This window comes from Lepidochelys kempii, chromosome 25, assembly GCF_965140285.1.
Source record: "Lepidochelys kempii isolate rLepKem1 chromosome 25, rLepKem1.hap1, whole genome shotgun sequence".
NCBI lineage: Eukaryota > Metazoa > Chordata > Testudines > Cheloniidae > Lepidochelys > Lepidochelys kempii.
The window spans coordinates 12,123,411-12,700,126 of NC_136404.1; the positions used below are offsets into that span (position 1 = coordinate 12,123,411).

General features: G+C 48.2%; 3 protein-coding genes and 2 pseudogenes across 10 annotated transcripts; 1 reads left to right on the forward strand and 4 right to left on the reverse strand.

Annotated features, from left to right (window-relative positions):
- Positions 1-1,934: 1,934 nt before the first annotated feature.
- On the reverse strand, positions 1,935-249,379 carry PTPRS (protein tyrosine phosphatase receptor type S). Of its 8 annotated transcripts, none has more exons than XM_073323714.2 (34): positions 249,174-249,379; positions 139,664-139,831; positions 110,983-111,128; positions 109,615-109,756; positions 93,327-93,515; positions 81,075-81,185; positions 65,079-65,348; positions 62,418-62,999; positions 58,335-58,468; positions 57,985-58,129; positions 51,861-52,166; positions 49,960-50,153; positions 49,470-49,496; positions 46,266-46,383; positions 40,520-41,110; positions 39,735-39,832; positions 38,643-38,896; positions 37,006-37,099; positions 36,508-36,723; positions 33,540-33,697; positions 29,613-29,725; positions 26,757-26,804; positions 22,473-22,570; positions 19,571-19,694; positions 15,725-15,900; positions 15,008-15,127; positions 14,727-14,881; positions 10,547-10,832; positions 9,327-9,505; positions 8,124-8,250; positions 7,877-8,002; positions 6,142-6,296; positions 5,187-5,322; positions 1,935-4,170 (listed from the first exon to the last, which is right to left on the reverse strand). In XM_073323714.2, the coding sequence occupies exons 2-34, from the start codon at positions 139,749-139,751 to the stop codon at positions 4,102-4,104; spliced, it is 5,775 nt and encodes a 1,924-aa protein (XP_073179815.1). In that variant the 5' UTR covers positions 139,752-139,831; positions 249,174-249,379; the 3' UTR covers positions 1,935-4,101. The 8 variants fall into 8 exon arrangements, with proteins under 8 accessions (XP_073179815.1, XP_073179817.1, XP_073179816.1 ...); XM_073323716.2 differs by lacking the exon at positions 249,174-249,379 and adding an exon at positions 228,118-228,138; XM_073323715.2 differs by lacking the exon at positions 249,174-249,379 and adding an exon at positions 197,919-198,117.
- An 11,433-nt stretch (positions 249,380-260,812) lies between these two features.
- On the forward strand, positions 260,813-261,022 carry LOC140903428 (U2 spliceosomal RNA; annotated as a pseudogene).
- Positions 261,023-420,386: 159,364 nt separating this feature from the next.
- On the reverse strand, positions 420,387-421,415 carry LOC140903404 (E3 ubiquitin-protein ligase RNF167 pseudogene; annotated as a pseudogene).
- A 9,248-nt stretch (positions 421,416-430,663) lies between these two features.
- LOC140903421 (E3 ubiquitin-protein ligase RNF167) lies at positions 430,664-431,752 on the reverse strand. Its single transcript, XM_073324714.1, has one exon. It carries the CDS (start codon positions 431,750-431,752, stop codon positions 430,664-430,666), a length of 1,089 nt encoding a protein of 362 aa, XP_073180815.1.
- A 1,890-nt stretch (positions 431,753-433,642) lies between these two features.
- On the reverse strand, positions 433,643-434,545 carry LOC140903115 (E3 ubiquitin-protein ligase ZNRF4-like). Its single transcript, XM_073323896.1, has one exon. It carries the CDS (start codon positions 434,543-434,545, stop codon positions 433,643-433,645), a length of 903 nt encoding a protein of 300 aa, XP_073179997.1.
- Between the last annotated feature and the right edge of the window lie 142,171 nt (positions 434,546-576,716).

A 576,716-nucleotide genomic window follows, 5' to 3' on the forward strand; every position in this document is an offset into this window, starting at 1 on the left:
TCATGGTTTTGCAGGTTATCTCTGTCTGGGACACCTGCCTTTTCGCCAAGTGGAGTAGCTGTGCCAGGCTGCCATCCCTCTGGAACATCCTCCTCTAGATGAGTAAGTGCTCAAGAATCCACTGCTTTGCATTTGTTCTAGAAATTGTGCTCGCTAACGAGAGAACAAACCTCCATCTGCTGAGCTGGCCTGAGAGCAGACGATTGAAAGCTTCAAGTGGGTACAGGCTCCTTTAAATTCTAGTTTCCCACTGGTGTTTTTAGTCCAGTCGTACGAGTGCTTTGGTTCATCGTGTCTTAATTTTCTGTACATCAGGGTTTTCTCATGTCTGTTTGGTACATACTAGCATCTGGGTCAGATCTGCAGTCCAGTCTCACTCCTCTCTGGTAGCGGCTGATTCCCAATTCTTCAGAGAACGGCAACCCTCGCCCCACACAGTACAAGTGGGGCTGGCTGTGCAAGTGCATTTTAATTCCTTCCCGGCCCCTTGGTCACCTCTCTCTAAGAACGATGGTTCTTTCCTACTCCCAGTTGCTTCTTGCCGGACATGTAAAAACCTGATTGAGTACACCTAAGGGGATGTTGTTTGAACATGAAACACCCGTGTATTGATGTGAACTATTAACTTTCACTCCAGGAAGCGTAACTAAATCATCCCTGCATTCTAGATCATGGCTGTACAGTACCAGCCCACGGGGGCTCTGATTCTTGAGTGGGGCTTGTAATGTAAATAATAAGTAACCCCTGCATCCTTTCTGTCACCCCATATTCATTGCCAGATCCATTGCAAGCCCTTTAAGGCCTGCTGTATCATCCCCATGCTGCCCTTGCAGTGGGGCTGGCATTCTTTGAGAGCACTGCCCTCAGCTGCCTGGAGCTCTTTCTCTGCTCCCATGTCCTCTGTCTCCTGCAACCCGTGCGTTTCACTTTGGCTTACAATGAAGCTGCTCGTCCGTTGGTTAGATATTGTGCACTAGGCTTGATGGGCACAGGGTGCCAGCTGCCCATAAGTGTGGGGCACTGGTGATCTTAGGCAGCCTCCCTTGGGTAAAAGATTGGAGAGGGAAGCTTCCCTTCTGCCTCGGTGCTCTCCCTGTCCTACAAGTTTGTGGCAGGTGCCTCTTTTTCTTTTCCTTCTGGCTCTAGCAGATTTTCCCTCTAAGGCTACATCCACACAGCAAACAACAAAATGTGCAGCAGAGAGTTTCAAGCCCCAAATCACCTGACTCAGGGCTAAAAATAGCAGTGGAGATGGGAGGGTATCAGAGTCTGGGCTCCCACCCAGGCTCGAACAGCTACACTGCTCGCCTTAGCTCTGCAAGCCTGAGACTTGCTGCCAGCGCTTTGTGTTTTGCTGTGTCGCGCTGCCCGCATTGTCCTTTTGCATAGGAAGAAAGCAGAGTATTTTCTCCTTTCTCATTGAGGCTCTGGTCTTCCCAAACCCAAGGACAAGCTTCTTCCTACTGGCCCAGCATGAATGCAGGTTCTTAAAAAAGGTGGAATAGCACAGGTGTGCTGGCAGCTAGAATAATGAGCAGCATATGCTAGGGGTTAGATTTCAGAGTCCAAGGCCTCTCTGAGCCAGGAAAAGCCTTGGCAGACAGTGAGAACTGGAGATGCTCCTTTAAGAACCATCTCCTTGTCTAATGGTATACTGAGCGGTTCATTCTCAAATCTATCATCTAGGGTTACTTCTAACAAAAGCGGGACAAACCCCACTCTGTCTGTAGCAGGCAGCTGTTCGTGCAGGGCTGGCTGCACCCTTTCATGCTCTCTAGAAAGCAGATGCATTTGAGTGCTACCACCAGAGTTCCAAGGTCCTCCAATTAGCAGCTGGAGTTCTGCAAAATATATTCGATAAAGTAGCTGTGCTGGTTGGTTCTGTTCTGCATGCGTCCCATAATTCTAACCACAAACAGCTCTGCAGGCAGGCCTTTCAGACAATCTTCCTTTAATACAAAGTCAATATATCTACATACACAGTGGTCTGAAAACCACTTACTGATTCAGTTTGAAATAACAGTGTGAAAGCAACAGCACTTTGCTCTCATACAAAGAAAAAACTTATCCAACCCCCCCCAAAACTCTCCCAATAAGATTTTGCTGCAACATACTTAGAAATTTGGGAAACTTTCACACAAGTAGGAAGTAAAATCTCAAAGAAGCCTTTTTTCCCCCTTTCAAGACAGGACAGAGGTTGATTTGGGGGGGAGGGTAGCAGTTTGGTTGCATTTAGTTCATCCCATGTGGCCATGTTTACCTCTCTAGAAAATAATTAAAAAATAATAATCAAGGGAGAGCAGTTCTTGGGGCAGTGTTTTTCTCCTCAGTGTACTTTGGCAACACAATTCCTTTTCATGTACAACTGCTGGAGTATTTGACACATGGTCCCCTGCATGAAGAGCCTTGGGCTGTTATTACAATACCCATTATTATTCTGTTGATGTGATGTTTAAAAACTGTACACACATGTGTCTGTGGGCTCGTGCCTGCCATGGCTCTGAAATTCCTCTCTCTATTTCAGTCATAAGACCCTGGTAGTATTTAATCTCCCAATTCACTACTGACCCTGGGAAGAGCAGGCAACGTAGCCATAGGAGGAGGGGGAGTGAGTTGGGACTACAACCCCCCCTAAGCCAGCCTGCTAACCTCACGCCCTTCCAGAGACAGGTCTGAGATTTAAAATAAAGAGACATTTTGTTCTTACATGAGCAAGTTAAACCTTTTAAATGGTAGAAAAGCAATATGTAGAAGTAGCAATTTGCACTGCATCTTTATATATCACAGCCATTACACGGAACATTTCTACAGTGAAAAAATAGACTGTCTTTGAACATAATATGAACAAATAAGCAAATTTTTCTTTTAAACTCATTGACGGATATTCTTTGTTTTTTTAAAAAAGGAAAAAATACACTATTTAAAAAAAAGGTAATGTCACTTGTTACAGTTACATCGATACTTTAAAGAAAGCCACTGACTGCATCTTGCTTGATCTTTCCAAATTATTATACAGCGAGGGCATGTTCACAGCTGTGCCTATGAACTTGGGGTGACAAGGACCGTCTCTGAGATCTGTTGTATTGGAGGTGGTGTGTTGGCAGTAAGAAGCAATAGCTTCTTGGGAATGAATCTCTTTAGAATCAACCCTGTAAGGGCTCTGTTCAAAAATGCCCCCCTCCAGGGGAACAGCAGCTGTCTGCAGAAGGAGGGGGTGGTTTAATATGGAAAGTCCTATTTCTGTACAGCTCAGTCTCCTAACATGTCTCATTCAAAGCAGCGCCCGTGTGTTTGTGCCTGGATGAGCTGAAAAGGGGAGAAGAGAACCAACAGTCATTGTACCCAGCCAGGGAAGAGCCTGTCTCTACCTGGAAGCCCACAGGCAGGGGACCCCTAGAGCACAGCCCCTTTTCCCCTTTAAATAGCCTAAAAAAATAAATGTGGGGATTAGGAGGAATGTTCCAAGTATGCAAAAGATTGGGGGGTGTGGAGCAGAGGCATTGAGGGAATGGTGTTGGCAAGGGGCTGATAAGCCCTGAATCAGCCCAATGATGAGACTGAGGTTTATTAAAACTCCAGCTAGAAGTATTCCTGACCTTAATTTTGTTTCAGTATTGAGATTTATTTATTTTTACACAGCACCTTCAACTCTGCAAGTGACTTCCTTTAAAGACTGCCAACTAGATTAGTAAATAAACTGAACTCTAATGATGTAACCAAAGCTGGTGTCCTGCTCTTCTCCAGCCCTCTCTGCTCCCTTCAGTGGTAACATTTCACAAGGGGTGTGTTTAACTTTTGGATCCGTTCGATGATGTCCACACATTTCCATATGCTCTACACAGCGAACACCACTTGAGGTAACAGGAGCAGTTCACCACTTAAAATCATCCTTCAGCACCCTGCTGAGCTGCCTCTTCACGGTCCAGGTTACAACATGGAGTTCCTGAAGGGGTGTTCCTTTCAAATCCTTCCCCCACTGCATGGTCCAAATGAAAAGGTACTTCTTCGGAGTCAGTTTTGTAAGTTCAAGCACTCCTCCGGGGTCAGAAGAGGCCTTCCAGGACTTAAGTGGTTGGTAGAGTCTGCAAGACGAATGGCTTTTTATGTTGCATAGTGATCAAAACTTCCCAGATACTCCAGAGCTGCCTGGTAACAGAACTGATACTCATCCTGGATGTGGTCAAGAGGAGACAATCAACAGGTTAGTGGTTGTGGAATGTCTGTTGCAAACCCCTACCCAGACATTCCAATTAACCCCTTCACAGCTTGCTAAGTCAGCTTTTATGCTACTGGGGGGGAGGGACACTGGGTATACTGGAAATGAAGAAACTTTCTCAGAAAGCCACAGAGCTGAGTAAACACTTCTATGGATCATAGAGATCCGCAGGATGATAAATGCACTCATAAGCGTAGCCATGGTTGTCACAATTTTACATCCATGGTTAACTGACAGCCAGGCTGAGGTCAGAATCTGCTAGTGCCCTGGTTCGCAGAGCTCTTCCAGGTGGTCCATCAGCTCATCGAGAGATTTGCCTAGTTTTACAACAGGCTACATAAAAAGCACTAGCGAAGTCAGTACAATCAAAAATTTCATACAGACAATGACTTGTTTATACTGCCCTATGTACTATACATGGAAATGTAAAATAAATCAAGTGGAATATGAATATTGTACTTACAATTACATATTGTGCTGACACTTTTGTATTTTTACCATTATAGAAAAATTGCTTAAGTGAGGTGAAACTTGGGCTATGCAAGACAAATCAGACGTCTGGAAAGGTTGAGAACCATTGAGTTAGTGGACAGAGTATGGGGTTGGGAGTCAGACAACAGCTGCCCTTGAAGAGAGCATGTATCAATGTGCATTTACCACTGTACCTTATACTTCTGCTACATGACACAGCAGTTCAGCCTATGCCCCAATGGCCCAGATCCTCAAAGGCACTTTAGGTTCCTAATATCCATTTATTTCAATTGAAATTAGCCTTGAGGATCATGTCCCTTGTTTTTAAGGAGTTCAAGTTTCCTGTTAGCATGGTGGTTAGAAAGGCAAAAGCTCTTTCATACTTCTAGGTATGAAAGAGATTAACAGTAACAGGAAAGAGGCAATTCAGTGTTTTTCTGCTCTCTCTTCCATTCACAAACACCCACACGTGTTAGTTAATCGCTACAATGTTCTTTACCTCCGTCTGCACCATCGCTGGTCGTTGTGTTCGCAGCATCTTAACTGTCTGGAAAATATCTACAACACCCTCATAACGCATTCTCTCCAGGACGATACTCAGTGTGATGAACACCCCAGTTCTGCCCACTCCGGCGCTACAGACGCGAGAGAAGAAACAACACTGTTATACGCCTGTGTGTATTTTAGTAAGGAAGCAGCAGGCAGTGTAGCAGTTAAACAAAGCCTTCAGCCTTTTCATGTTCTGATCTTTCTTAAAGCAATAAATTGGCATCCATGTCCAATGAACATAACTAAATCAGAGGCAGAAGTCCCCTGCCTATCAATCCTTGTTTGTCCAGTGTCAGATTCCCCCCCCAATGTCCTCTCCCAGCAATGGAAATACTAAAACCACCAGAGTCACTGATCCACAAATGTCAAAAGCTCCAGCCATAGATAAATATTCAATTTGGAAATATTTTCTAATGGCAATAAAAATAAACTTGAAAAAACATCCTCCATGATTCGGAAGCAACATTAGATCCTTGTGAACTTTGTTCATTAAATCAGATGATGAGGTAATGCCCTCTATTATCTGCTTCAGCCAGTCAGGAATAGGTCTTGATCCAGTGTAGCATCTGGCTTAGCAAATGGTGGTGTAGTTTTTTTATCTGGATTTGTTGGGGGAGCAAAAGGAGGCCCTCCACTCAACAGGACGGCATTTCTCTGTTTGTACGTAACGCAGTAACATTAATTCTGTTTTGTCTAGGAGAAGGAGGAGAGAGTGACCCACAAAGACCTAGTGGAGGGGAATGGAGGAATACACAGGCCCCCCCCCGGTGTGTCCAAGGAGCTGGGCTTACAGAAATGACAAAATACTAGGTCACATGCTCTGTTAGGGAATTTGCGCTGAGGCACAGATGGCCACGCTTTTCTACTCCCTGTTGAAGGATGTTTTTACATGCTCATTTGCCTACCTGCAGTGGACAGAAATTGGCCCATCCTGACCGAACTGTTCCTTTGTCTTATGCACCTGTCCAATGAAATCGATAAAACCCTCTCCTGATTTTGGCACACCTTGTTCGGGCCAGTCAGTGAACTGGAACTGACGAACGGTTCGGGACTGACCATCCTGGGGAAGAGCAACAGAAAAAACAAAAGTTGCAGTTAAAACACGTGGTATATTCATGCCGGTAATAATACTAATGCCAAATCTCCCAGCTGCCCCGTTAGCGAAGGAGGGGAATGGAACATTGAAGCACACTGAACAGGGGTCAGATATCGCCAAGCTGACATGTTTTGTGGGAAGGGATCCCTTTTTGTCCAGTGTTGACGAAGGAGTGAAGTGGACTTTGTTTAGACTTTTATATTAAAGGGCTCAAAACGATCTGATCAAACAATTTTTCTAAATAAATAAATGTGGGTTTAGTGGGGAATGTCAAAATGTGTGGTTTTGTACCAGTTCAGGATGAAAGGAAATTTCAGAAGTTTCCTGGAATGGAAATTCTGAGTTTTGACCAGCTCTGGAAAGCAGAGCAGGAAAGACGCTACCTTAAGACTGCAGTAGAGTCTGCTGCCCGGGAAAGACTGAGGCTCAGTTCCTGTATGTGCCAGGAGCTAAAAGAGCACATACTAGTATAAAACTGCAACTGGGAAGCTAGTTCCAAGCCCTGCCTTTCACAAACCCAGGAGCCTCCAGCAGCAGAGTCAAAGCAGCACAACCCCATCTGTTCAAACCTAGGACAGGTCCCCCATTCATTTCAAGACCCGGCTCAAAATTTCTCTCCCTTCTTTTAAAATCCCATCCCAACACTTGTGCACCTCCTTTCCTTGCTTCTTCTTCCCCTCTCTGTCCCTTCATGCAGCCTCACCAGTCCTTTCTGCAACAGCATTTGTGTACCACACTCTGCCCTCAGCAGCTCCCCAGCTCTCTTAACCAAAAGCATCTCATCTTAATGGCTCTCCTGTTGGATGCTAAGGGTGTTGCTGCTGTAAAAGCCTGTTGGCATTCAGTGTGTATGAAAGACACGACAGAGAGTACAGCTTTCGCTATCAGCGAGGTCACCCAACCACCTCATTCACTTGTGATTAATGAAACCAACTGGAAGGTACTTCATCCCCAAGTACTGCAGTCCACATCCATGCGCCTGTCCAGAGGAGTCTAGTTCCTGATCATTCCCCACAGTGCCTCAGAGAGACCAAAGATAGCAACATGTGCTTTGCGCATTTTGTCAAAACACCTCCCTGGCCTCAGCAACTTATCTACAAATCTGTTGAAGCATCCAAACGGGCACTGCTGAAGTTGTTGCTCCAAAGTCTTCCTAGAATTTAATAATTCAGAAAAGAATTCAAAGAAATGACCCAATGTGAGCTAACATGTTGGTGGAGTCAGAGGTTTAGGAGAAGCTTTGTGAACAGCTGTATAATAGACCAATGCTGAGCTCCAGAAGACAGGAGCTAGAGAAAGACAGCCAATTTCAACAGCTTCTGAAAACCTCTCTGTTCATTTAACAGTTCTGACCTCGCAGCAGGGGAATGGAACCCCAATGGCCTGTTTTCCAATCTCCATTTCTGCCAGATAGGAAATCCAGAGCTAGGACTGTTCTCTGGATAGTCCCTGTTTGCGGACTCCAAGCGAGAACTGTATGGTCAAGGCATGAACATAGAATTCACACTTCCAAGCCCAGAAAGGAGAGAAGACTGAGCACTCACCCTGGCATCAGTAACCTTGAATTCTCGCAGGATATACTGAGGCATGTTGTATTCAGCCATGGGATCCACCACAAAGTACTGGTACCGGGCGGATCGCTCAGCAGGCCAATACTGATGGCACTTTTCCTGCCGAGGGAGAAAAGACACCAGTTTAGGACAACGCAGCTAACCCCTTACGCTGCTGTAGGGCTTTGAACTGTGTTGCCCTCCCAGCCCTCAACCACCCTTTCGATGGGTCCATGCTTACCCGACCCATCTCTCGCAGCTTGGTCAACATCACCACAATGGTGGAGTTGTTCTCCCAGAGCATCCGCCAGAAATCCTCGGTGGTCTCTGCCAGCGGCCCTTGAGTGGCAATGTAGGCTTTCTGTTGTCTGAAAGAAAGCACAAACCCCACACACAAGGTGACGAGTTATTAGCCCAGGGTCTGGGGTGATGGCCTTAGCAACTGGGGGGACAGCTTGAGAACTGTCACAAGGGTCCGGATATTTGGAAGGCCTTATGAACTAGATGGGAATGCAGCTCTTTGGAGATGCCCAGGCTTGGGATAGGGGTCCGTGACTCAAAGGCCTTGGGCTGGGATTTCCCTAATGACTGTGACTATGGGCTAAATCCTGACTAGTCATGCAAGAGGAGGTTGCAGCATGACACTTGCCACCCTCCCATGCACATGTGTGCAGGACCCGAGGGCAGTCTGCTGCTTGGGCTATCCGAGCAAAAGCGGGGAGGGCCAGTGGCCACATGCGGCAGCACATTGCCTGGTCTGTGTGCCCAGAGGCATGAAGGAGGGAGAGCCCTCGCTGCATCCAGTGCTGCTCAGTGCCCTCCCTCCTCTGCATTCAGCCTCTGGCAGGCCTGCATAGGCAGAAGGTCTCAGAGCATTGCCGCGTGGGTCCTACTACAGCTTTGCTCGCTGGCTCCAAAACACTGATTGTTTCCCAACATCCCAACAGCTAAAGAGAGGCTGAGACAGGAATGATCTGTTCCATAAACATTCCCCATAGTGAAATCCATCCAGCCAAGATACTCTGAGTCTAACACGGCAGCTGGATGTTGTTGTTTTTTAAAAAATGAGAGAAAATGTTCTGACCATTAACAGCTGAGGTTATACTCTGGGGAAAAGGTAATCCAACCCCGTATTTCAAGCTGTGAACTGATCACAAACATAGTGTCAGGAAGGAATCTGCCCCGTAAAATGTTCAGCATTGCACAAGAGGCAGAGTGTGGGTGGATGGGATTCAAGTCCCTTGAAGCATCAGGTGTGGATTAGAACAGACCAGCGACGGATCAATGTTCTGACCCAGGCTGGCAAATCAATCCATTCAGCCTTCCTTCCCCTTTTCTGTCACTACCTCTTTAAACTGTACTTCTCTGAGCACCTTGCAAAAAAGGGAAATCAGCTTGTATTACTCTCTGTTAAAACAGCAGGCTGCAACGTGTTGCCGTTTACCTGTATCCATCGATAAAACTGGCATTGATATAGTCTGACCCCTCCACTCCCCTGATGGGCTGAAGACAGACGCGGGTGGTCTCGTATGGCATGATGTTGACAAGGCGATTCTTGAATTTGTTGCATGGGAGGTTGGCGCTTATGAACCTGGAAGTGTGGGCTTTAGAGTTGGCAAGTCGCTGAAGGAAAAAAACACACACACGTGTTCTAACAGGTGTTATTTCAGCTCCCGGAAAAGGGTGAAAATTGCTCAGATGCCTGGGACAAACTGGCTTATTTAGGTGGGCAGGACAAAAGTTTCCATTGGCCTGGGTCTGATCTTAGACAAATGGTTCAGCAGCATCTTCACGCCAACCCACTGAGGCAGCCCCAAGGCAGGTGAATTTCTTTCCGCCTCCAAGTTCCCCTGCGTGGTTCTGGCTTTCATTTATTTACTGGGGGGGGTGCAACTCCAGAAGCCGAGTGCCAGAAATGTCAGGGCCTTCCCCATTGCAAAGCCTTGTTGTGATTTGTTGACTGCGTTTCACATTGGAAATACAGCATTAAAATCAAATGTGAGCCGGGGAGGAAATTCAACCTGGATTTCAGAGAGCTGGACTAAAGTCTTGCCCCAACAGCTGGTCTTTCCCCTGGGAGCCACTGCAGCAGCCCCGGAGTCAGAAATGTAATTACTTCTTTAATGTAGAAACACAAAAACATTCCTCCCCCCCTCAAAAGGGCCAGTCATCTGTCATCCTTGGAGCCTAAGCTGCAGAAAGCTCCTGTCAGAAGCACAGACCTTCCCTTCCCGCCTTGCCTTTACTCTCCAATGGGAGACGGTTATTACGATTAAGTTCCTTAGGTGCCAGGGTTTTTGGTGTAAGTGCCCATTATCGTCCTGCTTAAAAGAGCAACTTCAGGTACACGTCAGGCTGCTGTCTGGACTCTGCCCTCCCTGGAACCCCCATGTTAGAGCGGTGTTCTAATGCTTGGTGATAGTCTATGCTGCAGATTGCCTCAGGGAAGTGACTACAACATGGTTCTCAAAAACATCCCCATCACACTGAACGTGGCAGAACCCTGCTGCACGATGTGAACACTGATCCCAGTGCTGACGGGGCCCATGGCATTGCCCGGCTGTCTCCTGCATGGCCCAGTTCAGATGGAAGCCCAACAGCACCTTTCCTGTCTCCGTTCTCCACCCCCCGCTGCATGCCTAGACCTCAGTGTTCTGCCATTACCTTGAACTCCAGCTCCATGCCTGTCACATGCTCGCCCACCTCTATCTGCGCCAGTTTCTGAATGTAAGTGTAGAGATTCCTGGCTGGGACCTCTGTGTTACCGCAAGCAACGGCCTCCAACAAGGCATCGTGTATAAAGCTGTACTGGTCTTCTGTCTGGACCATGTAGTTCCGCTGTGACCTCATGAGGGTGACGTGCCCATAAATGTCCACTGTCTTCTCATGCTTTATCCTCTCCAGCATGGCATCAATCACGATGAAACAGCCTGTCCGTCCAACTCCCGCGCTGGAAGGAGAGGTGGGAAAGTAAGCAACATAATCCAAACCCCAGTGCCGCCTTTCTCTTGAGAAATTTACCTTGATGGCCGTTCCTTAGTGGGAGTGGGTGATCGTGAGCAGATGTAGACAATGAATGACAACGGGGAGGTATGTGAAGAGCATGAAAGAGAAGTAGGAAGCAATAGAGACCTTGTAAATATAGATACAGACAAAGAATATAGGGTGGATGAATTACTGGCAGACTTAGAACATAGATCAGCAGGGCTAGATATTTCGTGCATTCTGTTGTGTTAAGGGAACTTGCTGAATGACTGGCCACACAACTCCTGTTCATGTCAATGGGAGTTGGGTGATATTTTAAAAGCTAGTTAGAGGATTTAGCCATATGTGGAGAATTTAGTGTTTTTTAGTCTCAGGGTTCTGTCCTACAGCTACAGCAGCTGAGCATGCAGCATCCAACAATTTGGGGGTGTAACGGTGATGGGGGAAAAAAGTAAAAGGTGTCACTGGTTTCCAGAAAAAGGACTGGCACTTATCCGCTAAGTTTAATTGCAACTCTGGTACATTAACTGATCAGGTATTGAGAGGAAATGATTTGTTGCCATCTAGGAGAATGGAATTCTGAGCCATAAGCAGTACGGCTTTATGAATAAAAAGTAATCAAGTCTGCCTGGCCTGATTTGTTGACAGTTACAAAATGAATGGATGAATAGAAGCACTGGAGATGTAATATCCTGATTTTAGTAAAGCATGAGACAAAGATGCACAAAACCGTACTCAGAATTGTTTCAGATTGGCTTGGAGGCAAACATTCCCATGGCTAAAAGGACTGCAAACACCAGGTCATGGTAAATCACAATGTATCGAGTTGCAGAGAGGTGCCTAGTGGGGTGCTCCAGAAACTGGTGTGAAGTGAGATTTTCTTTAGGGCTAGTCTACACTGGCAGCGCTTTAACGTGGCCTGTGTGGTCGCGGCAGAGCGCTGGGGGAGAGCGCTCCCAGCGCTCTAAAAAACCCACCTCCACAAGAGGCGTGGCTCCCAGCACGGGGAGGGCACGGTCAAGCTGGCGCTTTACAGCGCTGCAACTTGCTGCGCTCATGCGGGTGTTTTTTCACACCCCTTGAGCAAGAAAGTTGCAGCGCTGTAAATTGCCACTGAAGACAAGCTCTTAGTATCATCTTCATTAATGATCAGAGGGGCAGGGCAAACAGCAGTGTCAATAAATTCACAGATGAGGCTGATTCAGAAGGCGTTGCAAACACCAGTGAGGACAAATACACCAAGGCCCTACCTATGGACAGGTTAGAACTATGGGCAGAAAAGTAACCAAATGAGGCTCAACTTGGCAAAAACACAAGTTAATAGATCTAGTAGGAAATAATCTCATCCCCAGCTTCAACCCTGGGAGATACTGGAAAGCAGTAATGCCAAGAGTGACCTGGGGTGACAGTGGATGGCAAACTTGACACCAATTTCCAGTTGTGGCATGGCAGCATGAAACCCCAGTAAGATATTGGGCTACATACACCTAGATGTCCCATCAATGAGCAACTGGGGAACAGTAACTCCTGCAAGAACACACCTGTAACGTTACGTTTAATTCTAGGCCTCACAATAGCAAAGAATTCAGAGTAAAGCAAGCAAAATGAGAAAGGGGCTGGCAGGAAGGACGGGGGTTTACAGTTGGGTTGTGTGGAAGCTGTGGGCTGTGAAGGGGACCTAATGCTAGTCATAAATATTTGAATGGTAAGAATACACAGAGGAGAGAATTATTTGACAAAGGGCTAGAGCTAGAAGTAACAGGATGAATTTAAAAAAAGGATCTAGGTGTAAAATCTCCGGAGAAGCTTCCTGATGTTGAGTCTATCAGGCAGTGAAATAGCCTTCCACAGGAGTGGTGGAAGGCCTATTGCTTCAGTCACTTAAAAGAAGAAGAACGTCTGGCACAGGCAGGGGAGAGACACTTGATCCAGCCACTTTCCCTCTTTTTTGCAAACAAGGGAAAACGCCACCTCCCTGCGTCACCAGGGTGTTTCAAGGCCAGACCCTCAGCTACTATAAATCAATGTAGCTCTGCTGAAGTCAATGAAGTGACACCAATTTACAGCTGCTGAAGATGCAGCCTTAATCTTTATGAAGAGATTTGGGATTATCCAGTGAAAGGCCCTAGAACAGTACAGAGCGTGACCATGCTTTACAGATGCAACATACACACTGGTTTTTGTAGGCACTGGTTCTGAAACACGAAGGAGAAAGGTTAGGAAGAAAGAGAACACAAGAATTAAACCCTATTGAATAGGTGGGGAAATTCCATTAAAACAGAGAGTCTTGAAACCCAGAAAGGTGTTTCTTTGAGCTACAGGTGTGTGCTAACAGTCTGTCAATCTATGAGAGAAAGAGGTGGCCACAGCTAAGAACTGAAAAACAGAAAGGCCACTTCACCTCTTTATTGGCCCCAGCAGCAAGTTCAGCGCAATCCAGTCCACAAAAAAAATACACAGTCCCTGCCCCAGAGAGCTCCCACTCTGAAGAGATCTGCTCCGAGCCAGAGCCCAATTTAGTAAGAACTTCAGAAAGTTAGATTCTATGTCACTTGAGGGCACAAGATGAAAAGTCGTGTCTGCCAATGTGTGTGTCATTCCTAGATACTGATCAGCCTCGTTTCTTACACCTCTTCATTTGCAACATCACCATGACGGGAGATCTCCCGTCAGACACAATTATGATCATTCTTGGTAGGGGGTTCCAGGCCTGAACAAAGGGCTGGCATGATCTAAGGGCTTCAAAAGCATGTTTAATCACTCAGATCTTTAGGCAGCTTGGAAACGACTGATGCTGTAATGAATAACATGCGTCACCCTTTTACCTCAATGCACAGAAACATTTGGGGAACATCAGACTTGCATGTGAAGGCATTTATGAATCAGCAGGGCCCTGCAGGTCTAAACACTTGCAACTAGAAATAAAGGGTTTCCTCCTCCTATTCAAAGGCGGTCCCTCTTTTCATAAAAAAAAAAACTCATGGATCTTCATTAATTAGACTGCATAACACCTGAACCAAGCAGGTTGCTAGAGCTTTGGCAAGAAGGGAGCAGTCGATCAGGGATCTGGTCACGGTAAGTCGCCCACTGATGGCCCTTTTTATTCATTTTCCGAGAGGCACATGATAATTGTCATCTTCGGGGTTAGTGATAAGTTGCCCAGTTACAAAGACTGTTTAAACTGTATCCTCCAGGAGAGGCAGGATTAGAGTCCCCAATTGCCTGTAAAATTCAGATGTTACTTTCCCCAGCACTGAGTGACCTGCAGGCCCCTCCAAATTTCTCCTGAGGGAGGAGGGAGATTTGTCTGAGCTGAGTCTGCAAGTGTTCCTCATTGGATGGTAAACTGAATTAGGGAATGCTACCTGCCCAGGGGGACTTCACTGCTCTGCTCTCAGAAAGCCTACGGCTCTCAAAGCTCTTTCAAGATGCTGTTAGCTCTCTCCGTTGGACAACTCTGCCTCTCGCCCTCCACATGGTGATGCTGCTTCCTAAGCCCCATTTCATCTTTCGTCCGTCCCCACCGTGACCGAAACGAGCTGCAAGCTCCTCAAAGGCCACACATTACTGGATAGCACTCTGGCAATGAGGCCTTATCAAAGATGCCAACTAAACCATGCCAACTCCAGCCCCACTCAGTTCAGGAAATGCTGCTCTGAATAGAAACCAAACAGGGAAATCCTCCTCACGCTGCACAGAAGCCTGAGAAGAGACAGCTCCTGCATGCTGGAAGCTGTGATAGGAAGGTGTTTGAATGCCCCACTGAAAAGGGGATTCGCTTGGCAAGGTTGTTTCCCCCCATCCAACAGGGGCTCCATGTAGGGGGAGGCTGTGGTTCTGGTAATAAACGGGTCAGTACCTGCAGTGCACTATGATCGGGCCAGCGTCAGGAGGGTTGCAGGTTTTGACCCTTCTCAGGAAAGCCAGGAATGGGGTGGGGTACTCAGGGACTCCATGGTCGGGCCATGCTGTGAACTGGAATTGGCGCACCTCTCTCTTCTCACTGGAGCCATTCTGCGGAGTGGCAGAGGAATCAAGAGTAACGTGTGAGTGAGCAATGGCCATGAAACACACATGGCAAGTTACAGAACGTAGGAATGGGACAACAGAGAGAGACGTGGCATCAGAGAGAAATGTCACCTTGTGAAGGGAGAATGTCCGAACACAGAACGTGGCCAATTCAATAGTGTCTAGTAAGGTCACTTGGATCATCCCATAGGTCTCCGTGCCCCGGCCTGGCCAGTACTGGTCACACTTGATCTAGAAAATAAAAGTCACCGATGAGTTCGGGAACATAGTCCGAAGAGCACAGTATGCAGCCTTCTTGCCAAGGAAATTAAAGATGGGCCCCTGGCAAGGGAGAGAGAAACAGTAAGAAGTATTGCTTGCTGACGCATCAGAATAGGGAGAGACCCCATAGATTCAGTTCTATGTCCTGTGTGCATCAAGTGCAGCTTCCACTCACAGAGCTGGAGCGTTGAGGCACACTGGTGGTCTGATGCCTGATTAATTGGAATGATTCTGAATGGCAGAACACTCAGAAGAATATTACATGAGATAAAAGGACTCTAACCTTGCCACTGGATCTAACATGGGGCCAGGCTCAGAGCACGTTCCCTCTTCCCTTAGAGCAGTGAAAGGATCTAAGACTTCCCAGGTGGACAGTATTTTCACAACGAATCAGTGCTTGCAGGGGGCCAGCAAGGCAGGTAGAAATCTCCTGAAGGAGCAGATGAGGGCTGCAGATCAGAGAGATTGCTGCTCCCCACCTCTCCACATGCACCTCCCTTGGGGTCTCCCCCTCCACAGCACCTCCCCAGATCATGACCAGCCTGCCATCTCGCTGAAGTTTCTCACCCGAGATTTCTCCTCAAGCTTTGTCATCATCACAACAGTAGCTGAGCGCTGCTCCCACACCATCCGCCAGAAGTCTCCGAAGGTCTCCGGCAGAGGCCCCTGGGTGGCAATGTAGGCGTTCTGCTTTCGGTAGCCATCGATGTAGTTGGCGTTAATGTAGTCACTGCCCACAATCCCTGCATTGAAGTGGCAAAGAGAGTCAGCTGATTTCACCTTATCAGGGGGCGGGGGAAGAGCTTCGCAGCAGCTTGAATTCCTTATCGGAGATAGCGGGTGAGTTCCCCAGCTGGGGTAAATCAGCAACCAAGTTACCTCAGCTGAGGATCTGGCCAAGGACATCTCCACTAGACAGCTACTTCTGGAGGCGGCGGGGAGGGGGGGTATCAAATACCAAGCCTGGCGTATCTTATTTATACTGCATTAGCACCTAGGAGCTGAAGTCGTGGACCAGAGTCACGGCGCTAGGCGGTACACAAAACACAAAGACAGCCCCTGCCTAAGGGCCTACAATCTTCTGGGCCAAATACGTATCTGGTTAATGAGACGCACTGCACAGTTCATAGAAGAGTCCCACCCCAGCGGGTTGGATTGATGCCACCTACATGCTTCTACGCCATGGGTTTCTGAAGGAGTGAGTCAGGACTCCCTGGATCACCTGTGGATGAGCCCATCTCCACTGTGACTGAGTGAGGCATGGAAAACAGGGCTGGGGTGTGCAGAGGAAGTAGGTGGCTTGGAAATTACAGACAGTGACTTGCTGTAAAGCATGAGCTGTGATTTTGGGGGTGTTTTTTTGTTCACACCAATTTATAGCTGCCTGCCTGAGTCTTTGGCGAAGCGTTTTTAGGTGGGTGGTGAAAAGCAGGATGCACCGCGGGAAGAGAGCCGCACTCTACTTAAAATGGACCATGCCACGTGTCTGTCTTACGGGTCAGAGTTAGAGATCCACTTGTGATTGGCAAAGAGGACTACCGCTGTGTGGAGATTTGTCCTATAACTCCTTATACACAGCTGCTGGCAGTATCGGCAGGTTTTTGTTATCCTAAGATTTCCCAGGGTAGGGAAATGTTGAACTCAAGTTTGGGGTGGGGGGGTGGGAAATGGGTTTCTCGTCCTCTTTTCCGCTGCTGCCAACAGGGTTAGCCTGGTCTATGTGCGATGTTAAACCCACTCAGAATTGCCTGCCAGTCTTCAAAGGCAGTGGGTAATTTCAGCTGCCTGGGGAAACAGGCTTTGATTGAATTTCTGGAGGCCTCCCTCCTCCAAAATTTAAAAATTCAAAGTGGAAGAGCAGTTGTGTAGCAGCAGCAGGAGCGTCAACAAAGGCTGAGCTTCTGGAATTAATCTCCTCCGCTGCCCCCTTGGGCCAGCTGTGTCATTTGAAATGGTGGCAGGGAGCTGGGGTGATGTTTTGCCGTGTAACAGGCCTCGTTACAGAGAAGTCATTGAACGAAAACTGCCCCCTCCTCTTCACTGGGCACAGCTGGCACACTGCAGACTGGACAAAAGCAGAATTTAAAGAACAACTAAAAAAAAAACAAACCAAAAACCAAAACAAAACAAACCCAACCCCAGGCTGCTGGGAGGGAACCTGCCAGCTAGTGCAGAGGAAAGGACTTTGGCTTCAGTAAGTCTCTGTGCAGATCATTCTTCAAGTGGGGTTGCAAATCTGCTCCTGTCTGCCTTGCCCGTTCGTCCTCTGTTCTACCGCCCCTCCTGAGTTAAGGGCATGAAAATGGCTGGATGATGGGTGCATGAGACAGGAAGAAACGACTGCTGACTGGGAACTGGTGGAACAAAACATGCCTCTTCTCCCAGTGCTTCTGGGTACTGCCCAGCGTGACACAGCTGCAGGCTGATTTCTAGGCACAGCCTAACCCAGAGCTGTCTGGGGGGAGTGGAAGAAGGAGAACAACACTCAAGCACAGAGCTTAACGTTCTCCAGCCGCTCACTGGACGGCCTTGCTGGGGATGTGCAGCGTCTGGGTTACTAGGGGAAGCACACGACTGGAAACAGTTACCATCCGGTGGCTCTTCAGTGCCTGTGTAAGATAACTTGGGACCTAGTCCCGTTTGTAGCAGGCACAACCTCACACCACTTCGTTGGCAGAGGTGCCAAGCACCGACGGAGCCATGAAGACAGAACCCCCCATCTTGCCAGGGTTGCAGCATGTTGGCTGAGCAGGAGAGAAGCTTGCCCCACCACTGCCGGTGCTGTATCTGTTCTGGAGATAGACAGAAGCGTCTAGACCCGTGGTACTCAATCCGTGGCCCAAAGGCTGCTGGGCCCGCGGGTGCGGGCTGCCCCATCACCTGGTGTGGCGGGGTCCGGGAGCCCCGCTGCCTAGCGGGGTCCAGGCAGGGACTGCCCCACAGCCCCGCACCTGGGGTCCACTCCTGGCCCCACTCTGTGGGTGGACTGGGGCGTTGGGCATAGGGGTCTGTAGGGTGATGGAGGGGGTTCTCAACTTGCAGCCCAGGTAACACACCGTGGGCTGTATACTGGCCCACAATGATAAACAGGTTGGTCTAGACCATAGGGCTGTCAAGACAGCACCTTTTAGCAGTTTGAACACTAAACGTAACTAGAGACTGCACTTGTGCTGGCATCAGACGCTCCCTGGGCTTTGGGCAGAGTCAGACTGTTCCCTGCTGCAAGCCAGGTGCTGGCTGAAAATATCAGGAATTCTCTCTCTCTCTCTCTCTTCCAGTGAATACGACAATGTGACTTTTGAAAGCCTAGCTCTACAATTTAAATGGCTCATGCAATATTAATTTCAGACGGAAAACAAGCTGAGACACAGTCATCTTTGTAATGAGAAATGTTAGAAATCCTCCTTCAGCAACAGCCAGGGCTGATCCAAATCGATGCTGGTTTCTTGGCAGATCTCCATTATCACGGTTCCCTCAGAAATGGAAATGCCCTCCCCTGGAATTATTTTGGAAAGGGATTGATTCTAGCCATTCACCTTATCCTTAGAATTTCTCAACTAACCTTTAACACCAGCTTGGGGGGGGGAGGGAGAGGGGGTGTCACTAGAATTTGTCCCAGGCCTGCTCTTGGTGGCTAGATGGACAATTCTTGACTGAAGAAGGCCGACCATGAACGGCACATCCCCCGGCAAGACACGAAGGTGAGAGGCTTAGAGCAGAATGTCACATCAGTGGCAGCCATCCAAGGAAGCCCCACTGCAGGGACTCTATTGGAGCACCAGCTTTTCTCTCCACAGAAGCATCTCTCCTCCTGGTTTGCAAGCTGGTGGTTGTGTTGAGAGCCAGGCGCTGCACAGGTTATTGCAAGTCTTCGGACTACCTCAGTCATATGTCCGCTCAGGGACCTGCGTAGGAAAGGGCCTGTAGGGCACGAAGCCAAGTGTTGTTGCTAATTGGCATCTTAGTGGAAAGGGTTTTTGGAGGGAGGCTTCCAGTTTTGCCTTGAATATTTGATGAGGAGCAGACCCAGCACTGCTACTGTCAAAAAGCTACTCCAAGCCTGCCACTGATTCTGAAAGCACCACCACCGCCCATCCCCAGGTTTCCTCCAACCGGTATATGGTCTGGATTCTTCCCGTTACTTGGGAGTACATGCAGCTGGGAGCTAAATCAGGCTAACCTTCAAGGAAAGGGAACACAGCTTCTAAATAAATGCTCCTTTGAAACTAAGGATGCAAGGAGTGTGACCAAGATCAGAACGTATTATCATGAGAGGACCCTGCCAGGGACCTGGTGAGAGGAGACAGAGCAGAGAGCAGTATCATGGGACTCTGTGGACCACAGCGCCCTGCGTTCCCCGGAAAAAGCCACAGGCTAGCAGTAACGCCCAGGAGTAGAGATCACCACGGTTACCTTCAATGGGCAGCAGGATGACGCGGGAATGGTCATAGGCAATCACGTTAGCGTAGCGGTTTTTGGGCTTGTTCACTTCAAGGTTTGAGTGCTCCCATGTGAATTGCTGGCCAGGGTCAATGGACTGGAAGAATCAGGAAAGAGAAAAATGTCGTCAGAAAGGAGGAGCGGTGGGGGTCAGCTCTGTGCAACCTGCCACTGCAGGTCAAGTCTGGGCTCTGCAGATCTAGCCGAAGAATGGAATGCTGCTCTCCATCCTTCGCCCCCAGGAATAGTAACTGACCCTCCCCTCACTGCTTTCAGTATCATCACGGTGACACACCGGGACTGCCCCCCATCTCCTTTTCTGTAACATGCCCCAGGGGCACTTGGAATATTTTCCATTACAATGCAAACAAAACACAAGTACAATGCAATTTGAGGCTGCACATACAGAGGCATCAAGTCAAGGAGCAGGTAGGCAAAAACACTTCCTCTCCATGCCGCTGTGGTACAACAGTGCCAAGAATGATTATTCTGGCTTTCTCTTATGGGCACCGTATTACCAAAAAACTGGGAAGAAGCTGGGACAAGAGCAACAGATATAACCGGGGGACACACCAAAGGGATGGATTTATGAGGAATAAACGGAAAAGCAAAATCTATATATTTTAGATAAGAAATTATTAAAAAGAGAGACTTAACTCTACCAGTACCTGATGGGACTGGACAAAGGGTTATAACAAAGCATAATGGAATAAAAGTAAGAGAGGGAAAAATTAAGGTAAATATCAGGGAAACACTTCCTTATCAGTGAGGGGTATTCGACCGTGGGAAGGGAAATGTCCTGTTCCAAGAGAAGTGGTGGAAGCAGCATTGTTTGGGATATTTGAAAACTGGACAGTGCATTGAAGAGCAGGGAACGTTTCTGCATGAGCAAAGTCATGGACAAGACGACCTGGGGAGGGTTTGACCCTGTAACGGCTGGCATGTGCCCATTTGGCAAGAGAAGAAATGGTGCCTCTCCCTGGTCAGACAAGGGTTAAGGAATCTGGTCCTAAGACACTGAATCAACAGCAGCTCTTTTCTGGAAGGATAAAGGGGGGAACAGTGGACTGCACTGGAGAGAAAAATCTTCTCCCTGCCTGTCCCAATGATTTATGCCAGGGTTGGTGGTTTTTTAAGTCCAGCTGTCCCAGATACGGAAATTAGGTTAATTATGTTTACCTCTAAATCCTCACCCAGAGAATTAAATAAAATTCGGGCTTAATTCCACCATCATTTTGGAGTCTCGGGGGGGCTCCAGTTGGAGCTTGGCAGTGGCACATTCCACAGTACTCCCCGCTGGTCACTTCACAGCCTGCCTGTGCCCCTCCTAGGGGGGCAGGATTTTGTGGGGACAGGCATATGTCATGCATGCGTTGTTTGGACCAGTAGCCTCTGGACCCTTGCTGCGCACCCACGGGCAATTGCAAGCTCCCTTTCCCTTCCCTTGGCACCCTAACCTCCAGGGTTACCATTCTCCTCTGGCACGGCTTAGATCTGGTGCTCTTGGCGTGTATTTTATGAGCCATGCAGCTGAGAGGTGGTGGAAAAGCTGGTACAAAACCACAAGACACGAACGTCCTCTCACTCTCTTGCTGCAGAGCATTTCTAACTAATGGGTATTTATACTGTTGTAATGTGTCTGTTTGCTCTCGATCCCTCTAATCTTGCCTCGCTTTCATTTCATTAGTGCTGTTTGTTTAGCCCTGGCTCCCCAACTAGGGAAGGTTTTGCTGGAACTAAGCCAGGGCACTTGGGAGATTGCATTATGCAAATTAGACTTTGAAATCTGTACAGAGCATATTAACGGGCTTCTGGCTTCCACGCACCCCCCAAACTCTGAGATGGGGTGAAAGACCCCATAGAGCCAAAGGATCTTCCCCCCCCCACACCTCCCACGGCGGGGAGCTGTCTATAGAGCATCACCGATATGAGTCAGAAGAGCTAAGTGATAAAACTCACACCCAATCACCCCTTCCTTTCGGTTTATGAGCTGGACAGTCTAGAACTTCATCATTTGCCTAGCAACGACCAGCACGTATTATGAACAAATAATTTAATCGTCTGGTCAGTTTGCAATTTATGTAACTTCACTCCCGGAGTAAGCTGGGACAATCGATTGTGACATCTGCACTTGGTGCCGGGATTTAACTCACTAGCCAACACTGCGTGAACCTAGTTTTATGGGCAAACACACACCTCTGAAACTTGCTTTCAGTGACGTTCAAGCTACCAATTGGCTTTGGCTAACACTTGAGTGCATGGCGCCGGAGCATTTTTGCAGAGAACGGAAATGGGAGCTTCTTGGATGAGGGCGAATCAAAATGCAAACTGGAGTAGTGACTGAGGTCTGGAGTTTTATTTATCCTATTCGCTCCGAGGGCCCTGTTAGTGACTGCCCATATTGGGACACAGAGCTATCAGTGATATGAAGGAGAGCAACAGACAGTCCTCTGTGCTATTAGCAATGGACGCCTAGTTCCCGTTGCTTCAGGAGAGCTGGCTGAGGCTCACAGATTTTCCTACAACTCTAGGTCTCAACAGGTATTTGAAAACTCCTCAGGAGGCACTCTTGGGAGCCCCAGTTACAGACCAAGACCAATTGTGCAAGGCGCTGTTCAAACACAGACGAAAATGATGGTCCCCGCCCCAAAGATCTTACAATCCAAATACTGCACACAGATTCGTCTATACTACAGCGTTTGCTCTCTGCAGCCCAGTCCAGCAAAGCACTTGAGCAGGTCACTGACTTCAACTTGAATACATATGTGCACAAAATTAAGCTTGTGCCTAATTGCATTGCTGGATTGGGGTCTGGGTGGATTTCCTAGGCCCATGCTTCTGAGGGCCCACCCAGCATGCCCTTTGTTGCCCATACCTCATACTCTTGGGATAATTTCAAGTTATCGTTGGCTTTGAGATGCTCCGTGTGTTCTGCCAGCTCGGAGATGGGGATTGGTGGGTGGTTGAGCATACCTAGCAGAAAAGACAGCGGGAGAAAAGAAATCTCATTTAATTAAAAAAAAACAAAACAAAAAAACACACCCACCACCAATTGTCAATGTTGCATATTTTATAAGGGAAAAAATAAAAACAAGAAAAAAATTACAATGTGAGATCTGCAATGAAAGGAGGAAGGTTAGAAGAGAGACGATTCAGGGCTCGAAATTGTGTCCTTGGAAGTAAAAAGGAAAATGAGAGCTTTCCCCTGTGATGGCCCCATTCTCAACATTTACCAAAAGAAAATAAAAAGGGAAAAAACAAATCCAAAGAGCAGATGCTTGTTAGCGATTCCAGGAGTGGACTTGAAACGAGCAAACTCTGCCAAAGGAAACCTACGCAGCAAATGTCACAGCACTCGGCATGGTTGTAAACAAACACCGACTCAAAGACAGGGACGGGGCAGAATTCTTGCCGACCGATGATAATGGGTGGGTGGGGAGGGGAGTGCAGATGGGAGAGAGTTGAGGAGGCTTTTCAAAGTTGTTGTTGTGGCTCTGCATGTGATAATAAACCCCTCTAAAGCTCACTGGGGAGCATATTGGCCTAGGGCTCCATGCAAACACCCCAGGGCTGGGTCAACTGCCCTTAATCCGGAGCCTTCCTGTCCAGCATAAAGGAAATGTTACATCATTCTGGGAACACCTCTCCTCTCCCCACCAAAACGCCAAGCACATGTTCAGCGCATCACTGTGAAGAGGCTCATTCCACAGCATGACTGGCCAGTGGCCAACTCTTCCCACTGCTCTTTCCTGTGGGTCCCTTGACCAGCCCTTGAGCGATCCTGCAGGGACAAAGGCCACCATTGTAGGCAGACTCCATGGGCCTGTTCCGGTGGTGCCACTCTCTGATCAAAGTGGCACCAGAAGGGGGCGCGTTTCACCTTCCAGGACAAAAGGAGAATGCACCTTGCCCTCTCCAAACCTGGCACCTCATTGGCCGTTTGCCAGAGTATCCCTAAGCCCCACTGCGCTGAGTTCTGGATGGCATGGGTCTCTGAATGCAAAGGGAGCTCCCTCTGCGTCAACATGGATGTGTCTGGCAAGAGCCATGAAAAGGGATCACACTGCACCCTTTCATATGACGTTTGGGTCTGAAGGAGGCGGTCACAGTGGACTAATGAGATTGGTGGTAGGGCTCAGTCAGGAACTGGACTGAAAATCCTACTAATCTGTGCATCCTGCTTTGAGATTTGTAGCTAGGACGACTGGAGAAGGGACAGCGGAAAACGTGGTTGTGGGAGTGTGAACTCAGGTTCACGCAGTGGGGCCTCACACCACCATCCCTTGCTCTCAAGCGCTCAAATAGAAACCTGCGTGGAGAAGCTTTTCAGGCACTGCTCACCTGCATCAAATCACCCTGGCCGAGACACTGCAAAGGTATTGAGGCACCTAACTTCCACTGATTGCAATAGGAATGAGGCAGCTAAACACCTGGGAAGATCTGGGCCCTCGTTCCAGCAGCATCTCCACTCCGCTGCCTGCCAGCCAAGACACGGGCAACCTTTTGAGAAGCCACTGCGTTGCCCCCCACCCCGAATGGAAAGGGGAGTAGGGGAGGTGGGAGCCATGGAGAATTTCGAGCCCCGTTGGTGGCGTGTGTGACAAAGTAAGTAGCGGCGGCAGCAGCATGGTCAGTTACTCTGAAAACTCAGCACAGAGATGGCAAAGCAAGCATGACAATCCTCAGTTTTACAGTGTATTTTTCACTCCCCAGGCCACAGACTGGGCTCACCACAGACAGAAGAGGGCTTGGCCCAGATCGGCATCCCAAGTCAGATGCCTTTGTTCCCAAACTAACTAATCATCCCTTCCGGAATTGGACAGCTAGGCAGAAAATGGAGACACGGAGGATAAGAAAAAATAAAACCAGGAGGCAAAAGGTATATGGAAGGTAAGCTGGACCAGTATGGCCTGTCAGGCCCAACTGGGTCAGGCTAGAACATTTCTCCCGGCTCGTGGAAGGAAGGAGTCACAGCCAGTGGGTTTCTAGCTTGCCTGATTCTCTACACACCTCTTGCTGTCCTCAGACAAGAGAGTCTCCTGCGTTCCGCCCCAGAGACAGCTGTGTTTCAGTGGTGGAAGTGAAGTGTTTCCTTCATCTACATCTAGCTCATAAAGAGCTTTGGGACCCTTTTGGCCAAGGGGCGGCCTCTCCATGTATAGAAGAAGTGACGCACTATGCTAACATTATAACAAACATTCAGCACAGAACCCTCGCTTTCTCCTTCTGCCCTTTCTGAGAGTAAGAGGTAGGTGCTGCAGAGGGCCAGAAACTTCCCTTGATCATTAGAGCAAATTGAGTTCTATTCAGAACCACCACTGGCAACATAATAAATTGTTTCCAGATCTGTACACGTTACTCCTCCTGCTGACTTCCTCCCACCTGGGGTGGGAGGCAGTGAGGCAGGCAGCCAGCATATGGGCCAGCTGCCACCACCTGAATCTGACTCTGCTGGGAGGAGCTTCAGATTATTAGCTGAAGTGCAATTAGAAACAGAGTCGTAAATTAAATCCCAAACAATAAATATACAGGTTAAAAAAAATAACAGGAGCAAAAAAAAAAAAAAAAAAAAAAGCAAGAAAACCAAAGGGTCACAGGCTATTTGGTCCCAGTATGAGGTCCCTGTCCATCCCATCACACAGAGGATGATGGGAAAGGCCCCATCCAAGATCTGCACCACAGAAGTCACATTCTCCTTTAATGGATTTGAGGAGATGTTTCCTTTGTCAGAGTTCCAGCGAAAAGCCTCAGCCTTTATCCAGCCTCAGACATCTCAGGCTCCCTGCATCAGTGTGTCCCTGTCCACCCCCCACATTCATAAACCAACAGCTGAGAGTGCCTGGGAACTGGCTTCTCTCCTGGTCTCCTAGGGCAGACATCCCCATGTCAGATCAATTCCGAGGGTTCTTTATAAGGAAAATAGGCTGGAATTCTCTTAAATGAGTAAACACTTTCCTGGCCAGGCTGCCAGGCACATCAGGGTTTTCCGTAAGATCCTGAAATGCACTGTGTCGAGGGGGAGAGGAAAGATATGGGTTTGGATTAAGCAAGCAGCTGGTAACGTCATTTCGCAGAGGAGCACAGATGGGTTCATCTGGGACCACCCCTGTACCGAGAGGAGAGGGTCCTTTCAGCTCAGTGCCAACAATGGACTAAATTGTCTAGAGGCCTGTTCCAACCCCATCATCTAGGACTCCAGGCAAAGGCTCTAGAGCTGCATTGGCAGCTCCTGCTGAAGTCAGTGTGTGTTGGAAGCACCTAGCCAAGGGTAAGTAACTGCCTAACGTGCCAAAAGGACTTAGGAGCCTGGATCCCCAGCTTCTACCTGGTCAAAGTCTTAGAGCAGGTCTCATCTAGCATTTCAATCACTTGAGCCTCTCTAATCTTATCACTCCACTCCTGTGTACCAGCCAACTCCGCAGAAACATCACCCGAACATCTGGTGCAGGCCACAGCTTGTTTATCTTAGCAAACTCCCCTGCAGTTGGAGGGTGCTTTTAATGAAACCCAACGGAGGTGCAGACCATAGACAGAGGACTGAGCTTCCAGGTGAGTGTCAAGCAGGTGCCAGGTACTGGAAATGGCCTTTTCCCTAGTTTGTCATAAAAGGGTGTCGGTGCGGGTCTCTTAAGAGGAGAGCGGAGGAGTATGGTCTTTGGCTACAGTCTTCCCTTTACCCATACAATGGAGCAACAAACACACACGCAGACCAGTGTACATAGAGCTGCTTTCTCCCACGGATCAGAATGATGCACATTTAGCCGAGCTTTTGAGGACTGTTCTAAGTTCAGACTTGAAACACCTTTAACACGGGCGCCTTGAAACCCAGAATTATCTCCTGAGAGAGAACGAGACAGACAGAGGGACGGACAGCGTCTCTTAAGTCAGCCACTAGGAACTCCGTCCCTATGTTACTGTCGCCATTACTGTCACTTTGACAAGGCCTGAGTTTGGTACTGTAAAACTGGAAGCGCGGTCAGACAAACAAATGGCACAGGAGAGGGATGAGATGGCAAGCGCCACAGGGACACACAGAGAGTTCAGTGAAAAACGGGGAAAAAAACAAAACAAAAAACAAAAGAAAAAACAACAAAAGAAACAAACCAACAAAAGGGGAAAAAATGTAAACCAACAGGAACAAAAACACACAGGAACTAACTTTCAAAGTCAAACTCAGGGTCACTGAGAGGGCTGCTCAGACCAGAATCTGCAGAAAACAGTAAAAAATAAATAAATAAAAATACACTTTTTTCTTTTTTCTTTTTTTTTAAATTTCATGCTAATCAAACGGAAAAAGCAACATAAATTTAAGAGGAAATGAAAAGTTAATTTTTTGTGCTGATTCGGTAGGGGCAGGGCCACTGAAAAGTGCTTTATTTCCCCCAACCCCATGTGTGTACCCCCCATCCCCCCAGTCCCTCATTTGCTACTGGGGACAGAATGAAGATTCTCTGGATCACAGGGAGCCTTTACAGAGAACAGGGCAGGAGCCGGTCTTTGTGCCAGACTAGATTTTATTTTAGTGGCTGCATGTACCCAGAGAGTCTCCCACCTGCAACCTGAGCCATGGATCTCTCCTCACCATCGGCACACTGCAGGCTGGCATATTCAAAGGAACACCCACCTCCCACGGAAATTCAGTGGGAGCTGGGTAGCTGACTCATTTAGGCTTCTTTGAAAATCCCCGCCTGGATTATCAGGTAAGTATTAAGATAAAGTCACCACCGCCGAGCTCTCTTTGTGCAATGGTTCCCCAAGGGAAGTTGGAAGCATCACCGGCCTTGAGTGCAGGGAACTAGACTAGATGACCTACTGAGGTCCTTCCAGTCCTACGATTCTATGGCCGGGGCCATTTAAAACTACATTGCTCACTTCCGTGAAGGACACACTAGAGACCACTCCTGCACTGGCCAACGGGGAACAGACCTGCTGGCCTACAACAGTCTGAGATGGAAAGCGGCTTTCTGATCAAGCCATCCCTCTGCAAGGGCAGGAAAGAGTCTCCCAATAAAGAATACATCAGCTATTACACTGAGACTGACTAGCTTCTTCTGAGCTTGCTGGCTAGGGCTGAGATGGAAATGACTCCTGTCCGGAGAACTTCTCTCACGTGCTGGCCTCTGTTTGCACATGGAGCCTAGCTGTGGATGCGTCAATCGATACCTAGGTGCCAGAATGCCTGGGGGAAGTGGGCACCCTAAGCTCGATGCCCAGATGTGCAAACTCCAGCCCCCTCTCACTCCAGGTTCATTCTTCCTTGGGGTAGAGACACTGGTATGAATGGAGTTACTCCAGGGATGAATTCACCCTCCCTGCATAACAGGAGCTGCTCTGTGGAGCGTCCCATTTGCACCCGTCATAAAGCACGTTTCCCCAGTGGGCACTTGGAAACAGTTCCTTTAACGCAAAGTGAACTGCTGCCAGTTGCAGCTGGAGCTCTTCTGGGAAACTGCTTCTACGAAGGGTGGAAGGTCAGACAGAGCTGCAATAACCCAAGCTCTCCAAGCAACACTGGGCACCATCCCCGCCTCTGGGATTCAGGCTGCAGGAGGACTGCAAGGGCACACTGGACTCCATGCCCCAGCAGAGAGGCAGCAGTAAGGAGCGGTACCAGCCTGGGACCCATTGTGCTCTCAGCTGAATTGCTGTAAATCCAGAGTAACTCTACTGATTCCGTTGCAGTTACTTTGGATTGACACTAGTGGAACAGAGCGGAGTTTGGACCAGAGTTCACGACAACTCTGGCTGCTACTGAATCTTCCTGTGTGTTCAGTCTCCAGGGGCTGCTTTGAACCCGTTGCCTTTGCTACCTAAGGAGGTTCAGCCCCTACCCAGCCACAAAGCTTGGGCTGCTGGGACTGACCCTGGGGAAGGCGGCTCCCATCTCCTCGCTGTGGGAATCTGAACTGAGCACTGCCCTAGGGCTCAGCAGCAATCCTTGCCCTCTGATTAGCTACCAACTTCTCAGCTCCCCCTCTCCCCCGAGAAAGCTGAGGCAATCCCAAGGACAGAGATGGGCAGGGGGGAGCTGCAGAAACATTACTAACGAGCACAAAACAGCAAAAACGACAACCAGCCCCAACAGCACAACAAATTCCTTTCCAACTCCTCCTGCTGTGGGGACCCCCCAGCCACGCAGCGGGCCAGCCTGCAGGCACCGTTCTGTGCAGCAGTGCGGGTGTCCCTCTATGTGGGGAAGTGCCCGTGCTGGATGCATGTTGGTGGAGGCTTGCAGAGTTGCCATGCAGGCAGCTGACCCATGCACGTGTACGGAGGCCCGTAGGTGTAGAAGGGAGGGTGCCTGGTGCCTCTCTACAAGGTGGGTAAGTGTTTTACTAGCTGGGGAAGGAGACCAGCAGGACCCCCCCTCCCCCAAGAGGGTGTCTACACTAAGCGAGAAAAGGCTGTCGGGGCATTTGCTTGCATGAACAACTGCTTGTCTTGCTTCTCCTTGTGATGGATTCATGTGTCCGCACGACAGAGCTGTTTCTGAAGAACTATTCTGGTGCATCAGCACACAGTGCCCGTGACAGATGTGCTTGCACTGGTGCATTCTGGGAATCCTGTAGCTCCCATCCCTGGGGCCCTTGGGTAATTTCCAAATCTTAGGCACTGCATTACAAGATTGAGTCAGGAGGACTGAGCTAAGTCGGGGCAGCTCCAATGCTCATGGCTGCCTATCTAACCCGGGCTGCACCAGTCCAGTTGGACCACAGCTACAGTAGTTCCAGCCATTGCAGCTGTCTGGTACAACCCATTCACAATGGCTGGAGTGGCTGTTGTGCGGAGACACAAGATGCTGCCACCTCAGAGGGCTCCAAGCATGGATTTCTTGCAGCACTCTCGCTTAGCATAGACAGGGCTCAAGAAATTTCTCCATTGTGTATTTGGCTAGAGTTGGATTGCAGCGGAGACAGCATTGCAACAGCCTTAATGCAGGCAGGAAGGGACTGGGGGAAGGGCAGTCACTCCACTTCTCTTTCCTAGGGAGAGAGGCTGGTTTGCAGCCAGTTACCTGGAGTCTGGAAGTTGATGCGTCTCATCTCCACCGGGTCCTTGGGGTGGTGAGGAGTGATCTCGGCGTTGTTCAGGAGACATTTGGTCCGCGGCTCGGAGTCTTTCCGTTTGCTTTTAAAAACCAAAGTAGAAAGCCTGTTGGTTTGGGGCCCTTTCTGCGTTTCCAACTGACTCGGGCAGGCCAGCAGCCGAGTACGGACCTGGTGTAAGTGGGTGCCACTCTCAGGCGAGGCTGAGCCAAATGCAGCCACGTCCTGAATGACCTACTGGCTCAGAAAATGGGTGCAAGGCACAAAGAATGCGACTTGCACTCCTGTGGCTCTCAGTGGATGTGGCGTTCTCCAAATGACCCTTCAAGCCAATAGCAACGTCCTGGAAGCTACTCCATCATACGTCGAGGGATATGGCTGCAAAGGCACCCGACAGGCTTCTGTATATCAGGGGGCTTTACCTTAAACCCCACGTGAGTGGCTTTTCTGCTAAAGCCTCTTTCCATCTTCTCCGTTTGCAAGTTCCACACACTCAACTCAGGCGATGTCTACATTGGCACTTTCGTCGTTAAAACTTTTGTCGCTCAGGGGTCTGAAAAAACACCCCATCCCCCGAAGGATAAAAGTTTGAAGGATGAAAAGCACTGGTGTGGACAGCACTCCGTCGGCGGGAGCCGCGCTCCCGGGGATGAAGCTACCACCCCTCGCTGGAGGTGATTTTATTTTGTCGCCAGGAGAGCTCTATCTCGGTGATAAAGAGTGGCTACACAGTGCAGCTTACAATGGCGCAGCTGCAACTTAACGTACACTGGCAACTTCATTTACAGCACTGGTCATGTACCGAGCCTTATCTACACACAAACGTACACTGTTTTAATTAAACCGGAGCTAATCCCTGGGTGGACGCTCCAAGGTTCTTGTCTACATGAAAGAGTTGCCCTGCTAAAGGTGTGATTTTAAACTGATTTAGTTTTGTTGGTACCAAAGGCTGCGTGGACATGCTTAATTTGGTTTAGTTTAGATTGAACAGAAATCGGTTTAAGTCAAACTGAAATAAGACACTCTTAAATCGGAATATGCATGTCCACACAGGCTTTGGCACCAGTTTAGATATGTTAGTTTAAAAACTGACAGAAGTTAAACAGGTGCAACATTCCAGTCTAAACAAAGCCTACTTCAGCTTGAGTGCCTTATTTTAGTTTAGCTTAACTTGTTCCCACTCGTGTTTGGACTTGTCTACACATAAACTTGCCCTGATTTAGTTAAACCAATGCAAATGCCTAAATGGACACTCATATAGGTTTAAAACTATTTACATTGGTTTAGCAAATTTACAGGGGCAAACTAGGCCAACAGAAACCAGGGTTCAATTGATTTAAGAGCGTCAACACACAAAGGGCTTTTCTTTGCTTAAAATGCTACAGTGGGCACAGCTGGGCTGCTGCGGCTTCATGGCTGTAGTACTTAAGTGTAGACACTACCTACGCTGACGGGAGAGATTCTCCCATTGGTGTAGGCAACCCACCTCCCCAAGAGGTGGTAGCCAGGTCGATGGAAGAATTCTTCCACTCACTAGCACTGTCTACACAAGGACTTAGGTCGCTTTAACTTAACTGCGCCACTCCAGAATGTGGATTTTTCACACCTGACTGATGTAGTTAAACCGACCTAATCTGTTAGTGTACCCCAGGCTAAAGTTGCACCAATTTAACTAAATCAGTTTAAAAATCCCATCTTTAGTTAAACCAGTGCAGCTGTGGGCGTAGACAAAGCCTAACGGACTTAAGATAAACCAAAATAAACCTGGTTTAAACCGAAATAAATGTGTCCACCCAGCCTTTTGCACACCTTTAACTGTACTGGTTTCAAGTCACACCAGTGCAACTCTGTGTGTAGACAAGTTCTGGTCTCGGCCAAGGGATTTTAAGCCCCAGGAGCTGGAGTCTACAGGAGCACCTGCAAAGCACAGGCTGTTCTACCCACGGCTCCGAGGCAGAAAGAAATAAGATTTGCTTCTCAGTCTATTTAGGAACTTTCTCTGCCTCGTTGCCGACTGAGAATCTCATGTATCGTTGTAGCCCAGGTCACTTCATGGCCACCCCCCTTCCCAGTCTGCATGGCACAGAAACCCCCCAGTCTCCCATGCCTGCTGCAGCTACAGAGATGCCATTACCTACACAGAGGTGGAGAGCGTTGAATGCATTTTTAGTTGTCTTTTAAAGCCCCTAGTAGCTCGGGGCAGTGTGATAAGCCCAGCCTGCTCTACAAGGAGCATTGCTTGGGAATCACGGCACTGCACTTTCATTCACTGCTGCTTCTGACTGGAGCCAGAATACTCATGGCCAAGCCTGTGAGTTATTTCTAGCTCACAGCCTTGGAAATGGCTGGAAAGACTCCCAGAGTTCCAGGGAAAGTCAGCACAGAGCCATCGGACAGGGAGAGTAGACATCCCCTGGCCCTGCATTCGGCTTGGACTGCAACATGAGCAGGTGCGTCTCTGCTCCATTAACACAACATTTACGGCCACCCTCCTCCTCCTCCAAGCAGGATTTGGCTTTGGCTGGAAGAGGGGCCATCCTATCCTGAACAGGCAGCTGGGCTTCCCTTCGCCCCTTCTGCCTTTCCGCTGGCACAAATGCGCCTGTGAGATCTTGGTATCCGATGTCCTTTAGGACAGTGGGAGTGCCAAGGGCAGGAGACAAGTCATCATGTGGGCAGAGATCTCTGCCCCAAGGCACAGCCAGTCCGGTGTGGTGGGGATCTACAGAGATGCCAAACCTGGTGCTCTTACCTGTCTGGTTTGCTGTCCGGGGAGCAGTAAGTGGAAGGAAGAAAAGACAAATGTTGGGGTTAGAACGGAGCGTGAACCCCCATGACACACACGGAAAGGCGAGATCCCCAGCTCGGAGCGCCACCAACAGATGGTATTCAGACATTTCAAACCCAGTGGGGATAAAGCAAAGGCGGGTGCCTAAGAACATCCCCAAGGGCATGGGCAGAAATCTCCAGGCAGATGAAAGAGAGAGCATGGCAAAGCCTGACTGGCAGAGCCCGTATGCCGGGTGCCCCTGCTACCAGTGTCACTCTGTGACTTGTGCTGGCACAGTCTCTGTCATCCCCCCTTCCTTGGCTTCCCCCCCCGGCCCAGTCCTTTTTCTCTGGCCATTCCCCCTCCCTTTCCGGCCCAGTCCTTTTTCTGTGGCCATTCCCCCTCCCTTTCCCCCCACCCCGGCACTCTGCACATGGTCGGGCTGGACCTGGGTGCTCCTGTAGCTGAGCCAAGGGCCCTGGGAGCCAATACACAAAGGTCGGGATAGCAGGCTGTTGCCGGAACTTGCTGCTCTGTGCTCGTGAGCTGCTCTGGTGGCTGGCTGCATGAGGGAAGGTGGGTGGCTTTCAAGGAGCCTCCCACAAAAGCACGTTGCACCCCCACTGCTCCTCTTCTCATCTCTTCTGTATCCCCCCTCCCGCCCCCAGCTGGAGAAGCAGCCTAATGCTCTGATCCGTGGGCTTGCGTGAAGAGCACCAGACAGAGCCCTGGAGGCCTCTGTTTACCCACACACTGGAGAGGCTGTGGGCATCAGCAGAACATTCCTCCACATCCCCCCGTGCTGAACCAGAGGGGAATCGCCCAATGTGAACCTCTGTCCTCTAGGAACTGGGCTGAGATCTGCCAAACCCGTTTCATTCGAGGCCACTGAACTACCACTACATGGACATGGCTTTATTGACTATGGACCTGGGCTGGATTTGAACCAGGTGATCCCATTCCCAGTCCCGAGCTGCCCAGTCCCTCCCTATTCCCCCAGCATCTCCTTTCCCCAGCGCGTTGCTCTGTAGCTCTGACCAAGAGCCGCACCCTCAGCCCAGCGACTCTGAGACAGAGCGTGCAATGCTCTTGAGCTCCTGGGAGTGGGCACAGAGACGACCCTTACTTTTTGTAGAGCAGGATGGCGATGACGATGCAGATGATGAAGACCACGGCGAGGACTGGCCCGATGACCCATATCAAGCCCTCCTCTCCGTCGATGATTGGCTGCGGGTCGGGGTTGTCCAGCTGGATCGGGTCGGAGAAAGGACTAGCTGCGAATGTCTGGAAAACACAAAACATAATAAAACAGCATTCAGAAAGAGGTGTGGGCCTGGGAACAGCCCCAGCTTCATTCCAGAAGAGAAGCCCTTATAAGGGAGATAGGCCCACAAGCTTTGGGGCAGACACCAACCACTAGCACATGGGGTTAAGAAGAAACTTCCTCTATGAGCAACTTTCCCCATAGCTGTCCAGTAGGTGAGTTCTTGCACCTGCCTCTGAAGGAACTGATCTAGACACTATCCGACGGGATGCTAGATTAGATGGACCAAGGAGACCCCACGTTCTCATGAACGGCCAGACTGGCTTAGCCCAAGGTCCATCTGGTCCAGTGGTTCCCAACCTGCGGCCCGTGGGCTGCTTGCGGCCCATGTGCCATCCTCAGGGCCATACAGGTAATACTGGATGCGGCCCACAATGGTAAATAGGCTGAGAACCAGTGATCTAGTCCCGTATCCTGTCTCCAACGCAGTCAGCACCAGCTGCTTCAGAACAGGTTGTGCAGGCCTCCATTTCACACTAACCCAGCGGCCTCTCCCCACTCTACCTCCAATTCCTCACCTCACCCTCTGGATTTGGCGCTCAGCCAGGATTACGTTGAAATGGGGGAGGGGGAAAGGAGTAAAGACGGGATTAATACTGAGACACAGAATGACATGGCAACTCCCCCCCCCCTTCACTAAGTACAAATTAATAAACAGAATTTTTCTCTCCTTCCCTCTCCTCAGCCTAGGCTGTACTCCCAGTACAGAACTACTGACACGCTCCACCCCAGGGGAGGCTGCCTGCCTTCTAGAGAACCATTGTACATTCACTCTATTAGGGGTCCAGCTGGATGGAAAATGCTACCACACATCGTCCATTACAGCAGAGCCCTCTTAGCCAAAAGCTTCTCATGTCTCCAGCAAAAAGAACAGGACGACTTGTGGCACCTCAGAGACTAACAAATTTATTTGAGCGTGAGCTTCCGTGAGCTACAGCTCACTTCATCGGATGCATACTGTGGAAAATACAGTGGGGAGATTTATATACACAGAGAACATGAAACAATGGCTGTGACCATACACACTGTAACGAGAGTGATCACTTAAGGTGAGCTATTATCAGCAGGAGAGAAAAAAAAAACCTTTTGTAGTGATAATCAAGGTGGGCCATTGCCAGCAGTTGACAAGAACGTCTGAGGTGGGGGGGGGGGGGGGAGAGAATAAACATGGGGAAATAGTTTTACTTTGTGTAATGACCCATCCACTCCCAGTCTTCATTCAAGCCTAAGTTAATTGTATCCAGTTTGCAAATTAATTCCAATTCAGCAGTCTCTCGTTGGAGTCTGTTTCTGAAGTTTTTTTGTTGAAGAATTGCCACTTTTAGGTCTGTAATCGAGTGACCGAAGAGATTGAAGTGTTCTCCAGACAGGCCCCAATTCCATGGAAATGCCCTCTTGGCACGCAACTCAAGAGATCAGAATAATATCAAACACTCACTTAGCACTTTCCCTTGTCAAGGCTTTACAAATGTTACGACACCCACCCCACCATGAGAGAGGTGTTATCACCCCCACTGTACAGAAGGGGAAACTGAGGCACAGAGCGGTGACATAACTGAGTCGGTAGCTGGGGCAGGATGACCACTCACAGGTGAGTGGCACGCAGCTTTGTGCTCACTCCCCCAGAGCAAGCGGCCTTCCCTGAAATTCCCCCTCCCCGGGCATTTGGAGGAAGGGGCTGTTCCTGTCCACAGACACCGAGGATGGCTGCTGTTATTTCAGCCCATTGCTAGTGACTGTGCAGGACCTCGTCCTTAAAGCAGAAATTACCACAAGCAGGAGTAATCCGATTGGGAAATCCGTTCCCAGGTGTGTCAGCCTAATCCTTTAATATTAAATAGACAACTAAATATTTATTTCCAGCCACCCCCACTTTAAAAACACGATTGCAATAACTTCTCGCTACAATTCTGCAGAGGAATTTAATGTGATGAAGTATTAGACTGTTTCCTATTTCGCAGCAGGAAAAAAGGCAGGTGAATATTAAAGCAACTGCTCACAGAGGGTCAAATTCAGGCTTGTGCAGCGCCACTGAAATTCACAGGATTGCTAAAGATGTAGAACAGGACCCAGAGCATGCTAAACTGATTCTCTCGGTAAGGCACTCCCCACTCACGCTTCCCGCACATAGGACACATTGCTGTGAAAGCGGGACGCCTGCCTGGGTTTATTGCTCTGCTCGGGGGAGGGACACTTTTTGCAACAAAGTTAGGGTTGGTTGTTGGGATCTCTGAGCTGGTATTTCAGTATCTCTCAGTTCTAGACTCACATCTGGAGCCCAAGTGTAGAGCCCTGCGCGGATACCAAATTTGTATCTGCATCCGATCCGCAAACATGGTCCACAGATACCTGCAGATTTGCAGGGCTCTCCCCAAGTGTGAAAAACCACCTTCCGAAGCACGGCTGTAAAACTGAAGGGCATTGCACTCACCCACTGCTTCCGCACTCAGAGCCACCTGGCTACCTGGCCCTGCGTGTGAGTGCTTGTTTACAGACAAGGGTATGTGCACCTGCAAACAGCCCTGCTCACAAATTTTCCAGGTGGATTTTTGGAAACCTTTTCAAAATGTAGCCCCCACCGTCCCAAAAGCCATTTTAAAATGTTCTTGGAGGAATATGGTTCCCAAGTGCCATAAAAATGGTACATGCCGGGTCCCAGGCTGGCTTGCAAAGTAATTTCACCTGAAGCAGCCGATTCTGGTCTATAAGGGGACAGCAGGATCCCTAGCTTCCGAGAGAGACAGACAGCAGAGGAGCGAGAGACACTTACAGCTTCCAAGTCCTGCAGCACCGCCAGGATGAAGAGGACGTATTTGTGTCCCGGCTCCAGGGCTTTGTTTTCGAAGTCGTCGTAGTGTTTCATGTCCCCCAGGATGAAGCGGGAGGGTAGCGTGCGGAAATGGGCAGCGACGTAGGGCTTGGGGAAATCCAGTTGTCGGGAATGACGGAGGCTGCGGCGCTGAAGCCTAGAGATGTCCTGAATCAGCTGGAAAAGAAAAGAATGCAGCGCTTGAGACCCGGCGGCGCCGGTGCACCAGGACGAGGAGGAAGGGAGGGAGAATTGAACTGTTCAGTGCGAACACAGTAGCTCCGCTTGTTCTACATGTTCTGGGGGATTCACCCTGCCCCCCTCTCTTTGCTTTGGGGCTGATCTTTCCAGGAAAGGGGGTCAATGGCGCGTCATGCGTCACCCAGTCGGCTATAGCCATTGGCTCATCTGCAGAGGTGCCGCTCCCTGTGATCGGAGCGGAGCTGACCGAGTGCTCACCTCTTCCAGGTCCATTTCCTCGGGGCTGCTCACGGGGTTCACGAACTGGCCCCCCCTCGATTTCTTTAAAGGCACCACCACGATGTAATAAGCCCTGAGAGTCGGGAAGGAAAAAACAAGAGGGATGAAGCTGCCGGTCGGAATCTCACACAGCCCCCAGAGCGGATATGTCCTAGGATATTATTTTTTCTACCTGGCATGACCATTCGTTATGGAAGGAACCCCTGGCATGCTGCTGATGGGAAAGCCCCTGAGCAACACAATGATGATGGGGGTTATAAGATAACGTTGGTCCCACGCCGCCTCTCTCTATCCGCACCCCCACTCGCTGGCTGGAGGCGGAGGCCGCTTGCTGGCCGACACCCTGCATCCCTGACTTACACCATCATTGGCAGAGTCGAGGTCGGCCGTTTCCTCCTCTCCAAGGACCACGCCCTCATGGCTGCCTACCCACCCTCTGTGCAGCCCCGCAGGATCCGAGCGAGCACCTTGCAGCAAATGAACCAGCCCTCACCTGCGACTGCATCGAATCGTTTTCCCGGGGGCAGCTGTCTCACAGTTCGTGCTACAGCAGAAGCCTTGGGATCCAACGTTCCCAGGTCACCAGGCCCCTCCTGACGTTGTGGATGGGGGAGGGAGAGCCAAAGCCAGTCATTCACTTTTAGCCCCTAGCTTGGTGTAAAACACTAGCTAGTTTCCACCCTGGCAACAGGGGCCCTTTTATTTTTGCCCCATGGGTCCTTCCTTCCCTGGCAGGCCTGCCTTTGAAACCATCATTCGGTCTCTCTCGCGGCTTCCGAGCTGGGGCACAGGCAGTGGAGCAGACTCACGGAAGCTGGCACGTCCCACTCTCGGGCCCTGGGCTGCAGGGGAATTTGCAGATCCTATCAACTGTTCTAGGCATCTCTGCCTCGTTAGTATCATCATGTGTATCCCTGCTATTTAATATTGGCATCCTCGCTGCGATCAAGGCCCCATAGGGCTGCGCCGTACCAGAGGGGCCTTGTCCCCAGACAGTTTACAAGTCAAGGGGGAGGTTTCCCAAAGCACAGATGGCCATCAGCCCCTGCCCCCACCCCCGCCAAAGGCTGGATTATTAATCCCCACGGTCAGATGAGGCCCCGAGCAGAGACTTGCCCAAGGTCACACAGGAATCAAACCTGGGTCTTGTGATTCCCAGCCCAGTGCCCCCTTCCTCTGAGCTTACAAGGGCTTGTGGTGCTGCAAGAGGAAGCAAATGGGACAGCGACCCCCCTGACAGATGGAGGCGGCCTCGTAATAAGGACACCGCCTACGTCACCAGCTTGAATCTGGGCCAGCAGTGACCGACTCTCCGGGGTCTGTTTGCTGGTCCATGGGGGAATGAGCCAGCGGTGCCCGCCTGCTGCTAGTGGGTAACTTTGCTGGTAGCCTCAGTGGACAAGCCAAGGACTGAATGGGCCACAGAAGATGAACACTTCTCAGCCCAGGGAGGCTGCTCCTCCACACCACGGTTGAGACACACTTGCAGGTCAGCTAGCAGGGAGACGTTTGCTCTGCCCCTGCCTGTGCCCGTTCTGTGGGTACTGTGGCTGCCTGCATGGCCCTGTGTGTTATGATCTACCGCCACTACGTTCACTGCAATAATAGGAACTTACTGGACAGGCACCGAGCTCTTCACGTCCGGCAGGATCACCACCACGTTGCCATCCGCGTCGGCCTTGTGAGTCACCTCCGGCTTCTTGGTCAGCATGTCAGTGGTTGTCCAGGCCGCCACGTTCTGCTGCAGGCCGCCCATGCTGTTCCCCCGGTTCGTCAGGACAAAGTTGTAGAAAGTGCGGGGTTTCAGATTGGTGATAAGCTTTTTGGTGGTGCGGCCGTCCACATCAATGTTCAGCTCGTTGTACTGGATCTGAGCAAGGCCAGAGCACCCATAGGAGTCAGCCTCCTCTATGCAACACCACACCACAGAGCCTCCTGCCCTCCCCAGCAGCACTGCCCCTGCAGCTCAGCCGCTAACCCCTCCACGCAACTGCTGCGTACATGGGAACGAGTGTCTGGGTGGGGAGCAACCGCAAAACTCCTTTGGCTTTCTATAGCGCCCTCCTCCGTTGGGTCTTGCAGCACTTCACAGGCATGGGATGAAGCCTCATGACTTCCCTGGGAAGCAGTATTCTGATTTTAGACATGGAGAAACTGAGGCACGGACCACTGGAGCGACTTGCCCAAGGTGAGAGGGACTCAACAGCAGAGCTGAGAATGAAACCAATTCTCAAACGCACCAGTCACATCTATGAGACACCACTCCCTGCCTGTGGCTGGGAACACAACTCAGGAGTCCTGTCTCTTAAGCTCCAAGCTCTACCCACTAGACCATATTCCTTCCCCATCCTCCATAACCAGGTACAGAATCTAAGAGTCCCAAATCTCAGTCCCCAGCTCTGTACTTCATTGCTGCTCAGAAAAGTTTTTGGGGGCAGGGAGAAGAGGCTGTGTTCCAAAACACTGCAAAAAGCCCCTGGTGGGTTGACGTAGAGGTAACGGAGACGAGCTTCCCACAGTCAGACTCCCCATGGGAGCTGCTGGACCCCGAGCAGGAGATAAGCGTCTCTCCAGGAGTGCCCATGGCAGCTGGGTTCAGGGGAGGAGGAGGGTTTAACCCTGAATATACCATCTCTGAATTCTACCCCCTGCTGCCCTACAGCCCCCGAGAGGTGGGCCAGGGGGACAGGGTCCCTAGTCCCACTTGCCTTGTAGGGGATGGGAGAGTTGTAGTTCTCGGGGAACTCCCAGCTCAAGAGGACGGATGTCTTCATCACCATCTTCACCTTGAAGTTTTTGGGCAAAACTGCTGGAAGAAAGTGCAAAGGGAGGGGGGCGGGAAAGGGAAAGAATGGGGTAGGGGAGAGAGAGAGCGGAGGGGCTATCAGATACCGACAGCAGGGGGCTAGCTGCACTGACGCAGGGAACAGAAGGACCTGCTCCCTCTTCCACACTCTGCTTGGGTTTTGCCAGAGGCCCATCCCCGACGCCCCTTCCCATGCCAAACCCTAGCCTAACCCATGGGCGGGGTGGGGGAGGATCTCTGCCCAAAAACATCCCGCCTCCCCCCACCCCACCCAGCCTCACTAAGCCAAAACCCCCATGAAACGCTGGGCGCCCGAGCAGCTGCTGTGGCGAATCAGGCTCTGGACGTCGGAGCAGGCTCAGCTGAGGACAAGCCTCTGCCGGGTTTGCGTTTGGCATCTGGCTGCGTGGCGGCTTGCAAAAGCTGAAGAAAAGGCTCATCCCACCTGTGAGAAAGGCTGGCTTGCCCCTGTGGCCAGTCAGGAGGGCGCCTGGACTTAACTTGGAAGGAAGCAGTAAAAGGGACTTACCTGGCGAAGGCAGAGAGGAGCGCGGGGCCCGTGCGTGAGACCAAGTGCTTTGCATTTACTCACCAGCCCGTCCTAGGCTGGCTGGACCGCCCCGGCTCTCTGCCTCCCGGCGCCAGCCCCGGTTACAAGGAGAGAGAGGAGAAACCGGTAAGTCCTACCTTGGTCCAGTAGGAACGTCCGATACTGGACGGTCGGGCTGTATGGCCCAGGCCCTTTACTGGTGTGAGCCCGGATTTTAACGTCGTAGGCGGTGTTGGGTTTGAGGCCGTTGAGCGTGTATGAGTTCTCGGGGGAGGGGGACAGGTCTTTTTCCAAGGGGTTGCCGGGGGAACCGGCTTCCCGGTAGGCCACGGTGTACTTGACAATGGCTCCATTCCTCTCGGCCAGCACGGGGGGCAGCCAGCCGAACTGGACCGACATGGAGGTGATGTTGCTCGCCTCGAGGATTTGGGGGTAACCTTTGGGGATGTCTTCGGGGATGGTCAGCTCCTGCACGGCCTCTTCCCCAAAGCCAGCCCGGCTTTTCACGGCCAACTTGAAAACGTACGTGGCGCCCTTGTGGATGTTGGTGGCGGTGTACTTATCCTCCTGGGCCGTGAACTCCAAGGTGAATAGGGGATCTATGTCCTGTCGACCGAATTGGAGCCGGTAACCCATGACCTGGCCTTCGGCATCCAAGGGAGGCTCCCATTTCACCAGGAGAGAATTCTCCTGAGTCTGATGCACGGACAGGATGGGCTTCCCTGGAACTGGGAGAGAACAGAAAAGACGAGCTCAGTCCCGCGCCAGCTCTCCTCCTCACACAGGGGATGGAGAAGCTGGGTGAAGGGGTCAGAGGGCAGAGCTATCTCACGAAGTGGGCACAAAGAAATCCTGGCTTCTCTTGTTGGCTCTGCTGCTCGCTTGCGGAGTGACTTGCCCAAGGCCATGTGGACCAACACTTTTGAGTGGCTGCTGATTTTTGAGTGCCCAATTCAAGACATCTTCAAGACTGAATTCAGCAGGGCCAGGCACACCCGGCTGCCACCGACCACCGGTTGCCCTGAAAATCAGGCCCTGGGTGTCTCAAGTCAGGCTCCCAAAATTAGTGGCCACTTTCGGAAGCATTTACCTTGACTTCTCTGTGACTCACTGTCTGAAACAGGAATGTTAACGTTTGCCCACCTCACAGGAAGCTTTGTGACGATGATTGGGTTAATGTTCGGACAGCATTTAGAGCCATAGATTCCAAGACCAGGACGGACCACTGTGATCACACAGGCGATCCGACTTGATAACACCGGCCAGAGAACTTCCCCAGAATAATTCCTAGAACGGGTCTCTTTGGAAAACATCCCATCTCGATTTGAAAGCAGTCAGGGATGGAGAATCCACCCCCACCCCTTGGTAGATTGTTCCAACGGTTAATTACTCTCACTTAAAATTGACACTTGTTTCCGGTTTGAATTTGCCAGGCTTCAATTTAGGAAAGGAAACATACTATTGAAGTGCTAAGTACTACTCCAGACTCTGGTTTAGACATACAGTTCTGATGCTTTAACTCCCTCTCCCTCCAAAATGTTCTGCAGGAAGGGTCCACGGGGACTCAGTGACAGATCCCAGGAGGCCAGCTTCCAGCCCCCAGTTGTACTAACTAGACATGACTGCCTCCCAGAGCTGGGAAGAGAGAACCCAGGAGTCCTGTCTCCCAGCCTCCTGCTATAGCCACTAGACAACACAACTCAGGCAGCAAAACAGGACAGAAATAGACTGGAGCAAGCTGGAAAGCACAGAGTTGCTGAAGGTGAAGTAATGAAGAATGGGAAAGCGGAGTTTCTGGGCAGCCTGGGGTCCTGAGCAGCAGGCACGAAGCAAGTTTGGCAGCCATCTGATCACCCAGCTGGGAAGAGACAGATGGGGGCAAACGGGGACTGGAAACAGACCCCAGGATATGGGTGAAGTGGAGGAGAGTCAAGTCTCTGTCTACCCAGTTCGGCTTCTCTCCTCCTGGACATCACAGGGACATTGTTCTCAGCCCTCCGCAACCTGTCAGTTCTACTGAGTTTATGGGATATTGTGGGAGTTTGGTGATGCCTCTGCCCAATGAGCCCTGTCCCTGCCTGAATGCTAAATGAGCTAATGGCCAGGGTTTGATTACATATGCAGGCCCAGGGTTACCGGAGCCAGAGTGACGAGGGCATTAATTCCAGCAGCTCATGCGTCGTTTACACTCACTCCTCTCTATTAAAGATCTAATTTCCTTCTCTCTCCCAGTTGAGGAAGCAGGGGAGGAGAGGGTAGAAGGGAAGGAAACAGGTTTCAGAGAAACACAAACCAGCTCTGAAGTTAATCTGGCTGGGGTCATGCAGGTGAGGATGTGAAAGGTGCTTTGGGCCTGGCTGACGCAAGGCATCATTGGGCAGAAAGGCAAGTGTGTGTGTGACACACTCAGAGACCCTGGCAGCACCAGGGGACACCAGGGAAGCCTGCTTGGTTGGAAGCAACAGCCCAGACACGTGAACACCCAGGCATGGGCTGCCTGAAATGAATGTTTTATTCATTTTGAACAACTGGAGAATGGCTGGTGAATGCTGCTGGGAAAACCTCCTTTGGAAACACTTAAGAAACACAATGTTATTACAGAGAAAAACAATGCCATTATCTTTATGTCTCAGTTTTTATCACAAACATTACTATAATCAGCCAGGCCTGGAAATATTACATTTGCACCACAAATATAATTTGGAGGGAGTGGGGAAAGGAAAGGGAAAAAAGTGTTTTATTTTGCAATTGGGTTGGATGCTAAAGGAGAAAATTGGATGTATTACAGTATTTAAATTGAGCCCCTAGCCCTGAATGATAAAGAAAGAAATCTCTCCTCTTGGAAGGTGTATTGACTCAACAGTGGAAAGGAGATGATAACATTTCAGAGCCATTTGAAACATTTTTTGGGGGTGGGTGGGGGGAACGCTATTTCAAGTTGGGAGAATTTGAGTCTTGGGTAATAGCTGCTCTGCTGTAGAAAACAGATCTGGGTGACTGACGCAACTCTGCTGCACATTCTAATGTGAGAGATGAGAAAGGACGACAAGAAAGAGGGAATGAGTGACAAAGGATCGGGGGGAAGGCTACGGAAGAGAAAACGAAAAGGGAAGAGACCAGTGAAGAAGCGAGAGAGGGAGAAAGACAGAGGAGGGAAAGAAGTGAAAGAGGGAAATCTAGGAAGAGCGAGAGGATAAGAAGCGGGGAGATGCTAGGAGGCAGTATGCCAAGCTGAATTAAAGTGGCACTGAAAGGAGCGAGGTGCAGATGTGCTGGTGGTTTGCTGCTGGCCTCTGAATGAAGTTTGCTTCAGTGTCTGGAGGATTTGTGGATTCAGTGTCGGTTTGTCCTCTTCAGTATCAGGACCCTCTCCAACTGGGCAGAAAAGGCCACATTAAAGGGGAAAGGCTCCCATCTCCAACCCCAACGCTCACTGGAGAAAGGATGCATGGAAAGGGAGCCACAATGCTGGTGTCTGCCATTCCCATTCCAGGCCAGGATGCCAGATTCCTGGCTGCGTCGCTCCCTCAGCTGCGGCTCTGCATTGGCTTTGTAGTCTTAGGGGTGCCCAGGTTAATTACGCCACATTTGACCAAGGGTCTTTGATCACTGGAATGGCAGCTCACAACATTTCCAGGAGTGGCTGATGTCAGCTGATGCAGCTGCCCTGCGCAAGGGGAGGCAGAGAACCCTTGAGCTGAGAAGAAAAGGAAGGGGAAGAAAAACCAGCAAGAAGAGAGAGAGACACAGGAAGGGAATGAAAAGGGGAGAAAGCTGCTGCCTGAGAGGAGTGCATGCGAGAACATGGTGGGCAGGGAACAATACGAGCGGAGAGGGAGGGGGATAAATGCGATTCCATGGGAATGCCTTGAAACATAAGGGGAAGGTTTCAGAGGGCCAATTGCAGGTCTAGGCCCAGCAGGTCTCTCCTCTCCCCATAAAACCTTTCAAGTGCTGCAGAGCTGAGCTGAGCTGTAATAGCGGAGGAGGAATTGCAGCACCACTGACCCCAGGGATGAAAGAGGGCGAGGGCACCCGTTTCCCAGTGCAGCAGAAAGGTTCAGGGGAACGAGAGGCAGACAGATCCCTCAGTGGCTTTTGTCGTTCCTCGGCTCTGTCCCTGCCTTCTCGCCGTGACCCCGTTTCTTTGTGCTTGGACCGGAAGCAGCCCTGCCACAAGGAATACGTCAAAGGGATGAAAGAATCAGGGTTTGGGAGGGCAGCTGCGTGGCAGCCAGAGCCTGGCTCCAGGAGATCAGTCTAGCAAAGGTCAATGCTGTCTGTTCTTCCTCTCTGCACTGACCCTGGTGCGGCCAGTACAGCCGTCAGAGACAATGCGATGGGGGTGGAAAAGCAGGTGGCCTCAGATATCCCCATGTCTGTTCTATACCTCTGCTGTTTGCCGGTCTACATTCGCTGCGTGTTCTGCCTGGCCCAGGGGTGCAGCAACTGTTCGGTGCAAGACTGTGCTGAGGGTCATGGTTTGTGTGTATAAAAAGATCTTCTGTACTTTCCACCGTATGCATCCGATGAAGTGAGCTGTAGCTCACGAAAGCTTATGCTCAAATAAATTGGTTAGTCTCTAAGGTGCCACAAGTCCTCCTTTCCAGTTGGAGTCTGTTTCCCTAGGAGTGGGAGCACTTCAGACACTGCGTCCTCAGTGCTGGGGGAGCAGGGCCAGGCCAGCCCAGGGCGCAAAAACCCCCTTCACTGGATCTGCAGTGCTGGTGATCGCTCTGGACAGAGCGGGGCCGACCCCCTCCAAGCTGGAAGGATGGCTTGAGGGGAGCGTAAGAGGAGATTATCGACAGGGCTCTGAGGACCACTGGCCTCCTAGTGAGCACATGCCTCACTCCAGGGCTGTGCCAGGAGAGGATTTGGGGACTTTTAGATCAACACCAGTTGATCCTGTGTGAGACAGGATCTGACTTTCCCTTCCCATCTCAGTGCCCTACGTCTGCTGCTCTCTCCCCCACATCTCACCCCTACCTCCTGACTGGGGTGCTCCAACCTCTGGTTTTCTTGTCAGCTGACACTAGAGTTTCCATCCTACTGCACCTGCAGCCTTAGAATTTCCTGGCCTTTGCCTCTCAGGTCCATGTGGCTGGTCTGTGAGGTCCCCAGCGAGAGGAGCCGCTCTGAACTCCGGCAGGGCCACAGAGCCATCTCCTTCCAACCTCACGGGCTTCCATGCTGCTGACAGGTTTGCTCAGCCCTCTGGCCAATTCTCTGCTGGGCCAGAGCCGCTGATCTCGTAGGCAGCACGGAAAGGTGATCGATACCCCTCTGGTTCCAGCCTTTCCTCCAGGTAAACCTTACTCAAGTACTCACAACCCCTGCTGATGTATGCAGCCCTGTTCCCTGCCCAGAAGTCTACACCACACCTCCTGCACAGCACAAACTGGACCAGGTTCGAGTTTCCCTTTATCAGCTGGGTGGTTTGAGGAGGTGGGAGTCCTTAGCTGTATTGGGGATGGAGCATATCTAGTATAGGCGATCGGGAGGTGTAATGAGTTGGTTCTCTGCTGTATTGGGTGGGAGGATGTTCTCTTCAAGGGAGAACTGGGAGTTCCCTGGTTCAGAGGACTGGGGGGAGGGGTTATGCATTGGGAATGCTCTGCTTGGCTGTATTAAGGTGGGAGGTTCTCTGGGGTACAGGACTGGGGGTGTGGTGAGCTGAGGGTTCTCTGCGGTACTAGGGTAGGAGACTGTCTTTAGGGAGAATCAGGTCTTCAGTGCTGGATTGGGGAAATTGTTCCTCTGCATAACAAGGTTGCGAGATGTGATGAGCTGCATAGAGAGGAAAGAGTTTCTCCAATTCTGGGCCGTGGGGAGTGAGACGAGTTCCAAAGGGCAGGGAAGGGGAGGGGGAGAGCCTCTCACCTGCACCCTTGGTCGTGACCAGTTTGGGTTTGCTGCGGGCGCCGTCCCCTTTCATGGTGTAAGCCGCCACTGTGATGGAGTACGAGGTCTCGGGCTGGAGCCCAGCAATGATCATTTCCTGTTTGCAAGATCCCAAAGAGAGAGAGAGATTTTTGTTTTTTAAAACAAAAGCTTGTTTCCTTGCAAGAGCCTTAGCCCTCTCCAGCATGCAGGAACGTTCACCGACACTGAAAACACAAGGCAGTTCTAGGAAAACATGGAGGGGGGTGGGGGAGGCACGCACGCTATGAAACACAACCACCCCAGCTGCGAACAGACTGGGCGTCCGCAGGGACCAGGATGAAACACACGCTCCCTTGAATCCACCTCAAACGCAGCCCCTACCTCAACACCAACCGGTTCAGCCATCAAAACATGGCCATGCTCTTCAAAGCTTCCCGCTCTCCCACACAGTCTCAGAGGAGGGCTCCGTGGCATCAAGGAGATTAAACTCTCCCCCGCACACCCACCAGTGAGAGACTTTAAAAAAAAAACAAAACCAAAAAAACAAAACCAAACCCCACCGTCTGTAATATTAAAGGGATTGCTTTAATGCAAACTGCAAGGTGACATTTGCTGCTTGCATACTAGGGCTCTGTGTTACTTTCACAACACCCCCCCCCCACCACCACCATTCTCTTTCACTCTCACCACACCTGGCTCCTAAAGAGCTTTTGTTATGAAGCAGGACTCTAGCCTGGCCCTTGGCAGTGAGGTATTCTGCCCTTCAAAGACTGTTATAACAAGAACGCCCAAGTTAAACCAAGCAGGATGGGGGCATGCACAGCAGGGTTTTCCCCAGAGTCCTGGGCAGCAGGGCGAAGGGAACCTTGCATTTGTTTGATCTCCCTTCCCTCTACAAAATCTAGGCCCCAGGCTAGCACTTGGGAAAAATTTTCTGCTCCTGAGAACATCTGTCCTGCCCAAAGTGGGGCAGGCAGTGAGAGAGTGGACCTTAAAAACAACATGCTGCTGAGGAGGAGGGATGGTCTAGTGGTTAGGGCCCAAGCCTCAGACCTACAAGCGCGGCCTTCAATTCCCTGCTCTGACATAAACTTTCTGTGTGACCCTGGGCAAGTCACTTAGGCTGCGACAACCAAAGACCCGCAGCCTGGCCACAGCTGACTTGGGCTTGTGGGGCTCGGGCTGAAGGGCTAAACATTGCAGTGTCGATGTTTGGGCTGGAGCCCCGGTGATGGGGATGGGTCTCAGTGCCCAGGCTCCAGCCTGAGCCTGAACATCGACACCGCAATGTTTACCCTGCAGCCCGAGCCCCAGTCAACTGACCAGGGCTCTGATACTGAGTGCCGCAGGTTTCTTATTGTAGCGTAGATGTACCTCTAGGGTCTACCTACACTGCAGCTGGGAGTGCGCTTCCCAGGTCAGGGAGACAGACACACGATAGCTCTGCTTGTGCGCTGTTGCTAAAAACAGCGATGGAACCAGAGTTAGCCCGGGCAGCAGCTTGGGGTGGGTGTCCGAATACCATCCTGCCCGGACCCCTGGGGGGCATTCTTAGGAGGCGAGCCCACGCTACCCCTAGCTACGCTGCTATCTTCAGCATGCTAACTCGAGCACAGCTAGCTTGTCTGTCTATTCATGCTGGGAAGTACCCTCCCACCTGTAACGTAGACGTCCCCTTAGCCTTGCTGGGTATGTCTACACTGCCGTTAAAACCCTGTAGCTGGTCCTTGCCAACTGGCCTGGGCTCACGGGGCTCAGGCTAAGGGGTCTGCAGTGTAGATGTTCGGGCTGGGGTGTAGATGTCCCCAAGCTCTGGGACCCTCCCGCATCACAGAGTTCTGGAGCCTGAGCCCAAATGTCTACACCACGATTACACAGCCCCCTTAGCCCCAGCCCAAGTCAGCTGGCATGAGCCAGCCATCGGTTTTTAATTGAAGTGTAGACACACCCTCTGCTCCCCATCTGTACAAGGAGGATAAGCGCACTGCCCTGCCTCACAGGATTCAAGATTAAAGAAAAGGAGTACTTGTGGCACCTTAGAGACTAACCAATTTATTTGAGCATGAGCTTTCGTGAGCTACAGCTCACTTCATCGGATGCATCCGATGAAGTGAGCTGTAGCTCATGAAAGCTCATGCTCAAATAAATTGGTTAGTCTCTAAGGTGCCACAAGTACTCCTTTTCTTTTTGCGAATACAGACTAACACGGCTGTTACTCTGAAACCTGCATTCAAGATTGCGATGCTCTTTGAGATCTCATGAAAAGCACTGTATGAGAGCCGAGCATCATTCTTAGCAGGAAATCAAGATTTCAGCCTAAGTATTTTTATTCTAGCAGCCTAAGCCTCAGTACCTGCTAGCCCAAGGGAGGGATGCCTTCCCCCATTGCTTTGTGGCTACCGTCGTCCTTAAAACCATGCCAGCATGCAAGTGGAAGAAGTAAACACTGCAGCTGGGAGCAAGCACCCCAACCCAGAAACACAGACTCGCACTAACACTGCTTGGACTAGTGCGCTACAAAGAGCTGTCTGGACATTGTGGCCTGGGCTAGACACCCAGCGTGGACCCAGGGGATCAGGTGGGCTGATACTCTACCCACGCTGTGAGGAATCCTCCCAACTGCAGTGTAGACACACCCTAGAACCACAAAGTTGATTTTAAGGTCCAGCCCCTTGTGAGTTGCTAGGGCTAGCAGGGAGTGCTTTGTGCCAGTGAACAGCTGGGAACCTCGGCTTTCTAATGGCACAAAGGGTTCACATTCAAGCCCGGATGGTTTAGAAGCTACTGAGTTCTTACGTCTCTATCCCAGCAATGTTTCTTCAACAGGGGACCAGGTCTCTGACAGAGTCGCAGACCTTGCTCCCACCAGCCCGTCTTTAAATATGCAGCTTAGTTAGTTTGGTCCCACTTTGATGTTTGGATTGCTTCCACTATCGAGAAGCAGCTGACTCGACCTTCCCTAAGAGCTCGGGGGAAAACCCTGCGCTATTGCCATGTGCTGACTAAAGGAGCAGTCGGGATGGCATTGCGAAGAGTACAGGGTGGGTCGCAGAACAATGCATAGAAACACCATAACAGGCTTGAAAATAGACAAACTAGCACTGAAAAAATAAATAAAGAAGAGACAAATGTCACACCACAAATGAAGAGGGTGGAAGGGAGAGGACAGAACCGGGACCAGGCAGGAAGCGTTTTACTTACATATTCAGCAGTGTCATCTGTTTCCCACTGAGCAGAGAACAAGAGAGGATTTGCAAGTGAGAACACAAGGGGGAGAAGAGGGAAGAGAGAGACACACAAAGCATGAGGAAGAAATCCCCGGGCAAGTGGCAACTGGAGGTCAGAGGTTACCAGGCTAAGGTGAAGAAAGAAGTAGAATGGGAGAGGTTAGTAGATTTTGTAGTGACCTCGGCTTGATTTAAAGGAATGGGGCCCCGCCCTGGGGCCTCCCAGAAACGGGAAGGATGGAGCCTACTTATCCCAGTGTTGGGAGAATGGCTCATGGTCTTCCTCAACAGCTACAGTCTGGAAGTGTGAACTAACTGAAAATGACAAGGGACTTGTTTGTCGGAGAGATGCTGTGCCACTTACCAGTATTTTGGGTCACTTGGGGCTATAACCCAAACAGATGGCTAGGTTGCCCTCCCCACAAGCCGCCATGGGAAAGGAAGGGGGGCAAGAAAGTCCTCACCTGGGCATCAGCCAGCATGACATCCTTGATCTGGGGCAACCCCTTGGCCTCTCCATTCTCCATGCGCACATAGTGGACCTGATAGCCACGGATCTGCCCGTGCTGGCGGTTCTGGACTGGAGAGCGCCAGAACACTTGGATGGCCGTCGAGTTCAGAACCTCCACCTCCACTTTACGAGGTGGGGCGCTGGGCACTGTGGGGAAGGGAGAGAAAAGAGGGTACAGGCATTAAGGCTTAGCACTGGATGCCCATCCAGGTTGCATGGGGCAGACACATACTGCATCTAGAGCCTTGCAAGTGGGCTGAGAGTCAACGAGACTTGTGGAAGGCCACCACAACTGCCATCGCACGCGGTCATGGGCAGCGTCTGGATGGCCGCAGAATAGCTTGCCGATCTGGATGCACGAAGGTGAGCTCACATCTTCTCTCTCTGCTCAACCTTCCTTCCATGAGCCCCTTCCTCAGAGCTGCCTGCCCAGAAGGAGCTGTATAATTCTGAATTAAACCCACGGGCAAACCTGATTTCTGAGGACCTAGCCAAGGAAAGCTTTGGCTGTGCTTGAGGGACACTGTCTGGGACAATGCTTGAAGCAAGGGAGATGGGACTGAGCCAGCCCTTTCAAGGCATTTAAATGCATCTGGTACTCAGCAGCAGTGGTCTGACCTCAGGGCATGAAATGGGAAGAGATGCCCTGGAAAGAATTCGGATGGAAAAAGGATTTGGAGCAGTGTATGGGAGCCTGGCCAGGACAACACTACATCTCTGTCTCCCAAGGGCACCGGAACGGGGCTGGCCAGGGGGCCATGACCCTCCCACTTTTTACTGGCCGTAAGGGCGAGCAATGGGAGGGAGGGGCAGAGAGGAGCAAGCCAGGGGTGGGGGTTTGGGGGAAAGGGCAGCGTGGGGGCAGCATCTTGGGGCAATGGGTGGCTGGAGGGCAGGGCCTCGGGAAGAAGGGACGGTACGGGGGTGAGCCTCAGGGGACGGGGTGGGGCCACGGTTCGGGCGCCTGTAGCCCCCCCGCTTTTAGGGTGCTTCTGCCGCTCCTGCTGTCTCCTATTACTCTGAGCAAGTTATTACCTCCATTAGTGGGTATCGTGTTAGGATATAGGCAGAGGGGTGGGCAAATGGGGGAGCTGTTAAAGGTGACCCTGCAACGGAAAAGAAAATTGGACTTGGGTCCTTTTCTGCTTGTTTGTGATGGAGGAAGAGAGCCCAGAAAGGTTTTGTTTGTTTTTTAAATGGTTTCCCCTTTTTCGCTTGCTTTATTTTACCCAAGAAATATCCGTTAAAGCAAGTCTTCCCTGCTCTTGCTTGAGGTCTCCTTAGGAGAACCAGAGGACTGGAACAAGAGCTCTCAGTTCTTTCATGAAGGGGCTGGGGTGTTACTACTTTAACAAAGAGATCCCTTCTCCTGTTTCTCTGTTTGTTGAGTTAAATATGCCTTAACGACAAAAATGGGAAGGAAGGAACCCTCACATATTTTTAAATAATTCTGGCTACAAATCCTGTCCCCTCTCAATGGTCCAGATTCTACATCCTTGATAGCTGTGAGGTCATAATCTAACTAGCTCTCCAGCCTGCCACAGAATTTCCTCGGGAAAGCAGTGGGGACAAGACTTGAATGCTTGGATGTTTAAAAAAAAAAAATCAAGTAGGAAAAAAAAGCCATAAAGGACCTGATTCTCAGAGGGGCTGATGTCCATAGCAGCTGTTTTTGGGATGAGGAAATCTGGGGTCGGGGTGTGTGGGGGGAACTTTCAGGCCTTCTTCTGGCATAAAAAGTGGCAAAAAAAGGGACCCAAAAATCCAATGTCTTTTCCTTTGCAGGGAAGTCTCCTCAGTCACGTATTTGTGGGGGACTCGGGAGGAAAGGAAACCGAAAGGAGACAGAATTACCATCTTCGTCTGTTCGGACAACAACTGGCGAGCTCTCCGGGCCTGGCCCCACCTCCGTGTGCGCCACCACAGTGATGCGATATTCTGTCCACTTTTCCAGCTGTTCTAGGAGAATCTGATTGGTGGTTGGGGGGATATCATTCACCTCCTTCAGTTCCGTGTCCTCAGAGTCCAGCGCTCGATAGCGGACGCTGTATTCAGCCAGGACACCATTTTGGCTCTCGGCCGGCGGAGGCCGCCAACTTACCAGAATGGCAGTGGATCTGGTGCTGACGCAGTTTATGTCTTGAGGGGGGGCAGACGGTTCTATGAGGGGGGGGAAATTCAGGGGGGAAGGGAAGAAGGGGAAAAAAAACAAAAGATGGGAAAGATAAAAAAAATAACAAAAAAATCTAAAATAAAACGTACAAAAAATTTGAGTTAGGAAGATAAATTAAAAAAAAGAGAGGGGGTTGGGTTTGTTTTTTTTAAAAAAATAAATAAATAAATAAATAAATAAATAAATAAATAAAGGCAAGAGAAACGAAACGGGGGCATCGGAACATAAACGTTACAAAGCAAAGGAATAAAACACAGAGCGGGCTAGCCCAAAGTGACCTTCATTTTCAGCTACAGGTGATTGGACCACAGCTGAGCAGCCAGCCCTTCCTTCCTGGGATGGGCAGCTTTTAGCCCCTGTTTTTAAAGCAGCCTTGCAAACTTCAATACAACCAAAGGCAAGATGAACTGGTAAAGTTGCATTAAGCCAAAGTTTTTAAACTAGGCTTCATAACACCAAGATTTGCAAAAGGGACTAACTAAAGGATCTGATTTTCAAAGGTATTTAGGTGTCTAAAGATGCAGATGTGTGCCTAGCAGGATTGTCAAAAGCACCTAAAAGTGCCTAACTCTCATTGGAGTGAGGTGTCTAAGCCACCTAGGTGTGTTCGAAAATCCTATTAGGCACTTATCTGCATCTTTAGGTGCCTAAATACCTTTGAAAATCTGACCCTAGGTGATTTTGGATGCATTGATTCTCAGAGGGCGGGTGCTCAGCATTTTCTGAAAGTCAGAAATGTGTCTCAGGTTAGGGACCTAAACTCAATAGCCATTTTGGAAAATCCTGGCTTTAAGTCCATGGTTAGGCACCTAAATTCGACAATGTTGGCCTTAAGTTCCCCACCCCCATGTGTTATCATCATCTGTAAGCCTGATAAGGGCCAGGTGATGCACATGTGTGTCTGAGCTGGTAGATTTGCAAGGCAAGTTTGCTGCTGTGCTCTAAATTAATAAACCGCAGTCCCAGTAGATAGCTTTTCAGCCCCTGCAGGGACGGGCAGGCAGATGCTTGGAGCATGCTTGCAAAACCCAAGATGTCCGTCAGGATGAATACAGAAATGCTGACCCCCATTTAAAGGTTATTTAAAGATTCCTGGGCCAAATCCTGGAGTCCCTATGCAAAGTCCCACTGAAATCAATCAGGGATTTAGCTGACCATAAAGGGCTCAACTGTGGTCTGACAGTGGGGAAATCAGGGCTAAATTCACTGAAGTCAATGGAGTTACACTGATCTATAATGAGCATGACCGAAGGGAGACTTGCCCCCAGGACTACAGGGTTGGAATCCCTTTAGTTTGTACTACCAAACACCCTGCTGGGGTGTTTAACAATCTCCCCGTCTGCTTTAAAAAAATCTAACCGACTTTTCACCATTTGTGCTGCCCCTTCCCTTTACTCTGCTTGATCAGTGAAAACAGATTAATCACTTTCACTTCGGTTTACATAATCAGTTTCCCTTTCTGGCTTTCACGCCCTGTTGTGTTTGGGTAGCAAACTTTACATCATATGGGATTTTTTAAAAAAGCTGATTTTCACTGATTTCTTTATTAATTGAACACAAACTCTTCTACTAAGATTAGTTTTGGTCAGATCTTCTCTCTCTCCCTGCACCCAAAACCTTAAGTTTTGGGCCTAAACCGCCTTCACAGGGCTCCTTTAACAAATCAATTAAAGCTTTCCCCAATTCACTCCTTCCCATCAAGAAAAGGAGATTTCTATGTAGTGATTAGGCAAAGTTCTGCTCCCTTCAGCTGGCTAGCCACGCCAAATAATAGAAAACATGTCAAACAAACAACCAAAGAAACAAACTTGAAACAAAAAATAAATCAATCCATTAATTTCAAAACGAAAGATCTCTCAGAAAGGAAATCATAATAATAAAATAATATCGATATATAAAGCAAATCCTTCCAGAACGTTCCCAGTCTGTTTACCTACCTTCCAAACTTCAACTGCTAACTTATAAGACTTTCTTACGTGAGAACAAGAGAAACTGAGCTACGAGGCCAGACCAAGCTCCTGGTGGGTTTCTGAAAACTATTTGCTTTTAGGATATTGCCCTTCCTTGACAACTCCTCTACGCTGGCTAGTCTCCCCCTCCCCTGGTTACCTAGATACTGCAGTATTGATAGACTATCAGTCTCTGATCTATCTTATTTCTGACAGATACCAGCATCCAGACTGGCGATAGCGTGGCCAGATTCCCCATAACAGACATTTCTCTCCACCTGGCCTGACCATAAAGGATGATGAAGCAAAACAGGCCCGTGTGCTGTTCCCTTCTGCATCTTAGAGACATCTATGACTTTTTCATACTGAGCTGGAAGACGAAACAGCCCCAAGGTGCCTCCAGCTACCTGTCCTCGGCACCCAACACTCAGCCCCGTGGGTGGGGTCAAAAACTGCTTCCACTCCTCCGAACCCAGCTGAAGCCACAAGGGCTGCGAAACCCACTGCGGAGAGGGTCTGACCTGACCTACCCTTTCCATCCTGAGCCTAAGGCTCCTGACACTCATCATGAAAGCCCCAGTAGGCAGAGCACGGTGCTCCGGCCTGCACTTGGGAGCGCTGTTTCCATCAGCGGTGGCTGTGCCTGGCACTCTCACTCACCCTCTAAGCTCCAGCATGAGGACCTGCCGCATGTTCCCGGAGCGAGACCTCCTTTCGGGATCATTTGTAGCACTTTCCCTGGTTAAAAGGGGGGGGGGGGACCTATGCCCCACACTGCTCTCAACTGACCACAACGCCTGGAGGAAAACACGCACCAAGTGCTGGCCAAGTTGGAGAGACACTCTTGGGAGTTCATGGTACAGTGAGTTTCCTTCACAATCCAGCCCAACCTGCATGGAACCGGGGGTTGTGGTGCACATGGAGAACAGGTGATATGCTTCACTTATTCCAGGGAGCTGTGTGCAGTAGACAAAGAAGCTCTGCAGATCTGGGCTCCACCTCTCCATCAAATGTCTTGGCTACACAGGGGACTGCCACACAGCAGAGAGCCCACTGCGAAGCATGTAACTTTCTGTGCCCACAGATCTCTTTTCACCAAGCAGACAGCTTTTTGAGACACCCCTGCCCCCACCCATTCCTCCCCCAGGGGCTGCAGGATACCCAGGGTGTGTAGGAGACTGTGCAGCGACAGGGTGGACTGTATTTGTGAATCAGCTTGAGACCAGCCAGTACTCACCTGAGCTGCATCTTTTACAGGCTTTAAGTTGACTGTCCAAGCCACAAGAATGACCCTTACTGACCTCGTACAATACAATGCGTTTAACCCTTTAGGTACCACAGACTTTAGATCACTGTAATTTCACTCAGAGCCTATTTGGGGTGGAGAAGGATCAGAGCAACTGGGTAGAGGAACATCCCTCTTAGGAAGGAGCAGAGAGGTGAAAATCCCTCTGGTTCCTCTAGAGCCCATCCCACACATCCCCGCTGCCGCTCCTATCAGGTGACACCTGCTTCCTGCACCAGGAGAAATGTTCAAATGAGGAGGGTATTAAGAAACTCTAAGGGCTTCATAGCTAGGTTAGAAAGGGCAACATTGCCTTAGGTCTCCAAGCGTCTGATTCATTGTTTTCCAATCTACGTCTCTGGTACGTGAAGAGTTAAAACCCAGCTACTTCAAGAAGAAAAAGATACTTTACCTTTAGTTTAATGGATTTTACTTTGGTTATGATGCTCGGGAGAGCCACCCTGACAAGAGATGTGGGGGGGCTGTGCAAGGGGGTGCATGCAGGGAGGGGCTGCGGGCCAGGCATGCATGTGTGTGACAGCTGAGACTGGTGGCGGGGGGGGGGGGGGGGGGGGGGACTACACAGAACACCACAGCAGATGGTTGGGGTGGGGAAAGCTTTGGTGTTGCAGAGACAAGGTGGGAAACTGCCCAGGCAGCAAGAGAGACAGACAGTGCGGGGAGCTGGCTTCACTGGGTTGTGAGGGCATGCAGAGAGACAGGCAGGCAGATGGATGGGGAGAAAAAGAGAGCCAGGGAGCAGGCCAGGAAGGAGCTGAATGGAAAAGGGGCTGCAGAGGAAAGACACAAAAGCCTGCCCGAGCCAGAAGGTCTTTGAGCCGAAGGATGCCACCCGGACAGGGGAGAATTGACTCGTTCATCCAGCAGCCGGCCAGGAAAAAACGTTTCACCACGTTACAAAATGTTGACAGCTCCCCAGCTGAGGTTCTTAAGAGCGTTAAATTTGTGAAACTGACGGCTATCCCTCCACAGCTGAGCTGCAGACCAATGGAACAAACCACGCCTCCTGGGCAAATTCCAGGATAGAAAGATCCCCAAAGAAGCCCCCCACCTGCCATCTCCTTTTTTTGGGAAAACCTCCAGTGTCGCTAGGCCCTACAGCCATTTCCACCCCGTGATGCCCACCCCTCTGGACTACTTGTATCCAACCAGAAAGCCCCGTTCCCAAATCCTCCCCCACAACCAGCCCCATGACTCCCAGAATGAAAAGCTCTAGTAAAACAGAAGCAGAGTGTGGGAAAGTTTTGACACCTATACTTGATCCTTTCGATTCATTCTTTTATTTCTTGGTGCTGATCAAGGACATCTGGTTCTTTCTACTGGTACCGAACTGGAACCAGCGGTGTTTCAGCAAAGCCAGGAAACAATTTTCTTTTTATATAGATACCAACTTTTATAAAAAAAAAAAAAAAAACATTTCAAGGAAGGAAGCAAACAAACAAACAAGCAAATCTCTGAATGGACTGGAGACTTGAGAAAGCCCCGGTAAGAAATTCTGTCTGAAGTAGAAAGAGAAACTCCCCTTTCTTCTTGCTCCTGGGCGAGAGAGGGAAGGGGAGCTGACAATTAAAATGGAAAGACGAGGGGGGCTGCCCAGCTGAGAGGCTGCAGCTCCCACTTGTTAAGGGTTGTGAGCGATGGGAGCTCGCTTGCGCTCTCACGCGCTGACCAGAGCCATTTCTGAGCTAGTTCTGCTCGCGGCTACTCCAAACTGCGGCCGAGGGATTTAGTAGAGATGAGAGGAGACAGAAAACACAAAGAACAGCTGCCACAGCCACTCATGCAGTGAAAAAACACCTCATTTAAAAGCAAAGATCTGTGAAAAGCCCAGGTTGAAATATTGCCATCCAGGGCTAGTCATCCCCAGGGCAACAGCGAAGGGAGACAATCCATTAAACTAAAACCAGCACATTTGGGTTACATACACTCCATTCTGGTGTCGTTAACATCCCCGCCACATCCCCCCCCCAGCTCTGCCAAGCCCCAGTGGCCTGTCTCCGCAGGCTATGAAGTCACTTATGAACAATGAGGTGGGGGCTGCTTTCCCTCAGACGGATGACAATGTTAGTTTTATTAATCACCATCTACCCCCCGGCTCACAAACCTCTTGCAGAGAGCTCTCTCAAACCCCTCGTGTGTCCCTCCCTGGAAGCTCCTGCTCAGTTTCTGCTTGTTAACGACCCATAGCCTCAAAGCGGGAGGCGGGAAGCCGTCCTCACTGAGCATGCTCAGCATGAATGGCCGAGGGGGACAGTGTCAAGCTCATTAAGCCACCCTGCTCGTTAAGCCGCTCCTCTTGGACAGGTGGTGCTAACTCGTGTCCTGATCCCAAGCCCACCCAAACCTTGACTATATAGGTCCGCGAGGGAGGAGGCGGTGGGGTCCATAAGTACCGGATAACCCCCTCCCCACAGAGTACCCCAGCCGCGCAGTCCTCTCCTGTGAGGTCGGTGCCGTGAACTCCCCTCGGTTCCATACCCCTGTGCCTGCCATCTGTGGCTCCCTGACTGTCTTCCCCTCAGACAAGGCTGGGAAAGGAGAGACACCTACTAGACTGCAGGGTCCGCTCCCTGACCTCCGGGGTGTAGGCCCCCAGGCCCAGAGCCGAGCGGGCAGCCAGCCGGAAGACATACTCAGTGTTGGGCTTCAGACCTTCCACTGTGAACGAGGTCGCCGGGTCAAAGGTCTTCAACACCTGGAGGTGGGCCGGGGGGGGGGGGCGGGGAGAAGAGAAGGGGAGGGAAGAAAAAATAAAAACAGGAAGCAGAAACAAACATCCCCACAAAAAACCTGCCCTGCTTCCCACACCTCCCAGCCACCCCAGCTAAGGGAGGGTCCCGCCATCCTGCAGGCAAAAGGGGCAGAACCATCATCCCCCACGCCTCCCTTGTGGCACTCACCTCCCTGCCGCGATCTCCTTCCCTGTAGCTGAGTTCGTACTTGACAATAATCTCCTGCCGGGGAGGGCTCCATGACACTCTGATGCTGGTCTCCGTCTTGGCTTCCGCTTGAAAGTTCATCGGCTGCCCAGGAACTAACATAGACCGAGGAGAAATCCACAGGGTGGGGTTGGACAGCCAGCGCAGAGGAGGAGGGAGAGAGAGACAGGGCCCAGGTTACTGGGCTATTTAGAAGAATCTCCCCCCACCCCCACCTCCACCCCAGGCTTGTCCATAAGCAGCATATGGGTGCGTGGTCCTGACTCTTTCCCATCGCTCCTACAGGAAGGCAGGGGCTTTTCTTTACTGGAGCCCAGTGTCTGTCACCCTGCAGGGCCAGGACAGTAAACCATCTACAGTCGCTGGAGACAAGCCAGTCCTGGATCACAGTGTCCATCATCCTACACAGTAAAGGGGACAGCCCCCCATCCCTTGAGTGATGTTCTCAGCCTCTCCATAACTTGGACGGTTCCGGGAACCGTAGTGTACAGAAAGCGGATTTCCCTGGCCTGCAGCCAGAATGGGGCTCCTGATTACCAGGGAAAGAAGGGGTATGCATTTCTGACAGAGAAGGGCACTCAGAGGAACTCAGCCAGAAGCGAGGTCAAACTATCTGTTCATTCACAGAGCATTCTGGGTAATGACATGCAGATGAGTACAGCCAGCATATCCCACTTGGCTTCTAAAACCCTCTCTCACGTGCCTGCCATGACAGGTAGCACTAGATACAGACAGAATACGGCTCTGCCCTCCTACGGTTCCTTTGATCAGAGGCTCTCAGCATCCTTTAGAGACACCACACGTGGGGAGGTGGGGGTATCAGTCAACCTACTCTAGAGGTGGGGAAACTGAGGCACCTTTTTACCATGACGTGCTCAATGTCACAGAGAGAGTGGCAAGGATAGAGCAGAGGACTCCTGTCTCCTAGCTGCCTGCTGTAACCACTAGGAACAAAACCCAGGAGTCCTAACTCCCAGCTCCTCTGTTCCAGCCGCTGGACAGTGCTTCCTCCCCAAATAGCTATTTCTATTTAAGCTGAAGATACTTAAGCAGATGACACTAATCTGGGGGGAGAGGTAGAAACGCTGGAAGGTAGGGATAGGGTCCAGAGTGACCTAGACAAATTGGAGGATTGGGCCAAAAGAAATCTGATGAGGTTCAACAAGGATAAGTGCAGAGTCCTGCACTTAGGACGGAAGAATCCCATGAACTGCTACAGGCTGGGGACCGACTGGTTAAGCTGCAGTTCTGCAGAAAAGGACCTGGGGATGACAGTGGACGAGAAACTGGATATGAGTCAACACTTGCCAGCAGATTGAGGGAAGTGATTATTCCCCTCTATTCGGCACTGGTGAGGCCACATCTGGAGTATTGCATCCAGGTTTGGGGCCCCCACTACAGAAAGGATGTGGAAAAATTGGAGAAAGTCCAGCGGAGGGCAATGAAAATGATTAGGGGGTTGGGGCACATGACTTATGAGGAGAGGCTGAGGGAACTGGGATTATTTAGTCTGCAGAAGAGAAGAGTGACGGGGGGGATTTGATAGCAACCTTCAACTACCAAGATCCATAAACCTGGAAATCCTGGGCGCCCCATCATCTCAGGCATTGGCATCCTGACAGCAGGATTGTCTGGCTATGTAGACTCCCTCCTCAGGCCCTACGCTACCAGCACTCCCAGCTACCTTCCAGACACCACTGACTTCCTGAGGAAACTTCAATCCATCGGTGATCTTCCTGATAACACCATCCTGGCCACTATGGATGTAGAAGCCCTCTACACCAACATTCCACACAAAGATGGACTACAAGCGGTCAAGAACACTATCCCCGATAATGTCACGGCTAACCTGGTGGCTGAACTTTGTGACTTTGTCCTTACCCATAACTATTTCACATTTGGGGACAATGTATACCTTCAGATCAGCGGCACTGCTATGGGTACCCGCATGGCCCCACAGTATGCCAACATTTTTATGGCTGATTTAGAACAACGCTTCCTCAGCTCTCGTCCCCTAAAGCCCCTACTCTACTTGCACTATATTGATGACATCGTCATCATCTGGACCCATGGAAAAGAAGCCCTTGAGGAATTCCACCATGATTTCAACAATTTCCATCCCACCACCAACCTCAGCCTGGTCCAGTCCACACAAGAGATCCACTTCCTGGACGCTACAGTGCTAATAAACAATGGTCACATAAACACCACCCTATACCGGAAACCTACTGACCGCTATTCCTACCTGCATGCCTCCAGCTTTCACCCTGACCACACCACACGATCCATTGTCTACAGCCAAGCTCTGCGATACAACCGCATTTGCTCCAACCCCTCAGACAGAGACAAACACCTACAAGATCTCTGTCAAGCTTTCTTACAACTACAATACCCACCTGCAGAAGTAAAGAAACAGATTGATAGAGCCAGAAGAGTTCCCAGAAGTTACCTACTACAGGACAGGCCTAACAAAGAAAATAACAGAACGCCACTAGCCGTCACCTTCAGCCCCCAACTAAAACCCCTCCAACGCATTATTAAGGATCTACAACCTATCCTAAAGGATGACCCAACACTCTCACAAGTCTTGGGAGACAGGCCAGTCCTTGCCTACAGACAGCCCCGCAACCTGAAGCAAATACTCACCAACAACCACATACCACACAACAGAACCACTAACCCAGGAACTTATCCTTGCAACAAAGCCCGTTGCCAATTGTGCCCACATATCTATTCAGGGGACACCATCACAGGGCCTAATAACATCAGCCACACTATCAGAGGCTCGTTCACCTGCACATCCACCAATGTGATATATGCCATCATGTGCCAGCAATGCCCCTCTGCCATGTACATTGGTCAAACTGGACAGTCTCTACGTAAAAGAATAAATGGACACAGATGTCAAGAATTATAACATTCATAAACCAGTCGGAGAACACTTCAATCTCTCTGGTCACGCAATCAGAGACATGAAGGTCGCTATCTTAAAACAAAAAAACTTCAAATCCAGACTCCAGCGAGAAACTGCTGAATTGGAATTCATTTGCAAATTGGATACTATTAATTTAGGCTTAAATAGAGACTGGGAGTGGCTAAGTCATTATGCAAGGTAGCCTGTTTCCTCTTGTTTTTTCCTACCCCCCCTCCCAGATGTTCTGGTTTAACTTGGATTTAAACTTGGAGAGTGGTCAGTTTGGATGAGCTATTACCAGCAGGAGAGTGAGTTTGTGTGTGTATGGGGGTGGGGGGATGTGAGAAAACCTGGATTTGTGCAGGAAATAGCCCAACTTGATTATCATGCACATTGTGTAAAGAGTTGTCACTTTGGATGGGCTATCACCAGCAGGAGAGTGAATTTGTGTGGGGGGGTGGAGGGTGAGAAAACCTGGATTTGTGCTGGAAATGGCCCACCTGATGATCACTTTAGATAAGCTATTACCAGCAGGACAGTGGGGTGGGAGGAGGTATTGTTTCATATTCTCTGTGTATATATAAAGTCTGCTGCAGTTTCCACGGTATGCATCCGATGAAGTGAGCTGTAGCTCACGAAAGCTCATGCTCAAATAAATTGGTTAGTCTCTAAGGTGCCACAAGTACTCCTTTTCTTTTTACCTGAAGGGAGGTTCCAAAGAGGATGGAGCTCGGCTGTTCTTAGTGGTGGCAGATGACTGAACAAGGAGCAATGGTCTCAAGTTGGAGGTCTAGGTTGGATGATGAAGCACTGGAATGGGTTCCCTAGGGAGGTGGTGGAATCTCCATCCTTAGAGGTTTTTAAGGCCCGACTTGACAAAGCCTTGGCTGGGATGATTTAGTTGGGGTTGGTCCTGCTTTGAGCAGGGGGTTGGACTACATACCTCCTGAGGTCTCTTCCAACCCTAATCTTCTATGATTCTATAAAGATGACCAGTAAAGAGAAAGTGCTCTGGAGAGCGCCCTGGGCACAGTGTTATCATTGTGCTGTGAGCCAGCTAACTGTCTCTCCCGACAGAATCCGTGTGTGGCAGCTCAGTCTGTCCATGACTACATGGGCCCAGAACTCACCTCCTTGCTGTGTTTTGACCTGGATGGGGTCGGAGAGGGGCCCATCTCCCACGGAAGTGAAGGCCAGGACCCGGACGGTGTAGGTTTCGTCCTCCAAAAGGCTGCCAACTGTGGTCAGGAGGCTGTCGTCTACATTGTGTTTCTGCCAGTTGCTCACCGGCTGGTCCGGCTCCATGGTGTAATACACCCTGTAGCCGCGGATCTGCCCATTGGGCTCCACCGGCTCCTCCCATTGGATGATCATGGTGGTGCCACTCAGCATCCGCCCCTGGACGCTGCGAGGAGCGCTAGCTGGCGCCTGCTCCCCAGTGCGGGTCACCACGGACTCGCTGGGAGGACCCTGCCCGATGGTGTTGACGGCAGACACCCAGATCTCATACTCCGAGTTGGGGCTGAGTCCTCCGATGCTGTAACGCGTGGTAGTGATGTCCTCTTTGATCTGGTAAGGGCCATCCTGACTCTTGGACTTGTACTCGATGACGTAGTAAGACACAGGGTCGGGGTTCCCCGAGTCCCAGGTGATGGTGATGCTGGTTGCTGTGGTTTCTGTTACCACAGGGGTCCCGGGAGCCTTGGGCAGCGCTGAGGATGGGGAAGAATAAACACTTTAGAACCATATGTTAAAACGGTGTCTAATTGGCAAGTTAGGGCGCTGAGAGCTGGCAGCACCGTACAGATCGCAGCGCGGCTGTTCAGTAAAATGCTGCTGAAATATTATGAACCTAGTTACGCTCTTTATTACCTTCTTAAACTGCTCTATCAAAAGGAAGCATTCAACAAAACATCTGGAATCGTTAACACAGACTTCAACTGAACATCCCAATGTGCTGAGGAAAACTGGTTTCACACCCAACTCCTTTAGAATATGGAAAAAATATCTCCTTAAATATCACTAGCTGTTCCTAGACCTGGGCATTTCTGGCTCTCTCTGTACCTGCAGTATGCAGTCACAAGACAGCTTTCTCTAGAACTACGCAGTTCTCGGTCTAGAAAGCTACAAAATGAACAAGTTTGCTTTGGTTCCCCACTCCCCGACCCCTCCAAATGTGCTCTCTAGACCCACCTTCTCCCCCAAGTCTGCACCCTAGATCTGGGCTCAAGACCTCCCAAGTACATGCTCTACACCTGGGGCTTACCCAAACGCATGATCTAATTCTAGACCATCCCCTGAAGCACATCCTCTAAATCCCTACAAGCACCCGCTGTAGACCCAGGCCCTTTCTAGATCTACCTCCCTGTTCAACTTGCTTGCTAGAACATATTGCAGTTACTTTCATACAGGAACAGAAAGATAAAGACAACAGGCAGAACGTGCCAGCGGGACATAGGTTCCGTATCTGGGGAAGTGAAATATTCAGACAATGCATCATAGCCATGAGCTTTTAAGGTTAATATTATGGTACAAGAAAAAGAAAAAAACAGAAAAGCAAAGGAGTGTTTCAATCCAGCCCCGGGCATCCTTTTGCCAGCGTCTCAACCTGCTCCCTGCGCAAACAGCTCCGCCGGAGTTTTGTGCAATGATTCCAAGGGGTCCCTGTTCCCCACTGTTGCCAGAGCTCCCTGTCCCGTATGCTCTGATCAAGTGGGATCTAGTTCTCATTTACTCTCCTCTCTCAGGTCCTTATGAAGGCATCCCTTTTCCCCCCTCCCCAAATTCCCTTATGGACAGGGTCAGTGCTCAGAGCAGACATCAACTCTGCACCTCTCCCAGCCAAGAGGATCTGTTGCTCATGCTCCCCAGTTGAGGAGGGAAGTCTTCCAGCCATACATCTATGCTCCTCTTGGAAATCACAAGCTTCAAGCTGGGGTTTCTCATGTGGTGAGGCAACAGAGAAGGTTCCCGTAAGACACCACGACGAGGATGTGGTGCAAGGAACTGCATGCCGGAGACGGGCAGGTTCTGACCCCTCTAACACTGGAACAAGAGTGGGATGCAAGCCCCAGTCCCCTGACCGCTCAAGGCTCCCCACACATCATCAGCCAACCAGACTCATGACCCAGGATGAAAACAAAGGTACAAGTTTTGAATCTCGGTTCCCCTGATAAATAACAGCTGCTAAAGCCAGGAAAGGCCCCAAGCCAGTGATGGAAGCTGGTGGCTTCCAATCGGTTGGGGATTTTTTTGTACCACACTCAGTAGCATGCCATCCTCATGTGCACACTCACACACATCTGCACACACACACATGCACAGCAATGCCTTTGCAAGCTCATGCACGCACATGTGTATTTGTCCATACTCGTGTGCACTTATACCCACATGATCGCATACAGTCATGTACCCATATGCTCATACAACCATGCTCATCCCTGATCGCTCTCACACCCCCCGCCCCCACCATGTGCCTACGTGCATGAGCATAACCCCATACGCTCACGTGCTCATACAACTACATGCTCGCATGCATCTGCACATTTCCACACACAGCCACATGATCACCAGCATGGTCATGCCACCACACATTCATTCGTGCATGGTTGCTCATGCTTGCACACATGTGCATGCTCATACGTATGGCCATGCACCACCTACATGGTTGCTCATGCTTGCACACATGTGCATGCTCATACATATGGCCATGCACCTGCATGGTCGCTCACACTTGCACACATGTGCACGCTCACATGCATGGTCACACCCCCACATGCTCATTCTCTTACATTTCACGGTGATCTGAGCCACGGCTTCTATGACCCCCAGGCTAGACATGGCCACGCAGGTGTAGTTGGCCGAGTCCTTGACGTCAGTGAGCTCCAGGACGTTGCGGCCCACAGGCATGTCATCCTCGGGCGTCAAGTCTTCTGCCCCCTGCATCCACTTGACATACGGCATGGGCGAACCCACTGCCACGCAGGTGATGTTGACGTTACCCCCGGGCATGATCTCATGGCTGACGGGCAGGATGGAGAAGCGAGGTGCCACCCGGCGAACTGTGGACGAGACGCACAGAGGTGACACAAAAAAAAAAAAAAAAAAAAAGAAAAGAAAAAGAAAAGAAAAAAAAGGGAAAAAAAGAAAGAAAGAAAGAAAAGGGGAGAAGATAATTTAAATATAAACGGGGCTCATCTTTTTTTCCTTTATTTAAAAAATAATAATAATAAAAAAATTCAAAAAACCAAAACCAAAAAAATTAAACTTCAAATAAATTTTACTTCACAAACAAGATATAGAATATAGACATAAAGCGATATTTCATAGCAACAGGGTTCCATTGATCAAGATTAGACCCATCACAGCACAGATAAATACACAAAAATTTATTAGCAATTTCTCATCTTTACTTGACAAGTGCCGGCATTGCACGCGTCGAACAATCTCCTCCACAGCTGCTGGGGCCCCGGCTCCCCACCCCGCTTCCCCAGAGCCCCTGCCCACTCCCCTTTGTTAGTAGGATCTAATTCGCCCTCCTCCACCTCCTTCTCGCATGGAAATCTGGAACAAGCCCACTGCCATGTTGTGAACTGGTCCTCTCCAGAGTAGCAGATTCATGCCCCATGGAAAGGACTAATCTCACACCAGCGAGCTCTCATTTCTGGCCAGTGTCAAGGAGAACGGAGGAAGACGGGGAGGAGCTGGGGTGGGGAGGGTGTGAGGAAAGCTTCCTCTCAGGGCTCTGTTCTTGTTGAAAAGGCCTTCAGCTTGTTGAGACCCTGGGGGGGAGGGGGGAGAGACTCCAAGGAGAAATCAAGTAGGAGAAAGAGGTCTCCTGCCCCAAATTCCAGAGAAGCCACCTGAGAGGTAAAAAGACAGGGGGGCGCCCCCAGAGCAGGCTAGAATTTAGGGTGTGTCTGTCCATGTGTGAGAACCGTCCAGGAGGAAGGAGCCCCCCGCCCCCCCCCCCCCCGCACCTGGAATGTGAGAGAGTGGGAAAGATGAGAAACTCTAATGAAATTTTTGTGGTTTTCGGGTATAGAAACCCTAACGAAGCCTCTTTAAGATCTGACACGGTTCCATCGATAGATGCAGCTCTCAGAGTCACAAACATCATGCAAAATAGGTTTAAAAAAAAAGAGAGAGAGACAGAGACAGAGAGAAGAAAAAAATGCAGAGGAGTATAACTTATGGGCCACTAGCAAATGCCCACATGGATACTGAAGAGAGAGAGAGAAAGAGAGAGAGACAGACAGAAAGAGAGAAAGAAGAAGAGGAAAGTGGGGGGGGAGAGAGAGAGAGACGGGGAAGGGGAGGGGGAAACCGACTTTAATGCTGCATACTTTTTCTAGCTGATGTGACCCAATGTGGTGGCTCACATTGTCACATCTCAGCCCTGGCGGAATAATAAATAGAATAGAATTAATAATAATAAGAAAAACAAGGTAATGAAACTTTAACGTTGAGAAAACAGTGACATGTTCTGTGCATCTCCTTAGCAGAGAAGTGGATGCAGCTTCCAGACCTTACACGGGAAGAACATGGATGCAAAGGAGAGAGAGCGCAGTTTCCGTGGCTTCATTTTCTGAAGTGACTGGGACGGATGGACGGAGGGACCAGCTGGGTGGTTTCCTCACACGTCAAAGAAGGAGAAGGGGACCAGAGAGAAGTTTAATCATAAAAACCCAACCCAGAGACTAACTCTGCACCTGGCTGCCCAAGGGACACGGAAACCTCTCCCTGCTCAAGGGCTGGCCCTAGGGGAGTGGGATCTCCATAAGTCCCCCCATCTGTCTCTGGATGACCCCCCTACTATTTATTCCATTTAAGTCTGTGTATGATGGCGGGATAACACCCCACAGAGTCCAAGAGGGATCATGGGCAGACAACAGGTGACCTAGAGAGATGTAGTTGGGAGTGAGCTGAATAGGGCAACATCCCATCCTAGGAGTGAGGGCAAAGGGTTAAAGGCTGGGGAGGCTGCAGGTATAATTGTAGCAACAGGGGAAAGAGCCGTGTGAGGATGAGTCCCTGCAGGCTTCAGAGATACCTGTATAATTCCTGCATGTACTCAGCGAGTAAGGATACCAGTGGTTGTGAGGAGTACCACAGGCTAGAGCCCTGATTCTCCTCACTCCTACAGCACAGTAAATCCAGAGCAACTCCACTAAAGTCATTGGGAGCTGAACCCATACAAAACTGGTGCCAAAGAGAATCAGGCCCAGAAGCTCTCCCCACTGGGTCATGGTGGCTTCAGATCTCCTTAGACCTGATGGCCTGGATCAGCCTCTAGCTTACTGCACCAACCCAGCTTCAGGTTGCTCCTTAACCGAGGTTCTCAAATGGTGGCTTGCAGAATGAAGTATTCTGGGAATGAAGACGGGGGAAGGAGGGCGGGGCGTTGCACTGCTGGGAGAGGAGATGGCCCATGAGAGGGGGTTCTTTCCCACAGAGCGGAACAGTTGGCGAAACAAGGCCTGACGCTGCTGTGGGGGAAGGATGGAGTTTTCATTAGCAGCGGGTGAAATTTTACAGCTGAAACTCCCCTCCCCCTGCAAAAAATAAATCCTTATACAAGTTCAGATGCTTAAAATTTTGGGTTCAAAATGCCTTTTGGTTCTGACATTTCCTTCCATTCTATTTTTTAAAAATAAAAAAATTAAAAATGCTCATCACTGACCCAAAACATCCAATTACAGGTCCCACAAAATGTTTTGTTCGATTCAAAACAATTCTCCCCTCCCTCCCATCCCCCCACTTTTGGGAGTTGCCAGTGAACCAAAACCTCCATTATTCAAGTTTTAACATCCAGCCTGCGGCGGGGCTGGAAATGCCGCCCCCTCCTGCATGGGGGCTGGGGGCACACGGTCACAGCCCAAGCTAGTTGCAAAGCCTTTGCTCTCCGTATCTGCCTTAGCTTCACCCATACAGCCCAGCCGCCTGCCCATCTAACCCCTGCTCCCGATCTTCTTTGCTTGGAGGAAGGAGAAGAATTTGAGCCGCTTGGCAGCTGCATGAGCTGCTCACGAGGTGTCGGAACCCAGATCATTCAGAGGGGAAGAACCACAGAGCGTTATTAGAACAGCACCAACCAGCTTTTCTGGAAGGCGCACCTCCAATGGAGGCCTATCCCTCTCCCTGTTACCAACAGGCCAGAAGCTGTTTCCCTGCAGTGGAGGCTCGATGGAAAAATTAGCCCCTGCCTCCTTCCCCAGATGTCTCCATCTCAAGGGGAGCTCTCCCCACTTGGCTACCAGACCCGCTTCTGTGCAGTCAGCCAGAGAGGGCAGCAGCACCAATGGGGCAGGGCCTGGGGGGAAGACAAGGAGAGTCAAGGATTTCAGGCAATGAAGAGCATAGAGACTCGGCACACCAGGGAGATCCCAAGAGAAAGGGGCATGAATGCTTCCCCACCTTGACCCGAGCTGGGGAAAGGCACAGAACTGGGAGGGTGTATAGCCTCACCTAGAGGTTGTCATTGGCTTGGGAAAGGAAGGTGTGGGGGGGTGTAACTTCACTTACATCCTGGTCCTCGCTGGGGAGGGTTTGGCAGGACCTACTGGTTCAGAAGAGTGGGGAGGCATCTCCTCCCCTGGAGCCTGGCTGAGGAGCAGTGCCTAGACACCAGCAGAGGCTGAGGGACAGGGTTTAAAACACACTTGGGCATTGGCTGGGGCAAATGGGCAGGAGGCCCCCCACGCCGGGAAGTTCTTAGCCCTAGCAAGAAGGGCTGGAGGTGTCCCAGCTGCTGTTCCCATCCTTCCTTCCACTGGGATCCAGTCTGAATGAGTCGCTCGGCCTTGGCAAGAGCAGAGAGTCCTAGCTACTTCCCTGGAGCTGGTGGCATTTCAGAAAATGGAGCCACATAAAGACTGCGCCAGTCACATTGGAGACAAGATGGAGAGTACTTGAAAAGAAACAAGTGGGGGTCACATGCAGACAGATCGGGGGGTGGGAATGAGTCTTCCAAAGAGGAGCTGATATGTCACTTCCTGGGGGAGGTGGGTTGGGGGAGGTTGAGGAGAAATGGGGAGACACACATTGACGGACAAGATCCAGTCAGCAAACAGCACTGACAGCAACAAACAACGGCGGGTGGGATGCAAACACCGAGTTGTCATGGAAACAGAACAAGACAGTTAAATTCAAACTGAGATTAATTAAAAAAAAAATAAAGAAAGAAAAAAAGAAAGGAAGAAGAAATCACAATTTCGTAACTGAAAAGCATCTTTCAATGGGGGCGGAGCGCTGAGAATCGGAGTCTGAAGGGAACAAACCAGTGTTGCCTGCCCATGTCCGGCGGGGGTAGAGGACGGGGTCCACTCACAAAACACAAGCTGAGAGCTGCTCAGAGATGTGCCGATTTGCAGCACCCCACACGGACACGGAGGTGCTCAGGTTTTCAGGCCCTCAGTGCAGCATTACCGCTTGGCTGCTTTAATGACAGTTAGCACATATAGCAAGTGGGAAGCAAACGGCAGGTCCTGATCCCTGACCAAGAACCTGGGAATCCCATGAAGGGTGAGAATTTGGAATATGGTTGGCCACACAGCAATGCGAGGACAGAAAGCATTGGTAAGGTGCAGTATCTCTGTGGGCAGTATCCTGGTTTAAAGAAGCTTCACTCTCTTTCTCACACACACACACACGGGAAATGAGAGCAACTCCTGCATTAGCACGGGAGACATGCAGAGAGCACATGAATGCAGGCAAGGCAGGGCTCAGGGTGGTGACAACAGCACTCACTGTAACAAGAAACACCCAGAGGGTCCCTCGCTGGAGGTCTGGTACGGTCTGGGTAGCAAGTGAGCCACACTAGAAGCCATCACTGCTGATATTTATTTTAATAGCTGTACCACTCCTATTTGACGGTTGACATGAGATTTCACAAGCTGAGATACTCCGGGTCAGTGTCTAGGTCAGAGCCTTGGGGTGAGGAGGTTTGAACAGCAGTTAGAGACTGAGCAGAGAGCTCTGGCTGCTCACACCCAGGCTGGGTTTCATAAGCAGCAGCCGGATGAGCAAAATCAAATGCAAAATGCAACCAGAGGAGCCTCTGATGCTGTTATCGGAGACAACTGGAACGACTGGGAGGAAACCCCAAGAAGAGCGGAGGGGTAGTGAGGGTTCTCCTTCTAGATACAATTCATTTAGGGTTGCAATAGATGTCTTGTAACCCCTACCTCCCTTCTTTCCCAGAGCTGAGCCGCCTCCGGGATTCTCACTCTGGGACAGATAATTGCCAGCACCAAAATACAACAACAGCCTTGCCCTGCTATGTTATTTTTCATCCCAGGATCTCACTGAGCTTTTCAGACGTTCGTATTATTTATTATCCCCCTTGTACGGATAGGGAAACTAAAGCACAGGGAAGTGATGTGCCCAAGGTCAACGAGTCATCGGCAGGGCCCACAACAGAACCCAGGAGTCCTGACTCCCTGCCATGGTTTTCACCATTAGACGGCACTGAATGTCCTCTACAAATGCTCAGCGCTTTCTGCCACAGGAATGGTCTGTGCTGGTGGCAGTGGAAGGAGTGAGGGTGTCAGTCACTTTGCAAGTGATCTACCGGTGGGCAGAGAGAGCGGACCAAATCTCATTCCATGCAGCCCTGACACCCTGTGGAATCCTGCTGGTAACACAAGTCACCACGCAGTTCAGGTATTGTCTCTAAACTGCAGCTCTGGCAAAAGAGCCATCACTCCCTGGGGCTCTGTCCTGTTTGACACCTAGAACCAGGCAGACCGATTTTAGAAATGGGCTCAGTTGGAGAGGGCGGCGTTAAAGGCATAGAGCTGCCATCCCTTACTTCGCCAGACTGAAACTCACCGGAAAGGAGAGGAGACAGGGTTCTGGACCTCAGTCACCAGGGGCTGAGATCCACTGCGGAGGACCGGGATACCCAAAGTGCAGCTACAGGGCCAGATTGCCACCCTTTCCGACGAGTTTTGAGGGCTAGATATCTGCTGACTCTGCAGTACCATCTAGCTACCCCACGTCCCCAGGCATGGAGAGGGGCTGTACGGGGGACGATGCAGGTCATCTCTCCTCCTCCCACAACCACGCTGGTAGGTGATCCAGACAGAAAATGAATGCAGCCTCGTCACAGGCACTCCCCACAGCCACCTTGCTGACCACAACCTCCGCCTTAAAACCGTTCCAGCTGTGAATGACAACGGAGAAGGAACTATCTGCTAAAGCTACTGGATTCCATCTTCATTTCCCTTTAACTGCTGCGAAGCAGGACCCTAACCATGACATTTCTGGGTGGCTCTCCAGCTCTCTTTGACAGACTCTCCCCATGTGCAGCATCAGGATAAAAAGCAGGATTTGGGGGTTGGGGAGATGTGAAAAATGGAAACAGCTATGTTGGGATTTGTAACTGCTGTCCTTCGATTATAAATTCTTCAGGGTAGGGGAGGTCTCTTTGTCCAGGGTTTGCATGCACCTAATACAACGGGGTCCTGACCCATAACTGGAGCTCCTTGATGCTACATAATACAAAAGCAAACAACAACCACCCCATGTCTCTCATTTTCCCCTTCCACCTTCACACCGGAACCTCAAACTTTTACCAGTTTTATGTGGAAATGGGCCTGATCCAAGATTCAGGATCCAACCCTCCCTGTGCTCTGGAGACATCTGGATTGGATGTCATCTTCTCCCCAAGTTTCCAGAAGCCCAGATCTGTTGTACAGAATCAGTCACTCATTCTCACACACACATTTTTTCAGTGGCCGCCAGACTCTTGGAAGCACTTTTTAAATAGGGATACTGCTTGTCATCAACAGACATGGTTTTAAGAACTAAATGCTAGAGGCTTGTGGTTCTAGTCAATTACGTCAACCCACATTCTGAAGAGAGGCTCACTATACACAACGTGATGCATAGTAAGACCCATGATATTAGGTTGACTGGAAGCGGCCAAGTGTCTTGTCGACACAAGCAAATATCTGTGCCCTGAGTTAAACTCTGTTTAACATCCAATTCATTAGCAACTGAACAGATTAAAGAAGGGCTGTGGTTTTTATCTTCCAACAGACCAGGTAAAGCCCATTGGTTTTACTGCCGCTTCCTCCTAATGCAGGGAAGTTAACACAGGTTGTGCTCTGTGAGTGGCATTTTCAACTAGTCATGACCAACAAGACAATACTCATTAACATTGCCAAGGGGTTTTTTTTCTCCCCAGATAGAAAAGTAGCCAGAAGATCCATGTGACGAGAGACACCAATGTTCTAAGGGGCAGATTTACAGACCTGATTGGAAGAGACACTGGAAGATCCAGGTTTGGGTTTTGCAACACCAGAATCCGTCCTTAAACCGTGTTCCCAGGACGCAGCTGGTGAGAGAAATCTGAGGACTGATCAATCAGTTTGTGCTGACGAAACCCACTGACTCCACTTTCTAACCCCCTTCCGGATTAGCTCAGGAAAAAGAGATATTGGGATGGGGGAAAGGGAGGGGATGCTAGACAAGAACCCGTCACTTCAAACCCCGATTCACATTAAACCAACTAAAAAAAGAAGGAAAATAAATAAATAAAAGAAAGAGAAAACTAAGACTGAAGGAATAAAAGTGAAGTGACTGGTTGAAAGCACCAAACAAAATCAAATGGTGTTAACGTTTTGACATTCAGCAAGCTGCTGCTCCGAATGAGGTGAGAAGGCGGACATTATCGGCCATTTTGGCGAGACAGGAGTCATTCCGTCTTACTCCAAAATGAGGACGGGGGGTAGGGGAAAGGGTGCCAAAATAATGTGCAGCCTCTACATTATTAGTGAAGTTTAGATTACACCTGTCCTCCCCTCCCAAAAGGTAGCCTTCTCTCTGCCCCCTCCGTTCTCCAGACAGCCGCCTCTCCCTCTTCCGCCCTGCTCCCTCGTCTCCCATTCCAGTTGCAGTTCGCTCCACTGGGGCAAGATGCTGTTCAGATTTCCCACTTCCGTCCCTCCAGAGGACAAGAAGTTTTTCCTCCTCCTGCCCAGCTCTTTCTTAATTTCATTAATCCTACAAAGATAAAAATCAGAGCAAGATCTGGATTTGGTCTGGAGGAAATTTTGCCGTCAGTACTTCCCAATCATGGTTATTATTTTGCCATTTAAACACATCAGTTGAGCGACAGGCTGGCTGAACATCTCTAGTCTTTAAAAAAAATTTTTTTTTTTTGCTTTTGCATGAGTGAATACAAAATAATCTGAACCCAATTGATTTCCAAGCAGCTCCATTGTAGCTGCTGTAATATTAGACACAGACTTTTTTTTTTTTTTTAATTTGACAAGGTGTAATCTAATTCTTTTCCCCTAAAACAAAGAGAACAGCGATGCAAAAGGTGTAAGAGACACAGTCAGGCAGAGATTTCGAGATCAGTACAGCACAGTGTTCCTGCAAAGTGTCCTTTATAGATACACACACATATATATTTTTGTTTCCAGTTGCTTTTCCTGGTGAGAAATCCTTCTGCAGAAACACAGCAAAGTTGTTTGTTTGCTTTGTGTAGACATATATTTAAACTCTTGAATTTCAGAGCTAAGAACACCCCAAACTTGTACAGGGTGTCCCTCCTTGCTTGGAGTGACTTTCTTTAAAAGTATTATGATAACACTTTCGGGTAGGGGTGGTGCTCTGAAATGTATTACAGTCACTCCCCCTCCCTGAATTCCAGAACATGTTAACAGTATGCTGGAAAATGGACTTACAGGGGATCTAGAATGAGGTGGCAGGGATCAAGAGTGGCATCACCCCCCCCCCCCCACCTTTGCTGCGTTCTAAAATATATTAACGCTATTCTGGATTAGTATTAAGACTCCCTCACACAAATGCCATCCCAGGGTTTTAGAACCCGTGAGCATCCTGCAGCAGACGGATGCTCCCCTGCTAGTCTCTGCATTCCCATCTCTCTAGCCTCTCCCAGGCATTGGCAGTACACGGATTTAGCAAGAGGACACCACTCCACATGCCTCTTGAGGGGCATTTGGAGCAACAGACTGCTCTGGATTAACAGTCCTGAGTGACCCAAACTTGCCCAGCTCTCTACGGTAGGGGGCTGGGACTCAGATCTCCAAAGATATTTAGGTGCTTAACTCCCATTGATTTCAATCAGAGTCAGGTGCCTAAATGAGATTAATTTTTGAAATGATCCATATTTTTAATGCATTTGTTAAGTTATACTTGCCGAGTTCACTGTAACGCGAGCTGGCCCAGCTCAGCTCCAAAACCACTTCTCCAACCCCCACTGAGATATATTCTAATTGATTTAGTGTATTCTTCTATTAGCTATTTACCTAATTGCACCTGAGAACCCATACCAAGTTGCATTTTTCCTAGAACCCTGAAGAATATTTGGAACATTCTCAGCAAGAACTGGACTGCAAAGGCTAGATTATAATGGAAAAGGCACAGATGCAGTACGGTTAAGAGTGATCTGCTATAGGTATGCCTAATACAGAGACGGTGCAGCTATTTAAACACATACTGGATTATCTTAACCCTCCTGGGCCAGCAAAGAGAGGGATGGGGTCACACCTACAGCAACACAACTGTTGCGTTTCTGAAATACTTGATAAAGCACCAGATGCCACATTCCATGCATGTTTTGGGAGATGCTTAAACCCAACCAATTCACCGCTCCTAAGGTAAGGAAGTCTAGCAGCAGCAACCCTGCATGCTTAGAGGTTGCTAAAGCATAGCCCACAGAGTTCTGAGGTACACTGTGCAGGTTCCCTCATCATTAACAAGGGAGAGGACCTAGAGAGACTTCAAGTCCTGGTGTGTTATGCTCCTTCCTGAGCCAAGCAGTAGGCCGCTCGACTTGAGATAGCTGACTACATTCTGGGGCCTCTAGCCTCCCTCTTCAAGAAGAGGATGGTTGCATTGTAAGAATTATCTAGGCTCCTAGTAAACTGCCAGTGTTGCACCTCTGTTGGGCAACGTTTGGGCCTCTTTGGTTCAGCTCAGTGACGTGACGGTCAGACACGCAGAGATTTGATCCCGGCATTGGCCCCCAAAGTGGAGTGAGCACCTCAGCCCACATGGGCAAGAGTCAAAAAATCATCAAGGAGCTTCTGACAAGCTGCTGCTTTCCTGTCTTGCCTGAGCTTGCCGAAACCCTTTTGAACCGTCCTGCCCTGAGAGACGCTCCAGAGCAATGGGTCCTCTGCTAGCTAGAAAAGGAGGAGAGGTACTAATCTTTAAATAAAGCTGGCCACCTGCACTAACATCCCAAATTCACAATTCACAAAATTCCAATTTTACGTAGGGCTGGTGCAAAGCTCACCAACATTAACGGAGAGGTCCCCACTGACTTCAGTGGGCTTTGGATCAAGCCCTTAGTTATAGTTACGAAGGATTAGACTATACTGCAATTAGACATCCTCGGCTGGCCCATGCCAGCTGATTCAGGCTCATGGGCTCGGGCTATGGTGTTGTTTAATTGAGATGTAGATATTCAGGCTTGGGCTGGAGCCCTGGCTCTAGGGCCCTGTGAGGTGAGACGGTCCCAGAGCTCAGATTGCAGCCCCAAGCCCAAATGGCCACATAGCTCGTGAGCACGAATCAGCTTGCATGGGCCAGCGGTGGATGTCTAACTGCAGTGTAAATATACCCTAAGGCTCAGATTTACAAAGGTATTCAGGGTATCAAAACCAATGGGAGTTAGGCACCTAATCTTCTTAGGTGTGTTCGTAAACCCCAACAGGCTCCTTTAGCTACATCCTTAAGTGCCTACATACCTTTGACAGTTTGGCCCTAAATCTCAGAATATCCAAATATTCTTCAGTGATATCAGGCCCTTCTGGACCACTGCTTCTCTAGGTCCCTCAAGGAGTCCCCACTAGCAGGGAATTCTGCTTTATCCACATAAGCCCAGCGAGGGCAGCTCCTTTCAACCACTATGGACTTTTCCTGGGTTCATCTAGCCTGACCTCCTGCGCAGCACATGCGAAAGACCCTCCTACTCTCTGTCCCACATCCAGAACTTCCATTTGAGCGACAACATCTCGTTTAATGAGGAATCCGATCTCGACTGACTTGTTTAGTTTTATTTTATACTTGTTATTATTGGAACTTAAAAAAACCTGGATTTAACCCTAGGAGCTTCTCAGATCACCATGCGTCTGCAGAATCCACTGCACTGAAGAGCAGAGGGGCAATTCTACCCTTGGCAGGGCAGTTTGGACACATTAGAAATGTTTTATAAAGACCAAAACCTTTTTCTAAAAATGTGTGTAAATCCCTTTTTATTTTACCTGAATCTTTAAACTCAAATTCCTATTCATGAAGGCAAATCCTGTAATCAGTGACAATTATACCTGGGACCATTGGTCCTGGGGAAATCTCGTTTCAGGCTCTACCCTCTCCGCTGGTTTTAAATAGATGTTTTTATAGAGGGTTTTTTGTCTCACTTGAGATGGAGTCAGAAGAGCCACTATTGGCCACTTCAGAAAGACACTGTCAATAATGCAGCATTTCTGAGTGGTACCCTTGTACCTTACAACCAGGGGAAATGGGGAGATTTGGAGGGGAAGGCGAAATACCAGCACTGAGGGTCCAAGCACTGAAATCTCAGCATCTTAAGAGAAAGAGAAAGACAGACAGTGAGAAAGGAAGAGAGAGAGAAAGAGAGGCAGACAGAGATACTGTGTCAATACTGCACTGGATTTCTCAAAAATCACACAGCTTTAATACCTGTATGCTGGGAAAGCCACCTGTCTGGTCATGTATTGCATAAGGAGGCCTGGTTGGCAGGGGGTAAAAGCTACACACAAGGGAGGGGAGGGCAGTCCATTTTCCAAAGGCAAAACCCAGAAGTTGATTAGTACTGTGTAAAAATCCACCGGCCCGCTCCTGCCTGGGGAGTCGCTACCGCGGAGTGTGTGAGAGAGTAAGAGACAATGGGGGAGTGGATGGGACTAAAAGGGGTGCGCGGCAGAGAATCCCCGAAGCCAAACCAAATTTACCACAAGGATTCAGCTGGTCACATTTCTTGTTGTCGTTCACAACAAGGATTCAGCTGCCAGAGGCATCAAGCCAGCTTCTCCTGAGTTTCCTGCCTCTGCACTTTCATCTCTACCCATATCCCTTCAGAAAGGAGGGTTTCTGGAGCTGGTTTTGCTGACATACATCTGTGCCCAGCAGCTGGTTGAACAAGCCGGGGTTGGGAGTGTGTGTGTGTGTGGGGGAAATGGAGAGAGGTATAGCCCTGAGACCTGGCTGCAGGTAGAAGGTGCACAGTCGGCTTTGGAGCAGCTGGGATCTTGACAAGTCGCCTCTTTTTAGAGCGGACTTGCTATGGGTTGGTGGTGAGAAGATCCAGTGCCTGGTAACTGGGGCCTGTGCATACGTGTATGTGCGTGTCAAAGGAGGCAGGAGGATGGGGATCACTGAGTTGGATTCAGTAGCACAAGAGAGAGTTCCCCATCTCTCCCCATCCTGGCCTGCAAGCAGACTGGCTTCTCCATGTATGTGATGGCAAACTCCTTGAAGCAGGGAGCGGGTCTTAGTTTGGGTACAGGACATGTCCAGTGCCACACACCCCAGGTACTATTCCAAGGTTTGCTGGTGAACTGGGGTAATGGGCCGATCCCTTGTTAAAAGCACCCAGGATTTCCAATCCCCAGTCTCTCTCCCTCCCTGAAACAAGGCTTGTCCTGAAGAGCAGCACTTCCATGGACAGGTGTTAGAGCTGTGTGACTACTTTCTTCTTCGGGGGGGCTGGGGAGGTTCAGTTACCATTGGGGGCAGGAACACTGGCTTCTCACAATGCGTTTGGAATAAACTACAGCACAGCATAACCAATCCAAACCGAAAGAGAAAACCAAGAGAAAGCAAAAAACCCAAAAGGAAACAATAAGAAAAGAATAAATCCACTTCAAATAAATCAGATTAAAAATAAATTATATATATAATATATATAGGAAAAATAATAGTAATAATTAATTTAAAAGAGTGGCATGCAAAGACGATCGTTACATTCTCCTATCATGCATCAGGCCCAATGTCCAAACGGCAAGGTAACCATGACGACAAAAAAGTGCAAGAACTCAGCAACATTACCAAAGGATGCATAGAGAGGCCCACAATGCAACTCAACTCATCTCTGCGAGACCCGGGAACGGGCAGGTCTCGCTCATCTTAAAGATTTCTTGCTTTTTCTCTTTTTTTATTTATTTATTTTTTATTTCGTTATTTTTTTTTCTCTTAAGAATGTAAAAATGTGGGTAAAGAAAGTAAAAAAGAAAAAAACCACACCAACCTTCTCGTAGCTCTGAGGGATGTTAAGGGGGTTTGATGCGGAACACAATGACATGAGGAGAAGAGAAAAATAGGGGAAACACAGAGAGAGTAAAAAAAGGCCTTCTCAAGGCTGTCAGCTGCAAATTGATTTTTTTTCTTTTCTCTTTTAACCAAAAAAAAAAAAAAAAAGGAAAAAAAGAAAGAAAAAAAAGATAGTAACGACCTTTTTTATTTTCTCCTTTCCTTCCTTCCTTCCTTCCATCCCCCCCTCCTGTGCTTGTGTTTAAGAGCATCCAAGCTCTGTGAAGAGGTCAGGGTGGGAACAATCCAAATTCAGAATTAGCACCCAACAGAGGGGCAGAGCCCCAGCAGGGAGTTCTCACCTTCACAAGCTCATCTGATGTTTTACAGAAGGAGAGGGGATAGAGATTATTCCAGGCAGAGTGGACCTGGAGCAAAGAAGATCCCCTAATTGAAAACCTTGGCTCCCCAGCCCTTCCCCGCCCCCCACCCAACTGCACTCACGCTAACTCCAATATAAGACTTACTTTAATAAATAAATAAATAAATAAGTAAAAAGAAGAAAAGAAAAGACATTTCCTTGCAAGGTTAAAACTTACAACACCTATCCCTGGTATTCTATAGAGACAAGCATGTTATGGGAGAAACAAGTCAATTGGAAACACAAGCATGTTCAAGACTCTTTAAAAAACAAAAACGGAAGAAAAATGTGTGCATGACCTTCCCCCTCCACTTCCTCCCCAAATGACTGCATTTCAGAACTTCGATTACCTTTCAGTGAAATTGACACACAAGAAACAAGGAATTAGCATGAAAAGCACCCCAAACACAGCATGAGCTAGCCTCCATGGTATTCTCTACACCTTCTCAGCCAGCAGCTAACGCTGGATCACAGAGGCTTCAGGTGCACACGCAGGCTACGTTTTGGTATAGATGGCCATCCACCTGGAGCCGAGACTCATCCAGGGGCTGAGACAAGAAGCTCTGGGCAACCAGAACCTTTGGCCGATTTTCAACTGACCAGAAAGGCCAGGGAGATTTAAAAACAACATTAAAAAAACCAAACAAACTCAACACATTTTTTAAAAGCCCATTCCAGCTAAAAGCTGCTTGCAATTCATTTAGCCCTTGTGTGGTGTCAGATCCTGGATTTATGATGTTCCCACCTGTGGATTTTCAGAGCCCAGATGACAAGGCAAATTTCAGAAGCGATTTTCCAGCTGGCCACAAAAGGCTCTTTAAAAACGTAGCTTTTAAATAATTAAAAGCCTTCTCTCCATGTGCATGTGATTCAGTGAGCATGAGACACAGAGAGAGGAGTGCACACAAGAGCATGGGTCTGCATCTAACTGCAGCGTCAATGCAGGTGAGGGGAACACTTCCTTGGCCAAATGGGATGGACATGGCAACACTTGACTGGGATGCAACATTCTTTGAATGGTGGTTTTACAGTGATAGGGGCTGGCCCTTGCTCTCTCGTAATCAGAGGGTTTTGCTGTGGAAAAATATTAGTCTGTAGGAAAATATGACCCATCTGAGAACTTAAACCAGATGAACAACAAAGAAAATGCAGGGGGTCACTGAGCCAGCAAGTGCTAAAAAGCATAGGAGGAATTCAATATTCCTATTTCATCTGCCCCCCCCCCCAAGCTGTGTGGGTAAGGGGACTTCCCATTGGTTACCCCAGGATCGTGCTGGTGGAGCCTGCTTCTCACCATGCACATATACCCAGGCCAGAGGTGTCTCCAGAAGGAACCAGGGCTAGACAGACCCTGTGGTCAGGGAGCTCAGGAAGGAAAAGCCAGCTGGAACATGAGTTCAGTGCAGTCTCAGTCCCAGACCGGCAGTCCAGTGCAGTATCAGTCCCATGTTGGGAAAGCTCCACACTGAATAGTGCCAGACCGCACCGCTCCCTGCCAGGTCAGCTGGAGAGCAATGTCCCCAGATGGAATGGGCTAGCTGAAATCCCCCTTCCGCTGCCCTGCAAGAGCAATCACCCCTCCCCTGCCCTTGCGTGGCAAGGTGAGATTTGCCTGCTGCTCTGGACACCCGATTGTCCCCCAATCCCAGTGCTCCATTCTGGTGAGACTCAGGGGTGGGTGGGCTCACCCAAGGGAGCTGACCATGCCCCGCCTCCTCTAAAGCTCACACCAGCTGAGCAGACCGTACCAATTCCTGCAACTTCCATGGGAAAGGTGGTAACCCCACAAGTGGCCACAGCCTCTCTGCAGCAGAGACCATGCGCTCCCCTCTCAAGATGGGACCCCACATTGACCCAAGAGCTTTAATGTTCCTGGGCCAGCTTCCTGGGGCACCCTGGGGATCAGAGCTGACCTCACAATGGGGAGTCAGGCCTCTATATTGCTGCTGTTTGCGCTCCGCCACTCATTCCCAGATGTGCCCTTGGATCCTCTTTTCCACCCCCTCCCCCACGATGAACTCCTCCCCCTGGCTCCGGGAAGGAAACAAATCAAACAGCAGGGGCAGAGGGAGCCCATGCATTTGCCAGCGTTCTGAGCCGAGGTGCTCCCTACCTCTCACGTAAAGGTTAGCAGGTGAAGAGTAGCGCACCCCAGCGCTGTTGCTGGCCACACATTCATACTTCCCCTGATCAGTCTCTTCACTGCTCTCAATCTGCAGGCCACCTGGCAGGAGAGAAGAAGACGGCAGCAAAGAAATTATTATTATTATTTTATTTTTTTTAAGAGGGGGCTGGCACCAACACCCTCCCCCGTCGTTTCCCCCCAGCGTCAACGCAGATCCGAATGGTGGCCCGGGGTGTGGGGCTTTTCGCTACCATGCTAGAACTTCACTGCTTTGGGCATTGCTGGTACCAAACCTGGACCAGAATGATCATTGCCACTGCAGGACTAGTCGCCCAGCCCAACACCCCCCGCCCCGGGCCCCAAAATCCAGATCTACAACGTGGGTAGAAACAGTACGAGCTGCCCCATGCTGTCCTACCAGTCTGCATCAACCCTGACCTGGGGGTTCACTTCTAACAGGGAGAGGACAGCTCAGCACACAGGTCTTCCCTTCTGTGCTGAGAAGACCATCAAAAACACCAACTCTGGTGTCTTCTGCAATATGGACATTTTCCTCTAGGAACTAATACCAACAACTCATCTCGCACAGGCCACCGAACAGCCATTGATGGCCGTGATTTCCTGTCGCTCCTGATCTAGGTTGGAACTGAACCAGCCTTCAAGATGAAAGGCTCTGTAACCCACTACCAGTCCCCTGAGCCATCCCTGTCACCGCTGGGTTTGTTGTGTGCATAAACACTAGACTCACAGGAGCTGAGAGAGTACTTGAAAAGTGTGTTTCTACCAGTGCACGTGCTTAAGGGAAAACAGCATAAAAAACCTAACTGGGATGTCTAAACTGCACATGGGTTTCTATCCTATCTGAATGGCGGGTACCCCTGACCAGGCCAATGAGAATCAGGGCTTCTTCTATACCTGTACACTATTTCAGCTGATGAAAATACACCCAAGTCCAAACTAAGCACTCCTACCATCAACTAGTTCAAAAGAGACCTGCATAAATATGCAGCACATAACTACATAGATGAAAATCACCTCTGTTTTTTACCCTAGAAAGCATCAGGTCTGCCAGACTCTACTTAAAGTATATATCCTATAATAAACCAACATGATATCAAATATTTCTTATATATATGTGCACATGACAAGGGTGGAGATCAGAGCCCTTAAGATTCCCTGACTGTGTGAAAAATTTGCAGCTTGGTAGAAGAGTACCGAGGGAGAGGGGTGCAAAAGGTGTCACTGCTGATTGTAGTTTCAGATTCATTGCGGGGCAGAGGAGAAAACTGTTATGTGTGAAAACGGGAGGGGGTTAGTATGAGTAAAAGAGAGAGCGAGAGAGAGTGAGTGCGTGTGTTACTCCTGTGGATGGCAGATCCCAAGTGCAGACTGGATAGAATTAAAAAAAAAAAAAAGAAAAAAAAAGCCAAATTCTCAACAAAAGAACCCACGGAGGTTTCAATCCAGCAGAGTGACTTGAAAACCAAACGGCCCCTGAACTCGAGCAGATAGGTACCTTCCCACCGAGACTTCAGCTGAGCAGATTTCTTACAGGATTGAAGCCACAGCACTCTCCGTTGTCCGAAAGCTTCAGCTGGGAGAAGGCTGTGTCAGGTGGGGGCTCTGTGAAGCTTTCGTTTCCGTGGGTCAGCTCCCCTAATCACAGCCAAGGTTTTATTTAGCTCACAATGGTGCTCGTCTGAATGGGGAGTGCCAGGGGAGATGTTAAACCGAACTCAGAGGAGGGAACAGAATGACGTGGCTGCAGGTGGGAAAGCACCGCCAGGGTCTTGTCTACACAAAGGAAATCAGGACCACTTTATTTTCCTCGAGGGTAGCTTTGCCGGTGATAGCAATGAGGGAAGCTGTATTGTAGACAGGTCGGTGTGTGTTCACTACCTGCTGAGAGCAGGTGTGGACATGGTGGTAAGACATGCCTGCATCCTCTGCCATTGCTATCAGTAGTGGAGAATTCGGGGCTTGAATTTTGCCCATATAGAGGCTCCTAGAGCAAGAATAGCCTAGAAGTTATAGCTGGGATGTTCAAAGGGGCCAATGGGAGTCATGCATCCAAATCCCATTCACTTCCAATGGTAGCAGAGGGTCTCACTCCCTTCAGGTGAAAGACCCAGCGAGATAGGCTGGGTATGAAAGTTACTTACCAAGAAGTACCTGAGGTGTGTGTGTGTGTGAGAGAGAAAGAAAGAAAGAAAGAAAGAAAGAAAGACAGACTCTTTAGGGGGTTGGGAATGAGCATGCTGAGGACCTGCTCCAGCAAGGCGCTGGGCACCCTCCACTGCCATGGACGTCAAGGGCTCCAGGGGACTCAGCCCCAATCATGATGAGGCCCCTGAGTGGTTACCAAGCTCTGACCGTGCTTAATGCCAGACATACACCTGGGTCCTTCACAGCCCTGGAGAGATTAGCTCTTAAACCTCCACCATAAATTTCAGACAGCAGCATCTGAGCCTTGTTTTAGAATAATAAAAGGTTTCACCAAGTTCCCCCAGCAAACAGAAAGAGACGCTGGAACAGTATTTAAAATAAAGACGGACAACACAGAAATAAATATCCAAAGGTGAGGCAGGAGCAGAAACCACAACAAACAACAAGAGACTTTGGGTTGAGCAGAGATCACATGAAACAGGAACTGAGTTGGAGAGGAGTTGTTTGGTGAGGAGCGGGTGGGTGAGTGACTGAGTGAGTGGAGTAGGGGGGTCTCTTACCTCGGATTGGAGTACCTTCTGCAAGGGAAGCAAAGGAAAGAAGTGAAAGGAGTGAAAAAACCAAACACGCTTGGACTGCCGGTGGGAAAAGGACCCAGCTCAAGGAAGATCATTCCTGGCAGGAAAATTCCTACACTACCACGTTTCATCTTTAATTCCACGGAGGGACTGGAGGGGGTTGGGGGAAAAGGACTCCTGGCAGCACACTCCGGTTCAGACTGGGGGATGCTTACTCATGACACTAAACTTGAAAAGGAGGAGGCTGGCCAAATCAACACTCCCTCCATCGGTCACAAAGGAAAGGGAGTCTCTGAAACCTCAGTCCACGTAAGCTAGTATTAATATGTACCCCTTGGGTAGCTGGGCAAACTTGCTTCTATCCTCCCAGCCCATGGGGAGTGTGGTCAGCATTATTAACCTCTTACCCCAGACATGGAAATGGAGACCCAGAACCTTGCCCAAAGTCACACAACAAAGCTGAGACTAGATACCAAGAGTTCCTGGTTCCCAATTCCACACCCATGTTAGTGATGCATCTGGGCACAGCGTTTCATACAACGCCCTTGGGCCTGTGGTCCCTAGTTACACTGAGAACGACTGGCTCTGCAGAACATCACTGGATACAGCCACGTGCTAGGAAAGAGCTGCAGGTGCGATACAAGGGCATGTCACTGCCTTTGTACCTGGGAAACATGCAAAGGGGATTGCCTGGTGCAGCTGCTCTGGAAGCCATCCTAATAAACTGTAGAGGGGGTTAACTCTCGGAATTCCCTGCATTCGGGGAGAGGAGGAAGAGCCTTGTTGTGGTTGGCCACCTCCCACACTCCAGAGCTCCCTTCAGCCAAACCCCCTCCAGTTGCCTCCACTGGCAGTGCCCATCATGAGCTTTCTGCCCACGCATGTGACATCTCGCGGGCAAGAGAGAATGACATCATGGCTGGCAAGTGACATCACTGCCCCTCCCTCTGATTTCCTGTCATACTCCTGAGATCACAAGAGCCTGGAAACCACCTTCCTTTGAAAACATGGAGGGTCCTTTTCCCCACGGGCATTCAGATTTGCTGCACAACTCATTCAAGAAATGGATTTTTACCCCAATCCTGAAAACAGGGCAGACTTGGCAAGTCCCCACTCCAAACTCTCCCTACCATATAGAAGCGTAACAGCTCCTCGGTGGTAATAATACTCTGACATTCGGCAGCACCTTCCATCCAAGGATCTTACAGTGCTTGACAAATATCAGCCTCTCGTTCCCCCCACGAGGTAGAGAAGTACTCTTATCCTCACTTTACAATTGGGAAACTGAGGCACCGAGGGTGAAGTGACTTGGCCAAGGTCACAGAGGGAAGCTTGAAGCAAAGGCAAGAGCAGGACATCTGCTTGCCAATCCTTTGCCTTAACCATAAGGCCATCCTTTCCTCCTTATCCTTCAGCCCTGCTCATCCTTCTCTCTTTGCACTTCAGTGCACCTTTTTCAGGATAGAAGGTAAAAAGAAATATGTATCACTGGTTACAGTTAACCTTTATTTGAATTATTTCCGAAGGGGTTAAGGGAAGAGAAGTGTTATATTGTTAGGCTATTAGATTCTAGTTAGACTCAACTTCTAGTTAAAAGGTTAGACAGTTTGCTGGAGAAATGTTAGCATCTAGTTAGGGTTAGGAACTCGCTAAGGTTAATAAAGCAGGTTGGTTAGCTGTCAGGACAAAGATCAGAGAGCGCGGGTGAGAAAGAAAGAGGTGGGAGGACTGTTTACTTGGACTATCTCCACACAGGAGCGGACGGGCAGGTTTTAAAGAGAGCGAGAGACAGAGAAAGCAGCAGAGGGTTATAGATAGATTCAGTGGAAATACAAACAGCCTCTAATACACCCTTTTGTCTCAAAATCAGAGTGAAAATCTACCATCTGTGATGCAAATGTGGAGCAAGACTAAAGGATGGGGGTGGCAGAGACAAGAAGAACCGTGCATCACCCCCTGCTGGGGACTGGCTGTTACAGCGCATCTGACTGCCCTGGACACAGCAGCTTTCAGTGGAGGTACGCTGACTGCGAGGAAATGCACTGGAAATCATGGCCACGTATGGATGGAAGGCAGGACCCATTGCCTTCCTGAATTATCAGTTTATGGATTGACGTTAAACATTCACTCCCAGTGGAGCCCATGGGAATAGGTGACAGCAGCTCCAGTGCTTGCGGAGAGCTCTTGTCTTCCCAATTTCAGCCAGGTGCATGGGAAACAGATCTGGGAATGGCACAGGGAGATTTCTGATGGGACCCACACCTCGAATACAGGAGATGAAATCTGGACCAAAATGGAAGTGACCGATTGTGGGGAGGAAAAGCAATAGTCCGAATGATTTCTGGGACACAGATGGTAGATTTTCACTGTTGGAGTTTCACATCTAACTAGCTTCATATTCAATTTAGTGGCAGCTGGACAGTGCTGGAAGGGGATTGCAACAAACAAATCTATTCTCCAGTGGCCAAATGCATCCCCCTGAGATTGCTTGGGGACAGCAACTCTGGTCCATAGCGGGTTAACACATAGGGTTGCCAATTTTGGTAGGACGTATTCCTGGAGGTTTCATCACATGACATAATCTTTCATTAAAGATTCACTTTTAATTCCTGGAGACTCCAAGACAATCCTGGAGGGTTGGCAATCCTATTTACATAGCAGGCTGACAGTGCCTGAATGAGCGTTAAGAGTGCAGGACTGATTCTGCGGGACAGGACGGGACTGGTGTTTGCACAGAGCACCAGAATAGCAGGGGCAGCTAAATGCATAAGATCAAATTTTCAGAAGTGGTCTCTGATTTTGGATGAAGCCCTCCGTGAGCCTGTTTTTCAAAGGCGATAGGCCCATGCAGCTTCCGCTGATTGCAACTGGGTTTGTGGGTGCTCAGCACTTCTGAAAAATGAGGCTCAAGGTTGATAAAGGTGCCCCCAAATTAGCCCTTTTGGAAACATGGTCCTTAGCGTCAGCAAGGTGGGGAATTTCCCAGTTCATCTAGAACAGTGTAAAATCTAGTGATAGCCCTGGCTGCTAGAGGCCATGCAAGCAGAGGGTGAGCCTCTGGAATAGTGGGGCTGCCAGGGCTCAAGTGGCATGGGCAACAGATACCCGCCATACCCCCAGTGTCTTCCCCAGCCTCTCAGGGCATGGAATCTGATCACCAAGAGGCAACTCGTGGAGTTTGCATCAGCCCAGGAGGTCAGGCTGCTCGCTGGAGTTCAGTGACGCAAGACAGACGCTGCACTCCAGGCACGGTTCCATTCTCAGGTTACCGCCCAAGCCTCATCCCCCGCCACGGGCACGTGGGGCCTGTACTGACACCACCTCCCCCTCCGTCTTTTCTAAACAACAAGCTATGGGTCAAAACTGAGCCCTGAAAATGGGAGACGTGGAGGTGCCATCATCATGGCAACCACAGGAAACGTACCACCACGGCCTACCAGGCCACGTGTGAGAGTGTGCCTTGCTCTCTCCCGGGGGTGGCGAGCAGTTTTCTAAACCCTCAACAAAGAAGCTAGCATGAAGGACTGGCTGCAATTTTAATGCCTGATCCTGTCTGAGAACAAGTCGGGACTTGGCACAGGGAGGAAAACGTGACGTGAGTGTTGCTAGCAGATTCCCATCAGGGTCCTGGCACCTCAGGAAACAGGAACAATCTAGAAGGGACATTTCTGTCTAATCACTCCCCGCACAACCTCCCCCAAACCCCTGCAATAGACGGCTTCCATTTTAAAATTCAGTGCCTGATGCCCCCCCCATAAATTCTCACTTCAGACAATGCCAATAACCCCATTAGATGTGAAACTCCAAGACCTCCTGCAGGTGTGAACACAATTACCACAGTTCCAGGGTAAGAGCTACGGTCTAATTGGGGAATTCCAGGACAACTGTTGCTAAGTTATGAAAAAAATCTATCCAATGTAAGGAGGTTTGTGTTTAGTTATATTTCCTCATATAGATATATTTTAATTATGATGGTGATAGTTATTTTTGTAGCCTGCAATACCCCTGCGGAAGTTCATTAAGAGGGCAGAATATCCCTACTGAAGGAGTTAGTACAAGAAATGCACAACATGCCTCTCAAAAAAGCTGTTAAGAAGGAATTAGTTTAAAGGGCGAGGGTTACAAACCTGGACATTAGCAGGTTTGTTTCAGTTTTCTTTTTTTAAATCGAACAAAACTTACCAAAGGTCTCTGAGTGTTAAAAATAATGAAAAACAGAAAGGAAAAGAAAAATAAAAGTTTGTTATAGCCAGTTATTTCAAAAGCAGAAGACGACACACAAGATACAAAAGGGTTCAGTGCTCGTAAGGTTTAAGAAGTTAGCTGCAGAGTATTTCGTTTTCCCCTCTAGGTAACACAGGCAGGCACCAGACATTGGCTTGACCCAATTCCATTGTGTAGTCATGAAGTGTAAATTTCTCTCTCAACAACATAAAGATGGAACATTTTTTGTTCGTGTAACAAGTAGACCATCCTTGGGCTGAGATTTTCAAAAAGGCCTCAGGGAGTTGGGTACCCAAATTTGGATGTTTTCTTCATGCTCCTTTGAAAAATCCCAGCTTTTAATTCCTCCAGTGACCCTCAGGGTTAGTTGGCCCAAAGTCTGTCAGAGGTAAATTATTTCCAATAACCTGGATAGTGTTAGGGAGGAACTGATCCTAGATGGAAAAAGGAGTCTATGGATAATGTCCCTAAATTCAGATTTCCTGATCCTTAGTAACACTGAAGCCCCGCTGCCCTGCCCCAGCAGTATAAAGGGACCTCAAAGCAAGTGCAAATGGAATGTACACCCACTGTAAAGCCCCTTTGCACAGCTAGAGAAATGTAAAGGCTTTAGCATAAAAGAGAATCAGGCACAGACAGAACTTCTAATTTTATGCAAATCAAGTAATGAGCTCATTTTCATGGTTGCAACTAGTTTGCATACAGCCATAAACTCAGTCTAATTCAATGGGGTGCATTTCCTCCCACTGAATCAGTTCCTATACAGAGCAGCAGCATGGGAAGGTTCCCATACACACTGCCCTGCCAGCACATCTCAGTCCCAATCTGGGGAGAGCTCCTCTTCAGGTAATGGGCATTTGAGTCTCTATGGCCCATGAGGTTCTTGGCCTTTCTGGTGAGCCTGCCAAGTAGTGCCAAGAGTGATGGTGAGCTTGTGATGTGGGATCTGTAATGGAAACCCACTAAACTCATCTTGTATAGGGGCCACCAAATGCCCATTAACGGGCAATGATTTTTAATCCCGATTGAGCTGAGCAGGCTTCCTACTGATGGCCTTCAGGCAAAAGGCTCTGGAGCACATTTGTCATATCCTGAGGCATCCCGCACCCCAATATGAGCAAGTGCTACACCCTCAAGAGCGAGATTTGCTTTCTGGAAAGATAAATGTATCAAACTGAGTTTGGACATTTGTGGAGCTCACACAGGCAGGGTTTTCTCTACCCTGCTCCACTCTTAGGCAACATCTCCCACACATTACATTCCTCACAAACACACGCTCAGTCAGCCACACCCAGTTCTTAAAGTGACAGCTCCCGTTAACCAAAATACAAGCATGAGATGCGCAACCCAAAGGGGAGAAAAATTTACTACTGTAACCTCTAAATTCACATCCCCATACAATGTCCTGCAATGTGAAATAATTTAGATAATTATTCCAGCAGCCTCATGCTAACATTGATTTCACTCCATATGGGTCACCAGACAGATCTGACCCCATAACCATCAGATCTACAACACAGCCCTCCCTTACTTCAGCTATTGGAGGAGGAAGGCACACCCTTCTCTGCGAGGAGCAGCCGACCGAGCGGGGAACAACTATTTATGAACTAGCATTTAGAATGCTGGAGAACAGGATTCCACGGTTCCTGTTTCCGGGAGTAGAGTATGGTCTAGTGGTTAGAGCGAGAGACAGCACAGACAAGAGTAAAGAAGTCTTAGTTTGGTTTATCTCCTGGGTTTAAACTTGGGATCTCTAGAACGAAAAGCGTAAGCTCCACTGTTTGAGCTAACTACATTAGCACTGGGCAGTAGCAGGTTCAAACTTCTCTGCTGTCTAGCCACTAGACAGGAACAAAGATCCACCCTTTGTTAGTGTGGGTTACACAAGCACATAGTTTGGCCTATTTCTTCTGAAAGGTAGTGTGGCAAAGTGGATGACATCTGGGTCTGTCATGCTAGAGACCTGGATTCTTGACTGCAATGACCTTATCCAACCTCTCAGTTATCCTATCTGTAAAATCGATGAATGACAGTTGCCCCCTATAAGGTAGGTATACTGCATTGCTTAATAATGGCTTGTGAAGCACACAGAAATATTACTAACAGTCAGTGAAAGAGCTCTGATTAGAATTCATTGGCTCTTGTCTTATAGCTCAGTGCACCTTCCCCTAGGCTACAGGGCACTGGGTAAATGAGTGACATTCTATCAGTTGTGCAGGAATGCATGAGCTCTGCAAGATGCATGATGCCTGGCAGGTCTGCCTGGAGTCCCTTATTTCCATCTTTATAAGACGAATAAACTATGCTGAATTTCTACAGGACTTTTCATCTAAGAATAGATAAGCTCTTCGGAAACAATAATTAAAAAAGCCTGGCAACAGCCTGGTGCCATCTCACCATCCCCATTTGGCAAATGGGTGAATGGAGAGACAGAAATCAGTGGTCTCGTTTCCCCAAAGGTGCCGAGCATATGGAGCTTTCAGTGACTTCAACTTCTCTGAAAATCAGGCCACGAAGCTAATCAAAGCAGGAACAGAACCTACGAGTCCTGATAGCCAATCTCCTGCTCTAACCAATAGAACAAACTCCCTCCTGAAGCAGAGAAAGAAGTGACAGGTCTGTCACTTTCAGTGTTTTGTGAGTTTACTGCTTCAAGAAGACTAAATTTCTAAACAGCTGTAAATGATGTCAGTTCCACACAGGTCCCTAAAAAGCAGATTTAGCCAGAGGAACAAACATCCTATACTGAAGCTAAATGATTTATTGGGATGACTGTCTAACAGTGAATTTAGTGGGTGGCTCTAAGTGAAATACCAAATCGAGCCCAGCTCGGAAATACAAAGGGATATTGTCACCATCATAATTGTGTTAAAAATAATCTAAAAATGTGTTAGTAATACCTCCTGTTATGGACACAAAGTATTTTAATATTCTAATTTATCTTTCACTATTCATACTGGTTAACTTTATTTGCATTTCACTCAGCGGGTAGGCAATGAAACTAAGGGAGATCAGTTTCATTTGTGTTTGAAGGCTCTCAAATCTAGAATCCATCCTGATTCATCAAGCGCTTAAGTATTTTGCTGAACTGGGATGGAGCCAAGCACGTGCATAAGAGCTATGCTGAATGGGGGCCACAATTAAATTAATTTGTGGGTCTTATGGACCAGCCCAATAAAATTGCATCTGAATTTCCAGTGATGCAACAGAATGTATAAGTAAAACCATCCTTGTCACTGAAATAATAAACAAAGTTGGACTGTGTTTTCAAAAGTGCCTTGTGATTTTGGGTGCTTTAGTTTATGAGTGCCCAGCTTATGTCATCTTAATGTGGCCTGATTTTCAGAGGCCAGAAGATCTGGCCCCTTTAAGATATCTCAAGTTCGGCACCCAAAACCTGATGATTCTAAAAAACACAGGCACTTTTGAAACTTTCAGCCTAAATATATAACTCCCCCCAAAATGCTTCCATTCATCTTGGACAAATGTTTAGAAGTGCCTCAATGACTAGGGAGCCTAAAGTCTCCTGGAGGGGATTTAAGATCCTAAATTGCTTAGGTGTTTTTTTTTCAAATTGTAATAATTAAATTTTACAAATTTACGGCCTTACATTTAGGAGATAGTGTTCTCTTGTGCCAAACCACTGCTATTATAAAGTTCTAGGAATCAAAGCAATTAGGAAATTAATTTTTCTGGGCAATAGGAATGCAAAATATCTGATGGGGAGGAAACAGTATATAATTGGAATGGAGAGGTAAACAAGGAAATTAACCTTTAACCAGTCAATGCTGGCCCTCCAGCACCAAAAACCTTAGAGCCGACCTTATTCCAAACAGGACAAAAGAGCAATTAGGTTGTCATGTTTTCTGACATTCAAATCTTGCATTACAAGAATCAGATCTGAAGATTTCAGAGCCAGGGGAGACCCAGGTAGAACTAACTAGCTCTTGCCCCATTGGCTGACTTGTAGAACAGCTGAGCCTGAAAAGAGGCTCCCACAAAGTGACCCCAGTTCCCACGATAAAGCTCTGCCCCTTCCCTCCCCTGTTCCTGTGCCAGGAAAAGCTCTTACAAATGCTCCATCTCTTAGCCAAACAAGGGTTATGCGCCTCTGGGCAACTAAAGTGAGACTAGGTCTAGCTAAGCCTAATCAGATAGCCGTGTACTCTCCAGACTGGCTTAAAGAGGCAAGTCTGAACTGTGGTAAAAAATCTAAAAGGGTTGCTTTTGTTTGAGTTTCCATTGAGAGGTGAAGCTCCCAAAGGTGACTTCATGCTTCCCAGAGAGAAAGGATGAATATTTTTAAACTGGACAATTTGACAGTGCTTTATCTGTAGCTTTCAAAAATAAAACCACGTACACGTGCACAGACACGCATGTTATTTTACTTACATGCACACAAACACAAACACACACACAGTAAGTGTACAAACAGCTCCTGAAATGTGAACAATGAAAGATGCCACACTAATGTTCACAAAACCAGAAGAGGACACATGGACGAACAGATGGGGGAAGACAGAGAACTGACAACAGCCACAGAGCTGGGGTACATCTGTTCATGGAGTACCACTCCACCGGGCATTGCCGCCCACTACCTAAGGTTGACTTGAGAATGCTCAGAACTGCTCTCCAGCGATGGCTTCGGGAAGGCGGCAGACCAAAAGGATTAGATACCAAAGGGATCCTATGAGAGGCTTGGTTCTCCCACAGGCTGCGGAAGGTCCCGTCCACACCATGGATGGGACTGTCCCAGCTGTGACAATACACAGCTGTTGTGGCCGTGGTCCTGATCCCGATGTGAACAGGACTGAAAGCTCCACGCTTGGTACTGTCACCCTCCTTCCTTCACTTATACGGCTCAACATCTGAGCACGACCCTCTCCCTGCCCCGCGTTACCCAGAACTCCCTTCCTCTCTTTTAGGTCCCCCTGGTTAGGCAGAGCACCGTTCCACAAGTGTTGCCAAACTACCAGCTTCCCTGGGATGGGAACAGGTTCTCAGTGGGGTTTGGTTTCCTCTCAACCAACCTGGGGGATGGGTGCAGAAGATGATGAAGAAAATGAAGGAAACCACCACCAACCCAACCACCTTAGGGGAGCTCATGGCCGTTTTACCAGATCTTCTGTAGAACTGCTTATGTTCTAATCCACAGGCCAACAGGGTTGGCTCACACCAGCCACCATTCTGCCCAGAAAGCTCTGCTTGAGGGCTTTCTCTTTTGGGCCACTCCCAGGGTTCATTCCCTACTGGGCTCGCAGGGAGACCTTACCTGATCTCAGCTGCTTTATCCTTCCATTACTGGCGCTTGGGTCGACGGGCAGGAAATCTTTGAACCATGTAATCTCAGGGTCTGGGTTCCCGCTGGCTGCGCACAGCATGGTGGCCGTCCGCGTGCGCTCGACCACCTTCAGCTGGGGTCCCATGTCAATGTTTGGGAAGCCAGAAGGCAGCTGGTCTTCTGCGGGAGGAAAGCAAAGGAGGAGGGGCTTGGTTTAGTGCCCTTTCAAGATCAGGGGTGGTAGCGGGAAGGCTTAATTCAACAGAGTACTCTAAAGAGAGACTGTCAGCAAGAAACCCAATCCATTTCAAAGAGCAAGTTCAAAATATTTTCAGATATGGCCCCGGCATCCCCCTCCCAATTGTTGTGGCTTTACAATTATTTGTATTACAGCCAAGCGGCTCCAAACAGCGATCGAGGCCTTGTTGTGCAGGGCACTGCACACGCGGAAAGACGATCCCTGAGTCAAAGACATTACAATCTGAACAGGTCATATTTTCCTGTTTTTTGGTGTTTTTTTTTTTTTAAGTTCTTCTTCCCCTTGCTGCCCACAGAGCCTTGGAAATCGGCCAACTGCACAAAGAGTGAAAGTGACTATATGTGAAGTCATGTCAAACGGACAGTGGAAACTAGCCGAGAAAGGAGGGGAAAGATCTTTCAGCTATAGTTACCTTCGGGGACACTTGTAACAACAGGAAGCAAAACTCTTTTAGACAGAGCATGATTTTTAAGGTTATTAATTTCAATAGTTGCAACTCTAGGACAAAAAAGAGAGACACATCAACAGCTACAAAACAGCTCAGTTACCCTCTTGTCCTCTAGACCAGTGTTTCTCAATGACCGGCCCATGGACCGGCGCCGGACCGTGGCAGCCTCCTTGCCTGTCCCTGAGATTTCCCTGACACAGTTTAGGAACGCAGCAAGCCGGTCCCTACTCTAGAGTATTGCTCTAGACTTTGTCTTTCCCAGGGGAAAAGGTGTAGTCGTAACTCGAGTTAGCGAACTCGTGAAAATGAACATGGGATTGGCTGCCCCATAGTCTTCACTATGCTAACTCATGTTAAAACCTAGAGTGACTTGGAAAATGGATTTTCCACCCCACAAAAAATGTGGAGATTTGGGGGGGGAGGGAATTAAAAATTTCAAATTGGAACGAAAAGTCAAAATTTTGAAATTTTCCATAAAATGAAATTCTGGGGGGAAAAAAGTGTCATTGTAGGTCAGTCAAAAACATTTTGTTTCCATTTTAACCATTTTTTGATGTATATGATAAAGTAAATTTCAAAACAAAATGGCATTTCAAAACAAACGTACTGAAACTTTCCGTTCGGAAAATGTCAAAAGGGGGCCTCAGACATTTTAAAAAATGTTTTTCCCAACGAAATTTTGTTGAAATAGATACAATTTGCGCCCCCACCCCTCCCCCCAAATTTTTGTTTTTGGCTGAAACGTCAACTGTTTTGGCTAAATTTTGTTGCCCAGCTCTGGTGAAAAACTATAGACTGCCTTGCATTCCCTAGGATTTTACCTTGCGTTAGGTACTACGTGATGGCTAACACAAGTTAAGGACACACCATTTTTTCTAGCGAGGACCGCCCCTCATGCCTGACAGCCTGCAAAGAGGATATAAGCAACATGGGACAGCTTACAGAGATTCTCCTTTAACTCCAGTGTGGATGCATTAGGAGCCCAGGGATCAGTGGGTTCAAGTCCAGGGGTGGGCACAGCACAAAAATTTAAGAATGGGATTTTTCCAAAGCCTGCAGCGTTGGTCTAAATTTGCTTGCACTGAAGATAATGGGTGTTTTCATTGGCGGTGGCAGCAGAGATACGCCGATGCTGGATGCTTTTGAAATCCCAGCCTACAATGCCCAGGGTTGTGAAACATCGCAGACAATTTCAAATGCAATGGTGAGGTTGCATCCTTCTCGCACCCGGCTGTGTTCCCGGGTCACAGGCCAAGCTGTGTACTACACATATGGCTGAACCCAAGGGACAATGGGACAAAAGAGAGGAACTGGAAGCCTAGACTTGTTGCTTCTTCCCCCACCCCCTCTCTCTTTTAAATGAGAGGCAGCCACAACTCCCAGGTCCTAATGCTGGCTCTGCTAACTGTGTTTGGTTTTAGGTGAGTTATTTCATTTTGCTGTTCCGCAGTTTCCGCATCTGTAAAACTGGGGACATCACTGGGGCACAGAGTCAAGGTTTGTACAGTGCTTGGAAGCAGCGGAGCACTATGCAAGCCCTAACAAACGTCATTATTAACGGTGCTCGGATACCGCAGGGATGAACAGTATAAATGCCTAGACTGTCTGAATTTTCAAAGGCAGCCTCCTTGCCCTGAGCATGCCAGGGAGCAATGGGGGCCTGCTGTGTCCATTCGCAGCTAGTGACCCGTCAAGGGGGAGAAGCACTAAGCAGAAATCTGGTTAACGTACAAGCGAAGGGCTTGATTACACACAAAAACTGTACCACTTCTTAACAGTGTAGCTAAAGCAGTATAGATCCCCCAGTGTGGGTGCTGGTCTATCAGCATAAAGCTGCTTTATCATTCCCATACAGAAAGGGGAATAAGTTATATCGGTGTACTAGCCACCTTTATACCAATAAAACTGCATCCACACTAGGAGCTGTACCGATTATAACTATCTCAGTAAAAAAAAACAAAAAAAAACCAACACGAAACACATTCCTAACGGATACCGTTATAGCACACAACCACTGCAAGCAGACAAGGCCTAAGGGATGGCATTGCAGTTGCAGCTTGCCACAGTTTAACACACCAGACCACATTTATAGCATCAAATCCACCCACGGGGCAGAAGAAAGAAGAACTTCTCTCACTGTTTCAGCGTCTGGTTAGGGGTCTGTGAGATTGGCTGCTGGGTTCTGCTATAGATCTGTTTTGTGACCTCAGAGAAGTCCCCTTTTTGTGCCCCATTTCTTCCCCCCATCTGGTAAAATGGGGATATTAATAAGCCTCTTCTGGTCCCTCTCAAGATTGTTTTGTGATTTCATGTGTGTGACGTGTTTTAGGATACTTAGCTGACAGGGGCTTTTTTAGTGGCTCAGTATTATTCTGTTTCCACTCCACAAGCAGGCAGGGATTGTCTCTTGCTACATCTTTGTGTGGCTCCCAACACAAGGGGTCCCCCAACCATTGCTAGGGATTTTGGGTGCTACCTGAATAAAAGGTTAATAATAATAAAAGCAGCTGGGACATGCCACGGATTACCGGCCCTATCCTGTGTGCTGCTGGGAGCCCTCCACTCCCAGGTGAGAGAGACTTGGCAACTTGCAGGACTGGAGCTCAAAACAGTGTCTCAAAAGAAAGTCAAGGGAAGGTCTTAATTTGCTTTCTGTATTGGAATACAGAAACAAATTTAAGGGACTGAGCTAAACCAAGAGACCGTGTCCTTAGCTCACCGAGCTGTGGCTAGGTATTACAACAGTCTCTGAGCAGCATGCATTCCTGCAGCTTATATCTGCTGAGCTATGCAGGCCCATCCAAGAGGGAGCTCAGGACAAAGATGCAGCCTCGGAACTGCTCTGCCTACGCCCACTTCAGCCAGGCTTTTAATGCATTCCCTTCCCTTTTTTAAACAGGCCGTTGCATGTTGTTAAAGTAGCCAATGTCTGATTGGCTGAAGATGACATCATTATTGATTACTGCTCGCATTCTGTTTCCTGGAGATGCTACTCCACCTGGCTCAAACCCGAATCTGTTAATTTCACAAACCAATTAATCCGCGGAGAGAATAGCCCTCTTGACTGGCAGGGTGCGTGTGTGAGTGTAAGAGTGTGCGGGCGTTGGGGGAGGCCTGGTACAACTATTATTACTGAGTGTTTCTAATTAAACAAAAATGTTAATCTTGCAGCACATTGTGCAGAATTCCTCTGAGTTTAATTAAAACAACCGCGGCTAGAGGCGTGATCAGATTTGAGGATCAGATCAGCAGAGGAAGCATCTCCGAACACAGCATATTCCACTGATTCAAGTGCTAGGATTTCCTTCCTGTCAGGAAAGTGAGACTGTTCTTCATCCCTTAACAACTGGATTCCATGCAATAATGCAATCAGCTCAATCCCCACAAAGACATGAACACACCCCTCTTCCCAGTCGCCAGACACCAAACCGCACCTGCTACAAACTGCCTGGCTTGGACTGCGAGTTCTATTTCTAAAAGTAGTCCAAGTGTCTCCGAGAACAGAAGACTCATGATGCAAGATGAAGAAACCTGGAGGACACTTCTGGGCAGCTGTCTGCAGCTGACTCACGCTGGCTTTGTAGGGAAACATTTTCAGGTGTTGTGCTTGCTGTATTATTAGTCTCTCCCAAGCACCTTGTTCATACCTGCTCTTGGATTTAATGGTTTAAAAAGGCCTCCCCTGGGGAAAAGCTGGTGAATTACCTCAAGGCCACTGAACAAAGTAGCATGAGAAAGTGCAGGGGAAATGAGCGGGTGCTTCAGTATTCATTTATAATAAATCCTACCAGAGGACATGCTCTGCACTGGGGGTAAAAATGCATCAGACCGTCCGGGGCGCATGCGCTCACACGCACACAATCATACAAATAATGCTGAGGTCATGGACTAGCAAGCAAAAGCACTCGCAATCTCCGTCTCCTTGTCACTCTGGAAGGTGGCAGCTCTGTGTTCAGATAATTAACTGTGCTGGAAATGAGGATGAGGAAGAGAGATAAAGCGGGGGTTGCTGCTACTCTTTTCCCCGGGGTCTGCATGGTTGTTTAATCATTTAAAAGGTGCGTGCGCTATGTATTAAATGCTATGCTGAAGCAACATGAAGGACGCACAGTCAAGCACCTGGATGTCAGGAAATGCAGAAGTGAGAGTAACACTTTGCCCTTCTCTGCAGACACCTGGATCTCATAGAGTTTGACATATGTTAAAAAACTAAGCCTCACATCAACCTCCCCCAGATTATCACTGCTGCAGGAGCGGGCACAGAGAGCAGAAGCGACTTGCCCAAGATCACACCAAAAGTCTGCAGCAAGCCAGGAAGAAAAGAACCCAAGTCGGCTGAGTCCCACTCCCGCACCTTGCTCATAAGGCTGTGAGCACCCAGAGCTAGCTCTCATCCCCTGCATGCGTGTGTGTGACATGCCTTTGATACGCTGATCACATACTGACAGGTTTCAGAGGAACAGCCGTGTTAGTCTGTATTCGCAAAAAGAAAAGGAGTACTTGTGGCACCTTAGAGACTAACCAATTTATTTGAGCATGAGCTTTCGTGAGCTACAGCTCACTTCATCAGATGTTGAAGTGAGCTGTAGCTCACGAAAGCTCATGCTCAAATAAATTGGTTAGTCTCTAAGGTGCCACAAGTACTCCTTTTCTTTTTGATCACATACTATTTCTCTTTGTGCCTCATCCAGTGCATTAGATGCCCCACTAACCACTGTGTGGGTGAAACGAGACAATCATTGTGTTCCCCAATGAGCTCACACAGAAAAGTGATAGAAGGCAAAAACACCCTATCTCCCACAGATGAACATCTTCGCAGAACGATCCCTCCATGTCTGACCTCTCAGTCCTCATCCTTAAAGCAAACCTGCCCAACACCTCCAGAAGATGAGCCTGGGAGCTTTAAATTCATAACTCTGCTCGACACCAACATTAATGGATTTAATAAGACACTGGATATATGGCTCATTACTACAACAACACTCCTTTGTCTCACAACTGTAGAGATGTTACCTGCCCACTTCAGATTGAATGGCGTCTTGCAACATGTGTGATCTCCTTATCTGTTCCACTCTTGTATTTAGCTGTGACACTGGGTATGTCTAGACAGCAACTAGACACCCACGCCTGGCCCGTGCTAGCCAACTTGGGCTTGTGGGGGTCGGGACGTGTGGCTGTTTCATTGCTGTGTAGACTTCTGCGTTCAGGCTGGAGTTCAGGCTCTAGGACTCCGCAGAATGAGAGGGCCCCTGTAATTATATAATTGAAGATTATCTTAAGGCACAGTTGTGTGTCCAACCTTCCATTTCATATATTCTGACTTAAGAGTTTAGGTACAGAACCATAACGCTTCATTACACTGTATTCTTTTTTTGGCGCTTCGTTTCCTAGGTTTTTGGCTTTTGTAAGAGAAAGAAAAAGAAAAACCAGACGACCACACAATCTTATAACTGACAAGACCAGCCATCAAAAGCCAACTGGTGCCTAGCAACGCCATTAGAAACTTGCACGCTTGTAGGCAAAGGGCACCAGTCTGATGACTTGAATCTGCTATTGCAGCACTGCAGGCTGAGCATATCTTTCTATACCTATGCATCATTTTTTAAAATAAAGATTGGATGTTTTTCTAAAAGATATGCTTTATTTCAAGAAGGAATTATTCCGGGGAAGTTCTATGGCCTATGTTATACCGGAGGTCAGGCTAGATGACCACAGTAGTCCCTTCGAGCCTCAATCTATGAACTAATTTTCTTCCGACTTGGCTTAATTTTTAGGTCAAAGCAAGCTCTACCAAACAAGTCAATTTTGAAGAAAATCTGGTGAGAGCTTTTAAAGTTAGCGAAGCAATTTTTAAAAAATGCAAATAAAATACTTTTAAAGTATGCCCCTTTTGGGCTCAACATTTTCGACTGTGCATTCAAAACTGAAAAAGTATTATTTTATTTATTTCCACTGCATGGGCGTAGACATAGTTGGGCCATGTCTCACCGAGTTAATAACCAGGCCCACCCAAATCTGAGCCTGTGTGAATGCAGAAGCCAACTTCCATCAGGCTGTGGATCAGGAACCCCTAGCTGAAGAGTGGGCTCTCAGACAATCTGTGAAATGCCATGGGTGGCAGGGAGCAGAGAACCAGCCTAGCCTGCCCCGTGCTGCCTCTGCCCAGAGCTGCAAACTTCTCCCAGCCCTGGACAAATCTGGTGAGAGCTGGGCCCTGCATAGGTGCCAACTTCCCTCTGCTGCCCTGGCTTAATCCATGCCTGCCCATGGGGCTATGGGGATCACTCCTTTTCATTGGCCAGCCCAGCACCCAGGCTCGATGCACTCATATCCCTTCTCTGCACCCAGTCACCCCCCTACAATCCTGCCTCCCAGAGATTTGCTACAATGTCCGATCTTTGGTCATTGCCCATCCACTGTAAATTGGGTCCCACCCAAATTTCCACTCGCAGCTTCACCAGTCACTGCTTCGCTGATCTCAAAAAATGGCAGATGGGGTTTTGCTTGAGCTTTCCACACACCCACACTGGGCATTACCTTTGGGTAGGGATCACGTGTAGAAAACTTCAGCACAAAAGGTGACTGTTTAGGAAAATTACGAGCACCTGCAAAAAACAAGGTGTTGCAATGGAGAGAGTTTTGCAACCTTGCCTATAGCAGGTTCTGCCAAGTTTCCCTAACAGTTATAAGAGAGTTCAGATTTATATAGACACTTTCATCTCAAAGTTTTCCAAAGTACAGCCCTTTTTAGGGAGGAATGGTTGTAGCCAGTGTTGTACAAGTTGTGGGGGCAGGGGAATTTTATCCTCTGACACTGGGCCAAACATCTACTCTTACAAATCCATATGGAGGTGACAGAAGTTTGTTTTTTCAAGTTGCATCTAAAAGCTGCACACAAAAGGGTGAACTGCATGGAACTCAATGTATCAACTGCTGCAGGGTAAAGGATGAAATTGACCCTGTTGGGATTTAATCCCTTGGTTCCTAGGAGTCTGGGTTTACACTACCAAGCCAATTCCCCTCCATCCTGTAGAAGCATAAAGAAAATCCTTGAGCAGACAGCCAGAGTGGATGCTGGAATCAATGGCTATGAAAAATACAGTCCAATTCCAGCTTTCAGAAGTCATGTATACCAGGCCCATGTGTCTCTGGGAGAGGATACAGTCACTCAACAGAGAATTGCCTTCCCCTTGATCCTGCTCTCTGGCCATCAGTTCCAACTTCTTTGTGTGTGTGCATGCATGGCTCTCTGCCCACAGCATCCTTCGCTGGAGAGCTAACATCTTTGCCCAGCTACTTCCTTCCCTTTTAACCAGCCTCTCTCTCTCTCTCTCTAGACCCAGCTCCTTTCTCTCTGTGGATCAAATTCTTAGAGAGAATTTCCCAGGGCTTCTGCCCCGCAGGTTTGAAAACATTTAACAGAGGTTCGCTCCGGACAGCTCTGCCTGAATTTAAGGACTGTCTCAAAGCTAACCCCAGATCCTTCCCCACTGCTTTTCCTTGTTCCTTCCCAATGATCTTCCTCAGCTACCTCTCTCCCTGCATATGTTCTTCCTTGAACTTCTTCTGCTCCTCCAACACCAGCTTCTCTCTCTCTCTCCCTCAATTTCACAGTCTGTCCTCAACACAGCCATGAAGGCTGCTGCCTCCTGATGCTGAAGGGCATTTAGGCAGACAGTTGCATCAGGTACAGAGCAGTCACCCACCCCAGGCTGTTGCTGGACATGAGGGCGGTCCAAATGTGCTGTGCATTTGCCCAACCCGCTGTAACAAACATCTGTCCCTGGCTGCTCCTCCTGTGCTGTCTGAAGAAGGAGATGGAAAAATACAATCTGCTTATGCACGGGGGAAAAAAACCCTCCCATGTATGTGGAGCCTGGAGAAAGTCCACAGCCCGGAAGTGGGGTGCTTGTGCCAACCACTTTTCCTTCTCTGTAGGCTTCCATGGAGAATGTCAACAGCTGGAGTCAACAACAACTGAAAAAGCACTTCCAAAACCTCCCCAGTTTCTATTGCATTCTCCACACCCAGCAGGACCAGCTTTGCAGGCACAAACTCTGGCCATGTGGGAAAAAGCAGTCACTCTTTAGAATCACAGAGTTAGAAGGGACCGCAAGGGTCCTACCTAGAGTTCTCCCAAGGCTCAGATCCCTTGGGAAATGGAGCAGGAAAGACAAACCAGCCGGCCTGGCTGGAATCAGAAAGACACTACTGGAAGTTGAATGGTAGCCACTATGAGGTCTGTCCTGTTGAGTGCTTCTGCTCCTGACATACCTTTGCTTCCTGCTTTTGACCAAAGGGACACGACCTCTTATCTGCTGGGTGCAGCCTCCAAGACATCAGGCACGTCAGGGGTCTGATCCTGGGGCAGCTGATTCCCCAGTGTATAGGCAAAGGGGGCTATCTCTGACCCCTGAAGCATCAAATGGGGAGGGTGCCCTCTCTTTCTGTTCCTCTGACCGCCTGCACAGGTGCTCTGGGAACCCTGTAACTGCTCAGACCTGTGCATGACATGAATGTGCACACACGTGTATCTGAGCATGCCCACCACAAGGGAGCCGGCACACTGCAGAATGACTGCTACCCCATTCCCGCATGGCCCGTCAAAGCTGGGCCCCATGATTCCACACTCAACGGCGCGCTAGAGTAGCAGCTTCTGCAAGTGACAGGTCACATATGCCTCCCGTCTGCACTGCAGCCTCTGGCCTTATGTTAAGCATTAGGCTACTGGAGGCATGTTTGAGAAAGACAGGAATGAGGGACCCAAGGAAAGAGGAGGAGAGGACAGGTGAGGAGGAGAGGGGAGGAGAAGGGGTGAAAGGAGAGGGAGGCGGAGGAAAGGAGAAATAGATGCCAGCATGCTATCTTTCAGATTCTCTCTGTGATTGTAGAGGTTAATGGATTCATGCTTTGTTCTTTTAACTCTCCCAGCACTTACAAATGGGTCCGGCGCAGGGTAAAGAGAAGTCAATCTCTCCTGTCTGAAAGCAAGGAAAGGTCAGGAGAAGAATAACTTCAGCTTAGGAGGAGAGAGGAGTGGGCGGGGGGCGGGGGAGGGCAGAGAAATCTATAAACAACCTGCTACCCCGTCTGCCTCCCAGGCTTCCGGCTCATCACCTCACTTGCTCTTTCTCTCCGTCACTCAGATTTCATTATGTGGGGATCCAAGCTACCCTCCCACCAGCCAGCTAATACAGGCACCTAACAAGGTCCTGGTGGGCGCAGAGAGCTAGAGCTTGCTGAGCAGCATGCCACAAGTATGCTGGAGAGGTGCCGGCAGTAATGGGGCTCTGCTGAGCCTGGCTACATGCGTAGTGAGTCAGGCAGCCAGGAGAGGCAAGCTCCTGTTTTGTTGTCTGTCTCGCTGACTGACACTTATCTGATGCCGGTACCTTAGGAGCCATTGTCACACGGTGCATGCAAGGAGCCCCGCTGCCAAGCACAGCTCCTCATTACCTGAATGATGCAGCTCCTCTGTCGGAAACAGCATGTTCCCATTGCCAGGGCAATCCAGAGGCTTCGCTAGGACCAGGACTGCAGGACAAATGCTCTCTCTGCTGCTTCCTCTTAAACTCAAGTCATGGAAACCTCCTCCACAGGAACTATTACAAAGGCACCTTCCTCGGGAACCATCACAGCTCCTCAGAAATTAGTGGCACCCTACTGAATGCAGCTCCAGACCACTCAGTGGCACCCAGAGACAGGCGCTATCTTGTCAGAGAGTGGCCTTCCTAAGCCTAAAATTCTACAGGGAGCAACAACCTGCCACATGCTGCTGATGGGAGGTTAAGTGCCATGTGGTGAAGAAATGTAGGAGTGACATTGAGACTCAGACACCTGCATGAAGGGTGATGGGCGGGTGACAGAGACAAACAGGGCTGCATGAATGGCGTCAGGAGAGCAGCATGGAGACACCTACACAAAGGGGGCCGGTTGTGATTGGGCATTGGATCTGTCTATTTCAAAGACAGCTGGCATTTTGACAACAGAAGGCCACCAGCTGGACAGCAGGAGGGTGCTCCCTATCACAGGGGGAGGTGCTTTGCTACATGAGCTTTGTGTTAGGTCTTTGTTCACCACAGTAAATTGGGGACCTGCGCATAAATTCAGCTCACCAAATCACACTAGAGAACAGGATGACTGGCTCCTTACACACATAACTATAAAGTACAGGAAAAAAAGCTGCGTGATCTTGGGGGACTTTAATTTGAGGGACATATGCTGGAAGTCTCATGCTGCCAGTACTAAAACATCCTTGGACTATGTAAATACTATACATGTCAATTTCCTAACTCAAAAAGTGTTGCATTCAACACAAGGGAATTCTATATTAGACCTTGTCTTGATAGATAAAGAGGATCTGACTGCAGAACTAAAAATTAATGGCAGCTTAGATAATCATGACTTGATTACATTTATAATATGCAAACAAAAAAAGTCCAGAACAATAATAGCTGAAAACAATAAAAGCTGAAAACAATTATGAGCTGAATCAGCTTGGAAGAAGAATTTAATCAGAACATTGTGCGTGGTAATTGGGAATTGTTTAAGAACACCTTACTAGATGCCCCGAAAGCCATAATCGAGGAAGAAGGCGGTACTGGTTAAAAAACTTAGAGGCTTAGAGGGGAAGTGAAGGCAGCTATAAATTTTTTTTTTAAAAAAACACCCCATAATAAATGGAAGGATGAGGAAGTTGATAGCAATGAATATAAATCAGATGCTAGAAATTGTAGAAAATTGACAAGGGAAGCAAAGGGACACAAGGAGAAATTTATGGTCAGCAGAGTTAAGGACAATAATAAGTTTTTAAAATATATTAGGAGCAAAAAGAATCCTAACAATGGCATTGGTCCATTACTAGATGGAAATGATAAAATTATCAATAATAATGCAGAAAAGAAAGACATGTTCCATAAATATTTCTGTTCTGTATTTGGTAAAAATGCATGATGTAGTCATCATTTGATGATGAGAACACTCTTTCCATTCCACTTGTATCTCTGGAGAATATAACAGCTACTAAATAGCAGCTACTAAAGTTAGGCATTTTAAAAATAACTTGCATCCAAGAGCTTTAAAAGAGTTGGCTAAGGAGCTCACTGGACTGTTAATGTTGCTTTTCAGTAAGTCTTGGAACACTGGGAAAATTCCAGAAAACTGGAACAAAGCTAACATTCTGCCAATGTTTAACAAGGGAAACAGGATGATCCGAGTAATTACAGGCCTGTCAGTCTGACATTGATCCCAGGCAAGATAACGGAGTAGCTGATTTGGGACTAAATTAATAAAGAATTAAAAGATGATAAAGTAATTAACGTCAATCAACATCGTTTTATGGAAAATAGATCCTGTCAAACTAAACTGATTTATTTTAATGAGATTACAAATTTGGTTGATAAAGATAATAGTGTTGATGTAACATACTTAGACTTCAGTAAGGCATTTGACTTGGCAGCACATGACACTTTGATTAAAAAACTAGAACAATATACAATTAACAGGACACACATTAAATGGATTAAAAGCTGGCTAACTAATAGGTCTCAAAAAGCAATTGTAAACAGGGAATCATCACTGAGTGGTGTGTTTCTAGTCAGGTCTCAGAGGGATTGCTTCTTGGCCCTACACTATTTAGCACTATTATAAATGACCTGGAAGGAAACATAAAATCATCCCTGATACGATTTGCAAATGACACAAAAATTGAGGGAGTGGCAAATAAAGAAAAGGATGAATCACTGATATAGAGCAACTTGGATTGTTTGATAAACTGGATGCAAGCAAATTATGTGTGTTTTAATATGGCTAAATGTAAATGTATACACCTAGGAACAAGGAATGTAGGCCAAACTTTCAGGATAGAGGATTCTATCCTGGGAAACAGTGATTCTTCCGAAGATTTGCGGGTGTTGGTGGATAATCAGCTGAATATGACCTCCCAGTGTGGCACTGTGGCCAAAACAGGTAATGCATAAATGGAGAATCTCAAGTATGATTGGAGAGATTATTCTACCTCTGTATTTGGCACCAGTACAGCCACTGCTGGAATACTGTGTCCAGTTCCAGCATGCATAATTCAAGAAGGATGTTGATAAATTGGAGAGAGTTCACAGAAGAGCCAAGAAAATGATTAAAGGATTAGAAAACCTGCCTTATAGTGATAGATTCAAGGAGCTCAATCTATTTAGCTTAACAAAGAGAAGATTCAGGGGTGACTTGATTAGTCTGTAAGTACCTACATGAGGAACAAATATTTGATAACGGGCTCTTCAGTGTAGCAGAGAAAGGTATAAAACAATCCAATAGCAGGAAGCTGAAGCTAGACAAATTCAGACAGGAAATAAGCTGTACATTTTTAACAGTGAAGGTCATTAACATTTGGAACAATTTACCAAGGGTCTTAGTGGATTTTCCCTCACTGGCAATTTTTACATCAAAATCGGATGTTTTTCGAAAAGATCTGTTCTAGGAATTATGCAGGGGCAGTTCTCCAGCCTGTGTATACAGGAAGTCAGACTAGATCAAAGGTTCTCAAAGTGGGGTGTGTGGAATTTATTCAGAGGGGAGGGCGTGAGAAACTTCAGGAAGAAAAAAAATAACCACCTTACTATGCACAGGGACGTGCACAGCAATACAAATCTGGCCACTTTTGGAGGGACACTTTCTGTACCCCTGAGGCTGCAGGAGCTTGCTCTCCCCTGGTGGCCAGAAGAGCTGGCTCTCCGTCTGCGGCCCCGAGGACGGAGAAGTGGTCATCTCCTGTCCCAGCCCAACCCCAGAGAAGTGCGTTGCCCCCATTGGTGGGGGAGGAGGGGCGTGTCCCTGCTTGCCCTCCCTTGCTCTGACTGTGCACATTTTATTCGCAGCAATAACTAGCATCGCTGATTCATCCAGACATATCAGGCCCTCAGATGGAGTTGTGCATTTGTCTTTAGATGGCGCTGGGCATTTTGATGGATTTCTGTGAAGCTTGCCTAGCATTATGCAAAGTCATTGCCATCTGAACCTGAATCCATTTGCTATAACGCATTGTGCCCGTTTAATTGTAAGCACGGACGACAAGCGCCGCTTCTGCTTTTGCTGTTATTACAACGGATCTTCAGCTCATTCTTGCCACAGGAAAAAAAACCCAACTCAAGTGAAAAAACAAAGATGTCGAAACAGATTCAAGTGAAGCACCCCACCACATCTATCGGTAGATGTACTTGTGTGGTGGAAGGGGTGGGGGTGTAAATTACTACAGACACAAACAAGGGGCGTGCGAGCCAAAAAGTTTGAGAACCACTGGATTAGATGATCACAATGGTCCATTCTGTCCTAGGCATCTATGAATTAGGAACTTGCTCATGGGCCATTCAGCAAAAGTACTTTAAAAGCTACCAGGAGGAATACTTTGCAACTGCCAGAGATACCTACAGCCTTCTGGGCTGGGAGCTCGTATGCCATGCTCTGCCATGAGGCTGGCTAGGAACTCCTAAATCTATCACTAAAGATGTAGAAACAGCTGCACAACTAGTGCTCCTACTGGAAGGACCCATACATCCAATACATTCCTACAGCATTTCCTCTCGGGAGCTCCCCACCCAGGCAGTGCTCCCACACCATTCCCTACGGCAACACCTGCTGGGAACACCCTCCCAGCCAGCGTATACACCATTACCTATAGGGCCTTCCCATCAGGATGATTTACAAGCTCTTCTTGTCTGAACCAAGAAGCTCATGCATCTCCTCCCCATAAGTGGGTTCATTTCCATTAGCAGGTTGGCTTTGTTCCGTGTTGCAGCGGTTTTAGATTTCTGGGACTAATAAAAACACCACCCAGTAGGCAGGAAACATTTGGAGGCATCAAAAGCAGGAGAACAACGACAGCGGGCCCTGGACACACCTCCCCTCCCTCCCCCGCCAGCCCCCAAAACACACACTGTGCTCACAGAGAACGTTTCAAACAGATGAAATGTAACAAGAGTCTGTAGACATATCCCTTACAGTGGGGACTGGTATGAGAGAACGAACGAGAGACAGGGTCTTGAGGGAGAATGTGGCATAACCTGGGGGTTCTCACCCTTTTTCTTTCTGAGCTCCCCCTGCCCCACCCTCCCCAACATGCTATGGAAACTCCACGGCCCACCTGGGCTGCCATAACTGTTTTTCTGTATATAAACCCCCTGAAACCTGCTCATTGCCCCCCTAGGGGGCCTGGATCCCCAGCTGAGAAACACCGGCATAGGCGAAGGCCAGAAGGGGCCCAAGGGAGAACAGGTGAGGGAGGGACTTGGACAAGGAAAGGGAACTGGAGAGCAGCCTGTCACGCAGGAGCTCAGCTTCACTACATCAAACGATAGGTGCTCTCCTGCAACCCTGGATGACAGGGATTAGATTTCAGAGAACGATGGAGCCTTCCTGAGCTGTCCATAAACGTCCTGAGAAGGGAGTTTCCATGGGACAGGACAGAGCAGGGCTGAGACAGAAAGGCCACCTGAAGCATTTGAGGGAGGAAAGGAGCGAGCAAGAGCGAGAATGTCCCAGCACAGCCCCATCTACTCAGAGACGGCTGGGCACAGTTCCTGCGCAACTGAGGAGAAACACTGCCACGGGCGCTGGGGAACGTAGTCACAAAGTGGGGAGCTTCTCCCACCCAGCTGCAAACAGAGCCACTCCCAGCGAGCTGCCCTTAATATACTACCCCGGGCAGGTGAGGTGCACCCCCAGGGCTGCTGACCAGAATCAGCGATACTTTGGGAGCAGGCAAAGGTGAGCATTTGTGCCTCAGCCCCACTACTCGTATGGCAACTTTGTAAGAACAAAAGAATGGCCATACTGGGTCAGAACAAAGGTCAATCTAGCCCAGTATCCTGTCTTCCTGCCAATGCCAGGTGCCCCAGAGGGAATGAACAGAACAGAGAATTATCAAGTGATCCATCCCCTGTCGCTCATTCCCAGCTCCTGGCAAACAGCCACTGATGGACCTATCCTCCAGGAATTTATCTAGTTCTTTTTTGAACCCTGTTATATCCTGGCTTTCACAGAATCCTCTGGCGAGGAGTTCCACAGGTTGACTGTGCGTAGTGTGAAAAAATACTTCTTTTTGTTTGTTTTAAACCTGTTGCCTATTAATTACATTTGGTGACCCCTAGTTCTTGTGTTATGAGAAGGAGGAAATAACACTTCCTTATTTACTTTCTCCACACCAGTCATGATTTTATAGACCTCCTTTATATCCCCCCTTAGTGGTCTCTTTTCCAAGCTGAGAAGTCCCAGTCTTATTAATTTCTCCTCATACAGAAGCTGTTCCATACCCTTCATCACATTTGTTGCCGTTTTCTGAACCTTTCCCAACTCCGATATATCTTTTGAGATGGGATGACCACATCTGCATGCAGTATTCAAGATGTGGGCGTACCATGGATTTACATAGAGGCAAGTTGATATTTTCTGTCTTACTGCAGAACGGATGGGGGAGAAAAGGGGTCAGTAAGGGGAAGCTGCAGCAGGCAGACCTCATCACCCAGAGAGCGGGTATCCTTCACCCTGCTGGCACCCCTGCACCGACAGGCCAGCATGCTCTTTACCTCGGAGAACGGTGAGCTTAGCATGGACGGTGATCTCCCCGTGAGCATTCTGGGCGACGCACTCGTAGACATTCTCGTCCCTGGGAGTCCGGAGGGGCTGGATCCTCAGGACAGCACCCGCGCTCTCGTCAAATTCAATGGTCTGAGACAGAAAGGGAGACAGAGGGATTGAGTACAAGGCCCGGGCCCTGGGCATGCTCTGTCTTGCCCACACAGGGGGCAGCTGCACACATTGATCCGGCTACAGCAGCTCCCCCTTCCTGCCCATCAGTTCTGCATTTTCCCCTCAAGACCTGCCCCAATGCTCACGGAAGACAATGACAGCCTTTGCACTCGCTTCAACAGGCTCCGCATCAAGACCTGTGATTACAGGATTGAATCGCACCTGACCCCCCTGCCCGTTTCATTCAACAAAAGCTCCCCTGCTCAGCTGAAAGCCCTGGAACACCAGTGAAACGATGAGCCTTTGCAGGAGTATGGGGATGTGGAGACAAGAGCCGCAAAAACAGAATGAAATATTCGAGCCCCCTCTTTACCCCATCTGCCTGAAGAGCAGATGTCAGAATGTCCCTCCCAACCCACAGCCGGCTAGCAGTGTAGAGGTCCCATTGTGGGTCAAGGCTCAGGGTGTCAAAATATGACTACTGCCCTCTCCTTGCCCTGCCACACACTCTTATTTAGATATTACAAATAAATTGGGTCTGGCCAGGAATGCCAGTAACGCTCACCCTGGGCTGTGGTGAACCTTAAAAAAAAAATACGGGCGGGGATAGGGGAGGTGTATTTAAAAAGTTGGCTGAGCTAGAGAAACGTCAGATTAAAAGGGCCAGTCCAGTTTGTGTTTCTTGGTGGAGAGGAAGAAGCAGCTTTATAATAGACACTTAAAAAGAAGCAACAAATGTGCCTAGTCTCCTCTCATTTTGCAAAAATCACACAGCTTAAGCCTCCAAGCTGTTAAAGGCTAAGAACTCACAACTCACTCCATTTATAGCTAACTCCCCCGCCCCCACACACACACTTTTATTGACTCCTTAGGGAATTCATGTAACAAAGCTGCTTTATGTCTGCTTTGCTCTTTTTACTACTTACACACACACTAATGTCGACACGTCAATCAGCGATGTGACGACGACAGCATGTGTCGATGTACCTGAGCTAACTCTGATCTAGTTAGCTCCAGTAACAACAGCAGTGAAGCTGCAGCAGCATGGACTAGTTGCTCAAGTACATACCTAGGGTCCCAGGTGGGCTTGTAAAGACCAGGCTGCCACGGCTAGATCAAAGCTAGCTCAGGTATGTCTATACCTGCTGCAGTCACAACTCTGACTGCAGCCACGTGGACTCGCGTAGTTCCAGTCTGTCTCTTACCTCAAATCTCTGCGAGTTCACTTTCTTCCCCTTCTTGTTCCAGGTGACCCGGGGCTTGGGATCCCCCGTTGCTTGGCATACAAAAGAAGCCACACCTCCTGACACGCCAATTTGGTCCACTGGTTTTTTAATGAACTCCGGGGGACCTTTAAAAAAACAAACAAACAAAAAACAGTAGATAAGCCCTTATAAGAAGCAGTCATAGTTAAAAAAAACCCCACCATTCCTTATACTATCACAGCTATCTAGCAGAGCTGGGGAGTTACCATGGAGCCTGTCAAGCACTAGTTTCCAAGGAGACACCTTTGTGGTGCTGCCCTGCCCTCAGTTTTACAAACGGGGCACCTGTTTCTTTGTTCTAAGTCTCTTTCTGGTGACTTAGAAGACAGAACTCAAATGTCCTGTGAAACTTTATATCTCTTTATATGCAATGCTATAATTGGTGGGGGACACAGAGCCCCTGGAATAGGGGGAGCCCCTAGGAGGCATGGGAGAACAGGGGTGCACCCAGAGCCTCTGGCATAGGGGGAGAATGGAGGACACTGGCATGGGAGAGGGGGCACACAGAGGTGAAGAGAATCTAGGCGAGCATGGGGAAAACGGGGGGGGGGGGGGAATAGGGGTTCACCCACATTGCTTGGGCATGAGGGACACTGCTATGGAGGGAATGGGGGCCACACAGAGCCCTTGCCATAGAGTCAAAGAATGTAAGACAATGGTATGGGGAGGGACGTGGCACGAGGAATGGGGGGGGCACACAGAGCCCCTGGCATCAGGGAGAGGGTGGGGATGAGGTGCACTGAGTCCCTGAAAAAGAGAGGGAGGGGAGGGTGGAACTTGTGTGGGAACAGAGGGATGCAGGGAGCCCCTAGTATGTGCAGCATGCTTCGCCTTCAGAAGCTAGGAAGTGGGTGACCCATTTTTGTGCGTGCGTGCATGTGTATTTTTACACACACACACACACGTATCCCCGTAGGTTGGAAAAGCGAGCTGACAACGTAGAGCAACAAACCAAATTCATCACCACTTGAAACAATCAAGTTGTCAAAACTCAGTGCACAGCCAGAGTTTGCAGACTGCTCCGGCAGCTTTCCCCCCAAGAGACTCTGCAGGCTTTTAAACCCAAAACCAGGGGATCTGCGCAGCTCAGAGAGGGGCCCAAAAGCCCCTCAAACGCCTCTCACATCCAGCTGCGCAGAGATGCAGGCATGCCTGATTAAAAAAAAAAACAAACACTCACAGCTGTGACTGGGTTTTATCCTTCCCTGGACAGTGACTCCCCTCCAAGCTTGAGAGCCTACAAGAGCACCTCTGAAGGAAGAGGGAGAGGGGAAGACTGGGCAAACATTACAAGCAAGGAAAGAAAGAGTCAAGGGGCTTCTGGCGGGAGGAGGGCTAGACAAGGAGGAGTCTATCTAGAACAGCGGTTCTCAACCTATTAATCATTGTGGGCTGCAGTGTTACCTGGGCCGCAAGTTGGAAACCACAGCACCCCCTCACACACATCCTCCCCACATTGCTGTGCCCAGCGCCCCCAGCCCAAAGACCCCTCCACAGAGTGGGGCCAGGAATGAAGCGCCCAGGTTGGCTGTAGGGTTGGGCAGGAGGGACCCTGTTGCGTGGAGCTGGGCGCCAACCCTGACCCCTGCTGTGTGGGGCCAGGTGGCAGCCCCGATCCGGACCCTGCTGTAGGGGGCTGGGCAGCAACTCCGGCTCTGGACCGCACTGCCCTTTAGCACACAGCTGGGCCGCAGGTTGAGAACCACTGTTCTAGAAACTCCCAAAGAGGCCTTCCTTCCGTGTCTGTTCCAGCTCTAACCTGCTCTGCCAGCACAGTTTCCTCTACTCTAGTTAGTTTAAAATTGACTGAAATATTTACATCACAAGGCCACAGCTGTGTTCAAATAAAATCACTCAGATCATAAAGATGGCGCCTGTTATTCTTGTGGAAGCAGACCACACGACTGAAATGTGCATATTTATATGTACATATTCAGGGTCTATAAAGCAAGATGCAGACATCCTACCAGAAAGAGCGCTTCAGAAGAGGGTGAATGGGAGCCCAGGAAATGTCCCCGGTGAATTGCAGTGATCTAATGTGAAAAGGAAGTGCCCTCTTCTCCTTCCCAGCTCCATCTCCTTGCCGGGCAACTGGTATATAAATAAAAGTGTGTGTGACGGAATCAAGTATTTGTTTCCATGCTGGAGGTAAACACAATTTGTTGGAGCTGTTTATGTCCTGCTGAATGTTGTGTGCACAAGCATTAGATTTATAAATATCTAAATCTATATTTAGAGAGGTCACAGAGCTGCTCTTGCACTTTTACAGCTCAAGGTTGTCAGAAAGTCCTGTTGGAAACTCCTGCATTCAAGAATTTGTCATTTGCTTGTAAAAATCTGCTCTGGGCTAAAAATTAAATGCACAGTCTCTGCCCAAGGCCTTATCTCTCCCCAGTCCCCCTGCCTCCTGAGTTAACATCTGAAAAGTCCACACAGGTCAATTTTTGAGCTGTACCAGTGCAGCTGAAAAGGTCAAGGGCTTCTTAAAGACATCAAAGTTACACATTAGTCTTAGAATCAGATTCTTTACTAAAATTAAAAATCTAGCCTGTGACTAATCATCCATAATATCGACAATTATTGTAGAAGGCAAGGTGATCTAGTTATTGGAGCAAACTACTGGGAGCTAGGACTCTGGGGTTCTAATTCTGGCTCTGGGAGGGGAGTATGATCTAATGGTTACAGCAAGAGACTGAGAACCTGGACTCCTAGGTTGTATTTCTGGCTCCATCATCGACTCATTGTATGCTCATAAGCAAATCGCTTCATCGTGGCTCAGTTGCCCCCATCTGTAATCGGGAACAATAGTTACCTGCCTTGCATGGCAGTTGTGCTGCTAAATTGCATATAAAGCATTCTCTACAAATGGAAAGAAAATAAATTCAAGAGGAGTTACTGTTTCTAAAACTCTGGGTCCCTCAGATCCAGCATCTGCCTCTAATCTCTGTTAACCACAGCACCCACGCTGATTCCCACACTGGTCACAAAGGTGCCACCCACCCCAATCCCAATGAAGCGCAAAAAAGTGTTCTCCCCTTGTCATATGAAGTAGAAATGAGGTGGCTTCAGAATTCCCACATGCTGCCCAAGAGAGTCAGAAAATCCAGGGGCTTTGGTGCAGAATTCAGATCCAGCCTGCACCCGAATATGCAAGCTCTTGGTTAGAATCCCTGATATATTGTGTAAATGACTCTGGGAACCTTCATAACACACAGGTGCTATAAGAAAGTAAAAAGATATTAGTACAGGCAACCAGAGGGTCTGTGTATTTCTTTTGAAATACCAGGATTGTAGTTTCTTGATTTTTTCTTTTTTTTGGTAGTCATTCTGAGACTCATTTTTCCAGACATCACTGTCACATTCGAGGAGGTTTTATACCATTTCACCAATCCTCCCAGGTGGTCACAGGTGAGTGGATGGAAACACAAAAGCTGTCCCCTCACTGACCTGGTTCTGGAAAGCCACAGTGAATCTTACCCACAGCCTGATGCTCCTTGGGAGCAAGGCACGAGGGATTTTATTTTTTCCTCCGTTTCCTGATTAAAAAACCCCAGCTCTTTCTGGGAGAGCTTGAATCAAGGGGAGGGGAAGATGCTTCGATTCAAAGAACCTTCCTATTAGGAGAGGCTGCCTGTGGGGTTTGTTGCCGGAGAGATGAGGCTGCAAACACGCCTGCTGTGCACCTGCAATTTTTTTAAATTTTTTTTTTTTGCACGGCTTAATGGAAAGCCCATCAACCTAAACAGAACCTTTCATTCCAATGAGGGCCCGCCCACCTCCTACTCACTTCCCAAAATGAACAGCCAGGGGCAACCAAAGCACTGGATGTTGACAGCAGACAAGCAACAAAACCCTTTCTTTCCTGCTCTGATTACGTTCAGGTGGAGGCAAGCAGCTTACCTCCTCCCCCTCTTTTGGAGCGGAATGCCATCCCTCTGACCTTGTCCCCACCCTGCCCCCAAGCATGTTCTGTTCTTACCTCTCGATTCAGGATCACTGCCTTGGCCAACAGCACCCAGATGCCTGGCAAGGACATTCTTCCCATCACCAGCATGGTGACTCTCTGTCTAGCTTGACCTGCTCTAGTACTTGGTAGGTGGGCTCTTTAGGCCCCTCTTGAGAAGGGAGCTGACCCACATGCAGCATCACCATTTTTGAGCATGCGTTGGGGCCTTTAGGAAGAAACGGGTTTGGGATCGTCAGCTCATCTCCCAGGCACACGTGGGTTTAGGGGACATCTCACTGGAGAGGCATGATAAGATGTCACTTCTGGTGGCCTTACAGAGTTAAATGACTTGATGGTGGGAGCACCACCGACTTCTCTCTCCTTGCCCAGTTCTTTCACGAGGAACCTTAAAGGAAAAGCTCTTAGCTCATCTTTTGCAAAGCCCTTGCAAGAACAAGCCACCTCCTTATGACACATGCAAGCTAAGAGAATCTGGGGAACTCTGTATCAAAAAGGAACTGGGGGGAGCCTATCTAACCCTATAAATCCCAATACCCCACAGGAGGTGCTGTCATGGGGCACAGTAAGCGATGAATGGGGGAAGAGGACAGGCCAGGGCATGCTTGTCTGAAACATCAGAAACTGAAGAAAGAGTGAGAAAGATTGAAAACTCAGAGTTGGTTTAACAAGGCAGGCGGGATTAACATATCTGAACTGACAGCTGAAGGAACAGAATTCAGTTGCTCAATCACTCCACCAAAACTTGCCTTCCTCTTTCCTGTCAAAGCTGGTCCCCAGATGGACACAGCAGCCCTGCAGCTGAGATCTTCAAGGGGTAAAGAGGACAAGAAAAATATTTAGCCCAACAGTGCAGTCTTTCGTTTATAAATATAACGGATGCAGCATGTACTTCCTCCACATAGTCTCACCAACATGAGACAGTCATGAGCTGGTTGTACATGAATCCAGGGCCGAGAGGGAAGTTTGGTCGCCTCCACTCTGCCGAGGCAGCAAACAAAAGTGCCAGACTGTGATGAGGGTTTTCGGGGATGTTAGCATCTATCCTGCTCGCTAGGAATTGGATGGGAACTACCGAATCTGTTCATAAAGGTCACCAAACAAACAGCCTTTGGTCACTACCAGCATAGGCTGGATCTGAACCAGTGATCTAGAGCTGAAAAGCCTTAAGTTACACACCTTGTACCGATCATTGTAGACAGTGCTATGTCGACACTAAACTGGGAGGAGTGGTAGATACGCTGGAGGGCAGGGATAGGATACAGAGGGACCTAGACAAATTGGAGGATTGGGCCAAAAGAAATCTGATGAGGTTCAACAAGGACAAGTGCAGAGTCCTGCACTTAGGACGGAAGAATCCAATGCACCGCTACAGACGAGGGACCGAATGGCTCGGCAACAGTTCTGCAGAAAAGGACCTAGGGATTACAGTGGACGAGAAGTTGGATATGAGTCAACAGTGTGCCCTTGTTGCCAAGAAGGCCAATGGCATTTTGGGATGTGTAAGTAGGGGCATTGCCAGCAGATCGAGGGACGTGATCGTTCCCCTCTATTCGACATTGGTGAGGCCTCGTCTGGAACACTGTGTCCAGTTTTGGGCCCCACACTACAAGAAGGATGTGGAAAAATTGGAAAGAGTCCATTGGAGGGCAACAAAAATGATTAGGGGACTGGAACACATGACTTATGAGGAGAGGCTGAGGGAACTGGGATTGTTTAGTCTGCGGAAGAGAAGAATGAGGGGGGATTTGATAGCTGCTTTCAACTACCTGAAAGGTGGTTCCAAAGAGGGTGGCTCTAGACTGTTCTCAGTGGTAGCAGATGACAGAACAAGGAGTAATGGTCTCAAGTTGCAGTGGGGGAGGTTTAGGTTGGATATTAGGAAAAACTTTTTCATTAGGAGGGTAGTGAAACAGTGGAATGCGTTACCTAGGGAAGTGGTGGAATCTCCTTCCTTAGAAGTTTTTAAGGTCAGGCTTGACAAAGCCCTGGCTGGGATGATTTAGTCGGGGATCGGTCCTGCTTTGAGCAGGGGGTTGGACTAGATGACCTCCTGTGGTCCCTTCCAACCCTGATAGTCTATGATTCTATGACAAGAGAGCTTCAACGGAAGAGCTTTTCAACGGGAGAAGCTCTTCAACGGGAGAGCTTCAACATAGCTGCCACCTGTCGCGGATGTGGATTAACTGAGCTGATGGGAGAAGCTCTCCCATCAGCAGAGTAGCATCTTCACTAAAATGCTACCGTAGCACGGGCTTTTTAAATGTCGACCTGCCCCTCAGACTAGACTGATTCTCTAAGAAAATCATGCCAACCTTCCAGATCAATTCTTTGAGATACTCCTGCTGACCTAGGCTAAAACTCCCTTAGTGCTGGATTATTTAGGAAGAAGACAGTTTGGGAGATGTATAGACGGGTCAGGAGATAGAAAACAATGGCATTCTCTCTCTCTCTCCTATCTATGCCACACAACCAACATTTCACACGCTCCAGACTAGAACCTGCCCTACACTGAGGATGTTTGAGCGTTCAGCCCCACTCCCCATGGAAATAGGACTGGCCAGAAGCTGAGGAGCCCAAGCTTTAAGGGGACCTCGCTCTCAATGGAGAATGGAAGGGAAAGAAACAAGTCCCCACTCCACCACCATCTCTTCTATGGCCAAAGGACAGGAGGGAGAGGAAACCCATGCCCTGATTTTATCCCCACCCTGGAGCGAACTATGCCCCCAAACCATTATGGATGCCTTGTATGTAGAGCCCTCTTTAAGGCGGGGGGACACATGGGACCTGATGCTCTTCTCTGATAGTCGCCCGTCCCCCTTTCCTTCTCCTGGCAGAGAGTCCCCTTCACCCACCCAGCCCCCGGGTGCCGGCTGAGAACTGTCTCAAGGGCAGAGCCCAAGGAAAAAGCTGGAGCGGTCAGGAAAACAGAAGCAAAAGGAAGGTCTGGACTGCTCCGTCGCTATAGTAACCGGCCCACGTCTCTTCTCTTTAAGTCTCTTCTCTTTACACAGGCCTGGCTTATTTCCTCTCCTCCTCAGGTGCAAAGCGGGGGGGGGGGGGGAGTGCGAATCTTTCCAGTGCCACTGAGAGGAGGATGGCACCTCACCCTGCTGCCAGCTCCCCGCTCCTGGGGAAAACCCCTGACGGCATCAAGGCAGATTCCCCAGGCAGGCCCCTTGGCTGGCAAACTCGCTTCCCACATGCTGCTCCATCTTTCCCCTTACCCAGCTCCTCAGGGTGCCTTCCCTTCTGGCTCACTGCCCTGGTACTGGGCTGGCGAGGAGAGGCAACGAGGCTGGCGAGGAAGGGGGTAGTGCAACCAACCGCTCTAAGATAGTTACCAGCAGGGAGATCTGGCCATGCTCTGTCCGAGCCTAACAAGGGACTTTTCAAATTGCCCAACTCCCTGTTGTTGCTGTTTACTGTCCCCATGGTTTTCTTAGCTCTTCCCTAGCCCTGAGGTGAGGTGGGCAGCTTCGGCTGGCTGACCGTAGGCTGGAGAATTCATCTTTGCATCCAGCGTCAGCTCCCTCCATGCCCCTCCACCTCCAGGAAACTGCCACAACAATGGACAACAAGTCAAGACAAACAATTTATTCTTTCAGCCGGCCTCGGGGGCAGAGAGCAACATGAGCCTGGCTGAAAGAGGCCCCTCGCCCACAGCAGCAAAAAAATTAATAGAGACAAAAGAAAGCCAGTTACAAAACGTATATTTAAAAAGGTTTTGCTTCCACTTTCCAAGGCCCCCGGTCTCTGCAGTCAGCATTGTGATGGAGGCCTACGCTCCAATCGTGCTGACCCAAGGAGCCCGCATGTGGGGACACCACATTTCAACTCCTACCCATGCAGGTGAAAGAACGCTCAATTATCCCCCAGCATGAAGAACAGAGAGAGAGAGAGAGAGAGAGAAACTAGACTGCACCTGAGACAGCCCGGGAAGAAAGCAAGAGCACAGGAAGGAACAGACATTCAGTCCGAGCAGCTAAGGTATAACCAATTGATCAAAAAAGTCTCCCCTCAACTGAGGTCCTTAAAATAACTGGGGGGGGGGCACCCTCACAGACCCCGCTTCTCTGAGCAATTTGCAATGGGTCAGCTGTGCCAGTAAACCATTTGGATATTTCCTTCTCCATTTTCTTGTATCGGTTGCCATACAAAGTACATCTCCACTAGAAAAATGGGTCAAGGTGAGGTCAGGGTGTGTTAGCGAACGCCTATCTTCTTCCTACCGTGGAGACGTTGAGCGGGACAAGGTGTACACTGGACTTTGTTCTCGTACGCCTCAACCAGCTCCAGGGGGGTAGCAGGTGCTGGAATGCTAGGGAAAAGGTGATATAGAAGCCCGGTTTTGTGGGTAAGGGCCTGGACAGACTTGGGAAACCTGGATTCATTTCCTGGCTCTGTCATAGTCTCTCTCTGTGCTTCAGTTCCCAACTGTAAAATGGAAATAATAATCCTTCATTTCTCCCACCCCATTGTCTGCCTTGCCTGTTAGACTCTAAGCTCTTTGTGAGCGAGAGTTCCTGCCTCAATTAGTGTGCACAGTATCCAGCACAAGGGGGGTCCCAACCTTGGCTAGGCCCTCACGCACAATCATGATGCAAAGAATAACGAATAATAGTCAACTACAGTCCCTAGAGCCAGGAATGCAGGGACTCTCACCAAGGTCAAACAACTTCACAAAAACAGAAGGAAGTTCTGGCATCTCCCACCATGGCTTGTAATTCTAATGGGAACATCTCCCTTGACAAGCTGGTACTCTCTCACTGCAGGCGTGATAAGGAAGGAGCCAGGCTGAACCAGTTAAGAGTTCACTCCAGACAGCAGAGGAGTAAAAACATGCTCCTTTCCCTTTGTTCTTTTTGGGCTGAAACTTTCAGCTGATTTCGTGAAACACTCTCTCCATTTTCACAGCTGCCAACAGTTTTATGATTAGAAAAGGAGCTTCGCCGCCCCCCCAGTAACTAGATCGCTGGGCGGCAGCTTTAATCTCCACTTTTCACATCTCTCTCTGAGTTTGTAATCCAGGTGCCACTAAATATTGCATGGATGTTTGCTGACTTAGGCAACGGCACCCACACCCACAGCCTTTTTGGGTGTGTGTGCTAGATACATACACCTAGGGTTTGAGAGAGAAAGGGCAGAGACAGAGCTGAAGTGCTAGGGCAGAGTGACAGCAAGGGTAATGGATGGTGGGAGTGGGAGAGAGAAGAGAACTATATGGGAAGGTAGACAGGAGTTGGGTAAAAACAAAGAGAGAAAGGAGAGCTAGAGACGTAAAGGGTGAGGATAGAGGATGACAAAGAAAAACGGGGCCAGTGGGGGAGAGACCAATAGGGAGAATTTAAAGGGACCAGGTAAGGGACCTGCATATGGACAGCAAGGGAAGAGCAGAGAAAGAGAGCAGACAAAAGAGGGAAGCTAAGGAGAGATTAACACAGGAGAGAGGAGCAGATTTAAGACAGATGGAGAGTGGGGGAAAGAGAGACTGTGACGTTCGAAAGGGAGACTGTTCAAAGCACCAGCGTAAGGGAGCCTAGGTTGGGGTGGAGACAAGAAAGCTGTATCCATAATGTACATTTCTCTACATCAGAGAAATGAGAACCACAGACTGGAGCAAGACTGGTGCAGGGGGGTGTCTCTATGGAGATGCTCAATGAGACTGAAAACACCCCTCAGAGAACTCCTGCTGAGACTTGTGTTGCCTCGAAATCCACAGTTTTAGTGACAGATCCTTTATTTTCTCAGGTCCGCTTCTCGGTGCCTCGCAAATAAAATTAAAATGAGAGCTTTCTGACAGAACAAACGAACAGGGAGTGAATTATATTCCATTTCCCCGTCAATACCTTCTCCCCAACCTAGTCGTCTTATCATCATAAAAAGTCCATTAGCAGTAATTGGGGAAGCAGCAGGATGCGGGGCCGCTATGTGAAACACAAGTAGGCTCGCTCACCAACTGGCCTTTTCTGGGAAGGCAGACAGGATAATTATAGGCTGCAGGCAGAGATTTCCTCTGACTGCCATTGCTTCTTGGCTCCCTTCAGGGAGATGGGACTGGCAGGGTGAGAGAGCGAGCGAGCAGAGACATTTTGTTAGCGGTAACCTCTTTCCCTTGCTATCTACTGGTACTGTTCCAACAAGCCTAGCCCTCCTGGGCCGGTTAATGACTTTGGCTCACGCAGCCGCTGGCCTGTCCTTCCACAGGGAAATGTGTCATTTGAAGAGCTCCCTTCTCTCCCCCGCCCCCGGCAAGCCTCCGTTCCCCACAGGTTGAACCACAGATGATGATGACAGCAGCGGAAGGGGGCTTTGCCCCCATACACAAAGCATGAGAGGAAGGAGGAAAAGACAGGCCAGTCAATAAATGTTTCTTGCCCCACCATGCCATGTGCTAGCCACTGCTGAGTCACCACAGGATCTGGCTACTGTCAGCCATGTCCATCCTCCCTGCTATGCTGTTCGCCCTGACCCCTTGTTGCAGGACAGGCATTGCACCACGAGTTTACCTAGCACACTTTCGGGGGCTGTAATACATATATTGCAGGGGTGGGCAAACTTTTTAGCCTGAGGCCCAGATTGGGGTGCGAAACTGTATGGAGGGCCGGGTAGGGAAGGCTGTGCCCTCTCAACAGCCTGGGCCCCGCTCCCTATCCGACCCCTCCCACTTCCCGCCCCCTGACTGCCCCCCTCAGAACCCCCGACCCATCCAACACTCCCTGTTCCTTGTCCCCTGACCACCGCCTCCCGGGACCCCCACCCCGTATCTAACCCCCCCTGCTCCCTGTCCCCCCCAACCCCTATCCACACCCCCACCCCCTGACAGGCCTCCCAGGACCCCACCCCCTATGCAATCCCCCTGTTCCCCCCCCAACTTCTGCCCTATCCCCTGATTGCCCCCTTGGACCTCTTGTCCCATATCCGACCCCCCCCGGCCCTGGCGCCCTTACCATGCCACTCAGAGCAGCATGTTTGGAGCCCCGCCGTCTGGCCGGAGCCAGAAGCGCTGCCCTGCATGAGCGCGCAGTCCCGCTGCCCATGCGGCGGCGTGGCTGCTGGGGAAGGGGAACAGCGGGGGAGGGGTTGGGGGAGAGCCTCCCCGGCCAGGAGCTCAGGGGCCAGGCAGGACGGTCCCACGGGCTGGATGTGGCCCGCAGGCCATAGTTTGCCCACCTCTGATGTATTGCCACTGGGATAATCTTTGTAAGGCACTCAGACCTGATACTTCAGAAGTGGAAAGATGGGCCCGTGGTTAAAGCACTGGACTGAGGACTCAGGAAAACTGGGTTCAGTTCCTTGCTCTGCCCCAGACTTTGGGTAAGTCTGTGCCTCAGTTTACCCATCTGCAAAATTGGGGACAATAATCTTTCCTTGTTGTCTATTTAGAGAGCAAGCTTTTGGGGAAAGGGGCCATTGTACAGCACCTAGCACAGTGGCTTCAGTCACGGCCAATCTGTACTACTGCCATGAAAATATTTATATTGGTATGGTATAAAAAGGCTTAGACGGGATACATTTATGGGCCTGGAAGGGGTTCAACCTTCCTCTGAACAATCAAGTATCAGGCACCGACAGAGGCAGCGTCCCAGCCTTGGGGAGCTGATGCTCAGATCCAGTACGGCCATTGGGCCTACAGATTATTATTTAGGTGGCATGGCTGGGCTCACAGGGATACAGTTTTCATAACAACAAACACTCAGCACTCGTATAACTTTATATCTACAGATCTCAGCGGGGTTAACAGGGCAGGGGATGTATTGTTATCCCATGCTACAGCCAGGAAAGATAATGCACAGAGAGGGCACTGGCCCAAGGTCACACAGCAGGTTGGTAAGAAAACCCTGATGCCCTGCTCATGCCAGTGTAAATCCAGTGCAACTCTATTTTATGCTGGTGTAAAACTGGTGTAAGGGGAAAATAGGTCCCACGTCTCCAGATTCCTGATGTGGTCCTCTACTCACCTGGACGACACTGCCTCCCCTTGTCCTCCCTCCCTAACAAAACATGATCCCTTCCAGCAGGTCACCTTACAATCTAAATGGACAATACAGATTGGACCCAAATAAACTGGGCTAGCCAGGGAAAATGGGCTAGTGACAGCATTTTTAATGACACGGATTAATGCTGATGGGACTGTACTTTAAGGCTGTGACAGGGAGGTGGGGCACTTGACCCACGCTGATAAGAGGGGGAGTTCCAGGCATTGGGGGCAGTGTGGAAGAAAGCACCAATGGTTGAGGAGGAGGAGAAGGGCAGGACAAATACAGAGCAAATGGGGAGAAGCGGTGTCTAGCAGATAGAGCAAAAGGAGTCAGATGACCTGGGTTCTAGTCTAGACTAGTCAGGTGACCTTGGCTAAGTCATTTCCCCTTGCTGTGCCGCAGTTTCTCCTCCCACCCTCTGTTTTGTCTATTTTGATTGAGAGCTCTTCAGGGACCAGGACCGTCTCTTCCCTATGCTCATGTACAGCGCCTAGCACACTGGAGTCCCAGCCTCAGTTGGGGCCTCTACATGCTACAGTAAATACGAATAAATAAATAAAGCTACAAGAGCAAAGGAGTTGGCGCTGAAGATGGCGGCTCCCCGGGCAGTTGCCTCGCTCGTGCTCTCCTCACTCTGCTCTTGAGGAGATTTGGAGACAGGCAGCCAGGAAGCACCTTCTGGTGCCCAGTAGTCAAAGTGGCTAAGCAATGCTGTCATGTAAGATGTCAGCCCTGGAGCCAAGTGCCGAAGGCAGCATGGGAGCACATGCTGCCGGAGCGGCATGGCAGCCCAGGGCCCCATGGTGTGCAAGCACTTTCAATCAGCTGTAACAACATCACATCTGATATTTGTCCACCAGCCCGGTAACAAGGCATAACGAGCCAGAGCAGAGGAACAGCTAGGCACCAAAGGAGCTATCTGGCCACCTAATGATGCCTCTTTGTCCATCACCGTCACAATTACTCTCGTGGGCCATTTGTAATTGAAACCAACTGGCTTATGGATTTCAGTGGCAGCCTTAAGGCGGGAAGCTCTCCTCCCCCATCCCTGCCCTAGCTTCCTCAAGGGCCAACTTGTTCGAACAGCTTCCACTTAGCCTTGGCTGCCTAGAAAGGTTCAATCTGCCCACAAGCCAGGGAAGGTGCAATCAGAAAGGACCTAGCCCTTTGGTCAGCGTCTGCTGCTCTGTTTGAGTCATTAAAAGAACAGGAATCTACACAAGACACCAGAGTACAAAACCCACCTCCTGTGGGACAAGCCTGAATGCTTAACAAGAGAGGACTCCAGACCCCGCCATAGGGTCCATGCCATCCTAATATAGCCCAGCCAAAGTCCCGAGCACTGGAAAGTGACAGTGTAGTCAGCTTTGCGGTGCTACCAGATTTTCTCGTCCTTCCGCACAGGAAACACAGTGTTGAAAGAATACGACCAGACAGGCCCGTTCTGATCAGTCACTTAATGATAACATGCAAATTTTTGTAAATGTAGAAGCCTGGCTACCTTCCACTCCCCGCCCATCCCATCCCGAAGTGGCTGCATCAGAGTGGTAGGCGAATGATCCCAATTAGTTTAGATGGATAAGTGTGTCTGGGGACCCTCTGGGATGAGAGAGACACTGGATAAATGCAAGATTATTTCTTATAACTCTATTCTTTCACTCCTGTAAATAAAGCTATCTGAGCTCCCCTAGGAAAAAGGGTCTCCATTCTCTTATTTCCAATTCCCTCCCACACAGCCATACAGTTCCAACACACCTGCGTGCCTGTTACAACCCCACAAAACTAAGCAGCACTTCTTGGGTTAAAGACAGGCAAGAAATTTCACCACCACCTCGCTACCCATGGAGAAAGCCAGGGATAAGGCATAGGATCCTGGCTCTGCTCCCAAGTCTGTTGAATCACTGCCGTATCACCTCAGACAAGTCACTCAGGTCAGCATTTTCCACTGATTTTTGAGGTACCTCCATTTTAGATACCCCAACTTTGAGACAACGGATCTGGATGATCTTTAGTCAGCTTCAACCAGAGTTGTGGGAGCAGCTTTGCATGCATGACAATCTGACTTAAGCTGCTTCTGGCTGGGAACACGAAAATGGAAACAGCCAGAGTCAGTCAGTGCTTTAAGAATGTGGGCCTGCGATGGAGCATTCACCGTGGCCACACACGTCAGGGAAGGGTTAATATGGGCCTGAGAGATGAATTAAGCTGGCTGCTGGTGCGCGGAGGCTGGACAGGCCTAACTCGAAGCAAAGCCCAGCTGGGGAAGAGCAGGACCTGTGGCCAGAGAGGGCTGGGTGAGCCCAGCTGGAAGAGGAGACAGGTTACTCCAGCGGCCTGACTGGAAGCAGGGCCCCTGAGGAGCTGTAGCCTGTCTGAACCCCTGAATGAGGGGAGGAATGTGCCAGCCCCTGGGCTATGAGCTTGATCAAGGCCCAGGAGCCTGTGATTAGACAGGAGGGCAGCCTAGAGCAGCCTGCAACAAGGTGGCTGAATGTTATCGAGCTGTTCAGGCCCAGTGGGGCCAATGTATTGTGTCAAGCTACCAGCTGAGCACAGTCGGGCTCAAGGTTTGGTTTCACTTACATTTGTTTTGGGCTTTGCCCAGAAGAGGCAGGCCTCTGCAAAGTGGTCTGGCCAGAGGGCCAGGACACCCCTATGGCCAGAGCTGGCCAAGAGACAGAGGCAGCTTGGTCAACAGAAGCATTCTTCTGCCAACCTAGCTGCGTCTACACCTGGGATTAGGTTGGCATAGCTACGGCCCTCCAGGGTGGGAATTTTTCACATCCCCGAGAGCTGTAGCTAGGGAAACCTAAAGGTTGAGTGTAGACCAGGCCTGTCTCCCACCCACAGTCCTCTGGTGTTCAGACTTTTACTACCTGCTTGTGCACAATGGAGGAAAAGGAAGTATCCAGATAACAGCGCTGGCAGGGAGATGGGAAATAGGAAGTCAGCCTCAGGACAACTACAGGCTAAATGCACCATTGAGGTCCAGTGGTTAAGTTCATGCTAAACGTAAGAGAGGAAAAACTAGAGGGCTTTCTCCTGATCAAGCAACCTAATGTGGAGGAGAAAATCTTCGCCATGCATGTTCAGGCTCACTTTCCTGTCTAGTCACAACACGGAGGAAACTGACGTACTGTCTCTCAATCCAGAGAGAAGCAGCATGAAATTAGCCCAGAACTCCTGTCCTCCCCAGGGTGGAGACTGGGGAAGAGGAGGTTCTCTCATTGCAGGGCAGGTTTCCATAAAAGATCTAAACCTGCCAAGAACCAGAGGCTCTGTGTCCTGGCGGAGGGTTAATAACTCCTCTCCAGAGATCTAATGTAATGGCTAATGTAGTGCCAATCTTTAAAAAAGGGAAGAAGGAGGATCCTGGGAACTACAGGCCAGTCAGCCTCACCTCAGTCCCCGGAAAAATCATGGAGCAGGTCCTCAAAGAATCAATCCTGAAGCACTTACATGAGAGGAAAGTGATCAGGAACAGTCAGCATGGATTCACCAAGGGAAGGTCATGCCTGACTAATCTAATCGCCTTCAATGATGAGATTACTGGTTCTGTGGATGAAGGGAAAGCAGTGGATGTATTGTATCTTGACTTTAGCAAAGCTTTTGACACTGTCTCCCACAGTATTCTTGTCAGCAAGTTAAAGAAGTACGGGCTGGATGAATGCACTATAAGGTGGGTTGGCATAGCTACGGCCCTCCAGGGTGAAAGTTGGCTAGATTGTCGGGCTCAACGGGTAGTGATCAATGGCTCCATGTCTAGTTGGCAGCCGGTGTCAAGTGGAGTGCCCCAGGGGTCGGTCCTGGGGCCAGTTTTGTTCAATATCTTCATAAATGATCTGGAGGATGGTGTGGATTGCACCCTCAGCAGGTTTGCGGATGATACTAAACTGGGAGGAGTGGTAGATACGCTGGAGGGCAGGGATAGGATACAGAGGGACCTAGACAAATTGGAGGATTGGGCCAAAAGAAATCTGATGAGGTTCAATAAGGATAAGTGCAGGGTCCTGCACTTAGGACGGAAGAACCCAATGCACAGCTACAGACTAGGGACCGAATGGCTAGGCAGCAGTTCTGCGGAAAAGGACCTAGGGGTGACAGTGGACGAGAAGCTGGATATGAGTCAGCAGTGTGCCCTTGTTGCCAAGAAGGCCAATGGCATTTTGGGATGTATAAGTAGGGGCATAGCGAGCAGATCGAGGGACGTGATCGTCCCCCTCTATTCGACATTGGTAAGGCCTCATCTGGAGTACTATGTCCACTTTTGGGTCCCACACTACAAGAAGGATGTGGATAAATTGGAGAGAGTCCAACGAAAGGCAACAAAAATGATTAGGGGTCTGGAACACATGACTTATGAGGAGAGGCTGAGGGAACTGGGATTGTTTAGTCTGCGGAAGAGAAGAATGAGGGGGGATTTGATAGCTGCTTTCAACTACCTGAGAGGTGGTTCCAGAGAGGATGGTTCTAGACTATTCTCAGTGGTGGAAGAAGACAGGACAAGGAGTAATGGTCTCAAGTTGCAGTGGGGGAGGTTTAGGTTGGATATTAGGAAAAACTTTTTCACTAGGAGGGTGGTGAAACACTGGAATGCGCTGCCTAGGGAGGTGGTGGAATCTCCTTCCTTAGAAGTTTTTAAGGTCAGGCTTGACAAAGCCCTGGCTGGGATGATTTAATTGGGGATGGGTCTTGCTTTTGAGCAGGGGGTTGGACTAGATGACCTCCTGAGGTCCCTTCCAACCCTGATATTCTATGATTCTATGATCTGGGGTAAAGTGTGTCTTTCATTCATCTGAAGAAGTGTATACTGGAATTAAAGAGTCATGTATCTGATGCTGTGAGATACGACCATCCTCAGCTCCCACTCAGGTCAATGAAAGTTGAAGGTACCAGACACCTCATAGTTTGGGACTCACTGGCTGGGGGCGAGGGCTGGTCTCAAGGTGCCCTTTAATAGGTGGAAAACCGTAAGAACAGGACAATACATGCCTTTAAAAAGTTCCAGGAACACCTATCAAAGGCCAGGCTGAGTATTTGGATGTGTCCACACTCTTAACCGAAAGCAAAGACTAATTTGTAAATAAAGTTATAAATTAGAAGGGGTGCGGAGGGGAGACAGTCAAATTAATTTGATTTTCTTGATTAAAAACCGCCAACAACATTTCACAACCCTCCAAACCTCCCCACTTCAGAGGTTGTAAAGGGGGCGGGGGGGGGAGAGGGGGAAACGCTTTAATTAATTATGCAGAAAATGCAAAAACGATCAGCATCTTCTGGACGAGTTTAAAATGAGGAGAAAACCCTTTCAGAATGGGGAGAAATTACTCCCCAAGGCAGCTGAAATTTCTCTTGCAACTTCAAAGGACAATAAATTATTCAAATCGCTCACACCATTCCTCTCTCGCGCTCTCTTCCTCCCTTCTTGATTTTATGCTCCTGAATCAATTAAAGGTTTGGAGGACGTTGGAGAAACTTTCTAGAACAATAAACTAGTTAGTGGCGGAAGGGGGAAAGCTTTTTTGGTTTGGTTTAAATACAAGCTTTTCTTTTCCCCTTGGCCCCTGAAAGAAAATGTCAGACCTGGCACCAGCCTCACCCCGCCCATTGAATCTCTGACACTTTTTCATCAACAACAGCAGGCTGAGTCTTGCTAAACTCCACTTGGGAAGAGATCAACCCATATTCTCCATCCCAACCATCCAAATAATTCATTGCAGCGTCACCTTTTGCAGGAATACCTGCAACTCTAACAGCACCCCGTAGCACTTTCTCCCAGGAAGAATAAGACGTAGATTAGTTGCGATCTTCGCTCCAGCCCTGGAGCACCCACGGAGTCAGCACCTACGAGGCCTTGCCCTAAAGACTTTGCAGTCCACACTTACAAGACAAATGTTATGAGGAGAAAAAGCAGCACAGGGAGATTGAATGACTTGCCTGAAGACACACAGCAGATCAGCGGCAGAGCTCCGCACTCCCACCCCAGTGCCCTATCCATCAGCCCACATAGCCTGCCCATGGGGATTGTTCCACCATTCCCTGCAGCACCTCCAGCTGGCAGAGGCGAAGAGTACCGCTCCCACTTCATTACATGCTGGAAGAGTTTAACCAGCACTTAAATTTGTAATGAAAGAGCTGCCATGGCTCCAGCAATTTTTTTTTTTAACTTCATTAACTGACGTGGCAAGCCCAGAGGTGCCAGGCCGATGAACTGCCAAACCTAGAGGTGTCGGGGATCAGCCCTAGCACGAATTAAGCACTAAGTTTAGCAATGCAATCACGCAGCCCAGAATTTGGAGCCAGTACATCAGTCAGTCAGATGATGGATTCTGTGGTTGGTTGGGTTTTTTTAATCTGTGCCTGTGTCCAAATGTGAACAATCCGAAAAGTTCAAGGCAGCGGTCCATGCAAAGAAGATAGGATGGCTTCCTCCAAGGTGGGAACTGGGACACTGTTACCAAGGGATGAAGTGATTAGAGTGCAGGGAAGGAGTCTTGCCCAGCAGGTACAGTGAATAAAAATGGCCTGTAAGACAGGAAATCAGAAGTGCAGAGAGCTCTGGTCTGGGCAGATGCATCAGGGAATGCGTTTCCTGCTCCTTTGGCAGGACGAGAGATACCAAATCAGGGCTGGTCTGGTGGCCCTGTGTGATGCCTGGCTTTGGCATCTAGGGTCTGACTCTTGTGCTCTCCCAGCCAGCAAGGGGCAGAGACGTCTTTGCAGATACACAGCAATGACTGCTCCCGTCCATATAGGGTTGGCCCCCAAAGAAGGCCCTATTCAGCCAGAAGGAAAATAAGATTCTCACAACTCCAGCCAACACATGCAGGATCTTGCTGGGATAAAGGTCCATCAAAAGCAAGGTGTAAAGGGACACTAATGGCTTATGGGTGAATGGGATAACATGACATGGGGAAAGAGCCCCAGTTTTTTCATGAGCACATGGCGAAGACGTGGGTCTAGATGCCCAGATACACTCACATAATGTGCTGCATGAAGACTGCAACAGAGACAGTAAGTAACATGCACATCATTTCAATACAACTCACCTGTTGACCCAGACTCTGGAACCCAGCAAATGGCTGTTCCTTTCCCACCCTACCAACAAAAGTCAAAACCTTAGAGCTGGTACATTCAACCTCTGTTCTTTTCAGGGCCTTGGTATAGGATACAGGAAGGCAGCTCCACAGACATGACTTGGCCACAGCTCCACTGTCTCCAAACATCCAAGCCAGCCAATGACAGATGTTCCCCCGAGGGGAGGAGTGGGGCATTTCTCACACAGGCTCTCTCTTGGAAGACTCCAAACCCCAACTGGAACGATCCCCAAAGCAGTGAGAAGGAGCCATCCTGCTCCAGCCAGGTAACAGCCATGCGATAAAGTGCACAGCTTGCATCAAGCGATTCTGGGCCACATCACTCCAAAGCCAGAAGTAGGAAGTGGAGATGTCAGAAGCAATCGGTGTCTTTATAAGGAGGAACTTTCAGACCAGATCCTTGGCTCTGGGAGACAGAGGCTGGAGTCTTCTCAGCAAGTCACAAGAGGCAAGTTAAGGAAATCAGGGCACGTAAGTTTTTAAGGGTTCAGTACCCTACAGTCCATCTAAAATTCAAATCCTGAGATACTGACACTTATGCAGCCAAACAGCTGCTTTAGAGGACATGGTCTTCAGAGTCAAGTTGCATAAGGCTAGGTCAGCCCTTGCATGGGGAACCACTAGGAAAACCCAGGGTGAGGCAATAAATGGTACAAGTGACTCAGTGGTGGAGTCGAGGGTGCTTTCCTCTGAGTCAGTATGGATTCCAAAGCAGCACTAGGGGGTGCTGTGCTGCTGGGAGCAGTGCTGATGACTAAGTAGGGGTCATCCCACCCACCTCCCCAAATCTGTGCTGTACATAAAGCCCCAGAACCGGACTAGGAGATGCTGTTTTAAGAACAAGCGGAGCAGTTGGTCATTACAAAAATCCACTGCACTTTTTCCATATATTCCTGCCAGGGTCCTGGTCAAGCTGCAATTTAAATCATTCCATTCCTCGTGCCTAAAAAAAAGGGCCAAGAAGTTTGATTTATGTTAAATGTCAAATAGACTATTAGGATGGGAGGAGCTTGGTAGGATTTGTTGATGTTTTTATCATGCCTGTGCCTAGATCACTGGCCGGATGCACTTAAAATAAATAAAATATTCCCTTGGTAGTTTCAATGAGGTAAGTGATTCTTCTGAGCACAATCGTTGGGATTCAGCTCAGAAGCGGCTGTAATTTTAATGGCAGATAAATAAATCCCTATGTATAAGTCTGCAGAGTCAACACTCTAGTTTGTACAGCCCCTCAGGAGCCTGTTGGATGAAAGGCGAAAGCAGCAGCATGGGACCATCTCGTCTGCTGAGTGGGCTTTTTCCGAAGCACCCACATGATTCAGGAGCGCAAAAGAAACCCAGGGATCCTAACTCTCAGATGCCCGCACCTTCCCTCCAGCCACCATTTTCTCACCATTGTCAATCCCACACTGGAGAGCTGGATTATTCCTAGTGATCCAACTATATCCAAAAGCAAGAATCTATGGCAGGAGGCCAACTGTTCCAATGATGGACACCTCGCTCCTGCAGAAACCCAAAGGAGGGTGTCTAACGCCCCCTGGCAGCGGAAATCCCAACGCGCCTTAGTCTGGCAGCTGCCTGGGTGCAGGTGATGATCTTTCCCCACCGCAGAGGCTTTCCAAAGGTTATTTATTTCTTCTCTTGTTCTGATTGAAAAGTTGGCATTTTCTATTTGATTTAAATAATAATAAATAATAATAATAATAATAGAAAAACCAAGTGACATCACTCGATCCATACAGACAAGGTTTAATTTAATCAGGCACTGAAGCATGGTGACACACAGGCTTAATTCGGCATCCTTGAGTGGTCCGCAGCCCTTGACAACGGCAGACTGAAGAGCAGCTGAGAGACAGGACAGGGAGGGGTCTCAGAAGGAACAAGGGTGAGCAAGTTGTCTCCCACCTATGGAGGAGCATGGCAGACGGTAAACTAAGCAGGTGCGTGAGGGGAGCACAGCTCCCCGCTTAGCTGCGCTAGAAGCAGATGGGAGCTCTCCTCCTCTCCTTGGCTTGCGTAAGCAGCACTCCCTCCCACACAGGCCCCACAGCCTTGGTCGGTGCAATCAGGGCTCCTCTTCCTCTCTCAATCCACTTGAGACAGTGCTGGCAGAGGGCATGAGGAGCAGCTGCAGACAGACGCTCCCCACCAGTTAGCAATCCAACCACTATCGTCCCCCAAGCATTCTCCCTGCTGGGCGTCCCTCTCGCAAGATCAGCTGCTCCCTAAACACACACCAGGGAGAGATGCAGGCAATAGTTCTCCAGTTCAGCCTCTTGATTTCTGCAGGAGGATCCCCCATGCAGTACTTTACGCTCGCAGGACACAAATGCATCCAGGAGCCCTTTTGGGGCCGACGTAAATTCCATCACATCACAGTGTCAGTGCGCCATCATGAGTTGCTCCCAGGGTGCGTGTATTTGAAGAGAGGACAGCAGTCTCCCAATACATCCTCTGCTCTCTGAGAAAGATCCATGTAGAGCGGGGGCCATCTTAAAAGGTCCATAGAGGCCCACGATGGAAAGCAGCACCTCCTTTCTGGTTTCACTACAGCTGCCATCTTGGCCAACCCCAAGGATTGAACCAAAGACCTCCAGAGCTAAAAGCACAAACTGCTACAGCTTAAACCAAAAGAGCCAGGTTATGGTTGCAACTCCAGAACCGATTCACATCCTCGTGGACTGGGCACAAAAGGAGATATATGGACACACACTGACCAGTGGGTTACACTGACATGGTGTGTCAAGGTTCCTTCCCCACTCTGAACTCTAGGGTACAGATGTGGGGACCTGCATGAAAAAACCCCTAAGCTTATTTTTACCAGCTTAGGTTAAAACTTCCCCAAGGTACAAATATTTTACCTTTTGCCCCTGGACTTTATTGCTGCCACCACCAAGCGTGTAACAAATATATAATAGGGAAAGAGCCAGCTTGGAAACATCTTTCCCCCCCCAAAATCCTCCCAAACCCTACTCCCCTTTCCTGGGGAAGGCTTGATAAAAATCCTCACCAATTTGCATAGGTGAACACAGACCCAAACCCTTGGATCTTAAGAACAATGAAAAAGCAATCAGGTTCTTAAAAGAAGAATTTTAATTGAAGAAAAAGTAAAAGAATCACCTCTGTAAAATCGGGATGGTAAATAACTTACAGGGTAATAAGATTCAAAACATAGAGAATCCCTCTAGGCAAAACCTTTAGTTACAAAAAGACATAAAAACAGGAATATACATTCCATTCAGCACAACTTATTTTATCAGCCATTTAAACAAAACAGAATCTAATGCATATTTAACTAGATTGCTTATTAACCCTTTACAGGAGTTCTGACCTGCATTCCTGCTCTGGTCCCGGCAAAAGCAACACACAGACAGAGAGAACCTTTGTTTCTCCCCCCTCCAGCTTTGAAAGTATCTTGTCTCCTCATTGGTCATTTCGGTCAGGTGCCAGCGAGGTCATCCTAGCTTCTTAACCCTTTACAGGTGAAAGGGTTTTTCCTCTGGCCAGGAGGGATTTAAAGGTGTTTACCCTTCCCTTTATATTTATAACACGGTGTGTACAGAGTCTAGCTGTAACAATGATCTAGACAGGCATATTCCCCACCCACCCACCACCACATCATCTCCTAGGGTACGTCAACACAGAAGGCAGGATCCCACAGCAGGGAGGCTCAGAGCTCAGACTTTGCTATGGGCACCGATAATAGCTGTGTAGATGTTTGGGCTCGGGCTCAACTGTGGGCTCTGAAGACTCAGGAAGAGGGGAGCTCCATCTTGAGCCCAAATAACTACACAGCTGTTTTTAGCACCATAGCATGAGTCCTGTGAGCCTGATGCTGTAAACTCAGACTGGCTGCCACAGCAGCTGGCTTCCCATGTAGACATACTAGATGTATCTAGACTAGACTCCTGGGTGTACAAGACGTACTCCCTGTAAAAGAGTGCCCTTATCACAGATATGCCCCTAAGGGCTGGGATTGGCATAGCAGCTTGTTCACTGCCTAGCACCCTTGCCTTCTCGCTCTCTTCTTGTGATGTGGCCTTCCAGATGGGTCCCTTTAAATTCTCACCCTTTCTGGTGTATCAAAAGGCCCACCAATTAGCAGACCAGTAAAGTCTTCAGCCCCAACTCCAGGCCCCACTGTTCTCACCCCTCCCCTCAAGGCTCTCTGCCATCCCTGTCCCCTTTCTGGACTCATACCACCTGGCCAGTGGCTGGCAGGAGAACCCAAGTTCTTTCCCTACACCAAGTTCTGGCCCAGGGATCCTATAACCAGCAACCAAGATCTGCTCAGTTCATCTCCTTGCTGCTGTTTCACTGGGCTTCTCTTCCTACCCAGCCTCTCTTAGGCCTCTCTAAGGTTAGCCTTCGGCTGGGGCTAGGATTTGTAGGGCTCTCCTCTAGAACCTCCCAATCAATTCCCGCATATATGTGCAAACTTCAATACCCTTCTGCCCTCCTGGGGATCCTTGCACTCTCTAATCCCAGAGACTGACTGCAGAGTCCCTGACTCTAGCCCGGCCACAACCCACTGCAGACTTCCTCTCTTCATAGTATCCCTCAGCTAGGATTCATCACTAAGTGGGGGCTGGGGCACTAAGCGGGGGCAAGGTGCCTTCACGGAGCTCTCTAGGGCTAGTTAACTCTTTTCATGCTGGCACAACTACAGTCCCCTCCTTAAACAGCAAGCCAGCCATGCGGCCGCCTACAACCAGCCTCCACAACAGCATTACATCAGGGCAGCAGCGCAGTTTGAAAGTGCCGGAGAACGGTGAGCCCATTGAGAGTTACGGCATTCTGCAAATCAAGGACAGAGCAAGCGCAACTGAAGGAAAGATGCCCAGGTAATGAATCAGAAAATGGGTTTTATCCTTTTGTTTTGTCAATTACAATTGAGCTGTAATTATTTGCAGTAATACTTGGGAGAATGCTAGGAATTGTTCTAGAACATGTAAAAAGAAGGAAACATCAGTAATAAGTCATGCTCACTACAACACCTGCTATTAAATCTTTGCTAGGGTGGGGAACAGAGGCTACCAGCTCTCTGTGCAGGGCTGAACGAAGTACCAATTAGCAAGGTTCTACCGTAAAATGCAAAGGTTTAATCAATGAGCAAAATGCACTTTAAGAGCAAACATGCTAATTTTGCTCATAAGAATAAAACATTTCTACTTGGTAAGTGGCCTGATCTGTGATTGAGAAGCACTTAAAAATGCATACAGCTCCTTCAGGTCAGAGATGGGGATAGGAGGCCAAATCTATATGGCCTATCACATACTACTGCATCAAATGGATTTGTACGTCATAAAGAAGGGGCCAGGAAAGATCCTGTGGCTTCTTTAGTATGCCATCCCCGGAGACAAACCTTATTCTGTATATTCACACGCGCAAGTAAGAGGCTCCAAGGTTCTAGAGGCAGAGGCTCCAAGGCCTGTACTGGGAATCAAGGAATCTGGTGCCCCACTGATCTCGGGCAAGTCATTTCCTGGTTCCATGCCTATTTCCCTTGTTGAGTTAGATTGTAAGGTCTTTGGGGCAGGTACTGTCTCTCACTGTGTGTGGGGACATATGTACAGTGCCTAGCACAATGGGATCTCGGGGAAGGCCTCTAGGTGCAACTGTAGTACAAGCATTAGGCAGCAGGTTTAAAACACCCAAAAGGAAGCACTTCTTCACACTACAGACAGTCAACCTGTAGAACTCCTTGCCAGGGGATGTTGTGAAGGCCAAAACTATAACTAGATTAAAAAATGAATGAGAATTTCATTGATAGGTCTATCAAAGGCTATTAGCCAGGATGGGTAGAGATGCAACCCCATGCTCTGGGTGTCCCTAAACCTTTGACTGCCAGAAGCTGGCACTGGACGACAGGGGATGGATCACTTGATGATTGCCCTGTTCTGTTCATTGCTTTTGAAGCATCTTGCCCTGGCCACTATAGGCAGACAGGATACTGGGTTAGATGGACCACAGGTCTGACCCAGTATGGCCGTTCTTATGTTAAGCATTATTATTGCTGAGGGTTGTTTGAACAAACAATGATAGCACTTACCATATAAGGAACTCAAAACAAAAGAACTCCACAAAACCAAAGTTAACCATTTCAAATTCTGTGCCTGTCCCCAACTATGCAGGGGAAAGGCTGAAAGGAAAAAACCAAACAAACAGATAAAATGTATTTCTTTGTCCCCTTTCACTTATACTTACTTTAAAGGTGTCTAGTAAGAGCAGTAGGTTAAAAATAAAGTACGATACCACGGCTGTCCTTTCCATACTGCGTTTTCGTCAAAAGTCTCAGACAATGATTTAAATCTGCCAACACACCTGCGAAACAGGGGGAAGTGTTTGAAGAGCCTTTTTATAGGGGGTAAACTGAGGCACAGAAGCAGCAGTGGTTTGCCCAGAGTCCCATAGAAAGATGACTAAGGTGGGAGTAGATCGCAGGAGTCCTGGCTCTCAGCTCTATGCTTTTGCTACAAGCCCACCCTCTGGAGCTGGGAAGAAGCCACCACTCAGGAGCAAGAAGTTTGTAATCTCTGAGCTGGGACGCCTAACAGGCAAGGGACGAAACCACTACCTGGTTGACACAGCCTTGGTGGCTGAAAAGCCGTGGTGTCCCATGGGGAATGAGGACAGGAAAACAGGTCAGTGCTGTGGTGAGCACCAGCCAAATGGAAGCCGGCCAAGGGATTACGCGAGAGAACCCAAGGCCACACAATGGGAGACGATATTGTCAGAACAATGGCAGCTCCTCACGCTGCCTCAACGGTTGTGACAGGCAAAGCTGTTTGCTGTGGATACATCTCCCCGGCAAGTGGCACAGACTGGCTCCAGCACTACAGACCGGGCTGGTGGAGGCTGGGGCATCCCAGGTGGCCCCCAGTCATCTCTTCCAAATCAACAGCTCTTGGAGTGCATAGGTGGGGGGGGGGGGTCATAGATGTTAAGACCTGAAGGATCTGGTCTGATCTCCACATCACAGGCCACCAGCACCACCCAAACCCAGTGACCAAAATCAAAGCCCAGTACTCCAGCCCACAGGAGACTTGACTAGCATGTGCTGCAGGTGGAGAACAGGAGGGACCGAGGTGCACCAGTGCCCAAACCAACTCATTATCACTGTTCGTTTATTCACAGGTACAGCCCAACAAGGTCTCCAGCAGCATCAGACCCCTAGGAATAGATTGGGAGAGAATCCCTTGCAGCCACAGCCACACACACACAGCCCTGCCTGTCAGACCACAAGCTACCCTGAAATACAGAGGAAGAGAAACCGTGACATTTCAATGCCCTTCGGCCAAGGGGACACAATTCTGAAGGATAGGGACAAAGAGAAATTCTGCTCCCCATCCTCTTAGCATCCCCATCCCCTGAGTCGAGGGAGAACCCTGCAGGATAGAAGGGAAACCCTGCCCACCTACTCCCAGCACAGGATAGGAGCCGGCCGGACAGAGTGGGAGGAACCCCCTAATCATCTCCCGCTCACTCATCTGCCCATGACAAACAGCAGCCTGCAGGTCAGGGCAAAACAGGCTGGGTCTTTTTAGGTCTTGTACTGGAGATGTGCGAAGGGCCGGGAGGTAAATCTGCACACAGGGACCAAATAAACCCAGAGAAAGCAAGATATAACACATACACACACAGCTTTATTGTCAGGGACGTGAGGGGGCCACACACACATGCACGCACACACACAGCTTTTATTGTCTGGGGCCGGAGAATACTGCAGAGTTACCGTGAAGAAAAGCCAGGCAGCTTCCTGGCAGCCAGCAACAAGGTGTTTAGTGATGCCAGTCACCGGCACAGCTTGGGCCATGCAACAGGTACCGTCAGCCACAATCTGTCTTTCCCAAACAGCTGCACTTCCTAAAGCACAGCCTGGTTTCTCTCAAACACAGCAAAGATACTGAGCAGTTGTGTAGCAGCCTTGGGGGATCTCAAACCACTTCACAAATATCCCGTAACTAAGCCCCACCCCACTGGAGTTAGGAACATAGATTCCCCCTCCCATGATATAGACAGGGAAAACCAAGACTGCAAGGAGGTTAAGGTTTATGGGCCTGCTATTCAGAAGTGCTGGGCCCCCAAAGCTCCAACAGGCATCAATAGGGATTGTGAGCGCTCCATTCAGATGCACACATCTTTAAAAAAAAAAAAAAAAATTATGGGGCCCAATTCTCCTAGCTGCTCGGGACATACACAAGTCAGGGCTGTGTGCAGGCCAAGATGCACACACATGCAAACCCTTGGGCACAAACATACACTGGGTTTTTCTGCATGCAAAACTGTACGCACGCTTCATAACAGGGGCCCAAGTGACTCGTGCAGGGTCACACCATGAGTCGGTGGCAACAACAGAACCCAGGAGTCCTGCCTCCACGTGCTCAGCCCTGTTTTAGCCACTAGACCACACTGCCACCATTATGACAATACACACGCATGTACATAGAACGGTACATTAGAAATGCTGAGATTCACATCAGGGAAATAAGCCAGCTCTGAACCTCTTGGAGATCAATTCCCTTCCCTCTCTTAGTAAATGAGGAAGTACCATATCTTCCCATACACGTACAATCCTCCCAAACACATGCGCTAAACGGAACTTGTACAAAAATGAGTGCTATGCTAGGGAATGGCAAACACCTGCCCCATCTTCCGCAGAGAAGACAGAGCGCTATCAAACAAAACCAAAAAAATCCCAGCGACAAAGGGTCTCCTTCCCCATTTAATCCCCGAACACATCCTCTTAATAAACCCCGATAACAAAGCGATTACGTGCAAAGCTGTCGAGAGCTGTGCTGACCAGAACGGCTCTTTCGCAAGCTTCGAGAAGCTTTGCTGGGGAGAAGAAAGTCATAATTCAATCAGCCGATTCTGCTGATCCCCGAGCGATCGGCCTTTGTGCTGAAGGAACATTACATTCAAGTCGCTGAGGTTTTTACAGCAGTACTTGCAAGGCACAGAAGATATAAACAGTGTTAAACTGGGACCGGTTGGCTCACAAGACGGGGAACAGACAACTCGTGCTTCAGCTGCTGGTTTGAATCCAACTCTGGTGAGCAGCAGGCCAAGGGTGGTTAGTGTCCAAAAGATGGAAAGGGGAGAACTGGACAGGACCATGTGAAATGAGTTTGCCGGGTCTCAGTCCCATTCCCAACAAGCAAGGGGTGACATCAGTAAAAGTCCCACAGCGCTAGACATCCCCATGCCAATTTGGCAGTCTCTGCGGAGACCAAAATGGGCAACAGACTGTGCTGCCCCTCCCACTTCTCCATACAAGATCCCTTGAAGGCAGGGTTGGGAACAATAACTGGGGAGCACATGGGAAGCTTGAGATGCCTGGGTTGGAGATACGCAGAGGCCTTCGAAGCACCAAACCCTTCCCCTGCACCAAATTCACACTCAACATTTATTAAGGGGTTGGGGAGGGGATGTGCTAATCGGCCCTTTAAAAAGAGACCCTCCATCAGGCCAGTATCCCTTCTCCAAGGACTGAGCTGCTATTCCTCCGCAAAGGGACGCGAGTGGCGGAGATGCCAGGTAAAAGCCAAGAAGCTAAGGGGTGGGAGGTCACTTACTTTCAGACACGCAGCCAGTCAGAAGCAAGGAGAGGAGGTTCACGAGCGGGACCAGCGAAGACATTCCCAGGCTGCAAAGGATCCTCATTCTTGGCAATGACCTCCCAACCCAGCCAGGAAGGCCCCAGTTCAGCGAAACTCACAGAGCCTCCAAAGGGACGTCAGCACCTGCAGGGAGACAAAAGGAACCGGGAGACAGTCAGACAAGAGCGTGGGGGGCAGCTGTTATCCAAGGGGGAGAGGGAACTGAAAGCACATCGGAGCAGGGGGGGAGCTGTACACAGGAAGACAACAGTCCCATGTGGAAACATCAGAGGACTAAAATGGCCCTGAAGCTGACTCCATCATCAAGCTGGCCTGCCCCAGGTTTATGGCTTTGGCAGATAACGACAAGCCACTTGCACACTCAAAAGGGATCACGCCAGGGAAGAGAAGAATGGGCAGGAGACTTCGGCAGAGCCTGTGTTTACAGTTTAACCCTCACCACCATGCGCTCCCTCCCCCAATCCCTCTCCCTCCCCTGGAACAGCCGCATGGGCTGGGCGACGAGGTGTGAAGTGATCTGACCTGATGGGCACAGAAATCCTCTGAAAGAGAGATTTTCCACGCACTGGAGCGAATGGAAAAAACAGGGGAGGGGGAAAAAAAATCCACCAAAAGAGATGAGCAGGGGATGGGGGGGGACGTTTCCTGTGTGCCCCCTGAAGATATCTGTGTCTGGGGGAGGGCTTTGCTCCCTGCTCAGCCAAGCTCTGGGGCAGCAAAGCAATCGCCCGGATGTGCACAAGCTGAGGTGCCGGAGAGTCACCAGTGCGACTTCAGTGCAGACAATAGTTTAGACTCCTGAGGGCTGTAATACTTTGATCTAATTCCCATTGTTGGGCTTGGTGATGTTGAACAGCTTGTGACAGTCAGGTCACACTAGGTGGATGGTCCCTTCTGGCCTTAAACTTGAGTACTCTGACCACCTCCGTGAGTTCTAATCCCAGCCCCGACGCCAGCTACCCTCTGCGTGCTTGGGGCAAGGGGCTCTCCCTGCACTGTGCCTCAGCTCCCCCCTCTGTCAATAATGATCCTTTCCCAGCTCACAGGGCTTGGGAGGAGTCACATTTATAACGTGCTTTGATCAAGACGAGTGTGATAGAACCACGAAATGTTTTTTATTACGGCGGGACTGAACGGGCAGCTGGAAGCCCAGGGGTGGGAACGAATCCTTGCTGAAGCACTGTTTTAGTTGTTTAGCAGCCAGGCCCCAAAAGAAGACGACACCAAAACAATTTATGGCCTGTGGTTGAGTCTGCTTGGGGCAGGTCAGAAAGGGGGGTGCCAAGGAGCTGGCTATGGCTCCATCATCCTGATTCTCCCCCCCCCCCCGAGTGCCCCGGCAGGAGGTAGAGCTAGCGAGCCAGTGAAGGCCAGTGGAGCTGGGGGAGCCTGGGAGGCAGGAGTCACCTCCTCCAGCTTTAAAGCAGCAGGGAGTTCCAGGGAGACAGACCCCCGCCCCTTTGAGCTGCCTAAGTAGCACCCAAGGGTCATCTTCTCAGTAGTGACTCTGGCCCCCGTCTCAATTGCCCTGAACATTTTTGCCAGCAGGAACGGCAGACTTTGCCCCAGAAGGGCTGAAAAGGGCGACAGAACAAAGAGCACTGCCCACCTCATACCATCGATGCTGACAGAGACACCCCAATGATCCAGCGATAAACCGACATGAGACACTAGAATAATGGGGAAGCATTCTCTGTCTCTGGGGGATCCCCTTAGATCTAAATAGGTTCTTATCTGCTGTATGTTACTTACATTAAATACAAAAATCGGGATTTGCTGCCTTTTGAAAAAAGCAACACGGGACACATTTTAATAGGATGGGCTAAGGGGGCAGGAGAGGCTGCCTAGACCCTCTGATACGTATCGGAGCATGAAGCTATCTGGAGATGCAATCTGAATGAGCGTCTTGATCTTTCTCTGTCCTAATAACTTATCAAGACAGCTGCTTTGCACCACTAAGGAGAAAGAACCCAGGATAAATAAGAAAGGCTCTTAGATATTACAGCTTGTAATATTCATCCCCAAGCAGCATCCTCTCAGCCAGCAGCTTTGGACTCGTACTTCACGGATTCTAAGCCGCCTGATGCACGCGGGATGCAAGGCTAGCTCTTTAACAACTCATGGCCAGCTATTAAAAAACATGTGCGGGCGGCACAGGAAAGCAGGGTTCTGCAAGCCGGGCGATTCTGAAACGCTTGTTCGAGACACCATTAGAAAAGCACACGGAGGCTACCAACAGACAGTGACTAAAAACAATGGGGTGTTGTTTTTATTTTAACAGAGGAAGGCAGGGTCCAAGGGCATTAGGAATCATTGTGATGGCAACTGTTAATTAAAGGAGGACTGTGCGATAAACACAGCACAAAGGAAACTGAATCAAGTTGGTTACAGCTGGGATTATTTTCCTGCTAGCCGCAAACGAGTGGCTTCTGAGTCCCATTGGTGGGAGGAAATCTTCCTCACTATGATGTTTTCAGGCACTTAACATTTCAAACCACGACTTGTTCAGCCTGCACCCAGAGCACCGAGGAGGTCAGCACCTATTTATCTAAATGAAATCCCCTTGTGGCCACAATAAACGCTGTTAAATGTCTCTGTGTCTCCACTGCTTTCTAAATGCGTTGCCAGCGACCTGCTTTGGCTCTGAGCTCTCCGAGTGGGAAAGAGGCAGTGATACCCCCTTGCCGCCCCCCAAAAAGCACCGATTAACGCGGACAAGTCATGTGGAACATTCTGCTGGATCTGAACTGACATCACCACTCCCCGCCCCATTCCACCAGGGCTTTTACGCCGCATAAATGGTTGGGACAGAAAAGGTCTGGTGAAAGGAGCAACTGCACCGGCTTCCGGCAGAGAGAAAAAGAGATGCCAGAGGGTGACACTTCTGCTCTGGTGCTAATGTGCTTCCCAAAGCCCTTGATGGAGACTGAAAGCATGGGCAGAGATATTAGGACATGTCAACCTCAATCCAGCAATTCATCCTTCAGAGCAGGTACGTCACCTGGCTGTCTCCCCCTGGACTCGCCAGCCTCGGGATTGCAGGGATGGCAAGATGGCCTCCCACCTGGCTCTGCTGCGTAAATGAGGGAGCGATGGGGGAGAAGGCAGGGAGGGAAGGAGAAGAGAGGAGTCTGCTCCATTGTCTTAGTATCGCTTGAATGGTGGCAATGAAAGCACTGGATATGGACGGAGTCACATATGCATCCACCAGAAGTCCCCTTAGCCCTTAATTCTCTCACCTACCCCATGACTGTCACCCCAGAACAGACCTATGGTTCACCTAGTCTGCCTGTTGGATTCTTGGGGAAAGGCATAAGTCCCCCAGAAGGCACCTAAGCGTATTTAGCTTCCTGGAAGGAAATTTCTTCCTGGCCTCTAGCAGGTGATAGCTGACACCCTGAAACATGAAGACCGGCTGACCCTTATAATAATCATCTGTGTTATTTGTATTCACAGCAGCATTCCTATATACGCTGCAGAATACACACTGCTGGGAGACCCGGCTACAGCCCGGCAAGCCTCTCCCATTCTCCAGCATGGTTAAGGGCGGGTGCCAATTACCTTGATGTATGCTCAAATCATACGGATTTCATCACTTCTGGTTTCCCTTCCTGTGTCTGTACACGGTCTGCCTAGACCGTACATGATGAGGAGACACCTGCCCCGACGCCCCAGCAAGCTATTGGCACTGTACAAGTAAGCGCAACGGCAGCTGTTCTCAGGGCAGGAGAACAGCACAAGAAGTCTTACCGGGCTCCCTGACACAGGATCTTCTGCGGCACAGGCAGGGCCTACACAGGCAGGGCCTCAATCCTTATTAGAGGATGCAGCTAAGTGAAGAGCTGGGGTCAGGATTGAGCTAGATATAGCCGTGTTTCAGAAACTAGATGAATTCTTACAGTCTCTGGGGCTTCCTAGTGCATCTGATCCTCTCCCATTCTCCAGCTGCAAGCTCTTCGGTGGCTCCTAGGGAGCCATACACATGGTCAGCTTTTAAAGAATAATAAAACAGGAAGCGCTTTGCTGCAAGTAGCCCTATAGCCCAGCTTCTCTCACAAGAGAGACAAGGGACTATTCAGAGGTCTACAGGAGCTAGGCACCCAGGGTAAAATTTTCAAAAGCATCTATGTGATTTAGGAGCTTAAGTTTCATTGAAAGTCAGGGGATCTTAGGCTAGATCACTTAGGTCCTTTCTGAATATTTGACTCCCATCTTAATGGGAGCTGGACATCTAACTCCATTAAGCCCTCCAGTCAGAGTGGGGGTTTATCCAGAGAACATCTTAGCCAGTGTGATTCCCAGAGAGAACGAAAATCTGTGCTACTTCGTGAGGGAACCTCTCCCCAACGCTGCTAGCAACAACTGTGTTTAAACAGAAAGAAAAGGAGGACTTGTGGCACCTTAGAGACTAACCAATTTATTTGAGCATAAGCTTTCGTGAGCTACAGCCCACTTCATCTGGAAAATACAGAAGATGTTTTTATACACACAGACCATGAAAAAATGGGTGTTTATCACTACAAAAGGTTTTTACTCTCCTTACAATGTGTATGATAATCAAGGTGGGCCATTTCCAGCACAAATCCAGGTTTTCTCCTTCCCCCCTCCCCCAAACCACTCTCCTGTTGGTAATAGCTTATCTAGTGATCGCTCTCCTTACAATGTGTATGATAATCAAGATGGGCCATTTCCAGCATAAATCCAGGTTTCCCTGTTTAAACAGCCATTGCTTGAATGGTCCTGAATCCAGCAAGGGTAGGACTACGGGCCTGGGATCTGGACCTCTCGTTGAGCCTCTTAACACAAGATACAGCTTCTCCTCCCCATTTCTTCCCTGAAATGCAAAAAACCACCACAACCTTCCCCCCCACCACCTAATTTGGTGGAAAAAATTCAAAGTGGTTTTCATTTTGAAGGATCTGAAAAGAACCCCCTTTTCTTGGTTTTTGGGGAAAAAATTGCTGAAATTTAAAAAAAGTTCAATAATAATTTCAATGACGTTTTAGATTTACAATTTCGATTAGTTTGCGGGTTGGGTTTTTTTTTATGCTTCACCAAAAAAAGACAATTTGCCCATGCAAAGTCATTTAAAAAACTTTCACCCAGCTCTCATCATCCATGATTAGCTTTGGCATCTCATCTGCTCATAGAGTGCGGTGGGACGATTCCCTTGCACCCCACCAAGCCACGTCAGTCTATTACCACAGGAACCTTACAGAGAAGAGGCTGTATTCCACATGCTAATACATTCTCTGAGTTGCCAGTTCAGTTTGTACTGCACATTAATAAAGGTCAATGGGTAACCTCATTTCCTGCCCCAATGAGTGTGTTTAAAAAAAAAAAAAAAAGCTTTTAAAGCACAATCAATCACCAACCAGTCTGCCATCTCCTCTCCAAAAAAAGAAATCTGACATCTAAACAAACAAGCATGCACCTCTAGCTCGCTGCTTCATTATGAGTCAGCTCTCGTTGATCTGCCCAACCAACCACCTTAACAGAGACCTGAGGGAGAGGTTTGTGTGAAGTGGGCAGCTGCCCGCTCGGAACTCAACCAACCACCCCCAGTCAGCCCTGCTGACAGTTCCGGCAGAGACCTGGGACCGAATGGATCTCAGTAGGTGACTTCTCCTGGCGTTCCTAGAGGCAGGGCCCGGCAAGGAGACTCCAGCACCATGTTCGAGGCCAGCTTGCAATTCTTATCCAGGGTTCTCCATGCAGCATTGATTGTCCACGCTACAGTCCCCCCGCTTTTTTTTTTTTTTTTTAAAAGAATGAGCAAAAGCACCAGAGAGACCCACTCCCCCTACCGTGCACTGACAGCATTAATTTACACACCCCATTCTCCTCCTTACAATAGGGGTGCTCCCAAACCTCCCTGCTCCGACTGAATCAAGCTAACTGGCCCATTCTGGGTAACAGGAGATGGTTCTGCTTTCCAGGCCAGTTTAATCTCAGCATCGAAGTCCTGAGGCAGGAAACTTTTTGCTTGCCAGCGTTCCAACCCCAGCGCAGATGTGCACAGCTTCCTTCTCCGTGTGGCTGGCAACACGACCCCAGCTGGGACCTAGGTTCCTCAGAGACAAAGGGTTATCATACACATTTTAATAAAGGGGAAGTGCCAAAGCCTTGTGTGCTACCAAAAAGCACTAACCAGCCTAAATTTTCAAAAGTAACTAATTGTTTTGACTGCCCAACTTGAGACACTGTACTGAGTGAGGGCAGAGGACTTGATTTTCATATGGCAGGTTATCGGCAGTTTCTGAAAATTAGGCCTTTTTAAAGGCACCCAAGAAATTGAGGCACTCAAAATCACTAGCCCCTTTTGAGAATGTAGGATACAGGTTTCAGCGCCTCTGCCATGGTGGATATAGCCCTGGGTCATTCAGTCAAGATCCTTATTAGATGGTAAATATCATCTAGCTCTTAACTAGTGCTTTTCCTCTTTAGATCACAACGTGATTTATGAAGCAAATTAACATCATTATACCCATTTTACAAATGGGGAAACTGAGGCACAGCAAGGGGAAAATGAGTTGCCCAAGGTCACCCAGCCAGCCAGCGGCAGAGCCAGGATTAGAATCCAGGTCTCCTGAGGCCCAGTCCAGTGCCCTATCCACTGGGCTACTCTGCCTTATGCTAGGCTCTAATATAGGTGCTTCTCATCCCTAGATCTAAAAAAAAAAAAAAAAAAGATTCACAAAAAAGAACCCGAGCGTCATTACCCTCCATAGGGAAACTGAGTCAGAGTGCGACGACCTTGGATCTCTCTCTCTCTGACACCCCCCCACCCCAGATCTCTTCATGCACTTGTAAATCCAGCTCTGAGTGATAGGCTCCAAGGGAGTGGGGAATCGGTGAATCCATTTTGGGTGAGGGGCAGTTTGTTCTCCAACAGCTGCAACAGGGAATTCTGGCACACAAAGGGTTAAACCATAGGGATGGCATGGGGGCAGGCAGGCAGGCAGGCAGGCAAGATCTGAATTGTGTTTAAATCATCAGGAGAAATGAATTCCCCACCCCCACCCCCTTTTTCCAACAGTGACAGCTCTGACAAGCAGTGATGAATTTGTTGTGTCCAATAAGTGTTTAGCGGGTGCAGCATAGCATGGACAGGGGGCAGAGGAAATGGCAGCTGTGGCCAAAGGGGATTCGCAGATCTGAGGGATCAGGAGCCCACAGCAAAGGGCAGGAACGGGTTCAACTCACCAGGCTGGATTGCACCTGTCCTTTAAAACACGCAGATACCAGCAACTCCTAGCTCCTAGGTGGCTGCACGCACAAAGGCAGGGAGACCCCCGTTGGGCAGGTCAGCATTGCAGCTGGGAGCAAGACTCACAGTCTAGGTGGACAGGCTCACGCCAGCATGCTGAAAATAGCGGTGGGGATGCTCCGGCCTGGGACAAAGCTCAGAGCCCGCCCAACTCCCTAGGCTCGAGAGCCGGGACCTCCACACTGCCACTCTTAGCCCGCCACCTCGAGCCCCTGATGCAAGGCCGTCTACCCAGGCTTGCTCCCAGCTGCAGTGGAGACGCCCCAAGCGACCCCAGCTGTTACAACAAAGACACAGACACCCTGAAATCATGCCCGTAGTACAACTGCAGATCTCTCCTCTGGGATCCTGCAAAAAGGGGCAGAGCATCAGGGGCTGAACAAAGCAAAGGCTTTAAAGACAAGCCCCCACCACCACGTCCCGCTCCTGAAAGAGGGGCTGTCCAGCCGCTCCATTATGCAGCCTCTGAACAATGAGCGTCCCCAGAATCCCATTCTCCAGAGAGAGCCGAGCTCTGTCTCTAACAGAAAGGGCTGGAGTTGCAGTCTTTTGTCTAGAATACAAAGGCCCTGATTCTCCACTGCCCTGTGTGGTCATTCATACCAGTGCGAAGTGGGTGCAAAGCACAAGTAGCAGGTGTAATTGCACACGGTGCAGGATAATGGGTAATGGAGAATCAGGCCCAGAACCTCCCTCCCTCCCTTCCCCACCCCTCCTTCGCAACCCTTCAGCATTTACCAGCAAATCGCTCCAGATCAGCACCCAGCAGCTGACAGCATCAGAGCTAACGTTTGCTTTGGCTCCAGGTTAATACCTCGCATTTCTTTTTCAGGTTCTGGTTTTTTGTTTTTGTTTTTAAAAGCTGAGCATCATTAGATCCTCAGCCTGGGTTCTCTGTGGGGCACAGCCCGAGCCGTCTCTTGAAGCCTGCCATGCACATACCCATGGCGCTATGTAAATAACCATCCATCATCATTACCTCACAGTGTCATCAGCCCAGCGCATCAGCCAAAATCCCCAAAGGAGAAACAGACCAGACAGAACTGAAGGAATACTGCAAAAAAAACAACCAACAGGGTACGTGCGAGCTTCCCCGAGAATATAGCCAGATACAACAGCAGCCATTCCCCCACATACCTTATTCACTGTGCAGAAACACCACCATTCTGCATACTTGTGTAAATACACCGGTATAAACGCGGTGGAGGGATGGAGGGAAGCTACCTTCATCCAGTTGAAGAGCATGCACACTGCACCAGGGGATTTCACCAATTACTGTGTGGATAGCAGATACCAAATTAATACTCGTAAACAGTTTGGGGGCTGAGATTGGTTTACATGAGAGCCTTGCAGGGGATTGTTTTTAATCCCCCTCCCGTCCCGGTCCCACTATTATGGCCGTGGGTCCTGCGGGATCCCAGTCTTGTGCAAGGCACTAGTGTACGTGATGCATTCAAACAACTGAGGACAATGAACAAATTATTTAAAATAAAATCTGTTTCTTCTGCCCAAAGCGTGTGTGGAACAGGCCTAGAGCATGCAACAGGTGCAACACAAATCTAAAGACAGCTATAGATCCATTTTTAATCCACAGTAAATGCACCTGTCCATGGTAATTGCATGTATGCAGCATCCCTCATAAGAGTCTAGAAATTGCTAGTGGCCAAGTCCACCAGCATTGTAGTCCAGCATGCTAAGTTACAGGGAGAAGGCTGCTATGGGCTGTGTCCTTTGGTCACTCTTTAGGAGTTCCCCAGAGTTCACAGACTGGGATCCTCTGGTGCTAAGATCAATACACTCTCCCTCCTAGCCATGCCGTTTTTACCTCAGAGAATTTAGCCACAATGATCAGCAGAGCCACAAACTCTTGGTATCAAGTGACCCAAAGGAGAAAAAATTGGCAATAACCTTCCTGATTCCTAGAGCCCTGCAAAGGGAAAGCACTTCTCCCGACAGCCCCCTCAAATGAAACCTAAAGCAACGGAGGAGTGTTACGCCGGCTCTCTAGAAAGAGACTGCATATGCTTAGTGGGGCTGTTTGAAGCATAAATCAAAATAAGCTTGTATATAAAATATTTTCTGATGGACAGATGAGCCATGAAGAATTAATGATTTGTGACTGCTGGCAGGCCAAGCTTTCAATACCGTTCGCATATTAGTGTGCTACCTTATGACTTCAGCGAAGAACACACTGGGTTGGAGGGTAGGCTGGATGGCTCAGGGGTCTGGTCATAGGCCCCTTATTCCTTTACTGGCTATCTTCTAGACAGTTCTGAATAGTAGATACATACTACAGCATCCAAGTTCTCTAGGTTGGTGGCTGTTAATCTCTTCCATATTAGGACACTTTCCTCCAGAACTCCCCTTCCATCTAGCCAGGACCAAGCTGGGATTCCCCTCCCACTTAGCAACACGGGAAGAGCAGTTGTGAGAGCTGCGAGAGCCCATGCGCTAGGTCATTGGTTTGAATCTAGCTCAGGCTGGAGGTGGCAAAGCTTTCGTGATCGGACAGCTGTTTGGCATGAAATGGGCATCGCCCCACTTCCAGGTGACCTTTCCAGGGTGACTAGTGGTTTTGGGGTGCTCCACGTGAGAGGCCTTCAAGGAGTCTGATTTTCAGGAAGGGCTGAGCTCCTGCCCCTCTCTGGGGCGCCCCAAAAATCAGTAGCAATGACTGAAACGTCTTCGTCAAAGCGTCCGTATCACCCAAGCCAGCCCCAGCAGACGGGCCAAGCACCGAGTACCCAGAGACCAACTCTCCTCTCGCTCCCTAGAGATCCTTCACTCCAAGGTGGGGCTCTGACAGGCTGGCAGGCAGAACTGGGCTGCTTGTGCAGCTACGGCTGTACCACAGACCACCTCTCCAGGCCTGCCAAGGCAGCTTCTCTCACCTGCCCTACATCCATGCAAAACAAGTAAAATGCAAACAATGGAGTTAATTAGGGGCATTCGGGTGCTTTCTCAATTCCAGCTCAGGGCTCTGCACTGGTTTAGGACGTCACTAGCCCCTCTCGCTAGAACAGCCGTCTCATGACGCACGGTGGCCGATCGATGGCCTCCCTTCGTTATCTTCATTTGAGCTAGGGCTCCTTGGAGCTCTTAACTGGAAGCCGTGTTCCGATGAATAGAGCTCCATCAACAGAGAGAGACTGGCCACACCGGAGTGGCTGGAGGGAGGGAATACGCCTATATTTCCAGGAGGAGACCTAAGCAAAAGCCACTGGCCCTGATTAAACGGAAGGAAAGGGAATGCCCCCAAGAAGCGTGAACACTGAGAGGAAAGGGGATCTGTAAAAAGATCTCTGGCCTTGTCTACACTAGGATTCAAAACATGTGACGTTATCACACGTGTGTTAACATCACACCTTTTATCCTAGCCTAGACAAAGCTGCAGGCACAGCAAGCCATGGTGCAAAAAAAAAAAAAAAAAACAACACACCAGCACGGAGAACCTCTGCAAACTCTACAGACAAGATCCTGCTCTGAGATACCCCACAAATGATGATGGAGTTACTCTGAATTGACACTGGGGAAAGAGAGCAGAATTTGGCTCTGCCCTTAACACTCTGAAGGTTCCAAGAAGCTGCCTTTCTCTGTCCTTCCTTCCCGGCCCAGTGAGGGACAACGATGCTGGTGGGGATGGAGTGATCAAGTCCAGCCATGGGGAACCCAAGGGCTGGGTGCTGAAATCAACAGCGCCAAATATATCTCCACAAATGGCTTGGCTTCCATGTGGATGGAGGGGGATGGGAACCCTGACTGCTACAGTCACTGCATGGGGGGGCTGGAGGGGAGGAGCCCAAACAGAGCTAACCCTCACTCCACACCAGTCAAATCCCACATCAAAGCCCGCTGTCTCTGCAGAGCCCACAGCAAAGGTTGCAGGAGTAAGAGGGGGCTGGGTTGGGGTGGAAAGGGTGAGGTAGTCTGGTCTTTCCAGGTCTGTGTCCCACATTGCAGGCTCTCTGGGCTTTGCACTTGGCCTTGTCCATCACCATGTGGGTTGCCAACAGGTGCCCAACGAACAAACAAAGGAGCTAAGCAGGGCAGCAGTCAGCGCTGCTCCTGCATAGAGTTTCATCGAACTGGGCACAGCTCCGCACCAGCCATTTGGGAGCCTCCCCCCTCGCCCTCCCAAGCTTCCCTGCAGGGTGACAATTCCCCTGCATCACTTTTATCCCACCCAGGCAGCCAGGGATCCTCGCACCCCCATCCCTTGCCTGTGTCGGTCAGGCACCTGCAGCCAGCAGCCCCCCAGCACCTCCCCCAGCCCTGTCCTGACGCAGACACAAGGCGCCGTTGACAGTTCTCCAAGTGGAAGCTGCACCCCCTGCCCCTCGATCCTCTGCCCTGGTTTCACCCTTTGTGACATGTGGGGCTTCAAACGCAATCTGACCCCTCCAGTCTGTGGGCTGGTCTGGGAATTACACCCATTATCCTCTGCCCTGCTGTCACCAGGTGCCAGCCCCTGCCCTCTCCTCCTTCGGCCCCCTCAATTTCTTCCCTACTCGCCACGCTCCTTCCAGACCATGCACGCAGCTTCTGCCACGGGGTTTAATTCCATAAAGAGGATTTGGTTCTGAGCCTCCCCAAGGATGGACAAATCCCTCTCTTACCCTGGCAGGAATCCCGTGTCTCAGACCACTGGCCGGGGGGAGATTAAATGAGGAGGAGAGAAAACATCTCTCACACACACCCCTCCCACCCCCGCACTCCTTGTGATCCATTCTGAATTTAAAAGCTAAGCAGGGCTCAGGCTAGGTCAGTGGAAGGCAGCGCGGTCAAGTACGTAGGGCACTGGACTGGGAGCTGGGAGACCAGAATTCTATTCCCAGCCCTGCCTCTGACTTTCTGAGAGACTTGAGCAAATCACTTCATCTCTCTTCCTTCCATCCTGACTTACCAATTTATGCTCCAGCTACCATACAGTCTTTCCTATGCGTACGTCCGGCGCCTATCATACTGGGGCCCTGATTTTAGCTGGGGCTTCTAGGCACTGCTGTAATGCACATAATGAAAGACGTTCCAAGCCGTGCAAGAAGTGACGGGGCATGCCTCGCTGCAGAGAGGCACCTTTCTGCTGAACATTTCATCGTCCACGAAATGCAAAACTGAGAGCCCGCCCACCTATTAAGTAGGGTTAAGGATGTTAATCTCCACATCCTAGCTGTATTCCAATGCAGGTAACTGCCGCCGGACAGCCTCAACTCACTTTGCCCTTTCAGTTGTATTACATATGGTTTTCTTCACTATGGCAGTCTTGCTATGCACTGTTAAAACAGCTGCCATGTCCCACCCCAGGGGTAGCTGCATTTCATTATTAAGCGAAGCAATCCAGACATCCACACTATAGCAACATCAGAGGGGTTAACAAAATATGTAATAAAGCCCTGAGATCTTTAATACTTCCTCGATAGCACCTTTTAAGATAGAAAATGCTGAGAGGGCACTGGGACACACACACGACTACATCAGCTTTGCAAAACTCTACCTGCCGTAGGGAAGTGATTTTCTTTTTTTAAGGAGCAACTAAGTTCGTTAGATTTCTATCACCACCACTCAGCCATCATGGTAAAGAGTAAGCATGCATGGGCTGGCTACATTTTCATGGTGAATTTTCAAGGCTGTGTCGATACACACAGACAGACAGAGCATAATACACACATCAAGTACACGAGGAATTAAAAAGTTAACAGTATTTGCTCTGCAGTTTAATGGGGTTGGTGTGCAGTGAAACGAGCCAGTACAGAGGGGAGACCATTGCTTTTCTCTTCTGTTTTCACCAGGGCAGGAAGAGCACAGTCTCATAAAAAGGAGACTCGGCAGTAAATGAGAAACATTACAGGAAGCTTTTCAGACCTTAAGTGCCTGTGCAGACCCCTTCCCCTGCCCAGCTAGAGAGAGGAGCAGTTAGTCATCACTTGTCCATCTTCAGAGGCACCCAGCCAAACAGGAACAAGGCCAACAGCAAATCTCTCCTTACGACATGCACAAGCCGCCGTATTGCAGAACTGCGTTTATTCTCCCTGCACCATCTGGAGTTGCAGGGAGATGTTACTTTCTTGTCCCCATCAAGTACTGAAGGGCAAGGATCTGCAATCACCTTAAAGGGAAAGGCCTCTATGCTACAAGTGCTAAAGGTGACCTGCAACGGGTCAAAAGGAGAGGGAGTTGTGCTGCTTTTGGTTGCTTTGGGACACAAACTCCGTTTATTCTCATCCCTCCCTGGTCTCTGCACCAAGCCTGGATTTCAGAAAACCTTTCACTGGCCCCTCCCTCCCCCAGCTCAGAACGGATTGGACAGTTCGGACAGTCCCACCTCCTCAGAGGAGAAGCTCCCTGCAATTAAATCAACCAGGGCTAGCGGGAGGCAAAAACCGGTTACCTTCCTTTCAGAACTGTTGTTCTTCGAGATGCGTTGCTCACGTCCATTCGATTCGAGGTGTGTGCATGCCACGTGCACGGTCGGAGATTTTTGCCTTAGCAGTATCCGTAGAGCCAACTGTGGCACCCCCTTGAGTGCCGCACTCATACATCGGTATATCAGGCACCGCCAGCCCCAACGTCCTCTCAGTTCCTTCTTGCCGGTAACGCCGACAGAGGAGCAGGAGGGCGGGAAATGGAACGGACATCAGCAACACATCTCCAGGAACGACAGTTACAGAAGGTAGGTAACCGTTCTTTTCTTCTTCGAGTGCTTGCTCGTGTCGATTCCATTCTAGGTGACTCTCAAGCAGTGTCCATGGAGGTGGGCTCGGAGTTCCCAGTCTTGCAACTTGCAGCACTGTTCTGCCAAAGCCAGCGTCATCTCGAGCCTGCTGAGCCAGTGCGTAGTGCAACGCGAACGTGTGGACAGATGGCCTGGTGGCGGCCCTACAGATCCCTTGGATCAGCACCTGAGCCAGGAAGGCCGCCGAGGAAGCTTGTGCTCTAGTCGATTGCCAGCGGAGGCACCCTTGCCAGCTCATAGCAGTAGCGGATAAAGGCCGTGACCCAGGATGAAATCCTCTGAGCAGACACTGGGCGACCTTTCATTCTGTCTGCCACTGCAACAAACAAGTGTTGTGGATTTACGGAATGGCTTTGTTCTATCTAAGTAGAAGGCCAGCACCCTCCTGACGTCCAGGGTGTGTAGCCTGCACTCCTCATCTGACTCACAAGGCTTTGGAAAGAAGGCGGGTAAGTATATGTCCTGGCCAGTATGAAACTGGGAAACAACCTTGGGCAGAAACCCCGGGTGTGGTTGCAGCTGGACCTTATCTTTGTAAAAGACCATATAGGGTGGCTCCGAAGTAAGCACCCTGATCTCGGACAGCCTGCAGGCCGACGTTATCGCAACCAGTAACAAAACCTTCCAGAAGAGAAGCAGGAGAGAGCAGGAAGCTAGAGGCTCAAAGGGAGGCCCCATGAGCCTCAACATTACGAGATTCAGATCCCAGGGAGGGATGGGATCCGGGACGTGTGGGCAGAGACGCTCTAGACCTTTCAAAAACTAGTTCGTCATGTTGTGAGCGAAGATCAAACTGCCTTAAAACAGAGAGTGGGAAGCAGGCAAGTGGACCTTAATCGATGACAGGGACAAGCCTTGGAGTTTGAGGTGCAGCAGGTAACCCAGGATCTCCTGCAGCGAGGCCAGTTCAGCCCGGATACGCCATTCCGAGGCCCAGCATGTGAACCTTCTCCATTTGGCCAGATAAGTCGCTCTGCTGGAGGGTTTCCCGCTACCCAGCAAGACCTGCTGAACACGGGCCAAGCGTTCCTGTTCGGCCGCGTTTAGCCACACAGTTGCCATGATGTCAAGTGCAGCGCCGCCAGATTTGGGTGCAGAAGGCTGACGTGGTTCTGGGACAGCAGGTCGGCTACCAAAAGGTTCAGCAACATGCCAAACCGGTGCTGGCAAGGCCACGTAGGGGCTATTAGGGTAATTCTCGCCCTGCCTTGCTTCATCTTTACAAGGACCCTGTGAATCAAGGCACTGGCGGAAAGGCGTACATCACCTATCACGGGGTGAGAAACGCACCTGATAGGGAGCCCTGGTCCATGCCCCGGAATGAACACAACATGTGGCATTTTCTGTTCTGCCTGGACGTGAACGGGTCCACCTGGGGAGTCCCCCACCTCTGGATGATTATGCTGTCCGCTTCCGGATGGAGTGACCACTCATGGGGAGACGAGAAGGTCCTGCTGAGGAGATCTGCTAAGACGTTCCTGGCTCTGGGCAGGTGCACGACTACCAGATGAATGGCATGCCACACACAGAATTGCCAAAGGTTGAGAGCTTTTTGGCAAAGGGCCGACAACCCAGCTCTGCCCCGCCTGTTGAAGTAATACATCGCAGTGGTATTGTCCATCAGGATCTGCACCACCTTGCCCTTCAGGCAGGCAAGAAAACCTGGCAGGCCAGGTGAACTGCTCCGAGCTCCCTGATGTTGATGTGGAGGGCCAGATCATCCCACAACCAGGGCCCTGGCTGCTCAGCTCACCCAGGTGGGCTCCCACCCCAGGTCCGAAGCATCAGAGACCAGGGTCAGTGACGGGGCCAGGGCCGTGAAGGGAACTCCCTCCAACACTGACCCAGGGTCCAACTACCAATCCAGGGACGACCGGATGTGATCCGGCACCCTGACTACCCGGTCTAGGTTGTGCCTGTTGGGGATGTAGACCAACACCAGCCACGCTTGCAGAGGCCGAAGATGCAACCGGCATGACCGACCACATATGCGCATGTGGCCACGTGGCCCAACAACCGCAGGCAGCCCTAAGGCTCGAAGTCAGAAGAGACGACACTGCTCACCCTTGTTATGCAAGGAAAGGAGCTCCGACTAACCACCACGGGCGGTGAGAAGGAACCGTGAGGGCGTAGGGCTGGCGGTGCCTGATATACCAACGCACGAGCGCAGCACTCAAGGGGGCAACACAGCTGACCCTACAGATACAGCTAAGGCAAAAAATCTCTGACGACCGCACACGTGGGTGGGTGCACACCTCGAATGGAATCGACATGAGCAAGCACTCAAAGAAGAATTGTAGCTCTCCTCCATTTCACGAGAGTGCACGGTTTTCTACCGGCACACGGGTCCTGGGGAGGTCTCACTGCACTGTATTAATTAGCACTTGTGAAGCACCTTCCAAGCACCTTCCAGGCATGCCATTCATCTGGTAGTCGTGCACCTGCCCAGAGCCAGGAACAAGCTTGCCCCAGATAGGCCTGGTGTAAACTTAAAGTTAAGTCAAAAAAATCACACCCCTGAGAAGCCCAGCTTTGCCAACCTAACTCCCAGTGTAGATGCCACTAGGTTTGACCTAGCTACCGCCGCTCTGGGTGGATTACCCCTACAGAGATGGAAAACACACTTCCGGTGCTGTAAGAAGCGTCTACACTATGGCGTGTCAACAGCATAGCTGCACCCATGCTGCTGCAGCACCTGCAGCGAGGAGACGAGCTCAGTGGCTGAGGGTGCATGAAGAGGAACACAAGAGGAGGCAGGACAGAAATCAGAGCAAAGCGCAATGCGCTGAATCATCAGGGAGTATCCCTGACCCATCCGCTGCCAACCACCCCCCATGCCCAAATACATTCCATCCCGCGGCATTATAAGCTAGTGCCCGACCCTGCCACTCCAGTTATACAGAGAACACGGAGACTCTGCTTTCCCCGCACCAGGCTCAGCGGTTTATCTGCAGGCAGTGACCTCCCATCCCCATAGTACCAAAGCCTTGCAACCAACCCTCACTACACCTCAGTGCGTTGGGAAGTTTACCCCCACAATCCCTCCCCCAGCTAAAAGATGGTGAGCTAAGGCAGAAAGAGGTTAAGCAACTCAACCACGGTCTCACAGGAAGTGTGTAGCAGAGCTGGGAACTGAGCAGCCTTGCCATATGCTGCCCTTACCACAAAGCTACCCCTTTCCCTTGAGTACCTGAACTTCCTGAAAGCACCCCCATTGTGATCTTAGCAGGCCTGGCCCTGCCCTTTATCTTTGTTTGGCAGAAAGAAGAAATCCCACGCAGTTTAGTTTGGTACCATGGCTTTCATAAGAGGCTCTCAGAAAACAGAAGCCCGCTCCACGCAGCATGGAAACTAAAGACCCCAGGGGGGCACTTTTCTCGAAAATGCAGAGGTTTACTCAGGAGGCGTGGGTGTAAAATTTCCCCTTCTTTCATCCCCAGCGGCATGCAGCATGCTGACAGCCCGCTGATCCTCACCATGGCTGGATTTCAGTGGCTCTGCACATTGGCATGTGAACTGCCTTGACATGGGGAGGCCCAATTGACAGGTCCGATCATTGCTGCATCAAACCCGAATCGCTGCAAACCTTCAGTCTCAGCCATGCTTATTCTTCAGCAGGGGAGGCAGGCCACAAACAAGCGGGACAGGAGTACTGCGGCACCTCTGGGGCATGGCAGCTTATTCATGATTAGAGGCAGGAAAACCCACCCCTCCCATGAACCGAATGTGATTCGGAAGCCCATCCCAGACGGAGAATGCAGCAACGCAATCCTTAGGGAGCCTGAGGGACCCCCAGACAGCCGCGCGGCCGCTCTGCTCAGCTCCTCCGAGCAGACCCCTGGAGCAAGCTGCTGCCAGCGAAGGTGCCTGGCACCCGGAGCTAGGCTAATGTCACGGTTGAGCACAGCTCGCACTGGGAGAGAGGCGGACGGAGCTGGCTTCCATCTTGGCTCAATAACAGAAAGTATCAAGGGAGCCCCTCTCTCGGTTTCGTGGGGAGCGACTGAAGCAGGGGCAGGGAATAACCTGGCGGGGAAATGAGAAGGGGACCAATGTGCTCCCACAAGAGGGATGCTTTTAGGAGGCAGGGGGTTGTGGCTCCCACAACGAGGAGCCCACTTAAAGCTTTTCACGCTGCAAGTCCAGGACCTTCCTCAGCCTCAGCGGTCTCCTCCCAACGCTAACAACCAGGCGCTGCCGCAGAATGATGGGAGTTTGGCCGCTTTGAATATTTATGACAAACTTCCGTTGCCTCTTCCCCTCAATAATTATCCCGCTCCCCGCCCTGCTGTAATCCCCACGGCTCCCCTCCATTAACAAGCCCGTCACTGTGCAGGCACAGCTGACCCCATCTCTCCCCCCACCTCTCCCCCCCTCCATTCTGCCCCGCTCAGCCTTGGAGAGCGTCAGCGCGACTCTCGGGCCAGGGCAGGACGCCAGCGTGATTTTTATTTCCACCACAGTCTCAGCTTTGGCTCTCTCGTTAATCTAATGGTTCTCCTAATGAAGATCTGCAACTCCTCAAACGTTAATTACCAGCGGCAGCAGCCGCTGTGGCACAAGCGTTCCCCTTTCCCCGAGAACAGGCCCTGCTTTCGGCTGCCACAGCGTCACGTCGCTTTGGAGGATTCGGGGGTCAGGGGGAGCAACGGCCCCAGCTCTGCCGTTTTTACCCAGCCATGGGGACTTGGAATTCTGGAGAGCCCTTAGCCCCAGCCCGGCTTCTGAGTCGGCCTTGGACTGGGACGCTCCTCTCACCCCAAGGAGAATGGCCACAGTACAGCCCCCACTGAACTGAACTCTTCTCCCTTCCATCCCATTCACAGCCCCTAGTGTCCGTCGCTTCCACCATTGCACAGGTGGGGACGGTGCTGCTTTTTTACTAGCTAGAGGAAGCAGGGATGGGGGGTGGGGAGAAACAGCTGGTAGCCCACAGTCATGGCAGGCAATTTTTCCTGAAGGGGGTCCAGCTTGTTTGCAATGCCTCACGGTCATACAAACTCCCTCACTTAGTTGCCAAATCCCAGTTTGTCGACCCACCCACCCTCCAGAGTTATCATAACGCTGGACCCCTCTGATCAGTCGCTGTTTGGAACCGGGTTGCATGCAGGGAGCTTTGCCCCTTTGTACGAGGCATCAAGAGACAGGGGAAACGGTTTGCATAAAAAGAGACAAAACTTCCGCCTTGGAAGACGGAAGCCTCTCCGAAAAGGAGCAGCTGCCAGGTCACCTCCCCTACGCTGCTTCTCAGCCCTGCCCCAGCAGCCTCCTAAAATCATCATCTTTGCTGTCCTCACAGCAGAGGGCAACCGGAACACTGGTGCGATCCTCCGGCCGGCCAGCCAGTGCTGGCGTTCTCCTTTCGTGCCGTTCAGCTGAGCAGTGCAGGCCCTGTGGAACAAGGGGTTAAATGCTGACCAGGTGTCTATAAAGCCGCAGGTAGCTTCCGGTGCATTAATTAATTAATGGGAAGTGAGTAGGTAGAAAAGCTGGAAAATACAAGCCCAGGAAATTGTGGGATGGCACTGGAGGATATCAAAACCTGAGCTCTGCAACCCGGGCTTTGGCTGCATCCACACTGCAAAGCAGGCAGGTTTGAGTCCACCTTACTTTGAAACCTAGGCTCTAATCTTTACCCGCTGGCGGGGAAGCAAGCTCAGGTTAAAAGCACGTATAAACCTGTGTTTCTGGGTTGTGTATGTAGATGGTAGGGGGATTTAGGCTGAAACCCAGGTAAGAGCCCAGGTGAAGCCAGTAGTAAAGATCTACTCTGGAGCAAGAGAGCCACTCATCTTGCACGGTCCATTCAATCCCTGGCTCTTCTGCGGAGACTGCCTGGCAACGAGGCTATTCTAAATGGTGGGTTTTGCACACTCATCCGCCTGGCATTGGAATGGGGTCAGCAGCCTCATTCCGTAACCGCCACCAAAGTCAACGCGGAGCAGTCACTTTTCTAAGGGCGACTCAGGGTCGGAACCGCGTACGGGGCTCTGCAAATGAGTGGATCAGCAGGAAAGCAAGGAAGACGCAACACGTGGGAGGCGAGGGGATGCATGGGGGGTCAAAAGGCAAATGGTGAAAGAGGGGAGAGGTTCAGGGCTTGTGCAGTGCCCAGCACAGTGGGGTCCTAGGCCATGGCCATGGCTCCCAGGTGCAACCACAGTGCTGATAATAAGATTGGGAGCACATATACTGGGGCGAGGGGGGGAACAGACGGCGCGACAGCGAAGGCGGGATCTGGCATAAGTGCCTAGGGCCGGTGAGGGAATCGAAGGCGCAGGAGGTGGAAGAGGGAACGCGTGAATGCAGGGGCCGACGGAAGGAGCGAGAGGGGAGAAGACGCACTCACTGATTTTTAAACTTGAGATTTTTAAACTTGAGCTTAAATTTTTAAACCTTTTTTCATTCCAGCCACAAGAAAACAAAAATTAGAGGGAAGATTGGTGGTGACAGCAGAATTTAAGTGCAATTATAAGGTTGGGAAGGGTACGCCCTCTCCTACGCACGTCAGGAGAGATTGCTCAAGTGTACGGACCTCTAGCTAGCTACACGTCAGCACAGAAAGCTGGAATTAAAGCAGCTCTTGATTGCAGCCATTCCATCGGTGAGCTTGAGTGGATGTTTGGGAGTGTCTGTCTCTTTTGCTCTCACAAGGAACCCAGGGGGGCAAGTGGTGTACTCAATGCTGCACAGTAATTTCCCAGCAAACCAACTGAGGCTTTGGTTCTGGTATGGGATGTGGGAGGGGTACAGCTGATCGAGGCTGGGGAGTTTGAATACGCAGGCTAGGGGTTTTCAAAAGGAGCCTAACGGAGTTAGATGCCCACTGGATTTCAATGGGAGTTGGGTGTCTAATCAATCCCCTTTCCAAATCCCATCCTTGCTCACTGGAATAATGCAGTGACACCCTGATGAGAACTGCCATGCACATCCTTCCCATCCAGAACAGCATCCACCAAGCCTCCTGGGGGAAGCAGGAGGGAAAGACGCCCTTTGGGGGAAAAAGATTTTGGCCAATCCCTCCCCTCCAAAAAGCCAAAACAAAGTGGGGACAAAATTATCAGCCTCAAGAAAGCAGCTGGAATGACTGAAGCCAGCAAAAGCTCGAGCTGGTACCTCATGCCAACAACAAGCAGCCAAAAATACACCAGGGGAACAACAACAACAAAAAAAAAACCACAAGAGTTTTCCGGGACAAAAGCAAGCAGATAGATTTGTGAATAAATATTGATTTGACAGGAAGTCAGAGAAATCCATCCAAAATAAGTAACATATATTGGCAAGTGTCTTGCTCGCCCCAAAAGACCCAGGGCTGACGAATATTCCAAGTAATGACTGATTTTTGGAGCACACAACCTGAGACCCCTTAGAGGGGGCCCAGTTTTCATAGGGCGGGCACTTAGCGCTTTCTGAAAAGGGGTCTCCAACTTGGGCCTCCCAAATCACTAGCCACTTTGGAAAAATTTAAGCGGAGATTTCCAGAGGTGGCTCAGGGTTGGTCTTGATGAGGGTTTCAAGGTGTGTTAGAAACCATTAGCTAACATGTTCTAGAAGACTACTGTAGACACAACAGTGTACGCACTTTGACAGAGGCTGCCTGGTCAAATTGTAATTATTTGTTTCTGTTGTGGTAGCACTTAGGAGCCAGCCATGGCCCAGGACCCCATTGCGCCAGGTGCTGTACACACACAGAACAAAAACAACGGTGCCCGTCCTAAAGAGTTTTCTTGAAAGGAGAGGGGGAGCCTTGTACTCTCTCCCCGCTCAGCACCGCAGAGGCAGGAGGTGGCCAGATAACTCCACTTCCTCCAGGCTCTGTTTGGGCTATGTGGGCGTTAACACATTGGTTCCCTCCATCAAGTCAACAGGTTTGAGCTGGAGACACATAGGGAGCAGAGGACTGGACACGGTCAGGGTTGGATATAGGGGCAGGCGGCCCAGGCGATGACTTGGGCCAGGCTCGGGGGGCTGTTTTCCAAGTAAAAATGTTCCAGGTATTCCGTAGGTGGATTCATTTTTCACTAACCGCCTAGAATGTTCTGGACCTTTGTAGAATTTCGTGGAACCTTCCAGACTTTCTGAGAGCTACATTCTCCTCCAACCTCCTAGACTGGTGTCAGCCTTGCCCTCGCAGGGGCATAAGGGGTGGGGCACCACCAGTCAGTCGAAGCGTGGATAGTTCCGGGGAGCCTGCTGATGCTGCGGAGGACAGTCGCAGCTTTTTGAAGCTCAGGCTCATTAAAACGTATCTTCGGTCGATGACGGCTGAGGAGAGGCGGACATCGCTTGCCATTTGATGGCTCGAAAATGCCATTGGCCATTTGGATCTCTCCACCGCTGTGCTCCAGTTCGTGAGGGCAAAGGCTAGAAAAGCAACCTTTAGAACTGAAGGACTCGGATTAACATTCTGAGGCTGTCACCTACTCTAACACTGTTCCATACAGGCCCACCCAATGTTGGTGCACAGTTCAATTTCCTGATGTTCGCACATGTCAGTGATTCTTAAAATTTAAAAGTTTCTATAAGCTTAGAGGAAACGAATGTTTTTATTTGCTTATATACAGCACAAACAAATACAGATTTACAGATCCTAGCGGGCAAACTTATTGTCTTAGAAGACAGGGATAAATCATGCATGCAAATCGTGCATCAAAGTTGTGAAAGGGGCTACAAATGCAATACAAATGAGATATTCAAAAGTTTAACAAGTGGGGGTGGAGGGTGCCGAAGATACTCCACGCCTGGGGTACCATTTTGGTCTAAGGCCAGCCCTGGACACAGCAATGCAATTTTCTGACTACAGCACACTGGAAGGTACTCCCCTTCCCCGCCCAAAAGTGCTTCACAAATGATACACTCACTATCAGGGATTTCTATTTCACCCACCACTGCAAGGCAGCCACTTCTGAAGTGGGGTGCAGCAGATGTTTAAAAGCACACAGCAACAATGCACTTTAAGACAGGAAGTAAAGACCTTACCCAGCTGAAGCTGCAGAGAGAATTCATTTAGGCAGAGGCTAGAATATGGCTAGGACACCCCAGCTGTTTAAAGCCATGCCACAGGATCTTTAACAACAAGCTATCAGGACCCTCAGTTCTATACTCTATGATTCTATGATTCTCTCATCCACAAATGCCACCTCCAGCCACACGCTGGGGAAATGGCTCAGTACTAACTCGGCAAAGACTGCCAACGAATGAAGCCATTCTCCATTTGCCTTTTCCTTAAAGTTCTCACCACTTCCCAGTTCTGACCCAGCCCAACCCAACTTGTGAAATCTGACATGAGCACTCACCTCTATGGCAAATTTTAACCACCATCCCTAAAATAATCTCGTACCATAAGAGTTCAGATACAGCTTGGAAAAACCCCCGAGCTTTCAATGTTCACACGTCAGCAGAAGTCATCAAAGCCATTAGAGGGACAGCGGGTTCTGTCTTCACGAAGGGACGGGAAACATCCATACTAGGCATCGGCAGAGGGAAGGCGAAGAGGAAGATACAACAGCCTGCCTTGGACCTAGAGCGTGGGGAATTTCAGAAGCAGCCGGGGAACCAGCCTTACTCCGCTACCATTGAAGCAGATTTTGTTCTAGAGAGATTCTTATCCCAGCCTCATCACTGGAGCATCTGAGCTCCTTCCAGTCGTGAATTAAGTACCATGATTAACATCAGTCACAGGTGGTTCTTTCTCCCTCACCCTGTTCCCAGGGGGAGAATTGTGCTGATAATGCAGCGTTTTAGGAGGGTTGATGGGAGTTCAGGGAAAGTGCTTCTGAAAACCCCTTACTGCTCTGCTCACTGGCAGCGGACTTCACAGGCCACCAAGCCCTGGTGATGCCCTGGGGGCCGCAGCAGAAATGCTGTTGAGCATGGAGAAATCAGGTTGCATCTCAGTGCAGAGACCATGCTCCTTGGAAAGGGTTTCCTTTGTTTGGGTTTCCTCCCACCAGAGTGGAGCAGTTCTAGCCCCGTGAGCACCGGGAGAGGCCGTCGCCGCTGATCGCCGCTTTCCTGCTCATTTCTTTTTCAATGAGTGAATTAGCAAGCAGCCAGCCAACTTGAACATCCCCTTATCTCTGCACCAAGCTCGCTGCCGAGGATTTGCATAATTTTAATCTCTCCCACCAATGAGCACGAAAAAATTAGTTTTCCACTATTTTATCTTCTGTTTGTGTTCAATAAACAGAGCTGGCCGCTTTGCTCCTTTTATTTATACCAGGAACCATGGGGAGGAAGGGGCGGGGGGAAATTGCACAAATCTCTACCACTTTCTCGTTGGCCACATGGAGGGCTGCGGGCTGCTGCAGCATCGGACTGGCTATTATCTTTAATCAGCCCATGAATCACAGCTAGGGATGGATTCAAGCAGAGAGGCTGAATTCCGTTCTCTCTTCCTGATCCTCCTTGGATAGATACCCCCCCCACCCCTCTGCAAAATTAGCTGTAGTCTTCCTTCTACTCATGAGACCTTGAGTTTTCCTCTCAAGCAAAGCAGCTTGCAGCCCAACCCATACCCTCCAAACTCTGCCCTGCACCAACGCACGGCTCAGACATCTGGGCTCTCACTGAACGTAGACCCAGGACCCCAAGAAACTTGGGAATCTGCCCCTGAAGAAGAGACTCATGCCAGTCTCACCACAAGCGTTCTCTGAACGGGGGAAGCCTCCTTGCCCTGATAAAGAGAAGACGCGTGCCCCCGAAGGGTTAGATTTCCCCAAGCAGCTCAGCTCCCCTGGAAGCACCTAAATAAAGGCCAGATTTGCAGGACTGAGGTGCTCTGAAAACCTGGCTCATGTTATGCTACTACGTTCACATCCCTGCTGACTCTGAGTTCCCACCCACCCTTTTCTCCTTGTCTGCTGAATGCTCTAACCCAGTGGTTTTCAACCTGTGCTCCACAGATCCCTGAGGGCCCGCAGATGATGTCTAAGGGGGTCTGCGAAAGACTGCCATTACCATAGAATAGTGGTTTTCAACCTGTGCTCCGTGGAGCCCTGGGGGTCCACAGACTATGGCTAAGATTTCCAAAGGGGTCTGCCCCTCCATTCAAAAATTTTTAGGGGTCTGCATATGAAAAAAAGGTTGAAAATCCCTGCTTTAGCCAAACCATTTGCAATTTATTGGGGGGGGGGCAGAAAAAACGGACTTTTTTTTTAAATGTAATGGATTTTTGTGAACGCACCAGAATTAAACTGTTGCTTGAATAAAAAGACACTTCAAACAAAATCTCCTGCTCTTGACCTTTCGGCTGAAGAGCTGGTAATAAAGATGGTCTTTAACAATAAGAGACACTAGCAGCTCTGTGAGTAAGTGCCTGCATTCAGAGCCCCACTAGGCACCAAGGGGGAGGCATGGAGCAACTGCTGCAAAGGGCCCCGGCAGCTCCCCAAGATTACGGACGTATGCAGTGCTCAGAACCACCGCCAGGTCAAGGGGAGATGGGAAGAGGCAAAGAAATATAAGGACCCCATCTCCCCTATGCATCCCCCTCCCAGAGATGCTACATGGGCAAAACCCAGAAGCACAGCAACGCTTCTTCCAAACCTCCTTCTAGCCATGAGATGCCAGGTGCACGCCTGGGTTAAGGGGTGCTGTACGGCACGGTTGGGGGAGGGCAGGAGAGAACCCCTCACTGCAGCCTTGGCAGGGGGAGAGACTGTCTTTTGTGCTCAGAGCCATCACACACACACACCCTCCCGCCCGTGAGCTGGGGGAGCACAGAGACACCTCCCACCTTGAAGCTCCATTTCCAGCGCTTCCCCGAGAAGACCACTGATGACGGACCCGCAGAGTAAAACCCCGAGGCGGCGGGGCTCAGCGGATAGAAACCCAGGCTGGGAGGCAGGATTCCTAGGTTCTGTTCTGTCTTTGCCACTGACTTACTGTGTGACCTCAGGAAAGTCACCTCCTCCCCTTTGGGTGCCTCGCTTTCATCTGCACAACTGAGATAAGGACACAGCAGCTTAGGATAAAATGTCTGTTTCACAGGTTCTCAATAGGGGGGCAGGGGGGTCCCAGACATGTTTCGAGGGTCCTGGGCGCCTTCGATGAGAGGGGGTGGTTCCCAAAACTTCTCTCCCATTGCAACAAGGGGTCACGGTATGGGTATCAGCCCCAGCTCTGTTGAATGTTGCACCCTTAACCCAGCCAGAGTGGGGTTCAACGAGTCCTCTGGCTCACAGCCGGGCCCCACCACCCCTCAGCCCTTACCTTCCTATGGCCCCATAGCGAGCTTAATGAGCGTGGGGACAGGAAAACTGAACACAAGGAGAAAAGCAAAGGGAGGCCATGCGTGGCCACACAAAGCTGCAGTGATTTCTGACTCCTCTTCTGGAGGGCGGGTTCTCTCCTCTCTCCGCCAGCCCTGCCCCTCCTGATCCCAGTCTCCAAACAAACACTGCCTCTCCCAACACTGGCTAATCTGCACCCAGAGGTACAATTACCTTCCATACATTCTCTATTTACGCTCGAGGAACCATATAATTTTCTAGACCAGAAACAATTAAAGAGCCGGAGCTTCCTGGAACAGAGCCCTCTGCCCTGCCATCTCCCTCCTATCTTCGCTAAAAATATACCCCAGCCAGCCCTCTTCACGCCAAGGGCCAGCTCAAGGAGGGGGCTGGGTTCACAGGGAAGGAGCAGCCCTGATGCAACAGCTCAGCTTGGGTTAGGAATAGACCCGAGAGCACTGTTCCCTCTAAGCTGTGCGCGTGTCCATGCACACACAGATCCTAAACCTCGCGCACATGGCGAATCACCACACACACAAAAATTTGCAAAGCACAACAATTTGCACAAAAGAAAATTTTTGTGCACACGGCCTCTCAAAAATTAGAGGGAACATTGCCCCAGAGCCTTTGGTTCAGCTCTGGAGAAGGGCAGGGAATGATCGGGGGGGGGGGAAAGACACAGGACGGACCACACTGCCCCCTTGATGAGGGAACCCAGTGTTCCCTTAGCTCCTCTTTGTTTCCAGTTAGGTTTGGAGGAGGCTGTAAAGCCTTGTCTACATGGGAAGAAACTGACCGGCATAGCTGTTCTGGAATAACCATCCCGGTACATTTCAGTTATTCTGTAAGAACTCACCCATGTGGACCCACTACTCCGAAATAAAAGTGATTTACGCTGGAATAATTACTCCACTCTGTGAGCACAGTTGTTATTCCAGAACGGAGTGTCCACACTGGGGAGTCACTCCGGAATAGCTAAGCCAATCAAGTTCGCCCAGGTAGACAACACCTAATACAGGGAATTTAGAATTGGCAGCCAGGCTGGAAGGCACTGATGTGGGAGCCTTCTGTAGAGACCCCTGCCTGCTCCCTTTCCCCAACCACACCCAGAGGGCCATGAGGATCAAGGGACCCCTAGGATTGTAGCTGCATCCCACAGCCCCTCACTGAAGCCTGGGCAGGGGGAGGGACAGTCCTCTGTGCTCAGAGCCATCACCCATGAGCTGGGAAATCACAGCGAGGCTCCTGGGAAGCTGTATCTGACCCGTGCCTGCATGTAAAGAGGCCAATACATGTCCAGATCTCAGGAAATGGTGGAGAGCTAAGCCTGCCCTGTGTGTTTAGTCTAAGGGCATTTGCAGGCTGTACCAAAACACAAAAGTACATCCACTGGGTTCAGACATCCCTGCCTCTCCAGTCACCTTGTTACTGGCCAACACTCGAAGGACGAACAGGCAAACCAAGTCTCGCGTAGAGGGAGCAGGGTTTGGAAATCAGGGTTCCTTTCCTTGCTCTACAACTTTGGGGCAAGTCATTTCACCTAGTTGTGCCTCACTTTCCCCAGCTAAAATATGGGGATAACAATGTCTAGCTGCCGAATGGGACCTTGTCTCCATACCCTGGCATCAGTTCAGTTAAACCAATGCAAATCCCCGTGTGCTTTTTTATTTTAGTTTAAAAGTGACTTACTTTCATTTATCTTAAGCCTGTTCCTGAACTCTTTAAACCAGTGGTTTTCAACCTGTCTTGGAAGATTACTGTGTGACTGACTTGATGTTTACGACGCATTTCCACATTCTAAGGGGTCCATGAAAGGTTGTCGTTACCACAGAACAATGGTTTCCAACCTGTGGTCTGCAGACACTTGGGCACCCGCAGACTATTAACAGTTCCAAAAGACAGGTTTCTGTAGCTCACGAAAGCTCATGCTCAAATAAATTTGTTAGTCTCCAAGGTGCCCCGAGTCCTCCTTTTCTAATTCCAAAAGAGTCTGCTCCACCCTTCGAAATTTTTTAGAGCTCTGCAAATGAAAATAGGTTGAAAACCTCTGCTTTAAGCTAAACTAGAATGAGGTACTTATACTGAAATAAGTGCATCCACACTGGTTTTTTGCACCAGTTTAGCTGAACTGGTTTAAAAAAAGTCACAAGTTACGTTAAAGTGATGCAACTCTCCATGTACACAAGCCCTTATGGGCTGTGTCTTCATGAGGAAATATAGCTCACTGAGCGATCTAATTTAGGTACTTATATGTCCCCTATCACCACAGTATCTGAGCACCTCACAACCTTTAAATTGATTTATTTTCATATCACCACTAAGAGGTAAAGCAAGACAGAGCTATTATCCTTATGTTACAGATTGGAAACTGAGGCCAGAGACTAAACAACTTGACCAAGGACACACAACATGGAAGTGGGAGAGCTGAGAATAGCCTCCTATTATGTCCCACTAGTTCATACTGCTACTTTGCTATTTTCCAAGAATCTGGAAATGCTTTGTAAACATCAAGTCAGTCACACAACAATCTTCCAAGACAGGAGATAGAGAGATCGAGATCACTTCCTTCTGGCATTGAAAATGCAGCCACCTCTGGGGTGGATTATGGTGGATGTTTAACAGTCACGTAGCAACACTGCACAGCTGTGTTGGACAGGAAGAGAACACTATAGACAAGGGAAACAGTGAATGTTCCCCAAGTCTGATTGTGCAAGTAGTCTTCTTGCCTAACAAAGGTGTTTGCATACAGAGGGGAGATGCTGATATGTTCAGGGATCCTCAGGACAACAGATGCCGATACAGCACAATGTCCATGAGAATTAAACATTTGCAAAGACACGACAGGGAACCAAAAAAAAAAAAAAAAAAAATTTAAAATCCCCATCAGAAACATGCAATTTAAATAATCAAAGCAACCAACACACTGACACAGGCCAAAGGGGCAAGCAAGCAGGCAGCTGAGACTGCAGGGGTAGCAACAGTGTCCTGGGGGGCAAGAGAAAGGAGGCAGAACGCACCCCATCACACCCACCCCACAGGTCTGGCTGTGGATCGGTGTTCAGTTCTCCACTGAGCTCAGAGATCTTGGATCTGCTTCATTAATGGCTAGCTACCAGGGAAACAGAGATTACAGTCCTGTTCAAATCTGCACAGACGTACGGAGTGAAAGCTGGCCAGAGATTCACCGGCCAGAGCAGCTGCGCTGGGTCCAGGCCAGCCAATACTCTAATCTGGTTCGGGGTAGATTGGCTGTAGACCCCACTCACGGCTGCTCCTTTCCAGCTCCGAGTTTGCCTAAGCTGCTTCCCCAAGCCCTTGTGCCTCCTGTGGCCACGTCTCCAGCTAAACCCCTGACTGCTCCCATAGGAGCCTGGTGGGAGTAGGGGTGACACAGATACTGTGGCACCAATGGGGGGAAGAGAGAAAGGGGGAAGAGCCTGGCTACGCAAACACCACTGGAGAGGGTCAGGCACTCGCCTGGACTTGCTGTAATTATAAGCCTGCTTCCAAATACAAAATTCTCAGCTCTGCCTTCCCATAAAAAACAGGGGGCGGAGGGTAAAGATCTGCCCTGCAGCGTCAAAAACAACCTTTCCAACTTCTCAAGCAACAAGTTCAAACAGGATGGCAAGTGTTTTCCATAGCTCCCAGGGCCACTCAGACCAGTCATCTGAACTTGAGCTCTTCAGGGAGAAGGGTGTAATGCAGGACTGTTTCCCCATGCAACAAACAACATGGACAGATGAGTTAAGCACAGGACAAAGAGCCAAGGACTCCTTTGTTCTAATGCCAGCTGTGCCACCGGCTCCCTTTGTGTCCTTGGGCATCTCACTTCACTTTTCATGCCTCAGTTTCCACATCCTTCCCGCTACTTGCTCCCATTCAGCTGTCTCTCCCACTCTCAGCTTTCACATGCTATGTGGACCACCCTTCCACGGCTGATCTACGTAGCTCTGGGCGGTACAAGGGATATTTTGCAAGTCTTTTTCTTTTGCTAAAGCCTGTTCAGCTTCACTGATGTTGGCTACATCAGAGGTCCCAGAATTGATGGCTGCCAGCTGCTGCTGCCATGGCCATTAAACACCATGTTGGTTAGACCAGCTCACTGCAGTGTTAGACAGCCATTGTCTTGTGTACACACAAATCTGTACTAGTTTACTAAAAACAGTAAAAAGCCCCATGCAGACACACTTATTTCAGCTTAAGAGTGGTTTATTTGGGTCAGGTTAAACCTGTTTCTAATCAGTTTAAGCCTCCTCTTCACCAGGGAAAGAGGTGTATTCTTAACTTGGGTTAGCTACCTCGAGGTAATATCCCAGTGAAGACAAGGCAGTTTGTCATTTTCACATGAGTTAGCAGGTTGAGATAAAGCCTAGGGAGAAGCCTAATCTTTTACTTGACCTGCTAATTCGTGTGAAAACTACAAACTGCCTTGTCTCCACTAGAACCTCATCTACGCTACGAGCCAGGGTGTGATTCCCCTGCTGGGGCAGCTGAACTGTGCGAAGTCCACACCTGCCGGTTTCAAGAATCACACCCCTGGCTCGTAGTGTAGACGTAGCCTAGGATGTTCACTCGAGTTAAGAGCCCACATTTCCACCAGTGACGAGACATCCTCTCGCTAAGCCGCGATGAGCCACTCAAACCAAAATAAGGGCATTCACAAGGACTTTTGCACCAATTTAAGCAAGTGAGTTTAACTGTGTGATTTTCAAACTGGTGGAACTCGACATGAAATTTTCAAACGCACTCCCCTGACTAAAGTCCATTGTGGAAGCTGAAAGTGCCAGCAGCCCATTTACACCAGGACTCCCCCAATATTGCTATTGTCCAGGAAATGAAATTAACCCGGGGAGGGGGAGACGGGGAGTTTTTGAAAGGTTTCTCTTGTGTAGTTCTTCCCCGAGACCCTTCTGTACAACTCTCCTTACATCGGCACTGCACCAATGTTACCCCTCACCGTCTTGCATTTGCATTTTTAACCCCATGGATTGCATGTGTCAGTCTGAAGCAGACCGGAAGCTCACCTGGGCAGGGCTAATGGCCTATATTTCCAAAAGCGGCTAGTGATTTTTAAACGGTGGCGTGCCCAACTGGAGATGCCTCAAAGTGCCTGTCTGTGTTGCAGTCAGATTGATTGCAGCACGTGTAGACAAACCGAAGCGAGCTTTGAGCTCGGGTAGGTGAGATTCTGTGGCCTGCACTGTGCAGGAGGTCAGACTAGATGACCATAGTGGTCCCTTCCGACCTTGATATCTATGACTCTAACTAGTCTGGGTACTGACAGCAGCGAAGCTGACGCAGAACAGGCTAGCTGCTGGAGTACAAGCCTGCCCGGGAGCCAAACTACACACACGGGTGGCTAACCCATGTTGCAGAAATTTCGCTGCTATTGCTACTCATGCTAGCTAGCTCAAGCATGTCTACAAGTACTGCAGTCACACCCCTAGCTGCAGTGTAGACATAGCCGAAGTGGCCTGATTTTAAACATTAAGTGCTGAGCATCCATCCTCTGAAAAATCGGGCCCCTTCAAAGCAGCTCAGATTGGGCACCCCAAAAATCTTCCAGACACTTTTGAAAGTGCAAACCTCTGCGCTGAGAGTGCATATCCTCTGTCTGTAAAGTACAGCATGCCAGAAATTCCAATTAGGTTTTCAAGTCCTTTTGGTCTTCATTGATCAGTGCAAAAGGGTTTTTTTTTTTTTTTGGAGGGTTGAGGAGCTGGTTTCTGTATTTATCAGTTTGCCCATGTACACAACGAATGAGACAAAAAATTTCCAACTAAGACATTTTACCATGGGTGCAGTTTTGTAAATCATATTCCCCCCGCCCACCCATGGTGATAGTAACAGAAGCATAGAAAAACAAACCATGACATAGAAGTTTCAAGTTGACAGCCTCCCTTTGAACAGTTTTCAAAGACTGTCATGCAACTGTTTTTCTATTTGATTTTATTTTTTAAAATATCTACCCTATGTTCCTCAAAGTATCAAAAGACCCTACCATTTAGAAGTTCTTCTCTTAAGTGTTTCTAGGAGAGAATGCCCCTGGGTCACAAGCTGTCAGCAGCCACCATGACAAGAATTTCCAATGTCCATGTTTGGGACCTATGCTTTTCTGGCCAGCTCTCTTGCAGCATGAGCCAGAGGCAGTGTTGTCTAGTAGTGAATATGGCACTGGAATGGGACTCAGGAGACCTGGGGGGTCTACTCCCAGCTCTGCTACTGACTGTCCAGGGCAAGACACTTCATGTCTCCATTTCGTGTAGATAGCAAGCGTTTCGGGGCACAGATAATCTCTCACGATGTATATGTACACCACATAGCAGAATAGAGCCCTTTTCCTAGCTGGGACCACGAGAATAATAAAAATGATATTTTCAGTCCTCTCCACCTCCACAGCCACAAGGCATTTAAGCAAGTGTAGCTTGAGTGGATGACCAGACACCCTTCCACAATGATCTCTGTTATTTATCAATGCTGGAGTTACTGGATGCCTCCCCATTGCTGGAGGCACCATAACTTAACAATGCAACACAGGAACAGACCCCAAACCAAAAGCCAGCTGCCAAGCAAGAGTCCAGTGGGGAACCACCCCTTTACAATAAAACACACACACCCCAGAACAACAAAACAATGCATGTCATTGAACCTAGGACATTTCTTCAACGAAAACGTGAGTCACTCAAATTTCAGGAGGAGAATTTACACACACAAGACTCAGGAAATTCAGGCACAAAGCAAACGGCTCCACCTTAACTGCCAAATGCCACGGCCAACATGGCCAAACAGCCACCGCTGCATCCTTTGAAGCAGTCAGATACATCCTGGCCTTGCTTAGCAAATAGCTGCGAATGCATAACACCCCTTCTGCAAGCCATAATCCACCAGCGCACCATCCGCAAGTCCGACTGCGAGATAGATCGTAGAAAGGAAACAACCCAGCACTCCAGGACTGGGTGGCACAGGTCTCTCAGGGCTGGGGTAATTCCAGCAGGAAGCCTGATATTAGGGATCCAAATTGCCCCAAGGCTGCATTCTGGATGGCTGGATCTCTCCAGTACCAGCAGAGATCTGGGATGAAGGCCAGGTCTATACCTAACCCCTAGGTTAACCTAGCTATATAGCTGAGGAGTGTGAAAAAACTGACCACCTTCTGACAACAAAAATTACTACATGAGCTCAGGAGTGGGGTGGCTGAGCCTGCCTGAGTCCCGCCACCCTAGGTGGGAGGGCCAAAACCAAAGGGCTTCAGCCCCAGGCGAGGGGCCTGTAATCAGAGCCCCGCCATCCATGGCTGAAGCCCTCGGGCTTTGGCTTTGGCCCTGGGCAGTGGGGCTCAGGCTTCGGCCCAGGGCCCTAGCAAGTCTAATTCCAGCCCTGGGCAGTGGGGCTCAGGTTACAGGCCCCTCGCCTGGGGCTGAAGCCCTTTGGTTAACGGTGACACCATTAAAATGGGGTCCCGACCCACAGTTTGAGAACCGCTGAGTTAAGTCAATCTGAGCCTGGTTGTAGACACTGCTAGGTCCACAGAAGCTTCTGTCAACCTAGCTACCACCTCTCGGATGGAAAAACCCTTTCCGATGCTGTACCAAAAGCCCCTTCCGACGCACCATAGCTGTGGCATATTTAGTGTAGACATAACAGCAACACGCTCAGAATGACTCAGTCTCTAATGAACTCCTCTATCATCTGGGATTCGGGACGCAAACCACCCATCCTGATTGGCTGATTAAACTGCTGATCAAGACATCCATCATCTTCTCTCACCCCCACCTCCCAGTACGGTGCTCCCATAGGGATTGGGAAGACAGCAGCTTACTGATAACTTTCTCATTACAAATGAGCAGGCAAAACCAAGACAGATATCAGCGACCACGCCAGACGGTGTGCCTGCAACCTGCTCCCACGATCTGTAGCTAATGCAGGATCCCCTCCAATGTCGCAATTCCCCGCATTAATAACTTGAGATAGGCCCATGTTAAAACCCCCATCGAAACCAACCTGGATTCCAGGCCAGTGCAGATCGGGACTCTACAGCTCCAGCCCCCCTCCCTTAGCTAGCCTGAGACAAGAAGCGGGGAAGAGAAAAGAGAATGTTTATACAGAGCAGGGAAGATACGAGGCCAAATGAGGGCCAAGGGCCATTGGATCATGGGTGGGCTTTGCAGTCTCACAGACCGAGATAGGGTCTTGGGTAAATCCCATAAGTACGTCTACACTGCAATTGGCGCGTACCTCTCAGCCGGGGTAGACACGTACGTGCTAGCTCTGTTCCAGCGAGTACACTAAAGATAGCTGTGCAAAAGCAGCTGCACTGGCTAGCTACCCGAGCCCCACCTCTCTTGGCCCCCAGGGTCCATACGTCGGTGGCTAGCCCGTGCCACATAGCTATTCTTAAGCACACTAGCTCTGCTCAAACTAGCATGAATCGGTCTACCTGGGCTGCGAGGCATGCTCCCAGCTGCAGGGCAGACATACCCCTCATGCGTGGCAAGGGAAAGAAAAAGGCATGGTTGCTTTTCCGCTGCTGCCCAAAAAACCTGTATTGAAAACAAGCCCTGCTCCAGTACGGCTTTCCCAATCCTGGAAAGCGCATCCACTCCTCCCCCATCACCCTCAACAGAACAAGAGAACTCTGCCTCCATCTGCCCACCAACACACATGGTCCCTGCCATCACCAGAAAGCTGTCACAGCAGCATATCAATGCCGTCCCCGCTCCCCAGCCTTATCCTTATGCTCAGATTCTCCTGTGGGCTGGCGTTAAGAGCTGCAAAGGGTCCTTTAACTCTCCCGCTCCAGCATGGATCCTACTAACCCAATACTTCCCTTTCATAGGGAGATTCCATCCAAATAGAAAGGGAAGGAATAAAGCTTCACCTTTAAACAACCAACCCCCCGCCTGACTCTGAGAAGCTCCATTCCCCTCCCTCAGCCCTTGACAGCATATCCAAGTCCAGGATTCAGATGCCCCATCTGACATCACACCCTGACCCCTCTCCCGTCAAGGTATCAAACTGGGGCCACTTTGGCAGCATGAGCTTTGCAGAATACCTCCACCATTCCGAACGGCCTCGGAAACACCCCATGGACCACCGACTCCCAGCGTACAACTGAAAGGAAGAGCCACAGGCGAGAGAAGCGAACAGCAATGGAAAGAGACCCGGCGGAAATGGGTGGACATGCCAACCAGCCAGATCGTTACAAGTGGCCTTTTGCAAGTAAAGAACATTAGTTCCAGTGTTTATCGCCTTCTCTGTGCTGAGTAAAAGCAACATCATAAACATTGCGGCAGTGTTAATGAGGCAAAAGACAGAACTGTAAAGAGTTTCATGGCAACCACCACATGGCTCCCATCTGGGAAGGAGGAGGAGATGGGAGCCACTAAGGGGGAAATAATGGTATTGTCTGGAATCCCAAAGCAATCAAGGGTCCCAATGAAATTTCAAATGCTCACTATGTCAAAGGAGCTCTTGGCCTGCACCTAAATCCTAGGTGCACTTAGGGCCAGATTCAAAACCTACCGACATTATTTGGAATCTTTCCACTGACCTCAATGGACTTTTGGATCAAGCCTGAACCAGCCAGCACATCCAACTAGACTCAAATGGGTTCCCATCTCCATTTACAGCCATATGCTACCAGAAGGGGAAGCGTTACCGATGCACTAGCTCATGCTGGTTTCAGAGTAGCAGCCATGTTAGTCTGTATCCGTATTAGTCTGTTAGCTGTAGCTCACGAAAGCTCATGCTCAAATAAATTTGTTAGTCTCTAAGGTGCCACAAGTCCTCCTTTTCTTTTTACCCCACACTGCTAAATTCCACCTCTAGCTTCACTCAACCAGTGGCATCCCACGGCCTGTCTACGTAATAAAGTCAGCATGAGTGCAAATGCACCTTGAGAATGGTGCAAACCCCTAGTGTAAATGCACTGGGATGGCGCAAAGCAGGGCTTGCCCCGTTCTGATTTACACCAGTACTGCACCTTGAGAATGGTGCAACTAGCTAATTACACAGGGCTGAAAAGTCAAATGGGGCAAATGTATTATGTTGGACAACAACTGTGAAGATCTGTGTTATCCCCAAAGTGCCCTGGCCTGGTCTGAGACAGTGACTAGTTAATGATGACCAGCTATTGCATGTTATTAGGACAGAAATATGCATAAAAACAGCCCTGTTTTACAAGGACAATTCCCTGCAGTTTAAACACCTACCATGGCAAATAAATTTATTAGCCAGAGTGAACACCAGGTGATCTTGACCTCTCCTCCCAGATGAGATCCTGCCAACCATCATGCAATATTTAGCAGAGACTGCATAAAGTAAAAGGATGCTCTCTGGCCCTTTCCTCCTCCAGCTCATTGGAGGGACATTTTCCTTTGGAGTTTTTGGCTGCCATCTGGATTATTATTATTTCCCCATTTGGAGGGGTGGGGGTGGGGGAAGCATCCAAGAGAGAAGACGCTAGAGCACATAGCAAGGTTAATCCCCAGAGAGTTCCAATTAGTGCTGACAGATCTGTCCTCTGACCCAGCGTCAGCTGATCCTCGACCTCCCTGTCCCAGGGATGGGCCAGCTGATTAACACTCGGCAGAAGGATGGAGACCCACAGTGCACTGCTTGGCTTCTCCAGAGTCTGACTATCCAGGGAGCCCTCTCAGCATCAGGGAGAAAAAATGGGGCTAAAGGGGAATCAGATCAAGCAAGTTGGGAGAGTGCCCTGTCTAGACCTCTTCTGTACCAGCACCACACACTCCACGGCCCACCAGAACTCACCGCCCCACCAAAGGCCGGAGAGGGCAGGTCGGGCACCCAGAATATTCTACCTCACTGGGCTCCCTCAGCTGGGACCAGGCCTAAAACCTTCACTGGCCCAACTGACCAACCTTCAGAACTAGCCCAACTCAGCGTGTACTCAGACCTGAGCTATGTAGGGAAGGCTAGGCTAAGCTATTCCTCTGAGGCCAATGAGCCTTCATGGAAATCGATGAGGGCTGAATCACAAGGAGACATCAAGTCTGCCTGACAAATCAATCCGACTCATCCTTCCTTCCTCCATAGCTGTAGAATCTGTGCAAGGCTGGGTTGGTAGTGGAGGAGAGAGAGGGGGAACCTTTTGGGGACAGATAGCAAGCCAGGCGTCCCTTAAACAGAGAAAGGAGCAGGACTGAATAGGAACTGGCCTTTTCCACATAGCCTCCTCCCTCCCGCCTTCGAAACATCCTGAGGAAGGGAGTTATGTTCTGTAAACTGGAAGGAGGTGATGAAGTAGTATTATATTATATATTTAAGCTTGGCAGAATTCGATTTTAAAAAAAAATTGACGGCCAATATCAATGTTAATTTTATGCATTTTTTTTATTTTTATTGATTTAAACATTCACAGTTGCGGAAAATTAATGTGCGTGGTGCTCAAACAATTACCCGATGACAGCAGATGCTCAGATTCCAAAAAAGTTAGCACTTTATAACCGTTAAAATGCAAACTGTCAACATCACCTGCCAAAATGGACAAATGCCTCAATCAACAAATCATACCTGTTTTTACTAGTCAGTCGCTTGCCCATTTGTAACAAGCCCAATTCAAAATCTGAATCACCATATTTGGACTTTAACAAGTTCTCAAGCAGCATTTTTCTAACTCTGCCTGTCTGTACATTTTGATTATTATCAATGGGAATATTTGTTTGTGAGTCTGAGTACGGTGAAATCAACATTTGCCAATAAAAATCTAACCCTTCCAAACCTAGTTATACTCGGGCTGAGATTTTTCCGGAGAAACCTCAGGGAGCTGGAGTCCAGCTATTCATTTTCAGTGGGATTTGGGTGGTTAACCCCTGCGGCCCCTTCGGGAATCCCATCCTACAAATTCAAGCGTTTCCTGCAAAGCAAAAGGGAGGAAACAAGAGGTCTCAGCTTGGTGGAAAGCCAGTAATGGTGGCTTTAGAACTGGTGTAATAAAATGTCCGCTCTACACAGCTTGTTGTGGTCGTGTTGGTCCCAGGATATGAGAGAGACAAGGTGGGTGAGACCTGAAGAAGAGCTCTGTGTAACGCAAAAGCTTGTCTCTCACCACAGAAGTTGGTCCAATACAAGGTATTACCTCATCCATCTGTCTGTTCTACACAGCAATAGGCCCACATGCCATGAGTGAAAGCACCAAGAAAGAGGGAATGGACCAACCTGGTTGACTGCAGCTGGGGACTGTGGAGGACAGCTAAGAAGGCGGGCACCAAAGCAGCTGAGAAGGTTACAAATACCATTAACCAAGAGCTAGGGACCGGGGAAGGCACAAGAGGGGCAGCCAGCCAGGAAAAGGCAAATGAAGTCACCCAACCCCCCCAGAAAGGGAGAGCCACAAAATTCCGACGCAGAAAGCAGCATCAGGATGCAGCAGGGTTCATGAGCCCACAAGGCTGTCAAGGTCCACGGAGGAGCCCCACAAGTGACTGCTTTCCAGCGGTACTCGAAGCACCGCCCCACTTGTCTCTTCCGCGGCACGAGCTACAAACCAACACAGGCCATAGCCGCAGGGCATGCCAGTCCTGAGGCACGGCAGCTTTGCAGCAGAATTGGACACAGCCCCCTCTAGCCTCAAAATTCAGCGGCTCCTTTCAAAATGGGGACTCAGACACACTTGGCAATTTATGGAGGGAGGAGGGTGTTAAATGTCCAAATGCAGAACATGGGCAACAGGCGGATGGAAGGCGCTGCCTCTGCTGGTCTGGTGGAACCTGAATGCGTTAACCTTTGGGCCTTGACGCAAGGCTCACCTGTTGGTTCAGGCTGTTAACAACGTAAGAACAGCCAGACTGGGTCAGACCAAAGGTCCATCTAGCCCAGTGTCCCGTCTTCCGACAGTGGCCAATGCCAGATGCTTCAGAGGGAATGAACACAACAGGTCATCATCAAGAGATCCATCCCGTCGCCCATTCCCAGCTCCTGGCAAACAGAGGCTAGGGACACCATTCCTGCCCATCCTGGCTAACAGCCATTGATGGACCTATCCTCCATGAATTTATCTAGTTCTTTTTTGAACCCTGTTGTAGTCTTAGCTTTCATAACATCCTCTGGCGAGGAGTTCCACAGGTTGACTGTGCGTGTTGTGAAAAAATACTTCCTTTTTTTCGCTTTAACCGGTTGCCTATTAACTTCATTTGGTGACCCCTAGTTCTTTTGTTATGAGGAGTAAATAATACTTTCTTATTTAACTTTCTCCACACCAGGAGGACGGGGGCGGGTTTGCATCCAGTAGCCCAAGCAGGGAATCTGGTTTGCTCAGCAGTAACTGAATCAGATACAGCGCGATGGGCACGTGGCTGCACACTGACCAGTAAATACACTGGCAACTGGAAATTCTAGGTCAGCTATTGGGCGCAGCCTTGTGGCTAAAATGGAGCGTGGGACATCGGCAGAGCGAGAATCAATTAGAAAAAAATATCAGGACGTTATTCTTGCTTTCATACTAGTTTAACAGCATCTCCTCCTCCCCCCGACAAATTTAGTGGTAAGGAGCAGCATGGCCCAGTAGTTAAAACACCGACCTAGCTGTCCAGGCTCCCAAGTTCTAATCCCAACTCCACCACTCACTCCCCATTTGACCTCGAGCAAGTCACTTTGCTTCAGTTTTCCCAGCTGCAGAATGGAGGCAACGAAAAAGTTCTACTGAACTGAGATACTGAGAGGCTCAATTTGTTAAGGTTTGTAAAGTGATCTGAGAGCCTTGGAAGGAGCCGTGATAGGCATATTATTATTCCTATTTATTAAAAACCTGGCAGTTTAGGAACTCCGTGTCAAACAGAGTTGCTTCCCTGCTTTTATAATGATTCAACGATCCCCAAGGTAGCTTCATTGTTAACATTCTTGTTATTTATTTTAAAAGCTGCACTTCTTCAGTCCCGTCCATTGGAGGATTCCAAAGCGCTTCACAGAAAGGACAATGTAAGCCCCTGTGAAGAAAGTATTATCCCCTTTTTTACAGATAGCAGAACACAGACAAGGAGAGTTTAAGTAACTTGCTTTGAGTCGCATGGGCAATCTTGGGCTTAAACCAGGAACAGAGCCCAGATCTCCTGACTCCCTGTCCTGTGCTTTCCATACCAGACAATGCCTGCCCTCCTAAAAGGTCCTGTGATTATTAACAGCAGAAGGAAAATATTTTCTCAGTGGGCTGCCAAACAGCAAGTGTCCTAGCCGCTGCCAGGGGCTGGAGGCTCAGAAAGACAGCTTACTACGATACAGAATAAAAAATGCCACTTACCTTCCTGTGATGAGCAAGGTGGGTGCCAAGTCCTGACCCCCGTCTCAGACCATACCACACAAGGGATTCACATCAGAGAAGCCAACCACGGAAGGGAAGATGATGCAACATCATACATGGGGGTTGGGAGTAATGATGTCTTGTGCACAATCCTCCTAGTAAGCCCCCTGCTAAAGAATGAAGCCATGTCCAGGCTGAGAGAATGTAACCTACTGGGTAGTGTACATTGTGCACTCTCCTCCTACATCCGCTCCAGCGAAACTGTAAGTCTATTGCGAGCCTGACTATCTCTCTAGATATCTGTGATACTTATCTGCCTCTCTCTCCCCTCCATGACGACAGGTTTCAGAGTAGAAGCTGTGTTAGTCTGTATCCGCAAAAAGAAAAGGAGGACTTGTGGCACCTAGTCTCTAAGGTGCCACAAGTCCTCCTTCTCTCTCCCCTCCATTACTGTAGTATCTGAGCACCTCGCAATCTTCAACACCCAAGACCTCTATGAGCTAGGGCAGTTCTATTATCCCCATTTTACTGGTGAACAACTGAGGCCAGGTGATTTTCCCAAAATCACAGAGGAAGTTTGTGCTGGAGCACAGAACTGAACCTGAGGCCTTGTCCACCAATGCAATGACAGTCGACGTACAGCCGCTGTAGTAATTACTGCGGGTTTTCATGTCCACGCTGCCCTCCTTCTGCCAGTGGTGTGCATCCTCCCCAGGAGCACTTGCAATGGCTGGCTTACAGCCCGGGCTGTCAGCACCAGGCAGCGGGGTGTCCAGCTCAGAGCTCGGTGCAGAGCTGACAGGCGATGTAAGTAACATGGTGACTACACAGACACTGCGTCGCCTTAACGACATCGACCTGAGTGCTACTTCTCTCGTGGAGGTGGCGTTATTAGGTCGGTGTAGTGGACTTACATCGCCGGAAGCAATGCGGTAGTATAGACACACACAGAGTTCGGTCAACCTAATTCTACAGTGTAGACCTGGCCTGAGTCTCTCGCGTCTCAGACTAACACCATAGCCACTGGACTGTGCCTCCCCTTTTAGCTCAACCTGCAGCAGCTCACGGTTTGAGCTCTGAAGGTCCCTGGTTCAATCCCCAGCATGCCACCCAAGATGGTGGCATCGTAACAACATGGTAGATTCCTCCAAGGGCAGATGCACAAAAAGCCAGCTCTGACTCAGAGCTCATCTAATCAATTGCCTGCAGGCACTGCCCGTCCTTGTCTAAAAGGATGGACAGGCAGATGCAGCGGGGAAAAACTAAAACTAAACCGACTAAAGGGAAATTGTGCTGTACACGGAGAGGCTACCCTGAGAAATAAGGCGACGCCAAGGGCTTAGAAGGAATCAAGGAGGCTGCATTTGTTGTTAAATACCAGCCCAAGATGGGGAAAAGTTTTGTTGGGTTTACTAAACAAAAGGAAACCCCAGAGGAAACAAAAACCCAACGATTTAAAAATAAAAATTTAGGCTCCACCAAGGTTATTGATCAAGGCAGAGGCTCCAGTGTGCAGCCTGTTAAAGTTTTGCAACATGAAACTTTAAAAAGAAAAAACAAAACAACAAAAAAGGAAGAGCAATGCATCTTTCCCCTCAAATGTTAACAAGAGCGCAACATCATCTCTGTATTGTCTCCCTGTTTTATCACCACGGTACAGCTCTGAACAGATTCCACCCCAGGGCAGATACAAAACCACGGGGCCACGGTTTCTAATTATCCCCTCTATTCTCAGGGAAATGGTTTATTTATTAGCTCTTTGAGCTTCTCTTTCATTCATTTTCAATCTGACTCCCAGCAGCGAGGGGCTCTCAACAAGGGGAAATTTATTAGGTGCTGTAGACTCTCCTCATCTTCCCAACTCTCCTCTTCCTCCCACACCCTACCATTCAGAATTATGGGTCGTCTTCATCACCGTTAATTCAATAACTTGCTGTATAATTACTCCGTAATAACACTATTATCTTAACATTTACTCAACAGCTGTGATCCCGTTACAGCACCAGGGGGGATTCTCCAGGGGAAAGGAACCAGGAGACCCATCTGCCTGCCAGAGAAAGAATCTCATTAGACCAAAACTAAACCCCACCCAGAGAATAATATGATAAAGAGATGGGGGGTGGGGGTGGGGAGTACCATTCTTGCAGCTTAGGCAGAGGGTACAGACCCTCGGCAGAAAGCCAAAAGTCTAACCCACTTTATTCCCCCTTCATACGGATTTGAAAGGTTTTGCTACACAGATAAGAGAAAGTGGAGGGTTTCTGTGCATACAGGAGACAGAAAACTGAGGATGCCATTTGAATAAGCAAAGCTTAACCTCATCAAACAAATTGTGCAAAAATCCTGCAGCGTAATTAGGAAAACAATGAGGGTTAGAAAAAAACGCTAAGAGACCACGGAAACACATACTCTTGATCCTTGTCTTTTGCTATAAGAAATCAGATAGTTTCCCCCAAATTCCAATTCAGCCTATTAAAAAATATATAAGCCAGATACAGTTTTTCATAATTGACACCATTCACTAGGAATATTTTTTTTTTAAATCCAGAAACCATTAGAACTCCTCTTAGACTGAACTCTAGTGTAAGAAAATGTCACAGCAAAGCATCTGGCAATTAAGCAAGGAATTATTTTAGACCCATTGACTAAAAATGGAATAACTTGTGCACCAAATGAGGCTGGGAACATACTATCAAGTATCAAATGTTTAAACTCTAACCTTGACTAGTGAGGCAAAAATTCTATCCACAAGCCTTAGCTAATGCTTATGAAGCGCTCTGGGGTTGGCAGCTTTCATTTCACGGCTGCTGTGATTTTATTGTGATATTTATACAAACATGCATACTGCATATTTAAGCACAAATGCTCCTGGGTTCTCAATAGAAGCAGCAAGTTACTAAGCAACTTCCAAAACCTGCAAGATTCTAAAGTCTACAAGGTGAGGTCAGGTTCACGCAGCTATCAGAACCCGAAATCACAGACACCACTGAATGAGAATACCAGCATTAAAGAATGTTTCACGCTATAATGTATCTGTTTCATACACATGCTATAGCAAAAAGGGTAAACCCACTCTACTGTGATTGATTACCCATTGTGTAATACAGGGCCATAATTCCATCAAACCATCAAAGTAATCTGGCAATTATATTAATCATGAGAAGGGAGCTAGAAAGGTTTGCCGTTAGAACCTCAAAATGGAATTTCCTCGTATTATATTGCTGCATATTGCTTTTGTTTTTAATATAAAGTCAGATTATTTCTGCTTCAAATTTGCTTACATGCCACGGTCATATACCAAATCACTGGTTAGCGCCGATGACAGATCACATCAACATTAATAAGACATTTTATGCTGTCTCCTGCTCCACAGGAAATTTCAGAAGCAAACAGAGTGAATGCACGCAGCATGATGAAATTCACATCCTGAACCACGGACCAAATCCCTTATAATAGCTGAACCTCAATAATCTGTACACTTCATAATCTGCACAAAAGATACGCCCTTCCCCTTGTCAGCCAAGATATGATCGTGTATGTCACAGTGAGGACTCAGTTCAACTAAGGTTTCATTTTTAAGAACATATGCTATTTACACACACACTATATATGCATGCACATACAAAAAGTACATTAACCCTGAAACAGCATCATAATAAATTAAAGCCTAAAATAAATGAATAAAGCATATTTTGTGACGCGTTATTGTGGCTGTGTTATTGAGTTTCTGCACCTATTTATTTTGACTGTATACAAGAGATAGACACACAGTCTAGGCACCCCTGACAAACTGCTACACTTGGATGTTTAAATTAAGGCAACCTAGCACAAATTCCCTTGTTCTCTAATTTACAATCCCCATCACTCCCCCGCCCATTTTCAAATGCTGTGGGGAGACTATGTTGAGACCTTGCAACATTCCCTGAAGCTCATCAGATCCAGGCTGTTTCAGTCTAAGACCAGAGCAAACCCCAAAGCTGGGGGGCCCTCACGCAATTTGAGCATTGAGGGAAAATGGTGGCCGCACAGAAGTCCAGGGCAAAACCCCCATTGACTTCAACAGAGCCAGGATCTCACCCTAAGGCTGCACTGCAGCTGGAGATGTTATTGCCAGCTCGGGTAGACATACCCACACTAGCTCTGTTCAAGCTAGCATGCTAAAATCAGCAATGCAGCCATGAGACAGACTAGCCGACACAAGCACGCACCTAGGGTTTCAGATGGGACTGTATTTGTACCCCAGGTCAGTATAGCGCTTAAGCAAGTTACTAGCCCCCGCTGAAGTCAATGAGATTACTCACATGCTTAAATCTAGAGACACGTGCAAGTACCTCGCCGAATACGTTCTCAAAAATTCAGCCATTCACCACGTGCCTTCTAGCTTTTAAGTACACATTTGCGATGTTCAGCTGCGTATTAAAAATACACCCAAGATAAATTGAAGATACCAGTGTGGTGTGTTTGGTGTGTAGTGAAAATAACCTGATGCCATAGTGCAGACGCTTGGGTTCTGACCTTGCTGTTTGCTGGTACTGTAAACTATCACACACACACACACAAAAAAAAAAAGTTTGTTCAATGCTCCATAAACTTTAGTGCATTACAGAAATATATGGAACTGAGAATTTTATTCAGCCAGCTACAGAACGGTACTTCATAACAGGGAGAGACAGCAGTCAATCTCCCATTCATCTGCAGAAACGACAGCCATGTTTTAATTGCTATAGTCCTCAATCAAAAAACAGTGAAATTAGTCATAGAGGTGGATTTAAGAACTCTTGGGGGAAGAGCACGTCCTCTTCTACGTTAAATGGAGAGGTCCACACACTCCAAGGAGACTTTTGCTTTGATTAGCTTGATTTTTTTCAAGCCTGTCTATGACCTATACGTTTAAAAGACACTTGAATCTAGAATGTCAAGGCAGCACTATGGAGCTCTTCAAAACACAAACAAAAGATATACATATTTCAGAAGGCTGCTGCCATGAGAACCATACACATCTACAACAGAGGACTTTCAGAAAGCGGGAGGCAGCGGAATCCATGTTTTGTGCCCTTCAGTAGAATCGTATGGGCTGAGACTTTCAAAAGTAGTTTAGGAGGTAGAGACTAGGGCTGACCAGGAAACAAGAATTTCAGTTAGCAAGAAAGTGAAGTTGTGACATTTGTTTTCTTTCCACACCCGGGAGTCCGAGGTTCAAGTCCCTGCTCTGCCCGGAACTGGGCCATTGCCTGTTTTGGGGTGGGTTTCTCTCTCTCTACTTCCCTACCAGAAATTCCAGCCTCGACCTGAGAAACCCTCCAATAAGGTTTTCATTGGACCTGATGCTAATTCATTGAAATTGAAACATTTCATGGAAAAAGTAATTTCTCACACCCCCTCCCCCCATCACAAAATTCCCAACCAACTCTAGTTTAGACACATGGGTGCATTTGAAAATGTTGCCCTAGATTACTCAGAAGTCCAACATTCAATGACATCAAGGGTAAACTTTTCAAAAAGTACCTAAAATGGCTCAGATCTTCAAAGGTGCTTAGGCACCTAACTCCCGCTGAAGTCTGCACCAATTGCAAGTTACTATGATGCTGGAGTCAAGGGGGCGCAGGGAGGGAATTGTGTCTCAGGGAGGCCTATGCTGCAATTGAAAACCCCTGCACCAGCTGACTCGGGCTCACGGGACTCGGGCTAAGGGGCTGTTTAACTGCGGCATAGACATTCGGGCTCAGGCTGGAGGCCGGGATCTAGGACCCTGCAAGGGGAGAGGATCCAAGAGCTTGCAGCCTGAGCATCTACACCCCAATTAAACAGCCCCTAGGCCGAGACCCGCGAGCCTGAATCAGCTGACAAGGGCTAGCCATGGGTTTTAACTGCAGCGTAGACATGCCCTCAAGGTGGATTTTATTTAAATCAAATTGATTTAAACCATGATTTAAATCACTAGTCAGGAAGACTATTTAATCATGGATTTCTACATAAAAGTGCATTCTTGCTGGTTGTTATAACCTTAATACATATTCTTCACAACTCAGAGATAGATGTGGGTTTCATTTTTAGAAGGTACACACTATTATAGATTTTTAAACAGTGATTTTGAAAACTTTTCAGATTAGTTTTACAGCTGTATCAGAAAATGAATGATTGTTTGGTTATTTCATTTACCAAAGGTAATTGAAGCAGATATTATGAAGTCATTGGGAGGTGAACTATCTCCAATTCAACGGGTTAATCATGAATATTTGGAGGATTTTCTTGCCATACTGTACTAGGAGGAGATCACCACCAGACAGACATTTAAATTGTTTTATTTAAACTATTTCTCACCTCTATATATTATTTATTTAAAACATTTTTGCTGTTAACAAGCATGTTACCTCTGGAGACACAAAACCAGTTTGAGAACTGCAAAACTCAGCATCTCTGATGATTATCTTCTAGCCGGAGCACTGAATACCATTGGGTAGATAGAAAGGGGGAAGGATAGCTCAGTGGTTTGAGCATTGGCCTGCTAAACCCAGGGTTGTGAGTTCAATCCTTGAGGGGGCCATTTGGGATCTGGGGCAAAAATTGGGGATTGGTCCTGCTTTGAGCAGTGGGTTGGACTAGATGACCTCCTGAGGTCCCTTCCAACCCTGATATTCTATGATTCTATGAAATAATGTACACAGAAGCCCCTGGAACCCAAAAAGATTGGGTCCCTAATCCATGAACTACTGCAACTCATTAACAAAACTTTTCTTAAACGTTACATACATGTATTGTCTCATACTATAGAATTAGAATTTATAATCCCTATTCCATGATGAGATATCTTTGAGCTATAATGTATCTTAATTAAAACTATCTTTAGACAGGTTTTTTCCTCAAAAATCCAATTTAAAAAAAAACTGATTTTTAAAATTTTTTTAAATAATTGATTTTTATCCACCCTGCATGCCCTCAGAGTCAATAGCTCCTGGAGCTACTCCTTTAGGCAGTGGAGTTTACACACCATTTCCAGCTGTTCTCAAACTTCACTACACCGCAACCCCCTTCTGACAACAAAAATTACGACACGACCCCAGGAGGGGGGGACCAAAGTCGGAGCCCATCTGAGCTCCACCACCCCAGACGGGGGGACCAAAGCTCAAGCTCACCAACCTGTACGGCGCGGGGGGTGGGGTGTGTGGCAAAGCCGAAACCCAAGGGCTTTAGCTCCAGGCAGGGGGCCTGAAGCCCTCGGGCTTTGGCTTCAGCCCCAAGTGGTGGGGCTGAAGCTTCGGCCCTGGGCCACAGCAAGTCTAACACCATCCCTGGCAACCCCATTAAAACGGGGTCCAGACCCAGAGTTTGAGAAGTTCCGATTTCTAGTCCATACGATCCATATCGGTGCATAGCTCAGGCACCTCTTATGAAATAAGCATTTCAATCCACACAAGCAGTTTGGCTCTATGGGTCTGTGCACGTTCAGGGATTAGCACAGGCACGCTCATCGAGCCACGCTCCTCTTTCTGTAAACAAAGAAATAGGCTAGTGGCAATGCAATACGAGCCCTCCCTCACGGAGAGCCTTGTACTACACCCATCGAACATACCAGGCCAGATCTGACAAATGGTCCATCAAGTCCAGAAGCCTTTCTCCACAAGGCAGAGGCTTCACAAAAAGGGGCAAGAAACCCTGTTGTATTGATCTGTCCATAGGGAAGTTTCTTTCTAACTCCAAAGAGCTAATGCTTATCAAGGGAGTTCTGGTTCTCAGGCACCTTGCACCATTCAGGCCCCAAGACACCAGCTCAAATCCATTCCATGGCAACAAGTCATTCCCATGAGATAGCTGTTTGGTGGCCTACATGTAATGAATTGATGCTTTCAGAGCCATTCCTAACGAGGTGGGGGGAAAGCTCAAGCCATCATTGGCAGTCGTAGCTGAGCTCAAAGGCTGATGGGCTTTGGAGACTGAACTCCCCTCCCAAACAATGGAGGACCCTCCAGTGTAGGGTTAAAGTATACGAATAATGCAGCACAGGGTACTCCATCCTGCTGTTACCACCAGCGTCTGGCCTCGTCTGATTCTGCTCAGTTTCCAGGACTGCACCTTTCCCACACACAAGATAATCAGAGCTGGTTAAAAAAATGAAAACAAATACATTTTGCAAAATAATCAAATTTTCTACATTGTTTCATTCTGAATCTTGTAAAACAAACAATTTTTTTTAAAAAAAATCTAATTTTTTAATTTTTGTTTTATCCTCTTTTTTGTCACTGAGCTCAAATAAATTAACCCCACTTTAAAACTTTTCCCTTTGCTACCCTAACATTTGCCAACTTTTTAAAAATATATAGGATGGCAGAATTACAGATGTTTGTTTCTTCTTCTGTTATTCTGTAACTAACATGTATTCTATAATTCTTTGCAAATCTCAAATAGAGGAAGTCTAAAAAGTCAAAGTGGCAAAAGGAAAAAAGAAAAAAGTAAAATAATCTCAACATCATTCCGTTTCATTCAGCAGCAATGAGGGAAAACTCCCCCCCCCCCCCAAACAAAACCGAGCAAACAAAACCTCACAAATTTAAAAATTTTGTTTTAAAATGAAAAACTAAACAAAAATTAAATAAACTAAAAGCTGCTCATGAAAGTGGATCAGTTTCAGAAAAGGTCATTTAAGTTCTGAATTAAAAATTTTGATCAGCTCTACTAAAACCACACTTTTTTAAAAATTAGTGAAAACCACCTTTAACATGCCTAGTATCATTCGTTTTAGTCCCAGTTTCCTGCACAAATTTCATACTCTGCCCCCTACCCATGTTATTATTGGACTTTTTCCCCCAGCAGAAACAATAATGGAAGCTGGTCTTACAGAAAGAGCTATTTACACGAATAGGAAAGACTCCCAAGGCATTTTAAGTTTCCAGCATGAATAATTTGTCCACCTCCATTTTTTGGTTCTTTATCACACACAGCAGGTAGAGAGGAAGAGTACAGAGTACAGCTGTGTGTGTTTCACTGTATAAAGTAAACATATGCCTTTCAGTACATGATCAATGCTTTCTGGGGGTGTATGATTTCAGGCTATGATCTATAACCCCTCCCCAAAAAACCCCATGAATCAAAGCCCCAACAGTACCCCAGAGTGCTCAACTCCCCAGGGTAGAGTTTCCAAAAGGCAGGTCTAATAGACATTAAATCTTACAAGCAGTTTTTATACAAAGGTCTGATCCTTCCACTGAGAGTGGTGGCAGGATATTGGATTTCACCAGGACTCTTCCTAGAGGCCCCATTTGAAGGAGCTCCCACTACTACATAAACATTCCCTTTTGCGCACACAGACCATAATGGTGGGTTGGGGGGAGTTTCCAGTGGAAGGGGTTAAAAGCAATGAAATGAGAGATTCCACTTTTATTGCCAGGGACTTGGTGCAAGTCTCCCACCCCAACCCAAAATCACTGAATAGGAGGCAGAGGAGAAAGGGTACCGAAAGATCTACCCTTGGGGGAAGGCTCAAAAAAAAAAAAAAAATCTGCTCACCCACTCCTCTACCAAAGGAACTAGGGACAGTAGGAACCTAGCATCCATTCACCCCCTCCTGCTTGCAGCCAGGCTGTTTCCCTGTCTGGAATCCCCCGTCCATCTGTCGGCAGAAGAGAAGATGAAGCACAAAACTACCCAGATCCGATGACCGAAGATTTGGAGGCTTTCTTCTTTCTTATTTAAGTAAGAGGATGAAGTTTTAATTAGAGCTCATCTCGGGGAAGGGAGGAGGTTACTGAAGAATCTGGAGCGCGTGTGGCTGCATGGAGCAAACGAAGAACAAGTGGTCCTAAAACTGGGGAGAACTAACTCAGAGTACAAAGGGCTGGTTCCAAGCCTGAACCGGTGGGGAGGGGCAGCCAGAAGAGGAGAACATTGGCAACACATTTGTTTCGATGGTCAGTCCCACCCCATGCACAGAGTGAAAAAAGTGATTTTTTTTTAAAGGGGGGGGAATCACTTATTGGGAAGTTTTCGCTTTTTCTTCCTCCCTTCCCTCTCCTTCACAGTTAATATCAAGGCGACCTGAATCCCAGCATTCTTTATACCTGCAAGAAGCCCTGACTTACTGCTATCACTCCCCCCTCCACCCACCTCCCAAACTGCCCCCCTCCATCAAATTCTCTAGAATCAGAGGCCACCCTCCCCCCTCCAGCCACCAGATGTTCACTGACAAAGGGAGAATGAGCTATAAAAAAAAAATTAACCCCTCCACCTTTTGTATCCCAACTGGGGCCTCTGGCAAGAGAAATTCAAAGCACACACTGGACCCGGCTGTCAGGGAATTACTGTCCAATCAACTAACCTTCCCTCTGCTCCCAACCCCGCAGCTAAAATGCCCCAGCCGATCTCAGCAAGATGTATGGTCTTGCCATAAAGGGGCTGTGTCTCTCACCAGAGGACACGCCAACAAAACCAAAACCACATCTGAGAGAGTGTCCCCTGTTTTACTCTTTGCTAAAATATCCCAGCCCAAGGGACAGGGAGGATGGGACAGACAGAAGGCAGGAGTCATCATTTAAAAAGGAATTAAAAAAAAACAAAAACCAAGACCTATATGTTCTGTCCACATGAAACAGCGTTAGCAGTTACTTTGTTTAAACACTGCTGTTGCAAGCACTGCTTCCCAGAATCTTCCTGTGCCCTCCCCAAGAGGGTCTTGCTAGCCAAACGAAGCTACAGATTAGCCATCCGGATTATCTATATTTAAAAGAATAAAATAAAGTCTGAAGACTGGCCTGCCACATGCCTTTCTCCAGGGATTTATTTGTAGGGAGGGAAGTGAAAGGAAAATTCCCCCTCCCCCCCGAACATGTAATAATTTCCCCCAAATAATCTATTTCCCCTCTCCCCTTCACTCAATTTGTTTTTGAGGTGGGGGGGTAGGGGGTAGTCTTTTACATTCTCGTTTGCTGTATCAGGGCATGATAGGTTTATCAGCCTGCAACGTCAAGACTTCTGGGTGGTTTATTCCCCCCCAACCCCGTTCTGAGAATTCCACAAATGTAATTGCTAGCTTTCTCCCCCATTCACACCACAAAGGCAGGAGCCTTGCAGATGTATATTGTTTGCCCACAACCCAAGAAGAGCATGTGTACAGAAGTCCCATCTCAAATTAGTCCTGGAACATTACGGGGCTACACGGCCAGCTCAAGAGCAAAACTGAATGCCCTGCGGGAGAAAAGCGACAGCCCATTTATACCACTCATTATTTGTAACAATCTCCTAGGCTGGGTTTTGAAAAGGCTCCAGTGACGGTTTCCCTGATTTGTATGGGCAACGCGTCACATGGAAAGCGCTTTCCCCTCCCACTTCCAACAGCATCACAACCATACTGGAACAGATCCCTGGAAAAAGCAGATCTTCATTAGCCCTGCACTGGCAGCGGCCTTCCCACTCCCCAGGGGCAGCGGCCACACGTGAAAATCCTCTCTCACCATTCGAGGATGAAATCTCAAAGGGCCAGGCTCGGGGGGAGCGTGTACTGTCGTTTTCTCTATTACATGTGAGTTTAGCGCTTGTGTTACAGCACCGTTTTATTTATGGTACGACTTCTGTCAGCATAATGATTCTATATAAATTCCATATCCTGATTCCGTAACAATACTCTTTGCTATTATACTAATGGTCCCATCAGAATGGCACAGACGCCATTATCAGAGAATCTGTTTGTAAGAGAGAATCAATTGTAAGAGAGGCATTAAACCCAAATGAACTATTGAAAAATGATCAAAACAGGGGCTGGCTCTGATTCTTTGGCTACAGTTACAGAGCCGCAAACAGCCCATCTGTCAGGTCAGACAGTTAAAGACATTTAACAGATCAGAAACAGTAGGAAAGTCACCCTACAGACTCAGGCACTGATCCTGAAACCCTAACTTGTGTGACTTATTTGACTAAGGGCTATTCCTGTGTGTGAAGGCTGCAGAATCCGGTCCTTGGTTTTTAAATGCTGCCATTACCATAGTAATCTGAACACCAATCAGCACGCAAGGAAACTCATGCGCCCCTCATAAGCATGCCTGAAGTGCTTTGTAAAGAAAAAGTCAGTTCCGAATAGTATTCCTTAAACCCTTCTTGCCATGAGTGTTTGTACGTGTCCCAGCAAGTGAGCTTGTACCAAGCTAAGAAGTGAGTCACCATGCAAATGTCACAGGATGTATGGGCTCAGTGAAAGTAATGGCGTTGCATGGTTCTGTTTGATACATCTCCATACCTACATCAGCCAGGCTGCAGTTACTGCTGTAACATCTCCCCGGTGCCTCTTGATTCAGCTGGTTTCATATATTGAAACAGTTATTATTACTCCTACAAAATACTTCTGGAAGGGCAGCTACTCCTTCAAAGAGAGCTTTTGACAGATGTTTTCCTACAGTCAGCATTTGAACAAACACAATGTCTTACATTCTCCAGAGTCCCTAATTTTACCAGTTCATTTTTCATACCCACAAATGCAGAATGAAATAAATTCAAATGTAACAAGATTACACTCGCTTGCTGTCAAAGGACCTGGTGCAATCTCTGTGCTCAGTCCAACAGCAAAGCCCGGCGCAGAAATAAAACGTACCTGGCATGTACAAAAATCTCTTCAGATACAGGGGCACAGGATGGCTCAGGGGAAGCAGGTAATGACTAGATGACCTCCTGAGGTCCCTTCCAACCCTGATATTCTATGATTCTATGATTAATGACAGAGCCTTTCATCTCTGGGTCACTGGTTAAAATCCATCCTAAGTGAGTAACGGCTACAACGTGATGGCTATACAAAGACCAACGTGAAATGCACGGATGGCTTCAATCTAGCTCCTAATGGGCAGGTGTCAAACCCACAAAACCCCCCCACTCTTGCGCTTGGCACCCTCTCTGGCAGTCTCAGCAGAAGTGCCGAGACCTGACTGGCTATGCAGCTCAAATTTTCTATTCTTATGCTACAGGGGAGTCCTTTGGATGGCAAGGTAGCATGGACAAGATGCACTGCTGGCCTGCACCCACTCTACAGACTGAGGCAAGACGCCAGAAGCACTGGACTAGAAATCAGAAGACCTGCGTTTTATACTTGACCCTGCCACCAACATTCTGCAAGCTTCAGTGAGTCATTTTATCCATCTCTGCCCACCTTTCGTCTTGGCTGTTTTATAATACCTAGCTCTCATACACTGCTTTCCAGGAGATCTCAAAGCACTTTACAAAGAAGGCCAGCATCAGCATACCCATTTAACAGATGGAGAGACTGAGGCACTGAAAGAGTAAGTGACTTGCTCAAGGTCACCCAGCAAACCAGTGGCAGAACCAGGAACATAACCCTATTCCTGAGTCCATATCTGTGGTTTATCCATAACAATACTCTTTGCTATTATACAGCACACTACCTTTGGGGCAGGGACACTTCTGATGCTCCGATCTCACCCTAAGATAGGTCTCAATTTCCCAGGCTGTTATTCTGGCACTTTTCTCCAGGACTAAATAGCCATCCCATAGGAAGAAAAGGTAACTATAGGCAGAATTCTGGGATGGCCTCTACCGAACAGACTGGGAAGAGAAGAGGATTGGAACTCTCCAGGACTGAGGTTAAGAAACAGGATAACATATCATGTGATAAGGAGGGATTTAAGTATATAATGCAACTATCGCCTTTCCAGGAAATGAGCAGGCAACTCCAAGTGTATTTAACCCATCCCCACTCTGAACCCTCCAAGTGTCTCTTCTGAGTTTTGGAACACCCAAATGAGGCACTTCTTTCCCCAAATACACCATTCCATCTTCTCTGGTTTGAGGGTAAATAGGCTTAACTACAAGGGTGACCAAATGTCCAGTTTTTGATCAGAACCCCAGTCGAAAGGGGACCCTGGAGGCTTCAGTCAACACCACCGACCGGGCTGTTAAAAGCCCAGTTGGCAGTGCTAAGGCAGGCTAGTCCCTACCTGTCCTGGCACCACGCTGCACCCCGAAAGCGGCCAGCCGGTCTGGCTCCTAGGCAGGGGGACCACAGGGCTCCACGCGCTGCGCCCCTCCCCACGCACCAGCTCCACACTCCCACTGGCTGGGAACTGACCAATGGGAGCTGGGGTGGGGCCTATGGGCGAGAGCGGTGCGTGGAGCCTCCTGGCCCCTCCACCTAGGACCCAGACCTGCTGGCTGCCTCCAGGCTACGCGCAGGACAGGCAGCCTGCCTTAGCCCTCCCGCTGCACCGCTGACTGGGCGCCAACCCCTCCCCCGCAAAACCTGGAGCACCCTCCTGCACCCAAACTCCTCATCCCTGGCCCCAGCCCAGAGCCCTCACTCCCCTGCACCCCAAACCCCTACCCCAGCCCAGAGCTCCCCCCCACAGCCTGAACCCCTCACCCCCTCCTGCACCCCAATCCCCTGCTTTAACCTGCAGACCCCTCCCACACTCCGGCCCCAACCCCAGCCTGGGGCCTCCTCCTGCACCCCAATCCCCTCATTTCCAGCCCCACCCCAGAGCCCACACCCCCAGCTGGAGCCCTCACCCCCTCCTGCACCCCAATTCCCTGCCCCAGCCCAGAGCCCCCTCCCACACCCTGAACCCCACCCTGGAGCCCTCACCCCAACCTCCTGCCCCAGTCCAGTGAAAGTGAGGGTGCGGGAGAGTGAGCCACCAAGGGAGGAGGAATGTCATGAGCAGGGACAGGGCCTCAGGGAAGGGGCGGGGAAAGGTGCTCGGTTTTGTGCAACTGGAAAGTTGGCAACCCTATTAACTACTACAACCATCATTGCCTTGCGTCTCTGCTGTGAAAGGAGGATGTCTAGTGGTTACACCAAGGGGCTGGGAATCAGGACTCCCTGATTCATTTCTACCTCTGTCTGGCAGTGTGAGCTCAAGCAAGTAACTTCACGGTTCTGTGCCCGAGTTTGCCTGTCTGTAAAATGGGGATAATGACACATTTCCTACCTGACAAAGATATGTTTGTTAATATCTGTGAAGTTCCTTGCCATTCCTGGATGGTCAATGTGAAAGAATTGTGAGTGGAACCGATTTTATTCCTGGGGGGGGGGAATAGACAGGAGAAAGGGACGAGACACCCTCAAAATGGTGATCCCCTGCGCTGTTTCTGATACATCACCATTCAATCCAGCAAGGATTCAACCAGAACCACTGCAGGGTAAACAGAACCCCATTTACCTCCCACAGAAACCTACGCACTAACATCCAACACGTGTGAGGTCTATTTTAAATGCACAAATACTAGGTATCCTATACTAAAATGAATCTAAAGAAAAAACAATCATGAAGACACATTTTAAACAAGAAAATCAGCAGTTAAGTAAAGATATCCCCCCCCGGGGAACAAACCAAACAGCATCAGTTATAAATATCCACCTTGTAAAATTCTGGAACTGACAAGCACCTTCACAGACTGCATAACTGATTGTCAGTGGGTGGACAAAAGCATGCCTGATGTACATCAAAACCAGTTAAAAAAGAAGGAAGATCACACAATGCAGGTGGTGGGCTATTTAGGGAAAGTCTCTTTTTTAGCATGCTACTATGATATTATTAGGGATTTTATTCTCTATCACATGTGGTGATCTCAGTGCAGCTGAATTTGTGATTTGCCTGCTTCTAGCTGGTATTTTCAGAAGAGGAATGGAAAGTAAGCACAGACGTTACTTGGCAAAGTACAGTCTAGAGAATTCTTTTTAAAAAAAAGTACCATAATGTTAATGTTTGAAAGTGCTTTTCATAAATAGTAACAATCTGCTTAATCTTTACATTTTCCTCTTTAACTGCTGGAGAGTTCTCAGACAGCAAACAACATAAATTTAAATTTAATTTAAAGTGTTCCTCTAACGGCCCAGCTGCTGAGAATTCCAGTTGGAGTTTTGCTGTGAAAAGTTCCCTCTAACAGAAGGGTATTAATCCTTGCCGGAGTGGGAACTCCAGGGGGTTTTGAGGTGGGGGGAGGGCGAAGAGAGAGAAGATATAAATCAGAAAGGGATGGAAAATGGCCACTTCTCTCTGAAAGTTTCCAACAAAGCTGCTCCCATTCTACTTCACATTTCTAAAGTGAAGAGTTTTAGTCTATTCTACCTCTTGATCGAAAAAAAGGACTACATTTTTGCAATGGAAATAGGGGTGTAATAGATTTTGCATCCAAGCAGCTCGATAAGCAGCAAAAAAAAGTTACATTTTATTGCAGCAGGATACAGAAACTGTACAAAAATTACACCTTGTAAATATGCACATTAGCCCCGTACATAAAGGAGACAGTATCAATCAAGTTCCAGTGTTATGCATGTGTTAACTGTGTATCGTGCCTTCATCTAGCCCGCCCTTTGTCAGGAAAAAAAAAAAAAGAGGAAATCTCACGGAGGAGCTGGAGAGATTGGAAAAATAAGTAATAAAAAGGATGATTTGGAAAATGTCAATCTTTAAACAGAAGAAGCCAGTCCTTGGTACACTTTTATAAAGGGAAGAGAGGAGTTTTGCATGAATTGGGGAAGCTTGACACAGGTAGTCATTTATTTGTCCCTTGTTTTGCAAATAAACGCACCAATAAACGATTTGGCAGATTTAAAAGCGGTGGGGGTAGGGGTGGGGGAGAATCAATGTGCCTTTAATGATTTCAAAATAATGCTAACCTACACCATTAATCTTTATTGCACAGAATTCCCCCCTTTCAATTAAACAACATCATCGATCCCCCAAAGCCCTAAGACAAAAAGGGAGGAAAAAAAGTGAAACCTGGATGTTATAATTTGGATGCCACTGAAATCTACAAACAGCAGCAAGCCAGTTCCCAGTCTGACCCCACACAAAACAAATCCACCTTTCCCCTAAAGTCTGGGAGCAGCTGGCTCAAGGAGGATTCTTTAACTTTATTTTTAAACCTTATATTTTGATACCAGATGCAACATGCCAGACACAGACCGAGGGGTATTTACAGACATGGGGGGAGGGGGAACGAGGGGATCTTTGCTGAAACAAAATCAACACACAGCAAATAAATGGGGGTGAAAAAAAACCCTTCGTTTCCAGTTTAAAAGAGAGAGAGACATGCAGACAGGCAGGATCAACCACAAAATTAAAGAAGGCAAGAGACGGATTAACAAGCAGCCCAGGGGAAGCTCTCTGAACTGTAACTGGCTCTGGATGTTCCCAAGCTGGAGAAGGGAATTATTCCCTTAAAAAGGAAACTCTGGATTGATGGTTTAAACTCAGCCACCAGAAAATAAAGTAACAAGTAAAATCTGCTCTGGGTCTAATCTAGCACAGAGCCAGGGGAGCAGCCCTAGGGGTCCTGGTGGACTGGGGTGGGGAGCAACTCTTGGGAACATCTGGGGGGGGACAGAGGGGAAAGGGGGTCTCTATTTATCCTGCACCAGGAAAGCAATGTGGGCTAGCTCCTAAAGGGGCAGTTACTGAGCTGAGCACCAGAAGAAGTTAAAAGGAGAGGGGGAATGAGGCGACAGCAAAGAATGTGGAGAGGGGAAAGGGGTCAAGGGACGGGGAAGGAAAGGAAGCGGTGCGGAGAGGATAATGGGGGGAGAGAACTTGGAGCGGGGGGGGGAGGAATGGGGGAGCAGAGGATGGGAAGCGGGTGATGGCAGAAGAGGAGGACACAGAGCAGGGGCGAAGGGATGAAACGGGGGGAGCAGAGGATGGAGAACAGCCCCATGCAGGTCCCACAGCCCCAGGGTGCCAGGAGCCACCCCACACACACTTCAGACCCAGTCGGGCTGCAGGACTCACCGTATGGGCTGGAGCCTTCCCATTGGAGCCCCCGAGAGGGGCCCCCGGCTGCAGCACTGGTGGCCAAGAGGCAGCGGCTAGGGATCCATGAGGCGCCTGGTCCCCGTTAATCCAACCTGGGTTCGGAGGGGGTTAGGGGGTGACACCTCCTGCAGGGTCTGGAGCAAGACACGAGATGGGACCGGGAGGGAGAAGGGGGGCAAAGGCTGGGAGGAGCCAGGGGAGGGGCAGGGAGCATACAGAGTGAGACCGAGGTGTGGGTGGGGTGGGGGGGAGGAGGGGAAGCAGGACAAAGTCTGTAGGGGAAAATCCATCGGGGACAGGGGAGGAGGGGAGCACAGATCCATAGGTGGGGGAGTTCCATAGGGGACGGGGTGTTGGAAGGGAAAGGGGGGGAGCAGATCCGGGGGGGGGGGAAGAGATCCATAGGGGAGGGCATAGGTGCTGGAACTGGGGCTGCTGCAACACTCCCTGCATATACAGGATTTACAGTTTGGTTCAATGGCTCTCAGCACCCCCACTGTACACACTGTTCCAGCCCCCCTGGGGGCGGGAGAGCTGATCCATGGAGTGGGGAGATCTATAGGGGAACATGTGTGGGATGGGGGGAGGGAAAAATTCATAGTGGAAGGTCTTCGGGAAGAAGAAGAGGAGCTCCATGGGGGAAATGGGTGTGGGAGGGGGAAGGGAGACCCCTTGGGGAAGATGGGATGGAGGGGGACTTGAGCTGGCATGGCCCTGTAAGGGATGATGGTGTGAGGGATAGGGATGGAGTTGGGGGAAGCCCCACAGACGATGCGCTGCCTTGGTGGGAGGGGGGCAGGAAGCTCCTCCCGCCCACCCCCAGGGCGTAGCAGCCAGTAACGCCTTCAGCTCCCCGGGGTAAATCTCCCTTCCATCCATGAGTTTGGAGCTGCAGAGAAGGTTGGGATTTTGTTTTTGAGGGAGGGGGTGACTTATACCTGGGCCCCAGCCTGGTCCAGCTGCAACGTAGCAAATAGAGACAGCTCACACATTTCCCATTCCAAACTGGCTGCTAGCCTCATGCCCCAACAGGCAAGAACCAGGGCAAGGAGAGCAAGACACACACTGTGTTATTGTTTCTAGGGGTTTATTATTATTAATTATTATTAAAAAAAGTCTTCCAGCTCCCTTTTTTATATTTGTTGCTTCCCCATCTTGGCTACTGTCAGCTGGAGAATCTCCAAGCCACGGGCAAACAGCTGAGCCTCACATGCCCCCCTTGCAGGGCAGTTAATTATTCACCTCTTATACTGAAGGGAAACTGAGGTACAAAGACGGAATAACCTTCCAAGGGCGCACAGCACAGTTAACAGAGCAGCTAGTACTAGAATTCAGATCTCCCTTCGTTCAGGCCTGGTCCCCGCTAGAGAAAGAAGTGTATATTTCAATACAGGTTAGCCAACACTGTTGCAATCCTAGCAGAGACCAAACAAACCAACAGGGCTGCAGGCAGTCACTGGTGCTTTACCGCAGTCTATGAGCGTCACACAGATTTGCTCCGAGCTCGGTTAGACGCCATCACGGTTAAGCTGCCGGTATCTTCTCTGCACTGGCGATGGCAACAATGAGAAACCTTGGTACAAAAGCCTACTTCAGACACAGCCCATGACAACCATGGCCTAGGACGGGTGGAAGGGGAACGGCTGCAGGATAATCGCCGCTACACATTTCGACAAGATGAAACATAAATAAACTAAACATCAATTTTTTGCTACTGTGGAGGCAAACTTTATCGGACTATAAAAAGCCTGGGGATTTTTTTAAAACCCTTTTGTTATTTATGAAGCACCATAGGTGTGCACGGCTCTTCACAGGCATAAAAAAAGCGATGATAATCCCTGGCCTGAGGACTTTATAGTCTAAATAAGACATAACACAGTACGGGATGACAAAAAAGATTACAGAAGGGGATCTGGGACAAAAGAGGGCTTCTGCAGAGAAAGACCATGATATACTTATTGTTACCTACGTGTGTTCAAGTTAATCTGAAATCCCATAGAGATGCGATGCTTTGCTTCAGGGTGGAAGCAAATCATTGTGTATTCGCTGTTTTAATGACTAGAAAATCAAAAAAGGAATCCTACAAAAAGTGGACATGTGGACAAGTGGCTAAGGAGGAGCACAGAAGAGTAGCACAAGCACGCAGGGACAAAATCAGAAAGGCCTAGACACAAAATGAGTTACCCCTTGCAAGGGACATAAAAGGCAGCAGGAAGGAGGTTATTTAAATAGGAGCAAGAGAAAGATGAAGGAAAGGGCAGGTTCTCTACTTAGCAAGGAAAGAAAGCTAATGACGGATGACATCAAGAAGGCAGAGGTGCTTCATGCCTATTTTGCTTCAGTGTTTACTAAGAAGGTTGATGGTGATCAGATACTCGACAAAATTAATATTGATAACATGGGGGAGGGGACGCAACCCAAAACCCGGAAAGAACAGATTAAAGAATATTGATATGAGCTGGACATATTCAAGACAGCAGGGCCTGATGAAATTCATCCGATGGTACTTAAGGAACTAGCTGAAGCAATCTCGGAACCATTAGTAATTATCATCCAGGGCACATGAGGTCCCAGAGGACTGGAAAAGGGCACAAAAATAGCACCGGATTTTAAAAACAAGGAACAAAGAGGACCTGGGGAATTCTAGACCAGCCTGCCTGCCCTCGAGATCTGGAAAGATACTAGGAAAGTTATTAAACAACCAATTTGTAAACCCCTAGAGGATAACAGGGTTATAAGGAATAGCCAACATGTATTTGTCAAGAATAACCAAACTAACTCAATTTCCTTTGTTGACAGGGTTCCTGGCCTAGTGGATGGTGTGAAGCAGTAGATGTGATATCTCTTTATTTCAGTAAGGTTTTGACACAGTACCACATGCCATTCTCACAAGAAAACTAGGGAAATGTGGTCTAGATAAAATTACTATCAGATGGGCTAACAACTGGGTAAAAGATTGTTCTCAAAGAATAGTTCTCAGTGGTTCACTATCAAACTGGCGGAGATGTTTCTCGTGGGATCCTGCAGGGGCTGGTCCTGGGTCCAGTACTATTCAATTTCTTCATTCATGACTTGGATAACAGAGAGTATGCTTATAAAATCTGTGGAGGACACCAAGCTAAGAGGGGTGACAAGCACTTTGGAGGACAGGATTAGAATTAAAACAACCTTGACAAATCAGGGAATTGGTCTGAAATCAACAAGATGAAATTCAATAAAGACAAGTGCAAAGTACCACATTTAGGAAGGAAAAAATCAAACGCACAACTACAAAATTAGGAATAACTGGCTAGGTGATAGTACCGCAGGAACGGATCTAGGGTTACAACAGATCACAAATTGCATATGAGCCAACACTGTGATGCAGTTGCGAAAAAGGCTAATATTCTGGGGTGTATTAACAGGAGTGTCTTATGCATGACACAGGAGGTAATTGTCCTGCTCTACTCAGTACTGGTGAGGTCTCAGCTGGAGTAGTGTGTCCAATTCTGGTTGCCACTCGAAGAAAGATGTGGATAAATTGGAGAGAGAGAGTCCAGAAGAGAGCAACAAAAATGATAAAAAGGTTTGGAAAACGCGACCTGTGAGGAAAGTTAAAAAACAGGCATGTTTAGTCTTTAGAAAAGAAGACAGAAGGGGTCCTGGTAACAGTCTTCAAATACATTAAGGACTGTTATTAAGAGGACAGCGGTCAATTGTTCTGTGGCACTGCGAGTAGGTTTCCCAGGCCTGAAAAAGAACTCTGTGTAAGCTCAAAAGCGTCTCTCTCACACCCAACAGAAATTGGTCCAATAAAAAAATATTACCTTCCCCACCTTTCTCTCTCAAATTGTTCTCCATGTCCACTGAAGGTAGGACAAATAGTAATTGGCTTAATCTGTAGCAAATGATCAACATTCAGACTTTAAAGGTAGTTAAATACTGTAACAGGCTCCCAAGGGAGGCTGTTGAATCCCCATCACTGGTGGTTTTCAAGACCAGTTGACAAACCTCTGTCAGGACTGATCAAGATTTACTTGGCCCTGCCTCAGTGCAGGGGGCTGGACTTGATGACCACTTGAGGTCCCTTCCAGCCCTCAAAAAGGAACATCCTGGCTCCCCCTCCATCCCAGTCCTTGATTTTAGTATTTCTTGATGGATCCAAGTTTAAAAATCTTGGTCATTTGGAAATTCTGCAAGCCGAAGACTGAAGTAGTCCCAGGCTTGGAGGTTCTCTTGGCAAGCCTGCGTTTATATATACAAGGCAGTCATATGTGGAAAGGCTGCATGTGCCTTAGCGTTGAGTATTTAGGGAAAGGGAGGAGCAGGGCATAAGGGAGGTCACATTCATTTTTAGGAGAAGAAGAAGAAGAGGAAAAATAAAGAAAAAAAGAAGAAGAGTCACCCAAGTAGATTCCCTTGATGTGTGTGCCCCAGCGGATGTGGAGGAGGGAATGTAGGAGCGGGAGCAGGGAGGAGAAGATGCTTAAGAGATGCGAAGGGGGATCCAGATTGAAAACAGATGGAATTTTCCATGCCAACCTGACATCCGATACAGAGAGAGGAGGGACAGAACTTCCCGTTCGGAGAACCTTGGCAGCCAATCCACCGTCGGGGGGGGGGAGGGGGGGAATTGTTTGGTTTAAAATCCCCACTCTCTCTCACTGCCTGGGGTTGATGGGAAGCAGGGTTTCTGGCAGCAGACGGGCCTGCAGTTTGGTGGCGTTGTTTTTAAAACTTTGAAATGTTTCATTTGATCATTAAGTATCCAACAGCCAATGGATCTGCTCCATGCTGCTGGCCCAAAGCCCAGCCAGCCAGTTAATACCTGACTTAGGGGCAGCTCCATGGGCATTCAGGACCCACAAAAGGTCCTTACACACATGCACAGAGAAGTGAGGGAAGGCTGTGTTTTTTTCTAACCACGCGCACCCCACCCCCAAAAGAATACTGAGTAAATGCAAATGGGTGATTTTGCAGGAAGGGGTGACAATGGAGTTGCATCCAGGGGCTTGCCAGAGGGGTGATACCAAACTTGGGGAATAAGCAAAAAAAGGGGTGGCAGGATTTTGGAGAAGGAAGAATAAGGCAAGAGACAGTGGGGTGGGTTAATGAGGCCTAGCTGTTTTTTCTAGCCCTGACTGCTACTGTTTTGCACTAAAAAGTGCAAGGAGCACAATTAAGAGTGGCGCACGAGCGCCTACCAAGCCCAAAGAGGGTTTTGCCAATGCACACTAGTTGTGGTAATCAAGGTACAAGCACGATAGCTGGAGTGACAAACAGAGAGAGCTGGTGGCTCAAGAGGGAACCTGGGGGCCAGTGTGCCCAAAGTCTGCGTATGCCAGGACAAAGAGGACAAGTGTTCAACCATGAAGGAGTGAGGGTGAAACAGCTGAAGCCTGAGCACGTGAACACTCATAGACAGAGCATGTATACACAATCCTTGTACACACCTAGTGATTGGCAATTATCCTCTCCCCCAACCCAGTTGACACCACCAGGGACAAGTGAAAACTCCCTCTCCCGTTTTTCAGCCCATGGCTGAGGGGAGGGCATCTGCCTCCCTCATGGGTTTTGCAGTTCCTTTGAAAACCAGAAACAAAAAATTAATAGCGCAGGCCTGACTGCATACTTTCCAGGGGCTCTGGGAGACCAGCTCCCTTCAAGCCCTGTAACACACACTCTTTTCATTCAGGGATTTAAATACCCAATTGTATCTGTTTTCAGCACATTCATTTTTAGCATTTTAATGATACGGTCCCCAGCTCTTGCCCTTCTTGGATTGGCCGCAGCCTTTTTCACTCTTCACCGAATGAGATTGGGAGGAAAGAGGGGTTAGCAAGAGGTCAAATATTTATTCTAAACCAAGTGTTTTTCCAGCGGGGGGGGGGGGGGGGGGTGTCCTGCAAGAGACAAAGACAAAGCGGTCAGTCAATTTCTCTGCCTGCAAGCGCTACACCTTCCACTCAAGGGCTTCCAGAGGCTGGAGCTGAGATTTGCAGTGCATCTCACCGAACTAGTTTACACAGGGTAAAAGATTGCTTCCAGAACAGGGCATCAGCAAGAGAAGCCACAATCACCACACAAACCTGCTTCCTTCTCCTCCAAACCTCCTCCCACAGAAAGATAAATACGTCTACCTGCCTCAGACACCCACCATGGAGCTGAAGTGTATAGCTTAAAAGCTATATCTGAATGTGATGAGTGTTTGAGCCCCTCCCTTCCATCCCCCTGCCCCTAGAGCCTGTCAGGGCAACACTGGTTTTTCCACTGGAAAGCTCAACAAAGACATTTCAGGCATGTTAGAGCACAACTCAAAGACTCTACCAGGAACTACAAGGAACCTCATAAGACAAAGGACAGAGCAGGGAAAAAATGTCCTCTCTCCTGCCACCAAAGAGATCCGTAACCCTTCCCCACTCTTGGGGAAATCCCACGCCCCTGCTTTCCCCTCCGAACAGGTCACAAGCTCAGCCAGTGTAAATCCATGTCGCTCCACTGACTTCAGCGGCTAGTGTAAATGGGCATAGCTTTAATGGAGCTACACAGATTCCCACCCGCTGATGATCTGGCTCAACGTGTCCTTTTAATACTGAAAAACAAGACACCCAGCTCTAGCACTTAAAACATCTTCTAAGGGCCCTGATCCTGCAAACTGCCTCAGACGGACAGATCCGTACCCTTGTGCGGAGCATTGCTGGAGCCTTTGGGTGGGCAGAGGGGGTCAAACTGTGCAGAGCACCTTGCAGCAGGATTAGGGCATACACTTTTTTTTTTTTTTTTTAAAGGGACAGTGCATCCTTCAACAGCCCCCCTCGCCCATGTCCTCACACTGCCAGAGAGCATCACCAAATCCTGTACCACTTCCAATTCGTTTGAAACACATGCCCCCACCCAGGCCTCGCCCAGCACCCATACAGCCCTGCCCCCCCATTAGGCACACACCACTCGGCCCTGGCTCCTAGCTCAAACACGTGCCATCTGCTCTGTCGGCTCAGCCTCTCCCTCCAACCCAAGTGAACATCACCCCCAAGCCCCATTTCTAAAGGCATGGGGGGAGGAGGGGGAGAGAGACGCTGATGGCATTTCCGTCCTTCTCCCCAACACAGACCCCATCATAACCAGCCCCCGTTCCCTCAGCCTTCACCACAGCGCTTCCGACATCAGCTGCTCCATGGATTTTTTCCACCAAGTCATATCGAAATGATATTTATTAAATTTGCTCGCTAAGTCCCTCAATCTGCTCCATAATACAGTGAATCTGTGAGGTGGTTTCACTGATCCTGCCTCAATGAGACCAGATTAACATAGATGATCCCGGCTTTGCAGCTCCCTCATTCCGGGGGGGAGGGCAGGGGGTCAAAGGTTATTCAAGAAAGGCAAAAAACACTGGCAGCGATGCTCTGGCATGAAGGCAAGGTCTTCAGCTTCTTTCCTTTCATGTGCTCAGCTCACTGCCCAGGGGGAAAAGCACCTGGGTTCTTAAGATGGCTTCCAAGGGCGGTTTCAGGTGGCAAGGTCGGTGCACTCGGAGTGGACCTGCTGCTAGCCAAAAACCCTGGAAGATTCTTCAGATTTATTTCAGCTTCTATTGCTCTTATCTTACCTTTCAAGTGCATCAACATTTTAAAAACAGTACCTTTATAAAAACAACCCAAGAAGTCCATTAAATCTAAAATTAGCTCCATAAAAGTTCATCAGATCCATTACCTCAGGATTCAGTTAAATTATGAAAATCATCAAGATAAGGAGGCACAGGGTCTATTAGTTTCCGGAAGAGGATGCTCTACAAACTCCCATCCCCCGCTTACAACAGTTAATTACTTTAAGTTTCACTGGATTTAACTGATTTATTAAGTTTTTATTATTAAAAAAATACTCCCTAAAACCTCCAGGGAAGTATGCAAAGCAAGGCTGGAAAACTGCACTCCTATTGCATAACCATCTACATCCATCTACTTTCCACTGGTTGCATTTTGTCCATGCAAAGGTCCTGATCCTGCAATTGGATCCACATGGACCCAGCCAACTGCAATGGGGAGCTCAAAGTCAGGAGCAAGGATCCCTTTGCACGGATCCAATTAAAGGATCAGGGCCTTAGTATGTGAGCTACTACTTCACAAAACGTAGAGTCAACCTGTGAAACTCACTGCAAGGGGATGTTGTGAAGGCCAGAAGTATAACGGAGTTCAAAAAAGAACTAGATAAGTTCCTGGAGGATAGGTCCATCATTGGCTATTGGCCAAAATGGTCAGGGAAGCAACCCCATGCTCTGAGTATTCCTAAACCTCTGACTGCCAGTAGCTGGGACTACATGAGAGGGGATGAATCAGTCGATAAATTCATTCCCTTTGAAGCACTTGGCACTGGGCACGGTCGGAAGACAAGACACTGGGCTCGATGGACCCAGCGTGGCGTTCTTATGAATTCTTCCAGGCAAGGCCCATCTTTGTTCTCGCACACCTATCGGTGTGCAATAAATAGAGCACCAGCCCTACCACCCCCCCCCCCCAAAAAAAACAAAACACATGTACTCACCACTGCAGCAGTGACATGCCCTGGGAGCCCATGAATTTAACTGCATGCTCGTCTAGAGGTTCAGGACCCACAGGCCTCCCTGACCTGCTCCCAGCTCTCTTTCCACCTTTCCCACCTGAACTCTTCTTAACTACAGGAGTTTATCAGGAGTAGCGGAGGCTCTCTCCTGCCCCTGAAACCTCCAAGTCTGAAAGGAGCTGCTCGCTAGCCAGCCTGGTCTAGCCAAGTGTTCCTGTGCTGGCAGATGCGGTTACAGAACATTAGGGCCAGCACTGGTTTCCCCAAAGGCTCCAGCCTTATGTTGGGCTCCTCTGTGCCTTCCCCATGTCACTCTTCCCACCTTTAAATGAGCTGAAACTTTCAAAGATACCTTAGAGCCGCAATAACCCAGGCCTGTGGACTGTCAGAGCAAGCTGCGAGGACCCGCTTTGTTTTGAGAGGACTTTTGGGAAGTGCTGAGCGTTTGGGTGGGCTCAGATAACCTTTTGCTATTTAAACCGCAGCTCACGGTAGTGCAGCAGCACGCAGGCGTCCCCATTAGCCAGACGATGGTTCCTCCTTGCATGGAATGTCATTTTAAAGGACAGAGAATCAATAGCTGGGGCAAGGTGTAATTTTTGCATTCAAATCAAATGAGGTAAAAAGCGCCAAAAAAAGTCATTAATAACACTAACTCGTCAGCTGCATTAGTCTAGCAGCCCACACTTCTGAGATCGTCCGCTTAGAGATCCTTGGTCACATACCAGTAGATTCAAAGGTCCTACCTAGATTTAGGATCCTATTATGCTAGGCGTTGTACATACACATTGCAAGCTCTTTGGCCAGCAACTGTCTCTTACCATCTATGCAGACAAGAAAAAGAAAGGCACTGAAAGGGAAAGGGACTTGCCCAGGGTCACTCATCAAGTCAGTGGCAGAGCAAGGAATAGAACCTGGTTCTCCCGAGTCTGTAGCCAATCGCCAATCCGCTAGGCCACACTGTAAGCTCAATCTAGTTTTCCCTCACCCTTCCCTTAAGTTTTGAGGACGGAGGGAACCCCAGGGCCAGCTTTCACCATTAGAAGTAAGCTCTGGGTTTTCCTGGCTCTCCCACGAAATGTAGATGTGCCTCGTCCCCAGCTTTCCGCATCGTCTTAGCATCGGCGCCCCTGCCTCCAGCCAACGCTAACCTGCTGGACACTTGTCCGGACCCCACAGCTCCAAACGGGGTCGTTTCTTCCCCTCCATGGCTCTGACAGGATTAAGCCAAAAACCTGGCCCCACTTTTGCATCTGCTTTTTAAAAATCAGCAATTATTCTGGAAAAATCGTATCAGAGAAAAAAATGGCTAAAATGTTCCATTACAGCATATCCAAATACTTCAATTAAAAAAAATGATGCTAATTTAAAAAACAAATGTTTAAGCAATCACGCATGTTTATTTAATTTGTCCTTTTTATGCCAGAAAAAGCCTAGTGCTGCTTGGAGTGACTGCCACACGGCATTACCACGTGTATACATGGCTACTTCCCTGGTCCATTACAAAATGGAAGCAGTGAGTGAGGGGAAAGCAGTGAGGAGACAGTGTGGAAGGGGAGGAAACAGTCACCGAGGGTCTAGGCTGTCCCCTAATAGAAACTGACAGGGGTGGGGTTAAGATGAAACAGGTCACCAATCCCCGCAGCCCCTGAGGAGAAACGGGACTGCTGGCCTGGGTATTAGAGGCAGCTCTCCTGGGTTCCATCTGTCATTCACAACCTGCTGTGGTGCAAATGAATTCCCTTCTCTCTGCCTCAATTTCTCTCTATAAAGGGTGAAGGCTTAGCCAGCTATAGCCAGTAAATATCCCTGCGTCCGAGGACAGAAAAAGCGGTGCGCTATTTGCCCATAGGCTCAGCTTCGGCACTGAAGTGCTTGCATATATTTGTGGAGTCTGATCCACATTTTTTACCACACGGTTTTCCACTGTCCCTCTGCAAGTTACACAAACCTGTAGACCCTAGTTTAAGAAGCAGTAACACACACACACAAAATCCATTTAAAATGCTTTGAACACCAATTAACTCTCGGCTCAATATTTATGGTAGCCTCTCTGGGAACTGATCGTCCACTGATTAATGGATGGGAAGGATTGTCTCGCGTAGGGCCGGCAATACGGCGCTGCCCAGCGTTCGCAGCGAGGAAAGCAAAGCAAAGCTCGTGACGAACTTGTGGGATAGGTCACATCTACCGTCAATTGAAGACTTGCTTAATCCACCACGTGGCCATTTGCCCTCACGTCGCCTGCTGTGGGTAAGTTTAATAGAGTGAGGGATTTACAGTAGAAGAGGCAGAGCTTCATGGTCCGCAGAGAAAGGGACAAATAATTATCTTGTCTTGGACCCCACTCAATGTCAGCAGGGTTTGATTTCCTGCGAAGGCAACGGAGCCTGCTGAACCAGTTTCGTACCAGACACAATTTGTGCTGTGGCAGAATTTTGGTGGCGTCTGAGAGACCATCCACTACGTTGATGTGGGCAGCCACAAACCGTGACACACATTCTCGAGGGCTGCAAAATGACTCAGCTTCCTGGAGGTCTTTGTGCCTTTGAACATCACTGATAAGAACGCCGTGGCTTGGCTTGACCGGATTGCATAGCCCAAATAATAAAACAGGGCCTACGGCCACCTCTGCTATCTTCCGCAGAAAGGTTATTTTGTAAGAACGTACAGTGATATTCCTCTGCGAATCACAGCAGAGAAGCCTAGGTCTCCTACAGCAACAGTGAACTTGAAGGGATCACCTTTGCTTTTTCTAGTGGTAGAAGAAGAGCCTCATTGCCAGTACCCTGTGCTACATCAAGACCCTCTTCTCTTCCACTCACCAGAAGAAGTGCTCTACAACGGGTTTTATCTAAAGAGAGACTCTGCCTACCTATCTCTCTTCTAATATAAAAACGGCCTGTAAAGATTTATTTTCTGCATCGTACCTTTAAAATACCAGAAATATCAGCTCCAGTTGTCCATGGTTTTGCTGGAGTGATTCTGGGGGAAAGGGGGAGGAAATGCACTCAGAGCTCTCAGCCTTAAGGCAAATGGGGCAAGAATGATGAATCTGCAAAGACAGATTAAGTGTTCATTAGCCCATAGCTCCCCCTGCCCACTCCCAAAGTTTACAGGTTTGGGCTACACCCAAAGTTGCACCAGTTTAACTAAAAGGTGGGATATTGCATTGATGTCGTTAGGCTGGTTATTTAACTAGAAACAAGCTAAAACCAACATAAGCCAAGTTTATAGCTCTGCCAGGGTCTATGCACAAAGTGACACCCGTTTAAGTGGTACAATATCACTCTTTTAGTTAAACAGTGCAACTTTGTATTTAGACAAGCCCACCGGGCCTCTTGCAAGTTCAGAATTTCACTAGTTCTCCAATCGCCAGAGAGTCTGCGGCGGCATAAGAGACTCAAACACCTAATGTAAATTAGCATTAAAGCAGTTTGTGCAGTGAAAATTAAAGCATCCATTCGTGAGACCAAACAGCAGAGGGCTGGGTAGTGAGAAGAGCTGTTTTTTCCAGCTGAGATTTGAAGCAAGAGAGAGAGACTTAGGAAGGTTGTTCCAAACAGCAGGAGCTGCAAAAAAGGTGGCACTCACATAACTGGCTAGACCGCATGGAAGAAGAGATATGAGCGGAAACTGTGAAAGAGACATTCTGCAAGGTGGGATAGAGAACGATTTCAGAGAGAGCTGACAGGGAACAGGTAGCCAGTAAAGGTGCTGGAGGATGGGATGATGTGGTCCCACTTCTTGTGCCAGCCAGATGGTGGGCACTGGTTGTTCTGAAGTCCTGAAAAACCAGGAAGTCAACTCAACTCTGGAAGTCACAGCAGGATTTCTTGGTTAACGTTCACATTACACTTCAGGTCTATGAACCGCAATACAAGTATTGGAGTGCAACCTTGAACGTGAAAGTGCAACTTACAAATGCAGAATTTTTATTTTATTTATTTATTTTAAACATAACTGCACTTAAAAACAAAACCCAGAACACTTTAGAGCCTAGAAGTCAAACCATGAAGGCGCATACAAATGTTTAGCATCTCTGGCACGTAAATACCTTGCAGTGCCGGCTACAATAGGGCCATAAGAACGCCTGTTCTCACTTTCAGGTGACACTGTAAGTAAGAAGTGGGCAGTATTATCTCCCATAAATGTAAACAAACTTGCTTGTCTTGGCGATTTGCTGAACAAGAAGTAGGACTGAGTGGACTTGTATGAGGTGAACTGAAAAATACTATTTCTTTTGTCTACCTTTTTTACACTTCAAATAAAATAAAGTGAGCACAGTGCATTTAGTAATCTGTTTCAGAGGGATAGCTGTGTTAGTCTGAATCAGCAAAAACAACGAGGAGTTCTTGGGGCACCTTAGACACTTTACATGGGCGACCTTGATTGTACTGGCCTTGTCAGAACGACAAAAGTAATCTTCCTTCTTTCATATTCACCCCTTCTTGTCAACTGTTGAGAACAGGCCACTTCCACCTTAACTGAATTATGCCCAAATAAATGGGTTAGTCTCGGAGGTGCCACAAGGACTCCTCGTTGTTTTAGTTTTTTGTGCTGTAACTGAAATCAATATATTTGAAACATGTAGAAAAAACTTCCAATATTATGTATAAGAAATGTAAATTGGTATTCTATTGTTAATGGTGCAATTAAAACTGCGATGAACCACAGCTGCTTTTTTTAAATGTAGTTAATTTGTTTTGCATTAATCACAAGCATTAACTGCGATTGATTGACAGTGCTAGTCCATCATTTTCAAGATTTTTGAGACGCCTTAAGGGGCCCAATTTTCAGGGCATGGTTACTCGGCATTTTTCTTTAAAAGGGCCTTAGTCAGTGTCTTAAGTTGGACATTCAAATATGATCTGGACTTTTTTGTTGTGGTTTGTTTTGTTTTTTTTTGGAAGTCCTGCTCCCTCCTCTTCCCCTCCCCCCACCCAAAGTGGCTTGTCCCCTATGGGGCTGAAAGGCTTGTACACAGATTTTGGAGCTCACAAAAACAGATCCCCTTTCTTGGAAGGATTCTTAAAAGACAGCATGCAACTGAGCCAGGCTCAATTTTGCCCATCATTATCTTTGGCTTTAACAAATAGCTTCTGGGGATGGCAGGCGATGTATTAATTTTTCCCCTGTGTAATGAGCAGGATGATTGAAGAAATCGCTGGCTTGTTGATGCGTTTTGCCTCCCCGGCCCAAAACAACGAGCTACTTCTTTGTAAACTGCAGGATGCGTTAAGGCCTCAAAATCTGAACTACGGAGTCAGAGGGACTGGGGAGTTCCCGGGGACAGGTCTTGGCCACATTCAAAACATCCATGTGAAGTCAGTCTCCAAGACGCAGGCATCCAGGCACCCGCATCTACCTCCCACCTCAAGGGGAGTTTGGGTCCAAGTCTCCCCACCCGACATAGGAAGGGATGAGACTGGGATTTTTCAAAGGAGTGCAAGGTGTCAAGGACTCGCCCCAAAATGCTGCCAAACCAGCTTTGTTCTGCATTCATGGAAGTGACACCACCGATGGCTTTCTACCCTCCCACCCCTGCGAGAGCAGGGCTTCCCAGGGACAGCAGCTGGGGTTAGAGCGTTTATGCCGGTTTCCCCTTGGGGACGATACTCCCTACGCGGCTTACTGCAGGTTTCCAGATGATGCTAGGGCAGGAGGGAACACGAAGGGCAGGTTGTGTGCCAGTCTCCGTAGTCGGCAAAGGGTGCGGCTTTGGAGACACCATAACGTACAGGGAAAGGGAATGGCTCTGAGCAGCACCTTACAGAACAGTGTCGGGGGCTGGGCAAGTAGGGGGGAAGTTAAGGTTTTAACGGATTTCTCCAAATCCCTTCAAAACCTCTTTATTGAGAGAGAGAGAAATTCCCCCTGTCCCAGTGAAATCATCTCTAATCCTTCCCTCTGCTGTCCACAGCACCGTCACCTTTCACTTGCTGGGACAAGTGAAATAATTAGAGGAGATTAAAGAGACTGCGACTTTTCAGCTTGGAAAAGAGACGGCTAAGGGGGGCATATGATAGAGGGCTATAAAATCATGACTGGTGTGGAGAAAGTAAACAAGGAAGTGTTATTTACTCCTTCTCATAACACAAGGACTAGGGGTCACCAAATGAAATTAATAGGCAGCAGGTTTAAAACAAACAAAAGGGAGTATTTCTTCACACAATGCGCAGCCAACCTGTGGAACTCCTTGCTAGAGAATGTTGTGAAGGCCAAGACTGTAACAGGGTTCGAAAAGGAACTAGATAAGTTCATGGAGGATAGGTCCATCGATGGCTATTAGCCAGGATGGGCAGGAATGGTGTCCCTAGCTTCCGTTTGCCAGAAGCTGGGAATGAGCGACAGGGGATGGATGACTCGATGATTCCCTGTTCTGTTCATTGCCTCTGGGGCACCTGGCATTGGCCACTGTGGGAAGACAGGACACTGGGCTAGATGTCTGACCCGGGATGTCTGTTCTTATAGAAGAGAAGCCAAAGCGGCAGGGGTAGGACAGAGCTTCTGCAGCAGAGGAGCTGCCGTTCCCCCTCCCCTCAGAAGCCAGAGGGCTTCTCCAGCAATTGCAGCAGGAGGGGAGGTGCTAGAGCTTGGGACGCCAGAGAAGGGGCTGGCCTCACCCAGGGACATGGCTCTCCTGGGTGCACACGCCCAGGAGGAAAGTAGGCTGAAGAGGAAGGAGGTGCTAGGCTGGACCCATGCTGCTGCTAGCGCTCACCGTCATTGACCCAGACTCTTCCTGAGAGACTCGTTCAGCACGCAGGAACGGGAGCTGCCTGTTGCATTTTGTTTCCATCAGTGGGTGGGACTCTTCTCTCCTCCTCCCAGCCCCCCGCAGCTGCTAGCCTCTCTAAAGGTAATGGAGCAGGACGATTAGCATTTTGCCTCCTGCAGAGTTTCCATGAGCAGTTCCCCCTGTGGTAAGAAATGTAGCATCTGGAGGCCCGGTGGCATATCTGATGCAACGGCTGATCCTCCAGGAGGCAGGCTATTGAAAAACAGGATTAATTAGTCCTCAGGAGGGGCAATCCTTTGAGTCCCAAATTAGGATCCCGCACACGGTGGCTTTAGAGCTCTATCACAGAGAGCTGTCCTGGAAGAGGAAGCATGTGGTCCTGGCTGCAGTGTGCACAGAATGACATATCTAACCCTTGTCCTGCTTGCTAGGGACAGCAGTAGCTCAGAGAATGCAGGAACCCAGCAGAAATTAACAATCAGGACAAGACATGCCCATTCCCAGATTCCCCACTGAGCCTTCCCCAGCAAGCAGGAGACCCTACAGCTACTGCTGTGCAGATTTAAGTTTATGTTTAGATGTATTCTATTTTCCAGCCTTTCCGGTTGCAGACAGAGTGCCTTTCATATGTGCAGCGAATGCAGAGCGGTGCAGTCTTCCAGAATCTGTAGTCAGCGCATTCCAGCACCTCAGCAGCTGCTTAAAGATTTGCTGCGCAGCCACGGAGCGATGCTAACAAGACTCAGTGCAGCTTCCCAGCTGCTCAGAACCTTGTGGGGAGCAGTGAATCAGTCAAGGATCACATCAGCCTCACTGCTTGGGAAAGCTCTGGGCGACAGCTGAGGTAGCCCCAGGCATTGTTCACCAGGGAGCAGACCTCCAAGCACAGAGACAGGGGAGAAAGGAGATAGGGAGGCCGTTCCCACCCCTTGCAAGGGTCTGGAGATGCTGGAGGGAGGGAGAAGAGCCCATCAGCAGCTAGAGGGGGTGGAGCTGCAGATTTGCCAGACCCCTGCAAGTCAGAGTAATACAGATGATGGAAACGGGGACAGCCCTTTCCTAGATAGCCAAGCACTGCCCCCTTCCCCTTCTCGGGAGCAGACATTGCCCTTGCTGGAGCCCCTCCCCGCCCTGGCTTTGGTATCTACTGTGGCTGGTACTGAGGTCGCAGTCCCTTGACCGGGAGGCGTCTGGTAAATGTCAAGCTCTGTCTTGCAGCACACTGAAAAATGTACACACACGCACACAAGCCTCTCCAAAGCCCTTTACACAGGTGGAGAGGTTATGGGGGGGGAGGGGGAAAACAGTAATATCCTGCACCCCCTACCCTCTTCAAGCGTTCCCTGAAATAAGTTCCTTGCATAGTCTCCGCCTTCAGCCATGCTCAGAGAGCCAGGCTGCGTTTCAGAGGCCCCAGTGTGCAGCGATCCCCGAGTGATGTAAGCCAGAAACGCCTGTGACAGGTTAGGATCGTCTTCAAGAACTCCCTCCCGCACCCTCCCGCATTCCCACAGGCCTGTCCCTTCTCCGAAGCCGAACTTCTCACCAGGACATTGCCCCAATCCCTGCATTAGGTGGAGCAGTGAAGTTCCGCTTAGCCAAGCAGCTCACCAGGAAAACCTCAACAAACTGGGGCAGCAGCAGCCTCCTGCAAGAATTCGGCCGGGAAGCAGCTTTGGGAAACTCGTCTCTCGCGCTTTTAAAGCGTCCGCTTGTGTGTGTTTGCATATTTTTTTTTTTAAATAAAAGAAACTGCTGCAGTTTCTCCTGGTGGCACAAGTCTCTCTACGCAAATCCTGCGACAGGGTCACACCAAGCGAGCGCCAAAACGGCGCTCTCCAAGAGGAAGTGATCTCCCCCTCCTCCCGCACTCTCCACTGCCCCTCAGGGGTTTGATATCTTGTAAGTGAATCTCTCTCTCACACACACACACACACACTAAATAACGTGGCATGTAACGTGCTGTAACAGAAAGTGCTTGGGCGACTGCCCTCGCCCTCTCCCTGAAATAGTCGCACTCCAAGAGCGGCGTGTCGGAGCTCAAAGCACAGTCTTGTGCCGACTCCACCAACTGTGGCACCTGTGGATTTCCCCCTTCCCCCACTCCAACTCTTCCAGCTGTAAAGCAAGCTCTCTCCTCCATGCAAACACAACACGCTCAGGCCCGGGGCGATGCATTCTCAGTGCGGCTCCTGCCAACCAATGCAACTGGAAACCTGCTGTTTCCCTGTTAACTACATCTGAGCTTATGCTATGTTTAAATACTACGCAGCATACAATATGCATCCCAAAGCATGAGCTGACCAGGACAAAGAAAGACTTTTACTCTGGCTTTGTAATGTGCTAGGTAAATACAGTCTGTATCCCTATGTTCGCTCTCTTTACAAAGCTACAATGTGTTTTGTACAAAGTATGCCTTGTGAGGTATTACTTGAAAATGATGCATCCGATGAAGTGAGCTGTAGCTCACAAAAGCTTATGCTCAAATAAATTGGTTAGTCTCTAAGGTGCCACAAGTACTCCTGTTCTTTCTACTTGAAAACTCATAATTTTCTGATCATTATTGTCCCAATAAAATATGTGTGGCAGCATTGTAAATAAAGTTATAAGATTCTATTATATGACATTCCTGAGACATGTTCCAAGTTTAGAAAAGCAGCTACCAAACAGTTCATCAGAGACAAAAGGCAAACTGATGCCTCAGCCAGGTATCAGCAAAATCAAATGGACTATCACCTGGTTATGGGGCAATTCTTTCATAGGAAAAAAGGGTGTGAGTGAAAAAAAAAAATCTACATTTTGGCAAAGAAACAGCTGGTTTCCCCCGTTGCCACAGATTTTCTGTCTCCTGAACCTCAGCTGGAGATGATTCTCAAAGAAAAAACACAAACACCAACTGTAAGAAAGAGGAACCGATGCCCCAAAATACTCCTCCCTTTCTCTCCGTCCATGGCATTAATGCGACCTGAAGGACAGAGAAATTAACACTGATGTGGGGGAGGGATCCTGGCCGAAAGGAATCCAGCCAGTAAGACTGCTGATAGCATATGGTCAGAGAAACCTTTGCTTTGAATTCATTCAGCTTGTTAAGTTAGGAGTTAGTTGCATTTTACCTTTTATTTCTTTGTAACCAATTCTGACTTCTATGCCTCATTACTTGTAATCACTTAAAATCTTTCTGTAGTTAATGAACTTATTTTATTGTTTTATCTAAACCAATTTGAGAAATTCCATTTGAGATAAGATTTTTGCATATCATTTTCTCTTAATGAAATGACAGACTTTATATGAGCTTGTATTGTCCAGGAGGGTGCTGGGCAGTACCACATGCTGGGGGGAAAACTCTGGGACTGGGTGTTTGCTTGTATGACCATGTAGTGTAATTAGTGAGTGGCTGGCTATAGCACTCAAACAATATAGCGGAGAGTGATTTACATGCTGGAGGTTGTATGTGAGCAGACCAGGAGTGGCTGCTCTCATAGTGAAGCAGTGTAAGAGGCACCCTGCAGACTGGAGAAAGAAGGGGGGACAGCGGTCCATGAGTCCAGAGTGTATGCTGAGCATTAGGGGTGCTAATGTCAACGTAGGATCCAGGCCTATATTTTCGCCCGAGATAGTATTTTGGGTTTTGCTTTGATTTTTTGGTACATATACATTCTTACTAATATGTGTAAACAAAGACACTGTGTATGTTGCTTTTGCCTAAGCCAGATGGGTTTGTTAGTATAATGGGGACAGATAAGAGCAGTTAAAGCGTTACTGGGCATGGTGGGGATATCATATGAGCGCAGACTTGAAGACTGCTTCAACTCCTAGGTGGGACGAAGACCCCAGACCCAAAATGGAACATGACCGTAAGTTATAAGAGGTGGGACTGTGGCTGTGCATTTCAGGTATAATTATGGCTGCTGATGACGGGGGGAGATGGGACACTGGGAAACAAGGCCCTGCGGCGTCAGACTTATGGTATACATGCTTGCTGGAAACTAACCCCCAATAAACATCGCATTGCCTGCATTTTGGACTTCTGGTCTTCTGCTTTCTGTTTGCGTGACAAGAACCAATTTACAACCCCATCAAGGGTCCTGCATGGTGCATAGCTCCTCACTCTGGTGGCTTTTCTCTTGGCTCAGTTCTGGCAGGTTGCTATAAAATGCCACATCAAAGTGCTTCTGTCATCAGTCTCATGAACCCACTAAACCTTTACTCTAGGGGTGAGAAAGAGTCTCTGCTAGGTAGCTCCCACACTGCAAGGTCTGCTCGGTCTTCTCCAATGGGGTCTTTCACCGTGTCAACAAGGGAGACCTAACAGCCTGCATGTACCCACCAGAGCCTGGGAGCGGACCAGGAGACCGGCCGAGGGCAGCAGTACTGTACAAGAGGGGCCTGAAGTTCATGACTGGGTGGAGAAGGGGAGCCTTCTCCAAACTAGGGCACTGTTCAACATCAATCTCCATGCCATAGATGTGGAGGAGATGGAAGATGTGTCCATCTGGATCCCCATTCTTTCCCTGGTTAGGGTTTGGAGGAGAGTTCAGTAATGCAAATATCAGAGTCAAGGGAGGAGAACGGTCAGGCTGGAGGGAGCGTACTAGGGGAGTTGCTCAGGGATCGGTGTTGGGACCAATTTTTTTTAATATTTTTATTATTGACCTTGGCACAAAAAGTGGGGATGTGCTAATAAAGTTTGCAGATGACACAAAGTTGAGAGGTATTGCCAATACAGAGGAGGACCAGAATATCGTACAAGATTTAAATGACCTTGTAAACTGGAGCAATAGAAATGGGATGAAATTTAATAGTGCAGTGCAAAGTCATGCATTTAGGGACTAACAACAAGAATTTTTGCTAAAAACTGGGGCCGTATCAATTTGAAGTGACAGAGGAGGAGAAAGACCTGGGTGTACTGGTTGATTACAGGATCATTATGAGCCGCCGCTATGATGCAGCCGTGAAAAAGCCTAATGCAGCCCTAGGATGCGCCAGGCAAGGTATTTCCAGTAAAGACAGGGAAGTTTTAGTACCATTATACAAGGCACTAGTGAGACCTTATCTGGAATACTGTATAAAGATGAATTCAAACTGGAACAGGTGGAGAAGGGCTACTGGGATGATCCAAGGAATGGAAAAATCTACCTTATGAGAGAAGACTTAAAGAGCTTGGCTTGTTTAGCCTAACCAAACAAAGGCTGAGGGAAGATATGATTGCTCTCTATATAAACTGGCCATCAACAACTTTATGCTTGAAATTAGATGAAGGCTTCTAGCCATCAGAAAGGAGCCATAGGGCAAAAAAACCTAACTGGCTTCAAGACTGAGCCTGTTAAGTTTATGGAGAGGATAGGATGATGAGACTCCCTACAATGGCATGTAGATGATCTGCGACTGCTATCAGCAAATATCTCCAAATGCCAGTGATGGGACACTAGCTGGGGAGGGCTCCGAGTTACTACAGAGAATTCTTTGTCAGGTGTCCGGCTGGTGGGTCTTGTCCACATGCTCAGGGCTAACTTGTCGCCATATTTGGGGTTGGGAGGGAATATTCCCCTGGGTCAGAGTGGCAGAGAGCCTGGGTTTTTTTTGCCTTCCTCTGCAGCATGGGAAATAGGTCACTTGCAGGTTTAAACTAGCATAAAGGGTGGAGTCTCTGTAACTTGAAGTCTTTAAATCATGATTTGAGGACATCCATAACTAAGCCAGAGGTTGGGGTCTATTACAGAAGTGGGTGGGTGAGGTTCTGTGGCCTGCAATGTGCAGGTCATGCTAGAGGATCACGATGGTCCCTTCTGACCTTAAAGTCTATGACAAAAGAGCCCCCCCACCACCGGCAGCTGATCCACAGCTGGGGGGCAGCCTGGCCACTCAAGCACAGGCAACGCAAACCCCAGACTGGTGAATTTCCCATCTCCGAGCAGCAAAACTGAGTTAACCTACAATCCTCCCGTATCACCAGTGGAGTAAATCCCCTTCCCATTATCACGGGGAACTAGCCCCTTGCCATGGCACCTCACCCCACCTCCAGCTGCGAATTCCCCATCCCATCCACACCGACAGACTGCAGGTGTCTGGAGTTCTTGGCCAGGCTGTCACAGGCAGAGGCATCCACGGATGCTCTTGCCTCTGGAGAAGAACAGTGTGAAGGAGGGCATCTACTGCGGCTGCCTACTAGGGCCACAGCAAAAACCCAGAGCCATGCAAAGTTCAGGCCTTCCCCCAAAGCCACAAGGAAGGAAAGAGCCCCAGAGAGCATTTCCAGAAGATCAGCATGTTATAGGGTGCTTTGGATTCCCCCCACACGCTGCACATATGCTTCCCCTTCCCTTCCCCCTACCCTACGTCCCATCAGCTGCCCACCAGAGAAGGCCCCGGAAGCTGCAGGTTAACAAATCCAATTTGTCAGACATAAGAGGCAAAGCGTTTCATTTATGCTGGCTCTTTCCTTGAGGAAATTGCTCAGACATTTCAAACGTGCCATGTCACCAAGTCACTCCATGGCAGAGCAGGGGACAGCGGTAGAAAGCAAAAAAGGAACGGAAATGCATTCAGCTGCATCTCCCCCTCCACCCTGGCCTGGGAGGGGGATTGAGCACTGGACAGCATGAGGCCTGGATTCTTTGTATCTTTTCTTCGGGGCCAAGCCCCGACTCAGGCTTTCATATCAGCCCTCACCTCTTCTCTGCCAAGGATGCCAGCCTTTGGCGCCCACTTGTTACGTTTTCAAACGAGCACCTTCCTGCTTTCTCCCGTGGCCCCTTATACATTAAATTATTTGTACATCTGCAGCACCCAGGAGCCCCCTCTCCCTGACCGGAACCCCACTGGGCCAGTGTTGTCCCAAACACTGAACAATAAAAAGGACCCTCCCTGGCCCATGGGATGTTCAGAAAACATCCTCAGAGCCACCTCCCCCACTGTCCTCCTTCCCCCACTCTGCCTTGACACCTATCACACCCATAATGGTCAGGCAGCTGCTGTGCTGAAACCGCAGATCATGCTGATGAGGATTGTTTCCTTGTGCTTCCCTTTCTGTAGCCATTTGTCATCTCTTGTCTTAGACTTAAGACTGGAGGCTCCATGGGGCAGGGACCATTGCTTGCTTCTGTTTGTACAGCGCCCAGCACCACGTGGTCCTAGGACCATGACTGAGGTTCCCAGGTGCACCTGCAGTACAAATCAATAATCCAAAATAACAGGGCATCCAATGGAGACTCAATCTGCTGGTGGCTACATGATCAAGCAACCATCCTGAGGCACATGTAGGCAAAGGTCCATTTTGAGTCCCTCCTCACCACCCCTGGCAAGAAGGCCAGAAGCTCAGCTACCTCTGAAGTGCTTGTTTCTAGGGCAGAAGTAACTCAGCCCCTCACCCACCAAACCCATCCACCCAGAGAAGGCAAAAAGATGGCGAGACACATCTTCTCTAGCAAAGACGACAGGGTGGTCTTTACAGCATGCATCCCAAATCCCAGTGCTCCCCGGAAGCCGTCAAATGTTCTTGCTCTTATCAGATGGGGGACATGGAAACAAAGCCTGGGTACATCACTTGGTTATCTGAACCCTGCAGTTCCAGCTCTACTCAATCCCACAGTTTCTGCTCATCGCACAAAGGAAGGGAAGGGGAAAGAGCTGCCCTGGGCATGGTACCCTGCTCCCAGGCAAGTACCTGCCCCCCCCTGTCTACAACTACACCAGAGGTTAGAAAAAGGCAGGGACCTAACAGGTCCTATCCAATCCATCTTTCCATGCAGGACTGCCCTCTGCAGCCCATCCCACAATGCTCTGTCCAGTACAAATGTCCCAAGCAATCGGGCTTCCGTTACTTTCTTTTGGGGAGAGGAATTCCCCCTCCTGGCAGAAGGAGGGCTATTCAGCTTAAGTTTCCCTTAGTTTCATGCCATCTCTCCTAGTTAGGGCCCCATCCGGAATTTCCCTCGATCCTTGGTATTCACATCTACCGAGGAGTCTTAGGCAGTCTGTAGCACCCCCTCCCCGCCACGGCTTTAGGTGCTCAGCATTTCACTCGTTTGGTCTCTGCTCAGCCCATCACCTTGGTTGCTGCCAAGCTGGTTCACACTTTTCTGGTAAGGTGGTACTGAGAGTTGGAGGTAGCAGATCCGTCACACCAGAGCCACCTATATTTAACCCACACTAACCGTGTGGCACTCTGTCCCCCTCCAGTGGACGGTCCATCCATAGATGTTTATGGCTGTGCTTCACCTTTTGGTTGAGGATTCCAGTCCTGTGGCTCAAGCAGAAGAGTTGGTGTTTTTAGATCCAAAAGGTCCCAGGTTCAACCCCCGATGATGCCTCACGTCAGGCAGAGGTGGAGCATTGCCGCCCTACAGTGCAATGGAACGCCCCCAAAATGCAGCGCCATTGACCGCTCGCATCCCGTGACAAACGGCTGCTTGATTTGTTGTGTACTCTCACCCCAACGTCTCTGGTGTTGCTACTTTCCGGGATGGTTATATGGACCTGTGGGACCTGGGCCCCATCAATAAGAACATAAGAACGGCCAGACTGGGTCAGACCAAAGGTCCCTCCAGCCCAGCATCCTGTCTGCCGACAGTGGCCAGTGCCAGGTTCACTCCCTCTGGGGCACCTAACAGGTAATGATCAAGTGATCTCTCTCCTGCCATCCATCTCCACCCTCTGACAAACAGAGGCTAGGGACACCATTCCTTACCCATCCTGGCTAATAGCCATTAATGGACTTAACCTCCATGAACTTATCCAGTTCTCTTTTAAACCCTGTTATAGTCCTAGCCTTCACAACCTCCTCAGGCAAGGAGTTCCACAGGTTGACTGTGCGTTCTGTGAAGAAGAACTTCCTTTTATTTCTTCTAAACCTGCTGCCCATTAATTTCATTTGGTGGCCCCTAGTTCTTATATTATGGGAACAAGTAAATAACTTTTCCTTACTCACTTTCTCCACACCACTCATGATTTTATATACACCTCTATCATATTCCCCCCCCCTTTAGTCTCCTCTTTTCCAAGCTTAAAAGTCCTAGCCTCTTTAATCTCTCCTCATATGGGACCCATTCCAAACCCCTAATCATTTTAGTTGCCCTCCTCTGAACCTTTTCTAATACCAGTATATCTTTAATGCCAATATTCTGGGGGGCAGATGGGAGCTGGCACCCCCTAGAGGGAAAGGCCCCAGATCCGAAGATTCTCCATCCCCAGCTGCAGGTTCAGTGGGAGAGGTGTGCCAGCCCACAGGGGTCAGGCACTCCCTGTCTGTGCCTCCCACATAGGCAGAGTTTGAGGGTAAGGAGAGAGGAGGAAGAAATCCCCACCCCCATGGGAAGGAGGGGGAGGAGAAAAATTCCCATCTATCCTCCTCCACACACAGGGGAAGATCCCTGTCAATCCCCCCCGCCCCCCCCCCCCACACACAGAGAACCTGGGGGAGAGAACAGTTAATAAAAGCAGAGCTCGCCTGACTAATTCAGAACAACAGAAGTACACACTGACGGTAACTTTACATACAGTCGGACTTTTATCCAATAGATAGCAGGCTGACTGAAAATGTTACATGGTGGGGTTTAAAAACAAGACTTTTAAACAGATTTTCGATTTTCTCAAATCTGGGGGGAGGGCTTCACCCTCCCCCCCGACTGCCCCCAAATGTTCTCTGCTTCCCTTGCAAGGTTCACACACACACACACACACCCTTGTACTGGGTGACTGGGAATTCAAGTTCCATCCTTGGCAGAGGCTGCAGGATTGGGACGTGTATGCCCGTCCGCCGGGACAGAGACCAAGCTCACTGCAGAGAGGCCAAGCACACACCAGACCACACAAGACTTTGGGTCACATTCGGGCCAGCCCACTAGAGATGAAAGGCCCCGGGAACAGTCATTACCAGTCCCAAAGCACCTCGTCACCAAGAACTTTTCTAATATGAAGCCAACAGAGAACTGCAACCGATCTCCTGGGAGTGGGGAAGGGAATCGGAGCTCTTTCTCTTGGATTTATCGAAAACCAGGAACAGACTATCCCATGCTTGGCAAGGCTGACACTATTTTTGTATCCCACAGTTGCAGTCCCAGCTTCATCAATTATGAAGGGCCCCAGAAGTGACTAATAATTGCTGTACGGCTAGCAGCATTAGTTAAGCTCCCCATACAGGACCAAGTAGGCTCCGCTCCCCATGCCAGATCCTTCAAGCCCATTGACTGTTTATTGCAGATGCACCATTCCTGCAATGTCAGATGTTTAACTGCAGGGGGATTAGCTGGCTCCAAATTTCTGTTCTTCACCCACTGCCTGGTGTCTCCTTCCGTTGGACACCAAACTGGTACTCGCCTGAAACGCATCTCGATTTGGGCACGATCCTGGGAGGTGAGAGTGAGTGAGCAAGCGAGCTGGTTGCTCTCTCTTGACCAGTCCCCAACAGCCGGTGCACAATCTCTCTCATATGATTCTCCAGCACTTTGTCCCCTCCGGTTATAAGTGACCCAAGCATTAGCCCTTCCACATCTTCCTGAAGAAGGCATTCCACCGTTGCCTAGGTCTCAGCAACAGGAAGCTTTGGCTGAAAGCCCCATACTGACCTAGGTTCCAATGAGGGGCCCCAAAGACGGTTCATTGGCTACCCAGAGTCCTGTGTGCTCCCCGAGTCATTGCACCAGGCCCAGGTCTTCCCCCACCAGCAGCCCTCAACGTAGGCAGGCGTAGATGTGGACCAAGCGCTCTGGATATTCTGAGCTGCTCAAGGCAGGCAGCCCACGTTAGAGCAGTCCCCAGGGCTGCTCTAATTTATGCCGGCTAGATTCCCAGAAGGGTGGAGGGAAAGAGATGAAACCACCTTTGATCCACACCGCAGGCTGTACCTCAGAGGCACAGCACCGAACTCCTTTACTTCAACCCACTGTGCTTCATTACAGCTAAGCAGTTCCTCGCCACCATGGTCGTGGGACGGGGAAGGCAAGCAAGCCGCAATGGGCCAGATACACAGTGAGTGGCAGAAGTCTGGTCCCACAGGGTTTATTCTCCTTCAGTGGCAGATCAAAGTCACTCTCTCCTCCCTCACACCGCACCGAGGGTCAGGGTCCCCTGCACACATTCAAAGGAACGTGCACAACCAGGAGCAGAGCTCTCCGTTCCCCGAGGAGCGGGAGCAGAGCTGGGATATTCTGGGTCACCATCCCCAATTTATAGCATCCAGCGTCACAACGAGGCAGGCCCCAGGGGGCTGGGGGACTGAAAGGTCTTTCCAATGCTGACCTGTCAGTTCCATCCAGACGATTTCTGGTCCCCACCGCGAATGGCTGCAGTTTCGTCTGCCCCAGTAAGCCTCTCCTCGGCGAAACAGCCCAGGCTGCACAGAGTGACAGCTCCGAACAGACAGGCACTCCATTCCAATTTGTCCCTTCGGCCTGAGCGTGCGGAGACAGGCAGCCTCGTGATTAGATTAAACACCGTACGTCCCCTGCAGCAAGATGTTTACTGGGGTGGGGATCTCCATTGGGGCGACACGGGCCACATGGTTACTCTCAGTAAACAAGTCTTCTGCAGATGCCGCCCCAGGAGGCTAAGGGGCCTCTGCTGTTGGCTCATGGTCTCCATGATTGATCCGCAGCCGGTGCGTGGAGCAGGGGAAATTGGAAACTAACCTGGCAATGCAGAGATGCCAGTACTGACCCAGTCAGCACCGCGCTGTTGGACTGATTGGAGCCCAGGTATCATCATCTCCGCTTCCGCATTTCAAAATAAGATGGAAAGTTTGAAAAGGATGATAAACAGCCAGCTTGTTCTGAGGAGGAGAGGCAGGGATGTGAAACAAACCGTGCTACTGAATCCGTCCTTCCGAGGAAGCAGCGGGAGGCCCGCTTACTTCCACAGCGGCAGGCCCCCCGTGGACAAGGAGCTGCAGAAACTTCTCTCCGAGGCCAAAAAGATGACTGGACAGAAAGCTGACAAGATTCCCATCGTGCCCCGGTTTCTGCAGCTAGCTGGGTTATTTGCTCCTTCTCTCTGTGTAAGGAAGTTCCCCCAGGAAATAAAAATAAAGACTTGAGAATTTACAGAGAGGATTCCCGGGTAGCCTTGCCCCTTTCTCCCCTTGTGCATTCCCTGACCTGATCCCACGGAAGTCAGTGGAAAAAAAACTGCTATCCACTTCAATGCAAGGAGGACTGAGCCCCTTGGCCTGCCTGGTTGCAATTGCCTAACTGTAGGCAAACACACACATAGCAAGCTCCTGATCGGGAGGGTGGGCAGAGGAGGCTGTCTGCACAGAGAGCTTCTGCAGCCAAGTACCCACTGCAGTCACTCGCCAGCTCCCCCACAACTGGGCTCTGGTCTTTGCTCCCTCTAGCACAGTGAATACTCAGACGGCAGCTCATGGGCCGCAAGTGGCTCTTTAATGGGTCTCCCGCAGCTCTTCGCAGCACATTATATTAAAACACGGATTGAATTATTAACCGAACTAAGTTATTAACCTATCAGGCTGTTTTTACTACGTTATTAGCCAATCGCAGTTGATAAAAACAAGACTTGGTCAGTCATCTTACTGCAAGAATAATTATTATAGCTATAGAAACAGTAAATGAAACAATGAATTCACACGACTGTGGCTCTTTAGGGCAATGCTGATGGCCAATTTGGCTCCTGAACCCCTCCAACTGTGATGAGAAACAGGTCTAGGCTCCTAGTGATGCTGACCTCTGAAAATCTCTCTCCCTGGTCCAAAGGGCTTTGGGGGACTGAGCGCTTTCTGCAGCTGGCTCCTGCAGCTTCTCTGTTCGACCTACAGCATGGGAGTCAGCCAGTTAGAAGTCCCCATAGGGCTCTGGGACAAACTTGACCACCTCCGTTTTTCTTATATATTAAAAAACCCACTTTCCTGTTTCTGCAGCATCTCTTCATCCCTGACCGATGCTGGATCATGCAGAATTTCCCTTTCTGGGATCCATGTTCTGAAAATGGTCTCTCCCCCCTGCCACAAAGCCTGCTATACGCTCTTCAACTGTGATGCTGTGGGTATTGTCAGCCTCTGTGCTTGAATAAGCAGTGCTCCTGAACCCTTGAAGTCTGAATGGGAGAGGACGGATGTGTGGCGGTAGAGAGGGCAGGTTGGCAGTGATCTAGACTTCCCTTCTGCATCATCTGCCTTTCTGGACATGCTGTTCCAGATGGCTGGCGTCCATCCCTATGCCTGATTCTCACCAGACAGCTTCCCCCACGCAGGCATCCCCATCTGCTCCCCTACCACTCCCAGCCTCTCTTCTGTTCAGAGAGTCCACCCCAATCTTTCAGGGAATTACAGGAGGCTCCTCGCCTCCAATTCTCGGTGACAAGAGCCCATTCGGCAGGCAGTTCCGCCGATGGCTTCCTCTCTCCCCCAGGGCCATGCTTAGGTCTGTAGCGTAGACCAGACCTGAGTCCATCTCTGTTTGAAAAATCCATTCCCCTGAGCAACGCATTTATACTGATGCAACGCCCTGTGTAGACATAGCTTTGTCAATGGGAGAGTTTCTATTGCTTACATGGCTACTGCCTCTCGGGGAGGTGGATTAACAATGCTGACGGGAGAAGCTCTCTCCCATTGGCTTAGGCAGTGGTTCTCACACTGTGGTTCAGGACCCCAAACTGGGGCGTGACTCCATTTTAACAGGGTCGCCAGGGCTAGCCTTAGACTTGCTGGGGCTCAGGGCCGAAGCCCAAGGGCTTCAGCCCTGGGTGGTGGGGCTCAGGTTACAGCCCCCGCCTCCCCACCGCCCCCGGGGCTGAAGCCCTTGGGCTCCCTGCCTGGACTGGTGGGGCTCAGGCCTTGGTCCCCCTCCTGGGGTCATGTAGCAATTTTTGTTGTCAGAAGGAGGCAGTGGTGCAACGAACTTTGACAACCCGTGTTACATATATAACAAAGGTTTTAATTCATGACGGAGGTTTCCACTCCGCGGCTTGCTGTGCAAAAGGGGTCAATACAAACCTTTGAGCGCCGCTGGCTTAGAGCGTCCGCATTAAAGCATGACCGTGGTGCAGCCGCACCAGGGCCGCATTTTAAGTGGAGACGGGCCCTCAGCTAAGCTTTCTCCTCCTCCCCCGAGCCCTTCATCATACCCACTGCAAGCCGATCTAGACCATCGGAAAGTCACGGGAGCGAAGATTCCGTTGCAGCTCTAGTGACCGATGACAAGAATGGGGGAGATCAGAGAAAAGAGATGAATGACGGGCACTCTGTGAAACTGAATCAACGTGACCGTGCTGCTCAGTTGCACTTCTCGTCTCAAGAGTTGACGTGCATACTCCCCCCGAGACTCAGCCAGTGGGAGTTTTCCCCAGTAACAGCAGCTGCAAAACGCTGGAACTGAAGAAGCAACAGGCAAGCACATGGACAGAAACAGAGTGGGTGGGAAACGGTATTTTTTGCTGCTGCTGCTCTCAGTAACACCTTTATAAGAGCCACCAAGAGTAAGAGCAGAAAAAAAGATGTATTCTACAAAGCTTAAATGACTGAGGGCTTTTTAAATGTAAAGAAGAGAATATCCTGAAATTTTGTGTAGGAGGGTCTATCCGACAATGGTATTTTTAAAATAAATGAACATCCGAAAAAATCCAGTTGACAGCATCGCTTTAATTACATTCTGAAGACTAAAGAGCTGTGCAAAGCATTCTGGGTGGCCCTATGCAAATCACCCTACATATTAGCTGCATGAGCACATTTTAATGCTATTTCTTAGGAAAAAACCTGCAGTGGAAGGCACAGGTAAATGCTTATTACAGCAGCACTTTGGGCCCTAGTCTCAGCTGGGGTCTCCTATTATGCCAAGCACTGTATTGTACACATCATATAAAAGACAGCCCCTACCTGCGGTAGTTCATACTCTAAGGAGACAAGACAAAGGGTGGGAGGAGAAACTAGCACAGAATGGTGAAGTGACTTACCCAAGGCCACAGAGCAAGTCAGTAGCAGAGACGGGACCCATCTTCCAGGTCACAGCTCTGCCTCTCAAATCACTTGGACAAATCCCTTCCCCTCTCTCAGCCTCAGGTCCCCAGCCTGGGGACAATGAAACTTCCCTCCTTCGTAAAACACTTCAAGATCTATGGATGACAAATGCCGTATGAAAGAGTTGCTATTATTATCCCTAACCTTGCCCGGGAATCCTATCAGAGCAGCGACCCCCTTGGAACCAGACTCAATACTCTTCCCTGTCCCCACTAAATATCGAACGCTCACTCCAACGGCATTTCTTCTCCCTCCTTCCCCCAGCACACAGAGTTCCAAGAGGCTGTTGGGACTGGAAAAGGAGAGAATTCTTAGCTGCAAGGGCCATTTAATATTTTATGGATCTTCCTCTCTTACTTCTGAGAAAATCTTGCATATTCAGACATCTCCCCCAACCCTTCCTTGCTTAAAGGAGAAGACTTGCTGCTCTTTCTAGGGTGTCTGGGATGGGAAGGGTCTCCTCGCCCTCCAGATGTTAGCACGCCCCAAAGGCTGGAGGCAGGTGAGGCCAGTAATGAAATCCAATGCTGTTTGGGTCAGGCGAGGAAAGTTGTGTTCCTGTTCCCACCCTCCGAGCCAGGTGGCGAGAGAGATTTCCTCCATGCACTTGTTAAGAGCCATTGGAGACAAGTGGGCACGGGGGATTGGGGAAGGAATCTGTGCGACCAAGGACATCAAAAGACCTGGATTTGAAATTTATCACTCAGACAAAATTCCTTCCCTGATTTGCTGGGGGACTGGACTAACATCCCTTCTGTCCTCTCCAGCTGTGCCAGGATTGGGAACTAGTCTCATGTTAACCTAGGCAGCTGGTCAGGCCAGAAGTTGCAAGGTCTAGGCTGCGGGGTGAGGGGGAGAGATACAGGATAAAAGCCACCATGAAATGGAGCTGTTGCCCATTCTTTGAGGTATAAAAACCTAGGGATCCCATGGCAGCCTGCCAGCCACTCTCCCTTCAGCGTTAAGGGTACTCCTGGGCATCCACTCTGCCTCACGTTGGAGGCACATGAGGGTTTCATCTCACCCTCTTAGGAACCAATGGCAAGAGAGGTGTGCAGTCTAGTAGTCCAAGCATGGTTCTGGGAGCCAGGAACTTCTAAGCCAGGGGTCTCAAACTCAAATGACCACGAGGGCCACATGAGGACTAGTACATTGGCCCGAGGGCTGCATCACTGACCCCCCGCAGCCCCCACTCCACCCCTTCCATGAGGCCCCACCCCACCTCTTTCCACCCCTTCCCTGCCCCCGATGTGCACCACGCCGGAGCCGCTCTAGGTAAACGCTGGGGATTGGGGGGTGGGGGGCCACAGGGAGCTGGCGGGCCGCAGAAAATAACCCCACGGGCCACGTGTTTGAGACCCCTGGTCTAAGCTCTGGTCCAGCATAGCTATATCGGGCAGGGGTGCATGGCTTTTTTCCCCACTGTAGCCATGCCAACATAGACCAAGCCCAAGTCTTCCCCCTCTAGCTCTGCAATAGCAGCCCTGCTGGGGTTAGCCAGTGCTGGGCTGGAACAGTCGGGGCTCCTCCAGTCCTCTCTCCTCTGAGCTGCAGCCCCATGTGTTTGATTGGTCTGTAAGCTCCTCAGGGCAGGCACTGCATATTCAAGCACAGAGGTTGACAATACCCACTGCATCACACTTGAAGAGCATATAGCAGAGGGTGAGACACACTACGGAGTGTAGCCTGCACAACAGAATTTAGTTACCCGGTATTGGAGCACTGAGCTGGAAGCAAACACCCAGGCTTTAAAGACAAAGCCATTTCCAACCCCCCAGGCGGTCCCTTCCCCTTATTAGTTCACAGCATTAGCCCCCAAGGCCACAGAGAACGGAGCAGAAACCCCTAACTGAATCCCTTGTGCTCGGGCTGCCTGGAGGAACCCTCCACTCAGGATTGCGTGAGGGGTGTGATGTTTTTAATTTGTCTTCCTGGACTTTAATAAACAAGTCTCCAGCCCATGATTAGAAGGCAGCTTAAGAGCTCAGCAGGGACAATATTTCACTGGCCATATTTTCTCTGATGGATTAGAGCAGAGACATTAAAAAACACAGCCCGGTCCAGCAAACCAAAACTAACAGCTGAGACTGTATAAACAGATTTTTATCTAGAAACAGGTCTAGGCTCCCGCTGACCTATGGAAATTTCTCTCCCCGGTCCAAAGAGCTTCGTGGCAGGGGAGAGAGACAATTTTCAGAACACGGAACCCAGAGGTACAAAAGACAACAGGAAATCTCAGCTGAAAAAGGGAAATTCTGCACATGATCCAGCATCAGCTAAGGAGGAAGAGATGCTACAGAAACAGGAAAGGTTGTTTTTTTTTAATAAAATAAAAACTGAGGAGGTCAAGTTTGTCCCAGAGCCCTCTGGGGACTTCTAACTGGTTGACTCCGATGCTGAAGGTCAAACAGAGAAGCTGCAGGACCCAGCTGCAGAAAGCGCTCTGTCTCTCCCCTAAAGAAGAGCTGTGGGATATTTAATAAGCAACCTAGTGCTTGCTCTCCAGCTCTGGTTTCTCCTGGTGAAGCAGAACCATGCTGTCACTCCGATGTTGTCACTCCTCCAAATATTAGCAGCCGTTTACAGTCCCACAGTGCATTTCAAGTCAAGGAACTCCATGTGCTTCATCCTGCCAGGGAGGCAGGCATCACCACCACTGCAGAAGGGAGCAGGGGGAAGGGAGGGGATGGAGGCAGAGTCAGTGGCAGAGATGGAAACAGCCCCCAGGAATCCTGACTCCTGCTGGTCCCCTGCTCTACACACTCCACTCTGCTTTCAGAGGGGTGTCTTTGTTCCCACTTCACTGCCACTGCTCCTCCAATCTGGCTGGCTGATGGAGCCTGATGCCTCGCTCCCATGATCAGTGTCTCCGGTGAAGCAGCAGAAGCTTCTGTGATAGTAAATCCCATCAAGAGTGGAATGAAGCAAGTCTCCCATCGGCAGGAAAGCACGGGCTTCAAAGGCTATTACTCTGCATTCAATTGGACACCCTGGCTCTAACTCTACCGTGAGCAATACCCTGCTTCAAGAGGGAGGGAGGGAGACACTAATGATGTAGCCGCAATATGTCTCTGTATCTGCACGAGCATGAAAGAGACCAGCCTTTCTCCTAGCATAAGTCTGCTTTCTTGAGTGCCCCCCAGAATCCTTTGCCCCAGCTTTCACAGCCACTTGAAGCGGGGGAGTTAGGGGAAAAGGCCAAGCTGTTGACGGACCACCTGTGTCAGACAGTGGGGTCGTGGCATGAGGATGGGGAAGCCGGAGACCTGGGCTCTATTCCCAGCTCTAATGTCCGCTGATCACGGGAAAGTCACAGGTCCTTTTGCCCCTCGGGTGCCCATTTGCAAGGTAGGGGAGAACACTTTGGATCTGGCAGGGCTGTGGAGGGGCTGCATTCGCACAGCTCACTCAGATAAAGAGGTACAAGGCAGCGTTCAGGGACCTTTTAGAGCCCCTGCTGGTAAGACGTGACTCTAATGCTCCCGAACAGGTTTAAAAAGGGAACCAGGCATCACCCAGAGATGGACTTTAAGACCCTGAACAGGGGACCACGCACGCTAATGCAGTGGGCTGGCCAGGAAAGATGAGGTTTGCTTATTGCTTTATTTATCGGTTGAGTGAGCAATTCTCTGCCTACAAGGTGAGAGATGTGGGTGGAAAGACAAGGAACACATCGCCGGTTCCCTCTTCCAGCTCCAAAATGTATTAATTATCCCTGGGTGGCTTCTGGCAGAGCAGAGAGATCACTCCCTGATTAGGAGATGTTTATCAGGAAACTATAACGAAGGTGGGACACTGACACTGTGATTAATACTATATTTCAGCAAGATTTAAATGAAATGATCCATCATCCCAAAAGGAAGATCAGCAATGCCTGCTGCCAATTATCAGAGTGGCTTGGGGATAGGGGCTCTCGGGTATAGAGCTGCAAATGAGCCAGTCACCTTGGCTTCCTGCTTACAATGAAAGCAGGTAAGGATAGGTAAGTGCAGTCTTCTTATATTTCACAGTCATTTCATAGTTTCTCACATACAATCTCTCCATACGCCGGCACTTTTCACTCGAGTTTGACAAAGATCAAGCCAAGCTTCACAGCATCACCTGTGTGGTATGTAAATATCCTCCTTTCACAGATGGGGACAATTAAGATAAGGAGAAGGGAAACTGACATGCCCAAGGTCCAAAAAACAAGCAGAGGTGGAAACAGAACCCAGGAGTCCAGAGTTTCTCTCCCCTGTTCTAAACACTAGACCAGGGCTATCAAGCCTGCATTCCTAATAAACTGGTTTTAATTGAAGTATTCTTTCATCTAGGTTATGGGATTCACCAGACACCCCGGGGAGATAACTATCTCCTGTACCCAAAGGCTCATATAGAGCAGAAAGGGGGAAATGAGGGAAAGCCATTCCATAACTCTGAAGTGAAGACTCACTCCCCTGTCCGAGGCAGGCAGGAAGGTTACCCCGCTCTTGCGAGGAAGCTATAGGAAATCTCTCTTTTTTTGATCAGGCCTAGTCTACATTTGGGGTTACCTGTTGCTTTTTGGTGGGGTTGCGTGTTACAACTTTCAACAAGGGTTCAACACCGTGGTGCAGGGCACGGAAGCCAGAAAAGTGACCGGCTACTGCAATCCAGGCTTGAATTCACTACACGTTCAACTGAATTTTAAATACAGAGCGTTTACCAGTGGCGTGCGAGCAACTGTCACAGCAATAGCGTCAGACCAGCAGCCTCAGCATTACGGCTTTTATGGTAATTTTCAGGGAGTTACCCAGAAGGCCCTGCAGTGGGAGAGATTTTTCTTGGCAGCGGTCCTAAAATAATGTTTTATGTTTGCGTATGTTGTATGTAAATGTTTAAAAATAAAATAAACTGGGGATGGAGAAAAGAAAGGATCTAACTGGCTGGCTTCTCCTGTTCTGTGATCACAGCATGGAAAGTGCAGAATGAAGAGAAGGGGAGTAGTGGTCCCTGCCCCGAGGAACACACAGTCTAAGGAGGGTGACGAAAGATTCCATTTTAGGGTATTGTTTTGCCTTACAGATGCTCCCCTATGTGGGGGTCCAGCATAACAACACAGGTTAGTGCCCTCCCATTGCCATGAAAAGAGTCACCCCATGCAGCAGTAATTGGTGGGTGGCAGCCTCTTCTTGCCAAGCATTTAGCTGAACTACACCGCTTCTGATCCCCAAATAAGGGTTGTCGCCACAGCCTTCCCTGTCCTGCGCACACCTGATTGCTGCTGGTTTACGACAAACGGCTATTTTACCACAGAGCACAGAGCTTCCCCCCACCAAGGGACAAAAGCACCTCAGTCCCTCGGCTGAGCCGCTGTGGCACTTTGAGGGAGGCAGCTGGAACAGGGAAGAATTTTGGGGCACAAGGAAGGTCTCATTAAAAAAAAAAAAAAAAAGGATTCGTGACTGAACACGAGTCAGGTGGCCAAGAGGGCCAGCCAGGGGAGCAAGAGACTGATTTATATGAATGCTGCAGAGGAAGAGGCGATAGTAGCCATAATCCAGTTGCCCTACAATGTATCCATGGCTATGAAAATCCTGGGGAAACCCCCCCCAACCCACATCTCTTCCTCTTGCTTGATCTTCTGTTAAAAATTTCCCTTTTCTATTCTGAACTCTCAATTGATGAGGGAGAACTACACCCCCACCCACTTATCCCACGTCAGAATTCCCCATGGAAAGAGGCCTGACTGCACTGCTCCATTCACTCAGCGACCCATCCGTTGCTATCGCTTTCTCAGCATCCACAACGATTCCCGTCGGGGCGGAACAGGAACGTCACGTGGACAGTTGGGACCTGTTGCCCAGTTTCCTATGACCTCTGCCTTTCCAACGGACAGGGAGGAAAGGGCGAAAACCCTTCCGCACGTGAGTGACAGTAAAGCAGGCAAGCAGCTGTTAACAGAGAGAAGCCAGGAAGAAGAAAACCCTGATCAGCGTGGGCTCCAAGAAACACCATCCACTTAATTTAGATCTCATGAGCATAAAAAGGAAACCAGATACAAGGGTAGTCAATGGAGAGCAAGATTTAAGCTCCATTGGAGCTTTTTAAAAAATAAAATAAAATAAATCCGTTCATGCAAAGTTTGCAATCCACACACAAGCACCACGGTGACTTGGAAAACCAGCAAATGAAACCAACGATCCACAAAAGTGAAACTGATCAATACAGTTTAATTGTCGCAATGAGCATGAAACGCAGGAAAAACTAAGATGTTGGGGTGGGGTGGGGTGGGAGGGAGGAACAATAAATTAGATTTTTATAAGAATGTCTCTCAGCTTCAATGCTCTATGAAGTTATCAGCAACACAGGGATTTTTAATAGATTTTTTTCCTTTACAGTACCCCTTTAAACAGTTAGCTCAAAGAGATGTTAAGATAAGATTTAACCATCTCAAACACTGAATTTTAAACAAGACCACTGTTTCCTGGAAGAGTTTATTCCATTTTGAGAAATCATGCACGTACCAAAGTATTATCACCCCTTAAAGCCATTTTGAACGCTGCACCTGCCGAGTTTATTGAGAGAGGGTAAACAGCCACAGACACAGGTACTCGCCTCCAGAGATGGAGAGCACTTTGCCTCCAGTTTTGGGACTTATGGACCCAGAGCATGGGGTTAACTGGTGTAACCACACATCTCCTCACACATTTACTGTTTGCAAACGGAAAAGAAAATGAAGTCCACGAAGAGTCAGGACATGCTGCTTAATACCGGGCCCCTTTGGACCCATTGCTGATGGATGCACAGAGGAGCACAAATGTCACCTCGGCGGGAGGGAAAAGGGGAGACAACCCAGACCATTTAGAAAGTTTATTACAACATAGACACAAAGGCAGCACAAATGAGTACATTACAATGCCCATAAGGTGGTGTGTGTGTGTGTGTGTGTGTGTGCGTGCACACACGTGTGTGAGAGATACACATACTATTTAGGACTGGTTTACATCAGAAGACTTGCATGGGTTTACCAGAACTGGTATTTAAAGTCAGTTTATTTACACCCATGAAAACTTGTAACGTAATACAGATGCCCTTAAACCAGCTTAACACTCACTGTAAATCAGTTTAGCAAGACATCAAATTAAACTAAACTGATTTAACCAAAGCTTAAGCCGGTTCAAGTGCATCTACATTAGTGGTTTGTCCAGTTTAGCTAAATTGATTAAAAACCCCATTCAGTTAAACCATAGCAAGTTTTCTAACGTACCCCAGTCCTTACACTTGCAAACACTGCCATGGAAAAAACTGAAACAGGCTGTATTATTGCATCATAATAGCAGCCAGAGGCCCCGGCCTCGTTGTGCTAGGAGCTGTACAAACATAACGAAGTTGGTCTCTGCCTTGAAGAGCTCACAATCCAAGTGTAAGACAAATGATTCAACAGACAGGGGGAACAGGAAAAGAGAGACCACAGTAGTCAGAGATGGAAAAATTGGGTCTGGCAAGGGGCATTCTGTTGAAAGGCAGGATATTACATCCCTAGCAGAGGGACCACAAAGCTATGGCCAGGATCCAGAAGGGAGGTACATACTAATGTGCCTTCCAAGCCCTCAAGAGAGGCACATATCCCAGCACTTCAGTGTAGGGGCCTCTCCTCTGAAAGCCAACAGCTGGGCTCCAGTAACCCCTTGTCACCCGTCCCATTCCTCTCTGTAAACAAGCTGCCAGGGAAAATAAATAGTTACTAACCTGGTCATTAATTGGACTTTGGCAGAGCTCTTCCAGGGCACTTCAGAGGAACCCATCAGATCTAAATGGACATGCTCATCAGCACGAAGTAGTGGGCCCCACAAAATGTTACACTTCAGTTGGGAAAAGGAAGCTGGTTTGGAACACGCCCAGCTTGTTTGTGGGGTATAATTCCAGGACTTAAAGTGAAAGAATTTTTAAAGTTGCAATTAATTCTTACAATCATCTTTTTATTACCACAATACCTAGAGACCCCAACGAAGATCAGGGCCCTGTTGTGCTAGCATTGTCCAGAGGGCAAGACACAGGGCCTGCCTCACAGAGCTGATGGTCCAAGCTGAAATCAGAGTGGCAGGGGAAGAGCGGACCGAGAAGTGGCTTGCCCAGGGTCACACAGCAGGCCAGCGTCAAAACTGAGCAGGGAACTCAAGTTTCCAAATGTCTAGACCTGTGTGTGATGCATTCGATCAGGGGTTCTCAACCTTCTTCTTTCTGAGCCCCTCCCCAACATGCCATAAAGACTCCACAGCCCACCCGTGCCACAACTGTTTTCTACATATAAAAACCAGAGTCGGCATTAGGGAGCAGCAAGCAAGGCCACTGCCCAGGACCCCACATCACAGGGGGCCCCACAAAGCTAAATTGCTCAGGCTTCCACTTCAGCCCCAGGTGGCAGAGTTCAGGGCCCCGGCCTTTAACCCCTCATGGCGAGGCTTCAGCTTTCTGCCCTAGGCCCCAGCAAGTGCAACACTGGCCCTGCTTGGCCCTGAAAGCTGTTCACAGCCCCCACAGGGGGCCCTGGACCTCTGGATTAGATCACAATCTCTAAATTAAAGTCAAAGCACTGGGATCCTCAGACAGGGGAGGGGGAGGGAGTAAGGCTCATTAGTAAAACTGGAAGGATCTGACACTAATTTACTTTTCACCAATATTTTACATTTTCACGCTGCTTAGGCAGTGAAACTAGACTGGTCAATTTCACATTTGCTCATGATCACTTTCACCATTTGATTTCTCATGATGCATTTGGACTTTCCAGGCAGCCTGGGAGTGTTTGAGATCTCCCTACCCTCGCCCTCCACAAACTCATGGTAAAAAAGGTTATTTGTGGAATGCTTTTTGTTTTTTAAATAATGCAGACATTCATAAGTTCCAGCAGGTTTCGTAACACCCTTTAGACTCAAAATTCAAAAGTCAACAGTACCCATTTAATGCAACTGAATAACCTCTCTCGGCTACAGATCTGGATTGCCAACGTGGACGTGGTTAGGGCTGGCTTCACTGTACCTTACCCTGCAGTCTTGTAATTGCTACAAAATTATATTTTAATTAGAAACTAAGGTTTGGAATACAATCCATATGCTGAGGCGGGCCAAAGGAGATCACTCCAGTGGACAAGCTATGTTTCATCTCCCTGCCCACTCAGTCCCCAAAGAGCATGGAATAGTGGATGAACAGCTGTGGAAGCCATATACATTTACTTTATAGTAAGCAAAGCAGTTAGATGGGACTTGTCCAGTTGCATCGGGTTAGGTAGATTTTTTTCCAGAATGTTGAACCTACCAGGGGCACAAGGCAAACTAGCGCCAGAAAGGATTCCCATCCAGACGCCCATCTCTAGCTAACCCAATGCTTATCATGGTCTCAGCCCCACTGTGTGGTGTCAAAGCGTTAGTCTATTTAGCTATTTGGGCCAAGTGCTTCAGGGCGTCCCTGTTGAGTTACGCCACACGAGCCCGGTAAGCTGTCGGACCAAACGCTGCGTTATGCTGCCATGAACTGGGCTGGCCTTTCTTCATCATTACCTGCCAAATCAGGAAAACTGGACTTTCAGTGGTCTTACCACCACCAGGTGATTAACTCTGCGAGTCAGGCCTAAAACTGGATTTGGAGAATGTCCAGTCTGCACCCGATTTGGGATATTTGAGTCAGTCTGTGTCAACACTCCTGAACAGACCTGGGATGGGAGCAATCAATCCTAAACCATCCCTTTCCATAAATACCTTTTAAATACGGAGACCTGGGACCATGCCCTGAATCAATAACAATGTATCAGCTGCTCTAATGACCTGCCTAGCTGGACATCGGAGATCTCTTTATCCCAGATGAAGATAAAGACAACAGAATTCAGCGTGCATTTCACTGCGACAATTCACACTGCATGAAGAAAGGGATATTTTCCCCTAAAAAAATCAAGTGAATGTTATTCATTGCCATTGAGAGAAAAACCAGACCCCTTCTCCTTTAGGACACAAGCTGCATTTAGCCACTCTTCCATACTGGCCTGAGATGGTTAAACTGTAAGTCCCTTGGAGCAGGGACCGTCTTTTTGTTCTGTGTTTGTACAGCGCCTCGTGCAATGGGGTCCTGGGACATGACGGGGGCTCCAATAATAGAAATAATCAATCCATAGAGGCTAGGGAAATGCAGTCTCACCAAATTATCTTAGAAGGGGTTTACAAACATTAGCTAAGACTTACCCCTACTGCTGCAAGGCTGGTAAGCGGTAACCCCATTTTACAGATGGGTTTACCGACACCCAGAGAGGCCGAGTGACTTGCTTAAGTTCTCACAGTAAGCCAGTCGGGAACAGCGCCCAGGAGTCCTGACTCCCAGTCGTCCTGCCCTAGCCTCTCGATCAGACTCCCCTTTGACAGAGCAGGGAGTTCAACCCAGGAGCCAGTCCTGTCCATCTCCTGCTCTACCCACTGACCACACTGCTTCTCAGTGCTCACTACTCCACCTGCCTCCTCCTCGTAGTGAAGATTAAAATGCAACTGTTCTATAAACAGGATTTTTCACATGCAAACAGGCCTGCTCAGTCTCCTTCCCAGGACATTTAACTGGAGTCCGTTAGCAAAGCAAAGCAGGAGTATTATTTCATTTCGAGGTGCCTATTACTCCACTAGAAAAATGTATACCTTTCCCCTTGTGAAATACGGGACCTCGCTGCACACAGGAAGGAGGAAAGTGCTAGCAAACTCATTGGTTAATAAATCAATCTGGCAGGGAACAATTAACAGTTTCCAATAATCAATTAGGCAGGAGCAGCAATTCTTTCCCATCCAGCAATTGATCTGAAATATGGCCCCTTTTGTAATTACCGCCAGTTGGGTGTGTTTCGGCACAGTGCACGGCCAGCTAATGGCTGCAGGCTTGGCAGCTCACTCCAGATGCACTGAGAATCAGGCTGCGGGGGGGGGGGGGGGTTGTTGCTCACGAGTCACACCCTGACCCCAAGCCAGGCCTTGTATTTCAACAGCAAAGGGAGACACGAATGCAGGGGACTGGCATTCAGCCTCCTGTTTAGGATCAAGGCACTCCTGGAAGCCAGGCAAACCATAGGGGTACTTTGCACTTCTCTTTGCACTTCATCTGAGGATCTCAAAGCCTTTCACAAATGTAAGTTAAGCTTCCCAGTACCTCATGGGTAAATACATTACACCCATTTTACATATGAGGAAAGCAGAGGCAGGGGTAAAATCAAGCAATATGCCCACGGTCACACAGTAAGTCAACAGGCAGGTTGTGATTAAAACCAGCGCTCACGACTCCTGGCCCTATGCTTTCGCCACCAGACCACATAGGACAGGCACATGACAGCTTCACATGGAAAACACTGGATATTGACTGCAAACAAATGGCACCGCGATGCATCCTGCTGTTTGGGATACAGGACTTCAGAGAACAAGGATTCTCCCTCTCAATTACTACTTCATAACCGACCTCTCAGCAGGAAGCAAGATGCTCTGTCCTAGTCCCAGAAACACCTAGAAGTAGTTTTGGTCCAAGCAGGTAATGACCAGTTGCTTCCCACAACCACACTCCAGACAGGCTGCAAGAAATCAATCATTTCAGCCCCAAGCACAAAACCATCCTCCCTTTGGGGTCGATGCGGCCTGCATGGGGTTCACAAGAAGGTAATCAGAATGACCCCTAACTAGAAAGTCTTCTTGTCCCTCCCACCCTGAGCCAGCACCTCTCCAAATGCTGAGCACTGGAATCCACTGTACTCGAAGGACATCCAGAATCTGAACAGGGGAAGGAAAAGGTGGACACCCACTTTTTCTGCCTTCATCCCCCTTCCAGACAATAAGGCTTGGAGCACTGAGATAGAAGGAAAGAGAATGGAAAATATCTTCTCTACTCCCTTGACATGCGCACACCTGCCCCCCACTCACGCGAGGGCCCAGGAAAAGGAGAGAAGCGCTTGGCCAGTACGGTCCCACCCAGCGCAGAGAGAAGTGATAGTGAGTCATGCCAAACGGAGATGAAGGATGGTTATATTGCTAAGCTAGGACTTGAGACCTAGGCTAGATTCCCAGCTCCACCACAGACTTCCTGGGTGACCCTGGGAATGTCACTTAAGTTTCTGCTCGTCCCCTGTAACGTGGGGCTAATAGCACTGCCCCACCTCACAGGGATGCTAGCATTAAAGACTGCAAGGTACTCGATACTACACATAGACGTATATTAAATAGAGCAGATACAAGAGGACACCACCCAGTAAGGGCATTTGCCCAAAGATGTGGGCCTGTGACGAGATGGGAAAGCAAGCAAGGGGGTGGGAAGTGGAAGAGCTGAAGGAGGCCGCGTGGGATGGGGTAGCACTCCCCACAGGAGATGAAGCACACTGCTGGTTGGCATTGCTCCGAGCGGAAAGGCTGCCCTGCCTCCCAGGCGTTTGCAGCCAGCGGGTTTTCACACCCTACATTGATGTTCTTGCCTATAAACCCTGCAAGAGTGCTGAACGCAGGAGGCTCCTCCTCCAGGGGCCCATCCTTGGTGATTCAGAGCAGCCACACATTTCCCAGAGCCTCCCGCCTCCCCATCATTTCAGGGGGACCAGAGACCTCCTGTCTTTAAAGTCACCAAGTCTACAGCTCTCCCCACGGGCTTAGTGACCCCAGCATCTGCTTCTCACAGTCTCAGTCTCTTGGTGATGGGGAGGGAAATGGAATTAAACACACAAGCTTATCCTTGTGGCCAGTAATTTCTTTAGTGCCTGCCAGCTCAAAGAATCCAGAGCACATGCCTACAGAGGCGCTGAGATGCAGCCACCTCGCTGGTGGAGCACAGTAGTTATGCACAGCAAAGAGGAAAGGAGAGAAACGGAGAGTCTGGCCAATGACACCTGGGCCTTGGGACCTTTAGCATCCAAGCAGGTCAGAGCTCAGTTTGTCGAGGGCTCAGCTGAAGGAGCAGACGTGCACAAGCCATTGAATTCCACCTCCTGCTCAGACCAAGCTCCTTCCACTCACAGCAAGCACACGTGGGATCTGAAGTGCGACACAGTTCTGCACCGTGAGTCACTGGTTAATTTGCACCCTATGAGAAATGAAAAATTGACTGTTTTTACAGTTTTCCCCTGAAGTTCCTGAAACACGGTTCAAGAGCACTGGATGAAAAAAACAAGAAGAGAATCCTGTTAACTCTGTCTCCAGAGCATTTTGCTTTGTGTGGCTTCTAGGCAACTGTTGCCACAGCTGCCGCAGTGTTAGATTGATTGGCTACCTGATGGTCAGGCCCATTCTTGATGGCGACCCGCAGCTTATATCAGCCACCATCCCCCCAAGGCATTCCATATTCATCTGCCTCCCAGCACACCAGCCAGCATCACGCCGGGGGAGCAACAGCTGTCCCACCACGACACACCCAGAGTTCCATGTTCCGGCCCGGTGACACACACAGAATCCACCTCTTAACTGATCAAGATGGTGTATTTCATTCAGAAATCAAACCCCTCCCCACCCCTTCAGCATCTTCTCCAGATTAAAGAGCGTTTTACCACCCCCATCCCATCAGCAGCGCTTCACTGGAGGTCTCCTACACAACTGTCAAGCCACGTGGCTTTTGCAAACAGGGGTGGATTATATTCCAATCTGACGTGACGCAGTGTTTAAGATTCAAACCCCGCCCATGCAAATCCAGACACTGTGCCTGGTGCCATCTCCTCGGAAAGATGAAGTTGCCATGTCAATGGGGTTTTTGGGGGGTCAGACTCTGCAGGGGGCACATCACCCTCAGAGTAAAGGGACAGGCACACTGTCACCAAGACATTGGAGGTACTTTTCATAGCCACCCCCTGCTTGTCTTGCAAGCGAGTCAGGCTGGAGCTGGGCTTGCCCACTGCTTCAGCTCTGAGTGTAAATTAAAAAGTATGCACACATACACACACAGAGAGCGAGATGGGTAGAAAAAGAGAGAAATGGCATTGGGAAGCTCCATCAATAATTTCTAGACATAGGGGACAACAGGAAGATGCTGCCTTTTATCATTCCCTTTTGGAAAAGGTTTTTTTTTGGGGGGGGGGGGGGGTGGAAAGCACACACACTGTTCGTTTCTGTTCAGCTAGCCAGCACCACTCTGACAACCCCACTTCCCTGGAGAGCTCAGCTTCCCCAGGGAAAGAGAGGGGAACCCAGCTGTATCTCTTAGCAAGAGCAGGCAGCCAGAAGCCGGGGGAGGAGGGTACACAAGCTTTTAGTGCCCAGCGCTAAGCAAGCAGCAGTTGCAAGTCCGCTGGAAGTCAGATACAACCGCTTTAAACCAAGGGGGGGGAGGATTCAGCAGTGGGTGGAAAATGTAAACCGCCCATGCTGCAAACATTAGAGGGGGGGGGGGGGGAGGCAGGGAAGGACACAGAACCAGGATCAGAGGCCAGACAGTGCAGGCAGCATCTCTGCAGGGTTGATGAAAACCATTTTCCTTTTAGAGATGCTTGCCCCGAGTCTCTTAGCATTTGTTCCTAGTTCCTCATCGCCCTTGGAACAAAGCACGGCTGCATGTTAATGTTTTATACTATTAATCTAACAGCAATGCCAAAGACTAAAAGCAAGAGCAGTTCCTTGCAGAGCAGGAGATGCTACACTCCCTGAATACTTGGATGGCTCTGCAAAAAAAAAAAAAAGACGACTAATAAAAAAATCCAAGCCAAACACACAGACTCCACATCCTAATATTTTCAATTGGTTTTGATTGATTCTGTAAATTGTGCTTTAATGCAGTCAGGAGAAAATTGCTCCAAGCTGAAAACATTAAAGCATTGTCAATTATCCCCCAAACATGTTCGGTTTACTTCTCTTCGGTTTTAGTACGTTCCTCCACTCTGCATTGGTAAGACACAGGCATCACAGATGCAACAGTAGGCTTCAGGGATCCAAGAGTCATCAGGACTTACATTCCCCCCCAGCAAACCAGTGGTTTTGTGCAGTCCTGTCTTCTGGGACTGGGGCAGAGCCAATTCCCCTCCAACCCGAGACAGCAGAAGCACCACTAAAAGCAGACCCATAATTTAACTTTGTCCTTCTCATCCAAGGATCAGAGCACTTCAGAAACATCGACTGATCGTCAGCACTCCCTCCCAGCCATGGCAGCATCGCTCGGATACACCCACTTTACAGATCTGGTGCAAGGCAGAAGCAACTTGCTCAAAGTCACACCGGGAGTCAGCGGCAGAGCCCAGGAGTCCAGAGGCTAATGAGACAACCACGCCTCCCAGAAGGAGGCTGTCGTTAAGGAAGGGAACCAAATACGAGGGTTTGGCTGACAATTAATATGCAGCACAGAGGTAAGAGAAAAATCTATTCACTCATCAACTGCTACTGCTCCCACTCATAGCCCCCAGACTTTTATTGGAAAGAAGAGATTCTCCAATACATACCGTACCTTCCATCTCACACCCAGCTGTTCCACCACACAAGAAGCCACAAACACAACAGAAGCCAGCACATTCTCTCAACAGCGTTTAATTTTCAATTCCAAGAAAAAGGGATGAAGCACGTCAATGGATGAGCTCTTAGCTCTCCCCTTTCCACCAACACTTACAGAGAAAGAGAGAGCGAGAGAGAGCGCACGAGCGCACACTCACTACACCAACACACGCCTGAGGTCCCATCCCGGTAAAAACCCTGCACTGGCAGGATCCAGAATGGCCACGGATTGGGATGTGGCATTAGCTCAGAAGTCATGGCTGGAAGCAGCGAGTGGCATCTTTGCGGCTCAGAATGCTTGGTGGCCAATTACCTTCCACCCCCTCACCCACACTGCCCCCAAAAAGTCAATTACTATTTCCTTAAAGATCAGGGTTTCTTCAGCCCCAGAACTACACAGAACGTATCAATACAACAGACTGACAGGGGATAATGTAGAGGGCAAACAACCTCACACAAAGGAATAAAAGATCTTGAGCACGAGGGATATGGGGTTCCCCTAAAGAGAAGAAGCGACCCTAATACTCTCTTCCCTTCCTCCCCATAGCCAGTCACCGTCACATGCAAAAAGCAAGACGACACACCTGAGAGCCATCCTTCTGTGCGGAACTGACAGAGAAGAGGGTGTTTTTTAATCCATCAGCGTTTCCAGTTGAACACCACAGACCGATGCCGTCGCGGCAGAGTAGGTACTACCAGAGGCAGGCCTGGAGACCTTATCCTGTGATAAATCCATTTGGTTCTGACAATATTCTACCGCTCAAACCCCTCAAACACTACAGGTCGTTTTACTCATCATCTGGCTGCATCCAGCAGCTTCCCCCACCCGGCCACCCCACGCACCTAAAAACAAAGGGGAGCCACTGAAGTGCCAATTTACATGCAGTGCATAGCTGACGGAGAGTGGAGGGGGTGGGGGAAGTCTCTTAAGTCTTCAAGACAAGAAGTTAGAGAGGAATTGGCTCTGCTGTCTGTCAGTCAGCTGCAAGAGGAGCAACCTGAAATGTTACAAATTGGTGTCCAAGGGTGAAGAAGAAGTTAGTTTTCGAACTAAGTGAGGTAGGAAGAAGGGCGGAATCATCTCCCCGCAATGACTTCCCTGTGATGCTGTGAGTTGAGGTCATGGCATCTCTCTGTGCACTGCCTCACTTTCCTAGGCGGTTTCTCTTTCCCCTCCATCCCCTTTCTCCACATTGCACCTAATTATGCCAATCCTCCATAGGATTAGAGCACCATTAGACACAGCAGGTAGAAATCCTATTACCAGGAGTGTGGGGGCAGCTTCAGTCTCCAATGCTGGAACCTGGCTCGGAGAGACTGCAATTGTCATCTGTTGCCTGTCTCCCTCCATCATGGTACTTTAGAGAGGCAGAGTTGCACTATTGTTGATATCAGAAACCCAGATTATAAGTGACCACTGTAAAATCCAGGTTTTGTAATAACCTGGGCTTCTGGCATCTCTGTAACTCTGAGCCTTTGTTAATTTTGTTAGATCCTACCCGGCAGGTGGCTGTAATCCGACAAGAGTGTCACCAGTTGCACTTACTTGCCTTGGATTTGCGTGGATGTGCACGCACACAGAGCACGCCATACCTTTTTAAATGGACCATATGCAAATGCCTGTGACCCTTTTCTGACTCCCAATTTGACTGTGGACTCTCTCTTGATTAACAGCCATATGAGATCTCAAATACCTTTGCAGTGAGCAAGCACAGACACACAGCACCACACACCTGTTAAACAGGAATATAAAAAGAGCCTGGATTCCCAGAACCCATTAATAACCCCCCTGGCTAAAGCAGCAAGTGCCTAACAGGGGAAAGAATTGACCGTTTGCCACATTTTTTCCCCAAATGGGCTGCCCAAATCAATCAGGTGTTTTAACAGTGTATGGCTAAAGCCGGAGGCCTCTCCCAGGGATGCTGGTGTCACACCCAATTTCCGTGAGATTAAAAAACCCGATTCAAAAGCCACACACGCAGGTCTTTCTCAGATCCAGAGCGGAAATATGAATGCATCTTGGACAAAACGGAGTATTTAGTAGAATATATACGGTAATCAAAGACCAGCCCTCCTCCACCCCCCCCCCCAACAATACAAAGGGTCTAGCAATCACATCGACTCAGCGCCAGGCAAATCCAGGATTCCTGTCGAAGGCTGGCTACACGGAGAGCCAGCCTGAATGAACCTACTTGCCGGCAGAGGCTTTTCAGACCCTATATACAGGTGCAGCAGCAGGTAAAATACACCAGGCTATTTCCCTGATTGAAGGAGAGAACACTGATCTCCTACAGAGCCAGCCCAGAGGGAGGGGTCAGTGGGAAGCAGATTAAGCTCTCTTATTCAGGGCTGGTGATAACCAAATCCTAATTCGCTCAGATAGGGCCCCTCTCAGCATGTGCCATGTCCCCTTTCCTGTCCAGTTAAGCCATGCCAAATAAATACATAAAACCCAAACCACAGAGAAATTAAGAAGTGCAACTCAAGAAACCCCAGGTGTCATTTAATGATGAACCAAAGAGCAAGAACAAACGGAAAAGACAAAAAAAAAAAGCCAGAGCAGGAGATACAGCTACCAAGACCCAGGACATCCCCTTGGGAACAATGCAATCAATCCAAACACACCCAGATATACAGTGAATGCAGGCATGAGCAGTTTTCAGGAAGGCTGGAGGGAGGGATCCATGTTCCCACCCCCCACCCTCGGGAAGCACCGTATGGTGATTTAGGGGGTGGCCACACAAGGTAACTAAAAAGATAACAGGAAAGATGGTGTCTGTTTCCACCAAGCCTGCCGATAAGGGATGATACAATTAGGGAGGGTCCTACAAGTCACACGGAGCTGTGATGAGCGAGAGCAACCCTTCCAAACAAGCAGAGGAAAGGAGGCTCTTTGGACGCTTGCTTACAAGAGTAAAAGGCAGGGGACACACAGCAGCCACCCCTCTGTTAAAAGACGAACAAGTTACTTGGTTACACATCAAGAGTTTCCGCTTTTCAAAACGTTTACTGCTCCAGCCCCAAGTTAACCAGCGTCTACACCGAAGTGAGATGTCAGGGTTATTTCTCCATCTCTTATGTGATTCGTTCCCTTTTCCCGGACACGGCTAAGCCATTTGTGGCTCATAAAGGTACTTCAGAGGAACAATTCCCCCTCCTTTTGAAATACACCAGATAGCACGTATTAAACTACCCATTGGGGAGGAATATCACCCCAAAATCTCCTCTAAGAAGGGATTTTTCAAACCCCCACTGCAGGTGCCTGAGCATGTACCATGATTTCTTGAAGCCACCTTCTGATCAGCAAAATGTACAGGCCATTTACAATGCCTCTGGGGAGTGGAGAAATAGAGACCAGGCTTGGTGTCTACGTGATGGAAAGGAAAGCTGTGACAACAACAATACATGCTTGGGCGAGGGGTAGAAAAATCACATAGGGGAAAGAGACCTACTTGTGCACAGGATGGCACGAGCTACATGACGCCACAACGGGACCTACGAGCAGCTGGGTGTAAGCGGACGAAGCAATTGCTTAGGGCCCCAAGCAGCTCAGGGAAGCCCCAGTTTAGTATTACCCCCAAAATACTGTTCCTCTCCTTTAATGCAGACCAAACAAGTGTATTTCCATGTGCTGGGCTGCTATATTTTTGGGTTCATGGAAATAATGCAATTAATAGGTGAAAAGGAAAAGGGATCAGGACCCCCAAAATATTCCTGTTTAAAGTCTCCAGTGGGCTAACATCACCTCTGTCCATAAGGCATAGCCTGCAAGTTGTGGGGAACACAATGTGACACAGGCAACAAGCCAGGGTGCACCATGAGTGCGCAGGCCTGCCGAGCAGGGGCAGGCCACACGCATGCCATAAGAGGCATGAGACATGGGAAAGGCATCGCCATGGGGCAACATGTCAACACAACCAGAGCAGAGCGGGCAATGGAGCTAACGAGGCAGCAGGTGAGCTGAGCAGGATTTCTGGTGCCCAGGGGAAGAGGCGCTGAGTCAACAGAAGGGGGCAGGATGCCCACAGGCTGGGGAGCAAAGCTGGACACTGGCGGCTGTGCGTGGAAGCTGGAACGTGGGGGACAGGCTGGGCTATGCACATCGTGGGCTGGAGAAGGGGTGTTTCTGGAGAGTGGGAGGCTGTTTCGCTGTGCGGAGAGGGAGGAGAGCAGGGCAGCAGGGAGGGAGGAGAAGCAATGGGGGGGGATCCTCAGGACTGGCGGGGGGGGGCGAGGAGGGGATTCCCTCGTGGGACTTATCCACAGACCTCAGGCATTGCAACATCCTCCCAGCAGCATCGCTTGTAGAAGTCAGGGCACTGGGAGGAGCTCCTTGCCAGCAGCCTCCTCCCTGGTACCCAAGTGCAACGCCTGCCAAGGATGCAGCTCCCCACCCTCGCCAGCGCAATGGCCGGTTGCACCAGGGCGCATCTTCAGCGCCCAGCTCAGCGCAAGCCCGGAGCCAGCCTCCTCCGCCGCCACGGCCGGGTCCCAGCGGAGCTTCCCCCCTCCCGAATCCCCCGTGCAATGCTCAGGGCTCCGCAGCGGAGCTTCCCCTCTGCCGTCCCTTTGTATCCAGCGCCTGGCTGTCCCCAGCGCATCCTTCCCGAGCCTGCCAGAGCGAGCGCCCCGGAGCCTCCCCTGCCCGGTGCAATCCCCCCTTGACTCGGATGCACCCTGCCTTCAGCCCCAGGGGAGCCCCTCCCCAGCGCTTTCCTGCGTCCTATCTGGAGTGAACCCCCCGATGCTTGCGCGCGATTTTCCTGCCTCCTCAGGACAGCCTCACTGCAACCTGCCTCCTGCCCAGCACAGCCCCCTCCCCAAATCTACCCTCCCCCTCTCCCAGCGGAATTCTCACCTCCACCCACTGCAATCTGGCCCGAGTTCAATCCCCCTCACTCCCCAAATCTCCAGAGCTCGGGCGCTGCCTGACCCTGTCCCCAACGAAGCCCCACCCCAATTCTCCATTGCAACCGCCCCCCCCACTGTAACTCCCGATGCTCCGCTACAACCTCCCCGCTTCTGCTCCATTGCACCCTCTCCCCCCGCAATGCACCCTCCCCTGCTGCTCCAATCCACCCTGGCCCAACACCCCCTCAGAGCTCCATTGCAATCTGCCCCCCATGTAACCCCCCCCCTCCTGCTCCACTGCAACCTCCCCACACCCCAATCTGCCCCCCCATGAAACCCCCCTGTCCTGCTCCATTGCAATCCCCCTGCTGCTCCATTGCAACCTCCCCACGCCCCTAAGGCTCCATTGCAACCCCCCCAGTTCACCCCTCCTCCTGCTCCATTGCAACCTCCCCACGCCCCTAAGGCTCCATTGCAACCCCCCCCAGTGCACCCCTCCTCCTGCTCCATTGCAACCTCCCCACACCCCAATCTGCCCCCCCATGAAACCCCCCTGTCCTGCTCCATTGCAATCCCCCTGCTACTCCATTGCAACCTCCCCACGCCCCTACGGCTCCATTGCAACCCCCCCCGTGCACCCCTCCTCCTGCTCCATTGCAACTCCCGCTGCTCCCGGGCAACCTGCCCCCCCGGGCTCCAGCGCATCCCCCACCCCTTACCTGCCGGCTGGGCTGCCCGCTCACATCCTCGCCCGCCGTCCGGCCGGAGGAGGCGCATTAATCCCGGGCAGCCCCCTCCTCCCCCGGACCCGCTCGGCTCCCGGCTGAGGATGCTGCGCGGAGGAGGGGGCGGGCGGGCGCGCGGGGGACACTGCGGCTCCGGCTCCCTCCCGGGCTCCAGACACTCTCACAGGTGATGTCATTCCCCGAGCCTCCGCCGCCTGACGTCACCGGGGGGCGGGGCCCAAAGGCGGGGGTGGGAGAGGGGGCGGGGCGGGCAACGTCACCGCGGAGGCCAGGGAAGCCGGCGCCGCGAGGCCGGCCAATGGCAGGGCGGCGCCGCCGTCACGCGGGCAGGGCGGGCCGCGGGGGCGGGGGGGATTTAAAGGGCGAGGCGGACGCGGCGCACGTGGGCGCGGGAGCACGTGGCGCGCGGGGGGATTCGAAGGAGGGGCCCGGGCGCGCGCGCGCGGGGGGGGGGGAGAAGAGACCTCACGGTGCAAAGAGCATCGAAAGGGACGGGGGCACATTGCGGGAGGGGGATTGTAAGGGCAGAGGGTGGGGCCCCCTGCTGCAGCTGGGGGCGGTTAAAGAGCAGGGGGCAGGAGGCGAGAAGGAAGTTTTTCAAGGCGTGGGGGGGGGTTGTGGATCAAAGGTCAGGGGGAGAGCCGGGACAGGGGGGCAAAGGCGGGGGAGGGGGTTAAAGCCAGGGAGAGCAGCTGGTGTGAGTCAGGCAGCTCACTGGAGGAGGGCAGCCCTGGGTCCGGCCTGTTGGCCAAGCGGCTGGTCCTGCAGCAGCTGCCTGCAGGGCTAGGCCTGCAGTCCCTCATTTGCAAGGGAGATTGCCTGACTTCAGCGTTGGCTCTGACCCCGGGTTGTAGTATTGCTTTTAACTGGTCACACACAGGTAACCTGCACAAGATCATCTACTAACAGCTAACTCCCTGTCTGCTGCTCACCCTTGTGCAGAAAGACCGCTCGAACCCTAAGCATCGCTTACCTCCCCTTTAACCCCTGCAGGGACTTAAGTGCTACATAGACCTTATGCTAGCTCTCCCCAGAGGGGTGAATTTCACCCGGAGAGAATAATGAGTGAGCTAACACAAAAGCACAACCCAGGATAGGCACTTTGATCTGGAGGTATTTCCCCTCACGTGCCGCTCAGTGAGACGTTTGAGAAGTCTCATCATAGAATATCAGGGTTGGAAGGGACCTCAGGAGGTCATCGAGTCCCACCCCCTGCTCAAAGCAGGACCGATCCCCAGCTAAATCAATCACCATCATTATTATTTTTTTAACCTCCCATATTCATATTGTCACATCTTGACAGAGCCCTGTGTGCCCACTGGAGGTTTTGAAGTCCTGCCAGAGATGCCAGCTGTCAGGAAAACAAAAAACACTGCAGTTCAAGGCTTCCAATCCCATAATTGCATCCCCATGTTCATATTTATTTTCATCAAATGCAACACGGGGGCGGTTTATTGAGAGCTCTACAGATGCACTCATCACGCACTTTCCTGAGGGTGCTGAGGTCTGGGCAAAGGGACTTTGGTTACTTAATCACAGAATCATTAGAAGTAGAGGCAGAAATGACCTGCTAATTCCTCTAGGCCATCCCTCAGCCAGTGTGGGATTGTTTGCTGCAGTATATTTTGTACCCTGGCTGGCTGGCTTGACATCTGTCACCATCAGTGCAAAGACTAAAACGTTTATGTACTTCTGGCATGTCAGCACTTTCGTGACCAGATCTAGATCTTCTGTTTCAGGGAGTGTCTGGATTCTCCCCATTTATATTGCCATTATGTTGGGAGATCATGAGGGCAATATACGTACCTAGGCAGAGACGACAGATAGATAGGGAGCCCTTCACATTTCCATAAAATGAAGCAAATGCTACCACCATCGTATTTAAAGTCTCGAACCTGCAGACAAACTCCAGCGCAAGCGAGAGGAGGTTTAGCGCAGGGGCACGTAAAGTTCAGTGCTTGGTGTAGCCCTCTGTAATGAAAGTTAAGTCTCAAGCCCCTGAAATGTAACCTTTGGGAAGCAAATAAAAGCGTTATCCTCATTCCTGTTACTCATGGAGTGCTGTGTGTATATGCATTGTGTATACGTGAAAAGAAAAGTGCTACCTACAGGCAGCCTTGATTCTGTATTAGGCCTCTGTTATCACATATACTCACCACCAGCATATCCCTTTGTGTCAGGACGCAGCATTGTAGGGGTTCTTCCTCTGGTGCCCCCTTCACATCCTACTTCCACAGTGGTCCACTGTTTCTATGGCCTCACCCTTCAGCCAGGTCAGCACTCAATGCCCTTTCCAGCATTACCAGAAGGCAAATTAAATCTGAACTCAAAATAGCCCTAGGCTTTAAAGTTCATAATACAGACAGTCATCCATCACAGAGGTCCAAGGCCAATGTTGTCAAGGTTATGCCCCTAACTAGGCCACAATACTTGGATTAGGGCTAGGAGAGCCTTCCTTCCATGCTCTGGCTTTACCCAGAACTGACCCCTAAGAGAAACAGCCAGTCTGACCTGCTGGGCTCTGATTGGCTTCCACCTGCTCCTGGCTCTTCTAGCTCCCACAGGACCAACTCTCGCTGATTTTGCCTGCAGCTGATTATGGGAAAGGGAAGCCTCTCTTGGCAACCCCTGGAGGTCTGTCCTTGCCAGTCTTTCCTTCCAGAAGGACACTTTCTTAGGGAAGGGTGTGTCAAGGCAGTGGTGGGGCCTCTGGCAGTGGGCAGCAAATGTCTGCTACACCCAATCACAGCCCTCAATTCAGTAAAGCATTGCAGGCAAGTCCATCCTTATTCACCAAAGCACAAACTTAACTTTAAGTAGATGCTTAAGAACCAGTCCATGCTTTGCTCAACAGGGGTTGACTGCTGAACCGGGGACATACTGAGACACTGAGGTGCACTTGTCAAGTCACACCTGCCTAGCAGGGAGAGTGAGGTTTGGAATGAGTGTGTAGCGAAGCACTTTGTTAGTGCTGAGGAGGATGCTCAGCCCACATCTCTCCAGGCATGTCCATTTTCCATCCACACGTTGCCCCCTTAAAACCCTTCGCTTGTGTGTGTGTAAGGGAGTGCCCCTGAGTCTTACATTTCCATTCAGTGTGGAGGCTATTACTAGTGTTCAGCCTTATTTCTACTCACCCTTTGCCTCCACTCACAACCATGCTGGAGCACATCCACCTTGCACACCCATGCTGTGACTTAAAGCCAAAATGGAAAGATCTGTCAATCAGTGCTCCATCGGAAAAATCAGGGCTGGATCTGACTTAATCTGGTGAAGTGCCATTGGTTGCAGTGGCGAGACCCATGATTTACACCAGTGAAAGAAGAATCCTGCCCAAGAGTGGTCAGGGACAGCATTATGGGTCTCTGAGGACTGTGTGTGTCCTCTAGGCTGGCTCTCGGCACCCTCTGCATTAGTTCATTTGTGCCCTTACTGGTTGGAAACAGGGGCACTCGTACCAAGACCCTGAGGCATTTTAATTTTATCATCTTAGGAACCCTGTCATAAAGCTGCAAACTGCCACGCTTCAGCAAAAGAGAAGAATATTGATCACTGAATGGCTCGATTTCCCAAACTGGAGAAGTAATGAAGAGGAAACACTTTAACACAGAAGCACATCTTGCCATAAAGAGGGCGCTCCCACTCCCCCTCCGTTTTATTATGAAGCCTGTGTTTAGTTAGTTCTGAAAATACTGAAGAATCAATAGCACCTGGAAGGGACAGTGGAAGGACTGAGGCAGCAATCATGTGAAGAAGGGTTGCAAAAATAGGAGTGGATGCTAACTTTATAGGGTGCCAGATCAGACAGACAGGTAGGGATATGATCATAAGATCACCTGGCATGTGGAAGCATTGGTCAAGATTCTCCAAGATGACTAGTGATTTGGGTAGTTTAGTTTTTAGGTGCACAACTGGAAACCCCTTCAATTGACCTGATTTTCAGAAAGTGCTCAGCACCCAACCTCTGAAAATAAAGCCTCTTTAAGCTATCTCAATTTGGGCAGCCATAAATGGAGACATCCTAAATCACTCGTCTCTTCTGAACATTCTGGCCAGCACTCCTGTTTCGAGGTGTAAAGTGTCTCACTTGGTTTTGACAATTCCCAGTCGTAGCATAGCAGTAGCCAACGGGCCATTACTGGTACTGTTTGAACCTCAATGCACCTTGGATAATGTTTGGTTTTAAACATTAGTATTTTATTAAAATAGAGTGAGAAGAGTTTAGGGAACAGGGAGCCCCACTCCTCAAAGAGGTGGTTTCATGTAGAACCATAAGAGCTCCTCCCACTCATTATAGATCTAGGTTACACGCAGACACCACAATGACAACAACTTACTTTAAAATAACAGGTTTCAGAGTAACAGCCGTGTTAGTCTGTATTCGCAAAAAGAAAAGGAGTACTTGTGGCACCTTAGAGACTAACCAATTTATTAGAGCATAAGCTCTAATAAATAACACTATTCAAGTTGCAAAACCAAGCACTCAAAAGCTAGGGAATGCCAGAATTAAGGTTGCCTGTGCAACTTTAATTTGGGCCCCTTGTGCATATACATTGTGATTTTCTTCTACCTTTCCAGACCACTCTACATCTTTATGGGAAACATTTCCACTAAGGATTTTGGGTCCTGATCCTCCTTTCACTTACATTCATTTTACACAAGTGTAGCATCACTGACTTAACTCGAGTTCCTCTGATTTGCACTGGTATAAGTGAATCAGACCCTTGGCTTTTAATTTTTGAAGGAGGTAAAAGTACTTCCTGTCTTCCGTAACCTCTCGAACACAGCCCTTAGGAAGGTTCAGCATACTGAATGGCTCCTGCTTCACTGCACAACATTTTGTGCTTTTGAGAAAAAGCAGGGAACTCTTGTCAGAAGAGTAAATATTACGCTGTAAAGCATCGGTTGCTCTCTGAACTTTTGCTTGATCCTGTTGTGGGCATCTAGGATACTGACCAAATGTCAGCCCATGTGTGAGTTTGAATTGCGCCAGTGAAAACCAGCAGGAAAATATTATTATTCAGCTCCTCAGCAAGTTGGGCGACGTGAGAGATAATCAGAGCCACTCCACCATGGATACTAACGAGATCAAATCCCAGCAGCCATCCTCAGCTCTTGTTGTTACTCAGAGCCTACTGCTTGGTCCCACTTCGGTAGTTGACTTGGGGTGACGGCGTAGGGAATGGGGAGTGTTGACCTGGTAATGTTGCGGGGGAGTTTTACTGGCTGCATTGCTGCTGGATGGCGGTGGGATGTCGGCATGTGACTTCCCTTGAGGGATGATACCTGAGCACGTAACCTGAGCCCAGGAGGGGGTCGAGGCCAGGTGACACCTTCTACCCAGGAAGCTGGACAAAGGCTGGAGGAGGAGCTGGGGGGGGGGGGGAATGGCCAAGTGAGACGGCTGCAGGGGGTTTTCAGTTGGGAGCTGGCTGGGGAAATGGAGGGAGGCCAGAACCGGGGTTGGGCTCCCTACCCCCCAAGATGGACCGAACTGAGGGGTCCTGTTTCCTGTATCTACAAGCTCTCTTTTGGACTGTGTTCCTGTCGTCTAATAAACCTTCTGTTTCACTGGCTGGCTGAGAGTCACGGTGAATCGCAGGAAGTGGGGGGTGCAGGGCCCTGACTCCCCCACACTTCGTGACACTTGGGTGACACTTAAGAACATGATTCAGTTTGACTGCCTACCTGTCATCTTGCCATAACCCTCCCTAGCTTGTGGGCTCTATGAGGCAGAAACTCTGTTTTTCCCAGATTTAAAGTGCCTGGAACCAGAGGCCCTGATCCCTTAATGAATTATTACAGTTATTATTCATTCATTTCTATTGCAGTAGCAACTAAGAGCCTCAGTCATGGACCAGAACCGCCTGTGCTAGGTGGTGTACAAACACAGAACAAAGAGAAATTCCTCCCTCAAACAGCTTAACATTTAAGTCCAAGTGTACATGCAGTTTTCATAACAGTATAACTATGTTGGATGGGACTGTGATTTCTTCATAACTATACCAGGACGATCCCTAGTGTGGAATCAATCAAACTAGTATAAAGCTGTCTCATACTTATGGGGATTATTCCCCTTCCCTATCAGAACTATCTATGCTGTTATAAGCACATTTATACCAGTATAAGTGCATCCGCACTGGCAGGGTTGTATGTAGCACTTTAATTCTACTGCTATCGTTAAAATGGTACAACACCTGTGTTTAGACATGCCCTGAGTATAAGACAAGAGACAACAGGTGGATGCAGACAGACAGAGGAGGGAGCACAAGGAAACAATGAGATAATACTGGTCAGCAAGACAGGCAGCGATCTCAGCACACCAGCTGCCTAGCCACTGTCAAGAGTTGTCACGAATAAGGCTCCCTACGCAGTACTATAATAAAAATTATAAATGATCAGCATAATATTTGGGATCAGTCCCGAGGCCTTTACTCAGTGTTTACTCATTGCTTAACTCGGGCGAAAATTTCCACTGACTTCGATGCAAAATCCAGCATCTCAGTCCTTATTTATCAAAGAGATGGAGGAGAGTTTTACCAAGAGCATTTCTGATGGGCTCTTTTCACCTGCCAACTTCGCTAGATAGTTCTCCATCCATGAGAACATATGTCGATTAGTCTCCTCCAAACAGATCATATGCAACAAAAAGACAACTAATTGCCAGGGCAGCAGCCCTAGATCCAGAATACATTGCCACTTCAATGCCATCCATTGCCATATAGATATAGATATAGATATCTTTTGTGCAGTCAAGAGGTTGCCATTGCTACAGCCTTGAAAACAAATTGTGGGTGTTGAATCTGCTCTGGGTTTCTCAATAGAAGAAGAAATACAAACACACATCAAAGCTGTCAGAGAGCGTGGAGGGACTGATATGATTAATAAGCTAGGTAGGTATGTTTACCTTGAAGCACCGGCTTGCTTTATTTCAGCTCCAAAGAGATACAAGCACTGCACAGTACTTATAATTGTGTCGGGAACTTTATAAATATGTTTTTAACTTAAACGTTCTTATCTCTGAGGATATGGAAATAGATTAGGAGCATTAGAGGTGTAAAGATGTGTGTCTGAACTTAGATACCCTGGGTTCAACTAATTGTTGCACCGCACAAGTGTAGTCGTACATATTGCTGGTTGAAACATTTCTAACTCAACATTAGTTTGCTGGCAAATGCCAAATTCTCCAAATGGACACTAATTTTGGGAAAGGGTCGATTTTGACAAATCTCCCAGTTAAAAGAGTTTGGATTTGTTTTAATTGTCAGAATGGGATGTTTTGACATTTTAAACATGAAAATGTTAGTTTTTCAACTACAAAACAACTTTGTTTCAAAAAAAAAAGTTGTTAATTTATACTACAAATAAGGTTAATATATATTTTAAAAGGTCAAAATCAAAACAAATTGTTTCATCATTATCTAAATGAATCATTTTGATTGACTAGATGCAAAACATTTTGGGGATTATCCGTTCACAAAAATGTTCAAGAGTTTGACTTTTCATCCTGCTTTGGGGCAGAAAAGTTTTTCGCTATCTCAAAAATTCTCACAGCTCAGGAAAACCTTTTCTTGCCCAGTTCTAGTCACATTTCAGTGCCAGTCAGAATGGTGCATTTTGCCCTGGAGTATATAGCTCAGAAGGGTGCAGGGCAATGGAGCATCAGCCCTGCCAAATTGTAAAGTCCTTACTCAGAGGGGGAAAACCCTAAGTGATTGCGTGGAATGTACTAGCATGGTGGATGAGTGACTCTGCCCTCTAGTGGCCGGCATACAGAGCAGCTAAGGGACCTGCTTCTGCAAACTCTTTAAGTTCTTTCTTCATTCAGGCGGTAGAGGGGTACGCGCTTGGCGATGAAGGAGTGGGGATTTAGAGCCAGCTCTCCATGTGGGTGATGGTAATTTATATAGTGATTGGGTCAGATTCTTCATTGCCCTATATTTGTGTGGTCAGTTACACGTGTGTAAGATGCTACTACACCAGAACTGTAGTATTTTGCACTCCCTTTGCAGTGGTGTAATTGACCACACAAGGACCCAGGCAACAGAGAACCTGGTCCATTGTGCCTCTTGTTTGTGTGACAAATTCATGCTTGCAGTCACCCACAGGTCAGGCTGGATAACTGATCCAACAGAAGTTGCAAGTGCCCAGCATCTCTCAGGATTTGGTCCAAAGGCAGGTTTGTCTGAGAAATGACTGACTAGGGAATTTTGCCCAACATAAGTGGCACTTGGCTTCAGTACTGGCTTCAGTTTGATACAGTAGAGACATTACCTTGTATGCAGAAGACAGTAACTTCCTAGCTTCTCCCCAATGGTGATGGAAGAAGCAGAATGGCGAGCTTTTCTGAATATGGCTCAAAACTTTCCGAGGAGAGGGTTTGTGTGTAGAACCTAACTAAGGCTGTGGTGGATGGAGCCCAACCCACCAGCAGGGCTCCAAAGCCCCTTTTACAGCTGCTACTCCAAGCTGCTGCTCCAGGCTCCAGTCCCTGGGACAGACGAGTGGCTGCAACCCAGGTGCACCCTGTATCTAAGGAGTCAGTGGCCACATAATCGTGGACCCAGTGTCCAAATCCCCTGCCTGTCCCTGAACTGCCCCTCCCCAAGTTAAGTTATGCAAAGGTGATGCAGAGCTCTCCTGAGGGCAGAGTATAAGATCCTGCGGTGCTTGCTCCGCAGCCTCTCACCCTCTCTGCACTGGAAACTGCCCAGTTTTGCTCTTCCATGGACCCTACATCCAGAGGTGAATGCCACTTCTAATGCAGAATTCCATGCTGGGATCTACACAGCCTCTCCCTAATCCCTATAACCTGGCATGCTCTTATGTATCAGTGCCTGTTGCAAAATGGGGCTGGCTTATTTTGTTCCAGTCCCTAATAGCTGTCTTTGCTATATCTAGTTTCCTCACCCTCTGTCCAAGACCCCTATTTTTCTTGAATTTGTTACACAGCCGTTCAAAACTGTGTCATGTGGCAAACATCACAGCAGCATTACTCTAGTTACTGTATCTCATGCATCAGTGTTCTGGAGGGGTGTATAATATTTTACAGTAATTTGCTCATTTGTCATGCAATCAAATCTTTTGATCAGACATCGGAGAAATAGAAATAGCAATTATTAACAATACCCATTTTGGTCTTGCTTGACCAGGTTTTTTGGGGGGAGGGGAGTTAAAGGAGAAATTGATTCATTTACAATTCAATTCTCAAACATATTTTTAATTAGGAAGCTCAAATATCCTGATGCACTATATTCTTGAAGGAAAAGGAGTTTGCCCTGGTGACCAATCAACACATCATTGTATACTTTGCGGCTGAAGGAGATGTTTGAAGGGAAATGTAAAGTAAATAGAGCTTGTAAAAGCTTGTACATAGATGAGTGGTATATTGCTGTTTAAAATCTTATTGGCCTAATTCTCTGTTACCCTTCATCTGGTGCAAATCATTTTTGCTGGCACAACGGCGTGCAGCGTGGGTGCAAAACGCAGAGCTGGTTGGAAATTTTCCGCCACGATGCTTTTGCCTTTGAAAAATGCTGATGCATCAAAAGTGAAATGTTTCCTGAAGACACGTCGCCTGTGACAAACAATGCATTTTGAAATGAAAATGGAAAGAAAGCGTTTCCACGAGGCTGAAACATTCAATTCCGACCTTTTTGGAATGGAACGTTTCAATGTTCAGTTTTGAAGTGGCTCTTCATTTTCATTTTTTTATGGTGCATTGAAATATAAAATGAAAAAAAGCCAAAATCAGAACAAAACATTTCAGGTTTGTCACAACAACATGTTTCAATCCGCGATGTCTTGTGGGTCCTCCAAAGTGAGACGAAACTGTTTACGGGGTAGTGGTGTTGTGTGTGGGTGTGTGTGTGTATGTCAGTCACATTGTGAAAATCAGCCAGGTGAAAATCACACCCTATATCTGCACCACACAGGTGTCCCATTCTCAATGAATTCCCTGAGTCCTGGCCCAACCTGCACTGGACTTGAGGTTAAACTTGAAACGGATTCTCTAAGACAATCTCTTTGCTGGTTGAGCCAATGTCCTGGTCAGGAACACAGAAGGGAGGTCCCCAGGATATTACATATGGAAACTTAGCTCAGGAAAATGGAAGAGACAAGTACTTATATATTACAGCGATGGAATCATATAAGGGAGTGGTTCTCAACCAGGGATCCGGGGCCGCCTGGGGGCCCATGAGCAGGTTTCAGGGGGCCCGCCAAAATAAACCAGAGAGCAGGGTCGGCATTAGACTCTCTGGGGCCTATGGCTGAAAGCTGAAGCCTGATCCCCACTGCTTCTTGGGGCTCCCTATGGTGTGGGGCCCTGGGCAATTACCCTGCTTGCTCCAACCTAACGCCAGCCCTGGCTTTTAATCTACCGGAGATGCAGAAAAACAGTTGTGGCACAGGCGGGCCTGTTGGATGAGCCTGTTGGAGGGGTCTCCGAAAGAAAAAGGTGAGAACCCCTTGCTTTAGAATTTTGGTTCCTGGGTCCATGCTGAATCCTACATTGTTCTGAGCTTCCTTTCCCACCTGTTGTCATTGTAGCTATTAACCCATATGAGAACTACTGCAGAGAACCCAAGGGTGGATAAAACATGCTTCTGTGCAAAGAGCAGTGAGTTGCATGCCCAGCAGATAACGGTGATCAGGGTTTCCAGGCGGGAGGGGAGGGGGGGAGGAAGGGGTTGGACTAGATGACCTCCTGAGGTCCCTTCCAACCCTGATATTCTATGATTCTAAGGGAGAAAATGAATTCTCAGCTGAATTCCATCTTTGGTATGTCTTGGGGCCAGGCAGATTGCTTCCTGTAGTTTTACATATGAAAAGCTTGAGCGTTGTCACTGCTGAGTTATGAAAAAGGCATTGATCTGTCCTCTGTGGTATTTGAATTCAGTTCTTAAATTAAAGCTAGGCAAAACAACACGTTAAAGAACAAGCACAGGGCCAGATCGATGGCGCCTCGCCGCTCCGGAGTCGAAAGGGCGCGAGTCAATCCATAAATTCCTTGTTGAGCCTGGACTGTCCCCACCCCCATGCAGGGGCAGCAGCTCTGCCCAGAACTCCCACATCCTGGGGGAATCACAGAGGCATGGACCTTCCTGCCAGCCCTGATGCCTCTGGCTCTCTGATGGTGCACAAGAGGTCCCAGCAACCCCATTTAAGGGGGGAGCGTGTTTCCACAGTATGGATGGAGGTTGGAAAATGTTAATACATTTTAGGCTGCATTGAGATTTTGGCTGCTTTCCGTCGGGTGTGGGGGAGGGTGATGTCGTCCTCCCCCACCCCCGGCACGTCCTCTCCAGCCACACATCCCAGATCCCCATACTCGGTGGAGGGTTCTTGGCAGAATCCAGGTGTAGGGGACAGACGCTGGAGGCTTAACATGGGACAGGGACGGGGTTCAAGGAGGCAGCAGGGGGGAGCCCGGCTCTCCATTTTCTCTCTGACTTGGGTAAGCAGCGCTGTTCACAGCTCCCCCTCCTTAGCTGATGCAATCAGATCACCAGCTTCCTGTAAATCCAGGCAGAAAGGACCCTTTACACGCTCTTCCAACTGCAGCCCCAAAATTGGGCCCCATGTGGAAGTTTTTTAAATTCCACCATTGCATTGTTCCTCTGCCTGAGCACAGGTAGCCACAAGCAAGCTAAGATCAAAGTGTCGTCTCTGTTCTTATCAGTTTAATATCTGATATGTCCTTTATTTGAGGACTGTATATTAAATTGATTTTTGAAACAGGGGGCTGGAATAGGAGCTTGCTTTGTCCACCCCATGCATTGACCTGGTATTGTAGTGTCTCCAGGAACGAAAAACCAAAAAACCAAAACACTTACCTGCACAGCTAATCCCTGGCCTGGGATCTTGTGGATCCCCATGATAATGTAGCATTCCTGGGACAGCTTCTCCATTCTCCTGTGTTGTGCTGTTGTTTATACCCCTCAAACATGTGCAAAGCAGGTGTGAAATGCTCCCAGATCAGGCATTTGACCCCTATCTTGCAATCTGATTGCCCCAGTGGAAACAACAACAGGAGACACAGAGGCCAAACGCAAAATACAACAGGGAGGCAAACACCAGTCTTATAAATTAGGGTCTATTTCTCCAATCCAGAGCATTTACAACAAGGGGGGGGGTCTCACGTTTCACTGGGAATCTCTGGAACACTTGAAGGAAACTGAACATTCTGCTTTGTGCATTCTCCTGCATTGCAAATAATCCTGTATCATTTGGGGGTGGGGGTGGAGGTGGAGAGGACTGGTGTGTGCGTGTGTTTTCAACAGGTGACAATCTTGATATGCATCCGATGAAGTGAAGTTTATGCTCAAATAAATTGGTTAGTCTCTAAGGTGCCACAAGTCCTCCTTTTCTTTTTGCGAATACAGACTAACACGGCTGTTACTCTGAAACCAATCTTGACATTATTTCCCCTGTTATCTCTTCTGGCAGCTGTTGGATACATAGACATCATCCACCTAGAATAGGCTTGGGGGGTGAGGGGGGAGGAAGGGAGAAGAGGAGTAAGTGGGTTTTTAATTTATTTTTAATTATTGAACTTTAGGACCAATATTTTTAGCACTGACCTTGTGATTGTGTGTGTGTGTGTGTGTGTGTGTATGTGAGCTTTTGAGGGCCCAACCAGAGAAGTGTTAAAATCACTCGTTTCTTTTGAAAACTGGGTCAGATACCCAACTGGGGTAAATTGCCATACACTGACTCTCATGGATCTGTGCGGATTTGTACCAGCCAAGGACCTGGCCTAAACCCTGTGTCTGCATAATAAGGGGGTTACCTTTGCTGCTGTCCCTATATCTCCTTCCTCTATGGTGCCTCAGTCTTGTTTTAGGCGACCAACCCTAAAGCACCAGGGAATATTTTTCTAATAAGGGTCTGATCTGGAGCCCTTTGAACGCAATGGTTAAATCAGGCCCTAAAGTCCCATCATTGCTACCACTGGGTCAGCTGCACCAGTGTTCGTAGAGGTGGGGTCCTAGTGTAGACAGGTCTCCGGCTCTTGCAGCCGTTTCCATTCTCAGTTCCATCTCAGCCTGACTCTGAGTCGGGGGAGAAGGGTGACTCTGAGTCGGGGGAGAAGCAGTGCAGGGTGATAGCACAGGCAGAATCAGTGCTTGGTTTCTCCTAGGGGTGAATCCCCATCCTGGCACCAGCACACATCATAATACAAGGAAACACACTGTGCACCACCCTGTATGAGAAAGGCAGAGAGGAGATGGCCTATCATGCAAAGCAGCTTTAAACGGAGGAGAAATAAGAGCAGGAAATTATATCTTTTAACCTTTCCTTCCCCTGCCCCCCTTTGGAAAGCTGGTAAAGGAATAAATGTATCTAGAATCATGCTGATGGGGAAGGAGGGGGAGGGAAAGTTAATAGAGATTCTAATGAAAACAGCATCAGTGGAAATGATGGGAAATTGGAAGGCTGCAATCCAGCCGCCACCCAGAGCTGCATGAATGCAAAGGACACACTGATATTGACAAAGAAAAATTAAAGCTGCTGCCATGTTCAAACAAACGGCTAATTCATGTTTAATGTGGCTGTGCGGAGCCCTCGAGGCTACACTGCGAAGCACAACCCGGAGGCAGAAGCTCAAGGAAACCAGACCTGGACCTCTGTGTTATGTTTTGCCTCTTCCACTGAAAAGAGTCACTGCAGAGCTTCTGTTGGGCTGTGGAATGGGAAACTCTCCAAGTAATCTCGGGCTTCGTGAAGCATTTTAGCTACTAGGATCAGACCCTGCTTTGAAAAATTCTCTAGGCTATAGAAGAAGACTGAGGCACAGAAGTGGAGGGAGATGGGGGGTAATTAGTAGTACAAGCAACCCCTGTTCTAGGGATCCAGACAGGCCTCAGGCCAGATGCTCAGCTGGTTTAGAGCCGCATAGCTCCAGCTGGCTCCTTCGGTGTCCTGGGCTGTCCAGCCAGCACTTTCATGCACATGCCACTCTTAGTATTGCGGCAGTGCCTAGATTCCCCTTTGCACCTGGCCTACAGAGAGTGAGAGTCTCTGCCCTGCAGAGTTCACAGTCCAAATAGACAAGCCAGACCAAGGCAGGATCACTGCGCCCCATTTTACAGATGGGAAACTGAGGCTCGGAGACTCAGGCCAAGATTTTCAAAGGTAATGAGTGATTTTGGATGCCCTGCAGGAGATGCCTTTGAAAGGGCCTGCTTTTTAGAAGGGGCCTAGCACTGGCCCTGTGAAAATCAGCATCCTTGAAGGTGTTTTAAGGTAGGCACTCAAAACTGCTAGTCGCTTTTGAAAATCTTGGCCCAGGGTCACCTCTGGCAGAGCCTGAAATTGAACCCCACTTGCCTGGTTCCCAGTCCAGCCCAGCCTCAACCACAAGACCCTCTCTCCTCTCACAGTGAGTGCTGTGTTTGGTTTGTGTTGCATTGGACCGGCCTGTGCATTGAGTGTGAAAGCTTTCTGGGGCCCGGGATCATTTGCTTAGCACAATTTGTCTGTTGTACCCGTGGCACTGTCAAAATGCTAAGATGCAATATACACAGGTATGGAGGGCCAATACAAAGACTTATACCCCTGTAGCGAAGTTGTGCAGGATAGGTGGGCACAGAAGGCATGGCCACACAGGGCTCTGCATAGCTGAACAGAACTAGAGAGCTGATACAGTGTGCATCCTAATCCATAACGAGATCCATAGTTAGACAAAATTCAGGGAAAAGGGGATTTCATTTGTTGCACAGAATAAAACAGAACATGAGAAGAATTGCCCCAAATGTCATCTTTCCCTTTCTCTATCAATGGAGCACCTAATATACTGAATAGTTCCATACGTGCAAAAAGCACTGAGTTGTAAAGTTTTGGTTTATACGGGGGGAGTCCCAGATTTCCTAACCAGCTCAGCCTCATATGGATTCTAATGGTAAATCCACTCCTGCTAACTTGGGGCTACATCATCTGCTCAAGTGCCTGGTTGTGCAGGTGGGTGATAACAATGCAAATGCAAGCCAAAGCACTGATCCTGCCAGCTGATCCCCAGGGGTAAACCCTGGCACTGGTACAGAGCCCCATTGAGGTCAATGGGACTCCGTGGGGTTGCACCCTATGCGCCCGTGCGATCAAGTTGCTAGACTGGTTCCTAATAGAGCTCGATCCAATGCCTACTGAAGTCAACGAGCGTCTCTCATTGACCTTGCGAACACCAGACTAGGCTGAGAGTCTTTCAATAGCAAGAATAGCCCCAGTAACATCCCTCCCAGCAGCTGGTTGGAGCTGTGAAGCCAGATGGTTGGGAAGCAATAACTTTCCCTGGCATCGCCCTTTAGCAACTCCCTAGGAGTTCCCAGGGGACATAATGCTGACCCCATGCCCTCCTCCGGAGTGCTGAATGTCTCCCTGATTTCAAGAGGAGTGGAGCAATTTGTAGGATCAGGAACAAGCCTGATCACAAAACTTTGCATTTGTGTTGTCCCCTCCATCTGCAGATCTCAGAGCACTGATGGAAAGGGGACAGTGCGGCACAGCAGAAGTCTGGTACAGCAACTTAGCTCAAAGTGATGAAAGGCCATGCTTCTCCCACCGCCACAAAAATATCCCATGGAACTCACTGCTGCAAGATATTATTGAAGCCAGGCGCTTGGGAGGATTTAGAGAAAGGAATGGAGCTCTAAATGGCGAGTGATAACATCCACAGCTACATTAGACAGGGTGAAATATAAATGAAGGATGTAAACCCTCCTGCTTCAGGGCAGAAGCCCATCACGAACAGGGTTAGGAAGAAACTTCAACTCAGGATAGATTATTCCATAGTTGTCCACTGCGGAATAGGTTTCTTGCACCTTCCTCTCAAGCAATTGACACTGGGCACTGTCAGACACAGGGAGTGTCTGAGCTGCACTTAGAGATGTGACTGCAGCACCCGGAGATAGATCAAAGCGAGCTCGGGGAGATCTAGCTTGAGTAACAATAGCGGTGAAGCCTCAGCAGCACACCTGGCAGCATGGGCTAGCTGCTTGGGTACATACCCTGGGTTCCAGGCAGGTCTGTACAGTCAATGCCTCACTGTTATTTTGACTTAAGCAAACTAGATTAAAGCTAACTTGGGTATGTCTACACATGCAGCCGTCACACCTCTGATTGCAGTGTGGGCATACCCACTGGACACGAGTCTACATGGGCTACTGATCTGATCCTGTGTGACAATAACAGCATTCCTCTGCCAGTAGGCTGCCCGGCTGGAATGGTCTCCCAGGGACTGGTTTGATCGTTTTGCTGGTGTGGAAATTCTTTTGATTGTCATGGTATTTTGACAGTATCATTGTGGGGAGCTGTGGGACTTCTTGCTGGGTTACAGGGTGGGCACACATTAAACACATGAGAGACACTCTGCTCCTGGAGAACATTGTCCAAGAACAATAGTTACTCTTCATGTTAGCTCAGTTACAGATCAAATAATCTGGGAAAAGATTCACAAGTGGCTGCAGCTACAAATTAACTTAACAAAACATTTGGAAAGTGTTGCAGGACTGGGGAGAATACAAATGCAGATCCTGCGGGCGGCAGAGAAGTGTCAAGTGTCTGCACTGGATTCTTACACCTCAACATTTTCTCAGCATCAGCTAACACAAAAAGCAGCTAAAGGTGGGTAGAATACAACAACTCTGCCCAAGATGGGGGTATGCCATGATGGAAGCCTAGGGAAACTTGAATAGCTTTCTGCCCCTCTGATGTTTTTCAGCTGTGTCATTGGTACTTTGCCTTATCATAAACATTATGACCTGAATTCTGCCTTAGGAGGGGAAAAAAGGGCTGAATTCTGCTCTTGGTTACATCAAGATCGCTCCCTTGAAGTCAACAGAGTTGCATCAGTGTAATTGACTGCAAAATTTGGCCCAGTGTCACCATTCCATATCAGCAGAGCGGGGACATTCTGGCCCCTGGCAAATGCTGCAAAATGTCCATGGTTGTTTTTAGCTTCCAAACGGGACAATGGCCATTTGTGATCAGATACAGCTCTAGCACAGATTCTGAGGAAATTCACGTGGTTTGGACCCAGGCAGTGCTGTTTTGCCTGATCCTGAAAGCAACTTGTTACATTTGTTGGGGAAATAACAAATCATCTGATTTCTCTTCAGTTTCATTTCCGAGAGGGACATTTACATCTGCAGCCATCTGAGTGATTTTTTCCCTCAGCCATTCAGCGGGACTGGAGTTTACCTGCTAATATGCAGCGAATAAATTGAGAAAGTTTAGCAGGGGAAGCTGAACCTACATGAGAAATACCGAGCACTCTAAATATGGAACAGCTGAGTGGGATGCTGTGAACAAGCACCTTTCCCAAACTGCTCTCCAAATGCAGTCTACACTGTATGTAACAGAGTCCAACTCTTTATCAACAATAACATAGCAAAGTCCAGCTCAAGCCTTCTCTCCATTTGTAGCTGTTCCTAGGGCTCCTTCCTGCAGACTGCTCAGCCCACACCCTAGATCCTCTCTCCCCAAAGAGCCACTACCACCTCCCTTTTAACCTCACTGAGTGAGCAAAAAACCCACTAACTCTTTCTCAGTGGGATCTACACCTGCTAATGGGATGGAGTGTTTCAGGCAAATTAAGCCAGATATATCATGTGCTGTGCTCAGAGGAATTGCCTAGGAATGACAGGACTGTGCCCACACCAGCAAGTATGCAGAGGTCATGGGAAAGATGGTAATAGGAATCTCCCCTCCGTTGTGGTTGACAAACCTATCTTCCTGTGTTCTTGCTGTGCAAGGACTGGGGGGACAGCAGCTCCAGGAGTGGCACTAGAAACTCAACAGGGAAAGGGTGGGGCCATGACATAGTCTTCACTAGCCAGTGAAGCTGGGCTGGGACAGTGGGAAAGGGGACACAGTGCTTTGTAAAAGGGTGCTGTGTGCTCTCCCCCATCACAAGATTTTCTCGTAGGCCCATTCACGTTGCATTGTTTAAGATAAAGCCAGAAGGTAAGAAGGTGTTATGCTGCATGTGTGTGTTTCGTTGCAAGGGTTTTGGTGTACTTGTTGCACGTGCGTCTCTTAGCAGCATGGCTGTGGTTCTTTCAGTCTAGCGCCCCCTTCAGTTGATTTGATGCCACAACAGTCTGTTATTGTACATGGCCTACCCCTCTGGCCAGGTCACTGCTCCGTCCATTTCCCTCCAGGGGATTAACAGGAAAAACCTACCCAGAAAATAGGAAACTCAAAATCTAATGGCCTGCAGACCTACCTCCCAACCTTTATCGGGCACTTACCATCTTTGGCTTCTTTTACTCTTGTTGCCTGTGCTTGGTCTGGGGGAGAGGTAGGGAAACCCAGGCCTGCCCTCTCCTCTGGGTTCCAGCCCAGGGACATTGTGTAGGCAGGTAGGGACTGCTCCTTCAATCCCTCCACCATGTTCCATGAGCTGCTCCTTCCTTTGTCCAACTTGTCAGCATCTTTCCCCAGATCTCTGGATTCTACTATCCCCACCTGGGATCTATGGCTCCTCCCCACTTCTTCTTTGCCAGCCTGAACACTGGTATCTCCTTAAAGCGCTCCCGGCAGCTGGGCTGTGAAAGTGATTCTGTGTCTCTTTTCTGGGACTAGTCAGTCTTTCCCTCCGCTGAGAAGGAGTTTCCCTTCTTCAGGCCTCTTCCTGGAGCTGGACTGATTTTTGCTTTAGGGTAGACTGTCCGATCCTGTCTTTAAACAGGAGTTCCCCTCAGTCCTCTCTCTGGAGCTAGGATCCCGCTCCAGCCTCTTTGCTGCAGGCTAATCAGTCTTATCCCCTGCTTCGAGCAGGAGTTCCCCGTCCAAGCTCTTCCTGGAGCTGGGATTGTGACTTACATCAGCTGTCAGGCTGTTGCCAGTTCCCTTTAGCTGAACACCCTTTCAAATTAGCCTTCCCCTATGCAGGGTTCGCCGGGCCAGCCTTCTCCCACCACTGTCTGCCAGCTCTGAGGAGGGAGGCCATCTTTTTGCTGATTCCCTTCTCTCAACTCCTTGGTTGGGTGAGAGGGGAGCCTGGCCTCCCCCTCTCTGCAAGGTTTCGGTCCCTTAAATGTACAGTGCTTCCCCAAGCGCTTTTCATTTCCAGGATCCTTAGGTCTTTCTGCGTGTCTGCTGGACCTTGCTGAACTCTTAAAGACCATGCCAGGTGGCTGGGTTAGCTGACCACTAGGTGCCACTGCCCTTGATGGCAGACTACTCTCACTAAAAGGGCCCCGAAGCACCTCCTTCTTTGTACTGTGCTGCCATTGGCTGCCTGACATGCCAAACCTGAGCCTTCCTTAGGGCAGGAAAAGCCAGGAAGTGTGGCCTTAGCACCATGGACCCAAGGAAGTAATCTGGACTTCCACTGGAACTGGGAGCAGATCCTGTGTACCTCCATCCCGCCTGTGACCCCATGGGCAGTGAACCTGCCACCAGCACCATCTCAGAAGTTAGCAGGGAAGGGAGGTGGAAACAGTGCTAGGAGGCTCTCTGCTTTTCCTGTTTGCCTTGTATCTATCCATCCATCTTCCCCAATGCCTCCCTCTTTCCTTTGTCTGTCTGTCTGTCTTCTCTCTGCCCATTTCCTGTCTATCTCTATGGCCACACCACTCTCTCTCCCAAGCTGTTTCTTCTTTGGCGTCCCTCTCCCACTGTTTAGTGACGGCTTCCTCTGTCTCTCTTTCCCTTCCTCACTCAGAGCCCATGAATTTCCAGGGCTTGATCCTGTGCTGTGCGTAACCCCTCCAGCCACATGCTAAGACTCCCCTCTGCTTCTGTTGCTGGAGGCCCTCAGTTACGTGCAGGATCGGGCCCCTCGGAAGATTCCTCCAGCCTCAGTTCTTTTCTGAAGTCTTATTAAGCATCAACCATTTGCACTTCACCTCTCCTTTGTGCGGGGCTGACGCGTGGGCAGGAGCCCCGAGTGCTGTGCAGAGACGACCAACAATGAGGTCACTCGGCCACGTGGGGCAAGCGCTCTCGGACAAAGGAGTTTTCTGCATTACTCTTATTATGATTATTATAATCACGCCTTGCTGTCCAGCATAGGCAGGAGCAGAGTCTTGTTGTCTGAATGAAACAAGAACAAAACTGGCTGGAATAGCTGGGTGAGATTAGTCGTTAGTCATTTCACCTTCTGGAGTGGCTGCTAATTGAGCTACTAAAATACTCCTGGCACCTGGTCGCTGACTCACTCCTGGCATCAGCACTTAAGCACCCAAAGCTAACAGGCCTGTCTTTATGGGTATCACTCATCCATTCCCGCACACTCGTCTTTGTTCTCGCGGGTCCTGGCAGCAAAAAAGAGGAAGAAACAGATAGGCTCATAATGCCAAATGGGCCATGTCAGTAACATCTCAGCACGGCAAGATACTAACGGGGGCTGCTGAACCAGAGAAACATGAGAGAAAGAGAAATTCTGGTCTTGTTAGACCAGTGTAAAGGTGGGGGCACTCCAGTGAAGTGAGCAGGAGGGAGCTGCTGAGAACCTCCTTGGATTGGGCCCATTGACTTTGCTTAAGTGAGGATGGAGGATTTGGCCAAAAGGAAAGTAGTTAATCCAACCGTCTTTGCTTTTCCTCCGTGGGGGGAATGGTGGCCCATCAGTCTCAGGTCCTTCTCTGGCTCCCATTACCCTTGCACCAGCATGCTCCCGATAATTAATGCATGTATCCTTCCTGCACACAGGTGAGGTAGGGAAATGCCGTTGTGCTGTCTGTGAACTGAGAGATTAAGGCCTACTTCCTCAGAGGTATTTAGACTCCTAATTGCCATTGACTGAGGTTAGGAGCCTAAACACCTTTGTGGGTCTGGGCCTAAATGACCTGGCAAAAGTCACCCAGTTTACATTTGTGGTAGAGAAGGGAATCAAACCAAGGTCTTCTAGAACTAGCACCCTAACCACTGGACCAAGCTTCCCCCAAACTAGTTGCATGGCCCGAGGTCCAACCATGAAGCATCAACCACTAGAAGGACCTTTCCCTTAGGAGTAACATCAGTTCTCAGGTTGAATCCTTTGATGCCAGCATTGCTCATCTTATAACACAGGTGACCTGCTACCAGAGACAGACAGAGGGTTTTTTTATTCCTAGGAACTATTCCTGTTTAGCAGCTCCAGCTCTCTTGCAAGACACCAGAGTGGCCTCTCCAAGGCCTCCATATTCCTCTTGGACAACTCTGAAACACCAGAGCCCGGGCCGTAGGTTCTCAGCCTGCGGGGTTGCCAGCAGACATCTGGGTACCATGGCCACCTGGGCAGTCCCGTATTGCTGAACGATCTTGCCTCCTGGATCAGCCTGCAGGAATCCTGCCTCCATAGGGCTGGAGCAGAGTCTGTAATCCAGGTAACGTGCAAACTGTGCTGCTCTGTCAGAATCTCTGTCTCTCTCTCCGCATCCCAGTCGTACGGGTGGGTTGTGTGTACAATTGAAGTCAAGGGGCGTTGCACCTGCGTAAGCCAATGCCGAATTTGGGCCATATAAAGAACAGGAGGACTTGTGGCACCTTAGAGACGAACCAATTTAGTTGAGCATAAGCTTTCATGGGCTACAGCTCACTTCATCGGATGCATACTGTGGAAAGTGTAGAAGATCTTTTTATACACACAAAGCATGAAAAAATACCTCCCCCCACCCCACTCTCCTGCTGGTAATATATATAAATTGAAACACACTAAGCTGCAATGAAATATGTGACAACAAAACTGGAAAGACCTTGGGCCAGATCCTGTTGCTCTCACATACAGCATTGTAAATCTGGAGTCACTCCACAGAAGTCAATGGAGTGACTCTGGGGTGGCTCCAGATTGAGATCAGTGTTCCTGAGATCAGAATCTGGCCCTTTACCTCCACTGGGATCATGTGATGCCATCAGAACAGGAGAAAGCAATGGTGAAAAACAAAAGATCTGACGCAATGTGAACTGCTGAAGGGGGCAGATAATAAGGAAGAACCACCGTCATCTGCAGAGAGTCAGTAACCTATTGACACCTCCTACAAAGCACAAGCCAGGTGATTTAGCTTCTAACAAAGCTGTGGCTGTCTCTGATGGGAATGGCGTTGCTCCCGAGGGGCCAGTGGCTAATGTGCAGCGTGGAGTGGTGATGCACAAAAACCCACCAACTCCAGCTGTATCGGGGTTAAAAGGACAGAAACATACTTCCACAGAGGCTGCATTTGTAATTCTGTTATCAAGGAACAGCTAGTGTGAAACATGCAATGGTATGGGGCAGATTCAGCTCCCACTTACTCCTGTGCAAACCCAATGGCCAAATCTATCCTTGGTGTAATTTCATTGGTTTTGAATCAGACACGCGTTTAAGGAAATGTCATATAAAAATTAATAGGAAAGGATCATATTTCAGTAGGTTTTTTAAACAGCATCCTTTAATTTCATAGAGAATTATCTATGCTATAAATCACATGGTATTATTCCTATTCCCTGATTGGCTGGCTGACAACATGAATTGGAAATATTGCAACCAAATCTGAAATTTGCCCTTGGCAAGTATCTTTCCAAGCGGATGTTTCAGTGTGTAACTGATTCCCTGGAATAATCTGCCTGGGGAAACGATGGAAGTCTTTGTCTGGAATTATTAAAAGTTAGATTGTACAAAATTCTAGAGAACATACTGTAGGAAACCAGCCTGGGGGCAAATGGACTGTATCGGGCCACAGTGACTGATCTATCTATCTATCTATGCTGTGGATGACACTTCAGTGGCCATCTCTCAACTAGATAGGACATCAAGGATCTTTCTCTCTTATCATTGTTTTTGGACTGGCTCCAGTTTCTATTGTCCTGTCCCAAGGTGATGTGAAAGATTGTTAATCTTTCACAGATCACAGACAGGTGATCTGACTTCATGCCAGTTACCCAAAAGACCCTCCGTAGCAGGCTGCAAGCACATGATTTGGTAATCGAGATCACATATTAATGCCCTATGAGAGAGGTGAAGGTTTCTCTCTCCTGGCGGAGAGTGGGATTCCATCAGAGAAACCTAGCATCTTGAGCACTTTAACCTGCAGTCAATCAGGCCTCCCCGGCGTGGCTGGAAAAAGGAGATCAACCACTTAACTAATATCTCACTCCTTTGTAAAACGAATGTTTTATTCTCCCAGGCTCTAGGATCCCTAATCCTCAGTCACGCACTTCGGAAGTGTATCTTACATCTGAATTTCTCTCTCTATTTTGTTTTTCTTTCTGAGTGGGTGGGCAAGACTGCAGAGCTCTTTAGAACAATGATTTCCTTCTGTAGAGCGGTCTGATTGGACAGCTATATTTAGGGCAGTTTCTAATTTTCTGGGCTTAATTAGTGAACAGAAATACTCAGTCACAGGCATTGAAGCAACTCAGAAAGTTCAACCTGTTCACGGGGTAGATCAACTTCTCTTGTCCCTGCCAGTGCTGAGAAGTGACCTCTTGGCAATGTCAACTGAACTAGCTCAGAAAGCTCTAAGTTTTTTCCCTGTGTGTGAGTGGATATGGAGACATAATCATGCACTCAAATTCAAGGACTAGATATGTACAGATACACACACAATTGTGCAAACACACACATAAACGGGCTCACACCTGCACACTGAAAAATCTACATCCAGACTAGAATAATCACACATACACGACATATGCTTATGCAGACCCAAACACTTGTGCGCACACAAACACATGCCAAATGCACACAAAACATACACAGACCCAGGCACACTCTGGCTACATGCACCCATACACTTAAATACACCACTGTTTGTTTTTTTTAAAAGCACATAAGGGGGTTAGATGCCCAAATCTACAAAAGGCCCTGATTCTCCTTTACACTAAGGTCAGTTTACACCATTCTAGTCATGGAATAGGGCCTGAAAGTCGGGGAGAAATCTAATTCACTCCCACTTTTCTAGAGTGGTGGTGTAAAGAAGAATCATACCCTAACCTGTATAGTAATACAATGCTCTGATTACAAATTAAATGCTCTGAAGCCAGGAAATGCAAAAGCTAAAGGCTCCTAGTAACCTGCATATTCAAACCACATTCAATGTTCATCCTCACGTTAATCCAGACTGACGCCATTAACTTCAATAGGATTCCTCCCTGGCATAACAAAGAGCAGAATCTGGCCCCGCCCGCACGTGCTCATGTCATTCCTGAGTCCTGCAAATAATGTCATGGCTCTACGCTTGGTGGAAATTGTGCAGCTTGCAAGTGCAAACCCTGGGATGCAGTTGTTTTCCAACAAAATTTTAAAAAAAAAAACAAAAAAAACAGCTTTATTTGAAAGAAAAATAAACTAAATCTGTATGTTGCAATGAATGCAGAGGGCCTGCTGCTCCGTTATGCTAAGTCCCCTTGACGCTGCTTTGACAATTACCCTTACACTAACACGCACTTTGAGGCAATTTTACACTGTCAGGTTGAAATCCTCGGCCCATTAAAGTCAACAGCAAAACTCCCATTCCCTTCAGTAGGTCCAGGCTTTCACCTCCAAAGTGGTGCAAAGGGGTCTTAGTGTAACCAAGTATCGATCCCCATGTGTGAGTGCTTGCGACATGGTCTGATTTTGAAAAAAACAGAGCATTCAAGACCTCCCATTGTTCTCGGCAGATGGTGGGTTGGGCTGAATCCTCATCTTCCTTACTGGGTGCTAGGCACTTCAGAGAAATCTGGCCCTCCATCTTCATAAACAAGTTGATAGTCTTTGACTCATTCTTTGCAGAATAACTCAAGCCCTGGGATTAGACAAAGTATGAAAACTTTCACCCCCAAAAGAGGCATTAACCCACGCAACCATACAATGCAGCATTGCCGGCTCTCACGGCTGTATCACGATATTTGACCTTTTTCTTAGTGTCCCAGGTTCTGGAATCAGGAGATTGCATAAGAATCTCAGCTTTCATTTACAAAATAAATCGTAAGTCTCCAGCTCTCATGGTTGCAGAGAAAAGCTTGCAAATGAAGCCAGAAAGCGGACAGCAAATAAAAAGAGTCCAGATTCATTACTGTTTTTAAAACACTCGTGCTTTTTAAGCCAATTTCATCATTTTGGGGGCCTGACTCGATGTGGGCAACACTGCAAATGCATTCAGACAAGCAGAGACAACAAGCATGCAGCACAATGCACGGACATTAGCCCCAGAATCGAGGAGCTCTGATATGATGCTAATGAGCGTGGTATAAAAACCTATACAGAATATGCCTCCCCAGACGTGCTGCATCCCATAGCCACAAAGAGATTCTTTAATCACTTCTTATAATCTATTAAATATGGGATTGCTGGTTAATTTGAGCAGGGCTGTCTCTTATCTGGACCAGCAGGCATTTCAGTCCTCCACCATCCCCTTTCCTGTGTGAATAATGCAAGCCAAATGTTGTGGACCCTTTGCTGAGCTGTAGGTAGCAGATGTCAGTGCTGAGCCAGAGGTTCTATGTGCGGACTCTACAGCTTTGCAATTCAGCCTTAGTCTGAAACAGCCTGAACCTGCTCATTTTGGGGCCATGCGGCAAGGTGCATCTTTCCCCCCAGTCATCTGAGGAGGGAGAGGATTGTCCCGTGGGAGGCGGACTTGAATTTTTAAGTTGCTTACTGAGGGTAGGTTATCTTAAATCACCCTGGGGATAAGTTTTAAGTGATGCCCTGGGCACCTAAAGCACAAGGACCGGGGCCTTTTGTAGCATTTTCATGCATCCAAAAAACCGCGTACATAAAGCCATGCACTGAGGGGACCCGTCAACTGCCTGGGGTTTGCAGGAGGTGGCGAGATCTCACCTCCCTGGGATTCTGCACATCGCTGCTGCATGCTCCTGCATGATCTATGCGAAGGCCCCCAGCTGAGGCTGATGCTGCCATAGAGAAGCAAGGGCGCTCAGGGAGACAAAGCAACTCCTTGCCCTGCCTCCAGTTCCCTTGTGCACTTTGAGCGACTGCAGGATGCTAATTCGATTCCAAAGGGACCAATCAGTCCCGGTTGCTGCCCCGAGGGGGAGTGCGCCCTGTTTAGAAATCATCATTAGGCGCATCTAGGAGAGAGTTGCTACGAAACCAAGAGGAAATAACCTCATTTTTTCCTTGATGCTACCAGCTCTCACATCCCAAGGAACTGATCTCTCCACACAGCCCTCTCTAAGGAATGGCTGACACAGCTTGGCCGTCTCTGCTCGGCCAGTGCCCAAATCCGTGGCTCTGAAGATGCCGCTGCCTGCACGTCCCTTATTTACTGAGCTACGTTGTCGTTTGCTTTTTTAAAATCTGTTTCGCCAGATCCCAGCGCCTACGGGGCTAATTCAGCACGCGGGGCATCTGCTGCCATTGAGGAGATGCCCCGTCTGCTCCCTGTGACAGAATGCACCTGATGGAGTCTGTCAGACACATGCTAAGCTGTCCGCATGTGCCCTTGCCAGGGCCATTCCGCATCGGCTGCAGAGCCTGGCCCTCCAGTCTTCCAGGGAGCTTCGTCCACACTGCAAGCGGAGGAGACTCTGGCATGGTTCCAACTCCCACTCTCAGAGCCTGCCCCCCACTGCGCTTGGGCTTGGGCTCATTACTCGTAGCTACGGTCCTTAGCGAGGGACGACGGCTAAGCATTAGGGGGCTGAATCTCACCTACACTAAGCCCCGTTTATACCACTCTAGCAGTGCAGCTTGTAATTCTCACCCAGTTTAAGGCCAGAGTGGTGTAAAGGGGCTTTAGGGTAACAGACAACCATGCCCTAGTGGGGCTGGGTGGGCGTAAATCAGGAAAGATTCTGCCCAAGTCTGCCCTCTGTAAGATTGGGGTAAGCAAGAAGGAAATTAGGCCCGTGGTTTCCTCGTGGTAACCTCACCCCCCACCCCTTGTGAATTACTGAACCTAATAATAGAGACACTTTGCGTTTCTATGGCCCTTTCCAAACAGGACCTTGTTCTCATGTACCATGTGGGGTCTTTTGCCCCAGCACAAAGCGAGCGTAAAGAACAAAAGCTACTGTTCCATTTTGATAGTGGTTTGCTCCCACTTTGCATCGGTGTAAACGACTGCACAAGACGCTGGAGTCTCTGCTTGGCTCAGTTCATATTGCTCCGCATAAGCGATCAGCTCTGCACCGGGCCAGTGGAGAACTGAGTCCAGGTGCGGAGAACCAGGTCCCTGATGACAGCAATGAAATCCACTGGATTTACTTGCACTGGTATAACGGGAGCAAAATCTGGTCCAGGACTTCCGAGCACATTTGGGAGCTGTTAAGAACTGTGCTTTGATGCTTGAGCCTTTGAAACGGGAGTTCTGCCACAGCCTGTCGATGCACAAGGCAGCTCAGGGCATTGCTGGAGCTGGGCGGCCGATCTGGAACAAGTCGCCTGGCTCCTGCTGGTGTTATATTGCTCCAGCTAGAGATGGGGGGACCTGGAGAGATGGAGTCTCGCAAAGCGGGACAGGGAGCCCCACGTCTCCCCCAGACACCATGCAGATATCGCTCATTCTGCTGATGGGCTAATCGCAAGTGGCTTGGCTGGATGCATCCTGTCTCAGGGAGGGCAGGCTCAAGCCATCCCCGGAGCCACTGTCTGCAGGTGAACAGATTCTGCTTGGCATATGCACACATCAGGGGAATGGGACAGTTGGAGGAGACAGGAGACGTGGGGACAGAGAGGTGGAGAGGAATGGAGGGATACAAGGACACACACAGAGGGGATGGCTGCACAGATAGTGGGTGGAAGAGAGAAATGCGGGGAGAAGGGAACAGAGGAGTACCGGGCAGGGACAAGTTAAACAGGGGAGAAGCAAAGGAAAACATGAAGAAAACAGGAGAAAGAGGCAAAGAGCCCAATTCCCCTTTACACCAAGGCCTTGTCTACATGAGAAAGCTGAACTGGTTTAACTTAAAAATCAATTTTTAAACTCCCGTGTGGCAGATATTTCAGTTTAGCTTAAATGTTTTCCTTAATTGACTTAAGCCAAACTAAAATAATATCGTCCATGCTGGGGTCTGTGCCAGTTCAACTAAACCTGTTCAAAAGTCCCATTTTTGGTTAAACCAGGGCAAGGAGGGGGCTTGTCTTCACCAGCCACAAAGATCCAGTTTTTATGAGATGACTAACCTGCGTTAGCTCCAGCTAGAGTAGGAGGATAAAAGAGACCCAAGGGGTTGGAGTCTCTGGAGCAATAGCTAACTTGAGGTCGCTGTCTCATTGTAAACATCACACTCCGTTTCCTAATGGAGATGCAGCTTGTCCCATATGGACCAGGCCTATGGCCATTTGACACTGCTCTGGCAGTGCAAGCAGAATTTATGCCCACGTTAAGGCCCCTTTCTGCAGGTGGAGCGGTGAAAATGGGAATTGAACTCATACTGTCCGTCTCTCTGGGAAACACATACAGAAATCCCCCCTCGCTCCCTGCCTGGTTAAGCACACCTGAATTCTGACACGTGTACCACATACTCTCAACACCCCTGTCGTTCTAAGAAGGACACACATCCCTCCCATGGCCCGCGGGGCACAGACTCACATGTATGCCTCTCTCCTTCTCGTATACCTAGGCTTTGTCTACACCAGGGGTCGGCCACCGGCGGCATGCGTGCCAAAGGCGGCATGCAAGCTGATTTTTAGTGGCACTCTGCTGCCAGCCAGGACCCTTAGCCTGTGTTAGCTGACACAAACTAACATCACCCCTTTAAATCCTAGTCTGTACAACGCCCCAGACACCTCAAGACAGTGCACGTAAAAAAGCTGCAAGTGTCCCTTTCTTTCAGAAGCACCCTTTAAACTGTAATCACACAGATTTGGTGGGCAAGGAAGCTCCTTCTGTTATGTGAGGTGCTATAGCAACGAGGCTGGGAAGTTGGGGGTGGGAAAGGGGGAGGAATAAAAGCATCTGGAGATCAGAAAAGGGAAAATCGAAAGAGAAGCCGGGAGAGTGATAACAAAGGAGGGATGGAGGAATGACAAGGTGTCAAGGTTCCTCCCCCACTCTGAACTCTAGGGTACAGATGTGGGGACCTGCATGAAAAACCTCCTAAGCTTATCTTTACCAGCTTAGGTCAAAACTTCCCCAAGGTACAAAATATTCCACCCGTCGTCCTTGGATTGGCCGCTACCACCACCAAACTAATACTGGTTACTGGGGAAGAGCTGTTTGGACACGTCTTTCCCCCCAAAATACTTCCCAAAACCTTGCACCCCACTTCCTGGACAAGGTTTGGTAAAAAGCCTCACCAATTTGCTTAGGTGACTACAGACCCAGACCCTTGGATCTTAAGAACAATGAACAATCCTCCCAACACTTGCACCCCCCCTTTCCTGGGAAATGTTGGATAAAAAGCCTCACCAATTTGCATAGGTGACCACAGACCCAAACCCTTGGATCTGAGAACAATGAAAAAGCATTCAGTGTTTTACAAGAAGACTTTTAATAAAAAATAGAAGTAAATAGAAATAAAGAAATCCCCCCTGTAAAATCAGGATGGTAGATATCTTACAGGGTAATTAGATTAAAAAACAAAGAGAACCCCTCTAGGCAAAACCTTAAGTTACAAAAAAGATACACAGACAGAAATAGTTATTCTATTCAGCACAATTATTTTCTCAGCCATTTAAAGAAATCATAATCTAACACATACCTAGCTAGATTACTTACTAAAAGTTCTAAGACTCCATTCCTGGTCTATTCCCAGCAGAAACCACCAGCATATAGACAGACACACAGACCCTTTGTTTCTCTCCCTCCTCCCAGCTTTTGAAAGTATCTTGTCTCCTCATTGGTCATTTTGGTCAGGTGCCAGCGAGGTTACCTTTAGCTTCTTAACCCTTTACAGGTGAGAGGAGCTTTCCCCTGGCCAGGAGGGATTTCAAAGGGGTTTACCCTTCCCTTTATATTTATGACACAAGGAAAGAAAGAAGTTGGAGAGAGAATGACAAGCCAGAGGAAAACAGGAGGAAGCAAGGTTGGAGCAGGGCCGTGTCTGACTGTGATTGTCTCAGGGAATCAATCCTGCCCAAGATGCTAGGTATGTTCTCGGGCAGCTAGCCTTGCCCACTCTTGTGCCATGGTGGCCACACCTCTATTTTTAGCACACTAGCTTGATCAGTGCTAGCATGGGTACAATTCGCAGAGCTGGAAATTACCCCTTCCAGCTCCAGCGTAGACGTTCCCTAACATTCCGGCCCCTTTACACTGCTCTGGCAGAGTCAAAGGGTTTTAAAGTGGGACTACGTGTGGAATCAGGCTAGCAGCGCTTTACACCCTCTGCGCTCTGGTGGAATAGAATACTATCCTGTGCCACTCACCAGTAGATCTCAAAGCATGTTACAAAGAAGGCCAGTATCTTTATCCCCATTTTACAGATGGAGACAGGGAAGCCCAGAGAGGTGAAGGGACTTGCCCAAGGTTGCTCAGAGGGTCAGTGGCAGAGGTGGGAATAGACTCCAGGTCTGAGTCCTGCTCCTGTGCTCTATCTGCTAGGCCACACTGCCTCCCCATGCTGGAAGTCAACAGAGAATCCAGCCCTTTATGTACATTGTGAGCACTGGAGAAAGAGGCCATGGTGGCAGCCCCAGAGCCTGGAGTCCTCCATTTATAGGATAGGCACAGCCTTGGGAGCACCAGGGGAAACATCCTCACAACTCACTACCCTAAAACAAACCTTGACCCTGATCCTACAAACCCGCGTTTAACTTTACTGCAAGCTGTCCACGGGCAATATGTGTGCAGAATCGGGGCCCTGATCAGGAGACTCCAAACTAGCTCAGGTTCTATGGCCCAGGTTCAGTTCCTGGGCCTGGATTCTCCCTAGCCCTGGGCTTTGTGCCGCCATTTACACCAGGGCAAAGTGAGTGTGAAATGCCACCATTCTGAGTCTTAGACTACGTCTACCCGATGAGCTACGAGGTCTGATTCCCCTGCTTGCGTACATGTATGCAAACAGCCGCGTAGCCATGGCCGCACGGCGAACGGCCGCGCTGGGGACAAACCCACCTGAAACCAGCGAGCCTGTGCTTGGCATGGCTAAGCCGTGCCTTCGCGGTGGCACCCCGCACTACTGTGGCTACTGCTGTTTATACTCGCCCTAGCTGAACGAGAGCTAGCGTGGGTTTGTATTCATGAGCGGGGGGAATTACACCCTTCCTCGGAGTGGAGACGTAGCCTTGCCCTCACGATGTGTCTACACTAGAAATGCTGCATTTTCACCACTGTATTTTAGACGCCTACTCCGGTGATGGAAGGTGTTCTTCCGGTGCCGTGGTTAATTCACCTTTCCAGGAGGCGGTCGCTTGGCTGGCGGAAGTGTTCTCCTATTGTCCTAGAGGTGTCTACACTGGGGCTTCGGTTGGTTTAACTATGTCTCGAGCGACATAGCTGGTCAACCTAAGTTTTAGGTGTAGACTGGGCCTCACTCTGCCCTGGATCCAGAGAGGAAGATCAGAGATGCAATCAGAGACACAAGTGAAGAGTAGGAGATTTCCACAGCTTTTTAACAGGCTTTATACAGGGGCAAAATGCATCTAGAACTCATCTAGAAGCAATATAGTTTCGCTGTAAGGCACCAGACTAGAACTTATGACCTCTAGGTTCACTTGCCCACTCTCCCCATGCAAGTAGTTTCATGTCAGATTTTCAAAAGAGCTCAGCTCTCGTTTAAACACCTAAATAATTGTGGGTGCTGACCACTTTTGAAAATCTGTCCCTTCGTCTCTCTATAACTCAGCTCCCTGTCTGTAGAAAGGAAATAAAACCTCTCTCTCATCCTTTGTCTGTCTTGTCTATGCAGATTGTAAACTCTTTGGAGCAGGGAGTGTCTCATTATATATGTGTACAGCACCTAGGCACAATATGGTCCTGATCACGGCTGAATTATCTGGACCCTACCACAGTAAGAACAAGAAGAGCCAGAAAATGTTAGTCAAAATAAGAAAAGGAGGACTTGTGGCACCTTAGAGACTAACCAATTTATTTGAGCATAAGCTTTCGTGAGCTACAGCTCACTTCATCGGATGCATAAAGTGGAAAATACACAAAAATACACGAAAGCTTATGCTCAAATAAATTGGTTAGTCTCTAAGGTGCCACAAGTCCTCCTTTTCTTTTTGCGAATACAGACTAACGCGGCTGTTACTCTGAAATTAGTCAAAACAGTTTGCTGAATCAAAATGCTCTTTTGATGAATCTGAAAATTTTCACTAAGTTGTAGAGCCTGATGAAATCTTGTTTTGAAAAAAAAAATCATTCTGAAAATGTCAGAGCAACGTGTTTTGACATGTTTGGAATGAAAAGGTTTGATTTTGTTTCCAAACTATTTTTCATTTTATATATTTAAAAAAAGAGAAATGGATGAAATCAAAATGAAAATGTTTCGAATGGATTGAAATGACACATTTTGATTGACACAGAATGAAGTTTGGAATTTTGCTTTTCAAAAAATTCCAAAATTTCGGCTGTGTCCCAGTTTAGGATGAAATCTCCCCCCAGCAAATGTCAGTGTTTTGCAGGATGGAAAATCCTTTTTCTGACCAGGTCTAATAATCATGATCCTAGACATTCAAGTTCTCTGTGCCTCACTTTATCCACCTGAAGAAGTCATTATAAGAGTTATCTGACTACCTTGCAGCGAGGTTGTGAGGGGTAGTGAGGCTTAATTTAATTGCATTCTCCTGCTGCCTCCTGGGTCTCTGACTATAGCCCTGATCTTCCTGTTTTCATGTCTTCAGGCTGCGTTTGCTGCTGGAAGCACCATGAAAATGGCCAGCTCCCGCTAAGGGCTGCGTGACTGCCCGATTCGTAAGGGTGGGGATAATGCAACATTTCCAGGAGTTAGTTAAAGAAGCTAACTGTGCAGCCTTTTAGGCCTTAAAAGGAACCCAGGGACAATAATTCTCCATCCACTTCCGACTGGGTCAGTATTTGGGAACTGAGTTGCATTATGCAGAAGGAGCCAGATGAGGTTTAGCAGGGAGGATTCCAGGGTGTTGGAGGGAAGCTCCTCACACAAATTCTGCTCTCTCCTCCCCTATCCCCCCCCCCCACTGTGTTTAGCACAGCTCAGCTGTTGTTTACACCCTGCCATTTGGTAGCGGAGGTTTTCATGCATTTAAAAGGTTATTTCGCATTCGGGGAGGCCCCCGTGCTGTTACGTCAGCCTGGACAGAAGGAGGAACGCGGCTCAGCAATGATCAGAAACGGGGCCTGGCTCATGCTCCTCGCTCGCTCTAGTAAATAAAACCCGGCCAGTGAATTTACGACGGCTCCCTCGACAGCGGTAACTCATGCCGCCTCCATTTCCTGGCTGCCGGCGAGCTGCCTCTCAGATGCCAGAAGCGCAGCAACTCTGACACGGGGATGGGGAAAGACAGTGCCAGAGCCCGGAGCCCCAACTACAGATCTGCAGCATCAATTTGCTCCTCCTCCACCCGATCCTCCTCTGCTTTGCACCTTGGCTTGGATCCTCGCTTGCACCATGTGCAAGTCATTTGCCCCCTTGCAAAATAGGTATAGAAATGCCTCGAGATCGGCAAAGCAACATTTTACCCCCACTGTGCATCGTTATCAGTGAGAGCACAAGGCACTAAGCAGGGCAGAATCAGGCGACTTAACTTCAGTGGGCGTTTGCTGAATAATAGTTGCATGGCTCAGGAGTCCAGTCTGGGTTGGGAGTGAGAGCAGACTCCATTTCTGAGCCGGCGGCAGATGCATCCTATAATCCTAGACCAATGCAGCTGGCCTTTGTGGGAAGCTCTTAGCTAGCACATCTATGGATAGGAGGTCCAGATGCTGCTAACTGAGTTACTGCTGGGAAGAAGCTTATGTCACTCGTTCCCGCCCCTGCCGAGCACTAATAGGGTACTCTGGGAAGGACGCTCATCCTGGTGGAGTCCTTGGGTCTGGCTCCCCATCGCCCCGCGCTGTGATGTACACCAGGGCAAGGGGAGTACAAAGTGGCTGCAAGATGCCAATATTCAGATCTGGTGGCATCGTGCGCCCGCTTTGCCTTGGTATAAATGAGTACAGGTGGTGCAGGGCGAGGGGGAAGGCCCCTTTTAGGTGCTGTTGCCCAGATCGCATTTCCAGGATCTTACCTGGCACTCCTGTGAGGACCCCCTGCAGGTCCAGGGAAGATGTCACTGCCACAAAGCAGCAGAGGCATCTAGTGCCCTGTAGGGTGACCAGATAGCAAGTGAAAAAAAATGAGGACAGGGGGTGGGGGGTAATAGGTGCCTATATAAGAAAAGGCCCCCAAAATCGGGACTGTCCCTATAAAATCGGGACATCTGGTCACCCTAGTGCCCTATCTCTACTAGAGAAATGTGGGGAGCTAACCACACCCTCCCACATACACGCTCAAGCAGCCGCACCACCGTGCTTTGCAACACACTCACCAATGTGTGGCCCTGCCTTGAGCCTCAGCGATGGGCTAGTGTGGATGGGGACTGCTGGTATCACCGCACCAAGCCTGCCCCATCCTCCCACTACCATCCCACAGTGCACTGTTGGCTCTTCCAGCGCTCTCTGGTTTACTCTCGGTGCTCCACAGCACAGGGCCTGCTGCTCTCTGAGTTTCCTGGAAGTCGCCCTGCTCAGAGCAAGGCTGGGTGGCTAAAACCCCAAAGGCAGGTCTAGGCTATGTTCCCCCCGGCTGCTACCACCCCTGGAACTGTGCTGGTGCTAATGCAACGGGGGAGATTCAAAACACAAGGCAGCCATGGAGTCCTGGACCGTGACTGGGGCTCCTAGGCGTTGCAATAATACAGAATAAATGACGAATAGTGCCAGGGCGATGTGTTCCCATGTGACCACACATGGTTCCACGGGTCCACGCTGGGAGATGGCTCTTCTTCGCTGAGTCCCTGGAGGTTGGAGCTGAGGGTGATTGTGTGTGTGGTGGAGGGAGCGGAGAAGGAGGAAGGGAGGAGAGAGGGTCCCATAACAGTGAACTCGGAAGTCTGGCTCCAGGTACCATTGGACAGAGAGGCAGCTTGGCTGCTGTATAGGGCCTGGGCCTTGGAATCATGTAACCTGCCTTTGCCATTGACAATTTGTGAGTCATCTCCCGGCTCTGTGCCTCAGTTTCCCCTCCTACTGTTTGTCTCTCTCCCTTACTCAGACCGTCACCTTTGCAGGGCAGTGCCTCCATGTGTCTGCCGCACATAGCACAAAGGGGCTCTGATGTGGCTTGGGGTCTCTGGATGCTGACCTTCCCTGAGAGGGGTGGGGGGCCATTGGATCCAGTCTACAGTACTGGGCCCAGCTCTGGTCTTGTGTGGCCACGTGGGGGGTGCAGGCTCACAGGCTGGGGCAGTAGGTGAGGAGAGGCGGGATATCTCCTTTGCTTGCATCTCAGCGCCCCGAGCGCCCCAGCGTTCCCAGCACTGCTCGCCTCTTTATTGTTGTTTCTCTCTCCAGGTCTGTAACGACGCCGAGGCTGATCTAGGCTTCCAGCAAGAAACTTCTGAAAGGTTCTACAAAGGCGAGCGCCTAAGCCAATAAGCCTGGCTTCTCCACCGGGGGCAAGGCTGTGGGGTAGGGGGCTAGTCAGAGATAGCAAACCTGCTTTCCCAGCTAAGCCCCAGCCTCGCTCTTGTTCGAGGGCTCCCGATGAGAGAATAACTGGCGAGGAGAGACTTACCCAGGTCTCTGGTAGCATGGGGCAGATAGAGCCTGGTGCAGAGAGACCAGATCTGCTTCTCCTTCTGTGCAGCTACCATCTTTCCCCCTGTAGTAAAGGGGGAAGCAAGTGAGGCTTAGCAGTTAGAGTAAGGAACCAGAGAGAGAGCAACAGAGAGAGAGAGAGAGAGAGAGAGAGAGCTATGCTTATCCCCCACCTAATCCTGCACCCCAGAAATGCACCCTCTCATTCTCCCCAACTTCTATTCTACCCCAACAGGGCACAGGGAATCCCAGAGCCAGGGCTGTGCTGGCATTTTACAGGGTCTCTTCCGTTATTATCCTTATAGCTTTTGACCTGAGTATTACGACAGTATTTGGACTCTGGCAGGTTGCTTCCACTAGGAGGAGAAATTGATGAGAGACACAGGTATTTCTTTGTAAATAAAGAGGACTGCATCAAAGAATCTGCACAGAAGTCCTGCTTCCCCAAATGCAGAAGGAACCAAACCACAGGAGGCAGGCAGTTTCTTGGCTCACGAGCCTCTTCCCAGCCAGCACTCTGCCCTAAAAGCTCTCTCTGTGCATTCTCACAGGGCTGCATTACCAATGCTTTCCTTGCTCCTTTCTCTCCGCCTGCTCCTTACCCACAGCCACACACAGCCACCTGCATTTGCAGTCAGCCCCCAGCAAAACCCCTCTGTCCACAGAGCTCAGCTGACCGGCCTTGCACATGGCTTGTGTCTTGGATGATGACGCCTATTGTTTCAGCCACCTTCCCCCATGAGGAACCTAGAGGGGTCACTCACCAGCTGGTGCGCCCCCTTATGGCTGAGCATAGCGTCCTCCCCAGGCAATGGCCATGCTGAGCCTGGGGGTGGCTTGTTCCTTTTCACAGCTCAACCCTCCAGCCGGGTCACGTATGGTCCCACCCCTTCCGGGGGGATGGCGCAGAAGTCGAATGACTCAGGCCTCCAGCCTCATCCTGGGTTTGATAGTCCTGGTCCTCCTTCGGGACAGAGTTTTTCGGTTTTTTTGCCTCCCCTTCCTTGGGAGTTGGTAGGGGAACCCAGGCTCTACCTCCCCTCTGGGATCCAGACCAGGGACCTTGTACTCAGCACCATGGACTCACTGCTGTTTCCCTGGGCCGCTTCCCACCTTCAGGCGGATGCAGTGTCCCCTCAGGCTTCCTGACAGCATGCAGCCCCTTGGAAGCTGGGATGGGCTGCCTCCTCCAGCTATCTGGGAGGTCTCACCTGAAGACCCTTTGCCAGGAAGTTCTGTTCCCTGGGAGCCCCTCTGCTTTCTCTCAAGGAGCAGCCATTTATCTCAGTTGCTGTTGGTCAGTCACCCAGTTGCGGGAAGGAACTGCTCTGTCCAGGAATCCCTTTGTGGCAGCTACCCACGAGGGGGGTTCATATGCCCCATCACGAGGAGCTCAACTGCTTGTGACATTTATCCTGAACGCAGGGCGGCTGGTCCCCCCCTGCCTATAGATCACTGACCCGCCAGCCCCCCTGAATACCGTCATTAGTCATTCATTAGGATTAAGAAGAAATTTGCCTTTGTCTATAGTATTTGTATTACAGTAGTACCCAGAAGCCTGGCCCAAGAGTGCTTGGCGCTGTACAAACCCATTCTGGAAGAAACGGTAACTGGGCTCTTCTGCATTCTGGGAGCCGGAGAGTCCGGGGTGGGGAGGGATGAATATTTTTGAGTGTTGAAATTAAGCTGAAGGATAGATCCCCTCCTAGGCCCATAAAACCCAGGTGAGACACTCCTGCTTGCCAAGGAAAGAACGACCTTTCTTTTATTAGCGCTTCTTGCTTTATTTTTCCCCCTCGGCTCGTTCCCCCTTGTCACATTTCGGCAGGATTAATTTGAGATAAAGTTAGCCTGAGTGACAGCCTTTGCTTTTGTGTTCTCCTTGTCTACTTTCCACCTCGCTAACCCTAGAAAAACTCCAGAGAAATTCTTCAGCTTCCAGCCGTGCTATGGGCCCCCCGGCTAAGTCAGGATCACGTTCAACCGGGGAGAAACTTCTGACATTTGTATTGCTAATGAAGAGTGAAGCCTGCTGTGCACAGGTGGGATGGGAGGGATGGCAGGAGCCTAGGTGGACACATCACAGTGATTGAGGGCTTGCATTTCACGGGGGATTCTTTGGCGCACAAGGCCTCAAAAGCCCTTTGCACGATCTAGGTCTCGTTCTCCACTGCCCTGCACGTCAGGCCCCATTCTGACCATCTGGGGCAGCCCTTCACACCAGTGCAATGTGGGTGAGCACCACCACTCTGATTTGATTGCACAAGAGTAAATGGCTCCCCGAGGGGCCAGGCAGAAGCAAATCAGGCCCCTAATGCTTGTGCAAAATCAGGGCAAAATGTGTCCAGAACTGATCCAGTAGCGTTTCACACCTGCTTGGCACCAGTGCGAATGGCTGCATGTGGTGTAAAGCACCTGGGAATCAGGCCCCTGAGGTGCAAGGAAGTGGAAAATTGGCTCGCTAGCACCCAATCCTGCTCTATGTTTCACCGCTGTAAACCAGGAGTAGATCTGTAAAGTCAGCAGAACCACGGAAGTGTGAAACCAGAGTAAGAGAGATCTCCAGTCATTAATCAAAACCTGAGCTCAGGCCCTGCAGGTGTCTGTCTCTCTGACAACAGGTGGGTTCTGCTGATCCCTGCAGCGCTGCAAATGCTGCCTTCTTTACTGTGCTTATTGCCGATCAGGGAAAACACTGGAGCCTCCCTGCCCTTGGGGGGATTAGGGTTTAGCTATTGGGCCAGATCCTCAGCTTATTTCAATGCAGGTCAATGGGGCTATAGAGATTTATACCAGCTAAGCATCTGACTCATTTCGGTTTGCAATTTCTTTGGAGTCAGTTCAGTGCTGGCAAAAAGTGCTCGACCTGGAGACTGCAAGCCCTGGTTTAGCCACCCACCCAGCAGTGCTCATTAGACTTCAGAGTTAACACCCTGCTGAGACAAATGGGGCAGCCTGGCCTTGTGGGTTGACAACATGGTCTAGCGTCAGTTCAACAAATGTGTTTGGGGAGCGGCAATGGAATCTCCTGTCTGCTACGTGCTGGGAGCACAGACCTGGGGATGGGTCGGCACAACCTTTCTCCAAGAGTAATGGGCAGGAGATGTCCAGAAAGGCGCTACCATAGCATCTGAGGGTGCAGAGATGCCTGGTTGCTACAGTGACAGCTTGCAGAATCGTAGCCACTGTGACAGGTCCCCCCTTTCTGTTGGTTAGGATGACTCAGTATAATTCGTGGAGAGGCCTTGCAGCATTGGGGTTCAGTTTTGTTTTGCGAGACAGCTGAGGAGCCCAGGAATTAGGAACGACTCTGTGCACTGGACGGGAAAAGAGATTTACGTATCAAGCTAACGACATGAGAGAGGAGAAAAACTGAGATACACGGTACATGCTCGCTCCACTCCATGTAAATAGATGTACAGATTATTAATACAATATAATTTGAGCAAAGTGTTTTCCTAGGTTCTAGACTAGAGCATTTGCTCTAGTTAATTGAGATCCCCACGTTCAGTGCCTTTCATTAGCACAAAGCTCTGGCACAGAATACTCACGGCTAATGATCAGGGCAAGACCAAAAGGGCATTTACTGAAGTGCATAATGTGACTTGGAGCTGGGAGAATGTCACCAAACACTCAGATTCACCGGCACAGGGCTGGATTCTGCTCCCAGGGACAGTGGGATCAATCTGAAGTAACTCATCTGAAGTGAAGGAGGCTCCTCTGGATTTGCACCAGAATCCTGGCCCCAATGAGTCAAGAATTCACACGCCGGAACCACACATACTGGAAGGTGCTTATATCTGATGGTAATGAGGGGGGTCTGAGAAGCTGTATAGAATAGAACAGAACACAGACTTGGGCCCAATCTTGCTCCATTGAAGACAGAAGGTGTTCTTCAAGAAGCAGGATCGGGCCCTTTTCATCAGAGACAGGGAGGGCCCACTCACAAACACACCTGTGTAATTAACTTTCAGGGGGCGCCCTGTCACCCATAGGAGAACCAGTGATGCTCTTTATCCTCCTGAAGCGGTTGGGTCACATAGAGGTTGATGAGTTTGCTTCAGACAATGAACTGCTCGAGCTGGTCCTTCAGCGCCAGCAGGAGCTGCTTCTGCTTTCAAAGGCCCTGGTCCAAGCCCTGCTGATGTCCCAGCCACGGGGATGTCCTTACAGTAAGAGGCAGAGATTTGGCTCCTGCCTGTCTCTAGGTGGCAGTGGAATATTTCACTCCTTGTTGAGTGGTCAGGGATGGGAAAGGCCAGTCGGGGGCTGCCCTTTGGTCACAGCAGGATCGGTTTCCACAGAGCACCTTCAAGCGGGGTGAAATCAGAGGTAAGCCACAGCCTATCCTGGGATAGGCAAAATCCTCCTCCTCTTCCCCGGGGTGGGTGTTGGACAGTCATCACTGGAGATGAGCTTGGTCCAAACTGTGGGGGAGGTTGGACTGGAGCTACATGGGTTTGTGGGGCTGCCTCTGCCATTCAGACAGAGGTCCTCAGGCCAGGACTTCTCAAGAGAAGTGTGACCTTGGGTGCCCATCTTGCAATACCTTACAGGGGGGCTGATTTTCTGAGGGGCTCCGTGCTGTTTGCAAATGAGGCCTCTTTAATAAAGGTGTCTCCAGTGAAGCACCCGAAATCTCGAGTCAGTTGTTAAAACATAGCCTGTTCATTGCCGAAGGGGGTGGTGGGGAGGAGTCGTACGTCACAGGCTCTGAGTCTCCACTGCTTTGCGTCCTTCCCTGCTGCTCACACCCCATGCAAACCCTTCCCTCTGTACAACTGGAGCGTTCAGATTTGTCAGTATTTTTGCACCCACAGGGTGCAACTTGACAGGGTGTGAGGCCACGGAGGCTAAAGCCTCTGGTGAGTGCGGCGGAGGGTGTGCACGATGCAGTGGGTGGGCGGGGGGATAGGCCCAGAGAGGCAAGGTTCCTCTATCCCTGTCCATATAAATATGTGGGCAGTGGGGGGCTCAGAGCACGTGTCTAATGTGACATTGTCGGCTAAACTTTTCCTGAATCAGGACCGCAGTGCGGCTCTGGTGTCATTATCCACCTGGTCCTCTCTTTCTCAGCTGGCACTCGCTGCTGCGCTGGCTTCCCCATCTCACCCAGACGGCAGGAGTCTAATAAAACAGGGCCACGCGTTACAAAATCAATTTCCTCTCTGTTAATTTTAGTCTCTTAAGATTTATCATTGTCTTTCATCACCAGATCAAAAGCAATTGGCAAAGTCTCAAATAACCTTTTAATTCCAAGATGGGAGCCAAGATCCGAGGTGTGAATAGCTGTCACCCTGGCGTGGGGGGCTGGCAGCTGTACACCTGCACCACAGCACAGCCTGCAAAATGCCATGCTGGGGTTGCGATCGGTTCTGTACCTGGCTCCCACACCCAGCTGTGTCCTCACCCTCTGTCCTGCCGTCTGAGGATGATAACCATTCTTGATGGAATTAATTAAACTTAGGTTTTTTTTTCTCCCGCTGGAGCCTGTGCTTTGATATTTATGCTCCCAGTCACGGGATGTGTCCATGATTCATTAAGATTTGCATAGTAATTGTTTTCTTCTAACAATCTGGGAGGATCACACTGCAGAGAAACTCTGTCCCACAAACACACGTGGAATTTGAACGTCCAATTTCCATTGCTCAGCAACGCAAAGCAACCTCCTTAGCCAGCTTCTCTCGCACCAGTGACCAATTCTGGGTAAAGTGGTTCTGAAACAGGGCAGAGAGATTCCCCATCCTCCCCTTCCTTCATCTTATTTTGTACCATAATCTGAGACACGCTCCTCCCCTACACTGAATACCTGACTCAGTCTCTGGGGTTTGGCAGGACCAGGGCAGGGATATGTAGGGCCAGATTCTCCATTGTCCTGCCCCTTGGTAACATTTTGCATCCATGTTGCACTGAGATCAATGATTACACAGTATTGGGCAATGGAGAATCAAGCCCAGAGTCAAGACTTCTGGGGTCTGTTCCCAGCTCTGCCACTGGTTTCCTGTGTGATCTTATGTCACTATGCCTCAGCTTGCCCCATCAGTAAAATGGGTAAATGCTGACTATGCTTAAGAGGGGATGAAGGCTCACTAGGTGCTCTGTGTTAGTATTAAAGCTGGGTGGGAATTTTCAGTGAAGTGTTTCTTCACCGTAAAATGCCAGTTCGTTGGAACTGAAACTTTTGTCCAGAAAGGGCCAGCTTTGATAGTGTTTCTCGACTTTGAAAAGCCCCACCAAAGTTTCAAAATTGCCAACATGTTTTGTTTTGACTTTTCTAAAAGTAAGATTCCAGGTTTCCATAGTTCAAACCAACTTTTCTCTTGAAATGTGTGCTAAATAGAATTTAAACAAATTAAGAAATGGTAAAAATCAAAATGTTTTGAAATTATCGAAACAAACCATCTCAACTGACCCAAATGGATGGTTCTCCTCCAGTTCTCAGAAATCTTGAAAGATTTCTGCTCTTCATCCTGATTTAGGATGGGATTTCCTTTTTTAAACTTTTGCAATTTTTGTGGGACTGGAAAACCCTTTCCCACCCAGTACTAGTGTGTGCAGGGCCAAGCGCCACAATCCTGGTCCACGACTGGGGCTCCTAGACATTACTGCAGTACAACTAACAAATTATAATTAGAATAACGATTTAGGGCCTGGCCTGTGGCTCGGGAGAGCTACATTCAAGCGCCAATTTCTCCGCTGACTTGCTGGGTGATGTCGGGCATGTCTGCACTTGGAGCTGGGAGAGCGATTCCCAGTTTGAGCAGAAATACTAAGCTAGCTCACTAAAAAATGGTGTTGCCATGGCAGCAGAGGGGTCGGATGGGTATGGAGTACATACTCATGCAAGGTCCTTGGCATGGATTCAGGACAGGTAAACCCTCCTGCTGCTTGCGCCTCTTTGGCTATCCTCTGTTGCCCTAGCTCAAAGAGAATCACAGATGTGTTGTGTGGCCAGGCCTATTAGATTTTGAAACCATCCCTGGAGGACCTGCCTATTGCTTGTTTACCTGTGTCAATTCAGGACATCTTTATGAGATGTTTTTTGTCTGCAATAGATTGAAGGTCAAGTTGCTCCCTTATCAAGTAGGGAAATGCCATGCACTAAATTTTACTGGGAATAATGAACACTGGGAGTTTTGGAAACAGCCTTAAAGGGCATGGCGGCATTTTGTTTAGCTCTATTTCTCCCTTATGTGCACACAGCTGTCACCTGAGCCACACCATGCCCTACGACCTCAATGAGGACCAGTGCCATGGTCTCCCCTGGTTCCGATTACTGGGTGAGTTAGCAGGGAGGTTGCTTTCTGGGCAACTTCTTGCCTGAAATTCTACTGAGCTGGCCACCAAGATGGGGGAATTCATGTGCAGCTGTCCCCCCCGAAAAGTGCCATTTGCAATCAGCGGTCAGCACCTATCATGCGGTGGTAGCGCGCATTCAGCCACCACTGCCTGCCTGCGACTCCATCACACAGATCGGCCTCCGGGTAAATGCCAGTTACACACTGCCCGCATCTGTGCCGTCGCCCATCGTGCACCCCTTCCCTCTCACCTCCGGCACGAGCACCCGTTATATACTTGTGTATAGTATAGCACAGTTACGTACCCTCTGCCTTGTCAGCGGTGCTGCTCTGCATCATTGATCCCAGTGCTTAGCACCAGCCATGCACGTTCCACCCAGATCTTAGCCCCCGATGCTATTTGTGCTGGTTCCCCTTCTGCGCTACATGCCTGCGCCCATTCGGCACTGCTCCCCGCAGCACAAATGCCTGCCCCTCTGCATACTAGTGCTTGCTCAACCCAGGCACTTGATGCCTGCTATGCATAGACCACTTTAGTGCCCTTTATACACCATTTGCTCCAGCATTTGCACCTGTTATGGACCATTCAGCTTAGCGTTTCATGCCTCTGATGCACCATCTTCTTTCCGCTTCTGCGCCATCTGCCACAGGGCTTTGTACCTAACCGGTACCATGCAAACTGGTGCCCAATGGCTCTTGTGCCTCCATCATCCTGGCTCTGAACATCTGCTAGGCATCTTCAGCCCTAGGGTTGGAACCTATTACGAACCCTCCATCCTGACTCTTAATGCCTGTTACCCATCTTCTGCCCCAGCATTAGCATCCTTATATTCCACCTGCCTTGCTACTGAGTGTGATGCATGGAAGTGGAAGGAAATTATCTGGGCTAAATTCTGTTCTCAGCCGCTTGGATGCAGTCTCAGCTGTGTTTGCACTAGACTCTCTCATACTTGAGCTACTGGTTCAGCTCCATGGTGGAGTGCTAATGTGGACTGGGACTCGAGGTGGTCACCAGCATTTTCACCACTGTTGTCTAATGCAGCAGGTCTAGACAACGTGATGGCTTCTGAAGTAGTGTCCTGGCTACATTACGGCTCCCACGCTTGTTACTGCTGCTTGAGCTGCACTGATGGTGTCAACAGTAGAATTTTTTTGGTCAGGAAAAGCCTAGTGTAGACACTAGCACAAGACACAACACAACACTAACACAAGTCTCCGTGACTTGACTGGAGCTGAGCCAAGGTCAGTGATCATGGCCCATCCTGGCTTATTAAGATACATTAGCCTTGTCTTTGACTCTGAAGCTTGCACAGATGGCAAATATCAGGAAAAAGACACACTTCCATTGATAACCATCATCATCTTGGAATGTAGGGCATCCCCTACTTTGGACTCCAAATCACACTGAGGCTGGACAGAGCCCAGCTCCATCAAGACCCCAGACAGACTCACTCTTGGGCTTAGCTCCTCCTTTCTAGATAGACTCTCCCTCCCTGTCCCCTTACCCTGGATGGACTCTTATCTTGATCCTGCACCTCAGTCCTTGCCCTGCCTCCCAGAGGAGCCTAGCAGGCTGCAATGAGTTGTAAACTGAACCACCACCTGCTGCCCAGATCCTGCCTCTCTGCTATACTCAAACTCCGTCCAGCCCCAGGGCCTGAGTCCCCAAGGCTCCTGAGGCTGTCTGGCCCATATGGACCTGGTTATGTTACCCGGCGTCAGAAACACCCATTATCAGATGGGGGAGGATGGGAAACATGATGATGCTAAAGAAACAAATCCCAGCTGATTACAAATCACCTCATCTACCAGGCTGTTTTGCCAAGCTGCGATCTTCATGCTGTGGGTGAACCATGCGCACACACACGCGTGCACGTGTGTTTGGTTGAGGAAATCAACACACAAAATGTCTGTTTCACCGCCAAGGCCAGGCATGGAAATTGCGCCCCCTGTATGTAGTTATTCTTCGATTCGATTATACCAAAGGATGCTGAATGTCATGGAGCGGAGCGATGTGTTGCTGGCAGCTTGGCTGTATCTGCAGAGCAACAGTCACAGGCCCCCAGACTCCTCGGGGGAAGAGATGGGAAGGCAGTTGACATCAGGAGCAGTTCACTGGGCGTGATTCTCCATCTGTTCTGAGCATCCCCCTGAGTCTCGCAGGCCAGTAAATAGTTCCAGGGAATGCCTGGGTTCCTCTTCCCAAGGCACTGTCACATTTACTTTGCCTGGGGGACTTGTAACCTTGGCAAATATGGAACTTTTATAGACTTGTGTATTCTTGACTTAACTGCTTGGCATCCAATGAGCAAGGACAATTCTTTGCTCGACAGAGCTCGCTTCCTTATTTAAAAACAAAACCAAAATCCCTCCAAAGATTGCAGAGGCTCAAAGAGCTGTGGTGACTTCATGGGAAAACGCAAAGAAACACATTCTCTGCGAACTGTTTGGCTACTGTCCTGGATTTGCTAGTCACCCTCCCCTCTCGCTTCCCTCATTCCTTATTAGATTTTATGCTCATGTAACATCTGGAGGGTGGTAGCGGCTAGGAGCGTCAACTGAGATCAGGGCTCCATTGTGCTAGGCGCTGTACATACATGTAGCGGGAGACAGTTCCAACCCTAAAGTGCTTATAGTCTAAAAGATAAGACAAAAAAGCAAGCCAGGGAGGAGGATGGGGAATAAGGTAAGAAAATTAAAAGGATGTGTACAATTCTTAGCTGTTTAGGAACAGAGAGTACAACACACCACAGCTGTCTAGCTGCTATCAGATGGCAGCTCTCTGTGTGCACGGGATGCATGACAAGGAGATCTGAGATGGGCCAAAGCCCCATCTCCACTTGAACCCCACAACCGTGCTCATGGGCATAAAGTCCCAGATCCTCAAAAGGTATTTAGGCTCCTAACTTCCATTGATTTCAAAGCTAGTTAGGAGCCTAAATACCTTCAGGGATCTGGGTCAAAGTTACCGACACACATCAGTGTTTGACTGGGATGAAAAAAAATTAACCTTACCTGTACAGCATTCACATCATTTTCAAGCTGAGCCTACATGTCCTGTGCAAGTTGGGGTGCGGATGTGAGAGAGGGAGAGAATACGGTAGACAATGGAACTCTGGTAGCAGCCTTGACCACCAGGGTGAGCAACACCCATTATCAAGGGGATTTTTAATGACACAAGATCCTGAAGGATCTGCCACAGTCTGGCCCTTTCCATAGGACGGGTGTGATTCCTCCTAGACTGCTGATGATGACCCTGCCCAGAGGTGCGGTGTTACGCTACCAAATCAAAGCCATTTTACATCCACTTTGCACTGGTGTAAGTGACTGCAAAGCCGTGGCACATCTCCAGCCCTTGCAACATTTTCCTGGTTGTCCCCATTAATTTCTGAAGCTGATGGACGCGCCGCCTGGCCTTTTAAATTGTCCATGAGATCTGATTGCTCCCAACTCTCCAGAGGGTGATTTGATACATGCAGTTTAACACTATCTGATCGCTGCTAAAGGTTTTTTTTTTTTTTAAAAAAAAGGACTCAGAGAATGACGGTCTTTGGGAGCTTGATAGAGAGGCTCTCGGACCTCAGTCCATCTCCAGTCGGTCCCCACTACCTTGATCCCTCCGGATCATTCAAGCCATGTCTGTTTTAAAGCCAGGAAATGCTTGCTGTGGAGAGCAACATGACGCTCATGCCCTTATATGGTGCTGAGAGAAAGGGGCCCTGATTCTCAGTTGCCCGGCACCTTGTGCTGTCGTTCACACTAGTGCAGTGTGGGTGTGAAATGCTCCTGTACCCCACAATCATTCAGGGTCCCCCACCAGTGGTGTCTGGGCAATAGATAGTGGTTGTGGAGCCTGCTGCAGCCTTGGCTAACTGAGCTGGGTGTTTTAGCTGAGCAATTGAAGTTCAGATCTGCAGGTCCCAGATTCAACCCCTGCTGCTGCTGACCCCCCCAAGAGGCGTGATGTTACTCTACCAAATCAAAGCAGTACCATTTTACAACCACTTGGCACCGGGGTGAGTGACTGCACAGGTGAAAGGTGGCAGAGAATCAGGCTTCCCCCTGTGTTTTGAAAAAAATCACTCGTTTTACATGCTTGATATCCTCCTTGTTAGCAGCAAGAAGAAAAGGAGTACTTGTGGCACCTTAGAGACTAACCAATTTATTTGAGCATGAGCTTTCGTGAGCTACAGCTCACTTCATTGGATGCATACCGTGGAAACTGCAGCAGACTTTATATATACACAGAGAATATGAAACAATACCTCCTCCCACCCCACTGTCCTGCTGGTAATAGCTTATCTAAAGTGATCATCAGGTGGGCCATTTCCAGCACAAATCCAGGTTTTCTCACCCTCCACCCCCCCACACAAATTCACTCTCCTGCTGGTGATAGCCCATCCAAAGTGACAACCTGTTAAACCTACAGGGGGACCCTGAGAAGTGAAGAACTTACACAACCTGATTGAGAATGGAGCCTCTCCTATAAATTCGATCAAGACTCAGATGTTTTTCGCAGAGATGCTTTAGCTCAAACAGAAGCTATGTAGGTGAGGTGCTTTGGCCTGTCTCATGCAGGGAGTCAGGTTAGATTATTGTAATGAACCCCGCTGGCCATAAACTCTATGACCAACGCCTACCCTAGCACAACCCAACCACCCATTCTCCAAAGAGATGCCCCTAGCTCAGCACTAACCGAGCTTTGTAAGTTAAAGCTTGCCACTTATTTCCCCCAAATCCCAGAGGAAAGGGTTGAAGTACAGGACTGGTTCAGCAGAAAGGCCCCTAACCTATGTGTATGAACACAAGATGGTGAGGTCTAGTGGTAAGACTAGGTGAGTGGTAGTCACGACTCCTGGGTTCCCTTCCCTTTTCTCATGTCGCCTTGTGACCATGGTCACATCACTTAGCCCAACATTTTCGAAAGTGGCCACTGATTTTAGCTGTGTCTGTTTTCGGGCACCTGACTTGAATCACTCTGGGTCTGCTTTTCAGGGAGTGTTGAGCATCGGCCACTCCGCTGGAAGTCCATGGGAACTGCTTTGACAGCTCTCCACTGTCTCAGCGCTTGTTCTCCTGACCCGTGCTGCTCTCTGAACGGTTGTGGGTTCACCCCTCACCACCATGGCTCTGATTGGTGTAGGGCTGCGCCAGCAACACTCCCAGCCTCCTTTGACACCAAAAGAGGAGAGTCATCTAGGACCTGGTTTTGGGTCCAGGATGCTGCCGCTTCAGTGACACCGGCAGAGCTAAACCCCAATCTCTCCAATAACAGCAGCACGATTGCAATTCTAGTCACCAGCATCCTGATGCTGGTTCCTTGGGAAAACACTAACACGCAGGAGTGATTTATGGGAAGAAAAGGCCAATGTTTGTAACTGAGTCCTACTTCCGTGCTCCTGGTCAATTTCTTCCTCCGGCTGCCACTACCTGCGTAATTAAAAGAGTTATATGGATGGAGGTAGGGAAGAGAGAAAAATAGGGGCAGTCAGGGGAAAAACAACAAATTGGAGGCTTGGAAATTTGTTGCCTCCACAGCTTGGTTTGTCATCGGGAGCTCGGGGCCATGAGAACAAATCAAGATAAAAGTGGGGAGAGAGGGGGGAAAAAAAGCACACCAAAGGTAGCACTGAGGGTCTAATTTATACACACAAAGGGGAGGCAATTCCGAGCTCAGGCAGAAATTGAGTCCTTAATGTACCCAGCTGCACCTGCAAATTGCCATGAGTGCTGGAAACAGAATGGCCGGTAGCAGATGTGTACCAATTTCCAGACACAAGGGCACTCGGGAAGGTCAGGATGTGGGTCTTAAACTTGAATCTCCTTGCTTTCAGGGCCCTACCCAAGGTCATCCGGGCCAAATTCTCAGTTCCTGGTAGGCAGCTCCTGATGGCTTCAGTGGAGTGATTGTGCAGATCGGGGGGGGGTCAGTCCTGCAAGACCCAGCGTATTCTCACCATGATCGAGGAAAGGTCTTCAGCACATATTCAGCTTAAAGCACGTGAGTCACCATTGTCAGCACCATTGTCTGCACTTGTGCAGTTCACACCCGTGCAAAGGGGATGCAAAATGTTACTCAATCCTAGCGGTCTAATCACGTGCCTGCTTGGTACTAGTGGGCAAGGCTGTACGAGTGCAGGGGAGTGGAGAATCTGGCCCGTTGACTTCATTGGAAACACTCATTGGCTTAGAGTTAAGCATGTGTTGCATTGGGAACAGAATGCTCAGCCAGTCAGGATCAAGCCCTTAGGGTCTGCCTCTGTTCCCAGAGAAGTCAATAGCACACCTCCCATTCACTTCTATAATGGAGGATCAGGCACCTATGGGTGTAGCTGAGAGCAGAATGCAACCCTCCCATTCCTTCTTTTGATATGATGTACCTGACTTTTGGAATGTAAAGATTTAGACTCTTGGGATAGGCAGTGTACTTCTTAAAGCCCCAGCTCCTAGATTCCTGGGATTAGATGAGAATCTCTATTTTCATGGGGAAAAAAAAGGAAAGTTTCTACCCCTCCAGGATACAGTGAAGGCTGAAAAATTGACCAAAATGCACCCAAAAGCAAGGCAAATCAAAAGCACCCAAAATGTATTGTTTGTATAAAATTTCAAGAGTTTTAAGCCAATCATATGATTTTTGGGTGGTTGGGATTGACAAGACTGTCACCATATAATGAACTTTCAAATACTAAATCAGTCCTATATGTTTTGTAGGTGAAGCGTCACAGAGCATACAAGTGTGCGCGTAGGGTGTAGGTTAGCCTCGTCCCATTGACTTCAAGAGTTTGAGTTTCAAGAGTTTGACTGCATTACTCATGAGTCCACAACCATGAATGGGTTAGTCTCATGACTGCCCATCCTCATACACTCCCCTCTAGCCCTGCCCCCATGATAGCCTCTCCTGTAGAGATGACTTTTGTTTGTTTTTCCTTAATCTGAAATAAAAATCTATTCAAACTGAAAGCGTATGGTTAGTCCTTGGGTATGGAAAAGCAGAGCAAACACCCAAAGCTGTACTACCGTTGACATTCTCTGAAAGCTGGTGCTGAAGAAGGGAACATTTAAGCAGTATCGCATTATGCTGAAGTGAGGGATAGGGTGAAGCTGCATTGACTTAGATGAGTCGAGTCATTTTAGCCCTGGGTTGGAGGCACAGTTTGCTTGGGTTTTGGTGAGAGACAGCCCCAAGATGAGCCAGACTTTCCCCCGCTGTGGTGTTTGGATCTGGGGTTTTGGTTCAGGCTACTGTAGAGCCAGGGGCTCAGTGGCAATGTTTGGATCTAGGTTTGCGGTTTCCCAAAGTGCCACGCGAGCCCATGTGTGTGCTGACGTGGGCACCACCTCTAGTTCAGATAGGAGCTTAAAGGAAGTAAGGGTGACGTTCAGTTTTCTGCAGCCAGCTAACATAGATCTAGGTACCACTTGGGTCCTTCTCTGGGTGAATTTCACCCATCACAGAGAAAGGATGGAGTCTTGTCTCTTTGGAAATCCCCTGTCAGCCTGTGGTAGGGCTTCTGTCCTCAGAAATGAAGGAAGAGCTTTCAGAGGCCGGTGACAAAGCTGGTGGGTGTGTGTTCGGGCGCTGTGTGATTGCGTATGCACAGCTGCAATGAGACAGAGTTAACGCAATGCGCCAACAACGCTTTGCGGCTCTAAAGGGCTGAGGCCGAGGAGGCCAGAAGAAAACAGCTGCGCAGCTTTGAACCGACAAGATGAAACCATTTAAATCCAAAGCAAAGGTTAACGCTGTCCGGACAGCGCTGGAGGGTTCAGAGTTTCTCCTCCCACCAGGGCAGGAGAAGGAAATTTCACTAGACTGACGGTCCCGAGGGCTGGAGCCAGCAGGGATGGTGCTGGGTTAGTGCATAAAAATACACTGGGGACAGTGATCGTATTTCAAGTGACAAATAAAAAGGTTATGTGCTCATGACAGATGTTGATTTGTATCTTTTTTTTAAAATAGAAAGTAATTGTGTTGGCTCGGCAGGGTAAAGGGCAGCCATTTTAAAGGGACAGGCACATCCGTCAACGGGGACAGTTTAGGTTTGCTTCATTTATTTACATTCAGGCTGCTTTGCACTGCTCTGGGCATGCAAAGGGGTGTGAGTTACACTCATACTCGCTTTAAGGCTCCTTCTCACTGTCAGAGCCGTGTAAAGCAGCCCCCTGTAGAACTGAGAACCAGCCCCTGCATGTCTGATTCTCAGCTCCTCCATTCCTGAGCTAAGGCAGGTACAGAGTGGCAGCTTAAGCCACCTTTCCATTCCCTGTATTCTGGGGCCATGCTGAAGGCCTGTCAATTCCTGCTGTAAATCAGGGCAGCTTGGGGGCTGCTCTAGCTTATGCTCAGCTTCCCATGGCCCCTTCTGGGAGCTGGGAAGCAGAGAATAGGCATATTGGGGTCAGAATCTGGTCCTTAGACTCACACCCATAGAACGTACATCTACGGCATACAGGTGAACTCCGAGTTCGGCCTCTTGGGGCTACCACAGTCTCAGGGAGGTTAAGATGGTAACTCTGACGCCAAAGAGTCGGAAGTGAGTAGTGGAACCCAGAAAGGAACACCCTCCTGTAAGTAAGAAGGGGCAAGGGGGTTAAAGTAGGTGGTCCGCTATTCGTTACACCTTTTCCTATGCCTTTGATTGTCAATGACACCCACTGAGACTCTTACTCATTGGTCAGGGGGTGGGAGTCTGAGTGCAAATGTAACATCCCCCTCCCATCTCAACATTTTGGCCCACCCCATCAGACGGTAATTAAACATAAAACAATAACCGAGTATCCATTCCAGTCCCTGTGCCACGTTGCAAGCTCTTCCTGTTGGCTCTGCAGCAGTCACCGGCTGACATCCTTTCGACCCTTAGCTTGTAGCCATATTGCCTACAGAACTCATTAGTGATGTCTCCTGGAGTTCTATGGTCTCTATGGATGGCTGCCAGGTCAAGCCTATTATTCCCAAGAGCAGAGCTGATCAAAATTTTTCCACCAGAAAGTTCCCCCTTCTCTACGCAGAAGATATAATTTTGTTAAAAATCAATTGTTGTAGGAAAATGTAGATGTGGACGAGATTTAGTCCAGAAGAGACCATTGGATTCTAGGCCATATAATTTCATTGAAACAAGAAAGACTTTGCTGAGGTGGGATTAGAAGTCACAGACAGAGCACAACCTATTAGCAGGCCCAGCCCTTAACCATTCAGCCACCTCCTCTCACTTATGTGATGTGTCTGACAACCAGGAGAATCAAAACAAAGCATTTAATTTTGAATCTGGCAAGGAGGGCCTGGTTCTGTGTAACCCTGCCTCAGCATGGGATTGGGGGGGGAGGGGAGGAGGCACGGACGGGGAGGGGGGAAGAGGGAGGGATGAGCTAGGTAGCATCTTGAGGGCCCTTCCAGCCCTACATTTTTACGAGTCTATGTTGAAATAAAAGGAGTACTTGTGGCACCTTAGAGACTAACCAATTTATTAGAGCATAAGCTTTCGTGAGCTACAGCTCACTTCCTCAGATGCATATCGTGGAAACTGCAGCAGGCTTTATATATACACAGAGAATATGAAACAATACCTCCTCCCACCCCACTGTCCTGCTGGTAATAGCTTATCTAAAGTGATCATCAGGTGGGCCATTTCCAGCACAAATCCAGGTTTTCTCACCCTCCACCCCCCCACACAAATTCACTCTCCTGCTGGTGATAGCCCATCCAAAGTGACAACTCTTTACACAATGTGCATGACAATCAAGTTGGGCTATTTCCTGCACAAATCCAGGTTCTCTCACATCCCCCCCACCCCCATACACACACAAACTCACTCTCCTGCTGGTAATAGCTCATCCAAACTGACCACTCTTCAAGTTAAAATCCAAGTTAAACCAGAACATCTGGGGGGGGAGGGGGGTAGGAAAAAACAAGAGGAAACAGGCTACCTTGCATAATGACTTAGCCACTCCAAGTCTCTATTTAAGCCTAAATTAATAGTATCCAATTTGCAAATGAATTCCAATTCAGCAGTTTCTCGCTGGAGTCTGGATTTGAAGTTTTTTTGTTTTAAGATAGCGACCTTCATGTCTGTGATCGCGTGACCAGAGAGATTGAAGTGTTCTCCGACTGGTTTATGAATGTTATAATTCTTGACATCTGATTTGTGTCCATTTATTCTTTTACGTAGAGACTGTCCAGTTTGACCAATGTACATGGCAGAGGGGCATTGCTGGCACATGATGGCATATATCACATTGGTGGATGTGCAGGTGAACGAGCCTCTGATAGTGTGGCTGATGTTATTAGGCCCTGTGATGGTGTCCCCTGAATAGATATGTGGATAGATATAATGAATAGATATAATGTTTTGTTTCAATCAACAACGTCACCACTTTTCAGTTGTGTACTTCCAAACTGAAACTTTAAAACAGGTTTAAAAACAAAAGAAAAAAGTATTTTTTCCACACAATGCAGAGTCAATCTGTGGAACTCCTTGCCAGAGGATGTTGTGAGACTATAACAGGGTTCAAAAAAGAACTAAATAAGTTCATGCAGGATAGGTCCATTGATGGCTATTAGCCAGGATGGGCAGGGATGGTGTCCCTAGCCTCTATTTGCCAGAAGCTGGGAATGGGCGACAGGGGATGGATCATGATGATGACCTGTTCCGTTCATTCCCTCTGGGGAGCCTCGCATTGGCCACTGTTAGAAGACAGGATACTGGGCTAGATGGACCTTTGGTCTGATCCAGTGTGGCCATTTTTAAACTCTTCCCAGTTATCTTGTTTTGTGAAAATTTTCACTAGTTCAATGCCTTGTTTCAACACAGAAGGGAAAGTGATTGCAAAACGGTTCAATTTCCTCCAGAAGGAAAATCCTATTTTTCAAACAGCTCCACTTAAGGGTTCTGCTGCAGGCTACCAGGATGTGCAGGTCCTGGCATCTGTACGGTGGCTTCCTGTATGCATTTCTTTGTAGCACCATGGGCAAAACAGATTCTCATCAATACAAGGACACAGCAGCTGGAGGTTAGCAACAAACTCCTCCTTTATTAAGTTGCTTGTGTCTGCAGAGAAGCTGAAGGTGGCTGCTGTGTTCCTATAATTTTAAGTAGATGGTTAAATTGGGTCTCATCCGACGCAAAGCAGCACAGCATATCAATTCACAAGGGTTTGTTTTCACAGATTTCAAATTCAGAATGGACCATTCTGATCATTTAGTCTGACCAGAGAACTGCCCCCTTAACTCAAGCATCTAGTTTAACAGCCTCTGGCTGAGCTAGAGCAGATTGCTTGGAAAGATAGCCAGTCTTAGTGAAGCCTCCTTCACTTGGAGGCTTTTGAGCTCCCATGGTAATCTGTCCCAAGGGTTAATTACCTTCACTGTTAAATCTTTGTACCTATTTCCAGTTTGATCTCTGCTGATTTCAACTTCCAGCCATCAGATCTTGTTTCCTGAGGACTTTTTTTTGGTAAATGTGGCATAAAGAGGTGTTGGGGGCGGCGGGGGGGTTAAGACCCCCTGCGCTTCTCAGGGGTATTTCCATCTTCCAGGAACTGAAATCCCTTGGAAGAAGTGTAACAATCCCCACCACACATTATTTTGGCTCCTATGAATTGCTAAGTCCCTCCCACCCCCACAACAGAGAAGTACGGACAGACTCCAAGATAATGTGGAATAGTATTCACAGCCCTAATGCTGAGAAGTACATCATTGCCAGGGATGGAAACAAGTGGTGTGACTCCCCCCCCCCCTTTTATATCAGGGTGACTCCATTGACTTCAATGGAATTGCTCCTGATTTACACTGGAGCTAAAGAGAGGAATATGAGGTCCATGGACTTTGTTTCAGGGAAGGGAGGAGAGAAATCAGTGTTTGCAAAGGACTTTGCTATTTCTAAGCTCCTGTGAGAGTATTTCCCATAGGGGAAATGAGTTGAGAATAGTGAAAAGGGTTCTCCTAGGGGCAATGGGAAATGCCATGGGTCTGGTGCCAGGTAATGAGCCACTCACCTTGAATAAGCTGTCCTTTTGGGCTCGGACTTCGCTTGGAGGACTCATGGTACCCCAGTGGGCACTTTGGCTCAATTGCTACAATCTGCTGCAAGGAAAAGGGAGTTTTGGAAACTCCCTTTATGATGGCCGAGCTACAACAGCAGCTTCCAAAAGCAAGGACACTCAGCGGACAGCCAGACTCCTTGCACCAACACAAAAGTTCATAATAGCCTACCAGCATGGCACGTACACTTGTGCGCGCTGCGAAGTGCTCATGTAGAGAGCAGCACAGAGCAAGGCGTTTGCAATGCACGCAACAGTGAGTTTTAGGGGTTCTACGAAAACCCAAGAGCTACACCAAGTGTTTTTGAGCACCATCTACTGGCCCCTTGACTAATTATTCACATATATACAGCTTTAGAGCATGCCTGTAACATGTGCAGGTGACTGATATTAATGACTCAGGGCTGGGCCTGAAGTGAGTGCAGTTGATTAGCTACTGTTCTAGCTGAAGGCAATTTCCCTTAGCTCTGGTGGCAGGGACCTGTGTATATATAGAACCAAGTGATGAAGCTTCTAGTCCTAGTTTCCTAAGAGAGTGTGTATGATTATGCAGTAGTTGTACCCTTTATCTGCACCAGATGCACTCGTTACAATCTTTTCTAGGTCTCTGTGGGTTATTATTGGTATTGCAGTAGTGCCAGGGAGCCCCAGGCATAGACCAGCTGGCCATTGCGCCAGGTGCTGTACAAATGCAGAACAGAAATGCTTACAGTCAAAGCACAGCAGAGCCTTGGAGTTACAAACAACCTCTATGCCCGAGCTGTTAGCAACTCTGAAATGTTCGTAACTCTCAACAAAACATGGTTCTTTCAAAAAGTCACAACTGAACATTGACTTTACTATGCAGAAGAAAAATGCTGCTTTCCTGTTTTTTTTTTTAGTACTTTACATTTAACACAGTGCTGTATTTGCTTTTTTTTTGTCTCTGCTGCTGCCTGATTGCGTACTTCCAGTTCCAAATGAGGTGTGTGATTGACTGGTCAGTTCGTAACGCTGGTGTTCATAACTCTGAGGTTCTACTGTATAAGGGAAAAGAGTCCACAGGCGAAGACAGAACCATCACAAGAAAACACTGGTCAGCATGATCAGAACCCCAGCTGCCTAATGGTTGCCAAGCTTTCTGTAGGCACCGTGGATTAACTTTACCTCCTCCCCCTCCTCTCCCATCCACTTCTGTTCCTCCCTGGGCTCAGTTAGGAGAGACCCCTCATGAACCCTGATAAGAGTAGGGGGTTGGGAACTTCCATAGGAAGATGAGTCAGCTGCTTTGTAACTTGATGTCCACTCCATGCTGCCAAACGGGCTGAGGCCTTGCTCATTTCCTTCCTGATTCTTTTGCTTTGGAATAACACTTTATACACAAATATGACAGAGGGCAGATTCCACCTGCCTGAGCAAGGTCTGGGTCAACCAGGCTTTGTGCAAGGGACCCACTTAAAGTTGGGAGGGATGGGATTCACCCCCTGGCTCACATGGGCCACCCTCCGGGGCAGCTGTTAATTCCCAGCCACACCCTTACCCCTTTCCCCTGTTGAGTAGTACCGTTGCCCCACTAATAAATCCATTGAGTCTAATGGAATAAACTGCTGTCCATGTGTGTTTTCATAGCATTTAAGGCCAGGAGGGACCATTAGATCTAGCCTGACCTCCTATATTTCACAGGCCATTCAATTTCACCAGATACCTCTCTATTGAGCAGGATAACTTGCATTTGACTAAAGCCTGGGTAGGAGAATGTAGCCATTTAAGATCCTTGGATGAAAGTACTGGGGGTGAATTTAATCCATGGCAGAGTACCTTACACCCCATACTTAATTTGTAATGAAAGAGGTGCCAGGGCTCCAGATTTTTTTTTTTTTTTAAACTTTCATAATGGATGTGACAAGCCCAGAGGTGCTGGGGTTACGAACTGCCAAGAATAGAGGTGCCGGGGCTCAGCCTTGCCCTGGCACAAATTAAGCACTGCTTACCTCTGATGATCCCAGAATTAAAAGGGATGAGAATGCCAAAGCGATCTAAGGGAATTTGGTGCCCAGCTCCCTCCGACTTTCAACAGGAATTGGATGCCTCAGTCCCTTGTGCCATTTTGGACACCCCAGTCTCAATTCATATGGTTGCACCGCTCACCCCTGGAGTTGCTATTTCTCCTCCATTTTACAGATGGGGAAACTGAGGCACAGAACAATTAAGTGATTTGTTCAGGGCAGGGGAGTGGGTATATCACTGCAAGTTGGCAGCAGGGCTGGGAAAGGAAGCCAGGAGCCCTGAGTATTTCATGGCCCATATGCTGGGTAACATGAAAGGACTCCAAGTTTGTAAAATTAAATTGGCTCTTTATCAAGAGGGTTATTTACAGAGATGCTTCAATTGCAGCCATGTGCACATACAGTGCCTTCCAGGTGCCTCCTCTAAACGCTTCCCTTCTGCAACCTGTGCCCGTCCCTCCAAGTTCCAGGTAGATTGCTTCCCTGAATCCCAGTCTTCTGATTTGACCAGAAGACCTCATTCCCCCTTTCATCTTGAGTTGACCTCCAGTGAAAACACAGCAAAAAATCTGCAGCTAGAATTATCCTCCAGAATGTAACTATCAGCATCATTATATGGTGAAGCAAAAGCATCCAAGCGGTGAATAGAAATTTGGAGCACTGAGCAAGGAAGCCCATATACCACAATTCACAGTTTGCAACTTATTAGCCTCATCCTCATTTCTAATAAACAGTCTATACGGTCAGAGTGGACTCACCGCTGGCAGCTGAGTGTGGTGTAGCTGGTTCTCCTCACCGAGCGCCCCAGCCAAGAGCCACTCTGGCCCTGCGCGTGGTCTGCCTCTTCTTATGGCTTAGCTGTGGGCCAGGTCCCTTATAGCTCCCCCCACTTTTGGGGTAACAGAGTGCCAGCAACAGCAGTCCAGTGTCCTTACATCAGGTCTTCAGCCCCTGACCCTGGGCCCCATAGCCCAGAGACAAGAGATTATAAGGACTTTCTACAGTCTCCTTGTATCATGACAGCTTCACACCACCTTCCCCAGTGGTGGATAGGGGAACCCAGGCGCTCCCTCACCTCCAGAGTCCAGCCCTGTAGCGAGTCGGCTGGGCCTGTCTCGTCAGATCACCCGCTGCTGCCTCTCTGGGCTTCTTCCTGCCTCAGCCTAACCAGAGATTTCTCAGCCCATTCCTAGGCCCGCTGCGCCTCACTATTCTCCTCAGCCCGCTACCTTCCCAGGCTGCTGGAGGCTCACCCTTCGTTCGGGGCTGGGTCTCACAGGGCTTCCCCCAGAGCAGGGGTAGGCAAACTACGGCCCACCAGCCGTTTTAATCCAGCCCTCGAGCTCCCGCTGCGGAGCGGAGTCCGGGGCTTGCCCAGCTCCAGCCGGGGCGCAGGGTCGGGGGCCGCTCCACGCAGGTCCCGGAAGCAGTGGGAGAGGCAGCCAGGGGCATCTGCTCCGCACGCTGCCCCCACCCCAAGCACCACCCCTGCAGCTCCCATTAGCTGGGAGCTGCAGGGGCGGTGCCTGCAGACAGGGCGACGTGCAGAGCCGCCAGAACGCACCTTGCGTAGGAGCCGGAGAAGGGACGTGTCATTGCTTCCAGGAGCCACTTGAGGTAAGCGCTGCCCGGAGCCTGCGCCCCTGAGCCTCTCCCTATGCCCCAACCCCTGATCCTTCTCCTGACCTCTGAACCCCTCAATCCCAGCCCAGAGCACCCTCCTGCATCCTAAACCCCTCACCCCCACCCCAGTGCCTGCACCTCCAGCCAGAGCCCTCACTCCCCCACCCCCGGCACCTCTGTCCCTCATCCCTCTCCCCCACCCCGGATCCCCCTCCTGCACCCTGAACTCCTCATTTCTGGCCAGAGCCCATACCCCCAACCAAAGCCCTCACCCCCTCCCGCACCCCAGCCCCAATTGCATGAGCATCCATGGCCTGCCATGCAATTTCTATTCTCAGATGTGGCCCTTGGGCCAGAAGGTTTGCCCACCCCTGCCCTAGAGTCCCATCCCCCAAACAAAAACATCAGCTGAAACCACTTCCGCCTTCTTTAGGCTTGAGCTTTCACCCCTGTTCCATTCCCCCAGTGTGCCACTCCACACTTGAGTGCCTCCCTGGAGGCTAGGGTCCTACCCTTTTGTCAAGGCTCACCCCTAGAGCTTGCCCTAACCCCAAAGCTTCTCCCTGTCTCTCTTCCTCTCACTATTAACAAGAGAAGAATTTCAGAACTCCACCCCTGCCTCCATACAATCTACTCCTACTCTGGACTTCCTAATACGCACCCAACTCCTTCCCCAGCTGGGACTCCCCTGCCCCCCCCCCCCCTTTAATTGGGCTTGGCCCATTCTCCAGGTGCAACCAGGTGCATTAATTAAGCTATCCAGCTCCCTTACCCTTTCAGAGCCAGTGGAGATTTATACCCCCCCCCCCACATATCTCTATCTCTATATAGAGCAGTGGGGCTCAAACTTTTTTTTACTGGCGACCCCTTTCACACAGCAAGACTCTGAGTGCAACCCCCCTAATCAATTAAACACACTTTTTAATATATTTAACACCATTATAGATGCTGGAGGCAAGCGGGGTTTGGGGTGGAGGTTGACAGCTCGTGACCCCCCCCCCATGTAATTACCTCATGACTCCCTGAGGGGTCCCGACCCCCAGTCTGAGAACCCCTCATATAAAGATATATAGGCATACAGAGACAGATATAAAAGAAAATGTTATAGCCGTGTTCAGACATGCCTCAGTTTGAATGTAGTTACAGGGCATTAATTTGCACTTATAGGCTTTGGTGACATCAGATGAGATGCCTAACGCCACGTGAAGTGTCAATTAATACAGGATCATTCACACTTTTGTCTTGACGTATTATTTACAAGCCCTGAATGAAAAGGATCCATTGCTCATAGAAAGAGAACACCTGACAAGAATGCAAGGCCATTGCCAAAATGGGGGGCCTGCTGGGGGAGCAAGGTTTTATGCCCCTCCCAGGCTGGCTAGCTCTTTGTGGCAAGCGGGTTCAGCCTTGCCTGTGACCAGACATCTATCCATCAGCTGAGTATGATGAGTCATTACAGTGACTGACCCCAGCTGCGAGGGATCCGTGGGAGGGCGACTGACAGAGCTGTGAACTCTGGGGAGGTGACATGGAACCGAGGAGCTGTCTGCCTGTGATCCACCCAGAAGGAGCAGGCAGATCCCTGACAAAAGCTGTCTGAGGAGGGGATGCAATGAGGGGGAACCTGCAGGGAGGAAGCAGTTGTAGGAGAAGCTCTGCAGGGCCTGAGAATGGTGGCCAAGAAGCAGGGGACTTTAGGCCGTCCAGGTCAAGTCCCCTTGTCCCTACCCCAGAGGATGCTGCATCAAACTCACCCCTGTGCAGAGAAGAGCGGGGGCTACACTGTGACCAGTTTTCATGCTGAGCGTTGCAGACTGGATTAAATGCAGTTTTGCTGTGTAGGTAGCGACTCCCCCCTGCCCTCAGTTGGCAGACAGGAGCAGGAGACAGGTTTAAATCACATCTGAGGGAAGAGGAAAGCATCCATCAAATAAGACATGAAGACGCTATTTACTATTGTTCTCCAGTTACAGGTACTTTCTAGTCATGTCAGCCCCCCTCGGGCCTTTTCCCTAGAGCCGGTTGCCAGCGTTGTCTCTTAGCCTTAATTAAAGGTGTGGACGCAGCGCTTTGTGGTTTCTTAAGCTACCCCCGACCACTCTCAGCTGGGACCAGAGCAAAATGCCTGCTCTTTGAAAGGACCACAACAAAGGATGTACAGCGACTTTGAAACCTACAATGCATCGTCACCTAGAATAACTAATGTTGAAACGTTTGCTGGTAAACAGTGCAGAGCTGGAGTTTTCCCGGCTTTTTGGTGCATTGTGGACCTGGAGCACAGAGAAGACGGGAGTTCTGGGTCCCTATTAGAGAAACTGCAGCAGCTAGGGACACCACTTAGAAGACATAAGTTCTGTTTTCCTTCTGTGCCCTCTCTGGCGGGGGAAAGCAAAGGGTGGTTGTTATGTTTTGTCCATAATAATAATCCTCAGCGACTCATGTGAATTACTTTTTATCCTGAGATCTCAAAACACTTTGCAAAGGTGGGCAAGTATGCTGCATTATCCCAGCTTTGGGGATGGGGAAACTGAGGCAAGGAGTGAGGTAAAAGGGACCTTGTGTCTGAAAATGTTTTAAGTGCGGTTACAAATAACAACTCTAGTGACTGGAAATGAAAGGAAATGAAATTAGAGGGGAAAAAGAGGTTTTTTTCTTTCTTTATTTTTTTTCACTCTGTTCTACTCCCTGCAAATCTCCCCTTCTCACATGTGGGACAAATACAATGTTTACCCAAGAAGCATTTGATCACTATAGGAATACAGGTTTCAGAGTAGCAGCCGTGTTAGTCTGCATTCGCAAAAAGAACAGGAGGACTTGTGGCACCTTAGAGACTAACCAATTTATTTGAGCATAAGCTTTCGTGAGCTACAGCTCACTTCATCGGATGCATTCAGTGGAAAATACGGTGAGGAGATTTATATGCACACAGAACATGAAACAATGGGTGTTATCATACACACTGTAAGGAGAGTGATCACTTAAGATGAGCTATTACCAGCAGGAAAGGGTGGGGGGGGAGAAAACCTTTTGTAGTGATAATCAAGGTGGGCCATTGCCAGCAGTTAACAAGAACGTCTGAGGAACAGTGGGGGGAGGGGGGGAATAAACATGGGGAAATAGTTTTACTTTGTGTAATGACCCATCCGCTCCCAGTCTCTATTAAAGCCTAAGTTAATTGTATCCAGTTTGCAAATTAATTCCAATTCAGCAGTCTCTCATTGGTGTCTGTTTTTGAAGTCTTTTTGTTGTAATATTGCGACGTTTAGGTCTGTAATCGAGTGACCAGAGAGATTGAAGTGTTCTCTGATTGGTTTATGAATGTTATAATTCTGTCCTACAAGGCTGCACACACAAACCCACTCTCCTGTTGGTAATAACTTATCTAAAGTGACCACTCTCCTTACAATGTGTATGATAATCAAGGTAGGCCATTTCCAGCACAACCCATTCCAGGGTTTAATTATCATACACATTGTAAGGAGAGTGGTCACTTTAGATAAGCTATTACCAACAGGAGAGTGGGGTTGGGGGTGGGGGGGAGAGAAAACCTTGATTTGTTCTGGAAATGGCCCAACTTGATTATCATACACATTATAAGGAGAGGTTTCAGAGTAACAGCTGTGTTAGTCTGTCTTCAATAAGAAAAGGAGTACTTGTGGCACCTTGGAGACTAACCAATTTATTTGAGCATGAGCTTTCGTAAGCTACAGCTCACTTCAGAAGTGAGCTGTAGCTCACGAAAGCTCATGCTCAAATAAATTGGCTAGTTTCTAAGGTGCCACAAGTACTCCTTTTCTTATTGTAAGGAGAGTGATCACTTTAGATAAGCTATTACCAGCAGGAGAGTGGGGTGGGGGGAGGTATTTTTTCATGCTTTGTGTGTGTAAAAAGATCTTCTACACTTTCCACGATATGCATCCGATGAAGTGAGCTGTAGCTCACGAAAGCTTATGCTCAAATAAATTGGTTAGTCTCTAAGGTGCCACAAGTCCTCCTTTTCTTTTTGCGAATACAGACTAACATGGCTGTTACTCTGAAACCTAGCATTATGTAACAATCTCTCAGCTGTTTTCACAGCTGATTCGACCTTACCACCACACTGTGAGTATCCTGGGATGAAGGTGTCCTGGTCAAACTCTCATCTGCATGCACATTCCTTGAATGCATCCGTTGTTGGTAAATACAGTGCCTGGAGCGCCATATCTTGCAGCGTGGCCCTCACTTTGACAAACACTGACTTGCTTCTTGTATCAGACAAGGCATTGACCTCCCAAATGCTTGAGCAGTAGCGCATTATCATCAAGCGCTGCTTTTCCTTGAAGGCAAATAAGCCCACTCCCTCCTTTACCCATGGTTGGGTGGGTAGCTAATGTGATTATCACATGACCGGCAAGAATTTGGAGGGTGTAAAGCCACACTTGCCCCAACCCCAGGGTTGTGCCTCCTGGAGGTACAGCAGAGAATTGTACCTACTGTAGTAAATTCCAGTCACCAAGGATTTCAGGTTTCAGAGTAGCAGCCCTGTTAGTCTGTATCCACAAAAAGAAAAGGAGGACTTGTGGCACCTTAGAGACTAACCAATTTATTTGAGCATGAGCTTTCGTGAGCTACAGCTCAAATAAATTTGTTAGTCTCTAAGGTGCCACAAGTACTCCTGTTCTTTTCAAGGATTTCAGGTTGTTACACAACTGCAGAACAGCAGAACTCAAATGCTCTGGCTCCAAAAGCCCAGGATTCTGCCACAGAAGCTAAAGAATTGCAGTTACCAGTATGAGGCCTATGGCACGCGGCTGAGCAGTTCTGGTCTCATGCAGTAGGGGGCAGCGATATACCCCCTCCCCCCAAGTTAATTACAATACGATAATGCCGATAACTGTATTTATCTTTTTAAAAATTAAAGTTCCAAGTATTTCTGACAACAACTTTCTCCATTTGGAACAGAGAGAGTGACCTGCCCTGGCCCTGCAGTCCTCTGTATTCTGCCTAACCTGCACACGCACTAGTATTTTAATAGGTATTTTAATAGGTCAAGAGATCTTTGCTGGGTGCTTCTAATGCAAATCGATAGAAATTACATGGTGAGTGTGTAGAGCATCAAATCAGTGTGCAAATCACATGCAGGTTATCAAATCAGTGTGCAGGAGAATGAGTGCAGAGAGGCGGCTTGTCTCGCCATTCAAGCTCAGAACCCCAGGAGAGCTGGGATCTATTCCCCGACCCTGCCTCAGTTTCCCCAACCATAAAACGGGGATGATGACACTGACCCACCACTGGAAAGAGTTTGAGATCCATAGATTCAAGGGGCTGTATAAAGGCTCAATCCTGCAAGAGGATGAGCATTCTGGCCCAATCCAGCAAAGAATTTAAAGCATGTGCTTAACTTTAAACACCTGAGTAGCTCTGTTGAAGAGAATAGATCTTCGTAAGCACTTAAGGTTCAGCACATACTCAAGGGCTTTGCTGGACAGGGCCAGAGTGCTGCGTGCCTTACAGCCTTGGGCTGCAAATGGACGGTGGAGTGGACAGATGGTCTGGTTCGCATCACCACTACTAGGATTTTGTGAGTCCCTGAGAAGTTCTCCCCTGGCTGATGCTTATGTCATCACAGCATGTGTTAAAACAGTGTGCGAGGATGCCGCACAGTTGCGTCATGGCGCAGCATCATCACAAACTGATGCCGCATCGCAACGCAGCATGCACTGCATGCACTTTTTGCATGGCCCTTGAATTTTGCAGTGACCTCAGCTTGGAGGGCGGAAGCAGAAGAATCATAATTTTTCTGTGAATTGCAGAACTGGTGGCAAGGGGGAGTGGGCATTGCAAGTCACTAAGGCTCTGGCAGCAAGCAGATTATACATTTAGGCAAATAGCAGAATACAGATTATATGGTTAGTGTGCAGACAGTGTCTAGTTTATCAATTGATTCGGATTCTTAGGGGCATGAGGGAAATCAGGTTAGTACACTGAGGATAGTGGGCAGATTAGCATGCAGATCACACCCGAGCAGCGGGTAGGTAGCCTAGTGATTATAGCTCTCTGGGGAGTTTGCTTGGGCGCAAGTGCCTCACCTGCTTTCCTTAAGTTTGAAAAAGATTCTAGCCCTGATTCTATGGCCCTGTACCTTACGCATGCCTTTACCCCAGGGCAAAGTGAGTGTAAAGGAAATCGGATTGGTAATATCTTCCGCCCGCTTTGCACATCGCTTGCATTGGCGTACACGAGCAGACAAAGTACAGAGGAACCGAGAATCGAGCCCTCTGCATTATCACACCAAGAGCGCATGATAGACCTGCTTTAGTAAGGTCTCTCCAGGCTTACAAGCCAGCATCAAAACGTCACCCAGGGTAGGTCCACAGTGCAATTAAACAGCTACTAAAATCTACTTTCTTACAAAACGACAGAACGAGGAGTAATGGTCTCAAGTTGCAGTGGGGGAGGTTTAGGTTGGATATTAGGAAAAACTTTTTCACTAAGAGGGTGGTGAAACACTGGAATGCGTCACCTAGGGAGGTGGTGGAATCTCCTTCCTTAGAGGTTTTTAAGGTCCGGCTTGACAAAGCCCTGGCTGGGATGATTTAACTGGGAATTGGTCCTGCTTCGAGCAGGGGGTTGGACTAGATGACCTTCTGGGGTCCCTTCCAACCCTGATATTCTATGATTCTATGAAAATCAGATCTAAAAATACAAAAGTGTCACAGTGCTGAAAAATGGCCGCCTTGCTCATTTTTACCATATAATTATAAAATAAATCAATGGGAACACGAATATCATACTTATTTTCAGTATAAAGAAGTCATTGTCTGGAAGACATTTTAGTTCATACTGACTTCACTGGTGCTTTTTATGTCACCTGTTGTACAGCTAGGCAAATAGCTCGATGAGTTGATGGACCCCCTGGAAGACCTCTGTGTACCCGCAGGGGTGCACGTACCCCTGGTTGAGAACCACGGCCTTAAGGGACTGGGGTTTCTCCAAACAGCATGCTGGCGTGAGCTGCTCAACCAGCGCCAACGTTCTAAAACCAGTTGTGTTGGCAGCCCTTGTAAGCTGTGGCTCATGCAGGACCTTGAGCTCCGAACCTGGGAGGGGAACGGTCTTCGGAGCCTGACATCAAAGTACAGCACCGTCTATATGGCTGTGTTTAGAGCGTTTGCCCGAGCCCCGCTAGTTCGAGTTTGTCCGTTCAGGCTCCAAAATGCCGTGTAGACGTACCCCCTTGAGTCCCAACCCAGTTTTCCAGGAGCCGGCAAACTCCTGGGGGGACGGGAGGTTACGCGAATGTCTGTGGAGTTTCTAAAGGAAAATAGCTGTGTGAGCTGGTGCTATCGGGAAATTAACAAAGAAGTTACTCCTAACAAGGGCCTGATCCTCTGAGGAGCTGAGTGCTCTCAAATCCCCCTGGTTTCACTGGGAGATGAGGGTGCTGAGCGCTTTGCAGAGTCAAGCCTGATGTCGTCTCTGCATACTGGTTCCACTGAAATCAAGGGGGAGTTTGGCTGCTGAATTCCAGGGCAGCGGGATTGGGGCTGCAATGCCAAAAGCTGGGCCTACCCACAGTGATTCCATTGGCACTGTGCATCCCAACGAGCACCACGCCCTGTGCTAAATGGGGTATTTTTCATACTTCCTGATAGATTCCTTTATTGCAGTCGCTTGATGGTATGTAAACCATCACCATAGTGACTCAGTCACGAAGGCATTTACTCTCACAGCAGCCCAATCAGGCAGGAAAGTACCATTAACCTCACTTTACACATGGGAAAACTCAGACACAGAGGGATTAAGTCCCAGATCCTCAGAGGGATTAGGCGCCTAACTCCCATTGTGATAAAGTGATTTGCCCAAGGCTACTCAGGCATACCAGAGCAGAGCCGGGAATTGAGGCCAGCTCTCCTGAATCCCAGCCTTAACCATCCTGCTTCTTCCATTCTGCTTTCAGGATTGGGCCTTCAATTTGGCCCTCACACCTGCTCCCCATGGAAGTCAACGGGAGATTTGCCATCAACCTCAGTGGAAGCTTGTATTCCCTCAGGGAGAGTCCTCCACCCTGGCAAATGTTACTTTTGCTGATGGCTCGGAAGCGGGAGATTCACAGGGCAGGGGGAATGGTACTTTACTGGGGATGCTATTCCAGGAGTGGTGAGAAAAACCTTGAAGATGGCAGGGGTCCTATTTATAGCAGCTCATTGGCACCTCCGTAGTAGTCAAGTCTATGCCTGCTTTCGCCTGTCCACACTCACTCCCCTCTGTTAGTCTTAGGGGGTTGGTCATTTGGCTGTAGCATTTCAGCCTGGGCAGAAGTTTGGCATCTGAAAAAGCTGTGAGAACAGGACCGACGGCTTTTGCTGTTTGAAGATGGGAAAGGATCTCAGCGTAGTCCAAATATAAGGGATGCCAGTGCAAGTCTGTGCCTGGTGGATTGCTTTTAAAACAATCAGCTGGCAGATAAAAATACACACAAGCCTATAAAGCGCGTCGTCTGCTGCTTTTAGGACTTGGGAAAGGAGGGGAAAAAAGGCAAAGAAAGAAGACTTCAATATTTCTATTTGTTCTTATCCAAATAAATTGAGATGTATTTGTGGAAGTGTCAGAGAAGCCCTCAGGAACGAAACTATAAAATAACACAGCTGCTTCATGAGGCTATGACAGACAGCATAGATTAATGTACCAGCGTTTTTATGGTCTGTTAACAACTGATATGGGTTTTAAATATATTATCTCCCATTGTATTGTCTGTCATTTAAAAAACTGCTCATGTCTATTGTGTTTGCTTTTAAGAGGTGCTTATGGAACAATCAGCCAGTCAGCCTCCTAATCTCTCTCTCTCTTTTTTCATTCCATAGATAAATCACCATATTTTTTCCCCCAGATAGGTTTTCCCCAGCACTTTCATGGGCAATTTACTCCAAAACCTATCGAAAACCCTCCTGTTCCTTAATTCCGGGAGCTTTAACATGCTTTTCTACCTTCACACTGGGTTATCTTTGAAATGTGAGAGAGCGGAGAGAGGTCAGGGGGAAAAGCTTGGGATCAGTTGGAGGGGCTGGGAATTGGGGTGGGAGTGGACAGGGCAGGGAGGGTGTGGGAGTGGAGCAACGGGAGACAAGTTGTTTTGTTGTTCTCAGTTCTGACATGGTTGAGTCAGCACCCGCAGCTAACCCTGATTTTGATAGGAGTGGAAAGTGCTTTGCACCTGGCCGGATTGCCCCATAAGAGGAGAGGAGGAGCGAAAAAGACAGGAGAGAGGATGGATAGATTTGAGAACTCACCAGAAAGGCAGGCTGCGAATAGCCCAGTGTCGCTGCTCCAGGAAGATTAGAGCCACAGAGATCACAGTGAGAGGATTGCTCTGACTTTAACTGTAACTGGCATTTTGCGACAAGTCTTTCCGTTTTTGCTTGTGGCTAAAAAGGAGCTGGGGAGCCAGGACTCTTGGGTTCTAAGCCTGGCCCTAGGAAGGAGCGTGGTCAGGTAGTTTTGAACAAGAACAGGGCAGCTCGGACTCCTCGGTTCTATTTCTGGCTGTAGAAACACGTGGTCTAGTGGTTAGAACAGGACGCCTGGCTTCTATTCCGAGTGCTAGGAAGGAGTGTGGATTAGGAGTTACAATAAGAGCCAGCAGGGCTCCTGGGTTCTATGCTTGCTTATAGGAAGGAGTGCAGTCTAATGATTAAAACAGGAGGGGCTCCATATGTGTTTGGATGAAGTCAGGGATATTTTCGTTTGCAGTGTTCACCCAGTTCTAGAAAATATCGAATTACACTCCGAGACGTATCAGTATAAATCTGGAGTGACTCCACTGATATAATAGTGCTTACTCTGGGTTAGGGTGACCAGGCGTCCTTATATTATCGGGACCATCCTGATATTAGGGGCTTTGTCTTATGTAAGCAACTGTACCCCCTCTCCTCCCCCCCCAAAAAAGTGCCCCAATTTTTCACACTTGCTCTCTGGTCACCCTGCTCTGGGTCTGCATTGGTATCACGGCGAGCAGAATTTTGTTCTGTGATTTCATAAGCTGGAAAGGGCGCTAAGCATTCTGGATGTAGCAGCTGTGATTCCTTCTGGGTACCAACAGGTATCACTGTACCAGTGGCAGGGCTGCTGGATTGACTGGCCGTAAGTGGCACGGGGGTGGCCTGCGAAGCAGAGGTTGCCAGCCAGCCGGCAAAGTCTGTGCACCACTTCAGCCTTCACTGTAAGAGCCAATCTAGCCCCTGTTGAAGTGAATGGGAGACTTTCTATTGGATGGGGGCCTATTGGATGGAGGGGAATAGAAGTGAATAGATATGCTGGGGTAGATGCATGGGGTGTGTGTGAATTGGGATGTGTGTTCTGTGAGCTAGGGGGAGACAGGTGTGTGTGTGTGTGTGTGTGTGCATGCATTGGGGTGTGCTGGCTAGGGGGAGATGTGTCGTGTGTGTGAGCAATTTGGGGTGTGCATTGTGCTGGCTGGGGGGAGAGAGGGATGTGTGTGTATGTGTGTGCATGTGTGATGGGGGGGTGTTGTGCTGTCTAGGGGGAGAGAGGAGTGTGTGTGGATGTGCAATTTGGAGTGTGTGTTGTGCTGGCTAGTAGGAGAGAGGGGTGTGTGTGTGCGTGCGATTTGGGGTGTGTGTTGGGGCTAATAGGAGGGAGGGGTTTGTATTTTCTGCTCAGTAGAGGCCTGATCCAAAGTTCCTTGACATCAATGAGAATTTTTCCAGTGATTTCACTGAGCTTTAAATTAAGTCCTAGGGGCAGACAGTCACCAGGATGAGGCCTATACACCATGTTACGGCCCCTTTCCCCCTGGCCCCCCACAATATGGCTGAAGTGGGACTTGAGTATTGCAGAAGCCTTGTGCTGGCCGTGCTGCACCAGGGTGAATTTCATCTGAGGCAGCGGCAGAGAGCCACACGTGTGTCCCGGGGGCTTTGTGGGGTGTCCAGCAGGTGCAGAGAACATCCTGTCCCTATAACATCAAAGGACCCAACACTGGAACAACGTGAGCCCGTGGCCTGGGAAAGCAGCCTCAGATGAGTCTGATCTGGCGAATCCTTTCCCCGAGGATACATCCCCAGTGAAAACACTGTCAGAAACCCTAGTCCTCCTCTGCTTCCTCCAGCTCCTCTTGGCTTCCTGCCTTGCTCCCTTTTCTGTCTGCAACGAAAGATCTGACCGTCTCTGTGCCAGTGTGGGAATGGCAGCTACACTTTGAAAGGGAGCTCCCCTCCCAGCCAGGCTGGCTGGCTCTCCCTGCTTCTCCATGCTGCCTAGATCAACACTAGCTGTTTTCTCTGCCCTCTCTCCGTCCTCACCCCCAGCTCCTGGCCCATGCGTAGCTGCCTCTCTTAGTGTTGAAGACAAAATGAGATCAATTACTCCAGAAGGCTTCTACACAGATGTAGTGGGGGTGAAACATCTGGACAATCTTGCAGGCATCTGGCATGGAGCTGCATTTCAAACAGAGTGCAGTGACATTAGCGGAAGAAAAACTGTCCAATGCCAGCTCCTGGTTTGTGCCATCTGTTGTCCCCACAAGCTCCTCCCAGCGGACCTTGCTTGGATTGAGGCAATTGCTTGGTCCTGGATGTGGGGATCAGAACAAATCAGGAGTTGAGGGGGTTGTAAAGGTGTCCTCTGTTCTCTCCACGAGGTTCCCCGGCCACCAGGTGGAAGTGAGTTTCTCTTTGCAGAGGGGCTCAAGAATCTGGTATATGTTTTGGGTGAATGCTTTGGGCTTCCCTCCAATGGAAGGCTTTGTTGGGTAATTTTGTTCTGTGGTTTCTTTAGCATGTAGGGAGAATGGAAACCCTGGGATAATGCACTTACATGAAAGCAAGTGAAGTTCAGTTTTACTGGCCGTGGAATCTCTTTGGAATCAGGGATGGAGCCCAAACTGAGGTTGTGATCAAGCAAATGAGATGTGATTACACGCTTGGCTGATCTGAGTGGGGCCTGACACCTTGAATCCAAATGCTCCTGGCTACTGCTGAAGTTCAAATGTGCGTCCAAAGTTTGCAGCTTGTGTCCATGTTCATTTGTCGCCTTCGCCCCAGACGGACATGAACAAATGTGAGAGACACAGGATGGGTGAGGCAATAACTTGTATTGGACCAACTTCTGTTGGTGAAGGAGACAAGCTTTTGAGTGACACAGAGCTCTTCTTCAGGTATCTTCTTTCCAGGTGGGCCTGCGTTACAAAGCCAAGATGCGGATCAAAACTTCCCCCATATTTGGGTTTTGATGCAGGCTCATCTCTGTTCTTTCCCAAAGCCACATGCACTTGAGTGGTCTGCAGAAACCACTAGCCTGACATCAGCCTGCACCTGCCCTAAGCATCGGATAGATCATGGTGGGAGTCAGACTGGATTTTCCATTGCTTTGGACGAGACTGTCCAAAGGGGATAAGCCTGACTGATGGGACAAACTGAATATTTGTAAGATGTCTCTTCCTTCTGCCAGGAAGGGAACTCCGGTCATTATGGCTGTGGACCTTCTCAGGTTAGTTGTTCTGCTGCTGGAAGAAGGTCCCCGGTAGAACCTTGCTAAAGGGGCTAGCTGGATCTTTTGCTACTACAGACCCGAGGGCCCGATTTTCAGTTGCACTAAGGCCCTTTTGCAAAGCAGAGAGGTGTACAAGGGCTGTGGTGGAAATGAGAATCAGGCCCCATAGATTCCCCTCTCCCAGTCCTATGCTGATGTCACTTCTCTCGCTGCAGAAGGGCTACTCCCAATCTAGGCCAGTGTATGGGGGAAGGGATTCAGGCCTGTGGCATCCCAGCATTGCATCTATCGGAGCTTTACCGCGTGAAACACAGTTCAGATTAGGGAGCTGAGGCTTCACAAAGCAACTGGCTAATCCTCAGTCCAGTAAAACTCTCCCTGAAGCCCATGGGCCAAACCCCAATGCCCTTACTTGGTGCTAACTCCTATCAGGTTCAGACTGAGCCAGGACATCAGGATATTCCCCCCTTATGCAGGAAAGAGAACAGAGCTCCTGGCTGGATGATCATTTCTGACTAATTTTTGCAGGGATGTGGAGGGGAAGATGTGGGTCCCCTTTCCCCTGCCCCATCCTGCCAGTTCCTACACTCAGCCCACAGAGTCTCTGCCCATCCCTCAGCATGGGCTATATGGAGAAGTTGCCGCAGGTGATGGTGTTATGGAAGCAGCTAAGCTCCCATTTTGCATGGGGTCTCCCCGCCGTGCACAGATCTAGGGGGCACGACTTGACCCCAAAACAATAATATCATTGGCAATTACCCTGACGGATGCCACCCTCAGCTGCAGCCAACTCTTGCTTCACATGATATTAATTCAGGGCTGCTTGATTCCAGTATAACACTGTAGGGTGTGTGTCCTGTGGAGGGGCATTGCACTTCTGAGGTAGTTGTAGCACTCAGCCATTGGCCTGGGTCCTAACATTACAGCCATGGAGTGGCTATATCCCAGGACAACACCCACACCTTGCCTGTCTTCAGTTAAAACACTTGCCAATTTGTTTGCAGTAGCCTTTATACATTTGGCTGGATCTAACAGAGGCGTGTGTGTCTGTGGGGGGGCGGTAATGGATGTGTATTTGCGTACATAATTTTCTCAAAAGGCTTGAATTGCTATATTCTAAATTACATTAGATTGCAAGAACAAAGATGCCCTTTTTGATGCTCCAGAGCCATGTAGGAGATGATGAAAGGGAAAGGGAGCCTGATAAGGATGAAAGATAGCTTCCCCGGACAGATAAAGTGCTTCCCAGATGAAGAGATTTTAGAATAAAAAGCCCCATAAAAGTAAAACAGAGTAAACACGGAGAGATGTCACTCTAACAAGATAAAATTATGCTGTGAAGAGGAGACAAACAGGACAATAAAGACAGGTTTCAGAGTAGCAGCCGTGTTAGTCTGTATTCGCAAAAAGAAGAGCTCAAATAAATTTGTTAGTCTCTAAGGTGCCACAAGTACTCCTTTTCTTTTTAGGACAATAAAGAGAAGCTCTCAAGGTAAAGGGGAGAATGAGAGGAAGAATTTGGGATAAATAAAGACAGGAGGGTAGAGGTGCTGTAAATATCTACAAGGAAAAGTCGGGGAGGGGTGGGGGGTTATAGAGGTGTTGCAGCTGAGGGTACTTCAACACATTGAGCTGGAGGTGGTATCTGCAACTCATGTACATGGAAGTATGCACACTAGCTCTGGCCGAGCTAGCATGCTCAAAACGGCTCGATCAGGGCTAGTGTGGGTATGTCTGTCTGATCTGGAAATTACACTTGCAGCTCGAAGGGGAACTCTACTCAGAGAGCAATGTGGTCCATTGTGGTCCAATGGTCCAGAGTGGGACTCCAGAGCCCTAGGTTCTGTTCCGTGCTCTGGTACATGAGTAAAACTATGTTCCTCCTCCTGTCACTTATCTGTGTAGCTTGCAGCTGCATGGGGCAGGGACTGTCTCTTCCTATTTGTATATACACAAATGGGTAGCACAATGGACCCCTCATCTCTGTTGGAGTCTCTAGGTGCCATTGTAATACAGATGATCAACAAAAAGATCTGAGTGCCAGATCCTTAGCAGGTGTCAATCAGTGCAGCTCCTTTGACTTCAAGGATCTGGCCACTGAGTTTCTGCTTTTTGCCATGAGCAGGCAGAAGGGAGAGAGGCGATTAATGCCCACAGGTGAAGTCCCATCTGGTCAAAGTTTTCAGTTGCGATCCGTAACTGGCTGACAAATCTATCTCAGCATCTGACCCAGTAGTTGCCTTTCCCCAAGACAGGAAGTGGAGCATCAATCAGGTAGGAGCCCTGCGTGGCTTCCTGGACAGTAGGAAATCATCACTCGGGGAAGAGCCAGGTGTGGTGTTGTGGAGAATAACATCTTGTGGCAGGGGAATAGTGCCCGGATAGAAACAAAGCATCCTCTTGGTGACAGCTTTGCCTGGTGTGTCATGGAGAGGAACAGATTTAGCTGTGGGTAGCAGCTCTGCACAGCCACTTGGATGGAGAATGGGTCCTGCTCTGACCCACTACCTGATGTGATTCCTTAACCACTTATAGGGTGGCATGCTCATCTCTTCCCCTTTGGTGCCACCTGGCGATGGTGATGAAGGGAAGGAGGAAGGGGTTGATAGAATGGAAAGGTGCTGTCACGTGATGGACCGAGGCTCATAGTTTCTCACGGACTTTAAGGCCAGAATGGTCTATCATGATCATAGAATCAGAGGTCATCTGGTCCAGCCCCCTGCACTCATGGCAGGATTAGACCATCCCTGACAGGTGTTTGTCTAACCTGCTCTTAAAAATCTCCAATGAGGGAGATTCCACAACCTCCCTAGGCAATTTATTCCAGTCCTTAACCACCCTGACAGTTAGGAAGTTTTTCCTAATGTCCAGCCTAAACTTCCCTTGCTGAAATTTAAGCCCATTGCTTCTTGTCCTGTCCTCAGAGGTTAAGAAGAACAATTCTTCTCCTTCCTCCTTGCAACAATCTGTTATGTTCCCTTTCAGTCTTTTCTTTTCCAGACTAAACAAACCCATTTTTTTTCAATCTTCCCTCATAGGTCATGTTTTCTAGATCTGTGATAGTTTTTGTTGCTCTTTTCTGGACTTTCTCCAATTTGTCCACCTCTTTCCTGAAATGGGGTGCCCAGAACTGGACACAGCACTCCAGTTGAGCCCTAACCAGCGTGGAGTAGAGCGGAAGAATTGCTTCTCATGTCTTGCTTACAACACTCCTGCTGATACATCCCAGAACGACGTTCGCTTTTTTTTTTTTTTTGCAACAGTGTTACACTGTTGACTCATATTTAGCTTTCTGCAGTACTCCTTCCTAGGCAGTCATTTCCCATGATCGTCTAGTCTGACCTCCTGCACATCGCAGGCCACAGAACCTCATCCACCCACTCCTATAATCGACCCTCTAACCTCTTTCATGCTTCCTCTCAGGATAGGTAGGCAGTGAATAATACTCAGAGCGCAGTGGGGGCTAGTGCTGTATGGGTAGGCAGGGGAATGGTAGCAGGAGCCTCTCCTTGGCCTGAATGCACCCTACTGCAGGAGTGAGGTAGAATGTGCCTTTAGCTCTGCCTGGACCAGATGCTCATCAGGGTAAATCAGAATATGGCCACCCTGCCCAGCCTATGTGTAACCCACTGTAGCTCAGGCTTTTCAACCGGGAGGTTCGCCAGTTCAATCCCAGTATGTCAGCCCAAATGGGGCTCTAATGCAGGCACAACCAGTATCTTATGACCATCAGCTATTCTGGGGTATATGAAAGGGCAATGGAGACTGTGTACCTTCAGGGTTCACCCTGCTGCCTGTCACCGTATCTGAATTCCTTCCATGTAAAGTCAATAACCGTAGCGAAGTCTCTGGTGGACTTCAGGGTGCCTTTGTCACGTCTCCCTTTTTGGGGTTGCAACTCTGCAATCAAATCACATTTTATTCTACTCCACCCACTGCTTCTAAATGTGGGTCGAAGAACTTAGAGGAGTGTAAATGTGTAGGGAGGAAAGTTGGACCCAGTAGTATTTTAAGAGGATTATTTAAATAGCAAGCACCATCTCTAGCATGGTTTATCACACCCCATATGGCTGACCTTTTCTCTGCCTATCTTGGCCTTTTCCTGTGCATATGTTAAGTGTGTGTTAATCATACACATATACATATGGGGTAAGAACACTTTGCACGGAAACTGAGCCTTCTGTCTAAGTATCTCAAACTGCCTCACAAGCATGAAGAACCAGATCCTGAAACTAATAGTGTTACTTTGGAATCACTGGTGTAATTGACAGCAGGAGTGAGCCACTATGGTGCATCTATCTCACGCCTAGAATTTTTTCAAATTGGCATCCCGGGTTTTCTAATTGCAATCCAAACGTTTCAGCTTGTGGGATCCTATAGCGATTGGGGTCCTAAATAGAGGAGGGTGGGAAGCAGTTTTCCAACCTTGCAAGAGTTTTCCTGTCTCGAATCAGAATCAAACTTTGAGATCTCAAAATTTTTCATGAAAAACGTTTCATATCAGGTCAATCAAAATATTTCTTTTAGATAATTTCAAAATGTTTTATTTCTGTTTTGACCTCTTGTTATTTTTTTAACCTTTGGGTATAAAATAACTAAAATTTTGAAACAAAATGTCAAACTGAAAAAGGAAACTTTTCATTTAGAAAATGTCTAAAAGTCCCATTTTGACAATTCAGAAACTTTTTTTAACAAAATTGTTTTGAATCAGAACAGTCCAACCTGACCCGTTTCCTTAAACCATTTCAATTTTGACAAATTGGAATTTTCCAGTGAAAAAGTGTCTAGTCTGAAAACTTCAGCCGGATCTAGGCCTGATGTCTGTCACTGATTAGCAAAGCACCGAGCTCTGTCTGCTATGAAAAGCCTGTGAAACTTGCCAGTGTATTGTCCTCTCTGTTGCTGCCATGGCAACAGAGCTCAGGTTGACAACAAGGAGATGCACAACCACTGTTTAAAAAACAAGAGAAGTCCCTCCCTCTACAACCTCTCCCCCGCCCCGTCCCCCTTTTTCTGTCTCTTTGGGCCAACTTTTAAGAAGCTGAATTTCATTTTTCATCTTTCATTTAGTAGGTGTAAATAACTGAAGGCATAATTGGTGTCACTTAGACAGCTAGTTAACCAACCAAGCCTGCATGTTAGGCGGGGGTGTGTGTGGGGTGCCTCTATACAACTGGTTTCTTGTCCATGTGCTGTACCTTTAAATTGCAGTATCCAGCAGCCATTTTGTTCCCGAGTGGCTGCAGCTTGTTGCAGAAGAGATGCACTCTGTGTTCTCGTTTTTAAAACGATTTAAGGGACAAGAGGCTCCTTGGGCGAGGGGGGAGGACTGCAGCATGGCACAGAGACAGAACTCCTCCTTTCTATGCGTACAGCTTCCCTCTGCATCACCAGGCTGCTTGTAGTGTGCAAAGTACTTTGGGGTCCATCAGAGGGAAGGTGCTTCATCCATAGAAAATAGTTATATTGACCTTTCTGTGGGATGCAATGCAGTTACTTGCACATACAGGTATATGCATGTGCAAATATGGGGGTGTGTGTGCATTTTCAGGGGTGTCATGGGCTGGCAGGCCCCTTTAAGGGGACCCAGGGCTCAGTCTACTTGCCACAGGCTTCTGTAGGGAGAGTGAGCCCATTGTGGCCCCCCTGGAAATAATTAGCTGATTGGCAGCTAATTGGGGAATGAGCACCTGGACCTGCTAAGAGACCATCAGAGCAGGATTTGGGTGAGGCTAAGGAGACAAGCTTCCAGGGAGGCCTAGATAGCTGCAGGAGGCCCAGCCTGTAAGGAGCTGTCTGTTGTTAGGGAACCTGAGGGGACACAAGCTGACAGGAAGAGGTACAAGAAGCCAGACCCTCCAGAGAGCGCACTGGAGGGAGTCGCTCTGCGAAAGAGACCTGGAGGCAGAGGAAGGTAGCCAGTGGCGCAGGGAACCAGCATGGAGTCTGAGGAAGCAGCCCTTAGTTTCTCAATACGGAGTCCCTGGACCAGAGCCCAGAGTAGAGGAAGGGCCTGGGGTCCCCAGCTGACCCCCAGGGAAGGTGATGTAAACCCCTTCCCCCCCATGCAAGGAGGGACAAGGACGGTCGAGTCCAGCGTGAGGCTGAAGGCCGGCGGCAAGGGCGCCGGAGCGGAAGAGGCTGCTGCACCATGCCTGGCCACGAGGGAGTGCACTGGCCGGTGAGTGACCCCTCTGCCGTTGGGCATGTGAAACTGATGGGCACTAGCTGCCTATCCCAGCATAGAGGGGAGGGGGGGTGTTGTGGCTGATGCCCAGGACACGGAGTCAGGATGCCTGGGTTTTTTCTCTGACTATCGCTGACTCCTGGTTCTTGGGAGCCCAGCCTTAGATCCTTGGGGCTTGACGTTTCAGAGGAGCTGAGCACCTGCAGCTCCCATCGCCTTCAGATGGAGGGGTGGGTGCTCGGCCCTTGTGAAAATCAGGCCCTGGGTGTCTAAATGTGGGCATCCGAAACTGAGACACAAATTTAGAGGCCGCTGTTGAATATTTGGGCCTTACCCTCTGCGTCTCCATTTTCCATCCATAAAGTGCAGATAGATATTATCTCGAAGTGTGGTGAAGCTTAATACAGTAATGTTGAAAAAGTACTTTGAGTCTCAGATGCTATAGAAATGTAAATGATTCTTATTCTTCTAGTTGGATTTACCAACTATCATCCCTTTTTGGATAGCTGACGGTATGGAGTATAAATATTATGAACTGAAGTTGAGATCTGTAGTAGAAAACTATTGTTCTGTGGAATGGAGAATAACAATAATTTAATACCTAACACTTCTGAGAGACCAGCAATGGGTTATAATATCCAGATTACAGGGAGGGGACCTTGTTGCACATCTGAGTTTACTTTTTCAACCTGACAGATGTAAACTTTCCTTATAAACGAAAAGACTTCCATTCTGCCTGTATTTGATTGTTACATAGAGAGGAGCAATACTGTCGTCTGATTGGCTAATGTTATACTACTGGCCTCAGTGGAGGTACCTGAGAGTGAGACTTTAGCCAATCTGATTGCACCTGCAGATGGTGCCTCCTGAATGTCTGCAGTTAACTACTTAATTATTCACTTTCCATGGGGTTAGGTAGTCAGTATTTCTTTTTTTGGCTGTCCTTTCAAAGTATTTGTTTCGAAGGAAAACCTGTGACACTGTGATGAAGAACAATTGTCCAGTGATTTTTGGATTGGAGTCAGAAATGTTCAGATTTCAGCTGGAGTTCTGTGTGGGCAGCCCCCTGTGGGTTTGATGGAGGCTGCATGTGCATATCTGAGGGGAGGATTTAGCCCAGTCTCTGTGTTAATACATTATTGACTTCTTGGATTTTGTGTATATTAAGATTTACTACCCCCACCCCCCGGGGAAAATATTGGTCTTGGCTTCACCTCAGTCAACACCTGCAGTTGAGTTAAAATGCTGGCTCAATCAAAGTCAATAGCTGTTTATTATAGTCTTTAATGCTAGTCTTGATCAGATTCTGCAGTGCTAGGACCATTGGCTCTCTGCCTCCCTGCCTCTCCACGGTGCCTGACTCCCAAACCTGCTCTGGCGTCATGGTACGTGGGGCTGGCTCTGTGCTTCTATTGGTTGGCTCCCCAGCTGATGTATGGGAATGCTGCTCTTCAAGCAGTAGCTTGATACACTGTCCTGAAAGGGAACCATGTAGAGCATCTGTCCACTGTAGGGTTGCCAACATTGATGGGGTTGGGGCTCCTAATTGCCACGTGGTCAACGCTGCCCCTCTCTCCCCGCTGGCTGGACAGGAATCAGCTGCAGCAGCAGCCTGGGGCAGAGCTGAGCCTGGAGCGAGTTGGGCCCCAATCCCTGCCCCAGGCCAGGCAGGGCCCAACCCGCTGGAACCACATGGTTCATCTCTCTGACCATGAGTGAGACAACCCCAGGCCTAGCATGATGGCCCACTGCCCCTTTGGGATGGAATTGGCCTGCTAACCCCCCACAAGCAGCTGCCTGCTTCCTCCTCCCTGTGATTTCCACAGGGCCTGGAAATATGGGCTAAAGGGCGTCCCATCCTGATTTAGTACAGACAGTTTTTTATTTAAATAAGGGATGTCCCATATAAAAGGGGCTGTTGGCAACCCTCGTCCACTGCAGTGTGGCCATCCAGTCCTGCAAACGGGCTGAGGACTCTGGCCCCGATCCAGCAAAGCACTTGAGCATGTGCTTAACGTTAAGTACGTACGTAGACTCCAGTGGGACTAACCATCTGTTTACACATAAGCCAACAGGTTCAGGGCCAGAGTGCTCCTCCCGGGGAGCTAGAGTGAACCACAGGGTTTGTCTGAGTTTAAGGAATCCGTCTCATATTCATTATGACCAAGGCCTGGCTCTTTTCCATTGGGAGAAGCTCAAGGTCTCCCGTCTCTGCTTGGTTACGTTCTTCCATCCTTAGTTGATGCTCAGAATTTGCAGAACACAGGAACTGCTGTCATGGCCATGGTCAACTCCTGCAGAATTCAGTAGAGATTAAAATAATATGAATGACGCTCTAGTCTAAGGAATCATGGCAGGTCCGTATGAAAAAATAATGGAAATCCTGTAAATTTTAATAGGGTGTCTATAGACACTACTCTCTAGGAAAGCACAACAGATCCCTGTGGGAAATGTGTCTACAGAAATACTGAGGGGATCTCTAGTATTTAATTAAGTATTTTTAAATACCTTAAAACCTGCTTAGTGATGTCAATATAGAGAACCTGCCTTTAACTGAGCGCGTCTTTGAAAATGAAGGTAAAATAACATTGCAACAAAGTAGGACATGACTTCATAGCTCTGTGCTTTCTGAAAGGAACGATGGGCTTGAGATTAAATTGCTACACTGGGATGCAGCAGATCCTTGTTTGAAGCATGGGTCTACTGCAGGTTTCTTGGGCAAATGGCTGAATCTCTGGACCCTTCCTCATCAGTCAAATGAAGATAATACTCCTTACTTTGTCTATTTAGATGGTAAGCTCTTTAGGATAGAGACCATCTCAGCATGTTATCCTCCATTTTATAGCACCTAATGACTTTGAGGCCCACCCTGTAAGCACTGCATGTGGGCGGACTCATGTGTTTTGTGGGGGCCATCTTGTAATTATTGCACCATTCTACATCACCCAACCGAGGGAACCACTTGGGCCTTATTGTTTGGTAACAGACAGTGTCTGACTGAAACACCCCACTCTGGTGGCAGGTGTGGATCTTGCCATGTAACTCTTATGCAGGTTCCACTGAGTCAGGTGACTTGTTACTCAGCCTAGATCTGAGGGAGGTGGGAAGGGATCTCTGGTGAGAGAGGACTTAGGGCGTGTGCTGTGCAGTCCTGCAGGAGGAACCCTAGGAGCAGGCAAGCCTGGGGGAGAAAGAGTTCAGATTATTTTATTGAATAAAGCCAAACCCCAGGAAGGGGGTGAGTTTGGACTCTAGGCCGTGTGTTCACTTTGCTGAAGAGAAGGTTGGAAAAGAGGCCTGCTCCTGAGACATCATGATTATTATTTGGTAAATGCAGACAACACTCTCGGTGCTGTTGAGAGCACAAACCAAAGACCATCCCCGCTCCAAGGAGCTTACAGTCTCCACCACAGACAAGGGCGGACGCACTGCAAAGCCCAGAATGGGAAGAACTTGGGGTGGTGTTTGAATTTTATTTTTTTAAAATGGAGTAAATCACTTCTTGAAGGTGATCAGGATTGAGTTTTGAGGAGCGTGAGGGGACTTGGAGGAACAAGATGTGGTGGGCACTGCAGGGAAAATGCCTCTCTGTGCAGAGGCTCATCATGGGACCAAGATGTCATTAAGCCCCACTTCAGCCCTCTGGGCCTAGGCCTTGTAGGGTGTAAGTGGAATTTAAATAGTGTCTGGGCCTCATGCTGGCTCCTGAATAGCCCCTAGAATGCATTGGGAGTAGGGAGCCGGGGGAGGAAAGGTGCAGATATGGGGCTAAATTGGGTGTCAATATTTGCAGGGTTGGGAGAGCAGGCAGGATTATCCAATGGTTGGCAATCGCTTAGGATTTGGGAGCCCTGGGTTCAAGTCCTTGCTCAACCACAGACTTCTTCAGTGACACTGAGAAAGTTATGTCTCTTTCCTGTGCCTCTATTTTATAGATAAGCACTTCTGATTCCATCCAGTAGAAAGGAGTGGAATGTATAGGCAGCACATTACTCTATGAAAATGCACTGTCAGAAGCTTCCCCTTGGTCTTCAGACCTACGACTTATTATTAGAGGAATTGTCATAACCAGACCAGGCCCATGCTCCATCTAAACCGGTATCCTGTCTCTGGCAGGGCCCAGTACCAGCTGCCTCAGGAGACTGGACAAAAAGCCCCTTCAGAATGATTTGCAGCAAGAGGCAGCATCTTGGAAGAATGGTGATGCAGTTAAAGAGCTGCCCTGTGACTCCGGGGATTCCGTGTGGGTACTTAGGCTGCTTAACTTCTCTGGGTAAAATTTTCAAAAGCACCTAAGTCCCATCAGCATCCAAGTCCAACTGGGCAAGGAAGGATGGTTCAGGGGTTGGGCCCCTGTTCTAGGATGCTGGAGACGTGAATTCAATTCCCTGCGCTGCCTGTGTGTCCCTGCCTGTGCCTCAGTTCCCCATCTGTGAACTGAGGATAATAATGGTCACAGGGTTTTATGACGATCAATATATTCAAGACGGTGAAGCGCTTCAAGATCTACTGATGAGAAGTGCTACGTAAGAGAGGCATTCGCATCTTCCACTAGAACATAGACTCCATCACTCACAGACTTTTGAAAATTTGACTCCGCCTACCTTTCCCATCTGTAGAATGGAACGACAGTCCGTCCTTTGCCTTTGTTTACGTCAACTGTAAGCTCTTCGGGCATGCGCTGCCTTGCTGCGTGAACAGCTCCCAGTGCAATGGGCCCCTGCTCTCAAGTGCTTCCTTGATTTCCAGATAGTTGCCATTTCTCAGCGACACTATGATTACGCATGGTGACAACTTCCCCTAAGCTCCCCTCCATGTGCAAAGCCAGACCTATTTAATTATGACAGAAAGGAGAATCCTAATGTGCGCTACGAATACTTAAGGTGATTTGAAACGTGAAGCCGCATACAGTTTTTGAGATTTGAGTTCCCAATCTGTTCGGGCTTGTTTAGACAGTTTCTGTGGTTTATTCCCTCTGTGTTTTTTTATCTGCTTTCTAGCACTTGGGGACATCAGAAAGACAGGTATAAAAAATAATTGTGAAAGGGTTTTGACAACTTCATTCTGTTCAGTGCACAGAAAAAAACCCCTTTACTAATGTCCAAAGCGCAGGTTTAGGTGAGGAGGGGAAATGGATGTGGGGGGGGATCCAATTAGCTCTCTGTGCGGCCACTTGTCAATCCCTTTTCTCATGTTTTCATTTATTTCTCTCCATCTCTCACCTCTCTGGCTTTTATTGGTTCTATTTTAAGGAGCGTGTCTTTTCCTCTGGTGTTGGATAAAGTCGTTTCTGCTCATGGTGGATTCAGTCCCTTTGGTGTAGTGGAAGCTTCAGTGCGAAATACAGATAAACCCAAAATAAAACCCGCAGCTGTGACATCCCAGCCTCCCCCCGCCCCCCTCCACTCCACATCTCAGTCTGCATCTGGATCCAAACTGTAACTGTTCCCTTATCTTTAGAATGAGCCAAACCAAAAGGCAGGATTCAAACAACCTTGAACTTTGGGAAAGATTGGCTCGAGATCTGAACTCTGCTGTTTAGGTCCATCTTTTAGGACAAAATTTGCTCCTGGGCAGATCAAGCATAAATGGTGCATAGATCTATTTTGAGGGCTATATGCTGCAGAAGCCTGGGGCTAATTCTGTGCACAGGAGTGAATATCTCCCTATGTCACAGTATTGGCTTGATTCCGCTCTCCCTTATGCTGTGTAAATCAAGGGGCTCTGATCCCTGTACAGAGTCCTTAGGTATTACTGCAGTAGAAGATAAATGGGAATCTGTACCCTCTTGTGCCACAGGAGAATTGGCCACTACAATCCAATTTTAGAGCTAGTCAAATTTCACCTGTACAACTTCCCCTGCTCCCCCCACCCTCAAAGCGGTGGGGTGACACTGGTGTTTGAGAAGGCCTCCTGTAATAGGTTGCATATGTTGGGCAGCGGCACTTTTGTTGCTGGTGATGCTGATCAAGAAGACTGCCTGGGATCTGAGAGTCAAGCTGAGGCCGTCTTCCTTTCATCTAACTTGTAAAGTGAGCACAGTAGAGGCAGAAATCATTGTGAGGCAATAAACATGGAACCCTACTGTGTCATACTTAGGGTCACTTTTAGGGCACAACCACAGTCTAATCCTCTACCCTTACAGAGACTGTGCTTAATGTACTGGCTGGGAACACAGAAAAACGAGACTGTGGTTAAAGCACTGGGTGAGCACTAAGAAAGGTTTGGCTCAATTCCCAGCTGTACCACAGACTTTCTGTGTGACCTTCGGCAAGTCCCGTTCTTTCAGTTCCTCCGTTCTCTATCTGTAAAGTGGGGATAATACTTCCAATACCCATCTTTGCTTAGCCTGTAGAAGCTCAGTGAGGCGGGTGCTCTCTCTTACCATATGCATGTATAGCACCTAGCACAGAGATCTTGGTGGGGGCCTCTAAGCGCTACTGCAAAACAATAAGAAAAGGCATTATTTTAACCCAGGCAAGGAAAGCGTGTGTGTGTTTTTTAAAGAACACGGTTTGTTTTACCTTGGAAGCGTTTAAATGACAACCAAAGATAGCAGAAGGAGCTGTGCGTGGGTCACTGCTCATCCTTCGGAGCCCAGACTCCGAGGAGCCAGCACCTGAGGCTCTGAGCAATATGCCGCTTCCCGTTTGGTTCAGAACGCTGACATTCAGTGGCATGGCAAGGAGCTGTCCTTTATGTCGTGTAAGTTCACTGACACCTCAGAAGACTCCTGGTTCCTTTTATTTGCTGCTGTTTCTTCTCATACCCCAGCTGGGGCCTATTGTGCTACCCGGGTGCTTGCTAGCAAGGTTACGCTGGTAGGCGGAAGGCAGGGATGCCAGCGTTTCAAGTCTAACTTGGGAGGACACTTTGTTTCGAGCAGAGGCTCGGCCTGCCCGGCGTAGTGCACAGAATGGAGCTGCCTGTCTTCGGGAAGAATGAAGGACACTTTTATAGAGAGGCTGCCAGCCCCTTTTCTCCTCCCTAGGAAGTCCTCGAGTTTCTGCCTTTCAGCTCATTAACTGAAGGCAAGAGGAGCCGCTTTGTGGGTTTGTGTGTGTTCAGGATTAAAGCCCAAACGTCACGTCTCAAGGCGTTTCGTCTCGCCACTTGAATTTTTTTTTTTTTTTTTTTTTTTTAAGAGAGTGTTTCTCAGACCTCCATGGAGTGGTTTAAAAGCCGATTCCAACTTTTGAACTCGGTGCGTTTCAGGCTAGCTCTCTGATAATGGCCTCATCTGATCTGCTAGATAGAGGGGGAGGAGAGAAGAAGGCAAGGAGCACTGGAAACTGCTCCCATCTAACCAAAGGCAAGCAGTAGAGATGGTTGCTTCTCTCCCATTCGCTGCTGCTGCTACTGGGAGGTTTGGCACATGAACCGGCCCGCGGGGTCATTGTGGCATAGGTGCCAACTCAGTGGGTGCTCTGGGGCTGGAGCACCCCCAGAAAAAAATAGCGGATGCTCAGCTCCCACCGGCCGATTAGCTGCTCGGTGGGCCCGGTGGATGGGAGGAGCAGGGGTGGGAAGAGGTGCAGCAAGGGTGGGGTTTTGGGGGAAGGGGGAGAGCGGAGGCGGGGCCTCAGGGCAGACTGGGGGTGGAGCACCCACCCGGAAAGAAGGAAGTCGGCGCCTGTGCATTATGGTACTGTATGTACTCATCTATAGGATGACCATGCTGTCATGAGTTCCGTATAAGCAGACTCCCTTCATTTATTCTTAAAAATTAAGAGGATTGACCAGCCCTCTGTCCCAAAACACTCTCTTCCCCACAGTCTGTCATTTATGCAGCTTTGAATAGGAAAGATGGTCTGGTGATTTTAAGGCATTGGACAGGGGCTCAGGAGATCTGGGGTCAGTTCCCAGCTGACCCACCAACTCCCTGCATGACTTTTTGGTAAGCTGTTTGATCTCTCCAGGCCACTGTTTCCCATCTGGCTTGATGCATCCTTTCACTCACCTTTTGTCTTGTCTATTCAGATTGTGAGCCCTTTGGGGTAGGGGTCTCTCCCACACATACATGCCGTATGTGTCTGTGCAGCAGATCCTGATCCAGGTGAAGATGTCATTGTAATTTAAGTAATAATGCAGACCTAAGACTTTGACCTACCTCTGCTCAGACACTGCTTCATGTCCTTTTATGGCTCCCAGTGCTGCTTCCCTGAGCCTGTCCAGATGTCACGTGGCTTCACATTCTCCCTTGTTTCTCCTACACCCTCCCCTTTTTTGTCTCATCCAGTCATAGTATTGAACCCACAAAACTGACCCCACCTCTGAACTGGACTCCCTTGCTAACCCTGACCTAGACATGCTAGCATAAACGTTTCTTCTTATACATGGGTATATATGGTAATTCATTTAGGGGAAGAGTCCTCCACACATGCACATGGGATTTTCATTGATAAAAATGGGGATGCTTTCATGAGAAAATGTCAGAGTGATTTCACTGAATGGGAAATCAATAGCACTCCAATATTAGTTACAGTGTCTGCAATGGAGGTGACCATTTAAATAAAGCTGAATGAAGCTTTTCATTGTGCGTCTGGTTTGGGATTCCTCTCAGCTCTTGGTGCCTGTTGATGGAGGGAGGGAGGTTAAAAAAAACCATCTCCCCTTTCACAGCTACTGGTTCTTTCCCCCCTCTCTTTATCTGGGAGATGTGCTTTAAGGGCTGCCCTCGCTTCCAGAGAGAGCAGGCAGAAACATGCCATGTGTTGGTGAAGGTCATGCATACTGCAGGTTTAAGATTAGGTGGCCTCCTGGGAGTAAACAAAAATTAACCTTAAATTAAAAACGGTTGTAATCTTTGATTACCCGACTGGTTTCGCAATGTGCCAAAGCCCATTTCATTTCTGGTTTCCTTGGAGACTTCATCCTTCCCGGCTACGTTCATTATTACTACTTTTTTTTTTTAAGCAGGTTTAAAAACAGCTATTAGCAGAGCCTGTTAATCATCTGCACCAGCCTGCTAACAGCACTCTGGCCATGGTTAATCATGGTGAGCTGGAGAGATGCTGAAACTGCTTTTAGCAGATGTAATCTCCCCCACACCCCCCTTTTTGGCAGGCAATTCTCTTAGATCCCGGTGGAGATCTTTAAATGCCTGATGGTTTTTTTTTCTATATTGACTTCTCTTGCGATGACACCTCTGTGCAATCAGGGAAGGGCTGTGCCACACAGAGCCCAATTTGCATGGCAGTTGAAAAACAACATCGCTTTTTATCTCGGGTTGTATGGTGCGGGAGAGAGAGATTCTGGAGCTTAGGCCCATGTACCTGGAAGTGGCAGGCATGAGCCCCTGAATAAAGGATTCTCGGGAGCCTTTCTAATTCCAGGCTGAGCCTCTGAACTGATGCAACCTCCTTCTTTATTTAGTATTGCAAGAGCTTCCTTTTATTCATCGATGTCCTTTTGTTTCAGCTCTGCGTTCAATAAAGCCGCATGCTTGCCGGAAAATAAATGGCGGGGGGCAATCTTGAAATAGCACTCACGTCCCTGGGCCAGATTCGTTCCCAGCGTAACGCCACCGACTTCTGTGGCATCTCTCCAGGTTCGTGCTGATGTAGGTTTAGGCAGGATTTAGCTCCAAGGCCCAATTCAGCAAAGCCCATCAATGGGACTTAAGCGGCCCCCCCCCCCCATTTTTAACCACTGAAAAGACGCTTTTGTGCTTTGCTGAATGGGGCCTAAATGTGCAAATCAGGTGTGATTTACATGCTAAGAGAGCAGATGGAACTGGAGTTTGGGGAGGAAGGTTGTCTCAGTAAAAGCAACTAATTGGATTGTGCTCCTTCAAATCCATCTTTAAAACTCTCCTTTGCCATGGTGCCTACATAAACCTTGACAACGGTTAGGCTTGTGGGGACCAATGGTAAGAATGAGAACACTGGTCAGCATGGTGGTCTTGTGCTTCTCCGTCTGTTGGTCTGTACACGCCTCTGGTCTTATACTTAGAAGCTCTTTAGGCCAGCGACCATCTTTTCGTTCTGTGTTTTTGCAACGCTGAGCCCAATGGGGTCCTGGTTCATGCCTGGGACTCCTAGGTCCCATGTGTGACACCTAAGAGCATCCCTGTGCCAGAAGGCAAGGGACTGATATCCAGAAATGAGTTTCAGCTGACCTGACCCGCTCAGTGTACCCCAGCTCACTATAATCTGTATCCAGGGTGGATAAAAATAAATAATTAAAAAGAAATTGGATTTTTTTTAATTTAAATTGGATTTTTTTTTGATAAAACGCTTTTTGAGGAAAAAACCTATCTAAAGATACACTATAGCTCAAAGAGATCTCATCATGGAATAGGGATTATAAATTCTAATTCTATAGTATGAGACAATATATTCATGTAATGTTTAAGAAAAGTTTTGTAAACGAGTTCCAATAGTTCATGGATTAGAGACCCAATCTTATGGGGGTTTCAGGGCCTTCTGAATAGATTACCTAGGGAGGTGGTGGAATCTCCTTCCTTAGAAGTTTTTAAGGTCAGGCTTGACAAAGCCCTGGCTGGGATGATTTAGTTGAGGATTGGTCCTGCTTTGAGCAGGAGGTTGGACTAGATGACCTCCTGAGGTCCCTTCCAACCCTGATATTCTATGATTCTATTTAGGTTAATCTTTCTATCTACCCAATGGGACTCGGTGCTCAGTCTAGAAGATACTATGATACCAGAGATGCTTAGTTTTGCAGTTCTCAAACTGTGGATTTTTGTCTCCAGAGACAACATGCTTGTTAACAGCATAAATGTTTTAAGATAAATAAATAAATAGAGAAATAATAGACCTCAGCCCTATTGTCCCTCTGTAAATTTGTGTACACAGAGTCAATCCCTTACCTCTCTCTAAAAGTGCAAAGTTTCAGAAAGGTCAGTGAATAGAAGATCGTTGGGGGCGGAATAGATCTGGACAAGGAGAAGAAGTCTGGAGATAAATGTGAGAAGGGAGGGACAGGCAATAGAAACAAAAGTGAAACTGTTTGAGCAGCACATTCCAGAATGCACTTTTATGTAGAAATCCATTATTAAACCGAGTCTTCCTGACTAGTGATTTAAATCAATCAATTTGATTTATATCAAATCCACCCTGTCTGTATCTAAAAGGTGTCCCATAATATGTCTTTGTAAGACTAATAACTCACCAATCATAGAATGCTTGCACGATGTATTCATAGTCAGTACACAGAGGTTTATACAGATATGCTGGAGTTGTGACTGAAATGTGTTTAAACCAGGCATGTCAGGGGAAGTTCATACAGTTTTTTTTTCTGGACAAAGGACTGTGGTTCCACCTCCTTGAATATGTCTCCCATGTAAACTGAGCAAGCTGTGACTAAAGAGAAGCATATTTGCACACCAGGTGCAAACAGCCATCAGGAGAGCAAGCCCTGGTCTACATGAGGAAACTAGGTCGGTGTATAACTGTTTCTCAGGGTGCCCACACCCCTGAGCAGTGCTTATTTTGTAATGAAAGAGGTGCCAGGGCTCAAGCAATTTCTTTACATTCATAACTGATGCAGCAAGCCCAGAGTTGCCAGGCCCGGCTCAGGCCTGGCAATCCCTGGTACAAATTAAACACTGCCCCTGAGTGACGCAGTTAAACCGACCTGGTGTAGACAGCACTAGGTCAACAGGAGAATGCTCCCGTCAACCTGGCTACTGCCTCTTGTGGCGGGAGAGTACCTACGCCAATGGGAGAACCCCTCCTGTTGGCACAGGCAGCCTCTTCACTGAAGCACAACAGCTGCGCCACTGCAGTGTTTTAAAGGTAGACGAGCCCCAAGTGTGTGTGTGTGTGGTAATCACTTAATAATCTCAATGGTGGATGATGACAGCACCTTCAGGAAGCCTTCTTGCCTCTTGAAGCATAGTCAATGGACTTTGAGAGAGACTTTTTCAAGGCTTTACTGAAGTATAAAGGGAGGGGCAGAGAACCCCTATGTTATCCATCTTCTGAGGAACCAAAAAAAACCCACCAGCACCTTGGACTCTGCCGGGATCCTGAACAGTCAGCCATTGCTGGAAAAGGACGACTGGTGAGGAAACTACTTTGAACAAAGACTGCAGCTTGTTAAGTTAGGTCTTCCTCTTTAGAAAGGATATTTTTACTTTTGTTTGTTTGTAACCCTTTCTATCCCTAACCCTCATACCTGAACTCAATTAAAGCCTCTCTCTTTTTAATTGAACAGCCTTGTTTTACTTTTTAGGTAAACCAACCCAGTGCTCTGATGGAATTGAAGTGTTTGTTAACTCTGGTCAAGATAACAAGCTGCAGTTTCTGTCTCTAAGTGCGCTGCTCCTTTAAAACTTACAGGGGAGGGCTGCAGGGAGACCACATTATGGAAATTCAGGACTTGAGGGTGCATGGGTGCTGGAGTCACTCTGCAAATGGGAACTGGGCAGGGGAAGCCAGAGGGTGACCTGTGTGCAGGTCTGCTGGCTGTTGGTGTCCAGGCTGTGAGCTACAGCATCTAAGGAACCCAGAGTTGCAGGGCAGGTGATGACACAAACCCTCCGTGGTCTGGGTTGACCCCCAAAAGTCACACTATGGCAATCCAAATTAATAATAATAAAGCAGACTCCTCCCTACTTTAACTTCTGTCACATCATCCTCAGAGCTCCTGGTTTTAAATGCAGTTCTGGCCTAAGCGTAGTGAACTCTATGGGAATGATATTGTTCTGTGCAATAGATTGAACCTGAGCTCACTGCATATCAAACTGTACTTATTTTGCATTCCTCCCACTGGATAAAAAATCAGTGCAAGTTACACAACTCTACCTCACTCCATTCTCTTGCACTCGACAGGTCTGATCCTCCTCTGCCTTGCACTTAGTGTCACTGTTTACACACCTGTGGAAGGTGAGTGCAAGCAGCTTCCAGATCAGAATTCTGTTCTCCCTTACATCAGTGCTTTCATTTTCCACCCTCTTTGCATAGATGGAAATGAGGACACGGGGTGTGATTCAGTGGAGCGTCAACCTCAATGTGTGACTTGCGCCATCATTTGTGTGTCTGCTGCGTTTAGCCAGAGAGACGGGGCGTGATTCTGCTCACACACACTGGTGTAAATCGGGAGCCATCCATTTAAGCCAATGGAGCAACACCAGTGTAAAATCACGGTAAGCCAAAGAAATATCAGACCCTGGGTTTAATTTATGTTGCAGGGGGCTTCCTTCCTGTCCAAGGTGCTGAAATCCAAGGGCGTGTTCATGGTTGTTTCATGTAGCCTGGACAGCTGCTGTGCTCATCTTGTACTCTTATATGGTGATCCCATTTAGAGGCATTTTAACAAGGCCACCCACCTGCATGTGTGTTAATTGTCGTTCTGGCTGTTATTGCTGAAATGACAGATAGGGGAGAATTCTGCTGGTTGACAATAATTGTTCTCCTAATTACAGCAGTGACATTTGCTGGAAAGCCACTGCAGTCCCATTACCTTCTTATGCTCAGATCTGTGACTTTAAAATTACATTCTCTCTCTCCATTCTGCTTGTGCTGCACCCTCCGCACAGAGGTTTACTAGATTTCTAATCCAGCACCGTAATGTACAGCATCATCATGCCCTGCAAGAGCAGACTATTTACGTAGGACTGGACTTTTACGTAGGACTGGAAGGGATCTCCTGGCTCACTGAGGCCAGTCACCGGCTATTGTAAGTGCCTCCATTTTTTTGCTGTGATCCAAATTCATAAAGCCCCATTTTCCTCTCACTGATACTCTTGAATTTATACCAATAACTTCACTCTCTGAGGAGTTATCGCTGGTGTAAAAGCCATTGAGAAACCAGCTCAGATCTTCAATAAGCACCATATTATGGGAGTGTGCCAGACTCTGCTCTCATTTACACTCATGTAAATCTGGAGTCACTACACAGAAGGGAATGGATAAGAGTGTTGGAGCAGTGACACAGCCCTGCTTGACACCGGCGTGAGCGGTTTGGTCTCTGAGCCGTTGCACAAAATGGTGGCAGTCATCCCATCATGAAGTGGTCTGATGATGGAAATGAATTTCTGTGGACAGCCAAGCCTATAGGGCATCATGGTTGATAGAGTCAAAGGCCTTGGTTAGTCAATGAATGCCATGAACAGTTCCTGGTGTTGCTCTCTGCACATCTCCTGAATCTGTTGTGCCACAAAGCTCATGTTGGTTGTGCCTGAAGCCACACTGTGATTCGGGGGGGGGGGGGGGAGGAGTTCCTCGGCAAAGAGGAGGAGGCGATTTAGTAGGATCTGGGCAAGAATCTTCCCTGCGATGGAGAGGAGAGCAATACCTCTGTCGTTCCCGCACAAAGATTTGTTCCCTTTCTTGAATATTGTAACAATGTTGGCGTTCTTAAAGTCAGGTGGAATTTCTTTGCAGGTCCAGATTTTGTCGAGGATTTGGCAAAGTTTGTGCTGGAGCATTGTTCCACCAGCTTTAAAAACCTCAGCTGGGATGCCGTCTGGGCCTGGTGCCTTGTGGTGATTTTTTGTTTTTTGTCTGAGTGATGTCACACTAGACTTCCTCAGAAGATGGGGGATCAGCAAGGTTTCCATTGCTGAGCGTTGTGGAATAAACTCAATGGCATCTTCAGAGACCGTGGATTCACGGTTTAGTAGGCTCTCAAAGTGCTCCTTCCAGCCTTGTTTAATGGCTGCATTGTCCTTGAGGAGGGTGAAGCCATCTTGAGAACATAAGGGGTTTGGGCCTTTGGAGTTTGGCTCAAGCTTTTGTTGCTTGAAAAAAGCTTCTCATGTCATCCTGGTCTACAAAACCCTGGATCTCAGAGGCCTTCTCTTGCCATGTAGCTGACTTTAGCTTTAAGCAGGTGATAGGCCTCGTTCTTATTTGTTAGAGGAATCATTTTGCCGGTTACAAAATGCATTTCTCTTCTGTTGAATTAATGCTAGGATTTCCTCGTTGTTTCCATCAAACTAGTCTTGGTTCCGATAAGTGGAATACCCTATGGTTTCAGCACATGCATTGTGAATGATGTTTTTAAGTTGATCCCAGTGCTCTTGAATGTCAGTGATGTTGTCAAGCAGGCTAGAGAGTTTCTCCACAGATGTTGCTGGAATGTCTCGCAGCTGGCTTGGTCTTGAAGTGCTTTGACATATAGCTTTCGCTTAGCCTTTGTGTGTTTGCGGTGTGGTGGAGCAAGCTTCAGGCACCTGATTGATCTTACTAATCAATGGTCTGTCCAACAGCGATTGGTACCTCTCATAGCTCATGTTACACGGACGTCGGTGTAGTCTCTGCCTCTGACATAGTCAAGGGGGTGCCAGTGATTGGACTGAGGATGTTTCCAGGTAGTCTTAAATTTGTTACTCTGCCTAAAGATGGTATTTGTGATGAGCAGGTCATGCTCCACACATTTTCTGAGGAGGAGAATACCACTGGGGTTTACATTTCCCACCTCTTCTTGCCGATTGTGCCTTTCCAAAGTTGGGAATCCCGTCCAGCTCTGGCATTGAAATCTCCCAGGAGGATGAGTTTGTCTGCCTCACATGTGGTTGTGAGGACTGCATCAAGAGTTCTATAAAACTGCTCCTTATTGTTTTCCTCATCAAGTATTGGGGTGTATGCGCTAATGATGGTGGCATGTTGGTTGTTGATAAGCTTGAGCCAGAGCATCATGAGACACTCGTTGATCCCCACGGGAAGCTCCAAAAGCTGACTGGCGATCTTATTTTTGATGGCAAAGCCAAACCTGTGACTGTCTCTCTCTTCAGGTGGATTTCCTTTCCCAAAGAAGGTGTAGCCACCTCCATCCTCTTTTAATTGACACTCATCGGCCTGGCAGGTCTCACTAAGAGCTGCAGTGTCAATGTTCACTCTTGCCAGTTCTCTGGCAATTACGGCAGTTCTTCTTTCTGGGCATTCACCATACTGAGAGTCCATAAGGGTGCGGGCATTCCAGATGGTGAATTTGTTGTCTTATAGCTCTTGTTTCGGCCGCGGAGTTGAGTGATCCCACTGGATACGGCCATCCCGTTGGAAGAGTGTGAGACAGCCTATGTTTGGGACACCTTTTCTAGACCCTTCCCCATTTGGGGTGAGCAGAGGGGATCCTCAAAAGGCCTACTCAGTCACAGCCGCTGCGGCTGAAATGCACTTCTGTCTCACTGAGCACAAGATGACCGTCACATGGCTGCCACCTGCATGCAGATTTGTGACTGAAGATTCCCAGAGATCACTGCTCCTGTCTTCCCCGTGACTCATCTGTCACCGCAGGACTTTGCATGGGTGCGAACCCTTTGGCAGAGGTCTGCACGTGAAATCTTTTAACTTGGGGAAACCGGTGCGCAGGCAGTAACCACATGAAACTTGACAGGAGGAAAACCCTGACCCAGTGGCAAGGAGATCCAAGACAACCAGGGGTCTCCCTTCTGCTGCAGCCCTCATCTGCCTTCACAGTCCCAGAATACTAGAAGGTCCTCTGTATCCGCCCAATCCACCATTGGGGTCTTTTGAAGTTTGGACCATGGTTAGTCCGGAGCCTCGCCTCAGACCTGCTCACCAAGGGGGACCCTACTAGGAGTATAAAAGCTCCGGACAATATAGTTCTGAGGGTCTTTAGCCCATAGAAGCCTCTCTACCATGACAAGATTGCGGTGCATCAGAGGACTTCCATACTATGGTGGTTATGGAAGATATGAGCTGATTTCTCAATGGGTTTTACACCAGTGACAACTTGTTTTGGAGACTTGAGTTACTCCAATTTCTCAACCATGTGAGAGGAGAATCAGGGCCATTGGTTTGCCAGCTGGGAACTGAGGGAACCCAGCTAACAGCAAACCCTCTAACTTTCTCTCTGGCTGCCGAGGAGCAAGACTTGCTGCATTTCCACTGTCTGTGTGGGAGAAGGATTGGAGAAGACTGCAGAGGAGGGGTATACTCTGTATGCACTATAGAACCCAACTTTGGATATGCCACCATACAATGGGGATTTGTGTGAAAGGCAGGAGAGCGTCCAGTTGACACCATTATCTGGATCCCTTTTCCCCTTCCTTGGCTTAAGCTGTGGCAAGTCCAGGCCTTAGGCTGGAGAAATAGCCGTGATCCACTGATATCCACAGTATCCACTGATACTCCAAGACTTGGCTGGCATGGGGAGGAAGGAGGATCCTTCATCCGTAACCTGCAGGACTTCCTTGTGTACGATTTGGCTCCTTAGGCTGCACAGTGGGACCTAGAGTTTGACCCTAGTCTTTAGCTCTGGTTAACACATGAGGTGATGAAGGCTCCAATTTGTGCTGATTTAAGGGCTGGATTGTGATACCCTGATTTGTGCAGAGGAGTGGCTTACTCCGCAGAGCTTCCATTGACTGCATGCAGATCCAACATGGCTAGGGTGTCCAAACCTGGTCCTTAGTTCATGGGTGGCAACAGGGCCTTGATCCTGTCCTGGGAACTTTGGCTATGGCTGCATGGCTTAGGTGGGTGATTGGTACCTCTGTTAGCCTAGCCTGAGGGTGAGCATCTGCTGGGTTACTGAGTCCTCACTGTTCCTACCCCCTCTGTGTGCCTGGGGACATGTGCACTAGGATTCTTTCCCTGTCAGCTCTGGGAGAATTCGGGGGAATTGTGGAAGGCACTGAATAGTTTAGCTTGCATCCTCACTGCAAAGGGAGCAGGTGCCAGCCTGAATTAAAACAGAGCCCAGGTCTAACCCACACCTCCAGCCAGGTAAGCTATCCTTGGCTTAAAGCACCTCCAAACCCAGGTAAAAGGGCTTTCTGTGGACAGGAGCGTGTTTAAGGCTAGAGCTGAGGTTAACTCTGCAGTGTAGACATGAACTGCGGGTGAAATTTAGTCCTGGGCAGAAGAGCAGCGTAGTAGGTCTCTGCACCAATTCAGTTCCCTGGAGGCCCTGTTTTTAGGCCTTCAGTGGTGCCCTGGTGCTCTGCACAGGAGTGAATGTCGCCTTTCAGGTGTGCTGCAATACAAACGAACAATACTAATAACACCATCTTCCAGCAAAATAATCAGGGGATTCCAGCTAATACCAGCAGAAGTTCCCCACTGCGAGATGGTATTTCTCCTCCAGAGTTGTCGGTGGCCCATGCCATCTTCTGCATCCTAATATGTCCCATATAAACTAGGGGAAGGTGCCTGTGAATAATTTATTTTTCAATCCTTTAATATTTTATAAATGGTTGTAATGAGCTGATGTTCTGTTTTGTTTAGCTGTTTGTGTGTTGTTAAGTTGGGAGGCTGTGAGCAAGACACTTTAAGTTAATGTTGTCCTCAGAAATATCTTTTAATAAATAAAAGCATTGGAGTTCTTCTCTGGAGAGCCAGGCGTTGGTTAGGCCGTAAAATGATGACGCCTTTCAATAGCTTCTCTCCCCCCCACCCCGCCCCCCGCCCCCGGACATGCTTAAAACTCAACCAGCCAGAGTTAATTATTTAAAGGGGATGCTAACGAGGTGTAAATGCTCTCTCAATCCTCCTTTGAGGATGGATAGCCCTGGACAGCTGTGGAAAACAAGTGCAATGAGTAATAGAAACAAGAACTATGAGGAAGAACCCAGGAGACTTGGGCTTCATTCCTGGTTCTACCCCTGACCTGCTGTCTCCCCCTCTTTATCCCCTCTCACCCTTTGTCTGTCTATTTAGATAGTCCCTGCTCTACTCGCTTAGTCTCCCTTGCTACATGTTTATACAGCGCCTAACACAATTTAGGCCAGGTCTACACTACAGGCCTATATCGATGTAACTACATTGCTCAGAGGGGTGAAAAATCCACATCCCTGAGTGACAGAGTTTTACCAACTGACCCTCCCCCCCCACGTAGACATCGGTTTGATGCCAGAGCGTCTCCATCGACCTAGCTAGTGTGGCTGTGTTGCTGAAGTGCTGTATATGAAGACAAGCCCTTAGACTGTAAGCTCTTTGGGGCAGGGTCTGTCCCTTTGTTCTGTGTTTGTGGAGTGCCTGGCAACATGGGCTCTTGGTCCCTGACTGGGACTCATAGGCACTACAGTAATACAAATGCTTAATAATGATGGTGTGACACCTTGGAACCCCAGTATTCACCACTGTCATGTCATTAGGATATGTTTTATACAAAGTATGCCTTGTGAATTATCATTCTAAAAGTCTTGATCTGCTCGACCTTAACATCTCCTTGGAGCGTAGGTGCTATCGGCGTAGGTGAAGTTATGAAGTTTGGCTAGGTAGGTGTTACTGAAACAAGTTGTGAGGCTGAAAACCTCCACAAGCAGCCTTTCAGGTACAACACTAAAAAGGCCAACCCATGTGAATGGCTCATTGAGGAAATGCACACAAGCACAAGGATTACTCCAGGAACTGTGTACAATAGAAAACTCTCAGAGATAGCTCTACACCATGGGAACTGTTTTGACCCAGGTCACAGCAAAAGAGTTTTCCAGCAACTGGGAAGCAGATATAAAAGGGGGAATATAACATCATGATGATACCTCACTCTTCCTACAACAACATACTTGGAAACACCTGAGGAACAAAGACTGAACAGGGGGGAAGTGATGGACCCAGGCTAAGGGATTTCTAGCCTGTGTATGAAAACCTGGGAAAGCCAAGTTGCTAGGCCAAGGCAGTTGGTGCCTTAAGAATCTGCCGGCCTGTTTATCACTCAGAGTGAGAATTTGCTAATTTATATCCTACCTATCTAGTGTGTTTACCTTAGTAAATAAACAAACTCAGTTTATGATTTTATCTGCTTTGATCTGTTTGCTGTCACTTATAATCACTTAAAATCTACCTTTTGCAGTTAATAAACTTGTTTTTGTTTTGTCTGAAATCAGTGTGTGGCAATTATAACTTGGGACAGAAAGCTGTTGCATATCTTTCTCCATGTTGAGGAGGGGGTGAATTTTATGAGCTTATGCTGTGCAGTTCCCTGTGCAGTGCAAGATGGTACAATTTTGGGTTTATCCTCCAAAGGGGGCTGCATACCTTAAGAACTGGGAGGTGCCTTAGCTGTGCCTTCCTATGTCGGGGCTGGTTGAAGAATCTGTGTGCGTAGTGCTGCAGCTGGGTATATCCCTACTTGTGTGTACACTGGTGAAAGAACAAGCTTGGAGGGCATAGCAACTTGTCTCAGTAGCACAGTGTGAGAGGGAGCCTAGGCTGGTGGGTCAGGCGGGCTCAGTAGTACCCCAGTTCCAGGAAGCACCTGGGGGGGGGCGGGGAGGAGGACCCATCACAGATGGGGCTCTGCTCTTGGTTGGGGCCTCTGAGGGTTGGCATAATAAGGGGTTGGAACAGGGCTACCAGCAGTTTAAATAATTAAGGTTGGACAGTTTCTCCTCTCCCAGTGGTGGCATCAGGAGTAATGCCAGTGCAGTGAGGGTAATAGAGAGTCAGAAGGCCGCTCCTCGGGATGAATGGATGGAGCTAGGTGTCACACTCTGCACTCCAGTTCTTTGCAGGGCTCTGTACAGAGTAAGCTGCCCACTGCTCCCGGCAGACTTATGTCGCACACTTTGGTGTGGGAGTGCTTGGTGGGGATGATTCACATTAGGGGATGTAGAGATTTATTTTTTAGCAGCTGGGGGAGAAAGATCATGTCTGTGATGGGGAGTCAGAAGGGTTTCCTCTGCTAGGAGAGGGTTTGACAAATGGGAGTGGATAAAACCCCACAGTTCCACCTTTTAGGAGGGTTTGAGGGGTGTGTAATGAGGTGCGGGCCTTTTAAGGGAGACTGAATAGGGCCTTAAAAGGTGCATAGACCTTGTGCTGGCCCTCTGCACGGGGCTGAACTTCACCAGCCTGCCTAGCTGTTCTGGCCGCATTAGAAGCGGAGAGATTGATAGAAGAGGGGTCGACGGAAAGCCACTGGAGAGGCAGCATGCTCCTGCCTCCATGATTTGGAGAAGACTTGAAGTCAAAGAAATTGGCCCATTTCCCAGAGACACAGAGAGGAGCAGAGGCACCATATCCTTTTTGAATTATATTCTTACTGGAGGTGGGGGAAGAGCATCTCTCTCTCTCTCTCTCTCTCTCTCTCTCTCCAGGGCAAATGCTGGTGATTATTTTTCTTTGAGACACGGAGGCTCCCTTTTAAAACGGGTGGAGAAATAATGTCATTTTTCAGTGCGAGTCATTTCTCCTCTGTACAGGGAAAACATGGCAAGCGCAGCTTTTGGAAAATCTAAATGGAAAGTAAATAGCAAGCGGGCAATTCTTAGTGATAAACCCTCCCATTCTGTCGATTCCTGGTACAGTCTTTATTTTGTCCTCTTTAATAACATACAGAAACAGCCCTTGCAGTTATAAAGTAATTCATTTGCTTAACCTGCACTTAAATTCCCTCCTAACCTTCCCTGATTGTACATCTCACTGCTGCATGCTCTCAGCCTGCTGGTCTCAGCTGGACAATTATATTAACTACTTCTATTTGCAATTACTATGAATCATAAAGCTGGTCTGAATGGATTGTTTTTCTTTATTGAAAATGTTTAAACTTAATGCATTGAAAATGTCACAGCCATGGGGCTGCTCCTTCACCCTTTGGGAAGTGACTGGGTGCCTTGGGTTGATTTCAGTGGAGAATTAAGGATGAAGGTTGCTACTTCCCTTCCTCTTGCAGCACAAAGACTGAGTAATCAGTGTAGGGAGCTTCATGAAGATCTGGGTGTGGTTGGGAGAATGATCCCACCACTCCCAAACCGCAGGGAAGCACCGTGGTTGTGACATAGCCAGTCTGCAGATGCTTATCCAGACTATAGGCTGGAATAGGGCCTGCAGTCCTTCTGTACCCCTGTGTGGGGAATTTAGCCCCCTGGGTCTACATGAATGTTGATCTAGAAATGCTAGTGCAGGGATTCTCAAACCGGGGGTGGGACCCCTCAGGGGGTTATGAGGTTATTATGTGGGGGGCCACGAGCTGTCAGCTTCCACCCCAAACCCCGCTTTGCCGCCAACATTTATAATGGTGTTAAGTATATTAAAAATGTGTTTAATTTATAAGGGGGGTTGCACTCAGAGGCTTGCTATGTGAAAGGGGTCACCAGTACAAAAGTTTGAGAATCACTGCCCTAGTGGATCCATTACATTTTGTTACATGATTTATATTTTCTATGGATAGGTTGGTGCTGGGGTCAAGCAGCATGGAGGAGAGTGAACCAGTGGACCCAGAAGCCCTTTTGTTAACCCACCCCATAGCCTGCTCCCAATGCACCCCTCTGCACTGGTGTATCTATTGGTAATATAATTAGGTCCATAATACTAACTTATTCAATGGATCCACTAAGGTGGAGAGGGAGTGGGAGTGTAGCAGCAACAGAGGTTTCTGGCTGCTCCTGTCGTCCGTTCCCTCCACAGGATTCTGCAGGTCTCCCCAACCTGCAGCTGGTTCATTTGGGTTGTTTGCTGAGTGGGGATTATTTTGTCCCTTTTTTTTACAAAGCATGGAGCAAATGCAGGGCCAAGAGGAGACCTGTATGTGATACAAACTGGTGACAGAGAAAATCCTTGGAAGAGGGTTGCCCAAAAACTATTTTGTGCAGGTTTTCTTTTTTCTCCCTTAAAAAAGATGTGCATAGGATAAAACCCTCATGGTAGCTATAAGTGAGTTATGATGAGGGTAGCAGTATTTTCTGCTGGGTAGGGCACTGGACCAGGATTCAGGAGTCCTGGGTTCAGTTCCCAGCACTAGTTTGCTGGGTGACTGTAGACAAGTCACTTCCCCCTCCCATGCCTCAGTTTTCTCCATCTGTGTAAGGGTGATAATGATAGTGGCCTCTTTTGTGAAGCACTTTGAGATCTATGGATTAAAGGCACAGTCTATGTAGGAATCATAGAATCATAGAATATCAGGGTTGGAAGGGACCTCAGGAGGTCATCTAGTCCAACCCCCTGCTCAAAGCAGGACCAATCCCCAATTAAATCATCCCAGCCAGGGCTTTGTTGAGCCTGACCGTAAAAACTTCTAAGGAAGGAGATTCTACCACCTCCCTAGGTAACGCATTCCAGTGTTTCACCACCCTCCTAGTGAAAAAGTTTTTCCTCATATCCAACCTAAACCTCCCCCACTGCAACTTGAGACCATTACTCCTTGTCCTGTCCTCTTCTTCCTCTGAGAATAGTCTAGAACCATCCTCTCTGGAACCACCTCTCAGGTAGTTGAAAGCAGCTATCAAATCCCCCCTCATTCTTCTCTTCTGCAGTCTAAACAATCCCAGTTCCCTCAGCCTCTCCTCATAAGTCATGTGTTCCAGACCCCTAATCATTTTTGTTGCCCTTCGCTGGACCCTCTCCAATTTATCCACATCCTTCTTGTAGTGTGGGGCCCAAAACTGGACACAGTACTCCAGATGAGGCCTCACCAATGTCGAATAGAGGGGAACGATCACGTCCCTCAATGTGCTCGCTATGCCCCTACTTACACATCCCAAAATGCCATTGGCCTTCTTGGCAACAAGGGCACACTGCTGACTCATATCCAGCTTCTCGTCCACTGTCACCCCTAGGTCCTTTTCTTCAGAACTGCTGCCTAGCCATTCGGTCCCTAGTCTGTAGCTGTGCATTGGGCTCTTCCGTCCTAAGTGCAGGACCCTGCACTTATCCTTATTGAACCTCATCAAATTTATTTTGGCCCAATCCTCCAATTTGTCTAGGTCCCTCTGTATCCTATCCCTGCCCTCCAGCGTATCAACCACTCCTCCCAGTTTAGTATCATCCGCAAATTTGCTGAGAGTGCAATCCACACCATCCTCCAGATCATTTATGAAGATATTGAACAAAACCGGCCCCAGGACCGACCCCTGGGGCACTCCACTTGACACCGGCTGCCAACTAGACATGGAGCCATTGATCACTACCCGTTGAGCCCGACAGTTTAGCCAACTTTCTACCCACCTTATAGTGCATTCATCCAGCCCATACTTCTTTAACTTGCTGGCAAGAATACTGTGGGAGACCGTGTCAAAAGCTTTGCTAAAGTCAAGAAACAGTACATCCACTGCTTTCCCTACATCCACAGAACCAGTAATCTCATCATAGAAGGCGATTAGATTAGTCAGGCATGACCTTCCCTTGGTGAATCCATGCTGACTGTTCTGATCACTTTCCTCTCATGTAAGTGCTTCAGGATTGATTCTTTGAGGACCTGCTCCATGATTTTTCCAGGGACTGAGGTGAGGCTGACTGGACTGTAGTTCCCAGGATCCTCCTTCTTCCCTTTTTTAAAGATGGGCACTACATTAGCCTTTGGCACTACATTAACCCTAGGAGCTATGTATGTTTAAAACCCAGCTAGCCATGGCTGCAGAGCCCTGGGAGCTGTAGCCCTTCACGCCCAGAATAGGGGCTGGGCATTCTTCCCCACCAATATGCCTCCATCTTGACCTAACTTCTATAGGGGAGTGAAGACTCTAAGTTTCCTGTTATCCCTGACTTCTCTGCTGGGCCTGCCAACAAAGAGGCCAGTAAAATGCCAATTGGGATGATGAATTTTTGTCTAGTAGAAATTGGATTGTGTCCCACCAAGCAATCTCACCTCAGTAACTCATCTTACAGTCTGCAGCTGTACCTTGCCTTTCTGAACCCAACTGGGATAAATTCTCCCCTTACACTGGCATAATTCAGTAGTCTTCTCTGGAGTTGCACTGGTGTAACAGGGACTTTAAATGCCATGTAGAGTCACGAGAGAGCCACAGATTTGACGAAACAGAGGCATATATAGTGATGGCAAGGCAGAAAGAGAGTGCGGGAAGAGCAGCCGGGAAAACTCATACTGGATATTTGTGATTGGAAGCAGGCAGGTTGTGTCAGTCACAGTGATTGACAGGTAGCTGCGATTGGAGAACTTTCTAAATTAGACTAATATATTTTGATTTCTTAGTTAATTAATATGGTTTAAATTCATTGCAAGGTGGTTTGTGCAAGTTTTATGATGTAGCTGGTGAATTTATTCAGGATGGCCCTGACCTGAAATCTGGCATCTAGGTACACTAGGAACTCTGGGAAAGTTTGGATCTGGCTTAAGAAACCTGACTGGAGCCCATCTCTGGGTTGTTCTTTCATTACTGTTTTTTTAGGGTGTACACCTATTAACAGCAGGGCAATTTCTGTTACTTCTCCATGGATGTAACAGTCCCCTCTGGCCAGGTAGAGGCAATGGTACTCTAAGCTCCACCCACAAAATAAGCCCCACCTCCTTGAGATACCAATATGAGACCTTACTCTCAGTAGAGTCCCCGGGGTGGGGAGGGATAGCTCAGTGGTTTGAGCATTGGCCTGCTAAACCCAGAGTTGTGAGTTCAATCCTTGATGGGGCCATTTAGGGATCCGGGGCAAAAATTGGGGATTGTGGTTGGACTAGATGACCTCCTGAGGTCCCTTCCAACCCTGATATTCTATGATGTGCAAGATAGGAGATGCGGGAGCTGCAAAGATGGTGGAAAGCCCCTCCACGGCATGGACCCAATGTTCTCCCACTCCACAGAGGAGCATGTTAAGACTCATGGCTAAAGTGATGACCCCAGAGAATCTTTGCAGCCACTCTGTGGCAGACAGGGAAGGATTCAGAACTTGATGCTATCTATAAGTAATATAAGATTTTTGACACACTGCAAGGCGTTCACACACATGGTGGGCTTAAGTCAGGCTGGAGCATCCCCAAAGTTCCCTGTTCGGATTCGCTAGGTCTGATCGTATTCTTGTTTACACAGGCTTAAAGTGAGAGTAACTCCATGAAACTGGGCAGTGGAATAGCCCCAGTGTAAAACTGGTGTGAGTGACAACACAAAAGCAGGTTTCGCTCCCAGTGCTCTGGCTCATCCGTAGAGAAAGCCATTTGATCTGTGAAGTTCAGATCTAGAGCGGTGCCCTGGTTCAGCTCAAACTGCTCCACCCTCTTGAGTTTATGAATCTTCAAATGTTCCCTAATAAGATGTGTATCTTGACTCATTTGTTCCAAGACTGTTCTTAACACGTCCAAAATGGTGACACTTTACATCCCATAATAGCTGCATTTTTGAAGAATTAGATGCTGTTTGTTTGTTTGTAAATGACTTCTCAGGTTCAGGCTGTGCCAGATAGATGGAATTGATGGACTATAGCAACTGTATAGATGAAATCAATAGCTCGCAGAATTGATCGAAAATTACCCAGGCTTAATAAACTTCATGCTTGGCTCCCTATTGAAGCTGTATATCAAAAAGAAAACAAATATAGATGCTGCCCGGAGAGCCAGCCACTGGAAGTTGCTGCTGTTTGAAATGAGATGTCTATTGAAAGGGTAACAGATGAGGCAGGTTTTATCTTTTCAGGTAAAGGGGGACTTCTGTGGTTTTATTTTTCTTATATCCTCTTATTAAGTTCCCAACTAGCAATATCTTGTGTCTTGGTCTCAGCTTTGCCTTCAGAGTCCCGATAGGAATTGCTATAGTCCCAGGTGTCCATTTGCCCACTTAATGTGTTGCCCACTATTGCCTTTCTCTGCATACATATACTCTGTTCACACAGTGGACCAAATTCTGCTCTGTTATCACAACAGAGGAGCTCCAAGAACATCTCTGGAATTACTCCAGTCTTATACCAGTATAATGGGGAGGAGAATTTGCCCCATAACATGCAGTCTGCATGGGTGTAAGTGAGCAGAATTTGACCCAGAAGCTGTATTTTGCATCCATATCTCTACCAGCTTCTTACTGAGCATACCCCAGTTTTATACCATAGACTTCAATCTAACTATTCCAGATTTCCACCTATGTTCTCCAAATTTGGCTTCTTTATGTAAACATACATATGTGAAGGCATATGCATGTGAATTTACAAACATCCATAACCATTTATGTCCTTATTAGCAAGGAAAATATGGTGAAACATTTTTTGTGACCATTCGTGGACATTTCAAAAGCATTTGGTGATTTAGGAGCGCAAGTCCCATTGAAAGACAATGACAGCTGTTCTCCGAGTGACTTAGGTGCTTCTGAAAATTTTACCTACTATTTTAAAGGTTGTATTAGCTTCAGCTGGGCTCCCTCTTCACTGGGGCATGCAGCCCACAAATATTCCAGTGAACAAGGCAAGAGCATTTGACAGAAACGGAACATTTTAAAGCAAATATTTGTGGAAATTCAATTTTGTATTCATTCCTGTGAATCATGGCACCAGGATCTAAGGATCCATCTTCACTGGAGAAGCAGGTGTAATTTCCATCTCAGAGACAGACTAGCTCTTTTTGAGCTAGCATGCTAAAAGTAGCAGTGTAGCCATAGCAGTGTGGGTAGCCGGACAGACTAGCCGCCTGAGTAAGTATCTAGTGTCCTGGGTAGGATTGTACTCAGGGCAGCTAGCTCATGCCACTTTGGCTACACTTCTATTTTGAGTGCACTATCTCAATCAGATTGATGGTACTATGTGTACGTCTACCTGAGTTGGAAATCACACTCATAAGACTCATCCAGTAGGGGAACAGGAATGATGCCGCGTGGTCTATGCATTCAATCCAAACTTACTCAGCTTGAATACTGAATATCGAATGCACCCGATTAACTGTTTGGGTAAGTGAGTAAGGGGGTCAAACTTCATTTGAAGAAATCAATTGGGGAAAAACATTGAATAACAAATACATTCAAGGAAGTTGTAATTTTCTTGTGAATTATTTCTCAGTAGGAAAAGAGATGAAATTCACTGAATAAATTATTCAGCAAGAATGATTTGCTCCAATTAGTGCATGCATTTTTAGGGACAAAATCTTTCCCTTATTTAGAGACCCACAATGGGAGAAAGTTGCTAATGGTGGTAACCATGATAGGTAAGGACAGACAGACATAGCTCACGTAGTATGGCTCAGGGCCCCTGCAGGAAATATATGCTGGGTACACCTTGGTAGAGTTTCCAAACAGGGATATGTGCTTCCCACTTAAACTTCAAACCAGGTAAATACTTAAACCCTTGCTTAAGTGCCTGTAGTTTTGTATAGTGCATTGCCTTTGTTGTTTTGCCAGGCTGTAAGTGAGCGTGAACGTTACTCTGCTGGTATGTATGCAATGTGGGTATGTGTCACTTTCTGGAAGGCTGGTGGATGACTAGGAGAGTTGGCACTGGGCAGAAAGAATTATAAATGTGCTTTATACTTGATCCTGGGGCCATTTCCCAGGAGATGGAAAATACATACGCAATAAAAGGAAGTTGTTCAGGTTGTCAGTGGTTGACTGGGGGTAGACAAGACTGAGGGGAAGATGTTGCAAACAGACATGCCAGAGAGCTTCTTGATTTGCAGCCGCTGCTAAGCTCTGTTAGGAATTACCACCCCTATCTGCAACATGAACACTAAGAAACAGACGTGAAAAACAGAGGGGCGAACTGCTATATCATTCCTGCAGGCCACTCTTGTATGGTTCATGCTGCTGGAGTCAGTGGGGCAACCCACATGAGGAAGGGCAGCAGGTTTTTAAGGTCAGGCTTGACAAAGCCCTGGCTGGGATGATTTAACTGGGAATTGGTCCTGCTTCGAGCAGGGGGTTGGACTAGATGACCTTCTGGGGTCCCTTCCAACCCTGATATTCTATGATTCTATGATTGGGCCCCCCTCAAGGGAGATTTGGAGGCAATCAACATACAAAGCCAATTAAAAAAATAATCACAGATTGGCAGCAAAGAAAAAAGCATAAAAAGTGGGACTCGCTTTATGGCAAGGAATGAGGCTGTAAAACCAAGAGCAATTAGACCACAAAGACAATTACAGCGTTTTCATAAGGCTCAGTGAAATTTATTTACTTCTTACTTTTACTTGGTGGGAAATGGGGCTAACAGAGGGTCTGGCAGCCGGCATTTATTTTCCCCAGACTTTCATTATGCATTTCTGTGGCTTGATTAAAGTTGTTTCTTCACCCTGAGATGTACCTGCATCAGAGGCTTTCATTAAAGGACAGAGCGGATGGCACATAAGGTGACCAGTGTCAAGGCTTTCTCCAACCTGTCCCTCTGCTAGGAACTTTAGATGAGAAGACCCTGACGCTGTTGTTGGAGTGATCAGTCCTTATGCAGGGCTATCAAAGAAATGCAGTCTGGGGTCAAGGGTGACTTTTTTTTGGTGGGGAGGCAGGCAACTCATTGGGGCCTAGCTTCATATCAACCCATTGCAGACTGAGTGGCTACCAGCTGATAGCCACAACACCAGAGTTCCTCCTAAGGCGCATGACTGGGAGTCCGGAGATGTGGGTTTATTTCCTGGCTCTGCCACAAATTCACTATGTTGGGCAAGTCATTTAATCTTTGTCCGAGTTGTCTCTGTAAAAAGGGGATGACGCTTCCTTATCTAACAGGGTGCTGTGGGGTTAAATCCATAAATACCTGAGGAGTGCTTAACCATTATAGTGATGGGAGCCATATGTACATACATATGTGCACCTAACAAATGCTTCACCCAACTGCTCTGTAAGACAGCAGGGTCTAATGGTCATCAGAGAAGTCAAAACTCCTGGATTCTCTTCCCAGCTCTGTGACTGACTCACTCTGTGGTCCTGGGAAAGTCAAGTAGGACAAGATTTTCACACATGGGGGGTTAAAATTCAGCAACTAAATAAATATTCAGACCCCCTAAATAAGTGGCCTATTTATGTTTTTGGACATCCACAACTCGACATCCACAACACACGAATGCCAGTAAAGGATGTAGGATGCTCATCACCTCTGGAAAATCAGAACCACACATTGAGTTTCCTAAATACTGATTCAGGAGCTTAACTTTAAACATTTGAAAATGTTGGGTGGGGGAGGGTGTCTTGCCTCTCTGTTCCTCAGTTTCCTCATTATAGAATGGGTAGGATGATGCCTCCTTCTTATCGTGAGGCTCAGTTATTGTTTATAGACTGCTTTAAGAGCTTTAGTGCAGAATGCTTTATTATAATAATAAGATTCCCCTTTCATCTAAGTCAGAAGATTGCAATGAATGTTAATGCAAAATGGGCAGCATATCGCCTCTTCTTTTACTGTTGTCAAAACCTGCCCTCTGTAGCATATACTTGATTTATTGACTTTGGCAACGCTTGTACACAGCGCCTTTCCTTGCTAATAAAGTTATTGAAATTGAAAATGGAGAAACGGAACGGAGAAGCCTGTGAGCCTTTCCTGGGTGTTTTCTTAACCATACATAGAAGGCCTGATTCTCCTCTCTCTCACACCAGTTTTACTGCGGTGTAACTCCATCAGGCCAGATTCTCAGCTAGCATAAATTGGCACAGGCCCATGCCAGATAAGCCTAGCTGAGAATCTGATATTCTAGAGCTGAGCTGGTCAAATTGTTGTTTGTTTGTGAATCCCTCCTGACTTCTCGGAATGTTTTCATTGTTCGTAAGGATTTGCCAATTAGTTTATGAGCAGCCCACAGGCTGGAATTTAGTCTCATATTGCTCTCTCCAGTTATTAGCTGTTCTTTTCCATGCAGTCTCACAGGTCCTCCAATCCCAAGGCATTGTTCCTGCTTCTGAACCGGATGAATGACACATTCCCCCCCACCCCAAGCCGAAATGAATGAATGATGAACTGCTCATTTTCCAGTGCAAATTTCTGGATGAAGAATCAACTGTTTGTGCTTAAAATTCACAAATTTAGGCATTTAGGGCATCTACAAGGATTTTTGTGACTCCCCCGGGGCTGGCTGACTCTCAAATAACACAGTGTGACCCTCCACTTTATTGGCCAGAATATTTGCAAATGGCTTTTTTTGTGGCCTCAACCAGCCCTGCTCTGAAGCCTGGAGAAGGAAGCTCTGAAACCTTCCTGAGGTATTCTCCAGTTGTGGGGAGAGAAGTGATAACGACATACCCTGAAGTCCCCTGTTTCTAATTGATTGGAGATTCCACTTGCTGTCCAGGAGCCAGTTTGCTTCCCATCACCTGCTCTCTGCTGCTGCTGAACTGATGTGCCTGTGGCTCTTGGTAGCAACGCTGAGTTGTCACCTGCCAGCTCTTGTACTGGGATTTGTGGATCATTTCCCCATGTCTACACGTTTCCTTATTTTGCTCCCATGATAGGGCTTGTTACTGAAAACGTCTCAAATAGGCCTCTGTGGGTCTTGAGTGTCGGTTACATCCGGACTGGATCAAGATAGGGTTATTCATTCCTTGATTCTGCACCGTTCCCATTGAAATCAGCCCCTCAGTCCAACCTTAGGGACCCGTTCGTTCTGCAGTTTTCATTTACCTCGAGAAGCACTGACTTCAGTGAGCCTTCTCATGCCAGCCACTAGCACAAGTCAACGCTACTCAACATGAGTAAAGGTTGCAGAAGAGTAGAGTTTTGTAGAGTATCTTTCAGTGATATCTTGTAGTACTTGAGAGTCAAATAATCATTGAATCATAGAACTGGAAGGGACCTTGAGAGGTCATCTAGTCCAGTTCCCTGCATTCAAGGCAGGACTAAGTATTATCTAAACCATCCCTGACAGGTGTTTGTCCAACCTACTCTTAAAAATCCCCAATAATGGAGATTCTACAACCTCCCTAATAGCAGAGGAGAGTGGAATTAAGAAGTGGAACTGTCACCTACACAAGAATAATGTGGGTCTGTGTCCCCCGCTAGTGTCTAGCCCACATAAGAGGATAAGAGCCTACTACAGCTGGTGGATTTACACTCTTTGCTATGGTGATAGCGGCTTGTTCCTTTAGCACTGAAGGCCTGGGAATCAAGCCCCACCCCATTGATGATGCAACCTGGGGAGTATCATTGTCTAAGCAGGTGAGGAAAGAGATGCTTTCAGTAGAGGCTTTGAAGAGACACAGGAAGATACGGGAAGGCTTGTGCCGCTAGTAGTGGCTGAAGAGGAGAAGGTTCTTGTGCCATCCGTGGTCAGATTGTAGGAAGGCACTGGAGAAAGCCCTCCTCTTATCTTTTTGGAATTCCTTTTGGGAACACTTCTTCATTGCTTTCTAGGGAGAGAGCCAGTTTAAGAAGAGGGAAGGAAAAAGTGGGAAGAGAACAGGAAAGAAAGTGTAGGTAAGAAATCTGCATACCCATCAAAGGAAAGAGAGCAGCAACCTACGTATTGGGCAGATATGTAGGAAAGTGACCTATATTTCTCTATATCCAGGTATGTACGTAGCTATACACAGGGACAGGGATACTTGTTTCCTCTTAAATTTAAAGGGAGGATAGAGGAAAGAGACCTAGATAACTGACCTGGTTTAAGCCACTTTGTGGGTCTCTCCGGATTTAAGAAACTTCAGCTTAAGTTTTACCACACACAGTTCCAGCAAATTTGAACCTCACCAGGTAACTTCATTTGGTTTCTTTAATGAAGGCTTCACAGCAGGGTTAATTCTTCTTTCTATGTAAAAAGATTAAGTAGTAGTTGGGTAAAACACTTCATCACCGAAGTGATTTTCGGAATGTGCTCGCTCCGAAGGCACAGATGTAATACCTGCTTTTAAATTCAATTAGCTCTGACTCAGTTGTGTTGCCTGAATACATTACCACAGCTTGAGACAGTCAGTGTTATTCTTTAAAGCTGAAAAACTATTTGGAGATTTCCCTAAATGTGTTTTAATTCCCTCAATATGTCATGCGCCTTAACAGCTCCTGACACTCACAGCCCAGACTTCCCCAATTCCAGGTAGGATTTCTCTTGCTTTCTGGGAACTCCAAGCCAAGCTGCAGATCAAAACAACAGACGGTCCTGTTTTCAGCCAGCGACCAGCAGCAGGCGGGGGAGGATGAGCTGGTTTTGTTGAGGGGCACACAATGTGGGAGAACATGTTTGATCCAAAATGAAGGCCACTGCTGTTCAGTCATGATGACACGCTCATCTGAAAGTGGTGAAGTGGGTGAAGCAGGGAACTGACTCAGGATTCTTGGGGTCTGTTCCCAGCTCGAGGTACGGAGTGTGGTACCGAGGCTGAAGGAGGGGTTTGAAAGCCAGGATTCCTCTGTTCTCTTTCCAGCTCTCTCACTGACTTGCTGGGCGACCGTAGGAAACTCATTTAAGTCCACATATTTCAAGTATCCACTCTTTCTGGGATCCCTCTATTCTCTGGAGGCCCAAGGGAGACAACTAGGGGCTGATTTTCACACTGTGTGGAGCACCAAACACCCGGACGAAGTCAATGAGCAGCATGGATGACCAGCAACTCTGAAAATCAGGACCTGTTTGTTTTCATCTTAAACTCTTCACAGCAGGGACTGCATGTTCCTGTGTGCTTGTACCCCCCCCCCCCCAGCCCAATGGGACCCAGATCCTAACTGAAGCCTCTGGATGCTGCTGCAACATAAATAAGATAGGGACAGGGTGTTCTGCTGGTTTGAGTAGGCAAAGCAGAATCAGGACTCCTGGGTTCTCTTTCTGACTCTGTCACTCACCTGCTGCATGACCTTGAACAGATCATTCTCTTTCCATGCTACCATCTGCCCATTTGTAAAATGATTCTGCTACACAGTTACATCAGAGGGAAAGGGTTGTTAAAAGCTAAATTAATTAATGCTTGTAAAGCACTTTGAGATCCTTGGATGAAAGGTGCAATTTATTTTATAATTATTGCGCCAACACTGAAAGACAATTAGACACCATCAGTTGAGGTTTTTTAAAGTTAAAGTTGAGACCGAAATAATAAAGGGACTAGATTCCCCTGGAGCCCCATAGTACTTAAAAAGGCATCCCCAGAAAGAAGCAAATAGACACAGAAATGATCTATTGACCAAATGTCCCATTTTTCCCAGGATGGTCCCATTTTCCAGAGGCTTGTCATGGAGTTGGACACCTGTGTGTTGTGTGCTAGCTGCTCCCCTCATTCCTCCTCTCTAGCAGGAGGTGCTGCTGGAGGCTCTGGACCAGCCATTAAAGTGCTTCTAGGCCATGGCTGGTGGTGGTACCAGGTTGGTACTGTGACTTGGTTACCAGCACCTGGCTGGCCAGATTGGTACCACCAGGCTGGTAGGAATGGGACCTGGCTGGTGATGGTTACAGACATCACCAGGCTGGTAGGAATGGGGTGGCACCAGCCCAGGAGGTGAGAACAGGCGGTGAGGGTGGGAAACAAGTTCTCCACTGGGAGGGGAGAGATGCCCCAACTCTCCCCTGATCAGGGAGAGAGGTAGAAGGGGAGAGAGCAGGCCACTCCTCACTAATTGGGGAAGGGTATGGCGAGTGGGGATGCTGTTGGAGAGAGAGCTGAGCCCCTCCCCCCCACTAAGGAACAGAGGGGGTAGAAAGAGGCTCATCCCCCTCAAATGAGAAGGTGGGTGGGAACTGGCCCCAGCTCTCCAAGTTTGTGGAAGGGGAAGAGGGAGGCCAATTGATTTATGAATGAAAAATTCTGGGCTGAAGGGGTTATTCAAACAATTTTAGGCTTTTTTTTTTTTAAAAAAGACCATTTATGGTCTGAATATTTCATTGTGACTTTTAAACCGTCTGTTGTATGTTTTAAATAGGGGAAGCGTATGAATGTTGTTCTGGTTACGGTGTTTCTGGCTCATTCATCTCATGAGGCTTTTGAGGAGCCTGACTCACGAGGTTTGAACTCTCGGGATCGGCCGTAGTAGAACACAGGGATCCTGGCTCCCTGCTCTAACCACTAGCCTGCACACACCCCCTCTGGGCTGGGCTGGGAGAGCCATATCTAAAGGAAGGGATGCAAATTAATTCTTCATGTAGTAAAAACAACCCTTCCCCTCCCCACTGCATTGTCCTGCCTCCCTATTCTGGTCAGAACTGAACATTGGGATCATAGTTATCAGCCGTTCTGCATGTAGCATTCATGGTACCTGCTAGGAACTGAATTTGTGACTTGCTCCAGTGTAAACAGGCCTGTACCTAGCAAGACCAAGGATACACTGGGGAGACAGTTAAGCGAGCTCTTCCAGATGCAACTGTTTGAAATCTGCAGAAAATGCTCATATTCCATACTGCGAGGGCAGCGCTTCACATACACCCACAAGCCAGGACTTTGCAAGAAACTCCTGTGCGTGACATACTTTGGGTTCTGTATCTAATGCAGGCATGGGGAGCCATAGGCTTGCAGATATCTCCAGTGCAGAACTCTGATAACCCGCTGATGTGCTTCTCGAACGACTGGCATTGGCTCCTTCGTCCATTTCCTCCTTCCCAATGCATGTACCGTGCGTGGTCATGGGGCTGCACAGTGCAACGTGATGTTAGAGCAAATGGGAGCTGTACAGCTCATGGCAGGTTTTCATAAGCGCTCAGAACCCACAACCGGGAGCCAGATTTCTGCAAAGAACTTGGCGCATTGGGGGCTGAGCTCACTTGAAAATCTAGCCCTAGCGGTGGGTGCTGAACACATGAAAGTCTGGCTCTTGAACTCCCAGATGAGCAGTCTCATGACATGCCTCTAAAATTTACGAGCCGGAGTCATTCAGACTTAGGCTGAATGAAAACCAAAGGTAAAATTCTGGCCTCACTGAAGCCAAGGGGAGATTTGCCCCTGACTTCAGTGAGCCCAGGATTTCACCCTAAGTTTATTTTTTTCCTCCTTAAGTTTGACAGGCCCACTTGCATTTCTCTGACTTGCCCTATTATGCTGGAACCACTGCATGTTTGGTGCATTGTAGGGAACTGGCATCTGTTTACCCAAATCTGTGAGGCTGGCGTTCAAATCCTACTGCCAGCTGTATAGGTTCCATTCTGTGCCAGTCCTGGTCCCGGCTCATTCCCATTGAAAGCTTAGGAAGCTGTCAGCTCTTGGTGTTTGTCAGGTGCTGACTGACAGCTGGGGAAGCGGCTTTGGAATGACAGGTCATTCTTTCATCTCCTTGGCCGTGTTTGTATAATGATGAGTTTGTCTTCATATTCATTGGATTGGAGCTGACAGTTAAAGTGGCTTTTAGCTCCTCGGGGACCCAATGTACCATGATTAAAGCACTGGAATTTAAAAATTATATTTCTGCATGTAGCTAATCCCACTCATCCCTCTCCCCCAAAGAGCTCACAAGCCAAAAGGGCTGCAGCACAGAGAGGTGGGCAATTCAGGTATGTATATTCCTGATGCATTATTGATAAACGGGGAAGTTAAGGATACACTGCCTTATCACGATGCTGATCTAACAGGCACTCTTGGCGTAGCAGATTTCTCCTCCCACCAGCTGTGATGTTTCAATACTCTCTTGGTGCAGCTTTGGCAATCAAGCGCTGAGCTGCCGCTTCTCTGTTCATGACGGGGGTGGAATTGGGTGGTGGATGTGAAATGAGTTCACAGGGCTGGGTGCAGTCTTTTGAGAGCAATACCCTGGCCAGCAACAGGCATGGGTGCTGGGGGCCTCCCTGAGGGCTGGATCCAGCTCCCATTGAAATCAGTGGGAGTCTTTCCAGTGACTTCAATAGAAATTGGATCCTGAATGAGCCTGCGCTGCTTGGAGATTTAGACACTAACCTGCATGTTCCTCTGCATTAGAATGTGCAAATCAGATGGTTGCCCATGCAAATACCAAGTTGGTTGCGTAAATGGGCACTTCCTAGCACAATTATCTGTTTCCCACACAGCTATGGTCTTTTGCAAATGCAAACAACTGTGCCCACAAAGAGCATAGGGTCATTACAAGAAGCTACCTTTTTGGCAGGCCATAATACATTCAGCATTTAATTGCATATAAACTGTACACTAACCCAAGCTGCTGGAACAATTTTTATAGTGGGGATGCTGAGAGCTATTGAACCAAACTGTAAACCCGGCATATAATGGAAACCACTTCAAGACATGGGGTGTGACAGGTCTAGCACCTAGATCCTAGCCTGCTTCTCAGTATTGAAACTGGCAAGACAACATCCGAATTTATAGAGGATACAGCGATTAAACACTGTTGCAGAAGGGCTGTCTGGTGGAGTGGCTAAGGGTGGAGGGGGAAGCAAGTACCTTTTTTGAACTCAGCCCTGAGGACAGATGGGGCGTAGATGAGGCAGAGAAGTACTTCAGGCGTTGGTCTCAAAGGCAGGTGCTATGCTGGAGAAGGCTCTTGTACTGAACCTGGTGAGATGGTCACCGAGGAGAAGGAAACACTTTCTAAACAAAGACATGGAAGGAGAAGCGGAGGATTGAGAGAGACCAGTTCCGTGAGGCAGGCTGGGACAAATTCAAGAAGGAATTTGAAACCATAAAGAGCTCTTCTAAAGTGGCTTCTGATGGTAACTGGGCAAACTTTAAACAACTGATATGAAGGGGTGTGTGTGTGTACATTTAGAATATTTATTATAGAAACATAGGGCCAGATCCTTAGCTGGTGCAAGTAGCCATAGCTCCATTGACTCCAATAGAATGATGCTGATTTAAGCCAGCTGATTTAAAAGGAAGTTAGGAGCCTAAATACCTGTTCAGTCTCTGCACCTTGGCCTCTTTACAAGAGCTATTTCCCACATGATTACCTGCAATAATCACCCTGAGCCTTCCATTAGTTCTTCGAGGGGAAATTTCCCAGCATGCTCTTCTGTTATGTGGGTCTTTAAACCTGGGAGAGGCAGCCAGCTGAAACATTAAGGTGGCCATTTTGTATGTGACTGCTGCAGGCCCATCTAGCTGGTGCTTATTTTTAGTTCCCAGTATGTGTTCTGGTTTTCCCCTTTCTTTTATTCGTGAGGAGGTTGCACTCCTCTCCCTGGGTTATGATTTGGTGGAACTGACCCACTGCTCTAGGGCCTGGAAATCAGTGGAATTGCTGGTTTGGGTATGAACTGGATTCTTCAAGAGGGCAAAGAAGGACGCAGTGCTACCAGCATCTCCTTAAAACTTCCTTTAACGAAGCAAAGACAATAGTGGTTGGTGGCTGTGGTTATGCAGTTTCTGGTGACGGCTGTTATAATATAGGTGGGTTTTTGGTGTTTGTTTTTTTGGTTCTTTTTTTGAAATAGGGGTTTTCTCTGGCCATCCTTATCTCTAACCACCTGTGGACTTTGAGGAAATCTGCTTTCAGATCTGGACTTCTAAACTTCCTGCTGTTTCTGGTTGTTTACATTCCCCCACAGCTTTTCCTTTCAGGCAGCCTGGTCTGTGGCAGAAGAAAATATCCGTTATTAATGTCAATCATAGAATATCAGGGTTGGAAGGGACCTCAGGAGGTCATCTAGTCCAACCCCCTGCTCAAAGCAGGACCAATCTCCAATTTTTGCCCCAGATCCCTAAATGTCCCCCTCAAGGATTGAACTCACAATCCTGGGTTTAGCAGGCCAATGCTCAAACCACTGAGCTATCCCTCCCCCCCAATCCTTTACATGCTCCGTCTACACAAGGGAGATAATTATCTATCACTCATTTAGCACTGACTTTGTGATTGGCGTCAGACAATATGCAAATGTAATCACAGTAGCTGCTTCAGAGATGTTCTAGTCCAGACATTCTCAAATTGGGGGGAGTGTAATATATTCTGGGGGTGTGAGAAGCTTTAGGGGGAAAAAAACCTTCCTGTGTCCATTCAGAGCTGGGTGGCCAGAGACCAGTGGCTGCTGGCCGGGCAACCAGCTCTGAAGGCAGGACTGTGGCCAGCAGCAGCGGAGAAGTAAGGGTTGCATTGTTGATGCCACTCTCTGCTCTGCCTTCAGAGCTGGGTGGCTGGAGAGTGGTGGGCTGGGTGCCCAGACTGGGTGGGGGTGGGGGATAAATTGCGGACACAAAGAAGGTGGATGTGATCAAATAAGTTTGAGAACCTATGTTCTAGTGTAATGGACACACTGGAAAACTTTGTGACATACAGAGGAAACAAGGGGGACAGGAGGTACGGAAAGAAAGGGCTTTGTGGTTGTGCCATATCAACTATTTAATTGTAATTTGATGGGAATCTAGTTTTCCACGTCTGCAAGAAGTGAAATGAAAATAATTACTCATTAATCTGGCAGCTGTTAGTCAATCAGTTTTCAAAAGGGGAACACTAGCAAAGACTCTAGACTAGTGGCTAGTTGCATTAATGATGACCCTGTCACCTATAGGGATCTAGGCTTGCAACAGGTCTACGGAAGATGAGCAGATTATACAATTCTAGCGGGGAAGTGGTGGTACAAAAAGATATCTGGGACCAAAGGGAAAAGCTGGAGTGTTTGGAGGAAATTAATAAGTTGAGAGGGGGATTGAAGTGTCTGAGGCCCTTAGTAAGGGAGACTGGAGTTATGAGCAGGCTGAGGAAAAGGAAAGGAGAGGGTTACATATTTAGGAGGAGACTGGGCTGGGGAAACTGAAAATCATAAGGGGCTAGGAGGGGATTAAGAAGCAGGACAGCAGGGAATCACAAGGAGATGGTAAAGAAAATGAAGGCTATGGTTCAGGGGAAACAGGCAACTGAGTGTAGTCTTTGCATTATACAGGGATTTCCTAAGGTCCCTACTTGAGAGGCACAGTATAACATGGTGTGACTTAGCACCGCACAGGCCAGCTTGGCACTGTATTAGCAGAGCATATATACTCCTGGGAATGGACAGCAAACTCCCCACGGCAGATCCATGAAATGGGAGAGGGCAGAAGGGAAGCAGCAGCCCAAGGGTGACTTCTCTCCATCCAATCCTCCCTCCAAGCGGGGAAGGGTTCCTTTACAGGGCTGAATTTTTCTCCCTGCGCTCCTGAAAGGATAAAGAGAGAATAGGCCTTAAATCTTTCCTTCCCATGGAAGAAGAGGGTGTGTAAGGGGTTTTTCCCAGCCTTATCCTTTTCCACCACCCCTCACCAAGAGGAAATACAGGCTGGAGCAGTTTTTCCTAATCTCACTCTTCTCCTCAAAGAGGAGAAACAAAGTTTTCAACCCACCAGTACAGAATCTCAAAATCCCTCCTCAAGAGCTATTTTCTTAGTGTGCCCAGCAGAGGAAGTCAATGTTTTCTACCATTGAGGCTGTAGATAAGTCAGACCATGCTGCAGCTAACGGCACCAGATAGTTCATCTTCCATCCAACCCTTTCTGATGGAGATTTTTAGTAAATCTCTAACAGCTAGAGATTTTTAATACAAGTGTCCCCCACTAACCCACCTTTCAACACATTTCTGAATTGTGTCTGTCTCGAAGACACAAACATCTCCCCATGGTGGGGGTATTCAAGCCCACATCTTCAAATGCACATGCATTAATGTTGGGTGCTTCAAGTCCAACTTCAGACATCTTGGGCCCAACTTTTGAAAAGTGGCCTCTGATTTTTGGTGCCCGCATTTTTATTTATGTATTGATTCATTTGTGTTTGTTTTTTGGTGGTTTGCTGGATGTGACTTCTCAGTCTGGGGCCTGACTTCTCAGAAGTGCTGAGCACTTGTAATTCCAACTGAAGGCCCCGGGTGTCTAAAGTGTCCATTCAAAGGGTGGCCACTTTTGAACATGTTGGCCTAGAAGTATTCTGAGAAGAAGTTGATGGCTCAAGTGGGAAACCTAGGTGAGACTTTCAGAAAAGAATTGTTCTGGTGGGGGTTTTCCGTTATGATATTTGAAGGGTTTTCTGTTATGGTATTTGGGAAGGCGAAAGCTCCTTTTCATTTCCCTGCCAAAGAAGGATGGTTTAGCACTGCAGCCCTGTATGTGAAGCAGAGACTTCTTGGGACTACGGGTTAAAATTCTGCTAGTGACAACGTTGCTGCAACCTCTGACTGATGAACTGAGGTCCATTATGTTTGCTTTGTGTGTCTTTCAAAGGAGCCCTTAAAAACAGAGCTTCTATCTTCTCTGCTGTGACTTTAAAGATTCCCTAGCTCCATTGTCTTTAGCCAAAAGTTCCCCTACCCTCTGTTGTCATGTACACTGTCCACCCCATAGCTAGGGATCGCTGCAGTCAGTGCTAGAATGAGTTAGCTAGAAAACAGCATGCAGCAGTGCTATGAAAGGGGCTTGATGAAGAATATCCTATCCATCTGAACTAACAAGGGAAAGTTAGATAGGCAGAATGTAATTACCAAAACTGGATTTCAGCCAAGAAACAGACAAGCTTCTGTATTCTCATGTGAGAGATCACAAGTGGTCAGAAATTTTGGTTTATGATTCATCCTAAAGTCAGCAGGTTCTGATTCTGATCTTGCTTTACACAGGCGTGACCCCGCTGAGCCTGATTCCCCATTGCCTTGCACTTTGGACAGTCATTAACATCTGTGAAATTAGTGTAAAACGCTCCCTTTCTGAGCTGTTCGCATGCTACCTCCACTCTGTGCAGCTCTAAAGGACAGCACAAGGCAATGGAAAATCAGGCCCGTTGACGTCATTGCAGTTACTTTTGATTCCCACTGACCTGGGAGCAGAACCGGACCCATAAAGGGGATTCTTTTATTTGGGCTGCTGCTTATTCTGCAGTCTCCAGCACAGCGGAAGCGTGCCACTTCCTGCATCACCAACATCACTTCCTGCAGCAGCCTAGGTATACCTTGAAGGTCTCCCATCCAAGGTAACAAAGTTCCTCTCTTTGGGGATTAACCCTGCGTAGTTAGTGAGAGACGGGCTGAACACAGCCCCGAATGGTGTAGCTACATACTTACAACATCCCCTCTGACTACCACCAGGAATCATAGAATCATAGAATATCAGGGTTGGAAGGGACCCCAGAAGGTCATCTAGTCCAACCCCCTGCTCAAAGCAGGACCAATTCCCAGTTAAATCATCCCAGCCAGGGCTTTGTCAAGCCTGACCTTAAAAACCTCTAAGGAAGGAGATTCTACCACCTCCCTAGGTAACGCATTCCAGTGTTTCACCACCCTCTTAGTGAAAAAGTTTTTCCTCATATCCAACCTAAACCTCCCCCACTGCAACTTGAGACCATTACTCCTCGTTCTGTCATCTGCTACCATTGAGAACAGTCTAGAGCCATCCTCTTTGGAACCCCCTTTCAGGTAGTTGAAAGCAGCTATCAAATCCCCCCTCATTCTTCTCTTCTGCAGGCTAAACAATCCCAGCTCCCTCAGCCTCTCCTCATAACTCATGTGTTCCAGTCCCCTAATCATTTTTGTTGCCCTTCGCTGGACTCTCTCCAATTTATCCACATCCTTCTTGAAGTGTGGGGCCCAAAACTGGACACAGTACTCCAGATGAGGCCTCACCAATGTCGAATAGAGGGGAACGATCACGTCCCTCGATCTGCTCGCTATGCCCCTACTTATACATCCCAAAATGCCATTGGCCTTCTTGGCAACAAGGGCACACTGCTGACTCATATCCAGCTTCTTGTCCACTGTCACCCCTAGGTCCTTTTCCGCAGAACTGCTGCCTAGCCATTCGGTCCCTAGTCTGTAGCTGTGCATTGGGTTCTTCCGTCCTAAGTGCAGGACCCTGCACTTATCCTTATTGAACCTCATCAGATTCCTTTTGGCCCAATCTTCCAATTGGTCTAGGTCCTTCTGTATCCTATCCCTCCCCTCCAGCGTATCTACCACTCCTCCCAGTTTAGTATCATCCGCAAATTTGCTGAGAGTGCAATCCACACCATCCTCCAGATCATTTATGAAGATATTGAATAAAACCGGCCCCAGGACCGACCCTTGGGGCACTCCACTTGATACCGGCTGCCAACTAGACATGGAGCCATTGATCACTACCCGTTGAGCCCGACAATCTAGCCAGCTTTCTACCCACCTTATAGTGCATTCATCCAGCCCATACTTCCTTAACTTGCTGACAAGAATACTATGGGAGACTGTGTCAAAAGCTTTGCTAAAGTCAAGAAACAATACATCCACTGCTTTCCCTTCATCCACAGAACCAGTAATCTCATCATAAAAGGCGATTAGATTAGTCAGGCATGACCTTCCCTTGGTGAATCCATGCTGGCTGTTCCTGATCACTTTCCTCTCATGCAAGTGCTTCAGGATTGATTCTTTGAGGACCTGCTCCATGATTTTTCCAGGGACTGAGGTGAGGCTGACTGGCCTGTAGTTCCCAGGATCTTCCTTCTTCCCTTTTTTAAAGATTGGCACTACATTAGCCTTTTTCCAGTCATCCGGGACTTCCCCTGTTTGCCACGAGTTTTCAAAGATAATGGCCAGTGGCTCTGCAATCACAGCCGCCAATTCCTTCAGCACTCTCGGATGCAACTCGTCCGGCCCCATGGACTTGTGCACGTCCAGCTTTTCTAAATAGTCCCTAACCGCCTCTATCTCCACAGAGGGCTGGCCATCTCTTCCGCATTTTGTGATGCCCAGCGCAGCAGTCTGGGAGCTGACCTTGTTAGTGAAAACAGAGGCAAAAAAAGCATTGAGTACATTAGCTTTTTCCACATCCTCTGTCACTAGGTTGCCTCCCTCATTCAGTAAGGGGCCCACACATTCCTTGGCTTTCTTCTTGTTGCCAACATACCTGAAGAAACCCTTCTTGTTACTCTTGACATCTCTGGCTAGCTGCAGCTCCAGGTGCGATTTGGCCCTCCTGATAACATTCCTACATGCCCGAGCAATATTTTTATACTCTTCCCTGGTCATATGTCCAACCTTCCACTTCTTGTAAGCTTCTTTTTTATGTTTAAGATCCGCTAGGATTTCACCATTAAGCCAAGCTGGTCGCCTGCCATATTTACTATTCTTTCGACTCATCGGGATGGTTTGTCCCTGTAACCTCAACAGGGATTCCTTGAAATACAGCCAGCTCTCCTGGACTCCTTTCCCCTTCAAGTTAGTCCCCCAGGGGATCCTGGCCATCCGTTCCCTGAGGGAGTCGAAGTCTGCTTTCCTGAAGTCCAGGGTCCGTATCCTGCTGCTTACCTTTCTTCCCTGCGTCAGGATCCTGAACTCAACCAACTCATGGTCACTGCCTCCCAGATTCCCATCCACTTTTGCTTCCCCCACTAATTCTACCCGGTTTGTGAGCAGCAGGTCAAGAAAAGCGCCCCCCCTAGTTGGCTCCTCTAGCACTTGCGCCAGGAAATTGTCCCCTACGCTTTCCAAAAACTTCCTGGATTGTCTATGCACCGCTGTATTGCTCTCCCAGCAGATATCAGGAAAATTAAAGTCACCCATGAGAATCAGGGCATGCGATCTTGTAGCTTCCGTGAGCTGCCGGAAGAAAGCCTCATCCACCTCATCCCCCTGGTCCGGTAGTCTATAGCAGACTCCCACCACTACATCACTCTTGTTGCACACACTTCTAAACTTAATCCAGAGACACTCAGGTTTTTCTGCAGTTTCGTACCGGAGCTCTGAGCAGTCATACTGCTCCCTTACATACAGTGCTACTCCCCCACCTTTTCTGCCCTGCCTGTCCTTCCTGAACAGTTTATAACCATCCATGACAGTACTCCAGTCATGTGAGTTATCCCACCAAGTCTCTGTTATTCCGATCACGTCATAGTTCCTTGACATCACCAGGACCTCCAGTTCTCCCTGCTTGTTTCCAAGGCTTTGTGCATTTGTATATAAGCACTTGAGATAACCTGTTGATCGCCCCTCATTGCCAGTATGAGGCAGGAGCCCTCCCCTCACAGACATTCCTGCCTGTGCTTCCTCCCGGTATCCCGCTTTCCCACTTACCTCAGGGCTTTGGTCTCCTTCCCCCGGTGAACCTAGTTTAAAGCCCTCCTCACTAGGTTAGCCAGCCTGCTGGCAAAGATGCTCTTCCCTCTCTTCGTAAGATGGAGCCCGTCTCTGCCCAGCACTCCTCCTTCATGGAACACCATCCCATGGTCAAAGAAACCAAAGCCTTCTCTCCGACACCACCTGCGTAGCCATTCGTTGACTTCCACGATTCGACGCTCCCTACCTAGGCCTTTTCCTTCCACAGGGAGGATGGACGAGAACACCACTTGCGCCTCCAACTCCTTTATCCTTCTTCCTAGAGCCACATAGTCCGCAGTGATCCGCTCAAGGTCATTCTTGGCAGTATCATTGGTGCCCACGTGGAGAAGCAGGAAGGGGTAGCGATCCGAGGGCTTGATGAGTCTCGGCAGTCTCTCCGTCACATCGCGAATCTTAGCCCCTGGCAAGCAGCAGACTTCTCGGTTTTCCCGGTCAGGACGGCAGATAGATGACTCAGTCCCCCGGAGGAGAGAGTCCCCGACCACCACCACCCGCCTTCTCCTCTTGGGAGTGGTGGTCGTGGAACCCCCAACCTCAGGACAGCGCATCTCATGCCTTCCAACCAGCGGAGTCTCCTTCTGCTTTCTCGCCCCAGACATATCATCTGGTCCACTCTCCGCAACGATACCTGTGGAGAGAACATGAAAGGAGCTGGGGAGGGGAAACTATGGTCCAAACACCCAGCCATTGTGGGGTTGTTCCTTACGGCATATGTAAAGGGCTTTGTTTAGATTTAATTCTTTAAGCAATAGGGCTTCTGGGACCTCCTCAGGCTCCTACATGTGTAGCACCTTTGGAACAGAAGTATTTTCTTGTTTGGGTGGACGGATGGATGGACGGATGGATGGATGGATGGATGGATATAGCCTCTGGGTGTCCCCGTAATGTTATAAAAAATATAAAAACATTACAGGGACGCCCAGAGGCTACAACTAGGAGCAGAAGTCTGTTGTGTTGGGTGCTGTACAAATATATACTGGGAGATTCCTTGCCCCAAAGGGGGCGTCATGTGACTTGCCCAAGGTCACAGAGGAAGCCTGTGGCAGAAGCAGCTGTGGAAACCAAGTGTCCTAACCTAGAAGCTTAATTGCAACAAGACCCTTTCTTCACTCTCTGGGCTTAAACCCCATGACACAAACTCCACCTACATCTGGAAGGGAGGAAGTGATTGAAGAAGCCAATCTCTCTTCCCATTATCACTTAATTTCTCTGGGCTCCTTCCTGCCAGAGACAGCAGGATTTCTGGCTGCTGTGTCTTGGCTGGAGGAATTCTGATTAAAACTATTTTAATAGAATGTTATTTTTGAAAGCCTTATGGGCTCTACATGCTGCATAACAGATCAGAGCAAGGGCAGGGCTTCCTGCCGTGAAAAAGGGGAATGGCAGGGCTGGAGAGAGAGAGACTCAGTAAATCCAGCCAGAAGTGCTGCTTCTCCTAATGAGTCTCCCTGGGTTTTCTGGCTCTGAGAAACCTACAGAACTAATGACGAAGCCAGAGACCCTGGTAGCTGTACTTATCTTAGCAGCAGGCACCTTGGCTCATTGATTTAATGCAGCTTTGCTTCATAGATTTTTTTATTTGTAGCTGGTGCGGGTCAGTCAGGGAAAGCGCAAGGTAACGACGCTGTCCCGTTTGGAGAGTGAGCGAGTGGGTAAAGATGAGGGCTAAGTGCTACTTTCAGTGGAGTACCAGCTAGCTAGTCCCTGTTCCGTGCGGCTGTGAGGAGTCCGGATGGATCTTTTAGGGAGGAGGGCCCCATAAACAAGGGCAAGAGTGCGGGGGGATGAGAGTTGGTCAGCCAAACATCTTCCAGGCATGTTCCCATCAGCCCTGTTGGAGAGGCTCATTGTACGCTTCCTGTTCTACCCTCTGAAAACCGCAGGCTCAGTGCTGCGTGCATGAGCTCTCATACCTACTTCGGGGAAACTAGTAATCAAGTATGGATGTTGGGTGGGAACATGGGGAAGCAGGGCAGGCTTTGGCCCCAGTCCTGCCATCAGATCCACTAGAGTGGAGCTCTAAGTCAGTGGGACTCCACACGGGTTCAGGGGTCTGTGCTAAAATCTGATTGCAGGATCAGGCTTTATAACTGGAAAGGGAAGAACTCAGATCATCAGTAGAGTGCTAAGTTTCAGAGTGGTAGCCGTGTTAGTCTGTATCAGTAAAAACAATGAGGAGTCCTTGTGGCACCTTAGAGACTAACACATTTATTTGGGCATAAGCTTTTATGGGCTAGAACCCACTTCATCAGATGCATGGTGTGGAAAATACAGGAACAGGTATAAATACATGAAAAGATGGGAGTTGCCTTACCAAATGTGAGGTCAGTCTAATGAGACAATTCAATTAACAGTAGGGTACCAAGGGAGGAAAAATAACTTTTGTAGTGGTAATGAGTGGCCCATTTCAAACAGTTGACAGAAGGTGTGAGTAACAGTAGGAAGAAATTAGTGTGGGGGAAATTAGATTTTGGTTTTGTAATGACCCAACCACTCCCAGTCTTTATTCGGGCCAAATGTGCAGTTTGCAAATTAACTCCAGTTCTGCAGTTTCACATTGGAGTCTGTTTTTTGCAAACTGGACACCATCACATGCGTCTGATGAAGAGGGTTCTAGCTCATGAAAGCTTATGCCCAAATAAATTTGTTAGTCTCTAAGGTGTCACAAGGACTCCTCGTTTTTTTTAATAGTCCTAGAGGATCCAATTTCGGAACCAGGAGACTGTGCGTCACAGCATTGGGATGAGATAAGAGAGCATTGGGTATATGGATGGGGGCAGCTGGTGACCATACAGGACACACACCCTTTGGGGGTCTCAGTTTGCTCATACATGAGATCTCCTTACTTCTGCGAAGGCTACCCGCAGAAATTGCTAAATCAGTGGCTGCAACCTTCAGCTGCCACACTCCTAAATCAAGAGCTACAATCACAGGTAGGGACTGAGTGAATGACAAAGAGAGAGAAATGTAGCCCCTTTCTCTGCTTGAGCAAATTGTCCAATGAGCAGCTTTTGATTGTCTCAGATACATTCTTTATTCCCAGTTATTTGCTGATTGGAACTGGAAGTCCCCTAGTATCGGCCCTGTTTCCTACCTGGAGAAGCATAGCTATTAGAATTGGGCTCCTTGTGCAAATCTATTTATGTATATGGCACTCATCACTGTAGTATCTGGGTGCTTCATGAATATTAATGAATTTATCTCCACAAAACCCAGGTGACGTATCATTTTACAGAGGGGGAAACTGAGGCACAGAAAGGTGAAGTGACTGGGCCAGGGTCACCCTGCGGCAGCGAGTCTCAGAGCCGAAGCCTGGCTGTAGGCGGGGGCTCTGCACCTTTGTCAATGCAGCGTGGCTCTCCTCACGTGGACTCTGTGCCAGAGCTGAGAATGGAACCCAGGCGTCCCCGTGTCCCACTCTTTGTGAATGAATATTCAATAGTCACTTGACATTTTGCATTTTAAAATTTGCATAAACCTTCCTGCCAGCCAGCGTGTTTGCCAGAAGCTTGTGCAGAGAATGAACACCACGGAGGGTGCAAACAATGCTGGGGCAAGTGGAGCTTTTCACGTGAATGAAGGCTTGCAGCAGATTTGTTCTGAATGTATCACCTTCTGTATGGAGGAAGCACCCCCCTGGGAATTGAAAGGACTGCCAAGGTAGAGCAGAGAATCATGGGGGAATATTCTCTAACTGTTCAAAACCTACAGATCCCCCTCCCCCTTTGTCATCTCAGATAGCAGTAAAACTAGGGCACGGATCCACACGGAGCATAGAATAGCATGAGTAATCTCCCCCAGCCCGCCTCCTCTCTGGGACAGCTACTGTTAAGTGCTTTAGAACAGGTTTGCTTCAGTATGCACGTGCAGGTTGGGATTATTGCACTCCAGAAACAAAGCTCTGAGAGAATGTCATGTAAGATACTTAACCTATGCTCCGTCAGAGTATTTCTCTGGCTGGGAAAGTTCAGTGCAGAGCAGAACGTTGCCATGTTCGAGCTCCGTGGTATTGCCCTTCTTTTCCAGGCTGGAGGTCCCAAGATGAGCTCAGAAAGGTGTGTGGGTAAAGTGGGAACAGGCTGCCATTTGCAAGATCCTGCAAATTCACCCTTTAAAAGAAGGGGGTGGGTGGAGGCTGCTAATGTGATTATCCAATGAGAGTTTATTTTGATGACACAGTACTGCTACCTACATATGTCATTGGTGGGGGGTGCTGTGACTGGTTCTTCTGCTGGGGGTGGAGTTTGCTGGGAGTTAAAACAGCTTTCTGTCCACCATGGAATCCAGTGACGCTCTTGTTAAACGTAGGGATCCCCCCCGCCCCTTTAATTTGCTTCCAGATTCTTAGGCTCAGATTTTCTAAAGGAGCTTCTAATATTGGGTTCCTGCACCCCGGGGCTGGGGGGAGAGAAGCTATTTATTTAGGTGCCTAAATATGGGTTTGGGTGCATAATTTTAGGCATGCCAGTTTAAAAGTGTTGGCCGCTCCCAATGGAAGTACCCAGAACGAAAGGCCGCTGCTGGGATGTGGGTGGCAGCAGCTTTTCTGATCACAGCAGGCTCCTTTCTCCTGAGCCTGCCCGGGCTGAGGAGTCTGTAGAAGCCAGCCCTGGATTTTTAATATTGATGGGCTAGGGAGAGAGCGAGCTCGGCAGCCAAAAGAACGTGTCAGCTGGAAGCAAGGGCATTTTGGGAGCAAAGAATCGACCCACCCTTTTGATTACAACAATATTTTGCCCTTGTTTGGGGGCTTTCATCTGAACGCCGTGAAGAAAACGTTACCCTTGACAATACGCCTGTGAGGCAGGCAAGTATCAGCAGAGCCTGGGGAGATGAAATGCCCTGCCAAAGCTAAGCCAGCAAACAGGTGGCAGTGTTTGAGGAGAATCCAGGAGTCCTGGATCCCAGTCTCCTGCTGTCATCATTAACCGCACTCTCCGGCTCCCGCAGTCTGAGGGAGAAGGTTGCTGTAGCCAGGGCTTTGGCCTGGAAGCTGAATACTCCCAAAGATGATACCATAATGGAGGCAGGGGTCACTTTGAAATAGGAAGTTGCCACGGACCGTGCTAAAGGAGAAGCTTGTGCCTTAGCTCGTAGTGTTCGAATGTTTGAACCAAGCTCCTGCCATTTTTATCTCTGATCGTGCTGTTCAGAGAGGAAAATTTTGGCCCAGTCCCTGCTGGCCAGGACTGAGTGTCCCTAAACTCTGTTCCTTACTGAGCTAATGTAACTGTTTAAACCAAGGCAGCCGCTGCTGGAACTTCATACAGAGGCATGTTTGATTTATAATATCAGTCAATTACGCTGCTCTGCCAAAATGCATAAAAGGTACAAGCTGATGACTCAAAGGCAGCTCTCTATTTACATAATGGATTTGTTTCCTAGAGTGGGGGAGGGACGTCTCTGTTAACCTCCATGGACCGAGCCAAAGATGTCACCTCGGAGGAAAGGGCTGGAGTTTCAAATGCAGAGTGGGAGGCACTATACTGCTGCTGTTTTTTTGAGGTTCACAAATGGTACCTGTCCAAATCTGCCCCTTAAATATCAAATGCCACCCAAGAAAACTGATGGGATGGAGTGTGTGTGTGTGTGTGTGTGTGTGTGTGTGGAGCTGTGTCAAAAAGAGCATTTTGATTTTTTTTTTTATTTAAAAGCAACATGTTTAGAAACACTACCGGACTATGGTTTTCTGATCTAAACCAGTACCTCCAATGACCCTGTTCAGTAATTCTCTGATGCTGACCCCTTATTGATCTGCAGATATACACAGCATAAATCCTTGTAGACTCTAGCAAGGTTTCATCTTCTGAAAATTAATTATTCCTCACATTTCCCACCCTGCCCTCTGAAATAGGCATTCGCCTCCATTTTAGGTATGGGGAACCTGAGGCACAGTGGTTAGGAAGTCATTGCCGGAGTTGGTATTAGACCTTGGGAGTTCCTAATTCCAAGCCCTTTGCTTATTTCACAACATCATGTTTCTCTCTGATACCTGACATTCCTGCTCTGATGTGGTCCGTGGAATAGAAGTTAAGAGGCAATAAGAGACCTGGAACATTCACCTGTATTGTATGCATCCGATGAAGTGAGCTGTAGCTCACCAAAGCTTATATTCAAATAAATTGGTTAGTCTCGAAGGTGCCACAAGTCCTCCTGTTCTTTTTGCGAATACAGATGAACATGGCTGCAACTCTGAAACCTGTATTGTATAGATTCAGTTCTTGTGCTTTCAAGGGCCTAGAGTGGAGTGGAGAGTCAATACAAGGCCTGTGTACCACTTCAGTCCTCAAAATAACGTTTAAGTGGGACTTTAATTTGTTGGCCTATTCTGATCCTCTCCAGGGGGTGGACTTTACCCTGGGGGTGAGACATCTGCTGGTGTCTGTCTTGCATGGCACAGAGCAATATAATTTTTAGGTGGAGAGACAATACAAGATCAATCCTTGATTAGGTGTTTTGAGAGTGATGATCTGTTTTCTATTTAATGCAGCATTCCAGCTCACCGATTACATCACCCCGCCAAAGACTGAAAAGTGTGAGGACCTTTGAATAACGTGACTTTGCAAAGAAGGTAAGTTTAAGTTCAGCCGGAGCAGATGTTTCTCCAGTTACACTGAATTTCCCTAGTGCATCGTATTAGGCGCAGCTCTGAAATACAGTGCAGGTTCCGATACGTAGCTAGGGGAGTTTTAACAGTGGTGCTATCATAGAAACTCATGTGAAATAACCTCGGTATAATATAAAACATACGCAATTCAAAAGTGTCTTTTAATAAACTGTTCTCTAGACTAGAATATGTGATGAATTAGAAGGCACTCACAAACCTGTGCTATAATGTAAACCTCTGTCTTCACGAACAAGGTCAGCTCCCAGACTGCTGCACTGGGCAGCAAAGCGTGGGGAGGAGGTGACCAGCCCTCTGTGGAGAAAGAAGTGGTTCGGGACTATTTAGAAAAGCTGGATGAGCACAAGTCCATGGGGCCGGATGCACTGCATCCGAGAGTGCTAAAGGAGTTGGCGGATGTGATTGCAGAGCCATTGGCCATTATCTTTGAAAACTCATGGCGATCGGGGGAAGTGCTGGAGGACTGCAAAAAGGCTAATGTAGTGCCCATCTTTAAAAAAGGGAAAAAGGAGGATCCTGGGAACTACAGGCCAGTCAGCCTCACCTCAGTCCCTGGAAAAATCATGGAGCAGGTCCTCAAGGAATCAATTCTGAAGCACTTAGAGGAGAGGAAAGTGATCAGGAACAGTCAACATGGATTCACCAAGGGCAAGTCATGCCTGACTAATCTAATAGCCTTCTATGACGAGATAACTGGCTCTGTGGATGAGGGGAAAGCAGTGGACGTATTGTTCCTTGACTTCAGCAAAGCTTTTGACACGGTCTCCCACAGTATTCTTGCCAGCAAGTTAAAGAAGTATGGGCTGGATGAATGGACTATAAGGTGGCTAGAAAGTTGGCTAGATTGTCGGGCTCAACGGGTAGTGATCAATGGCTCCATGTCTAGTTGGCAGCCGGTATCAAGTGGAGTGCCCCAAGGGTCGGTCCTGGGGCCGGTTTTGTTCAATATCTTCATCAATGATCTGGAGGATGGTGTGGATTGTACGCTCAGCAAGTTTGCAGATGACACTAAACTGGGAGGAGAGGTAGATACACTGGAGGGTAGGGATAGGATACAGAGGGCCCTAGACAAATTAGAGGATTGGGCCAAAAGAAATCTGATGAGGTTCAACAAGGACAAGTGCAGAGTCCTGCATTTAGGACGGAAGAATCCCATGCACCGCTACAGACGAGGGACCGAATGGCTCGGCAGCAGTTCTGCAGAAAAGGACCTAGGGGTTACAGTGGACGAGAAGCTGGATCTGAGACAACAGTGTGCCCTTGTTGCCAAGAAGGCCAATGGCATTTTGGGATGTATAAGTAGGGGCATTGCCAGCAGATCGAGGGACGTGATCATTCCCCTCTATTCGACATTGGTGAGGCCTCATCTGGAGTACTGTGTCCAGTTTTGGGCCCCACACTACAAGAAGGATGTGGAAAAATTGGAATGAGTCCAGCGGAGGGCAACAAAAATGATTAGGGGACTGGAACACATGACTTATGAGGAGAGGCTGAGGGAACTGGGATTGTTTAGTCTGCGGAAGAGAAGAATATGGGGGGATTTGATAGCTGCTTTCAGCTACCTGAAAGGTGGTTCCAAAGAGGATGGCTCTAGACTGTTCTCAGTGGTAGCAGATGACAGAACAAGGAGTAATGGTCTCAAGTTGCAGTGGGGGAGGTTTAGGTTGGATATGAGGAAAAGTTTTTTCACTAGGAGGGTGGTGAAACACTGGAATGCGTTACCTAGGGAGGTGGTGGAATCTCCTTCCTTAGAAGTTTTTAAGGTCAGGCATGACAAAGCCCTGGCTGAGATGATTTAGTTGGGGATTGGTCCTGCTTTTAGCAGGGGGTTGGACTAGATGACCTCCTGAGGTCCCTTCCAACCCTGATATTCTATGATTCTGTGACACCTAATCTCTTGGGAGTCTATTGATCATTTTGTATTACAGTGGTTCCTAGACTGCCCCCTCTCCCCAAAAATGAGATTAAGGACTTATTGTGCAAATTGCTTTACTTACATATTGAAAGAGACCATCCATGCCCTGAAGAGCTTACAATCAAGCTAGACCAAGGTGGTGGGGAGGAAATATTATCATTCCCTCCCCACCCTCCCAGGTTGGGAAATGAGACACAGAAAGGTTGAGTGACTCGCCCAAGGTCACAGAAGAAGTCTGTTGCAGAGGTAGGCCACCCTCCATCTGTTCCTATGGCTATATCCTCTCTAAGGCAGTCTACTTGAGCAGTAAGGTGAGGGGAAGCCTCTCCCAGGCCATACTTTGACACAGTATCCCCTAAACATGAACAGAGTTTCCTCTCAGCCTAGTGCACTCTAGGGCAAATACGCCACACAGTAGAAACATAGCCATGACCCATCCCCAATCCTGTAGCAACACAGTGACCCACCCTTATAACACAATCTGGGCTGATATATCCCCTCCTGGATGGGTGAGGATGAGCCTTGCAGGGCATTCGGGCTGTGTGGAGTTTTCCAGGTGTCTTCACACAGTGATATGAATTGCAGTTTGCAGAGAGAGAACTGTTCACAGAAAGGCATCGGTCGTGCCCCTGAAGGACACAACTGACTCCCCCCGACTGCAGTGGGGGGGGCACTGGGCAGAGCTGAGCCCAAGGAAGATGGAACAGAGGGGAGGAGAAAACATTGCAAGGCAGTTTAGCAGTGATGTTGCAGACTCAGTCCTGGAGAAGTGTAGCAGTCACTGGGTGATGTTACATAGACCTGGGGAGGTAGTGTGGGAAAGTTGTTTAGCAGCTGGGGACAACTAGGGAGAGCGAGAAGGTAGAACCCAAGGAGCTGCCAGATCAGCCTAGAGATGGAAGGAAACTATCACAAAAGCTCCAAGAGACTGAGCATAGTCACCCTCCTGCTGCTATCACCCTCTGGAAAGGCTCCAGGAACGTCATGTCGATTCCATTCCGATGGGCTGATAACTTTGTGTTTGTCCCACATCAGCCTCCATAGCTCCGCCCAGCTTTGTAGAGAGAAGTCTCCAGCAGCTCTCAGCACCTGGCCTCTCTGCAGGCTTCCTGCGTCCCACGGTCAGACACCCTATTCATCCTCTTTGTTGTTATCACAGCAGATGCCTTCAGTCATGCAGTTTGCCACCTGGACTCTAGGTAATTTTTAAAGCACAACCTGCGTTCTTCATGCCTCCTGTCCTGAAATATGGATTGTTGGGATATTTGACTGAGGTGATACCTGTGATAGCAGCTTAAGCTGCATGGCTCAGTAGGAAGGAGAAGGCAAGATGAAGATTCTCCCTCGTTCTCATGCCTATTATGCTATGTGCATAGACACATGGCTCCATGCCCAGTCTGCTAGAGAACCTACTGCCCATTTGTGACGGGGTCCCCGGGCTGAAATCTGGACTGTGGGACTGCTGAATTGCCTCTCACACTGTGAAGCTGGTGTCAAGGTACAACCCTCCGACAGGCTCTGCACTTACACAGACATCCACAGGCAGGGACACATCCAGCTGTGTTACATGAATGATCTCCCGGCAGCTCATGAGCCATCAATAGGGAGACTCCAGGCAGTTCCCCCCCAGCCTTGCACCCTAGAACTGTACTGTCTTGCACTGGTCAGAAGCCTGGCCAGTGGAAGTTCATTACTTAGTTCGCCCCTCTCTTGCCGTGAAGGGGACCTGCACTGGCCTTTGTAAATTGAGCTGAGATTTCCCCGGCACTTCAATCAAAACACACTGTTTTAGGTAAATTAGAAAACAGATTTATTAACTACAGAAAGAGAGATTTTAAGTGATTATAAGTGGTAGGCATAAAGGTCAGCACTAGTAACCTTAAGAAAATGAAAAGTAAACATGCATTCTAAATCTTAAACTTTTAGTCTAAGCAAGAGTTGAACCAACAATGTCTCACCCTGACAGATGGTACAAGCAGGTCACAGTTCCTCAATACACAGGCTGGGACTTCCCCCTAACACTTCCAGCCTGAGACCAAACTTCCCCAGTTCAATGTCTTTGTTCTTCAGACGTTCTTCCAGATGTTGAGCTGAGGTTGGGGGAGGCCAAGTGATGATATCACTTCCCCTTATACTTTCTTCCCACTTGCTGGAAAGATCCTGGCTGTGACGAGGGGATCAGGCAGTCCCCATTGGTCAAGCAGTCTCTATTGTCTACGTGCTTTCTCTAAGGAGTCTCTGGGATAGCGGATTCATTTCTTGATGGGTGTTGATGAGCCTTTAATGCTGCCTGGCTATTGTTGTAACTGAAAGGCTGGTTGTGGGTGTTCCCAAATTCACAACACATTTCAGTAACCTATAGCAATACTTCGTAACTTCACATACAATGATAGTACATAAAATCCAACAGGATATAAATGTTCAGAAGATCAAGACATTTAAAATGATACCACACAAAAATATATCATAATTGTATCACTATGGTGAATATGGGGGCCCCATGATGCTACTTTGAGGTACAGAGTGTCACACCATTGTGTAACTGGGAGTTGCCTCTTGAAGATCAGGACCAGAGATAAATCCAGAGGATGGGCATGGACTAAGAAGAACAGTGAGGAAAAGGGTCTCTCTGAGGATGCAGAAGGTGGAGATGGGACTAAAGAGAAGTTTGATGATAGGGAGGAAGAGACGCAGAGGAACTACAATTTTTGGGATCTATGCTTTTTGGATAATGTGATCAGGGCAGATTAAGATCCAGCCAAGCTTCTTGGGGAAGCATTTAGCTTAGTGTTCTCTCCCTGCTCACCTAAACAAAAGGTATAAAATGTCTGTTGCATGTGGAATTTTTCTTATGCTGTGGGAAATTTAAATGCATTTGAAATAGCAGAGTTTCTGACAGTCTGTGTTCCTCCACCATCAACATTTTGCATGAGAGAAAAACATACGTGGCTGTGATTCTCAGATGATGTAAATTTGCCTTGCTGCATGAAGTCAATGGAGTGACGCTGATTTACACCAGCTGGCGAATCAGACTTGTGACAGTTGGATTCTATTCTAAAATTCATTATGATATTAAATTATAAGAGTTGGCGATGCTGCCATTATCTTACACAGATTTATCTTACACAGATTAAACATCAGAAGACAGATCAAAAACATGATTTCATCTTTATTTTAAAAATCTCATGATTTTGGGGTCAGTTTTGTGATTTCTTGAGGCCTGATGCATGGTTTATTTATTTATTTTAATTTGTTTGTTTGTTTTTTACTTTGGGGGTTGGCAAGACGGTGTCTGATAAATAGGAAAGATTTTCTGTTGTATAAAGGGACGGTAGATGTAACTTCCCCCAATATTTAGATTTTATGCCATTGCTTTTTTATTTCTGGGTTACAGGAACCAAAAGACTTGTGTTCCATAATCAGTGCAGGAAGGTTGAGTTGAAAGATCATTTGCAAATGAAGAAAAGTGTGTGTGGCTTTTCTTGGATAGATTTTATTTCATCCATATGTCAATCAAGGCGTTTGATTCCGTGTGGTTTTTTTTCTTTTTCTTCTCTCACTAGGATTCTTCTGGTGTAGCTTGGCTCATTTTTTTTAAATGTTGGGGAAGTTATTGTGCTAATGAGAATCTAATGTGTATTTTTCCTTTTGCTTGTCATTGGCAAATGAGAGACCAAAATTTTGATGGGAGAGCGCAGTGTGTGTGTCTCCTCAGAAACATGCTGCATCAACTCCAGGCTGACTTCTGCTGACACACAGACAGGCTCCTTAGGAATTTAAAGACGCAGTACAGAGAAAAATCATAAGTTTTGTAGCAATGTACATTACTATGAGGTCTGATGCAAACATTTTTGCACAGGTCTGTTTAACAGCAGGGATGAGGCTGAATCAAAATCCCAGCTCCAAATAGCTCCCGATAGTGCCCCATACCAAAAACAAATAAACAAACAAACCCCACAACCACTTTGTGGAGCTAGGTTTGTTGTGGGGCTTGGGTTAACCCTGTTGTTGCTCTTGTGCAATAGTTTGAGCCCCAGATATATGATGCGGTGGGGAAGGAAGCAAGCTAGAAGTACCAGGAAATGTTGATTTCACGTTTGGTGGGGACAGTTTCTTGGGAACCCCTTGCTCTAATGACCCCCAATTTGGACAACCAACCCTCTCCCACACGCTGATGATGCACAGGTGTTTTCAAGGCAATCTAAGTATGCATGTGGATTTCAGAGCACTTAACAAAACTGGCTGTTAATAGTAAGCTAGTCTGAACCTTAACTAGACTGGTGCTACTGGCTCTCTGTAATACTGCAGACAGGGCATAGAGGCCCCAGTCAACAGTCAGGCCCACTACACCTTGTAGAGAAGGTTTCTGTTCCATAGGCACTGACTCTGTGGGTGCTCCGGGGCTGGAGCACCCATGAAAAAAACCAGTGGATGTTCAGCACCTGTCGGCGGCCCCTCAGATCAGCTCCTCCTTCTCTCGCCCACAGCGCCTCCCACCCACCAGCGATCAGCTGTTCAGCCATGTGAATTAGGCACTGGGGGAGAGCAGGAGGAGCAGGGACAGGAGAGGCCAAGCACGGGCAGGGCGTGCTTGGGGGAGGGGGCGGAACGGGGCAGGAAGAGGCGTGGCAGGGGTGAGAAGAGGCAGGGTCTTGGTGGAAGGGGTGGAGTGGGGGTGGGGCCTAGGGCAGAGCAGGGGTCAAGCACCCCTGGGGAAATGTGGGGTGAAATCCTGGCCCCATTCAATGGTTTTGCCAGAAGAGTTTTAATGCCAGAAAAAATTTGGGTTTTAAGCAGAGCTGGTCAGAAACCAAAATTGCTATTCCCTGGGAAATCCTGAAAGTAAACAGAAAAAAAATCCATTCCAAACGGGAGTTTTCCAATTTCCAGCGGGATGAAAGTTCCAAAAAAGGTTGATTTGGAACAATGTGGATTGTTTTAGTAACGGCGAAACAGTTTGGTGAGGCTTTTATATTAAAATATAATCGTAAATAGAACTATAAATACAAATATTTACATACAATATGCAGCTGAAGTGAAATGTTCAGACATTACTGAAATGCAACGAGAAAGTGAAAGCGGAGTGTCAACGTTTCCCATCGAAAATGTTGTTGGAATCCTCACATTCCCCACTCGCCGTTTTCATTCGGCTGAAATTGAATTTTTCTGACAGAAAACTATTCCATCAATTATTTTGACAGGCTCTATTTTTAAAGTCTCCTCCATGGTATACTTTAAACCCCCCCCCCGTCTATCAAAAAGATGAAGGGCTGGCTTGACCCCAGCAGGGTTTGAATACATTTGGCAGGTAGCCTAGGTCTTTCCAATCCAATGCTTCAGATGAGTGGAGCCTACAAAGATGCTGTCAATGGCCAAGTCCCCAAGGCCTGCAGGTTTCAGCACAGCTGCATTTCAGTTTTATTAACAAAAAGCATTCGGTGCCCTTCGCGATCCACACACAGAGCCGAGCCTTTGCATGCTGCAGCTGAGGTTGATTGTTGCTCTTCGGTGGTTTATGCCTTGCCACGGGACTAATAATTAACATCCTGCATCTCCTGCTTGGAGGCTGGGAAGCAGAAAGGTGTGTGTTTAATTTTTTTCCTTCCTTTCTCCCTTTTTTCTCTCTCTCTCTCCTTTTTTTTTTTTAAAGAAAAAGTTCTAATGATTTACTCCCTGGCACGGGGGTCGAGGCCTGCGGGCAACAGCCAATCAGCTGCCAGATGCGAGTCCATTTGGAGTAATGCCATGGAAACCAGGGTGTTATTGCTGTTGTCAGAGGAAGACAACAGCACAGTGCTGCAAAGGCCTTGCAGCAGAGGGAGGACCAGATCTCTGGAGCTCAGACTGGGGGATCAGATTGTTGTGAACCTGGCCCCTGTAGCCTGGACGCTCTACCCGGCAGCACAGGGTGGTGTTGGACCAGCAGCAGTGACATGAGTTACGAGTTCTAATATTGTTGGTCAGGGCCTGGCTCAATTTGTGCATCCTTCCGAGCAATCTCCAGCGCACAATTTCAGTCCAGGTTAGAGGACTGGGATGATGAGTCAGCATAGCACAGGGCTATGGTATTGCCAGTGTGTCCCAGTTTAGAAATGGGGTGTGCCAATGAGTCCTGTCCTTGATTCTGTAGCCACAACTGCCTTGTCCAGGCCGGGAGTTAGGGAGACCTTGTGTGATGACATTAGGAGCTCGAGAGAACCACAGGGTCTATCTGTGTCCAGCAGTCTCAGGAGTGAATTCCCCCCTCTATGGTCATGGCAACACAGTCCTGTCTCTTTACAGAGGAGAGGCAGTATGGCCTAATGGATACAGCATGGCCTAGCACTCCAGCTCTTTTTATTGTTTGTAGCCCATTTCATGACTTTAATGTGCAATTTGCATGCATGATTTATCCCTGTCATATAAGATGATACATATGCACGCTAGGGTCTGTACAACAAAAACGGCATCCTCCCTCCCTGAAGCCCAGCACCCCAAGCTGTTGTCTGGGTCGCCTGCCCCTAAATCTGGCCCTACTCACTAAACCAGGGACTGCAGTTCAGCGATGGATGGGATGATCCCCGTGTGATTACCATCAAAGGCTGTATAGAAATGTAAGATGCTATTGTGACCAAAGTGTTCAGCTTGCATTCTGGGAGAGCTGAGCCCGGCAGTGGGCAGGGCAAGGGTTAATTAATGCTCAGCATCGTAATTCTCCTGGGTGAAGCTGTGCTGGAGGAAACAGACACAGATTTTTTTTTTATATATTTTGCTTTTAAAAAAAAAAAGAAAACAAGCCCCCAAATAATAATCTATAGATCAAAAAAATGAGTGCTTTCAGGAGAAAGCCGAGGGTTGTGCATTGGGCGAGATGCCAGCCTCTGCCACCCTTTGGAAATGAATCTAATTGTCAAGACTTACCTTGAGCTTTTGACCTCTTCCAGAGGTGAGAAAGGGCCCACTTCCCAGAGCCACACGGCCGGGTAAGATATTGAGCGTGATGTTTGTTAACATGAGAGACTGAGAGAGACACAAGCCTGTATTTTTTTTTTTATGCTCTCAGTAGATTTTGTGATTGTGCGTGTGTATGTGAATCATAACCCCTCGCTGCCCTCAGACATCAATAGCTGTAACTCAGGGAGACATTCAGAAACCTGGGAGCAATGAGGAAACATCAGACCTTCCCTGCATCCTCCTCTGTTTCTCTCACCCCCCTGTGTAGCTGGCAAAACCGTGCAGCACAGCAAGGACAAAGTGTGGATGTTGAGAGAGGCCCCTGGGACCACTTCAGTGGTTGGAGGGAGACCTGATTAAACCATTAGAGAGAGGTAGGGAAGAGGGAGAACATCATTTTCCTTTCTGGGGGATGATTATTGTGTGTCTGCACTGTAGTAGCATGTAGAGACCCTCGCCAAGATCAGGGCCCTGTTGTGCAAAGTGCTGTATGGACACATCGCAATGATACAAAAAGTGATCTATAATATCAGAAATGCTATTTCACTAGGAGGGTGGTGAAGCACCAGAATGGGTTACCTAGGGAGGCGGTGGAATCTCCATCCTTAGAGGTTTTTAAGGCCCGGCTTGACAAAGCCTTGACTGGGATGATTTAGTTGGTGTTAGTCCTGCTTTGAGCGGGGGGTTGGACTAGATGACCTTCTGAGGTCTCTTCCAACCCTAATCTATGATTCTATCATCTCGTCCACCCCCACCTGCGCTGAGGCAGAACCCAAGTCCACCTGGACCATCCCTGACCGATGTTTGTCTGTGGCAACGTTTCCACAAATTTCGACAGTTTCCTGATGTTGACAGCGAAGGATGATTCGCCCTGGGCGCATGGTGTTTATTGGTTGCCAGTTGTTGTTCTCCCAGGTGGATCGATACCAAGTGTTTACTGCCCTGTTGTCATGCAATGGTTAAGGTAGAGCTTTCCATTTAGTTCAAATTTCAAAGGAAACCACAGGAGGAAAAGATCGGCCACATTTTTGTGACTCTTTCTCCACCTCACACAGACTTTTTTTTTTTTAAATAAGTTTTGAACCCTTTGTAGCTCTGGGGTCAGAAAATAAAGATTGGTCTCTTACCACTACTCCCGTACATCATCATTACACCAGCCAAAATGTTCATCACCCAGTCAAGGACCAGAGCTATACCATGTGGACTTAAATGCCTTAGTCGGATGCCAGGAGAACTGGGTTCTTTCCCTAGCTCTGCCACTGATCTACTGATGGAGCTTGGGCAAGTTGCCGGACCTCTCCAAGGACCAAACAGCTGCTGAGACAGAACAATCCATTTGTCAGCAGTGGGGAATCCCCCCAGGATCAGGTGCAAGGGGGCATGCGGGCAGATGCCAGAGTCTATGGGAAGCTTGCTCAGCTGCTGCCTGGGCTGTTCCTGTTCTGTCCTCCACCCTTAACTTCCCCCCAAATATTCTGTGCATTCAACAGAAATTAGACAGAGAAGGCCCAGTGAGTCTCCCATCTACTCCGACCTCTCCTGCCTGGCATTGGTAGTTACCAGAAATAAGCATTGGGGTTGAAATCCTACCTGCCCAATGCCTGCTTCCCAGTCTTCCCTTCTCGGAAGGACTGAGACACACTCTCTCTCTCTCTCTCTCTGCTTCTTCCTTCCCCGTCAATCCAGCTCTTTTCCCCACCTGAACCTGGCTTCAAAGCTGCTCACTGTTTCCTTCCTGACCCTGCTCCAAGGACCAGCCTTCCACGCGCTCCTTCCCTTGCTTGGGTCTGGCAGGCGGGCATCAGGGTAGGTGTCAACTAGCCCACACTTGACTCTGAGTCCCCTTCATAGCATGTGCAGCAGCAGCCCGAGCCCTGCAGGGGAGCAGGTACTGAGGGGGCATTTCAGGTGAAAATTCCTCCATGTGACCAAGCCATGTACTCGGCCTCTGAAGGGACTAGTATAAAATTAGCTCTGTGGAGTTCTGACCTGACCTGCATGTATACTGTGCGGAGCTGGGCCCTGAAGGAGTCATGACTTACTACTCTTGAGCTCTGAGGCCCTTATCAGAACTGGGGCCTCATTGTGCAAGGTGCTGTACATACACAGAGCAAGATGCTGTCCCTGCCCAGAAGAACATCCCTTCTCATCTGGAAGAGATGGGAATTCATGTCTCTGGAGGAAAGGGCTTGTGTGGGGAGACACAAATGGTAGGAGCAGAAGGAAGATAAACAGAACACAGTTCCATGCGTGGACATGTGTAAGGCTGTAAAAGCTGGAGTGTAAGGGTTGGGGGTTGGTAACAAGGGAAAATGAGAAAAGAATTTGGCTTTTAATGCTGTAATGAACTGGCTAGTGTCTGAGTGGCATCACTGCCCTCTGTTGAATGAAATCAGAACAGCTGTGCTGTGTGTCATAAGCCCTGATCTAATAATAGAGATTCTCCATCAGCTCAAGTGGTGGTGGAATTGCCACATGGTTCTGCAACAGAGAAGAGCCATGTTTGAAGTATGCTGGGTTTCCCTTTCATTCTGTCACAATATATTGTGTGTATGGTGCCAGAAGACAGGCAAACTTTCCCCCCTAGTCTCTGCTGCAAGATGGAGACCGTAGCATGAACCTACCTCAGAAGACTGATGTGAGGTTTACATGCTCTAAGATCTTTGAGTGAAAGCAGATGGGCAAAGCACTGGGGGCCAGATCTGAGGTCAGTGGCTGCAGCTTTTCTGATATCAGTGGAGTTCAAAATCTTACGCTGCCTTTAAAGCTTGCCATGTTAATGTCAAAATATTGTGGAGCATCACAGAGTGTGCCGGTGCTGATCGGCAGCCGCATCTGTGCTTGTGCTTGTGCGTGGGCGTTAGTGTGTGTGTTTGTGCACACCCGTGAGCATTTCTCCACGTGTGGACAAACATACCTTGAGCATGTTGGGGGGTGTGTGTGCACATGTGTGCAAGTTTGCATGTGACCGTGTACTTAAGTGAGTACTAGTGTGTGCAAATGTACGTGTGGGTGTGAATGTTGATTGTGCAACTGGCTTTTGGTAGGCATGTCCCCACAAACATATAAACACGATCTGTGCACATGATGGCATGCCCCAGGCAAGCATAGGTATGGTCACAGACATGCTTGGCTATCTGCCCATCTGTGACATTATCCTTCACGTATGGGTGAGAGCATCTGTAGATTCGGGGATCTATGTTCAGCAGCAAAATCAGACCCAGGATTTCAGAGCTCACAAGCCCACAGCTAATTTGTAAAGCAGAACAGGGAAGCAGTCCAGGTGGGACCTCTTTGATAAAACCCCGCTCATCTTAACTGGGTCACATGCAAATTTTAGTTCCGATCTGTATCCACAGTGGAGTCTGGGCTTGGGTCAATATTGTTGCCTGTTGAAGGGAAGGCAGACTTGTCTCTGTAATTCTCATGGCTCAGGCAGTAGTTAAAGTGTGGAGGAAAAGAGATTTAGATCTTATTCCCTGTCAGGTTTGCTCAGTGCTGAGAAGCCATTTTCTTTTAGTGAGCTCTCAGCCATCCAAGTTACCCTGAGCTCTCTGTTCTGCTTGTTTTTTCTGGCTCTCTTTGCAAATCCCTTTCTTCCCCCCCCCCCCCCCCGCCTCCCTCTCCAATTTAGGTAGCAGTGAGAGAGCAAAGCTTTTCCATAGGCTGTTATGTGTCAGGAGTTAACATCTTGTAGCAGCTTCAGCAGTCTCAAGTGGGACCAGATCACAGCTGTCAGTATCTAATTAAATCTTAACAAGTAGAGCTGGAGTCATTCATGCCAGTCTCTCGACTTCAGCCAATAGCCTGAAGATCCTTGATCCTACTGGGATGTGCATTAGCCCATGGAAAACTCAAATCCACCAGAATGCATTCCCATTATGGGCCAAATTCTGCCCTAATTGATATCCCGTGGAATTGCACTGACTTCAAAGTGCCATAATTCAGGGCAGGATTTGGCCCTATGGGCCATATCCAGTTTGGAGTAAAATGGGAACGTAGCATTCTCACCACAGCTTATCAGCAGGGTTTGAGCATTGGGCTTTCTGCACTGCAGCGCAGACCTCTGCTATGTGAGCTAAAGGAGTCATTCCTTTGGGGCGGGGGAATCAGTAGTAGGTTGTTTTCTATATGGAATAGGTACTAGGGCCACATGGGACAAACTTTACTAAGTGTATCTCTCATGGAAGGCGGAGTCATAGTCAGTAGAATTGGTTGGGAATTTTCCAGCAGAATGTATTTTGTTGGAAAATGCTGATTTAGTTTAAACTGAAACTGTTCGCAGGAAAGAGTCAGTTTCAACGAATTTCCCTATTCGAAACAAAGTTGAAATTTTTTTTAAAAATTGTTGACATGTCCCGTTTTTATATTTTGAGAATAATAATTTTTTAGGAAAAATAAATTAAATAAATAAATAATAAATAATAAATAATTAAAATAAATACATTTTTGAGAAAAATATATTTTGCTTTTCAGTTCAAAATGGTTCTTTGCTTTGAAATTTTAATTAATTTATACTAAAAAAAAATTGAAAAAAAAAATGAAATCAAACCCAAAATGTTTAGGAATTATTGAAATGAAACATTTTGATTGACCTGATTCCCAATTGTCGTTCAGATTAACAGTTTGAGAAAATTTTTGAGATTCTGACTCTATGTCCCGATTTGGGCTGGGGCAGTTTTTGGAAATCTCAAATTCTCATGGGATGGGAAACCCCTTTCCTGACCAGCTCTGACAGTCATTAAGGCCCAAGGCCCAAGAGATGGTGCAAATGACATGTTCATGTTGCAAATCCCCCAAATGTCCATCTTGTGCAAGGTGCACCCATTTATCACTCTCATACGACTGGGTATGGGTCAGGTGCGGGAGGGGGTGTGGCAGAGGGCAGACCTGCCTCTTGGCCATTCTGTACCTCTACAGTGTCCCATACTGGCCCCTGCAGCTTCTAAATAGCTGGGGACAGACACAAGCTGCACAAGGCTGAATCTGTCTCAGTGGGCCTGGTAATTTGCACCACTGCTGAACTTCTTTCAAAGACTCCCAAGGGGGTCTCTCCTGCTTTCCCTAGCCTAGATTTTAGCCCAGCAGGGCTGTGCCTGCTGCCATGGCCAGCAAAGATGCCTTCCCACTGTACATACAGGGAATGTTTCTTGTATCGGTTGGGCTCAGATCTGGATCAACCAATATATTCAGCTGGGTGAGATTTTCATAGCCAGGCAGAACACATTGGCTGGGTCCAATGTAAAGTTTTGTGGTGCAGCATGACTGTTCTGTACCTGTGTAACACGTCTTGCTGGAAAATCACAAAAACCCTTTCAACCAATAACAAATAAAGTCTTGGCTAGAATCACAGGAATTGTCAGCCTGGATCAGACCTAAGGTCCAGTAGCCCATTTTCCTGTCCCTGTCTTTTTTGTTTAGATTTTTTAGTATAAATTAATTAACATTTCAAAACAAAGAACCATTTTGAACTGAAAAGCACCAGATGCTTTGGGTGAAGGTGTGTAAGAACCTCACGGGAGGCAGATGTGACATAATCTGTCCCTCGCATTAGGTCTTATTTAATTCCTGATCTCTTTAATAGTTAGAGACTGGCTTAAGGCCTGAAGCCTGAGATTGAATATCCCTTACGATATGTTTTTTATAATTAATTATGTAGTGTGACAAAGTTCCTGCTCTACCTTGGTGGGTCTTGTGCTTATTGGCGGATTTGCTCGCCTTGGAGCTCACGGCAGCCGTCAGCTTGGCCGTTTTTCTGAATTCACAGTCCAGGTCGACTCCTCCTGTGTCTGACCAGGAGTTGGGAGGATTTGGGGGGAACCTGGGCCCACCCTCTACTCCGGGTAACAGCCCAGGGCCCTGTGGAATGCAGCTGTCTAGAGTGCCTCCTGGAACAGCTGTGTGACAGATACAACTCCCTGGGCTACTTCCCCATGGCCTCCTCCCAACACCTTCTTTATCCTCACCATAGGACCTTCCTCCTGGTGTCTGATAATGCTTGTATTCCTCAGTCCTCCAACAGTCCGCGTTCTCACTCTCAGCTCCTAATGCCTCTTGCTCCCAGCTCCTCACATGCAAACCACAAACTGAAGTGAACTCCTTTTTAAAACCCAGGTGCCCTGATTAGTCTGCCTTAATTGATTCTAGCAGCTTCTTGATTGGCTGCAGGTGTTCTAATCAGCCTGTCTTAATTGTCTCCAGAAGGTTCCAGATTGTTCTGGAACCTTCCCCGTTACCTTACCCAGGGAAAAGGGACCTACTTAGCCTGGGGCTAATATATCTGCCTTCTGTTATTCTCCTATAGCCATCTGGCCCAACCCTGTCACAGTAGGCAGTGTAGTTGTAGCTGTGTCAGTCCCAGGATTTTAGAGCTGAAGAAGAGCTCTGTGTGGCTCAAAAGCATGTCTCTCTCACCAACAGAAGTTGCTCCAATGAAACATATTACCTCACCTACATTGTCTCTATAATTAATTATGGTAACTTTGGATAAACTTGATATAAATTTCCAATCCCTTTCCTATTCTCATTCAACTTTGTTTTCATTCCATAAATTTCACAGTTGTTTTTGCAAAATGCTACAAAGTTTCCTGTAGTTATAATTTTTAATTAAAAAAAACAACTACTAACTTTTTCTCATGACGAAAAGAAAACAAGCAAGTGAAAGAGAGCCAAGCAAAACACCACCGGCGAAAAACTGGTGAAAATTCATAACCAACTGGGCATTCTCCTTGCATGTTACGGGCCAGATTTTACTCTTACTTCTACCTGTGTAAATCTATTCTATTGCAAACATCATGGGTTAATTGAAATTTAATCCAATGCGAGTTGGATCGTGCTGCTGAAATTGAAAGCAGAATCTGTCCTGTAGATTCTGAAGTGAGGCATTCTATGCTTGCTGGACGCACTGCATTTCCAAGTTGGTGGGTTGCTTTGGACACATTTTTCTTGTTTTAAAACCAAGGCACAGAGAAATCTAACATCCACTTTCTCGCCGTTTTCCACTCCCTTTCCCCTTCAAATGGCTTATTAAACAGTCCTGAGCCGGATGGAGTGAAGATGCATCTTATTCCTTGCCTTGCTGTCATCATGCCTGGTTGCTCATAATAAATCACCAGCAGCCACAGGAAAGTGGGGGTTAACAATGCATGACTCTGTCTTCTATCTCCCTACCCAAGAGGGACTGAGGAGTGAGGAATGACCGAGGTTTTGCTGTTTAAAAAGGAGGTGCCCGGACTATGACATGTAATTTTTGAAATAATACAGATGCCCCAACTTTGCTGGGAAGAACTTGGTTCTGAACTAACAATACAGAAGAATGGTGCTATTAGGAGTTAGTACTGGGATGTTTGTTGAATATGAATGGATTTGTGCACAATGGGTTGCCTTATTGAAGTTTTGATGGCCCCTCTGGCAAGATGATCTGAGAAAAAGGAGAGAGTAGAGACTGCACACAAATTCTAGTGAATGAGTTATCCAGAAAAGAAGTGAGAGAACAAGAGACAATTATAGAAGGAAGCAGGGACATGATTTTCCTATGTAATTTCAGTCACCTAGAACAGTCTACCTGGCCCCGTAAGAGAATTCTTATTTGAAAAAGCTAACTGAGGGGATCAGATATATGTTTCTGCTGCTTTTATTATCAAAAGAGTTTGTATTAGCTCAGTTTTCACTCGGAATTCAAGAAGTAAATGTTTCCTTCCTAGCAATTTTATATATTCATCCCTTTGGCTAGGGCCTTTGATGCCAAAAAGTGCAATTAGCAAGTGTCGGATGTGCAGTTTGACTTCTAACAAGCGAAACTCCCATTGTAAATGAAAAGTGGTGCTTTTATAAAAAGCAACGTTCCCTCACCCTGTTTCTCCATAATTTATTCTGACTGATATATACAGGAGCCAGCATGCAGGCACACACATGGGTATATAATATAACATCGATTTTGTCATCCATAGACCTTAAAGCACTTTACAAAGGAAAGGTAAGCGGCGTGATTTATAGAACCATGGAATCACAGTTTTGCTTAAACAGGAGGCATTTATTGAACAAAACAGCTACAACTACAGACATAGACAAATGGGTGTCCACGCAGCTTGAGTTCCAACTCAGTATGGCTTTATTTACCAACGACCAGCCCCTGTATGGAATTCAATACTGCACACAGAGAAATCTAGTGGCTGAATACTATAACTACAAGTAAACATAATTGCAGTAAGTTGTTGTTCCCATTTTATAGATGGAGACACTGAAGAACAGAGAAGGGGTGTGGCTTACACAGGAGTTAATGGCATAGCTGGAACTAGAACCCATGTCTCTGCCCTACTCATTAGATCACACTACCTCTCATAAATACAAACATGCAAATGGGCTGACGTAACTATGTCACTGCGCAGCAGCAGACAGGCGGAGATGCTACTGGAGATGGGCAAATATATAGGAGGGTTTTGGTTCTGAAGAAGAGACAAACTGAGCATTTTGGTTCAGATCCAAGAACACTCCAAAGTGTGAAGGGCTTTGACAGTTATTCCTTTTTTGGCTCTCTCAATGTACAACCCTGATTCTGCTCTTGGATTTCATAGGTGTAAATTCAGAATAACTCTATTGTTTTTAGTGGAATTTCTCAGGGTTTACAATGGTGTAACTGAGATCAAAACCTGGCCCTATAGCTTCAGGGGCTTTCCCTATTCTTTGTCATTCTACTGGGCAGAACTAGGGGTGAGATTCCTAGTCACCCCACTTCCTCGTTTCCTTTACGAGCAGTTGGGAAAGAACCTAATTATTCATTTCTCTGGCATTGATGGAGTCATTTATCCCACTGAATGACTATGTGGTCCCGATTCATCTCTTACACTAGTGTCAATCAGAAGTAACTCCACTGAAGTCAATAGAGTCACATGGGGATAAACCCACTGTAAGCAAAATCAGAATTTTGACCTCAGTGACTCTCCCAAAATATTTTTCTCTTGTTTTAGGCAATGGGCCAGAAACTCAGTTGGTATAAATCTGGCATAACCCCACTGGCATCAGAGGAGTTATGCTGATTTACACCAATTGAAGATTTGGCCCATTGTCTTTATCGGAGTCCTTAGACAAACGAATGCATGCAGTTGTATATCCATGCACATCAGCCCATGTAGTCAGAGGCAGGGAGTTGGAGGAGATCAGTCATCCTCTTGATGCAATCCCACAATGCACTGGGCACTGCTTAGGTGGTCTGTGTGGTCTACTTTTTGCACTCTCCTGCACAGGGATTAAGTTACCTACTGTGCTTTGAGCAGATCTCGACATGGTGGTTAAAAAAAAGACATCCCCTTATCCATACTAGTGTGCCCAATATTGCTCTCACTGGTGGAGCTGCGTCAATCCTAAAGCAACAGTGGGAAATTCGAAAAGTAGGCTTAGTACAGACACAGCACCATAGTGCCCCAATTAAGTAGGAGTGTGACAGTTGTACCAAGTCGGGTGTTAGAACCATTGCGTGACCTGTGTTGCAAATCATCCAGCAGGAATCTATCTATCTACCTGTTGCTTCAAAAGAGCTAATTTCCCAAAGTGGATGAAAATTGTGAGTGACATGGATTGAGTGGAAACATTAGACAGAAAATTGTGAATGAAAATTGGGTGTACTTTAAGAAGAGTTTATTAGATGGCCCAAATCCCATGATTCCACAATCAAGAAGATGAACCACATCGGCTAAAAGCCTATCCTGGTTCAGTGGCAACGTGAAGGCAGCAATTAGAAATAAAAAATAACAAAATATATCAAATGGAAAAAAGGAAATGGATTGCAGCCAATGTAAATTAGAATTTATGAAGTGTTGAAAATTGATAAGGGAAGCTAAAGACAACAGGGAAAAATCTATGGCTCACACAGGTGTGGACAATCAGAAGGAGTTTTTTAAATTATATTTGTAATAAAATAAATTTTAGCAATAGTAGAGACCCATCACTAGATGGGGATGGTAAAATTGTCAGTAATGGTACAGTAAAGGGAGAAGTATTAAATAAATATTTATTTTCTGTATTTGGAAAGAGGAAAGTACTTCATTCTCATGTGTACTCATATCACATGAAAATGATTAAGTACTTTCTTGTACAGTAGTAACTAAAGAGGATGTTAAACAACATCTACTAGGAATAAACATCTTTAAACCAGCAAGCCCCAATAACTCGCATCCAAGAGTCCTAAAAGAGTTGGCCGAAGAAATTTATGGCCCTCTGATGTTAAATTTTAATAAAATTTGGTATATCCATGAAATTCTAGATGACGAGTGGGATGGCTTAGGTAACTATAGGCTGATTAGCCTGACATCAGTCCTGGGCAAAATAATAGAAAAGTTGATATAGGCTTTAATTGATAAAGAATTAATTGATTGGCATTAATTATATTCCTATCAACATGACATTATGGAAAATAGGTCTTATCAAATAAACATGATTACATTCTTTGAAGAAATAAAAAGTTTGGTTGATAAAGGTAGCAGCATAGATGCAATTTATATGGACTTTTGTAAGGCATTTGACTTAGTGCCGCATAACATTCTGATCTAAAAATGACCACTATGCAGTGTCAATGAAGCACACGTTAAATGGGTTAAAAGGCTCCAGAGGTGACCCTGGCAATTACAGGCCAGTAAGCCTAACTTCAGTACCAGGCAAATTGGTTGAAACTATAGTAAAGAACAGACTTATCAGACCCATAGATAAACACTATATGTTAGGGGAGAGTCAACATGCTCTTGTAAAGGGAATTCGTGCCTCACCAATCTATTAGAATTCTTTGAGAGTGACAATGAATGGGTGAACAAGGGAGATCCAGTGGATATGGTGTACTTGGACTTTCAGAAAGCCTTTGACAAGGTCCCTCACCAAAGGCTCTTAAGCAAAGCAAGCTGTCATGGGATAAGAAGGAAGGTCCTCTCATGGATCAGTAACTGGTTAAAAGATAGGAAACAAAGGGTAGGAATAAATGGTCAGTTTTCATAGTGGAGAGGTAATTAGTGGTGTTCTCCAAGGATCTGTACTGGGACCAGTGCTGTTCAACATATACATAAATGGTTTGGAAAAAGGTGGTAAACAGTAAGGTGGCAAAGTTTGCAGATGATACAAAATTACTCAAAAATAGTTAAGTCCAAAGCAGACTGTGGAAAGTTACAAAGGGATCTCACAAAACTGGGTGACTGGGCAACAAAATGGCCAATGAAAGTCAACTTTGATAAGTGCAAAGTAATGCACATTGGAAAACATAATTCCAACAATACATACAAAATGATGGGGTCTAAATTAGCTGTTACCACTCAAGAAAGAGATCTTGGAGTCATCATGGATAGTTCTCTGAAAACATTTGCTCAATGTGCAGAGGCAGTCAAAAAAGGTAACAGAATATTAGGAACCATTAAAAAAGGGATAGATAATAAGACAGAAAATATCATAATGCTATATATAAATTCATGATATCTTAAATACTGTGTGCAGTTCAGGTCACCCCATCTCAAAAAAGAGATATACATAAATATATCAGAAAATACAGAAAAGGGCAACAAAAATGATTAGGGGTATGGAACAACTTCCATATGAGGCGAGATGAATAAGACTGGGATTGTTCAGCCTGGAAAAGAGATGACTAAGGGGGGATATGATAGAAGTCTATAAAATCATGACTGGTGTGAAGAAAGTAAATAAGTAAGTAAGTGCTACTTACTCCTTTACATAACACAAGAACCAGGGGTCACCCAATGAAATTAACAGGCAGCAGGTTTAAAAAAAAAAAGGAAGTATTTCTTCACACAATGCACAGTCAACCTGTGGAACTCTCCTTGCCCAGTGGATGTTGTGAAGTCCAAAAGAATAATTGTGTTCAAAAGAGAATGAGATAAATTCATGGAGGGCAGGTCCATCAGTGGCTGTTGGCCAAGATGGTCAGGATGCAACCCCATGCTCATGGTGTCCCTAAACCTCTGACTGCCAGAGGCTGGGATTGGATGACCCAGAATGGATCACTCAATAGTTGTCCTGTTCTTTTAATTCCCTCTGAAGCATCTGGTACCAGCCACTATCAGAAGGATACTGGGCTGGATGGACCATTTGTCAGATCCAGTATAGCCATTCTTATATTCATAGATAGTTTTGTTGTCCTCATTTTAAAAAAGAATGTTGAAAAATTGGAGAGGATGCAGAAAAGACCCACAAAAATGATTCAAGGGCTGGACAAAATACCTTGCAGTGAGACACTTAAAAAGGTCAATCTGTGTAGCTTGTCAGAAAGAAGACTGAAAAGTGACTTGACAAGGATGTGTATATGTACAAGTATGAGGAGAAAATACCAGGTACTAAACGGCTCTATATTCTAGCAGAGAAAGGCATAACAGGAACCAAAGACTAGAAGCTGAAGCCAGACAAATTCAAATGAATAAGAAGTTATGAATTTTTAACAGGGAGGGTCATTAGTCATTGGAGTGAACTACCAAGGAAATTGATGGATGTCTTCCCTTCTGGAAGACATGCTTCAGCCAAACATGAGTTGTTTGGCTCAATATAGGGGTAACTGGGTGAAATGTAAGGGCCTATGATATACAAGAGGTCAGACAAGATGATCTAATGGTCCCTTCTGGCCTTAAGCTCTATGAATATATTTAGCCATTATTAGAGCAGCCGATGCATGACGCTTGGGTAGTTTTAGTCTCTATTGCAAAGTCTTTAAGTTGTTTTCTGTCAACTCTGTCATCTTGTATTGTGATGTTAGCAAATTGTTCTGAATCTGCCTAGAGGGTCAAATCCTTTCATCTCATCTGCTCTGTGCAGTTTCTATGACAGCTGCCACTTTGGTAGCTAAATGCTGAAGAGTTTTACTTCGGTTTTATTCGGTATCCAGGTACAACTTTTGTTGCCTTGAGAAAGGATGTCAGAGGCCGAGACGGACACATCTTGCATAAATCCCTCTGTGAACGGTGTATGAACTTTTTTAAGTCCGCAAAATCCCCTTAAGTGAGATTTAAATGGGGATTGGCCCAGCACAGAGGTGTATTTTACCCTCCAGGCACAAGTATTTACCTGCTCACCAATGTACAATTGCATATGTAGGCCCTCCCTTATCACACTCACATGCAAAACCCAGGTTAATATTTCCCCTGTGATTAGCACGATGGATACATCACCGTGCAGGCTGGGTTTAGTGTCCGTCGTCAGCTGGGCAAGAATATTAGTGAATGGATTCAGACAGTGCCGTTGGACGGCCTGCGTGTCATGTACTGCTGCATAGGGTTTGACTGGGTGGCTGAGAATGGGGATTGCTGCTATACAGCATACAGACGCTAGTGCATCATTCATACTGGCATAGCTGTGAGGCCAAGGTAGATGTTACCATGCAAATCCTGTTTGCACTGCTGTATGGTAGAGATGGTTGTTATATGTTTGTTAGGTAATGGGATATTTCTAACATACGATCATTTTCACGGGTGCTTTTGTTGTCGGTGCATTGATTGGGAAATGATCCTGGATTAATCCAGTGAAATCCAGCACCATGCACAAGCAATCGTGCGGGCAAAAGACCTATCTGGCTTTAAGATTAAACTCAGTAAGTTTATGGAGGAGATGGTATGATAGGATAACATGATTTTGGCAATTAATTGATCTTTAAATATTCATGGTAAATAGGCCCAATGGCCTGTGGTGGGATGTTAGATGGGGTGGGATCTGAGTTACGACAGAGAATTCTTTCCTGGGTGTCTGGCTGGTGAATCTTGCCCACATGCTCAGGGTTCAGCTGATCACCATATTTGGGGTCGGGAAGGAATTTTCCTCTAAGGCAGATTGGAAGAGGCCCTGGAGGTTTTTTGCCTTCCTCTGTAGCATGGGGGTCACTTGCTGGAGGATCCTCTGCTCCTGGACTTCTTTAAACCATGATTTGAAGACTTCAATAGCTCAGACATAGGTGAGAGGTTTATCGTAGGAGTGGGTGAGTGAGATTCTGTGGCCTGCATTGTGCAGGAGGTCAGACTAGATGATCATAATGGTCCCTTCTGACCTTAATATCTATGAATCTTTGAAACATGGACCTAACAAACCCCGCATTTCTTTTCTATTACTGCAAGATGCTTTATTGAATCACACTGATGCTCATACATCCTGCAATCTATCTTCCCAATCGTAGCCTAGTGAAGAGATGGCCCTGGGCTGAAATGCAACCGCTGGGGTACAATCAAAACACAACCATGCAACTCATAGCACCAACAGAATGCCACTTGGTAAATGGGTACCCTAATTTGTCTTGTATTCCGAAGAGGCTACAAAGAGCCCTGCCTGAGTTTGCCCCATATATTGTTCAATCAGCATTCAACAGTGCTGCCATCTCACAAAGGGAGAAACAACACGGAAATTTGAGAAGGAGCTGGAGATACAAGGGAAGCAGTGAGTAGGAAAACATGCTGTTTCTTAATTGAGCCGGAGGTGGTGGGGGAAGACAGATGACAGAGCCTGCAGCTCTTAGCTTAGGAGAGCTCCGAGGGATCTATCTCTTTCTCTCTCTGCATCAGGTGGGAGTTTGGGTGCCGCCTCTCATTGACTGTCATGCAGGAATGATGGATTGATAGGCAAGTACAAGAGCAAAAGCACGATATGTGTATATATTGCCTTTGCCTCCCCCCTGCACTGCACATCTTAGGCAGTGTGAGGAGTCATCTCTTGTGCTATGGGGGTTGGGTTTTTTTACAAGATCCCACCCTCTTCATTTACCCTGAGCAAAGGAACTGGCATGTGGAACAAAGGGCCGGCGGTGACAAATGTGCTGGGCATGTGTGGGCACAGAGGGGCTTCTCGTGTGTCTTTGTTCACTAGCCAGCTAAAAGCCAAACTCTTTGGGAGTTGGCTTTGGGGTAAGGGGGAAGAGTATCTTAAAGGTCTGATTCTGTTCTTACTCCTACAGGTGTAAATCAGGAGTAACTCTATTGAAGTTTCAGAGTGGTAGCCGTGTTAGTCTGTATCAGCAAAAAACAATGAGGAGTCCTTGTGGCAACTTAGAGACTAACAAATTTATTAGGGCATAAGCTTTCGTGGGTACGCTAGGGTGAGAGGCCCTCGTTTTGTTGCAAGGCCATGGTATTAAATGAACTTCTCTTCACTTTGCAACAGCAGATGCTGCTACTCTTCGCTACTCTTTCTTTACACATACAGATGCATGCATTGTCTCTCTTCTACAACTGGGCGGGGGTGGGGGGGAATGAGACATGCATGAGGTGGGACTCTGAATTCTCTCAGTCTTGGTGCTACACCACCTTGTTGTTTGCAGACTAAAACCACTGAGCCAGTGTGAGAGAGGGGCAGAGAGGAGTCTTCTGTGCTTCTCAGTTGCACAGCTGTTTCCCTCAGTTTGGCAATTGGCAGCGGGGGCGGGGAGAATGAAGTAAGGAAATGAATTTTGCCCTAGTGAGATGACTTGCCTGGATAGGTATGGTGGTTTAGTGGGTTAGATGCCAAACTATGAGCTACTAATCCTGACTTTTAATCCTAGTACTAGATGACCTTGGGTGAGTCTCAGTTTATGTCTACACTGCAATCAGATATGTGACTGCATCACCTATAGATATACCTGAGCTAGCTTTGCTCTAGCTAGATTTGATACCATGGCAGCATGGGCTAGCACACACAAGTCCAGGGTCGCAGGTGGACTTGTGCAGCCCATGCTGCTGCTGCTTTGGTGCTATTGTCATTCAAGATAGTCTAGAGCTTGCTAGATCAAAGCTAGGTCCGGTATGTTTACGCGTGCTCCATTCACACTTTGGATTGCAGCGTGAGTCACAATTTCTGCTTCTGTAAAATGAGGATAGTTGTTGCGGTTCAAATACAAGACAGAACAAGGCTTTAAGCAAGCAAGCAGGCTGGTCTGCCAACGGGCTGGTCTCCTGTCAGCTTTCCACCCTCTCTTTTATTCTTTCTCTCCCCCCGCGCATTACATACTCCAACAGATAAAAGGAATACACTGGCTTTGTTTAATATTCTTATTTACCAATATCTATCTACCGCATTCCTTGCTCTCGGGCCTTGAGCCCAGTCCTGGGAGGCTTCCCACGGTTCATGTCATCTGGGCAAGATTCCAAGGTTCATGCCCTTGAGAGGAGCCGTGTGTGCACTGCTCCTACACAACACTCCGGTGTGCCCTGAATGTTGCCAAGTGCATGAACCTTGCATGAATGCTACAGATAGTGATAGTTACCTAGTTCATAACATTTGGCTTTGGAGTGGGAGAGATGGGACTAGCACTTTAAAAGCCCTTTTTACCAACTCTGGATTAATCCACTTGAGCAGTCAGTATGGATGCAGATAGCATACATATCTAATTGTATCTCTCTCCTCCACTGCCCATATGCCACTTGTATTCTTAGGCCTCGAGGCCACTATGGGATCTGTGTCGGTGGTCCCTTTTGCCCCTGGACAGCTCCACTGAAGTCAATGGGACTCCACCCAGGTATAGAAGTCTGCCCGCTCTGTTGTGATTGCAAGCTCAGACCTGATGAGGGTATTGGCTTGGTTACAGTTAAGCAAATGTGGAAATCTTTGCAGGAATGAAGCCTTAGATTGTAAACTCTTTGAGGGAGGAAGCATGTCTTCATATATTTGTACAGCATGTAGCTTAATTGGGCCTAATCCAGATTGGAGCCCCTGGGCACTATTGTAGTACAAATATTTAATAAATACATTGCTAATGTAAAACCTGTGAGATTTTTGGATGAAAGAGGATCTAGAAGTGTAAAGTGCTGGTTAAGAACTAATGCTCAATTCTGCACTCCATCCTAGGTCCATTTAACAATGGAAGAGAGTCCACCTTCATGGGGAATTCTCCACTGGCTATCTGCGGCCACTTTAAGTGTTGCACTGCTTTCATGGTGGAAGGTGGCCTTAGCAAACCAGTGAATCCAGGCCTTGTTCAAATAAATAAATAAATAAATAAATATATCTATAGATATAGCTGGCAACCCGCATGTTAGATGCAATCACATCTGAGTGGGCAAACATGGTCCTTGCCCCAAAACATCTCTCTCTCTCTCTCTTTTTCTCTGTGTCATATGCATATAAAATATTTCTCTTCCATACTCAGTGACAAAGGTTGTCTCTCAGATGCATCTGATTTTAAAACATAACCTCACCGAATTGTCATCATCTAGAGCTGGGCATGAAATGATTTTCCCAGTCTGTGAGAATTTTTGAGATTTTGCAAATTTCTCCTGTCTTGACTTGCAACAAAAAGTCAAAATCTCAAAAAAATTTGAGAACCAATAATTTGAAATTTGTGTGTGTGTGATTCGGTTAATTGAAACGTTTTGTTTCAAATTTGATCTCTTTTTCTGTTTTAACTATTTTTTGTAATGAAAATTAACTAAAATTTCAAACCAAAAAGTCATTTTGAACTGAAAAATGAATCTTTCCATTTCGAGAATGCCAAAACAAGAAGGGTTTCTTCAGGTATGTTAGCAACAAGAAGAAAGCCAAGGAAAGTGTGGGCCCCTTTCTGAATGCGGGAGGCAACCTAGTGACAGAGGATGTGGAAAAAGCTAATGTACTCAATGCTTTTTTGCCTCTGTCTTCATGAACAAGGTCAGCCCCCAGACTGCTGCACTGGGCAGCACAGCATGGAGAGGAGGTGACCAGCCCTCTGTGGAGAAAGAAGTGGTTCGGGACTATTTAGAAAAGCTGGATGAGCACAAGTTCACGGGGCCAGATGCACTGCATCCGAGAGTGCTAAAGGAGTTGGCGGATGTGATTGCAGAGCCATTGGCCATTATCTTTGAAAACTCATGGCGATCGGGGGAAGTGCCGGAGGACTGCAAAAAGGCTAATGTAGTGCCCATCTTTAAAAAAGGGAAGAAGGAGGATCCTGGGAACTACAGGCCAGTCAGCCTCACCTCAGTCCCTGGAAAAATCATGGAGCAGGTCCTCAAGGAATCAATTCTGAAGCACTTAGAGGAGAGGAAAGTGATCAGGAACTGTCAGCATGGATTCACCAAGGGCAAGTCATGCCTGACTAATCTAATTGCCTTCTATGATGAGATAACTGTCTCTGTGGATGAGGGGAAAGCAGTGGACGTGTTGTTCCTTGACTTCAGCAAAGCTTTTGACACGGTCTCCCACAGTATTCTTGCCAGCAAGTTAAAGAAGTATGGGCTGGATGAATGGACTATAAGGTGGCTAGAAAGTTGGCTAGATTGTCGGGCTCAACGGGTAGTGATCAATGGCTCCATGTCTAGTTGGCAGCCGGTATCAAGTGGAGTGCCCCAAGGGTCGGTCCTGGGGCCGGTTTTGTTCAATATCTTCATCAATGATCTGGAGGATGGTGTGGATTGCACGCTCAGCAAGTTTGCAGATGACACTAAACTGGGAGGAGAGGTAGATACACTGGAGGGTAGGGATAGGATACAGAGGGCCCTAGACAAATTAGAGGATTGGGCCAAAAGAAATCTGATGAGGTTCAGCAAGGACAAGTGCAGAGTCCTGCACTTAGGACGGAAGAATCCCATGCACCGCTACAGATGAGGGACCGAATGGCTCGGCAGCAGTTCTGCAGAAAAGGACCTAGGGGTTACAGTGGACGAGAAGCTGGGTCTGAGTCAACAGTGTGCCCTTGTGGCCAAGAAGGCCAATGGCATTTTGGGATGTATAAGTAGGGGCATTGCCAGCAGATCGAGGGACGTGATCATTCCCCTCTATTCGACATTGGTGAGGCCTCATCTGGAGTACTGTGTCCAGTTTTGGGCCCCACACTACAAGAAGGATGTGGAAAAATTGGAAAGAGTCCAGCAGAGGGCAACAAAAATGATTAGGGGACTGGAACACATGACTTATGAGGGGAGGCTGAGGGAACTGGAATTGTTTAGTCTGCGGAAGAGAAGAATGAGGGGGGATTTGATAGCTGATTTCAACTACCTGAAAGGTGGTTCCAAAGAGGATGAATCTAGACTGTTCTCAGTGGTAGCAGATGACAGAACAGGGAGTAATGGTCTCAAGTTGCAGTGGGGAAGGTTTAGGTTGGATATGAGGAAAAACTTTTTCACTAGGAGGGTGGTGAAACACTGGAATGCGTTACCTAGGGAGGTGGTGGAATCTCCTTCCTTAGAAGTTTTTAAGGTCAGGCATGACAAAGCCCTGGCTGGGATGATTTAGTTGGGGATTGGTCCTGCCTTGAGCAGGGGGTTGGACTAGATGACCTCCTGAGGTCCCTTCCAACCCTGATATTCTATGATTCTATGAAAACATCCCGTTTCAACAAGTTCTAAACTTCTTTTCTTCCAAAAAATTTTCGAGTTGGAAGATTTCTCCAAACAGACACTTTCCGTTAAACAGTTTTGGTTTTGGGACTAATTAGCATTTTCTGACAAAGAAACATTTAATTGGAAAATTCCCAGCCGGCACTACTTTCATCTGCTTCTCAGGGTGTTTTGCTACCTTTGCTGATCACAGGAAGAACTTTATACGTAAGCCCCATGTGAGTGGGAACCAAAGTGCTAAGCCAAAAACCTGGCTTGTTGAGAAAGTAAGGGACTACTTTCAGAGAGCAAGACTGAGATCTGTGAGCCTGTCATAACCTGTGAAAGGTGGTAGAGACAAATTTACTTTTAACGCTTTCACTGCTGGTTGCAATGTGCAGTCCAAAGTTCCCATCCACAGGGATGCCCTGCATACAGAGGGACATGCACCTTTTGTGTTCAAAGGTACCCGGTGAGTTAGTCCATCTGTAATATACCTATGCAGGGAGGAGCAGTACATCTGCTTTTTCAGCCTGTGCTTTGATCTCCTGGCTATTCCCTCCCCCGTCTCCTGTCTCCCCTCCTCCCCATGCCCCCTTCTTCCTTTAATTACATTGTAGAAAAGTCTCACAACTCAGCGATTCAAGGTGGCATTTGAGAGAAATGATTCCCTTTAGCATTGCTGACAGCTAATTTGTGTAAAGTTTAATTACAGCTAGCATTAATTAACTGGCAGTGTGTTGCGATACTAAAGCGAGACCATCTGTTCTTAACACCGCCTCCCCCAAATTTCAACCCCTAATAATTTTGTTGCTGTGGAGGTTGTTACATTGGACACAATGCAACTGCCGCCACTCTAGGAGGAGTTCATCCTTCACTTTATATAGAGGGCCAAATGCCATGGATGATTCCTGGAGCTGCTATCACATAGCAATCAGCGTTTGATAACATGGATTCGTTACACTTCTTACAGTCCTCTCCAATGTTAATTCAGGAAAGTTCTCCTGCAGTATCATCCATCATGTATTATCCATTTGTTTGTATGCTTGGGTGGGATTCTCTTTAATTGTCTTACACTGTTTGGACACAAGCAGTAGATGAACCGCCAAAGATCTATATAGTTTACTTAACTGTGCACTGCACCTTTATATCTCAGACTTGGTCTACAGAGACAGACAGCCATTTTGTGTTCAGCTGAGTGCAGACTGTTACAGAAGAGACACATCTGACCCTATCTGTGATGCTCCCTTTGCAAGACCCGGCATAGAGGGCATGCAAGATGTGGGCCTGTAGCACACAGAGCTCCAGGGATTCTAGCATGCAGGGACAAAACTAGTCCTAGGAGTTGTTTACACTGGAAATCCAGGCACTTGTAGAGCTGCACCGGTGCAGATCTCTAGTGTAGACATGGCTTATACCAGTGCAAATCACACTGCACAGATAGTGTCTACTCTAGGGGGTCTCACTCCCCATTACTCTGAATCTTGTGCAGCCAGCCTGGGACAGGCTGGTGCATATTGTAGTAGCCAGGGGCTGAAATAATCTAATATCTGGAGGGTGCAAAAGTGGCATCAATGTGACTTTGCCCCCTTTCTCTTGGGGGTTGCATTTCGTAGAGATGCAGCACAAAATCCAATCCTGGGATAGCTCTTTTGGTGCAGATCCCTTGGTCCTGATTCTCCATTGTCTGTGCAAAAGGGAATCAGAATGGTGGTATTTTACACCCACTTTACAGTGATGTAAATGGCTGCCCAAGATCCAGAGTAATGGGAAATCAGGTCCCCTATTATTATTATTTTATTAGACACAGTGCAGCATGGTTTACACTCGAGTAAGTCACATCTTCACTAGAGATTTGCACTGGTGCAGCTATCCTTGTAGTGGGACTAATTTTGTCTCGTAACATGGGCTCAAGACACAAAATTTGTATTCGGATTTCAAAACTCTCCAGTGTTTGGGTAGATTGTGGATTCAGAGCTACAAAGGTAGGGACCAGATCAAAACTTCTGCTCAGCAGCTAAATTCAGGTTCTGGGGCACTCCAAAGGTGACTGAGGTTTGTTTTGGTTGGGGACAGTTTCTAATTATAAAGAAGCCGCTCATTTCTCTAGCGCAGAGGAATTATTCTTGGATTCCAGCTTCTCCATTCAAGTCACCCACTTTTTAGTCATTTTCTTTCTTCCTAGCTTTTAAGTTTTATTTTGTTTTCTGCAATTTCTTTAAGGCTCAGTCCTACCCTCTCTTGTGCTGTGTCCGGGTACAAGCATGTGTGTGTGAGAGGGGAAGATGAGGGTAAGGAACCTTTTCTACCCCCTTCAATCAGAAAAGTACAATTCTTCTGTAACATTCAAGACCCCATTCGTGAGCTGGCCTGGGCACCACATCCCTGGCTTGTATGATCCACTGGCTGGAGGCATATTTAGCCCCCACTGCGGTTTGCACACAGGCTGCTCTCTAATTACGATGCAATGGGCTAAGAAGAACAAACAAAATCTAGCCCTCCTCCCCACCAGTGCGGGTGAAACAGAGAAGGGGGCCAAGCTGTTTAAGCCAACCTCCCTCCCCCAATAAATAAACCCTGTCTAACCGCAGAGTACAGCTGCTTTGATCTTTTCATCTACATCCAGCATAAAATAAAAACATGCCCAGCAGAGAGAGAATCCAGACCCCCAGGCTCCTGGCCAAGCCCCCAGCTTGAGGGCTTTGAACTGTGTTACGTGGCTGCTGGTGGGAGGGAATTCCTCTGGTCAGAATAATCTCTCCCACCTCATCCCAGCTGCTGGCTTTCAGAACCTGACAGGGTTTAATAGATCCCAGCATCCCGAACTATGAGGGAGATTGGGCCTCAAGCTCTGCTTGCAGCTCTGGGATGTACCTGATGGGGGCTTCTTAATGTTTCTTGTGCAGGATCTGGGATGCCTTGCTGGGTCATTCTCCTACCTGCCCCACAGGTGCAGAAGTTCTGGCTGTTGCTGGTGGAATTTCTGATTCCCCAGGGACTGGCCCTGCTCCTGGGGGTTCATTTACCGTTGGCCCACCTGGCTGGCTGGGGCCTGCTGTGGGGCCTTCTCTCTGAACAAGCGCTCTGCAAATGTAGCCTGCTGTTCAGTGCTTGTTATGTATCCCCTGCTAGGAGTGACTGGGCCACAGCAGGTCAGAGTCTACGGCAGCTTCCCACTCAAGGAGTTGCTCCTTTGGCTCATCCTTTTAGTGCAGGGGTTCAATTCCCAGTGACAATCCGTGATGACAGCCATTGTGCCTATTACTATTTAACAATAACAGTCGCTGGGACTCCACTTCGCACACCAAGCAGGGTTACCTTAATCCCTGCCCTGCATCCAACAGGAGCTACATGAATCTGAATCCTAACCTTTTACACACACACATATACCCAGAGAGAGTCTGGACTATGCATTAAAATCGGGAATTCCAGCTGCAAAGTACCTGTTCAGCTCCGCCAGTGGTGGGAGCTCCGGCCAAAGTACCGAAGTCTATTACCTCCAGGGTTGGACGGCACAGTGGCAAAAACACCAATGGCCAAATGGAGGCCTACCTGGGCCAGCATTCCCACTGGGTGAGTTGAACTGCTAGTAGCAACCATGGGAAGATTTTGTCAAAGAAGCATAATGCTGATGTAGCTCTCAAAAAATAATCTGCTTCCACCCTAGGTCATTAGCTATCATTTAGCCTTGCACTACACGCTTAATCTTTCCCAGAAGACACTCCTACTTGCTTCTTAATCATTTTTGGGGCTCTTTCCTCAACTCCTTCCACTTTGTTTACATTGTTCTGGTAGCGAGATGTCCAGAATAAAACACAGCATCCCAGTTGCTTCTCTCTTGGCTTGGTCCACTGTAGATTCCCTAGATGTATTACACAATGCTTCCCCAAGCTGGGAGAAGGAAAGGCACTTTGGATCCAACTCTGCAACGGTCAGGAGAGCCTGGTTACAACCCATTTCCAGTTAGCCCATTTTGGGGGACTGTGGTTACGTTTCCACATGTAGGAGCTGTGTAACATGGTCAGGACAGCTGTTTCACAGAAGTTGCAACTGTGTCTCCAACTACTCTATAAAAATAACTAGAAATTGGAGTTAAAACTGGCTATGGGGGGGAAAGGTCATTTATTTTCCTATTTTGTTTTTTCCCCTGATTAAAAATATTGACAAATTTGATCTGAATTTGAAAAATTACAACCAGATCTGAAGATAATGATGTTTAAATAGGACCGTGCAGCCAGTCAGTGTCGTAACTCATTTTGGTTTTGCCAACGAGGACAGAATAAATCAGACACTACCCAGGTTATAATCAAATTAGGGAACCATGCTTTACTCCTGGGAGATAGCCAGGGTGAAATGCTGGCTCCAGTTAAGTCAATGGGAGGTTCACTATTGATGCCAGTGCGGCCAGGATTTCACCAAGTTGTCGAAAATGGAGCATTTTTGCACGTTAAGTACCATTCTCAGCTCCGTCATGCTGAGTGTCCGCGGGCAGGTCTAGAGGCGGCTGTGTACTTTTTCTGCTTGCCCGGCTGCCAGTAAATCTGTTACATTTATTCTAAGTTGAGATGGTCAGGAGTTTTTAGGTAAAAACATTTATTTGGGCAAAGCATGCCGATTTCTCGAAATGGAAACACTTTGGTTTTGACCAAAATTTTGTCAGGAAGGTTTTTCAGGTCCAGGATCAAATTTCTGCAGGAAAATCCCAGAACAGTTAATAGCCCAATGGGCAGGCTACTTCCATGGAAATTCAGGGACCCATGTTCAAATCCCTACTCTGCCTGATTTGGAGCAGTAACCTGGCCCTGGGTTTCCCATCTCCCAGGTGAGTGCCTTAGCTGCTGGGTTTTTGGCTGTTCTAGGATCTCAATCTTTCTCATGTTTTGTCATGAAACATTTCTAAAGGTCAAGATTTTCATTCCGACATGGAATGAAAACAAAGATTGAAACTTTGAAAGTTTTTGTGAGATGGAATTCTCGTTTTCCAGCCAGCCCTAGGTCTATGCACAGGCTGGCTTTTAATGTCCTAATGCAGGAATGATCTAGTTTGTACCTTACAATGAATACTTCTTCCATTGTCCCACAATGCACTGGTAACTCCCACAAACCAGTATAACAACTGTGTTGGGCAAATACAGTTGCAGTGCTTTGCTATACTGCTGTGCATAGCCATAGGGAATCAACACAACTGAAATAAGATTGCTGGTGTGGGTGCCACAAACCAACGACACATGCGCCAGCCCTATCTTGATTACATACAGTGCAATTCTCCATTGGAGAGGAGGCTACACAGGCCCAGATGCCTTCTGGTGTTGAAGGAAATATCAGCCAGAGGGTACCACTTCCTTGGCTTTACTCCTAATAACTCCCCACCTTTCTGCCCCTGCTTAAAGGTTAGTGAGCATCAGACTCCAGCAAGAGGTGTCCCTTCATTAGAACTCAGCGAGGCTCTCCCAGCCAAGGCATCGGGGTGAGGTGATTGTGAGAAGAATTCTGGCAATTGAGAGTGTTAATTAAACACACGCTCACTGGTGTATTAGGTGCTTTTATGTGAAACAGCCTAGCAGAAGGTTGTATTTCTACATTAACTGTGTCTTGTTATTACTGTAATAAGTAGGAGCTGCAGAGATGGAGGAGGAAAGGCAGGTACAGCTGCCGTGCAGGTTAATGACAGAGGAAGAGCTCAGCTAAGCAGGCTTTATAGCAGACGGAATGAATAGGACAGGGGGATTGGGTTCTGATTCTGGCTACTCCATTGAATCACTGTGTGTGGCTTTGGGTCAGTCACTCAAATACTCTGAGCTTCGGTTCACCCAGCTGTGAAATGGGGGTAGATAATACTCCCCTCTCTGGGGTATAATTAATGTGCATAAGGCACTTTGAAGTTGTAAAGCACTATGTGAGTGCTAGGTATTATTACTGCCATGAACTGGGTAGTGTGTAAGTGTCACCACTACCCCCTGTTGGACAGAACCAGAACTAATCTACTCTGTGTCATAATCCCCATACTTCTCGCTGATCAGAGATTCTCCTTTAGTTCAACTGGTTTATGGAGCACAGGGAATCTGAGTTCTGTCCCTGCTGCTCTTATGGAGTTCTGAAAGGCCACAGCAAGCAGCATAGTGACACATGTGGAGTCCTAAGGTTGTCACAGGGTTGATAACATTAATGTAGAAAAATACTGCACCCAGTAAAAATGTGCAGGGTTAGAGGAAGACACTTGCAGACACAAGAACCAAATCTGGCTGGCTTACTTTACCATGTTAACTGTGTTATTGAGCTCTGCAAAGACAAGGCGGAACATGGAGTTTGAATGAACTGTGCAATAGAAAATACAGCTGGATTGTGAGACAACCACAGACGCAAAACATGGGGAGGGAGGGTGGGTGGGATGAGACAGACCGAAAGAGCAGGCTGGATCAGGGGAGATAGAGCCTTGTTGGCAGAGAACTCAGAGAAACCCAAACGTATAACCTTTGCATAGCTTCCAGTGCTTCTGCAGTCTTGCAGAGGAATGGTTTTGCTCCATGAGGAGGAGAGGGAGAGGGAGTGAGACATTGTTTTTTGTATGATGGTAGCCCCAGCTGAGATTAGGACCCCTTTGTGCTAGGTGCTGTACATAGATACAGTGAAGGTCCCCACCCCAAAGAGCCTGCAGTCTAAACAGACAAGACCACAAACTGTGAGAGAAAGGAAAGATTTGTTCTATCCATTTTACCCATGGGGATCAGAGATACTGAGAGATTCAGTGACTCACCCAAGGTCACACAGGGCAGAGCCAGAAACTAAATGCAGCTCTTCAAAGTCCCAGTCCAATGCCTTAACCATTAGGACACTCTCTTTTTCATAGGGCCAGATCCTTGGTTACATGGCTGTAAATCCAGAGGAAACCTGACAGAAGTTGGTGGGAGTTGAGTGCGCTCAGCACCTTTGAAAATCAGGCCTTTGGTGTCTCAAGTTTGAAAATATTAGGCTTTAACCTCTTGTCTGCCTCAGTTTTTCCACCTGGAAAATGGGGATGATATTTACCTAGTTCAGAGCTGCTCAGATTTAATTTCCTTGTACAAAGGCTTTGAGATCCTCAGATTGAAAGGGCTTGCTTAGAACAACTGAGTGCTAAAGGCCTGAGCCAAACCCAAGTGACAGTCTTTCCACTGACGTCAATGAACTAAAGGTCAGGCCCTGCGTTTCAAGGAATAAAAGTCAGTATCACCACTACTTATAGATTCATTGATAAAACCCTAAACTGAGCTTAACATACTAGATAGGTAGGATATGAATTAGCAAATTCTCACACTCAATGGTGATCATTGCTAGGACAAAGCTGGAAGCATTTCCATTTTCACAGGGATCTTGGAATCGATGTGACACGTTTTTCTTAAATTCTATGCACCCCCCCTCCCATTTTTCACACATTAAAGCTGCTTTGGGCATGCCCAGCATCAAACAGGCATGGAGAAGGCAGCTCCTGCACCTGCTAATGAGGGCAGGCTGCTGTTTCAAAGCTCCGAGCCCCTGGCCAGGCGGGAGGGTTTCCCACACCATTCAGAACGGTGATGGCTGTACCCTGGGGCTGTTAGCTCAGTGGAAAATATCGGCAGGCCACTGTGTTCCTTTTGTGTGTCAGTCTGATTTGGGGCAAGCTGTCGTTGTGCCCTAAAAACAGCAGGAGCAGGGACGAAGGTGGGCCAAGCCATGATGGCTCAAAGCCATGGGAAAGCTGTGGAGCTGATACCTTGCGGGCCCCAGCAGTCCCTCTGCCAGCTGCAGCATGAACTGTACTGTGTGTACTGTACTCCTGGCCTGGGAGACTGACCGAAGGGTCAGTCCCTTTCCAGGACTGCGGGACTCCAAGCTGCAATGCCCCTCACAGGAGGGAAGAGACAGGGCTCGGCTGTATTTCACGCAAATGGGATTTGTTACGGAGGCTGCCTGCTGGACGCAGACAAATCCCGGGGGTCTCTCTGGCTCTTGAGCCCCGCAGCCTGTGCTGCCTGGGGTCACCACACAGGGTCTCCCTAAATCCTGGCCTGGATTTTGCCATCTTGGGAGGCACTGCTGAATATGGCCTGGATATGTTGCTGGGCACCCAAGGCTGCCTGACGCGGCTGAGGTGAAAATTTTACGTGGATCCCCCTTTTTACTCTTCTGCGGCTGCCAAGCTGTTCTGTCTCCCCGCTGGTCTGGGGTCCCCTGGAGGAGCGCTCTTTGTGCACTGTGCTGGCTGCCTCCCCGATGACCAAGCTGTCGGTGGCACCCGGGCTCGGGGATGAAAATAAATTCACTTGACTTTGAAGAAGTCGCTCTTGCCCTTTTTTGGAGTGAGACCAACGCTCAGCGGCCCCCCTCGTGGGCTCGGTCAGGACATCGGCAGGGTCAGGGCTGGGGATATGCACGAGGCACCCCCTCGCCTGTGCTGGTTTTTCTTTTTTGGGTGGCCGGGAAGCAGCATCAGGATAGCAAGTCCCACCCCAAGGGACTTGGTACTGCCGCCCCCAGGGCACTGATGTACTTGAGTCACAAACCCACAGCACTGGATCTCAGTCTGCCCAGCTGTCTAAGGAAACTTCCCCTTGCATTTGCCACAGCAGACTCCTGTCTCTTCTGCTGCCTGCCAGATGGCTTCAGAGCCCCAGAGAGGGGAATGATGTCACAGGCCCTGGTAATGACCCAGCAGTGCTGTGTCCTCCCCCCTTCTTCCCCCCAGTGTACTGCTGGGAATGTTCTCGAGCCCACTTCATTCACAAAGCGGATGTACTTGCCTCTGCTTGTAAGCGTCTGATTAAATGTGGGAGGTGCCCACTGGCTGACCCTGGGAGGACGCCAGCCCAATGGAGATAAAAGGCTTTTCAGAGCGTGGATTCCATGTGGGTTTTGAACTCTTTCCCGGTACCTGGGAAAGGAGGGTTCTCTTATCTATGACTGCTCTGGAGACCGGGCAAGCTGAGCGGGACTGCAAGCTGAATGGATGCCAGACGGGAAGAAAGAGTCCAAGAGCGTTCTGGCCAGCCTAGCACACCACGTACTTTACCTAATGAGATTCCCCTACCCCAGCAGAGTCTGAAAGGCAGAGCTGCGGGGGAAGCCTGCAGCAAGAGAGAGGAAGAGAGCTCAGGGCTGCCAATAGGGGTGGGTTGCATGGGCTACTGTCGCCTCTCCACCAGCTGGGACAGTTTTGGCCTCTTGTAGGATGTGCCCGCCCCACGTGTTTAGGGAACAGCCGCCAAAGGCACCAGAATATCTAGCACCAGCCCTGGCAAAGAGCCTCCCTGACGTGTTTTCAAAATCGACGTCTTTTCCCCCTGCGGGGGCTGGCCAATCCCAAATCCTGTTGGGAACTTAAAACGGAATCATGTCATTTCACCTAGAACTGCTGCAGGGATGCACTGTCCAGAAGGCAGAGGGAAATCTTCTGGGGTAGGCCACTTGTCTTCACTTTCAAGGGCCATCCTGGCCTATTTCCCCCCCACCACCCATCATCTCTCCAGATGTTGACTCCTGCCTCTGATCCAGCCAGGGTGCAGCCTACATCGTCCATTTGTTACATTTTCAAACAAGCACCTTCGTGCTTTCCCTCTGCTTTCCTTTCCCCCTGCGCCCCCCTTATCCACCCCAGGCCAATGCATGGGAAGAGCTCCCAGTCAGCATCCACAAAGCCACATTGTCCTCCTGGAAATCCCTTCTTAAAACTCCCCTTTTCTGTGATGCCTTCAAGAAAAATTGGCAATGGTTAGCTGAGAGCACTGGCCATCCACCTGACCAATATAGGTCCCTCGTTTCCTTGTGCTCCCTGCCTGTCTGTTGTCTCTTGTCTAGACTGTAAGCTCTTTGGGGGCAGGGACCGTCTTTTTCCTCTGTATTTGTACAGTACCAAGCACTGTGGGGTCCTGGTCCATGATTGCATCTCCTAGGTGTTACCATAATACACCTAATAAATAATAACAACGCTGTAACTTCTTGGCCTTAAGAATGCCGATCAACCTAACTTGTCCGAGGTACTAGATGCACTGTATATCCATTGTGACAGGTTTCAGAGTAGCAGCCGTGTTAGTCTGTATTCGTAAAAAGAAAAGGAGTACTTGTGGCACCTTAGAGACTAACAAATTTATCTGAGCTACAGCTCACTTCATCGGATGCATTCAGTGGAAAATACTGTATTTTCCACTGAATGCATCCGATGAAGTGAGCTGTAGCTCACGAAAGCTTATGCTCAAATAAATGTGTTTGTCTCTAAGGTGCCACAAGTACTCCTTTTCTTTTTGTATATCCATTGTTAGTGGTGGATTAGAGAAATTCTGTTGGCTCAAGTTCTGTGTTGGGTTCTAGCCCTCCTATCCAGGGAGGAAATGCGTTCATGTTTCGGGACATGGGCCAAACGCTAAGTAATGGGGTTAGAAAGAAAGTTTCTGGGGGGACAGATTGTTCCATAATTGTCCTTGGTGGCGTTTCTTGCCTTAGTTAGCCCTGGCCATGGCTGGAGGCAAGATGCTGGCGTGGATAGATCATTGAGCTGATCTGGTACGGAGGATCTTGAATGGGAAAAGAGTAGTCGCGACTGTGGAGGTTTGAGGATAACCTTGAAGAGTAGGGAGCATAGTGGCTGAGAAAATGAAGGTGCTAAAGTATTAACATCTCCCAGAAAGCTAAACAATGGAACTTGGAATTGCCTTTTTTTCCCCCCTCAGTGCAAGGAGGAGGCAGCTGGAATGATGGGGAATGTAATAAATGATTACCTGGCTTTGAGCTAGCAGCTGGGTGAATGCTCTCATCCCACGCTGTCTATGTTCATGCACTCCTGTCATCTGCTTATGAGGGCTAATGGAAATGAAACGACCTGAGTCCGGATTTCCAGGTGTGGATCTGTTTTGCCAAATGTAGTTCTTAACACGCTGTCACGGGGCTAGAAAGGAGAAGCCCTGGAACCCAATCCCTCCATTGAAGTCAATGGAATTACAGCCAGATCCTTGGGCAAGCAGGAAACAGTTTGTTTGAACTCTTGTAGCAAAGAAACATGGCATCATTGAGGCATCAGGAATCCTTCACCTTGGAGAGGCATGAGAAATGCATGGCTTTTGTCTGAGAATGAAATTTCTCTGACACTGGCTGTGACGAATTGTTTTGCAGTGTCTGTGCCCTGGGCTGCAAGGACCTTGGGCGAGGAGTGGGGGCGGGCATGGCATTTTGCCTTTCAGTCCTTTTAAAGACTTGAATAAATGTTTACACAATGACACTTCTTAGGCGCTGCACACCTGCTCTAATTAAAAGCAATTTGTTTCCTGGAGCTCTTTATTATTCCTGCCGTGGGAGCCCCTGTTGCTTTCTCAGAGGCAAGACTCCAACTAATCTCCGTCCAATTCTGCCTGCACACTGCTCCTGCTTTTCCAGCAAAAGCCCCCAAGACAGGACGGTAAATAATCTTTAAGGCCACATTGGGAAGGGAAGCTAGGAAGGTTCAGTAAAATACTTGGGCTATATGTCTCCTCCGTAAGGGGGTGAAGGCTAAAAGGAATAGCTTGTCAGTAACAGTTCCTTGTGATTGTGTCTCCTTCCACGGAGAATCCCTGAAAGTTTAAGAAATATTTGATCAGGAAAAAAAATCCCTTTGAAGAGGAAACCAATGAATTCTGCCCATGGTCTGTGCAAGCGTTTACTAGGGAGAAGGTTATGGAGCTGTGTATTAGCCTCCTCCCCTTTGTATTTAAAGACAGCAGGTGGGCTTAGTATTAGCCTGACTCTGTAACACTCCCACTGATTTGAGTGGGAGCAAAGTTAGGGTGGTGTGCGTGCTTCTGGAAATCCCACCCAGCATAGGGTGGAAGCGAACACGGTTTGGGCAATTCCCAGTGCTCCTCCTCCTACAAAAGGCTGAGTACCACCTGCATGGGGCGGACCATTCTCAGCGCCCATTGGGCACCAGTTCACCGTTTGCTTGTGTGGTCATGTAGCCCAGTGTGGCATGGATGCAAAACTCTACCATTCTGAGTGGTTAGCATTTTCCACTCCTTTTGATTTTGCAAGGTTGAAGGGAAAGATGTACTGAGCTCATTGACTTCAGCAAGAATGGAGGAGAGCCAGGGAGTGACCAGATTTTCCATTTCGTGGCGAATTCTGCCCTTCCAAAAATTTTTTCCAGTCTGAAACAGAATGAATAAAAACAAGCAAATGAAAAAGAAAGTTTTCTGAAAAAAAGTTTGTTTCGGGTCAATCAAAATATTTCCTTTTGATTTTGACCTTTAAAAATGTTTAAAATAATTTTTTATTAAAAAAAAACCAATGAATTTTGTTTTGAAAAGTCATTTCAAAAAATGAAAAATCAAAACATTCCATTCTGAAAAAGTCAAAACCGGATGATGTTTCTACATTATCAAAGCACTTTGCGGGTTTTTTTTAAAATGAAACTTCATCAAAACTGACACCTTTTTCAAAACATGTAGATGAAAATGGTATTTTTTGTTGAAGAACCATTTGGACAAAAATGTTTTGACCAGCTCAAGAGTTGAGGGTGCTTAGCAACTGGCAGGAGGCATTCAGTGCCTTGCAAGACCAGCCCCAGTCACTCAATACGACTTGCAACCTAGCTTTTGGGGTTGACTATCATCGCAGTACAGCTTGGCCCCTCTAGGTGAGGCATAGCATGGTGAAAAGGCTCATCACAGAATGGATACAAAGCTTGAATTCTCTGCCCATAGTAAGAAGTAGCTCAAAGTTGTAAATTCTTGAGGCAGGAGTGTAAGAAGCCAAGAATCAGATGAGCATGGAGGCTTAATGGAAAGAGAATCAGTGCTGATGTGCATTGATGAAGCAAATGCGGGGAAGTTCAGCTGCTTGGAATGGTGTGAGGCAAGGGACAGCTGACTGCAAACTAACACAGTATTTAGAAGGCAATGTTCATAAGAGAGGTCAGGTTTTGTACAGGCTTTTATGTATGTTTCATTGACCAAAGCCAAAGCATCTCTTATTCTAATTAAATGCATGTCATTCAGCCAGCGCCACTGCTGTGACGGATGCTGGCAATTAAATCAACAGTATGTCTCTCCTTTTTATATTCATCCTTTTGCTCGGCAATCCTTATCAGAGCCGAAGTGGTGGGTACTTAAGGTCATTTTTTGCTTTGGGAGACATTCAAAGCAGAATAAAGCCAGAGCTAATAGTTAACAGGTTTTTCAAATTTGATGGGGAAAATGATTGGAGTCCCTCCCATTCAGACCTGAAGTCTTCTAGAGTGGCTCTCAGTGGAGAATTCCAATCTTCCTTCAAGTGATTTTCTTTCCCTTAATCAAGATCTTCATCTTGTGATTTCCAACAAGATTTGCAACCTGCCTCAAATCTCCCCATTCCATTCTACATAATGACCTTTAATTTAGATCCCCAGACTGTCCCCGTTACGTGCCTAGAAGGAAGTGGTTCTCCTTCAATCCCATCATGGAGACGGGCTGAAATTAGCAGGACCTTGTCAAGATGGCTTTCTAATTTGTTTTGATTAAGTCAAATTGTGCTGCAGCAGCAAATTTGTAGTGTAATAAGGACAAACGCTCTGAGGGATAAATTTTACTGTAGAAGGTGGAATCTTGATCTTGTAAGATCTTTGAGGGGAAAAAATATATAATGGAAGCAGAAAGATGATGAAGCTTAATCATTTAAAGAGGTATATTAAATGCAGCATTTGCACAGTGGGAATTCAAACCATGTTGATAAATCATTTTAAACAAGCCCTGTGCCTGCTAATGGTGAGCTGGCTTGATAACGCAGTGAGTTGGTCTGTCTATCCATGTAAACGTTCTGTTGAAGGATGGTAACAAAATCAAGCAGGACTCCAGTTAATCAGGGCAGTTAGGCCAACTGGGTTGGCTTTTCCCCACGCTTGTGGTATGTAGACAGAGATAGAGACAATTTAAATACAAAAGATGCATAGATCCTTGTACTCAGATGGTAGAAACCAAGATGGCTCCAATAAAGTCTATGAAGCCACACTGATTTACAACAGCAGAAAATTTAGGTCAGCAGAAGAACAAAAGGAAGAATGATTGCGAAAGAAGCACAGTGAGAGACAAATAAACAGGGAACCTTGGGCATGTCACTTCCCGTCTCTTTGCCTCTGTTTCCCCACATCTAAAATGGGGATAATGATACTGAACTTCCAAGGTAAAATCCTTTGAGATCTATGGTTGGAAAGGACCCCAGTAATTGTTATCATTATTACCATGAGAGTGCAAAGTATAATTAATATTAATAATAAATCTTTTGTTGTTTATTATTATTATTGTCCTTGTTCTTTGTTGTTAATAGTTTTTTGGTCCATTTGAGGAGTTGCAGTTGGAGATGGTGGTGGGCTATCTAAACAGAGATGCTCACAGTAATGGGGTGATTTCTGATGCATTTTATTTTCACCCAATCTAACAAGTTTTTACATCTTGCCAGCTGATCTCATTTAACCAAACCCAAACTGGTGCTAGAAATTACCCAGAAAAATCTGTGTGAAATAAACAACCTGCAGAGTGTGAGGCATGTGCGGGAAGACGGTTGTTAGGGAGAACTTGAGGAAAAGCAGAGGATCTGGAGGTGGCTTCAAGCCACTCTTCCTCATCGTTTGACAGCTGATATTGCAGGCCACTGCTGGATGTTCTGGTAGCCAGACCTGGTGTGACTCCAGTTGACTTCAGCAGAGTTTCACCTTCCTAAAACCAGCTTGGATTCAACCTGCTGCCCAAGATAAGCAGAGCAAAGGAAGTGCATTCGGTGTTCCACTGCTCATCGCCGTCTGCCTCCGCTGCTCTTCCCTTCCCATGTCTTTCTGGGTCCATGCTGAGCTAAAATGATTCCCAATAAACTTTGGCCAGAGCTAGAGTGGAGAGGGAGGATGGAAGGGGAAGCTGAGAGTATGGGGGAGTCTGCGTTTGGCAGAACTATGTTAGTCAGATTTTGGTTTGGCCGTCCATTACTGCCGCTCCCTGTTGTGTCCATCTTCCTCCTCCTCCTGGCTGCCCTCATCCCCCTCCTCCTCTATACATCCCTCTATGTACAAGTCAGGACTTTCTGCTGCCACAGTCACCCTCTGCATGCAGAGAGGGCAGGTCTTATTCCAGGTCTGGGTTAAGAGCCATTGGTCTATGCATTTGCTGTGATAGGCATGGGAGCAAGACAGGATCTTCAGCATGTCTCCCTTTTCATATGTCTCCAGGCAGATGGCACATTCTGTGTACTTGGTGCCTCTGTTAAACGTGTTGGTGGGGGACTTCTTCCCCTGCTCCTCTCTTCGTGGGTTCCTCCTCTTCCTCCAGATGTGGTACCCCATTATGTATTTCACAATGAGCAGGATGCCTGTCACTGCGGCCACCAGGATGCTAATTGCCCTGCAGACTGGAAGAATCGGGACATGGGAGCAGTGTCCCAGCAGCTGCAGCCGGCACCTGCAAGCACGCGGGCAGGCGTTCCTGGCATCCTCCTCCCAGGCGAAGTGATAGTATTCAGGGACAAGGATGACGTGAGCTCCTTCCTCAGAGCGGCAAACCTTTCTCAAGAGCTCGGAGGTTGCTTCCCCAGTGAAGACAGAAGGTATCTCGATCCGCTGCCCAATCTCTTCCATGCCAATTGCCATATCCACAAGGGCTTGTGAGTTCACGTTGTGCACGATGGCAGCTCGGTACCCGGCTTGCTGAGCATGTCGGACCTTGGCACCAAAAGTGCAGTCGTAGCGGCGGATGAGCACAATGAAGGCCATGGAGGAGTTGCGGGGTGCTGGCGGGCTTTCGATAGGGTGACAGGCGTTGGCAGGCATTGCCTCGATCAGATAACCTGTCAGTCCCTTGCTGGGGAGTGGAGGCCCAAAGAGTGCAGGGAGAGCACTGAAATCTTGGCTGGTGGAGTTACGGTTGTAAATTGCACGGATAAAGGCTTTGCCGTTGGGCACCAGGAAGAGCAGGACTACAGTGGCCATATGGAAAGGAGACGGGAGCAGTGGCCGCATGCTGGTTGCTAGTGGAGAACTCTCTGTACCGGTGCTGGCTTGGGTCTTGTCTAAGAGGAATCTCTGGCTTCAGAGGCCTTTATGGGGAACAGTGGACTGAAGGTGACTACTGGATCTTCCATGTGTCAGAACAGACTGGACCCTTCCCGCCGGGCAGTGATAGCAGCAGGACTCGACAAGATGTAGTGGGTGTTGGGTTATACCCAAGCCTTCAAGCTTCTGGTTGCAGCTTCCTTTGCTTGTCAAGCTGGTCTGTTTGCTCCCAACTGATTCTTAGCTTCTGCTTCCAGCTGCCAAGCAACCTTCCAGAACCTTCTCCCCAGGTCCTTATGACCTCACTGCCCAGCTGTCCTGCAGCTGCGGACATTTCTCCTTTCTCTCTCCCTGGTGACTCTTCTCCTGGGCAGGCTGGAGTCACCTCCACCTTTGCCCTCTGTGCCTGCTATCCCCTCTTGCCTCCCTGATCCTTCCGTTCTCTGCCTCCCTCTGTTCTCCTCCCCTCTCGAGCTTCCCTCTCTTCCCCAGTAACTTCCTCTTTCCCGTTCTTGGTTCCACCCCACCTTTGTTTCCGTGTCTCCTCCACGTCTCTCTCCATGGCTCACCCCTTGGCCCTCTCTCCTGCACTGTCTCTTATTTAGGGTCTGCCCCTTACCTGGCTTTTCCTTTGGTCCCACTTTGCCCTGTCACCTCTCTGGCTCTTTCCTGAGTCCTCTGCTCCCTATCTGCCCCTGGTTCCCCCTCTCTCTCCCTCCGCCCCAGCCCCAACACACTTGTCTGGTTTCCAATCTCTTCCTGAGGAGAGGCATATAAATGATCAAACCCACCACTGAAGCTCTGCCAGAAATGGCTTGGATGAATGGTAGCTTTTCTTCCCTGGTTAGGGCTGGCTCTCGGCAGACCCTTTGGCCTTGTCCTCTGCACCATAACCGTGGCATGGGTCAGATTGCAGCACGACATGTACCTGTTGTGGCTTAGTGCTGTAGAATAGACTTCTCGCCCGGCCTGGGTTACATCACTGCTTCACTGCCTTGTCTAGTATCTCTCTCTCTTTCTCACGTCCACCCCAGCCCTTACACCATATTTTTCCCTCCCATCCTGTTTGCAAGTCTCTAATTACAAGTTCCCATTCTTTGGCAGGGCTTGAGGCATTTTTAATGGGAATCCCCTGAAGAGGAAAGAGGGGGAATCTGTTGGGTCATCCCCATCCACTCAGGAATGCAGATCCCGGCTCATTTTGTAGTGTAGAGGTAATTCCCTGCTCCATCTGTGGGCTTGGAAGGGCTGCATTTCTTATTATTGTTTCCATCTATGCCACGTACCCAGTTCCAAGACAAATCATAGGGGATGACTTGTGACTAGTAGTTATTTTTATCACAGTAGCACCTACAGGGCCCCAGCCAAGATCAGGGCCCATTGTGCTAGGGGCTTTTGGCACCAGGGGGCTACTACCTCTGAAGCGGATCTTTAATGGCTCCCAATGGGGCAGATTACTGTCATACCAGTGAAAAAGGTCCACAGTAATTAACTTGCACACACTGCAGTTCATTTGAGAAGGAATTCGAGAAACAAGCGGTAAAGGGTTACATTAAGCACATAACTCCTATGTTAGACATTTAAGAACTATACATTAAGAGCTATACATTCCTCTTAGCGAGCCTCTCTTTCACAAACATACACAAGCAGGCCCTGTGCTAGCCTCACACAGTTCCTGCTTGGCAAACAGAGAAGGTGGTTACCAATTATATGGATGACTTCTTCTCTCGAGGTCTGTCTCCGCAGTTCTCTAGTCTGTCTCGGATTCCCTTGAGGCCAGGCCTTGGCTGCCTGGAAACCCCTCTGGTCACAGTCCTACTCGAGCCCACAGAGCAGAGTTTTGGCTACTCTGTCTAGCAGCTTCTTTAAGCGTCAATTAAGGAATCCCCGCTCTCTCTCTGATAGTAATTTACTTTGCTTGATTCTTACACTCTTTTTCCTCAGAGGAGTCAGATGTCTCAAAAGCATGCCCAGTGAACGTGTGGTTATTACTTTTGTCTGATTAGTATTTTAGAAGGGGCTGTGTGTGTGTGGGATGGGGGGTACCGAACAAAGACCACTCCATGTTTACTCACTCATCAATCATTCACTCTGGCTCTCTTCATGGTGTCCTTGCTGTAGGGTCACTATAACCAGGTCGGCCTGTGCTCCATGCTGGAACTGTGTGCATGTGATATTTACTTTTGCACAGGCCCATATTTGCCAACCAATAGGTTCATTATCAATCGCACACGCAGGATTTGTCCATCCTTTATCACATCTGCTTCTGCTTAAAGGGAGCCTGCTCCCAGGATCCTCTGCAGTTCTTCAGCCATGTTTAAGTCGTGTCAAGTTGTGCTCACACCATTCATTCAGTACGGCACCATCCCAACAGGTGCTGTACATACAAGAGAAACAGTCCCTACCCTGAAAAGTTTGCAATCTAAATAGGTAAGAGTAGGAGGGAAACAGAGGCACGCAACTTGCTTGGGATTGTGCAGCAGGGTAAGGGAGGAGCAGGAGCCAGGAATAGAAAGCTACTTCACAAGGTGCTGTGAGGATAAATGCATGAAAAAAGATTTGAGACGTGCTCAGGGCTAGCCCGGGAGATGGGATGGGAGGAGGTGGCTTAGTAACTAATCTTCATCTTTTACAGTGGGTGTAAAATCAGTCCTTGTAGTAAACTGGTTGAGAATAAATAGTTTGAAGCTAGTTAGATTTGCTATTGGCTCAGCTCACCATTGCAAATAGAACTGGAATACTTGGATGTTGGCTTTCCGAATACGTATGTGGCTCTAAAGTACTGAACAGCAGGCAGTTCCAGTGCAAAGGTAGGACACGAAGTAAGAGGAAGGTCCTATCCAGAGATGGTGGAGAAAAGTGGTCAATAGGATTTATAGCTGCAATTGTATAGCCAAATTCTGCTCCAAGTTACACTGGCATAAACCCAAAATAACTTTGGCTGTCCATAAACGACAAAGTGCATCAGGGACCTTAATTTTCCATGTTTTTTTCAGTGTTACAAAGTGTGGCAAGGGGTGAGTGGGTCTTGAAAATCACCCAAACATGTGTTACTTAATTTATGGACAGGCCCTGGAGTTCAGTGGAGTGACTCTGCATTTACACCCATATAAATGAAAGCAGGACTTGGCCCATAGAGTGGACTTTGGATCATGCAGCAGGACTAACACTGCTGCCAGCTATGAGCAAATGCACTGGAGCACATCAGAGTGTGACATCTAGGACCACACAAGAGCTATGAGAAGTGGATTTTGTGAGCCAAACTATTTTTTTTTCCAAAGCACTGATTCCATTTCCCTGTGTTCTTAAGCAGCTTCAATCCATCTTACTGCATTACAGAAACTGTGTTGGTTGTTCTACTGTAGTGAGTAATAACAACTTGTACTTTACAGATTACCCCAGAGAACTATATCCACGGCTTAGCTGTACCACACATTAATGAGTGCAAAGACACCTTGATTTGTGACAATGCATAAAAACTTCTCTGAGAGCAGAGAGAGAGAAGTGGTGCGGATGTAAAAAGGCAGAGGAGTGGGTTAGAAAGAGGGGGATTTGGAGGCAGAGAAAGAGAGGAAAGGAGAAAGGGGTGTGGATTGACTCAGTACAAATTTCAACAGTGGAAGAATGGGCTCTGGAAATTCAGGAACAGAGTTGGAGGAGAAGGGAAAAAAGAAAAAGAAATGGGGTCTTGTTGAGGGCAAAGAGAGATGGAGCAGGAGATAAGCCTTAGGGAGAACAGGGGAAACACAAGTTGTATGTTTTCATACATACAAAGTGTATGGGTGACAACCAGGGGTTTTGTTCATGAAATTATCTGTCTAAGTCTCCCTTTCTCTTGCCCTTGCACTCCCAATAAAAAAGCCCTGCTCAGTACAATGAAATCAGAGTTGTCAATGCTAGCAATCCCTGGCCCCAAACCCAGTCATGACAAAGGGAATTGGTGACTGCATCCAGAAGGTAAAGCTGGATTGGTTCGCACTGACCCCAGGTTGAACCTCTTTTGTTCGTACAAAGAACGCAGGGCTGAGGGTTGCCTTCCCAATCTGTCTATGCAGGTGTAAGCTTATATGAAGGGAGGTCACATAGGACTTAATTGTGACTCAGATTGGTGATGCTTGGAGAATCCATACCAGTCACGAGGAAGAGAGAGAATCTCTAGAGAGGCCACTGAGAATGAAATGGAGAGTAGGGAGGGGCACTGAGGCTTGATCGAGCATCATTCCCCAAGTAGTTAAATTCTGCTCCAGTTTCCAAGGTCTTTCCTTTTACTTTCACCTCTCCCCATTCATGTGGACTTATAACCAATAGAGCTAGTTGGAAAATGCCATTTCAACAAAACTGTTTGGTTTTTTTGTTCTTTTTTTTTTGAGAAACTGTATTGATTTTGACAAAATTTCATTTAGGAAAAAAATGGAAAACTTCAAAAGTGTCAAACTGTCTTGTTTTTTGAAGTTTTCAGAACAAAAATTTTGATTTTTTTTTGCTTTGAAATTGTCTCTGTTTCATTTATAAATAAATAAAGGGTTGAAATCAAAATGAAATGTTTCAAATTTAGCTAAATTAAATGTTTTAATTAACCCTATCCTAAATTATTTTTGGAATTTTGTTTTGCCAAAAAAGTCAAAATTTTTGGCTTTCCATCTCGATTCAGGACCAAAAAAAAAAAAAAGGTTGACATCTTACAAAGTTCCCTGGGATGGAAATTCTGTTTTCTGACCATGTCTAATAATCAGTGAGCAGGAAGGGTGAAGAAAGGATCCAACCAGAAGGATCCAATCACCAGCAGAGATGGATTGCATCCTGTTTGCAGTTGCTTCCATGGAAGAAATCACATTGGTCCTATTCTTATTGAAGTCATCGGGCACAGGAGTGGACTCTAGGAGCTAAAACCCACCCTGCACGATGATGGATGGGCATGTAGGCAAAATCTGCATATTGCAGGAGGGACTCCAAGCTCCATACAGCCTTGGTGAAGAGTAGGAGTCGCTGGTTCTGCATCCCAAGTTGATTCTCTCCTTCCCCATCCCTCCTCCCCCAGTGGGTTATTAGGGATGCAAGGCAAAATTCTCGGCTGGTGTAATTCCACTGAAGTCACTAGAGTTCTGCCGATGGGGCATGTGGCAAATCCCCTTTAACTATAGTAGATATTATATGTCAGTCTTCAAGGCTGAAATTCACTCCTGTGCATCAGCCATCACAAGACCTATCCATCACTTATGTCCCACTTAAACCCTGAGAGTAGTTCCTTTCTTAGTGTTGGCTCTTTGCACAGGGATGAGTTTCATCCTTACTGAAAGGTTGCATTTAGGTGGCTGATTACCCTGTATGTAGCCTGAATTGCTCCCTGTGATCTATAGCGCTGGCGCTTTCTGGTTGTCTAAGTGCGATAATTCTCTGCACTGGGTCAGGTCATCAGCATTTTCTTCTGTGGGTCTGGTAAAACTCCTAGCAATATAAAAAACTGCACGCACACACGCGTGTGCACACACACACACGCACATAAGCCCTTCAATAAAATGCATGAGAAAAATGACAAAAATAAAGCTCTCACCAATGAGATCTATAAATCATTCTTTGGTTCTGTGCTTGAGTCTGGTTATTGCTTAATAGAATATGCGCGGTGAAGCTTGGTTTATGGGAGCAGGGAATATGCCAAAGGGGGAAACAGGGCTCTTTGACAGGCAGTTGAAAATATTGTAGAGCCTTCTGACTGGATCCCATCTATATCTCACTTAGCAAGATTCTATTTGTCTCTGACTGGATCTTTTGGAACTGATCGCCTTCCAATCTCTTTCTGCCTGGGAATATTTCCAACAGGATTCCTCTTTAGCTCTGCTTCTCATTGGAGCTGCAGCTGGGAGGGAAACGGTTTTCCTATCCCACAAAAAGTTTTTGAGATTTTGATAAATGTTCCTGTCTCAGATCAGGACAAAATGTCAAAATATTGACGTTTTTCTCAAACCAAAAGTCTGAAAAAGAAATGGTTTGGGTAGGTCGCAACATTTTGTTTCAATGTTGATCATTTTAAAAACATTTTTTTTATCATAATTGGCTTTGTTTTCAAAACAAAGCATCATTTTGAACCAGAAAACTGGAAATTTTCATTTCAGGAGTTGACAAAAAAAAATCCTCAAAATTTTATCCAATAGAAAAATTTGTCAAAACCACCCGTTTCCCATGCAAAGTTTCAGTTTCAACCAATTGACATTTTCCAAAAATAAAACAAAAATACCCGTTTTGATGAAAAACTCAGGACCAGCTTTCTGATGGGATCTTTCCTGTCTCCCCACTGATTACAGGATCCCTCGCTATTGTTTCTGGTTGGCTCCAGAACACCTCTGTCATTCTGCTTCTACGCTGGGCCCTTGTTTCAAATATTTTCGGGTTGTTGTGGCCTTTTTGGTATGGAAGGTGTTAGAAGTCAGTTAAATGTAGAGGTAAAAACGGTCTCTTGTTTGCCTCTACTTCGGTTCTCAGTTCAAGTGGTGAAATGGGGACTCCTTCCTGGTAATTGCTCTGCTCTCTCTTAAAATTGCTGACTCCCCTGTGTGGCTTGCTGACATTTAAATTAACAGCAATTATACCAAGCCAGCAGATTGCATGGATTTCAAGGAAAAGAGGAGAGAGCACGTCCAGAAGATGCTGTAATATAGCTGCCTGCCTCTCTGTACTCTCCACATAAGCCTTGCCCCTCCTTTTCCAGCCCCTCCTCTAACCATGCTCTCCCCAACTTCGCTCCTAACCGATGATTAAACCAGAACATTAATTGAACTTGGTTTCACTGTCACGCTGGCCAGATCCTAAGCCAGGGTAAATCTGAAGACAGACAATGGAGTTTCACCGATTTACTCAAACTGAGACTCTAGCTTCTCCATATTTTTCTCTGGTGCATTCTTTCTACAATTTATCCTACATACTGGTTGTAACTTGGATAAAGCAATCTCTAAAGAAGTTACTAATAATCAACCTGTGGCAAATAGGAGCACGTCCCATCCTAGCAATAAGCCAACCTGGCTCTGCAGACAGTTATTCATATTTGATGGAGGGTGGCAGATCAGACAGCTACAGTGCAGGAGGCCAAGGCATCTGTGGCAGACGCTTTAGATTTACAGTGTGATAGTCTTTGATAATGGTAAGCAGAGTGGAGAACCCATCTCTTCCTTTTGTGTCCAGATCTTGCTTCTCTTGAAGCATTTTGGGCCAGTTCAATATCCCGAAATAAAACATTTCCGTTTCAGGAATGTCAGAATATTTCCCTTCAAACGAAAATGTTGAAACGAAACCTTTCAGCGTTTTCCAAATTGAAATTTTTCAGAACTTCCATTCCATGAAAAAATTCAGCATTTCAACATTTCATCCTATTTGGGATGAAAACAAAAGTGGGAATTTTCGGTGGGACGGAAATTCCAAATTTTGTTCAGCTCTAGTTATGACTTTTCCACTCAGCTAAACACCTCACTGCATTTATCCATGCATTACTCAGCTGGATTACTGCAATGTGTCATACCTTGCGATACCCTGAAGCTTCAAACAATGTAGAATACAGCAGGATATTTTCCTGCTTTCCATATCACAGCGCACCTGTGCTCTGTAGGTCGCACTAGCTCGCTGGTTACTTTTGGGTGCAATTCAGGATGTTGGCTCTCATCTATACAGTGCTACAGGGACTAGGCTCTGACTAGCTTTGAACCCCTGCCAAAATCTTACAAAGTTCTTAGTGATTGTGAGTGCCAAACTTGAGACATGGGCTTAATTTTCCGACTGCGTTTTCTGAAAATCAAGCCCTTTTAGTTGTCTCAAAATAAACACCCAAAGTCACTAGCCTCTTTGGAAAAGGCCATAGACCTTCATTCCTCCATGTGACCCTGATGGTTGAGATCTCTCAACAGCCCAATGACCTGAATGCTGACAACTGGTCGAGGGATATTCACACCCAGTGAAGAGCCCTTGGCTCTGGTACTGGTGTAACAGTGCCTGTTGATCTCTCAGTCCTGGTATGTCAGGCCAGACTCTTTTGCATGAAGGGTGTTAATGCATAAATGCATTTCTATGCTTTATTGTTTAGTGTGAGATTGGGGGCTGATGATGATCAGGAGAGTGTCTCTACATGACCGGCTAGCGTAGCTGGTCATAGGGTATTAATTGACTGTGGACTGAATCCGTTGCTGGTCTGTGGCTTTTTCAAACTGAACAGGAGATGCACTCAGAGGGTCTCCAAAATGAACAAATTGCTCTTCCTGTAACCAAGAGAGAGAGGAGAAGAATATCTGATTTGGGGCATGTTAGTACATAAATCCTGCCCTTCTAACGGTGTTTAGAAATGCTTGGAAAATGACCTGAAAAACCCTGGAGAGCAGGAGCTTACATGTACCTGTCATGTCTGCCTCTGCTGAGTGCATAGAGTGATCAGCCAGCCTTCAAAATGCAGCCGATTATGCAGCCCTTGGAAATGTTTTGTATCTTTTCTCTCTGCCCACCTGCATGGAGTAAATCCTACTTGAATGATTTTCACCTCCAGTCGTCACCACCCCCTGTCTTAAGGGACCATTTTAAAGTATCCTCAGAGTACCCCTGTACAGTTCGGCTGCACCTGTCACTACAGACTAACCTGTACTCTGCAAGGAATTGTTACTGGGCTCTTGAGTTGCTGCCAAAGGGTAGCTCAGGTGAGGCAGCGTGGTTCAGGGGACAGAACGCTGGCCTGGAAGCTAGGAGAGCTACGTTCTAATCCCAGTTCTCCAACTGATCTGCATCAGTCACTTCAGCCAACAGTCAGGTTCTGTTTCCCTGTTGTTCTCTTTAGGTTGGAGCTTGTCATGACAGGCAGTGGCTCGCTATGTCTACACAGCATCCCGCAAATGGGACTCCAAGCTCAGGTGGGGCTTCTATGCACTGCCACAATGCAATTCCTTAAACTAAGATTCACTGTATGTATTTGTGTATGTCTATTCCAGCTAGACAAAAGCAATAGGAAATGTGAGTGGATGGGGACCAGAAATTCCCAGGAACTTAATGGTATCAAATGCATTTAATTTCCCCCAGCCTAAGGAGAGTTACATTTGCAGCAGACATTTTATGCCTTTTATTGTGGGGAGTGAGAGAAAGGAGCCAAAACAGAACTGAGCTAAATGCTTCTCAGTAGACAGACTGGAGCTAGTGATGGGCAAAAGCTGGGGGCCGTGTGGCTTGGGCTGATATTGGTTTGAGTCTATTACTCAATGAGGGTCATTCTCCAGCTCATCAGACCCTTCCTCAGTGTCCGCACTTTGGTCGTCTTCTTCCTCTCCCTCAATATACTCGTCGTCATGACCATCTTCGTCTTCCCCATCCTCTGCATGGTCCTCCTCTCCTGCCGCTTGCTCCTGTGGGTTCCTCCCTCCATGCAGACTGACATCCTGAGCTTCAGCTGTCACCTGCCGCTTGCAAAAGGGGCAGGTTTTATTCCTGGGCTGGGTGTGAAGCCAGGTGTCGATACACGTGCAGTGATAGGCATGAGAACAAGGGAGGATCTTCAGCTGGTCTCCTTCTTCATACTCAGCCATGCAGATCACACACGTCTCATACCGGTCTCCCCTTTTGAAGGTGCACAGGGTTATCTTCCGGCCCTTCGTGCACCATCGCGTGCAGACCACAAGCGGGATGGTGCAAATGATCACGTTGATTATGAACCCAAACTCCTGGAGGACATAAAGAATGACGTGGTATGCGGAATATTTAAACATGCGTGGCCAGTGCTGCTTAGCAGTAGCCCACATGGAGGGCGTAGCAGCATCCTGGCAAGAGTTATGAGGATCTTTGGGTGCTACCAGGGTGACATAAGCACCTTTTTCATAACGTGAAGCCCTTCTCAGATGCCTGTAGGCTGATTCCCCTGTGAAGACAGACTGGATCGCAATCTGCTGCCTGATTTCTTTGTCGTCAGTTACCATGTTCACCAGATGCTCTGTATTCACGTTGTGCACGACAGCGGCTTGGTACCCGGCTTGCTGTGCGTGAAGGACCTTGACACCAAAGGGGCAGTCAGACCGACGGATGAGTGCGATGAAAGCCTCAGAGGAGTTGGAGGATCCCGGCGGGCCTTCTATAGGATCACAGGCGTTTGCAGGCATGGCCTCGATCAAGTACCCCATCAGCCCTTCACTTGGGAGGGGTGGTCCAAAGCAAGCAGGCAGTGCATTGTAACCTACGCAGGTGGAGCCGTGGTCGTAAACCACACGTCCGAAGGCCTCCACGACGGCAACGTCCACGAGCAGGAGCGCGGCGACCACATGGAGAGGGAGAGGGAGAGGGAGCGGGGGCCTCATGCTGAACGCTGATGGGTATCTCTCTGTGCAAGTGCCCGGGCTGGGCAATGAGGAAAGGCGTAACTGTGAAGGATCTTAGGAGGCAAACACACACTTATCAGCCTGTCTGAGTGGTATCAACATAACGTTCCTGGAGTCTTTGCAGAAGACAGAAGCAGCAGCAGGATGATAACTATACCCCACCTCTTCCCTGGAAGCTTCTGCAAAAGGCTTCCTTCAGTTCACCATGCTGGTGTGCTCATTCCCTGGGCTCCACCCTCTCTCTCTCTTTCTCTCTTGCTCCTTGTCTCCAGCTGCTAGGCAACCTTTCCTCCCCACCTCCCCAGGGCTTTGTGACATCACCCAGTGACTGCTGCACTTCCCCAGGACTTGGTCTCTGTAACATCACTGCCAATCTGCCTTGCACCCTTCTCTCCTCCTCTCTTCCCTAGTTCTCTCCTGGCCACCACTCTTCCATCTTTCTTGGACCCAGTTCTGTCCCAGTCCAACCTCTGGTAAGTTATCAGTATTTCCTGCTGCACTCAAGGGGAGTTGCTCACATCCTTCTGAGGGATAAATGCCCTTTCTCTTGACAGTCCTCCCATTGCAAACGGAAATTCTTCACCTTGGGTATGGATGTGATGCCTGGAGAACACTGCACAATAGGAATGATCTGTTAGGATCATCCTCTCCCATGCGGGAGGGGAGATATCAGCCCAGGTTGGTTGACTGAATTTGCTTTCTGCTTTAAAAACAAAAAGCCCCACCTTTTTCTTTCTACGAGTGTGATCCTCTAGTGGACATCAAAGCACCTAGAGCTACAAGGCCTGAGCTTTTTGTCATTAGATAATGGAAATAAATAATCTAAACAAGTTAATCATCATTCAAAATAAAACCAGCAGAACTTGAAATGACATCCATCTGTCCATCCACGCAGAGTGAAAAAACCCAATACACTATTGTCGAGACTCGCAGAAGCACGTAGGTTCCATTTAAGGAACCAAAACAAGGGGTCAGATTTTCCAAGTGCGCAGAACACTGGATTTATGCTGGGTGTTGACTGAGCTTTTCTGAAATTGTGGCCTCGGGTCACAATGGGAGCTTCTGGCCACCAAAAGATCTGGCAGTGCTGCCAATTCTCATGATTTTATTGCAAGCCTCATGCTATTTGTTGTTTACCTCAAAGCTCCAACTGCTGGAGTCAGGGGATTGAAAGAGAATCTCAGCTTTCATTTAAATTTCTAGCCCTCATGGGGGCAGAGAAAGATTTAAAATGTGTCCCTAAAGGCTCAGAAACTGGAAGGCGAATAAGAAGATCCCAAACATTTATTACTCAGAAAAGTCTCATGATCTGTAAGCCAACCTCATGACCTTTGGGTGTGTTCTGACACATGAATTTTGAAAGTGTAGGGCTAACAGTGCTGCTGGCTCTGCTGTGGGAATGGAGCACTTGAAATTCTGGCTTTGAGCTCTTTGGAATACCTGCCTACATGAGCCTGATATCCAGAGGTTCTCAGTCTCCCACTGAATTCAGCTGGTGCTGTGGATGCTCAGAGTCTCCTGCACTCGGTCCCTAAAGAGCTGCACCTTCAGTGGGCAACTCCTCGCTGAACTATCCCCTTTAAAGTATCCCCAGTGGTCCAATATGGCTTTGTTAGCCCTGTAGTTAATTAAAGACTCACCTGTACTAGGCAACTGATTGTTACTGGCCCCATGGGCTCTGTGTAAAACAGGTTTCATTGTATATATTTTCCTCCTGGAGAAAACCACAGGAAACGTTAGTGATCTGTGTGTGTGTGTGTACACCAGAGACTTCCAGCAGCTGTGATCTCAAACTCATTTTATTTTCCCTCATCTAAAACGTTTTACACTTGCAGAGGGACATTTCAATGCATGTCCATGTCCAAAGGTCTATTTGGCAACAGTCACTTGCTGTTTGCAAATTGGACAAGTCTTACATTGGGGCTGGATGAGGAGCCATGAGTCTATGCACGTGCCATGATAGACATGAGAACAAGGGAGGATCTTCAGCTGGTCTCCTTCTTCATACTCGGCCATGCAGATCACACACGTAACATATTTGTCTCCCGTTTTGAACGTGCTCATGGTTATCTTCTGCCTCTTCCGACACCACCTCATGCAGCCCACAACTAGCAGGGTGCACACGATCATGCCGATTGCCATGCCAAACTCCTGGATGAAAAGAGAAATCATGTGTTTGGAGCAATATCCAAACTGGAGATCCCAGTAGTGCCTAGCAGTGTCCCCGATGGAGAACTTTGCATTGTCCCAGCAGGGATTATGATAATGTTCAGGTACCACTAGAGTAACATGAATGACTTTTTCAGAGTCCATAACCCTTCTTAGCTGCTTGGCGGCTGATTCCCCAGTAAAGACGGAAGGAATTCCAACCTTCTGCCTGATCTCTTCAACATTAGTCACCATTGTCACCAGTTTCTCTGAGTTCACATTGTGGACAATAGCAGCTTGATAGCCAGCTTGCTGAGCATGAAGGATCTTAACCCCCAGCGGGCAATCATGCCTACTTATGAGTGCGATGAAGGCTGTCGAGGAATTGCTGCCTGCTGGTGGCCCTCTGATAGGGTGACAGGCATTTGCAGGTGCCGCCTCAATCAGATAACCCCTCAGGCCCTCTCTTGGGACAGGAGGCCCCAGGCATGCAGATAACGCTCTAAAATCTATGCAGGTGGAGTTCTGCTTGTAGACCACGTAAACAAAGACTTCAGCCATGGGCGCCTCTAAGAGCAGGAATACAGTGATCAGGCAGAGAGGCATCCACAGCAGAGACCACATGCTGGCAGCTGCTGGTGGTCTCTCAGTGTGCTGACCTAGTTTCTATCTAATCACAGCCGCTGGCTTCAGAGGACTCTATGGGGAACAGCAGGAGAACTCAGCTCTGCTCATCTTCTTTGATGTCATCAGTGAGACATGCTGAAGCCTTCTAAGGCAATAACAACGACAGGACGAGGCGGGTGATTGTCTCCCAGTCCCTTCCCTTAGAGCTACTGTTAGCAGCTTCTTTCACTGCATAGTCCAGCTGGGTGGCTCCCAGCTGATGCCTCCCTTTCTCATTAGCTGCATGCAGCTGCCCAAGTCTTTGTGACATCACTCACTGTCTGCTCTGCTTTTCCTGGACCCTGTCTCTGGGCCCCAGTAAGAGACAAGGCTTTTGTGCAAGGGAGGGGGAGAGAGAGAGAGAAGGGAAATTCGGAAGTGCCGAAAGCAGAGAAGTGAGAAGACTGAGATGAGATGCCATCCAGCCCTGACGGTGGAAGAAGGTAGTAGCAACCCAGCATTCCTTAGTTCTAGACGATGACAGGAAGCCGCAGGAACCAGAGCCTCTTAGAAGGCATGGGCTAGTTGTGAGGTGGACCCCTGTGAGGCTGGACAGACACCCTAGTGATGGGTGCTCTTATAAAAAGCCTAGGCAGCAGGGTGGTCTTGTGGGAACATCTGAAGGACTAAATAGGCCTCTAAGCTTTTGGGTGAGTTTATTCTAAAACCTGGAACCTTCCTTCATTTCTCATTTGACTATTTGCCCGTTTGTGCATATTTTTACATGCTTGTGCCGGGTTTGAGGCATATTCCTGTGCGTGTTTTTGCAATATTGACGCTGGGTTGGGTGACATCATCTTGTATTACAGTAGCACCTTGCGATGCCAACCAAGGTCAAGGCCCCATTATACCAGAGGTTGTACGGACACACAGTCAGAGAGAGAGAGTCCCTAGCAGCCTCCCCCATTCTCCAATTCATCTGTGATCAGATTGGCAGAGGGTCTGGAGAGTTCATATGCAACTGCAGGCAAGGAGCGAAGCTTCGTTCCACGTATAATCCTGCAATCGAGGAGAGAAGCATGCAGCACAGAGACCAAATGGCTCATCGGATTTCAAGGAGTTTATTTTATTCTGTTTTCCTTAATACTACCCTGATATTACTTTTTGAGGTCTCCAAGCTCCATAGGTGTTACAGTCACGGCATGCATGTAAGACAGGGAGGCTGAGCAGCAATTAGGTCCATGAGTGGATTTGTCTTTAGAAATGATCATTCTTATTGCTTCATATTAGAGTAACTCGTCGGGTATGTTTACACAGCCCGTGACAGCGAGCCTCCCAGCCTGGGCCGATCAGAAGTGACCTTCCCAAGGCCACACAGCAGAGCCAGCAATAGTCCCAGTCCTGTTCCCTAAGTGCTGGCCTGCACGCCCTCCCCTATAGAGTGGTCTATAATAGGAATAACTGGGTTAGGAAACCTGATAGATCTTTCCAGTTTCTATGACATCTGTTGCAACAACAGCTGTTGCACAGAGAAGTTGTTACACCAGGGTGGCATCATAGGTTGGGTAACTAGTGCCATTAGCAGGAAGGTTTTTGGCACTAAGAAGACTGGTTGGATTAGACCCTAACTAGAAAGAGGGGATCTGGGAGCAGAAGGGGGAGTGGGGAAGGGACTGAAGCAGAGAGGAGGCCAGCGTTTGGGGGAAATGGACACAGGGCATGGAGCAGCAAGTGTAAGGCTGGAGGGACAAGCGTCAGAGAGGAGGGATCTTTTCTGGAAGGCAAAGGAGAAGTGGCTGGAGAGCAGGAGTGAGAGAGAGGGGAAATGAGGCCAGGGTTAGCGTATGGAGAAGGGAGGGTCTAGGGGAGTGAGGAAAGGGAACAGAGATTGAGATTTTCAATGGAGCTGAAGGGAGTTAGGCACCGAAATCCCATTGAAATTCACTGATGCACAAGGTTTGCAAGAGAAACCGCTCGAGGAACATGCTGCATTCCTTACAACCAGCGTTTAGGATAAACTGTATCTCCTCAAACCTGCCCCCCCCCCCCCCCGCACTCCCAGATATACTCAGTGAAAACCTGCGTGAGTCATGCATGCATGTGTTAAATATGTTACAGCCACTCCTGGATGTGTCCTCTACCCATATCCTCTGGGGTCTGTGCAATCTACTTCCTCAGTATAATTGCGACTTATTTAAATGTCAACAAGCCACATATGGGAGGCAGCAGTTATGTGAGAGAGCAGAGCAATTACAGGGAACCGGTCCCATTTCACCACTTGAACAAAGATCCAAACTAGAGGAAAGGAAGAGACCATTTACCTCTCTATTAACCGATCACTTACACTTCCTATACTATTCTCTTACAATCCATTGTTGGGCTGGAACCCTCTGTAGAAGCAGAAACCCAAGACCAGATATTGCTTTAACTTATCCCAGTGGAAATCCTGAGCGACTCCTGTGAAGTCCAGGGAGTTACTCTGGATTTACACCAGTGTAATTGCCACCAGCATCTAGTTCACAGGAGACTGGTCCTGCCAGGAAGACTCAATCAGCAACTGAGATATCGAGGTGACTGGCGCTGTCATATGGACATCGCTGTAACTCTAGCAAAGATTGTATTTCTGGCCTCAGATCTAACATCAATTAGAGCTGTTTCAACGGTGAAATAGATCTGGATGTTTTATTCAAAGGCTTTTGCAGCACTAGAAAAGCAGCCCAGCCAGGTGTGTGATGTGGGTTCATAACTAATGTGTCTCATTGTTCTTTATTATTTGCATTATGGTTGTATTTAGCATCCCAGCGGGGTGCATATGTATTAGGTCCATTATCCTACATTCTGGACTATGCTAGTTCTCTGTGTTTATACTGAGCTCATAACGCTAGTGGCGAGAGCTGATACACTGGAATAAAATGACTGACATTCTCCTGGCTTTCTGGGGACTTCCCTATTCCTCACTCCCTGCGCTCATAAACCTAAATTCACTGCATGTATTATATCCGCCAACAGCCAGCTTCCAATGCAGACTCATAGCTAGGGCTGACTGGAAAACAAGAATTCCATTTCACACACACATACACGAAAATTGAGTATTGGGCCTTGGTTTTCATTCTGCATTGGAACGAAATCTAGGCCTATTGAATGTTTTATTTTTGCAAACAAAGAAAAAAAAAACAGCAAGAGACCTAGCTCAGGATAGCTAATTGGTTTAGGGTGCTTACCTGGAACGTGTGAGAGTCTGGTTCAAGTCCCTGCTGTGCCTGATCTGGGGCCCTGTCTCTCAATCTCACCTGTTGGTGCTGTTTCACTTTGTATAAATAAATGTTAATTGGGGAAGAGAGTGTAGCCAAGTGGTTAAGGCACCTACATGGGATGTGAGAGATCCAGATTCAAGTCTATGCTCTAAATCAGACAGTGGGCTTCTGGCTATTCTGGGGTTTCTCTCTCTCTCTCTCTCCATCTTGGACCTGAGAAACTTTCTCAACAAATTGGCATTTTCTGAGGAAAAAACATTTGTCAAAAATAATTCCTGACCACCTCTCCCTATAGGTCTCTTTTAGCAAGAGGTGGGGTGTGTGTAGTATTTCATAGATAAAATATATATTTTTACTATTCAGTGGGATGGTTTTTAGGATTATGATGATTTGTCATACAGGGCTGGGGCGGGGGGGAGGCTTTTGATGATCTCCTGGTAAATCATAGAATGATAGAATCATAGAATATCAGAGCTGGAAGGGACCTCAGGAGGTCATCCAGTCCAACCCCCTGCTCAAAGCAGGACCGATCCCCAATTAAATCATCCCAGCTAGGGCTTTGTCAAGCCTGACCTTAAAAACTTCTAAGGAAGGAGATTCCACCACCTCCCTAGGTAACGCATTCCAGTGTTTCACCACCCTCCTAGTGAAAAAGTTTTTCCTAATATCCAACCTAAATCTCCCTCACTGCAACTTGAGACCATTACTCCTTGTTCTGTCATCCGCTACCACTGAGAATAGTCTAGATCCATCCTATTTGGAACCACCTTTCAGGTAGTTGAAAGCAGCTATCAAATCTCCCCTCATTCTTCTCTTCCACAGTCTAAACAATCCCAGTTCCCTCAGCCTCTCCTCGTAAGTCATGGGTTTCAGTCCCCTAATAATTTTTGTTGCCCTCCGCTGGACTCATTCCAATATTTCCACATCCTTCTTGTAGTGTGGGGCCCATAACTGGACACAGTACTCCAGATGAGGCCTCACCAATGTCGAATAGAGGGGAATGATCACGTCCCTCAATCTGCTGACAGTACCCTTACTTATACATCTCAAAATGCCATTGGCCTTCTTGGCTACAAGGGTGCACTGTTGACTCATATCCAGCTTCTCGTCCACTGTAACCCCTAGGTCCTTTTCTGCAGAACTGCTGCCGAGCCATTCGGTCCCTAGTCTGTAGCGGTGCATTGGATTCTTCTGTCCTAAGTGCAGGAGACTGCACTTGTCCTTGTTGAACCTCATCAGATTTCTTTTGGCCCAATCCTCCAATTTGTCTAGGTCCCTCTGTATCCTATCCCTACCTCCAGCGTATCTACCTCTCCTCCCAGTTTAGTGTCATCTGCAAACTTGCTGAGGGTGCAATCCACACCATCCTCCAGATCATTAATGAAGATATTGAACAAAACCGGCCCCAGAACTGACCCTTGGGGCACACTGCTTGATACTGGCTGCCAACTAGACATGGAGCCATTGATAACTACCCGTTGAGCCCGACAATCTAGCCAATTTTCTACCCGCCTTATAGTGCATTCATCCAGCCCATACTTCTTTAACTTGCTGACAAAAATACTGTGGGAGACCGTGTCAAAAGCTTTGCTAAAGTCAAGGAACACCACGTCCACGTGAAAGCCGTGGCATTATAGTGCTAACAACAGTTGCATCAGCGGGTGTAACTCACCCCACAGGGCAGTCAATAGGCAGACCGTGGGCCAAATCTGCACTGCCAGAGGCTCTTGAACAGACCCCAAAATCTTTTTATTTACTTATTATTGTAACGATTGTTATTAGTTTTTAATTATTTTTTCTGGAGTCTGGACCTTGATTATACCTTGGCCAAGAAATCTGGACTGTGACAAAGAATAATTGACTACTCCTGCCCACACACTGACTAATCTGCTCCCTGTCCTGTAGCAAGCTTCTCCTGGGTGGAGTCCTGCAGAACCCTACTGAGGTCAATGGGGTTCTGCAGAAACATAAGGTTCTGAATGGAGGGACTCCACTGTAGGATCGGGGGTTGAGTTATTTTGTCCATCTAAAGAGTGAGGCTTGGATATAGATTAATAGATTTTCCGACAGGAAGGGACCATTGTGGTCAACTAGCCTATAACTCACCAGACCACTTCTGCACAGATGTTCACTTTCACTGTAGTGCGGTGAAAGGTGTCACGCCAGGTTCTCAGCTAGTGCAAGTCGTTGTAGCTAGATGGACTTCAGTGAAACGATGTTGCGTTACGTCAGCTGAAGATCTGGCCCTCTATCTCAAATATCCATTAGAGGGAGAGAGAGAGAGAGATTTTGGGCTCATATACACCAGCGTAAATCAGGAATAACATCACTGAAACCATTGGATTTACCCTATTGGGAAGGAGACCAGAATCAAGCTCAGAGAAAGAAAGTAAGATTTCCTTGTGAGCTACAGTCCCTGTTAACTTGGTTACGCCTCCCCGCCCAGCAATCCCGCTCACTTCCCTCCCCACAGCACATGCACAAACAGGGGTTTCCCCTGCCTCTGGCTCTTTTCTGCATTTCCCGTGGGAGGAGACAAAATCCCCCTTCCAGGTTATTACAGAGTTACACACATGATTATCTTGTCTCTAAATGAGACAGCGGATTACATGACGGTCACTTCTGGACCTGCTCACATGTACCACTGATCTGCAGAGATGTCTCTTAAGGGTACAGTTAAGAAGTGAGTAGCCCACTGCGCCAAACTCAGAGGTGCTCTGCTGAAGTCAGTTGCACTGAACATAATTTGAGCTCCCACGTCCGGCAACTGGACTCCTGTGATATCAGTGTGCTCTGTAACCAGTGTCACCAGAGAGTGCCAGTGAGGGGGTTCTTTTTTCTTGATGATATTTGTACTGGAGAGAAATAATATCTTGCCCTTATGCTATATATCCCAGGATCTCAGACCAGTTTGGATGGCAAGTATCCTCCCCATTTAACAGATGGGAAATTGAGGCATGGAGAAGGGACGTGACCTGCCGACATTCACACACTGAATCATAGAATCATAGAATCATAGAATCATAGAATATCAGGGTTGGAAGGGAGCCCTGAAGGTCATCTAGTCCAACCCCCTGCTCGAAGCAGGACCAATTCCCAGTTAAATCATCCCAGCCAGGGCTTTGTCAAGGCTGACCTTAAAAACCTCTAAGGAAGGAGATTCTACCACCTCCCTAGGTAACGCATTCCAGTGTTTCACCACCCTCTTAGTGAAAAAGTTTTTCCTAATATCCAATCTAAACATCCCCCACTGCAACTTGAGACCATTACTCCTCGTTCTGTCATCTGCTACCATTGAGAACAGTCTAGAGCCATCCTCTTTGGAACCCCCTTTCAGGTAGTTGAAAGCAGCTATCAAATCCCCCCTCATTCTTCTCTTCTGCAGGCTAAACAATCCCAGCTCCCTCAGCCTCTCCTCATAAGTCATGTGTTCTAGACCCCTAATCAATTTTGTTGCCCTTCGCTGGACTCTCTCCAATTTATCCACATCCTTCTTGTAGTGTGGGGCCCAAAACTGGACACAGTACTCCAGATGAGGCCTCACCAATGTCGAATAGAGGGGAACGATCACGTCCCTCGATCTGCTCGCTATGCCCCTACTTATACATCCCAAAATGCCATTGGCCTTCTTGGCAACAAGGGCACACTGCTGACTCATATCCAGCTTCTCGTCCACTGTCACCCCTAGGTCCTTTTCCGCAGAACTGCTGCCTAGCCATTCGGTCCCTAGTCTGTAGCTGTGCATTGGGTTCTTCCGTCCTAAGTGCAGGACCCTGCACTTATCCTTATTGAACCTCATCAGATTTCTTTTGGCCCAATCCTCATCTGAGTCAGTGGCAGAGATGGGAGTAGAACTCCAGGAACCTGAGTCCAGCAACCCCCCCATCTTACACTGCCTTTCCCTACCACTACACATCTCAGCACCTGTGCATCAGGGTTTGGGGAGAAATAACTAAACATGATAGGGATCACAGACCTTTGAAATTCAATTTGACTAAGTCTTAAACTGCTTCAGTCCATTGCTTCAACCAATGGTTTATATTATGGCTCGCTATTCCATTGACTATCATTCCAGCCTCTTGCAGGCTTTCTTTTCCAGGAGGGAGAGTTTATTGACTGATGGGAGAGCTTGGGGTGCATGGAAGCATAAATCTTCTTAGCAATCTCTGATTTACCCTCCCCTCTTTGGTCTAGATGCCCCATTTCTCATCCCCCTCTCACTACTTGTCTGCTTGCCACTGCCTCATCTGTCTCTCCACACACAGGGTCAAGTGCTCCCCAGTGATGTGGGAGTTATTCGCACCCTGCCGCTGGAGAATTGGGCCCCTAGAATCCTTTCACTGGCTTTTCTCCCTCTCCTTGCTCCTTGCCAAAGTCCTGTCCCCTTCTTCCTTCTCTGCCTTCAAGGCTCCTTTCCTGTGCAGCCAATCCTCTTCTCTATCTCCTTTTGTTCCTGCTCCCTCATCCCCCTCCCTTCCCACTGAGAAGCTCTCTGCATTGTTGTGACAAATCAAATTACCCCGTTGTGTGCGTGCCCTCCTGAATACATGGTGCAGCTAAACTGTGAATACAGTTCCCTGGGGTAATCTGGAAAGTACAAGTTGTTATTACTCAGTACAGTAGAACAATCAACACAGATTCTGTAATGCAGTAAGATGGATTGAAGCTGTTTAAGACCAGAGGAAAATGGAATAGCTGCTTTCTGAAAGGAGTTTAGCCCACACAATCCAATTCTAATGAGAAAGGAGGCCAGAGCTAAAGCCTGGATCTGAAAATCATCTAATTTGGGAAGTGGGTGTGCATACGGGAATCGAGACCCAGATCTAGATTTTGCATTGCCAGATGCCAAATGCCCCTTGTAGTCACACCAGTTCAACAAAGTACTTAAGCACATGACTAATTTGAAGCATATGAGCAATTGCACTGATTTCAATTACACCACTCAAGTGCTGAAAGTCAAACATGTGCTTAAATCCCTTGCTGAATCGGGGTGATAACGGGAAGAGACAAAACCTTGGATATGAGAACCCCAGACTTTGAGTTTCTCAGCTATGAGGCTGCAGATCTGTACTTTATGGCTGTAGTCCATATTTAGACCTAACACTGTGTGTGTTTATTTTCTGACATAAAGCTTCAGCGATGTTCCGAGCCCTTAGGCGGCCCCAGAAGCCATGAACTGTCTTACCTGATGGAGGACAAGTGCTCATAGCTGGGTGGGACAATGCTAGTCCTGCAAAGTGAACCAAAGAGTAAGCCCAATCTGGCTATATAAAGTGCTGGTCATCTTTCTTCCATCTGCTGTAGGCCTTGGGAAGCAGAGAAAAGCCATAGCACACTGTGCTGTTGCCATTCATGATCTCCTGAGGGAGAGCCCCTTCATCTCTGAACCTGGCTGGGAAGAGGGAGCGCGGCTGTCAGCTCAGAGAGCTTGGCAGTGGCGACCAGGATATACAGCACTGTTCCACAGGACCAGGGAGCAGTGTTGCTTGAATGCATATGCATGTATTGGATCCAAAGCCTTTCTGGGTAGGAGAGAAGCAGAGAATGCTAAAGTCTTCAGTGCCCCCGTGTTTAATTGACAGTCACTGTAGGTTACAGGCGCAACCTCCTGCACAGAGCTGTAACTAGGCATTTTTTACTGTCCGGGGCGAGCAAGCATATTTGCGCCCCCTATCTTTTTTTTCCAGTCGTTTTCCACCCCTTTTTTCCGCCCCTGTGTCTTTGCACCCTGGGCAGCTTGCCCCGTCCTGGTTATGGCCCTGGTCTTGCAAGTTATAGCTGAACTGCAGGGCCCTCCTCCGCAGAGCGGTGTAGAATTTCCAGGCTGATGGAGTGGCCGTGTGTGCAGTCTCCCATTGCCCAAGGATTAATGCGGTCTCTGCTTTGGTCTCTTGCTCACAGGAAAGAGATCACAGACAACAATATTTCAGTAGCCAGAGGCTTTCACCTGTGCCGCGTTGGGCTCTGACCTGCCATAACACGTCATTGTCGATTTTAAAGCATGGCCTGCACTCTTTGGGCCTTCTCTCCCGGGAGATGGACCAATCAATTATTTGATCAGGGCCGAGCCTGAAACATGTGTCTCCCTGTAGAAGGTCCACTTGGCATCCAGCAAGTCTGCCTTCATTGCACTCATCCATAGGTATGACTGCCCATTGGGTGCCAACCACTAACAGCCTGGGATGAAGAAGACACTTCCACTGCAGGTCAGTTATTCCATAATTAGGCATTGTGGCATTTCCTACACGTGTCTCTGAAACATCTCACACTGGCCAATACCAGAGGCAGGATACTAGCAATTTCTGTGTTCCAAGCTGTCCCTAGGATTTTCCACCCAGCGTCTCCTCTGTCCTAGTTTCCTCTGGACCAAAAGACACACTGTCCCCCCCTCCATATCTGGGTTGGGGCTGATTGGACCCATTCACCAGGGTGGCTTAGCAGTGGCTTGAATCTTAATTTAGGTTTTTAGCACCTGAAACTAGAATGACTCAGCAGAGGAGTCTTGCATGTGACTACAGGACGTAAGTTCTGGTCTACACACAGGGTTGCTCCAATTTAACTATAGGTGTGTTTTTAAACCAATTTGGGTAAACTGGTGACAATTTGTTGTATGGATGCCCCAATATCAGTTGAAACTTGCCGTCTATCGGTTTAGCTTGAACCTGTACACTAGGACTGGTCTACACCCAAACTGGAACCAAACTCATGAAATCATTTTGAACTCAAACCTCTTTTGATCTTGGCCAAAGTCTGTTTTTACTCACTTAAGTTCAATCAAAGTAGGAAACATGTTGCCCAAAATCAGAGTGACCACCCAGATTTGCACCAAAATAGCTTATGGTGCAGGTACAAATGTTGGAATGTTACTTAAGAATGATGAATGTTGTGTTTGGATTTGTTACTCAGGTGCTATTTTTGTACTGTATAGTGGTCTGACTAGGTAGTAGAGCATAGCCACCTAATAGCCTTTCTAACAGAGAGACAAGATGGGGGAGGTAATATCTTTCATTGGACCAACTTCTGTTGGTGACAGAGACAAGTTTTCAAGCTACATAGAGCTCTTCTTCAGGTCAAAATGAGTAACCTTTATGCCTCTAGTGGCTCATGGGCTTCACCAACACCAATCTGAACAGAGTTGGTCAGACTGGGAGAACCAGATAAGTCACACACCGACATTCAAGAGACTGCGCTGCCTAGAAGTTGGATCTTTTCTGCTCCTGTAATTTAGGAGGAAAGCCTAGCTTGTCGTGAAAAGTAAGCTCAGATGAGTCTAAAGATCTGTGTAGGCTGTGTGTTATTTTAAAATTCTTTTTTCTCTGATGCTTGGTTCCAACTGCTAAATAAATAGACTTTGTTTCAAGAAGGCCGTTGGTTAAACTCATAGGTCACAGATTCCTGAAGGGAAGAAACATAGATGCCCGAAGCCCAGTTTGGGCCTGCAGGATGGCAAGAAGTCGGTATAAATGAGATAGGGTTCGCAGGCCGCGTCTGCACTGCAATCGGAGGTGTGACTGCCAAAGCTTTGATATAGCTAGTGTGAATAACAATAGCAGTGTACAAGCCTGCAGGGCCTTACACTTAAATCACTACAGCGACACTGCTGTAGCCCTTCAGTGTAGAGACTTATTACAGTGACAGGAAGGGTTCTCCCCTTGCTGTAGTTAATCCACCTCCTGGAGAGGCCATAGCTCGGTCGATGGAAGAATTCTTGTCCTAGCTCTGTCTATACCAAGGGTTAGGTTGGCAGATTTTTCACACCGCTGTGTGATATAGCTGGATTGGCCTAACTTTTTCGAGTAGACCTGGCCTGGGTGGCTAGGCTGTGCAGCTGCAGCTTCACTGCTACCGTTATTTGAGCTGGCTAGATAAAAGCTAGCTTGCGTGTGGCTACACCTGCTGATTGCAGTGGAGACATACCTCTTATACATCCCCTAAAGCTGACTACATGGAGCCAGTCCTGGTCAAATTCCATCAGGCACAGCACACTGTTCTGCATCATTACCCTGGGAAGCCAACCCGTGGATTCCCTACGTGAGTTCTGGGAGCGAGCATCTGCAATCAGAAAGCATCACCTTCATTAGCAAAGATCCGTCTCCTCCCCTTTCCCATTTCACCCGCTGCTGTTGATTAAGTTTCTCTTTGCTGCTCTTCCAGGAAGCCACAGGCCTGTTGTTTTGGAGATAGCCTTAATTTGTTTACTCGGGCATATGTTCTGTCTTGTACGATGATGCTTCACAGCTGGTCTCAAGCAGCCCACGGCAGAGGAGCACCAGCGGATTAAGTTTAAAGCAAGGAAGTCTATCAAAGCCACCCTGACGTGCTAATCCAAGTGTGACCGCTATGATATTGATGGGGCAAAGCGTGTTGCCCTATTATTGCAGATAAGCATCTTTACGCTTGTTGCCGTCCCCCTAGCAAGATAGGCACGCTCAGGGTTTGTTTGTACAGCGTATCGTTTAACCATGAAGATTTAAAGATTAAAAAAACGAAAAGAAAAAAAAAACCCTCTAGTTTACAATGCAAAAGCTTTGAGAAAGCAAGAGAATCAGCTGTTTACTTTGGAATGTTAACTAGAAGGCCACTCAGACTGCTATTGGTCAATCACACTATCAAAGGATAGATGTGCCCCTTCACAGTGTATCGGCCTGCCAGTGTCAGCCATGTTTGTGGGCGTGCAAACGGCACTGGTAGGCAAATGCAAGTGATCAGGCGCCCCTGCATTGGAGCTGGTTGCCTGCCGCCTTACAGTTTGCTCATAATTTACACCAGGGTGTGCTGCCGGATGGACATTTGGTGGCCAGATTTTCCCAATCACTCGGCACCCAACAAGCCGAGCTCTTTTGAAAACCCTCTCGCTTCTTTTGGTACCTAATGGGAGCTGGCGTCTGCCGAGACGTAGCAGAACTCTCCCACTGCGGGAAGCCGGCTCCCTATGTCTGCTCCTGAGCGCATCTCCCTGGAGCTGCGCTCTGCCAAGCCTGGGGAATGTGCGCATGCCAGGGACTTCGCTGACACAGGTCCACATTGTGTAGGAAGGCATCTGCCGGTGCCACCTTCCCCAACACCCACGAATAGCTGGGCGTAGCCCAGTCGCTTGGATGCTTCTGACATAGGTTCTGTCTTGATGGTACGGATTCCCTCCCTCAGCTCTCTCGCAGGCTCTGTAAGCAAAGCCCTTTGACTTTGGCTCTTTTGTGAGCTTGGGACGGGCCCACAGGGTGCTGTGTGCCCTTTGGACTGGGGGATCTGAGCCACACAGTTCAAACTCAGACTGCCCCAAGGCTCAGGGTGTTTGGAGCTGGGGATGTGGTTTAGACTCACCGTGTCATTACCCCAGATGTGGATGTTATGAGCCAGATTGTGCTGGATGGACGTGGCCCAGAACTGACAGGCATGATGGAGTTGCATCTCGGGATCCCCAGGTGGCATCGGGATTGAAGGAGATACAGAGTCTCTCGGGGATCCCAGGCAGTGACCCACTGGTTCTCCCCTTAGAACGATGCAGCGTGTGCCCAGCCAGCTGTGCCCTCTTTCTCCCTGGGGGTGGGGGTGCAGTGGCTCCTTGTGCTCAGTCGAATGTAGGGAGGGGGCATGAGAGAGAAAGCAAGCTCCTTTTGTCCTCCCCTTCCTTGTGCATCCATCCAGGAGACAGGCATAATCTAGCCCTAGATGTGCTCAGAAAGGCCATTTAGATGCTTCAGATCCATTGTCAAGCTGTTTTCTCTTTTTTAAAAAAGTGATCCTGGTTTAATTTGCCTGTTTGCAAATGGCTCCTAAATAACACGCTTGTCTTTGGCCAATTGATCAAAAGGATTCTCCTTGTGCATCCAAACTGTGACATTTGCCTCCTGGATTAGCTGCATTTCTGGGGCATTAGTTGCCCTTTTTGTTTTTAAATGATTTTTTTTTCAGGTGGAAGCCGAGCCACATAACTATAGGGATGGAATCAATAGTTCACAGAACTGATAAAAAGTTAGCCAGGTTTAATAAAGTTCATGCCTGGCTTCCTATCGCCACTGTATATCAACAGGAAAACAACTATATTGACTGGTTCTCCTTCGAATAACAGTGATACATCACTCTGTGAAATAACCCTGTTGTTCTGATGGTTATGAGAGCCAGTATGGATTAGAGCTACCAGGGACAAAAATCAGGACTTCTGGGTACTCTCCCCAGCTCTGCCATGAGTGACCTTGAAGACGTCAGTTAGGCAAAAATTTTCAAAAGTGGCCACTCATCTTATTGTGCCTTAGTTTTTAGGTGCCCAGTTTGAGACACCAAGGGCCTGATTTCCATGGGAGCTGAGCACCCACAAGTCCACTTGCAGTCAATGGGTGCTGTGGGTGCTCAGCAGCTCTGAAAGCCAGGTCCTAAGTCTCGCAAGAAGGGAACCCAAATTCACTTTTGAAAATGTCACTTCTCCCAGAGCTTGTGGGAGGATTACTTACATGATGTTTGTAAAGTGCATGAAGCTCCTTGGATGAAAAGAGATAGAGAAATGTTATTGGAGGACAGGGTTAGTCCTTATTTTTGTTTTATGAGGACGGCCAGGGCCCATTTCTCAACTTTTAAAATCTTTACCCAAATCTTAGATGACCTGATTTTTGTATCTGCCTCTGAATTAAGTTAGACTGGGGGATACGGAGTGAAAATCTGACTAAGTATCAATTTGCCCTGTGGAAATTTTCCCTTCTGATGCTTCTCGTAATCCTGGCCTCCTTGCAGTAAGTAAATAGAGGCATATGGAGCATCTAAACTTACTTAATCAATGTTTTCATTCGTCTTCATTTGCTCCGGCCGTAATGGACAATGGACACATGATTGTCCTTTGAAAATTACTGGTGCACGACCGTAACTGCTGCTCCATCGATGCTCCATCTTTCTGGAGTGGAGAAAGAGTTACACCTAATTGTATATGGTTCGAGCATGTGGCATCCAGTTCTGCGTGCAGCCGACAACAAGGGCATCTGGCACACACAGGTCTGAGAACGTAGCGAGCTGGGTGTGGACGCAGAGGGCCCTGCAGTGCGACGTGCGGTAAGGGAGAGATAGGACTCAGCTGCAGTGAACATAAAGGGGATTTGTTATCGAGGCAGCTGCTCACAGATAGACCCTGAGGTTCTCGCTTCCTGTATCACCCAGACTGACTAATGCAGCCTGTGGTGGTTAGTGTCAGGATTTCCCTATGTCCTGGCACGGAAGCAGCAGTCATGGCCTAAGTTGCTGATTGCACTCCACAGGTGCACTATAGATCAAAGGGCCTAATTCCCTATTGGCCTGTACCATGAGCATCCATTAACACCAGTGCAAAGGGAATCCGAAGGGGAGCACTTTACGCTCACTTTGCACTGATGTAAATGGCTGCACAAAGGCCACAGGGCATCAGGTCCAGGGCAGGCTCCAGGCACCAGCGAACCAAGCAGGTGCCTGGGGGGCAGCCAATGTAAAGGGGCGGCAGGACGTCGGGCTCTGGGGCGGCAATCTGCCCGCGGCGGCGGCGGGAATTCGGCGGCTGCGCCGTCAGAGCGCGTTTCGTGCTCGTCGGCAGTTTGGCGGTGGGGACGCGGCTCTTCTTCAATTCAGCGGCCGCACCATCACTCCGCCTCCGTGTTCGGCGGGCAGGATTCCTCCTCCCCTTTCGGCGGCAAGTTTTGGGTTTTTTTGGATCGGGCCCCCAGCCTTTGAAGAAGGCTTTCTACAGGAAAGTTGGGCATCAGAGACTCCAGTCTCCCATACAACTCCCACGGCAAGCCCTGGCTCAGGGACCCATCGTGGGGCGGAGCTTGGAGTGATAGGGGGCGGGCCCAAGGCACATAGCACTACATAGGCCATTCGGGGTAGCGAAGCAGCACTCATCAGATGATTGTAAAGCAGACTCTCTGTTTTGGTTCACACTAGGGTTCATTTAGGCCCCTGGAGCAGCCCAGAAGCCAGAGGACCAAAATGTACCTTAAAGCTACCTGTATCTTCCATCCTTCCTTCCTCTTTCTTCGCTGTACCTCCAGGAGGCAGAGGACTGTACCTGAGCCAGAAGTTTTCATAGATATACTCACTTGGATCCATAGTTATTCTCCTAGCTGAGGCGCTCGCTGGACCGTTAATGTTGATTTTCAATAAGTCTTGGGACACTGGAGAAGTTCCAGAAGACTGGAAAACAGCTAACGTTGTGCCAATTTTTAAAAAGGGGAAAAGGGATGACCCAGGTAATTATAGGCTTGTCAACCTGACATTGATCCTGGGCAAGATAATGGAGTGGCTGATACAGGACTCGATTAATAAAGAATTAAAGGAGGGTAATGTAATTAATGAAAATCATCATGGGTTTATGGGAAATAGATCCTGTCAAACTAACTTGATATCTTTGTTTAATGAGAGTACAAGTTTGGTTGAAAAAGGCAATAGTGTTGATATAATAGACTTCTGTTAGGTATTTGACTTGCTAGAGCATGACACTTGGATTAAAAAAATGGAACAGTATTCAATTAACAGGGCACACAATAAATGGATCCACAGCTGGCTAACTGACAGGTCTCCAAATGTAATTGTAAACAAGGAATCATCATTGAGTGACATGTTTCTAGTGGGGTCTCAGAGGGATTGGCTCTTGGCCATACAATATTTAACATTTTCATTAGTCACCTGGAAGGAAGCATAAAATCATCTTTTGGTAACGTTTGCAAATGGGGGGGAATAGTAAATAACGGGGAGGACAGGTCACTGATCCAGAGCGATCTAGTTCGCTTGGTAAACTGGGCTCAAGCAAACAATATGCAATTTAATATGGCTAAATGTAAATGTATACATCAAGGAACACAGAATGTCGGCCATACTTAGAGGATGGGGGACTCTATCCGGGGAAACAGGGACTCTTCAAAAAATGTGGGGGTTGGTGGATAATAACTTGACCATGAGCTCCCAGGGTGACTCTGTGGCCAAAAGAGCTAATGTGATCCTGGGATGCACAAACATGGGAATCTTGAGTAGGAACAGAGAGGTTATTTTATCTCTGGATTTGGTTCAGTGCGAATGCTGCTGGAATCCTGTGTCCAGTTCTGGTGCCCCAATTCAAGAAGGATGTTGGTAAATTGGAGCAGGTTCAGAGAAGAGCCATGAAAATTATGAAAGGATTAGAAAATCTGCCTTATAGTGGTAGACTCAAAGAGCTCAATCTAGTTAGTTTAACAAAGAGAAGGTTACGGGATTATAGACTTGATTACAGTCTACAGTATATATTTGTGAGGAATAAATATTTAATAATGGGCTCTTTCATCTAGGAGAGAAAGGTCTGACACCATCCAATGGCTGGAAATTGAAGCTAGACAAATTCAGACTGGGAATAAGGCATAAATTGTTAGTGGTGAGAGTAATTAACCATCGGAACAATTTACCAAGGGTCGTGGTGGATTCTCCATCACTGACAACTTTCAAATCAAGATAGGAGGTTTTTCTAAAAAATCTGCTCTGGGAATTATTTGGGGCAGTTCTCTGGCCGGTGCTGTACAGGAGGTGAGACTAGATGATCACAGTGGCCTTGAAATCTGTGAACCCATTTCTGTGTATACTGCTGTGGTTAGGAGAGGGGCATTTTTCTGAATGGGAAGTGCCATAAGAATCATGAGGCTATGCTCCCTGCACATCTGGCTTGGAGCTCACCCAGGAGTTTAGGGTTAGGAAAAAAAAAAAAAGATTCCATCCCTGGGCAAATCCAGATTGAATGTTTCTCTTTTGGGCTAAGGCCATTCACACCTAGGACATAGGGAGTCAGGCTCCCTGGGGCTGGCAGATGTTGCTCTGAAAGCAGTTTGATGTAAAAGGAAGAGAAAAGAGGAGGCATGGAGCTTGTATTGGCTGAGGGATATTCAAGGAAATGTCAGTAAGACCCAGCAAATGCCCATCATGCCTGTTCCTGATTATGCTGGGTATGAGTCAAGTTCCTCCAGATTTACACCAGTGTAACTAAAAGCAGAATCAGGCCCAATGGCAACATTTCTGCTCCCTTCCAGGTGAATACTCTCGGGTGGTCCATGGAGATCTTGGGTCTGCCTCTACCTTGCCCTGCACCTTGTGTGGGCGCTGACTCCAGTGCAAAGGGGGTGCCCTCTGGTTTGACGCCCACCATGCCCAGTCCTCAGTGACTGCACAAGGAGCAGGGAATGGAAAATTGGGCCTAATGAACGAGACCCCTGGGAGTGCTGCTGAGTAGCTTTGACCCTCTGTAATGACTTCTCCTTTGGCGTCTCTGCCACATCCCTGTAATTTCTGCCTCGGGTCTGATTTCACTTCAGATTCCCCCACCAGCTCCCACGCTGCTTCTGGGGTCAGACCCTCCCAGCGGGTGTAAATCAGAATAGCGCCATTGACTTCAGCAGATAGACCCCCACTGAGGATCTAGCACCTGGTCTTTGAATGATCAACGGTCGTCTTTCCATGGGTTATTTAATGGCTGTAGCCCCTTCTTGCCCTTAATGAGGTGAGAGGGAAGGAGCAGCTTTCCCAGCCATGCATCTGGAAAGAGAAAATAAATGGAGGGTGAGCAAGTCCTGGGTGGGTGTTATTGGCGGGGACATTAAGCATATAACATAATTTATCACTTAAGTAACCTTGAAACAGCTTTCATTGTGATGGAGGAACCAGACTGGCACAGCAGTGGGCAGAGAGAAAAGAGACCTCTCCTCGTATGATTCACTTCAGTGTGTACCTGTCATAATTCATCATCTGGTTAACCCCGAAGCAAACACCACCGTATTTTCCAATTTTTTCCTTCCTCTCTTTTCCATACTCCCCACCTTCTCCCATCCCACTTGCCACCACCAGAAATCAACATCTAGAATCCTCTTGGACAGCTGGGTAAGACATCGCTGGGGATCTGAAATGCAGGCCCGGAAACAGAGACATTGGTGAGCGACTGGAGTGGCTCTGTGTGTGTTTGTGTGTGTGTGTGTCTGCAGGGAAAGTGTAATAAAGACCAGAAGGGTGTTTGTGTGTGCCTGTGTGGGTGTATGCTTATGTGTGCGGGAATAGTGCAACCAGAGATCAGAAGAGAACGTGGGAGAATGTAACATAGACCAAAAGTGTGTGTGTGTATACGCGCATTAAAGATGTGTCAGATGGGGGTGGGGCCCAGATGAATATAGAATAAGAGCTAGCATAAAATTCAGGGAGTGGGTGTGGGTGTGCATAAAATACACCGGAGGCTCCTGCAGGTTAGTGTATAATAGTGACTAGTGGGTGTGTGTGTATATATTGATATAGCTTTATGGAGGTCGTACAACGCAATAAAGAGCAAAGAGTGTGACCGTAGGTGTATATGCCATTGTTATAATAAAGTTTGGGGGGGCCAATAAAGTATGCGTGTGAGCTCGTTCTGAAAAAATAAGACTCCTCCAGTTCTCCTACAAACGTTTGCCCGTTTCTGGATCCGGATTTGAGCCAAGCCTGTTTTACACCACTCAAATAAATGTGTTTTTTCCTTTTCCCTCCTGACTTTGCACTTCCTGGACAGCCTGGCAGCAGAAATGCTTACGGAACAGGTGAAAAAGTCAGGTCCCAGGATTTATCCAGCTCAGCTTCACAGGCCCAAACTGCATCTGAACTTTCAAACCACTTCTCCAAAGCGAACCACAAACTCTGTTTCGATCGTAAGCATTGTGGGGCAGGGACTGTCTCTCACTATGTCTCTGTACAGTACCTAGAACAATGGGGCCCTGATCTCGGTTGTGCTCCTGGATAATAATAAGAAATCATCATAATGACTGAAATGTTTGAGGTTTCCCCAGCACTAATGAAGATCAAAAGGAAGGTTATATGTCTGCATGTGGAATGGTAACTAGCATTAAGTTTGATATATATATTTACACAATATGTGTGTGGTAGGTTGCCATGGGTTTTGTTGTACTAGAAATATGTAGGTGGATAGAATCAACAGAAGAGGATTTCTGTGTGCGTGTGCGTGTTTGCAGGTGTAGGGGATTTTGCACAATATTGTGTGAGTAATAATTAGAGCTGGGTGAGAATGTTCCAACGAAAGGGGTTTTCCGCGAGAAAACTGACACCGTTATGGGAAATGGCTGGTTTCGATGAATCTCCCAGTTCAAACAAATTTTGAAAAAAGATGTTTCAAAATTGTTGAAATGTCCTGCTTTGACATTTTCAAAATGAAAAGTTTTGAATTTTGGTTCAAAACAAGATTTAGGTTTACAATTTTAGTTAATTTATTATAAAATAAAGTGGGCTTTTTATTTTTTTATTTTTTTTTAAGAAACAGAAGGTTGGAATTGAAATGAAACCTTTCAAAATTATCCAAACAAAGCATTTACATTGACCCAATCTGACATGTTTTCAGATGGTTGGTTCATGACATTTTTCAAGATTTTGACTTTTTGTTCCGATTTGGGGATGTGAAAAACTTTTCAAATCTCCAGAATTCTCACGGAGAAGGAAAACCATTTCCTTCCCGGCTCTCCTGTGCACAGTAAGGTGTGAGAAACAACACCTCGCTTGTGCTCACCAGGAAGTGTGACTACCTGTATGTGGTTGATGGGAAATGAAAACATTCAATACTGATTTCAAACACAGTTTCGATAAAAAAGTCTCTTTAAAAATGTTGTGGAAATTTTAGCAAAAAAATGGATCCGTTTTGAACCCTGCAAAATGGGAACAGGTTCAAAAATCTCTCTAGAAACTATTGTACCACCAGTTCTAGCAACAATCTTGGATACTCAGGCTATGTTCTGGCAAAGGGTGTGGGTGGGACTGTCCCTCCTTCCTCAGGGTCCCGAATTAACTCCTAATGAAGTCAGTGGTGGTTGGGTCAGGTCCCTGTAATGCGTGAATCTGATGCGAGGCACTGTGGACAGTGGCAGGATGGTCGGCCCCTTTGAGGCAGCATCTTTAATCTCCTGGGGTGGTCCTTTAGCCATAGCTCTTCACCCCTCAGCTCAACCCCTCTCTCCAACCAGGTGTTCGCTGATCCCATTGTCTCATCCAGCGGGGGGATCTGTTCCATTCTCCATGCTCACAACACACAGTCCTTCTGTGCTGATTAAAAGTCCTCTCGCTGGCTGGTCTTTTCCCAAGGGATAATCCAAATCTCATGGGGTTTCCATTGTAATAAAACATATCTCGCTCCCTGTGTGGTTCTCATTCTGGGGGCACACCTGCCATTGGTGCAACCTGCCACCAACTCCTGGCGACAAACGGTTCTTTCACTGGTGCTCACTAGACAGCAAGGGCCAAAGCTTCCCTCTTCGTGAAGCATTTCCCCAGTGCTGAGCTCTGCAGCTGAAACAAAGAACTCCTGCCCCCCCCCTCCCGCCCGCAATCAGGTGCATCCCCAGCAAAGTGGCTGGAGAAGCCCTGCCTTTGTCTGATGCTTCCCACGGTAAAGCTACGTTGGACACCTCTGAGGCGATCACTCAGTGTCACACATACCATGGTCACTAGGGTCCATCTACATAGCAAGCAGCAACAGCCTGCAGCAGTGAGTGTCAGAGGCCGGGTCAACAGACATGAGCTCACAGGGCTCTACGAACAGCTGGGTGGATGTTCGGGTTTGGGCTGAAGTGTGGGCTCTGAAGCCCACCTCCCTCTCTAGGTGTCAGAGCCTGAGCTCCAGCCTAAGCCTGGACATCGACACAGCTATTCTTAATGCCCTAGTGCGTGCCCTGCAAGCTTTAGTGGGTAGGCCTGGGCTCTGAGACTGGCCTCTTGAGGGTGCTTGCATGCTGTGTAGATGTACCCTAAGAACCCTATTAGCTCAGCTATTGCATGCAGCTTTGATCTGTATGTTGAGTTCAATCCCTCTGTCTTCAAATAGAGCCAGCTGTCTGGAGGAAGCCTTGAAGAGCCAATTAAGGAAGCATCTGATCCCCCAAAAAAGTCTCTGTTTAACGCAAAGCAGAGAAGCCAAGGGGATTGTTGATCCAAAGCTGATATACAGAGATCAAGGGCTTCTCTGCTGTTTCGCTGGCTCTCAAAGCTAACTGATAGGTCTTAAAATGTAATTGGAAATGGGGGGCCTTCATTGAGCAGGTTTGTTTCCAGTGGGGTCCCACATGGATCAGTCCCTGGCTCTATGCTCGTTAACATTTTCATGAATGACATGGAAGGAAACATAAAATGATCACTGATAAAGTTTACACGACACTTGCGGAAGTGGTAAATAATGAAGAGGACGGGTCACTGACACAGAGTGATCTGAATTGCCTGATAGACTGGGCACAATCAAACAATATGCATTTCAATATGGTCAAATGTAACTTCTTGTCGAGCGATCCAAATGTCTAATGTGATCCTTGGATGTATCAACAGGGGAATATCTAATAGGAGCAGAGAAGTTATATTACCTCTGTATTTGGTATTGATACAACAGCTACTGGGATAGTGTCCAATTCTGGTGGCCACAATTCAAGAGGACGTTGATAAATTGGAGGGGATTCAGAGAAGAGCCATGAGAATGATGGCAGAATTGGAAAACATGACATAAAATACTCAAGGAGCTCAAGCTATTTAGCCAACAAGCAGAAGGTTAAGAGGGGACTTCATCACAGTCTATAAGTACCTGCATGGGGAAGAGAAATTTCATAACAGGAGGCTCTTAAATCTAGTGTATAAAGGTCTAACAAGATCCAATGGGTGGAAGTTGAAACTAGACGAATTTAGACTTGAAATAAGGTTCAAATGTTTAACAGTGATGGTAATTAACGGTGAGGAAAAACCTGTCAAGGGTTGTCATAGAGTGTCCATCGTTGGCAACTTTTACATCAAGACTGGAAAGGTTTCTAAAAGGTATGCTCTAGTTCCAACAGGAATTAATTCAGGATAGTTCTGAATCAGAGTGGTCCCTTCTGGCCTTGAAATCTATGAAAGTTAAGAGCATGGAGATCTAGATATTACAGGAACTATGGCATTAGATGTAATTGAGCCATTTGAAAAGATGCTTTCAATCCCAGCTATGGTCTTTTCCAGTGGTTCTGGTCTTTGTGCAACTTGGACTTGGTGAGGGGGGAGGGAAGGGTTTACATGGTGAGGGGGGAGGGAAGGGTTTACATGGTGTGCAGCATAGGTGGCATGTGGGTAGGGCTAGAGGGGGATCAGCTGCCCAAATGTATCTCTGAGCCACCTTTCACCCATGCTCAGTCTCAGCAGAGACAGGAGCCGCTGCTATGGGGTGAGTACGGGGCGGGCTCGCTCTCCAACCCTCCCTACTCCCGTTAGGGCCTCGTCTCCACACCGCCTGGGTTAGAGACAGCGAACCGCCAACCCACATTGGAGAGTGAGCCCTGCCACCCTCCCTGCCAAGAGCTATTAAGTTTTGCTCAGCCCCCACAAATAATATTTTCACCAGTCACCTATGATGGCAGGAGTCAGGCGAACCAGGGGCTTTTTCCTGGCTTTACCACTAATAATCTCAACTGCCAAACTCCCCAGCTGAGAGGCAATGTTGTCCATTTTACAGGCCGCTGGCTTAAAAACCCAGGCTATGTCTACACTTAAAATACTACGGTGACAGCATTGCTGTAGCACTTGAGTGTAGACACTTATTACAGCAACAGGAGGAATTCTCCCCTTGTTGTAGTTTATCTACCTCCCCGAGAGGCTCAATGGAAGAATTCTTGCATCTGCCTAATGCTGTCTACATGGAGACTTAGGTTGGCTTAACTGCGTCGCTCAGGGGCTTGGATTTTTCACGTCCCTGAGCGATGTAGCTGGGTTGATCTAATTTTCTAGAAAAGATCAGCTCCAAGAGACCTGGATTCTATTCCCTGCTCTGCTACTAACCCGCTAGGTGACCTTGAGCAAAACTCTTCCCTTTTTTGGTTCCCTCCCTTTTGTTTGATTAGACCAGGGGTTCTCAAACTGTGGGTCAGGACCCCATTTTAATGGGTTCACCAAGGCTGGTTTTAGACTTGCTGGGACCCAAGGCCGAAGCCGGAGCCCCACTGTCCGGGGGTGAAACCGAAGCCTAAGCCCCACCATCCAGGACTGAAGCCGAAGCCCGAGGGCTTCATCCTTGGGCAGGGGGACTAAGGTTACATGCCCCTGGCCCAGGGCAGGAGCCCTGGGGCAGCTTGGTCTCCCTGCCTGAGGCAGTGAGGTTTGGGCGGGCTTGGGCTTCAGTCCCCCCTCCTGGGGTTGTGTAGTAATTTTTGTTGTCAGAAGGGGGTCACGGGGCAATGAAGTTTGAGAACTGCTGGATTAGACCATAAGCTCTTCAGGGCCAGGTTTTCTCTTCCTATATTTGTAGTACAGCACCCAGTACAACAGGGCCGTGCACTCAGCCTCTGTTTGCCATTACTGCCAGGGCAGGGACGGTCACCTTACACTGGGAGTATGTCTTCCATCAACAACAAAAGTTTTCCCAAGAGGCGTTCAGCTTCTTATTTCTTGACAAACTTCTGCTTCCAGATCTGCATGGCAGCTCTCAGCACAGATTCTGGTCCAAGCTCCCAGGAGAAGGAAACCTGGGAACGGCGGTTACTAGAAATGGAAACAGGGCTGAGGAGCGAAGCACTCCCATCCCTCCCAGCCAGGGCCCAGCTTGGCTTTTCCAAGCTCTGCCTGCCATCCTGCATTGTACACACATAAAGGGAAGAGAACAACCTGGTAACTCTGTGAACAGCACTTTGTATCTCACAGCCTTGCGTTATGGTATAATGGAGTACGGTGAGGTGTACTTAGCGTTGGTGAGGCCTCATCTGGAGTACAGTGACCAGTTTTGGGCCCCACACTACAAGAAGGATGTAGAAAAATTGGAAAGAGTCCAGCGGAGGGCAACAAAAATGGTTAGGGTGCTGAAGCATATGACTTATGAGGAGAAGCTGAGGGAATTGGGATTATTTAGTCTGCAGAAGAGAAGAATATGGGGGGATTTGATAGCTGCTTTCAACTACCTGAAAGGTGGTTCCAAAGAGGATGGATCTAGACTGTTCTCAGTGGTAGCAGATGACAGAACAAGGAGTAATGGTCTCAAGTTGCAGTGGTGGAGGTCTAGGTTGGATATGAGGAAAAACTTTTTCACTAGGAGGGTGGTGAAACACTGGAATGCGTTACCTAGGGAGGTAGTGGAATCTCCTTCCTTACAGGCTTTTAAAGTCAGGCTTGACAAAGCCCTGGCTGGGATGATTTAGTTGGGGATTGGTCCTGCTTTGAGCAGGGGGTTGGACTAGATGACCTCCTGAGGTCCCTTCCAACCCTGACATTCTATGATTCTATGAATCCTCGGCAGTATCCATGGTGGTTACCCAGGGAAGGCTACTGGACCACAGGGAAGCGCTGCTCCAGCGTGGAAGGCTGGATGATTTAGTATTATTGCAAGTGCTTTGAAGGCGGTTCCACTGTATCTGCTGGGTGTACTTTACACCAGTTTAATAAGAATTAATACTCTACCACCTTTCCATAGCAGAGTTGGAGCGTAAGACAGGATGTGGCTATAAGCGATCAATCAAAAGGGGATTCTTGGACTGCTGGACAAAACCAAAAAGTTTTAGGTGGAACTGTAAACAGTGGTTTTCAAAAATTTCAGTGAATCGAAAAGTAAAGATAAACCCATTTAGTTTGGGTCAAACAAAACATTTTGCTTTAACAGAATCGACAAGTTTCATTTAGATTTTGACCATTTTACAATGATTTTGATTGTTTTTTAAAATAAAATTAAAGGCAATTTTTTAAGTAAAAAGTCGTTTCACAGACTTTTCACAGACTTGAAAGAGTGAAACGTTTCATTTAGAAAAGGTCAGCAGAAAATGTTTTGATGGGGGGGCGGGATTTTTTAAAAGGTTTGTTCAACTAAAACAATTTGGTGAAACGGACGCAAATTTGCAGGGAGTTTTGGTGTCACTGAATCTGCATTTTTCACCACAAAAAGTTTCGGCTGAAAAATTTGACCCAGCTGTACTCCTGGTTTCTATTTCCAACTCTGCCATGTGTCCTTGGGCCCGTCACCTTCACCTCTACATTCTGCTTTATCCCCTTCTGTAGAATTATTGTTGAATCAGATAGCGGTAGCTCCCCACATGTACAAGATATTTGTCAAACACAGAGGAAGACAGGCCCTAGGTTTGCAAAAGTACTCCACCCAAACCAGCTCCTCTGCGAACACTAATGACCAGATTCTCAAAAGAGCTCAGCAGCCAACTTTTGAAACTTTGTCCCTTTCTTTTGGGTGCCTAAATGACTACTTAGCTCTTTTGAAAATCTGGCCCTGATTGCAGAGGCTGAGCAATTGAAAATCAGGCCTTATAATCCATTACGATGCCCTGAGTCATCTAATCACCTTAGACCATCTTCAGGTCTGTGTAATATCTGCAAGCGATTTCCCCACACTCCAAGATGAAAAATATTAACGAGCCAACCAGAGCCTGGCAAGACGCCAACTCTGCTGGTGTACAAAGCAGACACAGCTGTATGTGTTCCGCAGCTGTTTGTCTGCAGAACACACACCACAGAGCCTGACTTGGTTGGGCTGAGAGGTGGATCCAATTTGGGAGAGAAACAAAGTCGGCAGCAGAGACTTAAGAAGCGGCCATGAATCCATCGTTATCCCCAGTGCTTTTCAAGGCAGAACAAACGGCCGTATTTTCAAAAGTGTTCAGCATGCACAATTGGCAGTAGATTTTCAAAAGAGCTCAGCTCCCATTTAGTCTAAATATGGGCCAGATTTTCATTTTAATAGAAATATTTTTCTGCTGAAAAAGAGGGAGATTGAAGTTTGCTTGGACTGGCCCTGCCCCAGAGATGGACAGCCACATGGTCTGTGGGCTGATCCAAAGCCCAATGACTTCCATGCCTTTTGACTCAGGTCCTACAACGCTAAACAAAATCACACAGCTTACTGGTTGGTGCGGGAGCTGGTCTGAAGGTGAAATTTCCTTCAGCACAATTATTGAGGTGCCTCCTCCTTTGGTTTCAGATGCACTTGGGTGTTCCTTTCTCTGCGAAAGGCACAAGTGTCAGAGATGTGAGAGGCAACACAAAGCTTCTGATTGTGGCATGAGGGCTGGCTTCCCGCATAGGCCTTTCAAATTGGTGGATGATGTTCGCTAAAATAGGGAACACATTCTGAAGGGTTGAGGTAAGGACAACAGCTGCCTTTGCAATCTCGTTCTTGCCAGCTTTGCTTTCCACCGTTTTTTGTTGCTCCAGCAGCCTCTTGGGCATTTAGTATGTTGAGTTCCTGTAAACTGGATCTTTCTGCTTGAAGTGATATTATTTTGGCAAGTCATTTTCTTCCTGGAGCTGGGTTAGGAAATGTCTGGCCTTGATGGAATTGGCATATAGGGCCTTATACACCACCTGTAACATATTTTCCGTATCACAGTAACTATGCTCAGCATGTATTAGAGATAGACTCTGCTGTGTTTATCCATACATGAAGAGTGGAGAGATAGTTTAGCCCTGGTCTCGCTCTGTTGTCACTCTCTTGACTTCAGTGTAGTTACTCCTGATTTAGCACCCAGGTAAGTGGGTGAAGAATCAGATCCTTTTGATCTAAAACAGCCTTTATTTTAGATTAAGAACACAACAATACAAGAGGAGACCAAAGGAATGTCTGCCTGACTGAGAGAGAGCACCCAGTGTGCACCTCTTCCAGCAGTCTGCCCTTAGCTCTGAGGACAAGATGGCGGCTGAACTCTGCACACAGGGGGCGTGTGTTCAAATTAGTTCATATCAGAATGTGATCTTGAGGCATCACGTTAACTAACACTGATAAATATGACATGGTTGACAAGGATAAGTCAAGTTTAACACCATGTCAGCTGACCGCGGTTGACTATACTGCACCCATGCAGGGTCATAGTGACCAGTTGAGATGATGTTAAACATGACTTGTCTGTGTCTCCACTGACTGCAAATCTTCCTAACATCACATTAGCTAACAGGATTCCTCTTCTGTAATGACCTAAATTTCTTGTGAAGACAAGCCCAAGGAGACTGCTTAGAAATGTAAAGGTGCACTACCCAAAACCCCCCCAAAGGCACCACAATTCCAGAGCTAAACCACAGAATATGTGATGTCCAGATACTAAGGTGATGGGCGTGGTATAAATGCTTAGACGGATGGAACCAAAATGCTAGTGCTATAAGCCTGAACTTTGGGATAAGTTTGGATGCAGATTTATGCGGAGCCCAGCTGTTCTCGGGTTGGCAGCCAGTGCTGCTCCTTAAATGTGTTAACTTTGCTCTGCCTTAGAAGGCAAGTCTGTGGAGGCTTGAATGATTTAGGCTGGGACCCACAAAAGTACTTATGGGCCTGCATCCTGTTTTTAGGCACCCAAGCCCCATTCTTCGGTGCTGGTGTAATCCACAAAATTCACACTCGGCTTCTGCCTGACCCTGTGGGCACCTAAACTCATTTAAGGCCTTCAGTTTTTGCAGTAAAATTTCCCTTGCAGCCTACGTTCCTGCCTCTGGGCATCGGCATGTCTGCCTCACTCTAGGGTGTCCAGATGCCCATCTCCTACCTGAGCCCCAGAACGATCCATGAACCGGGGGAAGATAGGTTTGGCTGCCTAAGTCACGTGAAAGGCTTGATCCAGTAGGGGTGCTAAGAGGCCACCTAACCCCACAAAATGCCTAGGGAAAGGTGGTTTGTGATTTGCTGGCAGAGATAGGTGCTTCCTGCAGCCCGGACTTAGGCACTGAACTCCGAAAAAGGGGTAGGGCTTAGCACACCCTACTCTTGCTGGCACCTTCCATTGGCTAGCTTAGGTGGCTCCCCACCTAGTGTGCTGGCTTTGTGGATCTCATTCTAAGGTGTGTATCTCTATCCCCATTCACTGCACAGGAGCCTACGCACCTAGCTCAGGCTCCGTGGATCGCAGGGTTAGTCCTGTGATTTTCTGGGAACCTAAGTCCTTTTTCAGAGTAGCAGCCGTGTTAGTCTGTATTCGCAAAAAGAAAAGGAGGACTTGTGGCACCTTAGAGACTAACAAATTTATTTAAGCATAAGCTTTCGTGAGCTACAGCTCACTTCATCGGATTCATTAAGCTCACGAAAGCTTATGCTCAAATAAATTTGTTAGTCTCTAAGGTGCCACAAGTACTCCTTTTCTTTTTAAGTCTTTTTGTGGCTCTGGGCCCTTGTACTTAGAGCAGGGGTCTGGGAGCCAGAGTTGCATTCATCACTCCATCACTGTGACTCACTGGCTGAGCATTCCATTCAAATGCTCCATGCCTCAGTTTACCCCTTCACCAACAAAGATGATAAGACTTACTGACATCACCAGGGCAGTCTGAGAATTAATTAACCCTTGGTAACGTATATGGAGATCGCTGGATGAAGGGCTGCTAGCGATATGCAAAACAGCATCATTGTGCATGGATCAAATGTAGAACCGAAGCAAAGAAAGTGCTTAAACAAATGCATCCAAGGGTGCGTTAAGGCATGGGAGTATCCCAGGGGAATCTGGAGGCCAGCAGGGTTCTGAGGAGAGTGTTGAACTGAAGAGACAAGCTCTGTAATAAAACACATACAACAAACAGAAGAGAAAGTGAAAAGAAAGAAGAAGGAAAACAGTAGCTTCCTGAAGTTTTGTACACACACACGTACACACACACACACACACACACAAAAGCAGCATCAGCCTGAAAAGGAGCCAGAATCCGGTTTTAAATTACGGATGCGTTTTTCTTTCTTTGGAGGCAGAATTAGTTCGAAAAAGATTCTTGAGATATGAAAAAAATCGCTGGGGAGGGACAAACTCCATCAGCTAATTAAACATGTAACAGAGGGACATTATTCCTGATTCATTAGAAACCTGTGCTCCCAATTCTAATTGCTGATGATTTCTTTGTGTGTGTACGTGTGTTTGTACAGATTAATTGTATTCATTGGTTAGCAGATAATGTAATGTTTGAATTTGGGGGGGTTAATTATCTTTGATTATATTTGTTTCAAATTAGGGTGAGTGGGTGGGACTGGCTGTACACGGAAGGCCTGTGTACTGCCCTGGAGTTTAGAGACCAGCGGGGAGTTAGAAAAACAATAACTACGTTTATTTAGGCATTTAACTCCACTGCCTTATTATTTATTTGTATGATCATAGTGCCTAGGAGCTGCAGTCCTGGATCCCATTGTGTTAGGTGCTGTACAAACCTGTATTGCAAAGAAAATCCTGTTATATTCTACTCCATCCTCAAACTCTGCAGCAGGATGTTAGAGATGGGACTCAATCGCAAATCAGCGATTCCTCCTCTCACAACACAGGAAGCACTTACAAAGTCAGCCACCTCTGAGGTGTTTAACAGTGAGAGGAAGGATAGTTTTGTGGTTAAGGTACTAGCCTAATGCTGAGAAGACTTTGGCTCTATTCCCAGCTGTGCTATACATTTTCTTGAGACTATCATCTCACCTCTTCGTGACTCACCCGCAAAATGAAGGTTGTGACACATCCTTTCTCTGTGTTGTCTGTTTACAGTGTAACTTCTTCAAGGACTGGCCTTGTGTTTTGTGTGGGCATCACCAGGCACAGTGGGGCCCAACGCTTGGTCAGAGCCTCTAGAATCGACTGTCATAAATAATAGTAAACCTGCAGAACACTACGTCGCATTGTGGGACCGGAAGTGAAGATGCATCCCCTAGGCCACTGTAATTACAAGTGAGAATTGAAGTCAAGAAGCCACTCAAAGTGGAGTTTGGCCCTGACATCAGGGCTAACACCACTACTTGTGTTCAAGTGCCCTGGAGGCAGGGGGTCTTTAATGACTGCAAATGGTCCGGCCTGGGTTTCCCATCCCATCCAGAACTTCCTGTTGTATATCTGCTCTGAGGACTGCCTCTCAAGGTACTTCATAAAAATTAAAGCACACGAGGCAAGCTCAGAGTATACATGATAGAAAGAAGCAGTAGAAAGACAGTGAGTTGGAGTCTGATCTCATTCACACTGCTATAAAACTGGAGTGACTTCCCCCCAACTTAACACCAAGAGCAGATGCTAGCCCACTGTACGCCAATTAAAGTATTTGGACATGAGGACAGTGGTAGGGGGAGATGGTGAAATTAAAAGGTACTGCTCTAGGCAAGGGAGAAAAGAGGAGTTGATTATACAAGACCAATTTGACAGGAGCCTAGAGATAAGTCACACCCCAGAGTTGCAGAGGAGAAGGCTCTCCCACCCACAACAGCAACATTTGGCTCCCCCTGGCTGCCAGTCAGCAGCCAGGGAGGAGGAAGCTGGTTGGGCATCAAATGGGCAGCCATGCTCTGCAGCAGGAGCAGTTCCCCCTCTTTCCCGGAGTTATGGCCGTTGCTTCTGGATGCTCTCTGGATTTTCGCTGGCAAGAGAAAGTCAGGGGTGGAGTTTGCAATTCAAAACCAGGGCCCCCTCCCATACACTACTGAATGGATCAGAGGGCTTCCCTGTCCCTTTAGCCTTTGCCTGACTGTGGCAGCAGCCTGCTTTCTGTTGTGTGGGATGAAATCACCTCTCCCATCCATCTCCCTCCATTTCTGTTTCTCAAGCCCCTCTCCCCCCGGTCTCTCCCAGGCTGGGTCCTTGCTTGCAATGTGACAGTGGCAAACACTGCCAATGTTTCCTCACTGCTGCTGCTGTCCCGTCCCCCCCGCCCCCCGGGATTTTAGGCAAGGGATTGAGGCGAGCTGAGCCTGGTCCAGGAGCAGCATGTGTGCGGACTGGATAAGAAGCAGAATCCACTGGCCTGTAAGAAAACATGGCCAATGCCTGTGCTGAAACTGTCCTAGTTAGATGGATAAACCAGTATGTGCCAAGTAGCAGGGGGGACAGGGACATGCGATGCTCCCCCAACCCACACACCTAGGCATTCAGATGGGCGGTGCTTAGACAGCTGGGCTTGGGAGCAGGTTGTCTTATCTCCTTTCATGCCATCTCTGCTGCACCCCTTCTCTTCTTTTCTCCCCTCCCTTCTTTTTCTGGTCCAACTACTCCATACTCTGACTCGCTATTCCTGTGTGCTCCCAACTTCCTCTCTGGTCTCCTCTCATTCTCTTCATCCGTTCCCTTCCCTGCTCTTCTCCTGGTCCTCCCTTCAGCCTGCTCCTCTCTGCCCTGCAGCCAGAGCGCAGGGCTAGCCATGTTCACGGGTGTGGCTGGAAGCAGGTGTGTTGGTGTGTGTGTATGGGGAGGGGGAAGGTGTTGAGACGGCTGGGCACCTTTTTTTCAAGTTTTAGCTTTCAGTATCATTACAATTAAATTTGGGAGACAGGAATCTGTTTCCCGGGAGCGGCAGCCCCTGACACAACCGCTCAATCTGCAATATGTTATGAACCCTGCGCACTTGAGTGCCTTTATCAATGGCTTGATGGAGTTGCTGCCTGGCCTCATACCAGGGGCTGGCCTGTAGACTGCCTGGACGAGCAGCAGATCTCCGTGGGAGAGGGGGGCGCGTGCGTGCAGAGGGGGGCCTATTTGCTGGGGAAGGGCGCAGGTTAACAATTAAGACTCTGGGCGTGATCCAGCTCCGTGTTGACTCTGATGTGAGCTGAAAGGAAACGTGGCTAGCTGGAAAGGAAATGCACGGGTGGAGCAGGTGCTTTGTATCCCGAGGTTCCGAAGAGCAGGAGCGGTGGCACGGTCAGCGGTGCCAACAAACAGCAGGCCCAGATGCTACCAATTTCCCTTCATCTCCGTGTATCAAGCAGCTCGGGCCCAGCAGTGACGGTGATGATGAGGGTGATAATTTGCACTTCTCTCGCCCCTTCCCTCCGAAGATCGCAAGGCATTTTACCGACATTAATTAGCTAAACCCTCGCACCAGCTCCTCTGAGAGAGCTAGCCTGGCTCCCTCCCTTTCTTTTATTTTTAACAAATGGGGAAATGGAGGAACAGAAAGTAGAAGGGACTTGAGCAAGGTCACAGAGTGAGTCAGGGGTTGAGCCAAGCTTAGAACTGAAGAGTCAGGAATCCCAGTCACAAAGGTGTACCCACTAGACAACATTGCCCTCCCAGAGTCCAAAATAGAACCCAGAGTCCCCACTGTTTAACCAGTCAATCCCAGCACCCGCACTTAACTGGTATACCACATTCCCTTCCATGATGCTGTCTGGACAAAACCTGTCAAAAGCTGATTTCTGTAGCATCCAAACAAATCCCAGGGCCAACCCGAGGCTAGTGGCTTCCTCCCGACACAGAGAGTGCAAGCTTGCTGAATACTATAGTGCAGTGTTTTATTCGGGGTGTGTCGAGCTGGTTGTGATGTAATGTCCATTACTGAATACTAAAGGCAACCCACAGTGGCTGACACAATTCACCTTTGTAAGTACCCAGGCAGGTCCATAATTGGTACTTTCAAGAGCTGCCCAGAAAGGGAATGGAAACTTTCAGAAGTGGCCAGCTGATTTCGCGGGCCCAAACTGAGACCTGATTTTTCCAAATTACTGATCAGCCGCTGTTGGAGTTGGAGTCAGCAAGAGCTGCTGGTGCTCCGCGCCTCTGAAAATCTGGGTTCAGGGGTCTCAGGTCGAGCTGGTCAAAAAAGTTCTGGTGAAACTTTTTTCTGACAAAAAATGCCATTTCATTTTGCAGGATTGGTTTAGGTGGCAATTTCGGCAGGAAGGAGTCTCAGGTCTGGGATGGAATTTCATGTGAGAGAAAGAGAAAGAGCGAGCCAGAGCTTTCAGAAGCCCCTCGTGATAGGGTCCTTACCTGGGAAGGGGGAGACCCAGCTTTGAGTCTCTGCACTGATGTGGAAGGAAAATAAATTTCACAATCTCCACATTTTTCATGAAACGAAATCCTTGTTTTCCAGCCAGCCCTAGTCTCAGGTTGAGCGCCCAAAATGGGGGCATCCGGAAGTATGAAAATTTAGGCCAGTGACTTTACCTAACTGCCTTACCATGATGGAGGAAGTTTCCACCCATTATACCATGAGACAGGGTGATGTCACACCTAAGGCATCGCTGGAAAGGGACCCAGCGCAGATGCAGAGACCAGATGGACGTGCAAATGAATGCATGCGGACTGATTTTCTGCTCCGTCACACCTATTTGATGCTGGTGTGACTCTGGAATTAGTGGAATAAAACTGGATTAATAGAGTGTTGGATCAGAACCATGGTGTGTGGTAGCATAAAGGTGTCATTGGCACTTGTTTGAGATAGTCTCATTACCTCTCCCACCTTTGATCTGTCTTGTCTAGTTAGATTGTACGCACTTCTGGTCAGGGATGCTCTCTGACTCTGTGTATGTACAGCACCTAGCATAATGGGCCTCAAGCTCAGCTGAGGCTTCTAGGTGCTACTGGAATACTAATAGATATGTCTTATGAAGTTTTGCCCAAGCTGCTAGCAATGAAACCCTCTTCCCCCAGCCATGCACCATGTGTATGGTTTTTTTAATGCTGTAGTTTAAAGAAAAATGATTTTCAGATTCCATATTTATCGGTGCTACTGTATGTTTCGAACCCATCTGTCTGTGGAGCTGAGTTACCGTGGTTACCGTGTCCGGGTCTCCAAGTGACAGAAAAAATAGAATAAAATAAAAGTAAAAAAAGCCTCCACAAAATGATTTAAAATAACTTTTCTGCAAGTCACAGGTTTTCAATATTAGGGTCAAGTTCTTTGAGACCTATTGGGGCTAGGGATGGATGCTTTGCATCCTTGCACTGGAAGAGTGTGGAAAGTGTTTCATGCATTGTGTGCTGGGTAATAACCTGAGAGGCCTCCATGTTTCTAAAACTAAACTGGTTCTTTATTAACAGAACTATTTGCAGAGGTGCAGCAACTTCAGCTGGCATTCCAGCCATGTGCACACAGACTGACTTTGTGGTGCCTCCTCCAAACTCTTCCCTCCTTCAACCTGTGCTCCTTTCTCCAAGTTCCATGCAGGTTGCTGCAGGGGGAAAATCCAGTTCGTCAGTGGGATAAAGCAGGGGTTACGAGTTACGTTATCTAGCACTGGAGCTGAAGCATGTCATTAGCCCAGGAGTGATATAACTAGTTTGGGGCTGCTGATCAGTGCTATTTTTCAATCTCTACTTTTACCCAACCCGCATTTTCAGGGAAAGAAGGGAATATTTTCATGGGAGCCTCATTAAAAAAAAAAGACAACAAACGGCTGTTTGGTATGTTACTAATAGTCCTAACAGAGATGGGTCAATGGGCGCAGTGCAGGTGAGATGGATCTAAGTGCAGGTGAGATGGGTCTGTGCAGAGTGCAGGTGAGACAGGTCGAAGGACAGGTGAGATGAGTTGATGGGCAGAGTGCAGGTGAGATAGGTCTGTGGGCAGAGTACAGCGTGCATTATCAATGCAGTTTACTGCATGTGTGTGCAGAAATAGAGGAGTTTATCCCATGAGCCCAGATTACCCCCTGGGGTTCCAGGTGTGGCCAGGGATACCCGCATGCATCCTCCTCTTCGTGCGGGATGATTAGCCAATACTGCCTTTGTAGTGCATGTTGGTGTGGCTCTCAAAAATTCAATCATGCTGGGAGGCTCAATGGGTTTCAATGGCAGGAGAAAAGGCTGCATGTTTTGCAGAAATCCCAACCCCACTGTGAGATGCCTGGCAAGTCCCGACCTCTGTCCCAGGTGCGTTTGTTACTTCCCGTGTCTTTGCTGTTAACATGAAAATTGGGCCGGGTGACCATACAAACCAACGCAACTTGCGCGGGCTGCAGTTTTCTCAGCCCCGTCTGTCAGAGCCCTCTGTGTGCCGCAGAGGAAGGGGGCTCGCTCTGTCGAACAGATGGGAGCAAAGATGGAATGCCGGCAGCCAACTGGAGTGCAAAGTCTCCCATGGTGCCATGCTCAGCAGCTGCCCAGTGAGCCCTGCCAGGGGGAGAAGAGAGCGGACCAGACACCTAAGGTTTCTCTGCTGACTAACCTCTCCAATGATCTGCCCTACACTGCAGCAAGGAATGGGTTCAGCTGCACATCATGGGAGATCTGGAGCACTGAGATGGGGCTAGTGTGGCCAATACACACATGTATGAATGGGGAGGGAGGATTTGCATGGTCCGCATTCAGAAAAGTCCAGTCACTGGGATCAGAAGCTGGCCATGTGCTGGGAGAAGCTGCCAGCCCTTCGGTTTGCAGAGATTGGTCTTCTTTCAACAGGTCCTCAGAGAAGGTGCTGTCACTCTTTTTTGCCCAGAAGAACTTGGGGTACTTTGCAGGAGCTCCGTGCTCAGGGGGAGATGGTGCTGGAGGAATCCTAGTTTAATAGCTATGGCTGGGGAAAAAATATCTGTATCTCCCTCTTGATACACACACATCATTCCCATTAGCAGCAACAGGAGCTAGCCAGGCATCTCCAGGAGGCAACGTTTCACTCTCCGTCACCACCTTTGTGCAAAGACAGCAGCAAGTGGATGCTGCTCAGTGTAATATTTCCAACCCTGCCTTCCTTTGTAACTCTGGAGTGACATCTCTAGGCAAAAGCACAGGAACTCCATGTATATTGCCATGGTTTCCCAGAGCACTTGGCTTTGTGGTATCAAACAATGCGAGCTGAGAATCGGAGTGAAGATCTTTTTCGCCATAGGAGGCACCACGATTTTTCATGTTCCATTAGGCAGCAAAAAAAAAAGGAAAGAAAAGCAGCATGTTTTTCCAACCCCTACATCTGCACTCATGAATTGGGCTCTACAGAATTCTGTGTAGGAGAGTCTATTCCTCCTTCACTTGATCTCCTTTCATTCCCGAGACCGTTTTTCTCATCAAAGCTCCCAGTTTTCCGACACACCATACGATATTTTTAATCATCTTCTGTCACGAAGTTTTCAAGTGAAAGGCGCCTTTGCCACACAGAGAAATGTCTATTTATTCTCTCCCGTTTGAAATAGCCTGGCAGTCATTTTAATTACAACACCATTTCCCTACACCGCTCGGGCTGAGCTAACACGTTTACACGATTCACAATAAAAGGAGGATTTTTTTCCCCACACCTCCATGTGTGTGTTACGTGCATATCAGAATTCAAGAGATAAATATTACCAGGATCAATAAGGGCAAGGTACATTTGCAAGTCTGAGGCTAATTTAATAAAGGATGGCAGAGGCTTTAAAACATGTCTTCTTTTCAAAAGAACACAACACTGATTCCTGTAAGGAGCAGCAACATGGGCTACATCTTTTAAAGGCTTTAAATGAAGCGTTCCTCTGCTAACACTTTGACAATTACAATCCTCCAGAGCTCGTTTTTGTTTGGCCTCATCAGAACAGATTTAAACTGAACCCGCGACTTAAACCAAACAGGCCACAAGCTGCTGGGCTAGGATGTGAAGTTCTCCGGCTTGTGCGGTGAAGGAAGTTCCACTAGATTAGTGCGTCTCAGTCTTTGGCCACCCTTTATTCTCAGTGTGTCTCTGCACGCCAAGCAGTTCAGCTGGAGCTGCTGTAGTGTGGACACTTACTGCAGTGATGGAAGGGGTTTTTCTGTTGTTAATCCATCCCCTTGAAAAGTGGGAGCAGCTGTCTCTAGGGTGGGGGTTGAGTCACAGGGTGTGAAATTTGTCATAGCCCTCAGCAAGGTAGCCAGGTCGACCTAAATTTCAGGCATAGGCTGGGCCTAAGATTAAAAAATGTAGCAATGTTAAGCCTATTGCCTATCATTTATTGGTGTGTGTGTGTGTGTGTGTACTGGCAGCTTGGCACAGAACACTTGACTTTGAAGGGTCAAGGAATCTGGGGCCTGGAGGGTGCAGATTTTCTTTGCAGTAGATTTCATGAAATATCGATTTCCCTTGTGATTCCCCCCAATTGCATTTTGTGACGCTTCCTTGGAGGGTCAAAACCCTTTGGTTGAGAAACCCTTCACTAGATGATTACACGATTCTGACCTAAAACTCTACATAATCTATGAGATGTTATATAAAAAAATGTCATTATGTTATTCCTCTAATCTCAGTTGATTTGCTGCTTATGAGAGTTTTCATAAACAGATCACTTTTAATCAGGGATTACTTCCTGCAAACTACGGCATTGGCTGGATATGTCCTGTTAGGGTCCAGCTGAGTTGAATCAGAGCTACCTGGATGGCACGAGTAAATCAGGTGAAGATTATTATTAATAATAAATTAATAAATGTATTACTTATATGTATTGTCATTACAATTAATATTTAGTACTTGTATCATATTATTTATATGATTGAGCTATTATTATTTTATATAATTTAAAAATTTAGTACTCTTGATCCTTAAATCTCACAGTGTTTTACAAAGGAAGATAACTTCCATTACAGAGGGGGAAACAGGCAGAGAGCAGTGAAGAGACTTGCCTAACTAAGATCAATGGTGTCAATGGAAGAGCCAGGAATAGACCATAGGGCTTTGGTGACACCTACCCTGATGGCCTGAGTGCCAGTATGTAGAATGGGCACATGTCGCTGGGGTAAAGTTCACCCCTCTGCAAAAAATCTAGGCATCACTTACCTCCTTCTTATGGCTCTGAGGTAAGTAGGGCAGAGGTCTTTTGCTGACCCACTGCACAGGGGTGAATTTCACTCTTGGGGAACTGCATTAGGATTAGAGTAAAAGATGAGCGTTCGGCTGTTTAGCTGGTGACAGTGTTGTCTATTAATGTACGGGGTCGTGGATTTGTTAATGTAGCTGATAAAATTGCTGAGGACAGGCAATACGATACTGGGCTATCCCCAAGGGCTTGCATTGTGCCATCCTAGAAATTATTTGCCTGTCATCTCATTGCTGTTCACCATACAGGGGGGATATTACATGGGCCATCTGCTGATGTAACACCCGAGGCTATTATCCTGTCACATGAATTCATACTAGAGATCATTAACATACAGAGACAGAGAGAGATACATGGTAGAGTTTGAGCATGGCCCTGGGAGCTGAGGCTCTTGAGTCGAATCTCAGCTTTGACCCCGAGTTGCTCTGTGGTTTTGGGACAAGTCACTTTCCCACTGTGCTTCAGTTTCTCTCTCTGTAAAATGGGGATCATGATGTTGTAATGAACTGGTTTGTGTATGTGGCATGCCTGCCCTCCACTGTGGTGATTCCGAATCAGATTAGGATTTTGAACCTACAGTTAGGAATTGTAAGGGACCAGGGCAGACACAGCTGGGCTGAGGTCTGCCTACCAGGGACTGGAGTGGCTGGGCAGGAGTTGGGAGAATCGCAAGGCTGGTTCCTGTAAACAAGAGTCAGGCTCAGAGTCAGGTCGGGGTTGGAGACTGGAGGCCAGAGGCAGTACCAGGCTAGAAGTGAGAGGCAGGAATCGGGGTCAGAGCCAGGTGGGAGTTGGAGACCGGAAATCAGGAGACAAGATGAAGTCTGTGTGGCTGCCCAGACATTTCCAGGGGCAACCCCGAGAGTTAAGTAGGGGCTCTTGGCCAATCAGAGGGCTGCAGGGTGCTGTCACTCTGGGTCTCTTGGGCGGTACTTCCTGCGGCGCCTACTCTCCGCACTGCTCACTGGCTGTGCCTCGGCATGGCCGCCTGGTGGGAATCTCTGGGAATTCTAGTCCCCAGGTCCTGACAGGAATGTCCCATTCTAGAAGCCGTGTTTGGCTGTTTAAAAGCCCACCTGGATCCAGTTTTGGAATCCAAACACCCTGAAATCCAGACTCGCGGCTCTGGTGGTTCTGGTCTGGGGCCCATTTCATCAATCAGTGCGAAGCAATAGATTCACCACTGCAGGTTGGTTTGCTGACGCTTCCTGGCAGTGAAAACGGGAGCGAAAAATTTCCCTGCACAAGGCTCAGCTGTCAGGCTCCACTTAAACTACTCTGCCAGCTTGTGAGCGCATAAAACCAATGATGGTCTCGTGGAGATTATTCAGATACCACATGGCAAAAACGCTGTCCCCGTCTGTCCTCCCGCTGCAGCTCCGTTTCCTTCCCCATCTCTGTCCTTTCGCGTCCAAACAACACTCACCCCTGCTGTGGGACAGCTCGACAGCCAGGGGTGGAATAGGTGAAAGGTTTCTGGCCTGTCCGATGAAAGACCGAGCCGTGGATGCAGCCACCATGTTAGGGTATGGCTGTCTCCTGAACCACCTAGGAAAGAATCTCATGCTTTGCGCCATTAGAAAGCTGTCCGGAGATGCAGAGAGATGTTTTGTTGTGTGGCCAGACGTGCTTGTATCCCCCGCTGCAGATGAGACGGAGCTGCTGCTTGCTGATGGAGCGAGTGCTCTCGCCCAGCACTGTAGGCCCCAGGGTCCATTCCTGTGGATGACCCACATGCATGTTATTAGGATTATATTCCCCACGTGCCCCCTGCCCCGCATGTTAATTTGCCTGAATGGTTATTGACAGCTGCCATCCTGCTGTCTCTTCCCCCAACAACTCTAGTTCTCCTGCTTCCCTCCCTCCCACTCTTAAAAGCCGACAGAATCCCAAACTGTTTCGCTCCATGTGCAATTTCCAGCCCAGAGTCTTCACTCAGCAGGGTGTGATTCATTCAAAGCTCTGGCTGAAGTTTGGTTTTTTGTGGGGGGAGGGAGGTGTGAATAAGTCCTGTTTTGTGCACACTTGTCCGCAACCACCACAGCACCCCCACTTCTCTCACATCGTGTCTCGGCACACTGCGTCCCACCACAGGGAGACCTTCCCGTGCCACTACCTAAAACAATGCAGCTTCTCTTCATTTGTTTGGGGGGGGGGCAGAGGGGAAAGGGTAGAGAAAAATTAAAAAAAGCTTTAGCTGGAAGAGGAAATGGAGCTAGATCTTCAGTTGGTGCAAATGAGTGTAACTCCCTTTGAGTCAATGGAGTTGTGCTGATTTACACCAGCTGGGGACCCGGCCCATAGGCTTTTTTTTTTCTCGCATTGCAGTCCAAGACCGTAGAATGAACTCCCCCAGGAACTCAGGAGCATCACATTCCTCCCAGTCTTCCTTTCCAAGCAGGCAGCCCACTGCTCCGACCTGCCTCCTCTAATAAAAGCCGACTTACTAGTGCTAGCTCTGATCAGGCTAGAGGGCTAAAAATTAACAGTATAGCCATGGCTGCATGATGTGCTAGCTACCCCGAGTACAAGCCTATCTGAAACCCTAGCGGCATACTCAGGGCAGCTACCCGTGCACCTGTGGCTATGTTGCTATTTTTAGTGCACTAACTTGATCAAACCTGGTACAGGGATGTATGCCCAAGCTGGAATTTACACATTCAGCTCCAGAGGATACATACCCATAATACACTAGTGGAAGGCAGTCAGACGCCATGTTGTTGAGGGCAGTATAAGAACCGGTACCGGATAGTATCTCAGATATACACTCGGATTCTATTCTATCTCAAGTGATTTTGCATTGTCTTTTCTCCTCTTTCCCCAAATAGAATCCCTAACATACCAAAGGGAGGGTTGAAACTTTAACAATGAATGTTTTTTCTCAAGTGTTTCTCAGGTGTTTCCATTAAATATATGTTAAAATAAAAAGGGCTATAAAATAAAAGTAAATAAAAATCACTTCTCTCAGTTAGGAAGGACACCTTTATCACACTGGCAAGCATTTTCTAATCCCATTAACTTCATTGGCACTATTTGTAGAAAGGGATGCTGAGCTATCTGAGTCAGGGGGCTGGCCCTTAATTAGGTTTCGTTTGCAGCCCAGTATACTTGGGGGCTGGCTTAGTAAATATACCAAAGAAAATCATGATATTTGCAGGGATGCTCCATAAATGGAAAAAGAGGTGAAATTCGCCCAGTACACATTTATTCCTTCTGGGCTCTACCCTGAATAACTAGTAGAGCTGGTTGGAACAGTTTCCACTTCATGAAATGTTGTGGAAATGTGCCATTTCATCAAAGCCAAAACCTTTTGTGGAGATGGAGTGGTTTCAATGAAATTTTCGTCTGGAAGGGGTTTTTTGGGGGGGGTCATTTCTGTCCGGGGATGGGTGGGAAACCCAAATCGTAAAGCTCAGGTTTTTCAATCCAAGTACAGATGTTCTAACACAATTCTGTTCTGTGAACTGGTGGAAATGTTTTATTTTTGTTCCGATGAGGAACAAAGCCAAATTTCTGAGCCTCAAAAATAGCCGTGGAATGGAATTGTTGTCTACCAGACAGCTCTCAGGATCAGGGCCAGGACACAGGTGCAGTTTGCATGCTCTTCTTAAAGTTCTCGGGTCAGTTTCCCAAGAATGACCTTTCCTCCAGGCATTTTTGTGCAGCCACTTCTGGGGTCAGATTGTAGCCCCATGTGCAGCAGAGTAATGGTGTTCTGGACATGTGGTGATGGTGGGTAAGGTAAAGCCTTAGGAGAGAACCCTGTGGAGACTGAGGTTGCTCTGTGTATGTCTACACTGCAATGGAAGCCCAGAGTTAGATGAACTCTAGTTAGCAGGCTCTGGGTTTGTTATCTAGGCTTGAGTGTCTACACACATTTGTAACCCCAAGTTAGGAATTGATGAATATTGGATCCCAACCAGCATCTACACTGAATTATGTGGTCCTGGGTCGAACCACCCATATCCCAAACTTCCTAGCGCCCTTCCAAAATGTGGCCGCTCTAGCCCTTTGTTCATGATGCGCTTGGGGAAAACTTGATTGTTCACCAAACTTGACTGTCCAGAGGACTAAGAAACCCTAAGAAAGTCCCGCAGGACTAAGGAAGTTGTCCTGCGGGATTGTGGGATACTTTTGGTGGACTCCTAGAGAATCAGTCCAGTGGGGCTATGTCTACACTGCAAAGCAATATGGCTTGACTCAGGCTTGGACCGTCTACCCCAAAGGGGTCCTAGGTCCGAGCCCTGGGTTAGCGCGATTTGTGTGTAAATGGTAGGGGGTTAGCCTTGGGCCTGAGTTCGAACCCTGGACTTTCCTTGCAGTGTAGGCACGCCCTCGAGGGCTACACTGCAGGATATAATACAGTATCTCCCGGGGAAATCCATATGAATGGATTGTGCTCTGAAGAAATGGCCGTCCTCAGGAGGAAGACAATGGGTGAAGCCAACGCGGAAGGTGAATCCATGACGTTGCACTGTTCAGAACCTGCGGACAGCTGCTGATCCCTGCAACAGGGAGGCCTGAGGAGGGGGGTCTCTGCAGGAAATAGCTGAGGCTGCTGCTGGGTCAGCAGCAGCACATGCCGAAAATCTCAGCCCGGTGCGTGTGTGCTCAGACCACCCTCCCTTGGCATGCTTCCTCTCGTAGCACTGCCCACAGCTCAGGCCGGTCTGGCAGTTGAGTAGCACGCACCTGCTCGGGGAGCTTGTGCAGCCGGGACATACCGCTCTAGCCGAAGCCCGTTGAAGTCAGTGGAAAGGACTCAGTGATCTGTGGGTTAGGCCAATAATAAAAAGGAGACAGACCCATGGCTAGTGTCTCTCCCGCCATCACTGCCCCTTATCATGCATACTCCTGCCTGCTTCTAGCAGGATTCCTGACCCTTGGGCTTTGGAACAATGGACTTCTCTTGTCTGCACTCAGAGGCACTGATTTTCTAATTTCCCCAGGGGTGCTCGACCCCTGCTCCGCCTCAGGGCCCACCCCCACTACACCCCTTCCCCCAAGGCCCCAACCCACCTCTTCCTGCCCCCACTCCGCCCCCTCCCCTGAGTGTGCCCCATCCCTGCCCCGCCTCTTCCTGCCCCTGCTCCTTCCCCCCAGTGCCTCCTGCATGCTTCTGAACAGCTGATCACTGGTGAGTGGGAGGTGCTGGCGGGTAGGGGGAGGAGCTGATCGGCGGGGCCCGCTGGTGGGTGCTGAGCACCCACTATTTTTTCCCCGTGGGTGCTCCCACCCCGGAGCACCCACAGAGTCAGCGCCTATGTCTGTACTTTATGAGCTCTTTGGCGGTGCAGGTGGGGGCCACTGAGGTTGTTTCAGAATCTGCTTTGTGGTAGGAAGGAGGGATCCAGGCCCTACTAATATCTGCAACTTCCTTGCTGCGCTTGTCTGGGGTGAATTCTATCATTTCTTGTCTATGGTCTATGGTGCCAATCAGGTTTTAGGGGCTTTTGCAGGCACGAACGAAGAGCCCTAGGCCTTGCCATGGAAGAGTAAATCAGGAGCACCTGGGCTGGAGCTATGAACCAGTGTGAGATGAAACTCGGGCCCAAGGTCCCCCAGCTTTGCTGTGAATTTTTGCTCACAAGACAGATGTTCTGAGTCTTTGGTCCTCGCTGGAAACTAGGCGCACACGGGGGGCAGGGGTTGTGTCAAAATGTTTCAGAGGCATGAAAAGAAAAATCAGTCTTGGTCCATAGCTGGTGTAAATTGCTGGAACTCTGTTGAAGTCAATGGAGCTACGTTAATTTGCACCCGCTGAGAATCTGGTGCATCAGCTCTAGAAATGAGCTCAGGTTCAGGGAGACAGTTTGAATTCTCCCACGAACCAGTCTGATTTTCCCACATAAGACCCTGATCTCAAACAGAGCCTACCCTCGTACTCCCATTGAAATAAATGCTGTTCCTACATAGTTCTCTTTGCAGCACTGGGGCTTAGGAGAGCAGTCCAGGATTCACCCCCATCCAGTCCTTGCCAATGAGGAGGCCATGTTTTGTGACGTGGACCCCCCATTTCCCCCCCGCCAGTCTGCTAGGAATGGGCAGGGAGACTATCACATCATTTCCCACAAAGACCATAAAGATTTCCAACTCCTAATGACTTGAGCCAGATCCAAACCAGTGACCGATGGGTGAAAGGCCCTGTGCAACTTCCTATCAATCCCTGGGGTGAGCTGGTCTCCTCTAATAAGACGGAGTCTTCTGCAGAAGTCATATCTCCTTTGGAAATGCTGCTTGACGTGTTTGTCATGGGCTCTAGACTGCTAGCTGCTAGTGGAGATTCTGCTGCATCTCAGATGGCAGGGCCTGTGCTGTCTGAGCTGGAGGATCTAAGTCCTACTGAGGTTCCAAGCAGCTGCCATGTGCAGCATTGTGAGAGCTGTGACGGAACCTTAAATGTTACGTTATTTTATGAACTCGAAACCAAGCGATTCAACCCAGAGCAGAAAGTGTGCCATTCCTCAGCCGGGTAATCCCACTGCTGTCGATGGGAGGAGCCAGCTGGCCTCTCTGAGCCAATCAGAATGCCTGCTGTTCCATCAGGCTGGGAGGAGGCGTGGCCATTCTTCGGCATCAGCAGACAAAAGCAAGCGAGGCTCTCTGCGTACCTTATCAGAAATAGTCATCCCAGCAGAACTCTGTCAGAAGATCAGGGCCCCTGGGAGGTCTTGGGCTTTCCCCCCCCCCCTTGTCATTTATCTAGCAGCAGGAGACCATTATCCTGTGACAACATTCTCTTCCTGTGGACTTTATCTCTTAAATAAATGCCTCCCTGCAAGTGATAGGCTCGTAGCTGTCTATGACACTTATCCAGCACCTATTACTACAGTATTTGAGGAGCTCACAATATCCCCATGAGAAGGGCAGGGCTTTTATCCCTGTTTTACAGGTGGGAAACTGAGGCATGAAGTCACGTAGGAGTCACGGTTTGCCAAGCGGCAAGCTGGCCTCCTGAATCCCAGGCTTACTCCATCACCATTGGTCCACCCTTCCTCTCCCACTGCAGCCTTCTTCTCTTCTTTCGTAACTTCCTCTGGTGTTTGCGTGCCTCCATGCTGCATGGGGGCGGCTCCCTCACAAAGGAATTTCACTGCAGCCTTTCACAGCTGCTCCAGATTCTACTCCCAGCCCTCCAGAGGCTGCAGCTGTGTCACTGAGAAGAGAATTTGCCCCACCTGCTGGAAGTTGCTCCCAGCCTGGCTCACACGGATTGGCATAGAAATTAGTCTGCACATAGGGAACGCACTGTAGCCAAGTGGACAGAGCACTAAACTCAGGTTCAGAAGGCCTCAATTCAGCCCCTGACTCTACCACTGCTTTGCTGGGTGACCTTGGTCAAGTCCTGTCCTGCTCGGTGCCTCAGTTTCCCCATCTGTAAAATGGGATAATGGCACTGACCTGCTTTATAAAGCGCTTTGAGATGGAAAATACTATGTAAGATCAAGGGATTGTTATTAGTTGTCTGGGTCCTTTAAGTAGCTCTGTAAATTGAGTCCCACTTTTATCATTCCACGTCCCCCTTCTGCTCAGGGAGACAGAACCATCCTGTTTTTATCAGCTTTTTCTTTTCCTGCTCTGTTCTGGCAGCCTTTGCTGTTTGCTGGAGCTGCCCTTCCTGCTTTTTGCTTCTCTAATCTGATCTAGATAATAACCCCACATGGTGAAATCAGCGCAGGAGAGCTGCCTGCCTCCTTTGCCGGTTCACATCCACCGGATCCACTTTCAGATAGGACACAGTCTCTTGGAAGCTTTGCTGTTGTCAGGAAGGGTGAAATCCTCTTGTAGTCTCCTCTCCTTTCCACACTGATGTGGGCCAGGGTCCAAAGCTGAGTCACTCCTTAGGAACGTTTTTAACTCTCTGCACAGCATAAAGTGAGCTCAGTGCTGGCTCGGAGACTGGAGTCCTGTTTATTCACAGACCAGGTGCTAGAAGGGCAGCTGCAGCATCCTCCTCTGCTACCCTGCCAGTGGGCAGCAGGCCTGACCCAGAGTGGTCACGTCTTGGCGGTTGAGAAGACTTTGATTTCTTTGGCCCGGTCAGGCCTTTCTCCCAAGAGTGTCACCGAGGGGGCCAGTGGCAGTGGTGCTTTTGTGGGACACTTTGCCCACTGGGGCCCAGGCTGAGATCCATCCAACTTGTTACACCCATGGGCACTATAGCGCTGAGCTTTCACTGTAGGAAAAAAGACGAGTATGGGAAGCTTCTTCATTTACCGTCATGCTACCAGACTGGTGGGGCCTGAGTCTCAGCTCTTCCATTTCTGTGTTGGGGGGGTGGGGGTGCAGGGACTGGGTGTGAGTGCATTTAATGTGACCTTCTGGCCCCCTGATGTAAATTAGAGCAGCCATAGGGCTGCTGCGACTTACACTCTGCATCACATGGGCCCCTCTGTGGCCTGGCAAGCAGAGAATTATCACTGTGCAGCAACTCCAGCCCTGCCTCTGATCCACCCCCACAGTGGGGACTCAGCGTATGACCAGTGTAGACCCATAACTAGACAGGGAAGTCCTGGGGGGTATTTCCAGGGGGATGTTTCCATCCCCTGTATGCTGCCAGAGTGGAGTCAAGGGGCCTCATTTATCATGCAGGCGCTTTCTGTGCAGAAGTCTCCTGGCTCTCCCCCGATCACTGTGTGTGGCTCTGCCATAACTGAATTCTGGAGTTAAATGAATGCGCAGCCCTGGGGACCTACATGCAGTGAGGAGAGATTAAAAGCCCAATCAGTGTCTTCTTAACTACTCTTTTAATAACTCCTGTGATCACAGTGACCCACTGATTAGATATTTCCCTCCCCCCCCCCCCCCCCCGGCCTCCTCTCCTCCCCTTCCCCACCCTCTAAGGCCCTGTGAGAGCTGTTGATATATTATTATTGATCTCTTTTATTTAAAGCTCATCCTTGTCATTCACTTGCGAGTAATAACCAGGTCTCTTTGTTCAATAGCACAATAGACTGTCCCTGGACGGCTCCAGGTGGGAGGCTGGGAGTTGCTTTGAAAGGTTAACGTCTCTGTTAGAGAGAGGAAAGTCTCAGAAGCCGTCTGCTGTCACTTGTGGGAGCTTTTAAACAGTTACTTGGATTCCTTAACTATTAACTGATCCTGAAATGAAACCCACCTAATCCCTCCCCCACAGCTTCTCTGCTGTTTAAATATTTGGATGTCTAAATTGAGTCAGCTCAGAGCTCTGCCGCCCTGGTGCCAGGGGCGAGATGGAGATTCCTGGATTCTTTTGCTCCTGACACCTGCCTCCCACAGCCCTTAGCTCCAAGGTGAGGACAGAGGGACTTTGCCCCTGCTGGAGAAGCTCAAGGCCAGCAGTGGGAATCTACTACCGACCACCTGACCAGGCTGGTGATGGTGATTGTGAAATGTTCAGGGAGATTAGAGAGGCTCCAAAGGCAATAATAAAGGGGAATTTCAACTATCCTCATATTGAGGATATGTCACCTCAGGATGGGATTCAGAGATAAAATGTATAGACATCCTAAATGACCGATTCTCAGAATAGCTTGTCATGGATGCCACAAGGGAAGAAGCACTTCTTCATTTAGTCCCAAGTGGAGCACAGGATCTGGTCCAAGGGGTGAATATAGCTGAACTGCTCGGTAATAGTGACCGTAATGTAATTAGATTAACACCCTTGTAGGGGGGAAAATGCCAAAGAAACCCATCACAGTAGCATTTAACTTCAAAAAGGGGAAAGACACAAACATGAGGAAGCTAATTAAATGGAAATTAAAAAGAACAGTCACAAGGGTGAAATGCCTGCAAACTGCATGGAAATTATTCAAAACCACCACAATAGAGGCTCAAACTAAAGGTATACCCCAAATAAAAAGAACAGTAAGAGGACCAAAAAATGCCACCATGGCTAAACAGCAGAGTAAAAAAGGTGGTGATAGGGCCGCCCATTCTCACTTTCAATGACTCACTCCTCACAATAAAGTCCATGTTGAAAATTATCTGTGTTTCAGAAATGGGCTTGAGCTGCCATATTTGGAAGGGACCTGGTTCAACTGTCTCCGAAGTTCAGAGGTGGTGAGATCTAGAGTTTTAATTTGGCCCAGGCCCCGGGCCCTGCAGGGGCCCCCACAGGAGTTTTCGGTGGCAATTTGGCGGCGGGGGGGGAGGGTCTTTCAGTGCCACCGAACACACCTGGAGTAAAGGACCTGCCGCCGCTTCTTTTGCTCCGGGTCTTCAGTGGCCATTCAGCAGCGGGGGGGTCCTTCCGCTTCATGTCTTCAGCGAAGTGCACCGAAGACCCGGAGTGGAATAACCCCTGCTGCCGAAGACCCCAGGCCCCCTGAATCCTCTGGGTGGCCTTGGGTGGTTAGAATCAAAACATTAAAACATGGAAGTCACATCCTACTGAAAAAAATAGACAGGAGCACAAACTCTGGCAAGTCAAGACTACAAGTGGAATGAGGCAGGCCAAGAAAGGATGTGAAGAGCAACTAGCGAAGGGCACAAAGACTAACAAGAATTATTTTTTAAGTACATCAGAAGCAGGATACCTGCCAAAGAGTCAGTGAGCGCTCAAGGAAGACCAGGCCATTGCAGAGAAGCTAAATGGATTCTTTATATTAGTCTTCACTGCAGAGGGAAGGCGGGGGATCTGGCGCTCCCCACAGCAGCCTGGGCTTCTTTGGTGGCTCTTACCACGGCCCAGCTCTGGCTTCTGGCCTGGGCAGGGAGCAGGGCCTTGGGGGAGGGGGGTGTGAAGAGGAGAAGAGAGGGATGGGAGCTCAGGTGATGAAGAGGGTCAGGGACGGGGTCTCAGAAGAAGAGGAGGGTGGGGCCACAGAGTGGGCGGGACTCCTGCAGGTGTCCCACTTTTGCCTTTTGAAAAGGTGGTCACCCTCGCCTCTAGGCACCACCACAATGCAAAAGATCATGGTTACCTGGGTGGCTCCTTATCATAGTGTCTTTACAGGGGATGCCCTAGAATATGAATGACCTGCTACCATATAACAGACCTCTCGTCTTACTGACCAGTTGGCGGTTTATCTGTTGCAGATGTTGGGCCCAATTCACCATCGCCTTGTCATTGACAGCTGGGCTAAGTGGGTGTAAAATGCTACCATTCTGAAGGGCACTCACTTTGCACCAATGTAAAACAGTGCTCCGGGTTCTAGGGCAAGGAATCAAGAGGCGTCGTGATTTCCTTTCATGAGCCTGAGCTGGAAATCTATTGCTTCCTCTTTTCAGTGTGCAGGAAAGGTTCTTCCCTATGACCCTGTGCAGACCATGGGATCCAGCCTCCCGGTCAGCAGGAAAACGTCTCTGTGAAAAGGACAGGCAGGAAGCAGTCAGAGTACTGGACTTGTGCCGCGGATCCCCTGAGTGATCCTGAGCAAGTCGCTTCACTTCTCTTTGCGTCGGTTTCCCCACCTGTACAGTGCCTACCTACCTCCTCAGGGTGTGCTGGAACTGAATGCAGTAATATTTGTACAGCACTTCAGGCTCCTCAGAGGCAAGGTACGAGAGAAGGGCATAGTATTAATGCCAATCATTTAGTTCATTTTATCCCACCCTTTGCCACTGACAGTGTGTGATTTGGGCAACTCATTTCACCTTTCCGTGACTCAGTTTACCCAACTGTCTTTGCTCTGGGAAAGTGGGGCCTAGTGGTTAGAATGCTGGGGGCGTGGGGGTGGGGAAGGGAAGAGTCAGGACTCCTGTGTTCTGGATCTGGGAGAGAGTACTGTTAAGTGTTGAGACCAGGGGGACCAGGAGTCAGGACTCCTGGGTTCTAAGCCCATGGCTGTAGGTTGACTTCTTGTGGGACTCAGTTTTTCCTCATCTGTAAAATAGGGACTATGATACCCTTCTCAGCCGAGTGCTGGGAGAGTCTACATTTGTCTATTCACGCTGTAAGGATCCATCTCTGGTACAGCCCCTAGCAAAATGGGGATCTGATCTCAGCTGGGGCTACTAGATGCTACTGTAATCTATGTAATAGACCTAATAAAAGCACTGTGGGATCCGTAGCCAGAATGTGTGGTCTAAATCCAACATATTTAAGTTGCCTTGTATTCCAAGAACCCCAATGGGTGTGTGAGATGCTTTCATTTCTCCACCAGCAGTGGCTCCCTCTGCGTTCTTGGGGCTATTATATTTACATCTGGATTTGGAAGGAGATTTTCTTTTTAACCCTTTGATCCCCCGAGAGGAATTCCCAGGAGATCAGGAGGGCTTCCCCTCTGCCAGTCCACACCTTCTGAGGAGCACCAGGTTATCTGTAGTGAGTTTCTCTGGTGCTCAAGATTCCCACAGTGATGCAGAAACGTCTGGCCTCATTACTGCAAAAAGAGCCAGAGAGGTTAAATTAGAAGCAGGTCGTGGCGTGGTTTGTTTGAAAACCACTGAATTGTGCCCTACCTTGACAATGAGAAACAATCCCCTCATCCCCTCCCCCCCCAAAAACCTCTGGTCCCCGGGCTCCCAGATGTAGCTTGTTGAAATGCTAACAAGTTTGCTTCCAAATGGTCACATATATTTTTGTGATATTCTTGGATGAGTTGAATTCTAATTCAGTCATCTTCGGGGGACGGCAGACAGCTGCTTTAATGAGTTTACAGTAGGGTTTAAAATAACCAGCATCTGTTCTTTGTGTGATCCAGGGCTCTGCCACCAGAGCACTGATTTCAAAACAAAACCATGCCCGGGAGCAGGCTGCACTGATGCCACTCTCTGATGTTTGCACTGCTCTGCTCTCTTGCTCCTCTGCGGCTGCGGGGGGTTTACTAGACAGAGGGGATGGGCCCGCGCTCGCTGCCTTCCTCTGGAGTCCCCATCTGTGAAATCCTCCCTGTTCCTACGCGTTTCAGAGTAGCAGCCGTGTTAGTCTGCAAAAAGGAGTACTTGGGGCACCTTTGAGACTAACAAATTTATTTGAGCATGGGATCCACTGCAAATGAGGCTCTTTGGATGCTGCCTGGGGTTTCCCCCTGTGACCCTGGCCTCCGGGAAATGTCCTCGTTAGTATAACCAGAGTAACAATCTTTCAGGGACTCCATCTTGACCTCTATGTCTTTGACTCGTCTGCATGTGACAGATGGGACTGGCAGAAAAAAAGCTAAAGCTCGATGGGTGCTTTGCACTCCCAAAGGTGCCTTCCAAAAAGCCACCGAAAGAAGGCCTAGGTGTGCATGTGCTTTTAATTAGTGGGGGCACTGGGAGGAGTGCAAATGAACATGGCAGGGGACAGAATCCCAAAGTGTGTCATGCACCGCTGGGTCCAGGCAAGGCATTAGGGAGACCCCGAGTGGTGAGTCTGGGCACCATATGCTGCTTTGGTCAGTCTGGGAACCTGTGTCCAGCAGCCTTATTAATAAACCCTCTTTCTATACTCTGCAGCCTTGTGTCTTCTTCACAAAGTGTGATAAATGGGTCCTAATGGAAGATGGAAACCCTTACATTACTCAACCAGTCCTCATTACAGGTCTCTAAATATACCGCATTTACGTATGAAGAGCCTGTGACATCTACAGAATTAACTCCGCTTCAAGCCACCAAAAATACACAGCTTGGGAAAGAAGTGGCGCTCTTCCAAATACGATTGCACTGATGTTATTTAAAGCATTCTTTAAACGGGGATGGGGCTGAGCCGCTGGGTTTGGGAACCAGAGCCAGACCTCAGTCCAAACGGCTCCAGAGTTTGGTGGGAGTCATTCAGATGTGGGGCGGGATTTCCCAGTGAGCTTGGCTTGACTCTGCTGTAACAGAAGTCAATGGGAATCGTACCCGTTGGCTTCCATGGGAGCAGAGGGAGTGCTCTGGAAAGTCCTACGTTTGGGTTTCCCATGGTGATGCTCAGATCCAGATCTTTGTGCAGGGGAAGGGGATTCAGAGCCGGGATTCTGGGTCACAGTTAGACTCACTGTCGGTTCATGCCACACATATGTTTAAATAACAAATCAGGCAAACCTTTACTTTGCGCTGTGTAGCTTTGGATAAGTCCATGGAAAATGACAGGTTTCAGAGTAGCAGCTGTGTTAGTCTGTATCCGCAAAAAGAAAAGGAGGACTTGTGGCACCTTAGAGACTAACCAATTTATTTGAGCATAAGCTTTCGTGAGCTACAACTCACTTCATCGGATGCGTCAATGAAGTGAGCTGTAGCTCATGATCGCTTATGCTCAAATAAATTGGTTAGTCTCTAAGGTGACACAAGTACCCCTTTTCTTTCCATAAAAAATGTCTGTCTTTTCCAGATGGGAAATGTTCAGAGCTGACTTCCTCCAATAGTGCCCTCACGCACAGAGATTAATTTGTTAAAAGAACAAAATCACAAGCAGACAAACCCCTAAGCTTAGCGGAGAAAGACGAGAGAGAGAGAGAGAGAGAGAGAGAGAGAGACCATTGTCATCTGCTAAGTAATGGGAAGTGCTCAGATACGATAGTGATGAGGGAGACATATAAGTACCTGGATGGATAGACAGAGTGAAAAAGCGACCACATGGCCTAAGAGATAAGGCATCTTGCATTTACATCAGAGCGCTGAGGGGCCATGTCCCTCCATGGTCAGAGTTGACCAGGCCTTGGATTAGCTGAAAGCTCAACTTCCTCCTAACCAGAAAACTATAGGTGGGAGTGGTATGGCCTAGTGGGTAGAGTGTGGGGACCTGGGCTCTCTCTCAGGTTCTGCCCCTGCTTTGCTGGGTGACCTTACGCAAGTCATTTCATTGCCCTGTGCCTCAGTTTCCCCATCTGTAAAATGAGGATAATAAGACTGACCTCCTTTGCAAGGTGCTTTGAGTTATTCTGGATGAAAAGCGCTAGATAAGAGGTAGGTACCATTATCACTGTCTCTTCTGGGAGATGAGATGTCTGGGGAAGCTCTTGGTTGGGGCTGGTGGTGATGATAAATGAAATAATGTGCTTTCCTGTTGTTCTGATCGTTTCCTCTGCGGTGAGCATGAACCGGCGATAGAGTTAATGGACCAGATTCAGAGACCGGATATTAGGAAACACTATTTCACTAGGAGGGTGGTGAAGCACTGGAATGGGTTCCCTAGGGAGGTGGTGGAATCTCCATCCTTAGAGGTTTTTAAGGCCCGGCTTGACAAAGCCCTGGCTGGGATGATTTAGTTGGTGTTAGTCCTACTTTGAGCAGGGGATTGGACTAGACGACCTCCTGAGGTCTCTTCCAACCCTAATCTTCTATGATTCTATCACTGGCAGAGATGGGTGAATACCAGCACCAAAAGAGCCAGGGATTTCCCTGTTGTCAACCCGGTTGAGTGTGGAACCCACTGGTCCTGCCTGCCAGGCCTCTGAGCAAACCCCTAGACCCCGCTCCCTCCTGCAGTTTTATGTGGCCACTTTTTTGAGAATGCACATTCTCGCGACGCCTCCGCACACCACAAAATTAATGAACATCAGGCAAGTGGAATGCCATTAACCTTGCTGAAATCTGGCCAAGACGGGAGTTGACATTCCTTGCTCTTGCAAAAAGCCACGTGAGAGCTTTAATGATCAGGACCTTGCTTTGTCTGTACATCTCACCACCCAGGAGGCTCTGACTGGCATATCCTTCTGGGTGTAACTCCGACCCCCCTCTGCCCTATTGGGCCATAGGAAACCACAGGCTCCGATCACTGCTTAGCCCCTTCCAGCTACAGTGCCTGATTCCCATTTCAGTCTCTGTTGCTGCTGCCTTTCTTTCCCAGCCCGTAACAGGGGGTGAGGGACATGCTGCTAGCAGCAGGGCCGCCGTGCATTGGGCAAAAGCCTCGGCAGAAGTAATCAAGCGGGAGACGACGATGGCACTTCAAGGCCTGAGCGGATGGATTTTATTTATTGCTGCCACTCGCTGAGAAAATGGACTTAGGAAGAGATTCCCTGGGCCGCGGCTGCAGGAGGAGGCGGGCAGCTTCTGTTTCAGTTAAATAGAGCATCGCCTGACAGAGCTGTGATTTAGCCGCGGCTATTTAAAGGGACCCGGAGGCAGCTGACGCTGAGCATCTGCAGGCGAGAGAGCCAGCTTCAGTGTTCAGCTGCATTAAAAAAATAGAAACACACGCACCCAATGGGAACCTGTGAGAGCCAAGCGGAGGAGGAGGGATTTGTGCTTTAGAGGGGCTTCAGCAGTGCCTGAGTACTGAGCTAGCTCCACATCCCACCCTTGGAAAAATCAGCCCTTGCTTCTGGGCTCCCTCCTCCGGGGCTGTTCGCTGGGCTATGTAATGCATCACCTGCTCTTGTTTTACCCCATTTATTTTCCGTGCTGCCCATCTGTCATTCCTGACATGCGTGATGGCCTCATAACCAGCCCCCCGGGCTGTGTGCCGTTATCTGAGTCCTTTCGTTTGTTTCGGAAGGAAAATTAAAGCCCAGATGTCTTGGAATAATAAACAAGGCTATAAATTTACATGGTGCTTGCGGTATTTACCAATCTGCAAGCTGGCACTTGGCTGGAAACCACACTGTGGTCTGTTTTGCGTTCCCCCCTCCCCGGTCCACGGTTACCCTCCCATCTAGCAGGGAGTTGGAATTGAGCTGTTGAGACAGATCATGTTGCTCTACCTTAATTCCTTATCAGTCTCCACTCTCTGCTCCCTACATGGCCCAAAACATGGGTCTGGAATGTGCACTAGGGGTTGGCTCAGCTCAGCTTTGTCCCAAATAGCATAGCGCAGCATCTCCCTCCTCCCTGCCGAGCCCTCTCGTGGACTGTGACAAACATTCATTAATGCAGGCAGTGTTGTTGTAGCCCTGTGGGTCCCAGGATATTAGAGAGACGGGGGTGGTGAGGTAAGACCAACTCCTGCTGGAGAGAGACACACTTGCGAGCTACGCAGCACTGATGAAGGCCTCTGACCAGAAGAAGAGCTCTGTGGAGACACACGTCTCTCTCTCCCCAACAGGAGCTGGACCAATAAAAGATCCGACCTCACCCCCCTTGTCTCGCCGTATGTTCATTAACTCATCCTCACAACGCTCCCAGGAGAGGGGACATGTGGACTGCAGCTCATGAGTTTTTGCGTTTCAGATCTGCAGGGTCAAATGGACACATGTAGAATCCGATCCATTTACAAGCGGGAAGGAGAGCGAGGGGGTTGAAGGATGGAGATCTGAAATGTGGGGTCATGGGGTCGAATTTACCAAAGTGATCAGCAATCGCTAAGCTCAGCCTGGCCCCTCTCTCCTCCTCCCACCCCCAAGTCCATGGGAAAAGTCTCACTGATTTCAGTGGGAGGCGAGTTAGGCTAATGATGAGAGCTTTAGGAGGCAACTGACCTGTAACTACTAACACGCAGCGTCCCAGCGGTGGCTGCACTTCAGTGGGGGGTTAAAACCTGATTTTACCAAGCTCCTCCTCAGGTCATGCTCCCATCAAACATGTAAAATGGTAATGGCCAGGGTATGTTTGGCATGATAGGTCCATCTACACCATGAACCAAAGCCACGCTCTGTCCGTTGATGCCAGTTATGGATCATATTAGCATTCCCTGTCTTGGTGAGAGAAGAGAGCCCAGGTGTCCTGACTCCCAGCCCTATGGTTTTAACCATGCCATGGTTTTAACCACACCATTTTCTTGTCCTTTGTCTAATAAAATTCTTTGTTTGGTGTTGATGCTGAAGCAACTCTGTGATTCTCTCGGTAACGCAGAGAACATATGAGGTTGTTCTCATGCTTTATTATAGACCAATATTTCTTCGAAAGCAATTTTGAGATATTATTGCTTTTTTTATTTATAGGCTTTTTTCCAGGGGCCTCGTCACTGCCGGGCATGAGGGCCTCATATGCATTAATGGAACGAGCTTCATGACACCCTCTGCAAGGTAGGGATGTATTGTCCCCCTGGGGAATTGAGGCATCCCGTGTGAAATTGACCTCTGTGCAGAGGGCCAGCTCTGTATAGTGCGTAAGTGGGGTATAGATATTGTGGGATCTGTTTCACCCAGGGAGACTGACACAGATTCTAGCCCCTACGTGCTGCTCCAGAAGCATATGGGCCATGCAGGGGCCACAACTGGCCAAGGTAGAACTCCCCCCATGCAGAACTTCTGTAAATGGCCCTATGCTGCCCCATCGAAAACCTCTGGCACGGGAGGGCAAGAGAGTGTGGACTGAGGACTGTGCATAGGGCAAGGAGCATTCTGGGCGGAGCCTTTGGCAAGCCGGGATGGGCTGCCATCAGTTAGAGCAACTGGGGGCTGCTCTAACTTCCACCAGGGGCTGTCTCAGGTGCCAAATCAGCCCAGGATTCAAGCGGCAGAAAGCCGACCCTAAGCCGTTTGCCCGAGATCACAAAGGGAGCCAATAATGCAACCAGGAACGGACCTCTGGCCTTTTTGAAGCCTAATCAAGGGCCCCCTTAATCCCAAACCATCCTTCCAAGGTTCCCAGGATCAAGCTCAGATTGCAGTTGCACCCCTCTCCTCAGTCCCAGAGGAGTGTGGGGCCCGTGAGATGCCAGCTCTGGAAAATCCAGCGAGCTGTCAGATCCTGGAGTAATTTTTTTTATGTTCTGCTCTCCACCAACAAGACACAAGATTAATTACAGCCATAAAAACGTTAGGCGCTTTCTAAATATTTTATGGGAATAAGCACACACAATATGCGGTTTTACTTTTCCCATTTCCGTAAAGGACATTTTGTTTGCAATAACTGAGAAATTGACGGGTGATTTTTAATTCTCCCATCCACTCTGAGGGATTTTGCGGGGAGGAGGGGTAGATGCGAGTGTGTGAATAAAATCATTATTAGTGGCACTTCCTTGGGGGAGCGGGGGAGAGGAAATGCACCAGGAGAATTCAATCCGAAAAAATAAAATGGTCTTAAATTGCTGTTAGAATTCAGGACACCGCATCTGCACTCCAGCTTGACGTGTGTTAGCAACAACATGGCAGGAAGCAGTTGGCAGGCGGGGCATGCTTGGTGGCTGTTGTTTCGATCACAGTGGTTGCTAACGTGGCTGTAGCAGGGGCAGGTTCCTGCTACGGGTTCCTTCTCCCTACACAGCCAGAATGGGAGGTCAGGGTGCACAACCAAGCTGGAAAGCTGCCTTGGGGAATCCTCCCTACACACCCTGTGTGAGCAGGACGCCCTGTGCTTTGGCAACACTCAGCCAAACACTCAGCCAAACACTCAGCACCGTTACTGCTGGGGTAACAGAGCAGCCCTCAGGGGAGGGGGGACTGAGGATCTAGCCCAGGGACCCTACTCGTTAAAGGGCCAGGTTTTGCTCTCAGTTACCCCTATCGACTTGCTTTGGCTTTCCATCAATGTAACTGACACCAGAATCTGGCCCATACAGTCTATTCATATCGTGAAGGGTTCCCCTTGGAGTTCTTCAGATTGCTTGGGAGACAGCATACGTTTTGCAGCATACGTTTGTTCCCCATTCCTGAGCTGCCTTCACGCCAGGCAGTGCAGGGAAGCTCCAGATTTGGACCTCCAGTGGCTGCAGTGGAATACACTCCTTCCCTGATCCTCACTGAGTGTCTTTAGCTACCACAGCAGCTCCTCCAATTTACCAGCGTCACTGCAGCGGTGCAAGGCAGGAAACCATTAGCGATCAGGTTTCACTGTGTCTCATTCCCAGTTTAAATATTGAAGAGGCTGAGAAACACCTCTTCATAGTAGCAGTTGACCTGAACTGGTATCTCTCGCCTTGTGCATCTGTTATTTTTTGTGAGCTGTCACGGTGTCTGATTGTGGAGTGAAGAGATGCAGCGCTCCTGAGCCCTGACACGCAGCAAGACTCAGAGTTGTGCTGAATATTTCATGCAGACAGAAACACCAGCCTGTTTTCAATTCAGATTTTTTTTCCCCCTGCTCCTCGAGCTGCATAAATGACGCATATTGTTTAAGCTTCCTGAGTTGGGACTGATGCAAGCCTTTGCAGCCAGTTGGTCGGTTGCCACTAGGAATGGCAGCCTTCTAGGAAGTGGACCCAGTGGATTCTGTTTCCTGCCTGAAAGAGAGCAAGCGAGCTCCTGACCCATGCTCCCTGTGTGGTAGAACCCCTAACTTATGAGGTGTGTGTTCTGTTCTCTGGCTGTGGAATTCCCTTCTGATTCTCCAGGTAACACTGGACGCTGAAGAAGCATCACTGGTTTACAGGGCTGATTTTGCTCAAAGCAGCTTCCTAGTGAGAGAAGCTCCAAGCAGTTCAAAAAAGGGGAAGTTCCCCTTTTTTTCCCCACTAACTAGCTCCACCAGAACTGTCCTGACTGAAGCTGTGGCCACCGACATGTTTAGACGACATCCCCAGAGAGTCCAACCTGGTATTAGTGATAGCATGGACCAGGATCCGATGGTGCTAGGGGCTCTACAAACGTAGAACAGAAATACAGTCGCTGCTCCAAAGAATTTACAATCTGAGTAAAAGACAGCTGGTGGATACAGTCAGATGGAGCACAAAGAAACAATGGGTGAGGCTATGATTTTTGCATGGACATCACAACGTTTACAGTAATCATGAATTGGAATAAAGTCCATGACAAGCCCGCCCCCGCACCCACCTACCCACCCACCTGCAATGGAAGCGTATGTCCTGGGGGCTGGGCATGACTGCCAGCTCCCCCTGACTTCCTGTTTATTTCCCGCACCTTGGCTGTGAAATTTACTAAAAATTTCCATGCCAAAACCATAGCCGCAACAATGAGGCAATCATAGTCAGCATGGTGAGCAGTGGCCTTAGCACACTAGCCGTTGTCCTGCCTAACCGTTGTCACCTGATTACTGGGAGTCGGGGTGTGACCGTTGTTATGGTTGAACGTTGCCCGTGGGGGGGGCTTGCTTAACACCATGTCATCTGAGGGTAATTATTTGGTTGGTTCAGCCTTTTAATGCTTTATCGTGCGATCTAAACACTGCAGCTTTCGTGGGCATTAATCTTCATTTGGCAGCTTCAAGTGAAATACCAGGTGATTTCAGTGAACCCACGAATAGGAGATTAGGGCCAGATTTCTAAAGGTATTTAGGTACTTAAAGATGAAGATAGGTGCTCTTGAAAATCCCACTAGGCTACTATTTTCATCTCTAGGTGCCTAAATACCACTTAGTCTAATAACCTGTGGCTAATGCCAGATACTTCAGAAGAGGGTGTATGTCCCCTGTCATGCACCTAATCGATAGGGTACCATGAGGTAAGCTTCCTTCCTGACCCTGGCTAGTGACCAGTTTATGCCCTGAAATATGAGGATTGCCAACCCTTTTAATTTTACTGGTGCTTTGGTAGCATAAACTCAACTGCTATTCTTGTTCCCAGGCTGTAGAGGTCTTTTGATATGCATGGGCTAGTCCCATTGAAGTGTGTGGTTGTTGTACACATGCACCCAAGGGGCAGGATTTATCTGTAAATGCCCAATCCTGTTTTGAATTTTACTGCCCCCCCAATTCCTGTAACAATGAGTTTCACTGGTTAATTGCAATGGAATTCAGAATTGGCTATCACTGCAGAGAGATGAGGATGAGTTGGCCATAAAGATCGCTTTCACATGATCAAAAGCCTCTGCTCATTATTTGTGCCCGTATAGCAGGGTCACTCTATAGTTACTAAGGGCCAGCCAACCTGTGGTTCTAAAACTCACCTTTCTGAAGGTGTTTAGAGGCTAATTAGAGCCAACTGTAGCATGCAATCAAGCCTGTACTAATTGTAATATATGTCAGCCAGGTGCACTCTGAGCATCTGTCGAGGAACAAGACAGTTCAGTTCCCTACCAGAGTAAATCGTCTTTTAACTGCTTTGCTGTAAGCCACCAGAGGGTCCCAAAACAGAGCAGGACCTGTTACAGACTTCCAGATCTGATTGCAGTCAAGCCACAGTCACCAGGGTAAGGACAACAACTGGTCCTTCTCTTTTTCACAGGACGAATTATCGAAAAGACCTTACCTTAAACACGTTACCTTCTCTGAAGCGTAGTAATGATCCTCAACTAATGATCCTCAATTAAACCCGAGCATGGCTCTGTGAGCTAATATGACTAACAGAAGAGACGGATGCCCCAACACTTCAGTTTTGGTTCTGTTCTTGAACCCAACTTGCAAAAGGAAGAGCTGATTTTGGGGTGCCCAACCCAGAGACATGCTGGGGCCTGATTTTTGGTGGTTCCTTTCAACGTCAGCTGGGGTTGTTGGTGCTCAGCTCTCCGACAGCCAGCCTGAGCTTCGTGCGCTCAAATCAATGGTCAGTTCTGAAACCTGCAGGGCAACGAAGGGGAAGCGACCTGCCTGAGGTCAAGGAGCAGAGCCAGGATTAGAACCCAGGGTATGTCTGCAGTGCAAAAAAACCACCTAGAATGTCATGTCTCCGTGCCCACATTGGAGGCAGGCCACCAGATGCAGGTGGGATCGAGTAGTGTGGAGAGTGTTGGTGAATTCATCTACCTAGGCTACAAGCAGAGTTGAAGCAGTCGCAGCAAACCGGACTTTCTGTGGCGAGTAGGTCTTGCTGCCTCCTGCTTGAAGCAGTGTAGACGTCCCTGTCCGGGCTGGAGCCTGGGCTCTGATACCCGGGAAGGGTCTCGGAATGTCTGCACTGCTATTTTTACCTCGAGAGCCTGAATAATTTGCCGCAGGCTCTGAAACTTGCCACCGCAGGTTTTTCTTTGCTGTGTAGACGTCCCTTATGTCTCCTGTTGCCAACGTCGAGTGACTTGCTCACTAGACCGCACTGCCTCTGCATGTGTGCACCCACACACCCATGCATTTTGAAGGAACATTTGTGGTTGCCTGTTGTGAATCTGTTTTTTAAAGGGCTAGATTTTTCAGATTCCAAGCAATTCACCTCTGCTGGGCAGGAGCATAGTGCATGCCTGCTTCCAGTTTGGGTAGATCCTCTGCCCATTTAAACTCCCCATTGCTTTAACCGGACGAGATATTCTGCACTGCCTATCCTAATTTGTATTGTAGTCTTGTTGGCCACACTACAGTAGCTTCCACACCAGAAGTGGCTGCATTTTTCACTGGTAGGGAAAATGGAGTAATGCTTCTGAGTATATAATTTGCTATTCTGCAAAAGGCTTTGAGGTTTTTATGGGTTTTTTTTGTTTTTTTGTTTTTGTTTGCAAAAGATACTGTATAGAAATCTGTCAATAATAATCAGCCATTCAGGTACAGCACAAAGAGTAATGGGAACTCTGTTTTTCTCTACAGCCCCATGAGATATCATCACCCGATACTTACAAAGGTTTCCTCTAAATGCAAACCCCTCCAGGCATTTTAGCAGCTGAAAATGAGTGATTAGAGGAATTCCTGGTGTAATTTCTACACTCTTCTTTGTAAGGTTTTTTTCCATGAATGGAAGCTGCCCACCTCATTTCTCTTTTACAAATTACCCATGATTGATGGTGCAAAGAAACCTGTCATGAAATTGTAAAAAATGGCTGCCTGTTAGAGCAACTCTTTAACTAAAAGATCAAACAAAAATTATAATGAAAACCACGGGGTGTACTTCTAAGTGGTGGCTGAAGGCAGGGGCTCCTGTATTGGTTACTTGGGTGGCTTTTACTGTGTTGGTAGCTCTGCACAGGGATGAATAATGGATAGACAACCTCACATTTGTCTGTCTCTGAACCCATTCAAATAAGAAAATAAGAATGGCCCTCCTGGGTCAGACCAAGGGTCCATCTAGCCCAGTGTCCCGTCTTCCCACAGTGGCCAGTGCCAGGTGCCCCAGAGGGAATGAACAGAACAGGGAATCATCAAGTGATCCATTCCCTGTCACTCATTCCCAGCTTCTATGGGCTAGAAGATACTGCTGGCTTCATTGCTCCAAGATTGAAGCTAGCTCATGTATATCTACCTCTCATCACACACATACACACTCAGAGTCTACTAAGGTCCACTGCGCCAGCCAGAGGGACCATGGGTGTCGCACCAGGTGTTGTGTAGCAAAGGGCCCAGATCTGGCTCAATCCTACGAATCCACGTATCTCTACGGTAGCCCTGCAGGCGGCTCTGGGTAGGATCAGGACATGCACCCCTTTGCACATCAGTGGAGTGCTTGAATGCATGGTGTGCATGATGTCCTAGCGATATGGCTGAAGAGCCAGCAATGCTGCTTTGGGATGTGATGGGCGACTGAAGGAAGGCCGGATCTCATCAGGATCGTGACGTGTTGCACAACATCAAACAACTTTCTACTCAGGGCTGGCATTGCTGGTGCATGTGGAGTGCAAGGAGCTGCTCAAATCTGCCGGTCAGAGGGTCCGGGTTTCTGACCTGTAGAGTGACACAGGTCGTTCACAGGCTTGATAGATCCTGAACTCTGTCTCAGCTCAAAGGCATTTCTGCACCCATAAATGAGACATGGACTTCATGGAGGAGGCAACAAGACCTATTCACCGAAGAACATTTGGTTTGCTATGACCCTTTGAACTCTGCTTGCAGCCTAGATAGATGAACTCCGCATTCTCCAGGGTACTCGATCCCACCTGCACCCGGGAGTTCTGGTGGCCCAGCTCCAAGCTTCTGGACCTTGGTCCTCTGCCATGAGATAGTAAACTCCATAGGCAGCTGGGTTCCTCTACTTGAGCTGCAGTCACACCTGTGATTGCAGAACAGACATAACCTTTAGACCCGCGGTTCTCAAACAGTGGGTCAGGACCCCAAAGTGGGTCGCGACCCTGTTTTAATGGGGTCACCAAAGGCTGGCATTAGCCTTTCTGGGGCCCAGGGCCAAAGCCCGAGACCCACTGCCTGGGGCTGAAGCCCTTGGGCTTCAGTCCCAGGGTGTGTGTGTGTGGGGGGGGGGCACTCAGGTTACATGCCCTCCTGGGGCTGAAGCCCTTCAGCTTCAGCTTGGCTATTAAGATGTCTTCTTCTGTGATAGATTGTGCAAAGGGGTGCATCTCCTGATCCTACCCGGAGCCGCCTGCAGGGCTGCCATAGAGATTCAGAGTGGTGGGGCTCTGATTTTGGCTTTGGCCCTGGCCCCCCTGCCTTGGGCTGTGGGGCTCAGGCTTCGGTCCCCCGTCCTGAGCTCATGTAGCAATTTTTGTTGTCAGAAGGGGGTCGTGGTGCAATGAAGTTTGACAACCCCTTCATTATAGATTCAAGGAGCTCAATCTGTTTATCTTAAGGGGTGACTTGATCATAGTCTATAAGTATGTACATGGTGAACAAAAATTTGACAATAAAGGGCTCTTCAATTTAGCAGTCAAAGGTCCAACATCTTCCCAAAGGTCTAACAACCCCACAGATTTTTAACAGTGAGGGTAATTAACCATTGGAACAAGTTACCAAGTGTTATAGTGGGTACTCCATCACTTCAGAAATTTTAAAATCACAGTTAGAAGCTTTACTGAAAGATATGCTCTAGATCAAAGAGGAATTAGTCAGGGACATCCTATATCTTGTATTGCATACAGTATGTCAGACTACATGATCACAATGAGCATCTCTGGCTTTATGATCTATGGAAAATGGCTTTTTTATTAATGAAACACCATTTTTGAGTGGGAATTTTTTTCAGCTGGGAGATTCTGACCAACTCGACTCTGAAGTCTCGGGTAGTGACCACTAATCAGAGGCAGGAACCTGGGCTAGATGGACCATCATGGTGTGACGGGGTATGGCACCAAAAGAACAGGCAGATCTTTAACACCGTTTTCAACGTGAAATTCTTCATCTTGAAATGACCTTGATCCTTTACTTTGCACAGAAGGCTCGATTGGAGACAGAGGAGGAGGGGAAAAAATCAGACACTTTTCTTTTCCCTCTTGCTGAACGTGTTTTGAATCATTTCAATGCTAAACGACCTCATTCAATTTTAATCCTCCAAAACAAAATCTTTATGTCCACACAGCTGCCAGTCCTAGAGTACTCATGGCTCCCATTCGTTCCATGACACTGCACGAGCTGAAGGACTGACTTTCACACACTCATAGAAAGGAAGGGCTGGAAGGGACTCCAGAGACCATCTAGTCCAGCCCTGTCACTAAGGCAGGAGCAAGTAAATATAGACCATCCCTGACAGGGAGGGAGAGAAGATTTCAATGTAAAAAAAGGGGAGAAGCAGAATGAGAATCAGATAAGCTCATGAAGGATGGGTCCATCAATAGCAGTTGGCCAAGATGGTTTGGGATGCAACCCCATGCTCCAGGTGTCCCTAAACCTTCAACTGCCAAAAGCTGGGATGGGGTGACAGGGGATGGATTATTTGAAATTGCTCTGTTCTGTTCATTCCCTCTGAAGCATCTGGCCACTGTTGGATACTGTTGGATAATACTGGGTTAGATCCAGTGGCAGATTAGCCACTGGGCCAGCAGGGCCCGAGGCCAGGGACCCTGGCCAATTGAGGGGCCCCAGGAAAAATGGGTGCCCCGTGCCCCAACATGCTCCTCCCACCCAGCATTCCTGCCGGGGAGCATGGGGGGCCCCTGTGCCCCAACCCCGCTCTTCGGCAGCAGTGCTGGGGGCGCCGGTGGGGGGGGTGGACTGTAGGCAGAAAAGGTGGAGGTGTGGGGAGGGGTCCCCCTTTGCTGTGGCTCAGAGCCCCATAAACCCCTAATCCGCCTCTGGCTAGATGGACCATTGGTCTGACCCACTATGGCCATTCTTAGGTTCTTACAAATATAGTGGAGGAAAGTGAATAGAGTGGAGAGGAGTGTGGTGTAATGGGTAGGAATGTGGATTGGGAGTTAGGAAACGGGGGTTATAATCCCAGTTTGGCCACAGACTAAATCCTTTCGTCTCTTGGTGCCTGAGCTTCAGCCTTTGTCTCTTCAATCCGTAAACCCTTTGGTGGCAGAGACCGTCTCTCGCCATGTATCTGTTCAGTGCATCCAGCACAACTGTCCTCCGATGGGATCTCTTGGTGTCACAGTAATAATAACAAAGAAGGCACTTTAAGTTCATGCAACTGTAGTGTGTGTGTGTGTGTCTGTCTGGGGCTGGGAGAGCATAAGCTATTGGCCTGACCCAAAGTCCATTGGAGTCAATAGAAAATCTCCACTGGGTTTTGGATCAGGCCCTTGGTAAGAAGAAGTTGATAAACAGGGTTTCTGAGGGATCCCGGTGGGGTGAAAGAGGACAAATAGTGACAAGTACAGTATAAAAAAGAAGAACGCAGAGTTCAAAGCCCCAGCTCAAATGGAGCTGGCATTACAATATCAAAGCTTTTGGGAGCCCCAGGAAGTATCACACCTCAGGTTGACGCTTTTTGGGGGAGAAAAAAAATTCCCCCAGCTTTTTCCTGTGCAATAAATAAATAAATGGTGGATCAAAAAGCACGTGTAGTGTCTTCTCCATTCCCAGAGAGAGTAGGAGAGTGAAACCCAGTCAGTAATTCAAACAGCACAGCAGATAAATAGCCAGATCTTTTGGATTCTGGGCATGAAATCAGGAAAGTGGAGAGTGAAATCGTTCCAGAAAGGAGAGACACCAAGACACATGCCTACGAAGGTGCATGGACGAACACCTAGACACACAGAGACAGGCAGACACATGCCCAGGCATGCATGCTGCAGGTTTTCATTGCAATGGAGAACCAGTGTTGGGGGAAGAAAATGGAAGCAGTGAGGGAAAGCGCCAAGAATTGCCTCCTTCCCAAACAATAGCTCCTGAAAAGAAACAAACCTGACCTCACTGTGGAAAGGATTTGTAGGTTCCAGGGAGTGTTGTGATCATCTGTCTGGCCTCCTGCATAACACAGGCCAGAGAACCTCACCTCCTTCCATCAGGTGAAAGTCCTTTGCTGATCAGACTAAGCCATCTGTTGGCTCGAGGGGAGCTCGCCGAGTTTCCTTGTCCAAATGTCAAAGTGCCCTAGGACTAGGATATTGGAGTCAGAGGAACCAAGGTGATAGAAGGCCCAGCCCAAACTTTTGCCTCACAATGAACCTCTGTGACTTTCTGAAGGTCTAGAGATGGCCAGGGGTCGAATCCAAATCTACATTCCTCCTGCCATTTGCTCCCATTCTCAACCCAAACCTGGGCCCGATCCCAGTTTTTCCCAGAGACGTTTCCTACCTAAATCCTAACGAGGCCCTAGTCCATTTAGCCTAGTGAGGCAGAATTTGATCCCAGCTCGGGGTGGCCTGATGGCTGCAGGCTGCATTACCCTCCTATTGAGTTCTTAAGAAGTGATTCACTTGCTACTTGGCCTTGAACTGGACAATAAGTGCCTTCGTCTCGGGGAAGTGTGTCTGATGTCCAAAGATCTGGCTCTCAAGCACGAGGAAAATGTGCCCTCAATGGCCCCAGTTTCTTTCTGGGCATTATGGAGAGCATTTGCTTCTCAGGGATATAAACACTGAACATCTAAGAGGGGAATAGGGAACGCCTATAGAGAGAGACACAAAGCACTGTTGGAAGGCATATTCCAATGACTCCCATCTCCTAACGCAGTCCCTGCACGTGAGGTTCTGAATTTCAGAAAACTTCCCTCTTTTCTGCCTTCAGTGTCTGTCCAAAATTCATCTTCCTGGAATATAAATTAAGTTCTATGGTTATTATTGATGTTAATGGAGGGAGAAATCTGCCCTCTGAAGGCTCAATTAATTTCCACGTCTGATGCTTCTGCATTGTTTGAATACTTGTTTCTTTATTTTAAAAAAAAAGAAGAATGAATTTTTAAAAAGTAATCAGGCAAGTTTTGGCTCCATAGCCAAGGAAGAAGGGTCGTGGGGGTCCCATTCTAGACTAGGAAAATAAATTGTGTTTACAGTCGTGTCAGCTAACATGCTTTAAAACACTGGCCTACTCTGGGCTCGCTCAACACCCTTAAGAACATGTTAGCTAGTCATGATCAACCCTACGGAGGAACTTACACTTGACCTCAGCCAGCTGACACATTTTTAATCACTCGCCTCCTAGTGTAGCTGAACACGTCCACAAACTTGTTTTAAAACACTGCTCATTTGCCTAATCTAGACAAAGGGCCTATGATCTGAATAAGAGGCCGTAGACATTCACCCAGGAAGTAGATGTCTACACTTGGAACTTGTCTACACGTTTCCTTAGTCCGCATCAGCTGGGGTGTAAATTCTAATGTGCACGAGTATGTTGCACGCAAACTGGCCCTTGTGACCCTGCTGGCACGTACTACGAGTTCCCCAGTGGACATTAATGTAGCACTTGGGACTCCATGAACTCGCTCTAGTAAACTTTTAGGGTACAACATGTTAGCGTGCAATATACTGGTGCATGTATGAATTTACCCCCCAGCTGGCGCGGACTAAGGCCGCATGTAGGCAGGTTCCAAGTGTAGCCATACACTTACTCTCAGAAAAGCAGAGGTGCCCTATAATCCATGATCAATTTGGGCTTCAGTGGCTTTCCCAGGATCACAGTGAGAGCCAGTGTTAAAACCAGGAGAAGAATTTAGGAGTCTTTGATCCTAGACTACTGGAGCGAACACCTCTCTCTACCTCAGCTACCTTGCTAAGGTGCAGTGAAGGGGAAGGAATTATTTTTGGAAGAATGTGTGCACGCAGCATCAATCAGAACCCAGTCCTGGAGCTAAGATCTATTGCTGAGCCACAGGTTAAAGAGAAGAGGCCAAAAGACCAATCCAGAGGCTGACAGGGGATGAGGAAGGGTAACAGGCTGCTATCTGGGCAGTTGAATGGCCTAATTTCTCTGCACTCCGAGGCCCAGAGGGACAGAGAGAACCTAATGTCCTTTTGTTTCGAAATACAAATAGGCTGGTATCTCACTTCTCCAGACATGCCGGGGCTCAGAGTGTCTCTTTTTTGACTCAAGAGTAAATGTACCAGGAAAAATTTGGAGAATAACAAGGGACCATGTGCAGGCAGCTCCAGCCAGGCTGGTGTTTTCAAATTTGTAGGCATCCACTTGCCATCGTTAAATCAGAGCCTTGGCAAATGACCTCAGTTTAGTCCCTGTCAGGTACCAGTCACAGAGACTAAATCATCTCTATAGTTGAGCACAGTTGGCCAGTCTCCTCCCTGGGAGGCCCTGAATGAAAGGTTTGTGGCTGGAAATGGCCAGTGGGAGGTCCATCTTTCAGATTTGTTGCCATGACAAACCTATAGGAGGCTGTCGCCTGCTCTACAGGGCTGAGCTCTTGCCACCGTGTCCTGCATTTGCAGCGTCAACCTGAGTCGGGTTGGTAAGTTTCCACAGTCGCTCTGACTAAGTGAGGCTGGCCGCTATATCCTTGCAAATCAGCTTTCTCCATGGACTTGCCAGCAAAACCTGCTAGGGTTTAGGGTACGGCTGATCCATCAGTCCCCACAGCATCTCCTTACAGCTTCCCACCGTCACCACTTATACTCCGCCTCCCCCCACCATCGGCTTCACTCTTCTGTTACTAACACGTATGTCATAGATCAGTGATTCTCAAACTTTTGCAACCCGAGGACCCCCATTTTGATTTAAAATTGGAAACCTTAACGCATGTCCCTTTCTAATGCTCTTGGAGAGTATAGGAGGGAATGGGAGGAAAGGAGAGAGAAGGTGGGGTGAGGGCAATGTCTGATTTTGCACACACTGAAATGACTTCAAATGGAGCAAGGGAAGGTCTTATTTCATGGAAGAACATTTAGGGCCAGCTGAACAAATCAGTAGCAGCACAAGCCACGTTGTACAGGCTTGGAGACAGGTCCAAACTTGGTTGTTCACCCCTAAGTGCACTGCAGAGGCTGCACAATGATCCAGACCCTTATCTCAGGTCCAAAGCTCTAGAGTAGACAGGCCATGCAGGGGGACCTATATGGCAAGAGGGGTGAGGACAGACTCCTTCCCAAACAGGACCCCTGCACAACTAAAGATGCTTTTGCGAGGGAGGGAGGATGGTGAGTGAGTTCTGTGTGCTTTTGGGGCTCTGCTCCCTCCACAGCCCCCAAACAGACATCCAGAGAGTTAGCTTGGCTCAATACAAGCTCAGGGACCAGGTGGTATGGGTGAGGTGATGTGTGATTGCTTGGAATGGGAGTTTGCCTGCGCTAAGCCTGAATGAGGCTCTCATGATTGAAGGGGGTGGAGGGTGGGGAAAGGAACCCTTCACGAGCCAGTGTCGACTAGCAGACTCAGCTTTCCCCTCCATCATCCTCACTGAAATGGCTGAGGCCATCCCAAGGACATCTCGTTGCTCCAGCCCTGTGGCACGGCAGTGTCTCTTCCAGCTGCTTTCATTCCAGGCTGTTTCTTCAGGTTCTCTCTTCCCCAGCCCACTCAAGGTTAAAGGTGCTGGTTTTCTCCTACCTAATGAGCTTTGCATTGTGTCGCAGCACTAGTCTGGTCCCCGCCTCCGGGGAGAATTCAGAAGCGTGGCTTGTCACTCTGCCCCATGTGGCTTTCAAGCCGTGCCCAGCAATGGGAATGGCTTAAGAAGATTCCCTTCCAAAAATATATTCGCAAGCGCCTTTCCCCGCTCTTCTGTGCCGGGTCCGAATCGCAGAGGGCAAGGAACAGAAGGTGCTGCACCGGGGGAGCACACAAAGCAAAAATGTTGGAGATGCTTTGTGATGCTGGTGTTTAAATCGCTATCACCGCTGAGTCTGGGGTCTAGAGAAGTATCCTGTGGCTTTCCCTATCTCGGGGCTGGCAGCGTAGGATACTCATGACAATAGCTTGCATTTCTCACCTACATAGAGTTTAAGCTGCCTTCGAAACCTTGGTGATTCTAGGTGCTAACCAGTCCTGCAAGTGGCGCTGTGCACTGAGCCTGTACAGAGACACTTTGCCAGACTGAGGCCTTCTGCCTCGCCACATCCCTACATGGTGAATGGTATTAGTACTAACTTGATAGGGCCTAGAAAGCCAGAGTGGGGCCTTGTGCTTGGCACTGTAGGTGTACAATGAAAAGATGGTCAGTGTTCCGAAGAGCTTACCAGGATTGTCCCCTTGGTTTTGGAGTGGAGGAAGACATTAAGTGATTTGATCAAGGGCATACAGTGAGTCCATGGCAGAGCCAGGAATCCCGACTCACAGCCCTCTGCTGTAACCACTAGACAACATTCCTCTCCCATGTTGCCGCTAATTGTCCACATTTTACCGACGGGGAAAGTGAGGTGCAGCAAGATCAAGTGACATGAAATCAATGACCTGAAAATCAAAAAGGAATCTTTTAAAAAGTGGAAACATGGACAAATTACTAAGGAGGAGTGCAAAAGAACAGCACTAGCACGTAGGGACAAAATCAGAAAGGCTAAGGCACAAAATAAGTTGCACCTAGCAAGGGACCTAAAAGGCAATAAGAAGGAGTTCTTAAAATACATTAGGAGCAAAGGAATGACTAAGAGAAGTGGAGGTTCTCTACTTAGCGGGGAAGGAGAGCTAAGAACTGATGACATCAAGAAGGTGGAGGTGTTTAATGCCTATTTTGTTTCAGTCTTCACTAACAGGATTGATGGTGATCAGATACTCAATATATTCAATTAATATTAACAACAAGGTGTGGGGGAACACAAGGCAAAATAGGGAAACAAGAGGTTAAAGAATATTTAAATACACTGGAAGTATTCAAATTGGCAGGGTCTGATGAAATTCACCCTAAGGTATTTAGCAATCTCAGAACCATTAGCAATGTTATTTGAGAATTCCTGGAGGACAGGTGAGATCCCAGAGGACCTGAGAAGGGCAAACCTAACACCTGTCTTTAAGAAGGGAATTAAGAGGACCCAGGGAATTATAGACCAGTCAGCCTGAAAAGATACTGGAACAAATCATTAAACAATCCATTTGTAAGCACCTAGAGGACAATAGGGTTTTAAGGAATAGCCAGCATGGACTTGTCAAGAAAAAATCATGCCATACCAAACATAATTACCTTTGTTGACAGGGTTACTGGCCTAGTAGATGGTGGGGAAGCAGTAGACATGATATATCTTGATTTTAGTAAGGCTTTTGACACAGCCCCATATGACATTCTCATAAAAATACTAGGGAAATGCAGTCTAGATGAAATTACTGCAAAGTGGGTGCTCAAACTGCTTGAAAGATCCATATTCCAAGAATAGTTATGAATGGTTTGCTTTGAAATTGGCAGGGTGTATCTAGTGGGGTCCCATAGAGGTCAGTCCTGGGTCTGGTCCTATTCAATAGTTTCATTAATGACTTGGATAATGGGGTGGAGAAGGGGGGTTGCAAGCACTTATAACATTTGCTGATGACACCAAGCTGGGAGAGGTTGCAAGCATTTTGGAGGGCAGGATCAGAATTCAAAAAGACCTTGACAAATTGAAGCATTAGTCTGAATTCGATTAGATGAAATTCAGTAAAGAAAAGTGCAAAATACTTCACTTAAGAAGGACAAATGAAATGCACAACTACAAAATGGGGAATTATTGGCTAGATGATAATACTGCTGGGTCTTATAGTGTCCCACAAATTGAATTTGAGTCAACAAAGTGATGCAGTTGCAAAAATGGCTAATATCATTTTGGGGTGTATTAACAAGAGTCTAATATGTAAGACAAGGGAGGTCATTGTCCCACTCTACTCAGCACAGTGAGGCCTCAGCTGGAGCACTGTGTCCAATTCTGGGGACCACGCGTCAGGAAAGATGTGGCCAAATCGGAGACAGTCCAAATGATCAAAGGTTCAGAAAACCTGACCGATGAGGAAAGGGTCAAAACCTGGGCATGTTTAGTCTTGAGAAAAGAAGGCTCGCGGGGGGTCCTGAGAACAGTCTGCACATATGTTAAGGACTAGTATAAAGAGGACGGTGATCAACTGTTCTCCATGTCCAGTGAAGGTAGGACCAGAAGCAATGGGTTTAATCTGCAGCAAGGGAGATTGTGCGGACAGGTAAACTCTGGAACAGGCTTCGAAGGGAGGTTGTGGAATCCACATCATTGGAGGCTTTTAAGAACAACCCCCTGTCAGGACTAGTCGAGGTTTACCTTTTCCTGTCTCAGTGAAGCAGGCCAGACTTGATGACTGCCTGCCAAGCCGACATTTCTATGAAGTTGCTTGAGCGGGGTGACACATGGAGCCCCTGGCAGACAGAGGATTAGCCCCCAGGTCTCTTGACTTATGCCCCACTGCTCTAACCTCAAGATCATTCTTCCTTTTGGAACAGTGGAAGAGAATTTCACAATAAAGAGCTGTGAGCTCATACCAGGCAGCAAAGGACCCTCCCGGTTGTGAGCCAATATTTTTCCTCTGAAAGACACTCTGCACTTCTGCTTGGGTTGGGTTTGGCTTGGAATAAGGCAGAGCGTTTAATAAGGGAAGGGTATTGGGAGTGAGCTCAGTGAAAGCCATCGTGCCATTGTTGAAGGGATGTCTGTGCGCAGCTGAATGCTTGCAAGTAAAGAGTGTTTGTGTCTTGCCAAGACCTGGCCCTGAAGAGCAGGTATGGTGATCAGACCTCCTTTACCATCCCGAAATGACAGGCCCTTCCCCTGATTCAGACACATGGTCATCTGAACTGGATAGGAAAAGCCAACAGCTGGGGCTGCAGTTTCTCTTGGACGCATGTCTAGAGTCACCCCTTGCTGCTTGGACTTGCTTCTGGCCAGTTCGGGGTGACTAAGCAGCACAGGAGATTCATCCTCCTTGATGCAATCTCTAGCCCATCTCTCCGGTAGCTGATGTCTGCAAGCATCAATTGCTGCCATCTCCTTCCCTCCTGTTTCTGGTGGAGGAGCACCCATACGGTTTACACTAGGTACACAGCCCTTTTCATTACGCGGAGGCCTTGAAGGACCCGCTAGGTGCAAACAACATTGGTGGCCCTGGATGCTTTGGAGGAAGGGCAGCAAACAGAGTGTGTCCCTCCCTTTAGCCCCCAAAGCAGGAAAGACCCCTTCCAGTCAACATGCTGTCACGGAGTGTGGGGGAGTCCAGGCCCTGCACCCCTCTTCCTGGGATTCACTGAGACTCTCAGCCAGCCAGTAAAACAGAAGGTTTATTGGACAACAGGAACACAGTCCAAAACAGAGCTTGTGGGTACACCCAGGACCCCTCAGTCAAGTCCTTTTGGGGGAGCAGGGAGCTTAGACCCCAGCCCTGGGGTTCCCTGTGTTCCTCCACCCAGCCCCAAACTGAAAATAACCCCCCCCCAACAGGTTCCCTGCTGCAGCCTCAGTCCACATTCCTGGGCAGAGGTGTTACCTCCCCCTCCCCCTCCTGGCTCAGGTGACAGGTTCTCAGGTCTCCCATCCCCAGGGCACATTCCCAGGTCAACACTCCCCCCTCCCTGCTGCGTCCCATCGTCACACATACCCACCTCTGAATTGTCAAATAAGTGGAACACACAATCCCGCTATAGTGCTTTTCATCTGGGCATGTCTTATCTGCTCATGGATTTGGCCTCACTGCACCCCTTGATGTAGGAAATTATTATTCTCTCCCATTTGTAGACGGGGCAATTTGTGGCAGAGAGCCGTCGAGCGGATGTCCCCAAGAGCACGGTGGGCCAGATTCTCCATTAACCTGCACCTTGTGTGGTCACTGACACCTGTGCAGAGTGTAAGTAAAGCACTGTGATGTCTGAATGGTAATGATGTGCGCTGGTGTAACTGACCATGCGAGAGAGCGGGACAATACAGTCCACTGAGTTCATGGCAGAGCCCCTTGATTCCCCAGTCCTTGTTCTAACCCCAAAAACAGCTACAGCCGTAGCCACTTCCTTCTAAAAAGCTGCTTACCCTTGGAATCCAGCCTGAGATTAGCCTTTTCATTGGCATTACTGGTAGCTGGTGAAATAAAATCCGTCTCTCCTTTCCTCTGGGAAATATTCCAACCCCTCTGTTCATTGCAGCTTTCCAGAATGCCTTTAAAAGAACAAAAAGTCAAACTTTAAGTTAGCAGCAAGGCTGCTCCAAAAAACACAGGAGACAGAAAAAATAAACAAACCCAGATTTAAAAAAAAAAAAAAATCTTTGCTTTAAAGCTCATTCTGCATTTGCTGGTGAGGTGAGAGCACTTCATCCTAAACAACTGTTCTTCTTAATGGCAAACACAGACTTCGAGTGTGTCTGCAAAACAAAACAAAACAAAAAAACCCAACAACCCTGTTTGGTATAAATCTAATCACCAGTCTGAAAGTAGACATTAAAATTACAATATAGCTCTTGACTTTTGGTAATTAAAAGCATTTTGTGATGACTTGCTTGATTAAAATGAGATCAGCCATTTAAAATGAAAATTCAGAATGAAAATGGCTTTTGTTGCACCGATTATTCTATTTTAAAACTCCTTGCTGTTATCACACTAATAAAAAGCTGTCATTTCTTCTGTCATGTAATTCACAACACAAGCCATTTGCATTTCTTCCTGACTCTTGTTTATTTCAGTAATTACAAATGGATTCTTCTCCTAACAGCGCCCTCCACCCTCCCTCCCACCTAAGCCCTCACTTCTCCCATTCCTTGGGCGGTGAGGATGATAGCTCAGCTGGGTCCAGGTGACCTTGGGCCCTGCAGGCCAAGCTGCACCTGATGCCTGGGTGTGTGGGGAAGGGGGAATCCAGGACTAGATTTCTCTTAGCAACTAAAATGTTACAGTATTCCACAGCCAGGAGCCCGAGCCATGCATCATCACTGTTTATTTGGGGCCTGATCCAATTCCCACTGAAGACAATGGAAAAACTCCCACTGATCGCAATGGGCATTGAACTGGTCCCGCGCGTTCTTGCTGCAGCATTTGGCTAACTGGGGGGTCTCCGCGGCTCCTTACTGCCACAGACGACTCCCACTTGCAGTTCAGAAGAGCTGGGAAAGATGCAAGCTGGCTCCAGTAAATGTGTATGATTAGCCCATCTCTGCCATGCAGCCGGTGTCCTAAGACTGGCACAAAGTGGGAGGTGGAAGGGCCCCCCTCTGGGGAATATGCCCAGGCATAGAGCCAGCTCTGGACACAGGAGGCATTCTAGGGATGGATTAGAGGAGGGGGTGGAGCACAGATGGGGGGGGAGTTGTGGCCAGGGTAGCGATTCTGCCCCCTTGCAAGATTCCCCAGGAACCACTGAAGCAGACGCTGCGGGCTGCCCTTTGCAGAATCAGGGGACCACAACTCCTGACTAGGAGAGGCACAAGCCACCCACGCTCAGTCTCTCTGGCAACATGGGCATGAATCCAGCCCAAAGTATTTAGGGAGGGGAACCCCCCCAGGCAAGATTCACACTCTCTTTGTTAAAAATGCAGCAGTGGGTTGGATACCTAGTCCCTGCGAGGCATCAGTTCTCCAAGCCCGTCTGCCTCGCTCATGCACCGGGAGAAGCTGCATGGTAGAAGTGTCTTGTCTCATGGCTGTGTGTAATGGGAGAGGGTGGGTTTTTTTTACAGTCTGTCTGTCTGTCTGTCTGTGCTGAACAGAATGATACTTCTCCGGCATGAATTGAAATGTTCACTGAATAGATTGAACGGATAACGATCAAAGTCAGTTTCACTTAAAGATCCTGGGCTAGATTGGTGTTATTTCTATATGGGGGAAGTTAGCACCGAGGATGGGAAATGATTTCATTCGCACCCCAGTCCTCTGACCTTTCCCCACCGTGACGTGCAAACTTGCAACCCTCCAAGTGGGAAACTGGCCCCCACCAGGACCCCTCCCCCAAGCCCCACGCATGCCCCTTTCTTCAGAATGGCTGCCTGGGATCCGATAGACCACTCATTGGGTCTGAGCCCAGTGGGGGCCGAGCCAGCCTAGAAATGGGTCATTTCTATTACCCCCACCGCGCAGCCCAGAAGCGGTTTTTAAAGGGGACTGTGGGACCAGTTTAGTTCAATCAAAGGGAGATGAGGCAAATGGAGGAGTTAATTGAAACAGAGAGTTAATTAAATGGCAGTTAAAGTAGGAATGCGGCCCTCGCTGTCACTAGCAAGGGGGGCCCCTGCGGGGAGTGGAACGTGCCCACCTCTGCACGCAGTTCTATCACTTCCCCTGTTTCTCTCTGGTTCCAGTTCAATACAGCCCTCCGTGCTCTCTTCAGACACTTACTCCAGCTAATTGCTCATTGCTCCAACACCTCCACCCAGCACCGGCTCCTTGTCTCTTCCTCTGCACCCAGTGACTCATCTTCTGTCCCCAGATACTCTGACAGCCACCTGTCTGGAATCTAGCAAGATGGGAAAGGCAGGGAGGGAACCCGTGCACTACACATTCTTGCCACTACCTGTGGTGTCCTAAAAATTGTTTAAATGACCAGCTGTCACTTTAAATTTCAAGGAGTTTCCTGGTCCTGCTTGCAGGGTACGGGGTTTGGAGGGTAGCAGGCAATCTGTTTCCTCAGTGTTCAGTCTGCAAAAGGCCAGCTAGAGCAAGATGGGGGGAATTGTGCCTTTTGGCCCTAGGGAGCAGTCTGCTTTCTCTCTCTCTGTTTTTGGTTCTTGTGCATTCGGCTTCTGGAGTGTAAGAAATGAAGAGGTGTCACACTGCAACGTTCCAGAAAGCTGCACCCCACTCCAAACGTTCCTCCATGCCCTCCTAGGGGAGTACACCCCACAGTTTGGAGACCTCTGTGGTGAGCATGTACATAGACTGTCCTCTCTGTGTGTGTTATATATAGAGAGAGTGTAGTTTGTATGTGTATTGTACTCTGTGTGTATGTATTTTGCCTGCTCTGTGTTTCTATAGAGTAATATAGAGTATACTGTGTGTATATATTTATATATAGTATGTATATAGCTTGTACTCTCTGTATATGTATGTACATATGTAGATACACTGTACTCTGTGTGTGTGTGTGTGTGTGTGTTTGTGTGTTGCGCAGTTTCATGTTTTCCCATTAGAAAGCCATCTCATGCCTACGGCAAGACATTAAAGCATCCGACAAACTGCTCTCTCTCTTTTTTATCTGCTCTTCTATAGGCAGCCTCTCTCTCTCTCTCTCTCTCTTTATAACCTGACAGCACCAGTACACAAGTCCGTATTCCAGGGCTGAGGTTTTTCAATTTATCTGCACCAAGCATTTGTGCTTAATCTGGAATGAACTGGGACATTAGCTCCGCTTCATTCAGGCGGCGGCTAGAGACGAACGAGGCTGAAAAGAGGCAGAGGGAATCCTAACAGCTTTCTGCTTCATTTATTTTTTTTTCTTCCCTTTTGGATAAATTTGAGCCAAGAGCTTAAAGAAAAGAAAAAAAGAAAGAAAGAAAGAAAAAGAAAAAAGCAAATCTAAGGGGAACGGGGGGACATTTTCTTCCTTTTGGTCTATTTCACTCTCTCTCTTCCTCTCTTGTTCTAACAACCAAAGGCTGCACCAGCCTCACAAGCACTGCATCGCCCGCCTCCTCTGCTCCCCACCTCCCTCCATCCATGTCTGTTCTAGCAGCAGAAACAGCTTGCAAAGCTCTACTCTCGGTGGGAAGACTGAAGCCATCAACGCCCCCACCCTCTCAAAAACTCCCATGAGTTGGCTGTGCACTGGGATCAACGCCCATCTCCACTGGCCTGCCCTGGGAGTTTGCCGGGATGGGGGCGGGTGAGACTGGGTTTGTCAGCAAAGTAGCCACCGAGCAATATGTATACTGGGGAGGGGCACCAGCCGCCCCCAGGTCTGATGATGGATCATGGGAGAAGGGACTTTGGGCATGAATTATTTCTGTGCTGAAGACGTGGGGACACATTTTGCCCTTGCTCACATGGCTATAAAAATGGAGCAACTTCCCCAGCTGTGGTGGAGATAGTCCGTATTTACACTGGTCCGTATTTACCATATTTACACTAGTCCGTATTTACACAAGGCATCTGACCCTTGGTCTGGAGCTGTGCAGAGGGAAGGCTGCAGCTTGTGCCAGGAGGCATGCTAGGAGGGTCAAGATGGGGTTGCACTGCAGCTTATTCAGCCAGAATTCTTCATGTGGCTCCAGGTGACCTGGTGCCCATAGTAACCCCACCACATGCGGGGAAGGTGCAGCGTGTACTCCAAGCTGGGAACTGCAGAACAGAGTGGAGGGGGGTAGTGGGGTCATGGCTCCGCTCTCAATCTGCTCCCAGCCCAAGAGAAGGACTGGAGGCATGATGTTTGCCTCTGGATCCAAACTACCCCAAAGTTCAAGGAGATTTGGCTCCAGTGTTCTGATCAGAATCTATCTTCCCAGCCACGAAGCTCAGACCTGGATCGGGATTAGGAATGGATCTCCCCCAAGATCTGTAGAGGTTTGGCTCTGGTCTCCATTCCAGGCTTATCCCCATCAGGATCTTTGCATTATAGAACCCAAAGCCATAGAGTCATAGAATCAAAGAAATGCAGGGTTGGAAGGACCTTGAAAGGTCACCTAGTCCAGCCCCCTATGCTGAGGCAGGACCAAGTAACCCTAGACTGTCCCTGACAGGTGTTTGTCCAACCTGTTCTTAAAAACCTATTATGACGGGGATTCTACAACCTCCCTTGGGAGCCTGTTCTAGAGCTTAACCATCCTGAGAGTTAGAAAGTTTTTCCTAATAGGTAACCTAAATTTCCCTTGCTGCAGATTAAGCCCATTACTTCTGGTTTTACCTTCACTGGACATGGAGACAACTGGTCACAGTCCTCTTTATAACAGTCCTTAACACATCTGAAGACTGTTACCAGGTCTCCCCTCAGTCTTCTTTCTTCAAGATTAAACATACCCAGCTTTTTAACCATTCTGCACAGGTCAGGTTTTCCTAAACTTTCCTAAAGTGGACTCATATTCAATTTGTGATCCACGCTCACCCCCGGATCCTTTTCAGCAGCACTACCCACGTTTAAACCAGATATTCCTCATTTTGTAGTTGTGCATTTGATTTTTTCTTCCTAAGTGTAGTACTTTGCACTTGTCTCTACTGAATGTCATCTCATTGGTTTCAGGCCATTTCTCCAATTTGTCAAGGTCGTTTTGAATTCTAATCCTGTCCTCCAAATTGCTTGCAATCCTCCCCAGCTTGGTGTCATATGTCAATGTTATAGGCATCCTCTCCACTACATTATCCAAGTCGTTAATGAAAATATTGAATAGTAACAGACCAAGAACTGACCTCTGAGATACTCTACTAGATATATGCCCCCAGTATGACAGTGAACCATTGATAACTACTCTTTGAGTATGGACTTTCAACCAGTTCTGCACCCACCTTATAGTAATTTCATCTAGATCATATTTCCCTAGATTTCTTATGAGAATATCACGTGGGACTTGTGTCCAAGCCTTACTAAAATCAGGATATATCACATCTACAGGTCCCCCATCTGCTGGGCTAGTAACACTGTCAGAAAGGGAAATCAGGTTGGTTTAGCATAATTCATTCTTGATAAATCCACGCTGGTTATTCCTGGTAACTCTGTTGTCCTGTAGGTGCTTACAAATTGGTTGTTTAATAATTTATTCCAGTACGTTTCCATATATAAAATTAGGTTGACTGGTTTGTAATTCCCCAGGTCCTGTTGGTTTCTCTTTTTAAAGAAAGATACTCAAAGATAATTGCTAACAGTTCCGAAATTGCTTCAGCTAGTTTCTTAAGTATCCTAAGTATCTAAATATTCTTTAACCCATTCTTATCCTATTATAACTTGTGTTCCTGCCCCCTTGTTATTAATACTAATTGTGTTAAGTGTCTCAGCACAATTAACCGTTTTAGAGAAGACTGAAGCAAAATAGGTATTAAACACCTCCACCTTCCTGGTGTCATTAGTCATTAGCTCACTTTCCTTGCTAAGCAGTGGGCCTACACTTTCCTTATCTTTTTCTTGCTTCAGCATTTGGCTACACTTTCCTTATCTTTTTCTTGCTTCTAATGTTTTTATTGAACCTGTTCTTATTGCCTTTTAGGTCCCTTGCTAGGTGTAACTTATTTGTGCCTTAACCTTTCTGATTTTGTCCCTACAAGCTTGTGCTGTTCTTTTGTGCTCCTCCCTAGCAATTTGTCCGCGTTTCCACTTTTTTCAGGATTCCTTTTTGATTTTCAGGTCAATACAGAGCTCCTGATGGAGCCATATTGGCCTCTTATTATTCTTCCGATCTTTCCTTCACACTGGGATAGTTTGTTGTTGTGGCTTTAATACTGTCTCTTTGAGACACTGCCAGCTCTCCTCAACTCCTGGTTCCCTTAGATTTTTCTCACATGGGCTGCGACCTAATATTTCTCTGAGGTAAAGTCTGATTTTTTTGAATTGCAATAGTCTTATTCCGAGAGTTCAGGTCATAGAGTTTAAGGCCAGAAGGAATCTCCGAATCATCTGACCTCTGTGACCTGAACTCTCGGAATAAGACTATTGCAATTAATGGCCTCAGGCTACTAAACAGTTGTGTGCCCCAGGCAGAGAACAAGAGGGATCAAGGTCTGTCAAAGCCCGAGGCCCCTGCCATAACAAACCTTTAGGATGAACCAGGGCTGAGATTTGACTGAAGCCTTCTCTGAGTATCGTGGGAAGGGATTTCTAGTTTCATTTAGAAGAAGGTGAAACTCATTTGATTTGGGTGAATTTGGTTGAATTACTTAGACTGGGGCTCTGGTCCATGACCGCCTGTAATGCAAATAATAAAGAATATTAAAAACAATGGAATTTCATTTAGTGGTTAAATTTGGGGGGGGTCCAACCTCAAACTGAAAGAAAAATAGGAAACCAATCAAAGTGCCCTCCTCCACTCCAGTGAAGACCCATGTGAATGGAAACTGACGAGCTTCAGCCCAGATCATGGGACAACTGGCTGCTTCAGGGAAGGTGAACCTTACTACAAACTTCCCTCGTCTCCCTCCACGTCCCCTCTTCATTGGTACGGGCAGCCAGAGCTCGTGTTCTGTTCTGTGGCAATTCTCTCATTGGTGACAGGTTTCAGAGTAACAGCCGTGTTAGTCTGTATTCGCAAAAAGAAAAGGAGTACTTGTGGCACCTTTGAGACTAACCAATTTATTTGAGCATAAGCTTTCGTGAGCTTTTCGTGAGTTTTTTTGTTGTAATATCGCAACTTTCATGTCTGTAATGGCGTGACCAGAGAGATTGAAGTGTTCTCCGACTGGTTTATGAATGTTATAATTCTTGACATCTGATTTGTGTCCATTTATTCTTTTATGTTTTAAGTTTTTCATGCTTTGTGTGTATAAGAAGATCTTCTATACTTTCCACAGTATGCATCCGATGAAGTGAGCTGTAGCTCACGAAAGCTCATGCTCAAATAAATTGGTTAGTCTCTAAGGTGCCACAAGTCCTCCTTTTCTTTTTGCGAATACAGACTAACACGGCTGTTACTCTGAAACCTAGCATTATGCAAGGCACTGCATTTAGCCGTATGGAGTGGAAATCTATCAACTGCATGAAAAAACTCGTACAGATACAGACAGACATCATCTTCCTTTCCAAATGCAAACAGATGGACATCGTACCAAAAGGACAGAAGGTAAAAAATCCATTACAATCTACATACCACACAGGCTATGCCGACAGCTTGTGCCACACGCTCTCAAAGAAACTGCGGAACCACCTGATCAACATCCTCTACAGCAAACAGGGAAAGATTAAGAATGAGCTCTCAAAAATGGATACTCTCATAAAAAAACAACCTTCAACACAAACTTCCTCGTGGCTGGACTTTACTAAAACTAGACAAGCCATTTACAACACACACTTTGCTTCTCTACAAAAGAAAAAGGACACTAAACTTTCTAAACTACTACATGCCACAAGGGGCCACAGCAATGGTTCCCTCAACCCACCCAGCAATATTGTTAACCTATCCAACTATACTCTTAGCCCAGCAGAAGCAGCTGTCCTATCTCGGGGCCTCTCCTTCTGCCCCTCCACCCCCACGAACATGATACAGTTCTGTGGTGACCTAGAATCCTATTTTTGACATCTCCGACTCAAGGAATATTTCCAACACACCTCTGAACAACATACTAATCCACAGAGACCTCCCTACCAACACTACAAAAAGAAGGATTCTAGGTGGACTCCTCCTGAAGGTCAAGACAGCAGACTGGACTTCTACATAGAGTGCTTCCGCCGACGTGCACGGGCTGAAATTGTGGAAAAGCAGCATCACTTGCCCCATAACCTCAGCCGTGCGGAACACAATGCCATCCACAGCCTCAGAAACAACTCTGACATCATAATCAAAAAGGCTGACAAAGGAGGTGCTGTTGTCATCATGAATAGGTCGGAATATGAACAAGAGGCTGCTTGGCAGCTCTCCAACACCACTTTCTACAAGCCATTACCCTCTGATCCCACTGAGCGTTACCAAAAGAAACTACAACATTTGCTCAAGAAACTCCCTGAAAAAGCACAAGATCAAATCTGCACAGACACACCCCTGGAACCCCGACCTGGGATATTCTATCTAGTACCCAAGATCCATAAACCTGGAAATCCTGGACGCCCCATCATCTCAGGCATTGGCACTCTGACAGCAGGATTGTCTGGCTATGTAGACTCCCTCCTCAGGCCCTACGCTACCAGCACTCCCAGCTACCTTCCAGACACCACTGACTTCCTGAGGAAACTACAATCCATCGGTGATCTTCCTGATAACACCATCCTGCCCACTATGGATGTAGAAGCCCTCTACACCAACATTCCATAAAAAGATGGACTACAAGCGGTCAAGAACACTATCCCTGATAATGTCACGGCTAACCTGGTGGCTGAACTTTGTGACTTTGTCCTTACCCATAACTATTTTACATTTGGGGACAATGTATACCTTCAGATCAGCGGCACTGCTATGGGTACCCGCATGGCCCCACAGTATGCCAACATTTTTATGGCTGACTTAGAACAACGCTTCCTCAGCTCTCGTCACCTAACGCCCCCACTCTACTTGCGCTATATTGATGACATCTTCATCATCTGGACCCATGGAAAAGAAGCCCTTGAGGAATTCCACCATGATTTCAACAATTTCCATCCCACCATCAACCTCAGCCTGGTCCAGTCCACACAAGAGATCCACTTCTTGGACACTATGGTGCTAATAAGCGATGGTCACATAAACACCACCCTATACCGGAAACCTACTGACCACTATTCCTACCTACATGCCTCCAGCTTTCACCCTGACCACACCACACGATCCATTCTCTACAGCCAAGCTCTGCGATACAACCGCATTTGCTCCAACCCCTCAGACAGAGACAAACACCTACAAGATCTCTATCAAGCATTCTTACAACTACAATACCCACCTGCGGAAGTGAAGAAACAGATTGATAGAGCCAGAAGAGTTCCCAGAAGTCACCTACTACAGGACAGGCCTAACAAAGAAAATAACAGAACGCCACTAGCCGTCACCTTTAGCCCCCAACTAAAACCCCTCCAATGCATTATTAAGGATCTACAACCTATCCTGAAGGATGACCCAACACTCTCACAAATCTTGGGAGACAGGCCAGTCCTTGCCTACAGACAGCCACCCAACCTGAAGCAAATACTCACCAACAACCACATACCACACAACAGAACCACTAACCCAGGAACCTATCTTTGCAAGAAAGCCCGTTGCCAACTGTGCCCACATATCTATTCAGGGGACACCATCACAGGGCCTAATAACATCAGCCACACTATCAGAGGCTCGTTCACCTGCACATCCACCAATGTGATATATGCCATCATGTGCCAGCAATGCCCCTCTGCCATGTACATTGGTCAAACTGGACAGTCTCTACGTAAAAGAATAAATGGACACAAATCAGATGTCAAGAATTATAACATTCATAAACCTGTCGGAGAACACTTCAATCTCTCTGGTCACGCGATTACAGACATGAAAGTTGCGATATTACAACAAAAAAACTTCAAATCCAGACTCCAGCGAGAGACTGTTGACTTGGAATTCATTTGCAAATTGGATACAATTAACTTAGGCTTGAATAGAGACTGGGAGTGGCTAAGTCATTATGCAAGGTAACCTATTTACCCTTGTTTTTTCCTTACCCCCCCCCGACGTTCTTGTTAAACCCTGGATTTGTGCTGGAAATGGCGCACCTTGATTATCATACACATTGTAAGGAGAGTGATCACTTTAGATAAGCTATTACCAGCAGGAGAGTGGGGTGGGGGGAGAGAAAACCTTTTGTAGTGGTAAACATCCATTTTTTCATGCTTTGTGTGTATAAAAAGATCCTCTGTGCTTTCCACCGTATGCATCCGACAAAGTGAGCTTATGCTCAAATAAATTGGTTAGTCTCTAAGGTGCCACAAGTACTCCTTTTCTCATTGGTGAACAATTCCTATTGTGTTCTTTTTGGGAAAGCAGCATGAAGAGAGGGCGCCGTCACCAGTGCTGGGCAGAGAATTATTCCGCCTGTGTTCATTTGAATGCCAAAGCTCATTCTGGATTGACCAGGTTCGTTCATTTTCATCAAAAGTCCAAGCGCTGAACTTTACTCGTGTGAATGCTGATTGGTTATGTAAGTCACACAACATTGTTTCTGTTCCCTCCTTGGAGAACTTTATGTATCTCCCCTAACCAATGCAGAACAAATTACAACTCTGACAATCGAGTTGAAACTTCCAACTGTGTTGGTTATGCTTCGTATCTGCTTGCTCAGACCCACACCGGGGGCTCTATAGGAAGTTGCAGAGTGTCTGAGTTGACAATGACGGACTCTTATTTTGGGGGAAATCTCCCACCGTTGCACTAGCATCAGTGAAGGAGCAATGGTCGGGATGCTCTGGAAGATGGGAGCACACGCGTCACTATCAGGTCTGCACTCGCGCTCACACTGGTACAGCTGCACCAGTGCAAAGAGAACCCTGGGAGTCGACACTGGGAGTCAATCTTTAATGCCCTGCACTGGGATGCAGGAGGTCTGCAATTCAATTCAATTCTGCCTCTGCCACATGTGTTGGGACTGATCCTTCATTGCCACAAATCACTTGTCCTCCTTTACACCCACGAAAAGTGGTTGACTGTTCTGATTTGCTAGTGTGCTGCAGGCCTTTTGCACTGCTGTGTGTGAGGACACAAGGTGTAGGGCTGTAGAGAATCATCCCGCTTGCATGATCTTGCACGTATCTCTCTGGGTCTCAGATCCTCATGTGTAAAATGGGGATGATCATCCTTTCTTTCTTCCTCCCTTGGTCTGATTTGTCTCTATCACAGACTTCCTGTGTGACCACGGGCAAGTCCCTTGATCTCCCTGTGCCTCATCTGAAAAAAGGGGAGAACAATCCTTCCTTTCTCCATTTTAGCTACTGAGATTGTAAGCTCTCCTGGCGTCTGTACAGCATCTAGCACATGATCTTGGCTGGGGCCTCAAGAAAATACTGCAGTAATAATCCCAACAAACACCCTTAGCTGTTTGCTATGTGCAGGCTCGGTACACTCAATGCAAAAGACTGGATAAGGGTAAAGATTTTAAAGGGTCCTTTGATGGACAAGTAAGACTAATTGCAAGTGCTTTGGGGTAGTGACCATCTGCTACTATGTGTTTGTATAGAACCTAGCATGATGGGGCCCCATTTTTGGTTGGCCCTTTGGCATTACGGTAATGAACATGGTTAATAACAGTAATAAATGAGAAAGAAAGAGCTAAGAATGGAAATACAATCCTGCAATTTTGGAGGAAATTGGAACAGGTTGACAAAGTGAATCCAATATGGACGCATAGGGAAGTTGCTGCTGTGTTTTATCTAATTCCCTTCTGCGAGATGCTTGTCCTGCTAGAACCCTGCTTTTCCACCTCCTCAGCATGTAACCGGCACCGATTGGCACTCGCTGACATGTAGCTTATGGTGCCCGTGCGTCAGCTTTGAATTCAGTCTCCGGTGTCTTCCACCACTCCCACCTCTGCACTTGGTGAGCCTGAGACAGGCTTAATCAAAGCCAAGGAAAACATGTGAATGAAGCACTGAAATGTGTCGTTTCTTTCCCTGTCTCGCTCTCTCTCCTCTGAAAAATTGACACCACAGCTTGCAGAGCCATTCACGAAAATGTGTCCGGTCTTGAACCCAGCCTGGGCTGAAATCAAACAGCACTAGCTCCCAGGAAAGAAAGGTTTAGCAGGGCTGGTGGGAGGAGACAAAGGTTGGATAGCTGACTTTGCTGGCTGAGTTAGTCTGGCCTGCGTAGCCGGTAGATGTGGCCCATTCAGAACCCTGGTTCGGTATTCTGCTTGCTCTACAGGGCATGTGGATTGAAGCCCAAAGGGAACTCATTCCAGAACTCCTCGGCCAGCAAGTAGGATACAAAACCTTGAGGGTGATAATTTTGATGGCTGAATGTATAATTTTTATTGCAAAAGTCCCGCAGGAAGGGAAATAAAGAGCCATATTTTCTTTGTCTCCAAGGGTGGGATTGTTGAGAGGGATGAGAACTGCAGCAGAGCAGAGGCGGTATGTAAAAGAGAGAGCTGCCGAGGTGTGAGATGGTGCTTGGAAACTGCAGAGGAATGAAAACGAAACGCTCTCTGTTGGCTAAATTGCCAGGTTTGGATGGAACCATAGCATGGTAAGTGCCTGAGGTCATGGTGCCCTCTAGTGGCTGGGATAAAAGCCTGACAATTCCTCATAATGAACAGGCTGATGCCTTTCGTTTGGACTTATGGTGGGAAAGGTCACAGGTTCAACTCCCAAGAGTGGCTGATGGCAGGTCCATTATGGAAATGTGCTATGGCAAATCTGGAGGTGTAAATTGTTATTCTTTTTTATGAGTGAAGACACTGAGACAGAAGGGGGATAAATGGCTTGTCCCTGGTTGCACAGCAAGTCAGTAGTATTGCTGGGAATACACCCCACCTCTACTGGTTCCCCAGTCCTGTGCTTACTATTAAATCATGTTACCACTGGATCATCGGTGGGCAAATAGGGGGAATGAAATATCCATGTGAATCTGGAAGAGCTGCACCATGGATGGAAGCCAGGTTCATGTAGCAATTTCAAACCCTGGCATCCCTGGGCAGCATAAAAGGTGGTTGGTTCCATTTCACTTGCCTGTTGGCTGAAGTCTCCTTTTACAGGATATTGGTGACTGGATGGAAAAAAGACTGGTTCTGGGGCCAGCAATCCAGAGCCTCTTCTATACACCACCTGCTATCTTGAGCCCAAATTGTTCTGGTTGCTCCAGAAGGTAGGGAAGATAAGTACTTCTTGGGGTGCTTTTTGCCCGAGAAGCAATATGGTCTGGAGGATAGGACACTGGTGTACATTCGCTTGATCTTGGAGCTCTTCCTGACTTTGCCATAACTTGATTTGAGAAAAGCACTTTATGGAAAATTGTTGACCAACTCTGCTAAGTATTCTACTTACAGTAGTGTAAATCAAGGGTAACTTCACTGGAGTCTGTGCCAGCATGAGATCAGAATCACTTGCTGTCTGCTTCTCGGGGAATGCAGTGGCTGTGATTGTGTGTTTACATGGGGGGAGTTCCATCAACTGCACTGGAGTGACTTCCAGTTCACACTGGGGACACTGCCAACCCCAAGTGTTCCCAAAAACATGAGACTGGCTGAAAAAATCATGAGATTTTTTAAAAAGTAACAATTTTGGATTCACTTTCTTTCCTTCTTGTTTTTGAACCTTTAGTCTACCCCCAAGACACATTTTCAGGCTTGTCTTTGCAACCAGGCGGGCTAGAAACTTATTTTTATTTTGAAATGACAACTGAAAGTCTCACCTATTCCCATGACTCCAAGAGTTGGGACCAAATAATCATGAGACTCACAATACCATCACGGGTGTGGGTAGTCACGGGAGGAAGAGGGAGAAGAACCAGGCCTCGAATGTAGGTTGGTTTATAGATTAAATCCCAGAAACAACCTCTAATAACTGAAAAAATAGCAGGAGGACTTGTGGCACCTTAGAGACTAACAAATTGATTAGAACACAAGTTTTCGTGGGGCTACAGCCCACTTCATCGGATGCATAGAATGGAACATATAGTAAGAAGATATATATATACATACAGATAATTTGGAAGTTGCCATACAAACTGTGAGAGGCTAATTAGTTAAGATGAGCTATTTTCAGCAGGAGAAAAAACCTTTTGTAGTGGTAATCAAGATGATCCATTTAGACAGTTGACAAGAAGGTGTGAGGATACTTAATTTAGGGAAATAGATTCAGTTTGTGTAATGACCCAGCCACTCCCAGTCTCTATTCAAACCCAAGTTAATGGTATCTATTATGACAGATTTCAGAGTAGCAGCTGTGTTAGTCTGTATTCGCAAAAAGAAAAGGAATATTTGTGGCACCTTAGAGACTAACAAATTTATGTGAGCATAAGCTTTCATGAGCTACAGCTCACTTCATCAGATGCATTCAGTGGACTATCTATTATATATATCTTCTTACTATATGTTCCATTCTATGCATCCGATGACCAAAGACCGAGGGCCACGAAAGCTTATGCTCAAATAAATTGGTTAGTCTCTAAGGTGCCACAAGTCCTCCTGTTCTTTTTGCAGATACAGATTAGCACGGCTGCTACTCTGAAACCTCTAATAACTGACTCCTCCTGCTCATGTCAGGAAAGCTGCTGTTGTTCCAGAAATAGCCTGGAATGGTCAGAATGCAAGGGTGTTAAGAGCAGGGCAGTGAGGTGAGGAATTGGTTCTCTGATAAGAGAAATTAAGGAGCGGTTTAGTCCTTTCCCTCCTCTGACCTGGCAGATTCAAGGTAAAGGCGGCTTCCTTTAAATCCAGGGATAAGTCCTTTGCTGAAGAGGAAGTAGTTTTCAGATCTTCCAAGTGGTTTGCAGAGGTTGATTAATAGGGAATCAATTAATGGTTTCCTTGCCCTGCGCATTCTCTTTCGTTCATTTGGAGGAGTTCCCTTTTTGAGATTAATGCTAAAAATAATCTGGTTTTACAGAAAGCTAATTAAATGTGGCACCATCTTTCCCTGGCCTGGCGCTCTCCACGGCCCCATCCTGCATGCACAGCACATTTCAAGCTTTGACTCTCCCTCGACTGCTCCTCTGCTGTCATCCATTGGTGCAAGGGAAAGAATGTGGCCCTGATCCTATGCTGCACGGCTCAAGCAGGACAGGGAGGTGGGTTTAAACCACCTTTAGGTCTCTAGATTATGAGGCTAACCCCTGGTGCAATGTAGCGAAGTGGAGGAGGGATGCCCAACACATGCACCCATCAGGAGGATTTCCCAGTGGGTAGAGCCGCTCAGATTCCAGCATCCTGCAGAGACCTGAATGCAACCCAGAATCACGGCCTCTGTGTCAAGGATAATTCTGCCCACCAATTCTCATCTTTCAAAGGGTTAATTGGTTCGGGCTCAGTCATTGTCCCTTGCACACAGACTGGATGCACTGGAATCAGGATTCTTCCCCGCAGCTGCAGGTGGCCAGCGGCACAGTTGTGATTGCAGCCCAGGGCCCCTCGCACCAAACTCTTGCCCTGGTGCTCCCCCTACCAGGGGGCGGTGTAGATGTGTGAAGAATGGTAAACTATTACTGCTGTTGCTCTGCCCAGCGCAATGCACCGTGCAGATTTTGAGCCTTCCTCTGAGGAGTCCAGTCTCAGGCCCCATACAGATTCGATGGGTGTTTGGTATATTCTGATGGGGCAGTTCCTACAGACCTTGAGTCTTTGTTCATCTTTGTCCAGGTAATCAATCTAGCCCCTGTTGGGGGTAAAGACAATGAGCTTGATCCCACATCCTGTACCTGATGGAACGCCATTGATTTCAACCGAGTTCCTGATTGGCACTGGAGCGGGGAAGATCAAGCGCCAAAGGAGGGAAGAATCTGACCCAATACCTGGCCCTGTCGCAGCAGCACTCAAGCTCTCGGTGAAACACGAGGAAGTCAGTAGGCAGGCCATGCTTCATGCTATCGGCTGCATTGGTGCCGGGCCCTGAAACGGAGACACTGAACCAGTAGCAGTGTTTAATCAGCCGCGTGCTTTTATCTCCCATTGGAAACCCTCTGCACCTGGTTGGAGAGTTTTTTGGCTTGCGCCACTCGGCCTAGATTTGGCTCTGATTTATTAGAACAGCTCTGCCTGTTGCCAATGCTCTGGAACAGCAACACCCATCAAAGGTTTAAGAGACTAAATGGGTGTTAATTAGCCCAGCAGGGAAGCTGGAGTTTCAATGAGGTTTATCTTTAAGCTACTATTAAGTTTGACAATGTAAAGAGATAAATTTGGTACTTAATTCAAGCCTCGCCTAATCAAATAGATTATGGTTGTTACCCGTATCTAAAATGTAAATAATCTTTAACTTCGGGGGGGGGAGGGTTGTTTTATGGAATAGAAACATATTGATACTTGACTCAACACGCGGTTCCCCCATCCCTCTCCCCAAATCCTTCTTAAAAATGTTCCACTTTAAAGGGATTAGAGGGGGAGTGGAAAATGGATTGGGATGGAGTATGAAATCGGTGCCGTGACGTAGTGGTTTAGCACTAATTAGCTGCTCACAGTGAGCGGAAGGCAGGCAAAGAGTCTGTATTGTTGGAAAGACCCCTCTACCCTAGTGATGTTTCATGGCGATAACATTCCACTGAACTCTGATGGCTTATTTCCTTCTGGGCCTGGATATTTGTATCTGTCCGTGTGTAAATGGCGTTATGCCTTTGGCTAAGTATTTTATTGATCCTGATGTTTAAAACATGGTGGCTGGGTCTGTAACAGAGTGTTCGGAGAGGCAGAAAGCATCATTTAGCAGGGAAGAATGCTTCCAAGCAGCCTGGGTTGGTTTGAAACTGACGTGTGATGCTCTGGGCTGCTGCACTGAGCAGAAGGAACCTAGGTCATGTCTGCAGCAGGGATTTCGAGTACGGATGTAGTACAAATACCTAGTGCTCAGGGGCAAAATTGTCCTGCACCAGAATTTGTACCAGGGCTTGAAACCAGGATAAACTGCCCCGGTGCCAAAAGCAGCTTCAGACGTCTATGCTAGGAGTTTGCATTGGTCCAGCGACGGTGGTGGGTAGGCAAGACCCTACCGTGAGCTCAGCATGAAAGACCAGCATCGACTCCCCATGCCTGCCACTTCAGGAAACGATCAATCCTATGGAATATGCCCACTTGATCCTAATAGATCAGTCCTGTCCCATGCTTCACAGGAAGGTGAAATTCCCACCTGAGAGAAAATTCCTTCCTGACCCGAAGTCAGGGCCGGGTCTAGGCACCAGCAAACCAAGCCCATGCTTGGGGCAGTGCTTTTCAAGGGGGGGCATTCCACCCCCCCCTTTTTTTTTTTTTTGCTTCGGCAGCATTCCGCTTGGGCGGCAAAAAACCTAGAGCTGGCTCTGACTGAAGTTGAGGTCCCGATTCAAGCCCTGAGTTTCGGGTATTTGCAGTAGACCATAGCTCCTCAAACTGCTGCTGGGGCAGGGACGCTTTGGGGACGGGGAGAGGGTAGTTCCCAACTCTCACTAATTTTCTCCCCCACCTCCCCAAATGCCCAGACTATCTCTGACATCGTGGACCTCATTTAGCAGGGAAGACTATTTCCAAGCAGCCTGGGTTGGTTTGAAACTGACGTGTGATTCTCTGGGCTGCTGCATTGAGCAGAAGGAACCTAGGCCATGTCTGCACCAGGGATTTCACATCACTGGCGTAAGGATTTCTTTCCCCTGTGATGAGGTGCCCCTGGAAGCCGAGGGCAGGTCCGCGACATCACCTGGAAAGCTCAGCTGGCCGGTCAGATGGCGCTTTGGAGACCTGGGAGTCCGCGTCTTCTCTCCTTCCGCTGGAGACCCTGGAGTTATGCTGGGGTATATCAAGAGTGACATGAGATAGGGCGCTATTCATCGTTGGCTTAAGGGGACCCCAGGGAATTCCCTCAGCTTGAGGCGCTCCTATGTTCAGGTGCAGAATCGGTTCCGCCAGCCTGTACCATCTGTACAGCAGCCCCGGGCCCAGGGGGCAGGGCAAAGACAGAGAAGAGGGGACAGATTGGAGATGGGAAGGACGTAGCCAGGTGGACCTGTGCCCTGGCAAGTCTGAGCCCCTGCAAAGCCCCGAAGGGCTGCTCTAACCTTTGCTGGGAGTTGTACTGCTGTGCCTGGATAAGAGAGATGGTTGAATCTGGCTCCTAGTGTCCCTTAGATCGCGGCACCTGGAACCTGTCTGTGTAGGCTGGGGAAAGCCTGCAAGGCTCAGAGGAAAACACCAGGCAATATAGCCCCTGCACGTACCTTTCACACATTGCACAAAATGGCTTCACTGAAACAAGGGCTTTGGGAGTGGGTTTAATGCCCCTTTATTATTAAAGAGAGATTCTACCTGGAAAACAGACACAAGCAGTAGTGTTGAAATCTGCCTAGAGGAACTAGGCATCTAAATCCCTTGGGTAGCAGAACCCTCAGCCACAGTCAGGAACTGGGGTGAAATGGGAGGGGTGGGGCCCCAGCAAACATGATGTACCAGGGGCCAAATTTTCTCTTGATGGGCCTGGCCACATGGCCAGCCAGTGCACCGGATGCGCCTTTGCAGCCCTCAGAATTCTGCTCCGGACACCTTTAAGGAGAGAGGGGATTTTAAAATTACGGAGCATGAAGAAGAAGAAGAAGAAGAAAAAAAAGCAGATGCTTAAACCCAGCTGAGCCTTTTCTGAGGCTCCCTTTTTATCTCAGAACTTTGCACAAGGGCCCTGTATCGTTGTCTTGCCCGTGAAAGAATTCTCTCTTTGCATGGCTGCATTGTGCCGGAAAGGAAAAGCTGGGTTGCTAAAGCTTTGTTCTTTTCTTTTTTTTTCCCTTCCCCCCCATGTTAATCTAATCCCATCATCCAGGAAGGAAAAAAAAAAAATAGAATTTACATGCAGTGGGATTTTTGCTGGGACTTTGAGATATTTACAGTGCCTGAAAGAGCCTACTGCAAATAAATAGAATATGGACTTAGAAGCCTGTCTCTTGCATTGTCTGAGTGAATATTGAGATTTTTTTTAAAAAAAAAACACCACACCAAATTTATCTTTACAACTCCTAAATTCCCTTTCAGTTGACACTTACTAAACTCCTGCCAAACTCATTATCTAGGTGAATAAAACCCTGAGCTATCAAACAGAAATGGCTTGCAAGGCTGCTGCCAGCACTCAGGGAAAGTTTGATTGTGAACTGCTGAGCTGAAACAAGAGGCTTTAAAAAAAAAAAATTTCTTCCCCTCTAAAATACCAGATCCTGGAGTGTGCCGGAGGGAGTTCCAGGCACAATGCGTGCAAAGAGCATGTCTGGATGAATCAACCGACAAAGATGCAACCCTGAGTCATCAGAAATATTCTGCTGTGATTTGTGGCATCTCTGGAGAAGCTTCTCCAGCCATCTAGTCTGATGTTTGCTGTGCGTTTCTGGGGAAAGCGACATGAGATTTAGAGAAGGGGGTCTTGCGGGAAGGATGGTTCAAACCTGCGATGGGGGCTTTGGAAGACCTGGCGGATTGTATTTTGATTTTGTAACAGGAAGGGCTGAGTTTGGTCTGGGTTTCGCATGCAGTCCGAAGAAGAAGCACATTTGACTTCCCAAGTAGCTCCCTGTTAATTTGTGACAATTCAATGGAAAGCCACTTCCTTTAGCAAAACGGTACGGTCTGGTGGACTGGAAACTGGGCTGAGACCTGGGTTCAATTCCCGGTTCTGACCTGCTGGGTGATTGTGGGAAAGTTACTTCCCAGCTTTGTGCCTCAGTTTTCCTACCTGCAACAGGGGGATAATGCTGCCTCATTAGTGGGGCAGAACCAGCTCAAGGGTGAGCCCTTGAATGGAAGGACTTTCAAAGAAAGGGGAAAAATTCGGCTTGCTTGGAGAAGGCCCAGCAACTAACCCAAAGCCCTCCATCCACAGCAGAACTTAACCTTTCCCCAGAAGGAGCAAAAATCTCCACTGTTGTGGAGAACAGGGATTCGGTGGTCCTGGATTAGAGGCAGCAGAATCCCTGTTCCCAGCTACAGGGTGATGGGTGAAAAGCCCTTCCTTTAGCTTTCAGCTGCACGCTAACTGAATCTCTGAGCTGCCCAGCAGGGTGAGGGTTCCCTGGGTAAGGCAGCAGCCAGTTAACCCCAGGAAAGGGAGGGGTGTGCACCAGGCATGGCATGGGTCAGGCGAGCTCCCGTGAATGGCAGGAATGGGAAGAGTAACAGGCAGCGGGCGCATCAAGGAATTGGGGAATCCCTAATGCCTTGTGCATCCATCCCCCCTTCATCCGCCCTGCGGGATCCCTCTCTTCTCTGCACACCATTGCAGGGCAGCTCTCATAGAAAACAAAGGCAAGTGGCCAGTCTGGGTGGGAGTTGCCCTCCAGTGCCTGAGCCACACAGAAGATAAAGGACCTGCTACTAGGCATCCTGGCCACATGGTCTTCTTTAGCTCAGGGGCTAGAGGCCTGTGTCTTTCAGGGCTGAAGAAGCAGGGGTTCGAACCCTAGCTCACCAAGTGTGTGAGTGTGGTCTATATAATTGTGTCTGTATCCCAATTGGGTGTGTGATCTATATAATAGCGGAGTCTTTGTATACTTATTGTGTGTGGGTTTTGTGTAAAATCTATGTCATGTGTGCGCCTCCATATACTAATTCTGTGTGTGATCTGTACGCTAATGGTGTGTGTGATCTAGGTAACAACCGCATCTATATATACTAACTGTGTGGGATCTATATACGAATTGTGCATTTGTGTGTGATTCATAGAATAATAGGCTCCACGTACTTATTGTGTATGTTTGTGTGAGCTATATAATTGTGTTTCTATCTACTAATTGTGTGTGATCTGCACACTAATTGTGTAGGCGTTTGCAATCTATGTGATCATTGTGCTTCTGTCTCCTAATTATGTGTGTGAGCCGTACACTGCTACTCTGAAACCTGTGTAGATGTCTGTGATTTATCTAATAATTGTGATTCTATCTACTAATTGTGTATGTAAGTGAGCGATATAGAAATTGTCTCTTGCCTGGACATATTGGAGGAGACACTGGTACAAGCAGAGAATTCCCATGGATTTCCCTTTAGACGATGGGGACGCTTCTCTGGTCCAATGCAAAGCCAGGAGCCAATCTAGGCCGCTCTCAGCAGCTTGAGTCATTAGTTCTCAGCCATGCTTTCCTGGATCCCCCACCCCATTAAGCTCTAACTCTTTAAATTACTTCTTTCATTTCCGCCGTCACTCCCTGAGCTGCCTTGAGCCCCGGAGCTGCAGACAAGCGTCAGGCTAATCCTTAGCGAGCACTATTGCCTGGTGGAGCTTCCGAGACAAGGATAGACTCTGAACTTCAGGCAGATTGAGGCGCCATCCATCACATCCACTCAAGACGGCTGTCAGCAAAGCTAATCGCCTGCTGCCTAGCTGGGCACAGGAGACGCGGCTCTCCAGGCATCCACCCGGGTCCAGCGACTCCCAGGAGAGGTTGATATTCCGCCGGGTCTTTGAATGGATTCAAGACATTTGCTGGCAGCAGATTATGTGTGGCAGGAAGGGGCACCTGGGGGTGGCATGTCACAGGTGTGAGAGCAGACCCTGAATTTTTCCCAATCCAGATCTTTCCATCTCTTCCCCTACAGCACCGCAGGGACTGAGCGCCACCCAGGCCAGCTGTCTCTCATGTAACCATGGGAAATTGAGGACATGGCGTACACCCACCTGTGGATGATCCCTGCTCAGAGCTCACAGGATGCCCAGGAGAGGGCAGGAAGTCCTGTGCATGAGAGCAAGAATCACAGCAAGTCTCAATTAAGATCTTGCCCAGTATGTAAGACTGCAGGGGACAGGAACTCCCTAAATAACAGGGTGCTGTCACCCCCTTCCCTGGAGGAACCTGCAAACAGGGATGTGGCAGAGGCAGCTGCCATCCCTTCTGTGACAGCAGAGTTCAAGCCGGGCCTGAGGGAGACCCCATGGAGCGACACTAGGCAGTGCAGGCTTGAAGCTGGAGATCCAGGGAGAACCACAAGGTCTGTCTACGTCCAGCAGTCTCAGTGAAGAATGCCCTTGATGGTCACTACATCTGAGTTCTGTTCTCTACCTCGAGGGACCCTACAGGGGAGAAATCCCACTGCCAGGTTTCCTTTGAGTTGTCCTGTTGAAGGGAGGGGTTTATCCCGCTCCCCAAAAAACCTGGGCAGGGGTTTGGGCCCCTCTAAACTTGATGTCTTGAGTGTCTTGAGAACCCCTCTCCATGTGGTCTTCACAGCATTATCATGCAGGGTGACAGCCCAGTGAGTTTGCATGGGGTCAATACCATGCCCCATGGCCTCCCCCTGGTTGGCAGAGCCCCTGCACCAGGAGGCCCCCTGGGATGGACGACTGCAGGATCGCAGAAATTGGGGAGTGTATTGCACACAGCCCATACTTCCAGTCCCCTTTCGGTGTGAGGGAACCCAGCATGGCTGGGTAGGAGAGGACAGAACCCTGGCTGAAATAGATTTCTGTCATTGCCTCTGGGTGCGAGAGAATCCTAAGCATGCATTGAGCCCCTAAGGGGTACTTCATCTCAATTCCCACAAGGTAAATTCCTCCCTGGGGTAACTCGGGATTGCAGCTGCAACCGTCAACCCAAGACACTCTCATCTGAACTAATGGGGCCAGTCTTGTACTAGGACATAGGCAGCAGGGCCCAGGTCCTCAAAGGTAGCACCTGTTAGGAGCCTATATACATTTGAAGATCTGGGCCCAGGGCCTTATCCTTCCTGGAGCCAGCTCTTAGAGAGGAGATACAGTATGATCACACAAACTCAGGCCACAGCCATTGTGGTCTAGCTGAACAGAACTAGGGAACAGGACTCCTGGGTTCTAATCCCAACTGGGCCACTGGCTTGTTTGGCCTTAGGGGGATGAGACTGGAAGATCTGCATTTGTCCGGCCCTATGAAAACACGGTAAGAAACTGCCAGCCTGTCCAGCAAGTTGGTGTAAGTGTGCTGAGCCTCATGAGGGGAGTAAAAAGAAAAGGAGTACTTCCCTTTGTCACACCCCCCTTCTGAAAGAGCTATTGCTGTGTGTTTACAGTAGGGTTTGCTTGTTAATTGCATCTTCCTTTGGTCGCTCACCCTGGCTGCCCTCCTTCCCCCATCCAGGGAGAAAAAAGAGCAATTTGCCCTGAGCTGAACTCGCTTGTGGAGACAGGCAAGAGACGGCTGTGTGCTTAATTCATGTCCTGGCGTTGCTATTTCTGGTGCTTTCAGCTCTCTGTGTTCCAAGGAGCCATCTCGCAGACTCCTCTTCGCTCTTCCACATGCTCCTCTCCTGACAGCTGGGGCGGGCAATGGCCCTGCTTGATGGGCAAGGGGTGAGCTAGGGCCATGGAGTTAGTGACAGGCAAGGACAAGAAGCACCAGAGAGCCCCCAAAGCCACTGGAATGGAGAGAGTGAGGCTTACAGGGTAGCTCTTAACTTAGAATGGGCCTGATCCTGGGAGGTACTGAGGGCCCTTCACTCTGGAGATCCAGCACGGTGCAGTCTGTCTATCTATGGTACTTATCTGGCACCCATCACCATAGTATCTGAGCACCTCACAACATCCCTGTAAGGGAGGGCAGCAATATCACCCCCATTTTACAGTTGGGGAAACTGAGGGACGGAGCAGCTAAGTGACTTGCTTAAGGGCACACAGGGAGTTGGTGGCAGAGCCAGGAACTGAATCTATGTTTCCTGAGGCTAGGGCCCTAACCCATGGGTGGGTCATGGCCCTGGGACTCAGGAGATCTATGTTCTATTCCTGTTTCTATCTTGTCCTGGACTTGATGTGTGACCTTAGCATGTCCCCTGCATGGAGCCCACCTGGAGATGCTGCTGACAGTCTCTGCTTGATCGCTCACAGGAGACGCTGAAGTCTGTGTCCTTCCTGCGTCCTCTCCCACACTGACCCTCACCAGCAGAACCCTGGGAGCCCTTCCTTGTCTCACATCAGAAGCAGCCTTGAATGCCACCAAGGCTATGTCTACACTTGGAGCTGAAGCGTGATTCCCAGCTTGAGAAGTCCTACCCGCGCTAGCTCCGATCGAGCTGGAGCACTGAAAATAGCACTGTAGCTGCAGCAGCGCAAGCAGCAGGAGGCGCTAGCCTCCCCAAGCATGTGTCTAGTGTCTGGGATGGGTACCCACTTGGAGTGGCTAGCCTGTCTTGGTACAGCTACCTTTTAGTTTTAGCGCGCTAGCTCAATCAGAGCTAGCATGGGTACGTCTCTGCAAGCTGGGAAGCACACCCCCAGCTCCAAGTGTAGATGTACCAGAAATACCGAGCCCGCAAGCCTGGGTCCCCACAGACCCAGATTCACAATGCATTGTTGGCACGCCCTCTGGGGCCGCTGAAACAGAGGAGGAAGCTGGAGCTCCCAGCTGCTCCTGAAAAGACGAGATGCAAACTGCCTCCCTGCAGTTTCGTTACTTTCGTTGGCTGTGGCCCACGAGACTCGGCTCGTCTGTAAAGGCAACAGGGAGCAGGGCCCTGACACCTTAGAAATCCCTAGCATAGGCTAGATATGTACCTAGCTCTCTGTTTCGTGGGGCTTTACAATCTCCTCTGAAACCTCTAATATTGGAGGCTGGCCTAGAAGGATCTTCGCTCTATTCTGCTTTGCCAAATCTATGTCCCTAGGGTTCTCATGAGAATTTCTAGGCCTTAGGAGGCATTTAAGGCTACCTAATGATGATATATATTTCAGTAGCGCCTAGAGGCCGCAATTGAAATCAGGGCCCATTGTGCTAGATGCTGTACGGAGAGAGTCCTCGCCCCAAAGAATTTACACTCTGGCTATAGAAGACAGACTAAGAGTGGGAGGCGAAACAAACAGAGAGAGGAAGTGACCTGCCCCAGGTGACATGTTGCCAAGAAGGCCAATGGCATATTGGGCTGTATTAGTAGGAGCGTTGCCAGCAGATCGAGGGAAGTGATGATTCCCCTCTATTCGACACTGGTGAGGCCACACCTTGAGTACTGTGACCAGTTTTGGGCCCCCCACTACAGAAGGGATGTGGACAAATTGGAGAGAGTCCAGTGGGGGGCAACGAAAATGATCAGGGGGCTGGGGCACGTGACTGATGAGGAGAGGCTGAGGGAACTGGGATTATTTAGTCTGCAGAAGAGAAGAGTGAGGGGGGATTTGATAGCAGCCTTCAGCTACCTGAAGGGGGGTTCCAAAGAGGATGGAGCTCGGCTGTTCTCAGTGGTGGCAGATGACAGAACAAGGAGCGATGGCCTCAAGTTGCAGTGGGGGAGGTCTAGGTTGGATATTAGGAAACACTGTTTCACTAGGAAGGTGGTGAAGCGCTGGAATGGGTTCCCTAGGGAGGTGGTGGAATCTCCAACCTTAGAGGTTTTTAAGGCCCGGCTTGACAAAGCTCTGGCTGGGATGATTTAGTTGGTGTTGGTCCTGCCAACAGGGGATTGGACTTGATACCTCCTGGGGTCTCTTCCAACCCTAATCTTCTATGATTCTTTGATACAGCAGGTTGGTGGCAGAGCCAGGAATAGATTCCACATCCCCTGACTCCCAGCCCAGTGTCCTCACAGCAACATTTGCCTCCCTTTGCCCCAGGCTGTGTCTTCTGTGCTGCACTAGAGATAGCCGGTGATGGTTGCTTTTCTCTCCCTTCGCTGCTAATACATGAGGAAATTCAATAAGGCAGTAAAAGATGTGTTAGGTTTAAAGTCAATAAAAAGTGAAACGGCCATTTGATTTGTTTTATGATTGATTATAGAAAGGGCAGATATTTATTAACAGCCAACAGGATAGCTGTCAAAATGATACTATACCAATAAAAAAACAGAAGGTGAGGCCAATGTTTTCAGCAGTGCAGGAACAAGATTAAACCGAATACAATAAATGAAGCAAACACAGACATTGATGTTAACAGCTGCTGTATGATTTCAGTTGGTCCATTTCATCAGAAGGGTTTTTTTCCCCCTTTAATTATTTTTTAAGGGAGCACTGCCTGCTGGAAACACATATCAGTTCTTTGGAGCGGGGGCTGCGTCGTCTCGTGTTTGTGCAGCACCCGACACATTTTGGAGCATTCATGATATCACTGTCAACGAAAGCGCTGGTGAGATCTAGTGAGCAGGGCAGTGGTTGTGGAATCAGGAGACCTGGATTCTGTTCCTGCCTCAGCTGTGTTCCTTTGGGCAAGTCATCGTGCCTCAGTTTCTCCATTTGTGCAATGGGGAAAGTGCTTCTGTTAACTCAAGCTATGAAAGCTGTGACTGAAAACCCACTGTACGGCCTAAGCAAAAGCCTATTGACATCAACGGGCATCTCTGAGGGTGGGACCTGAATTGCAATTAGAAAAACTGGCTGTTAACTAGTGAGCTCCTGTGGTTCTTGGCCCTTATACAGTGGATCATGAGTGTGGTGTTTCCTGGTGCCATTGACTAGATACCAAAACAGCCATTGTGGTGCCTTAATGATTCCTCCTCGTGCCATTGTGATTGCACTAGAAGTGCATGGCAGCAGGGCCTGGATCCTCAAAGGTATTTAGGTGTCTAATTCCCATTGGAGTAAGGCACCTAAATACCTTTGATGAGTTGAGCCTAGCTCAGCATACACTGTACAATTCTGGTGCTTGATGACCTGAAAAGAGGCTGCTGGCTGCTGTACTTCACCCCACCCTAATCCCCATTATTCCGATCGCCCTCCACTCAGCTGTGAGCAGAGTTCTCTTAGAACACCGCCATTAAAATGCAAGATCTGATTTAATTTCATTTTGATCCTTACCAGGCAAATTAAAGACATCTTTCTTCTTGTGCAAGTACCTGGAGACCTCCAGCTGTTCTCTTCCATGTGGTTGCCCTGAGATCTGCCCTGAGTGGAGCAGGTTGGGTCACCCAGGTGAAATTGGGTCGGATCACTGAGGGGAAACTGAGGCACAGAGGGGACTCTGTGGTGACAGCTGGTGAGGTGACTGCACTGTGTAGCGGCCATGAACTGACTGTCCTGTAACCAATGGACTAGGACCATTGCAGAGAAAGCAGGAAGGGTTGTTGAAGTGGGGCTCAGGGTAAAGCATTGGTTGTATCAGCTGATGAACCTGCTCCAAAAGGGTTTATACAAATGTATAAAGCACTAGGCTGGACTCATAGCTGGGTGCTATGCCTCACTCTCCCACTAGTCTGCTGGGTGACCTCGGGCAAGTAACTGCCCCTCTGTGCCTCAGTTTCCCCTTCTGTAAAATGGGGATAATGCTACTGACCTCCTTGGTAAAGTACCTGGAGATCTACTGAAGAGAGGCGCTGTAATGGGACTAGGTATTATAAAGCAGCAGGTTTGGGAGACTGACATGGCTGATAACCCCTATTGGCCAGGTATGTAACTGACAAAACTACAGCCCTCTCCTCCCCTCCTCCCCCCGAGTACATATGTGATTTGCCAACTCTTTGCCTGCACCCTGATGATCTGCTCTTTGGATTCCCAGATATGTCTACACTGTACACTAAGCACGGGCTCTGACTCTGGTTTGAGCCCAAGCCTCCATTTTCTCCACCCACAAATCAGTCTGACTCACGTCAGCAAGCACGCAGGACCTGGTTCCAAGAAGCCTGTTAGGGGGCCTGGGTCAGAGCCTGAGTCCCACTGCGACTCAGGTCCTAGCCCGGTCATTTTGCAGTGTGAACGCGGCGCTACCCACAGACCCAAATCAGAAGCTCTGAGTAGTGCAGTCTGGGTGCACGAGCATGACTGTGAGACCTGGGTCCAGCAAGCATAAAACCAGGTTTACAGTGCAGTGTGGACGCTCAAGCACAGGCTTGGAAACTGAATCCACAAGCCCGGGTCCCACAGAACCAGGCTTAGTGTATAGTGTAGCCACACCCCCAGACCCTCATCCACCTCCCACTTCAGTCTGCACAAAATACACCTGCCTAAACCACCTGATTTCCTTGCTATCCAAGGGTAGCTTGGATCCATTTCTGAGCATTATTGTTTGTGTGGGCTAGGTTCTGTACACACGCATAGCAAGAGAGAGCCCCTGGCCCCAATCTCAATAGACCCTCCAGAGAAAGGAAGGATTAGTAGCTCCTCTTTTTCAGATGAGGCCAAGCCATCGAGTGACTTGCTCAAGGTCACACAGGAAAGCTGTGGCAGAAGCAGGAACAGTTTCCCTAGCCGCAAGGCCTTGATGTGCCCCGGCCTGGCCTCATACACTGTGTATGTCTACACTGCAATCAAAAGGTTGACTGCAGCACGTGTAGCCATATCTGAGCTAACTTTGATCTCGCTGGTGGTGGGTGAAACCCCGGCAGCGCGGGCGAGCCACTCAAATACATACCCAGGGTCCTGCACAGCCTCTGCTGAAGCCTGTACTGCACTAGCTTTGTATTGTTACTCGAGCTAGCTAGATCAAAGCTAGCTTGGGTCAGTCGATGGACGCTGCAGTCCCACCTCGGCTTGCTGCACAGACATCGACTGAGAATCATAGTAGGGATTCTGAATCTTTCCAGGAGCCCCCCGACTCCGCCCCCACTTTCTTCTTTTCTGGAGTTCCCTTTCCTTCCTTAGGCGAGCTCAAAAGCAGCAGGTCAATTGCGATCCCACTGGCAGCTGATGGGAGAGCTTCCCAGTGCCATGTGAAACCAGAGGAGGAGGCATCTCCATTGTACCGGGACCAGCCCTTTCTAAGCAGAAGGGCTGCATCGTGCAAGCTGGTTCTGTTTATACTTTGCCAGTGAGTCACTCGTTGATGTTCTGTCCCATAGGTTACTTTAAAAATGGGAATAATTATACTGCTAATTATCATTTGAATTATTCATTCCCCTCCCCGCCCCTCCTTCTTCTGGAACAAGGAGACATGCTGTCAGTTGTGGCTGCCTGTGTATTGGGTGATTAAAAGCTCACTTTTGTGCCGTGACAGGGAGAAATCTCGTCAAAAATCCGATGCCAAAAATGGAACCGGGACCAAAAATTTCACAGATCTGGAAGAGTTCAAAACCTCCCCCCATACACGCACACCCAGAAACCTTTCTCTCTTTGCTGCTGTATAAATAAATCCTTTCCTGGCTGAAGAGGAATTCAATCTCTAATGAGACTTTGCATGTGTGTTTTTCTAATTATATCTTTTCAAATAAGATTAACTGTCCTCTGGAGCTGGACATCTTTCCAATAGGTGAATATTTGAACTCTGGGGCTGACGTTAGCATGAGAAATTCTCTTTGTCATGGGCGGGCAAACAAATGGTGTTATTTTCTCCAGGAAAACACTGCAGTGAAATAACTGTGCCCTGTGATGCTGCTAGAAACAAAGCGAAGGGGAGCCGCTTCGCCTCTCATTCAAACTGGTGTAAATCAGGAGGGACACTGGTGTAAAGGCAGCATGAGTTGTGAATCAGGCCTGCAGTTGTTATTACAATTATTTCTATTACATACAAAAGCACCTAGAAACCTGCCTCCCACAAAAGTCTAGGTCCCATTTGTGCTGGGTGCTGTACAAACATATTGTAAGAGACAGTCCCTACTACAGTTTACAACTGAAATTGACAAGGCAGAATTATTAGCCCTGCTTTACAGATGGGGAAACTGAGGCACAGAGCAATTTAAGTGACTTGCCCATGGTCACACAGGGCTGGGAATTAAACCCAGAACTCCTAACTCTGAGTCTATCGCCTTGACCATAAGACCACCTTCCTCCATGCAGTCATGGGCTAGGAGCTAGTAATGTAGAACATGGTTGTTCACACATTCGGGTGTTTGGGCCAACCATGGCTGACTGCATCTTCATTGGGAATAATTCAGCCAATTTATTATTAATTATTATTATTATTATTGTGGTATCACCTAAAGGCCTCAACCAGGTCAGGGGGTCATTGTGCTAGGTGCTGTACCTCCATGCAGGAACTGACAGCCCCTGCTGCAAACTTCTTACAGTCTAAGGTGGGGGTCTCAAACACACGGTCCGCGGGCCAGTTATTTCCTGCGGCCTGCCATAGCTCCCCTCACCCCCTGCCTCCGCCTCCCTGAGGGCGCTGTGTCCCCGCTTTTCCGCCTACCTCCAAGAGCTTCCCACCACCAAACAGCTGTTTGGTGGAGCTTAGGACTTTCCAGGAGGGAGGGGGAGGAGTGGGGACACGGTGCCCTCGGGGGAGGAAGCGGAGAAGAGGGGGGGCAGGGGCAGGGCCTCATGGAAGGGGTGGAGCGGGCGCGGGGAAAGGGGTGGAGGTGGAGCTTCTGTATCTTTTTATGAAAAGATGTCAGTGATGCGGCCCTCGGGCCAATATACTAGTCCTCATGTGGCCCTCGTGGTGATTTGAGTTTGGGATCCCTGGTCTAAGGGTACAGCTACACAGCAGCTGGGAGGGAGACTCCCAGCTCGGATAGACAGACCCGCTTGAGCGCTGCTCCAGTTAGCATGCTAGAGATAGCCGTGTGGACCCAGCAACATAGGCAGCAGCTCAGGCTAGTCCACCTGAGTACAATCCCCTCCGACCCCTGGGTTTGTACCCGGGTGAGTCACCGTCTATGCTGCCACTTCTATTTTGAGCACGCTCGCTAGATCAGAGCAAGTGCAGGTATGTCTGCTCAGGCTGGGAATTACCTGCCCCCGCTGCTGTGTAGACCTACCCTATAAGACAAGACAGCAAGTAGATGAGCCAAGCAAGCGGCAGGGACTGGGGACAGAAGATGGGCGAACGGAGGTTTTAGCTCAGCCTTTGAAGAATCTAGCCCCCTTGGGACTGCTTTGGTGCTGAGCACCCGCAGTGCCTATTGACTTCAGGTGGGAGCAACAGATGCTCACGCAGCCTCCTCTGACTTCTGTTACACTCGTGCCATGCCTCCGGCAGACCTGCACACACCTGAAGGTAGATTTGTTTCTGCAAACGTGAGCAGGTATTAGTGCAAGGGGAGGGGATTTGCACGCCTGCATTTATGGTAAAGGTCGTAGTACAATTCTGCTCTCCTCTTAAAGCATAGCCTTAGGATACCTGTTATCTCGAACCAGCCTCTTCCTTTATCAGCTATTCCTTAAGAAGATCGTGGCACCTTGCAAGTGGTGTGCGCTTCGGGAAGCCTTGCTGCACTTCACAGCTTTCTTTGTTCAGCAGGGCTGAGACCTGCTGCGGTATCTATTGCACCGGCAGCCGTTCCAATCAGGCAACAGGTTTGTTCCTTTGTCGCACCTCAATCTAAACAGATTTCACCCTGGAGTATTTGTGGGGGAGATCCACAGTCAGTTTATTCTCCAAACAGCTTTATGTGGATATCATGTAGTTGTTTCACTATATTTAAATCACCAGGGAAAAGGGCACCGACTTTTTACAACATTAGCCTCTGCTGAAACAGAGCCTGAGGAATGCGTCTGGGCAAGGAGGATTGATCATCAGCCAGCAAGCCAACCTTTTCCTTTCATTCTCCTGAGGCACAGGCCCTGATTCTGTTCCGTGTCCCAGCCCCTTTATAGGACTTGCCAGCCTGCATTGGCTCAGTGGTCTATCTAGGCCACTCTCCTGCCTCTGACAGTGGCCAACGCCAGCTGCTTAAGAGGAAGGTGCAGGAAATCCTGCAACAGGCCATTATGAGAAAATCTTCTCACGGGGCATATTTCTTCCTGACCCTGATTACTTAGAGGTTAGTTTATTCCTGAAGCATGAGGGTTTATAATCCTTCCAAAGCTCTTGGGACCTGATTCTCCACCTTGTGCAGTCGCTGACACCAGTGCAAAGTGGGATAAACGCTATCATGCTGCCTGGGTAATATTTTACACCCACTTTGCACTGGTGTAAGTGACAGCACAAGGTGCAGGGCAATGGGGTATTAGGTCCCTGCTTTTTAAAAATCCTCACTATTAGTGCCCTGGGTGTTCTTGTTCTCTATGTAAATGGACAATATTTTTTTAAATCCTGCTAAGCTAATCTTTTTTTAAATCCCACTAAACTTTTGGCCTAAATAAGCTATCTTGTGGCAGTGAGTTCCACAGGCTAACTGTGTAGCATATGAAAAAGTCTTTCCTACTATGAGTTTTAAATGTGCTGCCTTTCACTATCATTGAATGTCTCAGTACTCTTACACAGAGACATTCTGGTGCAAAGGAGCTGGAAACCAACCACATCTTGCCCCTGGGGAATGTGCCTAGCATAAAGGACACTTTCTGGAGGTGCTGAGCCAATTCAAATGCCCTATATCTTCCCTTCCTCACCTGCAGGGCTTACTGGGGGTGTGGGCAGGGGATGGGCATGTTGGAAGAAGGAGGAGGTGTAGCCAAAGGTATTCTAGGCGGCCAGTTGGTCATAAGTTAGAGCAGCCCCTGTGGAGTGAATGTGAGGGAGAGAAACCGTGAGAGTGCTAGATGGGTGGAGGGAAAGGATGGTGAAGGTGAAGGGCGGAGAAGTTGGCAGAGGACAGAGAAGAGCTGAGTGAATGATGCAAACAGTTTGCTGTGAATATTCAAATGTAGACAAGAATTTGCTTCAGCCCTATTTAGATTTTATTGTTCTTTGTATTACAGCAGCATCTAACTGAGACCAGGCCCCTGCTGTGCTCGGTGCTGTACATACACCTAGCGGCAGAAGCACAATAGGCAAGACAGGATTTGTATCTTGGTTTCACAGATGGGAAATGGAGGCGCAGAGAGGTGAAGGGACTTGCCCCCAGGTCACCCAAGGAGTCAGTAGCAGAGCAGGGAATTAAACCCAGGGCTCCTGAGTCCCTGTCCAGTGTCTGAACCATGAAACAGGATTGAAGCACACACGCGGGGGATGGGAAAGGTTGGATTGGAGCCCAGATCCTATGCTTATCAGAGCCTTTAGGAGCTACTGCAACACAAAGAAGAAGACTTTCAAGGATCTGAGCCTATGGCAGCACAGACAGCTCCTAGAAGCCCTTACTGGGTCCCATCCTGCACCAAACTGCTCCTAGCCCTGACCTGTCTTACCCCAGGGAAGCGCTTTTATTTTCCCACAGGTTCTCCAACTGGGTCTGCCTAGTGATCAGGTAGGGCGCTTGGTATCAGGCTCTGCTGCTGAGGTGGCTGTGTGGGTTCAGAGAAATCATGGCCCCTCTGTGCCTCAGTTTCCCCACCCTCAGAAGGGGGATCATGATACTGACCTACTGAGGTAAAAATGCTTTCAGAGTCTTGAATACCTGGTGCTAACAAGGGGGAAAGTATGACAAATATCTGACTAGGTAGGCCCTGACCCACAGCATTTGGATCTGGGTCAAACAGCCCTGAGGTTTGGATCCGTGGTTATGGTCTAGGCTTGCCTCTTCTTTGCAGCGGTCAGTGGTTATCGTGCTGGAGGATCCTGAGGTGGGAGTCTCAGTACTGGGATTTGCCCAGGACTTGTGTCTACTGCATGGTCCTGGTAGTACAGGGCCAAGAATGTGGCTCTTCACAAGAAACCAACCATCCCTGGTGCAGAAGGGAATTTAGGGAGAAGCAGCTGGGACTTCTGAAAGCCTGGTTGCTTTTTCCCTTAGAGCCAATTTACTGGCAAGATGCCTGCCGGCAACTAGAAGTGTATTCATCCACAAGGATAGAACAGCCACTGGAGAGTAGCCCGAGGGGGACACCCAGGTGTCTCCTGGCACCGAAACAAAGAAGAGTTGGGCACTCGCTACCGAATGGGAACTGGCGCAAGGGCTGGGAAAGGCAGCCCTTGACCAAGCATGCAGATGACCAGAGACATGGAGGGCCGACCTATTATTGGGTTTGATGGGATGAACACGTGACGTATCGGGTGGCCTGTAATTTCCTTTTCAGTCTTGAGGAATGAAGCAAAGGGCAGGCAACCTGTGCAATCATTAACCCTGACCTAGCCAGACCGGGCTGTGATGCGTTGCCCTCCTTGCAAGAACCACACAAGGGAATGCTTTATGGAGTGGCTCCCTGTTTAGTTACAGGGTATTAACAGCACCTTAGCAACATGCTTGAGAAAAAGCAGCAGCCACAGCATGTTAGGCTATAGGCTTTTGCCCTTCATAGCACCTGTCATCTGTGGATCTCAAAGCACTTTACAGACATTCATGAATTAAGCCTCACAGCCCATCCCCCAGTGAGGCAGGTAAATATATTATTGCACCCATTTTGCAGAGGAAGCAGAGGGTAAACTGAGGCATGAGCAGTTAACCCTGATTGCCTAAGATCACATAAGAGAGTTGCTAGCAAATCTGGGCCTAAACTCCAGGAGTCTCAACTCCTAGGTCTCTGGTCTAACCATTAGACAGCCCTGCCTGGGGCATTGAGACTGGGACAGAGAGAGCTATATTTGCCTTCAAACATGCAGTAGTCACCTGCCAATACACATACTTTTCTCTGCACTCTAGTTGTTTTCTGCCTCCAACATCCTTTTTACCCTTCAGCTAAGGCCTTTCATTTGAATGATAATTTCCAGGCAGAAATTCCTGCTTCTTCCTAGACCCAGCAAAAATGTAATTTCTTGCCAATATGACACAGCTCTAGCAATATCTGGCAATATTTTAGCATGGCTCTAGCAGAAATAGTTCTAACCATCATTCATAATTGTCATGACTACAGCGCTTTACATCCTGAAGGATCCCACCACATATTAACAAAGAATGCTTTGATTCTGCTTTCCTTTCACACCTGAAAACTGGCACTGAATTCAGGATGCTGATTCCATAGGCAATTATGCAGCCACCTTTGAGACCATAATAATAATGCTTAGCACTTTTTATTCATAGAGCTTAAAGTGCTTTACAAAGCGAGGCTTAAGAATCCTGCATTATCCCTGTTTTACAAACGGGGAAACCGAGGCACAGATTGGTGGAGTGACTTGCCCCAAGGCAGATCAGAGGCAGAGCTAGAAGTAGAATGCTGGTCTCTTAAATCGAACCCTAGCACCCTGTTGACTGGATTGGGGCTGGGGAAGCATGAGAAACCAAAGACGATGCACAGCGGTCAAGAGGCGAGGTGAAATTGAAAGTACTAAGCTGTCACAGACAATGAGAGCAGGTTAAATGGGAGGACGAGATTTTTGCAGTGAACTTCATGAAGATGCAGCCCCTTGAACAATGTTAAGTGGAAATTGTCCTCTCCATTTTTAAACCATAGCTTAGTTGCTGGGTGACTGAAAGAGACAAAAGCTGCTAGAAATCTCTCTCTTTCTCGCCATTCTTTTTTTCTCTCTCTTTCTGATTTTTTTTCCAAGCATAATTATGAAACTGTCCCATTATCATATTGTGATGCGGAGCCTTTTGAATAATGAAACATGCAAGTGCAGACTTGATTACTTCCCCTGAGAACTGAGACATGATGGGGGGGGAGATTGGAGAGAAGTTTTATAATAATAATCAAATAAAGAAAAAATTAATCATGGATCCATTAGTGTTAATAGAAATGCTTTGTGAATCACCTCAGTCATTTTACATTATTTAATAACAGAAAATCATTATTTCCTGGGAGAATTAGCGTACAGTCTGGGATGCTGTATGGTGTGTTGTTTTCTTTTAAAGTAACATCCCACCTAACATCATCACCCATTCTTCTTTATTTATGCCTGGTTGCTGGATTTCTTCAGGAGAGAGGTAACATGTGGGTTTTGAGGAAGCTGGGCAACTGCTGACACTAGATCCACTTGGGTTCAATGCCAAGGTAACCGTCTCAGCCCACTGGGCAGGAATCAATAGGAGAGATCATAGAATCATAGAATATCAGGGTTGGAAGAGACCTCAGGAAGCCATCTAGTCCAACCCCCTGCTCAAAGCAAGACCAATCCCCAACTAAATAATCCCAGCCAGGTGCTATCCTGCTGACAATTAGTGGGCATTGTGCCTGGGGACTGGATGTGTGGCAAGGAGGAAACCGACCATGCAGAATGGAAGGAAGTTCTGGAGGAGTGTGAGGGCATCAACATCAACACAGCAATAAAAGACCCACTGCAGCAAGGCTCAGAGCCAGGGTCAGCTGACTCCGGCTTGTGGGGCTCATGCTGGGGGGGAGGGGGGATCTACTGTAGCATCTAGACGTATCTTACTGTATGTGTAACTTAAACAAAATTGCAGTCGACGTCTAGTGTTTTGACTACTGCACCTTATTTTACATAGAGATTATCCTTCCCTAGTGGATGCAGCCAAGAATCAGAGAGCTATTAACAATATTTATATTAGTTGAGGTGAACTATGAAACCTTATTGCACGTTGAGGGTAAGTCCCATTTTGTGCCACAAAGCAGTGGAAAGGGAACTTAATGTGGGCCAGAATCTGGCCCTCTATTCCTGCCACTGACCTCAATGGGCCGTTATTCAGAATTAAAGTGACCTTACTTGGTCTTATTTTAATTCACTTCACTTCAATTAAACTAAACCAAATTAAGGCCACTTTAATTTTCAATGAAGTTGTTCACACAGGGGTTTAATGGAGTTTAACTAATCCACTTCAAATTCACCCTGTTAGTAAATTTGGATTAATTTCCTGGATGTTCCCATGAATGTTCCCATCAGAGCTGTAAAGGGAATGGAGAGCACTCCTACACTGCAAAAAAGACCCCACAGCAGTGAAGTTTACACCCCAAGTTGCTGACTTGGGCTTGCAGGGCTCGCACTACAGAGCTAAAAACAGCAGTGTAGACCTTCCCAGCAAGGGGAGTGGATCTCAGATCCTGGGCTCTATCCCTAGTGCTAGAACATCTACACTGCTATTTTTAGCCCGCTAGCATGAGCTCTATGAGCAGACTCTGAGACTTGCTGCCACGGGGTGTTTTTTTTGCAATGTAGACGTGAGACTACTCTCAAATGGGAACTGGGACAGCATAAGCAGTGCGCTTCATGGATATGGCTTCACGCATTGCCTGTGGGACCTGGGCTTGATGTTACCTGGACTCGATGTTTCCAAACCCGTGCTTGAGCATCCACACTGCATTGTATACCTTGGTTTACAACTGCTGGACCTGGGTCTCACAGCTGTGCTAACTCATCCACACTGGACTACGCAGCCCTTCTGACTCAGGTCTGTGGCTCGAGTTGCGTCCACACTGCAAAATGACAGGGCTTGGGCCCGAGTCACAGTGGGACTGTCTCTGACCCACCCCTGTAGCTGAGTCCTAGCACCCAGGTTCCTGAGTGCTTGCTGACCCGAGTCAGATTGATTTGTGTGTGGACAGAAGAGACACTTGGGCTCAAACCTGAGTCAGAGCCTGGGTTTAATGTGCAGTGTAGACATGCCCTTAAGAGCTCATGCTTTCCTAAACCTCAGAGGCTAGTGGGAGCTGCGCATGTGTTTGCTGGAAGGCAGGCTATAAATTGGAGGGTTATACAGTACCTGCACATAACCTGGTGTATTGCAGGTAAAAGGATTACAAATAGTTTAATCTGGAACTCTGGCTCTGTAGAAGATTAAGCTCCAGCTATTTCCTGACTATGAAAGTTCATGTTGGAAGTGCGATGTTACTTGTGTTGCCATTTGCTCTTCATTAACGAGGGTACACGAACATTACCTGCAGCTAAATCCTGAAAGCAGCAGGAATAAGCTACCGTGTGGGAAGGCAGCCTTGCAGACAGTACAGTGGTACATTTACTTACATCATTGTCGGGAAAAGATAGACAAGTCCCAGGGCTATTCGGCTTTTAACCTATGGAATGGACATAGCCCCTCTTAGGGGTTGGGGTGTGAGCCCTTGTCCTTCAAGATAGAAGCCAAACTCTAACTGATGGGGGCTCAGAAAGAATCTGTCCTGGACAGGTACCTGCCTTCTAAGTGGATTCTTGCACCTTCCTCTCACATATTTTGGCTACTGTCAAAGACAGGACACTAGACCAGCTGGGCCATTGGGCTGATCCAGTGTGGTGATTCCTATCTTCCTTTGGCCTACATCTTTTTTGAATCTGGATCTGGGGTCAAATCCTGGCCTTGCTTAAATCAACGGAAATTCTGCCATTGCCTTCCGTGGGACCCGGATTACCCTTTTGAGTTGAAAACTTCAGTAAAGCATTGAGGAGCCTGCTTGCTAGAGGGAGCAGAAAGGACCACACTTGACTCCTCCCCATCAGCTCAGTAAAAGTCATTACAGGGACAAAGACATGCTGCTAATGCTAACTCAAGCTATCAAGCTGGGAAGGGTTTTGAAGTATTTTAATGATCAGTTATGGCAGTGCCTCGAGGCTCCAACCAAGATCAGGGGCCCCATTGTGCTGGTGCTGTTCATACACGAACGGAGAGACCACCCCCTGCCCCAAAGAGCTTTAGTCTCAATAGACAAGACAGGCAAGTGGTTGACGGGGAGACGACTTGCTCAAGGTCACACAGCAGATCAGTGGCTATAGAACCCAGGTGCCTGTGTTCTCTCCACTGGGCTATACTGCTTCCCACAACAAGCACTGACTTTTTGCACTTTCCTTGGTTCGTACAGTGACGCTGGCTTAATCGGTATCCCCGTCTGTTTGTGCTCAGTCCCTAGCTCTTAGCTAGTGCGTTTCATCAATAGATCTCAAATCACTTTACGAAAGATCATCTGCGTATAACAGAGGGGGAAACTGAGGCACAGAGAGGGGCAACCAAGGTCACCCAGCAAACCAGTGGCAGAGCTGAGAATTAAGCCCACATCTCCTGACACCTACTCCTGTGCTTTAACCATTACTCCACACTATCTCCCTTGCACTTGTGGGTCTCATGCACAAGCACCACTCGGCAGCAGGGTGCCTTTCATTTCCTGGACAGAGGAAGAGGGCATGGCCTCTTCCACCTCCACTCTCTAGCCTCACCCCCCAAAGCAAGCCAGACGCACACCACAGCAGTGGATCTACATGAAATTCACAGGGCTGAGGAGCCAGGGCCTTAGGATGCCATAGCCACTAAAATAGTTTTTGTCTCCTTTCATTGGGGTCAGCCCTGTAAGAGACAGCAATTTTCTCTGCATTTCTTAAAAGCCTTTCATCTCTCTTGTGTAGACACACGCACCTTTCTTTCTAAAGAGGTGCAACCACCTTTACAGCAGGTAAAAACAATTAGAAACGATTCAGGGCTTCATTCTGCTCCAGCTTGCACTGATGTCCAGTTAGGACAAGTGAGATGAGAATCAGGCTTTCTTGCTCGGCTCTGAAGAAGCTGGGACACTTCTTAGAGTCTCAGCCACGGCCCTTTATTATATATGCACAAGTCAGTGATGCCGTGCGTGTAGGCTGTAGATTAGGCTGGCGCAATAGAGCCCTGTGGAAGGTTCTCAGAGAACTGGCTGGTCCATGGTTCTGGCTTCTCCCCCCGCTTTTCCAGCTGCTAAATGGCATCAAACCTCTTGTTAACATACACGAGCCCAGATCCTCCGCTGGTTTGATTTGGCCTAGCGCCATATCAGGCCCATCAAACCCAATGGCTTTAAAAGTGGCTGCTGGTTTTGGGCGACCCGTTTGAGCCAGCGTTCTATTCCCAGCTCTGACTCACTGTGTGATCTCCTGTCAGTCACTGCCCCCTCCTTCCGCCTCTCTCTGTGCCTCAGTTTCCCCATCTGTAAAATGGGGCTGCTGATACAAACCCACCTCCGTGAAGTGCTTTGAAAGCTTCAGCTGACACGTGCCTTTAAAAGAGCTACAGTTTGTGGTTATAAATAAATCATTTTCTATCAAAACCTGAAAAAACGGGCACAATTTCCTTCTTCTCCGTCACCCCCTCAGGACTTGCTGTGAGCATAGGGTTGACAACACCTTGAACTGGCCTTCCTTACTGACATTTTCATTTATATTACAAAAGCCCCTAGAGCCCGCAACAGTTATCGGTGCCCCATTGCACTAGGTGCTGTACACGGACATAATAAAGGCCAATCTCTGCCTCAAAGAGTTTACAACATAAACAGGATTATTACCCACATTTTATTTTACGGGCAGGGAACTGAAGAACAGAGATGAAGTGAGTCGCCTGAGGTCACACAGGAAGCCTATAGTAGATCCAGGACCTGAGCCCAGGCACCTTCTAATCCAGTGCTTGAAAGGTAAGAGTGTCCTTCCTCTCTGGAGAGAGATCAGCTGCTTAATTCAGCCCTGTGAAACCGACAAACTCCTGAGCCGATGCTACACTAGGGAAGTGGGCAGCAAGGGTGTGCCAGCTTTGGGGATTTTTAGGAGAGCTTTGGTATTGTAGCTCTGTGTGCCTTCCACAAACGCTTTTGCTGTTTGTTGTGCGAGGCAGCCTGGAAACTGACACAGGCAACCAGGCGGCCCGATTTGCTGTAAAAAGTAAACTTTTCCAATTGCAGTTGGAAGCTTCGTTCTTCTGACCTAATTTCCCACTCCAAGGGTTAACTGCTCTCTGCGGTGTCGCAGCTCCTCCAGTGAGCTGCAGCCAGACAATGCCATTTCAGTGAATGTTCCTAGCCCACAGGAGTCATGGTGATAGTTCCATCTCCCTCGCAGTAGGTGCTACATTAGCTGCTCAAACCATATTCCTGTAAATTAGAGCCAGTCTGATTTAGACAATCACTAGGTCATTCTTTCCTCCAATTCCCAGTTTCACACAGAGATAACCGCAGCTGTGGGGAAGCGGGGAGGTGGACGAATAACAGTTTGCTTGCTTATTAGGGGTTAGAGGCAGTCTCAAGTCTGTGATTTGCCGAACAAGACTGATACCAGCAACAAAAGCCTCAAAGTTAAATGATGCAGTATTCGTTTCAGGTCTAATAAAGATACTTAAACAAACACCAAACACTTTCCTTCAGGGAGGCGAGTAAATACAGGGAAACGGCATTAAAGTGTCTTTAAAGACCCATGGCAGACGGGAATTCCGAGATGAATGGCTGCCTCTTCCATGGAGTGGAAGCATGATCCAGTGACTAGCGTACTTGACTAGAAGTCTTTAACTCACAGAATATCAGGGTTGGAAGGGACCTCAGGAGGTCATCTAGTTCAACCCCCTGCTTGAAGCAGGACCAATCTGCAATATCCCTAAATGGCCCCCTCAAGGATTGAACTCACAACCCTGGGTTTAGCAGGCCAATGCTCAAACCACTGAGCTATCCCTCAATTGACCTGGGTTCTGCTCCTAGCTGCGGGACCTTGGGCGAGTTTGTGCTTGTGTCCCATCCCACCCTTTGGCCGTTGCGGTCTCTAGGTGCTACTACAGCATCAATAATAATAATCATGAATATGTTATATAAACAGGCCTAGGACATTGCAATGGGTGATTTTCCCTACCTGCCTTACCTAGGCATAAATGGATAAGAAGGAGGGCGTATAACCCTCCCAAAACTCATGGGTGGCAGGTACAATAGGCCAGGGGAGGCTAAACCTCCCCTAACCCAGGCTGTGGCCCGGCCCATGCTGCACCCCGAGACCCCGCCCTCGGTTCCCTGAAGCCAGCGGGGGTTTAGCTCAGGCCGGCAGTCTGGAGATTGGGGCTTGGCTGGCCAGCAGCCCACGTTGGCTCAAGCCAGTGGGTGGTTCGGGCTGGCCAGCGGGGGGCTGGCTCAGCCCCATGGGTTGGGCTGGCCTGGGGGTCATGGGCGGGGGGCAGCTCAGGGCTCCAGTGGGCAAGGGGGGGAATTGGTGGGGTATGGGTGGTGCCTCAGGTGGAAGGGGTGGGGCCAGGGAACTAGCATCCCCAAACGGGGGGGGGGGGGGGGGTCACCCGCCGCCCATGCCAAAACTCATCTTTACTTTTTATTCATCCTTATTAATATAACTCTGGATGTTCTCATGACCCAAATACATAAGAATATAAGAACGGCCATACTGGGTCAGACCAAAGGTCCTTCCAGCCCAGTATCCTGTCTGCTGACAATGGCCAGTGTCAGGTGCCCCAGAGGGTGTGAACCTAACAGGTAATGATCAGTGATCTCTCTCCTGCCATCCAGCTTCAACCTCTGACAAACAGAGGCTAGGGACACCATTCCTTACCCATCCTGGCTAATAGCCATTAATGGACTTAACCTCCATTAATTTATCCAGTTCTCTTTTAAACCCTATTATAGTCCTAGTCTTCACAACCTCCTCAGGCAAGGAGTTCCACAGGTTGACTGTGCGCTGTGTGAAGAAGAACTTCCTTTTATTTATTAACCTGCTTTCCATTAATTTCATTTGGTGGCCCCTAGTTCTTATATTATGGGAACAAGTAAATAACTTTTCCTTATTCACTTTCTCATTATTTTATAGACCTCTATCATATCCCCCCTTAGTCTCCTCTTTTCCAAGCTGAAAAGTCCTAGCCTCTTTAATCTCTCCTCATATGGGACCCGTTCCAAACCCCTAATCATTTTAGTTGCCCTTTTCTGAACCTTTTCTAATGCCAGTATATCTTTTTTGAGATGAGGGGACCACAGCTGTATGCAGTATTCAAGATGTGGGCGTACCGTGAATTTGTATAAGGGCAATAAGATATTCTCCGTCTTATTCTCTATCCCTTTTTTAATGATGCCTAACAACCCGTTTGCTTTTTTGACTGCCGCTGCACACTGCGTGGACGTCTTCAGAGAACTATCCACGATGACTCCAGGATCTTTCTCCTGATTAGTTGTAGCTAAATTAGCCCCCATCATATTGTATGTATAGTTAGGGTTATTTTTTCCAATGTGCGTTACCTTACATTTATCCACATTAAATTCATTTGCCATTTTGTTGCCCAGTCACTTAGTTTTGTGAGACCTTTTTGAAGTTCTTCACAGTCTGCTTTGGTCTTGACTATCTTGAGCAGTTTAGTATCGTCTGCAAACTTTGCCACCTCACTGTTTACCCCTTTCTCCAGATCATTTATGAATAAGTTGAATAGGACTGGTCCTAGGACTGACCCTTGGGGAACACCGCTAGTTACCCCTCTCCATTCTGAAAATTTATGTCTAATTCTTTTTCTGCTGAGCCTGCTAAACTCTTGTCGTCAAGGAAATCCTGTGGCAATGAATTCCACAGGTTAAGTGTGCATTGTATGAAAAGTATTTGTACCAGTTTTAAGCCTCCAGTGCAGCAAAACACAAAGCAGGTGCTTAACTTCAAACATGTGCTTAAGTCCCAGGTTGCAGCACGTGCTTAAAGTTAAGCCGCTGCTTAAGTGCTCTCTGAGTTTGTTCCCTTTCCATTCCATTGACTGGCCCCTTGTTCTCTTACCGAGGACCTCCCTGGCACTACGAAATGTGGCACAGACACTTTGAGGAACAGCGGCTGCCGGTGTCCAGTGGCTTCAAAGGATTATCAGGTGGGGGCAGGGGGAAAATGCAGAAGCCATGAACCAAGGTGAGCCCAAGGGCCTGCAATTTTAAAAAAGCCAGTTCGGTAGCTCCAGAGGACCAGCCACTGCACCTGAACATGCCAACGTGAGCAGCGTGAGAGATGGTATTTGTGAAGGTGCGTCTGCGACTCGGAGCTGTGTTCTGAGCTTGAGGCTGCAACCTGAAAGGGCATGATGGAGATTAAAATAATTCTATCTATCTAGTGTAAAACGTGACCTGAACCACAGCGCTGTGACCGGTGCTTCTGTAATACACAGAAACCCGCCTAACCGGGGTCACTAATCACACCTGAGATCACTAAGCCTGAAAGAATTTTTAAAAACTGTGTGCAGGGAGATGTTTTGGGATCCAATCTAGTGGTCCCTGGAGGAGAGCATTAGCCCCACCAAGGATGCTAGCGGGCCAGGGCAGGCTCCCCATCCAGGATGAAGGAGGAGGCAGGTGTGGGCATGGCAGATCTCTTGTGATAGAGAGGGATCAAGATTCGGTTGTAACTGGAATTCTGCGCTAATGCTGCTGTACACAGACAGACCTTGTGGGTCTCTCTGGTTCTCTAGCTCCCAGCCTGTGCGGCCTGGTGTGGTGTCAACACGTAGGGTCTCCCTGAGCCCTGGCCAGGACTATGCAATCATGGGGCAGGTTGCTAACTATGCAACACCACAATACCAAACCGCCTCCTCGGACTCTGGAGCCAGTGGGGAATTTGCTTTAGTGCTGGAGGAGGAAAGAACAACTCGAACCCAAACCTCAGTCAGCCAAGGCAGTGCCCATCAGTGCCCAGGTGTGAAAAGAGCAAAGGGCGCTGGTCACGGAATCACATTCAAAGGCCTGGTTATGAATAACTGTGTGACCAAAGCAGATGAGAAAGGCTCACACTGCTCTCCAGCGAGGTTCCCATTCCAATGACAGCAGGATCAAAAACAGGGGGATACGCCCGAGGCTTGCTCCCTGCCTCTGGGAACATCTGAGTCACTGGTGGAGGTTGCCCTTGACTCAGTGTCCCCTTTGGGGGCGGCAGGATCCTTCCCCTGACAGACCTCCTGATCCCACTTGACAGCTAGGGCTGTGTGTCCTTTAGCTGCATGAGACACCCTTCCCCAGCTCGGGGAGGCAGATTCTGAAATGAACAACAAGGGATCTGGAGGGATTAGAGCAGACAGGAGGGCTCCGGAACACAGACCTGCGCCATAACAAAAGGCCAGGACTTACGGCGCTTGGTGCACAGGAGACTGAAGCAGGGGCTTCTGGAGCTAAAGCACCCTGGCTGGGGCTGCCGGGCACAAAGGGGGACCTGCTACACACACTCCCCAGCGGGTCACACTTGCAGTGTGAATTTCAAGGCCGACATCACAGCGCCCATTATTCACGAGACAGCCCCCTACACTGACAGCGTTGGAGGCCATTGATAGGACGAGCCACACCAAGCTTCTGTTCTATAGCGCAAACTTTGAGAAGCTCTTTCTACATTCAGCACCTACAGTGAGTGATGAACCTCTCACAAACTAAACAGCACTCTGCTTGTCTCATTACCTGGATGGGTGACTCCCAAGCACTGCCTGCGTGATTCAGACAGCCGCGATCTTCCCGCTGGGTCACTGCTGAACCAATGGCTGAGTGTGGGACTAGGAAGCATCGAAGGCTCCATCTTGCAGATGAGCAGCTGCTAATGCAGGTTGTTGTGGTGTCTTTCATTGAATACAGGGCTTGTGTGTTACGTGGCACCTTATCCTGTCATTCACACAGCACCAAGTGAGAACAAAATGCCACCATTCTGAGCACGTAGCATTTCCCCCTCGCTTTGCACTAGTTTGACTGGCGGCACAGGATACAAGGCATGGCGAATGAGTGATACGCTTCACTTCCTGGGCCAGATCCTCAGCTACTGTGACTAGCATAGCTCCATTTCGGTCGAGGCAGCTACACTGCTGAAGATCTAACCTGGCCTGCATGCAATGTTGATCTGGTTTCATTAAGGCTGCATCTACACTACAAAGCTTGGTTGATTGGCATTAATTCGGCTTGCAGCCACCGACATTTGTATGATGCTGGAGTGTCTGAACACTTGGCTGCTGGTATCGGTGCTGCATATCACTGCATCAGAAAGGTGACATTTGAAGCAGTTTAGTTAATCCAGTGGAGCTTTATGTGTGGACACACTTATAGCGGTTTAAACTCAGTTTATATCAGTTCAGCTTGCAAGCTAAAACACTATAAGAGCATCCACACATAACGTTGCAGCATCTGCTACACCAGTGTCTACACTGACACTGCATCAACCTAACGGCATCAACTTTGACTCTATGCTGCTCAGAGAGGTGGGGTTATAAAGTCAGTGTAGCGGGGCAGTGTCATCGGCTGGAGTGAAATTTAAGGGTAGACACATCCACAGCTAGGTCGACGTAAGCTGTCTTGTGTTGACTTACCCTTGTAATGTAGACCAGACCCAAGTAAAACAGGGCAACTACTGGGCTTAGCCATGCCCAAACTGTTGCAGAGCGTTCCCATGCTCTGTTAAACAGCTGTCACGTGCCATCAGAGAGAAGGGCTGTGATGTTATCTCTAAGTGAAGGCACTTTGAAAAGTCCTGCCACGTGAAAAGTGATATATAAATGTCTGTTAGTGTTCTTTCATTGTAGTGGATGAATCTGGGTGACATTGCAGACAACTCGATGAAACCTGTGCTCAGAGCGCAGCTGCGGCCAAAAAAAACGAAGAAGCTGTTAGGATCCACAAGAATGCTCGGGAATATAATATGGGGAATAACATAATGTCTTTATATAAAGTTACAGCCTCACCTGCAATACTGTGTGCGTTGCTGGCCACCCCATCTCAAAAAGGATATTACAGATTTAGAGTGGGGGTGAAGAGAAAGGTGATGGACGGGTGCCTAGGAAAGCTCTTGTAGCAAGAGAGATTGAAAAGATTGGGATAGTTACCTTAGAAACAAGACAAATATAATGATAACATCTATAAAATCCTGACTGGTCTAGAGAAGGGAGAGCGGGAATTTCTGTTCTCCCTGGCTCATAACACAAGATCAAGGGGACACGCAATTAAATTAAAAGGTGGGAATTTCAAAACTGATATCAGGCAACACTTTTGAATACCATGCGTAATTAGCCTTTGGAACTTGCTGCCACAGGAAGTTGCTGAGGCCAAGAATTTAACAAGATTCAAAAAGAAGTTGGACGTTTGTATAGATAACAGGAACAAATAGAATTATCATAACTAATGATGATCAACATTTTGTAAGGGATATTAAAACTCAGGCTTTGGGGTTTAAACTGATCTCCAACTATTACAGATCAGGGTGAGACCTAATGTGAAGGGCAGATTATTCCACATCTGCTACTGTAGGTTCTTGCATCTTCCACTGGAGCATTTGGTGCCGGTCACTGTCAGAGACGGGCTACTAAGCTAGATGAACCTTGGGCCTGATCCAGCTTGGCCATTCCATTGTTCCTATCAGGGATGGTCTATTTTTGAGATAAATTTGTGCCTAGGAGCCCCAATCATGGCCGAGAACCCACTTGTTCTGGGTGCTGTACAAACACAGAACAGACAATCCCTGCCCCAGAGACCTTACAGTCTAAAGGAATAGCTACACCGCAAGGCGTAATTTCCAGCTCAAGGAGACATTCATCGGCTGACCGAGCTAGCGCAACTGGAAACAGAAGTGCAGCTGCACCAATGCAGGGGGCTAGACACCCCAAATATAATCCCGACCGAGGTGCTAGGCATGGAGTCTCAGCAGCTGGCCCTTCTCACCACTCGTGTCACCAGGGCTACGCGTGTGTTTTTACCTTGCTAACTTGATCAGAACTAGTGGGGGTATGTCCCTGCAAGATGGGAGTTACACCCCCCTCTGCTTGAAGTACAGACTAGCCCAACTACAAGACAAGAGACAACAGCTGGACACAGGCAGATGGGGGAGTACAAGAAAACGACGAGATAATGTTGGTCAAGGACCTTAAATACCCAGTCCTTTGGCTGGTACAGAGCTCTTCTATGAGTCAAACAAAGGCTCTGTCACCTTGCTACAGAGGCGAACCAAAGGAATTTGCATATCTTGTAAATAATAAAAGTGGGAGGCCAAAGGTGAAACCACATATTCCCCCCCCCGCCCCCACAAAGATTAATACGTTTCCCAGATTGTTGTTTTTGGTTCACGCGCTGAGGGTTTCTCTCCCTAAGAAGTTTTTACAGTAGATTGAATTGGATCATTGAGAAATTCATCTGGAAAACATGTTAGATGCAAGAGCGAAAAGTTTCCCCTCCTCCCCCGGCCCCCCACAATGCTGGCGTCATTTGTTCTTTAGGAATGTTTAATTATTATTTAGCAGCAGGAGGAAGTCTCATGCCTCTGTTATTTCTCGATTAGTCTCCAGAGAACAGGGCTTGGCTTCACATTATCCAGACCCTGGCTGGTAGAGGCTCTTCTTTTCCAGCAAGGGTTAGGCCTTCCCCTGTCAATCATTTTCAGGTCATCTTAATTTCCGGATGGGGCATCTTGAAAACAGATGGTCCTCCATGCAATAGTTGGACATTCCCTTTAATCCTGCTCTGGCAAAATACTGAGGGCCTGGTAGTTTCACAGGAGCACCTTCATGCTTCAGGGCGTAAACTATCTGGTCAGGGGAAACTTCCCTGGGGGCAGCTTAGCCCACAGCTGCCTGCTGTTGGGTTTCTTGCCCTTTCCTCTGAAGCAGCCACTGTTGGGGACAGGATACTGAGCTAGATGGACCACTGGGCTGATCCAGTCGGGCAATTGCTGTGGAGCTGGAGATCCCCAGTGTCTCAGAAAGTATCTTGGGTCCCAAACCCTAAATAAGCAGGAGGGATTAAGGCTTGGGAAAGCAGCAAGGACTGGTGAACTGAACACTGGCAGGCCTCACTCCACTACTTTCTCTTTCTCTCCTCAGCCAAGACGAGGGTGACCAGGTGTCCGGTTTTCGATCTGAACACCCAGTCGAAAAGGGACCCTGGCGGCTCCAGTCAGCACCACCTACCAGGCCGTTAAAAGTCTGGTTGGCATGGGGCTGGCAGGCTCCCTGCCCGGCTCCATGCGGCTCCCGGGAAGTGGCCAGCGTGTCCCTCTGGCTCCTAGGTGAAGGGGTGGCCACAGGGCCTCTGTAGGCTGCCTCCACCCTGAGCACTGGCTCCACAGCTCCCATTGTCTGGGAACCACAGCCAATGGGAGCTGCAGGGGTGGCACCTCTGGGCGGGAGCAGTGCACAGAGCCGCCTGGCCATGCCTCCGCCTAGGAGCTGGCCGCTTCCTAGGAGCCACCTGAGGTAGGTGCCACCCGGAGCCCACACTCCTCTCCACCTCCTGCACCCCAAACCCCTGCCCCAGCCCTGAGCCTCCTCCCACACCCAAACTCTCTCCTCGAGCCCACACCCTGCACCCCTCCCATGCCCCAACTCCCTGCCCCAGCCCTGAGCCCCCTCCAGCCCTCCGAATCCCTCAGCCTCAACACAGAGCCCCCTCTTGCACCTCAAATCCTTCATCCCTGGTCGCACCCCAGAGCCAGAGCCCTCATCCCCCTCCCCACACACCAAGCCCTAGCCCAGAGCCCCCTCGTGCATCCTGAACCCCTCATTTCTGGCCCCACCCCAGAGCTGGAGCCCTCACCCCCCCCCGCACCCAACCCCTTGCCTCAGCTCGGAGCCCCTACCACACTCCAAATTCCTCTGCCCCATCCTCCAGCCCGGAGCCCCCTCCAACACAGAGTTTCCGGTGGATTTATGTCCCAAACCGTTCCGAGCTCTCTGAGCAGAAATATCCCAGATTCATTTATCTCGGCCCCAAAACCCTGAAGATATGGATAAGAGTTGCTTTGTTCTTCTAATGAGGTCTCCTCTAAGGCCCACTGGCGTCAATGGAAAAACTCCTGTTGACTTCAGAGCAGCCCATGGTGCTCCAGGCTTAGCTGCCAGAATCTGGAAATACTGGATGCAAGTTAACAACAGCCACAACCAGCCAAACTAGTTTGTTCCCTTAAGGGTGTCTCTTAATGCAGTGTCCTGAGCCTATAGTACTTGCAGGGAAAGAGCGGGAGCAGTGGGCTTTGAGTCACCACACACATTCAGCCCGACCTATGCCAGTGTAATCAGTGGGCATTGTATCCACTTACAGCAGGACTCGATTTACTCCACTGATGTTTAGTTGCTTTCAAGCTCATGCACTAATAATAATCACAATTCCTAGCTCTTGTACAAAGAGGTCGGTATCATTATCTCCATTTTACAAATGGGGAAACTGAGGCACAAATCGGTGACCTGACTTGCCGAAGGACAGCCAGCAAGCCAGTGACAGAGCCAGGAGTAGAACCCACATCTTCTGTGTCCCACTCCACTAGGTACCGCTGCCTTTCACGGCGGCATGGGAGTCTCTAACAATCCATACAACAGGTAGCTTATGGGCAGTATAAACACTCATATTGACCTACCACCAGACCTCCACTGGGGCATAGAGACATCACTCAGTTGTTGGCCTTCCTGCTTAGATAACAACTGTGGTTTTAGTTTTGGAATAGGGACACATTTCCACTAGGAAATGGGATGAGAACACAGGCTCACTTCACCTTTCATTTACTACCAACCTGGGCTGGATTTGAACTGGCAGGTGCCTCCGTTGCACTTTATAAATGCCCCCAGCTGAGCAAGTCTCAACCGTGGCCTTTCCTATTAATGCAGCTAGTGACAGATGCACCAGTACTTGGATGTAGTTAGAAAAATGCAAAAATTCACACTCAAACGGAAAGCTTTAACGGGCGTGTTAGCTGAATCTGGGCAGTTTCTGTGCGTCTTCTGGCATTGTTAGGAAGATTTGATCGGATTGAAAATGCTTATCCTACAATTATTGCATATATGCGTCTGATTCTGATCTCATTTACACCAGTTCAGTGAATTCAGTGCCGTTTCTTCCATTATATGCTGGTATAAGTGACAAAACAAAACAGATAAACATACAGGGAACAAGGTGCATATTTCCACTCTTCCAGGGTTCACTGGACCCAAATGGCGCAGAGAGAGTGCAAAAAATGAGAAACTGGTTTTAAAATAAGGGGATCCAAACTGAGTTTGAATGGAAAGGCCTGAACATCCTTTGACTTGCGCCTTGTATCATCATTTACAACCACAGAGAGTTACAATTACTGATATGATGATGAGTACTTGTGGCACCTTAGAGACTAACAAATTTATTTGAGCATAAGCTTTCGTGAGCTACAGCTCACTTGCTTATGCTCAAATAAATTGGTTAGTTTCTAAGGTGCCACAAGTCCTCCTTTTCTTTTTGCAAATACAGACTAACAGGGCTGCTACTCTGAAACCTGATATGATGATGATGATTTGTTTTATAATAGAGGCCCCAGCCAAAATCAGGACCCCACTGTGCTAGGCGCTGTCCCATACACATAGTGAGAGATAATCTCTGCCCCAAAGAGTTTACAATAGACAAGACAGGCAGGGAGGATTATAATCTCCCTGTTACCAATGGGGAATTGAGCCCCACAGAGATTACATGAGTTCCTCAAAGAAAGTGAAGGCAAGGCAGGCGTGAAATTGCTTACTGCAGCATTTTACACCCAGTCTGCACATACTTTGCACAGGTACAAATGACTGCACAAGGTACAAGATGGTGAAGAATCAAGCCCACAGGGGGCAAAACAGCAGAGGGGTCAGCCCCACTGGATCAAATTTTGTGCAAAGGATCAGTCAGGGTCTTGTAGGAACATGATCAAAACTAGCACCCAAAGCAAAGCATAGTACGTGTTAAAAATCCTCAGTTCACTGCAGGAAAGTTTAGAGTTAATGTGTGAGGGCTGCCCACTGTCTTCTTTTATCTCTCTGCACTGAAAAGATTTGTTATAAATGGATCCATGAAGAATTTATTTCTTTTGCTGCATCTGGGTTCTATATTCCGCTGCTTAACTTGTTTTGAACATATAAGTATATCATTCCTACTTTGTACTATGCTGTCCATCTTCTTCCGGAGGGTTTTTGTTGGTTTGTTTGTTTTTTAAAGCCGTGTGGCTGTTCAGCCTCTCTATAAAATTCCAATCAAATCTCTTCTTTGCTGCATTTCTGAGGGTAGAAAAATTTCTGCCTAATTTTACGAAAATATTGGGGGGAGGGGTGTATATATAATGAACAGTGGGAGAAATAACAACAGACGGAAAAGGGCAGCCTGCCTGGCACCTTTGTAGAGATTAAATGCCCACACCAGCTCACCTTAAAAACAATTTACACCAAGCAATTTTGGTGTGTAAATTTCCTCTGCACAGGAAGAGCCCTAGACAGAAAGCCAGAGACTGCAACAGTCATTTGGGCTTGATCCCTGGATGGGAAAATAGCCTACGCATTAGAACAACCTGGCTCTGTGCCAGAAGCCCATGCAAAGAAACATATTCAAACTGTCAGGAATAAACAAGAATTTTCAAAGTTTTTTTTCCGCAATTCCAGGCAACGAAAACTGAGCTCTACAGTTATTAAGCTCCCATCTGGTGGCTTCTTTATGACGGAACGATCTTTGCATGTTTCCAGCAGAGAAAAGCTGTTTCTAACTCAGATAAAATGGAACATTTTGCAAAAGGATGTGAAATAGCAGATGACGCCGGTTTAAGCAACTGGGTTGAAGGTTTCGCCAGCTGCCCTTTTAAAAAAAAATTTATCTTTAAGTAACAGGAGCCAGTTTTTTAAATATGCCTCCAACTGATTCCCATTTGCTTAGAGGAGGTGAGGAAAAGAAAGAGGTAGGACAGGGTGTGGTATCCGAGGAGGGATTTTGTGTAGCAAAAACTGACCCATATACAATCATATGTTGGGTTTCAGAGTAACAGCCGTGTTAGTCTGTATTCGCAAAAAGAAAAGGAGGACTTGTGGCACCTTAGAGATGAACCAATTTATTTGAGCATAAGCTTTCGTGAGCTACAGCTCACTTCCTTTAGCCCACTGGCTTTGGAGAGTTTTCTCTTTTCCTGTTCCAATGAGGTGTGGGGCCAGCACCAACATCCCAAATTACTGACATGCCAAAAGGCCTGAGTTTTTCTTGTTAGGGTAAATGTAGTTATCGGTAAAGATTAATCGTTGCCGCACTGTGCGTTGCAGGCTGGTGCTTTGTTAATTTTCCGGAGCACACTAGGCAATAGCAGCACGTATTAAGTATTAAGGTTTGCGGAGACTGGCTAATTTTGAAATATCCTCTCTGATGACCGTAAAACGGAACGCAGGTCAGGGCTCAGGGGCAACCTTTGAAACCGGACAGCGCGAGCCAAAGCAGCAGAGAGAGACAGACAATGTAAATACAGTTTGGACAACAAGCTAAGCTCAGCCTGTTGGGCACAACAGCCTCAGTGCAAAACAACTGCTTGAGCATCACAGCCAAAAGAGGGGGGAAATAACCACTGACCCTAGCTTGAGTGTAACGCCGCAGGAGGCTAAGCGCAAGACTGGAACCCAAATACTAAGCACAATCGCGTAACTGCACAGCAGACACTAGACTACAGTCTAAACTCAGCCCCAGCGCCCACTGAAGAGCTCAACATGATTAGAAAACTGCAGGCAGAACATGCCACCCGAGCGAGGCGAACGGTGTCCCAGCATGTCAGATCCAGCTCATGAGCACAGCGGCTTAAACATACAGAACTCTTGAAGCCCAGCCGCTCCAATGTGATGACTTCAGAGCACAACTGTACGGTGCATAACGAGCCAGCCTCTGTAGCCTAACCAGGGCAGTATGATTTTAATAACAACCCGTTAGCTCTTCTCAGCCATGGATCGCAAGGCACTTTCCCCTGGAGGTGAGGTGCATCGTTCCTTGCTTACAAATGGGGGAAATGAAGCACAGAGAGTCTCCTGTGATGCATCTGGTACTGGGCGTAGGCCAAGACAAAATACTGTGCTCGATGGACCATTATCTACCTCCCTAAGTACTTATATGGCTCACAACACGGTATTAGTAATATTATTTGTATTACCATAGCACCTAGTTACGGACCAGGACCCATCGGTGCTGGAAGTAGGGGAGCTGCCGCCCCCCCTCCTTGGCTTGAAGTGGTTTCCTTCATATACAGGGTTTACAATTTGGTTCAATGGCTCTCAGTACCCCCACTATACAAATTGTTCCGGTGCCCCCGGCAGGACCCCATGGTGCTAGGCGCTGTATAAACACAGAACAAAAAGATGGCCCCTGCCCCAAGGGGCTTCCCATCTAAGTAGCTGAGCGCTTCAAAACCATCAATGGATTTTCTCTTCCTGCAAGGTAGGGAAGCATAATCTCCATTTTGCAGGCAGGGAACACTCAGTGAATGATTGATTCAGTGACTTACCCCATTCACAAGATAGGACCTGAAATCACACCTCCTGAGCCTCAGTGCCTTAGCCACTACATCATCCCACTTGTCAACACCCTCCTCCTCTGTGATGCTCTGGCAATTCCTATGTTCTAGGCACAATCGACGTTTTAATACGACCACTCTGCATCTGTTGTTTACCCTAGATCATTCCTTCTTCCCCCTCTCCCCCTTGGCAAATGCTTGTAACTGTGAGAAGCTAAGCTAACACAACCCGTTGACACACAGTCCACAGGCTTCCGTATCAGATTAAGATGACTGAGCTCTGAAAACGAACGGTGTTCAGCGCCTTGACCAGGTGAACGCTGTTTCAGCTCCACATCTTATTTTCCCCTTCTCCTGCTGATTGACAGTTCTCATCAGCTAAAGTTGTTTCATTTTTACACAGGCTAACAGACCCTGCACTGCTCTGCGGATGATCTTGCAATGTTATGACAATCCAAAGAGCCATTATTCCAAACGCTTGCCAATCACCAGGCTGCTGCCAGTCTGTGTCAAATGAAGCATCCCAGGCCCTGTCAGATTAAATCCAGCAGCTCTTTAGTTTGGAGCAGAGCAGTTTGTTTATTTATGTGTTGTCAGGTCCTCCCCCCTCCTCGCCCCCGTTCCCCCCGCCCCCGTGCTTGCACACTAGCTATAACCAAGTCAGGGCTCCAGCGAAGCCCTGAGCTCCTTATGTCCACACTGCACTGGGGACCCAGCCTGGGTAGACAGACTGTATGGTGCATTTCAGGCCCTCAAGCCCACTTGAGCCTGAGTGCAGATGCCTATCCTGAGTTTCTACTGGAGCCATAATGGCCAGGCTGTTATTTTTAGCAGGCTAGATCAAGCCCTGCCAGTACACGTCTGTCTACCCAGCTGAGCAGCTCACTCCCAGGCGGCTGCAATGTAGACAGGGTTGACGAGAGGGAGGGGAAGGGGGGGCAACTGTATCAGGGCCCCGAGGTAAGGAGGCCCCCATGGCATCTGTGTAAACAAAGAGAAATGGAAGGGGGTGGGGCCCCAGCGAACACGATATCAGGGCCCCAAATTTCTCTCAACAAGCCTGAGTGTAGAAAGGCCCTTAAAGGGCCAGCTCCGGGCGTGGAAAGTGGTTATCCAAGAGTAGCTCTGGGGTCTGTGGGCTCCACACCACTATAAAACTGGTGTAAATGAAAGGAAAAGCACGTAGTGTAGCTGGGACCAAAGAGAGGACCCGATTGTCATTTACAATGGTGAACTCCTCCGGCCTGTGAAGCGAGCATCAGTTCATTTACACTCATCCCAAAGCTCTTTCATGCTGCCCTGTAAAGGGGCTCTCGTCTACATGAGAATTCAGCCCTGTATTTCCATAGTGGGGTTAAAAACCTCAGGGCCAGACACTCCACTGGCCTGCACTTTGTGCAGCCGTTTACCTCAGCATAGGGTGACCAGATAGCAAGTGTGAAAAATCAGGATGGGGGTGGGGTAATAGGAGCCCATATTTTAAAAAAGCCCCAAATATCAGGACTGTCCCTATAAAATCGGGACATCTAGTCACCCTACCCCAGGGTAGACGGGATGTGAAAAGCTACCAATGATAGTGTGCTTCACCCGCTTTGTAGAATCTAAGTGTCTTAGTGTCAATTTCAGGAGTCATGGGAGGAAAAGGGAGCTGTTCGATAGAAAGGAAAGAAAAACAACCAGGCCATGTCTACACTACAAAATGAAGTTGGCCTAATTGACGTCAGCATACAGCCGCTGCAGTAAAGACATTGCTTGTGTGTGTCTACACTTTGCTCCTTGGGTCGGCGTTGCGTGTCCTCACCAGGAGCACTTGTATCGATTAAACGGTCAGCGTGGGGCATTGTGGGACGGCTCCTGAAAGCCAGTAACAGTCGACATAAGTGATGCAGTGTCTACACTACACTGTGTCCACTTAACTACATTGATCTTGAGTCTACGCCGCTCTGGGAGGTTAAGTTATTAAGTTGGCGTAGCTGGGCAGTTATATCGGTGGGAGTGAAATTTAAGAGTAGACGCGTCCATAGTTAGGTTGACCTAGGCTTCCTTGCCTGGCCCTAACCCTGTAGGGTAGACCAGCCCGTGATATATTACACTAAGGAACAGCAAGCCACTGGCAGGAGGTAGCAAATAGGCCACTGGCCTGAGCGTATGGAGGCCAGGGTTCTATGCCTGACTGTTCCACTCCCCTGCTGTGTGACCCTCACCACGTCACTGCCTCGCTCGGTGCCTCGGTTTCCCCATCTGTACAATGGGAAGTCATCTTCTTTGCCGAGTAGTACGGCCCTAAGAGTTATGGTTAGATTCTCTTTAGCTCTCTCCCTCTCTCCCAGATAAATTCCTCTCTATGGAAAAGGGCGATCGCCCGCATTTGACTGCTGTGATCATATGGAACCATGACAATGACATTAGCACACCGCATAGTTTCATATGGGAACTGTAAACTTCACTCGCCTCAATTGCTGGCCGTACATACATAGCTGAACATTTCCATGGCCGCTATTATCGTCAAGCAGGGGGCCCCTGAAGGGTCAGCACAGCTGTCTTTGATGATCCCTCTTCGTTCAGCGATGCCCAGTTTTGTAGCTGTTGGGTAGTGAGATTCGGGGAGTGGGGTGGTGAGCCTTTGGCTCATGTTACACGTTCTGTTGAGTGCTTGGGCAGATGTGCACTACTCAGGCATTTGCAAGGGAAATGCATGTGGGGCCTTCATGGAAAGGTCTGGTTGAAAAGGGGGAAAAGAGAAAAAACAACAAACTATTCTGAGGCAGGATTACCTGGAGGCAGCCGTATTCTGCCTACAAAATATCCACCTTCCATCATGTTTAAATCCCCAGGCCATGTCTTCCAAACATAGAGAGATGCAGCCAGAGCCCCACTTTGCTGTAGGTCCATGAGGATTGCTATGCTAGGTTGGGAGAAGGGAAGAAATGATACATTTCTTTATTGCTCTTCTAACTGTATTAACAATAGGAGCTTTCTCATTTCTTGCCATTATCTGTCCGGGAGTTTAATTTGCCTTCAGAAGGATTTGAAGGCTGGTTTTATGATTTTTTTCATTACAAGATTTTAAATAAATATTCATTTAAATGACAGCATTCCAGAGCTTCCAATCTTCTTACAAATGATCATTGCAAGCCAATCTAATTGTAACTTTACATCGCGGGGGTGGGGGCGGAATACACTTTCCTGTTACTGTTGTCATTTTACATGCCGATGGGATGCTCTCCAATTAAAATCCAATTATTTTAGAAAAATAATTTCCTTACCTTTGTTGTAGCAGCCCCACAGATGATTAAAACCAAGGGACGGTTTTAAAATATTTATTTTTCACTGTTTACTTTTTTGGTGATTTTTTTGTACTTTACTTGGAGAGTGAAAAGAGAAGGGGTGTGTGTGTGTGCAGATACATATATGTACAATGTTTGGGTTGCAAACACAGGGACGTGTTTAAATGCAAATTCTCTCTCTTATAATTTCATCTTTTTTAACTAGCAGTAAAAGTGAAAGAAAGAAATCACAGAAACGTCTACTCAGAAAGAAAGATGGCTCCTTATCTTTGCAAAAGCTTTACAAAACTTGGAGGCATCAATTGCCCTAACAATATCCCTTTAAGAAAGTGTAAATATAAATCTAGCTGCGGATCCTACACGTCTACCAAAGAGTCCAGTGACATCCTCGGCCTTTCATTACATAGAATAGAAATTGACTCATTGGGTGACTCTGCTTTCAGTCAGAAACCACATACAGTAACTGGAAACCCTGGGAGACTCTGCAGTCTCCATGGAGACAGCACACTTACAACTTAATGTGATCAACAGCTGCGGCAATAATCTTGAAGGATGGAGAAAATGTTTCAAACTGTGCATTGTTTATGGTGGTTCGGCTGATGTTGGAATTTGCTCTGTTGCGTCCGGGGCCCGAGTAAATGAATCCTCATAGAAAAATACACAGATGTATAGACTGAGGGAGAAATTTCCTTTTCTAGAGGAGATGGGTGGGCGTGTGGCTAGGGCACAGAACTGGGAATCAGAGGACTGCATTTCTATTCCCCGCTGTAGCATCAGCTTATTTCACATGACCCTGGGCAAGTCACTTCCCCTCTATTTACCCCAGTTTTCCCATCTGCAAAATGGGGGTAATTAAATTTAGCCACCTCACAAGGGGCTTGTGAAGCTAATTTCTTTAATGTGCCTAATATATTTTGTGGTCCATGGATGGAAGAATGTATTGAGATGAAACCAGTGGGTTTCTATAGGAATGGCTCTAAAAACCTATGGAACTGAATGGAGAATGAGATCCTTTTTATATTCTTTTTTCTGCTCTCCTCAGTTCTATAGCAGTCTATGGCAGAGCTGGGACTTTTACCCAGGTCATCGAAGCCCCTGGCCTATCATCCTACCCACGGGGCCACCTTCTGCCCTGGCCTCAGTTAAATCAGGTTTACCCCAGTGTAACACCTCCTTTGATTTCAGTGGCATTATTCCTGGTAGCAGGCGTGAATCACAGCCCGCTGAAGTCCATGGGAGCCTTTCCACTGGTTTCAATGGGCGTTGGATCAGTGGCGCAAGAGAGGGGTAAAATCAGGACCTAGCACTTCAGTGGGAATATCCCAGCTGCCTCCTCTTTCTTCAACAGCAGCGTCGGGAAGCTGAAGGGAATGGTTGGGGGTGTCTCACTTAGTTACACAGAACCCATTGCGGGGTAAAGAGCCCGTGTGGGGCCCAGTACATGGTGGGGCAGGAGTTTAGCAGCAGTTTTAAGAAATAAATGGGGATGGAATTCATCACTGTGACAAGAGGGCTAATATCAGTCTTAGGTGGCACTTAAATCCATGTTTGGGCCAGCAAGGCACTGCTGGAACAGATTATTATCACAGTAGCTGCTCGAGGCCCCAGCTGATGCTCCAGGTGCTGCACAGATGCACGGAGCCAGACAGACCCTACTCCAAAGAGGGCAAACGTAAATAGAAAAGACCAGCAAAGGAAGCAGCGTTACCCTCATCGGACACGGGGGGGGCATCTTCACAGCCCGGGGCAATGAGCCTCCGAGCTCAGGTCGACTGACTTGGGTTCACGCTACAGCGCTAAAACCAGCTGGGGCGATGTTGCAGCTCGGGCTCTGGAGCTTAGGGAAGCCGGGTGAGCTTCAGAGCCCAAGCCACAGGTTAACAGCACTGTCCACCCAGCTATTTTCAGTTCGGTAGCACAAGCCTGAGTCTGAGCACAAGCCAGGCTTGGAAACTCACCGTTGCATGGCTGTGTAGACACACCCATGGTGACCAGAGGGGCAGAGGACCTGATTCTCCATTGCCCTGCGCCTTTGCATTTACAGCAGTGCAAAGCAGGTGTGCACCACACAGTGCAAATGACTCCACAACAGAGACCCGGCCCAAATCACACAGCAGAAAATCTATGGCGGACCTGAAATTGCACCCACAGCTCCAGAGCCCAGGGCCAGTCCCTTACCTATGAGCCCAGCCTTCCGGTCCCCAAAAGCCGTACCAACTGAGGGGCCTCTACAGGTCCATTGTGTCGATCCGTTCACATCGGAAAGGTGCAAAATATTATTAACTCCCTCTAGCCACGCAGAGTGGGGAAGGGGTGCTCTACGGGTGGGTCTGGGTTTAGCGGGATAACACCCCAGGAATAACAAGGGATAACACCCCAGCAGAACGGAGCTCCCATGTCATAGTTGGGGTCCATGTTGCTGTAAATGACATGCAAAAGACTGTAACCAACAATATACAGCCATAAATATGAGCAACGATTATTGATTAGGTGCTGTCTCCAAATAATGAAAGGAATACATCTCCCTTTCTAAAAGGACAAGATATCTAATCCAATAAAAGGAATTCCTCGCTGGGGTCCCAGATGAGCTCTTAAAATCAGCCTGATGATTTTTGAAGCCTCCGCTGCTTTGAATAGGACTGGAAATTGAATTAGCTCCAAAAGAGACAGCCCTGGCCAATCACTCAGCGATGCTGAAGGACAGCTTATTGATTTTCATGTTTCAAAAAAATTAAATGATATCCCTTTTTGTTATTTAAAATGCTGCTTAAGCAATTTAGTAATGTAATGTCGGAGGCAAAATTCCAGGGCTCTGAATCGGGGAAAATATTTCCCTTGACAGGAGAGGTAGGTGGAAGGAAGATTTAGTATAATTGCCTTCTCTTCAGAATAATTGATGGTGCTGTGAATATGGCTATATTTTGCCAGCCAGCTCTCCTCCATATAATTTATTAAAGATATAATAATTAATTATGTAAATAGTTGATATATAATCAACAACAGTGGGAGTTAATTGATTTTTTATGTGCCAATTTCTGATGGGGAAATATTGATAAGGTGATTCCGTCTCCCCACAAGTCTGCGGCCAGGCCTGGAGGAGCAGTACTGCTGGGTTATTTGGACTCAGTGCTGGGTTGAAGCCCCTCTCTGTCCCTGAATTGGATTTGCCATTTGCAGAGGCCCCTGGGGTTGTTGTGAGTCCAAGACAGAGAACCCCAACTTTGAGAAAGTCTGACAATAATTCCCGTTCCAGGAAACAATGTTTCTTTCCGTGGGAAATTACTCAAAAATCAACTCCTGCTCAAGGGCTTTAGATGATTGGCCGGAATGCACACGCCCGGGCACAGCACTCTGCCGTGCTTTCTAATTGAGCTTGGGTACCTGCTCACTCATTCACACTCTCACACACACACACTCACTCTCCTCTGGTTCTCTCACTCACACACACAGTCTCCCTCCCTTCCCTTTCCCTCCTTCTCTCTCTGTCTCTGTCACACCCACACTTTCGCTCTCACTTTCACAGGCCATCTATCCCCTACTTCCCCAGGGACAGGCCCTTTCTCTCTCCCTTCTCTTCCACAGCATCATCGCAGGCAGATCTCTCTGAAACGACTCTAAATCAGGTGAATGGGCCACTATAAATAAAAGATTTTTCCCCTCCAATTTTGAACCTGTGCCCAAGCAGCAACTGGGAAACGTTTCAAGTTCCAAAATGGTAATAAGATTCCGTGCCTTGTCACTATTCCCATCTCACAGGCCACCTCCCTAGCCAAGGCACTCGATCAAAATGTCAGCCGCGATCCGGTGACCTAAACACCATGCGCTGGGCTGGGGCACGGGTGCCTTGGCAAACCTGGGTCAGAGTCTGGCATGAGCGCTGCGGACAGCTGGCACATTTCAGCACTAAGTGCAAAAGGGACCGATCAACCCTAAGACCTGTCTTCCTTCCCCTTGGATAAAGGAAAGCTCGGAACTGGGTGGGGAGATTACGCCTAACCCAAAGAGCCACAAGCATAATTCACCTAGAGCCATGATCTTACCCCCGGCCTGGGGGAAAAGGCTGCTCATAGATTCATAGATATTAAGGTCAGAAGGGACCATTATGATCATCTAGTGCTAATCCCTCCTCCTTAGCTATCTCTCCGAATGTTTATGGCCCTCGTCCCTGTCCTATCTGAGCGATGCACACATAGACACATGCTTTCATTAACTCAGGGTGACAGTGCCCCTCTGCTCCCCACAGCTGTCAGCTTCTTCAAAGACGCGGGGCAGTTGTCTCTCTGCAGACCTGCCACTGCAGAGTCCAGAATCAACCGCAGCACTAGAGAACAGAGCATCCTACAGGCTCTTCGAGGACAAGAGTTATATCCACCGGGCCCAATTCCTCCCTGGTGTGACTCCAGTGGCTTCGCTGGAGTTAGGCCAGCCATAAATCTGCCTCCCCATGTCTGAAGTTCCGTGACCTTCAGCTAGGACTTCAGTCTCCTCTTATCTGGGATGAGTCTGTGCTGCTAATTGGAAATCCAATGCTGGCCGGTGGCCAGGGCAACACTGAGCCAGCACCACTCAGCTCCAAAGGCCAAAGGAGGTAGAGCAGGATATCCTATGCGTCTCTGCGGGAAGTCAGGTCCTTCTGCCCAAGGACAGGGGTATTCTTACAATCAGCTGGATAAAGTTCGCCCCAGGTAAAACGCCAGGGGGGTTACGCCTGGGGTGATTTTGGCCCCATCTCGAACACAAGCCATTTCCTGTGAGAAACCAATGACTGGCAATGCATCAGCGTTGCCAAACTAGGTTTTTCTGTGTGCAGCAAGGGGGCAGTGAGGGTAGTGGCAAATGGAAGCCATAGAGTAGACGGACTAGTTCTGGGAACCTTTGTCTACATGAACGGTTTGCCCGGCATGCCGCAGTCCTGCAACGCCCCCTGCCATTCCGGCCCTGATCCTTTCCTGAACAAAGAATGGTAAGAGTCTGGCATCTTTATGATGCAGGACTAGAGACGTCCACATTTCTGCCCAGAGACTGGGTGGTCTAGTAGTTAGAGCCCAGGACTCTTGGGTTCTAATCCTGACTTGCTGTGTGTGGCCAAGGGAAAAGTCTCTTTCTCGCCTTGTGCCTCACTTTCCCAATTTGTACTTGGTGAAGTATTAATAATGACATCACTATTATTACAATTCGCTGGGGAGCCCAAGGGACTTTGAACCCAGTTCTTTGGGCAGCGGGGGAAATGAACCAGGGCTCTGCTACACAATCTGAATTAGAAAAGGCCCCTCCCTCCCACTGCCTTTACCAAAAGCTGGTCACTCAACCTCCATAGACTCACAGTGTCAGATGCTTTGGAGAAATGGAGAGCCATCTGTGTCTTGGAACACTGTTATCCCACACGCATCGCATAGGAAAAGGACATGATCACAGGTCCCAGACAGGTGGGACTCATTAATTCCTTCCTCAAAATGTGAAAGGACTGTACAGCCACCCTGTCACAAGAGGATGCTGTGTTATGAAGCCTGAGGGGTAAACAAGACACATAGACCACAGTAAACAACCTCTCTGATCCCAGAAGCCTTGTTTATCATAGGCCAGGCATTCAGAAGAGCAATCCTGATTGACAGCTCAGCCTACCTCTGATTGATGCCATGTGTCCAGGGAGAGACACTCCATACACCAAAGAGTGAAGGTGGACAATAGCAAAATACCTCTTCCAGCTCAATGAGGCATCTTCTCCTGCTGCTCATGTTTTCAAAAACTCAGCTACAAGCTCAGGACATGTTTATACTCCTCCCCAAAACCCCCATTTCCTGATGCTGGGGACAAAGATACAGCTGAATGCAGAAAGAGAGACAAAGGGGCAGAATGCAGGGAGAGCAGAAGACAACACTGATGAAAAGCAGGTGATAACTAAAGAGAGGCAAAAGCAAAGCTGGAAGGAGACCGTGTGATCTCTCATTTGACCAGTTAAGAGTCTGTTTCCCTTTTCTCTGGCTTATCTAATTAGGTTTTAAGGTCTTTAGGACAGGGACTGTCTTTCACAGTGTGTTTGCACAACACCGGAGATGATGGGGCCTGACCTTAGTTAAGGACTTCAGGTGCTGTTTCAATAAAAATAATAATAGAAGCAAAACCACATTGGGCATGGTTTGGTTTGGCAACATTCAAGCCATTGGTAAATTGGATCCAAGTCCCAACTGGGTCCCAACCTTGAGGTTTAGGCTGGTGGAGGGGGTCCGATAAATGGGTCTGGCTTGGGCCCATCTCTGAATTAGTAGAAGTGTCAAAGCAGGACAAAGAGAGGCCTTGAATTTTTTTTAAAAAAACAATTATACTAAACTTCAGCAGCAATGAAACAGAAAATACTTCCCCATCCTAGTGCAAAGAGGCTAGAGGCTGTGGCAGCATAAATATTAATGGTGTGAAGAGATAAGAGACGCAAGAAAAAACACACCTTTCATTGGAAAAAAAAAAGATTACGAACAAGTGGGTTCTGCAAGGCCGCTGGTCGACGTAACCTGTGGGGAGCAGGGGTGCAAGCTCTGTTGATGTGCAGGAGCACAGAGCAGCAGGCTGCAGTGTGAGATAGGGGCTGAGAAGCAGGATCTGACAGGCAGGCGCACAGAGGCAGGGAGAAGTGGCCAGATTCAGCCAAGTACCTTTGCCAGGACAAAAGGAAGACAGCTTGGGCCTCTCCTATTCAGGAGGTGTGGGGGTCCCTCTCTTCATGCAGGAGTCCTGAATTGCACGCTTTTCAATGGCCCAGTCCGCACTCCTATCCACCACTCCCTCCTCCCAAGGGGTGCGCAGAGAGGTGCCAGCAGCAGGGCTACGGCGGCTCCCTGCCCGCTCCGGCTCCCTCCCTCTGCACCGCTTCGCTCCCAGAAGCAACCGGCATGTCCCTGCGGCCCCTGGGGAGGGGGTGTCTCCCCGCATTGCCCCCACCCTGAGCGCCAATAGAGAAGGATGGGGTAGGGGAAATTGTGAATTTCAGGCAGTTCTAACGATCCATGCAAAGTCCAGATGATCACACTCTGTGAAAAGCAGGCCACATATAGCACCAGTCCGCGGCCTCTCACTGGACTTTTGTGCAGAAGCAGAGATCAAGACCAGAATCCTTCCCTCTCCACTCCCAGTGCTACTCAGGCCCTCATTGGCCAGCTGAGAATCCCCTTGGCCTTAGGGAAGTGTCAGGTGGCATAGCCAGCTCCCCCTCAATTGTCCCTTCCCTGAAGGGGGATTTTATCCATCTAGCTTAGGAATTTACATGCCCCTCACCCACTGTAATAAGTGAGGGGCTTCACAATCTTTAATGTAGTTATCCTGACAATACCTGGGCGAGGCTAGGCAGAGACACAACGAAACCAAGTGAGTTAGCGAAGGTCACACAGGGTGTGGTAGATCGGGGCATAGAATACAGGTGTTCTGAGCCCCAAGCACTCACCCTAACCACTGGGTCATCTGTCCTCTCTTCGGAGCAGAAGAGGTGTAGGTTGAAGTACACCTATGGTCCACCAGTTCTTAACCAGTGTATGGTCCCCTAGGGACCAAAGCCAGCTGCCAGGCATGAGAGCAGCCCCTAAGCTGCTCTAACATCAGTGGCCTTGGGCCTGCACTGATGCACCATGAGACCCAGAGAGATGTAACTTGCTTCCTGCACCAAGGAGAGAATCTGGGTTCTAATTTGCAGGCGCCATTCTCCTCTCCCTTTGCAAGTCAGGAGTAACTGCCATCGCTGGTGTATGTGAATGGGGAACCAGGCCCTTTGCAGGCTTTGCTGCGTCGCCTCACAAATCCGGTACACATGTGCAATGAGATTGGAATCTAGGTTCCAGGCACATCCCTGGCAATGAACACCCAGAGAGTAATCAACAACCTCTCTAGCCTCCCGCTTACGGGCGGGCGGAGCTCAAGGTGAGCACCCACATGCTCGCTCATTGCAGTGTGGCGGGAGCAGGGTGTTGATGCAGAGGCAAACCTTGCAGGGAAAGGAGGCATCGGAGTTATTTATGGGTTGTAAGTCTGCAACGCCGGGTAACCACGCAGAGTAAAGTACTTGGGAAGAGCGGGAAGGCCCAGTCGGGAAACTGATTGCTGCTAGATTTGGGATCATGCCCACTAGAGACACCAGCTCTGTCCTGGACACTCTCTTATTACTATTTATTATTTGTATAGAGGTAGCACCTAGGAACCCCCATTATGGCCCAAGACCTGATTGTCCTATGTGTTGAACAAACACAGAACAAATAGAGAGCCCTCAGCCTCAAAGAAAATACAGTCTCAACCCTGCCCTGGCTGGTTCATGGTTCTGCCATTCTTAGTATGACTCTGAAATCAAGGACTGAGACCTTGTCTAAAAACATTAGTTTAACTTAAACTGGCTTTTAAATTGATTGAATTAAACTGGGGCAACCTCTGTCTGGACACACTTAAATCAGTTTACCACTGGCTGGCAGCCATAATGCGGTAACTCCCTCTCAGACCTATGGGGGTGTAGGGGGTGTTCCTTACAGGTCATAGTCAAGGCTTCTGGTAGTGTGTTGCATGGGATTAGCTTTGCCTCTGCCCACATCATGACTGGATACAGAGTATTTCATGCTCCAGATCTGTGACTCCAGGGCCTTTTGCCAAGCAGTAACATTCCTTTAAAACTTACATAAATGAGTCGAGACAGCCAGATCTTTCAGGAGTCTAATGAAATCACGAACGCTGGATTTTAATTAGCTTCTTACTCTTGCTATATCAAATGATCATCATCACTCATGTCAATGCAAACCCTCATTCTGGGCTATAAAAAGTAGAATACCTTTGGACATGGGGATGAAGAATTTAAGCAGAGGAGGCTGATCTAGAGCAGGTTGGCCTTTGGCAGGGAGAAAGAGAGGGACATTGGGAAGGGAATTCCTGCCCCATGTCTCAGTGCTTTGCACATCCTCAAGTGTGAGTCATCAAGCCAAGAGATCCAGGCGAGGAAAAACAGTCAGATTAAGCCATATCCAGCCCTGGTGTAAGCAGATGGCTCTCCCATGGAAATCTCCTGGACACGTTCATTGGTAGCTAAGAGAGCCCTGTAAATTGCACATCATGCCAAATTCTGTTGACAGTTACTCCAGAATGCGGGTTAGCTGAGTTAAGAGCGGACCTTTTTTTGCAGTGTAGACAGACTCTAAAGTAAGCAGAAAACCAGCTCTCAGTATCAATCTGGAAATGATGGTGGAGCCTGATTCTTCACTGCCCTGCACCTTGTGCGGTCATTTACACCAGACCAGGGTGTCACGTGGGCAAAGTAGGTAGGTGTAAAACGCTCCCACTGGCGGGAGCAGAGCACTCTGGTTTGTCAACATTTCTCACCCCACCCCCTTTGCCCAGGTGAAAATGGAGTCACAGGGTCAGACTCCATAGCTGGTGCACATCAACATAGCTCCATTGACTTCAAAGCAGCCAGGTCAGTTTACATCAGCTGAAGATCTGGACCACAAGGTGCAAGGTCCATAGAGGTCATGAGCAGCCGGGTGTGAGTTAGGGCAGGCAGTTCACCCCTCTCCCCGCAGCAGAGCTGAAATCAAGGAGATACACGTTTCCCCCCGCCAGTCTCTGCAGTAAGTCAAGCCTCAGTCCAGGGAAGAATTAGGCCCCAGGAAGCCAACTGTCCAAGGTCTGGTTTAGATTAGAAAAGTCATGCACCAAATTAAATTAAAACCAATTTAAACAATGGTTAAGTGCCTCTACCTTTGGGGCTCACCCCAGATGGGTTTGGTCACACCAGGGCAACTTGCCTAATCTAGATAAGAGCTGGTCAGAATTTACTTTTTATAAAACATGTGTTGATGAAAAAAATGGCTTTTGGAGCAAAATGAAAACAATGTGTGGAAAAAAATTTCCTTTTGCTGGAAATCATCATAATTGCAGTAGTCCCAAAGAGTGTCAGTCCTGGACCAGAAATTCTCAAAGAAACACATTCCTCCCCCCCCCCACCCCCGCCCTGAAATTTTGCAAGAAAAGTAACCAGCATTTCTCAAGCAGCTCTAACCTGAAGGGTGGACGCGACTGAGGTGCTGGGGGATGAAATGCTGGAAAGACTCAGGCGACAGCAGGAGAGGCAGGATGGGTGAGCGATCAGGATGCTAGCCTCTGTGTTTGGAGGCTTTTGCTCATGTCCCTCCTCCACCATCCACTCCCCGTGCGACCCGGGGTAAGTAAGTTCACCCCTCTCTGCAAAATCAGCCTCCCAGCATGGCTTTGCAGGGGTAGGGTTGCCAATTTTGGTTGGATATATTCCTGGAGGTGTCATCTCTCATTCCTGGCGACTCCCGGACAATCTTGGAGGGTTGGCGTCCCTATGCGGGGCTGTTGCGAGGAGAAACACATTGCAGACTGGGAGGCGCGCAGACCCTATAGTAAGGGAAGTCATAGAAGTGCCTTAGATGGCTGCCACAAATCCAGCCCGTGACCCTACGCGGCACTGAGCATCAAAGGCCGACTGGTCCGCGCCAGCCCGAAACAAGGGATCTCGTGTTTGTTTCATGTGCTGCTTCTCCGCCAAGAAAAGTGCAACTCAGCGCCAAGGGGCTGACTCGGAGCCCTTTCAGAAAGGAGCAGCCGCTTGGCTCTGAGAGCACGACGCCGGCAGCGGGATCTGCCTGGAGCCCAGGCGCTTGACATGTTCAGTATTAGTAAAGATTTTTTTTTTTAAACATCTCTCTATCCCAAGTGCCTTGATTGACACCCTAATAGCCCCCTCCAGATGCGAGAAGGTCAGATTTGAATGTAATCAGTCTTTTTTCCCCTTCCCGAGGAGATGCATAAACATGGCAGAGCAGCGGGAGGCTGCGGGCGGTGGGGGTGGTGGTGGGGGGGTTCTGATAAGCTTTCCTCTGGCTCCCGTCCAAATCATTTTAATGACAGGCTGCCTAGCTGCATGGTGACCCATCTCTGATTGAGTGCCTATGGAATCATTTACATTTAAACAAAGGAAAACAGCCCCAGTCTACTAGTGATTAAGCAGCCAAACACATGGCGAGATGAAAGCCATCACTTGAAGCGGGGAACCCCCTCTCTCATGCCCAACATACTTTCATCAGCTCAGCACAAGTGGGCTATTTCTTGGCTGGCTGTTAAAGGAGACGCCACAGCTGATTTACTTGTCGATTCCCCGGTCCTTTGCGCCGCCTTAGCTCTCTCTTTGGGGTAGGGCTACATTGCAGCTGGGAGGCTGCTTCCCAGCATGGATCTACAGGCCTCTTGAAGTAGAATGCTAAATCCACCAGCGTGGCTGCAGGGGTGGCAGCTTGGGCTAGCCGCTTGAGCACATAGGCAAAGGGGTCAGATGGCCTGCACTCGGGCAGCTAGCCAAGTCACCGCTCACGCTGCTGTAGCCACACAGATACTTTGAGCTAGCGCGTGTCTGTCTGCCTGCACTGGGAAGCATGCGCCTGGCTGCAGTGTAGACATGGCCTAAGAGGTTTGAAAAACGATGCCAAAAAGCGAGGACCCCTGGGTCCCGTTCCCAGCTCTTCTGCTGACTCGCTCTGTAATCTTGGAGCCTAAAATTTGGCAGCTGCTTTGCAGGTGTCTCGCAAATCCAGGCACCCAAACTCAGCCGCCGCTTCTGAAAGCGTGGGCCTTAAGCTTTGCACGCCTCGGGTTGCTCCGTCTGTTTAACGGGGTGATGATGCTGGCAAAGCTCAGCTCAGGTTGACTGGAAGGACCACTAGTTTCACTGGAAACTCGGTCCATGCCCACCGTACATCTCACAAACTGCCCCAGCTCTTGAAATAGGGGATGCAACAGGCAAGCAACAGAACTCTATGGAGCATGCTGAGAAGCCAGTGATACATGCTAGATGCTCTGCTGATGGGGTAGCTGCCACCAGATCCTGGGTTGTAATTCCTGAGCCCCTTCTCTCTCCTGAAACCTAACCCACTTTCTCCCCTCCACCTGTCTCATTCTGAATCCTCTCCTCAGAAAGCAGGGGTGGGGCAAGGCCCCCTTGCACACAAAGAGACAGAAAAATGAACAATGGGAATGCTGCCTAGAGAAGCCCAGTGTTCAAGCCCAAGAAGAGAAAGCCAAGACAATGCAACGTTCTGGTTTTCTCTCATCCTCCAAACATACTTTTCCTCTCCCATCAAGACCCCCTGAAAGCAGAGCTCTCTAAATTCCCATGCATTGCGCTATCCAGACCCA

Coding starts and splice junctions, on each gene's coding strand:
- PTPRS (XM_073323714.2), bottom strand. CDS start 139,751: ATGAGGATCCTTTGCAGCCTGGGAATGTCTTCGCTGGTCCCGCTCGTG. Junction 109,757..110,982: donor TGAACTCGCAGAGATTTGAG/GTAAGAGACAGA, acceptor TTTCTGTCTCAG/ACCATTGAATTTGACGAGAG. Junction 8,003..8,123: donor AGCTGCGAGAGATGGGTCGG/GTAAGCATGGAC, acceptor CTCCCTCGGCAG/GAAAAGTGCCATCAGTATTG.
- LOC140903421 (XM_073324714.1), bottom strand. CDS start 431,752: ATGAGGCCCCCGCTCCCTCTCCCTCTCCCTCTCCATGTGGTCGCCGCG.
- LOC140903115 (XM_073323896.1), bottom strand. CDS start 434,545: ATGTGGTCTCTGCTGTGGATGCCTCTCTGCCTGATCACTGTATTCCTG.